This window comes from Anabrus simplex, chromosome 2 (genome assembly GCF_040414725.1).
Source record: "Anabrus simplex isolate iqAnaSimp1 chromosome 2, ASM4041472v1, whole genome shotgun sequence".
NCBI classification, from domain to species: Eukaryota; Metazoa; Arthropoda; class Insecta; order Orthoptera; family Tettigoniidae; genus Anabrus; species Anabrus simplex.
The window spans coordinates 605,390,307-605,931,108 of record NC_090266.1 but is presented as its reverse complement, the minus strand read 5'-3'; the positions used below and the strand labels follow the sequence as shown (position 1 = coordinate 605,931,108).

Below are 540,802 nucleotides of genomic sequence, written 5' to 3'. Positions count from 1 at the left end.
CTTGACACATGTTTGTAAACTCTGGAAAAGCATTCTTTCTGATTATATTGGACACATTTGCAAAATTACTAATGGCTTGATAGAATGCAGTTTACTGGATCTTAATAAGCTCACCAGACAAAAAATTGTCACCCTAGTGCGCATGCACAGATTGATCATTAAGCCTGTACAGATGGCGCAGTGAATGAGTCCTATTCTCAACTGCACGTGCATTGCCTCTACGTGAGCATAAGGCAGTAGCAATCAGTGAAGCATTTATGTTTCCAGCGGACACCACATGTCAATGTAGGTAGATGTAAGGATGTGATGGAGTGGCAAAAAGGGGCAATCGTGTTTGGTCGTGCCTATGGCCATACGGTGCATGAAGTTGCTGTTTCGGAGTGGACTGTTCAACGTGTATGCAAGCACTGGTGTACTACATGTAGCCAAGAAACACAGCGTCAGGATTGTAGTCTGAGAAAAATACTGACTGAGAGGGACTGGAGATGCATTTCATGGCTTGTGGATCAAAATCGCTTCCAAACCCAACAGGAATTGGTGTAGTCAATGAATGAAGGTCCATCTCAACCTGTCAGCGAGAGAACATTGTGAGCGACGGGAACTGCCTGCAATGAACATCTCTTGCAAGAGGCTACTGCTCACACAGGCACCTAAAGCTAGAGTCTTCATTGGGCTAGAAATCGTTGAATGTGGACAATAGCTAACTGGCGGAACATAATGTGGTCTGACGAATCATGGTTTATTTTTCTATATTCTAATGATGCACATCATTGAGTACACCAAAGGCCAAATGCAGCATTTCATCCTGGATGTCTACTAGGTCAGGTTCAAGCCAGAGGTGGGTCTGTGATGTTTTGGGGGTGTTTTTCGTATCATGGATTCTGCCCGCCCACTGAGGTGACCACTAACATGAACTGCTATGTTTATTTAAACATTCTGGATGAACAGGTGTTGCCTTTAAGTCAACATCTGCATGATGAGCATGCTATTGATACCCAAATTTTTCAAGATGACAACAGCAAAGTTCATCGGGCTAGACGCATATGTGACTGGTTTTATGAACACTCCCCCGCCCTATTACATCTCGACTGGCCTGCAAAATCACCTAATTTGAACCCCAATGAAAATCTGCGGGACATGTTGGAACAGTGGGTATAAGACTGACATCACCATCCGTGCAATTTTTTAGAATTCCACAATCAAATCCTCAGTGAGTGGTTTAATGCGGATGCGACGTAACTGTACAAACTTGTGCACTCACTTCCTAACCAAATCCAGGTAGTTATCAAGTCCAGAGGTGGAGTTACACAGTATTAAATGATGCTTGTAATGATTTCTCCAGGGGTAACTAATTTTTTGTCCGGTGAGCTTATTTTCTTATATGTATAAATGATATGAGTAAAGACATGAAATCACAGATAAGGCTCTTTGCAGATATTGTTGTACTGTATGCAGTAGTAAATAAGTTACAGGCTTGTGAGTGACTACAAAAAGACCTGGGAAATGCTTGATAAATTTTAAAGTTCTTTGAAAACATTTTTAAAAAAACTAGGTATACAATTGGTAGGTAATCTGACACCTGGGCAACAGCCCTAAATGCAGATCATTGATTGATTGATTGATTGATTGATTGGTTAGGAACCCTGAAATGAATGAGAAGAGAACTTTTTCTATGGATTGTATTGCAAAGGTAATAATTGTAACAATGATAACAAAAGGTTACAGTTATGGACATTTCCTCTTGGTACTGATAATTAAAATAAGAACATGTCTTTCTTTACACCATCTTAGCATATTTCCTGTGCAGCCAGGAGAATCTTCAGCTTCAGGTTAGAACTTGATCAAGGGGTTAACGCTGGATGCCTTTACCGTCTCCATGCATTTGTCCTATTGACAGTCTGATTGCATGGCATTGAGATTTGAACATGGTACACTTGGGTTGAGATCCAAGTGGCTAGACCACTGCACCACCTGTCTAATATAAATGATTTGTATTCACAAGAACAGTTAGGAGATTTGTTGTCATCCAAGATAATTGGAATTAGAGCCCCAAGCAGGTGGAGTGTTTCAACCCATTTGATATAAATGAAACTGAAGTAGACTGTCAATAAATCACTTGTTTCCCAAGTTATTGTTTAGTCCTTAATGATGTGATTATCTAAAGCAAGGCATTATTCAACCAGATGTTATCTCTGTCCTTGCATTGTTGTGTATATGCTTCATCCTTAATAATCATTCAGTTAATTCTGGTAGCTGATGATAAAAGTGGTGAGCCAGTTAATTCACGTAACTTTGTAGCTCCCCACCCTTTAACATGTCTGGGAAGCTGCACTGTATTAGGATCCAAGAGATCAGTACCGATAGTAATTTGTAGCTCCCCACCCCTTGACAGGTCTGGGAAGCTGCACTGTATTAGGATCCAAGAGATCAGTACCGATAGTAATTTGTAGCTCCCCACCCCTTGACAGGTCTGGGAAGCTGCACTGTATTAGGATCCAAGAGATCAGTACCGATAGTAATTTGTAGCTCCCCACCCCTTGACAGGTCTGGGAAGCTGCACTGTATTAGGATCCAAGAGATCAGTACCGATAGTAATTTGTAGCTCCCCACCCCTTGACAGGTCTGGGAAGCTGCACTGTATTAGGATCCAAGAGATCAGTACCGATAGTAATTTGTAGCTCCCCACCCCTTGACAGGTCTGGGAAGCTGTATTAGGATCCAAGAGATCAGTACCAATGGTAATTTGTAGCTCCCCACCCTTTAACAGGTCTGGGAAGCTGCACTGTATTAGGATCCAAGAGATCAGTACCGATAGTAATTTGTAGCTCCCCACCCTTTAACAGATCTGGGAAGCTGCACTGTATTAGGATCCAAGAGATCAGTACCGATAGTAATTTGTAGCTCCCCACCCTTTAACAGGTCTGGGAAGCTGCACTGTATTAGGATCCAAGAGATCAGTACCGATAGTAATTATCCTAACTGGTTTGGCTCATGTAGCTGTAGACATGAATTCAGCAGGCGGTGGGTTTGAACCCCACTCTCAGCAGCCCTGAAGATGGTTTCCCATTTTCACACAAGATTGTATCTTAATTAAGGCCTCACCCACTTCCTCACCAGTTGTAGCTCTTTATCCCACTGTCGTCCGACTCGTTGGCTGAACAGTAAGAGTACTGGCCTTCGGTTCAGAGGGTCCCAGGTTCAATTCCCGGCCGGGTCGGGAATTTTAACCTTAACTGGTTAATTCCAATGGCACGGGGGCTGGGTGTATGTGTTGTCTTCATCATCATTTCATCCTCATCACGATGCACAGGTTGCCTACGGGGGTCAAATAGAAAGACCTGCACCTGGCGAGCCAAACCCGTCCTGGGATATCCTGGCACTAAAAGCCATACGACATTTCATTTCATTTCATTTCATTTCATCCCACTGTCACCATAAGACCCAATTGGCTTGATGTAACGTTAAAACAATGCAAGAAAAATTAACTAGTTTTTCCTTATTCACTCATGAAAATGCTGGAATGGAAGCGCTTACAGAGGTGGCCAAATTATTATACTTATGACTTTCTTTGCATATTTTACTTTACCCACGCTTATCACACACTGCATTTGAACATGGAAGAGTTTTAGAACCTCATATTATGAGACCCATCTGAGTCGGTGCGATGTAAAACAAATTGCCAATATAACCTTGTATGTATCCCCTTGTTCTCAATCAACATTTCCAGCCTTTCAAGCATGCTTTCCACTAAATGTATACATGCCGTACATACATCAGTGTCATTATCCCACATTTTGACAAGTTCACGTTTCAGCTGTTCTTTGGTTGTAACCTTTTTCTGTTTCAGTTTTTTCTTCAGAATTGCCCATAGGTTTTCTATGGGCTTCATATCTGGAGAATTATCTGGCCATGGGAGCACAATGACTTCATTATCTAGAAGAAACTTTGACAACAGTCTTTGCTTTGTGACATGGTGTTCCATTATACGTGAAGATGAACTTCTGGACGTCAAACCTCCCAACCGAATTTGACTGATCCACTCTTATCTCAATGACCTAACTCTCCTAGTGACAATTTACCGCCACCAGAGGAACGAGAACATTATTCCCATGCTCATTGTGGCCCCTATATTGTGTATATTGAATCCATTGAAAACAAAAATTTGGGTCAACTTCATCCTATGGCCCTGGGTTGACATTTTTATGAACAAGATATTTTTGTGAAATCTATCTCTTGCAAATGCTGCAATCGGCATTATTGAGCTTGTTCTCAATAATGCTGAACAAGCAAACACCTTTTTGAGTCATCCATTGCTAGGCTCTTTACACCTTAAGGCCTATATACCATCGTCCAGTATCTTTCGTGTTGGCATTATCCGTGATGTTAACAAAAAATCTTTCTGAGGAAGAAATTTGTTTATATCTTACGTCACGAGTTCCACTTAAATCGGTACAACACCTCAAACAGAGACTAGTTTCAAATGATGGTATTGAATACGTTACCACTGGGTCAATCAAAATCCCCTTTCGTACACAATAGTTGCCTGCACAAATGTCACTCTTTCAGTTTATCTCAGAGTTGAGACTTTTATTTTTTCACCTGTCATTTGCTGAAATTATCTTCTATAGGGTCACATACAGAAGCACTGTCGTGCGCAGACTGCTCATTGTGGAAAGTGTGCAATGTACCATTCAACCGACCAGTGTTCCTCACAGCTTTCAAAATATGTGTATTATAAGGGAGCTCATTCGATCGGTGCATTAGTTTGCCCTGAACACAAATACCAGCAGAAAATCAAACAGGTTATGAGCATTGAATATATTTTCTTCCAAGAGGCTAAGGCCAAAATATCCTCACCTCATTATCATCCTCCCCAACAACCACAGGATTTCCCTCCCTTTACACAGGAGCATATCTCTTCTGCTCCTACTCAGGATTATCCCAGAAAACGTAAATTTACGCAGGTAGTGCAGAAACCAGTTATCACCCCCCCCCCCCCCCCCGGCTCCAGGATTTGACCGCGCTGGATATATGGCCCTGGTGCGTCCAGACAGTGTTCCTTCGGATGTGTGCTTCTGTCATTTCCACCTCCCGATACATCAACCCCCTCTACTTCTACAGCTCCTACTTTAAATACTTCGGGTCCCAGTCACCCGACCTTTCCGCATGTTCAGCAACTTCAGATGCAATGGAACCACTTACACCCTGAAATACAACAAATTCTATTTTTGCTATTACAAAATGTGGGAGGAGAATCCCCCATTTCCCCGGTGATCCATCAATTGCAGGACAGAATCACACATATACTTAACCTTTATGATTCGCATTTTGCAATGTAACACTAGAAGTCTTGTATATAAAAAACATGAATTACAATTACTTATACAATATCCTCGTGATCCAAAAAACATGGTTTTCTGCTACTACGTATTTTCATTTATCCAGTTATCATGTGGAACGCCTTGACGTTAATGGTAGTGAGGGAATTGCGATTCTTATTCATAAGTATATTCAATATCAACTTCTTCCTTTGCAGTATCGTATTCCTAACACCCTACCTCTCGGTATTGTTGTTTGCAATCCCCATTCAATCAATATTTATTGTCCACCTGATGTGTACGTCACAGCCTGCCATTGGTCTCACTTTTTTTTCACAATTTGACATCAGTTGCCACCATACTGCCTGGGGTAGTGATAAAGATAATGCTAAAGGAACAAATTTCCTCTCTGAATCACAATCACATAACTTTATCATTTTAAATGACAGGTCCCCAACACACCTTTCCCCTTCTAGAGCTCCACCTAGTGTCGTAGACCTATCCCTCTGTCGCTATCACATGACTCCCAATATGGTCTGGCAAACACTTTGTGATACTCATTCTAGTGATCATTTTCCCATTCTGGTTACCTATGGCATCAGTAAACCCTCCCTAATACCGCCCACACCCTCCCAGCTCAGCAATATTAGGTCATTCCATAACTGTGACAACCAAACGTACTGTATGTTCCTCCATACCCAGCTCCTTAAATATCCACCACCCACACTACAATATCCCAATCTCCTCCGCTTACTCTCTACGTATGTCAATAATTTCCACCCCTGCAAATTAATCTCTCCTCTACGCCCACGTCCTTACCAGCAGATGCTGAATGTCATAGCTTGATAATGCGGCGTAAAGTTTTATTTAAACAGTTTCGCAAGGATATGACACTAGATAATTATTTAGCACTGAAGCGTCATAGTGCCTGTATCAAACACGTATTTCACACCAAAAAGACGTGATTCTTGGAAATCTTTTATCTCCTCCCAAAATCATCGCGCATCTTCAGCCTTCCTCTGGAATGCTATTAGTGCCCTCACGTGTGTTAATGCTTCTCATTCTGCCCGCTTAGTTATTATGCCTGACGTTCTTCTTTCATTTCTTCAATCCTTAACACCCGATTCTACACTTCCTCGTCCCTTTTTCTCCTCGTGTCCTATATCCCCCCAATATTCCCCTTTACTACAGCCCATCCAAATTCCGGAGCTACAGTCAGTCTTAGAATCCATCAACTGTTCTTCTCCTGGACCAGATAGTATCACTTATACTATGCTCCGTTCATTACCCCCTTCTGTTCATCTTGTATTACTTTCCTTTCTCAATACCATCTTACTCACTCTGAATGTTACAAGTTATAAATCTCATTTTCCAACCGTATTGGTGTTCAGAGTATCAAATTATTATAATTAATGAACCACCTTTCCAATACACAAAATCCTTATATTTAGGATGAAACCATTTAATCACAAATTGGACATGTTTCACTCAACTTTGTGAGCATCATCAGCAATAGTTAACATAAATCATTGGTGGGTCAGGGCCCTGATCCTGGTGTATATCACAAAAGAATGTCTAATATACATTGATAAAAATATATAAATTTAACACTTTAAAAATAATCAATAAGATTATTTATGTCTATTAAAACAAAAATTTTAATCATTCAAATTGTTTAAAATGTAAAACGGAATGGATGGCTTAAATGTTAAAAATAGTATATGGTAATTAGATGTTCTTAAAAATCGTTGTCCAACATATCTACGCTCGATTATATTAGACTGTTTATGATAAAATCAGTTTTTCATATCAGGGTGAGTTCTTATTATAGAGTATGTTGCTGTTTTTTAAGAATAAACATGATGAGAAACGCTAAAATCGCACGATGGTTGAAAAACGAGTTCACTGGTGATAAAATGTCGTCTAGATCGGCGTAATTTAGCCTTTATGGGACTCCTTGCGTTGTAATTTCTGCCATTATTTTATGCAGTAATATGTTGAAATTGTTTGGTGTATGTTACATAACTCTACCTTCACTACTTTTTGAGATATTGACGTTTATGTAAAATGCAGCACACTGTTCTTTTATGGACACGAGTGTTTTTTCTTAGCATTCTGCTCATGCTGATCATCTGTGACTTTTATTTTCCTTCTAGTTAATGATGTACAATATAGTGTTCACTCTACACTAACCCTGTGCTGCTGTCTATGAGAATTGTTCTTAATTATTTGAATAAACAGCTGTGAATGTTTTGAGCACCCTTGCATGTTGTAGGCCTTCTATTTATATTGATATACTGAAAGTTTTCCAACAATTCTAATTTGTTTATTTTGAATATTGTTGTACATTGTTCTTATAACCATAGGTAACAGAAAAACAGGAGGCCTGTAAGGAAGTTCCATGGAAACCAGTTTACAAACATGAAGAAAGTTGATAGGTTAGAGCAGGACAATGAAATTGGATACCGAAGGCAGTTGGTGTTACTTCCAAAAAGCAGTGGCACAATAAGCCTAAAAATGGACTGCCTAACAATGTACTTGAAGCTGTCAAGCCAGTGTACTCCAAGCTGACTGATCCTGCCATGCTAAGGCGTTGTCTCTTTGGCAAAACGCAAAATCAAAATGAAAGTTTTAATGGCATGATATGGAGAAGATGCCCAAAAAATGGTTATGTAGGACTAAAAACATTGAATTTTTGTGTTATGGATGCTATTTGCCATTATAATTTTGGCCCAGATGTAGAAAAGGAAATTCTAAAGCGAGTGGGTGTTACTATTGGTAAACATACTCGAGCCGGTGTGAAGTTGGCTAATGCTGTAAAACAGAAAAAGTATCATCTACAAAACACCCCAGAGGAGAAAACCAGGAGAAGGTACCTGAGAGGAAGAAGGAACATGAAGGAAGACCTGAATACTGCTTTAGAACGGACGTCATACGATGCAGGAGGTTTCTAAAACAGTGTTAAAACTTTGAGATGGATTTCTCTGGAAAATAATTTTTAATGCTCTCATTATTTTAAAAATTCATAACTTTAGACCTAATTATCCTATTTCACTGAATATTCTTTTAAATTAAAGCCAAAAGCCTACTCCAGGGCACAAACCTCAGAAATGTAACTAATGTTGTAAAATATAATTGATTATGTGATTTGTCTATAAACACTCACCAAAAAATTTGTATGCACTAAAGTAATAGGACATCAACAGGCACAATTTCATTCTAGGAACATGTATTTTAGGTTTATGCCCTACCTATAAGTGTTGTGAAGAAAATGCAAAAAACAGATTTGAGGAATGTCAATTAGTTTGGGAGCTATGATGTTTAAAACAATATAGTAAGGTAGGTAAGGGTTATTCTGCCCGAAGGCAGGTCCGAACCTACGCAGAGGTGTTCCTGAGCCGGAGTTTATATGCGGTAGGGTGGCCAATTCCTTTCCGCTCCTCCATTCCCTTACCCCCCACCAACAGCGTGTGGCAACCCATCCAACTCCTGACCACGCCCAATGTTGCTTAACTTAGGAGATCTCACGGGATCCGGTGTTTCAACATGGCTACGGCCGTTGGCTAAAACAATATAATACATTTTTAAACAAAATAATTTGTTATTAACAAATAATGCAATATTTTTAGTTTATATACATACTGATCTTTCTACATTTTCTTGCTGATTCCAGAAACCTAAATTCCAAACAGGAAACCTTGTAATTTAAAAAAAGAAAATTCTGGGTGTACACATACCTTAAAGGTTAATTGGAAAAGAATGTTTGTACAAACGATTGCATCAATGTCTGAATCACTCTCACTCCAGGCATATGGAGGTGGTTCCTTAATTTGATGATGATGATGATGTTTATTGTTTAAAGGGGCCTAACAGCTAAGGTCATCGGCCCCTGTTCCTTAATTAAGGCCATGGCCACTTCCTTCCCACTCCTAGCCCTTTCCAGTCCCATCGTCGCTATAAGGCCTATCTGTGTTGGTGCGACGTGGACGTGGAGCAAATTGTAAGCAAAAAAAAACATGAACATCCAATTGGTTAATTCCATATTGTAAGAACTATTTCTGTGATCCTGAGGTTGGGTGTAACCGATATTTCTCTATACTCTAACCGAATGCTAAAACACAATATGGCCCAGAATGAAGTATTTATGCCAAAACTTGACAACACTGAGTCTCAAGACAAGCAGGTGTATAGGTGTTTCAGTTTGACCTTGACTCATCACCAAAGTAGTCACAGTATGCAGTGGACCACAGTGGCTCTAAGTATGCTATAAAAAGCACTCGTCGTGGAGCTTCATTTCCGATCATATGGAAATATGAACATTAAAATAAGAATAATAGTTAACACCACCTTTCCAATACTTATCTTTCCTTATATTTAGGATATAAACATTACAACAGGCATTGTAAGATGGGACATGTTTCGCTTAACTGTCGTAAGCATCATCAGCCGAAATAAATCTTAGCCTAAAGTTAGGTCAGGGCCCCGAACCTAGTGTCCTTAAAATATATGGCACCCTAAGAATCAACATTTACATTTAGAAAATCAAATAGGCTTAAAACTAGTGTGAGAAACAAACAAACAGAAAGTTACAAAATGTCTAAGAGAAAAACACACAATCATGTTGAAACAGAGGTTAAAAACAGAAAGTACAATACAGAGCTGGTAGTGAAATCATTAAAATCATTAGGATATCATTGCTACCACTCAGTCAACCAGAATATTCAAACATAAAACAAGAGTGAAAATATATAAGAGTGTTCATCATGGCTAAGTGAAAAAAACATGCAATCATGTAGCCAGAGGTTAAAAACATAAGGTACAACACAGAGCTGGCAGTGTAATAATCAAACTCATTGCTACCAGTCAGTTAATAAGAATGTTCATACGTAACAAAAAATGATGGTTATATTCTTTTGAATGAAGAAATAATTAAATCCCACTCTTGTATGGATACGTGAGTCGGGCAAGAGAAATCACATATTGTAGCAGACATGGAGTAGTAACACTTCAAACAGGATTGATCATGCCTGAAGCCGCTTATAAAGTAGAGGCCAATATCCACTTCATCCAAAACAATGTGCTGACTGGTTCTTATCTAGAACATATTTTATGATGATGATTATTTGTTGTGTTCTTGTTGTTGTGGTTGTGTTAAGGTATTGTATTCTTACTGATAACTGCTATGTAAATTCAGCCCCAAATAGCTGATTTCAGGATACTTTATTCTGGGTTATTCTATAGTTTTATAATCATACGTTGGGGGAGACAGAACACTAGTGCTGGTTGTCAGATTTCATGTAATATGTAAGCATACAGATCGGTGGTTCTGTACTGCTCATTAGTTGAATGTGTCTGAATACAGCTGCAGCAAAATTTGTATGAGCTAGTAAAAGCATGCAATGGTCATTACTAATTAGGAACACTACAGGATAAAAGTTACCGGCACTTTAGCCTGTGCAGCTGCGCAGGTGGACTGGGGAATGCATGCTTTGTTTCCCGAGTGACAGATATAGGGGCTTTGTCAGGCAGCGCAGAGAGTAAGAGATAAGCGTACAGAACGAATGTTTATTTTATGAGTGGAGTTCTTGTGGAGCGCACGTTATTAGTGTTGCATTCCTGCACTTGTTGAACGTTATTTGTGTTAACTATTGGTACGGTAGCATAAAGTATTGGACAATGGATATTTGCTGTTGAGACATTTCTCATAAAGAAAAAATCACATGACAGAACAATTTTCAAATTTCTACATTATTTCATGGTGCTGCAGTGCCTTAGAGACAATACATAACCAAGTTCTTCGGGAAAAGGAACCACTTTTCCCTTTCCAAAAATCAAATGATTATAAATATGTCTCGGTGATGGCCATCCATCAACAGCTGCTAATTTCAGATGAACATCAGCCATGAGAGATAGCCTGCATGGTTGCTAGGTAACATTGTTCCGTCCGTCTGTCTGTCCATTCATCCATCCATCGTAGCCTGAACGTTTTCATCGAGCTAACTTCTGTAATACAAATTCTCAGATGACTCCCAGCCATAAGGCATATTTTTGCCAAAAGAGAGAACCAGAGAAGAAGCTTGTAGGTATTCAAGGAAAAATGGATATCAGCCTGAAATCTTCACACCGATTGGCACAGGAATGTGGTATTTCACAAAGATTGGTGTTACGGAGACTGAAAATGTACATTTTTATCCTTACAAAGTGTCAGTTGTTCAGCAGATAATACCACAGAATCCAGCTGCTCACGTAATTTTCTATCAGTAGATGCTACAATCTGTCCATGATGGTATTGTCGATCGTTCTTTTTTAATTATGACATAAGAAGTTTATTTCCATTGATGTGGGTATATGAATTCTCAGAATTTCTGATGTTAGGACATTGACAATCCCCATGTAGTGCATTAAATTCCTCTTCACGATCAAATTTGGTGTTTGTATGGCATTACTGCATGCAGGATAATTGGCCCCATTTTCTTTTACGACACAGTTGACTGGAAATGTTATGTACAAAACATATTGCAGCCATTCTTTTAAATGTTAACTGAGGAAGAAAAGTGAGTTGGCCCTGTGATTAGGGGCACACAGCTATGAGCTTGCATTCGCGAGATAGTGGGTTGAGCCCCACTGTCGGCAGCCCTGAAGATGGATTTCTGCGGTTTCCCATTTTCACACCTTAATTAAGGCCATGGCCGCTTCCTTCTCACTCCTAGCCCTTTCCTATCCCATCGTCATCATAAGACCTATCTGTATTGGGGCGACGTAAAGGAACTTGTAAAAAATAAAGTGGACTTCGGCCCTCTTGACCCCCAGTTTAAGTGTCTGTGATTTTTATTTATGGGAGCTTTAAAATAGAAAGCCCTGGAGAATAAAATCAGATGTGGAATTTCAGACGCGGAGATATGAATGTTTCGGAAGTTTTTATGCTGATGCAAAGTTTATATCGAGAATGATGGAAATTTTCAACTGCTGCTTTGATGAAAGGCAAGATCTGCATTAGTTTTCAACTTAATTCATTACAGTAATTAACTTTTAATAATTTTTAAATTATTTCTTTTACATCACACTGAAACAAACAGGTCTTATGGCGATGATAAAATAGGAAGTGACCATGTTACCAAAGAGCTACATGCGATATGGGCAAATTTCTGAACTTAATATATAGTAATGTTGATGTGTGGTAACACTGCGTGCATTACATGTGCATAGGAGAGACATTTCAAGGAGCTTGACATAGCATTGAACACAGCAAAGAAAGTGATCATGGTCTTAATTAAGGTACAGGCCTAGCATTTGCCTGGTGTGAAAATGGGAAACCATGGCAAGCCATCTTCATGGCTGCCAACAGTGGGGTTTAAACCCACTATGCCAACAGCTATGTGACCCAAACCACATAGCCACTCACTCAGTGTTATTAACTCTTAACTGGAAATTAGGTCTACTGTAGTGAGACTGAATGCCAGCCCACGCTGCTACAGCTAGCAATGGATTGTAGGCAAACTGTTTCCCTGACATCTCCTGCATAGTGCGGTAGCTTTTCGCTGCCTCTCACTCTATATGAGTCCTGCTCCATGGCTAAATGGTTAGCGTGCTGGCCTTTGGTCCAGAGGGTCCCAGTTTCGATTCCTGGCTGCGTTGGAGATTTTAACCTTAAATGGTTAATTCCCTTGGCTCGGGGACAGGGTATTTGTGCTGTCCCCAATATTTCTGCAACTCACACACAACACTATCCTCCACCACAATAACACGCAGTTACCTACTCATGGCAGATGCTGCCCACCCTCATCGGAGGGTCTGCCTTACAAGGGCTGCACCCAGCTAGAAATTGGCACACAAAATTATTACTCCACATGATTCTTTCAGAGTAGTGCTCCATTTATCCCAGTATGAATAAATGCAAATGCATGGCTTGAACTGAAACAGATATAGTACAAAATTGTTAGGAAATTCACAATTGCAACAGTAGCAGTAAGGTACAGGCGATGTGGGCAAATTTCTAGACTTTGCTGCACTTCTTCTTAATCTTCAGTTATACAAGATGTGTCTAAATTAGGTGAGTGGACTGATATCACAGTGGCAACGTGTGGTAATACTGCTTGCATTTGCATGTGAATAGAGAGACATCTCGAGAAGTTCCAAGAGCATTGAACACATGGAGCGGAAACAGGTTAGTCTGCTGCAACCAGTCAAACATAGAGCATGTGAAGACTCGTGTCATAGTGCAATGGAGCAACACATAAACATTTTTTTTTTTACAAATTGCAAAAAGCTATGATGGAGATGCATATGATGTTGGTGCAAGTGTACAGAACAGAAGCCATAAGCATGACATGTGTTTACAACTGTTTCAAACGCTTTTAGGTTGGACAGGAAACTCTTGATGATGCATCACATCTGTTTCAACTATCAAGAAGCAGAAGTGCAGAAGATATTGGGCAATTACAACAGATGCTGGCACAAAATTGGTGACTATTTGAGAAGGATATCAGAGGAATTAGGGATTAGCAAGGACAGTGTGAACACCATCGTTCACAACTATTTTGGTAAGCAGAAAATCTGTTCTGCATTTGTGCCGCTCATGACTGACGAGGAGAAGGCAACATGGATGGAAACTGCTGGGGATTTCATTGACATGTGTGACCAAGATCCATCTTTTTTGAAAACCATTATCATAGGCAATGAAAGCTGGTGCTACCAGTTCGATCCAGAGATCAAGCGACAATCAATGACATGGTGTTCACCGGGTTCCCTACGTCCAAAAAAGAGTTGCCTCCAGAATCAAGACACTGTTGATTGCCTTTCTTGACAGCAATGCCATGATCCACCAGGAATTCATATTGGAGGGTCAAACTGTCAATGCCGCATGCTACAAGAACATTTTGAAATGGTTGCTGCTATGCACCCGGCATGTTCGGCAAGAGTTGTATAGGACTGGAAAGTGAAGTCTCCTCCACAGGAATGCCTGTCCACACACTGAGCTCCGTGTGTGCAACTTCTTAGCTAAGTGGCACGTAACTGTTCTCGAACATCCAACATTCTCTCCAGATCTGATGCCTGCAGTCTTCTTTTTGTTTCCTTGCCTGAAAGGAATATCAAAAGGTACACATTGTGCTGACATACCGGACATCCAAAAAAATGTGACATCAGTGTTTCAATCAATTCCAAAAGATGCCTTCATTGCCAGTTTCGATCAGCTGTATTCATGTTACCAGAAGTATATTGTGGCCAATGGAGAGTACTTTGAAGGAGACTAAAGGTGTTTTGTTTGTAACTTCTATTTTCTTTGTGTTATGGTATCATTTATCAAAACTTGCCAGTGCAAGATTACTGTATCTGCAAAAAATCAGGTTATTGAGAAATATGGTTTTAAGGTTTTCTAAAGATTCTAAACAGTGCCCATGCAAAACAGCAACAATTGCAGATATTGTAGTCTTGCATATATGGTGAATGAATTCTCCTTCAATTTCCATTGTAAAACTGATGCACCTGTTGCTGATGCTGTTTTTCACTGAACATCTTGAGAAAACCCTCCAATGTTAAATTTATTTCACTACAAGGGCTTAATGTTATAAACTTAGCAATTTTTGTACTTTTACATTGATATCACACTAAAATACACCAACTGGTGTAAAGAAAAAGCAAAAATAATTTTTTTTGCACTGATCGTGGATTTTCCATTGGCATGGCAAAATATTAGTGGTTTGAATTTAATGGCCTCTCATTCAGTAATTCTTCATACATTTATCTAACTCTCCCTAACACATGTAACAGTTTCTTCATCTGCACTACCCACCAACACCCACTCCACAAGGCAGCAAATGGAGGGATAAATTTCCAATCAGTTCGCATAGCAGAGGCCTCAGCTTGTAGTTTCCCCAGTCAATAGATGCTAATAGGTTATTTGCACCTGTAGAGTTTGTTCCATTGTTAATATATGGTCTGTTCCCAAACATGTAAGAGTAATCTTTGTTTTCCACTTCCCAGATAGTACACTCCAAAACAACACAAAAAGTTCCTATGTACATATTCCCCCATGGTAAATTGTTTCAGCTATGCCTGTTTTAGTTGCCTTCCACAAGCCATCTGGCTAACAGGGCTCTGGTGAAAACCTCAACGGCTGCAGTGATGGAGGAGTAGTTCTTTGGTACAGTAAAAGAGGCAACCCTTCTTTTTGGGGATAAACAAAGAAGAAACCATTGCCTTGTGGTAAAGAGAGATAACCCCTACAGAAAAAATCTGCAGTCTAGCACAGAGAGGAGGCAGCCCCTCCACTGCGCTAGGATGCTGTGGGCTAATAACTCATGCACTTGAAACAAACTCATTACAGAAACGAAACAAAATTTATGCCAGCCAGATTTTATGAAGACAACTTTTGCAATGAAATACAGGACACAAACTGGATTCTGGAATGTGAAAACTATGTATGAAATTGGCAGACTGATACAAGTAATGGCAGAAATGAAAAGGTATAAACTGGGGATCCTTGGTTGAGTGACACAAGGAGGACAGAAGAAGGTGGTGTCTTCATTTACTCTGGAAGGGAAGCAAATGAACAGCATTCAAGTGGAGTGGGTGTCTTTCTCACAAAGAAAGCAAAAAAATAGCATAATGGAATGGACCCCTATACTACACAGGATACGAGGCCTGTGACCATAGTGCAGTGCTACGCACCAACAGAGGTGGCAGAAGAGGAGGAGTTTTATGATAGTCTTACATCAATACTGGTGGGGATAAAGACAGGAGAAGAAAATAATAATGGCCAGAGATTCATACACATGTGCAGTAATTTTGGATTGGTTATAGGTGGATCAGTATTTCCACATAAGAACCGTCACAAGATTTCATGGGTGTCACCTGATCTCCAGACAGAAAAACAAACTGATCACTTGGCAATAAGTAAAAGATGGAGACATTCACTCCTGGATATGAGGAATAAATGTGGAGCAGCTGTAGGGAGCGACCATCACCTTACGATTGCTGATATTAGATTGAAGGTGGTAGTGCCAGTGAAACAGGCAGCTGTACGAATAAAATGTTTGAACTCGGAGAAATTTTGAAAACTTGAAGTGCAAAATGAATTTAAGATACAATTGAAGAACAGGTTATAGGCCCTTGCTGAACAACCAGATGAAGAGGTAAATACTAAATGGAACACAGCCAAGGAACTCTTTCTTGACACATGTGAAGTGGGCTACAGAGAACCAGGGAGGGAAGAATGTATATTGGATGACACATGGGAATCAATCCAAAAGTGATGAGAGTGTAATGCACTGTTCAGTTCCAGCAGAACTAGAAAGCAGCATCAATGACAAAATACAAGGAGGTTTAGAAGGAAGTGAAGAGAAATAAACAAGTGTTTACAGACCACCTGGCTTCACAAGCAGAAGCAGCAGCAGCAGGAAGTGTCGGTAACAGCAGAAGTTGCCATTACAAGAAGCTTCCTAGGAGGAACTTTCCAGGGGAGAAACCGTCAGAGATGTAAAAGGAGTAGCCCTGACATCTGAGACACAACAATTGGAAAGACGGAGACAGCACTTCATGGAATACTCAATAATCTCAGTGAGGAAACAAGAACTGAAGGAGCCGGACTGAGTGGCTCACACGGTTGAGGCGCTGGCCTTCTGACCTCAACTTTGCAGGTTCGATCCTGGCTCAGTCCAGTGGTATTTGAAGGTGCTCATATACGTCAGCCTCATGTAGGTAGATATACTGGCATGTAAAAGAACTCCTGTGGGACTAAATTCTGGCACCTCAGTGTCTCCGAAAACTATAAAAGTACTTAGTGGGACCTAAAGCAAATAACATTATTATTATTATTATTATTATTATTAGGACTGAAGAAGGTGAAACCATGTGTGTTTTCAGACGTTAGGGAGCCATTGGCTCCGGGGCCTTCCTACACCTTCTCAGTACCTCCCTTGTTCTGCTTCCCCCTCCCTACCCCTCCAACACGGGTGCATTGGTCATGGTGTCTTGCGGCTTTCAGTGTCTTCACATAATATATACGCTTCCAGAGCTGAGTCTCTTATTCATGTTAATTCTTACAAGATCTTTTAAAAAAGCCTTTCTTGACATTCTTTTCTTTCTTTTTATTTGCTTCAGGTCCCAATTTTAACTGAGAACATCGTTCAGTACCCTGGAAACACGGCGTCCGCCATTTTTCATTTAAAATTATCTTGTCATTTAATACTTAGCAGACTGAATCCAGCCTTCTTTAAGTTAGAGAAGACCTATGTTTTATTACGCAAAGCACTGTCTGAAGTTCTCTCATGTTCTTCATTAGTACTGGAAGTTATTACGTCTTTTGACTGGTTACATTATTTTAATGACAGCCATTTTTAATCAATAGAAAAATGGTTTCTTAATTCTTGCACCTGTTACTCTAATACTCAGTGGATGTTCAGTAAGAAAACCTTTTATACATATGTTCTTACAAAATATAAAAAAATATGCTCTTGGACTTTTATGATAGTGAAGCATTGGTTTTTTGTCCTCGGCTCAATTTAATCTGCTCGCACATGGTTTAATGTTTTTAGATTCAGAGGACTTTTGTCAAGAGGAAGTATATTCAAAGTTTTAAGACAGTTGGTGCTATTTTTAGGTTTAGGTCATAAGTTAATGTTTATGGATCTTGTTTTTAATTAGGTCTTGCCAGTTTTGTAAAATTTGTGTATACTTTATGCATTGTTTTTTGTAACCTTGTCAATGTATATTTTTCTTATTTTTGGCTGATGATGATGCACACCAGCATCGAAACTGGTACTAAGTATAATAAAATGTTATAATTTATCATATAACATTATATGGTATTGAATAGGTGGACCTCTTTTGTTTCCATTAGAATGAACATGCTGTCAGAGAACCACCATCCTTCTCCGATAGCTTTCCCATCGCCATCCACCCAAATACAGTCTTATTGCAACCAGCCCTGAATTCATTTTGATGATCCCATCGTTGAAGAGACTACCTGCTGCTTCAGCCCCTGTAAGTAGTTGTACCTCTGGCAGATTGTACCAAAATCAGAGACTAAGATGTTTTTATCTTTAATTTCATCCATCCTTGGAACTCCTTCACAGATCATGTTTTGTCTCAGAAATTCTATGATCTGGCAATGTGAACTGTGGCAGATCTCTAGTGAAATTTCATAGGGGTGATACCCCAGCACATCTAATGATATGCCCCAACGAACCTGTGTGCCATCCTCTTTGTTTTGAGGGGGAAGTACTCTCATTTTTAATGCTGTCTTCTGCAATACGTAGGACCTCTGTGAACCACTATCTAACAGTAGTGATGGGCAGTGTGAGACGAGGTCTCGAGATTTCTCGAGACTAGCGCAGGCACTATTTCTCGCGAGAAATTTCGAGAGATCTCGAGAGCGTTGTCCCCGACTTTTGCGGCGAGCAGCGTGTCGTAGGCCTGCAGGTATGCGGAGCTGAATGCTGTTTGTGCCAAGCATGCGAATAGCCAACCACGGCCCTTCTCAATTTCGTACATACGTGTCAACAAGCGACTAGAGCGTTCATTTCTACCGAGGTCTATTTTGACGCAGTATAACATAATTATAAAGGATACACATTCTGACATTGTATGCACTGTTAAGTATACGAATGAGTGGTCTAAGTACAGAACCTGATCGTCGCCTTAAGACCTATCTGTGTCGGTGCGACGTAAAGCCCCTAGCAAAAAAAAAAAAAAAAAAAAAGTACAGAACCTGACGGCTAGTGTAGGTACACGTATCTGGAAACTAGAGGCATGCATTATTCGAACTCGAGACGAGGCAAGATGCACCTTGCTGCATATGCAACCACCATTACGCATGAGTGGAATGTGTAATCTAAAATGCTTTTTTTTGGCTCCAGTTCTTTCGACAGGTACGTGTACATCGTTATCAGACCCCGCATTCAATAACATATGACCACTGCTTGTCGTTTACCGATATTTTGGTGACGAAGGAAATAATTCCTTACAATGTTATAGAGCATTCGCGTTATAATTAGGTACTTCGATATATGACTGTGCAAAGTGAAATTGTGTTCAGTTGTACGCGACAAACTTGAAGACGATGCCCGAAACGCAACGTAAGTCGTGGATGTCGGTTATTTTTAAGAGATGTAACGTAGCACAGCCCACTGTGTTGCTTATACAAAATAAGTAAAATACCTCGGCAGAAATATTTCTGGGATGTTCCGGCACTTATAAACGCATAATATCAATGAAGAGGAATCGTCACAGAACACCTCCGGCCTGCTCTGAATCACAAGAAGCTACCCTGCCGACAACGATTGTGAGGCATCCAGGTAGGTTGACATCCTAATAACTGTTATTAACAAATTATACGGGTTATTCAGCTAAGAAGTCCACCTGAAATAACTCGTGAACAGTTTAAGATACTGGCATTCTGTCTTCACTTTCGTTAACGGTATTAAGGAGCTCATAGTTCAACATGCAGTGCGTTCCTAGGCTTTTGCAAAATTTATCGTCGCACAAGTTTCCATATGAGAACTGCTGATGATAACTATCAAGCTTACGCTCGTAGTTAATGGGACGTCGCACAGCTCGCAGCACACGAGAATCGGTCTCGAGAGCGTTGCCCATCACCCCTGAATTGGAGCGAAGTCGGGCATTTCAGATTACACGTTGCACTCGTGTAATGGGGGTTGCATATGTAGCAAAGAACATCTTCCCCGTCTCGGGTTCGAATAATGCACGCCTCTAGTATCCAAGTACAGTAGGTGAACATCCTATCTATAGTTATTCACAAATTTGGTTATTCAGTTAAGATGTCCACCTCGAATGAGCCGTGAACAGTTTAAGATACTGACATTATGTTTTCACTTTCGTTAATGGTATTAAGGGGTTCATATTTGGACACGCAGTACCTTTCCAGGCTTTTGACAAAATGTATTGGCTCACACGTTTTCATATGAGAATGTAATTTCACGCAATAACTGCCAATGAAATGATATACTATCAAGTTTACAGTTGTAGTTACTGGTACGTCTCGAGTTCGAATAATGCACGCCTCTAGTATCCAGGTACGTGTACCTACAATAGCCGTTAGGTTCTGTACTTGGACCACTCATTCGTGTACAATGCCGGAATGCGTATCCTGTATAATTATGTTATACTGCGTCAAAATAGACCTCGGTAGAAATGAATGCTCTAGTCGCTTGCACTGCAGGAAGATCGGTCTCGAGATCTGTGACGTCAGTCTCGAGAGTCTCGAGCGAGAGCGTTGCCCATCACTATCTAACAGATCACCAACTGTTCTTTCCTTCCCATTGTGTCTCATCTTCACGCTAATAGTCTGCAATAGGACTTTGAAAGTAACATTAAGTGTTACAACCCTTTTGCTTTATTATCATAGGTAAATTTCAGTGTTTTGCTAGTATTAGTTGGCTCCTCTATCAGGACATTATCTTTATATCCACATATAGCTGACAATACTTCAGCCTTCTGGAAGTCCTCATATATGCACTCCCTATGTTCATTAATGATCCCTGGAATGTCCTTCCTGGAACCCATGGGCGCCCGCAAGGGGGTGGCAAGGGGGGCACTTGCCCCCCCCCCATGGAATTCTAAAAATGTTGATGTTCAATTGTTTAATATCATACCAGATTATTTCAAAAACCGAACTTACTGACAGTCGTCTAGCATCTGTTATAACTGGAAATTTCTGTAAACAATTTAATGTTGCTGACGTTATATTGGTTTTATATTCAAGAAAATTGTTAATCTTGGAAAGATCCTGCGGGCACCCATGCGTGGAACCTGTTTCTGCCTTAAAGTATCTATACGTATCCTTCCATTGCTCTGTAAAATTCATGTGGCTGCAATTATGTTTGCCATCATTGTTATTCTTAGCTGATTCTTTTTTGCTGAATTCAATTTCCTAGTGAGCTCCTTCAATCTCTCCTTACTCCTGCAAACATTCCTAACTCTATTTCTAATCAGCACTTCCTTCTTAATTTCTTTATTTCCCTGTTATAATATAAGGGGTCCTTACTATTCCTTACCACTTTTAAAGGTACATATCTGTTTTCACACTCCTCAGCAACTGCTTTAAACACATCCCATAGGCTGTTTACATTTTTATTTACAATTTTCCTATGATCATAACTGCTCTTTAAAACTTTCCTCATTCCCCTCTTATCAGCCATATGATATTGCCTAATAGCCCTACTTTTACGACATTCCTTTCTAACACATGTATTTTTCACTCTGACAAAGACAGCTTCATGATCACTTACATCATCTGTCACTTCAGTTTCCCTCATCTGGTTTTATCAGCAGAATGTCTAGAATATTTTCCCTCTAGTTGGTTCCATCAGTTTCTGATTCAGATGTCCTTCCCATTATAACTTATTCACCATTTGTTGGTCAGGTTTTCTGTCATTCGCATTCCCTTCCCAGTTAACATTTGGCAGGTTTAGATCATCCGCTATAATAACGTTCCTTTCTGTGTTGTTCCCCCACATAGCTCATTATCTTATCAAATAATTCTGCATCAGTGTTAGTGCCAGCCTTGCCAGGTCTGTACACCTCAAAAACATCAAGTTGCTCATTGTCTTTAGAGAGGAGTCGTACACCTAGAATTTCATGTTCCTCATCCTTAACATTTTCGTAGCTTACAAATTCTTCTTTCACCGGTATAAATACTCCCCCTCCTATCGTTCCTAACCTGTCTCTATGATAAACACTCCAGTTCCGTGAAAAAATCTCCGCATCCATAATATCACTTCTCAGCCATGATTCAATTCCTATGACAATATCTGGTAATTATATATCTATCAAATTACTTTCTTTACAGTACTTCTACAGTTTAACACTAACAATTTTATTTCATCCTTACTTGATTTCATGCTTCAAATACTGTCATCAGCGCTCCCTGGTACCTCCCTATGACTCTTCTAAACAAACACCCTAACTTATATATACCATTGCAGTTCAAGTGAAGGCCATCTGAGTGTAGATTCCTATCTCCTACCCACCCCTAACACAATGGCAAACATAATTGGCAGCAATGGTAGGGTATGTTACTTTACGGCAGAAACAGGTTTCACGAAGGACATTCCAGGGATCGTTAATGAACAAGGGGAGTGTACATGTGAGAACTTACAGAAGGCAGAATTATTCAGTCAACAGTATGTAAACAGAGTTGGGAGTGTACATGTGAGGACTTACAGAAGACAGAATTATTCAGTCAACAGTATGTAAACAGAGTTGGATATAAGGACAATGTCCAGATTGAGGAGGTGACTAATACTGGTGAATTATTGAAATTTACCTATGACGATAAAGGCATTTACAAATGTTCAAAGCTAGAAAAGCAGCTGGGATTGATTAGATTTCTAGGGATTAATTAAGGTCAATGTGTTGGGATATAGTGCCATATATGAAATACTTATTTGATTATTGTTTGCATGAAGGAGAAATACCAAACAAATCAAGAGTTGCAATAGTAGCCTCAGTATACAAGAGAAAGGGTGACAAACAAAGCAGATAATTACATGCTAGTCAGCTTGGCACATGATGTTTGTAAGCTCTGGGAAAGCATTCTTTCTGATATTAGACATGCTTGTGAAATTACTAACTGGTTTGATAGAAGGGAATTATTTATTATTATTTCCTTAAATTGTACATGTACAATCTAGGAGTGGTAGATGGAGTAAGGGCAAGTCCCACATACATGGAAGTGCCTCCATCTCCACATGTATGTTTACATAAACTTTACTGAATATTTACAGATGTACAGACAATTTTAAATTTACATATTTACACTCCAAATACTGTACTTGTAGAATAAAAATTATCTTGATTTATGCCATACATATTAAGAGTAAAAAGACCCAGTCATTCATGCCCTCACTCATACCACGTTATACACTCTCTTCTGAGCTCACCACTCTCACACGTGGTCGTATACACATTCGCTCACATTCAAATGTATTTTCACCCATCATTCTTGAATACTAATTGATGCAAATTATATACATCACATACAGGTTTCTATTTACATATACAGTTTTTTTTACTGCATGAAGGAAGTGAGGAAGAGAAAGCAGTTTTACTTCAGGTGGTAGAAGTTGCCATAGCCGAGCAGTCCATGCATAAAATTCATTTAAATATGAGGTTGGTCTGTCAAGGGGGAGGAATGAGTAACTCCTTGGCCTCACTACACAGAGCGGTAATTAATTTGCAGACAGTGGAAAAGGGAGAGATGTGTGTTGTCTGTCAGGGATTTCTTAAGGAAGGCCACGTCTATTTGTTTACATAACGAGTTCAGTGGTTGCAATGACCTGGCTGTGTTTAAAGGGACTATATGTTCTATTTGGCACTAGACACCTACCATTATATGTTATTAATTTCATTTCTGTATTGATAGTTCAGCAGTTCACAATTGTAGGTTTGGGATTCTCCACCTGATTAGTACTTGTATAGTGTTAATTATATGTATTTACGTTTAAAAATACATTATGAGTGCAGGCCTAGTTTTGGTCCTCTGTGGGATCATCTTCAGCTGCTAATTGTATCATGAACATAAATATATCAAGTTAGCAATACATTAAATCAAAAACAATACACTACTTAAGATATGTACAGTTCTGAATTATGGTGATAATAACACATGTTAACATCCTCATCACATATCTGAGTTCATTCAAGATTCACTTGCACACTTCCACTTACTAGTTGCAGCAGTTTATACAGAGCATTGATGAATCAAATGTGCACATTCAACAGGGTCACAAGCATCCAGCTCGGGATATAAAGGATATCCCATATTACACAATCAAATATCAACAGCTTACAACTAATTAAATTATACCAACTTATTTTATGGATGTTCTCACCTAACCACAAATGCAATACTCATAAGACAACACATCAATAGACGGCAAGAACTTCCACGTACATAAGTTTCTAAAGTGGAAAAATTTGAGCCCTGTTTTACTGAATCTGACAGCATCACTGATTTGAATCCATCTTTTATCACAGACTCTGTTCAAACATTTGACCAATTTGTGTATATTTGTCTGACATAGCAGATTCTGTGCAGTTTTCTCACCAAATGGTGACAAGTTCTATTGTGATTATTAACATTTAGACACAGATCTGTGCATGTGAATTTTATAAACCACTGTAACTAGTATGTAGAGGTGTGAACAAACTCAGATATGTGATGAGGACGTTAACATGTGTTATTATCACCATAATTTAGAACTGTACATATCTTAAATAGTGTAATATTTTTGATTTAATATATTGCTATCTTGATATATTTATCTTCAAGATACATTTAGCAGCTGAAGATGATCCCACAAAAGATCGAAACTAGTCCTGCACTCATAACGTACCTTTAAATGTAAATACGTATGATTAACACTATGCAAGTATTGATTACGTGGAGAACTCCAAACCTACAATTATGAGCTGTGGACACCTTCTAGTTTTCTCATATTTTCTGCTGTCGTTAGGTGCCAGGAACAACGGTCATAGAGTAGTATGGGACGCACCAGGGAAATGTGTGCTGTTCATAGGGCTTTACTTCTTCCACCAGAGAGACATCTACGGACAAAACCTAGTGCTCTGTAGGCCTTACACCTCACATCCTCCATTTTAGATTCTCCATAATGTGAAGACCGAGCAGTTTGATAGAGTTGGAAGATGATAGTTGGATTCCACATAGAGTAGACTGATTCTGGAGTGGTCGTCTAGCTCTGCTTATATATTTACACTTCATAACATTTATACACATTTTATTTAAATCACACCACAGAGCTATACTATCCAGATCCAATTGGAAATGTATCAGATCATCATTATTTTTCATGGCTCTGTAAATGATTGTGTCATCGGCATACTGTGACATGACAAGTAATAAATCTCATTGTAGACCTATTGGACATCAGATATGAACATTAAAATAAGAATAATAGTAAACACCACCTTTCCAATATTTATCTTTCCTTATATTTAGGAAATAAACATTACAACAGGCGTTGTAAGATGGGACATGTTTCGCTTAACAGTCATAAGCATCATCAGCTGAAAATAAATCTTAGCTTAAAGTTAGGTCAGGGCCCTGAACCTAGTGTCCTTAACCTATATGGCACCCTAAGAATCAACATTTATATTTAGAAAATGAAAATAGGCTTAAAACTAGTGTGAAAAAACATAGAATGTTACAACATGGCTAAGAGAAAAAACACAATCGAGTTGAGACAGAGGATAAGAACAGAAAGTACAATACAGAGCTGGTAGCGAAATAATTAAAATCATTAGGATATTATTGTTACCAGTCAGTCAATCAGAATGTTCAAACATAAAAACAATGATATCCTAATGATTTTAATTATTTCACTACCAGCTCTGTATTGTACTTTCTGTTCTTATCCTCTGTCTCAACTCGATTGTGTTTTTTCTCTTAGCCATGTTGTAACATTCTATGTTTTTTTTCACACTAGTTTTAAGCCTATTTTCATTTTCTAAATATAAATGTTGATTCTTAGGGTGCCATATATGTTAAGGACAGTAGGTTCAGGGCCCTGACCTAACTTTAGGCTAAGATTTATTTTCGGCTGATGATGCTTACGACTGTTAAGCGAAACATGTCCCATCTTACAACGCCTGTTGTAATGTTTATTTCCTAAATATAAGGAAAGATAAGTATTGGAAAGGTGGTGTTAACTATTATTCTTGTTTTAATGTTCATACTGTGGCATGGTCGAATGTACAAAATCCAGTAAGTTGAGAGCATAAATCGTAGAGGAGGCGCCCTATCACACTACCCTGAATTACTTCAGAAGCAAATGTCATTTTGTCTGATTTAGCTCCTCCGTACAGAACACATTGCGTTCAATCCATCAAAAATGACTTCAGTCAAGTCATCAGCTTACCCTGCATGCAGTAGGTGTTAAGTTTTAACAGAAGTCTGTTATGTGACACCTGGTCAAAAACATTGCTCCAGTCCAGGGTCACACAGACTATTTGTAAGACATCTGTCTGGCTCCAAAGAGAATGTTAAAAGTTTTGTGCAGGATTTTCCAGGAAGGAAGCTGTGCAAAGATTAGGCGCCTGCACAGTTCTTCAGAATTCTTGCTGGCACTTGATCTAGCCCAATCGTGTCATGTGGTCTTGTTTTCAGAAGGTTCTCCTTGACTTCACTTGTTGAGAAGTATAGGTTGGGTAGTGGGAAGAGGGGATTATGTTTAATGGGTAAGAGAGTTCACCTATTCAATACACAATTATTGATGACAATATAAGTATATTCCCATTAAAAATCAATGGGACTAGTTTCAACCTTAGCTATGAGGTCATCCACAGCCATTACTTTGAACCAAAATTGGCAAAATTAAAAAACCCACTGAAAATGCACAAAAACCTAAAATATGTGAAACAAAACACTAAAAAATCGTAAATGTTTTTTATCGGTTGTAAAGATTTAAAGAGTAACACCATGTCCATTAGTAACCATATAATGTTGATGTTTTGTGTGAAGATAATATATTTTATCATGTTAGATGGTGCTTTGTCAGTTTGTAGGCATAGAATACAACCAATTCTGGAAAAACTAACATTTTTGTTGATGTATTCATTCCAGTCTATAATAAACACAAATCCAGTGCAAAAAAAGAAACTCCAATATCCCTACCAGCCTCTCTCACCATCCCTACATTCCCTTGTCACTTCCACCCCTCCCCATACCACTACTTCAATAATACCAATATAATGGTCACTGGTACACATTACCATAGTAGGAGGACACCCATGAAAATTAAATGTAGCTTAAAAATAAATTAAAAAATTGACATAAAAAGGACTTTTACTGCAGAAACCTGTTAACTGATAAGTTTTCATTCATTTTTTCCAAAACAGTAAACAATTTCAATCTAAAATGTGTTGAAAAAGTATTAATCTGATATTTTTATGCAAAAATCCACATTCCTACAAAAGATAGTAAGTTTTCCTTCGTTTACCGAAAATTTTAAAAAGTGAACTTGGTGGGTTTCTGAAATACGAAGGTTGGAACTTAAATAGTGGCAACTATTTATTTACAACAGATACAAAAGAGTTGCATGTTAGCAACCTTTACTGTCCTTCAATGTAGTCTACCAGCGTTGTGTATAACCTGTATAACCCGTTGCCAGTGATGTGGAAGTATACCTTTAGCAGAGCCTGTTCTGTTGATGGTGCAAATGGAGCCATCTACTGCCTGTCGAATCTCTGCAACAGTTCTGAAGCGAATGCCACGAAGTGGTTCCTTCATCTTCGGAATCAAATCAAAGTCACAAGGACTTAAGTGCGGGGAGTATGGTGGATGGTACAGTGCTTCCCAGTCCCATCGATCGAACAAATCAGCCACAGCTTGCGCTGTATGCGCCCGAGCACTGTCTTGCAAAATGATAGGTGGATTCTGCAGAAAGTGCTGCCGCTTCCTTCTCAAAGCTGGTCGCAAGTGGTGCTCCAAAAACGAACAGTAATACTGTGCATTGTCGGTCTGCTGTGGTGGAATGTAATGCGTTAGGATAACACCATCACAGTCGTAGAGGATCACCATAACTTTCACTGTACTGGGGCTCTGACGAACTTTCGACTTTCGTGGTGACCCATAATGACGCCATTCGCCTTCGATTGGCGTTTCAGTTTTGGCTCGAACGATTTGGCCCATGTCTCATCCAGGGTTATGATACGGTGTAAGAAAGTCTCTCCTTCGCGATCATAGGCGTCTTAGCAGCGCCGTAACGCAACAATTTGTGCATTTCCATCGAATCATGCGGAACCCATCGTGATGCAATTTTTCGCATGCCCAGGCGTTCCTTCAGGACGTGAAGCACAGTCATATGAGCTAATCCGGTTTCTTGGGTGAGCTCGTGAATTGTCTGGTTTCGATCACTGTCCAGTAACGCGGCAAGAGCATGCACTTCTTCTTCATTGATGCTCGTAGGACGACCTGCCTGATGAATGTGCGCCACACTTTGCCGACCTTCATTGAAGGCTTTTACCCAATGTGCCACTGTTCTGTAAGGCAATGCAAATTCCCCGCAAGCCTCTTGAAGACCTTGATGACACTGTCGTGTTGTATGACCTCTGGCACATTCAGTCTTGATCCAACTCCGTTGTTCCTGTTTGGAAAATGTAGTGATAACGTTACGTTAGACTGCTAGCTCACAAGTGATTGTGTTTCTCTTGTTTGTGCACACGCAGGTGATGTAGGAAGGGCGAGTCCATTTGCTCTGAGGTAAGGTAGGTACGTAACCAACATGTGGTATCAGCGACAGTATTAGATTCCGTTGCACAGCATCTCCACAGCAGTGTTGCCACTATTTAAGTTTCAACCCTTGTAAATGATTCAATTATTAATGACAGTATAACTATATTTTCAGTAAAAAATCATTGGCTATATTCTCATTAAGACATCAATAGGACTAGTTTTGACCTTAAGTATGAGGTCAGCCTCAGCCATTACATTGAGCTAAAATTGGCAAATTTTTTAAAAACCGCTTTAAAGCACAAAACATCTAAAATATTTTAAACAAAACATTTTAAATGTTCATAAATCTTTGATATCAACAGTAAAAACTTAAAAGAGCAACACCAATGTCCATCAGTTATTGTACAATATTGATGTTTTGTGTGAAGATAATATTTTATCAAGTTAGATGGCGCTTTGTCAATTTGTGGGTGCAGATTACAACCAGTCATAATCTTAATATTAGCCAGAATTGATGTCTGGAAAAGAAAAAGAGAATCAAACTGCTGTTAAGTGAAGAAAAGGAAAGCTAAGAAAAGACGTATGTTGTATGAGACTTACCAGTAAGATATTTTTTTTGCTAGTTGCTTTTACGTCGCACCGACACAGATAGGTCTTATGGTGACGATGGGACAGGGAACGGCTAGGAGTGGGCAGGAAGCGGCCGTGGCCTTAATTAAGGTACAGCATTTGCCTGGTGTGAAAATGGGAAACCACGGAAAACCATTTTCAGGGCTGCCGACAGTGGGGTTCGAACAGTAAGATATTTAATAACAAAAACACAGTAACTACTTCGCAAAATTGAAATGCAAAATGAATCATTTGTAACTCGAATAAAATATAAATGAAGAAATTGGGTGCCACCTGCAAAAGATTTACAGGAATAATTGACTCAGTAGAGCACGAAAGAACTCCTCCCAGGGCGATTGTCTGTCAGGCTAAAGAGGTTCCAAACTTGCTTCATTACCTTACCTGTTACTATTTAACTCTGAAAATAAATTTGGGTAGCATGCCAGGTTTTTCCTTACTCCACCAATAAAAGATTTACTGTAAGTTTCATTATGTGCATTTACTCCTGATACAAAATGAAACAAAACAAAAACCAACAATCATCACGTGATGAGACCAACTTGTTTTGCAGCTTACAAAAATAAATATCCACAAACAACATCTACTATTTACAAACATACATGGTTCTGAAGGCCACACTTCAGATTGATGATTTCATATGGGTATGATGACTGCACATTCTTAACCTTATTTACATAAACAACCTTCCTTCCAATACAGAAACTTCTACAAGAGAATTAATTGTCAGTGTTATTACCATTAACACTAGCACATAGTAGGTCACCCAATAGATCTTCCTTGTTTCCTTCATGCCCCCTATTCTCAAAAACCCTCTGATCATCAAATTCCTTAATTTCTCAAATAATTTCACCCTGCTAGTTTTCATTTCCATACTTAATTTCTCATGGTCTTTTTGAATTTCCTCCAAAATAATATTTAACTTCACCATATCCATACCAATCCCTGGTGTACTTAAGATAACCGGAGCCAAGTTCTCACCCAAGTCCTGATCCAAATTCATCTTCTCATATTGAACATTATAAAATTTACAATGTCATTTTCACTATAATCCACGCCAAAACTCAAATACTTTTTCTTGCCATCATCCTCCATTTCTCTCGTCCACCTCCCGCCGGGTTGAGATGTTCATGGCGCCTTTCCATCTTCCTCTATCCAACTAACATTTTTCCTCCTTAACTGTGCTCCAGTCCACCTTAGTGTGGGTCACATTCTTGCCCTCCGTTCATCTATTTGGGTTCACATTATCTGTTTCAGTATCCTTCCCTCTTCCATCCTCGTAACATGTCCAAACCATCCAAGTTTATCACTCTCCATTTGTTGTAAAGCTTTTCTACTCTGATTTCCTTCCCAATGTCCTCATTTCTTATTCTGTCCCTTCTTGTCTTTCCTATCATACTTCTTAAAAGTTTCATTTCACTGATCTGGATTTTATTCTCCTGTCTTTTTGTAGGTGTCCAGGTCTCCACTGCATATGTCAGTATAGGGCAGTAGTACATCTTATATACATCACCTCTTTACACTTCACTGGGGAGGTAGCGGGTCTGAACCCCACTGTCAGCAGCCCTAGAGATGGTTTTCTGTGGCTTCCCATTGTCACCCTATGCAAATGCTGTACCTTCATTAAGGCCACGGCCATGACCTTCCCCCTCCTTGGACTTTCCTATCCCATCGTCACCATAATACCTATCTGTGTCAGTGCAGAGTAAAGCAAATTGTAGTAATAGTAATAATAATAATAATAATAATAATAATAATAATAATAATAATAATCACCTCATTGGTACTTTTTTCTTCCATACCAGGTTCACACCGTGGTAGAATACATTTCCCTATTGAATGCTTTTACTGACTTCACTTGTATACTTCATCAGTCTGCTTCCCAAATATTTGAGGCTCTCCACAATTTCAAGGTTTTGCCCCTTTATTTTTATAATTCCTTTCCCTTTCTCCTCTAGTCAACACTACTATCTTACTCTTTTCCACGCTGATTTTTATTCCATAATTTTCAATAATCTCACTCAACATGTCAAGTTGCCCTTGTATTTCCTCTGTATGCTCCCCATACCACAATATCATCTGCAAACAGCATTACCTTCAGCTCCTTGTCCCCATATTTTACCTTGGTCTCCATCACAATTTCATCCATAAAAATTTTGAATCAACAGTGGTGACAGTGCACTTCCTTGTCATAGTTCAGATTCATTCCAAAACTACTCTGTTCTCCCCACATGTGTCTGGATACTGCTGCATCAATTTTTGTACATTGCTTGCATGTATTCTATTATTTGTTTTCCTAATTCTTTCTGTAGTATTAATTTTCATACCTTTGCTCTGAGTACACTATCATAAGTCTTTTCTATATCAAGGAATATCACCACCATATCGCTTCTACATTCCCAATGTTTTCCATTAACTGGCTTATACTGAAGATGGGGTCCAGTGTTGATCTTCCGTTTCAAAAGCCATATTGCTCTTCTTGTAATTGTCCTTCCACCTTTCCTCATTCTCTTTTTTAGTACCGTTTCAAATATTTTTGCTACCTGAGATACGAGTGTGATTCCTCGATAATTATCATTTGCCATATTGCTAGAAATTCTAAGTACACTTGTATTACAGAACACGACTTTAAATGCCCATTTCACTGCAACTTCTTCTCATAATGCAGAACAAAACACACTTCACAATCAACATTGTTTCTCCTCCTCTCGCATAAAAATTTACACTGAAATATGCAAATTGTATTTACTAACTTCTACCCTCTAATGAAATGGTGTATGACTTTTAGTGCCGGGAGTGTCCGAGGACAAGTTCGGCTCGCCAGATGCAGGTCTTTTGATTTGACGCCTGTAGGTGAGCTGCGCGTCGTGATGAGGATGAAATGATGATGAAGACGACATATACACCCAGCCCGTGTCAGCGAAATTAAACAATTATGGTTAAAATTCCCGACCCGCCGGGAATCGAACCCGGGACTCCTGTGACCAAAGGCCAGCATGCTAACCATTTAGCCATGGAGGCGGGCATTTCTACCCTGTGAACATGTGCCTTCAAACAAGTGCATCAACAGATTACCAGACTATCAAGTTCCATGCTGGAGCGCCAATTGTAATATTGCTTTTTATACTTTACCCATCCACCTCTTTCAGCTAATGGTTAACACTATTAGCTGCCATCCTCATGGGCCCAGGTTCAATTTCTGGTACTACCAGAAATTTAAAAATGGAAGGAGGGCTGGTATGTGGTTAAAATGGTACTGGGGGTGTGGCTGAAAAGAGCTACACCACCTCAGGACAAGCAAATGAGTTTTTTAAAATACTTTACCTCACAGTGGGGCATCATTTGTAACTTTACTGCAACCACTTATTAACAAAAATAATAGTTTAAAAATATGGGTGCCAGAAATCACCACAGGACCCCTCAAATTTAAAATAATAACAGTAGTGGAGCAATGAAATCTCATCTCAACTTGGAAATCTGGTATTCAGTTGTTGGACCGTACCTAATACCCCCTGAAAACAATAGAATCTGTAGTAGCATGCAACTAGGATTTTTACACAATAGAACCATTACTGATTTAGCATAATATATGTACTCAAATTTATAAAACAATGAACAAAGAACACTTTCTACAAAATATCTGATCAGAACAGCTCTATGCTTCTTTACCCCAACCAAAATAACACACATATATATACTTTCTATCTCTGTTCCACTTTACTGCCACGTAGATGTAATAAGTAGGCCTCATGGATAGGCTCCCTATATCTCATCCAACATGTTACAAGATGCTGCTTCTCCCATGCCGTTATTTCCTCTTGTGCTAGCTCAACCAGTACAATGTGTTGGCTCACGGCAAGCTATTCGTCCGTTGATCCACATCAAGTTTGTATGTGAATAATGAATCCCTACATACAACTGCACTAACTGCATACTAGTTTCTTGATTACATCTCGTACAGAATGAGTTCCAAAGAAATGTATATTGATTTGTGGACTGAACCACTACTTCCGACTTACTCACTTGAAGTTATTGACGATACTGTACACACACATCGTGGACTGAACTGCTGAGGATAACAGATCATCTGGACTAACCCACTGCCTCCGACTGACGATAATTTGTTTATCTCTGTCCTTGTTCATCTCGCCTTATATGAGTCGTTTAGTTGCAAAGACAGCCACATCATTTTTCTGTAAAATTGTGATGCTGCTGGGTTTGTTTCCTCCAAATAGTCCTCTATAATCATGTAAGCGCAGAATAGTTTATATTCAGACATGTCATGCTGTCACAAGCAGGTGAATTTGGGGGTTAGTTTCAAAAACAGCAAAGTTACTATTTTAGTTGCAAAACCAGATTCATTGGTGAGAAGGCACTGTGCTTCACCTTTTCCGATCCATTCTCAGCAGTTCAGTCTGATTGATGCTTGCGGGTGGTTAGAGTTGATTGTTGTGCGGTATTATCTGATTTAAAGTACTGTTTTTGTTTGTGAAATAGAGTGCCATCCAGTTGAAAGGAAGAGGCCATGTAATGAAGAAATGTGGAGTAGAGCAAGACTGAAAAAGTAAAGGTACTGACATCAAATTATTAATCTATATATTTACAAGAATAACATTTTAATTATGTTTGAGTAGCATTCACACAACAAGATTACAATCAGTTTGTGTTAGTGAGTTTCATTCTCGCTACAGATATGGCCCACCTGGTCCACCAAAGCTGCTTACATATAGCCATGGGAAAAAAGCAGTAGCTTGCCAATGCAGGGAAATAACATGAGCTGATCAGGATGCATTTCATTAGAGGTTCTACGATACTATAGCTCTTTTCTACACTGATGGTGGGAGGCCTACATGCTGTCAAGGAGAAGTGGCGAGCAGGGGGCTGACCAATCCAGCACGACCCAAGAGGCCAGTAAGGGAGCGGGGCAGAGAGCACTACTACAACGTTGCTGGGATTGCGCCCACGCGTGTTAAAGCTGGGTAGAAAACTACATAACCACAAAATACAGATGTTCATATGTTCTAGTTCAAGTATGGCCTGTGGAGGAGTTTTATTTTATCTTGAATGTAGTATAATATGAGTTAATTAACACCACACATAATAAGCGCATTGACAAGAGACTGAAAAGCAGTTCATTTAAAAGTTTAGAGTTACACAACACACTTTCTTAATGTACCTCACTCCAGCTGAAGTATCCGTGGTATGGCACTACGACGCTCATCATTGTCACCAAATAACTTCTTCAGTGTTGGGTATTCACCCTCTACGTAATACCTAAGGTTTGTTATTCTTATTACATCTTTATCGAATCCATTGATTGCCTTCGTTATACAGTTCCTTTTGATTTGCTTGTGTGGTGATTGAAATGAGGTAGAACCAGATGACTGTATACTACCTTTGCCTTCCTTTACAATACGCTGAATAGTTCATGAACTAACTTCACAAGCTTCCGACACACTCTGTTGCACTTTATACACTCTCACTAAAGGACCATTATTTTCTGCTTCCTTCTGAAAATATTCATGAACATTGCTAATTATTTTTCTTCCTTGACTCCGTATTTCTCTCTTTAACCAGGCTAGTTGGCCGTGTGGTTAGGGGATCACAGCTGTGAGCTTGCATTCAGGAGATAGTGGTTTCAAACACCACTGTCGGCAGCACTGAAGAGGATTTTCCGTGGTTTCCCATTGTCACACCAGGCAAATGCTGGTGCTGTACCTTAATTAAGGTCATGGATGCTTCCTTCCCACTCCTAGCCCTTTCCTATCCCATTGTTGCTGTAAGATCTACTCTATGTCAGTGCGACATAAAGCAAATTTTCGCCGTTGTAAGATGTTTATTGTAATTATAACACAGAACAACATAAGTAGAAATGAACAAACCTTACATCACATACCACATACATACCAATCGAAGAACGCAATAAAAGATGCGACAATAATTACTCATGATACAGATGTTGATTCCCATAGGGAACCTGAAATATTTGTCCCGAATGAGTAAATTGATATAATAATTACTCACACAGATACAAAACTGGCAAATTCCTCAAGTGACTGAGTAGTTCTCAGGGCCACCACTAGGTGAACTATTGTCAATCAATCAATCAATCAATCAATCAGTCAATCAATCAATCAATCAATCAATCCTGATCTGCATTTAGGACAGTTGTCCAGGTGGCAGATTCCACATTCTTTGTTGTCCTAGCCTTTTCTTAGATGATTTATTGGAAATTTGTTGAACATCTCCATTGGTAAGTTATTCCAATCTCTAACTCATATTCCTATAAACGAATATTTGCCCCAGTTTGTCCTCTTGAATTCCAATTTTATCTTCATACTGTGATCTTTCCTACTTTTAAGACACCACTCAAACTTATTCGTCTACTAATGTCATTCCACGCCATCTCTCCACTGACAGCTCAGAACATACCATTTAGTCGAGCAGCTATTTTCCTTTCTCCCAGTCTTCCCAACCCAAACTTTGCAACATTTTTGTAACGCTACTCCTTTGCTCGAAATCACCCAGAACAAATCAGCTGCTTTTCTTTGGATTTTTTTCCAGTTCTTGAATCAAGTAATCTTGATGATGGTCCAATACACTGGAACCATACTGGATTTGGGGTCTTACCAGAGACTTACATGCCCTCTCCTTTACATCCTTACTACAACCCCTAAAAACACCCTAACAATCATGTGCAGAGTTCTGTACCCTTTATTTACAATCCCATTTATGTGATTACCCCAATGAAGATCTTTCATTATATTATTAACACCTAGGTACTTACAGTGATCGCCATAAGGAACTTTATTTATTTATTTATTTATTTATTTATTTATCATGCCTTTATAGGTGGCGAAGTTAGGGCTCTTGGCCCTCTCTTACACTTAACCACTGTACACATCATTGAGAGCAGAGTTTGAGTACATATTATATAATAAATGATAACCTACACAAAAATACCTTACACTTTTCTAACTCACATTCATACGATCATTCATTCTTTCCAGTCATACAAGTTAGTCAGCTGCATTCAGCAGGTAGTCTCGGCAAGCAGTCTTAAATTTAAGTAATGAAGTGGAATTTCTGACACTGACAGGCAGGGAATTCCAAAGTCTAGAACCCGCCACAACAAAGGAGTTGTTGTACATGGAGGAGCGGTGAACAGGAATAGAAAGGGAGGAACCAGAGCGGGTATTCCTCCCTTTCTATTCACCCCTTCAATGCAGTAATTAAAACTGGGAGGACTTTTCATTTCTGTGAAGCTCACAACCTGACTTTTAACCCCGTTTATTATCATAGCATTATCTGCTGTCCATTACACAACATTATCGAGGTCATTTTGCAGTTGCTCACAATCTTGTAATGTATTTATTACTCTATACAGAATAACATCATCTGCAAAAAGTCTTATCTCTGATTCTACTTCTTACACTCATATCATCTATATATATATAAAATAACTTGTCCTGACTGACTGACTGACTGACTGAGCCAAAACTAAAGGACATAAAGAAATGAAATTTTTGGGATATATTCATATTAAGATGTAGGTGCTCGCTAAGAGAGGATTTTTGTATATTCCAACGCTAAGGGGGTGAAAAGGGGGGTGAAATTTTAAAAAGAGTGTATCTATATCTCAAAACTTTAAAAGTTTACAGATGTGAAAATTGGTATTTAGAATCTTCTTTAAAAATAAGGAAAAACGTATTTTTTTTGTTTTCAGAAAATCCCAATAGCAGGGGTGAAAAACTTGGGGTTGAATGCCTTTAATCAGGATACCGGTACTTATATCTCAGAAACTGAAGATATTAGACCTGAAAATTGGTACTTCTGATCGCTCTTAAAAATAAATAAACACATATTTTTTTGTTTTTGGAAAATCCAATCAATGGGAGGGTGAATCTATATCTCAAACATTTTTTTTACAGATGTAAAACTTTGTATTTAGAATCTCCTTTAAAAATAAAGAAACGCGTATTTTTTGTTTTCAGAAAATCCCACTAGGAAGGGTGGAAAAGGGTGAATAATGGGTTGAATGTCTTTAACGAGGATACATATATCTCAGAAACTGAAGATATTACAGAACTGAAAATTTGTAAATGGGATCTCCTTTAAAAGTAAAGAAACACGTATTTTTTGCTTTCGGAAAGTCCAATTAATGGCGGTTAAGCAGGAGTGACAAATTGGGGTGAATTTTTTGAAAGACCATATCTACAGAATATCTGAGAAACGTAAAATGTTACAGACGTAAAAAGTGTGTATTTGGAATCTCCTGTAAATGTAAAGAAACACAGGTGATTTGTTTTTGGAAACTCCACTTAAGGGAACCTAAAAAGGGGTGAAATTTTAAAATAAAAATTTCTACGCTATATCTCAAAAACTTAACATGTTACAGAAGTATTAAAAATAAAGAAACGTGTATTTTTAGTTTTCGGAAATACCACTTGGGTAGTGGGGGGAGGGGGTAAAAGTGACTGAAAATGGTGTTGTATTCTTTTAATTAGGCTACTGATATCTCAAATATGAAGATGTTAAAGACATGAAATTTGATATTTGGAATCTGCTTTAAAAGTAAATAAACACGTAATCTCAGAAAATGCAATGAAGTGGGGGGGGGGTTTGAAAGAATTGGAAAAATTGACATAATTGTATGAGAACACATACATCTAATAGAAACTAAAGTTGTTACAGACGTAAAAATAGGTATTTTGATCTCCTTTAAAAAGAAAGAAAAGAGCATTTTGGAGGAGGGGGGAACCACCTTGGGGGGTGGGAGTGAAAAGGAGTTGAATTCCTTTCATGAGGACACATAAATCAAAAACTGAAGAAGTTAGAGTCATGATAATTGGTATTTAGAAAATCCTTTACTATTAAAGAAACAAGTATTTTTTGCCTTAAAATTCACTTGGTGGGGGTGTGTGAAAGGAAGTGAAAAAAGTGAATTATTTTTATGGGGATACTGATATCTCAAAGCAGAAGGTAATAGACGTAAACATTCGTGTTTGGAGTCTCCTTTAAACATAAAGAAACGCCTCCTGTTAATTTTTTTTTGGGGGGGGGGGGGGAATAGACTTAACGGCGGTGGGGTGTAAAAGGAGGCGAGACCAATTGATTTTACTGTTCATAATGTACTTATAAGGAGCCTTCCTTGCTCAGGCGGCAGCGCGCCGGCCTCTCACAGCTGGGTTCCGTGGTTCAAATCCCGGTCACTCCATGTGACTTTCGTGTTGGACAAAATGGAGGCAGGACAGGTTTTTCTCCGGATACTCCGGCTTTCCCTGTCATCATTCATTCCAGCAACACTGTCCAATATTTAATTTCATTTGTCATTCATTGATCATCGCCCCAGAGGAGTGCTTCGGCAGCCGGCAGAATTCCTACTGTCGCCGTTAGATGGGTCTATATTCATTCCATTCCTGACCCTGTCGAATGACTGGAAACAGGCTGTATATTTTCGATGTACTTATTCTGATCATAAACCGATCATTTTTAATCTTTCCTGGGTTCGTTTTCGACAGCCATCTTTTCTTTCGGAGAATGTTCTTAGATTACAGTAGATTCTCCTGGCATTTAAATAAACATTTAAACACATTTGAAATAAACGATAGGAATGAGATTGACCATCAGATTGTTCCCCTTTATAATAAGGCCAATAATGCACGGAAGTATGTCATTCGTATCGCCAGAAATCCCGCACACTTGCCTACGCGCGACAGTGGTGCTGGTCACATTGTCAACAATGATGATGGTAACAGATGTAATTTACTGCCAAGTAGCGGTCTTGCATCTCATCTTGCTGTGGGGTCGATAACATCTAATAATAATAATAATAATAATAATAATAATAATAATAATGTTCTGCACCGTCGTCAAATGTGCGGACCGCGCTGGAAACGGGTCCTGGACGGGTAATGACTAAGAATGCAGTCCGGCCGCGGTTTCAGTACCGCCAAGGCACCCAAGACACCACGACAGATCTCCTGAAGGATTTGATCCATATTAAAAATGCTTATAGGAAAAGATGGCAAAGATTTAGGGACCCAACTGACCGGGTGGAGTACCTGGACCTAGCCCGGGAAGTACGAAATCGATTGCTGGAAAGAAAGATTGAAAAATGGGAGGAAACTTGCCGTAATCTATCAGAAAACAAGTCAGATCGCGAATTTTGGCGGATTCTTGCAGAAAACGAGTCAGATCGCGAATTTCGGCAGATTATATATCTAAAACAATAAGCATTCGATTATAAATTTCAGTATAATACTGTAGCGAAGCACGGGTATCTTGCTAGTCTGTATATATAAAATAACATGTCCTGACTGACTGATTCATCATCGCCGAGACAAAACTACTGGACATAAAGAAATGCAATTTTGAGGATACATTTATATTAGGGTGGATTAGGATTTTTGGGTATTCCGTCGCTAAGGGGGTGAAATTTTAAAATGAGGATATCTATGTCAAAAATTTTAAAAGTTTACAGACGTAAAATTCGGTATTTTGAATCTACATTAAAAATAAAGAAACACTTGTTCTTTTGTTTTAGCAAAATCCCATTAAGGGGGAAAACTGGTTGAATACCTTTTATGAGGATACTTATATCTCAAAAAAAGTGAAGATGTTACAGACATGAAAATTGATATTTGGAATGTCCTTTAAAAATAATGAAACACGTGTTTTTTGTTTTTGAAAAATCCAATGAATAGGGGGTGAACGGGATAGACAAACAGGGTGGAATTTAAAAGAAAATATATCTAGGTCTACAGTATCTCTCAGTCACTTAAGATGTTACAGAGCTGAAAACTGGTACTTGGAATCTCCTTTAAAGAAACATAGATAATTTGTTTTTGGAAAATCCACTTAGGGGAAACTGAAAAAGGGGGGTGAATGTTTAAAATGGGCATATCTAAAGAACATCTCAAAAACATAACATGTTAAAGATGTGAAAATTCGTATTTTTAATCTTTTACAAATAAAGAAACCTGTATCTTTTGTTTTCGGAAGAAACCACATAAGGAGGGGGGTAAAAAGGTCTGAAAAAGGGGTTAACTTTTTATTAGGATAGTGATATCTCAAAAACTGATGATGTTGTGGACATGAGAATTGGTATGTGGAGTCTTCTTTAAAAATAAAGAAATATTTTTTCACCCCCAGAAAATCCACTTAAAGGGGGCAAACAAATTGAAAAATGAGTTGAATTCTTTGTATGAGGATGCTTATATACAAAAACTAAAGATGTCGCAGAAGTGAAAAAATAAAATAAAGAAACATGGCTTTTTTTTGTTTTGGAAAAATAGACTTAAGGGGGTTTGAAAATAAGTAAAGAAGGAGTTGAATTCCATGCATGAGGATACTTATATCTTTAAAAAAAAATGAAGCTGTCACAGACGTGATAGTTGGTATTTTGAATTTCCTTTAAAAATAAAGAAACACGTACTTTTTGTTTTCGGAAAGTCCACTTAAGGGGGGAGAGGGGTGCAAAGAGTGAAGAAGAATTTGAATTATTTTTATGAGAATACTTATATCTCAAAAATTGAAGGTGTTACAGACGTGCAGACGTGAAAACTGGTATTTGGAATCTCCTTTAAAAATTATGAAGCACGTATTTTTTTGCTTTTGGAGAATCCATTCAAGGGGCTGAAATGAATTGAAAAAGTGGGTGAGTTTTTAAAATTAGTACCAGTATATCTACAGTATATATGTCAAGAACTTAACATGTTAGAGACAAGAAACTTAGCATTCGGAAAGTCCTCTAAAAATACAGGAACAAATACGTTTCTGTTTTCGGAAAATGCACTTAACAGGGATGAAAGGAAGTTGAAAAGTGAGTTGAATTATTTTTTATGAGGATACTTATATCTCAAAAAATGTTACAGACATGGAAATTGGTATTTGGAATCTCCTTTAAAAATGAAGAAACGTGTATTTCTCACATGTACAGTTCTGTGTCGCATGGTCGTCTTAGCTCCAAAAGGTAATACCTCAAACGTGATTTACAAAGAGTTTTTAGGGTAAATGAAACTATTTTTCAGTGAGTTTTTATACTTTGGGGATTTTCAGATAATGTCTTAGTACAGTGCCAAGGAATGATTACTTTTATCAAATTACAAAATCGACGCGAGCGAAGCTGCGGGTAACTGCTTGTTTATACATATAAGAAAATATAAAGGTCCAATAATATTGCCTTGAGGAATTCCCCTCTTAATTATTACAGGGTCATATCAAGCTTCGCCTACTCTAATTCTCTGAGATATATTTTCTAGAAATATAGCAACCCATTCAGTCACCCTTTTGTCTAGTCCAATTGTACTCATTTTTGCCAGTAGTCTCCCATGATCCACCCTATCAAATGCCTTAGACAGTGATGCAGTCCATTTGACCTCCTGAATCCAAGATATCTGCTATATCTGGCTAGAATCCTACAAGTTGAGCTTCAGTGGAATAACCTTTCCTAAACCCGAACTGCCTTCTATCGAACCAGTTATTAATTTTGCAAACATGTCTAATATAATCAGAAAGAATTCTTTCCCAAAGTTTACACACAATGCATGTCAAACTGACTGACCTGTAATTTTCAGCTTTATGTCTATCACCCTTTCTGATTGGACAGTGGCATATTACCTGCACCCCACTTCTCCTGACAGCATGTAGGCTGGCTGCCGTCAGTGTAAAAAAAACTATAGTGGAAACATATCCCAGTTGAAAATCCAGCAAAATTTGCACATTAGAACATACTGATTCATTCACTCCTATAATATTAAGGCTTGTAAAAAAAAAAAAAAAAAAAAAAAAAAAAAAAAAAAAAAAAAAAAGACAAACATATCATGGTGAAGTACACAATTTATAAGATATCCACGAAGGGGCATTTGCCAGTTTGCCAAATGGTATTCCTAGACACTTTGCAATTGTCAAAGAACTGTGTGAATGGTGTTGTTTCATATTTTAGGTCAGGGTAAATGCCAGTAGAAAAGGTGGGTGGTGGCCACCAGATCAAAATGTATGAGGAGAAGTGAAATTCTGCGGTAGAGTGTATTAAGAAATTTAATGTGATCAAAAATCATTATTGTACGAGCAAAACTAGCTGTTGGATGTACATACATTCTGATCTAATCATTACAAAAATGTGGTGGTTGTATAATGTCACGACATCAGACAATAGGAAAATAGTGAAATGATCTTACTTTTGTCATATGTTCCAGAATGTTTTCAATACTGGGTTTGGCAATGTAAAAACGGATGAATGTTCTACTTGCATTTCCCTTGATGAAAGAATGAAAAATACAAGAAAGCTGGAGGAAGAACAGTTTTTGATGTGTGAGAAGAGATGCCATAAGATAAAAGCACAAGCTTCTTACACCCCTGAAAGAAATACAATATATTGTATTGAAAAGGTGGATATTAACTTTCCCATTTCTCTATTGTGAATCTTGATTCAATACGGAACCTGAAGAATGAAATTCTTAATGTTAAATAAAAGAAACAGCAATGGAAACGATGTTCTAATTAAGGGAGAAGTCCATTACAGGGTTAACTTAGGATGCTAGACGACTGTCTACAAAAGGTGCAAGACAATCAGAGATGTGCTACCTACTACTCTGATACCAACAGGTGTTAACGTGTCACCGCTGAAAGTCCGTGATGTTTCATCATGACTCGAAAAACATTTCTGATTGGTAGTCACTGGAGTCTTTGTCATACTATAAGAATGCAGTCCAGATAACTGATATAGAAACTGCTGATGTTGCAACTCAGCAAGATTCTATGTGTACAAATTAAGGTGAAATTACTGATTTGGTTGTGTAGGCTAGTGAATGGCCAAGAAATGTGAACAAACATAGCATTTCCATGCTTAAAACTTTCAGCTTGACTGTTCTGCAACTTGCACTTTACATTATTACCTAAATGTTCATGTTTTGACAATGGTAAATATAATTATTAATTAATAATTATTAAGAAGTATTTATATTGTTTCAAAACAGGATACAACCATGTAGTGCAGCATGCTTCAAATCCAAATACATCCAAAATAAATTTCCAATTATTTACAGAACTATTAATTAATGATGAGGTATGTATGCACTTATTTTGTGCAAAAATCTTCCCATAGTTTCAAGGTTTACACTCTTCATGCAGTAGAGTTAGTGTTTTTTAATGTCTTCAGAACGTTTTTTGGTATTTGTGACTTACCTGCTTTTTAAACTAAATGACTCATTTTTACATCCTTTCACATTCGTCCACTTTTACTAGCATCCTCTGGGATAACCTCGACTAAGCAATCTCACCCAGAAGAACCACACCCTAAATTGAGTGCAGAGGTCATAGCTACCTCTCAATCATTAGGTAAGTCCAGCGCTAGGTAACTTCCCCATACAAAAATCTACTATGCACACAATTTGTGCACAATGCTCTAACTCCTCACAATACTTTAACAGAATGCTAGCTGTTTGATCTTAACTACATACACAAGATATTTACCTATTCACTTCATTACTCCAATCTATGTGCAGTTCGCCACTTGATGATAAAATATATTTACGATTTAGAATTACTCGTGGCTAGTTGTATAAATTAAGGGGATATAACATGATACTATGGTAGGAGGATAATAATGTACTGAATGTAGAAATTTTCACGAGTACAATGAGTAATTTTTCAATCCCCTCAGATTACAGAGTTATCAATAAATCATTAATTTAAAAAGAATGTTTATAGGTAGACATTAATATTTTTCTACCAATATAACATTCCTTTTTTTTTTTTTTTTTTTTTTTGCTTTACGTTGCACCGACACAGATAGGTCTTATGGTGACAATGGGATAGGAAAGGTCTAGGAGTGGGAAGGAAGTACAGCCCCAGCATTTGCCTGGTATGAAAATGGGAAACCACGGAAAACCATTTTCAGGGCTGCCGACAGTGGGGTTCGAACCCACTATCTCCTGGATGCAAGCTCACAGCTGTACAACATTGTCAACAGATGATGATGATGATGATGATGATGATGCTTGTTGTTTTAAGGGGCCTAACATCGAAGGTCATCGGCCCCTAATGGTACGAAATGAAAGAACAAAAATTTCAAAGGCATCCACTGACCAAAATAAAAATAAAATATGTCATGAAGAATGAATGGATGCACAGGAACCCAACAAAACACAAAACAAACAAAAACCAGTGGATCGGACTCAATAGAGATCGAAAATAACATTTTTACCGACCAAGGAACCACTTATAAAGCACAATGATGCTTGGTGTCTAAAGGGGGTGCAAAATCCAAGTCTAAGGCCCCACAGAATGGTACATGTCACGAGTAAAATAGAACCATGGTATGTGTCATGTTGGGGTATTAATCAGAAGTAGCGAAGACTCACGGTGTTCCACAAAAAATGGTACTACTCACAAGTATTGTACTTTGTACAGGTAACGCAGACCTATGGTGTTTCGCACACAATGGCACCACTTACAGCCATCGCAAACCGATGAGTTTCCTCACCTAGGTGTACTTGTCACGGGTGCCGGTCCCAAGGGCCCCGTGGTGTTCCTCACATAGTGAGTACTAATCACAGGCAACGCAGACCCACGGTGTCGCTCATATAGTGGTACAACTCACAGGCTACGCCCAGACCCGCGGTGTTGCCCACATGGGTAAAACGCACGGGTACTGGAATCCACCCGGCCAGGCTTTTTACTGCAACGAATCACAAACCCATTTCGTACCAAGTTAGTGATACTACTTGCAAGTACATGCAACCCATGGTGTTCCCCGCATGATGGTACGAATCAAGAGTAGTTTCATGGTTCTAATTCATTCATCCCTTAGTCGTCCCTTTCAGTCGCCTCTTACGACAGCCAGGGGATACCGTGGGTGAATTCTTCGTCTGCCTCCCCCACCCACAGGGGGTACATTGTCAATAGTACCCAATCAAAATCATTTAGGAAATCAGGGTGTCAGTAGTCATATATAGAAAAATAGCAACATAAAAAAGGACACAAAACAGGGTATGTACAATAATAAGCCAGCATCGGAAGACAGAGCAGAGGAGGTAAGGACAAACAGGAATACACATGACTACAAAGATATCTCCCTTCTGGGAAGCAGAAACAAGCTCGTCAGAGACTGAGAAGAAATGGATGTAAAAGAACTAAAATTGATGAGGAGAAAGCCCATTTATTTGATGACAGCAGTGTATGAAAACTGGAGACTGTCTAGATGTTTTCTTGTTTGTTCTTTGTCTCCTTGCTCTGTTGCTTCCTCTTCTGATGCTGAACTGTCATTGCGTATATCCTGCTACGTGTTCTTATCTTTATATATATAAAACTTAATTTGTCAACTTTTTATTCCTTTCCATTATGTACAGAGATTCGTTTAAGTCATGATCAGATTTTTTGAATGCTATAAATAGAGATCTTAACTAATACAAATATATTTTTATACACGTTTTATTCAAAAACATCAGACATACTAAACTGTCAATATCTACAATATTAAAAGGAATGTATTTATGTCATGGGGTAAATAAGTGTAAATGTTTTAAAGCTTTGTGACCACAAGTGGAAAGCAAGGATTAAGGCATTTCCCATTAAACCAACCAATTTAATGGCATTGCAGGCATGGAAAACTTTACTGTTCAGAAATCTAAAACCCGGTGCTGACAGGTTTCTTCTCTCGAATTAAGGTTCTCACTTGCTCTAGTAAGTTCTGGAGTACTTGTTTCAATCTCAGATGAAAATAAATAGTTATGAACAGCACTACAGGCACCACAAAAACACAAATTTCACACAATGCCAAATGTCACTAACCCTTAAGTGAAGAAGTACATTATTTTCAATATACAATGATATTCCTCAAGTAGTGAGTCAATGGAAATGATAGTTCTTATGGCTGCAGATGATACTGCGTGATGCACATTGCCATTAATAAATTATAGAATGGTTTATAAAAACTTATTTTTTTCAAGAATTCATTTCAGACAATGACAATATTGCCAATGACACTGCACAATATTTAAGGATATGAACACACAAGATTTCACTTGAAACTCTTGCTACTGTATGCATGTATGTTTAGTACTTAGCCCAAAGGCTGGTTGGATCCACCAACAGCTCCACCACTGGCTCTCATAGATAGCTTAGGCTTCAATAAAGGGACATACAAGGAAACGAGGAGCGAGGTAGTTCCACTGTAAGTATAGTTTTCTTTATTTAAGCATATGGCTTTCCAATACATTGGATGTAACAAAAAACTACAATATAATTGGACACTATTTTAAAGTCAAGCTACTGATACAACCAATAGCCTATAGTGTTGAGAATAAAAATCCACAGCCATTTTCCAGTCATTTGACCGGGTCAGGAATGGAATGAATGAAGTCCCCATCTAGCGGCGAGGATAGGAATTGTGCCGGCTGCCAAAGCCTGTCGAACTCTTCTGGGCCAATGATTAATGAATGACACATGAATTGAAATGATATTGGAGAGTGTTGCTGGAATGAAAGATGACAGGGAAAATCAGAGTATCTGGAGAAAAACCTGTCCCACCTCCGCTTTGTCCACCACATATCTCACATGGAGTGACTGGGATTTGAACCACAGAACCCAGCTGTGAGAGGCAGGTGCGCTGCCACTTGAGCCACGGAGGCTATGTTTCCTATGGTGTTAATGAATAAAAATAGTTTTCCTTCACAGGTATGCCTGACACTCTTGAGTTTTGTGCTGAAAATAGTTTGTCTTTCAGCCTTGCATTCGCATTGTGGAGAAGGAAATCTTATATCATTTGCAGAGAAGATTCCTATAAACTCCAAGATTTGACCTCATGTTGTTTAGAGTCAATCGGACTCATTGAGGCAGATCAAATTGAGAGACTCTATGATACATTGCATATCACAAAGCTTTGGAGTTGAGAATCTTATCCAGTCAGAAAACCATTGGTAATTCAATTTGAAATTATCAGCTATAAGATCTGCAGCAAATTGGAGTGGAGGTTGGTTTGAACATAACTGGTCAATACATACACCAGTAAGGTCTTCTTCAATAAGAAGGTGTTGGTCACAGAATACACAAATGAAACTCTTGAAACATAGGGCTGCACCTGTGCAGATGAGATGAAGGGATGTGGTTGAAAATGGGAAGCCACTGCACTGATGTGCTCTTCATAGTTCCAGTGTTCAAATGCAGGGTATTATTCAGCTGAGCATCGGTCATCTTCACATGAGAATAGTTGAACCACACAAAGCCACAACACACAGCTGCAGAGTACACAACACCTTCAGCAGAGTACATAACTTTAAGAGGACACTGTTCTGTGTCTTGAACTCGGCAGCAGAATTTTCAAGGTGATGTTGGAAGGACAATGCTGTGTCAAGTGTACCACCTAGGTACAGTACTTTTGGCCTGTAGGCAGCTGTTATTGAAGTAGACAGAAAGATTCCTGTTAGAGATTCCCATTATGAAACTTGTAACTACTGTTTTGTTCATGCTAGGCTGAAAATTCCACAGTTAGAAAAGAATACAGTGTGTGGTTAAATCCTTTGCATGTGTATCTTCTGTTGTCTCTTTGCTTGCATGCTGAGTAGCAATTGGCCAGTCACTGGACAGAACGGGGTACCCAACTGAGCCCTTACACAGTCCATTTAAGCATAGTATTTACATTAAACAAAGTCAGTCACTTAATAATAAATAGACATCAGATTTGTATGCAAGTGCATAATTTGTTTGCCGATATGTAGACCTCTAAAACTGACCAGGAAGTGCATTTGAAGGTGAAATTGGACGAATTATTAAGTTTAATAGTGCATGTATATGCATATTTGCATATATTTGAGATTAGTGCATAAGTTTCAAATTTTGGATTTATTGTATATGTTTTTGACTTTCATTATGTATATTTTAACATGTTTTACAAGCAGTCTTCAACAAAATGTGAAGTAATTAATGCAATGAACTCTTGGCAATGAAACAGTTCAAAAGGAACTGACACTTATCAAGACACACTTCCAAATCATAATAGAATCAGTCAAGAAGCTAGAAACATGCGGATTGCATCTTGGTGATTCACCAGACATTATGGAGAATGCAAAGCGTGAAATGGAAGGTATCTCGGGAAACCTTGGACTCCGTCTGCAAACAAAATATCATGGTGTCCTTAAATGAAATCCAGGTTACGACATCATGATAGCTATAAACAAATATTTAGCTGATACTGATACAGATAATGTGGATTTACCAGAATGTTTAACATCTACTCTCGCTCCCGATTTCAAGTACTGTCCTGTCACATCCATAGATATAGAGAGATAATTCTCTGTCTTGAAGCTAATTACAAAGACCACAGATTAAAAACAGAACACTTGGAGAAGGCTGTCATAGCATATTGCAAAGCAAATTATGGAGAGGAAAAGTGGGGTGTGCAGTATAAAATTAAAGAGGAATGTGTATTTAAGTTTTTTTATTAATGTTTGTGGTTTTTATACACAGATTTCTTAAAACATTACTAATTGATTTATCGTGAGTATTAATTAACACATTGTGACCCGATTGTATAAAGCAGTTGATCCTAAATCAAGGAATAAAACTGATACCAGACCACGTTGATCCTGAAATTTGTGTTGTATAAACGTTGATCCAAGATGATTTCTCCTAGATTTCCAATCAAAACTGATCCAACAAAATCCTTGGATCAAGTCTTGTGATCCAGATCAAGTAGTGTTCTTGTATTGTTGGCCACTTTTATCAACGTGAAAAGAACAAGGCTTTTGTAGTGAAAAATAGTGCCGTAACAATAAATCACGGTAATAAAATAAAAAAATTAGGTTATTACCGGTATTTAATCTGATGAAGGGATTTTTATAGTGACTCTTTCTTTGAATTACAGATGACCGACTACTCTGATTTTTCTTCAGATGACGATAATGAAGAATTTTGGCGGTATCCTAAAGTATTCCAAGAAAGATGAAACCCATTCATAGAACTTAGCGACAAAGCCTTGAAAATGCGATTCGGTTTAACCAAACACACTGTTGAGGTTATAGAAAGTAGACTTTGAGAAGCTCTAATGAGACAATCGAATAGAAACCAGCCATTTACTCCGATGTTCCAGACTCTATCGACTCTGCGATTTTACGCAGAAGGGTGTTTTTAAATCGTAGTTACTGATTTATTCAAAATTGATAAAGCTACGGTCTGTCGAGTCATCCATAACGTAATGCGAGAAATTGCTGGATTGAGATCCCAGTTTATCAATATGACGTCTAACCAGAGATGAGCAAGAAGAATCGTGCGTCAGTTCTATGTCATAGGTCATAGGTCTTGATGCTATAGACCAGGGCCTCTCAAACACCCAAAATCTCATGCGTGCAAATTGAGGCACAAGAGACTCTGTGCACTGTGCATTGGTCCAACTCAGCTCGGCTTGACTGGGGTGGTGTAGTGCGCTGACAGCGACGAAGCGTTCGGTGATAGACTGCTTGTTTATCAGTGAAAAAGGTATGCGCAAGACAATATCATAATAATCAAGCAACCTGTTTCGAAGAAAGCAAAGACTTCCGAAAGTTCATTTCAATCGAACTGGGAACTTTCGTATTTTTTTTTTTTCAGTCGTGGCGATAAAGCCAAATGCTTAATCCGTGGGAATATAATTATGTGATAAGTTAATCAAAAAGATCTATTTTCCAATACAAAGGCTTTGCTCAAATTCTACGAGTATTTGTCGAAGGAAGATTTTCCTAAGCTGCATCGAGAAGCAGCTAAGATTATTTCTATGTTTGGTTCCACATGCATATGTGAAAGGTATTTTTTTTTTGTTTTGACTTGTACGAAAAGTAGATTGCGTGCGAGTAGGCCTATTTCTGATTGTAATTTAAAGAAGGCTCTCAGAATTGCTGTCAGCCGGTCCCTTGTTCCAGGCGTAACTGGTATCATTGCAAAGATAAAGGAAAAGAAGAGCTAGAGAAAATAAATTGTCTGCCCAAATTGAAAGAAGAGTGTTTTAACACTGGTAACATTGTCCCATACAACATTGTCACCACTCACCGCACATAAACATTTCGCAGTGAGGGGAGAATCAGTGGGGAAGGTGGAGAAGGCGAAGACAGGCCGAATGGGTGAGATAGGTGTAGGGGAAGTGGAGTGGGGGTTTGCACTCTGGTCAACCAAGTGAAGTCGTCTCCTGCACCTTGCGCCGTGCAGTGCATGGGCGCATGCACTCTGAGAGGCCCTGCTATAGACTGTACACACGTGGTTATCATATCGCTAGGGGGGTAACAACGCTGAAATGTTCGTGAACAGGCATGGATGGTTCACTCTGAATGTACAGGTTATATGTGAAGCTAATCTGCGTTGTCTTGAGATAGGAGCAAGGTGGCCTGGATCTTCACATGACAGTAAACTAATGTATTCGATAACTCTAGAGTTCATGCTCAGTTTGAGGCGGAGGAAATGCCCAAAGCAATTCTTCTCGGAGATAGTATCTACCATTGCTGCAAGTACCTCCTCACTCCAGTATTACACGAAGCGACACCTGCAGAGATGGCATATAAGAGAACTCATCAGAGATTGCGATCCACAATTGAAAGAACTTTCGAGGTTGTTAAAAGACGATTTCCCTGCTTGGAAGTGGGTCATCGAGTGAAATTACTTTGGGATTCGCCTATTTTAGTGGCAACTTTTTTCCTACATAACATGACCTTCGATTCCATAGATGGTGAAGAAGGAGATATTTTGGCAGGAAGAAGGGTTATCGAGGAACTTCCAGTCTTCGATGAAGCTGGGCTGAATGGAGGAAATACTGCTATTAGGAATGTACAGTTGGTTTAGTACGGTAATCTGTCTCAAGCAGTCATTAATATGTAAATAGCATAAACAATATTTATATGCTTGCCTTAGCGTCTGCAGCCGACTTCTTCACTCATCGTTTGATGTTCTTGCAGCATAATTGCAAGGTTTTCCAATGCCATCGCGCCACATTTGCGTGAGAAATGAAATCTGAAGCTAGTGCTTTCCAGGCGTTTTCATTCTCTTTCGTACTTACACCATCAGTATTTTTTATTTTCGATGGTATTCTTATATTTTGTAACAACTAAATCAATTAACAAGTCCTTTTCATTCGCTGTAAAATTCGGGGCTCGATTTTTTCGCTCACTGAAATCCTTGCCATTCTTTTCCATGTTCATGTCCATTTTTCACTCAATGTGTTTGAGATGATCTGATTGACACATCAAAGAGAACAAAAAGATGAAATAACATAAGATTACTACCAACACACTCCTGACTAGTTCGAATTCCCCATGCTGTTTACGACGTTGCCAAGCGAAAATCTATGATCACGGATCAAAGTTGATATGGACCATGAGATCAGAGATCAACGTCATACAACACAACAAGCACCTTGAAAAGGATCATTTTCTGATCTCGAATCAAAATCGATCCCGGATTTGCTATGTTTCTACAATCGGCCCTGTGTCTTATCTAGGAGAAGTGTGCATACTGTTTTAACTGTGAACACTGATAGATAATAATGGCCTGGTGTAGGTCTTTTTTTAGTAGACGGCCTGCATGGCTGTGAAGATGAGGGCCCTACCTAGGATGATTTCTAATGTTAAATACGCCACACATACCCAGCCTCCGAGTCATTGGAATTAACCAATTAATGTTAAAATCCCCGACCCGGCCAGGAATCGAATCCGGGACCCTCTGAACCGAAGGCCAGTACGCTGACCATTCAGCCAACGAGTCAGACACTCTGATAGATGGATATGTCTCACAAACTATGCGCGGATTGTTTGTAATGGTGGAACAGCCGCAGCTGTAAGTAGTGTGATTCTTTTGCTTTTCATTCAGTTGTTTATTCATTATCATTTTATGTATTTTTATGGGTGAATCGCATGTGTCTAGTGAAGGAATGTTATGTTTGCATTTCATACATGTGTTTAATAGTATGAAAGTAAGCGCATGCTTAAATGCATATTTCACCACTTTTTGCAGAATGGTTGCATGTTTATATTGGGTTTTTACATATATCCGATGTCTAATAATAAACAAATTTTTTAATGTATAAGCCACTATCAGCTTGTAGGAATCGTACAGGCATACATAACATGTTCAGTAAAAATACTGAAATATGTACAAAAAGAATTTTACACAATATCTAGGCATAACAAAAATGATGCTCTATCTATGAACGTATCTTTTCAAGTAAGTGAATATGGAAACTAAAAAAAAAAACCACTGCAGATAAATTTTGTAAAAAAGCCATTCAGTAACATAAGAAAACTCTTAAATGTTAAGCAACTGGTCAACTGTCAATACCTTTGCTCCCACAGAGGAGTATGGTCGTCCATTAATGCCGTCTCCTGTGGCCCGTAGAGGAGTAAAGTTGTTTAGTGCTCGTTCAGTGTAACACGCTCCAATATGCTTGTGTTTTCAGAGACCAGAAGAGTTCTAGCTAGAAGTTTGTTTTTCTTCCGATAGATGACTCTAGTGTCCTGTTTTTCTTGACACTGTACAACCCTCCCTTTGTATTCTTTTACTTGTTTATAAGCCAATTTTGGCACTTCTCAAACTGAGTGAAATAGCAAGTGACGTTGGTTACGTAGCAGACAAAGCTTCAAGCATGGGTAAAATTTGTATTAATAGAGTGATTCCAGAAGAAGAAATACGTGATATTTCGTACAATAATGATTCACGTGATGATCTAATAGCTTCAGGTAGTGAAAGTCAGTGTGATTATGTACGCAGTGAAAGCACTGGAAGGGTGAATAGTAATCTGGACAGGAACAACGACCCTGAGTCTCCTTTCTATCATCCATTGGCTCCAATATTTGACGTACGTACAGGTGTAAATAAAAACAGTGAGGAAAACAATCAATAATGATTTCTTTAATATGCACTGATATAGAGCTCAGTTGTCAAGTAGGTGGCTTTTTAAAAATGGCTGGGCCCCAGCAGTGGCAAGCTGTTCAGGCAGCTATTTAAAAAATAATAACTTTTCCTTAGATATACTGTATAATACATTGATTATTTTCTGGTAACCATATATAAAACACACCATCAGAAAATGAAAAAGAAAATCCAGAAGGGTGCAAACTTGAAAGCTCGAAAAGTATGTTATGACATGATACGACATGCAAATGCAAGTATAGTAAAACCTTTGATTGCGAGCAACTTGTTCTGCGAGCATTTTGCAAGATGAGCAAAGATTTTTTTAATGAATTCTAACTTGATAAACAAGTAAGGTTTTGCACTATGCGTAGTACTGATCTGTCTGCTTGCCTCGCTCATATAGTCAACATCCATATGAGCACATATATGTACAATTCTATACTACTACATTATAATCATGCGTGTGTATAAAGTTATTTGTGTCCAAGTGTAGTGACTGTTATTCAGTAGCCTATCTTCAACAGCAATCCATGAAGAAAAAAGTTGAAGAGGAGGGCAGTAAGAAGGAGGAAATGATACGGTGAAAGTTAAGAAGGAAATCATCGAGAAGTAAACACAAGATATGCCTGTGCCAGATATAATGAGATTTTACACAAAGTCTACATCAACTAGCAAAGGGAGTCATGACAGTATCAAGGCAATGACTACATGTTCTAGAAAATGTAGGAAAGTTGCTTCTCGAATGGATAATTTTATATCCACACATACTTTTTGTGTTGTGGAACGTATCACTGCATTTCAATTATTTCTCATGGGAAAATTCGCTTTGACATACGAGTGCTTTGGATTACAGGCACGTTTGCAGAATGAATTATGCTTGCATTCGAAGGCTTTACTGAAAAGAAAAAAAAGAAGAAAAAAACATGATTATGTCAACACGGTCAGATAAGTTCAGAATTCCACCGTGGAAGACTAACAGTATACCAGTGCTGCAGATTCATCTGTGCCATGTGACAGCGCTGGGGTATCAGGAGTTGTTGCAAATGTACTGAATGGTGAATCACACCATGATAAGAGAAAGACACCTGATTGCATATGTATCTGTCTGAGATACATAGTGCCCATCCCAGAAATTATAGAGTTGGGTGCCCTGCAAAAGTCAAATGCATCTCATCACCAACAAGGGAACGGTACGAAGTCAGACGGCAAATTTAGATTTGATTTTTACATGTTCATGAAGGTCTTTTTAAGCCGAAATAGGTAGTGGAGACTGTAGTGCTAAAAAAAAAAACCTCCTGTCTTCTCAATCTTAAAAGCAGTTCTAGTGTTATCCAAGGCAAAGGCAAATTGGACAGTGCATCGATACTAGAAGTCTCTAATTTTGTCAAGTTGGAGTATGCTCCAGCTGTAGCATGTGATGTGGAGAGTGTGTTTTCGGAGTACAAAGTCATTTTAAGCAAAAATAGGTGCAAGTTTGTGTTTCAAAACCTATTACATCATGCAGTGATTAAGTGAAATCAAGACGTTCGAATTTCACTGAGAAACTGGAGCATTTTATTGTGGTACAATATATAATTCTTTTTTATTTTGGCGATGTTTAAAGTGTAACATTCATTTCTTATAATATGAACTGTTAATTGTTATCAGATATATGTTTGTTTTTAATGCATATTTCAAAAATTTCAGTGCATATTTTGACACTTTTTAGTGCATATTTTTGCATTTTTAAGTGCATAATTTTCCGAAGCCTGCTTATTACCCTATAGAGTATAACATCATCTGCAAAAGGCCTTATCTCGGATTCCAGGTCTTTATATATATATATACACAGTGCGCTTTTTCTAAGAAAAAAGGTGACAGTACTCACCCAAATTACTTCATAAACAATCTCTCCCTGATTTTACTGTACAGGGTCACTCATATAAACTAAGACCAAATGCATAGTGTTTGTACTCTGCAGTTGCCTCAGCCAAACTTATGTTGTGCATGGCTGCATGATTTAAGCGTCTATACAATCTTATATGAAATCTTACCTCATAAGAGATGCCAAAAGTGTCGTCCTTCCTGGGTTATACTGGTACTGTATCGGGTAACCACATTCTGGCTGATGAGAGCGACTTATGCCAATGTAATGTTTCTGATTTAATTTATACAGTAATGTTTTCTTTCAGTTCCTCTAATGAGTGAGGATTTGTTCTTGGGTTCACTAGGCTAATTGGTGACAGTCCCAATGACGGTTGGTATTGTGTACATCATATCTATTGTGCGATGCATGAACACATACAACCATCACTTAAGTTATTTTTATTATTTGTCTGAAAGGATCATCTAATTCGCAGACAACATGGGCTGCAACAAGGACAAACTTTGACCCAAAACAATCTAACATTTTAAGAACTCAAAAAATAAATAAAACTTTAATTTAAACAGACAACAATAATTCTAAAAGTACAAAAAGTTTGTAAAATATCAATCAATGTCACAATAAAAAGTTCACTTGACACATTAACAGGAATTGTAAATCCTAAAGGAAACTTTTCCAAAAAGTACCCGGGCAATGCATGGAGCAATTTCATATCAAGACACGTTATTTGACCTATTTATAATGAATGCTGCGGAGCACCAAGATTTGCACCAATGTCATCTAGCTTTTCCTTTGTTAAAACTATTCGTCTGTGCGCATGTTTTTTATTGAGCACTGAGCAAGTAGTTTCAAATTTATTTACAATTAAGTTACACAAATCAGTGCTTGTGAAGGTGGCACTTCACCAGGTAATTGCTGAACAAATGCATCACGTACTTGTCGGGTCGACTAGTACTTAAAATAACTTTTACATACAAAAATAGGGTGTTGTAATGATAACTCTCACACCATGTTAACAGCTGAGATTTAGACTGGCAACTGATGCTCGCGAGGTTGGATATGTATATGCTGCTTGTAAAGTCAAGAACTATGCACGCGCCTCCAATACTGCAGTGTACATATCAGAGTAAAATCGCTGCTTGGACAGTCTTAGTTTATATGTATATCGACTACAAAATAATTATGTCTCCCAATTCATTGGTGAATTTGCTACAATGTGCCAGATAGAAATAACAACAAGCACAAGGCTCAAAAATAAATTTGGAACATAGCATGATGTACAGTTTATCAGATGTTATAATAATCTGTCAATACTTGCGATGTTTTCATCACATTCACTTGGTTCACTGTTCACAGATTCAGGAGATACTCAAAAAGAATTGTCATGCTTTCTTTTATTGTGCACCAGTACAAAATAATGAGTTATTTAATTCGTTTCACTTCTCTAACATGTGAACCACATGCATTCCTTGCTCCCACTAAATAACTATGAACTCGCTTGCCTTGGCAGCACAAAACAAGTGTTTTATGTTTCTCAAATTATTTAAAAACAATGAAAGCAGTTAAATTTAAACATATATTATCCTCAAATTAACTATGCCGATTAGATATTGACTAGTTGTTTGCTACTACATTGTATTAACGGCACTTGGTGTGCAAGATGGATACAGTTAAATTGTCCTTGACAAGAACAGTTTGTTTGCTGAAGGGTGAAAAAACCAACCCCCTACTCCACTGTATTCCAGTAGCCAAAAGCATTGAAGGATAATAAAGAGCAAGACGAAGATTGTCTCTTTCTTTTTCTTTAACTCCAAAGTACGAAATTGTTAATAGGACAAAAATTATGATTGTGGAACGGCAGTTTACAGAAACTTCAACTGTGTGCTCGTAGGCATTATATCTGTAGAACATAACAAAAGCAGACAAACAAGCTTGATTTTAAGCCTTAAGTCAACGCTTCAAAGGAAACGTGATAGGAATATTCCGAATAATAACCAATTAATTTCCTTTTGTTTATTTTAAGAAAAAGGTGCTGGTACTGGGTACCGTTGCATACCACCACCACAAAAAAAAAAGCACTGTGTATATATACGGAAACATAAAGGTCCAAAAATATTGCCTCGAGGAATTCCCCTCGTAATGATTACAGGATCAGATACTGCCTCACCTGCTCTAATTCTCCGAGTTCTATTTTCTAGAAAAGTGTCTAGTTTCTATTTCCTAGCTTCCATATAAAGCCACTTTTTTCTTTCAAAGAAGTAATTTTTCTGACTTAATATTAAACAATCAGGCCCACCATGGCCTGAATTGCTTTCCTCTTGAATTCCAGTAGAACTACCATACCAGTACTTGCAATGTTTTCTTGACAGTCACTTGATTCACTGTTTGCAGGTTCAGGAGATACTTCAAAAGCATCATTATGCTTTCTTTTATTGTGTACGGGTACACAATAATTAGTTCCTTTATTCATTTCACTTATCTAACTTGTGAACCATGTGTGTCCATTTCTACTACAAAATAACCATGAACTCACTTGCCTTGGTTGCACAAACAAGGGTTTTATGCTTTACAAATTATATAAAAGTAACAAATGCAGTTAAATTTAAACGTACACTAATCACAGATTAACCATAATGCTCAGCTGTTCACTAATTATTTGTTACTGTACTTGGTGATGAGTAGAAACTCTCCAATTGTTCATCTAAGAATTGGAGATGAGGAGATGGATATTGTAGACAACTTCCAGTATTTAGGTAGTGTTCTGTCATCAGACAATACCATACATCAAGAGATTAGCAACAGAATACAGAAAGCTTCCAAATTCTATCACGCTGTACGTCAAACACTTTGGGATGAAACATTTCCGTTAGTTTCCAAGATCAGCTTGTACAAAATATATCTAGTACCTATATTGATATATGGCCTGGAAGCAGCAACACTTACTGGACCAACAAAGAATAGTCTTCAGGCAACAGAAATGAAGTTCCTCCGCTCTTGTCTACAAAAAACAAAAATGGACAAAATAAGGAATGTGGATATCCGGCAACAGCTTGGATTGGAGAGAAGCTTGCTGGAGACTCTAAAAGTGAAGAGATTGCAATGGTATGGTCACATGAAAAGAATCGACTCTCACAGGACTCCTCGAACATACGAGGACGGTTTGAAAAGTTCTCGGGATCACCGCTAGATGTCAGTGCTAGAGCAACGACGTTCCCGTGCAATAATCACACATCCTTTGTGAGTGAACACGTGGCGTGTCAGTGCTCTAGCTGCAGGAGTGTGGTAGTGACGACTCTTTGTTGTTGTTCCCGCGTAGTGATTTGTGACAATGGAAAAAACGGAGATTCGAGCAGTGATTAAATACTTTGTAAAGAAAGGTATGAAAGCAAAGGAAATTCATGCCGACTTTCAGAACACACTGGGGGACTCTGTTCCTTCATTTTCAATTGTTGCCAAGTGGACCAGAGTGGATGATGATGATCCGCGTAGTGGACGGCCAAAAAGTGTTACGACCCCAGAATTTATCATAAAGTGCATAAAATGGTCATGGAGGATCATCAACTGAAAGTGCGGGAGATTGCTGAAGCTGTAGAGATGTCTTCTGAATGGGTATATTATATTTTAACCGAAGAATTGGGTATTTAAAAATATCCGCAAGATGGGTGCCAATAAACGCGCCAGATTGGAAATGTCCGAACAAAGTCTGGCCCGTTTTCAGTGCAACCAACAAGATTTTTTGCGCCGGTTTGCGACTACAGATGAAACTTAGGTCCACTACTATACCCCAGAGACAAAACAGCAGTCAAAGCAGTGGAAACATGCTGATTCACCACCACCAAAGAAAGCAAAGGCAGTGCGTTCGGCCGGAAAGGTCATGGCCTCAGTTTTCTGGGATGCAAAAGGCATTCTGCTGATAGATTATCTTCCTACTGGCCAAACAATTACGGGGCAATACTATGCAAACCTCGTAGACCAACTACAGGAAAAGATACGCGAAACAAGGCCTGGTTTGGCAAGGAAAAAGGTCATCTTTCATCAGGACAACGCTCCGCCGCACACAAGTGTTATTGCCATGGCAAAACTTCATGAAGTGGGGTACGAATTGTTGCCATATCCACCTTATTCACCTGATTTGGCACCACCAGACTTTCATCTATTCCCCAAGCTGAAAATTGTCCTCGGTGGACGGAGATTTTCTACAAGGGAAGAACTGACAGCCGAATTGGAGAGGTATTTTGCAGGCCTGGAGGAATCTCATTTTAGAGATGGGATCAAGGCATTGGAACATCGCTGGACCAAATGCATTAGTCTACAGGGAGACTATGTTGAAAAATAAAAGCAGTTCCACCGAGGTAAGATACTCAATTCTAGTACATTCCGAGAACTTTTCAAAGCACCTACGTACTTTGACCACAATGTTCCTGGGAAGAGACCAAGAGGAAGACCTCGTGATGTTTGGGAAAAACAGATGCTGAAAGACCTTGAAATTAGAGATGTGAACTGGCGTCGCTTATATGAGCAGCATTGTGGATGGATAGGACAAACTGGAGGAGGCTCGTACACAACCGCACCCAGCTTGCTGGAGCGAAGGAATGATTATGATGATGATTGTTACTACATTAGCATTAACGGCACTTGGTCCAATACGGATACTGTTAAATTGTCCTTGTCGAGAACTGTATGTCTGCTGCTGAAATAAGAGAAAACTAACCCCTACTCTATTGTATTCCAGCAGCCAAAAATGTGGAAGGACAAGAAAGAGCAAGATGAAGACTCTCTCTTTTAACTCCAAGTTGATGACACAAAATGGTTAAGAGGACAAGAATGAGAATTTTGGAATGGCAGTTTGCAGAAACTTAATCATCTGCTCGTATATGTAATATGTATAGAAACCTACTAAACAGTAGGTTAAGCCATCACTTTATAGGAATTGTGACAGGATTATTCTGAATAATATGCAATTCATTTTTTTTATAAAGAAAAAAGAAAAAATTACCATTGTGTAATATTACAAAAAAGAGCACTGATTATTATTAATATTGTTGCTGATCATACTTTTAAAAGATATGTCCACAGAGAAATGAGTAAGTGCAAAGTGTTTTGAAAACATTAATAATAAAATTACCATTAATTACATAATGTACATTCACATGAAGGGCTTCCAAGAAATAAAACATTTTTGGGAGGGAGTCAGCATCATTCAAGACAAAAATTGTAGTGCTATAACATTATGGAAATATATGCTGTAACATTTAGCACATTATGTTCTCCATTGCTTTCATGACTATAATACAAAAAGGTTGGAAAGCAGAAGACCACCATTTTCTGACACATTTCTGTATATTTACAGCCTACATCCTATTTATGCTTGACATTCTCAAATTTTTAAAAAATTATATGAATCATGTACAATTGTTTCTTCTCTTCTTAATATACACTATTTACAGGAAGCTGCTCAAACAATGAGATCAGATTTCTGGATCACAAATACCTGAGCAAGATCATCGTAGTCATATGTTCTTTTTAAGAAAGTGTCAGTCAGCCTGATTCCAGATATATTCTGTAGAAGAAACAAAAAGGTATCAGTCACAATTTCATACCTTAGGAAGAGGTTAATAACAACAGCATTAGGATCCATAACAACACCAAAACAGGAAAGAAATGTGGAGATTGAATTTACTCAGAAGTACATTTAGAAGAGTTCCTTAGATTATATCATTTGGCAAAACATTTCAATCAAATCAAAATCAAATCATCAATGATCTGCATTGAGGGTTGTCGCCCAGGTGGCAGATTCCTTATCAATTGATTACCTAGCTTTTTCTTAAATATCTTCAAACAACTTGGAAATTTATCAAATATTTCCATTGATAGTTTATTCAAATCCCTTATTCCTCATCCTATAAATGAATATCTGCCCCAATTTGTCCTCTTCAATTCCAACTTTATCTTAATATTATTTCCCTACTTTTAAAAACTCCATTCAAGCTTATTTGACTGCAAATGTCATTCCACGCCATCTCTCCATTGACAGCTCAAAACATACCACATATCATAAGTTATGAATTTCATTATGGTCCATATTGACAATTGATTACTATCACAGGGTAGATAAAGGTCCACCTATTCAATACCATTAGATTAATGTTGTACCTTATATTAATATTGGTACTAGTTACGATCTTGCTACATCAGGTCATCTTCAGCCACGATAAAAATTGGAAATAGCATGCATACATACATATGAATACCAATAAGAGATTACAATTGGTATGTCATAATTAAATTAATCTAAAACAGTGTGGATGAAATTTCAGACTACACACTTCAAACTGGAATTAAAATAGCACATTAAAACTGTTGTGAATGCTATTGTTGGACTATGCCAATGTCCTTATAATAAACAAGTATTCTTGAGTCTTGAATTGATCTTGGAGTTAATATTCATCATTTGTGTGTATTATGGACCTATTTGATCTACAAATTATGCCTTAATGAATGGAATATATACGTAACAGTTTATGTAGCTTTAAAGGAGACATTCACAACTTGAATAAGTGGCCTTTCCATAATATGAAATGATCTTTGTTTGAATTCAGTGTGAACTGAATGTCTGAAAAAGACTAACTTCTAATAAGTGAAATTTGAGAAAGGAAAAGAAGCTAAAAGATCGAGAAATAACATACAGCTATACGAGACTCACCCCCATGCTCCTCGTAATTTATGTGCACTCGACACGGACACCAACATCAAACTGATTGCCAGGAGGGAGCGGAGGCATAGCTTATGGTGGCAGGGATTCGAGGAGGGACGTGTGAGGAGGGGTGGGTGGGGGGCGGGTAGGTCAGGATGAGTGGATTGGTGGACTTGACGTTGTGTCCTTTTTTACGTTTATACTTTTCGTATGTGGGAATGATTATGTCAAACAGAATATTAGGTTTTTCATAGATTACATTAACCCTCGAGCACTCGCGTTTATTTTCATTGCTCGAGCACTCGCATGGTGCACCGAGTGCTCCATTGCGCATTTTAATGTTTCCTTCGAAGTTAATGAAAGTCATAGCCTAAATTCTATGTTTTATTGTTGATAAATTAATTCTTGAAATATTTTACATAATATTAGTTTTATTTTACCTCGCAGTATTACATTACAACACAATATTATCATTGAAATCATTAACCCTGTAGTTAAACGTTATGTTTACTTTGCAAACTAAAATTAACAAGTTTATTTTTAAGACAATGAGTATGTTCAAATATGACATCAATGCATTCTATTTTTATGTGTCAACAATCACAAGTATAATTATTACAGCATATTGAAGTGCGTAAATTAAAATCTGGCATTAGCGCAGCTCACTGTTTTGTCCCATTTATTCTGTATCACTGGTAGCTGCATTCTTGCAATTCTCACATGTTGCTTGCAGACGAAGCTGTGACATGAACTGCATCTTATAGTAGTGTTTATAGTTTTACCACATTCACAAGTCACACACATCTTCCTCGTTTCTTTGGAGAAGGCTCTCCAACATTTTTTTTTTCTTCAGGGCTCTTGAAACGTTGGAGGAAAACGGAAACATCTGCAGGATGAGTCAATACCTTAGCCCTTTCAACGAGATGTGGTTTCCTCAGAGAAAATGGCAGTTTTTTCAAAAATAGTCTCCTTGGATCTCTTCTGTTATTTTCATTTGAAAAATAAATCACTTGTGCATGTCCAAGATGGCGTAGAATATTGCCATTGACCATCTTCTTGTGATGCGTGTGATGGTATACGTACTGGACATTTGATCGATGGTGTCAACACCCCCCTTTGTTGAATTATAATCCAGGATCATTTCCGGTGTTTATATTTCTTTATCTATGACACCTCTGTCATGCATGGTGGATAACAGCAGCGCTGCCTTATTCTTCTTCGGTACAAAAGACAACAAAGTTACGTCCTTCTGGTATCCAAACAAGGAAGATTTCACGTGTCGATCTTTTTGAGGCAGAAATTCAACAGGAATTTCCCATTCGTTTTTCCTCAGTGTTCCAATACATGTAATTTTCTTCATCACTAGAGACATTGATGGTGATGCTTGTTGTTTAAAGGGGCCTAACACCTAGGTCATTGGCCCCTATGGTACGAAATGAGACGAAATGCAATGATAATTTAAAAGTACAAAATTCATCCACTGACCAGAATTCAAAACGTGATGCATGGGTACTGTAAAACCCCTTCTGATTCACACTCTGTTGCTACTAATCACAAACCTATTGTATACCTAACGTAGTGGTACTACTCGCAAGTAAAGGCGACCCATGATGTTCCCTGCGTGATGGTACTAATTACAAGTAGTCTCATGGTTCTAATTCGATCATCCCTTGGTCGCCCCTTTCAGTCGCCTCTTACGACAGGCAGGGGATACCGTGGGTGTATTCTTCATCTGCGTCCCTCACCCAGAGGGGGAATAGAGACATTGCCAGGGGGTAGCTAGTGTATCAGTTTGTCCATGGTGACATTCCTTTTGGTGCCTTCAATGTGAGAAACTAATCTGGCAACGATCTCCGAAGGTGAGTTTGCTACAGTACACTTCTAAATTTCTAGTGTAGAAGGTTTTGGCATCTGTAAGCAAAAACAGCTTTATTCCATATTTGTTTGGCTTGTTTTGAATAAACTGAACAAAGCTGGATCATCCTCGAAAAGCTTGGAGCTTTTCATCAATAGTTACAAAATCACAGACTGTAAATGTTCTTGAAGTTTGTCACAAATGCACCAAGAACCATCCGTATTGCACCCAGTTTATTGTGAGCTCTCCTTGTGACCCTCGTGGACCTGTCATCAAATCGAAGACATGTCAATAAAAAGAGAAATCTTTTGTAACTCATTGTTGCCCTTATGATTTCCACTCCTGAGCCATCTTTAGTCCAGAGTTCACTTACATTTGTGTGATTAGCTTTCTTTGTGCCAGTCAGGTAGAGCAAGCCTAACAAAGCCAATATTTCAGTACGCAATGTTTCCTTTGCATCTCTCCTCACTTTTATATCGTTCAACCCGACTGGCTATGTACACACTCGTGAAGTTTACAATACTATCAATTATAGACATGATATGGGCTTTTGGGCTTATGCTGTGACAAGAAAACTAGGTGAAACTCTTTAGTTTTCGCAAAGCACTTTGCTCCGTGTCTTAACAAGAAAATCTCGACTGTTCACGAGGAAGTCTTCTACAATAATGAGGGTTTGAATTTAAGAATATTTTACTGTTGGAGAATTGTAGTGGTATGCTCGTTCGTCACCAGGTGGCTCAATTTATGCTGGCAGAGTGATCCAAGCTGGAGTTGATGACAACATGAAGCTCCAAATGAGACCTTCTATCACACAGTGCGTGCTTGAGAAGTATCCTAGAGGACATCAGACAAAACAGGGACGAATGTGGTAGAAGAAAATAGAATGAAAACCTACAACCTGCTTTCCAGTCAATGATTGGGTTAGGGATGGGATGAATGAAGCCCCCCAACTTGTGGCGAGGATAGGAATTGTGCCGGCTGGAATGAAAGATGACAGGGAAAACCAGAGTACCCGGAGAAAAACCTGTCTTGCCTCTGCTTTGTCCAGCACAAATCTCACATGAAGTGACCGGAATTTGAACCACGGTATCCAGCGGTGACAGGCCGGCGCGCTGCCGCCTGAACCACACAGGCTTAGAAGGAAATAGAAACTAAGAAAATAAAAGCAATGAAAGACACCAGTATAGAAGAGAACAGAGCTGAAGAATGGAAAGAAAGTATGTGGAGAAAACTAGCAAATGATAATGATGTGAGACAATGTGAGAGGGGGCGAGGGGCGGTGTACACACTTATGAAAGTATGACATTAACACACAGAACACATAGCTTGGAATGAACCAACTGGTGATGACGAACATACGAATTTGGAAAACACCGAAATGAAATAACAGTACAGAAAGGACAGGGAAGAGAACTACCTACTTGATTCCTTAATGGCTGGCAACCACGGATTACTTAACATAGCCAGCGTCCCCTGTTGTAATTGTTAGGATTTTTACTTATTTCCACAGCTTTGCAAGTGATAAATATCATTATTGATCCGTATTGAAGATACTATATGTAGGGTGCTAAAAAGTTTATTATGTCGCCTATTCAATACATTAGAAATTTTAAACATTTAGGAATTTATTATATTTCCATATGAGACATGTTTTGCCCTTCTTTGAGGGCATCATCAGTCATAGTACTACCTCAAGACATAAATCAGGTACCTGATTTGTAATTAAATTGTAAATACTAAGATACAAAATTGACATTCAGTGGGAAAGTCAAGAGAAGAACAATGTTCAGTGATGATATAGATAACAATGTATCAGCCGTTGGCTGTAAATTATCAGTTGTGAAGGATAACAGCTTCAAATTGTTAGGGTATGTCCTACAAAGGATGACTTAACATTAACATGGGACATTTCAAGGGAAAGTAAGTGACTTGCACTAATAGGTAAGACCACAGGGAATTTGACAGTGTCCAGCAGCAGTGGTCCATATGAAGTATTGACGTTATATTGTCAGAAATGCTGGTAACTCTTACTAAAATTTCAATAAGAAACAGTGTTCATTGAGAATACAATGTTCATTAATGAATGGAGTTTAAAGAGGTTATATTAACTTATTTATAGACACAGTAGTCGGCACCAATGCGTACAACTACAGGGTATTTTAGCAGTGTCCAGCAGTGGTGGTCCGAAGAATAATTGATGCTACTCTATTAGAAAATCATAGGAAATTACAGAGTTGGAGTGTCAATTTAATAATAACATCTCGATTGCAGGTAACATCCACTCCATCCACCACAACTTTCAACAACACGCTATAGAATCCAGCACACACTGGCACCAACATGGCGTGTCACTACAGCTCCACTTCACGAACAGAAATGAATATGTCTCGTCCCAGTCATGACGCTCCGACTGTAGAATCCCTCCACTGCGAATTATACCATAAGCAACTCCATTTTATTTCGCTAGACCAGCATCACAAAACAAAAACTTCATCCCTATGTTCTTCATGTTTTCATTTACGGCAATATATTAGTTTAAAGTCTCATCAACATTCTCACATGAGACAAAATTGAAAGATTTTAACCCCGCAACATGTTCCCTGAATTATCAACAAATAACTGCCATCATTGTTGCCATTCCCAATGCACCATGTACTCAACGACCTTTCGTTTCAACTACACTGAATTTATGCCAAAGAATTACGACATCCAAACGAGTTTCCTTCCACGCCAGCCAAATTCACCGTTGCTTATGGAGCCATATTCAAGAACCCGGGACTCAACCAGACAGCTTCCAAAATGACTATCGCCTAATAGAACCTCATTTGGCAATCTGGAAAAAACAGTGGAATATTTTTCCTAGCTTTCCAATAATTATTATGAACTGAGGTCAGACCACACTGCATATTACTGTGGAGTTGCCTTATTAATGCTGTAATCATGAACCAATGGCAGAAATAATGTGACGCACATTGGTGCCAGACATTTTGTATCCTTTCTCCCCAAACTGCTCCCTTGTAAATATGTATTATAAGATTGTAATTTCCCAACTGTTCAATAGAATAATGTAAATATTACTGTGTAGTTGCCCTGTTAAACTGTGATTATCAACCAACGGCAGTAATTATTGTTATGAACACTGGTGCCAGACACTTTATACCCTTTCTCCTCAAACTGCTTCCATGTAAATCTATATAATTATATATAATGGGATTACTTATATATATAATAAGAGTTTTGTCTGTACATTGCTCAGAATTTGATAAGAATGGTATTTCTGTATCAATCGTGTCCACAGTAACAAGGAAATGCACTTTTTACTTTTCCGTAATTTCTGTCTGTCTGTCTGTCTGTCTGTCTGTCTGTCTGTATGTATGTATGTATGTATGTATGTATGCATCACTAGAAAACGACTGAAGAAAATTTAATTAAAATCGGTATGCAAAGTCGGGGAATACATCGCTACAATCTAGGCCATAAATAATTTTATGCATGCTGATTGAAATGGTAGTTTAGGGGAAGGCCTGAAATTTTAATTTTCAAATATAGTATATATGTTATTAGTAATCCTATCTTAATAAAAATCGGTATGCAAAGTCGGGGATTAAGATGCTACAGTCTAGGCTATAAATAATTTTATTCACGCTGAGTGAAATGGTAGTTTAGGGGAAGGCCTAAAACTTAATTCTCAAATATTTATATTATTAATGGTCGTATCGATAAATACTACACAACCAAAGTTATATAGAATTAAATTTCCGACCATTTATATCTCATACATGTTTACTGTACCGGCTATGATAACGCAGATATTCATGAATTTGTATTTTTGTTGCTAAGTCCGTATCAACGCCGAGCCACGAGAAAATGGGTTAACAGAATTTAATGAAAATTGGCATATATAGTCGGGGAATAAGAAACTACAGTCTAAGCTATAAACAATTTTATTCACCCTGGATGAAATTGTAGTTTAGGGGAAGGCGCCTAAAATGTAATTTTTAAATACCTATGTTATTGGACCTATCGAAAAGTACTACATAACAAAAGTTATAGAGAATACTATTTCCGGTCATTTATGTTTTATTAAGTTTTAACGTACCGACAATAATAAGAGTGGAATTTCAGAGTCTGAAGAAAACTAAAAGTGAAGGCCTAAAATATCGAAAGCCATAACATTGATCAACAATAACATAAGATTGACCATTGTTTGTTGTGATGTTCTTTGTCTCTTATGCTGCCTCTCAACTCTGATAGATGGGATTACTGCTGCGTACCGAGTATAATAGCCTGACTGAATATTGGCGGGAAATAGCCGGGGAGTTAGAAAACTTTCTTCTTTAGCATACCATTCCTCTGGTTCATACATTTTCTGATACAGCTGGTACGTAACACACTGGTTCATCATAGTATTCCAGCTATTCGATCTCTAATTTGACGCGCTGTTTTGAGTGAGCAGTGGGCATACTTAAGGCAGAGGCTCACTTAGTAGAGTAGTAGCATGGACTGGTCTAGAATAACAATAAGGGCTATTCCAAATTATAGCACCACAATTCACTAAATAACTCAAAATCCAACACTTAAAAGAGCAGTTTCTTAAGAAGAGCTTCTTCCTCTTCATTTTTATTAAATTCTACACTCATTTTAGCAGTGAAGAGGGGGTTTCTCCTCTGTCTTGGATGAAAAATGTGCCTCCAAATCATATAGATTTTTCCGCCGCCAGTGTAGTGAATTGATACTTTCCGACTCATCGGGTACTCCTAGGAAACAGATTAGTAAAAGGGCATAGTTTTTGCCCTGGGAGTCGCCACTATTTGACCCTCTCCCCGCCGAAAAAGGACGGAGTGTTCACGAATCACGGCTGTCTGCGGTTTGGTCATTCCATCTCTAGAACTTTGGACTGTTAGTTCGGAAGTGTAGTCCTGTTCGTTAAAAGTGATAAAATGTGTGGTTTTTCATTTGATCGAGTATTTCATATGAAAGCATTGCTTTTAATCGCGCCATTCCTACTGACGCCATTGTAATGTTTGTTCATTTCAGTTGGGAAAACCACTAAGACACTCTTTTTGAGAATGTAAAAAGGCAGGTGGAGAGTGCGTGTCTACCACTATAATGAAAGCTCTTCAACCTGATTGTGACAGATGGTATGCAAGTGGGTCTACCATTACAGTGAAAATTCCCTAACTCAGTCTTCATATGAGAAAAGATGTTTGGTGACTTCCCCGTTGCGTTTCTAGGGTAACGTAAAGAGCTATGCAATTTCATACAATCTTGCTCACAATGTGTACACTACGTAACCTAGGATTGTGTATACAATGTAGAATTCCGAAGCGAAGCACGGGTACATCAGCTAGTATATATATATAAACTTTATAATTTCCAATGATTTTCTAATAGAGTAGCATCAATTATTCTTCGGACCACCACTATTAGACACTGCTAAAATACCCTGTAGTTTTACGCATTGGTGCCGACTACTGTGTCTATAAATAAGTTAATATAACCCCTTTAAACTCCATTCATGAATGAATATTGTTTTCTCAATTAACACTGTTTCTTATTGAAATTTTAGTAAGAGTTACCAGCATTTCTGACAATATAACGTCAATACTTCATATGGACCACTGCTGTTGGACACTGTCAAATGCCCTGTTGTCTTACCTATTAGTGAAAGTCACTTACTTTCCCTTGAAATGTCCCATGTTAATGTTAAGTCATCCTTTGTAGGACATACCCTAACAATTTGAAGCTGTTATCCTTCACAACTGATAATTTACAGCCAACGGCTGATACATTGTTATCTATATCATCAATGAACATTGTTTTTCTCTTGACTTTCCCACTGAATATGTCGATTTTGTATCTTAGTATTTACAATTTAATTACAAATCAGGTACCTGATTTATGCCTTGAGGTAGTACTATGACTGATGATGCCCTCAAAGAAGGGCGAAACATGTCTGGTGTGGAAATAATTCCTAAATGTTTAAAATTTCTAATGTGTTGAATAGGTGACATAATAAACTTTTTAGCATCCTACATTTCCACAGCTTCCCATAAATCCTACACCTGTAGTGTTTTTTGCTTTGTATTCCAAGATGTTAGAGCTCTTACCCACAATGCTAGAACTTGCTGGAATCCTATGAGTAGAACTTCATTGAAATAACCTTTTCCAAACCTCAACTGTCTTCTGTTAAACCAGTCATTAATTTTGCAAACGTGTCTAATATAATCAGAAAGAATGCTTTCCCACAGCTTACAAACACCACATGTCAAGCTGACTGGCCTGTAATTATCTGCTTTATGTTTTTCACCATATAGCCGATTGTCTTATCAAATAATTCTTCATAGCATCAGCACCAGCCCTGCCAGGTCTGTACACCCCAAAAATATCAAGTTGCCTATTACCTTTACAGATAAGTCTTACACTTAGAATTTCATGTTCCTTTTTGGTAGCTTACAAATTCTTCTTATCTGTAACATGTGGATTGATAAGCACTCAGAATGCAAATGCTGGATATTAATTAGGGAAATGCCGACCCATAGAGAAGGCATATTTATTTTGGTCATATATTTGAAGCGATTTGATTCTTAGAGTACTGGGGGAACTGTGAGAAATGGGTGACCAGTAACCAACATTAAGATAGGAATAGTAAATCTTATGACCCTGACAGGAAAGGTGGAAGTAGTAGTAGACTTCATGGAGAAGGAGGAGGTGTAAATGATGGGGCTGAGTGAAGTGAAACGGAAGGAAGAAATTGAGGAAAGGATACACATTATACTGGAGTGGTGGCCAAGAGGCAATAAATGGAGTGAGACTAATCATTTCCAAGCAATTGGAGGAGTATGTTGAAGTGTTAGAATGTGTAACAGAATAATGATTAGACTAAAGATGAAGAATGAAGTGATGGACTTCATACAAGCACATGCACTACAGACGGGAAACAGGGAAGATATTGAAGATTCTTGAAGAAAGTAGAAAGAGAAATTCCAGGTGTGGAAGTGGTTATTATGGGAGATATGAATGCACAGGTCGGAAACGAGAGACAAGGAAAGGAAGAAGTCATTTGACCATATGGATATGGGAAAAAGAATCGTGAAAGTGGACTTCTGTGAAAGGAATGGACTGATAGTGGGGAATACATGGTTTTGAAAGAAAAACAGCAGGAAAATTATGAGATATGGGTAGGGTGACAGAAGAACAAAATCAGTAATTGATTACATCTTGGCAGAAAGGACAAATCACAGGAAGTTGATGGATGTGACAGCTTTATGAGGAGCAGCATTTGATGGGAACCATAGAGTTGTGGTGGCAAAATTACGGTTGGGAGAAATGGAAAAACTAAAAGAGATAAGAGAAAGTAAAATAAAAGTATGGAAATTGAAAGACAAAAATGTACAGGAAGATTTTCAGGAGAGAAGGCTAGAGAGCACAGGATGTTAGCACTGGTTTCCTCTGCTGCTGACTATTGTGCTCCAGTGTGGATTAATAGCCTGTATACAAAGTATATTGACCCACAATTGAATATCTGGCACCATCAGATCTACTTCAGTTCACTGGCTCCCTCTGTTGTCTGGAATAATGCCACCTGACTTACTACGAAGATCCAGTGCTCTTGTTTGAGAGTACAAGATCTGCAGGAATCCTCTGCTACCTGTTCTAAATGACACACCAACTCTTAGTCTCCAAAGACTGAAATCACAACATCCACCCCTTTGTGATGCTGCTTTGAAGAAGTCCAACAACTTCAATGCTTCGGAGGAGTGGAAAGGCCGCTGGAATAACTCTCCTGACTTGCCCCTGCATAACATCTTCAGAGGGGAAAAAATTGCAAATGGATCCCAACTGCCAAGTGCAACTTGGTCCAAACTGAACAGGATCAGGACAGGTCATGGAAGGTGCAGGGATTCTCTCTATAGGTGGAACTTTGTGCCATCTCCAGAATGTGACTGAAGCCCCTCACCAGACTATTCCCCACATTGTAAGTGAATGTCAACTACAGGCTTATCCAGGTAGATTGGAAGACTTCCTATCTCCAACAGCAGAAGCACTACAGTGGATTGAAAATTTGGACATTCAGATATAACAGATAACACTAATGCCTGAAGTGAATCAATGTTTTTTTATTATTGTGTATATATTGTATATTATGTATATAATTTCCTTGCCATATGATAATAATAATAATAATAATAATAATAATAATAATAATAATAATAATAATAATAATTATAATTCAGGAGAGATTGAAGCAACAAATCCCAGTTACTGAAGTGGAAAATGTAGAAGAAGAGTGGGCCAATTTAAAAAAAGCATCTGTTAGTGCAGCACAGAGTGCTTGTGGCAGGACATCTACAAGATTGAAAGAAAAGGAGACACCGTGGTGGAATGAGGAAGTGAGAAAAGAGGTGAAAGAAAAGAAGACAGCCTGGCAAAAATGGAAATGAGATCAAACAGAAGAAAGCAAAAAGAAGTATCTCAACAGCAAAAAGAGATTTAAGAAGCTGGTAGGAGAAGAAAAAAAAAAAATTATTTGGGAAGAATTTATACAAATTAAGAGGACAGAAAGAGTGATCACAAAGCTAGTGAAAAAGGAAGATGGGGAATTGTTAACACTTCAAGAAGAGATGAAGATAAGATGGAAGGAGTATTTTGATAAGCTTATGAATGTGAACAACTGTATAGGGAAGATAGAAACAATACAGCAATGCTGGAGGTCGAGTTAGTGATCATAAGATGAAGATGAGAAGAGCAACAGGGATGGATAAAATCAGTGTGGAAATGCTAAAGGCTGCTGGACCTTTTGGTATGCACTGGCTGACTACTAAAGTGTATGTGGAAACACAAATGTGTACCAGAAGACTGGAAAAAAAGGTATAATAATATCAGTGTTTAAGAAAGGGGACAAGAAAGTTTGTGGTAACTAGGGTTACCAACCGTCCGACTTTTGCCGGACATGTCCTGCTTTTCAATAATTTTGGTTACGTCCGGCCGGCATTTCTAATTTATCGACATTGTCTGGCATTTTTCATTACAAGATTGCTCACTTAGGTTTTAGGCTGAAGACAGCATGTTATTGTATCGTACATCAACTCCATGTGCTCAGGGCACTACTTCCGAGGGTGGAAATAAGTAATACTAATATTAGATTTTTGGACTCGAAGTCCAGGCATCGATCAACCAATCAACGCCCTTCATTTCCATGTTTATGTTGAGAGAAACCGGAAGTGTCGAGAGCTACAGTTTACATGTGCTTGCCATATGATTTGCAACTATCGTGTTTGGTTATCTGGTTGTCGCCGTAAATTATAGGGCGAGTATGCAGCGAGTGGAGTGAAATATTAATCTCATTGCATCCTATTACGTAGGCCTACTGGTATGTCATCTTTGCAACCTGAAAGGAGTGAATCTAAAAAAAGACAGTGTAAATTTTTGGATAAACTAAAACATAAGTATCCTTGCTTTACTCACGGACGCAGTGAAAGTGAAGCGAAATGTGCAGTGTGTGATAGTTATGTTAATGTCGGATCCAAAGGTGTTGGTGACTTGGAAAGACACTTTAACAGTGAAAAACACAAAAAGACAGTGAGAACTAGGTCAATATCATGTTCAATGTTATTATTTGTCACTCTCAAATATTCACCAGATGATAAAAAAGTTCAAGCCGCAGAAGCTACAATGTCATTTCATACAGTTTTCCATCACCAGTCGTACAAATCAATGGACAGCTAAATTGAATAAGAGTATGTTCTTAGGTTCTGAAGTAGCACAGAAACTGACCTGTGCAATAACTAAAACAGAAGCCATAATAAATAATGTTATTGCTCCTCACTGGACAGATATTATAATTGAAACTCTTAACAATAAAGTTCCATTTTTTGACCTAGGAACAGATGCAAACAATCATGGTGCACTAAAGTTGTTTCCAATTGTCATCCAATTCTTTGATTACAAAAATAATGGCATTCAGATAAAAGTTCTTGATTTACAACCATGTCCAAATGAAAGTTCTGAATGTATTTCCTCCTATATTTCAGATACTCTCAAAAAGCATAAAATTACTTCTAGATGCATTGCATTTTCTGGAGACAATGCTAATGTTAATTGTGGAGGCCTTGCACGCAGGGAAGGGAAGAATGTATTCTCTGCTCTGAAAAAAGACTTGAATGAAAACATAGTAGGTGTTGGATGTCCTGCTCACATTCTACATAACTGTTTGCAACATGGAGCTGATGCTCTTCCTGTTGATATTGAGTCTGTGGTGATGAAAATTTTCAACTTCTTTCATATATATGCAGTGCGCACTCAGGAACTGAAAGAATTTTGTGAATTTGTTGATGTAAATTATCTGCAGCTTTTAAATCATTCTAAGACTAGGTGGTTAACATTGTATCCAGTAGTTGAAAGAATCCTGCAATTGTTCCCAGCTCTGAAATCCTACTTTCTTTCTCAGGGTAGGAAGTCAGTGCCTTCATCAATTAGAAACTTCCTTGAAAATTACTTTTCAGAGCTCTATCTTTTGCTTCTTTCCTCAACCATGCACATTTTTCACTATAAAATTTTGTCACTTGAGAAAGAACATAATTCAGTTGTAGAAGTGCTTGAACTATTAGAATCTGTCCAATCTTCATTGAAAGGCAGACTTGAAGGTCAATTCATTCCCCTTAAAGTCAGACAGATGTTAAATACATTTTCAGAAGATGGTTTGGATAAAGAATGCAAAGTGTTTATGGAGAATGTATCTTGTTTCTATGAAACCTGCACTGAGTACTTGGATAAATGGATGCATCCTACAGAGGAATTCAAGTGTTTCAAATGGTTGAAACTTCAAAACATTAAAGACCTCAGCTTTGACGGTATTGTACCATGTATTCAGTACTTACAGTCAAAAGGTGTAGAAATAGATGATTCAAAATTATTCGACCAGTTCTGCAACGTAAGGGCTTATTCTAAACCTTCAACTTTGGATAAAGATACAACACTAGACCAACAATGGTCTGTTTTTTTTAATAAGTACCAGAACATTGAGGTATTTTCTGAACTCTTGAACATTTGCCAGTTTTTCTTTGCCATACCAGGCAGCAATGCCTCCACTGAACGTATGTTTTCATTCATAAATGCTCAATGGACAAAGGAAAGGAACCGTTTGTTGGTAGAATCAGTGAAAGGAATGTTACTTGTAAAGTTCAATTTCAAAGATGTGTCGTGTGAAGAATTTTATAAATATGTACTTCAAGAAAATAACTTGCGTCTTCTTTCAAAAGTAGGTTCTGTTGAAAAATACAGCTTCAAGGAAATGAACTGCAGCAAGGACTCATCATTAAGTAAGGTATTTCCTTTTGTAAAAAGTTGTGTGTAATATATGTATAATTTTGTTATCGATTGAAATTGTCAGGCATTTTTTTTAAATGCCCTGCTTTTTGCTAAGCAATGTCCTGCATTTGGAAATTTTCAGTTGGTAACCCTAGTGGTAACTGTAGAGGAATCACACTTATATCGCAGGCAGTGAAAATACTGGAAATGATATTAGAAAGAAGAATGAGAAGAAAGATTGAAGGAGAGTTACAAGAGGAACAATATGGCTTCAGGAGTGCAAGATCTACAGTGGACCCAATCTTTAGCATGAGACCGCTGATGGAAAAGAATTGGGAATATGGAAATGACCTCGTCAAGACTTTCATAGATATAGAAAAGGCATATGATACTGTCCCCAGAGAGAAGGTTTGCTGGTAAACCATGGTTAAAAAGGGACTTGAAAGAGAAATGTTAGAAATAGTGCAAGCAATGCACTACAACTGTGTTAGGAGGGTACTGACCACAGTTGGAAGGACAGAATGGTTTAGCAAGTGTGCTGTCACCTCTTTTGTTTATTATGGTCATGGATGAAATTGTAAAGGAAACAAAGGAAGCCTATGGAGATAAAGAGATGAAGACACTGCTATTTGCAGATGATGATGTGATCTGGGGAAAGAACAGCAAAGAAGTACAACACCACTTAGATGTACTGAACAAAAAAATTGAGAAGTATGGCATGAAAATCAGATGTTAGGAAGGAAGTTGGGATAGGAAAGCTAAGTGAGAGAATTGAAAAGAATAAACAAAGGTGGTTTGGACATGTAAAGAGGATGGAGGAGAACAGAGTTCCAAGACAGATGCTGGAGGCAATGTGCGAGGGCAAGAGAGCAAGAGGAAGACCTAGAAGAAGGTGAACTGAATCAGTGGAGAGCAGCATAAGAAGACGAAATTTAGACTGGGACAGAGATCGTGGAAGAGGAATGGTGGGAGGAAAGAGGAAGATGGAGAAGTGCCATAAGTACCCCGACTTGGCAGGGGCTGGATAAGGGGAAATGATGATGATGATGTTTTGTGGATAGTTTCAGGACACCTAGTCCATGATGATGATAATGATAAATTATTAACGTGAAACCCAGTGTTTCGTTCTGGTGCACTGTAGTCTGAATGGTGATTTTTGTTCATTCCAGCTGATTTATTTATGTTGTGGTTATTTCATTATTTTGTGGTTCAATTTTGATTTTCACATCAGTGTTGATTCAGTTTTGTGTGATAATGTAGTGTTGTTGGCCATCATTCCATTCTATAAGCAATGATTTTTGTGTGTAACTCAGATGATTTTTAATGTCTAAGATTTAAATTTACATTCAGGATTTTTTATGATAAACTCAAGTTGTGAGTTAATTTTAATTTATTTAATTTCATTCAGCAGGGTGCATGAAAATAAAGTTACAATTAAATTATTAAAACTGTTTTGAATTAATTTTCAGTGAATATTTTTTCTCTATCTTAAAGGGTGATTTTTCAAGAGGCAACGTAAACCATTATTAGTCATAAATTTAAAATAAATTTCAATTATTACTGTCAAAAGATTCTTTGTAACATTACATGTTAACCTAGATTCAGGATTTTTATATGTATTAGTTCCCTTTGTTTGGTAATATAATTTTGTAAAATTTATTAGACCTTTTTATTTTCAATACTGTAATTAACTTCAGGGACTGATCACTGTCACTATCATAGCTAGGCATTTTTACTGTCAATAAATAATGTTATTACCTAACTTAGGTTACACAATTTATTCAATTTTCTCATGTTCCATCCAATATCATTACAAGGACTGATCACAACTTCTCTACCAACTGAGCGACAAGTGAAAGGGGGCGGTGTGCAAGTATTATTTGTATCACAGCATTTCCTGATCAATCAATTATCTATATAGAATTACATTTAGGCTGTTGAATGCTCAGTTGTTCGGTCTGATCATTCAATGTTTATCTGACATTGCCTTTGCAGATATACAACATTGTGTATTCTATGATTTATTGTTAAATTTCTTTTCAGTTTTTGCTCAATATTATTTTGGTTACTTGTTTTCTGTTATTTCTGTTTCAAATGCAAAATTTGTATCAAAATTCAACAGATCCATCTACTGTAAATGGAGCAAATCTCCATCATAGAAAAGTAAATAAATTCCTTATTTCTACTTCCTACTCCTTGAACAAAAGACAGATAGATGCCTTTACTGATCAACTTTCAAATTGGTGTAACTCTAATTAATAGAGAATAGAAGTTATGTACCTGGCAATAACCCTTGGAGTATCACTGTGTATTTTCACAAAATATTAAGTTTTCTCTTGCTCACTGTTCTTTAATGTATATAGTAGTATATACCTGTAATCCAGCTGCAAGGGGCACTAATGTTAAGGAAAGCTGAATTGATGTTCCAGGTTCCAGTTTTCCCATCTGTCGGCCAGACACTCCACTCCATACAAGACCAGAATTTGGCAATGGTTCTAAGCCCAGTATCAAATCCATCGGGCGTTCACTGTAACATAGAATTATTACTATCATAAGGTTACTAGGCAGGCCAATGTGTTTATTAATAAACTTGTTTGGTGTGAGGAATAACCAGAATTATTATTATTATTATTATTTCCGAGGCTCGTTTTCATTTTGAAAGCAACTGCATTATACTCCTGTACTGACTTGCTAGGCCTAACGTACTAGAGGATTTTCTTTCAGGGTGGTCTCCCTTAGCCTTTGGCAGTCCCCTGCCTCACTGCAAGGCAGCAGCTGATGAATTTTTTTTTTTTGATCATGTGAAAAATGATGAGATCCGATCTAACCTAGGTCTAAATGAATCGATGGAGGAAAGACTTAGGTCATCTAGACTTAAATGGTTTGGGCATGTTAAACGAATGAATAGCACAAGGTTACCATGTGCTTATTTGGAAAAGAGAATAACAGGTAGAAGACCAGCTGGAAGACCAAGAAGAAGATGGATGGACCAACTGAGGGAAGACGTGGAGAGAAGAGGATGGAATTGGGAATCTGTCTTGGACAACGAAATGTTTTTGAATAGGCAACTTTGGAAGACGCTTGTTTTCAAACACCCTACCCGGCTCGCTGGAAGGGCAAACCGATGATGATGATGATGATTATTATTATTATTATTATTATTATTATTATTATTATTATTATTATTATTATTATTATTATTATTATTATTAATAATAATTCATATTAGGAGATTGGTGAGTAACACTTCTGAAGAACTGTGTTAAAGTGTTTATAGTAGTGTGTGCAATTTTAATTCTTCGGGCCTGGTTTGAGACAGGTGCTCCTGTATTTGAAGTACAGTGCTGTATTAGGATTTGTTAAGATTCAGTAGAAACACCCTCTGAGGACTTCAAAGAGCGTTTCTGTCTTAATACTGACTTATAGGGAATAGATATTGTCATTGTGAGGATTTAAAGTTTGGATCTCCGTTCAGCAAAGCATCTGAGCCTTCTGAATCTATTACAGATGTTGGTCACTATGAACAGGCTTATATACTAGGAGTGAACAAGGGGATGATGTGGTCTGATAATGAGGTATTAATATGTGAGACATCAAATTTTATGGATGTTTACAAACAATGAAATGTATTTATGTACTCCCCATTGCACGCGTCTTCACGGGGAAAAGCACAGAACCACTAGAAAAAACACATGGCATACAATTCCAACGAAATTATGCACAGAAACGATGTTAATAGTGCGTGAACCACAGAATATGAAACTCATTCTTTCGTCCCGTTTAACTGAGTCTCTCTAGCCTCTAGGACGATTGCCGTTCCGAATCTCCAGCCGTAAAGCACAGATGCTGCTGTAGCGAGCAGGGAACATGATACACAAAGGCGACGAGCGATACATTCGCGAAATAAAGCATCAAATAAAATCGCTTGAAAATGAAGTTGGGTAAATTACACAAGCACATAAAAATTTATCCTTTATCCTAGGGGAAGAGTATTGACTGTACTTTAGGTTATATTGGTCAAAACTAGGAAGAATTAAAAATATATCGGAAAATCGGAAGACGAGTTAAAAAACGGAAAGTTTCCGGGTAAATCGGAAGGGTTGACAGGTATGGAATATCGAACAAGTTGTCTAAAGTTACTAACTGAAGATAATAAATAAATGTAAGTCAAAGTCAGTAACATTTAAAGCTAAAGTCTACAATACAGAGAAAAAAACTCATCAATGCATGGAGTCCTTATTTTCAATTTATGTTGACTTAATGGATTTTGTGGTTTGTTATTTAACATAACATCGTTGGTATTTTTGTAATACATGTTTGTTTCATATCTGTTGGTTATTTCTTTTATTCTGTGATTTTACCCTAGCCTTAATGCCCCTATATTAACTATCTGGCCACAAGAATGGTCCAACCTGTGAGATCCCCATGTCTTCCTCTGAGCTTTAATGGGGGCAGTACTTTGATTTTCTGAAAACTCCATAATGGAGTCATTATAATATACCGTAGTTTTCCTTGAACATAAACTTCATCCTGATGCATTATTACATACTTCTCCCAATTAGATCATTTACTACTGTACAGAGCTGGGAAGATAGATGAACCCTGACAGTGTAGTTGGCACGCAGGGGAATTCGGAATGTATTGAGGAACAATAGCAGATGACCTGCTATTGGCTCATGGTGAGCAATATATCATACCACCTTGATGAAAACATTGAGTGCACTGGCTATGACAAAGGGTACCATGTGATGTCAAAATCTGACTTGATGAAGGTCATGAAACCAAGATATAAAGTACTTAAAATTTATCAACTTCAACTACTTGATGCCCAACCAACAACTCTACTGTGATTTCTAAGTACCTGACTCTCATTTCCTTCAACTTCGAAGATTTTAATTTCAATATTTTAATTAATCCATGCTTCATTAATATTAATTAATTTTGTGCAAACCAATTATTGTAATGTTAGAACTTTTAAAACTTTGATTACTCTACATGTAATCAACTTGAACCATTTAGATGTTATACTAGTATTTTATTATATGTATATATGATATTATGGTAAGTTCATTAATTGACTCTTAGTTATATTTAAGCATCGCTTACTCGACAGATCAGATTTTTATGTCTTTTCTACCTTGTACTTTTGCAAGTAATTAGATTCTTAATGAGGAACCTGGTTCAGGGCCCTGACCTAACTTTGGATTACGTGTGGCTGAAGATGCTTACCAAGTTAAGCGAAACATGTACCATTTTAACATCTATGTAACAACTGTATCCTAAATATAAGGATTGTAGAGTATTGGAATGGTGGTTTTTAATAAATCTGTTTGAAACTTTTACATTCTGAACTCCAATACGGTTATCATAATGAGAGGCATAACATGTAAAGAATAGCCTTATGCTTGAAGAATGTACACCTACAGTATTCGTAACTGCTAAACCCATGCTAGCACAAAAGTCCAGCATATGATTCCCATTCCCATTAGCTTCCATATCTTCCCCATTTTTACCAATCACCCTTTCATATCCTTCAGTTCTATTTTCAACTCTCGCATTGAAATTGCCCATTAGCACTATCCTATCCTTGCTGTTGACCCAGACTACGATGTCACTCAATGCTTCATAAAACTTGTCAATTTCATCCTCATCTGCATCCTCACATGGTGAATACACTGAGACAATTATCATCCTAATTCCTCCAGCTGCCAAATCTACCTACATCATTTGCTCATTTACGTGCCTAACAGAAACTATGTTGTGTGTAATAGTATTCCTGATGAACTGCCCTACCCCACACTCTGCCCTTCCCTTTTTAACACCCGTCAAGTACACTTTTTATCTCCTAGCTCTTCATTATCTCCCCTTACCTGATTATCACTTACTTCTAGCACATCCAGATGCATCCTCTTTGCTGACTCAGCCAGTTCTACTTTTTTTCTTCCGTAAGCCCCATTAATATTGATAGCTCCCCATTGAATTCCATTTTGTTCGCCAAGTTGTTTCCAAGGAGTCCCTCGCCTGTCAAATGGGAGTGGGACTCCATTACTCCCATAGGTCCGAGGCTTGCTCGTCTTGCTCATGGTGTGGGTTACTGTAGTCACGTCTTTGTTCGTGAACCATGGGCAACAGCTGAGTGGCTTAGTAAGTGGTCCTGAGAGTCGGGATACCAGTTGCTACAGAATGGGAGTGGGCATCGTGGGCATATTCCGAGTCATGGCCCTCCTTGTGCTCAGGCGGCTAGGGCTATACAATCCACCGGTGGTCCCTAACCCGTTAGAGGAGAGATCTCACTTGGACTATGTGTACGTAGGGTAGCGTCCTGCTTCATGAATTTACCAAACTCAGAACATTTAACAACAACAACAACAACAACAACAACAACAACAACAACAACAACAACAACAACAACAACAACAACAACAACAACAACAACAACAACAACAACAACAACAACAACAACAACAACGATAATAATAATAATAATATAAATGCTACAAGTTCTGCAATTGTTTCACCCACTGTTATGAAGGTTGTTTCAGGACTGGGTTCTAATGTTTTGCTGAGAACAGCATGTGTAGGGGTGAAAGACAGTTCAGGAGAGATTGTACTAGTTAAAGCCTTTTTAGACTCTGCGAGTCAGTTATCCTTTGCGACTTCTGATCTTGCCTCCATGGTATGCAGTAGCCATGTGTCTTGGTGGGTGTGCTATTTACCAACTGATAAGCCCAACTTACCACACTGGGGTGAAACGCTAGCAACCAGGAATGAATTACCTGGAAAATTTATAATGTCCCATAACGGACCATTTATATTGGTATTATAAATTTACTCATTCGGGACAAATATTTCAGGTTCCCTATGGGAATCAACATCTATGTCAACTTCTGATCTTGCCAAGAAGCTTGGCATCTGTACAAGGGCTTGTCGTCTACCTACAGGCAATGCGAAGGTGTCACCTGTAAGCTCCACATGCAACCTTGTTTTGTTCTCTAATGTCTCAGATTTTACACTGAAGTTGAACTGTGCAGTTCTGAACACAATCACAAGTCCACTTCCTGCACAGGAAAATTATTGTTCCAATTGGGTTATTCCTCAGGATATTATTTAGAGTGACAGTATATTTAATCAGCCTTCTACTATTAATATCTTGCTAGGAGGTGATGTCTACTATGAAATTATGTCTTCTAGTATTTTGCATATGAAACTTTATCCTGCCTTGTTAGGTACCGAATTTGGTTGGGTATTGTCAGGCACTTTCCCTGAGTCATGCATTAAGAATAATTCCAAGACTCGTCGTGCCAATCTTGTAAAACTTTATTCTATTGACACTAAACTCCAAAGGTTCTGGGAGCTTGAAGAACGTTATCAACCAGTTCTTACTCCTGAAGAAAGGACTTGTGAAGAACACTTTGTGAATAATGTTTAAAGAGATGATTCTGGTAGGTTTGTTGTCAAACTTCCTATTCGTGCTGAAGTGTCACCTGTAACTGAGTCTAAGCATAATTCTGTTAGAAGTCTTAAACAGATTGAAAATAAATTTGCTAGTCTTCCAGACTTGAGAAAAAAGGTATGTAGATTTCATGTGAATACAGTGAAATAGGTCACACGGAAATTGCACCTCCCGAGACTTCTAACTCGTTAAGTTTTTACTTGCCCCATCATTGTGTGCTCAAGGATTCTAGCACTACAATCAAGCTGAGAGTTGTTTTTGATGGAAGTTGTGAATCATCAAATGGGATAGCATTGAATTGTATGTTAATGGTTGGTCCTACTATTCAGCCTTACTTGGTGTCCATTGTTTTAAGATTCAGAAGCTATTTTGTTGTTCTTACAGCTGACATTACTAAGATGTACAGATGTGTGGTAATTCATCCTTACCACAGAAATCTTCAGAAATTTTTTTGGCGTGAATCTACCTATGAAGAGATCAAGGACTACTGTCTTACTACTGTTACATACGGTACAAGTTCTGCCCCCTTTCTTTCTACGACATGTCTAGTTCAACTTGCTGATGAACACAAAGAATCTCACCCCACTGCATCAGAGATTATTCACTCTTGTTTTTATGTTGACGACCTGCTGATAGGTGCTAGTTCAGTTGAAGAAGCTAAGGAGCTTTAATCAGAAATCTCTTCTGAGCTTGATAATCACATTTTCATCTTCGAAAGTGGATGTCAAATTGTCCAGAAGCTCTTGCCAATGTCCCTGTAGAGGATAGAGAAATGTTGTCACCTTGTAACCTCACTAATTCTAAATGCGATGAGTTTCGGTTTCAAATAAATTTGAAGAAAGCACCTAAGGAAGTCGCTAAGAGGAGTGTTCTCACTATCATTGCTCCCATATTTGATCCCCTTGGATTGTTAGGATGTGCTGTGGTTAAGTGCAAACTTATCCTGCAGTCTCTTTGGCAATCAAAAATCGATTGGAATGATCCGTTAGAACCTTCATCTGAAATTATTGAAATCTTGGATGCTATCTACAGTGGGCTCCCCTTGCTTAATGAACTCAGAGTGCAGAGAAATGTAATGCCCTTTGCTAAGAATAAGGTTATTGAAATCCATGGCTTTTCTGATGTTTCAGAAAAGCTTTGTGCTGCTCTACTGCTTTCTAGCCTTATGAGTAAGGTCACTGAATCTCTGAAGTTGTGCATTCCTTTCTCCACATACTGCCAGACTGACAGCACGATAGTTCTGTGCTGGTTACAGAAATCTGCCAATTATTGGAAAACCTTTGTTGCCAATAGAGTTGCTGAAATTCAGTCCCTCACTTCACTCTCAGATTGGAGACATGTACCTACCCACAGCAATCCAGCTGACCACTTGTCTCGAGGTGTTTTACCCTCATAAATGTTTTCTCTTGATGTATGATGGCAGGGTCCCTCCTGGTTGCACAAATTGTCCCCAGTGTATCCTGATTTTGTTGCCAGTAGTACACCATCTGCTGTGAAAGTTAGAGAAATTCTCTTCCTTTCTCAAACTCAAGCGAGTTTATAGCTATGTTTTGAGATTTATTACCAATATCCGCTCCACTAAGGATACTCATTTCATTGGTCCACTTACGCCTGAAGAATTGAGGATTAGTGAATTGAAAATAATAAGTCTGATGCAAGCTAGTGAATATGGGAAGGAACTTCATGACTTGAGGTCTAATAATGTACTTGCCCCTTTGAGCACATTAAGAACTTTGAATCCATTCCTGGATGAATATGGGTTTTTCAGAGTCTGTGGTCAACTCATGAATTCTCAGTTGGAATATAATGAAAAACACCCTTTCATTCTTCGTCTGAAACATTTTCTTACTAAATTGATTGTTAAACTTAAACATGATATGCTATTGCATTCCCACCCTCAGGCTGTATTGTTTTCTTTGCGTAACAGATATTGGATTCTACGTGGGAAGACAGTTATTCCTGGTGTGATCCATTCATGTTACAAATGCTTCAGAAGCAAACATCCACTCACCAATCACATAATGGGTCAGTTACCCTCGTATAGAGTTGAACCGTCTTTACCCTTTGTTAAGAGTGGTCTTGATTATGGTGGCCCAGTCATCATAAAAGGTGATAACCCGAGGAGTAAGATAAAGTTTAAAGCATACACTGCTCTCTTTGTCTTGTCACTAGGGCGATACATCTTGAACCTGTGAAGAGTCTAACGACTCAGGACTTCCTTGCTGCAATTAGAAGATTTACAGCCTGCGGACGATTTCCAAATCTCAACTTGAGTGATGGCACAAATTTTGTTGGAGCCAACAATGAGTTATTAAAATTTATTAAGGATAGCTGTACTGAAATAGAAGAATATTCATCTAATTTGAATGTGAAATGAAAGTTTATTCCACACTCTAGTCCTCATTTTGGTGGCTTTGGGAGGCTGGAATAACATCCGCAAAATCACATTTGAAGTGGACCATAGGAAATTCTATTCTTAATTTTGAAGAGCCGAGTACTCTTTTGTATCAAATTGAGTCTGTGTTGAACTCGAGACCTCTCTGTTCAATGACTAATAACCCCAATGATCAATGCCATTTGACAACTGGACATTTTCTAGTAGGGAGACGATTGACCTCTGCCCCCTCTCCAGACATATCCAACACCTCCCGCTCCTGTTTAACTAAATAGAATTTGCTGCAACAGCTGTATCACATTTTTTGGCAGAGGTGGTCAAAGGAATACATATAATCACTTCAACAGAGACATAAATGGTCTTCCAAAGAAAAATGGACTCCAACTGCGGGAGACTTGGTGCTTCTAAGGGAGGATAACTTTCCTCCTCTGGTTTGGAAGACTGGATTAATCCAGGACCTCCATCCTGGTTGTGATCATGTTACTTGTGTAGTCACTGTGAAAACAAAAACTGGTCTCTTTTGCCCTGCCATATTGAGCCCATTGTCCAAAGATTTTGTGTGTGTTTGAGTCATCAGTCCATAGACTGGTTTGATGCAGCTCTCCATGCCACCCTATCCTGTGCTAACCTTTTCATTTCTACGTAACTATTGCATCCTACATCTGCTCTAATCTGCTTGTCATATTCATACCTTGGTCTACCCCTACCGTTCTTACCACCTACACTTCCTTCAAAAACCAACTGAACAAGTCCTGGGTGTCTTAAGATGTGTCCTATCATTCTATCTCTTCTTCTCGTCAAATTTGGCCAAATCGATCTCCTCTCACCAATTCGATTCAGTATCTCTTCATTCGTGATTCGATCTATCCATCTAACCTTCAGCATTCTTCTGTAACACCACATTTCAAAAGCTTCTATTCTCTTCCTTTCCGAGCTAGTTATCGTCCATGTTTCACTTCCATACAATGCCACGCTCCACACGAAAGTCTTCAAAAACATCTTTCTAATTCCGATATCAATGTTTGAAGTGAGCAAATTTCTTTTCTTAGGAAAGCTCTTCCTTGCTTGTGCTAGTCTGCATTTCATGTCCTTCTTACTTCTGCCATCGTTAGTTATTTTACTACCCAAGTAACAATATTCATCTACTTCCTTTAAGACTTTATTTCCTAATCTAATATTTCCTACATCACCTACCTTCGTTCGACTGCCCTCCATTACTTTTGTTTTGGACTTATTTATTTTCATCTTGTACTCCTTACCCAAGACTTCAACCATACCATTCAGCAACTTCTCGAGATCTTCTGCAGTCTCAGATAAAATAACAATATCATCGGCAAATCTCAAGGTTTTGATTTCCACTCCTTGGACTGTGATTCCCTTTCCAAATTTCTCTTTGATTTCCTTTACTGCCTGTTCTATGTAAACATTAAAAAGGAGAGAGGACAAACTGCAGCCTTGCCTCACTCCTTTGTGGATTGCTGCTTCTTTTTCAAAGCCCTCGATTCTTATAACTGCAGACTGATTTTTATACAGATTGTAGATAATTCTTCGTTCTCGGTATCTGATCCCTATCATCTTCAGAATCATAAATAGCTTGGTCCAATCAACATTATCGAATGCCTTTTCTAGATCTACGAATGCCATGTACGTGGGCTTGTCCTTCTTGATTCGATCCTCGAAGATCAGATGTAAAGTCAGGATTGCTTCACGTGTTCCTACATTTCTTCTGAAGCCAAATTGATCTTCTCCCAACTCAGCTTCAACTTGTTTTTCCATTCTTCTGTAAATAATACGTGTTAAAATTTTGCAGGCATGAGATACTAAACTAACGGTGCGGTAGTTTTCACACCTGTCAGCACTGGCTTTCTTGGGAATAGGTATAACAACATTCTTCCGAAAATCGGATGGGACTTCTCCTGTCTTATACATCTTGCACACTAAATGAAATAACCTTGCCATGCCGGTTTCTCCTAAGGCAGTCAGTAATTCAGAGGGAATGTCATCAATTCCAGGTACCTTGTTCCTATTGAGGTCACTCACAGCTCTGTCAAACTCTGACCTCAAAATTGGGTCTCCCATTTCATCAGCATCAACAGCCTCTTCATGTTCCAGAACCAAATTATCTACATCTTTACCTTGATACAACTGTTGGATATGCTCTTGCCATCTTTTTGCTTTGTCTTCTTTCCCTGGAAGTGGCTTTCCATCTGAGCTCTTAATATTCATACACCTAGATTTCCTTTCTCCAAAGGTTTCCTTGATTTTCCTGTATGCAGCATCTACCTTTCCCAGGACCATACAACCTTCGACATCCTTGCACTTCTCCTTCAGCCATTCTTCCTTAGCTACCTTCCACTTTCTCTCCACTTGATTCTTTAATCGCCTGTATTCTTTTCTGCCCTCTTCATTTCTAGCATTCTTGTGTTTTCATCGTTCATCAACCAGGTCTAGTATCTCCTGAGTTATCTACTGATTCTTAGTTGATCTTTTCTTCCTTCCTAACATTTCTTCAGCAGCCCTACTGACTTCAATTTTCATGACTCTCCACTCTTCCTCTATAGTGTTTCCTTCAGCCTTTTCATTTAGTCCTTGTGCAACATGTTCCTTGAAACAATCCCTCACACTCTTTTCTTTCAACTTGTCTAGATCCCATCTTTTTGCATTCTTTCCTTTCTTCAATTTCTTCAACTTCAGATGGCATTTCATGACCAACAAGTTGTGGTCAGAGTCCACGTCTGCTCCTGGGAAAGTTTTGAAATCCAGCACCTGGTTTCTGAATCTCTGCCTAATCATAATGAAGTCTATTTGATACCTTCCAGTGTCTCCAGGTCTCGTCCACGTATACAGCCGTCGTTTGTGGTGTTTGAACCAAGTATTGGCAAGGACTAAATTATGATCAGTGCAGAATTCAACCAGCCGACTTCCTCTTTCGTTCCTTTGTCCCAATCCAAATTCTCCTACTGTACTACCTTCTCTTCCTTGGCCTACCACTGCATTCCAGTCTCCCATCAAAATTAGATTCTAGTCACCTTTTACATATTGTATTAAATCTTCTATTTCCTCATATATTCTTTAGATTTCTTCATCATCCGCTGAACTAGTAGGCATATAGACCTGCACTATTGTGGTGGGCATTGGTTTGGTGTCTATCTTGACGACAATAATTCTTTCACTATGCTGGTCGTAGTAGCTTACCCGCTGCCCTATTTTCTTATTCATTATTAAACCAACTCCTGCATTTCCCCTGTTTGATTTTGTGTTGATAATTCGGTAGTCGCCTGACCAAATATCTTGTTCTTCCTGCCAACGTACTTCACTTATACCAACTACATGTAACTTTAGCCTATCCATCTCCCTTTTCGGATTCTCTAACCTACCACAATGATTCAAACTTGTAACATTCCACGCTCCGACTCGCAGAATGTCAGTATCCATCTTCCTGATGATCGCCCCCTCTTGTGTAGTCCCCACCCGGAGATCCGAATGGGGGACTAGTTTACCTCCGGAATATTTTACCCGGGAGGAAGCCATCATCAGTACATCATTCATACAGAGACAGCTGCATGTCCTCGGGGGTTAGTTACGGCTGTAGTTTCCCATTGCTTTCAGCCGTGTAGCAGTATCAACACAGCTAAACCACGTTGAGTATTATTACAAGGCTGTATCAGTCAATCATCCAGACTGCCGCGCTTGCAACTACCGAAAGGCTGCTACTCCCCTTTCGATGAACCATTCGTTAGTCTAGTCTCTCAACAGATACCCATCCGATATGGTTGCACCTGCGGCTCTGCTATCTGCATCGAGACACGCAAGCCTCCCCACCGCGGCAAGGTAACATGGTTCGCAGAGGAGGAAGATTTTGTATAATTTGTATATTTTGTGTATGTTGCATATAAAGTTTTTTTCATTCATTTGTCTGTGATTGTGTATGAGACACTTGACATTGATTCTGAGTGTTGAGATCCCTCAAAGGGGGGAGTATGTTTCAGCTTTTGTGTTAGCAACTCACCTGCCGCATTTCACTTGTCATTTTTCACAGTTGGCAACGTGCTGCTGCGTCCATTATTATCGTCAGACTGAACATGGGTGACCGGCAGCAACAGATGCCTCTGGGTGTATCTCTATATTTTCTTTTGTACATATGTGTGTGTATATATGGTATTTATTCATGTGTAATAAATATGTTAAATCACCTTCTGAGTGATGTGTTGTCTGCTCGTTTAGGGCAGTCTGGTCTTCCACCTGACTTGCTCCAGATTGTGTTTGTGCACCTATGGAAATTAACTTGGTTTTGTGCATCCGATACGTTGATTCGTCGGCCGCAACAGTTTCATTCAGTAAATTTTGGAGCAGTATCATTACTTCTCGTTGAGTATAGTTCTGTTATTTATTTAATTTTGGATCCTGTCCTCTGCCACACGCTGTCCACGAAGTACTGTTTGAATTCAGGCAGACTACTACTGTACCAATTACAATGCTACTGAAGATGTTGTAAATGCATTGAACGAAGGCGAAGCTTCCTCCATCAAAACTGCCAAGACTGTTTTCAAGTACCACACTCACTGGAGATCTTGCTTATATCAAGTCAACATATTTCATTCTTTTACTTGTAGATATCTGAAAATGAAAAATGTCAGCGAAACTGATACGGCTATACCTGTGTTTCATTTTACATATTCTTAGTAATATTACATGAAAATGAAAACCTACAACCTGTTTTCCAGACATTGACCGAGTCAGGGATGTAATGCATGAATCATATATCGGCTATTAGTATGATGGGGTCGCCACTCCCAAAGTGATTTCAATAATATTACATATTTTTACATAGTATGTGAAGAATGTAACATTTTTTTACACATCTATGTAATTATTAAAAAATATTAATTACCGTAGTTTGATTTTTGAATAAGGATTATACATTATTCAAAAACTGTGAGAGCTCTTAATTTTCAGACTACTGTATAGTAAAATAATTGGCAAATTTCATCTCATTTAGAACATATTTCAATTGCTAAATTTCTCTTCAAAATTACTTTAACATTGGAATTTCTAACCCTCTGTCTGTGAAATACAGTAGAGCGAGTGCCCCAACTCCAAACAACAGCACTAATCCCTTTTTTTTTAAAATTCTGGGATGGTTAGGTGCCTTTCATTGTTCAGAGTTTTATTTTTGTTTCACTTTTCAGGGCATGAGGGCAACAGGAAATTAGCTACAAGAATACATTGTGTCATATACTCTGCAATTTACAGTGCATAACATTAAAAAAAATATTTGAGATATTTTTATTATGCCTTTAACCCTGGACATGCTGCACGGCGTCTCACAGACGCCATCTAATTTCTATTACATTTCATCGAAAAGTCTGTAGAGTTTTGATATTGCTGCTCTCTCTACCTTTAAGTAGTAGTCTCTTTGTGCATCTTATGCCAATTGTTTGGGTTTATTTGCTATTGTTGACTTGTGGCAGGAGGATTACTTCACTGTTGACTCCTGTGGCGTATGTCAGACACTACAGGACCTCTCTCGCTACTTGAAGTAGTAAATCAGTACAAATGCGGGAATTTTTCATACCTTCAAATTATACTTTTGAGTTATATTATTTTAATTCTTTATAGGTGTCTTGAAATGTAAAATGGATGGAAAAAGAGAGTTCGACCTGTCTAAAGATGTGAATGTGCAGTTGGTGTGCGATTTGCGTCAAGAGGAAAGCGAACAAAACGTACAAGATGAAGAATGGAGTGAATCAGAAGAAGACCACATAGAAACCCACGAAAAAGATACGGACACCGAACAGGACATTGACACTTGTGATATAAGTGACCGTTAAGAAGATGTAAGTGACATATCATCTAAGCGTTTCAATGGATGTGACAAAATTTCCGAGTGGCGTAAATGTCCGCCAAGAAATGTTTGCACGCAACGCCATAACATCGTTACCCATTTACCACGCGTAAAGGGCTCAGCAAAACAAGCTAAAAACCTCAACGAGTGTTGGGAATGCTTAGTTGATGAGAAGATAATTTCTCTGATTGTTGAATGTACAAGCAAAAAATTTCTGAAGTTCAACCTCAATACACTCGAGAGAGGGATGCTAAACCAACTGATTCAGTTGAAATAAAGGCATTATCTGGCATATTATACCTGTGTGCTGCTAGAAAGGACAATCATAATAATATAACAGATATATGGGCAACTGGTAAGACCGTTATAGAACTGCGCCGTCTTATCATGACGGAAAAGCGATCCAAATTTCTATTGTATTCCTTGCGATTTGACCACAATGACACCAGACAGATCAGGAAACAAGTTGACAACTTCGCTACAATCTGAGAAGCTTTTACTTTGTTTGTTACAAACTGCCAAAAGTCGTACTGTGTCGGAGAGTATTGCACAATTGATGATAATTAGAAGGCTTTAGGGGCAAGTGTCGCTTCAGATAATTTATAATGAGCAAACCAAGCAAGTACGGTATTAACATATTTTCACTAGTAGATGCTAAGGGTATGTTACACTGTTAATCTCAAAGTGTATGTTGGTAAACAGCCCGCTGGTCCTTTTGATGTCAGCAATAAGCCAAAAGACGTAGTGAAATGGCTCAGTTCTGTCATTTCTGGTACAGGGTGGAATGTGACCCATGCTTAAATGGCATGTTCACGAATGTGACGTTTCTCATACGCAAATGGCTTCTTACGGCCTCTACTCCAATGACTTATGTATTTCTGGTAATATACTAGAGAGGGCAGCACCCTCAGTTGTAAACCCAAAAGATCGTTCACTTTACGAGAGGAGTTGTATTATCTCTTTGAAGCAACTCTTTGCCTTGTTTATGTGAGAGGTAATAACAATGGAGGCTGCGCTGATCGAAGTAGCCTTTCTATGTTTTAAATGGGTTTTTAATATATTCAAAGTTAGACCATACATGCATGTTACCTTTCATTTTGACCATTGATATTACAGGTATGTTGATCTTTGCTTTCGTTTTTGGTATTGTGATGATTCATAACTTTCCATTCATAGCAGATTGACATGCATCTCTTTTGCTCCGCTGTGTGGAACTGCTGTATGTGTGTGGTTGTTATTGTGGTCATGAAATGTTGGTAACTGGGTCTCTGATTGATTCTATTTGTGTGCACTGCGTTCTATGGTACTTTACCATTAGATGTGTTTATGCCCTCCGTCTCGATTTAAAGTTACATTCTTGTCGTACGAAGCCCTTGGCCTGATGGATTTGAGCATGGGTGATTTTCAATCCCATTGTGAAATTGTTTGCGTGGTGCACGCTGCTGCTTGGTATATGCGAGACCTGTTGTGGCCATGTGAGTCACACTACATAAATTTATTTTAACATTAGTAACTGGAACAGCCGTTCATATTGCTTCCCGATACCTACATATGTGTGAACGCTTGGATGTGTGTTGCTGAGCGAGTGGAGAGGAAAGATGCTATGTCGATCGGCCCCATTTGCATTTTTAGTCTGGTGTCTGTACCTTATGTTTGTTCTCGGTACAGTTTTGTTTATTCTTGCCATGTCTCTGTCTTGGGCGTTTGCTAGCCCAGGAGGCCGCCATGTTTTCTTTCATATATTTAGGCTATGTGCGTGCCTGTGATACTCTTCGATTTTATTATTGTTCGCTTGGTGCAGAGATGTTTCTCTCTGTCCCATCCCGATTTCCGCTTTGATTTTTACCTGCTCATTTTTATCCTCTGTGACGCGTGGGTCTTTGACTGCTATGGGTATTGTTGAGTGGATAATGGAGTGAGAAGAGTCGTGTTATGAATGAGACGTATCTCGTAAAAAGGACGACCTAAATTGGGCCATGATAATGATAATAAAATTGGCATATGATGTAATGAAGGTATTTCTGAGAGCTTGTAATTATATCTGTTTGGGTCTTGAAATAATAGTAATGCTGCGCTCACGCGTCGATATGAGGACATTCATTCGGGAAGGAACGTTTATGTAAATATCCACTTGGTATTTTTTCTTAATTATTGGCTTCCTTTTTCTTGTTTAATGTTTTTTCTTTAATTTTATGTTGTCAATAAACCCTCATTTAATTTATTCTGCATTTCATTGATTGTAGTATTTGGTTCATATCCTTGTTCAGCAACAATGAGGGTCATTTCCAGCTCAAGGCTGTGTTCTCTTGGCTTTTCCTAGTTGCGGTTCACGCCTAATTTTTCCCTTTGTGTGTGTTACGTTTGGTGTTATTTAATACATTATCTGTGAGGGAGTTAGGTTTGGCACAAATGTGACAATTGATTTACAACTGCAGGGCTCACGAACGACTTATTGAGATATAATCTCACACTTGTAGGAAAAATCGGGAAGAACAAGAGGGAAATCCCTAGTTGCTATGTAGAAACAAAGTCTCGAGAGCCGCATTCCAGTAAAGTAGGTTTTCAGGACAGGTGCACCCTTGTTTCCTATATCCCAAGAAAGGGAAAGAATACTTTGCTAATTTCTACGATGCATCATGACGCCAACATTGATACTTCCACAGGAGAAGAAGAAGAAACCTGAAATAGCAATGTTTTATAATGCAATGAATTCTGGTCTTGATACAGTTGACCATCTGAGTAGTACTTATGATGTGGCGAGGAAAACTAACACGTGGCTCATAGTTGTGTTTTACAACATGCTGAATGTGGCGAGGATAAATACTCAGATTATTCATCACAGCAACAACGAGTCTGATATCAAACTATGATGCTAATTTCTAAAAGTATTGGCGCGAGAACTGTCTGATGATTTCCTTCACGTTTGTGCAATGTGCTCAACCTTACTAAAGGAACTAAGATGTGACATTCAAGGTCTTTTCCCGAAACTCCCTGGAGAAACAACACCTACAGAAGCAAATTCTGGTTCCATGAGGCAAAGGTGTCACGAGTGTGGCCGATCAAAAAATAGATATATTCAGTATAAATGCAGAGAATGCAAGAACTACCTTTGTTTGCAGCATGCTCAGATTTGTTCTGACTGCTAACCTGTTGTGCATGTGTATACTTTGGTGTGTGCACATGTGTATGTGTTTCTGTTGAAAGGTATGCTTATACTGTATCTAATGGCCTAAATTCACTTTACTTTGCATTGAATTAAAAATTCCAGTTTATTTACTGCTGATAATTTAAGTTTATAGAACTATTTCTTACAACTTACAGTATAACTTTGTAATACATATGTATACCAAATGTTATCCTCTTTTTATTAAATAAACATTTTACAACATGCAAAACAATGATTTTAAACCTCCAGAATAAATAATACGCATGAAAAACAGTTAAAATTAATGGAGTGTGTCAGATGCCACGCAACTTCTAATGTAACATTATGATATGAGCACCATGCAGGGTTAATACTGATAGCTCCCCATTGAATTTTTATTTTGTTCGCTAGAGTAGAACGCAGCCGGGAAGGCGGTTTGAAGAGGGTTGCGCAGTAACATTCGCACGCTTTGTAGTAAGACGTGTTTTCTGCTGAGCCAATAGAATCATTTCAGTAAGAGGTGCCTGTTTGTGCGGGTCACGAGTGAATGTTTTGAGTTTTATTTGTAAATATCATAGTCAACGAACTTAGGGAACTATTTGCATGTGTACAATAGATCCAGGAAGAGCAAAAAGACAAGTATTCCATCGACAGGCGAGGGAAATAGTATTTAGAGTGTATTTATATTTTGTAAGCATGTAGCAGCAGGCGTTCATAGGCGGGGAAGGTGAGGAACGCCATGTTGCTACGCTTCAAAAGAAGACAGCACTCGCGTGTGGTATCAGCCTGCGAACAGTACAGAGGATAAAACAAGGTACGGAAATAAAAATAATGCAGTGTTCAGGTCCCCAGGGAAGAACCCTACGATGAAGAAGCCAGTGACGGACCTCGATGATTTCAATAAAAATGTTCTGCGTACAACAATATTTGATATGTATAAAAATGGCGAATATCCTATGGCATTGAAACTGGCTCGTCCATTTACCTTCCTTGATATCTTGAAAATTTTCCTCAACACTTTCTCGGGGTTTGATGTTAAAAGTTAATTTAGACTTTCAGGAAACATTTAAGCCCACGAAAAATATACGTCATCGCTTTGGAATTCAAGATATAACTGGATGAAAAAATCATTACACTTTCGTGCTATTAATGCTCTCTGCACTTCTTATTTCATTTCTCTCAACTTCCATTTACCTTCTTTAATATCTCGAACATTTCCCTCAAAACTTTCTCGGGGTTTGATGTTAAAAATTAATTTGGACTTTCAGGAAACTTTTATGCCCATGAAAAATATGGGTCATCGCTTTGGAATTAAAGATATAACTGGATGAAAAAATGTTTACACTTTCGTGCTGTTATGAGTAGTCAAATTGGCATCACCGCACCTCATTTTCCATCTCTCTCTGTGCAACGAACCCGCCCTCCCGGCTGCGTTCTACTCTAACTTGTTTCCAGGGAGTACCTTGCCTGTCGAATGGAAGTGGGGCTCCATTATTCCCATAGGTTCGAGGCTTGCTTAAAATGATCTGAGCATGCTCTGTAAGAATTCTGTGAAGTAGGATGCTACGGTGCTTACACGTAGTCCCTGTGAGAATCTCTCCTCTAACAGATTAAGTACCACCGGCAGATTGTATAGTTCTAGCCGCCTGAGCACAAAGAGGGCCATGACTCAGAGAATGTGTCTAAGATAACCACTCCTATTCTATAGAAACTGATATCCCAACTCTCAGGACCACTTACTAGGCCACACCAAAAATCAATGAATGAATGAAATTTTAAAAACGAGTATTAATAATGCTCCTGTCGCTTCATAAAGCCCTGGGTTTGACTGACACACATAAGTTGCCAGTAAATGATCTTGTACAGCACACCAAGAAGGTATGTCTAAACAATCTCAAAATACCGTAATATGAATGAAATTCAATAAAATCAGGCATTATTAAACAAATAATACTCACCAAGTATTTACAATTCTGCAAACAATATTAAAGGCTTCTTCTAGGTATACTAAATTTGGCATTTCTTGAACGGAAAGCCTTATATCACCATAGTCAGGTGCCTGAAACATAGAATGTTTTCTAAATGGTGGTTGTACATTAATACATGGTACTTGGAGGGCTGTAAAACATACTCAAGATATCAAGCAGAGAGAATTACCCAAATACCAAAGACCATAGTTATGATATAGATGTTGATTCCCATAGGGAATCTGAAATATTTGTCCTGAATGAGCAAATTTATAATACCAATATAAATGGTCCATTATTAGACATTATAAATTTTCCTGCTAACTCATTCTTGGTTGCCAGCGTTTCGACCTCGTGTGCTAGGGTGGGCTCATCAGTTGGTACCTAGCACACCTACCAATACGCTGGCTAGTGCATACCGTGGAGGCCACTGCGTAGGCTAACTGGAGCCACCGGCAGTGCCAATGCACTAAGAGTGCCAGCGTATTGGTAGGTGTGCTAGGTACCAACTGATGAGCCCAACCTAGCACACAAGGGCGAAACGCTGGCAACCAAGAATGAGTTAGCAGGAAAATTTATAATGTCCAATAATGGACCATTTATATTGGTATTATAAATTTGCTCATTCAGGACAAATATTTCAGATTCCCTATGGGAATCAACATCTATATCATCTGATGGCCAAGCAGGCATCAATTTTTGCTGATGAGACAAAGTCTCTTAGTGCATTGGCACTGCCGGTGGCTCCAGTTAGCCTATGCAGTGGCCTCCACGGTATGCACTAGCCAGCGTATTGGTAGGTGTGCTAGGTACCAACTGATGAGCCCACCCTAGCACACGAGGGCGAAACGCTGGCAACCAAGAATGAGTTAGCAGGAAAATTTATAATGTCCAATAATGGACCATTTATATTGGTATGACCATAGTTATGTCATGAAATTTTGTCGAGTAGTAGTAGTAGTAGTAATGGTGGTGGTGGTAGTAGTAGTAGAAGAAGAAGAAGAAGAAGAAGAAGAGTTGCCGGAAATCATATTCATGGTCACTCCCTGACTTACCAGTAGGGAGTTTCTTCTTCAACATTCACACTACTGTATGTGTTATTTCATAATACAGGGTCTTTTCTTTAGCATGCTCGGCAGCACCACTCAGAGCACGGCACCGCTGGCGGAATGAAATTTGGTCACTACCCGGTATAATATGCGCTTTTCCACCCCACTACTCATGGCAATTCACACTTATAGAAATCCATTTCTAGTGAAACTATTAGTCTAAAACCTACCTGGCATTACATTTGATGTTAAAAATGTTGTCCCTCAGCTGTCAAACACGCCTGACACCTCGTAAATAGGTTTGCAGACACTCGACGAATCTCAGCTCGTGTGTTCGAAATAACTTGTGTAAAGTTCTCTTGTAGTTCTTCTCTTGTGTGAGGATTGTTTACATACACTTTTCCCTTCAGTATCCCCCACAGGTAATAATCACACAGATTTAAATGAGGAGATCTAGGGGAATAATTAACCACATGATCTTCGAAAACTTCCCATATTACCTCCATAGACCGATTAGCAGTGTGTGCCGTCGCATTATCTTGCATAAAGTAACCATTACTCCTTTCTTCTTCCGTCAGCTCTTGAAAGAATGGTCTGAGAATTAGGTCTATATATCGATCAGCATTTATTGTTTCGTGGAAAAATATAGGCCCTATAATTCTGCAAGCACTTATTGCCCACCAAACTCCTATTTTTACATCATGAAGTGGACGGACATGCAGCTGGTGGGGATTTTCTGCACACCAATAGGGATTGTTTTGACTATTTACATAGCCACTTAAGTTTAGTCTTGCTTCATCACTATAAAATAAAAGTTCTGGGTCAACATACCCATCATGAACTGACTGAAGCAACCAGTTACAATACTGTAATGGTTATAGCGTCCGCCATGCCAACTTGCTATGGGCCGAGATCGTCACCCATCACCTCACCCCCTTTACGCCCGACCGCGCCAATCACGAGCAACACTTAAGTGCTGGGCCGGCCCTTCTCTCTTCTATCTGTGATCGCGCCGCATGGGACGATGGAAATTACTCGACTATTAATCTGGAGTCTTCCATCTCGCGAGGTTCCTGAATCCATCGAGCATCCGGACTATTCTAGAAGGGCCAGCGCAGGTATATAAGAGAGGAACGACCTGCCTGCAGTTAGTGAGAGTTAGTGAGGGAGTGAGAGCGAGATTGAGTTCGCTGGTGTGAGTTAGCGAAGAGCGCAGTCAGTGATAGCCTGGGCTGAGATGTCAGCCTGATGGAGTATCTGCCTGTTGTAGCTGAGGACTCGTTCCTATTTCCGTGACGTCGTGTGTGTGAGTCCCTGGAGGCTGGCTGCTGGAGAAGAACCTTGGGTGTTCTGGAGCAGCGCGAAGGGTACACTGGTTGCCGACGTGTGCAGACTGCGGAGTTCGATGGATTGAGTGAATAGCGGATACTATCCCAACCTGCAAGACTGACGTGTAGGCTGTGGACCGTGACAGCGCTAACAAGTGTGACTGAGTGGCTGAGTGAGTGTAGTGTAAATAATTGATGACTCTGTGTGTGTGTCATTGTAGATGGAACATGAGAAACTAAGAGAGAGCGCGAACCGTGTAAGTGTACTTGTGTAAGTTGTAAGCTCGGCTATCGTGTGTGTGTAAATCTGTAATTGTAGTGCTAAGTTAATAAATCTTAGAAATAGGACGCTACCAGGTTCTGTACTCATTTATTTACTTATTTACCCCGCCAACACGTTACAATACCGAACCCTAGCAAAACTGTCAGGTCCTCGTCAATATTGGGCAGGGGTGGGTTTGTAGGGTTTTGCTTTAAACAGTTTTGTTGCTTTGTGGGCAGAAGATAATGACACACTAGCTTGTACGGCGACAGATGCGACAGGGATTTTGTTGGAGTTCTTTCCAAGAGAGCTTCTATTTCGCCAAGCTTTTCCTCTGTTAAAACTGTTCGTCTCCTGCGTGATTTCTTGTTAAGAATGGACCCGGTGGTGCGGAACTTCTTTACTAATCTATGTACCGTACTCCTATGGGGAGGGAGGATTCCAGGAAATTTGCGAATGAATCGAAAGCGGCATTCTGTATATGAAGAATGCTTCGCACAGCACAACACAATGAATACACGCTGTTCTACTGTATACATCACTCAAACACACGATTAGTATTCCTACAGAAATTATGCTATTTTAAAGCGAACACATTGAACACGTTACCAATGCCGCAGATGAACTGAACTATTGCTGTGTGTGAAGCAATGGTTATCGCTACCGTACTGCATTAGATCATCTTAACTGGTTGTGAAGCAATATATCTCTCGGCAAATGAGTCACCCCGGCCACGCTATCGCCTTCCGTGCGTGTTTTCCTGACACATGGAGCGGGCAAAGACTCTGGCGGCGAAACTTACGAGTTCATAGTCAACTGGTAATGAATTTACATTTTCATTTATTTACATTTCCTTTATTTTAATTTCCTGTTTGATGTTCGTGATTGCAATGTAGAGTTTTTAAATTTCAATTCATTGTTTTTGTAATATGAAATGTGTCAGTATTCAGATTACATCCACTAGCAAAGAGAAAGCAGTGTTACAAAAATAGTGAGACTGTTACATGAAGGAATGGCCAATGTTTAGTTTCTTCACATGTTAGTAAAAACCAAGTGTTTGCAGCATGTGCTCATGTGACTTTTCCTGAGTTTGTGGTGGCCGAGATGACCACAGGAAACACAATGATTCAAAGAAGCATAAAACATATGGTAAAGTGAAATAAGAAAACAAGTTTCTTTCATCATTCTTTGTTACGTAGGTGGATCAAAAAGTTAGTTGCACTAACGCGCCGCAGCAGCGCGCTGTGTGTCGCAAATGTGGGCACAGCGGAGAAAGGAACAGACAGTCCACACGTCTATTAGGCAGGTCGCTGTGGTGTCTCGTCTAGTATTGTGTGAATAGCGGCCAAATGCAATGGCGCGTCAACTGGACGTTCACTCCAAATATGAGGTGCGTGCCACAATCCGATTCCTATGGGCCAAAAGGAAGAATTGCACGGACATTCATCATGAAATTAGTGCTGTGTATGGGGAGCAGGCCATTTCCCGGCAAGGTATCGTAATGTGGTGTCAGCCAAACGAGAGAACTGCTGCACTGTTTCAAGTGGGAGGTCTGGCAAAACCCACCCTACAGTCCCGACCTAGCGCTATGTGACTTTCATCTGTTCGGTAAGCTCAAAACGTAGCTCGGTGGTTGACGTTTCCAGATCGATGAGGAGGTGAAGGCCGCTGTCTCCGAGTGGTTGCAGAACGCTGGAGGAAATTTCTATGCATCCGGCATCGACAAGTTGGTTGTGCATTCGCAGAAATGTTTGGAGTCTCTTGGAAACAATGTGGAAAAGTGACGTTACAGTGTATGTCATTATAGTCGTGTTGCTGTTGTATAGGTGGTGTAATAAATGGCCATAACTGGGAAATGCTAACTTATTTTCTGATCTGCCCTCATAATAATGATGAAGCAAGTGTCAAATGCTGAACTGTTGTTTATGATGAAATTTTTTTTACAGCACATTATCTCATTATCTGTTTTCAGATCTTTCAGAAGATTTATGTAGAGCAAAGTGTCCAAACTCTCAAATAGCACAGAAATATGTTTGCGCAAGAACAAAAACCTCTACGACTAGTTGAATACAGCAGGTGAGAGGAAGAAAGAAGTAGTTGATCTTTGCAAGAAACACATTTTCCCTGGCTACGGTACTAATGTTAGTACTTCATCTGCTAGTTGATTTAAAAAAATTCAAAGCCAGGTCAAATATACAATTTTTTATTATTGCAAGACAGTAATGACAACACAAGAGAAGGAATTTTCTGTTACTGATAACAAGCCAGGCTGAGTGGCTGTAACAGTTGAGGTGCTGTCCTTCTGACCGAAACTTGGCAGGTTCGATCCTGACTGGTGGTATTGGAAGGTGCTCAAATAAGTCAGCCTCGTGTCGGTAGATTTACTGGCATGTAAAAGATCTCCTGCGTGACAAAATTCCAGCACCTTAGTGTCTCCAAAATCTGTAAAAGTAGTTAGTGGGACATAAAAAGCCAATAACATTATTATTATTATTATTATTATTATTATTATTATTGATAAATTGTCTTCCTTGAGAAAACCACATGTGGTTTTCTTCTGACACTGCCTGAAGATTTGTGCAATAAAAGGTGGTGCCATATTTGTGAAGGAGAAGCGGTCATCTATCTATGTTTTAGGTTATCTGTGTGATCTTATTATACAGATTACTGCTCAGAAAGCAGCTTTCCAATGCCAGAAAATGTAGAAAGCATTTTGGTTCAGTAAACTGAAAAAAGTTGTAAAAGACAAAATGCTTTAAAGGTATATCAAGATACAAGTGGCACACAGGTTCACACAATTTGAAGTATGCTAGTACCCATAGGCTCTCTCTTCTTCAAATAATGAACAGAGTTCTTGAGCAGTGGGAAGCTTTGACACGTACAGTATGTTTTTAAGTCGATCTCAACAGAAAAATGGAACACTTTCAAACTTGAGATTTACTCAAAGAACTCACACATACAAAATTGTATTGTTACTTTCTTCTGAGTACACTTCCGGTTTTTAAGTCTGTATATTTTTTCTGCAACAAGAGACTCCAGTTATTAAAAAAAATTTTTTTTTCAAAATCTTCCTCCACTTGGAGGCTGCCAAAGACAAAATACACGAACAATTTCATTCAAAAATAAAAATAAGTAAATTATGTCTCAGTCTGGCGAGTATATGTGGTGTCTGAGTATCAAAAGAGAACCCCTGAGTGCTTTCAGCCCCCAGTCGATGAACTCCTTGGTATTGATGTTAAAGGTTCTATCGTCGTCTTAGGGATTGTCCCTCTCGCACCGACCATGAGACCCCTCACTTCTATGTCGTCCAGTTTGTATTTATTCTCATAATATGGCACTGTAGGCAGGTAGATAGACTTCTTTCCTTGGTCCACTTCGTCTGGTTGGTCAGAGTGTGTTTCGAATCTTTCTGTGGGGTCTAATATATATCCTTTCTTCCCTTTTATTGCGATCATATCAATCCTTCTCGTGCTGCCATTTACTCCAATGCCATGGACTTCCTCATGCACTTGAAATCCTTTCTTAAGGAGCGTCTATGCTATGGATGACCTGATGTTGTGATATCTACTGTTTCGAAGGCACAGGAACCCAAGACGTGAGGTAATGTTTCCGTCTCACTACATCTTCTGCAGTGGTTACCATCAAGGGACCTTCCTGGTACAGCTCTTACAGGTGCAACGTTACATGCCATTTTCAGCGCATCTCTCCACTCTGTGTTAGAAAGGCCATAGAAGGAAACTCCATAGTCTTCTAAATGACCTATTGGTCAGATTTGTCTTTTTTTTTTTTTTTGTTGACAATTTTGCTTTATGCTGCACCGACACAGATAGGTCTTATGGCAACGATGGGATAGGAAAGGGTTAGGAGTGGGAAGGAAGTGTCCGTGGCCTTAATTAAGCCCAGCATTTGCCTGGTGTGAAAATGGGAAACAATGGAAAGGGCTGCTGACAATGGGGTTCGAACCCACTCTCTTCCGAATGCAAACTCATAGGTGCACGACCCAAACCGCATGGCCAACTCGACTTAGATTTGTTAAGCCATCGTCTCTTCAGTCTGATTATACCTCACTTTCCAGTCTCAAATTCATGAAAGGGAAATACCAGAAAGGCAATGAGGATTTTGTATTTGGAGCAAAAACCAGAAGAGAATGTTTGAGGTATACAGATGTTTTATAAGCATGTTAAGAGAGTTTTATATAGTAGCTTGTAGCAACATCTAAAGACATTTCCACTTGAGAATGATTTTCTTAAGCAAGCAGAAATTGTAGATATTTCACACGGAAAAGATGTTTTATATTCCTATCTTAATTATTCTATTGAAAGATTCCAAACTTGATTAATGAAAGTAACATGACAAACTTCAAGAGGAAAACATTTAAAATATAATAATTTTAATAATGTTATTGACTTTATGTCCCAGTAACTATTTTTATGGTTTTCATAGATGCCAAGGTGCCAGAATTTAGTCCCACACGAGTTCCCTTACGTGCCAGTAAATCTACCGATACGAGGCTGACGTATCTGAGCGCACCTTCAAATACCACTGGACTGAGTCAGGATCAAACCTGCCAAGTTGGAGTCAGAAGGCCAGCGCTTAACCGTCTGAGCCACTCACCCCGGCAAAAACATTTTAAATAGATGTACTGTATATCGGGGCAAATTGCTGATCTTAGAAATGAAAGTGGACAAGTTGTGTTTGCAGCGCTACGCGTGCCTCACAGTAACTCTCCTACAGAAAAGAGTTTTAAGTGTTGCGAGGAAAACATAAAAAGATGTTATTCAGACCTATGTTAAACACGTCGACAAAGGAATCACTTTTGATTCTGAAGATCAAGATTAGATCACAAGAAAGAGAGGTATGCTTTGTGAAGAAATTTGCACAAAAACAGCTGCTGGGTGAAAAATATGCCACAAGGGATTTTTTACTGCAGAAGAACTGCCAAGTAACATGTAATTATACATAACATGCTTTACAGCTGAATTTTGGAAGCACAAGGGGGTCTGCCCACAATATGATTACTAAGAACTAGAGAGCAGATTATAGGCACTAAAAATGTAAAAGAGGCAGGCACTAAAAATCTCAACAAAACAGGCACAGTAAATTTAGTGTTGATTCTATAATTACAGACATTTTGAGGAAAAATAGCAAGACCACAGACATTGAATATCAAACATATTTTATAAATAACTCACCACAGATCATTCGGATCCCAATATTCTCATAATAATTTATCTTAACACTTGATTGTAAGAATATTATATGTTCACGAATACATTTTAGTCAAAACTATACCAACAGTCAAAGCAAATTATTAAAATTAAGTGATGCTCTTGAAACAGTCTAAAAATTATTCGTTGAATGTCTATTGACACTTGTTAAAAGTTTTCTTATAGTTAGGTACTGTTCTTTCTTTTTAAGACAATGTTCTTAAATAAGAAAAACTAAACACTTGGATACCAAAAAAAAAAAAAAAAAAAAACCCCACGTAAGGGCACCTATGTATAATCATAGGAAAATGCAGAATTTAATTAGTAATTAGAAATTAATCAGCTGTTATCTATAATACTAGTTGTCTGACAACATCTAATCCATAGTATGAGAAGGGTGGGTTTGGATAAACCCCTTTAAAATATCTTAACTCATGGCATAATTTGTTTTCTAGGAATATGTCCTATTTGTAGCAAAAAACATTCATACCTTGCATATTTGAAAAAAATTTTTTGAGCTGTATACATTCATACACTGGATTCATATTCAAATAGGCCTCACCATTAATAGTATATTTAGTTGTCTTGGGACATAATTTATGCATGTAAACAATAATGGTCTTGAAATCTTGATCCTTAAGCTCGTAATAAGAAGTGTTAGTATGCTAGTGTAATGTTAGTTCGAAGTATTATGTTCTAAATTATTATGTCAATTTTTATTGTTTAAGGAGCTCTGTTACTCTTGATAAGCAGGTAGACTGAGATCAAATTCCAAGATGCAGGTGAAATTAGTCTTGCCACAGCGCTGATGGTGGTCGAATGGGAGACTCACAAAAAACTTTCTTAAAGGTGGAAGAATGAAAATGTCTTCATAGTAAATAAGCATTGACTATGTCTGTAACAAATTAAAAAGTGACTTAGAAAGGATCTATGATAATAGACGCGGGAAGAACACCAATGTGGAACTTTAAGGTTACCTCCTCTTGTCATGCTTGGCAAGATAGTATCACCCATGTCACCTGCCTTATTGACTGCTACTGCTCTCATACTCCAAGTGTTGTAGCAGTGTGATATCTTATGTGAGTGGGGGGAGTAGGGGTAGAAGGAATGGGCAGAGCTTTACATGATTGGTTAGTAGGCAGGGGCGTGCTGGTAGGTGGTAACTGGGAGGAATTCGTGTTGCTAGTAACTGTGGGGTATTAGATGGGGGAAGTTTAAAAATGTTGTTAAACGTGCAACCCTTTGAATTTATTACATGTAATGATTTGGGTAAAGTTTCGTATGTGGGATTCTTAGTATCTGAAATGTCGTTTAAATTATGGTCTTTATTAAAATATTAATCCAAATAAATGTATATATTTTCATATTAGTTTATTAGCCATCCTTTGTTCAATTTTTTGAAAATCGTAAGGTCTTGGCCTATTGTGTATTTATGGCCTGTATTTTTCACGTGGATGCTCATTGCGGAAAACTTGTTACGTTTAATCATGTTATAATACTCTTGGTATCTAGTGTGGAAGCTACGGCCTGTCTGACCTATATAAGAACAAAAACATTGTGTGCATGTCAATCTATAAGTTCCCGAGCTTGCAAAAGGATCATATTTAGGGTTTAGAATGTTATGATTAAAAAATTTATTTTGGTTACTTTTCTGGGTCTTGTACGCTATTTTAACATTATGTTTTTTAAGGTGATTCGAAACTTCTTGAATGAGTGGGTTATTGTATGTAACAGTAGCGTAATTGGATTTAACCGGCTTTGCTAGACTAATTTCACCTGCATCTTGGTATCCGATTTCAGTCTACATACTTATCAAGAGTAACAGAGCTCTTTAAACAACTAAAATCGACATTAAAGTTTAGAACATAATACTTCGAACTAACATTACACTAGCATACTAACACTTTTTATTACGAGCTTAAGGATGAAGATTTCAAGCCATTATTGTTTACATGCATAAATTATGTCACAAGACAACTAAATATACTACTAATATTGAGGCCTATTTGAATATGAATCCAGTGTATGTATACAGCTGGAAAAAAAATTCAAATATGCAAGGTATTAATGTTTTGTTACTACAAATAGGACATATTCATATTGATTAGATGTCAGACAACTAGTATTTTAGATAACACATGATTAATTTCTATCTAAATTCTGCATTTTCCTATGATTATACATAAGTGCCCTTACATGTTTTTTTGTGTATCCAAGTGTTTAGTTTTTCTTATTTGAGAACATGTCTTAAAAAGACAGACCAGTACCTAACTACAAGAAAATGTAATCTACTGAACACCAACTGAACTCTTTGAACTACTTGATATAAACTTCAAATAAATATCACTAGTCTCAATTTCTACCAACAAGTACTAAACACCAATATATAATTAGCATTAAATGGATCACACACACACAAAATTGAACTCTTTTAATAGGTTTTAACTACTTTATAACTACGATAATGCAAGAGCTCTCTCAACCGCCGACCATTCACAAGCGCATCCAACAATGCAACCCCTGACATGAACTTGACAAGCTAAACAGTCCACATGGGTTTTCGGAAATTCAACCCATTAAATCAAAACTATTATGAAATCAACAATTTTGAAAATAAAAATTCGAATGTAACTTATAAAACTGTGCAGTCTTTCTTTATGAATGTAGTTAACAAATTTACTGAAAAAATATTTGGACATTTCCATTTTGGTGAGATTTGTTTGTTTTTAACAAACTGATTGGATGACCAGGTTATGTGGAGAGGGGGTTACCAGGAAAGTATTATGAGGGGTAAGTGCAGTTAATGGCCGATCGAGGATTTAAAAACGGAAATATGTGGTGTAGGATAATAGTGACCCAGCACCACTGTTCTCGGGTTAATATAATCACTGTAATCAGATCCACTTACTTTTGAATATTAGCAAAAGTCAATTCTATATCTATCATGTGGTTATTGCAATCTGATGTTTGTACATTTATGTATAGTGGCAATAGGTTAACTCATTCCAGTCCAACTGCGAGCATTGCCCGCAGAAAGGTTTGAAAATTCAGTAGAAATCGAGAATGAGCTACGCACACATTCTGGCAGGTACGCCGTGTTTCTTCATGTATTAGTTACGAGAGTATTTCAACAGATGCTCAGAGAATTTACGATATTTTCGATGAGTGTGCATTAGTAGCTGGAAAATTTATAATGTCCAATAATGGACCATTATATTGGTATTATAAATTTACTCATTCAGGACAAATATTTTAGGTTCCCTATGGGAATCAACATCTACATCATTTGCTGGCCAGGCAGGCATCTATTTTTGGAAATGAGACATAGCTCTCATAGTGCACTGGCACTGCTGGTGGCTTCAAATAGCCTATGCAGTGGCCTCCACGGTATGCACTAGCCTTGCGTCTTGGGTGGTGTGCTAAGTCCCAACTGACGAGCCTAACTTAGCACACGAGGGCGAAACGCAGGCAACCAAGAATGAGTTAGCTGGAAAATTTATAATGTCCAATAACGGACCATTATATTGGTATTAGTAGATGTTGTCACTCAATGTGCTTTAAAACATGGCTTCTCATGGGCAACATATGCTTGATGAAAGTGATATTCTCGATATTTTATGTAATAATAACCCCTCATATCTAGAAAAACAGAAAACTTGACTAATATGTAGAAATTCTTATAGTACTGACACAAATATGAAATGCACGGGAACATGCATTCCAGGCATAATGAAATATTAAGAGCTGCTTCAAATTCATAGTCGGAAGTCAATAATACTTCCATTTGAGCACAAAATTATAATTACATACCATCTAATAGCATCTTCACTTTGAGTATCTTTGCTAACATTGCCTTCCGAGCCACTCTCACCACATAAAAATATATAAATAAAATTTCATAAGAGCTCCCATTTTTGTTATTGTTATTACTATTGAACAATTACTATATTTTATATAATTTTCATTATTGTTGTTGGTTTGTAATTGCAATGCACATTTTATATGATCAAAGTAGGGTTAATATAACAGTATTTCAGAAAACTGTACTTAGTAGACCATCAGATTTTATTTTATTTGCAAATCATGGTATAATATACAAACAATTTCAGAATATCAAGTGCTAGCTCATGTGAAACAAACAACACTTTTCATTAAGATGCTCAAATGAGCACAAAGAAAGAAAGAAAGAAAAAAAGAAAGAAAGAAAGAAAGAAAGAAAGAATCATGCACAATATTTCCTATAGGTACAGAGATATAATTTTTTTTAACCCTTAAAAATGGCCAGGCCAGAACCTTTCTAAGGAGATTCAGGCCCAGGCCACAACGGGTTGAAACAGTGCCTCTGACAATATCATCACTTGTACTCTATCACATTCAAGTAAGTACTAGGTTTGAACTAATCCCAGAAAGTAAGATGAACTATAAAGGACGTGCTGAATCTTCCCAAAGATAATTACGGGAATGATCATGGAAAAAATACTTCTCGGTTATTTACCACTCAAAAGATTCTTACAAAGAAGTATTCTGAGATTTCTGAAATTTAATTTTAGTATTTTGGAATCTACAGTATGTGCAAGGTATTTGAAGACACAGTAAAGGCAGTATGAATAACGACCATGTGACGACAATGATACCTTTATGATAGTCGAGCTACAGTAGAACTGACGTTTCAATTGAGTTTGTTTTACTGTTGAAAACTGGAGGCTTGTTTGCAATTAAAGTTAGCTTAAGTATCTACCCTATCAATGTAGCATACACATTCAATATCGGAGATTATTGACACGACTTACAGAAGCGACACAAAAATTCTTTGATGCATCTATAAAGCAGTTATGACTGTGGATGTGAAGGACATGCATTCAGGATCCCTTCAAAGAGCAAATATATTAACAGAAATAAAGTTACCATTCTCTGAAGTTGGCTTGTCTGCAAATGGCCACGTTCTCCCAAATTGGAACGCCAGACAATATCCAGCTTACCAATGTTGGTGGCACCACCAAGTAGGCGCAAATCAGAGGCTAGACTAAGCTCGGGTGAGAGACAATATAAAAATTGTCGACTTCCTTTCGGCTGAAGCATGTTGACAGACCCAAATACAGATTCTCCACTTGGTGTCTGGTTTAAGGCTGTAACTGTAATAAAAATGAAGAAAAATTTCCAGTTAACGTTTCTCTATGGAAACACTGCAAGGTAGTAAAATATTTTCAGATATTTAAGTCAGTTCTAGAAATATATTTTTTGAAAGAAATTACTGGACTTAGTTTCCTTTTTAATGAAATGGTCATGCCCAGCGAGATGGATGCTCATACTGCAAGATAGCTAGAAAAATTAGTCATGAGGATTTAAATGTTCTGAAAGATAGTTTTCAATAAAACAGAAGTAGCAGAGAACTGGGGTCACCAAGGCCAAGAAATGAGAAATGAGAAATGAGAAATCTTACAGAATAAAAGAGAATAGATTGGCCACTTTAAGTGATGGAATGATTTGAATTAAGAAAGTATACCCTCATCCATTCTATTCACATGTTCATGTGTGGAAATAGGAGTGTGACTGACATGAACTAAGCAAATATACAAAAGTAGGACATGTACATTCAACTAATCATTTCCTAGAGTGATATGCAAGAAGCACTCTGAAGTACTGAGGAGGAAAAGAATAATAATTTCGTATTGCAGAGGAAGAAGTTGTGCAGTAAAATTCCATAATTTTAAAACAAAATAAAATACATGACAAGAACATAAATTCATATTCATAATATGTAGATTACAGTGTTATGGAATGTACTGAATAACAAGAACTAGACTGAATTAATTTTAAAATAGTTTTCGGAATCAATATAGTAAAACACTAAGTCACAATTAGAGACCACTGCAGTACTTGCATTGATAATAATGTGGGACGAGTGATTACAGCATAAACAGTTTTTTTTTTTCATATTAGGCCTAAGTACTGACAATCTATCATTGATATTGTCCAAGCAATCTCTTTTGCTTTGGATTTTCTGAACTTCATTGTGACGAAAGCTTGCGAGCATAAGTAGGAAGCTGAGAACGGCAAGCTTGAAAACTCTATATAGCACACATATCTTGTACCTGTGTACATCATTATTATACATCATTAAATGTATGGAACAAAACATCACATCAATGTACAATTAATTTTTTATGTACGTGTGCAAGAATTTATATTTTAATGCCCAAATTCTGTATGCAGACTGCATTAGGTGTTGCATGGACAAAATCCTAAAATCTTCCATCTGAGTGTCCAATCTGTGTACAAGGTCAATGAGATGAGAGTTACACCCATCTTGAAATATCTACACTTCAAAGGTCATAAAATTATTAACTTTACAATTTAAGGAATTAAATGTACTCGTACTGCGTCCATAAAGGTAAATGGAGTGCTATCGACCACTTTCTGTGTGGCTATATGCAGCAACTGACTGCCAGGACAAAATTTGATGTTTTAAGTCCCTTATCAACATTACATTAGAAAAGCATTTTAGTATCATGTGGCTGTAAAGTGCATGCCATTTGGATTGAGACTGTTCAATGGAATGTTTGTGCTAAGAATTTTTTTTTTTTTTACATTTTTATTTTCCACACTGTCCTGGAGGGGTCACGCATCATCTGAGAGACACCACACTACTGTAGTTAATTTCTGTAATTTTAAGGCATCGACCAAGACCACTAACTGGAAATGCCATCTACCTTTCAAGTAACTATTCACAACCAACATAATCAAGCATCAACGCACCAGTGTTAGTGTAACTTGTGTGGTGGTGTGTCACTGTTACGCAAGTGTCAACGGCATCTGATATACGCCATGCGAACTTCACCGCTACAAAAAAAGTTCCATTTATGAAGTATTATCTTCAATATTATTGCAGTAATTATTCTTCAGAATGTCTCAGATTGCATGTTTCTTGCTAAAACGTAAATTTCTCATATTTTTAGGGCTGAAAATGTGTGGAAAGGAGATATAACCCTGACTGCCTTGATCACAGAAGAATTGCACAAATTTTGCTTGAGGATGATGATGATGATGATGGTGAATTTACAGTGATGAGGAGGAAGATGTTCTAGAAACCACAAACGAAAGTACAGACAGTGAACAAGATGCAGACAGCAGTGATGATGCAAGAGAAAATGACAGTGATTATATTTTAGGGCAAGATGGAGTTTTTAAGTGATGTAAAGCTAATCCTTCCAGAAACATTCAAACCCGGCAACAAAATATTGTCATGCATAAACCTGGTGTGAAAGGTGTTGCAAAGCTTGCTAAGACTCCTGTTTTTTGATGACACAATGCCATCTACTTTAGTCGAGCGCACTAACGAGAAAATTGAAGAGGTTCAAACGAATTACAGCAGAGAAAGGGATGCTCGATCTACTGACATGTGAAATATAGGCCCTAACGGCATACTGTACTTAGGTGCTGCAAGGAAAGATAACCACACAAATGCCAAGGACAATTGCGTTTATGAGCATGACATCTTCTATTAAAGGTGTTGCAATTTCTTCATTCCACCAAGGAAAGAATTTCCTCCATGGAGTCCCGAGAAAGATGGAATGGACTCCTCAGCAACAGCAAGAATAACTTGTACGATGTAAGTTATATGTCGTCTATGCTCCGGCTATTTGCGCCATTAAAGACAGCTAGTGATGTGAACTCTGGCCAATCAGTGCGTATAAGCATCCATCGGAGACGAGCCTTGATGGATTTCTGTTTCAAGAAAGTAAGAATAATGGGGAAATGATCACTGTCACAGAGGTCATCGTATACATCCCACCGAAGCAGGGGAACAAGCATACAGCTGCACAGACTAACGTCAATGCGGGAGAAGGTATCGTCCGCTATGGTGCAATGTGCTGGTTCTCCCTATAATCAAAATTCATAAATCCTGCTCTCCTACTAACTGTTCCAAATTCCTTACTCTGGGGCAACGCATTTCAGAGCCCGATAATGGGCGATGGGCATTAAAATCTCCCAGTAAGATGAACGGAGATGGAAGCTAATTTCTAAGATCAATTACATCATTGATATTAAGGTGAGACAATAGGCCCTATGCCCACAATGTTAAATTATGTAAATTCAAGCCCCGTTTTCTCAGAAACTACTGAAGAGATTTCTCAGAAATTTTCATTGTAAATTAAATGAGCTTTGCACAACTCACTGATCCTGAATGACCGTGGTATTGTCATTCAGAATATATGTATATATTAATTTCCATGTGTTCCAAATTTTGTGTGAAAAGAGTGAATAAATTTTTATTACAGCAGAATTACTGATGCAATCACTATGACTGAGGATTCATAGCTGCAAGACAGAGGATTTTACAAACTGTGAAATTTTCATTCGAGTTTCTCTTATAGTTTCTGAGAAAATGGGACAAATGTTTCAGAATTTATAGGTTTGAGAAAATGGGACAAAGTTTTACAACACGTATATGTTAGAAAATCTTACCGATCTCTTCCTAGGAAATGGTAAGAAGAATCCTGCACTATAATCAGGGTCTTCATTACCATTGGGTTCATTTGCCCATTTTATTTTTCTTGCTTCTTGACTCTTTAGACATTTGGAGAGCAGCAATCTTACCGATCTCTTCCTAGGAAATGGTAAGAAGAATCCTGCACTATAATCAGGGTCTTCATTACCATTGGGTTCATTTGCCCATTTTATTTTCTTGCTTCTTGACTTTTTAGACATTTGGAGAGCAGCAAAATCTGACTTGGCGCTAGACATGCTCTCAAGTTGTCTTAGAATTGGTGATGTACCTAACTGTTCTAAAACTTTTAGTCTGGCAATGTTTTCATTCTTCCGTGTTATCACAGCATCTGACACTCCTGTTCGTAAAGTTCTGTAACCAACAAACACATTTTTAGGTGTGCGGCCCCACACAACTTTGTTGGTGTTGTTTACATTTTGCGTCTTGCCATCCAAGCACTTCTGCAGTAGGTCAGGGTGGAAAAGGTCTTTGTAGATTGGTTTGATTTAGACTATAGAAATGCACAGTAGCAGGGTAACCAATAACCTAACTCTCTAACTGTAAAAGTGTCGGAGATATAATACTTTTACGAAAAGGGGCAAAATATTATTACCGAGTGTCGGATCTCATAAAAATTTAAAAATATTTAATAATACAGTTATAATTTGAGTAAAGTACTATACAATACATAGAAATGTTCAGAAAAGACTTTGAGGGGGAAATAAACATTGCAAACTGTAGTTATACAGGTAACAAAACATGTACTGCTACTGCCTCTAGCTGATTACTTAATGGAACTTCTTCGTTGCAGATGTCAGAAAAAGTGAAAAGACTAACGCCACCGGAAGCCCAGTTGGCATAATCCCATTCCATTGAGTATAGTCTAAAATTTCTCGGGACCATACGATGTCATGGTCTGAGTTCAGTTCTTTGAATACAGACCATCCTTGCCACAAACAGACTGATTAGCTGGTGCAGCATAATTAGATGCTTGTCATAACCATTAAAATTCCAGTGTAATAGTGATGTGGTGTGGACTTTTTCGAGGAGTTTTAGGTTATAAGTAGCGAGACTCTTTTTATCCTACACTAATATCTCCATCCGAAGATGGAGATAGATGCTTAATGTGCATCACTTTGTTTAAAATTTAAAACTTCATCTTTGGTCCGTATTGAAAGGAGATTAACATACAATAGAGGAAAGCGTAATTGGTCCACCTTTTTTCTTCTTTTTTTTTTCTTACGGTTTCATCTTATGAACTGATATTACAAGCCACTATCAAACACATTTTATCTTATCATCAATGTTTTTGCGGAGGAACTACATTCTACATCAGTTCTTAGATGTCAATGTTCAATTTTCGCCCACTGTTTAGTAATGCCACGCTCAAGACTTTTTAACCATTACAAAGTGATCAAGATTGTTAAATATTTGTTGATATTTTAACTTTCATTTTATAATTTGACCAACAAGTTCATAACTTGTAAATATTGTAAGACTGAATTTTAAGCACCATCACTTTTTATTTCATTCAATTTATGTTATTTATTATTAAGGGTCCATAATATGTATTATAATACTTGTATATCTTTGTTCATATGACCTATTTTGGCTGCTGGTGGTGTCCTAAGACATCGAAACTGGTTCTAAATAAAAAATGTTGTGACTGTATTAACAAAAAAAAAAAAAGAACAAAAAGGTGGATCAATTACGCTTTCTTCTATTGTATGCATCACCTTGTACGCCTTGAGCTTTTAGGATGCTTTCTGGGAGAGGGGGTTTCCTCATACAAGGGTGTAGGTGGATCTGCTGGCACTGACACAGACCCTCTGGATGGACGGCATTTCCCCATTTGCAGGAGGGGCGGGGGAGTGCCTGGTAAGGGCATTCATTTTCCTTGCCTTCTTTTCTTGTTTAGACAATGCCGTATCAGGCGGCTTGGGCATAGCTTTCGCCAACCTCTTTGGGGAGGGAGACTTGGCCTACCTCCCCTGCTCTGCTGGCACAGGCTTCTATAGTGTCAAATGCTGGGTGGACCCCACCCTCCAGCTTTTACCCTTTGTGGTGTTGCTCACAGGAGCATCTGCCACCTTGGAAGCAGCAATCTTCACAAATACTGACGAAACAAATGATGAACCTGGTAAACGTTGTCCTATCACGCTATAGTCTAGTGTTCCCCCCCCTCCCGAAATATTCATGGAATTAAACTTACGGTGCGCTTTCTGGTAGGAAAGACCATCCGGTGTCTGATCTCTTGGATCTTTTTCTCACTGAGATATACTGGACAGTTCCTATCTCGAGGTGAATGAAGACCAGGGCAGTTGGAGCACCTGTTTGCAGGTGTGCACTCTTCCGCACCACGAGCTTCTCTTCCACATGTAACACACACAGACTAACTGAAATGAGATACCATATGTCTAAATCTTTGTCACTTATAGCACTGCATAGGAAGCAGGATATATGGCCTCACATTACAATGATACATTGTCACCTTGATTTTCTCTGGTAAAACTGACAACTTGTAGGAGACAATGAACACACCGGTGGCAGCGTCTTCCCCGTTGACATCACGGTACTTCATGTCTTTCATTAACTCATCATCAGTGTTCAAGATGAGATTGCAGTGAAAGATGACTCCACAAACCAGATTAACTCTTTCGCTGCAGAAGTCGACTTTTGTCGACTTATTTCTCTATAGCATTTGCTGCGGTAATAGACTTTTGTCGACTTGGTACTTTCCTGCTATAGTTTCCGTGTGCTTCTTTAATAAAGGCGTATTTAATAATACAAACCTCTATAGTCATGTATTGACTATGTACTAAGCATTGTTTGAAAATGTTGCTGCCAATATTGGACTTAAATTATGTTTGTCATCTTTCACCCACCCACCTGCCAACATTCCTGCCAGCTGTCTGGCCGATAGCAGGCTTCACTCAGCAGCTATGAGCGTGCGGAACAACATTAGTAATGACAGCGAAGAAATCTTCAATCTTTTAGTGGCCGATTCTGATTCAGACTGTTCAGTAAATTTGGACAATGGAACAAGTAATGATGTGCATAGTGGTGGTTCTGAAGAATGAGCCAACGAGGAAGATCAGCATTTTGTATCGGACTGGTAGGATATTAATGATGACATAAGAATTACAAAAATGAAATTGTGTGACAGGGCAATTAGTGCTCCTGACTTCAGAAATTCTGTCATAATGGAACTTCTACGAGAGTATCAGCGTAGTCTGCCGGCGAAATGAGGAAGACCTTCTGATTACATACCTCAAACGCGTCTGACGGAGAGGCACTTTCTTGGAGAGCAGCAGGACAAGAGTCACAAACCTAATCGTGTTGTTTGTTCCACATTCAAAGAAAGGAAACGGACTGTGAAAGAGAAATCAAACAGTATTTTTGTGTAAGAATTGCCCAGAACAGTCTGCAATGTGTCCAGTTCCATGTTTCGAGATGTATCACAGTAATGTGTGTTTCAAGGTCAAATGTCACTGCTAGTTTGCCAAAGTCAAGTTAAAAAATGGTGCAATGGTGTTGAATGTCACTAACCTTTGAAAAAAAATAAAGTTTCAGTTCATTTGGAAAATATGAAAAAAATTATACATTTTTCCGTAAGTGTTCTGTTTAAAAATAGCGCAGCGAAAGAGTTAAAGTATTTGAGCTCTCCCACTCAGATGGGGATTTTGCCAAAGTGGTCACACTTGAGCAATCGATTAGCCTGAAGTACAGTGCACATCTTCAATAACAGGCTACCGTTGCACATTTTCTGTAAGAATTCAAGTTCGCCGTAGATACCTTCAATGTGTCTACTGTACAAGACAGATTTCACCAGCTTAAAATCTTGCCCATCAGTTCTGGTAGCAACCAGGAACCTAAGGAAGCTGGATCCCATGCTTTCACACTGTGCTTGTCCCCAGCGGGTTAACCCTCTGAGGGAATCAAAAGTCAAAGTCTAGGGTGAAGGACCACCCTGGACAGGCATGGGACATTTATTTCCCAGTCATGCCTGAAATCATCCTTCCTGAATGCCACCAACTCTGATCAGGAGCCTTTGGAGCCAAACCAATCCCATCTGGTCATAGCAGGTATTGCACAGGGTCTGATGTTGGACGATGCCTAATATGGACTAATTGAGGCAATGAGCACCGGGGGCTCCCTTCCACATATCATCCATAATAGCAAGTAATGAATACAGATGAAAAAAAAGTAAATTAATAATAATAAGCTTTCCTGGCATTTGGCTGTGGGGGGACCTGCGTTGTCAGGCGGATACTATTGCTGAGTACATGGCTTTTAGGCATAGTCACACATATAAGAGGCCCCTCCCTATGCAGCACGCACATCAAATTTTGATTTTGTCTACAACAAATGTTCAAGAAAAAAAGGGAAAAAAAATTAAGAGGAGACCGCTGGCCACATGACCTTCTTAGTTGCCTTCTATGACAGACAGGGATTACCTGTGAATGTATTGAGCCCCTCCCATCCCCAGGGGGTACAATTCATGGTACCAAAGCTACAATCCATTTCTGCAATAGGTCACCCTTTTTAGTCACCTCTTACAACAGGCAGGGGTTACCATGGGTGTATTATTCATGTGCTTCTCCCACCCACAGGGCCTTACTTATAGCCACAGTCACTTCTTTCACAGTTCTAGCCCCTTCCTAACGTTTCACTGTCATAAGATCTATCTGTCCCAAGGCAACATAAAACAGGGTAGGTTTAATAAATTCCCTAGAAAATGTTCAAAGAAGAGCAATGAGTTTCGTAACTGGGAATAGGAGGAATACCATTAATTGGGAAAGTCTTGAATCTAGAAGAACTAGAGCTCGACTGTGTGGTCTTTATAAGAGACTAGCAAGATACCCGTGCTTCGCTACGGTATTATACTGAAATTTATAATTGAATGCTTATTGTTTTATATATAATCAGCCGAAATTCGCGATCTGACTGGTTTTCTGAGAGAATCCACCAAATTTCGCGATCTGACTCGTTTTCTAATAGATTACGGCAAGTTTCCTCCCATTTTTCAATCTTTCTTTCCAGGAATCGATTTCGTACTTCCCGGGCTAGGTCCAGGTATTCCACCCGGTCAGTTGGGTCCCTAAATCTTTGCCATCTTTTCCTATAAGCATTTTTAATATGGATCAAATCCTTGAGGAGATCTGGCGTGGTTTCATCTTGGGTGCCTTGGCGGTACTGAACCCGTGGCCAGACTGCATTCTTAGTCATTACCCGTCCAGGACCCATTTCCAGCGTGGTCCGCACATTTGGCGACGGTCCAGAACATTATTATTATTATTATTATTATTATTAATTATTATTATTATAGATGTTCTGCACCCCATAGCAAGATGCAAGACTGCTACTTGGCGGTAAATTACATCTGCTGCCATCGTCATTGTTGTCATTGTGACTTTCACCATTGTCGTGCGTAGGCAAGTGTGCGGGATTTCTGGCGATACGAATGACATACTTCCGTGTATTATTGACCTTATTATAGAGGTGAACAATTGGATGGTCAATCTCATTCCTATCGTTTATTTCAAAGGTGTATAAATTTTTATTTATATGCCAGGAGAATCTACTGTAATCTAAGAATGTTCTACGAAGAAAAAGATAGCTCCTGAAAACGAACCCAGGAAAGATTAAAAATGATCAGTTTATGATCAGAATAAGTACATTGAAAATCTACAGCCTGTTTCCAGTCATTCGACAGGGTCAGGAATGGAATGAATAAAGCCCCCATCTAGCGGCGACAATTGGAATTGTGCCAGCTGCTGAAGCCTGTCGCACTCCTCTGGGGCAATGGATAATGAATGACAAATTAAATGAAATGATATTGGACAGTGTGCTGGAATGAATGATGACAGGAAAAACCGGAGTATCAGGAAAAATTTTTTTTTTTTGCTAGAGGCTTTACGTTGCACCGACACAGATAGGTCTTATGGCGACGATGGGATAGGAAAGGCCTAGGAGTTGGAAGGAAGCAGCCGTGGCCTTAATTATGGTACAGTCCCAGCATTTGCCTGGTGTGAAAATGGGAAACCACGGAAAACCATTGAAAGGGCTGCCGATAGTGGGATTCGAACCTACTATCTCCCGGATACAAGCTCACAGCCACGCGCCTCTACGCACACGGCCAACTCGTCCTGTACGGAGAAAATCTGTCTCGCCTCCGTTTTGTCCAGCACGAATGTCACCTGGAGTGACCGGGATTTGAACCACGGAACCGAGCTGTGAGAGGCCAGCGCGCTGCCACCTGAGCAACGGAGGCTCCTTATAAGTACATTATGAACAGTAAAATCAACTGGACTCACCTCCTTTTACATCCCACCGCCTTCAAGTTTATTTACCCCCCCCCGCACAAAAAATTAAAAGAAGGCATGTTTCTTTATGTTTAAAGGAGATTCCAAACACCAATGTTCACGTCTATTACCTTCAGCTTTGGGATATATGTATCCCCATAAAAATAATTCACTTTATTTCACTCCTTTTTTTTGTTGTTTTTGTCGTTGGATAATTATGTTTTAACTTTACATTATTATCACACAACTGTAAGTGTCCACTGCCACTGGGATATTTCCCAATTGCAATGTATTTGTTAATAATAATAATAATAATAATAATAATAATAACGATAATAATAATAACCCTCACCAAAGCTCTTCACGAAAATCAGATATCCATAATGGCCCTACAGGAAACAAGGTACCCAGATGAAAAGATTTTTGAATCCGAAGGCTACCGATTTTTCAAGAGCAAAGCGCATAGAGGAATCCTCAATGGAGCTGTGATGCTTGGAACCACGTTTGCTGTTAGAACCAAGATCCTTAAATCGGTTGCAAATTTCGAACCTGTGAATGACAAATTGTCTATACTCACAATTAAATGAGCGAACAAAACCTACGCCCTAGTTAACGCACATGCTCCTACAAACGATAAGAACAAGTCTGATCCAGACGAAGTTGATCATTTCTGGGACCTACTGGATGAAAAATTTAACAAAATCCCCAAACACCATGTCAAGCTTCTTTTGAGTGACTTCAATGCCCAACTAGGTCGTGAACAGAAGTACAAGAAAGTTATAGGAAATTACCCTGCTCACAAAAGAACCAATCCCAACGGCAAAAGACTGGTGTCCATTTGCGAAAATCACAACCTGCAGGTCATGTCGACCCACTTTCGCCATCTACCCAGAAAGCAAACGACTTGGCGTTCTCCCGTCCAAGCTCTCGGAGAGATCCAAATTGATCATGTTGCAATCTCCAGGAGAAACAGCCCTGAGATTATGAATGTCAAGGTAAAGAAAGGCATCAATGTGGCCTCAGATCATTATATGTCTCTTATCAAATTCAAACCAATTCCCCCAGGAGAAGGTTAGACCAAATGACTGTGACTGTGACTTTAACAACGCCAAAAGTCTCCTTGTTGAGGCCGCCAAAGACGTTGCAGAAATCAAGAGAAGCAAAAAGCATGCCTGGTGGAATAGTACCTGCGAATCAGTCCTCCAAGAAAGACTCAATGCGTGGAAACAGTACTACTCTACGAAATCAGAAAATGATTGGGAAACCTACAAAACCCAACGTGCCCAAGCAGCTAGGGTGTTCAGAACTGAGAAACGTAAATACAAAAAATCTCTCATTGAAAAGATAGAACAAAACCTTAGGAAGAATGAAAGCAGAGAGTACTATAGAGCCTTCAAACGCAAACTCACTGGCTATAAACCACCATCTCTATGCTTTGAGCGAAAGGACGGCACACTGGCGACGTCAAATGAAGAAAATTGCAGCATTCTGGCAGATTACTTCAAGAATTTACTTAATTGCTCTAAACCGCAAAGCGCCATTAAGACCAAGGAACCCTTACTCAGGTACCCAGATTCCAGACCACCCGACAGAGATGAAATCAAGCGTCACATTGCCCGTCTCAAAAATAACAAAGTGCCGGGGGAAGACTCAGTAGTAGCAGAACTATGGAAATATGCCCCAGAAGAATCACTTGATATCTTGCAAAAGCAAATAGAAGAAATTTGGAACAAGGAGACCCTACCCGAAGATTGGAAAATAGCTTTGATCCATCCATTACACAAAAAAGGCAGCATGAAGAACATCAACAACTACAGAGGAATATCTTTGCTACCCGTGACTTACAAAATTCTATCACTTGCCATCCTGGAGCGTTTGGAAACACAAGTCGAATATCAAATAGGTGAATACCAAGGAGGGTACAGAAAAGGTCGCTCAACAGCTGAACAGATCCAAAATCTCAAAATGACCATCAGATATTGTACACTAAGGTCCAAGCAGTATGTGCCTGTCTTTATGGACTTTAAGAAAGCGTACGACTCCATTGACCAGGAAGTCCTGCTAAACATCTTAAATGTATTTGGAGTTGATTTGAAACTGCTGGCATTAATTAGAGCCACCCTGACCGATACAAAATCCAAGGTGAAGTTCCACGGATGTCTCTAGCATTCCTTTAACATCAAAACAGGAGTCCGACAAGGTGATGGGCTATCCCCGATACTCTTCAACTGTGTTCTTGAAAAGATCATCAGAACCTAGCAGGTGACATTACAGGAAACCAACTACAGTCCATTGAGAATAGGAACCAAATCCAAGGGGATCGCAACAGACTGCTTAGCATTTGCCGATGATATTGCTGTTCTCTCAAACGACACAGAAACCGCTAGAGCTCAAGTTGAAATTTTAAAGGAAATTTGACGAACAAACTGCTTTGCAGATATCGTTTGAGAAAACAGAAGTAATGACTAACATCAAAGAGGCTCCACCAAAACTCCATACAAAATACGGGGATATCATCCAAGTAGACAAATTCAAATACCTGGGTGAGATCATCATGAAAAATGGACTGGACAAAGAAGCACTTCAGGAGCGAGCACGCAAACTGGAAATAGCCTACCGAACATCCCGCACAATCTACAACAAAAAATGCCTTTCCCAAAACACCAAGATACGTCACTATGAAACAGTTCTGAAGCCAGTAGTTCTATATGCAGCCGAAACCCTGTCTCTAAATGCCAACAAAGGACTCCTTGAAGAACTGGAGAAAAGAGAACGCAAAATTGTGAGAGGAATCTTGGGATCAAAGTACAGAAATGGAATCCATCAAAAGAGATCCAACAAGGAAGTCTACAGTAAAATAGAGAAAATTACCGACACAATCAGAAAAGGATGGGCACGATTTTACGGTCATCTGAAAAGAAAGGACGGAAGAAAGTTAACTAAAGAAATCTTTCACTTTTTTGATTCAAACCCCAAAACCACAATTCCCTGGTTTAGAAATACCAAAGAAGACCTGCAAATGCTACATATCTCAGCTGAGGACGCCCTTAACAGAGATCTCTTCCGCAAGAAAATATTGACGAACGGGCTAAACCGAGACGAGCAACCGAAGAGAAGACACGGTGCCCCTTGGACAGAGGAGCGTAAGCAGGCCCACTCACAAACAATGAGGGAAATTTGGGCTCTAAAGAAGGCCGAAATTTGGGCTCTAAAGAAGGCCAAGTTCAGTGTCAAATGCAACAAGACTTAACATGGTCCTTGATGGCCCCAGCAAATTATATATTATAATAATAATAATAATAATAATAATAATAATAATAATAATAATAATAATAATAATAATAATAATAATAATAATAATAAAATAGGAAAAAGTAAAGTGAATGAATGAATGAAAACCTACAACCTGTTTTCCAGTCAATGACTTCCGGCGAGGATAGGAATTATGCCAGCTGCCGAGGCCTGTTGCACTTCTCTGGGGCAATGACTAGTGACTGACAGATGAAATGAAATGATTGTGGAGTGTGTTGCTGGAATGAAAGATGACAGGGAAAACCGGAGTACCCGGAGAAAAATCCTGTCCCGCCTCCGCTTTGTCCACCACAAATCTCACATGGAGTGACCGGGGTTTGAACCATGGTATCCAGCAGTGAGAGGCTGGCGTGCTGCTGCCTGAGCCATGGAGCATCCACAGGAAAAAGTAAAGTAATAATGTCAAATATTTCAAAAAGTTTGCAAGAGAATAATTTTTGTTTTGTTTGCTGAGTTTCATGACTGTTTTTATATTTTAAAATGTGGGAGGAGAGAATGCTTGAGCATTATCTATCATTTTGGGAAAGGAAAGAAAATTCTTTTTATTCTGGAAGAAACCCAGAGCATTTCCATTATTTTATTCAAATTATAGCACGGTGTTGAAACAACAGTTCAGATTTCTACTACAGGTTATTTTAAAGGTTTCCACACTTAAAATGTAAACACATATACCTAGGTAAAGAATATATTTTCAATGTAATTGTGCAATTACATATTATATATCCATATGTATATTTACTGTAACACATATTGGTTACAGGAGCTGTTGAAAGAGCAGGACACACAAAACTAGATAATGGCAATGATGCTCAATCAATATTACCGGTATTCTTTTGTAAATACTCCAGTCTGTAACAGTTGTCTTGGTGTTGAAGATCCACTCCCACCATGAGGAGTTGATTCTGAGAGAAGCCAATGAGCATTTCCCTAGTTTTGATCAAAATGCAGCACCTTGTTATGCTACAGAACCAATAATAATGTAAGTTCAAAGAGCCACATAACAGTGGTAACATAATCCTCTGACTGGAAATGGTACATCATGCACCTACTTTCTGCAAGTAGAGCAGAACCCAATGTATTGCATACAGAAATACAGGAAACCACAGGTGATTATTTTGAGAATCCATGAAACCACACCAAGCCTGTGAAATACAATATATTTACATTTAGGAGTCCAATATTGTTGTCTGGGACTCTACTAAACCTACAATGGTACCAAGCTTTGCCCATGAATAGGTTTAGAACCAATACCATGTAAGACTTGTTATTGACGAAACGTATAACATTTATGAGCATAAAATGTGTGACAAAGATTAACACCATTTTTGCATGTGAAAAATCTCCTATCAGACTCTGGGGGTAAAAACAAGATTTTTAGGACCAAATGGAAGGTCTACTTCCCATACATCATTGAGCAAAAGCTCTTACATGTCTGAGAACTTTTAAAGTGTGAAATACAAAATTTTAAGACTTCCCATGTGTGAGCAGATTTTTTTAAACAGTATTTAGAGGGTTTAATTACACATGGGATTTTTTTTTTAAAACTGCTTTATAGTCTCCAGTAAAATTCACATTCAGCCACATAGGAGTATTTCCACTGGCAATGACAAAAAGAAGAGGATAAGGAGGCTGCCAGTAATGACACCGGATGTTATGGTGGAATTACTAATCCAAAAGCAGTAGTGTCTACATCTTTAAATGGATGCAAGTTCAAAACTTTGGTAACCCCGTGAATGGCTGTATGAGAGAGGCTTTCCCACTCTGCACCATACATCACACTGTCTTACATGAAGACTATAACAAGCCATGATTAACTTCCTCCACATCTGGTGACATTGACAGCAACCTTTTTGATAGTCTTTACTGCACATTTTCTGACATGAAAATGTTTCATTACCATATATCTCCAATTCCAAAATGACCTTCACTTTTTCCTTCAAAATTTTTTATCAGGCTTAAAAAATGTGCTTCGTGAAATCATAATGAATTTAAATTTAATTTGAGAAAACACACACACACATCATGTAAATTCTACCTACTTCCTTAATAATTTTCATTAGAGGCATCTGAATCATTGCCACTGATCTGAACATCCTTTCACAGACTCATCTTTATGAAATAATAATGTTATTTATCTGAATTACAATTTTAATTTGAGAAACAAATAAACACATGCTAATATGATGTAAATACTACATAATTTTCAAATCACATTCATTGGAGCTGTCACTGAAGGCATCTGAATCACTACAACTGATCTGAACATTCTTTCAGAGAATGTAATTTTTATGAAACTTAAATGAATAATGAATTAAAAATTTAACTGAAAAAAATAACACACACATACATCATGAAAACTCTACCCAGTTCCCTAATCACCTTCACTGGAGGCAACTAAATCACTACCACTGTTCTGAATATCCTTCCATAGAATGTCATCATCACTATGGTCTATTATATAAATTAAAAAATTAGTATACTTGTTCCATCTAGTCAATACATTCAAATTTATTCCAATTAAAGATTGCAAAAACATCAGATTAAAAGTAACAGTACATGTTTAGCGTCATTAGGTTATCTTCAGCTGCATAGAAACACAATTTTCTTTATGTCACATCGACACAGATACAGTAGGTCCTACGGCAACAATGAGATAGGAAAGGCCCACGAGTGGGAAGGAAGCGGCCGTGGCCTTAATGAAGCTACAGCCCCAGCATTTGAGTGGTGTGAAAATTGGAGACCATGGAAAACCATCTTCAGGTCTGCCAACAGTGGGGTTCGAACCCACTATTTCCTAGATGCAAGCTCACAGCTGCGTACCCCCAAAGCACACGGCCAACTTGCCCGGTGCATAGAAATAAAACTGGCTTAGAATTTAATGTATTGAAATTACAAAATATGAATAGAATTTACATTCATAAGATATACTTTAAAACAGATGCCTGCTAAAACATTAGATGAGAGAGTCACCCAATGTGGTATAATGAAGTACGAATGGGTCTGAAAATGAACAGATTTAGCGTGTCTCTAACTTAAAACATAGTACATGTTAAATGGGGCACACTGATGCCAGATCTACTGTACATACAAAGTTGTGCAAGGCCAGACACATGATTTGACAAAACTCTTATACAGGCATTTTTTGCAAAAAACCTTGAAACTTCCAATATATTTGTTTGTTGCATGCAAATGTAACTTGTGCCTTACAGATCAAATGGCAGTACAATTATTTAGGTATGATATGGCAAAGTTCAGAGCACGATTTAAATACACACACTACAATAAATTATAATTATTGAATTAAAATATTATAATAATAATTTTTGAATTTGGAGTGAAAACTAAATTGGCAAACCTAATACGTGAAACACTTACTGACACAATTTCAAAGGTGAAATTTATGGGTGACATATCAAAACCTATAAAGAAAATACAGGGGTACGGCAAGGGGATTGTTTGTCACCCACTTGTATTCAACTGTGTTGTAGAGAAAATTGTACGAATTTGGAATGTAAAGCTTAAAGAACATAACATTTTGCCGGTAACTTTGGGGAGAAAAAACAAAGGCATAGAAATAAATTGCCTAGCATTTGTGGACGACTTTGCTATATTGTCAGAAAACCTAACAAGAGCAACAACACAAATCAATCTCTTGGAAGAAATAGCCAACAAGACTGGTTTGAGAATCTCTGTAGAAAACAAAATTTATTACAAACATCAAGGATGCTCCAAAATTTATGGCAACAGATATTGGTCCAGTCGAAAGAGTAACAAAATTTAAATATCTGGGAGAAATAATTCAAGAAAAGGGTTTAGACAAATCTGCAGTAGAATAAGGGGTATACAAGATGGAAAGAGCATATGGTATCACAAATAATTTTTATAACAAAAAGTGTCTATCTAAAAATCTTAAAATAAGGCCCTACACTACAGTGGTGAAACCGGAATGCCTATATGCAAGTGAATGCCTCGTACTAAACTATAGATTAGATAAACTTGAGGTACTAGAAAGGAGAATCATGAGAAAAATCTTAGGCCCTGTGAAAACAACAGAAGTATGGAAATTAAGAGCTAAGGATGAAATATACAGGAACATAGGAAACATAACAGAAACCATAAGAAAAAGGAGACTGCAATTTCTCGGACATATTTACAGAATGGATGATTCCAGATTAACAAAAAGAATTTCTAAGTACCTTTGGGACAAAAAGCCAACAACCAGCTGGATTCAAGAAGTAAAGAAAGATTTAGAAAGAAATAATATAAGAGAAGAAGAAACTATGCACAGAGAGATTTTCAGAAAGTGTGTAGTAAGTATGGAAGAATTCCAAGGAAGACTGAACAAGAAGCCTAGTGCGAAGTGGTCCGAGGACAGAGAGAAACAGCATAGTGAAAGGATGAAAGAAAATTGGAAGGAACGGAAGAAAAAACAACAAAGTATGAAGAAATTAATTGAAATTGGCACGTGGTCCTTAGCAGGCCTTATAGGAAATAATAATAATAATAATAATAATAATAATAATAATAATAATAATAATAATAATAATAATAATAATAATCATCATCATCATCCCTAAGGGGAGCCTGTTTACCTCTAGAGGGCGCGTCCCCAGGTGGCAGATAGGGGGCCCACAGCAATGTGGGCTGGTGAAAATACCTCGGAAATGAACCCGCTGACCAACAGGCAGCCCAACTCCTGGGGGCTTTACAATACTGGGACACCCTCTCTCCAGGGGTCATAAATATGGGGGGCCCTAACACAGGGTGATGTGTGAAGACCCCAACGACATCAACAGCAGAGAAGATAGACTTCGGTATGGTGGTGATGGCAGAAAAGGCTGCCCTGTACTTGGGGATTAATACGAGTACAACTGGTCAATGGCTTCTAAGGAGGAGGAACATGTTTAGTACCATCTCAACGGCAAGAAAGGCGGAAGAACCACAGTGGAGAACACAGTTTTCAACTAAAGCATGGAGGACAAACATACGGAAATGATCACCCCAGGTGGTACCCAATCCACCGTCACATTCAGCGACATTCATGGGCTTTCGGATTCTGGGGAGCCCACACCGACATGCTACACGGATGAGTCGGAGCATCCTGACACCTCTTGCAACAAGATACGGCATAAAAAACCTACCTACTTTGCCACGTTGAATGTCAACTCCCTAATCAAGATAGGTAAACTGAAACATCTAACAGACACTTTGACACAACACCAGATTCTGATCATGGCAGTACAAGAAATCAGATATTCTGATGAATATGTATTCAAATCTCAGGGATACCGGATCTTCAAGGGAAAAGTGAGGCGTAGGAAGGTTAAGAACATCTGTCATTTTGGGACTGGCTTCATTGTCAGCCATAAAATACTGGATTCAGTTATCAACTTCCATTCGCCCAATAGCAGAGTATCTCTACTAACATTTCGGTGCACCAATAAGGTCTACACAGTTGTGAATGTACATGCACTCATTAACCAGGACAACAAGTGGAATCCTGAAGGTACGGACAAGTTTTGGGAAGAACTCGAAGATGCGATTAACAAGGTTCCAGAACGCCATACAATCATCTTATTGGGTGATTTTAATGCTCAGCTAGGAAAGGAGTGGAAGTATAAAGGGAATACCCAGCTCACATGCGGACCAACAGAAATGAAGAATGACTTGTTGGACTCTGTAAGACCTTTCATCTATTAATGAAATCAATGGCTTTCAAACGTCCACCAAGAAAGCAGAAGACATGGATTTAACCAAACAAACTCCTTGGAGAATTTCAAATAGACCATGTGGCCATTTCAAGGAAGTCCTGCAGAGAAATACAAAACATCAGGGTACTAAGAGGGGCGAATCTAGACTCAGGCCACTACCTCTCCAAAATAAAATTTTCGTTCTTACCCAGAAACGCAAGAAGAGCGTGAACACCCGAACTCACTAAGTATGACCTGGAGAAACTGAAATCAAGCAACATGATTACAGAGAAAATGCAAGCGCTAGAATACAAGAGTTACAACTGGGACCAACTATGGGACAACTTAGTCAAAGTTGCCACAGAAGTCGCCCGGTTAATGAAAAAGAAGAAACGCACCTGGTGGACCAGTATCTGCGACCAAGAGATTGCACAGCTTGGCTATGATGGAACTCACAAAAGTCTCAAGCAAATAGGGATAAGTTCATAGAGCGGAGTCGACTAACTGCCAGAATCATGACAAGTTAGTACACCCAGGTCCAATTAATGCAAGTAGATGAAGACTTTAAGAAAAACAACTCCAGAAAATTCTACAAGACCTTCAAATGAAACCTCAAGCACTATACCCCACCCAGCCTACACTTCAGGGGACCAGATGGGAACTTAGCCTATAATGACGAAGACAACTGTCACTTATTGGCCAAATACTTTGAGAATCGACTCAACTGTGAGTCCCCTAAGACTTACTTTGTCTATCAAGACAGACACAAACAACCAAACTCTCTTCCTCCAACAGAAGAAGAATAAGTAACAAACATCATCTAATCTCTGAAAAATAACAAAGCACTGGGAGAAGACGCAATAGCTGCTGAATTATGGAAACAAGCCGGGGACAAATCAATCAGCAAGTTGACAGAGATCCTATGGAACATCTGGGATACTGAGAGGCCACCAGATAACTGGACATGTGCTTTGATCCACCCCTTACACAAGAAGGGCGACTTGGCTGACATGAACAACTATAGAGGGATCTCATTGATAGCAGTTACCTACAAGATATTACCTAAGGCCTTATTGAACAGAGCCAAACCTCATTTGGATCTACAAATGGGGGAATACCAAGGTGGTTTCAGAAAAGGACGTTCTTGTGCTGAACAGATCCTCAACTTGAAGTCAGTACTAATGCAAATTGAACTAGCAGGCAAGAATTACCAAGGTGGTTTCAGAAAAGGACGTTCTTGTGCTGAACAGATCCTCAACTTGAAGTCAGTACTAATGCAAATTGAACTAGCAGGCAAGAATTATGTAGTCACCTTTGTTGACTTTACAAAAGCATATGACTCAGTACACAGAACTACACTCATGAGAATTTTGCAGGAAATGGGCCTGGACCAGAAGACCCACAGCCTTATCCAAAAGACCCTGAGTAATACATGATCATGAGTCAAGTTCAGAGGAACACTTTTGGAAAGTTTTGAAATAAAAACAGGAGTTAGATAGGGAGACGGACTTGCCCCCCTTCTCTTGAACTGTTCATTGGACAAGGGTCATCAGAGTGGCAGAAAGAACTGGAAGAACAAAAGATACTTTTACCAACAAGTATGAAAACTCCTCTGGGATCCCAAGGTACCAACAAAATTAAAGCTGGTGATGTTCAATCAGTACTTCTTACCAGTCTTAACCTATGGTATTGAAACCTGCACCCTCACTAAGAAAGACTCATCAAGGTTGCCTGTTATTGTTGAATGTCATGCTGTATGCCAGGGCAATGAAATTTATGTACTCAGAAATGAAAGAAGATTTGGAAATTCTTCTGTTATTTTGATTAAAATTATTAGGATTAGCGTGAGAGAGAGAGAGTGGTGGTGGTTTCTTGGTAAGTTGCAGGCATCCGAGATGAAGTTCCTTAGGTCCACAGTTCAAAAATCCAAACTGGACAAGTTAAGGAATGATGTAGTTAGGAAGGAAGCTGGGATTGATACATTATTGTTAATCGGGTCAGGAACACAGCAGAGGCAATATGAAACTATTGTTCAGAGTGATCATGTGGACATGTAATGAGGACGGAGCCAACAAGGACAGCATATGTTAACTTGGAGAGGCATATGGGAAGACCAAGAGCCCACTGGATGGACATCGTAAAGATGGACACTGCAGATCGGTGAAGGACACTGGAGGACATCATTAACGAGAGAACGTATCTCAATAAGACAGAATAGAAGAGGCTCGCCAACAGTACCTGGGAAACTGGAACTGTACAATGATGATGATGAAGAAGATGATTATTAAGTGGAAATGGAAAATAGGCAGAACAAATTAAAAGAGCTAAAGGGTATGATTGCACTGTCAGCTGATTACAGAGTGTAAATCTAGGGTGTTGTACGGAGTGGAGATCTGGAGATTTGAAGAGAAAGTTTATACACTTGATGCAATTACAAGTAGATTTGCTGAAATAATTATGGGACTACCCAGTTGTACAGCTAATTGTGGAGTGAGAACAATGTGCAATGATGTAAGTCTGCATGCAGATATTATTAAAAAGATAATCAAGTACTGGTTGAGACTGAAGTTGGGATCAGGTGATAAAGTGTTACAGATAGCCTACCAACACCAAATGAAATATCAGAACCAAGGATACTGGGTGGATGGGGGTACCGAACATTTTGGAAACAGTAGGAATGAGATATTATTGGAAATAGAGCAGCTAAAAAAAAAAATCTAAGGGTTAAGGATATTGAAAAGCAATTAATTGCTTCACAGTATAAAAATTAGAAGTCGTTAGAGGAATTTCGTAATGTCATTGGGGGAATGAGGATAAATACAGATGTTATAACAAATAGGAAAATGAGGGGCATAATATGGTGGTTAACGGGGGTACACAAAAATAAAGCATACAGAAAAAACAGAGATGAAAATGAATGTTTACTATGTTCTGATGAAATGGGATGAGCACCCCTTATAAAAGATTGTTTAGAAACAAGGGGAATAAGAGGGAAATTTATAGACGAGGAGGATATGAGAAAAATCGATAACAGAAATCAGCTGTACACGATTGTAAAGTTATTAAACAGAGAGTGGATGCACCCGGGAAGATTCGCAAAATTATTCATCATTATTAGGGGAATGTGGAGTACTAAACTGGTGGAAGGAAAAGAAGTGATAAATGCTGGTTAGTACCAGAATTGTGCCTAAAGCAACCGAGACATTATAACTCCATTGAAGTCTAAGAGCTGTCAGGCAAGTAGATTACAGTTATAGCATATAATTAGTTTATTGTCATAGTTCTATTAGTCTGAATGTGTTTTGTTTTTCCTTTGATAGTCTATACTAATATTCATTTCAGGAGTCGGACATGATATGGAGGGACTGAGGATGACTACTGTGGTGACCTCTTTGAGAAGTCATTTTTCCGGGGTATCTGATGAACGTCAATAGCATGTCCGAGAAGTTTCATTTCTTACAATAATATGTCTAACACTCCTTTTAGCCATTCTTTCTCTGTTCAATTTCTAAATCACAAATGTTTGATTTTGAGTCATGGTATTTTCCGGACACATTATTTATTTGTGATTTTACTGCATGTTTATGCTACAGAACATTCAGTTTTGTAAACTGGATGTATCGAAAATTAAGATTACAATGAACAAGGCCCTCTCCCGGATCTATGGCTTCCGAGATTATGGGAGATTTGTATAGTAATTATAAAATTATTATGAATACTTCACACAATTAGAGTATGGTTCCACTGTATGATTCCCTCGCTAGGATTACTCGGGAAAAAAAAAATCAAAGAAAAGGAGGTCGTAATGTACGGGGTGATTTTAGGCAAAAGAGTAGCATTATGAAAATGTTGCACAGTTTGGGGTGGGAAGACTTGGGAGCAAGGAGATGAGCTGCTCGACTAAGAGGTATGTACATTGAATCAGTTACAGTAAATAACCACCTCTTTGATACTTATATTTGCTTTAAGCAAATTACTTATTCATTTATAGTACATGTTTTGTTCCATGGGGAACACCTTCAGCTATGTCATAATACTTAGGTGAAATTACAAAGTATATTTATCTTCTTAAAAATCATCTTAATAAGTACCTTGTTATGCTTATTCCAACAACACTATTCACAGCAGTTTCAATGTGTTATTTTAATTCCAATTTTAAGTGTGTAGTCTGACACTTCATCACTGTTTTAGATTAAGACTTTACTTCAGACATACCAATTTGAAATTTTTTATTGGTGGTTATATACTGTATATGCATGTGTTTCCAATTTGATCATGGCTGAAGATGACCTAATGTAGCAAGGTCGAAACTAGTACCAATAATATCAAATATAATATTAATCTAATGGTACTGAATAGGTGGACCTTTCTCCACCCTTTGATAGCAATTGAAGAGGGCAAATTGGGGCAAAAATTTGTTTGTAGGAAGAGGAGATAGGGATTGAAGTAATTTACCAAGGAAGATGTTCAATGAATTTCCATATTCTTTTGAATTATTCAAGAAAATATTGGGTAAACAACTGCTAGGCAACCTGCCACCTGGGCGACTGCCCTAAATGCAGATCCGTCCATCCGTCCATTGAGTACAATGTGCATAGCAATGTGCTGTAATTAATTACGACTGCCTTAATGAACGATATGGCAGAGTATTTAGAAATTAATTTACCGATTATATCAGATGTAATCTGCAGAATACATACAGGAACAGTACCTCAAAAATTCTTCCTCTACGTATTCCATTATTGAAATCCCCTGGCATGAGTGCAGTTAAGCCACTTGAACACAATGTCACAATGTCTTTTACAGCTTTATATGGTCACCAACGACTTTTTTGTGTGTCCTTATTTGCATTTTCCTCACACCCACTGAAGTAATGGTCACGATGTGAAACTGTACTTTGAATTCAGATTTTCCTACAATTAAATTGATTCACTAAATCACGTTGCAATCATCCTTTCTCACCTTCTTTAATCACGAAAATTCTCTCTTCTAGAAAAAGAACATGCATTTTTCTCTTTGACATGACGAATTGTTAGCACTTAGAAGACAGAAAGAACAGTCACTAGCGCATTTCATAGGATGTTAACACAAAGTACACTAGCGTATTCTCTACTCCCACAACCTTACAAGAGAAGAGCAGGATGCTCATACTCAATGGCCAATGACCTAAAGCTGAGTGTTTAACACAAAGCATCTGCAGGTCAAGCTCTTACAGTAGAGATGTTTTCTTGCAGCTTTAAGTCTGCATACAGCAGACGAGGGGCTGAAAGGATGAATGAACGGAATTACAGAATGGTGCACGATAAATGATTGTCACCACCAGTACTTATTCAGGCAGTTTCCAACATTTCTGAAAAAATAGAATTGATGCTAGACAAGTGGTTTGCAGCTTGGCATTGCACGCCAAAGGTGGTCGTCTTCAAGTGGCTACACAAAACCTTTTAAGTCTAATATTGGTGGTCACTGGTCGGAAAAAGGGGCGATCATCTTAAAGAAGGTGAAAAATACATTGGTCTAATAAGAATATTATTCCATGCTGGATAAGAATGGTCGGGAATAACATTGGTTAGCTGAAAGGAGCTGTCCTCTGGAGAAATTTCTCTGTGTAATTATTAAAAGATGTTGGAAATGTGTAACTGCAGATGGGTACCATATCAAACAACTATTGTAACACATTTCCTTAAGAATGGTGAATATTATAAAAACTTCTAGGTTCTGACAGTAGCTGCCACATGGTAATACCATAAAAACCAGCACCATAAAAGCACTGCTTGACACTCTGCAATCCAGTTTGTTTACCTCATGACAATTGGAGTTTATCATTTCCATGCTGAAGACTTAAAATAATATTCAAACAACCAGGACACTAAGGGAAAGTATAAATATAGAAATTGGGATTTTGCAAGAAAAAAATATATCTTGATATGTGCAGTAAGATGATATGGATCTCTTAGTTTTTCCAAAGGTCATTTTTTTTTTTTTTTTTTTTTTTTAAGGGAGAATGCCAATAACTTTCAGTATCATTCTTGAACATTAGCAAACAAAACTAGTATATATTAGTATGACTGGTGTAGGTCACTCAATACAATGTAGAAAACATACCGATTGCTGCCATGTATTATACTGAAGCTGCAGATTCATTACTTCACAGGAGAGCACCACAAACCATCTCTTGAGCATATGCTGCATACTTTCAATACTTTATGTCACTTGATCATGCTCATTAACACATTTTTACATTATTTTTTCACATACGGCTAAAACATATGCAACTAGGAGCTATTTCTACTATAAAATGCTATTTCCCACATTTTTAGTTTTAATAGTGTACATAAGGATGGTCGATATGTTTAGTACCGGGCGAGTTGGCCGTGTGCAAAGAGGCGCGCGGCTGTGAGCTTGCATCCGGGAGATAGTAGGTTCAAATCCCACTTTCGGCAGCCCTGAAGATGGCTTTCCGTGGTTTCCCGTTTTCACACCAGGCAAATGCTGGGGCTGTACCTTAATTAAGGTTACGGCCGCTTCCTTCCAACTCCTAGGCCTTTCCTATCTCATCGTCGCCATAAGACCTATCTGTGTCGGTGCGACGTAAAGCCCCTAGCAAAAAAAAAAAAAAAAAAAAAAAAAAAAAAAAAAAAAAAAAAAAAAAAGGAAAAAAGAAAAAAAAAAAAGATATGTTTAGTTGATAACTGGGCATAGCATGACAATGGCAGGAAACCTTTTTTACATTACTCAGCACTCAATTCCCGGGCCTAGATTACTTTACTTGAAATACCATAGAACTAATAAAACACAATTATGAATATCTTACATCACAACGATGATGGTGACAGAATTGAATGATGAAATTTATTTTATTTTTTTAAAGACCTTCACAAGTTTTCCTTTTGTGTGTGTTACGTTTCTTTTTTTCTCAAGTTTTCTTTTCTATTTCTGTGACTCATTCTCCTACTTCACTCTATTTTATAATAGGTACTATCACTAGGCTTTGAATGACAATAATTCCTACCATTAAAAAGAGGAGATGATTCCAATGAAACTTTTTCCAGACAAATTGGTCCTGATGTGATGTTCTGAACTTGGGCCTCCAAATATACTTCATCAGACTGCAAGAAAGCAAAACGTTGATTAGAAAGTGGCTCAGTCACATAAAATACAACACAGCACAATCCTTAGTGAAAATTCAGCTTGCTGTATGATGTAGTTAGGTCTCTTGTGGCCGAGGTTGTAGGATTAAATTCGAACACAGATTGTTGGTATTTACATGTGCTTACATGCAAGAGAACCATACCAGTAGATTTACTGATATGCTGAACTCATTTCAATATAATATAATATAATATAATATAATATAATATAATATAATATAATATAATATAATATAATATAATCTAATATAATATAATATTATTATTATTATTATACTTGAAGGGAAAGTGCTGGGAAAGAAAGGGAGAGGAAGACCTAGGATGAAGTATTTGGACGACATCAAGAAGAGGTTAGGCGGTGACAATTACATGGAACTGAAACGAACAGCCAATGAAAGGAAAGAGTGGTTGCATCGACAAGGCATTAGCCTTTAGAATATTGATTGATTGATTATTATTATTATTGCCGGGCTGAGTGACTCAGACGGTTAAGGCGCTGGCCTTCTGACCCCAACTTGGCAGGTTGGTCCTGGCTCAGTCCGGTGGTATTTGAAGGTGCTCAAATACGTCAGCCTCGTGTTGGTAGATTTACTGGCACATAAAAGAACTCCTGCAAAACTAAGTTCCGGCACCTTGGCATCTCCGAAAACCGTAAAAGTAGTTAGTGGGACGTAAAGTCAATAACATTATTATTATTATTATTATTAAAAAATATTCATAATACAATAACCTGGAATCTGCAGAAAGCATTTCTCCAGTTGATGGACAACAGCCAGCAGATAGCAAAGCAAAGTCATCTCCGTACAGGCCATGAAGACCCTGGGAAGGGTCGAAAGTAAAGGCTTCCACTATGCGTAACCTTGGCACTTAAAGGGGTAGAGTGGTCAGCTCTACGCCTGGCCGCCTTTGCCCCCAGGAATTAACCTGGTACTCATTTTTTGTGTAGGCTGAGTGAACCTCAGGGCCATGTGCACCTCTGGAAGTGGAAATCTTGTTTCTTAAATTTTCAACCTTCTGACAGTGAATCGAACCCACGTCCTTCCGGGTGAACAGATCACACCTTTACCGCCTCGGCCAGGCAGCCCTTCACAAGGAGCAGATGGAGGATATAAAATATCTCTTTTGGACTAACAGGGAAAACGGTAACATCTGATCCAAGAAAAGGTCTAAAACAGCATCTGACCCATCTTAGGGGGAAGGTAAATACACAGAAACCAAGTTCTGATCACATATCCTTTGTTGCAAGCACTGTGGTCAGGATTGTATGCATGCTGGTTGAATTTGGATTTTGCTCACTAATTCATAGTGACAAACATTGCAAGGTGTATGGAGAACATGCCACGAGGGTTTCAATGGTATGGAGACAGGTGAGACCTTTCAATGAAGGATACGAAAATCTGCATCATGATCCTCAATACAGTCAGTGATCTCTGGTCAATGAAGATTTGGTTATGTAGTAGAAGAGACAACTAAAACAGACAATTCATCATTTCCTTGTATTTTCAACAAATTTCATGGTCACTTCTCAATGAAGTTGTGTGTTATAAATGCGATGCCTTTTCGAGGCACATCATCAACAGTGACAAGACATGGGTGTTGTATGTAATTCCTGAAGCAAATTAACAGGCCATGGAATAGAGGCACATATCTTCGCCAATAAAGAAAATTTCAAACATACCCTTTCAGTTTGGAAGATCATCTGTACAGTGTTTTAGAACAAAAAATTCACTCTTCTAGTGAAGTTCTTGCCTTGAGATTCAACCACCAATTCAGATGTGCATGATTAGGGAGCGAATTTTTATGTAATTTCATAACTTTTTTTTGCATATGTTTTAATACAATTTCCAAAGTTTATTATTCCCACTGTGCATCCCCACAATAGGAATCTAATTTCACATAAAAACACGTATTTTCACAACATTTTTATGTACATATTTTTAAGAAAACCCATAATAAGCACATAAATCAGCAATATTTTCTACTCAATAAAATTTAAAATGCTTCTGTATTATAAAATGGTGCTGTTATTCACATTTTACGATTACAATATTGTTTTTAACAGTGTATCTAATGTCATACTTCTGAATGCTGGGGCTATTTATGGACTTCCCTCTGGAAGTTAGAAGACGTGTTGATCACTGGCTATGTCATTATCTTGAGACAGTGATTTGAGTTGCTGCCCAAGTTGTTACCCTCCATGACTGAGTTAGCTAGCATTCAAACTCACTTGTATTTGTCAGCCCGCTCAGATTTTGTTTATAGGATGTCGGCAAAAGACAGGCGAAAGACAATCACGGAGAGATAAGATGATAAGGAATACTGTAGATTGAACTGTGCACTGGAAAGGTATTCCCCCAACAGAAGATAGTGAGATTGTGTCACTCATAAGGGTAGTTGTTCGGGTCCGTATATCATTCCTGTCGTTGTGCGATTTTTTCTGAATTTCTAAGACAGAAGAAATATTTCTTTCAGTGTCTGCTGCCATTCTCTTTTTTATTGACACATCTTTGATTAACCTACAAAACAATGTCAAAAGTGAAGTCTAGTACAAGATATTGTCATCAACATTACGTAGAGGAATTTTAAAATATTTTCATTACCGATGGAAAAGTATTATTTTGTCAACCATGTGGTAAAACAGTAAGTGCATTAAAATGCTCCGAAGTTACCCAGCATTTGCCTGGAAATAAGCAAATTGCAGTTGCTTTGTGTGTGCGTTTGCAACAACTAACATACTGTAGATGAACTAGCTACTTCAAATGTAGGCCCATCCAAATACCCCCAGTGTTATTTAGATGTATGTAGAGCATTTCTTTACACCAGCATTCCTCTTGGCAAAATAAATAGTCAGGACTGAGAAATTTCTTAAAATATACATTAATTTTGAGTCTCCAGACGAATCCACATCAATGAAAAACTATCTCCTAAAATGTTACAAAGAAACTTAACAAAGAATTTGGGCAGTATGTGACAGCAAAAAACTGTGGGTGAGTATTGTTGAAACTAATTATTAAAGTGGCAAGTGGAAGAAAAGTAAGAAATATAGTAGTTTGTGTGTTGAAGAATGAAAAATTTGCTTGTAACATAAAAACTTTCCAGGCTGTCAAGCACACAAAAATGTCAATATAAATTATAACACTGTAAAAAATACACACACTATTATACAAAGAATGACATGTTTTGTTCTACAAGAACATTCTCAGATTCTATCAAATCACCTAAATCATGCGTATTGTTTACATTTACTTGCCAATAAGAGAGAGTTACGTGATAATATGAACATGTATTAACAAATAATGATTTTATATGTATTCAACCATTACTGTATTAACATAATGAAATACTTCTGTACTTATCCAGACTGCCGAAGCTTAGTCCATTGTCTTCAAACACTACTTCAGGACTGTGGTCATGGAGAGGCTACTGGAAAGTTTTGGGCATAGCATACTGTTCCAAGGAGAGGGGAGGGAAAGCACGGGAGGAGCGAGTGGAACGTTGTGGATCCTTCATATTGGACAGGGGAGAGCAGGTTATTTCCTTCTCCATGTTAAAATCTAGCATACTGTACCATGGGGAGGGGATAGGGAAGTAGGGGCAGAGAGAGGGGAGTGTTATGGAACCTAATCGTCACAAAAGCGGACAAAGGGAACATGACAGTCATAACGAAGACGAGTACATAGAAAAAACAACAGAATTCATCAACAACAGAATTCAAGACTATAACGTGACCCAACAAATAAATTTCAAAACTAAATAAAACAATCTATCAAGGAAACAGACTTTATTCTAACAAAACAAGAAAAAGAAAGCCTTACCATAAAAAATCCCAAACTCCCCTCACTAAGAGCGCTCCCCAAAATACACAAAAACTTGTGTCCCATTAGACCAATAGTAATTTTTTTTAATGTGTCACCGGTGTGTCATCAAGAAAGGACAGCCACAAAAATATGGACTGTAGGAATTATTTAATGTAACTTGAAGAATTTCATGTAGTTGTGTTTTATGTGTATCATTTAAATTAATATCAAGAAGCGTGAAGAAAAGACATTCTGGACGTTTTAATGTAACTTGAACTTGAAGAATTTATTGAAAATTATTTTTTATTATTGTATGAAGAAGAAGAATTACTGAAGGTATTTTCATTGTATATTCTGTATGTCAAAATTGTAAAAGTGCTTTGGCAAAACGCGTGCGTACATAACTTTTGGACCAGTAGGTACTGCACATGGAGAGATAGGTGATGCAATTCCTCTTGCATCAGCAGGTTAGGAAATGACCATATATGGTCATGTAATTGGATTGGTCAGAATAACGACCTATCCAATTGGCGAAAAATGGGAATCTAGAGGAATTCGGTGTCCTATTGTTTGTGATCGAGCCATTTCCGGCCTTCTGCCGGTTTCGTGTGCGTGATGGGATTCGGCCACGTCTTTTCCATCTGACCATCCTCATGAGCGTTCGCGCTCGAGGGCTCCCCTCGGCAAACTTCTGTCTTCCTTGGTAAATGCTATTTCTATGTTTTTCCTTTGTGTCAATTTAATTTAATTCCTTCTAGTGTCTCGGTATTTTCTTGTTTAATGTGACTTTCAATGATTTAAATTCATCATGTCAGAGTTTGCCTTAGATTCCTGTCGTCACTAATTCCAATTTTCTGAGCGACTGTTTTCGCCAGTCACCTGCATCTTGCTATTGACAATATATTGTAATTCTGTACAATCTTACGATGTTAAACCAATGAATAAATGCAAATCACTAAACAAATCGCTAAAGAAAACAACCACTCTCGGCACAGTAGGTTAACTATTAAATGAAAATAAGAAAAATGACCAGGAAACCACCACACGACAGGGAAAAATATGTGGTTCTCAGCTATGTTAAAAGAAACGCATACAAAGTAGCTAATATTTTCAAAAAACAAGGTCTAAAGTAGCCTTTAGAATGAACAACACACTGCAGACACACATCAGCAAGAGCAACCTAAACATAGAAGACCCTTTCTCCAAGTCAGGAGTCTATGAACTCACGAGCCAAGAACCTAACTGCAATGCCACGTACTGTATATAGGATAAATAAAACATAATTTCCAAACAAGATACAAAGAATACAAAAACGTGATCTGATATAATCGGCACTCAGCCTTCGGAAAGCACACATATGACAGTTCACACCATTTTTCAGACATCAACGCAGATCTAAAAATTTGACAAATTGAAAATAAAAATAAATCTTTGAATATAAAGGAAGCAATTGCAATTTACATCATGGAAATAAAAGCTAACAAAACCAACCTAAAAAATTTCTCCCTCTTTGCTCTACTTACATAACATGTGATCTACACTTACTCTTAGTGTTTAGTGGCTTTTAGAGTATGGTTTATCATAAAAATAACTTATGATATACAATAGTCTCTATTTCAATTCCAATCTTTATTTAATTCAAAATCATTAACTTGCATTTATCCACATTACATAAAATACATTATAACATGAAAGTTAATAATCTTCTATCCCCTCTCCAGTAGGTGAAGGAAAGTTCCCTTCCACAACGTTTCCCTCTCTCCGTCCTTATTTCTCCAACCTCTCTCCACGGTACAGTATGCTGGATTATAACTTGGAGAAGGAATTAACCTGCTCTCCCCTATCCAATAGGAAGGATCCACAATCTTTCACTCGCTCCTCCCTTGCTTCCCCTCCCCTACCTGCGGAACACTATGCTATGCCCAAAACTTTCCACTAGCCTCTCCATGACCACAGTCCTGAAATAGTGTTTGGAGACAATGGACTAAGCTTTGGTAGTCTAGATAAGTACAGAAGTATTTCAATGTGTTATTACAGTAATGAGTGAACACATAAAAAAATCAATTTGTTAATATCGTATTTACTTGCGTAATTTTCCCTCCCTGATTTTTAGAACGAAAATTTGGAAAGAAAAAAAAATGCGTATTCCCCCCTCCCCCTTGTTTTATCTACGGTTTCCACTAATTGCAAACCATGCTGATGTACAGTAATTGGGAACTAGTTTGGAAATTCCAGTTCATGTTTCCCATGCTAGGAGGAAGTGACATTACTTAACATTCCAGTGGCCGGGGCCAGAACACACGTGACTGCTAGGCGTAAATCTCCCTTGTTATCAGCCGTGACTCGCACGCATACAGTAATCGCTTTCAACAGTGTTCTTACGTGTGAACTGTTGTGCAAAGTGTTTGTTAGTGGTGTGATGGGAAAGAAAAACAGTAGCTACGACTTATTTAAATTGTCTTTAATAGAATTTGCTGAAAGTAAAGGCAATTGTGCTGCATCTCGTGAATTTTCTGTATCACCATCACATGTGTGTTACTGGCAGAAGCAGAAGGAAGAATTACAGTGTACCAAGAAAACAACTTTATCATTTCTGGGACCAAAAACTGGGAAGCATCCAGAAATTGAAAAGAAAGTTGTTTTTTACGTAAATCAAGTGAGAAATGATGGCTTTTCAGTTCCCACGAGATGCTCCAGTTAAAGGCTGTAGAAGTAATAAAAACCTTGAAAATTCCTGATTTTAAAGCAAGTGGAGGGTGGCTTTGTCGGTTCAAGGAACAATCCTTCTCTTCGAAGGAGGACATCTCTATGTCAGCGACTTCCGAAGGACCACAACGAAAAACTCGTTGAGTTTCACAGATTTTTAATTAGGAAACGACATGAGTAAAATTACCTGCTATCGCAAATTGGGAATGCAGATCAAATTCAGATTTTCTTTGATATACCAAGAAACATTACAATTACTAAAAAGGCAGAGAATCTTCGCTGTACAGTTACATTGGCTGTAACAGCAGACGGGCGAAAAATTCCTCCCTATGTAGTTTTTAAGTGAAAAACAATTCCTAAAGGGAAACTTCCTTCCGGTGTGCACATTAGTGTCCAGGAGAAAGGATGGATGGTGGCCGATCTCATGAAGGATTGGCTGCATGTTGTGTAGGGAAGACGGCTTGGCCATCTCTTAATCCACAGGTCTCTCCTGATTTTGGACAGTTTCCGTGGCCATCTTGTTGATGATGCTCGCCAAATAAAATGGTCAACCAGAAGGCAGATGCTGCGATAATTTCTGGTAGCTTGACATCAGCCTTGCAGACTCGTGAAGCAAGCATCAACAAGCCATTCAAAGACAACGTGCTTGCTGTGGGTATATTCTGAATGGATGGCGGGAGGTTCTCATAATCTGATGACTACTGGGAAGATCAAGAGGCCTTCAGTAGAATTTATTTTTTTTTGCTAGCGGATTTACGTTGCACCGACACAGATAGGTCTTACGGCGACAATGGGATAGGAAAGGCCTAGGAGTTGGAAGGAAGCGGCCGTGGCCTTAAGGTACAGCCCCAGCATTTGCCTGATGTGAAAATGGGAAACCACGGAAAACCATCTTCAGGGCTGCCGACAGTGGGATTTGAACCCACTATCTCCCGGATGCAAGCTCACAGCCGCGTGCCCCTAACCGCATGGCCAACTCACCCGGATTTAGTAGAATTAAATTAATACGTGAGGGTATTGTTCGTGCATGGGGACTGATTTCATAAGACACTATTGTGAAAAGTTTAAAGAAAACTGGCATTTCCAACGAACTAGATGGAACTGAAGATGACTGCATCTGGGAGATGGAAGAGAATGGGAGTGACTCAACGCAGACGACTTTGGAAGAAAGCAATGATGAGCGACATGGCAAGTCTATTTCTTTAAAGTGAAATACATATTAGCATAGGCAATCTTACAGATCTTACCCTAATACAGTATTCTAATTTATTTCAGATATCGGGCTCCTATCTTTAGCGAATTCCCGTGTGACTTTAAAAGATGAGGGTTTCTGAATAATTATTGCTAGGGAATGTGTTATTGCCTTCAATATTCTATTAAAATTAATTGTGTTATACATATTTTCAATTATTCTTTACTTCTTTAGGCTTATATACATTTTGTATCTTAAGTAAGGTAGTTATGTTTGATTTTTTCATTTCCACTTTTAATTTAGATTCACATAATTTTCCCTCCCCGTTTTTGAGGTCCAAAAAGTAGGGGTAGGGAAAATTATGCGAGTAAATATGGTACTTGATCATATTATCACCGACTCTCCATCACTAACAAGTTTACGAAACATAAACAATAGTGTACATATATACACATGATTTAACTGATTTGATAGAATATGAGGATGTTCTTGTAGAATGAAACATACAATCTTTGTATAATAGTGTATTTTTTTACTGGTATATTTATAGTGTTATAATTTATATTGACACTTTTGTGTGTTTGACAGACTCGAAAGTTTCTATGTTACATTGGAAAGTATGGTTTCCTTCTTAATAAAATAATTAAAATTTAAAAAAACCTGCTTGTGAACATTTTTATTTGCTAGCGTGGAAAGAAATGCCTGCTGCAAACCATGTCACTGTAGCTAGGTTGTTTAATGAAGCAATGAACTTACTTGGGCCAAATGGTGTAAAATACAACAATGTATTGCTTCTACTTACTGATAGTGCAGCTTAAATGAGAAAAGTAGCCGAAGTTCTTTCTGTAAGTTTTCCAAAAAGGATACAAGTTACTTGCGTTGTGCATGCTCAACACTGGTTATGTGAAACTGTAAGGGCTCAGTATCCTAAAGACAAGCAAAATGGCTGTGCGGTTAGGATCACGTAGCAGTGAGCTTGGATTCGGGAAATGGTAGATTCAAATCCCACCGTCGCCAGCCATGAAGATGGTTTCTGTGGTTTCCCATTTTGAGAAGGTGCTAGCATTAGGGCCGAGGTAAAAACGAACATACCCAGAGGGGAAGCGAGGTGGACCGAGGTTAGGAAGTTTTCCATCTGTAAATTCATCTGTCATTTATTCAAAGGTAACAAAATATTTACAATATCATAACTGAAGCACCCTTTCAATAGAAAACCAATAAACTTCTACTGGCCTCGTACATTCAACAGAGAACAGAAGATCTATTACCCACAGGTAATATAAAATAAATACAAGCATTATCAGAATGTAACATTAAAGAAATACATATTACGAAAATGAAACGGCCTTCAACTGGCCCATAGGCCCCTGGGCTATGAACCCGGCACATCCACACAGCACAGTACACACAGAAGCACAACTCTTACCGAATTACACACTCATTCGCTGCCACAAGCATTAACCTTCCACTCAATATACACATGCAATTTTCACTCACGACTTATGCTCCGATGTTCGCAGCCCAGCAGCCTCGAGTTTGAAAGGAACCCCCTAGCAGATGCTCAGCTACCAAGACTATGCTTGAGAAGGGAAGGGGAAAGAACAGGAGAGGGAACAACCAAATAGAAACAGCAAATCACATATCGAACCAAATCATAGCGCAGGTGCACTTCTAGTGTCTGTAAGTGTCTTTTGAGTCTGAGAGAGTAATTAAAAGTTTCTTGTTATATATTTTTTCTAAAAAATAAATGAAAAACATCTGTGAGAATTTTCACACCAGGAAAATGCTGTGGCTGTACCTTAATTAAGGCTAGGGCCGTTGCCTTCTCTATCCTAGCCCTTCCTCATCCCCCCCGTCACCGAAAATATTCAATGTATTAGTGTGATGTTAAACCACTAGTAAAAAAGTAACTCTAAAGTGGATGAATTAGTGTCTAATGGCAGAAACGTCTTGGTAAAAAGTACCCTCAAGAATCAATATGTTCAAAGAGAAAAACCCAGGTCTTGCTATTTGCTTTACGTCACACCGACACAGATAGGTCTTATGGCGATGCCTGGTGTGAAAATGGGAAACGACGGTAAACCATCTTCAGGGCTGCCAACAGTAGGGTTCGAACCCACTACTATCTTCCGGATGCAAGCTCACAGCTGCGCGACCATAACCACACGGCCAACTCACCCAGTCCCAGGTCTTGCACTTCCTCCTCTGCCTATTTTTAGCGCAGAGGGGTACCAGGCTTAACATTGTGGTATACTATGCAGATAATTTTGAAAGTTTCACATCTGCTGTGAATGCACTTGATAAAAACGACGGGTAGTCAATTGGGATTCTTCATGAGTTACTGAAAGACAGCTCTTTGAAAAATGATTTGTCATTTACATATATCTGCCAATCTACAAGTTTCTTATGTAAAGCCATAGGCATACATGAAAAATCCACTAACTTGATGACTAAAACAGTGAAGGAAGTACGTGCTGTTGAAAATAAACTAGATTCACTCTCACAATCAGCCTCACAGTACAGGGAGACTGCTAAAAGTCAACTATCAAAATTAGAAAAATAATAAACACCAGAAATGAGAAAAATGGAGGGTTTTAAAAATGTACGAAGTTGATAAAATACTGGAGGTTGCTCATGTTAGTGAAATTGATGGTGTTAGTGTTGGTGATGTTCCATTCTTTAACTATGCACACCTGATGTCCTGTGATGCAGAGCGATCCTTTACCTAGTATAATGCATTCTTCAGACATAATCGGCATGCATTTGTGATTATCCATTTGGAGATTACCTTTGTTGTTCACTGCAATTCTAAGACTACTTCTAGACACTAATATTCCAGAGTGTAATTGGTGAGTACGAACTGGCACAAATTTCTTCAAAGATGGTAGGTTGTTCTTTCCATGTTTAAACAAAACATTAATTTAAAAAAAAAAAAAAAAAGGTAAATCCCGTACCTACTCTGGCACATCAAAACTTAATATACCATACTGTACTTTTCTATACAATGATATCCATTTGCCATAAGGAGCACATCTGGCAGCACCATAATTTAATACAATATAGTTATTTAACTCTTGAACTGAGTGGTTATGTGATATTTAAAGCAGAATATTTTTAGGATTTTTAGCACATACAAAATATTTTTCGCATTTTTAGCACACAAAAATCCACTCCCTATTCACGATACACTAAAACTGTCATGTGATTTAGAACAAGCAACATGGATTGCTTAGTCAAGGTGCTGTGAAGCTTCACAACTATGCTTGCTCTACACTGCCACTGCAACATAAAATCTGATTACAGTGATCACAAAGTTTGGCTGAGAACAATCTGATTATCTGCCATACAGCCCAAATGTAGCACCAAGTGATTCTCATTGGCTCTTAAATTGAAAATATCTCTTCTTGGTGCCTGACAGTTCCACAAGTTGAATGAACCCATTAAGAAAGGGTCTACTTTACAGATGGCATCATTCTACGACAAAAGGATACAAGAATTGGTGCCTCACATGCCAGAGCAATGGTGGAAGAGTAGTTTGCAAGTATGTACATTAGTATGGAATAAAGTCTTGTTTTATACTATAGCCCATTGAATAGTTTCTCAATAGCTCTTGTATATGTAAGAGAAGTGGAACGAGGAAACCAATCGTGTAATAAAGCCCCCCCACCTTTCAACATGATTAGAAATGAGTTACAACTAGCCACTTGGATTTGAGAGAAGCCATTTTCCAGCTGGAAATCTGCATTAACAATGTAAGTAGATGAAATGTCTCATACAGGAAGTATGTGATAATAAATGTTATTTGTTTTAAAGTCCCTTCATTGCCACAGGTTCTAAAATATATCACTGCAACAGAATTTTCTTCAGCAGGATATCCTTAATGTTCCCGAAGTCAGCAACACAAGGCTGCAGCATTTAAACACCATAAAATACCACTGACTTGAAATTGCTATCTTGAGAACAAAAGGATGACTAATCAATTGTAATTAGGATATGTCTGAACATAGTTTAAAATTATTGTAGTGTACTGTACAGTAGTATGCGAGTAATATCTTATTAGAAATTAGCGTGCTTATTTTACTGTTGTAAAATATTTGTATAGTATAGTAGAGGTATCTGTAGAAACTCTCTTACTAAAATTCTGTTGTTGTAATTAGGACAGGCTTAAATGCAGTATAGAATTGTGTAATTTTTGTGTATTCCTGTTGGTATTCAGTAATTAACAGCAGTTTTTATCTGTTAGGGTGTTGTAGGATAAAAATAGAGTACAACTAAATAGTAGTGCAGTAGTATATTAATCACCTTATTGTCGTGTGATCTTTGAGTACTACCCTAGACAATATTTCTTTCTGTTAATTTTTTTTTCATAAAAATAGATATTTTATTTCTCCTTTTCTTTTCATCTTTCTGTAAGGAATGGCTAAAGGGTGCAAGTGTAGGAACTGTGGGTGTGGTGAGGCATTGAGGGGTATGAGGGAGGAGTTGGATAGTTTGAAGGAGAAAATTAGGATTCTCACAAAAGACAGGAAGGAAGGTAGGCCTGCCTCAAACAATGTACAGGTTACAGCAGGTGTAAAAGATGGATGGGAAAGAAAGGGGGGAATTGTAGAAGACAGGTGGTCTAATGTTCTAACGGGAAGGAGATTGCAGGCTAAGGGCTCTAATCAGGATCAGAATTCAGACAGGTGTCTGTGAGAAATCCGTACGAGCCACTCAGGTAGAGCAACAGCGGGAAGATGAGGAACAGGGTCCAAATCATTTAGTGACTTCAGTATCATCTCACTATTACCTGAGCGTTCATCCAGTACCACAAGGATATTGTTGGCATGAAAATTATTGCCTATACAAAGAGGGACTGTCAGGATAAGATTTTCAGTCTGCACCTGGTAATTGAAAAATGCTACAAGAGGAACAGACAGTTATGTTTCGTAGATCTAGGGAAGGTGCATGACAGAGTACTGAGGGAAAAAGATGTTAGCGGTAACCAGGGATTATGGGATTATGGGCATATTATTAAAAGCAATCAAAGACATTTATGTTGAAAATTGGGGTGCAGTTACAATTGATGGCAGAATGAGTTTGTGATTTAAGTTACTTACAGGTGACAGAAAAGGCTGTAATCTTCCACCTTTGTTCACAGTTTATGTGGACCATCTACTGAAAGGTATATAATGGAATGGAGGGATTCAGTTAAGTGGAAATGTAGTAAGCAGTTTGGTCTATGGCGACAACTTGGTCTCAATAGCAGACTGTGCTCAAAGTCTGCAATCTAATATCTTGGAACTTGAAAGTAGGTGCAATGAGTATGATATGAAAATTAGCATTTCCATGACCAAAGTGATGTCAGTAGGTAAGAAATCTAAGAGAATTGAATGTAAGGTTGTGAATACCAAACTGGAACAAGTAGATCATTTCAAGTATTTAAAATAAGTATTGTATAGTAAGTGAGATTAAATCAAAGAGCAGCAAACCTAATATTGTGAGCTCACAGTTACAGTAATCAGTATTCTGCAAGAAAGAAGTCAGTTCCCGGATGAAACTACCTTTACACCAATCTGTTTTCAGACCAGCTTTGCTGTATGGGAGAGACAGCTGGGTGGAATCAGGATATCTTAATCGTATGGTACAAATAACAGACATGAAAGTATCCAGAACTATTGCAGGTAAAAACAGGTGGGAATAATAGCAGGAGTGAATTTGGATTGAGGAGATAAAGGCTAAGTTAGGAATTAACTCAACAAAGATGCAGTAGGTATTCATACACCAGCTTCGGTGGTGGGGTAATGTGAGGTGAGTGGGGGTGTGTAGGTTACCTAGGAGAATAATGGATTCTGTCATTAAAGGTAAGAGAAGAAGAGGGAGACCAAGACGATGATTGTTAACTCAGTTTCTAATGATAAAGAAGAGGTACGGAACTTAATTATTCATGAGATTTAAAAGCCTTTGTAAATAGCATCAAGAAAAGGACTTATCAGAAATGATTTTTTTAAATTTTGAACATCAAGACTTCGAGTGATGTTGTTTGCTAATGTTTATATCTTCGCCAATGTTTTTTATGCCTCATTTACAATAAAGTTGGATTGTCATTCAACATTTCTTTTAATTATTTCTGCTACTTTGGCAATTCCATGACATCATCTATCCCTGTTTCAAGCACGGTCTCTTGAACGATCAACCTCTGTGGATCTTCATGACTCTTGATTACTAGTTGAGCTCAGTATGCATGTTGTATTTCTACTGTACCTTCTTGCCACACTGACCTATTATTGTAAATGCTCAGGTTGCAGAAGTGAAATATATAAAATATATATACCAGGTGTATGCATAAGTCTTCTCCGGTTTCACTAAGAGATGGCGCCAGCGAACAGTACGCAGTGTACGAATTTGACACATACGTCAGTTCGTTCGTCTGATATTAACCTACTGACACACACAAGTTGAGTCCGGCAAACGCAAGCGCCTGTGTTGTATTGTTCAGTGATCATGTTGACGTTTGTGCCTGAAAAGAACATATGTGGCACACATTGCCTTTCTTATTTTATCAAAAGGAAAAGGCTGTGGAAAGTCATCGTTTGCTGGTAGAAACACATGGTGAACAAGCTCCATCGATTAGAACACGTGACATGTTTTCGACAATTTAAACATGGTGATTTCAATGTAAAAGACAGTGCGTGCTCTGGTAGACCACAAAAGTACAAAGACTAGCAATTGCAGGCATTAGTGGATGATGACCCAACTCAAACTCAACACCAATTGGCACAAGCATTACATGTGTCACAAGAATGAATCAGCAGATGTTTACAAGCAATGGGTAAGATCAGTAAACTCAGTAAATGGGTCCCATACGATTTGAATGAACGGCAAATGGAAAATCGCAGTTACATGCGAAATGCTACTTCAACGCCATGAAAGAAAATCATTTCTGTACCGAATTGTGACGGGTGAGAAAAATGGATTTATTTTGAAAACCTGAAGCAGAGAAAATCGTGGCTGTCACCTGGCGAAGCCTGTCCTTCAACACAAAGGCTAAATCGCTTTGGCAAGAAGACCATGCTTTGTGAGCGGTATTGTGTATTATGAACTCTTGAGCCTGGCAAAACCATTAATGCACAACACTATCGCCAACAAATGATTAGTTGAAAACAAGCATTGATCAAACGACGACCGGAATGGGCCAGAAGACATAGCAAAGTGATTTTGTTACACGACAATGCGCCGTCTCACACAGCAGAACCAGTGAAAGACACCTTGAAATCGCTTGGATGGGACATCCTTCCGCACCCGCCGTTTTCCCCTGACCTGGCGCCATTTGACTATCACCTCTTCGCATCAATGCGGCATGCGGTCGCAGAGCAGCACTTTGGCAATTTTGAGGAAGTTGGAAAATGGCTCCACGAATGGTTTGCCGCAAAAGACAAGCAGTTTTTCTGGCATGGTATTCATAACTTACCTGAAAGATTGGTGAAGTGTGTAGAAGCCGATGGTCAATATTTTGAATAAACAAAAAATGAACTTCACTTGAAAATTATGTGTTTTCTTTACCACTAAAACTGGAAAAAACGTATGCATGCACCTGGTGTATATGTAGAAGTCTAGGAACAGATGGAGAAGAAGAGTGACTTACTATGCAAGACCACGTGGATAGAATACCCATAACCAAAAGGCATGGGTTCAAAATTTTCTGCTGCAGACTCTGTTGGCAGAGGACAGAATAATAATGGCATTGTTGAGAAGTAGATGCTATGTGAAGTAAAGGGAGTGGGGATATAGGCATACGAGAGAATGTTAAGGCCAGATGCTTCCCTAGACCTTAACACCACTTCAGATCTGTAAGAGTGTGAGGGTGGGAAGTTGGGAGGTAAATGTTCCAGGTCTTTAACTGTGAAACGTTCTTCACACTTGGCTTGTTGGTACCAGGTGTGAATGGGGACAGGAAGATCCATGTTAGGGTGTGTTACAGGTACTGCAGTGGCCACATGTAAGACTTGTTGGTGATGCTGCTGGTGAAAGAGGTGTGTAAACAAGACGTCTTACAGCAACTGTATTCACAGTGGAGTGGGCCAGAAGTGGGTGGAGGTTGGTGGGGTTCATAACAAGTGAAAATATTTTTGAGGGTATGTGGGCACTTGTGTGTGACTGTGGGGCATTTTGGAAGAAGATTATGGGTGTAAGATGAAGCTGAGAGACGACTGAATACCTGTTTTAAAATGTGACCAATTCTGTATGTAGACCAGGATTATATGTGGTTATGAAGGGTATGTGTTAAGCCTTTGTATGTAGACCAGGATTATATGTGGTTATGAAGGGTATGTGTTAAGTCTGCTTACGGAGTCTGGGGATGGATTTCATAGCCTGGGAGACCTGGTGGCCAACCAATTGTGTCAGGTAACCCCTAGCAGTAAAGGTCGTCATGGGCTTTAGGGGCTGAACAAATCAGTTTTCCCCAAATGGCCAGGCTGAATGGTAGAGATTGTTTTGTGTGATATGAGTGAGAACTGTTGTAATTGAGATACGGTTGATGGTTGGTGGGTTTGGCATGTACAGAGGTGTTTATTCTGCCATCCTGGTGGTGGAGGTCAACGTCAATGAAAGTGAGAAAAGTGAGGGAGATCTGACAAGTTAAACGGGTACTGTAACTAGAATTCAGGCAGTGCAAGAACAAGTCAAGTAGGCTTGCTTCATGGTGCCACAGGAGAAAGATATCAATGAACCTCCCCCACACTAGGGGCTGGAGAGTTGCAGTCACAAGGGAATCCTTCTGAAGTTTCCTCATTTTCTTGTCTGTATGTCTGTACCCCTGCTCCCATTGCCTCTCGCAGCATTTCATTGCCAAAAATCATCACTACCATTATTATTCTATCCTCCACTGATGAAGACTGCAGCAAAAATTCTGGACCCATGTCTTCCTTTTGTTTGTACTCTATACACTCAATCTTATATGATAAGTCACTGAATTATCATTATGTTTATCCTAGTGTGCATTCCTATCTAAGTATCCTTAAATAAGATTATGAAATCATTATGTATTAAGTGTGCAAATAATTTTAAAAAATACTGGATTTTAAAACTGGATAATTTAACTATATTACTCCAAAAGAAGTACAGAATATTGCACAAATTTTCAATATTTTAAATTAGTACTGTAAACATTAATTTAATAAGTATTACACTGGCAGAAAAAAAATATCCAAACACCATTAAATAAGGAATGTAGAATACGGAAATTTTGGCAACATATTTGTCGAGGTAACATATTTCATTGATTAAAGATACAAGACTACATGTTAATATCTGCGTGAGAAAAGCCATTGCCAATGTGCCATGCTGGTCCATTAATAACCGATGTAATCGCCTGACTGCTGAATGCAGGCATGCAAACGTGGATGCATTGTGACATACAGGTGATGGATGTCAGTTTACGGGATGGACTTCCCTGCCTGTTGTACTTGGTCGGTCAATACAGGGACGGTTAATGCCGGTTGTGGATGACACGGGGGCTGTCGTCTAATGATGTCCCATACGTGCTCGATTGGGAACAGATCCGGGATCGAGCAGGTCAAGGCAATATATCGACACTCTGTAGAGCATGTCGGGTTGCAACAGCGGTATGGGGACATGCATTATCCTGTTGGAAAACACTGGGAATACTGTTTATGAATGGCAGCACAACAGGTCGAATCACCAGATGGACATACACACCTGCAGTCAGGGTGCGTGGGATAACCACAAGAGGTCTCCTGCTGTCATAGGATATTGCTCCTCAGACTAGAACTCCCGGTGTAGGTCCAGTGTGCCGACGCTGCAGACAGTTGGAATGCAGACGCTCACCTGTACTCCTTCTAACCAATACACGGCCATCACTGGCACCAAGGCAGAACCGGCTTTCATCGGAAAACCAACGGACCTCCACTCCATCCTCCAACGAGCTCTCGCTTGACACCACTGAAGTCGCAGAGGGTGGTGGTTTGGGGTAAGTGTAATGCACGCTGCAGGGCGCCTGGCTCAGAGCTGTCTTTCAAGTAACAGATTTTGAACAGTTCATTGCGTTACTATGGTGCCAATGCTGCTCAAAATGCTGTTGCAGATTCAGTCCGCTGCACCACAGCCATACGCCGAATACAGCAGTCCTCCCTCTCGGTGTTGCCACAGGGATCTCCGGAGCTCGGTCTTCTTGCGAGCGTACCTTTTCATGGCCACTACTGCCAGCACGTATGCACAGTGGAGACATTCCTGCCAAGTCGTTCTGCAATAGCGCGGAAGGAAAATCTACCTTCACGTAGCCCTATTGTATGGCCTCGTTCAACCGCAGTGAGCTGCTGATACTGGCCTCTTCGTCGTCGTAAAGGCATTCTTGACCCACTCACAGTCACTCGGCCCAATCTCACAGGTAACCAACGCTCTCCCACAGTACAGCCATATTTAAAGCAAACCTGATGTGCAACATTGGGGCCGCTACTAGCGCCGCGCTAATGTGATTTGCAGGAAATCTGAATCAACGTCATCTTTCAGATGAATAAACACGCCTACCAATGTTCGTTGATCTAGCACAACCCCATCTTGATGTTTGGATCTTTTTTCTGCCAGTGTAATAATAATAATAATAATAATAATAATAATAATAATAATAATAATAATAATAATAATAATGATGTTACGGGATTTTCATGGTTCACAGAGGGATAAGAGTGCCTGGGTTGAATGGCTGGACAAGGAATTAACTAGAGCAGAACTTAACACAACAAATTTGAAAATTTTATTTCTTTCCTTTTGTTAAAATTGAGAGATAGAAAATTTGAACGAATAACAAGCAAATAGAACAGGTTATTAACAAACTTGTCAGCTCTAACAATAATAGGGACTTAGAAATCCGAAAATCAGGTACAAGAACTTGTGATAATTACCAGGCAGTTAATTTACATACAAAAGAGCATTATTGCTCTTGACAGGTGCAATATTTTACAAGAGCACGATTTGCTCCAAGAAGGTACATTACTGAGGAGTCTGAGCTCCGAAATACCATAGTCTAGACTCGAAGAGGCAGTCAGTTTCCTCTGATACACAGAAATTGCACTAGGGAACCCATCGGGTGAGCTCACTTTAGTGTGTTCAGCAATTACTCCACAATTACATTAATATTAGGTACTGTTCCTAAAGGGAACCAAGACGCAGAAAGTGTCACCGAATAAACAGGGGCATAATTGCCCTTACTACATGGCCTTCATGGGAAAAAGAAAATGGCTGCACATAATCGGCCATAAACAAGAAGCAAGGAGGCAAAACACTTACACTCCTTATAGATATTGTTAAAACCCTAAGTGGGCTTATGGTCCAATGATGCAGGGGCTAATCTTATACTATAAGGTGTGACTAAAGGAGGAACATTTAAAGCCAAGACAAGATTTACGAAATTTTGAAGTTTTAAAAACTTCAGTCACCCAATGCAAGGTTGAATGGGACACAACAGAGGGTCATCACTCTTTGTTCCCTTACATTACATATTTCCCCATTGCAAACAGAACCAGAGTCCTCAGACTTGCCAATAATTCTACACTGAATCCACCAGTTTACAAAATTACATTAAAAGAAAAGAGGTTGAAGCCTTCCCCTCAACATAACCGCAGAAGCTATCACATATCTGGGTAAATTCTGCCATTACCTTGTGTTGCTGGATCTTCCTCACGCAGGTCTCACCCCTGCCTCCCTTCATCCTCTGTCAAGTCGCACTCTCAAGCACTCGAGTATCTCAGACAAGACAGCCCTAAAGTGCCCTGCTTTTATAGTACCATAAAGGGAAAGCTTACAGAACTCTTTACTGATAGGCTGGATTCCTGTACATACACCTGGTTTTAATTGGCTAGAGAACATATTTCCAAGTATCCAATAGGCTGATTACAATCGAGGAGGAACCAGCTAAAGTGTTGACAACTTCGGTACATAAACAAAACAATCCTCAGAAAGAAAGAAAGAAAGAAAGAAAAAAGTATTTGCCAACTCCAAAAATAAATATTACTCTATCCAGTAGTTAATCTTTAGTCCAGAAGAGGGAGCAAGTAAATCGATGGTAGAGATATCTGTCTGTAGAAGACGAAGGTTTCTGGGAGTTCACAAGTTTGAGTCTGTTGACACAGATGGCCTTAGAGAAGGTGTGTGCCTTAAACAGTCGGGGAAGGTGTAGCCCTCGTACAATAATAATAATAATCAATGCAAGAATTATATTTAAAAAGTGTAATTTGATAGAATCTGTTCTTTCAAGAATAAAAAAATACACTTCAGTTTTAATTAAGTTGTTCCTTTTTCAGGTATAATCTTTTGATAAATGTTTTCTTTTTCAGCTGTTTTCTAAATTTTATTTTATCATAAATTAGTTTCGGCAAACTGAAGAACCAAAGAGTTATAGACCAATAATTATTCTTGCTACTTTCATGTTGGTTCCAACTTATGAATAAGGTATCCTGAGTCTGTGCAGCTTTCAGTCCCATACAGAAAAATTTGGTCTGAAAATGGATCGATGTAGAGATAATTCCACCGGAGTGCTTACTTCTTTCTAACAGCATACTATTGATCGCAACTGCAAGCTCACAGCAATAGCTTTTCTACACTTTGATTTGAGTTCACTAACTATACTACCATCTTGCAAGAATACACATTCAAAGTACTTGAAATGATACCCAAGTTTCACTTTTGTATCTCCTACCTGACATTCAATCCTCTTACATTTCTTTCCAACTGAGCTCACGTTAGTCCTGGAAAATAAAACTTGCCTATATTCCCATTTGCTCCATCACATGGTGAATAGACTGAGACATTTCTAGTCCTATTTCAATCACCACCAAATCTACCAATATCATTCATCGATTTACGTGGCTATCACGAATTATCTAATAATAATGTTATTGACTTTACGTCCCACTAACTACTTTTACACTTTTCAGAGATGCTGAGGTGCGAGAATTTAGTCCAGAAGAAGTTCTTTTATGTACCAGTAAATCTACCGACACAAAGCTTACGTATTCGAGCACCTTCAAATACCACCGGACTGAGCCAGGATCGAACTTGCCAAGTTGGGGTCAGAAGGCTAGAGCCTCAACCGTCTAAGCCACTCAGCCCAGCTCAGGAATTATCTCACATGCCACGATTTTCCTAATGGATAATCCCTTACAACACTATTCCCTTCCCATTTTATATCTAGGAACACTTAATAATCTCCTACCTCTTCTTAATAATCTCCCACTAACTTAATATGAACAACTCCAAAAAGTGCAGACACGTACTTTTTGTTGACTCAGTCAGTTCTACTTTCTTCTGTACATCCATTGATACTGATTGCACTCCAATAAATTTCACATTGTTTGCCATATTGTTCCCAGGGAGTCCCAAGCCTGTCAAATGAAAGTACTACTATAAATATTACTATTACCACTACTACCACCACCACCACCACCACCACCACCACCACCACCACCACCACCACCACCACGAAGGGGTATGGCGGGCCTCTTAGAAGTTCACGCCTTCTCTCAGGTCAAGGCGATATGGAGCGGTGAAGGTGAGGGGGTTGATGGCAGTAAACTATTCTGGCATTTGCCTTAGTACAGGAGAATCTAATGTCAGAGAAAACAATAATTCTCAGCACAGCCGATAATGGGGACTAGCCCTTCCGCATCTCCCGAATGCAGAGCTGTAGAGCCATATTAGAGCCGTGGCCACCGATAAGCCAAAGCCTACTCTGTTCGGCTGGTTGGTCAGAATGCAGAACAGGAGAGCTACAGTCCAGCCATGGTCACTGTTGTAGCTTAAGTTGACTCTGCATCTGCCAACCAAAATGAAAGGAGGACTCAGTCATGCTCATAGTTCTGGGGCTAATGGAAGTAGGAATAATAATAATAATAATAATAATAATAATAATAATAATAATAATAATAATAATAATAATAATAATAATAATAATAATAATGTTATTGGCTTTGCGTCCCACTAACCACACTTTTACGGTTTTCGGAGAAGCCAAGGTGCTGGAATTTAGTCCCGCAAGGGTTCTTTTACATGCCAGTAAATCTACCGACATGAGGCAGCACCTTCACATACCACCAGACTTAGCCACTCAGCCCGGCTGGAAATAGGACTCAGCCATGCCCCAAGGTCTGGGGCTTGCTAAAACAATGTGAGTGTGAATGCTAAATTTCTGTGAAGGAAGGTGGTGACCTTACTTACACTTAGTTCCAGTAAGAATTCTTCACTCTAACAGTCTAGGAACCACCAGTGTGTGTCATAGCCATTGGGGAACAAGAAGAATTACAAATCAGAATATGACCATAGCAACTGGTACGCCCAACTGTCAGATCCAATTAATAGGCCACTTAGCCATTTGTCATGGTTCATGAACTAGGACAGGACTAAGGAAACCACATCAAGAACCAGGAAGTTCATAACCTTAATTAATGGTAAATTCATAACTTCAATTAATGGTAGTGCCTAATTTAAAATTGTGCAATTCAATCCAGCACCTATGAGACCACATATATATGCAACCATCACCCAGAGATAATCGCTAAATGTTGGTTTAAATACTCAAGGAAACCCATACCATGAATAAAATATATATTTTAAAAATGTATTTCAGCAAATGACTTTTAAAAGTCTCAACTTCTCCTAAACTCACCAACAAAGACAATAAACAGTCTTATAGCGTCCATTAATTCTGTGAAGTTCCTTTCTGCCATATAAAGCATATCTCATCCAAATTCAATATCACTGTCTTGACCACTGTAGTGTTGCTTTCAACAAACGTAATACAGGACAGTACTATAGACATGGTAAAAAAAACCTGTCAATTTATGTCCTCGAAATGAGGTGGTGCAACTGTGTTCAGGAACACCCCCAATTATAACATATTTATAACATTTGTTAAGAAGGAAGCCATACTTTCCAGTGTCTACTTAGTATTGACTAGAAGGATTAAAATAGTTTTGTACAATTTTGTAAGAAGTTCAACCGTCAATACAGATTTAACATGAGATCGATAGTCTGTAATTAGTAAAATGTAACATACAAACTTTCCAGTCTGTCAAATACACACAAATACTTTAATATAAATTATAACACTACAAACATACCCGTAAAAAATACACACTATTATACAAAGAATGACATTTCATTCTACAAGAACATCCTTAGATTCTATCAAATTGCTTAAATCATGCGTATATATGTATAGTGTTGTTTACATTGCATAAACTTGTTAATGATAGCGAGTTTGATAATATGAACAAGTATTGACAAATAATGACTAAGTTTCAGCAGTATAGATAAGTACAGAAGTATTTCATTATGTTAATACAGTGATGGCTGAATAATTATAAAAGCATTATTTGTTAACTCGGGAAGAGGCGCGTGGTGAGAGAATCTCTCACTCTTGGATTCCATCTTATCCCACTGCGCAATGGTTTTGCGCACAAGTCTCTCTTTCTGGGTATTCCAAGTTCATTGCTTAGTGTGTAAGTCTGCAACTGTTGCTTTTTGGTGCAGATTTGTTGTTTTTGTTTTTGGTGCATTGTTGAAACCCTTGCTGTTCAGTGAGATTTTCCCTCACCTTGCACCTTGTTACGTTTGTATTTCTGGCATTGTTAAGCAAGGTGGAATATCCTACATTTCTAACTAAAATATTGTAACATACAATAATTCTTATGAAAATAAATACAGAAAGCTGTGAATCACCAACTAAATCTAAATATGTACTATAAAGATGATTTTCTTCATTCATATCATAGGTGAGAGAAAATCTCACCACGCGCCCGCACCCGTTCCAACTCACCACGCGCCCATAGAATATCGTACATTTGTAACTAAAATATTGTAAAATACAATAATTATTATGAAAATAAATACAAAAAGCTTTAAATCACCAATGAAATCTAAATATGTACTATAAAGATGATTTTGTTAATTCATAGGTGAGAGAAAACCTCACCACGCTCCCACACCCGTTCTAACTCACCACACGCCCATTGCCGGGTTATTACTTGTTCATATTATCACCTAACTATCATTGACAAGTTTACACAACATAAACAATACTATACATATATGCATATGATTTAAGTGATTTGACAGAATCTGAGGAAGTTCTTGCAGAAGGAAACATGTCATTCTTTGTATAATAGTGACCGGGCGAGTTGGCCGTGTGGTTAGGAGCGCGCAGCTGTGAGCTTGCATCCGGGAGATAGTGGGTTCGAATCCCACTTTCGGCAGCCCTGAAGATGGTTTTCCGTGGTTTCCCATTTTCACACCAGGCAAATGCTGGGGCTGTACCTTACTTAAGGCCATGGCCGCTTCCTTCGAACTCCTAGGCCTTTCCTATCCCATCATCGCCATAAGACCTATCTGTGTTGGTGCGACGTAAAGCCACTAGCACATGTATAATAGTGCGTATTTCTTACATTTATGTTTATAGTGTTTATAATTTATATTGACATTTTTGTGTGTTTGAGACTGAAAAGTTTTATGTTATACATTTATAACAAACTGAAGGGTCTCAACCTATTATGATTTAACAGCTGTTCTCCTTTGCTTTTTGCTATTCGTTTTATGTTGCACCAACACAGACAGGTCTCATGGCAATGGTGGTAGGACCGGGCTAATATTATGAAGGAAGAGATCATGGCCTTAATTAAGGTACAGACCCATTATTTAGCTGGTATGAAAAGAGGAAACCATGGAAAACCATCTTCAGGGCTACCAACGGTTGGGTTCGAACCCACCACATCTGAATGCAAGCTAACAGCTACATGACCCAATCTTATAGTCAACTCATTATAACCATAAAATCTACAACCTGGAATACAGTATGAATGACCTATTCCAGTAAATGTCATGGTTTAACATTACTTTACACACAAATCTAAGACTAAACCAATACCATATTAAAAGTTTGCAAATTTTCTCAAGACATATGTAATGCTAAAATGATACAGTAAATACAGTTTGAATCTTCCATTAGCAACCTAAACACAGGTATGTATGTATGTATGTATGTATGTATGTATGTATGTATGTATGCATGTACCATGGTTCTTCTAAGATTAGTACCATTTCCTCAACTCTTATTACAGTATCCAATAAATAACAAATTTATTAAATTACTTAATTCTATTCCTTTCCTTAATTTCTATAGTTTAACACTAACAACATTATGCCATACTTGATTTCTAGCTCTCTGAACTCTCACCACTGCTCCCTAGTCCACCCGATTTCCCTGAATGAACCTGCATGCAACCCTTCTAAACAAACACCCTAAATTATACATACCCCTGCAGTACAAGTGAAAGCCATATGATTGCAGATCCCTACCCACGCATTAGGATCTACAAATATCACTACCGGTTTCTCACATACCCACCCTACAGTCTCATTTAAAACCCCATCACTCTCCAGTCAATATTCCTCCTACACGTATCCCACTAGTAATTTCTGCTCCTCAAACTTCTTGAATGCTGTCATAACCATATACCACACATTCCCAACTATGTTGGTACCTATTTCTGTTTGCCTTACATTGTTGGTACTGGTACTGATGTGAAGAACTAACACCACCACCTTCCCTTCTACTCTCTGCAACATTTGACATAACCTAATTCCTGAATAACACTCTAACCTGGTTTCCTTTCCTCCAGATACTTTCCCTGTGTGCCCAACAGACAGAGCCTCAACCCCACCCAGTTCAAATAATCCCCTACCCCCCCGGATCCCCTTATCTTCCTCGATGGCTGCAGAATCTACTTCCTCCATTCCATCTCACGACCCTATTCCACCTCCTCCGTAACAGTTCCCTGTTCACCATCTTCTCTCTGCTGTTCTACCAGCAGTGACACGTACCAATTCCTCACTGATACCTCTCCTGAACTCTTAACCCAGACTAGATCCCTTAGCCCTCAATTTCCTTCTCCTTAAAACATTAGCCCACCTATCTTCCACACTTCTTCACTTTCTTCCCTTCTCTCTTGTCTACCTACCATATCACACACACTGTTTGAGCAAGACCTACCTTCATTCCTGTCATCTGTTAGAATAATAACCATCACCCAGAAACTCTTCCTTTATAATGGGTGTTACAGAAGTTGCTTGACCAAGTAAAATACTGTATATGATGAAATAATAATGTTATTTGCTTTATGCCTCACTAACTACTTTTACGGTTTTTGGAGACGCCGAGGTGCCAGAATTTAGTCCAGCAGGAGTTCTTTTACGTGCCAGTAAATCTACTGACATGGGACTGATGTATTTGAGCACCTTCAAATACAACCGGACTGAGCCAGGATCAAACCTGCCAAGTTGGGGTCAGAAGGCCAGCGCCTCAACCGTCTGAGCCACTCAGTCCGGCTGTATGATGAAATATAATGCTAATATCGGTTGCAGCAGTACGTTGGTGGCAGCTGTTACCAGCTGATCACATTGTTGATTATGTTGTGTTGAGCGTTAGCCATGAATCGTAATCTCACAAGGGAACATGTTTTTGCCTTACAATCTTGGTGGAAGACTAACAAGAATAGTGATAGAATTGTGCAGCTATTTGCTGAAAATTTTTTCTCAAAATTCAGCACCATCCAGGCAATCTATTTATAACCTCAATCAACAATTTGAGGTTACAGGAAGCATACATGATTTACCAATGAGAGGAAGACCCACAACTGCTATCTATATGTTAATTTTTTTTATGAAAACTAGTCAGTCAATCCGGCCATTCTATCCAGTCGATTTCCTTCATTTTTTAAAACTGAAAAGTATTCATGCGTGGATTTGTCATCAGGTACTATAAATCACTTAACTTCCACCTTCCTCAAATTATTTGATTTTTTCAATTTTTTGTCTCTTTGAAGCAATCATATCTTTGGTTCTAATTGAGGTACAGAGTTTGTTTTGGCCTAAGCACACTCAGTAGACCAAGCTGTTTCATTTCAGCTCTTAACTATTCAAATTGGTTGATTCTGAGGGAAGTTAAAGAGTGCACATTCAATTTGACATCTCCTTTCTTTAACATTTTTTCTCATTGAAGCAATCATATCCTTTGTTCTAATTGAGGTACACAGATTGTTTTGGTCTAAAAACACTCAGTGGATCAAGCGCTTTCTTTTGAGGTAATAACTACTGAAATTGGTAGATTCTGAGAAAGGTTACGAGTACATTTGTCTCCATGACAAAGATCTTTGAAGCACTTTTTAACAGTTTGGCGCGTAGTGTTGTTCTAAGGAACGTTTAATTCAATTCTTTGTGTGATGTATTTTCAAGTGTTTTGTTGACATAATATTACATTCTATTACCACAGCGGATCATGTGCTTTATTTCATTAACTCGAAACTTTGCAAATACATCCGTGAGGATAGTAACGAACACCACCATACTTTGTACATTGCAGGCGGAGCCAGCGGGAAACTGCTAGTAAGTGATGAAAATGTAATGGTTACTGCCAAATCAGTTGTTCTGAGCCCCAAAAAATTTTGTTCATAGGAATCTGCTGAGTTTGATATTCAATGCCGCACTTTAAATCATATTCTGTAATCAATAAAAATGGAACTGAATTGTCCACAACAGTATCAAGGTTTGACAGAAGATGACTTTGACAGGCGAGTCTAGTTTTCTGAATGGTTTCTAATACACAGTGAGGCAGAACACGTTCTTTAAACTTTTTCAAAGGCACTGTAAGTGATGAATCATACCCGGAAATGTTACAAGACATAGTTTTAACCAGGCTACAAAATTATCCTTTGTCTGAGAATGCACACGCGTACTCACACACACCCCACCACTCGACATATGTCCAATGATCTCATACCACTGGACTTAGCAGTGTGGAGAATTTTGAAAAAAAAAAAAAAAAAGCATTTTTGCAAAGTCCTATAAATTTGGAATATCTGAGAGCAATCATGAAAGAAGAATGTGAAGCACTAAACAATAACGAAGATTTCTGTAAAAATGTTTTGTAACAATGTAAAACAACACTGAAAAATGTATCAAGGTAAATGGGGAGCATTTTGAGCAACTCTTATAAATGTAAAGAGGAGAAGAACTCCACCTAATCAATACTTGTTTATTATTATTATTATTATTATTATTATTATTAAAGATCCTCCGTGGCTCAGACGGCAGCGCGTCGGCCTCTCACCACTGGATACCGTGGTTCAAATCCCGGTCACTCCATGTGAGATTTGTGCTGGACAAAGCGGAGGCGGGATAGGTTTTCCTCCAGGTACTCTGGTTTTCCGTGTCATCTTTCATTCCAGCAACACTCTCCATTCTCATTTCATAGTATCAATCATTCATTAATAAATCACTTTGGGAGTGGTGACCCCATTACATTCATTACATCCCTGACCCGGTCAATGACTGGAAAACAGGTTGTAGGTTTTCATTTTCATTATTATTAAAAATACAGGACCGGTTTCAACCCTAACGGGCCATCCTCAGCTGGACATACATATACATATAACACATCGTACAATTGCAAACATTACCATATTTAGAAAGGAATATCTTTTTTCTTTTTTTTGCTAGTTGCTTGACGTCGCACCGACACAGATAGGTCTTATGGCGACGATGGGACAGGAAAGGCCTAGGAGTGGGAAGGAAACGGCCGTGGCCTTAATTAAGGTACAGCCCCAGCATTTGCCTGGTGTGAAAATGGGAAACCACGGAAAACCATAGAAAGGAATATCACGTGACAGTAACGTGTCAGGTTGTACACATGAGTAGGGCATTCGTCAAATTGTGCATCTGAGGAAAGTGAATGTTCCTAAACTTAAAACTAACTTATAAGTATACATAAAATAAAAACAACATATGCGTAAAACACTTTCATGCTTGTGAATGTTCGAGTTTATGACTTGCACTTTTTCTTAGTTCTTCAGTTTGACTAAACTTGAAACTAACTTATGAGTATTCATAAAATAAAAACATGTGCGTAAAACACTATTATGTTTGTGAAATTTTCGAGTTCCTTGCACTATTTCTTAATTCTTCAGTTTGAGTGCTATCATTAAGTCTGGTTGTCCACAACTGTGCATTATATTTAAAAACTCAACGGCTTGAATTGTAATATGAGTTACATTTAAAATACCAATATCTCATTTTTACAATATTTTGTGACATATGTACACAAAGGATAAGAAACACTTTGCAAAATATAGACGTAGTGTGGATTCAGTTGAGGCTTGGATGGAAGTGTAGAAATTGCAGCTTGTCGTATATAAAATCCAGTTGTTTACATTAAAAGATGAGACATAATGTCCTTTGCCATATTACATTGTGTGCTCCCAAACCGTATACAACCTCAAGACCACAATATCACACAACTACAAAAAAGAAGGAGCCTCCACTCTGGTTTAATGTAACACATCATCATCGTAATATGGCAAAGGACATTATGACTCATCTTTTAATGTAAACAACTGGATTTTATATACGACAAGCTGCAATTTCTACACTTCCATCCAAGCCTCAACTGAATCCACACTACGTCTATATTTTGCAAAGTGTTTCTTATCCTTTGTGTACATATGTGACAAAATATTGTAAAAATGAGATATTGGTATTTTAAATGTAACTCATATTACAATTCAAGCCGTTGAGTTTTTAAATATAATGCACAGTTGTGGACAACCAGACTTAATGATAGCACTCAAACTGAAGAATTAAGAAATAGTGCAAGGAACTCGAAAATTTCACAAGCATAATAGTGTTTTACGCACATGTTTTTATTTTATGAATACTCATTAGTTAGTTTCAAGTTTAGTCAAACTGAAGAACTAAGAAAAAGTGCAAGTCATAAACTCTAACATTCACAAGCATGAAAGTGTTTTACGCATATGTTTTTATTTTATGTATACTTATAAGTTAGTTTTAAGTTTAGGAACATTCACTTTCCTCAGAGGCGCAATTTGACGAATGCCCTACTCATGAGTACAACCTGACATGTTACAGTCACATGATATTCCTTTCTAAATATGGTAATGTTTGCAATTGTACGATGTGTTATATGTATATGTATGTCCAGCTGAGGATGATCTGTTAGGGTCGAAACCATTCCTGTATTTTTAATAATAATAATAATAATAATAATAATAATAATAATAATAATAATAATAATAATAATAATAATAATAATAATAATAATAATAAACAAGTATTGATTAGGTGGAGTTGTTCTCCTCTTTGCATGTGTGTGAATTATCAATACGGATATGAAGTTTATAAATTACGACAACTCCTGTAAGTTGTAATTTTCAACAGTTTAAATAATAGTGAAATTAAGTGTACAAGTTTTGTTTCCTTGGCTTTGTAGCTCGTCATTCATCGATTTCTCAGTCAAGCAATTTTTGGGACACCCAGTATTCTTTAAAGCCCACTCACATCTGCAGTCCCTACACCTGCATTCCTCAGCCGAGGTATGGTTGTGTTTCAAGAATATTTCAATATTCTTCTGCTATGAAGGCAATATTCTTGGAAAAAATGAAGGAGAATGTGATTATGAAGCCATACCGCTCAAAATTCACACAAGAACTATCACGCGTGGACTTCATCAGCTACAAGCAGCATATTGTGCACTGCGGGATATTTTTCCTCCCATTTTCAATTAAAAATTTCTCTTCATTGTTGAAAGTGTTATCCAGAGTTTATACAACAAGAATGTTATGTTCTAAACAATATCAAATCCTATTTCATAGTTACAGTAGTTATAACGTAGCCTACCATATATTTTGCTGTGGATAGGTATGACACTAAATGTTTTACGTAACTCTTATTTTATCAATGGGTCCAGCAATGCTGTATTTTATTCAGCAGTATTGGAGATAATTTTAATATCCAGGGGAGTAACAGAGGTATAATGGGTAATGCATGGCTGCAATATGAAGAATAAGCTACACCAGGACACTTCACCTTATATCTGTACAGTATTTTTAAGGATCTTCTTCAAGTTTGCTGCAATGGCTATAGTTCACCAATACCACCAGAAATACTACCATGGTCACCCTGAAGTCCAATCTTTCCAAAATACTCAGGGTGATCATGAAAATACATTTACCCCACATATACTCTGAAGAATGTCTAACAGGACAAGATTGTTGTTCTAAGCATTTTGGTGCCTATATGGATCCTCTCAGTGGGTAATGTAAGTAACTGTATTCTGATTCTATTGTGTAGGGGTACTGCACACTGAACGTAAAAATGTCAGTAGCAAGACTGAAGTAATACAAGTTTACAGGAAATAAAAGAACAAAAACTGGAATGAGTGGTTCCACCACCTACTTGTTGATAACAAACGATAACAGGTAAGAAAAATAAATGCTCCAAATATCATGTCTCTTAAAGTGAAAGGAAGAGCAGCTTTTTTCTACTGAGTGAGTGGCTGAGCAATATCGGTCACATAGCTGTCAGCTTGCATTCAAGAGATAGTGGATCGGCAGCCTTCAACACTGTTTTCCATGGTTTTCCATTTCACTCCAGGCAAATACTGGGGTTGTACCTTAATCAAGGTTACGGTCGCTTCCATTCCACTCCTTACCCTTTCCTAATCCATTGTCACCATAAGACTTATCTGTGTCTGAGCGATGTAAACCAAATTGTAAACAAAGTTTATTTTCTCAAGAATACAGAATAACAAATAATATTTGATGAAGGCAATCAAGAAACTCATCAGTTGCTTTCCTTCACACTGTATGGAGCACCAGAAGTTGCTAAAAAATATTATTATTATAATAAGGCATGGAGCAGCACGTGTTCTGCTGAAATAGTTCAACTTTTATTCTTAATTCTACTGATGTTTACAATAAGGTAGTCAGAAGCAATCTTACCTTCACATAATCCTTCAGCATATGATGATGAAGATCTAATACAGTAATATGAATAGAAGTATTTAATATAATAATAAAAGTTCAACTTACAATGAACTCCTTAGCATGCAACGCACCATGCAGGCATCAGCAGTTATAAAACAAAAGAGAAAAATTAGAAATAAGCCAAACTTACATGCAAACAATTACTCAAGCATCAAATATTCCACAAACTACAGAGTTATCAGCAAATACCCATAAAAAGTAACAACTGTGCTTATATGCTATGTACAGTGACTCAGAAAAAGAACAAGTATGTGGTATTGTATAAGTTCCTTGCAGGTACACTTGTTTCAAAAACTACTGAACCTATAGAAACTAGTGTCATGTTTGTCATGAGTACTTACAAGGTTTGTAACTACAGGCAAGATGAATTACATTTTGAAAATAATTAAAATTAAGTCTCACGATATATTACATTCCAGGAACATAAAATACCATATGCTTTTTTTTTTTTTGAGCAACTATACACAGATTTGTCAGTTCCAAATTCCATCTGAAAGATATGGTGAAACAGAGGTTAAAATATATAGGAAAACTAACAGTGGGGTGAAGAGTCTGAAACAATTTTTTATATGATATGTAACAAGATACTGTAGTTTTATTACTCTAAATTTCCTAAATGTTTATAAATTTCAGATAATCCTTCTGCATCACCAAATACTACTATTATGATCAATGTTCTTTCTTCCAAGAACAAAATTTCCAAACAATATATTGAAATTCTTTACAGATAATCTCAATTACATGCAGACCTTGGAAATATGTTCTAAACAAGTTTTCCAAAACCCATAACAACATGCCCTGTCCTTCCATACTATTCTCTTAGCAAACAGGGATATGTTTTCCTCTAAGACATCTTTCTTGCTTTTTATTTTGCTTTAAAACATATCTTGTCCACTATTTCGTTTCACACTTACTGCATACCTACAGAAAAATCCACATGCAATGGTGGAGAGCTTTATCATAACTAAATAAATGTCATTTTGTTAATATACAGGTTGTATTTAAAATGAATGATAACTTCATTATACACAGTTCAGAAAAATTAGGGAAACATGTTTTTGAACGTATGCCATGCTCCACAAAACAATACCTCACACCCAGGTATATTACCAATTAAACCTTTATTCTTTACCATTGAAGTATACAAAAGAACATCAATGGATTTGCGTTCATTTTCAGAACACGAACGGAAATGTCCAAACAGGGGCAAAAAACAAACTGATAACAGTCCTCCAGGGTGGATTTTTATCACAGTTGGAGAGCTTCAGTAGGGGGTATGTCCTCCACAAACATTTATCACAGCTTGGCACCTACATGGCATGCTCCGTATAAGTCGACGGAGGTCACGTTGCGGTATCAGGTCCCATTCTTCAATGAGAGCCTGTTCGAGGTCTTGGAGAGTCTGTGGTGGAACATGACGCCCACAAACTCTTCTGTCAAGCCTATCCCACACATGCTCGATGGGATTAAGGTCGGGTCTCACTGCTGGCTATTCCATCTCTTGAATGTCCCGTTCTCCCAAGACAGCTCTGGTGATGCGCGCTACACTAGCCCTGGCATTATCGTGCATGAGTACGAATTCAGGGCCAACACCGTATGCAGCAACCAACACATGCTGTAGCAGTATCTGCTTGATGTACCCCACAGCGGTAGGATTACCACGGACGACGACAAGATACATACAGCCATCAATACTGATGCCACCCCACACCATCACAGAACCTTGTCTGAATTGGTTGCCTTCCTCAATCACTATCAATCACTATTGATCTGCATCAACATTTGGCATGTACTGCTCACCACGGCATCTCCATACACGTTGACATCCATCACGCTATGTCAGGGGAAATCTGGACTCGCCTGTGAACAACACAGGTCTCCATTGGCGAAGTTGCCAGTTGATGTGGGTACGGGCAAACAGAAGGTGAGCTGCACGATGTTGCTGCGTTAAACGGGGCACTCGAACAGGACGTCTGAGTCATAAGGACATTTCTCTTAATCTGTTCCTTACTGTCTGGTCAGACACCATGACTCCAGTGACACTCCTGAGGTCCTGTTACAGTTCTCTGGCAGTTGCTGAACGACACCGCAATGCACAGATGGTCAGATATCGGTCATCCTATAGGGTTGTCATGTGTCCACGACCTTGTCCAACCCTCCTTGTGAACTGGCCTGTCTCACTGTAGCGATTCCACAAGCGGTGAATAATTGATGGAGAGACATTGAGGTCCACAGCAACATGACAAAAAGTCCATCCATCCTGGATCAAAGTGACAGCCCTTGCTACTTGAACCTCGTTAAGATGTCTCATGGGATGTGCTGGTTGACGTACAATGTGCTCAAATGACCACAGTAGTTTGTGTACCTCACGACGACACACAGATGCAGCACTATTCACTTTGTTTTGAGGGATCACCTGACAGTTTAATGCATGGCTACGCCTACAGATAGAGTACAACATTGATTAGACATACCCTGAGTAGCTAAGGTCTCAAGGTATGCCGTACAGCCACTGGAACCCCATCTACCAAATTAACGTTCACATACCAGACGTTAAAAAACATGTTCCCCTAAATTTTTTGAACTGTGTAGTTCTTAAGTTAAACAAGTTATACGCTGACTTGTACAGCACTCCCAAACATGATGCAGAGTATCAAGAGAGATGGAGAACAAGTATGAGCAACAGACTCTAGGCATCATTATACAATAATTGTATTATCACTCCTCTACTTAGATCAAGGAAAACCTTTACTAAGAACGCCACCAATAAAATCTCACTTATGTTCAATCTATATGATTATGGAGAAAAACTGTGCTTAATAACAGGGATTTTAAAATGAAAGTGAAGTAAATGAATAGGCACCAGCTACCATATAATACCTGGAGAAATTGGGATCAGCTAAGAAACATGGTTTAAAAATGCTGAAGCAATATACAATTGAGTTATGCTGTTGAAGAGAGGCGTGATTGTGGAAAGATCCAGACTTAGAGCTTTTACTCCTTTGTTTAGTACGGAAAATGCATGCAGGTAGAAACCATTTAGCAATTGACAAGGCAATGAAAGGTGTAGAATTGTAGAATGGGAAGGTATGATTAACATGACGGTAATACCAAAAATAAGGTCTCCTATTTTTTTATAAATACAGAACTCTGTTCGTGTGGCTGTTGGTTACAATATTGTGAAGAATGTTTCCCGCGCTCGCATATAAACATGCGCACGCCCCGCACCACTGGGGCACTCAGTCTTGGCTTGGTAGCCGTTGAGAATGGAGCTCCTGTTGGATGTTACCGCCAAGTGCGAAGTGCGCACAGTTATTCGGTTTTTGAACACAAAAGGTACTGAACAGATTGAAATCCATCGCTAATTGAAGGAAGTGTATGGCGAGTCGTGCATGGATGTCAAAAATGTTCGTAAATGGTGTAGAGAGTTTGCTGCCAGTCAGACTGAAATTCACGAAGAACGAACAAAGGAGCAGGAGACCGTCAATTTCCGTCGAGACAATCGTGAAGGTTGAGCAAATCATGGTAAAGATCAGTGGACCACCCTGGATGATCTCTGCACTTTGGTTCCTGAGGTTTCCCGAAGCACCGCTCACAACTTTCTGAACAGCACGACGGTGAGCTGGTATGACACTGGTGCACAAAAACTGTCACAGCGTCTACAAAAATGCATCGACCAAAATGGTGATTATGTAGAAAAATAGCTAAATGTTCAAGCTGTAAAATGATGTAAACCATTGTAGAAATAAACAGGTCTTTGTATTTATAAAAAAAAAATAGGACACCTTATTTTTGGGATTACCTTTGTACATTCCTGGGCATTGAAAAATAATGCCAATAACACAGATTTAAAAAATCCTAGCCACTCAAACAATACAGCATGTTATTGTTGAATTAAAACTCATGAGCTTGTGACATATCTACAGGTTTGGAGATATTTACACACCAAATAGATGCATCTACGCTCCAGTTTCAAGAACAAGTGTTGAGCTCCATTATTTATCCATAAGTTCATATGAACTTCTTGATTAATAATTATAGACGACGAAAAAGCAATGTTTGAAATTTTAAAGCTATATGACATATGATGAGTTTTGTTGAAGTTATACACAACTAACTTCTTTATTCTTATGCTGTTCCTCAGGAACTACTATAACACAACCAAGCCCATTAATGCACACCCATTCATTCTTATGGCAATTTCAAGTTTTGCATTTATTCATCCACTTGCATAACAATTCTTATTGATAACAACTAACTTTAACATCTGTCACTTTCAGTATCTGGTTTTAAACTCGTATGTCTATTTACCCTGTCCTATAACAGCTGAACCTTTAGGGTTGTCAAATCTTCTATATTTCTTGAACTGTCCAGTTTCATAACTTTAATGCATCCTGGTTCCATGTCTATATGTGAAGCTCTACTAAAGAGGACTTTAAGCATGAATAATGAAGGAGATTTAGGGACCAATATTTCTGATCAATTATCAGTCAGTCATCAATGATCTGCATTTAGGGTTGTTGCATAGGTGGCAGATTCCCTACCAATTGTTCACCTAGCTTTTTCTTAACTGTTTTCAAAGAACTTGGAAATTTATTGAACGTTTCATATGAACTTCTTGATTAATAATTATAGACGATGAAAAAACAATGTTTGAAATTTTAAAGCTATATGACATATGATGAGTTTTGTTGAAGTTATACACAATCAGTCATCAATGATCTGCTTTTAGGGTTGTTGCATAGGTGGCAGATTCCCTACCAATTGTTTACCTAGCTTTTTCTTAACTGTTTTCAAAGAACTTGGAAATTTATTGAACGTTTCCCTTAATAAATTATTCCAATCCCTACAAACAAGTATTTGCCCCAATTTGTCCTCGTCAATTCCAGCTCCATCTTCATATTATGATATTTCCTACTTTCGAAAGCTCCACTCAAGCTTATTTCGTCTTCTAATGTCATTCCAAGCCATTTCTCTACTGACAGCTTGGAACATACCACTTATTGCAAGTTATAAATTTCATTGTTGTCCAGTACTGACTTTGAATATTCAGAATATATAGAGATTTGAGGATTTCCACCCAATCAATACAATTTTGTAGCCATTACCCTGTCCTACAACAGCTACAAAAAACGGTGGAAATCCTCAAATCTCTATATATTCTGAACATACCCGACTTACAAGTAACTAATCTCATTTTGTTCCGTATTGAAGATACCGTAAGTAATTATAATTGTATTGAATAGGTGGACACAGTAATTTTACTCATACCCCACTTAGTCAAGGAGCTCATGTCCTTACTCCCAAGTCTTCTTAGCCCAAACTTTGGAACATTTTTGTAACACTATTCTTTTGTCGGAAATCACTAAGAACAAATCATGCTGCTTTCCTTCGGATCTTTTCCAGATTTCGTATCAGGTAATCCTGGAGTGGGTCCCACCTGGGCCTTACCAGAAACTTGTATGCCCTCTCCTTTACATTATACTACAACCCTTAAATACACTCATAACCATGTGAAGACACCTGTTACAACCTTGTTAATGTGATTATTTCAATGAAGTTCATTCCATATATTAATACCTAGGTACTTAAAGTGATCCCCATGAGGTACTTCTTTTGAGAGGACTTTTCCTCATTGTGAAACTTACAACCTAACATTTCACCCTGTTTACCATCACACTATTTGTTTGCATACTAGGCCAGAAGATCTCAAGAGATAGTCTGACCGCCAGGTGTTGGCGTTCATTTCAGTACTGGAGAATAGAGTCCTGAAACCTATGCAGGAGCACCACGAGAAGGAATCAGCTTCAGATCCTCTCGAGTGCAACCGCAGTGGGGAAAAGCAGACCATCTGGCATATCACCATTGAATGCCCAAGGAGATCATACTTACAGCCATTGGAATATTTTATGTGGGCTACAAATTAGACTACTAAGAGGTTGGACAATTTAGATTTAATTTTATGAACTCTCCATGAGTTTGGTTAACTGTTTAGTGTTTTTCTTTTCTTTTACAATTACTTCTTCCATATTTATTTTATATTTGCATGTAACTTATAACACCGAGTACTGGCCAAGAGGTAAATAAATAAATAAATAAATAACCATCGTACCAGTGTCTGCGGTATATCTCACAAAATTATCATGGTCTATTTTTGTAGTTGCTCACAATCCTATAAATTATTTACTATTCTACATAGTATAACATCCATAATTAGCCATATCTGTAATGCCAGTTCTTTACTCATATCATTTGTATATTAGCAAACATAAAGGTCAAATAGTACTGCCTTGTGGGATCCTCTCTCCACTTCATCATTACAGACTCAAATAATACTTCACATGTAATTTTCTGAGTCCTATTTTCTAGAAATTTGGCCACCCATTCAACCACCTTTGTCTAGTCCAATAGCCTTCATTTTTGTCAGTAATCTACCCTATCAAAAGTCTTGAATAGGTTAATAGCAATACAGGCCATTTCACTTCCTGAATCTAAAATATCTTGCTAGAAACTTACAAGTTGAGCCTCACTTGGATAACCTTTCCCAAACCTCCAACTGTCCTCTATCAAACCAGTTAGTAATTTCACAAATGTGTCTAATATAAACAGAAAAAATGTTTTCTCAGAGCTTACAAGCAACCCATGTCAAGTTAACAGGCTTGTAATTATCTCCTCTGCCTTCTCACATATACACTTGCCTTGTTCATTAACGATTCCTGGAATGTCCTTCCTGGAATTTGTTTCTGTCTTAAAGTACAGTACCTGTACATATCCTTCCATTGTTGCCTAAAACTCATATGGCTACCAATTATGTTTCCCATCATTTATCCTTAGCTGACTTTTCAGCTAAACTCAATTTCCTAGTAAATTCCTTCCATCTCTCCTTACTCCCACAATAATTTCTAACACTATTTCATTCTAACCTGCACCTGCACCTCCTTCTTAATCTCTTTCTTTTCCTATTACAATATAATGGGTCCTTACCATTCCTTACTACCTTTAAAAGTACATATCTGTTTTCACACTCTTCACCAATTGATCTAAACCCATCCCACAGGCAGTTTACATTTTTATTTACCATTTTCCACTGATCATAATTGCTTTTAAAAACTTCCCCCATGCCTCCTCTCTTATCAACCATTATCGTATTACCTAGTAGTCCTACTTTACAACCTTCCATTTTTTCACATTTGTTATTAACTACGACAAAAACACTCGTAAGATCACTGTAAGCATCCATCACCTCAGCTTCTCTAAAGAGCTCATCTGGTTTTATCAGCAAGTATTTTTTCCCCTCTAGTTGGTTCCATCCCTTTCAGATCCACCCGTCCTTCCCAGATTAACTTGCTCTCAATTTGTCGGTCATACTGTCTGTCATTCAAAATCCCTTCCCAGTTAACATATGGTAAGTTGAGGTCATCTGTTACAATAACATTCCTATCTGTGTCGTTTCTCACATAGCTGATTACCTTATCAAATAATTCCCCCATCAGCATCAGCGCCAAGCTTGTCAGGTCTCTACACCCCAAAAACACCAAGTTGCCCATTATCTTTAGAGATAAGTCTTACACCTAGAATTTAATAGAATTCTGATCTTTAACTTTTTTGTAGCTAACAAATTTTTCTTTCACCAGTATGAATACTCCCTCTCCTATCTTTCCTAACCTTTCTCTATGATAAACATTGCAGTTCCATAAGAAAATTTCTGCATCCTCTGTATCCATATCACTTCTCAGCCACGATTCAATTCCTATTACAATATCTGGTAAATGTGTATTTATTAAATGACTTAATTCTATTTCTTTTTTTAAAATACTTCTACAGTTTAACATTAATGATTTTATACAATTCTTACTTGACTTCCTGCTTCCTATACTGTCATCTCAGCTCCCTATTCCACCCAGTTTCCATGAATGTACTTCCCTATAACTCTTCTAAACAAACCCCCTAACTTATATACACCACTGTGGATCAAGTGAAGGCCGTCTGAACATAGATCCCTATCTCCCTTACCACTATACTCTATATTGCCATTAATGACCAGACACCTCCTGAAAGGAAAGTAGACTGGTTTCATATGCCACTGGAGCATGTTGTGATCCTATAAAAGGCCATAAGCTCTCAGTATTTACTAGCTACAGCAGTCGAAATGAACCTACAATGAGAACTCAGCGAGGCTGAAAGGGGTATGATTAACAGTGCCCACCAAATCGGTCAATCCATCTGTGAAATCTCTGGCACGTATCAAATAACACATTCAACAGTGAATGCTGTAGTTGTGAAATGGAACTGCTAGGGAGTTATACACTCCTCACCTTGACCAGGGAAGCCAAAACAATTAACAGACAGGAACAGATGATGACATCAATGTGTGGTGAAGTCAAACTGGCAATCTTCATCAGAAACATGGCCACAGACTTTTTATCAGCATCTGAAAGTGATGTCACTACTTGTACCATTCATCAGAAGTTGTTTACACTGTGATTCCAGAGGCAAGCTGCAGTACATAAACCAAGGATCATTAAACTGAATGTTTGCCACCGATTACAATGGTGCAAAGCATGTCGCCTGTGGACTCTGGAACAATGGAAGAGCATCACGTTGAGAGATGCATCACACTACATGTGGTGGCAGCTGATGGACATGTATGGACACAGCAAATGCCAGGTGAACATTAGTTACCGTAGTGTATTGTTCCATGGAGAATTCTAGTGAAAATACACCACTGGTTTCACTTCCTCAAACCATGAGTGCCGAAGCCAATCACCCAATACTGAACGCTTCTATGTTACCCACCTTGTGACAATAATTTTAAATTTGTCTTTTCCATTTTAAACATGACAATGCACCACCCATTTATAAAGTGAAGTCCATAACCAATTGGTTTGTCAAAATGGGAGTGAATAAAGACGAATGGATGGTCCAAAACCCTGATTGGGGCCGATTACATAGATGATAGACCCCTTTAAACAACATGCATCATCATCATCATCATCAAAACCCTGATCGCCAGGCTGAATGGCTCAGATGGTTGAGACGCTGGCCTTCTGACCCCAACTTGGCAGGTTCGATCCTGGGTCAGTCTGGTGGTATGTGAAGATGCACAAATACGTCAGTCTCATATCGGTAGATTTACTGGCACGTAATGAACTCCTGCGGGACTAAACTGCTGCACCTCAGCTTCTCAGAAAATCATTAAAGTAGTTAGTGGGACGTAAAGCCAATAAAATTAATTAATTATTAAAGCCCTGGTCTAATCCCAACTGTGTATCTGTGGGATGAGATACAGCTATGGCTGACGGATAGACCAGATAGCGCCAAGACAACAAGAGAACTGTTCACCATGTTGCAGCAGGAGTGAAAGAAAATTTGTACATATATCTACTGAAACTTAAAGTCTTGACAGCAGACAAGGGCACCCATAGCAACTCCAGTTAAGCCAGTACCTACAGACATCCACTCATTAATGGCAATGTAGTGTGTATACTGTATAATTCCTTCAAATTTTTCTTTCGAAAACCTAGCAACCTTAATGAATACCTCAGGAATCCTCTGGTCTCTATTCATCAGGCAGTTCCTTATATGGGTACCTACTATATACTCACACCACCAGCAACAGATCTGTATTTTAGCATGGATGTACTATGAAGAATCTCCTAAAAGTAGATGCAATCTTCTAGAGTGGCTACAGAACTTATATCCACAGTTACTGCTTATGTGCATGCAACAGCCAGTATTACGTTATATGTTTCTAAAACACTGCATTCTATCATGCTAAGGTTAATGAAAAGCAGCAGCTATAGTTGAAATGATGACTTGAAGCAACATTTAAAATAATTAAAAAGTTTAAGGCATGAAGCACATCAATGACTAATATGCTATTGGTATGCTGTGATTCAACAAGAAATATCAACAATCTCAGAAAAATAACCCCATAAAACATATGCATATCAACTTTTTCTGTTCAATGTCACATAAAAGAAAGACAGCTTTCAAAAATTCTGTAAGTTTTTTTTTTTTTTTTTTTGTGCTAGGGAGTTCTTTATCTTACATAAAATATTTTAACACTAATCTATAGCATAATAAACCCTTATCATTCTCCATTAATAAACACAAACTATCTTCTGGGACTTGCTCGAAAGGAACTTATGCCATTCCCAAAAAATTGTGGGTATATATTATTTCAGATGAGGAATTCTATGCAGCCTCCATTTATTTACACCGTATGATGTTTCAGTATTCAACTACAAATTAAATAATTAATAGTTATGGGGTGATAATATGCCTTAAGCTCCTTAAACATGGAGCAACAGTAACAATATTATGAATGAATAGACTTGTACATAACAAAAACCATTCTTCAGAGTAAAACTAAGTCATTAATTTTTCAGCCTTCAATTTACCATTTGGATGTTTTCACAAAGTTTGTCTATTATGTGGAAGTTCTTCAGTGTGTTCAGTTTATGGTGGAAACCATTCACTGAGCATCTAGCTCTATATACCACAAGGTGTACCCCCTGAGCACACAGCATCAGTTGGTCATTAGCAACTGTAATGAAAATGCTTCCCAGAACTTCTGACTGAAAAGCCAGTAGAGGATCAATGAATACAAGTACTAGAGGAAATAAAGCAATCGTAACTGAAGCTTTCTACCTAACTCGTCCACAAGCCGGGAGAAATAGAATTTCAATAGATAGAGTATATGATTCTCTTCAGGATTGTTACTTCATATCTAAATAACTAACCCCATGGCACTACAGCCCTGAAGGGCCTTGGCCTACCAAGCGACCGCTGCTCAGCCTGAAGGCCTGTAGATTACGAGGAGTCATGTGGTCAGCATGATGAATCCTCTCGGCCGTTATTCTTGGCTTCCTAGTCCGGGGCCGCTATCTCACCATCAGATAGCACCTCAATTCTAATCACTTAGGCTGAGTGGACCTCAAACCAGGCCTCAGATCCAGGTAAAAATCCCTGACCTGGCCGGTAATCTAACCCGGGGCCTACAGGTAAGAGGCAGGCACGCTACCCCTACACCACAGGACCAGCGTTACTACGTATCTACTTCTTTACATCACTACAATTATTTTCTTTTAATGTGTGGTCACTGTATTCTGTAAATCACAAGTTATTAAAGAAAATAGGAACAACTCTGAATATTGTGACAGATGATCTATTTTGGTATTTACTGTAACTTCATAACTTTTGTAGCAGTATTAAGCCAGTGGTTGAAGATACTGTCTTAGTCTAGGAAGTTATGCCCAATTTAACTGCCTTGTGATAGAGTAAGTTGTTCCTGTTGTTGTTTGGGTCATCAGTCCAAACATTGATTTGATGCAGCTTCTACACTACACAGCTACACAGCCAGTGCTAATATTTTCATTTCTGTGCAACTACTACAACTTACGTCCACTATAATCTATTTGTCATTTTCATGCCTTGGTCCACCCCTACTGTTCTTACCCCACCTACACTTGCCTAAAATCTAATTGGGTGTCTCAAGATGTGTACTGTCAATCCATCTCTTCATCTAGTCAAATTCTACTAAATTGTCCCCTTCTCCAAATCTATCATTTCAAAATCTTCTATTCTCTTTCTTTCTGCACTAATTTCACTTCCATACAATGCTACTCTCAACCTACAAGTGTTCAAGAACATATGCATATCTATGTTTAAAGGAAGCAAATTTTTTCTTAACCCTTCCCATGTCTTTTCCGCAATATTCTGCGCCAACATTTTTTCCTTGCCTGTTGTTATTGATATATTCTGCAACATAATGCCCGCTTTAGTGGGTCATTTATGGAGTATTCTGCAGGCTACCATACATTTACAGAAAGGTGGCAGGAGGGTATTAGATAAAGTTTATGAATGCACCTGGAACCGGAAATGACCACATGAATAATTTCTTTTACATTTCTCAGGATAGGTTTGATAGATACTTGAGTTAGTATAAGTCGATAGAAATAAAAAGTGAAACGGCAGGCTAATACAACAAAAATATAACTAGAATTTCAAGGTATTTGGATGAATCGGATAGTGATTACAGTAATTCTGAAGACAGTATTGAAGAGATTAAGGGTTCATAATCTGTAGTGATGGAGATGGGGCAGTAGTGATGCAGATACAGATGCAATATTCTGAGATATGCCTCCTATCAGCAATGTTTCTCAGAACGATCCTTCCATTCATTCCATTCCATGAATCCTCCAAGTAATTGTGATGATGACACACCACCTATAGAGCACTTTAATCTTTTCTTGGTGATAAAATGATGATACACATACAAAACTGAAACTAACCTGTATGGTGATTGGGAAATAGCAACATAACCATCATCACATTCCCTGTACATGAATGGGACACATATTGAAAACAGTGATGCTGAGGCCTTACTGGGCATGATTATAAATATGGATCTGCATCCTAGATGTGATATAAAGGATTATTCTACAAAGGAGAGGCACAAGTCCATGCATTTTTTGGAGATGTTTTCACATGTAATACATTTGTGTTGATATTTCTGAGCATAGAAGCCTCCGTGGCTCAGGCGGCAGCGCGCCGGCCTCTCACCGCTGGGTTCCGTGGTTCAAATCCCGGTCATTCCATGTGAGATTTGTGCTGGACAAAGCGTAGGCGAGACAGGTTTTTCTCCAGGTACTCCAGTTTTCCCTGTCATATTTCATTCCAGCAACACTCTCCAATATCATTTCATTTCATCTGTCATTCATTAATCATTGCCCCAGAGGAGTGCGACAGGCTTCAGCAGCCGGCACGATTCCTATCCTCGCTGCTAGATAGGGGCTTCATTCATTCCATTCCTGACTCGGTCGAATGACTGGAAACAGGCTGTGGATTTTCATTTCTGAGCATTCATCAAAATCATGGCCAAGGTGACACAGACCAGAGAGATCATAAAGTAAAACCACTGTCAGAATATATTTCAGAAATATGTACTGTGTTCTACACACCTTTTGAAAGTGTTGCAATGGATGAGAGCACTGTCAAGTTTTAAGGGGTTGTTTTCTTCAAAATTTATAACCTTAGCCTCAAGGTCATTGCCCTATCTGACAATGAGACAGGTTATGTGCATTTACTTTTGATGTCTGCGCCACTGGAATGCCTGTTCCTCTTCAGAGCCTTTTCAACTGTTCACCTCCATGTTGCTCTAGGATGTCTTTGTCGTCTCCTTGGTTCCTTGATGGCAAGAGCATTCTGTACGAGATGATATTTATCTCAAAGTTGTATATGCCCGCACCAGCGTAACTGCCACTCCTCTAGTTTCTCACTGATAGGGGCAGTATTAAATTGTCAGACTCGTTGGCTGAATGGTCAGCATACTGGCCTTCAGTTCAGAGGGTCCCGGGTTCGATTCCCGGCTGGGTCAGAGATATTAATCGCTTCTGGCTTGGGGACTGGGTGTATGTGCCCGTCCAAACACTCTCCTCATCATATTCAGACGACATACCGCACTACCAATCACCACAGAAACACGCAATAGTGATTACATCCCTTCAAAATAGGGTTAGCATCAGGAAGGGCATCCAGCCGTAAAACAGGGCCAAACCACCATGTGCTATGCCGTTAGAACCCGCGATCTCACACGTGTGGGAAAAGCGATAGCAAAAGAAGAAGAAAGAAGGGGCAGTATTAAATTATCCTCACACATGCCCACTGTGCAGTCTGTCAGACAGAGTGATAACCACTGACCATCTCAGCATCCATATCTCCGCGACATGCACTTGCTGATCATGCTTCTTCTGCCTTGCCCAACATTCAGAGCCGTAAATGAGGGCAGGTCTGATGAAAGGTTTTTTTTTTTTTAAATATTGGCTTTCAGCTTTATGTGCATCTATCTGACACACAAGACACCTGTCAGCAAATGCCATTTTGCCCATCCAACACTGATGCAGTGCTTCACGTCATCAAGGATCATGGTATCGGTAGCAATAATAGAGCCTAAGTACTTGAATTTATCTGTCATTACCAGTGGTTCACCTCCTAGGTGGACTGTATTAAGTGGACCTTGAACTTCTGGCTTGGTGAAGTTACAGAACATATACTTGCCTTTTTACAACTAATTCCCAGTCCACTTGTTTCCAATACTACCCTCCAAAGTTCTCAGACTGCCCTGACCTCTTCACATATTTCACCAACTAGCACAATGTCATCCGTGTATAAAAGATTCCATGGTAGTGTTGAATAGAATTGTGTTCATGGCTGATCCATGATGTACACCAACTTCAACTGAGATATGTGAACTAGATTTCACTTTCGTAGAGGGACGGACATAATACATGTCTTGGATCATTCTCACATACTCCTTGGGAACATTTTGATGTTGCAACGCAGCCCAGATAAATTCCCTTGGGGCACGGTCAAACGCCTTCTCCAGATCAATCGATTCCTACAAGAAAAGGGATGCCAGCAGAACTGCAGAAAAAGGCAACCAAAAAGGATGAAGACAGGAGGGGTCAAGCTTATAAGAAGGTCAATATTATGGATTTAGTGCAAAAGGACAAGAGGAATGTAATAAAGCTGAGTACGAAACATAAAGATGACAACATTTCAGAAGCTCCAAGTAAAATCCCTGGCAAGGCAACAGTTGAGAAACTATGATTACAGAAAGAAAATGGGAGGTGTAAATCAAAATGATCATTTGATTTTAAATTTATGTGCAGGACACTGGATTAGTGGAGAAAACTCTTTGTTTGATTAGTAGAAATATGCAACACTAACTCCTGAATTCTCTACAAGTTTATTCAAATCCAACACCAGAGGAAAGCACTGTCACATCGTGCTTACCGTGAATTTTGGTTGGTGCCACAAGCTGCAAACTGCCTGAGAAAAATTAGGGATATGCCTATGCAAAAATGAGGGAGACGTCAGGATGGGCCAGAAGATGAAAGACTCACTATATGGGAAAGAAGGAAAAGGTTTTTTATTTAGAATTTGCTTTACGTTGCACCGACACAGAGAGGTCTTATGGTGATGATAGAATGAAAAGGGCTCTGTCAGGTGTGTTGTTTGTATCAGTGGGAAACATAGAAAAGAGAGACGATTTACTACTACAAGCCCTGCACGGACAAGCCACGTTTTCAACCAGTTGAGTGATTTGAAGATTATCATAGCAAGAAACAATTCTGATAACCTACAATGTGAGCCTCACTCGTTAAAGTGTTATATGCTGTGTGTTTTTGTTGCCTTTTGTCATTTTTTAAGTGATATAAGGAGTGTCTCTTTACTAAATAGCAAAAGGAACTGATTCGCACACTGAATTTGGCGAGTGTAAATACTGTGGTTTTCCTGAGTTGATTCATATTTTGTACTAATTTTCCCTTTTAAAATGTATTTCTGAATGATATTAAGAGTAAAAAGTATTGGTTGTTTTGAAAATTTCACTTGAAAAATAAATAATCGTGCAGGCAAGAAACAAAATATTTTAGCAACACTGGACGAATTAAGAAAGGCTTTCCATGGTTCATGGTGTGGGTTACTGAAATCACATACTAGTTTTTGAACCATGAGCAATGGCTGTGTGGCCTAGTATGTGGTCCTGAGAGTCGGGATATCGGTTGCTATGGAATAGGAGTGGGCATCTCGGGATATTCTGAGTCATGGCCTTGCTTGTGCTCAGGCGGCTGGAACTATACAATCTACCAAAGGTTCCTAACCCGTTAGTGGAGAGATTCTCACTAGGACTATGTGTATGCAGGGTAGCATCCAGCTTCACAGATTTTTACCGAGCACGCTCAGAATGTTTTAAGCAAGCCTCGGACCTATGGGAGTAACAGAGTGCCACTTCCATTTGACAGGAGAGGGATTCCTTTGAAACAACTTGGTGAAAGAAATGGAATTTGATGGGGAGCTATCACTTTTAATGGGCTTATGGAAGAAAGAAAGTAGAGTTCTCTGAGTCAGCAAATACAATGTGGCTGGATGTGTTAGGAGTTAATGACATTCAGGTAATGAGAGATAACGAGGAAGAGAGAGGAGATAATAAAGTGTTCTTACAGGTGTTAAAACGGGAAAGGCACAGTCTGGAATAGGACTGTTCATCAGGGATACTACTGTATTGCATGCAACATAGTTTCTGTTAGGTGTATAAATGAGCGAATGATTTGGGTAGATTTAGCAATGGGAGGAATTACAATGAGAATTGTCTCAGTCTCTTCGCCAAGTGAGGGTGCAGATGAGGATGAAGCTGACAAGTTTTATGAAGTGCTGAGTGAGGGACAACTGCAAGGATAGTATAAGTGCTAATGGGCGACTTCAATGCGGGTGTTGGAAATAGAACTGAAGGATATGACAAGATGAAGGATAAATGTAGGGAAGATATGGAAGCTAATATGAATGGGAAGCGTTTACTGGAGTTCTGTGCAAGTATGGAATTAGCAGTTACTAATACATTCTTCAAGCATATGGCTGTTCACCACAACACATGGGAGGGTAAGGGTACCATATCAATAAAAGACCATATCACAAGTGACTTTGAATTCAGGGAATCTGTTAGGAAAGTGCAAGTGTTCTGGGAATTTTTCGATGATACAGACCACTATCTGATCTGTAGTGAACTACGTATGTGAGAGTGACATCTGTCTATAGATGGGCAGGAATAGAAAATCTCTTGAACTTGGAAATTACAAGTACATAAATAAGATTACTGAAAAGTTGAAAGAGTAGACTGCCAGTGGGTTCATGATATAAAAAACAGACTGGGTGGTATAAAGGGATGATATTTTTGAAAAAGCAATGGGATGCCTAGGAATAGCTGTGTGTAATGATAGGAAAAAGCAAACATCTTGGTGGAATGAAGAAGTGAGGGCAGCTTGTAAATGGAAATGGAATGCATATCAGAAATGGCTCCAAACAAGGATTAATGTGACAGGGAACTGTAAGCAGATTAGAGAAGCAGAGCAAACAAAATAATTTTTGAATCCAAGAAGGAGTCAGGGGAATATTCAAGCAGCAAGGAAACCTTTCTGGACAGTAAAAAAAGAATCTTAGACAGGGAAAGAAAAAGGAAATGAATAGTGTTTCTGGTCAGGTGAACCCATAGTAGATCCCAGGGAACCAGTGGATAGGTGGAAGGAATATTTTGAAAATCTTCTCAACATACGAGGAAATCTTTCTGTTGACATAGTGAACAACCAAGCTCATGGTGAGGAGAACAATGTCAGCAAAATTATGCTTGAGGAAGTGAAAAGGATGGTAAATAAACTCCATTGTCATAATACAGCAAGAACAGATGAAGTTGAACCTGAAACTGTGAAATACAGTGGGAAGGCAGGGATGAAATGGCTTCATCTATATATATAAAATAAGAGTTTTGTCTGTACATTGCTCAGAATTTGAAAAGAATGCTATTTTTGTATCAGTCATGTTCACAATAACAAGAAATTGCATTTTTTACATTTCCGTAATTTCTGTCTGTCTGTCTGTCTGTCTGTCTGTCTGTCTGTCTGTCTGTCTGTCTGTCTGTCTGTATGTACACGCATCACGAGAAAACGGTTGAAGAGAATTTAATGAAAATCGGAATGTAAAGTCGGGTGATGAACCGCTACAATCTAGGCTATAAATTATTTTAATCACGCTGAGTGAAATGGTAGTTTAGGGGAAGCCTGAAATTTAATTCTCAAATATTTATGTTATTAGTGGTCGTGTCTTAATGAAAATCGGTAGACAAACATGTGAAATAAGTCGCTACAATATACACGCTGAGAAACATGGTAGTTTAGGGGTAGGCCTAAAATTTAATTGTCAAATATTTATTGTATTAGTGGTCGTATCTTCACGAAAATTGGTGTGCGAAGTCGGGGAATAGGTCGCTATAATCTAGGCTATCAATAATGTTATTCACATTGAGTGAAATGGTAGTTTAGGGGAAGGCCTGAAATGTAATCTATATATATAAAATAAGAGTTTTGTCTGTACATTGCTCAGAATTTGAAAAGAATGCTATTTTTGTATCGGTCATGTTCACAATAACAAGAAAATGCATTTTTTACTTTTCCGTAATTTCTGTCTGTCTGTCTGTCTGTCTTTCTGTCTGTCTGTCTGTACACGCATCACGAGAAAACGGCTGAAGAGAATTTAATGAAAATCGGAATGTACAGTCGGATGTTGATCCGCTACTATCTAGGCTATAAATTATTTTAATCGCGCTGAGCGACATAGTAGTTTAGGGAAGGCCTGAAATTTAATTCTCAAATATTTATGTTATTAGTGGTCATGTCTTAATGAAAATCGGTAGACAAAGATGGGAAATAAGTCGCCACAATATAGGCTATACACGCTGAGAATAATGGTAGTTTAGGGGAAGGCCTAAAATTTAATTGTCAAATATTTATTGTATTAGTGGTCTTATCTTCACGAAAATTAGTATGCAAAGTCGGGGAATAGGTCGCTATAATCTAGGCTATCAATAATGTTATTCACACTGAGTGAAATGGTAGTTTAGGGGAAGGCCTGAAATGTAATCTATATACAGAGTGAAGCGAAATTCGCGCACTCGGGCGTCGCAGTGCGACTCCCTACATGCCAGCAATAAGAAATGTCTTTCACAAAAGTTCGTCCTGCGAGTATATCAGGCAGAGAAAGGACGTTGAATAGTGGCAATCTGGCAACACTGTAACCACATGTACGGTAAGTACCTCTGTCAGCATCGTATATTCGTGCTGAGCAGTTGGTGCATTGGATAGGGTTTTGGGTTGGCATGCAGGTGGTAGAGGGTTCGATCCTGGGTTAAGGCGCGATTTTTTGTTTACTAATTTCCATCGGACATTACATACTGTAATACAGTAAGACACCGTACCTTAGGTCTCATGTATCCTACATTTACAACATTTTGTAACGCTGAACACAACAAATACCTTGCTAGGCCTACTGGTAACGTAAGCCCTTACGAAATACAATGGACTTGAACGAGGCAAGAATAACAGTTGCTACTAATCTATGAGATCGTTGGAGGACGGTAGAAAGAAAACAGATTTCGCATTTAGTATGTGAATTTGTGCGAATAAATTCACGCCCACGACGTGGAAAGGACGTCTTTCAAAGCTGACCAAGGGAAACGATTGTTCGTCCATTTGTAGGATCGTAGTATGTAAGTGCAAAGGGTTTCTAGAGGACCCGCTGCAATGGCTGTTGACGATTAAGTTGCCAGATACCATACCACCTGGACTACATTTATGAAATAAAAAAAATACGCTTCAACCCAGGATCGACCCCTCGACCTCCTGAATGCTAACCCAAAACTGTAACCCAGCACCAACTGTACAGCACAAAGAATACGTGCTGACAGAGGTAGTTACCCTACATGTGGTTACAGTGTTGCCAGATTGCCACTCTTCAACGCCCTTTTTCTGCCGGATATACTCGAAGGACGAACTTTTGTGAGAGACATTTTTTTATTGCTGGCATGTGAGCAGTCGCGCTGCGACGCCTGAGTGCGCGAATTTCGCTTCACCCTGTATATAAATTAAGAGTTTTGTCTGTACATTGCTTATAATTTGAAAATAATGGTATTTCTGTATCGGTCATGTTCACAATAGCAAGAAAATGCATTTTTACTTTTCCGTAATTTCTGTCTGTCTGTCTGTACACGCATCACGAGAAAACGGCTAAAGAGAATTTAATGAAAATCGGAATGTAAAGTCGGGTGATTAACCGCTACAATCTAGGCTATAAATCATTTTGATCACGCTGAGTGAAATGATAGTTAAGGGGAAGGCCTGAAATTTAATTCTCAAATATTTATGTGTCCGCCTCTGTGGTGTAGTGGTTAGCGTGATTAGCTGCCACCCCCGGAGGCCCGGGTTCGATTCCCGGCTCTGCCACGAAATTTGAAAAGTGGTACGAGGGCTGGAACGGGGTCCACTCAGCCTCGGGAGGTCAACTGAGTAGAGGTGGGTTCGATTCCCACCTCAGCCATCCTGGAAGTGGTTTTCCGTGGTTTCCCACTTCTCCTCTAGGCGAATGCCGGGATGGTACCTAACTTAAGGCCACGGCCGCTTCCTTCCCTCTTCCTTGCCTATCCCTTCCAATCTTCCCATCCCTCCACAAGGCCCCTGTTCAGCATAGCAGGTGAGGCCGCCTGGGCGAGGTCCTGGTCATACTCCCCAGTTGTATCCCCCGACCAAGTGTCTGAAGCTCCAGGACACTGCCCTTGAGGCGGTAGAGGTGGGATCCCTCGCTAAGTCCGAGGGAAAAACCGAACCTGGAGGGTAAACAGATGATGATGATGAAATATTTATGTTATTAGTGGTCGTGCCTTAATGAAAATCAGTAGACAAACATTGGAAATAAGTCTCTACAATATAGGCTATACACGCTGAGAAAAATGGTAGTTTAGGGGAAGGCCTAAAATTTAATTGTCAAACATTTATTGTATTAGTGGTCGTATCTTCTCGAAAATTGGTATGCAAAGTCTGGGAATAGGTCACTATAATCTAGGCTATCAATAATGTAATTCACACTGAGTGAAATGGTAGTTTAGGGGAAGGCCTGAAATGTAATCTATATATAAAATAAGTGTTTTGCCTGTACATTGCTCAGAATTTGAAATGAATGGTATTTCTGTATCTGTCATGTCTACAGTAACAAGGAAATGCATTTTTTTACTTTCCCGTAATTTCTGTCTGTCCATCTATATGTATGTATGTACACGCATCAAGAGGAAACGGCTGAAGAGAATTTAATGAAAATCGTCATGTAATGTTGGGTGATGATCCACTACAATCTAGGCTATAAATTATTTTATTCACGCTGAGTGAAATGGTAGTTTAGGGGAAGGCCTGAAATGTAATTCTCAAATAAGTTATTTATGTCATTAGTGGTCGTATAGATAAATCTATATATATCAATCTCACAGCTGCGCGCCCCTAACCACACGGCCAACTCGCCTGGTCGTACCGACTGAAACAGCCTGCCTGTATATTGGCGGGAAGTAGCATGCCATTCCTCTGGTTCATACATTTTCTGATATATCTGGTTTGTAACACATTGGTTCATCATAGTATTCGAGCTATTCAATCCCTACTCGGAGGCACTGATTGGAATGAGTAGTGTGCATGCTTAACGGAATAATGACAGAGGAGTGCTCACGGCAGTCTGCGACCTGGTTATTCCAGCTCTGGAACTTCGGACTCTTAGATCGGCACCGTAGTACTGTTCGTTGAAAGTGAGAAAGTTTGCGGTGTTTCATTTGATCGAGTATTTTATATGATAACATTGCTTTCAATCGCTACATTCCTACTGACGTTTTTGTAATGACCTATGTTGGATTAAGTTAGGAAAACCACCATGTCAGTCTTTCTGAGAATCCCGTAGCGAAGCACGGGTACATCAGCTAGTAAAGTAATAAGATTAGCATAGAACGTTAGTAAGGTACCTTGTGATTGGACGAAAGCAGTAACTGCACCTGTCTATAAACAAGGCACAGCAAGGACTGCAATAACTCTCAAGGTATTTCAGTGATCAGTATACTGGGCAATGTGTTCACTGGTATTTTGGAAGGGAGGGTTCGATGAGTGGTTGAGAGTAAGTTGGATGAAAACCAGTGTGGTTTCAGGTCAAAGAGTAACTGTCAGAATCAGATTTTTGGCAATACTTAGGAACTTGAAAACTGGAACTTATCTTAATGATGTCCTCCTTTGTCTCTACTCCACCAGATGGAGTATTAAGCAGAAATAAACATTTATATTCTAAATATTTTAGTATGACTTGATAGAATCCGATGATGTTCTTTCAAGAACAAAACATGTCATTCTTTGCTTTACAGTGTGTATTTTTATTGCTTGTTCAATAATGTGTTTTTACAGGTATGTTATTGTGTAATATGTATATTTAACTTGTGTGTTTGACAGATTAGAAAGCTTTTAAGTTACATTTAACTGAGTCAATACTGGAATGTATGCCTTCTTTCTGAACAAAATGTATGTATGAATGTAATGCTTTTCTTGCTTGCTCTAGTCTGCATTTTATGTCCTTACTTCTATCATTTCTGATTATTTGAATACCGAAGTAACACTTCTCTATTTCCTTGATGATTGTGTTTCTTAATCTAATATTTCCTGCATCTACTGAAATCCTTCAACTGCATTACATTACCTTTGTTTTGGATTTATTTATTATCATCTAGTAATCCTTCTCCCAAACTGTGTCTATATCATTCAGTAATTTCTCCAGCTCATGAAGACTTAGATGAAGAACATAGTCAGCAAATCAAATAATTTTAATTTCCACTCCTTATACTGTGAATTCTTTTCCAAATTCCTCCTTGACTTCCTTTACAACAGTTCTATATAAATGCAAACCCATCTCACTCCTTTCTGGATATTGTCTGAAGTTCTCATCATAGCAGATTTTTAAACATATTGTAGATAACGCATCTTTATTAGTATTTGATTCCAATAATCTTCAGAATTTCAAATAGCTTAGGCAATCAATAGTATAAAATGCCTTTGCCTGTACTAGACCTACAAATGTCAAGCACATGCTTACACTTTTTAATTCAATCCTCTATGATCAGACAGAGTTGGCATTGCTTCATGTGTTCCTAAATATCTTTGGAAGCCATACTGATGTTTTCCCAACTTGCCTTCATTTGTGCTTTATTTTTTTGCCAGTGGTTTAATGTCATGCTAATCCAAATAGGTTTTCAGCAACAATGAGATAGGAAAGGGCAGGGACAGGGAAGCAAGTGGCTGTGAAGCAAGTGGCTGTCACGTTTGATGTACAGACCCAGCATTTATTTTACTAAAATGGGAAACCACAGAATACCATCTTTGAGGCTTCCAACAATGGATTTCAAACCCAGAATCTCCCAGAAGCAACTTTACGGCTACATGGGTCACACAATGCAGCTAACTTGCTCGGGGCTTCAACTTATCTCCCCATATAAACTATTTTGTTCCTCTACTGAACACCACTTAATCTATTTTGTCCTTGCTGACTCTTAAGGTTCTTCTTCACTCAGATGGTCAAAGGTGGCTATTACCTCTTCCTGTGAGGCTGATGCAGATATCACATTGTCAATATAAAAATATCCTTGATTTTTAGTTTAATACTTCTTTAATGCCTGCAATTGCAGAAATGTCATCTACCTCTTCTAATAATAATTGGGGTGTTGCTTAATAATTAATTTACGCATAGTTCTTTGTCATTATGCTTCTCATGTGTTAAGAAGTAGACATGAAATCAAGCAAGCAAACTTATAGTTTGACACAACTGTTCACATTATGCTCACAGACATAGGGTGATTTGCAAGAGCAGTTCATGTGGTACTGTTATTTCTCCAGTTTCTCTTTAAGGAATGGGAAGTCCTCCATGTTCTCAATGAATATTTACTTAAAGTTTCCTTGCCAGCTAGTAGCCATTGGATACAACTCATGAAACTGAACTGTATACTGGACAGCTTACTATCTGTTTATCTGGTCAGTCATTGGCATATTAGATTTATCAGTAGTTTATGATTTTCGTTACCTGTTTCAAACTGCACTAACTAAAGTACATTTCAATGATGCTGAGTTAGAAAAGGCCCAAACCTGAGAAGGTAGCATACATTGCCTCAAGATACTGTTCAAACCCAATTTATGCCTGATGTGAACATGGGAAACCACAGAAAAAAACCTTCAGTGCTACTGATGGTGGGATTCAAATGCACCATTTACCAAATTAAAGCTTAAAGCCACACAACCCATAGAGCATAGCTAACTAACTTGATTACCAATATCTTTGCACTTTCCTCACCACACTGTACTCGACACCATCTGCACTGGTGGTCATTTTCAAAATGCAGTCACAGAAGCAAATGAGCCTGACTTCTCTAACCTGACACTGATGGTAAAATTTGCTGCAGGTGTTTCTGAGGTGCCCATTAGAACCTGTTCAAGTCTTCTTTGGCTCATTAGTTTAAAATAAACTGAATTTCTGTATGTAGATCTGTAGGCCAACTGTCATTCTAACACTAATACAATCTACAGGCCTATTACCAATATAAATAGAGCAATAACTCTGCAAGCTCAACTACCCAGACATCAGTCCTCTTTAAGCTTCTAGATGGTACTTTGCAAGCTTGTATGGTTTGCTTGAGACATTAAGTTGGTCTGTTCTGCAACAGCTAAACTAAATCATCAAACACACATCATACAACTTGTGAGCTTCAGATACTGCCAATTCCATTAAACCTGAAACTACAAGCAGATCATCTAATTCAGATGCATAATTACTTACATTACAAATATTAGAAGAAACACATCACTGTCACTTTCAGACTCGCTTTCAACCACAATAATTTTCTTCTTTACGATGTGGGCATATCATCGCTAAAAGTAATTTCATCATTTCACCATTTCTTCACACTAAAAGTTTTCAAAATAATTTCAACTTCTAAAATTTTTAAAAGTGGGGTAGATCAGACCCAGGAAATCACAGATCAGTGTGTGTGTCCTGTCTTTCTTTGCAAAATGACTTGAGTCAGTAGTAAAAGAAAGATTAACGGATTACCTAAAATCGTGTATCTTTTTCATTAAGAATCAACATGGCTTTTTCCCAAATCGCAGCACTCGATTAGCTATATTCGACATAGTTACTCTGATATAAATATTCTCTCGATAACAATAAAATTATGCCAAGCCTTTTTATTGACCTAGCAAAAGCATTTGATACAGTTAATCATCCACACATGTTGAATAAGTTAACAGCAGCAGGAATACGAGGAACAGCACATAGGTGGTTCCAAAGTTACTTAATAGCAAGAAAACAAGTTGATACAATCGGCCTACAACCAACAATTATGTTTGGTGTCCCTCAGGGGTCAGTACTAGTAACAATATTCTTCCTGATATTTATAAATGATCTAGGAAAACTTGTACTATATGGTAAATTGCTGTTATTTGAAGATGACATTTTCCTTTTTTATGAAGATGACAGTGAAGAACAACTAATGGATAAAGTACAAAGGGATTTAGATACTCTCTTACAATGGGACTCGCTTATTTACTCACATCTACTTTATATAAATGTAATTTAGGGTTCGTGCAATAGAGAAGAAATAAATGAACTTGAAATACTTCAAAAAAGGGCCATAAGATTAATTTATAAATACAACTTCCTGAAATGTTCCACTGAGACATACAGGGACATGAACATTTTACCTGTCAGAATGCATAAAAACATACTCTGAAGCACTACTCATGTACCAATTTAAAAATGGAATGATCTCCTTAAACACAGAAATTAGCTGTAGGAAAGACATACATAACTACCAAATTTGGTCAATTGATCAGATATACACTGGCCATGTATCCTCTTTAAGGTACGATACAAAAAGTATAGCATATTCTGCCCTGCATCGTATAACAAATTACCAATTGAGTTAAGGAGTATTAAAATATTTTCACTATTTAAGAAGTCTGTTTTTATTTATTTTTCACAAAAATACATAGAAATGTATTCATTTTTATTGCCACAGTTAAATGTACCATATTTACACGAATGATCCCCGCTGCCGAATAATCGAATAACGGTAGGAAGGATCATTAAAAAAAACAAAAATGAAATGAACTAAAATTCCTTCCACCGAAAGAGTAACATAGGAATGAACAAACATTTCATATCACTCCGCGAGGTCCACGTGGTCTTTACGCAAAGATGAACGTGTAAATTTACGGATATAACTGTTTGCCTGAACATATCTGAGATGATGAAAATATATTATCACTGCTATAAAATATATTTGCCATGAAAATTAGCAAGTAGGCCTACGTATTTCATTAATCTGAACTTGCAATAGGCTCGATCCCCTGTAGATCGGAAGATTCGTTGTCTCTTGAATCACTAGAATCTTCTCCTAAACTACTTACAAATTCATCACACTCCACGTTTAAAACACTTTTCACACACGGTCTCTTTTTACCCAAATATTAACATGACCAGTGGTCGATAATTCTTTTTGTGAAATGTAAAACATTGAAAAAGACACGCCGGCGAACACTGATGTTAGTTTTGCGGTACAGTAAAACCTTGTTAATTCGAACTCTTTGGGACACAAAAATCTGACTTTGAATTACGTGATTTAGAATTAACTGCCAACTTGTGCTTGAGAAATGACAACTTTTGCCGCATCACAAAATATTCAAGACCCGTTACTGCATGCAACTAATACTGATTCACAGTTTAAAACTTTCAAATGCAATGAGAAAAAAAAAAAATCCAAAATGTATCCAACAAAGTGCATTTACAGTATTCAAATAATGCACTTGGATAACTCAGTGACTAACATAACCTCATGCAACAAAAGAAATAAAGAAACTGGATTTAAACATGATGACAAATTATGCTGGCTCCCCTGTGCAAGTGCTTTATTTTTTGGATTACTGTACTGTTTGCATTTTTAGATACCTTGTACTTGCACGGAAAGTACCCAATGCCCTTAAAACATCGTGGCTTATCGAGGTTCCAATGACGAGGGAAGGAAGTCTTTCGCTTCCATCTGCATTGCAACACAGTACAGTGACCACATCTCCTTTAAAAACGTCCATTTTGGCTATGCATTTAAAAAAAAAAAAACAATGCAGTTTCATTGGCACTGACAGTACTGTTCGGTGTGTATGAATTGATTATAATTATGAGCCATGCTTTTTCGCCAACTGCCGGCATAGCCAGTGTTCGCAGATTCTGCTTCTCCGTGCAGAACCTGTTACATGATATTGTGGCGTTCCCTACGCTGAATACAAAATAATTACGATTTCACTCGAACTTAGCAACAATGAAACACACTGTCAACACACCGAAGTGAAAGAAAGTGCGGAAAGCTACCCCTAACACGTTCCAGAAGACGCATTCTATCGTGACACAGAGAAATTTTGAATTTAAATTACTCTGTAAAATACTTTTTTTTAAAAAATGTAAATGCAGTTTTAAATCAAAAGTCTGAATTGTTTTCTGTTTAAATATGTCACGGGGGCACTTTTCTTCCATCCGCAGTTACACAAAGCATAAGAGTACATCCAACATCGAAAACTTGCCAACCTTGATGCAAATAAAACCCGCAGCCCAATTTCGCGACTCAATATTTTTAAAAATATGCATGGATTATTCATGTAAATACGATAATTGCTAATTATCCCTAGTGCACTGCCAACATTGTTGCGATTGACATATAAGTTTATTATAGTAGGAATATTAAAATTTTTTACCATGAACTGTAAGGCCAAAATTGTAAACGGCAGTCCCACCCTTTAGCTAATAGCTCATAGGGCCGATACTCAGAATGAATGAATGAATGAATGAATGAATGAATGAATGAATGAATGAATGAATGAATGAATGAATGAATGAATAAGTAAATGAGTAAATTAATTGACTGATGAATGAATAAAAATAAATAAATTATAACAACAGAAAAAAATTAAAAACATGTGGAGAACCAACTGCATTGCTTCTGAAATGTGTTAACATGAGGTTTGAAGCCAGGGAATATTTCAAAGAGTAGTAGTAGTAGTAGTAGTAGTAGTAGTAGTAGTAGTAGTAGTAGTAGTTTTTGCATCATAAGTCCATAGACCGGTGTGATGCAGCTTTCCATGCCACCCTGCCCTGTGCTAACCTTTTCATTTCTACGTAACTACTACATCCTACATCTGCTCTAATCTGCTTCACATCTACCCCTCCCATTCGTACCACCTACACTTCCTTTAAAAAGACAACTGAGCAAGACCTGGGTGTTTGAAGATGTGTCCTATCATTCTCTTCTTCTCATCAAATTTAGCCAAATCGATTCAGTATCTCTTCGTTCGTGATTTGATCTACCCATCTCACCCTCAGCATTCTTCTGTAACACCACATTTCAAAAGCTTTTATTCTCTTTCTTCCCGAGCTAGTTATCGTCCATGCTTCACATACATACAAAGCCATGCGCCGGTTGAAAGTCTTCAAAAACATCTTTCTAATCCCTATATCAATCCTTGAAGTGAGCAAATTTCTTTTCAAAGAAAGGACTTCCTTGGTTGAGCTAATCTGAATTTTATGTACTCCTTTCTTCTGCCATGTACCCAAGTTACAATATTCATCCACTTCCTTTAAGACTTAATTTCCTAATCTAATATTTCCTGCATCACCTGACTTCATTCGACTGCACTCCATTACTTTTGTTTTGGACTTATCTCAGGGTTTTGATCTCATTTCCTTGGATTGCGATTCTCTTCCAAATCCCTTTTAGATTTCCTTTACCACCTGTTCTATATAACACTGAAAAGGAGGGGGGAGGGGGAACAAACTGCAACCTTACCTCACTTATTTCTGGATTGCTGCTTCTTTTTCAAATACCTTGATTCTTAATACTGCAGACTGATTTTTGTACAGATCGTAGATAACTCTTCTTTCTCGGCATCTGATCCCAATCACCTTCAGAATCTCAATCTACTATCAACATTACCGAATGCCTTTTCTAGATCTACGAATGCCACATATGTGCGCTTGTCCGCCTTAATCTGATGTCAAGTCAGGATTGCCTCACATGTTCCACCATTTCTTCTGAAGCCAAACTGCTCTTCTCCCAACCCAATTTCAACTTTTTTTTCCAATCTTCAATAAACAATACGCGTTAAAATTTTGTAGGTGTGAGATACTGAACCAATGGTGTGGTAGTTTTCACACTTATCAGCAGTGGCTTTCTTGGGAATAGGTATCACAACATTCTGCCAAAAACTGGATGGACTGGGCGAGTTGGCCATGCGGTTAGGGGCACACAGCTGTGAACTTGCAACCGTGAGATAGTGGGTTCGAATCCCACTGTCGGCAGCCCTGATGATGGTTTTCTGTGGTTTTCCATTTTCACACCAGGCACTTTAATTAAGGCCACGGCCGATTCCTTCCGACTCCTAGCCCTTTCCTGTCCCATCGTTGCCATAAGACCTATCTGTGTCGGTGCGACATAAAGAAAGTTGTTACAAAAAACAAACTGGATGGCACTTCCCCTGTATCATACATCTTGTATACTAAATTAAATAATTTTGCCATGCTGGTTTCTCCTAATGCAGTCAGTATTTCAGAGGGAATGTCATCAATTCCAGGTGCCTTGTTCCTATTTATGTCTCTCACAGCTCTGTCAAAATCTGACCTCAAAATTGGGTCTCCCCATTTCATCAACATCAAAACCAGAACCAAATCATCTACCACTTTACCTTGATACAATTGCTGGATATGTTCCTGCCATCTTTCTGCTTTGTCTTCTTTCTCTAGAAGGGGCTTTCCATCTGAGCTCTTAATATTCATACACGTAGATTTCCTTTCTCCAAAGGTTTCCTTGATTTTCCTGTATGCAGCATCTACCTTTCCTAGGACCATACAACCTTCAACATCCTTGCACTTCTCCTTCAGCCATTCTTCCTTGGCTACCTTGCACTTTCTATCCACTTCATTCTTTAATCGCCTGTATTCTTTTCTGCCTCTTCCTTTCTAGCATTCTTGTATTTTCGTCGTTCATCAATCAGGTCTAGTATCTCCTGAGTAATCCATTGATTCTCTTCCCTCCTAACATTTCTTAGCAGCCCTACTGACTTCATTTTTCATGACTATCCACTCTTCCTCTATTGTGTTTCCTTCAGCCTTTTCATCTAGTCCTTGTGCAACATATTCCTTGAAACAATCCCTCACACTCTTTTCTTTCTACCTGTCTAGATCCCATCTCCTTGCATTCCTTCCTTTCTTCAGTTTCTTCAACTTCAGATGGCAACAAATTGTGGTCAGAGTCCACATCTGCTCCAGGGAAAGTCTTGCATTCCAACACCTGGTTTCTGAATTTCTGCTAATCATAATGAAGTCTGTTTGACACTGTCCAGTGTCTCCAGGACTTGTCGACATATGCAGCCATCATTTGTAGTGTTTGAACCAAGTATTAGCAAGGACTAAATTAAGATTGTTGCAGAATTCAACCAGCCGACTACCTCTTTAATTCCTTTGTCCCAATCTGAATTCTCCTATTGTATTACCTTCTCTTCCTTGGCCTACCATTGCATTCCAGTCTCCCATCACAATTAGATTCTTGTCACCATTTACATATTGTATTAAATCTTGTATCCCTTCATATAATCTTTCAATTTCTTCATCATCTGCTGAAGTAGTAGACATATAGTGCTGCACTGTTGTGGTGGGCATTGGCTTGATGTCTATCTGGACACCAATCCTTTCACTATGCGGTCATAGAAGCTTAACCACTGGACTAATTTCTTATTAATTATTAAACCAACTCCTGAAGTTCCCCAGTAATTCTGAAGTCACCTGACCAAAAATCCCGCTCTACCTGCCAGCGTACTTCACTTATACCAACTACATCTAACTTAAGTCTATCCATTTCCCTTTTCAAATTCTTTAACCTTCCACAACGATTCAAACTTCTAACATTCCACACTCCGACTCGCAGGATATCAGTATCCCTCTTCCTGACGATTGCCCCCTCCCATGTTGTCCCACTTGGAGATCCAAATGGGGGACTACTTCACCTACGGAATATTTTATCCGTGAGGAAGCCATCGTCAGTACATTCAACAGTGAGAGCTGCATGCCCTCGGGAGTTAGTTACGGCTGTAGTTCCCGGTCGCTTTCAGCCGTGTAACAGTATCAACACAGCTAAACATGTTAAGTGTTATTACAAGGCCAAATCAGTCAATCATATTGACTGCCACCATTGCAACTTTTTGAAAGGCTGCTACCTCCCTTTCGATGAACGATTCGTTAGTCTGGTCTCTTGATAGATACCCATCCAATATGGTTGCACCTGCAGCTCAGTTACCTGCTTCACTGGGATGTACAAGCCTCCCCACCGCGGCAAGGTCACATGATTTGCAGGGGAGGAAGATAAGTAGAATGACAATAGAAATAAGAGCAAAAAACACCAAAGTGTACATACAGAAAGATCTGATCAACCATGACCTGTAATAAAGATACTGGTTTTGTGTCTTACGAACTACTTTTAGGGTTTTTGGAGATACTGGGGTACCAGAATTCTGCCTACAAGAATTCTCTTACATACATGCCAGTAAATCTACTGACATGAAGCTGAAGACGAGGTTGGAATCAAACCCGCCAACTTGAGTTCTAAAGGCTAGTGTTCCATCATCTGAGCAATTCAGCCCAGCAGTATGACATCTAATGAGATCCATAAAACCAAATGCATTTCCTAAACCTGAGTTTACTCGAATCCCACCAACAAAAATAACTCTCCAAGCACAATTTACATTTACTAATGTCCCATCAGCAATGAGCTAAGACTATTCCAATTGTAAAAATGTACATGAAACCTACCAAGTAAGCTGAATTACCGTGATGTAATTATTTTATCCTAAAACTGGAGAGGTACTCTGGGATTTCAGAAATAAACCATACAACAATTTGCCTCGAGTGAAAGTAGAAAATCCAGGACTACAGTAAACAACACTCAGGATATCTCATTAAATTTGCCAAAGATTGACAGCAGCAAAGAAATCTCACCTTGTCTCTTTTGTACTCTAGAAATTTGTGTATTTTTTTCCCAACAGCTTAAACAGAGTTTTCAAGACAAATGTGTACGTCTTTAATGAAAGTTTTATTAAACTGCATCAATTCAAACTAGAACTTGTAAGCTGTACATACAGGAAGTAGCTCTCTTTGGAGGTTTTCTTTTTCTTTACCACCCAGTTGTAGAGATTTTATATGGTTTGATGGCCTAATATCCACAATTATAATGTGCCCATCTTCCTTAAGTATTTGAAACTCTACATTTCTCCTGACACTCTAACAAGGGAAGCCTTCGGATTTCCCGACAAAAATAGTCATGAAAAGTGTGAACAAGCAAGAGACCAAAGTAACTGGTGAAAAGTGCAACATTTCGCTATCACCCGCAAACCCTAATACAAGGCTTATGAAAGTAGAGCGCGCGACTGTAATGACTGCAGTCATAACACACTTAACACACTTCCTGAGGGTCATGACATCATTATGTGATACTATGCACGCCTGGCAGATATTCTGTACATCAGTGAATGTTACTACAGCAGTCTAATTCAGAGGACAGGCCAGTTCCTATGTTAGCGGATACAGCATGTGGGATATGTTTACACTGTTATGCATTCAGCAAAAAGACTTATAACCCTCATCCTGTGGTACAGATACTGCTGAATGAGGTGATGTACAATTACCAAGTAGGTAGCATGCCTGCAAGATATTGACAGATGCATTGCACAGGAGTTGTATAAGCTACTAGAGAAACATGTCCATGGTGGTGCTGTCATGTGGGAAGTACAGACACTGTAGTGTGATAGCAATAGAAAAATGGACACTTTATCTGAAGATAGTAATATGGCAGGGACTCCAACACACAACGTGGAAACCAGTTCCCAGCGTGAAACGGAAACACATCCACAAACAGTTACATCAGAGAGAAAACATAACAATACAAAGTATTTCTGACAGTGTCAAGACTGGACAGAAAACCACTGAACAACTACCTGAAAAATCAAGACATCACTGGAAAACGTTAGGCTAATAGTACAGGTGCTTGTGAGAGCTGGGATGCTAGAACCCAGAAATGCTCAAATTTCTGAGCATAGGTGCACCAAATTCCTGAATGCGAGAGACACAGGACATGCAATTCACTACTAGCATTCAAAGTACATGAAAGAAGCAGCTATCTTGCTTGCTAGATATTCCAATTTTTATTTTTTTATTTTTTACAATTTGTTTTATGTCACATCGACACAGACAAGTCTTATGGCAACAATGGGAGAGGAAAGGCCTAGGAGTGAGAAGGAAGCGGCTGTGGCCTTAAATAAGGTACAGCCCCAGCATCTGTCTGGTGTGAAAATGGGAAACCATGGAAAACTATCCTCAGGGCTGCCGACAGTGGGGTTCGAACCCACTATCTCCCGGATGCAAGCTCACAGCTGCGCACCCCTAACAGCAAAGCCAACTTGCCCAGTATTCCCAATTTTAAAGCCAGCAATATTTCCTGCATCAATTCAAATGCCTCTATAAAATAACATCACACAGTATCACAAGGTTCGTTGCTAGGCGGGAGTTTGTACGCAAGGTTACAGTCTCCATTTCTGCTAATGCAACCTATGCCAACATGGTGTTCAATATGGACCAAAACTGATTTTAGTATGAAGTTGTTGTTCAAAACATTGCATCTACTATCCACTCCTGCACAATTCAGGTGCTTATTTCTATGTCAGGATGCATCACAAAAAAACTGTTCATCTGCTTTTAGGAAGCGAATGGTAAATTTGGCAAATGCATTTCCAACACACTATAGCATAACCAACCTTCAAATATATAATACGACTGCAGCAACAATGATAAGATATCAATAGCTCTTGCACTGTCCTGTATGCATAATGTACTGGAACCAGAACTGTTTGCTTGTTGTTTAAAGAGGCCTAACATGTAGGTCATCGGCCCTAGGAACCAGAACTAAAGGGAGCATTGTTGCTGGATTCATAGTCTGGTCAAACAGGCGTAAGTTTGTCGACCAAAGTCTTTGGGCACAGGAATGTATATTTGTATACGATCATACTGCCTAAAACCACAAAATACTGTTGGCCCCTTGATGTCTATTTCTTTCTCCAGTACAAACTATTTGCGCAATGCACTGAATAGTACATACGTCATGATGAGAAGAATGCTGTCAATCTACATGACAAGATCTTCGTTTTCAAGTTGTATACTTTAATATACAATCAGCTGAGTGCATCACAGTACCAGCCTATGCCTCGCAATGTGTAGAAGGCATATGGATACATGTCACAGGACATGCAACTTCCATTCTGTAATGCATTGGATGCCATTCTCGCTGTTCTCCTGAATTTGAAGCACTCCTGACTGTGATTCCAGTGCCACCATTATTTGCTCGTGGCATGAGATAACTTTGTTTGCAGCACTGCCTTCTCGTACCACATTACCGTGACACAACTTGAGGTGCGTGCAAGTAATTCAAGATGTTGTACATAATCTCAGCATTTACGTGTCTCATAGTTAACAGGTAAACTATGTTTGGCGTGTTATGACTGCAAACATCACTTTCATAAGCCTAGTTTTAAAGGAATCAGGTGACTGCAAAATGCCACACTTCACCAGTAACTTTGGTCTCTTGCTTGCTTATCCCAGAAGGTTTCATAACAATTGTCAGGATGTCCAAAAGCTTCCCTTGTACATAATCTATTTGTATATGTTTTCCATGGGGAACAGAATCAAACTTTGTTTGGATTTTTTTCATTTCAAACCAGCTACATAACAGTCTCATGATTTAGATCATGAAATTCTTGTTCTTTAGACTCATACAGTTACATAGTAATAAAATTCCTTACAGGGGGAGCGCTATTGATAGGTACTTGTCAAAAATCTGCCTTGAAAGTTTGCTAAAATCATCCATATCTTATAGGAAGCTAACTTACTAAAAATTGACTGCGAGTTTTAACTGGAAGGTTCTAAAGTCAAACCTTGAACATCTCACATGAAAGCAGTGAGTTAGCAGCAGTTGGATATCCCCAAACAGTTCCAGGTACCACACAGGCGTGTGGTGGGGTGTGCACCTGACAGCAGCATGTGTATATGTTTTCTGCCAGTAAATCAGGCCTGTCCAGTCATAACTCTAACATCCCATGAAGTTATACCCACTATGTTTCTCAGGATTTTGGATTCAATTTTGGAACCTTCTAGTTGAAACTCGCAGCTAGTTTTTGGAAAGTGAGCATCCTATAGGACGTAGATGATTCTAGCAAAATTTCAAGGTGGTTTTCAATATCGGCTCAGTGTTAGTTCCCTAGTTAGAGCAGAATACCCAACATTACACAAATGACAATCATGATGATGATGACGATGCTTGTTGTTTAAAGGGGCCTAACACTGAAGGTCATCGGCCCCAATGCCAATCATCAGAGATGGGGAGCTACAAAGGAGGACAAGTATACTACATGGACTTCCATGAGCAAAAAAGAACATTAGAAAAGCAAGCGAGGACAAACATGAAAACAGCAAAGGATAAATTTCACATCTTCATATACCGTTGTTTTCATACACGTGTTCTCCCCTCATTAATTCCAGTTCTTCCAGGACTATCTCTTCTCAGACCCTGACAAGCACATTTCTGCTTCCCAACTTTATCAGGGGCTTTATCACTGAGGGGGCCTTTAACCTTATTTGTTCCAATTTCACTGCTATACCTATACAAATGTAGGTAAAAATCTAAATTAACTTGTAACTATCTCTGTAATAGGAAGAATCCCTGAATAATGTTTAACCAGCAATTTGCTTCCCAATGATGTTCACAAACTGAAAGCTTTGATATATTGTATTTCTGCCATTTTCTAAAAATCTATTATGTAGAGATCAAAATGCAAGTACAGAAAAGAAAGAAAGAAAGAAAGAAAGAAAAATTCTACAAGGCAAGGGAACAGATAGAGATCAGCAATTTACCACCTAGTACACACACAGAAGGAGAAACAACACAGGGTCCAAAACGTTTGGTAGAATCATTGCTGGCTAAGAAGAGTGGCTCCCAAAATTATCACATACTTACTTGCATGCTGTCTGAAGAGAAGGTGGGAAGGAAAAGAATGCATAGGAAAGAGCAAGGGAAATATAAATGTAAGTAGGCTATCTAGTGTTAGGGCCAGGTGCTTTCCTAAACAATCACACTGATGTCAAAACTTGTGAAATCAGTGTACAAAAAAGCGAAGATAAGAGTAAACAATTAAGGACTTCAAATATTGTTTGGTAGGTCCAGAAGTGGGCAGAAAATGGGAGCTCAGTTTTGGTAAGTTTACAGGTAGTGCCTAGAGTAAGCCAATGAAGAAGGCTGCATAGAGTTTGCACTACAGTTGATCAATAATGTTGGCTGAAATACAATCTTGAGAACAATGTAAAAAGTAAGATTCGTAGCAATGTTTTTGCAGACAGAAGATCTTACTAGAATCATGGCTCATTTAGTTTGGTGTCTGAATATTAGTACAGAGAAAATGGTCCTGAAAGGGACAGAAGATTGGAAGTTAGCATCAAAATCCTACTGGGCTTGAGGAGACCAAGATGGTTATAAAGAGTACTGGTCTGATTTTGTAAGAATCTGAGCTTGAATTTTTTGCAATCATAAGGGCGAGCAATGCCTGGCAATGCCTGTTTAGGAGAAATGGGCTCCTGATATGGAGCAAATCCATCTACTTGGGTGACAAGGCTGAAAAGTGCAGGATACTTAATGTGATACAGTAGAGAGAACTGTAGCTAAAATTGTTGTTGTTGGTTTTTTAACGTCACACCGATGCAGATAGATCTTATTGTGACGATGGGATAGGAAAGGGGCAGGAGTGGGAAGGAAGCAGCTGTGGCAGCCCAGCATTTACCTGGTGTGAAAATGGGAAATCATGGAAAACCATCTTCACAAGGCTGCCGACAGTGGGGTTTGAGCCCACTATCTCCCGTATGGAAGCTGGCAGCCACGCGCCTCTAACTGCACAGTCAACTCACTCGGTGTAACTGAAGTATTATCGATCATTGGTTGATAAGTTTAACATGTACAGCAGACATTGAAATCAGCAGAATACAATTTAACAATTTTCTATCACAGAACACAGATTATTTTATGAGACAGAGCTATATAAATGAAGGCTGAAGAAATAAGGAACAAATATATTATATACTTCTTATGACTTGTGCAACTGAGACCCAACCAGTAACAAATTTCAAACAAAAGCAGCAGAAATAAAATTTCAGAGGTGTACGTTAGAGAAGACAAGGGGAGAGAGTGAGAAATGAAGAGAGATAGAAAGGTAGAAAATTTAAATGATAAAATAGAAAATACTGACAGATCATTCAGACATATTAAAAAGGTAAATAAATAAAGAAGGCAAAAATTATCATTAATTCACTTCTTCAGTACTTGAAGTTCTCCACTTTGTGGTATTTCCGGTAAATGTTGTGCTAGGTACAGATAATTAGTCTAGCGGCGGTCTAATTCTGAATGACCTGCATAAGCAGAAACATATCGGGAAAAAAGAAGAGGACAAATGAAAAGAAAGAGTCCAAAGGCAATCCAATTAGGAAAGGGAAAAAGGTCATGGTTTCTGGGAATGAAAAACAGTGATGGATGAGAAATAATGTATATATAAAAGTAAAATGGAAAGGGGCCATATTTGATCAGACCTGGTTATCCGCAGATAAGGAGAAATGATGATGATGAGGATGATGATTATGACCATCACAAAGTTCTACCCCCCACAAAAGGTCCTCTTCAGTACACTTCAAGCAACATTTACAACTAAAGTGTAAACTATGTCAAGACTTCTGTAACAGTCCGATTATCAACACCAACTAGATTAGTCACTTTAATATCTGTAACTCGCACAAAATGTATCCTCCTCCACTTTAGGACTGGTAACCATGTTTTGTCCCATAAACCAACAATCAACATCATCATCATCATCATGATCATCATCATCCCATCTCCTTGGTCTAAAGAATTCTTACGTCAGAGCATCTGACTTCAACATTAGATAACTTCTCAATTCCTTCACCACTTCCTTAACTTCTTCCTCAGTAAGTCTAGGAATGTGATCATGCAATGAACTACTGCAAAAAGAAACATTATACCAAACATTTTGAATACTCTGAGGTTTCTTCTTCTGAGCATGTATTATGGGATGCATTCTTAACTGGTAAGTAGCTGTACTTCATTTGTTTTCCTAAAGTATCTTTACAAAAATATTATAATTAGTAACCTGTTAATGTTACCTTCCATTAACCAGAAAATTTTCCAGTAATTCATATAAGATATAGCATTATAGTATTTTAATATAACATAATGATAAATCATGCAAACAGCTGATGTGTAGAAATACTAGTATGCACTTTGAAGAAGAAATTAATACCTCAGCATTATAAAACTTAGTTTTTACATCCAGTGGCTTCAGAACTTGAAATTTGAAGAACTTCCGAAAAGAGAGTCTGGTGTCCGATGGAGTTGTGTAGCTTACTTCACATACAAGTCTGAGGAAAAATAATGAATATTATTAACACAAATTATTAAACAGATGAAGGTAGAGATCTAAAACTCTACTGCATTGTTAAGAACACTACCTTGTAACTTAAAGTAGACAAGTGTTGAACAGTTCAGAGAAGTGGAGTTATTGAGTGCCTTAACTCATACAAAAAAAATACACACTTGATTCTTCTCTATATTTCTTACAATAAAGGAATACAAATAGATTATATACTCATTACACTGAAATTGAAGGTAAGGGTATTTAGTTCATATCAATGCAACATGGTGTGCTTCAGATTAAAACATATGAATGTCAATCATTTTGTCTCTTAATCACAACTTTGGAGTAGTAACCATACGTTATCAATCACCTACAATAACAGTGACCCACTACGCCTCTGTTAAAAAGGGCAAATAGTTTCTACAGCACAACCAAGAATTATCATCTTGAGTAACATACGTCTAACTACTACTACTACTAAATGTTTTCATTCCTCCCCTGGAGGGGGAGGCAGACCTTCTTGACGGTGACGCCATCTCCGAGGCCAGGAGAATTGTATCGGAGAAGTAGATGTGCGGAGAATGTGAGGGGGTTGACAGCCGTGGCCTATACTAGGACCTGTTCCGGTATTTGCCATAGTGCAGGAGAATGGAAAGCCACAGTAAACCATTCTCAGGACAGCTGAATGTGGGAACCAATCCCTCCCCGACTCCCGAATATATAGGCGTACAGCCACGGTTAAAAGCTGTGGTCCAAATCTTATTGGTTTTCTGGTATACAAGGAGGTACCGGGAAAAAAATATATATATTTTTTAAAAGCTATATATTTTAATTTTTTTATAAAACAACCTTATCCCCTTCAAAATACTCTCCATTACAACTAATACGTTTGTCCCACCGATGCTTCCACTGTTCAAAACATTCTTTGTAGACATCTTTAGAAATGGCTGACAGCTCCTCCCTCATTTCTTTCATGACCTCTTCAATGTTGTAAAAATCGGTGTCCTTTCATGCCCCTTTTCATGCATGGAAACAAGAAAAATTTGCACGGAGCCAGGTCAAGTGAGTACGACGCATGGGGCCAAAAACTGTCTAACAGAGATGGCTCCGTGTGCAAGTGCGTTGTCGTGGTGGAAGAACCAGTCTTCTGTTTACCACAAATCGTGGGTTTTTTTTCTTTTTACAAACACTGCTGCACAATCTTAAAACTTTCAAATTAGGTTTGATTGACGGTCTGACCTGGGGGAACAAACTCTGAATGAACTACGCCCTTGGCATCAAAAAAGCAAACCAGCATTGTTTAGATGTTTGATTTGACTTGACGACTTTTTTTTGACAGGGTGACAATGACATCCTCCAATGGCTTGATTATTGCTTTGTTTCTCGGTGGTAACCATAGCACATGAATCAACACCAATAATGACCTCTAACAGAAAATCTGGATCAGTTTCAGGCTGTTGTTTCAAAACACGACATGTTTCAACTCTACTTTCTTTTTGATTGTCAGTCAGAACCCGAGGAACAAACCTGGCAGCAACCCTTTTCATTCCCAAATCTTCCGTTAATATTCGCTAAATCAAGCTCCAAGATAACCAACTATCTCTGACAGTTGATCAATTGTCTGTCGACGGTCTGTGAGCACAAGCTCTCGAATTTTTCCAACATTTTTGTCGATTTGGGCAGTTGATGGACGTCTAGAATGAGGTTTGTCATCAATCGATATGTCGCCATTTTTAAACCGAGCAAACCACTAGTACATTTGAGTTTTTCCCATAGCATCATCATTGTAAGCTGTTTTCAACATTAAAATAGTTTCAGCTGCATTTTTACTGAATAGAAAACAAAATTTCACAGCTGCACGTTGTCCACTTAAACTTGCCATAATAAAAAATGAAACTAGAACAAAACAGCGCTAGCAAAAACAATCACTGCAGATAAACAGAACAAGCCAGGTCGACAACACAGGCGGCACTGAATTGGCAATGAGTTGTGCTATACATGCCTACAGGCAGAAATGCATACTAAAAGCTTCGCCCACGGCAATGTTATTCCAGTTATTTCTAGGTACCCCTTCATATATCTTAAATATCCATCTTATTAAAAACAGTTATTAACTCTACACAATCTCCAAGTGATTTAACTTTGGCAGAAACATGAATATTCCTCATTTGAAACAAAAATCCCAAACATAACAAAACTTAACAGACTATTTTTTTGGTTAAGTCGTCACTAGAGATGATGTGATTACAACTGTATTCTTAGGCACCTTGTTATATGAGTATAAAGAATTTTTTTTTTTGCTCTTTCATTATACAACCTTGAATTATACAATAAAACTTGTCTTAAAAAGACTCTCTATCAAGTGGAATCATGACCTTGACATGCACATAATATGTAATGCAAACCACCAAATGCAGAAATGGAAACCAAAATATGCCCTTAAACAGAAAATTTCCAATCCTCCCAGAGGATTGTTGAGCAATATTTTAACCATCCTATACATTCTAAATTGTCTGTGATGCAAGGGCAGGTACTGCATATGGTATAGTACATTCCTTCTTTCCCAGTCCCTTTGTCTTGGGGATTAACTGCTGAGTATTTTTGACCAACTGGACTGCCTGGACAATCTACTTTCTGTCTGGTACTTTATTCAAATAACTGTCAATCTCTTTGGAAATAATCACCATATCAAGGTGCCAATAGATTTGAGAGGAGCTACAGGAATTTACCCTTCAACAGAATGATTCCAATGTGTTTCAGTCAAATTTTTTAGGCTAAAGTTTTGGTGGGAAGTCAGGCATTTCAGAATAAATCTAACAGCTGAAGAATGAAAAAAAATGAGGTACCACAGCTCGGTGTAAGTCAACCATTGTAGGTTCTATAGAAATAACGTTTCTATTGAAAATCCACAGCCTGTTTCCAGTTTCAACCAGGTCAGGAATGGAATTAATGAAGCCCCCATCTAGCGGCAGGGATAGGAACTGTGCTGGCTGCTGAAGCTTGTCACACTCCTCTGGGGCAATGATTAATGACTAACAGATGAAATCAAATGATATCGGAGAGTGTTGCTGGAAAGAAAGATGACGGGGAAAACCAGAGTACCTGGAGAAAAACCTGTCCCACCTCTGCTTTGTCCAGCACAAACCTCACATGGAGTGACCAAGATTTGAACCACGGAACGCAGCGGTGAGAGGTCAGCATGCTGCCGCCTGAGTCACGGAGGCTCTAGCGTGTCTATTGCCTGTGTGAATTTAAAAGGCTGCGGAAGTTACAGTACCTTATAATACCCTATCTTTGCAAGTATTCTATCAACAAACTTACCAATACTTAAATAAAAAATATTATTTATTCTTTCCCCCAAACCAAAATCAAGACAGAGTAAAACCTAACCTATAACATGAATGCCAACGGAACTACTCAATGTAAAATTTTAATAAATATCAGTGATATATTGAAGAGGTAGACCAATATAAATAATTTCTTTTAAAGAAAGATTTAATGTTAAGAACTGTCAAGTCAGTGTGGGACCAATTAAGAAATTTGGCACTTGTAATGATGGAGCCAACCAAGCAAAGAAGGAAGCAAATCACTATCTTAATCTTAAAATAAAAGTAACAAAAATTGGAGAATACATCATATTTGCAAAACAATGCCTGGAAGATTTAAGAACTCAAACTGGGTGTGAAAGACTCAATCTAGAACTAATTTATTGTTGATCAAATATGAAACAATGTTTCTTTACAAAGAAAAACCTATTTTAAATGCTAAATTATATAACGCACATCTGGAAAATCCTCTTCATCTGGCCCCGTTGGAATGGGTCACTTTTCAATGTCATGTAAAACAGAAAGTTTTTAACACTTTGACCAAAAAAACAAAATACTTTTAAACAAAAAGCTAGAGAATCTCAAAATCAGTAAGGCAGCAAGCGATTCAAAAACCGATCCTACTTCTCAAAGTACAGATATTACCCAAAAATGTCACTTACCCATTAAAAATCTTACTGATTTGCTGACGATTATGCTTGCTGTATAATGGGGGCCTAACATCTAGGTCTTCGGCCCTCTTACTGATTTACCGCTCAATGAAATTCAGGCTATCCTAAGCAATGTCCCTAAGCACAACTGGATCACTTTCTCTAACCCAAATAATCTTGTAATTACCGTAGCTGACACAGAATACGGTATTAATAAACTGCCAACAGAAAAACAAGACAAGCTACAATATGAAGTTGAGAAAAAATTATATAACATACATAAAGAACAAAAATCGAATGGGCCTTTATTTCTAACAAGCAAATGGTAGATTTGAAACGGGAGATCAAAAATCCTAACAACATACAGGATGTATCAGAACTATACCGAAAAAAAATCAGGGATGCTTTTCGTTTTAAGAACAATGGTGCAATCGGATTAGCAGAGAATATTTTTCCTTTCGAGAAAATTATGTTACTTTTGTTACTTCTGGGCGTGAGATTCAAACTGATGAACTTGTCGTATTTGCTACGCCAGAGGGCCAGCCACTGCCTGTTACTGTGCGTCAGAGGAGGGAAGGGAAGAGAGGGGAAGTGAGGAGAAGACAGATGTAATATTCGGTGCAAATTCACAAATTTATCATTTGTTTTACATAGTCGCCTCCCAGCCCCAGAGGGCAAGGCACAGTTTGTTCTGCACAAACTGATTACAATATGAACCCCATAGAAAGAGAAGATGAACTTGTACCAAGAAATTTAAGAGGTATTTCATAATACTTTTCCTTTTCAGCGAGCAGGAAATTTCCAAGTTGATCAGTATAAACTCCAGACTACCTAAAGTCAGAGCCTTAGCCAAAATTCATAAGAATGATTTTCCCATTAGACCGATTATTCATTTTAGGAACAGTCCCACCTACAAAACTTCTCAATTCATCCACAAATTTTTAACGAAACACTGTTAATATCTTGTTGTTTGTGACACAGCACATATCCTGAACAGAGTCCAAAGGTCACTACTACACCGCTGTGAACTGTGCATCGATGTAGGAGCGGGACATATTGAGCATCTACTGTAATCAAACCATTGGGAGTGATGTTTTCTTCATTTGGTATTTCATTCCATTTACAATGTTGTGAGAGAAGGAATACACAATTGTGGGGCAGCAGCGTTGCAACTTTGAGCACGTTAAATAATAAAGAACGTTACTGCGACCAACAGACGAGAGGAGAAATGATGTGTGCATTATTTGAGTGATGAGTGTGTCTTAATTACAGTGTGTTCTTGTATTGTGTGTGCAGTTACGGCTGTTTAATAAACGAACTATGGATTTTGCCTGTAAAAGACAAGTACAATCCTGTGTGAGTCGAATGAGGGAACATGTACATATGCACGGAGCATTTTATCTGTCTCCATCGTACACCCGACTTCCCCTCCCCCTCTTCTCTTCCCTGAAGTGGCCTGTGCTCCGGCATAGCAAATACGGCGAGTTTGTCAATTTGAATCGCACGCCCGGAAGTAAGAAAGTAAAAAAATTTTTCGAAAAGAAAAATTTCCTCTGCCAATCTGATTACAGCTTTATTCTTAACAAGAGCATCCCTGATTTTTTTGACAGTATATTTCTTATAAACCCTGTAGTAATTACTAAAGCCGACAAAGGAACACAATTGTTTTGATGATTAAAAATTATTACTTTAATAAAACAGAACAGTTTTCCTTGCCATTTTCTCAAAAAAAAAAAAAAAAAAAAGGATCCCACTGGCAAAAATTAAAGAAATTTAAAAGAGGTATTTCATACATTCTTTTCTTTTCCAGTGAGCAGGAAATCTCCAAGTTGATCAGTATAAATCCCAGACTACCTCAAGCTAGAGCCTTACCCAAAATTCATAAGAATGATATTACCATCAGACCGATTATTCATTTTAGGAACAGTCCCACCTACAAAACTTCTCAATTCATCCACAAATTTTTAACGAAACACTGTAATTTCTTTAAAAGGCTTAAATTACAACCTTATTACACCATACATTCTTTTTATATTACCAATATGTATTCTATCATCCCTATAAATGAAACAATTAACTTAATGAAAATTCAAATAAACACCATAAAGTAAGTAAATTAGACATAGGAGTTTTTGAACATTTTAAAATTTGTTCTGTAGAACAATTATTATTTTTGAACAATATTATTCATCAGCAAAAGGGACTCTCAATGGGTGCACCAGTTTTGGGAATCTTGCTTGAAATTTATATAAAAAACTTGGAAAGAAACTAAAATCAACAATGTAAATGGAATTCTTTACTGGACAAGATGCGCCGATGACAAAAAATTAACTAGCAAATCACTTATGGTAAAGTTTTACCGGAGCAACTTGACTCTTTAAATCCACATATCAAATTTACAATGGAATCAGAAGACAATAAATTATTAAATTACCGTATCTCAAAATCACAAGAAGCAGTAACGTTTTTATGTTCAATATTGCTAGAAAACCCACTCAAATGGTAAATGTCATCAAACAAGATTCCCTTCAACCATGCACTCGTAAAAAAAGCCACCTTTTGTAGTTTGATTCATACAGCTCTTAACATTCTATCATCTAATAAGTATAAAAAATAAATACTATATACACCATAGTGTCTAATAATGGATGCAATATCAAATTTTTGACAAAATTATTAAGAAAATTAAAATGTTATTGGGCACAACACCGATCAAAGAGCCCAAAGAGATAAAAGAAATTCATCACTTTCTCTTACAATACTAGTATGGTAACAAACATCAGATAAAGTATATATTTAAAAAGCAGAATATTGCATTTAGAACAAGCAATACTAATTCGAAGATATTCTACAATATGCAAGCATTTAATAATGTTTCAACTCTGGTGTTCACAATGTTTTGCTAGTTACATTGGTCACATTGAGAGAAGTTCCTAACCAGATATCAAGAACAGGTAAGCACCAGGAAATATAATAGATACTCTGCTATAATCTGACCGATTATGGTAGACCAAGATTTGGACATTATGCATGCAGCAAATAAAGGTGCTCTACTTAATACATATGAAAACGTCCATATAAATGATGACCAGAGGAACAAGATTGTGGGGTTCTTAACAGAATTTCAGAAAGATAAACAATCTTTTTGACAAAATTGACTTGGTAATGGCTTAAATTATGCTCCATCGCTCACTACCGTGTTATAGGAACCACATGATGTGGCATTTGATTAATACTTTATGTTCTGGGTGAAGAAGCATCAGTGGTAACAAGTGATGATTTCAAAAAAGTGGTTGCAGTCATTTACTGTGAGTGAGGAAGTTAAAGTTGCAACAAAATTGTCGGAAATCATGCCACCAGCAATAAAAATGTTATTGATAATCATGTATTCATTATTGGAGAAAGAAGAAAGAAAAGTTATTAAAAAGTAACAGTAATAGTACAGCTTTCCAAGGGCTGAGTGCACAGTTTCCTGAAATTGAAGGACGGCTTTATAAATACGTGACCAAAAGATGTGAACTAGGTTATGGTGTATCAACTGAAATACATCAACTAAAATCATTAAAGATCGCAAAGGAACTTATAAAGGAGGGTTTTAATGCAAGCCGTGGGTGGATAAAGAACATTTTATCAAAGAAACAGATTGTGCATACGAAGATATGCAGTACATCAATTTCACACCACCTCCCACTTGCCTATGAAAAAAGTTGACGGCCTTTCATCACCACGTTATGCATTTTCAGAAGCATAATTCCTATTTGCTTTCTGAAATTGGGAATGCTGGTCAGACGCTGTTTATTTCAAAATGCCACTAGAAAACACAGTTCACATTAAATTCACAAGAAATTCTAGGTGTAAGGCTCGTCTCTAAAGATAATAGGAAACTTATTGTTTTTGGAGTGTACATACCTGGAAAGGGTGCACCAGATGCCGATTAGGAATTATTTAATATAATCAGCTATGTGGGAAATGATATGGAAAGGAACATTATTGTAGTGGGTGATCTCAATTTACCAAACGTCAATTTTGGAAAGGTAATACGAACGACAGGAAGCATGACCAACAAATGGCAAACAAGTTAACCTGGGAAGGACAGCTGCATAAGAAAGTGATGGAACCAACTAGAGGGAAGAATATCCTGGACGTCATGCTGGTAAAACCAGATGGGCTGTAGAGTGAAACTGAAGTAATAGATGGTATTACTGATCTCCAAGCTGTTTTTGTCATAGTTAAAAATAAATGTGATAGAAAGGAAGGTCGAACAAGTAGGACTATTAAGCAGTACCATATGGCTGATAAAACAGGCAAGAAGGTATTTTTTAAAAAGTAATTACAATCGGTGGAAAATGGTAAATAAAAAAAGTAAACAGATGGTGGGGTTCGAACCCACTATCTCCCAAATACTGGATGCTGGCCACACTTCAGCGACTGCAGCTATCGAGCTCGGTGATTACATTTTGGTCGAGAAAGGTAACAGGAAAATGTTGGTAGATGTAACAGCCCTCCCAAGTGAATCTTTCAAAGGAGATCACAGAGTTGTGATAGCGAAGTTAAAGATGGGAAAGATACAAAAGATGACCGAGATTAGGCAGAGAAAGCTAAGGGTGTGGAAATTGCAGGAGAAGGAAATAAATGAAGTGTTTCAGACACACATTAAAACAAGTATACCTAAGGAAGACATCGGAAGGGTCGAAGAAGAATGGGCATACTTTAAAACAGTCATGGTCAAGTCTGCAGAAAAGACTTGTGGAAGAGTATCAGGAAGGAAGAAAGATCAAGAAACGCCCTGGTGGAATGACAGGGTAAAAATATAATTAAAAGGAAGAAACAAGCTTGGAAAAGATGGCTGAGAAACAGAACAACAAAATGCAAAACAGAATACAGGCACTGCAAGAAGGAGTGCTCCAAGGTGGTTCAAGAAGAGAAAAAGAAATGCTGGCAAAAATTCACAGAATCTCTGCACGAAGATACAACCGGAAACAAAAAGATCTTATTCCAGTGGGTTAAAAAGAAGAAAAACCCAGGTGAAGGTGCTTACTTCATTAAAAATGAACAGGAGGGAGTGATGAGTGATGACACAGAAGCAGGATATATTGCAGAGGTGGGGAAAATACTTTGAACAGCTCTACAACGGCATAATACCTCGGTACAAGGAGAAATCAGATTTAGTGCAGGTGGAAGATAAGGAAAACGAGGTGTCCATGGCAGAGATTGAGTGGGCCACTAAAAAAATGAAAGGAGGCAAGGCAGCTGGAATTGACGAGGTCACCATAGAAATGATAATAGCAGCAGGAGTAGTTGGTCTACAGTGGTTGTATAGACTCTTCAGAGCGATATGGAGAGAAAAGAGTGGACAAAAGGGGTCATAATATCAATTTTCAAGAAAGGAGACAGGAAGCAATGTGAAAATTACAGAGGAGTAGCACTGATACCTCATACAGCTAAGATCCTTGAAAGAATCTTGGATAGACGAATAAGAGACAGACTAGAGGATAAATTGGCAGAACACCAGTATGGATTCACAAGAAGCAGGTCCACATTTGACCCAATATTTACATTGCATCAAATGATGGAAATGTACTGGGAATATGGAAAGGACATGGTAGTAATGTTTCTAGATATTGAAAAGGCATATGACAGTGTCCCAAGGAATTTGGTATACAAAACATTGACAGAGGCACAGATTGGGAATGAAACAATGCAGATGGTAATAGCATTGAATCAAAATTGCAAAAGCTGTGTTAGAACCAAAGTGGGTCAAACTGAATGGTTCAGAGTTGAGACAGGCTTAAGACAGGGAAGTGTATTGTCTCCCTTACTCTTCATTATCATCATGGATAGAATTCTATATAATATCAAGGAGATGATGATGGGCAAGCACGTAAAGTCTATGCTCTTTGCTGATGACATTGTGGTTGGGGAGATAATGAAGAGGAAGTACAGACACAAGTAGATTTATGGAGTGAGGAGATAAATAATTTTAGAATGAAGATAAGTACTGAGAAAAGTAAGACTTTGATCATGACAAGAGGTAACAGAAAATCCACGGGAGTGATAAAAATAGGAAATGAACCTCTTGAAGTAGTAAAAAATATTAAATATTTGGGCAGCTTGGTATCACAAGATGGAAATTTGGATGGAGAAATTGATTTACGAATGCAGCAGTCTGCAAGTTTCTATCAGTGTGTGAGTGACATTGTATGGAACATAGATGTGCCAATGAAGTGCAAGAAGGTTTTATACTCATCCTATTATAAACCTATACTGACCTATGCTTCAGGAGCCTGGGCACTAACTAAGCAGAACCAAAGTAAGATACAAGCAGCTGAAATGAGGTTCTTGAGGAGCATACAGGGAAAGACAAGACGAGATAGAATATGAAATGAGGAAATAAGGAAAAACGTGGGAGTGTGTAAACTTCAAGAAGAGATTGATACAGCAAAGGTATAATGGTATGGACACATGGTGATAAGGCCATGAGGAAGAATACCAAAGAGAACATTCATGGATACAGAGACTGGAAAGAAGCCTAGGGGATGTCCTAGAATGAGATGGAGGAGCTCTGTTATGGACTGTATTGCAAATAGAGGAAGAGCAATGGTGAAAAGATCGATTAAGGCTACCCTACCCAGAGAGAATATGGAAAAGGGAATGGACAAAGAAGGAAAAAGTAAATTTCAAACTTTAAATAAGCTGAAGGAACTTGAACTAAATCAGGGAAAAGAGAGTGAGCAACCCTCTCGTGTTCCCTATCAACTTGATTTTGAGGTTTTTCAGTTTGTAATTGTTGTAACTTAAATATTTTCTCCATCTGGTCACCTCAGTAGTATAGGCTTAGCCTCTGCAACTTCTGGCCATAAACCCAAATAGGGTTTTAAACTTTTCATCCCAATTTTCAAGGAACGCAAGTGTCCGCCTCCTCACCATTTGATTTTTGGGCCAATACCTTTAACCTGTTGTTTTTCACAAAGGCCTGGTAGAATGGGTACTCGATATCCCTGTTATACTCTTTCATGCTTTTCATGGTAAAGATGTTAGACTGTTAAGCTTTTAAAAATAGTGAATACGGTTCTATTTTGTAAACTGCAGGTTGTGCCATTGATAGGCCTGGACATTTCTCGAAATTGGTTCCTAAGTTAAAAATTTTATAGATCAAGGACGCTTTTTCTATTAATGTAAAGGTTGAGTGGTGCCTTTAGAAGGCTGTAATGTTATAAGGTTCGGAGAGTAGTCTCCTAGATAAACTTGTAGAGCAAAGATGCTCTTACTAATGGTGTAAAAGAAATTGGGAGATCCATCTCCTTGATTATGGATTGAATGGAGCAGTTGTGCTCAAGTAATATTTGTAAATTGGGAGCTTTAAGCTCAGATTGTTAATTGGCAATTTGTTGATTATTCTGAATTTTCCAACATTGTACCTAAGCTAACGAGCTGGTTCTTTACCTGAATTGTTGCTGTCTTAGCAAATTGTAAAATTTGAAATTTGAAAAGAAATCAAAAGATAGCAGAGAAAGAAATATAGCTCTAATTTTAAAGTTTTAAATTAATCTTCCGATTGTCTTATATCAGCCCATTCATGCCTGCAACTTCTTTCACCTCTGTGATCCACACAAACGCGGTAACAATAATTATTCCTGCTTCTTCCTTTTACAATTTAATCTGGTTTACAACTTCAATAAGATCTTCAAAGAAGTTTTCTTCCTCAAATGGGAACCCCGGTGGTTGGTTGTAGCCAAAACCTATGAAAATCTCCCTCCCACTCTGCTATCCTTTCTTTATTTTTAACCAAATCATTTCCTCACATCCCGATTCCCACAGCTCTACCTGATTGCATATTTCATCTTTTATGATCACTGATATCCCTCTCGGGTAACGCCCTTTCAGGCTCCCTTTATGTTCCGTTCTACTCCAAACTTTTTTTTTGTTTTTTCTTTGCTATTTGCTTTACGTCGCACCGACACAGATATGTCTTACGGCGACGATGGGATGGGAAAGGCCTAGGAATTGGAAGGAAGCGGCCATGGCCTTAATTAAGGTACATCCCCGGCATTTGCCTGGTGTGAAAATGGGAAACCACGGAAAACGATCTTCAGGGCTGCCGACAGTGGGGCTCGAACCCACTATCTCCCGATTACTGGATACTGGCCGCACTTGAGCGACTGCAGCTATCAAGCTCAGTACTCCAGACCTTAAGACCCAGTACTTGTACACTGTACCCCCCCCCCCACTTCCAGCAACCATGTCTCTACCATCCCAGTAATCTTCATCATTTCTCAGTTTACTCAATATACCCTCGATATTTATTAATCCCACGACCCAGTCTAGTTATTTATTCGTGGGTATATCTGCTGTAGCCAAGGCCTTACTTCTCGTCATTCATGCTTTTTCTAACTGTATAATGGATTCACATGGGGAGGTATTTCCTCTTCCAACCCCCTGGCTTCCACAGACCTCATCAACCCTTTTTTAGCCCTAATGTCTTTTAAATTTTAGTGCTGGCTTACGTTTCTTTTCTTCTTTTCTCCCTGGGTTGTCTTGCCTCCTAGAGATCCCCTCTTCATCTCGCGTTGTTTTCCTGAATTGAGGATGTCCGGTTTTGAATGCCAAGTCATCCAATTCACTGTCCCTGCTTTGTCAATTAATACACATGGCTGCTGACTCAGATCTGCTGTCGTCAATGAGTAGGCCGCTGGCCTTCTGTATAGCTGACACATCAGGGCAATGTTCCAGCTCGCGTAGCTGACTAGCAGTCCATTTCCTACTCCAAGAATCGCCTACTATTATAAGTATGTCTCCACGGATAAATGCTTTCAGACCCGAATGCTGCTCCTTCCCTTGATGAAAACGTGTTCTCATATTTTTCCATTTCTTCTTGATCTAATTCTTTTTAAATCCATATTTTTGTTCCCTTCAAGCTCTACACACTGTTCAAAATTTTTCAGCCCTTCAAACTTGATACCATACATACCTTCACTGGTCTTCTTCCCATATTTCTCCCTAATCTAAAGACACTATCAATATCACTCTCATTACACTAGACCTTCAATTTCTCCCTGATTAAGGAAAGTACTCTGTCTAATCCACCATTAAAGTTCTCTTTGTCAGTCTCTACCAGTCCGCAGATTATTATGTTTCCCTTCTTATCTTCCTTCACTCGTGTCCATTCTTTTTCTTTGAGTTTTCTTCGTCTTTCTTCTAGATCCAGGACTTTATCCCTTATTTCATATATCTCATTCCTGTTCTGCAGTAGGCTCTCCTTAATATCCTCAAGTTCTGTTTCTATGAAGGTCTTAAAATCCTTAAAGTCATTTTTTTGTTCTGTTAACATTTCCCTGGTCTTCTACACTTGGCATTCTTGCATGACCTCCTTAAGCTTCTCTATATCTTCCTAGGACAGCCCAGGGCCTGGGTTTAACTCCACCCCATCGATCACTAGTAGCACCCTCACCACAACTGATGACAATGATTTGGGTGGTCCACATATGCTAAATTGGGTTCACATCCTTGGATTACGGGGCCAGGGAAGTAATTAAAAACCTTGGTTATGATTTTCAAACCACTGTCGGATATTTCTAGCTGTGTGATATTCACCATGACTTGTTGGAAGATCTCATCCACCCCATGAAAGATAATCAACATGTATGGGTGTATGTGATCTACAAGAATGGTTTCATAACCAAATCAATAGTCTGTGCCATTCACATTGATCAGTGATCCCAGAGAATACCACAAAAATATTTCCCAGACTATAACGTTGCTGTCACCGGCTTTGTACTTCCAGCGATGGTCGCAGAGTGCTCATTCTCTGTTGTTTCTTACCAGAGACACCAATGTCTGTCTGTTCAAATAAGAAGGAAGCAGGGCTCATCGGAAAAGACATTCCTTCATCAATAAGCAAGAGTCTGATTCTGATACTATCGTACATTGTTTAGCCTTCTCGCCAATGTAACTTCCTGTGGTGCAGTGACCATCCATTTGCTCTGGAAGCCTGTACAGAATTGTTGTTTTAGACACTGATGTGGTAGCTTCTCAGTTCATTCTGACAGTAAGCTGCTTCACTATAGCATGTTCGTCGACTCTTTGTAGACAACATTCACCTTGCACATCAATGGCATGTGGTATTCTGCAGTTTCCATGCCAGTTATGCATAATCACACCATTTGTTCACTCATCATAAACTTCAACCACAGCACCATGCAAACAGTTCACAAACAGCAGTTTCAGAAATACTGCCATCTTTGGGCTGAAATCCAGTAATTATTCTGTCTTGTAATTCAGATAATTCACCCCCTTTTACCCATGGCAACAACAACAACAACATGTACGTATGTACAAACAGTCTATCACACATCTTATAAACCCACCATGCAACCTCATAACATCAAATGTATTTAATGAGCTACATGCTGTCGGTATCGAGCATAGAAGGTGGTCATAATATATGACTCGACTGTATTTATAACAAGTCCAACAAGTTTGTTCTTACCCTTTTCTACTCCCACACTTTTTGGCATAGACCACAAATGTCTCATATTAACAAGTATTTGGACAAGCTCTCTTTCTTACCATAATAAGAATTAAACAACTATTATTATAGATCAATCTGAGACAATGCCAACCATTTAAGCAATGAAGAAATTTGACTTACATGTGGGTGCCAACCTCCTTCACTTCGTGATGGATAACATCATCCACAGTTTGCTGTGGATGAAGCTCTGTAGCCTCTGTTTCTGTGTGGTTGCCAGATAAAGGAATACGATGAGAATTTGTCTGCAAGTTAGCCTGAAAATTTCAAATCATAAAATAAATAGTCAAGGAGTTAATGAATACAAGATACATTTGAAAAGCATGTGAGAATACAATGAATAATAATAGCTAAGAAAGAACAAACACATACAAAATTTCATATGGCTTACGGTAATAATTCTAAAAACACTGGCTATGGATCAGAATGGAAACTGAATACCCACTAGTCCAACCCCTCATCCACCTCATGGGAGATGGGCAACGGCAAGAAATAGGGGTTGCCTATAGGGGCAAAGTACAATGGGGAATATATGTCCCATGACTGTGCTATGATAGCTGTGAAGGTCCTACAGAAAAATTGAAAAGTGACATGTAATACGGTTCTGGTGAAGAAGCCATGTTAGGCATAGTTGGCCAATGGTGAATTAAGCGTGCTATCAGGACAAATACGAGCCTCGGATCGAAGAACTCAAGAAAATGACAATAGCTAGGTGTGTATGACGCCTTACAGCCCGAAGCTTCACCAGCTACGAAACTGAAATCAAGACCCGGCTGCCAGATTGGAACCTTGAATATTCTAAAACTGACAAATGAAACAGAAGAGATAGGTGATATGATTGAAAGGAGGAATTTCTCATCGTGGAGATGAGTGAAAAGAAAGAGAGGGCAACAGGAATAAGACACTTCTGGCTAGACTATAATCTATACTGGTCCGGAAGTAATTTGAAATCAAGAAATGAAGTGGGCTTTATACTTCATATACTGCAGATGTTTGTAGCCAGATTTTATCTGTAGGTGAAAGAATAATTAAAGAGTCAGCAAATTGGAATGAAGGCAAATTACATATAATCCAGGTCTATGCTCCACAATCAGGATGTTCAAATAAAGAGAAGGAAGCCTTCCTCTTTTTCTTTCTTCTTACAAGTTGTTTTATGTCACACTGACACATTTAGGTCTTATGGTGACGATGGAATAGGAAAGGGCTAGGAGTGGGAAGGAAACGGCCATGGACTTCAAAATCAAATCAAATTCTCTTTATTTGCAAATGAGGTGTCTACCTCGGTGGCAAATGGTACACTAAAATACATTATTGTCAAGCACTAAATTTTAAATTAACAAGAGAAGAAGAAAATTTTTCTAGAATACAATAATATACAATTTAGGCTAACAATTTATTTCTATTAAACAAACAGATCATCCTTAAAAAATTTATATTGTTTACAAAATTCTACTTATAATATCTCCTATACTTTCAAACATAGTCAACTCATATACAGTATGTGGAATTACTTCAAATAATACTATGCAACTGATATAAGATTAAAATTTACACTGCATTTATTTACTTTAAAAAAAAAAAATTTTTTTTAAATCCATTTTGGATCCTAAGTAGCATAACAACCTGTTGCGTCTTAACCAGAGCCCCCTTTTGCCACCACTTTTCAGAGTTCCTGAAGGACCTTCACAGCTACCGTAGCGGTTCCAGGGCCCTCGAAGTCCCCACAGTACTTCACCCCTACAGGCAGTCCCCTACTTTGGCTGCCCAAACTCCATGGACCAGGGGATGGAATTTTTTTTTTCCACTCACATTTTTTATTTACAATAACCTGCACTGGTCGAATGCCCTCTAACATTTCATTTATTTTCCCTGTTGCTGTTTATTCTCTTCTTGAATATCTGTACAGATTTTGGAAAAGGATCAAACACTACCCCTGGTAAACTGTTCCACTCCTTCACGCCCTTCCCAATGAATGAAAATTTACCCCCAATCACTTCTGCTAAAATTCCTTCTAATTTTATACTTGTGGTCAGTTCTGCCGATATAATTATTTTCCAACTGAAGCCTCTCGCGGATTTCTCCCCATGCTTCTTCTCTTGTATAGGCTCTATATAACCCTATAAGTCTAGATTTCTCCCTTCTCTTACTTAAAGTTTCCCACCCAAGTTCCTCTAACATTTCTGATACACTACTGTTTCTCCTGAAATCCCCTGTTACAAATCTTGCTGCTTTCCTCTGCACTCTATCTATTTCTTTTATTAGATATTATTGGTGAGGATCCCAAAAACTGTTTGCGTATTCCAATAATGGACGAACCATACTTAAGTAACTTTCTTCTTTTAATTCCTTGTTGCATCCTTTAAGTAGCCTCATTATGGCATGTAACGATCTGTATGCTTTCCCAACAATGTCATCAACATGACCTTTCCAGTGCAAATTACTTTCAAATCTCACACCTAAGTATTTGCACTTGCCATCTTTTGGGATAACTACCTCATCCAAAGTATATTCAAATTCAGTTTTAAAGCTCCTGTTTGTAAATGTTGTAACAGTTGATTTGCCTCCATTAACCTTCATATTATTTTCTTCAACCCATTGTTGGATACTTTCAAGGTCCCTTTGTAATTCTGAACAATCCTCAATGTTATTTAATTTCCCTATAAACAATTATATCATCTGCATACAATCTTATTTTTGATGTTATATTGTTCCCTAAATCATTTGTGTATATTAAAAAAAGTAACAGACCGATTATACTACCCTGTGCGATTCCCTTCCAAACATTCTCTTCCTGCGATATATTATTTCCTACTTTGACCTTCTGAACCCTTGAATTTAGAAATGTTCTTATCCAACGTATAACCCTTACGTCCAATCCTATTCCCTCCAATTTCTTTAATAATATTCCATGTTCAACTCTATCAAAGGCTTTGGAAAGATCTATGGCTATGCAATCTAACTGGCCTCCTGAATCCAACTGATCTGATATGTCCTGCTGAAATCCCACCAGTTGTGCTTCACAAGAAAATTTCTTTCTAAATCCATACTGGCTCCTCATGAACCAATTTTTATCATCACATATCCCTCTGATGTACTTTCTATTAAACTCTCCAGTATTTTACAAACTATACTGGTCAGGCTGATTGGTCTGTAGTTCTCTGGTTTCCTTTTATCACCCTTTCCTTTATAAATTGGTATTATTATAGATTCCTTCCATTCTTTTGGTATTACACTATTATTTATGACATAGTCAAAGAGAAATTTTAAATAAGGCTCTATGTACCACCCCATTGTCTTTAATACCTCCCCAGTAATTTGATCACTTCCTGCTGCTTTTCCTTGCTGAAGCAGTTAGATTTCTCTGAAAATATCTTCATTTGTGAATGAGAAGCTTCTTGTTTCCCCATGTGTTTCTCCCTCTCTATCTTCTGTTACTGTTTCCAACTCCTGACAATCTTCTACTGAATCTCTGAATTCCCTACTAAAGAGGTTTGCTTTCCCAGTATCTGTTAAATAATGTTCACCCCCTTCTCCCACCATTGTAGGAATTTGGATTCCTTTTCCTTTTTGATTCCTAATATATGAATACAGCTTTTTCCATTTCCCTTTGTGGTCATTACCCTCTTGAAGTATGCCATTCGTATATTTTTCTTTTGCTTCCTTTCCACTCCATTCAGTTCCCTCATTAGCTGTTTTCTAGTTTCTCTACTCTCCCTACCCTCTTTGATTTTCCTGTTTACTATTCTACATTTTCTTTTTAATTTTCTTATTTCCCTTGTATAATAAACAGGGTCTGAGGTCAATTTACCCTTCTTAACAGGTACAAATCTCTTCTCTCCTTCCCAAATGACTACTTTAAATTTAGCCCAAAGTGTATCCACATTACTCCCTTCACTTATCCAACAACTGAATTGTGATTTAAGGTAAGTCCCAAATTCATCAACTTTAGTTTTTTTTTTCTTTTTTTTTTTTTTTTCTTTTTGCCGGGTTGAGTGGCTCAGACGGTTAAGGTACTGGCCTTCTAACCCCAACTAGGCAGGTTCGATCCTGGCTCAGTCCGGTGGTATTTGAAGGTGCTCAAATACGACAGCCCCGTGTTGGTAGATTTACTGGCACGTAAAATAACTCCTGCGGGACTAAATTCCGGCACCTCGGCGTCTCCGAAGACCTTAAAAAGTAGTTAGTGGGACGTAAAGCAAATATCATCATTATTATTATTATTATTATTATTATTACTTTAGTTTTTCTGTATAATTTCTTGTCTTGTGTGACCCTCTTATTAAGCATTTTTGGTACGAGTCCTACAACCATTATTACAGCCTTATGGTCACCTATTCCTTCAATTACCTCAGTTTTATCAACAATTTCCCAGGGTTTAACCAGGAATACATCTAGCAAGTTATTGAGACGAGTCGGTTCTCGTACTACTTGTGTAAATCCTCCCTCCCAAATCAACTTATTTGCCAGTTTCTGTTCAATGGCTTCACTTGCAGCTCCATTCCATTCAACTTCAGGCAAGTTTAGGTCTCCCCCAATTATTACCATATCATTATTATTGTTTTTATGGGTATAATCTATTATTTTCTCTAATATTTCCATGTCTCTTTCCTCTCTTCCAGGCCTATATGTTCCTACAATTCCCAAATCCTTCATATTATCACAAACTAATTTTATCCCTAATATTTCATCCCTTTCATCGGTAAACCATTCATGTAAACAATAAGTTTCCTTCACCAGAATAAACATCCCCCCCCCCCCCCCCTTTTACCTCCTCGGTCTCTACGATAGACTGTATACCCTTCTGGAAATACTTCTCTATTACCCACCCCTTCTCTCAACCATGATTCCACTCCTATCACCACATCAGTCTCACATGATTCCATCAATGTACTGAATTTTAATTGTTTATTTACTACACTCTGACAGTTTACCAAGAGCAATCTCAGACCCCCTTCCTCCCTAAAACTTGACTGTTGCAATTGGGTAACATTTGAGTCATGAGTTGAGAACATCCCTGGAACCCAGATCTTTGTACATAGATCTTGATTTAAGGATCTGGGTTTTCTGGCAAGTTTCCCTGTATATGCCAATTTAGTGGTATGGGTTTTCTTAAGTGCATACTAGTTTGCATATCTCTGTTGATAATTGTAGCAATTTGTCTACAGAGAGTTGCTTTTCCATTACCTATCAGATGTAATAACCCATGCCTAGTGAACATTTGCCTGCCAAGACCTAAAGTATCTACTATATAGACATTTCTAAAACTCCTACTTAATCTCTTGATGTTTATATTTACATCACGTACAGCTTTGTTCACACACGAGTCCTCTATTAGGACATACCTGGGTGGCACATTAACTACAATTACTTTTGAGTCAGGTAGTTTGAAAATCTTACCTCTGAGGGTCGTAATTAGTTCCTCACCTTCATTTGCAGCAATGTCATTTGTACCACTCACAATCACCACATAGTTGTCCTTCTCTAACACTGGATCACAACTTAGGACGTCTTCAGTTTTGGCACCTGGTTTTATTAGTCCTAAAACCTCAGTTTCTGGATTATGCAGCTCATCCTTGATGCCTTCTGCCATACCCCGCCCTTGACTGTCTGCGCAGAGATGAATTTTTGGCGATCTTGAGTTCCGGTTGGTTTTCTTCTTCCGTAGGTTACCTCCACTGGATTTAAAATTATACGGAAAACTTGATGTGTCTTCTTCTGGAACTTGTTGCAATGACTGAAATCTATTTTGGCACTGCAAAGAGTTTTCTCCCGGTTTTAAGTTGTACGTAGTTTCTCCAATATGTTTAACATTAGGCCTAAAATGGCTACGCGTCACTTTCGTCCATGGCGATCTTTCTTCTCCACTGTCTTCTTTATCTTCCAGTTTCTTTATTCTGTCTTTAAGCTTTCATTTTCAAGTTTCAGAGCACATAAGTCTTCTTGCAGCACTCCTAAAATCTTAAGCATAGATTCGTAAGTCTCTCTTTCTTGTTGTTCTACCTCATTATCAGTTTGTTTACACTCGGGACACAGCCACACACTTTCTTCAATATCAGTCCTATTTACAATATTTGCACAACGAAAATGGTACCATTCATCACACTTACGACACAGAATCCCATTTTTAACTACTCTTCTGCATTTGCCACTTAATTAAGGTACAGCCCCAGTATTTGCCTGGTGTGAAAATGGGAAACCATCGAAAACCAACTTCAGGGCTGCCGACAGTGGGGTTCAAACCCACTATCTCCCAAATGCAAGCTCACAGCTGCGTGCCCATGACTGCATGGCCAACTTGCTCTGTGAGAAGCCTTCCTGATCATCTTGGAAGAACATATGGACAGTGAATATGTGATAGTAATGGGAGATTTTAATGTTCAGGTTGAATCAGACAGACTGGGCTATGAATCCTCCCTGGGTCCTCATAGAATGGGAAATAGGGTGGTAGAGGGCAAACGTCATACAGATCTGTGTACGAGAAACAATATGGCTGTAAGTAACACTTGGTTCAAGAAAGGGAACTCACACAAGTTCACAAGATATAGTTGGGACGATAAAAACTGTGACTGATTACATACTCGTCGACCAAGAAGTTTGGAAGGTTGTAAGTGATGTCAAAATAATCCCAAGTGAAAATTTGGATGGAGACCATAGATTGTTCATTGGAGATATCACTAAGAGAAGACCTCCTGTCGTCCACAACAAAAATAAAATCTTGGAGACATTTTGAACCAAGAGTGAAAGAAATGTTTCATGAGAATGTTCTGAAGATGTTACCGAAAGATCTGAGATCTGCAAATGAGGAATGCGATAACCTGAAGAGAGCACTGGTGAAGACAGCTGAAAGAGTATGTGGACGACAGAGTAAAATAACAAATTCCAAAGAAACAGCATGGTAGAATGAGGATGTAAAAGCTGATGTCAAAGTTAGAAATGGTGTAAGAAGAGCTTTGTACTGTACCAGAATGTGAGGAAATCCATGTGAAATTGAGGATAATCTATCATTTTACAGAGAAAAAAGACGACAGGTTAAAATAATAGTTGACAGAGAAACAGAAGTGCAAAGAAGGTCTTGCAAAGAGAACAAGGCAGGACAAATACAAGAAGGTCCTGTATATCATTGTTAAAAACAAAAGAAATGATAATAGTACTATTGGCACAGTAGAGCTTCCAAACGGAGAAGTAACTGGAAATGAAAATGAAATATTACAGGAGTTCAGTAGATATTTCAACCACTTACTGGACTGTAATATAACTGACAACCCACAACATAACTCTCAAAACCCTATAAACAATGATGTAAAATATCTGACCTGGCTGAAAGTGGGGACAAAAAAATCTAACAGTCTGCCGGACTGGAAGAAAAGAAGTGCAAAAGAAGTGTAACCCTTCTATTTCATGGGTTATACGAGTCCATCCTGGAGAGTAAAATCAGAAAATTTGTTGAACCTAAAGTTAAGAAATAACGATATGGATTTAGACCAAACAGGCACCCTACACCTCATACTTTTTTTTTTTTAACAAGAATGCTCTTTGAAAAATATTGGGATAAGAATAGAATGGTTATAGTTGTATTCCTGGACCACGATTTCACACCATGTAAGCACATAAGGGAATATCTGAGATATTAGGAATGCCAGATGAGATTATAGCTCGAGTAAAACAGCTATTGCATATGATAAATTAATTAGCATCCTACAAGTAAAACAGCTATATCGAGACAAAGAGCAGTGTGCAAATTCAAGGAGGCAGGTCAAGTTGTTCTGAAACCAAGAGCAGAGTCCAACAAGGAAGTTCTCTATTACCATAATGGAAGAGATTATAAAAGCAGAGCACCGAGCTCGATAGCTGCAGTCGCTTAAGTGCGGCCAGTATCCAGTATTCGGGAGATAGGTGGTTCGAACCCCACTGTCAGCAGCCCTGAAGATGGTTTTCCGTGGTTTCCCATTTTCACACCAGGCAAATGCTGGGGCTGTACCTTAATTAAGGCCACGGCTGCTTCCTTCCCAGTCCTAGCCCTTTCCTATCCCATCGTCGCCATAAGACCTATCTGTGTCGGTGCGACGTAAAGCCAATAGCAAAAAAAAAAAAAAAAAAAAAAAAAAAAAAAGCAGAGAATACAAAGGATCAGACAACAAATCCACCCGAATTTGCTAATGACGTAGACTGTATCTTTCGCAATAAGAATTTTAAAGAATGGGAATGATTATCAGCCTGTCCACCTTCGTAGCGTAACGGTTAGTGATATTAGCTGCCGTCCTCGGAGGCCTGGGTTCGATTCCCGGTACTGCCAGAAATTTAAGACTGGCAGGAGGGCTGGTACGTGGTCCAAATGATACATACAGCTCACCTCCAATGGAGGTGTGTCTGAAAAAAGAGCTGCACCACCTCGGGATGAGGACACGAGTTTACTTTAGTCCGGCTCCATGGCTAAATGGTTAGCGTGCTGGCCTTTGGACCAGAGGGTCCCGGGTTCGATTCCCGGCCGGGTCAGGGATTTTAACCTTCATTGGTTAATTCCAATGGCTCGGGGGCTGGGTGTGTGTGTGTCGTCTTCAGCATTAGAATTCATCATAGGTAGGGCCCCATTCTCAGACGCGCAGGTCGCCTATGCGGTGTCAACTCGAAGGACCTGCACTCGGCCTCTTCGGAGGCCACACCCCATTATTATTATTATTATCAGCCAAACTACAATAATTGGTTTAGTGATGAGATGAAATTCTGAAGCAGTCCACATGCAAATGCAAAATGAAGAAGTAGATATTAATAACTTCAAATACTTAGGGAGCTTTGTTTCTTCTGACAATAACCATAAACTAAGAAATAAGCAATAGAATAGAAGCTGCATCAAAATTCTACCACTCCATTCGTCAGCTACTTTGGGATGACTCATTTCCCCCAATCTACCAATCTGACACTGTACAAAACATATCTTGTACAAACTCTAACATACGGACTTGAAGCAGCAGTACTGACTAGACCTGCAAAAAAAGTCACCTACAAGCCACTGATGAGAAATTCCTTCATTCTTGTCTCTAACAGACAAGGAGAAACAAAATAAGAGATGAAAATATCCGACAACAACTTGGACTGGACAGGAGTCAGTTGAAAACCTTATAAATAAGCAGATTATGATGGTACGGATATGTGAGGAGGATGGCTCCAATTAGGACCCCAAGAGCTATGAAAGGAATGTTGTCGGTAAGAGGCCCAGAGGGAGACCTCATGATGGTTGGGAAAAGGAAATTTTGACAGATCTTGCAAGTTATGATGTAAAATGGCAGAAAAAGTAGAACATCAGCTGTGGATGGACAGGATGAACTGTAAGAGGCCTAAAACACATGCACCTGGCTTGCTGGAACAGAGAACTGATGATGATGATTACTACACTGCAGTTGTTTGCAAAATATAAAAGTACGTGATAAAGAAATGAAACATCCTGCATTCTAGTTATGGACTGCATACAGATTCTACACCATACTGCATTATGTCGTTACACCTCAACGTTGAGAGGTAAAATACTGACCCGCAGCACATGTACCACTTAGAACGGAAATTGGTTGATATACAGTCGAACCTCGATACCTCAAACCTCCATTGCTCGAATTTTCAGAATCTCGAAGCAACTAAAATTTCCTGGCCATTAGTCCTATTCCTTACATATATTTATGTCTCGGTTACCCAAAATTCCATTACACAATTTTTTTGATTTCTCAAAGCTTAAGTTTACTACCTAGAAGAAGAAAGTATTCTGTAATTTGAATTTTTATCTTTTATTTTTTTACAGTAACTGTGCAATTCAGCATTTATTATACAGTACATCTTCCCAGTTGACCTTGGTATGCTTACATAGCGGCTTAACTGTCAACCCCTGGTGTGTTAACCACAGGCAGTTTGAGCTACTTGATGCCTCTCCTGTACTGTCAGTAGACCAGGTGTTACTGCTAGTGTTTTCACAGCAATAACTGCTGTTGAAAACTATGTGAAAGAAAGCAAGTTTGAGAGTAAAAAATACAAGAAGGTATTAATGGAGGTTTCATGTTATTCTAGTGTATGCAGTCTGTTTTCGACAAGTTGCTAAAATAAGGGTTTTACTGCAATTAAAATGATTAAATACTTTCAGTTTCTTTTTATATGGTTAAATAACAATAGGTACACGATTCGATTACGTGATATACAAGCTCAAAAAGGAGAATTCTCCATATCTCAAAATTTCAACAACTCAAGATAAAATTTATCTCTCTAGGCGATTTGAGATATCTAGGTTCGACTGTACCGAACCTTAGATGAAGAAACCCTTCTGGTCAGAGTTCTAAGCTGAAATATTATCACACAGCAACTTTTCTAGGTGCATCAACAGTTAGTATAATATATTAAATATACTATTTTTGCATTACTGTGTGGAGCATAATAGTATGATACCTTAAATGTAATAACGTTATCGGTTTTACGTCCCACTAACTTCATTTTTATGGTGTTAGTTTTTACGTGCCAGAAAAATCAACCAATACAAGGCTGATGTATTTGAGCAAACTCAAATACTATCAAACATAGCCAGGACTGAACCTACAAATTTGGGCTCAGTAGGCCATGCCCTACCAGCTGAGCTACTCAGCCCAGCAGATATCTCAAATTTGTAAATGCCTCAAAAGCAGTTTTCAGTTTACCTTTGGCTGTTCTTCCTATACTGAGAATTTATTTAGAACGACCAAGTAACTGTGTGTCTAGCACCCTCTAATCTCTTTCTTAGGATAACGCGTAAGCACTGTTCCCACCTCATCATTCCAAACTTTGAACATAAATTACTGCTTCATAATATCATTAACTTTAATTTGTGTATGTGGTTCAAATGCCAGCCTATGCACGTAGGATTCTTGAAATGTTTAAGCACTTACCTGTGGTTGGGATTCTGTATAAAGCTGGAGGTCCTGTGGCTATGACCACAATAAACCTATTACATAAAACTACAAGCTTCCTTTTGCCAGAATCTAAGTGAGTGTGCATACTGAGGTAGTGTTTGTTTACTTGTCACTTCAGTAGCAAATCTGAGAGGTGCATCAACCAGAAGCAGTAGTAAAAATCCATAGAACTTTTGAACATAATAGATTTCTGAGTATATGTTAAGTGATATGAGACAAACTGAAGAAAACTCAGTGTTTTGTGAATATCTTGCTTTACTTTATATTTTAATAATGTGTAATTCAATTTCACTGCCGCTCCACTGATTGAGTACACTCATGGATCACTATGCAACAATGAATATGCAGTAATAGTTTGTATTGCCATATTGCTCATACACCTGATCAATCAATCAATCAATCAATCAATCAATCAATCAATCAATCAATCAATCAATCAATCAATCAATCAATCAATCAATCAATCAATCAATCAATCAATCAATCACTACTGATCTGCATTTAGGGCAGTCGCCCACGTGGCAGATTCCCTATCTATTGTTTTCCTAGCCTTTTCTTAAATGATTGCAAGGAAATTGAAAATTTATTGAACACCTCCCTTGGTAAGTTATTTCAATCCCTAACTCCCCTTCCTATAAACGAACATTTGCAACAATTTGCCCTCTTGAATTCCAACTTTATCTTCATATTGTGATCTTTCCTACTTTTAAGGACACCACTCAAACTTATTCGTCTACAGATGTCTATCCACTGACAGCCGAGACCATACCACTTAGTTGAGCAGCTCATCTCCCTTATCCCAAGTCTTCCCAGCCCACACTTTACAACATTTATGTAACTCTACTCTTTTGTCGGAAATCACCCAGAACAAATTGAGCTGCTTTCTTTGGATTTTTTCCAGTTCTTGAATCAAGTAGTCCTGGTGAGAGCCCCGAACACTGGAACCGTACTCTAGTTGCAGTCTTACCAGAGACTTACATGCCTTCTTCTTTACACTCTTACAACAACCCCTAAATACCCTCATAACCATGTGCAGAAATCTATACCCTTTATTTACAATCATATTTATGTGATTACCCCAATGAAGATCTTTCCTTATATTAACACCTAGGTACTTACAATGATCTCCAAAAGGAATCTTCACACCATCGACACAGTAATTAAAACTGAGAAGATTTTTCCTATTTGTGAAACCCACAACCTGACTTTTAAGTCCGTTTTATCGTCATACCATTGTCTTCTGTCCATCTCATAACATTATCGAGGTCATTATGCAGTGCTCACAATCTTGTAACTTATTTATTACTCTGTACAGAATAACATAATCTGCAAAAAGCCTTATCACTGATTCCACTTCGTTACTCATATCATTGATATATATAAGAAAACAAAAAGGTCCAATAATACTTCCTTGAGGAATTCCCCTTTTAATTATTACAGGGTCAGATATAGATTCGCCTACTCTGATTCTCCGACGTCTATTTTCTAGAAATATAGCCACCCATTCAGTCACTCCTTTCTCTAGTCCAATTGCACTCATCTTTGCTAGTCGTCTCCCATGATCTACCCTATCAAATGCCTTAGATAGGTCAATCGCGATACAGAATAAGCACACTAATTTTTAACAAGATACTACCGTACACTACAATCATTTTAAAGTACGTTCAGATGTATACTAATTACAACAGCTTATTCCTAAGCACGAACAGAAATGGAAATTATAGTTTGAAATTCGCAAGAACTACTCAAAGATTACCAACAAAGCTAAATGCGTGGACAGATTATTATCAGAAGGCCTAGTATTTGATCCTCATATGCTCTAATAGCAATGAAAACTGCCATTTAGTTAAATGCTGAAGGAGCAAGAGGGCTACCGCACACAAAGATGCACTTGAACATATCAGGCAAGATACTATTTAATATATTGTATCTACACTACAGTTCTTAACTGAAAACCAGTTATATTATTTTTACAGCTGGTGGATTACTATTATTTTCCCTACTATGCAGGACAGAGAATAAAAGTGTCCTTAAATGCTGAAAAATATGAGGTTGACTACAATAATTTATCGAAAAATCTTCAGTCGAATCTATGCCGGGGACATGAATTGCAATTATTGGGATATAGGAAATTGATTAACTTTTACTCTATGAATAATCAAAGGTGCAAAGTGCGAAGTATGCTGGGGACTTGAAACTACAAGGTATCGGAATAGTAGAATACAGTAGTCAGCTGATTCTTGAATTATTGTTTTTTCAGCTGCCCTCTACTCTTTGATCTCATTGGAATGCAGCTAACAATCAACGATAATCCAGTCCGACTCGTTGGCTGAATGGTCAGCGTACTGGCCTTCGGTTCAGAGGGTCCCGGGTTCGATTCCTGGCCGGGTCAGGGATTTTAACCTTCAATGGTTAATTCCAATGGCCCGAGGGCTGGGTGTTTGTGCTGTCCCCAACATCTCTGCAACTCACACACCACACATAACACTATCCTCCACCACAATAACACGCAGTTACCTTCACTTGGCAGATGCCGCCCACCCTCATCGGACGGTCTGCCTTACAAGGGCTGCACTCGGCTAGGAATAGCCACACGAAATTATTATTATTGATAATCCAAAGACTGTTGAGTAATGCAACAGAGAAATAGTGTATTCTCTTTAACTTCTTTCTTTAAATCAAAGTTTACAGGCATATATTATTTAACTGAAAAAGTTATTACCTTCATGATAGTTTGAATGGATATCTATACGAAATACTGTGTCTATTGTCTGCTGCAGAAGTTAGAACTCCTTATGATAATGTCTTTGTAGGTATTATACTAATGAACCTATTAAAAATGTTTAAAAAAGTTAATATTATTACTTAAATTATTTCCTAAACCTAAATTCAAAACAAAGTATACCTAGGAAATGTAATCTACTGAACACCAACTGAACTACTTGACATAAAATTCAAATAAATATCACTACTCCCAATTTCTAACAAGAAGCACTAAATACCAATATATAATTAGCACTAAATGGATCATACGCACACAAAATTAAACTATTTCAATAGGTTTTAACTACTTCATGACTATGATAATGCAATCGCTCTCTCAACAGCAGGCCATTCATAAGCGCATCCAACAATGTACCCAATGTGCATCCAACAATCTAAAATGTTATAGATAGAAAATCTGAATAAACAACAATATACTAATGAAATTGTCAGCTCTGACAACAGCAGCAGACTATAAGTCCATAACCAGGTACAAGAACGATAGAGAATTATCAATACGACAATATACAAGGGGATGAGCCTAGTAGTCCCGAACCGGTACACTATTTATAAGAGCATGTTTGCTCCACTAATTTACATAGCCTAGAGTCTGAGCTCCAAAAGTTAATATAGTCCAGCTTCTCAGAGGCATAAGTTTCTTACGAAGTAATGCCTGACAAATTTTACAGTCACTTCTGCTCAACAGTTCATATCACACTGGTCTACAAACAATTACAATTTGAACAGGGGCAATGAGTGCCCATTCTGAATGGCCTTAAAGAAAGAAAGAAAGAAAGAAAGAAAGAAAGAAAGAAAGAAAGAAAGAAAGAAAGGATTTAACATAATCAGCCATGAACAAAAGGCTATGAGGCAAAACACTAGCACTCCTTTTTGAAAAACTCCTGAAACCCTAAGTGGGCTTATGGCCCGAAGTTGCAAAGGTTAAGCCCATTCTACAGAGGGGTGACTAAACGAGAAATATTAAATCCCAAAAGTATGTTAAGAATTTAGAGGTTCAGAAAATTTTAGTCACCCTATACCAAGTTTAATGGGAATCAACAGAGGGTAATCACTCTTTGTTCCCTTACATTACATATTTCTGAGTAGGAAATAAAAGAGAGTCCTTAGAAAAGAGGAGGATAAAGTATAACTGGGATAAACTGAAGGATAAGGAGGTGCAACAATATTTTTCAAACCATGGTATTTGACGTGGTGCGGTACTAATCAAAAGTTTCGTAGACTTGCCGTATTCCACACATCATGGTACTAATCACAGGTAATGAAATTTGCAGATGTAATACAGACCTATGTTGTTTCACACATAGCGGCACCATTTACAGGCAACGCAAACCTATGGTTTTCATCACATAAGTGTACAAACCACAGGGACTCGTACTATCCCGTAGTGTTCCTTATATAGTGGGTACTAATCATAGGCAAGCCAGAACCATGGCGTCGCTGATATAGTGCTACTAATCACAGGTACCGTAAAAGCCTGACCGCACGGTGCTCCTGATTGCTACTAATCACAAACCTATTTGGTACCTAACACAGTGGTACTACGCGCAAGTAATAGCAACCCATCGTGTTCCCCGTGTGGTGGTACTGATCACAAGTAGTTTCATGGTTCTAATCCTATCATCCCTTGGTCGCCCCTTACGACAGGCAGGAGATACCGTGGGTGTATTCTTCGTCTGCGTCCCCCACCCACAAGGGGTGGTAGTAGTAGTAGTAGTAGAACTCAGCTACCGTTTGCTGCCTGCATGTCAACTGTGAAGTTCCATCTTACTCTACCCTATGGCAGAGGAGCAGATCTCTCTTGGGTGATCTATGGCTGAGTTTTAATCAATTCTATCAGGTAATCACCAAAAATGTCACCAAAGATCTGTTACATGACAACATTGTACAACATGGAGTGTCGAAAGGACTTTTCTGCCATTAAAAACAGACTAATACTGCCGGGCTTGAACCCATGATCTTGGGATCTGGAGACTGATACTCTATCACAGATGCACAGAGAGATTCCTAGGGATGAATTCAGGTAAGAGAAAAAGCATAAAACACTTGTACAGGGTACCTAGTGTTTTGATAAAGGCATGTGTTCACGTTGCAAGTAAACTTGCACAGTTCGTATTTGATCTTTTTGAAATTTATATGGTGGATTCAGCATTTACACACATTAATAAAAAAAATTATACATAAATATTTCTTAAAATATGAAGTGCTGAAACTTTTAAAATTAAAAATTTTCCAAAACATTGTACCTCCTCAACAAATAATACAATCAACTTGCATATGGTATCAAATTGAAGCTACCTTAATACTCAATTTTTATACTACAGATATAATGATATATTTTAATTCAGAGGAATGATAATGAATTTCATGTTATTTCTACTTTTTACTTATAGAAATGTTTTTCAATAGCGGGCCACATTTCAGATTTTCAAAGTATCCCAAAGATACTAGTATAGAACATTTGACATATTATTCACTATCTTAGGTCAAAATCCGCATGAGATATAATGCTTTGCATTTGGAAATCTGCAGAGAGAGAGAGAGAGAGAGAGGGGGGGGGGTATATATGATACCTCTCGTTGCAGCATGTGATGCATTGTTGTGTGCCTCATACTAACAGTTATGAGATTCAAATTAAAGGAAGGGGTGGGGCATTTATTCAGGTGTCCAGGTTAACTTCATGGACACCACAATGAATTGCAAATTTATACCAGCCACAAATTAAGAATGTGTCAGTTTTAATCACTAACGATGTCCAACAGCATTTCAGCATGTTTTTAACAAGCACTATGGGAACATTTCATTTTATTTACATTGGTGGATGTGGAAACACCATCTACCAGTTCTGCGTCAGCTGGTGATTATTTACAGTGGCATCCAGTGGCCTGCATACTGCTAACACCACACAAGTAGATTTGGTGATTGATGATCTGACTACAGAATCAACATTTACCAGTTCCTGTTTTGCAATTGAAATTGTAATGTTTAGCAGTGATGGAACTAACCACTCTATGAATATCAATACAGGAAATAGTCTGGATGATGAGCATACTCCAAATGCTAAGAATTTAGAGCCTAATTTATTTTTCAGATTTTACACTTAGTTCATCCCAAATTTTAATGTTAATTGTGTGTTTGTACATTAGTTTTCATGTCAATTGTCTGTTTTTACATTTGTTTAGTTATTAGATGTATTACATTAAGGCTGAAGATGGCCAGCCAAGGTTGAAACTAGTCCCTAGTTTAATAATGTAATTCAATAATACTGCATAATATAGTATTGAAAAACTTGGACCATACAACATTAATTTCATCATTATTATTGTGATCACAATTCAATAATCATCATCATAATCATCATCATCATCATTTCCCAACTCCAGTTTCCCAGGTGTGGTGTACAAGCACTCACCATCTCCTTCTGTCTTCATACATCTTCAGATCCAGTACATCCTCCCATTTGTATCCTCTCTCTTACAGTCTCTATCCAACATTTTCTTGGTCTTCCCTGTGGTCTTCTTCCTACGAGATTAAGGTTAAAATATTTTCTGGCAGGTCTTTCCCTGATCATTCTCATTACATGCCCATACCACTGAAATCTGCGTTTCTTTATGACACTGATAATAGGAACCTCAATACCAGCTACTTTCCTATTCACTTCATTTCTGATCTTGTCCTTTCTGGTTATTTGGTTCATGGTTCTAATGAATCTCATTTCAGTTGCTTGGATTCTACTGAAGTCTTTGTTTAGTAGGGTACATGTCTCTAAACCGTACATGAGGACTGGTACGAAGTAAGTGTGGTACATGACTGTTTTCGCTTACTGTGGTATTTTGCAGTCCCAAAGGAGATTCCTGACTTGACTGTAGAAGTTCGATGCTTTCTGTGTCCTGCTGAGTATTTCCTGCCTAACAGTGTTGTCTTTCGATATTGTGCTTCTGAGGTACTTGAAATGGGAAGCTGATTCGATTTTTGCTCCTTCCAGAAAAATATTTGAGCTTGTTCCTTCCCTGGTGATGGTCATTTCCACTGTCTTTGTTTTGCTCATTTTCAGTCCAAAATTTTTGAATGTGTTGTTCCATTCATTAAGTTTCTTCTGAACTTCAGCTTCTGTCTCTCCCCACAAAAGCACATCATCAGCAAATACCAAGGCGTTTGGTTCATTGTCCATTTTCTTGATAGATTTGATGACCTTGTCCATTACTATTATGAACAGGAGTGGTGACATAGCACTTCCTTGTTGGACACCTCTCTTTGTTTCAAACCATTTTGATCATCCGTTGCCTATCTGGCCACAGCTGTAGCACTTCTGGTATAGCATCTTGACTTTGTTAATTAAGTACTTTGGCACCTTTAGGTCTTCCAGACATTCCCATATCTTGTTTCGAGGAACACTATCATATGCTTTTTCAATGTCCAAAAAAAACAATCACACGATTTCTTCCATATTCCCAGTACTTTTCTGTCAGCATCTTTACTGCAAAGATAAGATCCACAGTACTTCGACCTTTCCTAAACCAGTGTTGTTCTTCCTCAAGCAAAGGTGCCATTATCTTCCTAAGTATTGTTTCTATGATCTTTTCCAGCAGCTTCAGTGAGTGTGCCTCTGTAATTTCCACATTTCCATCAGTTGCCCTTTTTGAACAGTGGGATGATGACTCCTTTACTCCAATCTTCTGGAATTTTCTTACTTTCACAAATCACTGATAACACTCTATATAGCCAATTCAAGCCTGGTATTCCAGCTGCCTTTATCATGTCTGAGCTGAGATCATCAAAGCCTGGAGACTTCCTATTTCCATACTCTTTAGTGCTGTTCCTACCTCAAGCCATGTTAATGGGTATTTGTTGCTTTTGGCTTCATCTACACTACAATCAGTGGTGGTGGTGTTGCTCCCATCTCCATTTAACAGCATGTTGAAGTACTTCTTCATTTCATCCCTGATCCCTTCCTCTGTTTGTATTAAGCTACCATAATCTGTTTCTAGTGCAAGGATGTTTAATTTTCATTTCTTTTACTGTTTACTATTTTGTATAGTAATTTCCTACTTCCTTGATAGTCTTCCTCTATCCTTGTAGTAAAGTCATCCCAGCACTTTTCCTTTTCTTCCTGGATCAGTCTTTTTACAGCCAGTTTCTTTTTCCAGTATTCCTGTGCTAGATGTTCAATTTCTAATTCATTCCGTCTATCATCTGTTTTCTGTTTCTCAAGGTCTAATTTTCTTTTCAGTATATTTCTATCTTTTACTGCTGTCTTCACTTGGTCATTCCACCAAGGTGTTTCCTTCTCTTTTGGTGTGGCACTTGTTTCTCCACAAATTTCCGTGGCTTCTTTTACAAGGGTTTCTTTGAATAAGGACAATTCTTCTTCTACTCCCCCTTTCTCAGTTTTGGGTAATTTAGCTGTTATCCTTGCTTCATAGTTTCTTTTCTTCTCCATGTCTTTCAACAGCCATGTCTTAATCTTTGGCATTTTCTTTTGTTTAATTTTGGGCACATGAACATCTTTTAGGTAAGCGATTAATGGCCGATGGTCGCTATCTAGGCACTCACTGGGTATGACTAACATCTGTAACATACTGACCCGCTTTTCTATCAGTGATGATGAAGTCGATCATACATAGTCCTGAGCTTTCCATCCCAGCTGTATCTCGTTATTTTATGGCTGTCCCTCTTCTGATATCATGTGTTCTGGATGATTAAGTTCTTTCCCACACAGAAATCAATCAGGTTCTCTCCTTCAGAGTTTCTGTTACCATAGCCATGGGGGCCAACGATGTTTTCACAGTCTAGTCTTTTTTTACCAACTTGGGCATTCAGATCACCCATAATGATTGTGTTCTCCTCCGTTATTTGTTCAAGTTCGATAAGGAATTGCTCTTTATCTTCTGTGGTACATCCTGTCTGCGGTGCATATACTTACAGGAGAGTTTGATGTGCATTACCAGCACTTAGTCTCATCTGGATGATCCTATCACTCACATATTTGACATCTGTCTGTGTGTCTATATCTTTATGAAGGAGGAAGTCAACTCAATTTTTGGATTCATCATTGTTCCCACTCCAGTACAGCACATATCCGTTTCTCAAGGGCTTCTTCCCATATCCATTCCATTTTGTCTCACTCAACCCCAATACCTTGAGCTTACGCCTCTCCATAAGGTCCACAAATTCTTCATATTTGTTGAGAGTAAGGATATTGAGTGTACCAATTTTCAGTCGCTCTTTCTCGGGAGGGTTTTGTGTCTTCTGGTATCTCCGATGAGCATCAGGCTTTTGGCCATCATAAATTCGGACGGTACGAGAAGAACTGTCATGCCCGGTATTTAATTTATTCTTCCATCCGAGGCTTGTTTTAGGTTTGAAAGCAGTATATTCATACTCAACTGCAGACTTGCTAGGCCTAACACAGGTGAGGATTTTCTTTCGGGGTTTACTCCCTTAGCCTTTGAAGATCCCACTTCTCCACAAGGCAGTGGTGTCCTCTTCTAATTTTCCCCAGGGAGGATGGGTTGCCCCATCTGCCATTCCAAAGGTCTCCTTCTCTGCCAAAGATGCCGTTAAGGTCTTCACCCATAACCCTGGGCAAATTCAATACGGATCAAAACCATGAAGTTTATATCGTATGATTATGAAGCCAACCAGGCAAAACAGAAAGCCTATTTATATTTAGGTCTCAAAGTCAAAATAGCCAAATTGTGCAAAGACATCGAATTTCTCAGTGTATCACTCACAATTTGACACCCAACTTTCTTAAAAGCAAGTTTAAGAATCATCATTTTTCTTTTCAAATTACTAAAACCCAAACTAGAACAAATAAGATTTGGCTGAGAGAGGAGATCAAATTTTTGTACAAGAAAAAGTCCTTTTTTAGCCATAGATTATATGAGACTCACCTTGAAACTAGAGGTTTACTTTCGAATGCTCACTGGAACCTATTTCAAGCCCAAGTTGACAAAAGATTATTTATTACATTATCAAAGAAACAACAAACCCTAGAGAAAAATCTGCATACATTAATGAACTCTACACTCAACAATAACTATGCTAAAGAAATCAACAAAAACACTAAGCCTAACATGCCCAACCAATTTCACCCTCCGATCATAAATTTGTCCAAGGTACCATTGAATGAAGACGAAAGTTCCATTTTAGCCAAGGGCCCTAAACACAATTGGCCTAATTTTAACACTGTGAACACAGCCATTGCTACAACAGTAGAAGCAGAATTAGCCATTGGCAAATTGCCAGCAGATAAACAAGACAAAGTAAGAATTGAAGTGAAAAGAAAATTATACTCCATTCTTAACCTAAAAAACAAGATTAACTCCTGTAATTCATCCCTTACTACTCATGACAACAATAGCTACAAGCATTTGATTCTCATACAAAAGCAAACACATGCTCTCAAAAAGAAAATCAATGTTAATAATCTTATAATTACAAAAGCAGATAAAGGTAACACTACTGTATAATGGACAAAAATAAATATGGAAGCAAAACAAATCAATTTTTTAAAGATAGCTCATTCTCTACATTAAAGAAGGACCCTACCCCGAGAATCCAACATCAACTTAAGCAGACCTTCAAGAATACATATCTATTGACAGATCAAGAAAAAACTAAATGAATGAATATGAACCCAGGTTTACCCACCGCCAAAGCCCTCCCCAAGATACAGAAAACCGGCGTCCCCATTCGCCCGATTACTAACTATAGACCGAGTCTGTTACATAAAGCATCACAATTCATTCAAAGATTTTTCTTGGGACTATAATTTTTTGTCGAACAATTCCGTCAAAAACACTAAAGAATTGATCGATAAATTATTACAAAAGTTTAACATTAAATCCAATCATTCTCTTCACTCATTCGATATTGTAAACATGTATCCTAGCACACAAATCTTCAAGGTATATCCCATCATTCAAAACAATTTAGCAAATACAGCGGCCTAAGTATATTAGAAATAAGTTACAGGATTTCATGTCTATGCTTAAAATAGTTACAAGCAACAATTATTTCACTTTCGATAATGTTATTTATCAACCAACCTCAGGTATCTTAGCCGAGATTTACTTGCATTTTTTGGAACACACCAAAATTGATAATAATAACTTTGACGTCATCCTTTTCTGGACAAGATATGTAGATGACACCATAGTAATTATGGATGAGAGCATCACAGATGCTGCTACCACCCTCATTAATCTAAATAACATTGAACCGCATATAAAATTCACACGAGTCCGAAATTGAACGGGAAATTAATTTTTTAGACTTAATTTTCTTTTTGCTATTTGTTTTATGTTGCACCGACACAGATAGGTTTTATGGCGATGGCGACAACTATTATCAGGCACCCAAGGTACGTAAGATACAAAATTTTCAGAAAACCCACCCAAACAGTCACTACAATCCATCAAGATTCTTCACACTTCCAAATTCAAAAACGAGCGGCGTACAACAGCATGGTGTACCGAGCCTTCAATGTTCCAATGTCTAATAGAGACCTCAAAAATGAGTTGAACACCATTAGTAACATCGCTAAATCTAATGGATACAACAGTTTCTATTGAAAAAACAATCAATAAATATAAATATCGCCCTTCTACAACTTTGAAAAAAGATAAACAAAACACCTCCTCCCTTTCCATGTTCATGTTCAACGAACAAATTTACAAAATCACCAACATCATTAAAAAGCACGATGTAAAAGTAGTTTTCAACACCAACAACAGGAATGCACAAGTCTTACATAATGCCACATCCATAAACAAGTTCAATAGTTTTTCAAAATCAGGAGTATACAGGATTATTTGCAACAGTTGTAATTCTTCTTATGTCGGACAGACCGGGAGGAATTTTAATATAAGGTACTCTGAACATGTCAATGCCCTGACACACAATAAATTTTCAGCTGTAGGACAGCATATGCATGACTATAATAACAAATTCACAGGCATAAAACAAGATTTGGAAATTCTCAAAATCGTCAACAAAGGACCCCTCCTTAACATTACTGAAGGTTGCTTCATACATGTAGATCAATATTTTAACGCAAATCATAATCTTAATGACATTTCAGAAAGAAAAAAAACCATCCTATTTGATCTTCTAATTCCCATTTTTAGAAACATCAAACCAACAAGTCATAATTCAGTTTTTCATAATATTCACAGCATCTTTCCTCAGCAGCCATCTCTTTTCCCACATCCTTCGGCCCCACCTTAATTCCCCCCTTCCCCTCCACCCCTCCTCTCCCCATGCTCCAACCCCTCGCCCCTTGCCCCACCTCTCACTCCTTGCCCTGCCCCTTCCTTTCCCTTTGAACATATCTCTCTCACTCCCCCCCCCCCCCCTTCTATTCATTAATTTTATCTAATTCTATCTATCATTTATTCAGGTTAACTTCATGGACACCACAATGAATTGCGAATTTATACCAGCCACAAATCAAGGATGTGTCAGTTTTAACCATATCTTCATGTGCCGTCCTGACAATGTCCAACAGCATTTCAGCATGTTTTTAACAAGCACTACGTGAACATTGCATTTTATTTATGTTGATCGATGTGGAAACACCGTCTAGCAGTTTTGCATCAGTTGGTGGTTATTTACAGTGGCATCCAATGGCTTGCAGACTGCTAACACAACTCAAGTAGATTTGGTGATTGATAATCTGACTACAGAATCAACATTTACCAGTTCCTGTTTTGCAATTCAAATTGTAATGATTAGCAGTGATGGAACTAACCATTCTATGAATATCAATACAAGAAATAGTCTGGATGATGAGCATACTCCAGATACTAAGAATTTAGAGTCTAATTTATTTTTCAGATTTTACACTTAGTTCATCCCAGATTTTAATGTTAATTGTGTGCTTGTACATTAGTTTTCATGTCAATTGTCTGTTTTTACATTTGTTTAGTTATTAGATATATTACATTAAGGCTGAAGATGGCCAGCCAAGGCCGAAACTAGTCCCTAGCTTAGTAATGTAATTCAATAATATTACATAATATAGTACTGAAAAATGTGGACCATACAACATTAATTTAATCATTATTATTGTGATCACAATTCAATACAGATCAAAACCATGAAGTTTATATCCTATGACACTTAATTTTAATGTTAAATACAGCAATTAAGTAAAGAAAGTAAACTCGTGTCCTCATCCCAAGGTGGTACAGCTCTTTTCAGGGACACCCCCAATGGAGATGAGCTGCATGTACCATTTCACCCACATACCAGCCCTCCTGCCATTCCTAAATTTCTGGCAGTACCAGGAATCGAACCAGGGCCCCCGAGGACGGCAGCTAATAACACTAACCGTTATGCTACGGAGGAGGACAGCAATTAAGTAAGAATGGGATACACCTCAAGATATGGCAGAGTGCATCAATGATTTCAGAGGTTGGTTAATATTTTCTCGCGCCTGGTTAATTTTCAGAAGGGCTATATTATCATGTAAATATAAAGCGAGAAAGTTAAAATTTCCATACTGGCGCATGAAATAAGTTTTCATCATAGATATAGTACGGTTAAGTTAGGCGACGCTGTTTGAATAAGAAAACTGAAACATTGGCCACAGAATGCGATCGATCATCTTAGGTATGGTACGGTATAATTTTCTCACTATGTGCATTTGTGAGCTCTCTCGTCGACATTCGAAGGTGATGCTGGAGTCTATTAGTAACACCTGTCTACTGCTGTTCCGTAAAGCAAAATGGAAATGAAGAGAAGAACATGTTTTCGTAATAAATGTGTAAATAACGTGGTCAACAGCAGTTATTAAATCGTTAGAAATAAAGGCTAAAGTAAACGGTTGTATAATTTTAATACTGAAATTAAGTAAGAATGCAATACACTTCAAAATATGGCAGAGTGTATCACTGATTTCAGAGGTTAGTTTACATTTTCTCACGTCTGGTTAAATTTCAGAAAGGCTATTCCCATGTCAATTATTAGCAATGCACTTGAAATATGTTTTCATGGTACATATACGGTTAGGTTAGCTGATGCCATTTGAAGAAGAAAACTGAAATGTTTGCCACAGAAATCTCTGGAGCAATACTATAATTGTTTCAGAATGAAATTAAATATACAATTTCACGTAGCATCGGATTTTGAAAAATAACAAACAAATAAGCCGCAGTGTGGATATCATCCGCAAAAACGCAAGTTTTGAACAAACAAATTGCTGTTTCATTCCGATTTTAATGTGTATGGGGTTTTCCCCCAATTTTACAAACAATCTGATAAAACGACAATCCGCTAGAGCGAGTAAATTTTTCACCGTTACGAATTCTCGCTGTAAAGGACTTCTACTGTAAATCAATGTATGTAATGTTTATTGTAGAGGTGTGACAGTCCAGAAATAATGTGTCACAGCTCCATCTGCTCCAGTGACATGACTGGAGCTGTGACATGTTGCTGTTCCAGTGACAAACCGGTCCAACCAAAGATGGAGCCGAGGAGCATGGCTTAGCCACAGCTTACGGCATAGCACGCAGGCCAAGGTGACAGGCTGCCGGTCCAATGACAAACCGGTACAAGCGCAGATGGAGCTGAGGAACAGCATAGTAGGCCTACATAGCCAGAGGATGTACAATTTGATCTGTTCTTTGATGATGATATGATCACACCTGTCTTATCTGATTTGATAATGGTTGAAGTTGAAAGGCTCGCCAAGATATGTTTATTATCTTCAATAATTAAATACATAATAATGTTATTTCTTTTACATCCTAATAACTACTTTTACGCTTTTCGGAGACACTGAGGTGCCAGAATTTTGTTCTGCAACAGTTCTGACATGAGGCTGCTGTATCTGAGAACCTTCAAATACCACTGGACTGAGCCAGGATCGAACCTGCCAAATTGGGGTCAGAAGCCCAGCGCTGTACCACCTGAGCTACTCAGCCAGGCAAAATTTTATTTCATGAAGTAAAATGCAAGTAAGAATTAATTTTTGTAACATGTAATGATTAAAAGTAAAATTTACTATGAATGTAATCGTTACAAGTAATCCGATTACTTTTCCTCAATTGCTCCCCAACTCTGCAAATTAGAGCATTTTGTGTGCAATTCTTCCCTAATATTGACATGTGAAAGAACTACCACTATAATAAAGTTTAGAGATCGACGATAATCATTTTGAAACATCTGACAGTTAGAAAAATATTCAGTGTTGTGAATTTAAAACGTTCATTGACCATATTCGCCAGATTAAATGTTTAGTTATAGTATCAAAAGTGATGTTTGACTATATGTTAACTATGTTAAGATAAACATCCATTAATAATAATAATAATAATAATACTTTTTTTTTGCTATTTTGCTTGAAGTCGCAATGACACAGATATGTCTTATGGTGACAATGCGATGAGAAAGGCCTAGGAATGGGAAGGAAGTGGCCGTGGCCTTAATTAAGGTACAGCCCCAGCATTTGCCTGGTGTGAAAATGGGAAACCACGGAAAACCATATTTAGGGCTGCGACAGTGGGGTTCAAACCCACTATCTCCCGATTACTGGATACTGGCCGCACTTAAGCGACTGCAGGTATCGAGCTCGGCAATAATAATAATAATAATAATAATAATAATAATAATAATAATAATAATAATAATAATAATAATAATAATTTACAGAAATGTTTCAGTGCTGAAATAGATTACTGTGCATTTCTTTCCCTCACATGAAATAATAAACACTGTACTCGTATGTCTCCATCCTGTTCTTGTCACAACCTCCATAACGGTACAGGAAGACGACAACAACGACCAGCTGTATCACTGGACTATTTGCAGGTAACAGTAACAACACTTCCCGGTACAGCAAACTGTGAGTCACAGTACAAGACTGTCACAGTAGCAGTGGACCAGTACAGCAAAATGTGAGTTGCAGCGCAACACTGTGACAGTAGCAGTGGACCGGTATCGAGAAGGCTCCCAGAGCAGGTTGTTAATGTTCCATTCCGAGAATAGGTGATGCGTACTGGTACACCAGTCCCAACACACCTCTAGTTTATTGTGCATGGCAAAAGAATTTATTTGCAATGCATTAAACATGAAATTATAGTAGACACAAAATTTAACTAACTTTCTTCAGCTTGTCTCAATTATTACTAACGTGGCTGGAACCTCCCAGGCCTGGGGTTTAAATGAAGATGCCCTTCCTGACGTCATGCGATCGAGATGAAAATCTCGACCCCAGATCGACCGGGATTCAAGCCTCGGCCTTCTAGGTGGGAAGCCTACAGCTAAGTACCCCCCACCGGTTGATACAATATTTAATTTGGTACACACATACATACATACATACATACATACATACATACATACGTACATACATTATTGTCATAGACCATTACGCCTTTCAGCGATTATTCTGCAAGCCCCTGTGAATTTACTAAATGTCACCACAATCCTCTATTTGCAACTAGTGCTGTGGCCTCATTTAGTTCTATACCTCTTATCTTTAAATCGTTAGAAACTGAGTCTAACCATCGTAGTCTTGGTCTCCCTCTAATTCTCTTACCCTCCATAACAGAGTCCATTATTCTCCGAGGTAACCTATCTTCCTCCCCTAGCCTCATATGACCCCACCACCAAAACTGGTATATGCATACAGCTTCATCCATCGAGTTCATTCCCAACTTACCCTTTATCTCCTCATTCTGAGTACCCTCCTGACATTGTTCCCACCTGTTTGTAAGCAATCATTCTCGCTACTTTCATGTCTGTTACTTCTAGCTTATAAGATATCCAGAGTCCACCCAGCTTTCACTCCCGTAAAGCAAAAATTGGTCTGAAAACAGACCGATATAAAGATAGGTTCGTCTGGGAGCTGACTACCTTCTTACAGAACACTGTTGATCGCAACTGCGAGCTCAATGCCTTAGCTTTACTACACCTTTATTCAATCTCCCTATATTACCATCCTGGGAGAACACACATCCTAAATACTTAACCTTATCTACCTGTTCCAGCTTTGTATCACCAATATGACATTCAACTCTCTTGGATGTCTTACCTACTGACATAAATTTAGTCTTCGAAAGGCTAATTTTCATACCATACTCATTGCACCTATTTGCAAGTTCCAAGATATTAGACTGCAGGCTTTCGGCACCATCTGCCATTAAGACCAAGTCGTAGGTATAGACCAGACTGCTTACTACATTTCCATCTAACTGAATCCTTCCCCGCCACTTTATACCTTTCAGCAGACGATCCACGTAAACTACGAACAGCAAAGGTGAAAGCCTTGTCTAACCCCTGTACGTACACTGAACCAAGAACACATTCTACCATCAATTTTCACTGCAACCCAACTGTCAATGTAAATGCCTTTGATTGATTTTAATAATCTACCCTTAATTCCATAGTTCCCCAGTATGGCGAACATCTTTTTCCTCGGTACCCTGTCATATGCTTTCTCTAGATCTACAAAACATAAGCATAACTGCCTATTCCTCTCGTAGCATTCTTCAATTACCTGGTGCATACTGAAAATCTGATCTTGACAGCACCTCTGTGGTCTGAAACCACACTGGTTTTCATCCAAGTTCCTCTCAACTAATGATCGCACCCTGCCTTCCAAGATGCCAGTTAATCCTTTGCCTGGTATGGTAATCAATGAGATACCTCGATAGTTGTTGCAATCCTTCCTGTTCCCTTGCTTATAGATAGGTGCAATTACTTCTTTTGTCCAATCTGAAGGTACCTCACTCCACACTAATCTTACTACTCTATGAAGCCATTTCATCCCCGCCTTCCCACTATACTTATCCATTTCAGGTCTAATTTCATTTATTCCTGCTGCTTTATGACAATAGTGTTTATTTACCATCCTTTCCACTTCCTCAAGCATAATTTAACCAACATCATTTTCCTCCTCCCCATGAGCTTGGTTGTTCGCAACACTACCAGGAAGATTTCTTTTTATGCTGAGAAGAGTTTCAAAATATTCCCTCCACCTGTCCAGTGATTCCCTGGGATCTATTATGAGTTCACCTGAATTACCCAAAACACTGTTCATTTCCTTTTCCCCTCCCTTGCCTGCTTGACCTAGCCTTTCCAGGTTATTACCAAAATTTTCCCACGACTTCTTTTTGGATTCAACAACTATTTGTTTTGTTTCTTTCATCTACGTATAATTCTCTGTCTGCATCAGCCCTTGTTTGGAACCATTTCTGACAAGCCTTTTTTTGCGTTTACAAGCTGCTCTGGCTTCATCATTCCACCAAGATATTACCTTTTTCCCATCTTTACACACAGTTATTCTAGGCATTCCCTTGCTGTTTCTACCACAGCATCCGTGTATGCCACACATTCTCTTTCTATATCCTGAATCTGCTTTCTGTCCAATGTTCACAACTTCTCACTAATCATATCCATGCACTTCTGTCCGATTTCCTCGTCCTGGAGATTTTCTACCCTTATTCGTTTGCAGACAGATTTCACTTTCTCTATCCTAGGACTAGAGATCCTTAGTTCACTACAGATCAGACAGTGGTCTGTATCATCGAAAAATCCCCTAAAAACCTGTACATTCCTAACAGACTTCCTGAATTCAAAGTCAGTTAAGATATAGTTTATTATGGATCCGGTACCCCTAGCCTCCCATGTGTAGCGGTGAATAACCTTATGCTTGAAGAATGTATTCGTAACTGCTAAACCCATACTAGCACAAAGGTCCAGCAGACACTTCCCATTCCCTTAGCTTCCATATCTTCTGCACATTTACCAATCACCCTTTCGTATCCTTCAGTTCTATTTCCAACTCCTGCACTGAAATCGCCCAATAGAACTATCCTATCCTTGCTGTTGACCCTGACTACAATGTCACAACGTCTTAAAATAATTCATTTTATTCAGTAAATTAATTATTTTAAGACGTAGCCGTTAAGTGGCAGTATGGGACTCCACTAATACGAATATGTGAATGCAATATCTCCTTTAAAAGTGCTCAAGTTACAATCGGTAAAATGTGCAGTGTTTTAGTGCAGCAGTACAATTTAAATCGCATGGCAGTTCATTTGGCAACCAAGGCAAGTGTGATGCAGCAATGACGTTACTTCCGCTTTAGTCTGTTAAAAAGGTGGCCCAGAGAGTAGAGGCTGTCTGAACACAAAGCATACATAATACAGTGAATACAGTATTGATTAAAAAAGAAATACTGTAGATTGTAAAGAACTTGAAAAATTAAAAATGATTGTGAAATTAGATTATAAATTTTAAACAATTCTAAAAAAAAATTTACTGAAGTCAAAAGCTACAACAAACAATTATAAAGTTATAAGAACAACTTGAGAAATAATTCCTACAAAGCTTAAAATATATGATTTGGACTTGAGGCCAATTGATCTTATTCCAATGAATATAGATGATGTCTCAAAATGAGAATTGACCCACTGAGAGCTTTTAGCCCCCAGTCCATGAGTTCAGCAGTACTGATATAACAGTAAATATTTTAGTTACGAGTAGTGGAGAAAGCTAATAGAATTTTAATTTGAAGAGTAAGGGTTAAGTCAAAGTTTGTGAAATGTAGAAGTCTGTAAGTTTCCTTAACAGTATACACTTATTAATTACTACTTACCTTAACAGAAACATCCTTAACAACTTGATTGGTATCATTGTGCACACAAATATAACTCGAGAATGTTTCTCCCAGGTATATGTTTCTGGAAGAAAAATTCAATCATATTTTGTAAGGAATTATGTTAAGTAATATATATTTTTTTTGTATACTTACAAAGATGCGACAAATGCTATGGCCAATAATACAGGTAAGAATTATAATGCAGAGTAATCAAATATTAAAAAAAAAAGAGTACACATTATTGTACAAGTTCCTTGCTGGTACACTTTTCTCAGAAATAATTGAACCTATAGATAATGTTTGTCTGTGGGTATCCACATGGTTTGTTTCAACACTGGAGGCGAATTATATTTTGTTAATTAAAATTACGTCTGATAAAATATTCAATGCGAGGAACATACAACACCATGGGCTCATTCCTTTTTGTTTTCTTATTTTTATTTTATAACTGAGTGGAAACTGAAAACAGATGATTTCATATATTACAACACATTCCTTTCTGAGCGAATGTACAACAACTGACTTTCCTTGTCACAGTTTCCTTTTATAGTTACATATTTGAAAATAGAATGGTTTAATATGTAACACCTACAAACAGCAGCCCAATCTTATCCTTTGGTTGGCAGCAATGTTCTTTGTTGTAGGCACTCTTGCATTTCACATACAACAAAGTGGTGGCTACATGGAAGGAAGAGTAAGGAGCAGATTGTTTTCACTTAAATTATACAGGCCAAAAATGTATGTAAAGCTGCAGCATACATACGCTGAAGAACATGCACTATCTCGTGCTACAGTTTTAGAAGGTTCAGATGGTGAATGTAAGAAAATTTAGTATACACAGGTAAGGTCATCACTTTATTTGACTGAAAGGGAATGGTTTAATAGCATGCAGTTCCTGCAGAATGCTACACGTCAGTGTTCGCAACTCTTGAGAAGCTACATCGCAAAAAAATGACCACAACTTCTTCAAGATGGGTGACGACTTCATCATAACAATAAGCTGACCTCACATGGAAAATCAAGTTGTGGAATATTTGAATAAATTTAACATAACCTGTGTATCACATCCCCTTAATAACCTCGAACTAGCCCCTTTGACTTTCCTATTCCCTTTATTCAAGTCAAAGCAATAACGTCATTGATCTGAAAACTCGCAAGCAGAACTAAAGAAATGTTGGATGATTCCAAAGGATCTCGCAGCGTAGTTAACTTACCTTCAACAGCTGAGGGTTCGTAATGTCAAATAACGGACCATTTATATTGGTATTATAAATTTGCTCATTTGGGACAAATATTTTGGGTGACAGGATTTGTAATGTCAAATAACAGACCATTTATATTGGTATAATAAATTTGCTCATTCGGGACAAATATTTCGGGTTACCTATGGGAGTCAACGTCTATATCATCTGATGGCCAGGCAGGCATCAATTTTTTGTAATGAGACAAAGTCTCTCATAGTGCATTGGCACTCCCGGTGGCTCCAAGTAGCCTATGCAGTGGCCTCCACGGTATGTACTAGCCATGCGTCTTGGTGGGTGTGCTGTTTGCCAACTGATGAGCCCAACTTGGCGCACTGGGATTGGGTTGGCTGGAGGGTTTGTAATATCAAATAACGGACCATTTATATTGGTATTATTTTCAATATGACAATGTAAGAATCAAAGAATTGTTTACAATATACACAATATATTGTTCTCATAACAGACTTAATTTCTTCTCATGAAAAGCTAAAAAATTTGTTTAATGGGGGGAAGGATGATGGTGGTGGGTGTTGGAGGGAGAGGAGGATTCCTCTTAAAATGTATGATTAAAAACTTATCCATAACTAAAATACTATTATGTCACAGGTGAACAATATAGTGGAAAATGGAAGGTGTTTTTGAGGACTTTATTTGTAAAGTATGATATAATGTTTTATTTGTAATGACCTAACCTGTACTGTGTAATATTTGTAACATATGTATTTGTAAATAGTAGATTTCTATTCTGTACTTACTGGAAGTATCTAGAAAATTGTTGAACAGGGTATGTGCCTTTTGTGGGTTATGTTTTCTAGAAGGAATTTTCTAACTATTCTGGAAATGGAAGATTCGCGAACGTGTGTATTGGAGAATGTTAGTTAAAGTTCGCGACGGGAGTAGGAATTGTGATTGGTGAACCTAGGAGGGGATGGGCGGACTCGTGCATTCTGATTGGCTACTCCAAGGCCAGAGTTTTCCTATATATAGTGAGCGAGGCAGCGTTCGTGATAATTCGGTTTTGTCTTGGCCTGATCTGCCTTTAGTCTGTGTTGGTCTGCGTCGTGTGCGACGCCTCGCTTCCGGGATGGCGCACCTTCGGGTAAGCACTCTTACTTTCCGTTCCGGTTAAAATTTCCGTAATGTTCGGTTTTCTATTTCGTATAGGAGTCTGCCCTAGCCTAACTTAGATTTGCCAAATTAATTATTTAGGATGGCACACCTTCGGGTAAGCACTCTTACTTTCCATTCCGGTTAAAATTTCCATAATGTTCGGTTGCTATTTCGTATAGGAGTCTACCCTAGCCTAACCTAGATTCGCCAAATTAATTATTTACGACGCCTTAGCTTTTCTGCTGGGGTTCCCTGTTTGTTTTCGAGGCATTCCCATTTCTTATTTCACTAAATATGTAGATTGTAATTTAATACATTTACCTTGGGGTTTCCCTCTGGTAGTTCAGTGTCTCTTGATATACGCTAGAGTTTAGGAGAGTACATTCACTTCACTGTAAATTGTAATTGTTTTTACGTTGCTTTTAACCTACTAACTTGCACTGTACTACTGGATTTGTAACTAGTTGTATAGTTGGTTTTGAAGTTTGAAACTCGTAGTGAAGCCCATTATCAAAGAACTTTTAAGATATGTGTATCACGGAGCGTATACTTCGTAAGTTGTAGTTGGTGGATTTTGTACGGAAAGTATTTGTAAAATTTCACTTGTAAATAATATTTTTCAAATTTAAGGATCACGGCGATTTATTTCGGAATCTGCAATCTAAGCCATGTACATGCCCTCGGTAGGTCCTGCCTGTTTCCACTTTCCTGGTTTATTATCCACTAGTTGGCCCTACTGATATTTCGTATTATGTTGTTGATGGCTGAGATCTGCGTAGGCCAGCTGATGTTTCTCTCAGTGTATAGTGTTTTCTGATAGTGTGTAGTTGCTCTTACTTCCCTCCTTTATTGTGTTTAGTACATGTTTTGTGTAACCACCGTAGCAAAGGTTACATATTAAAACATTTGTTCAACTTCCAATTTAAAAGATGCAAAGTCCTTTAAAGTCTCTGCCATGCTTCTGCTCAACAGTGTGTTTGAAGAAACACTGGTTAACTTGTTACAATCTTATTACGTAAGGTGGATTCCTTGCTGTCAAATTTAAAATGCTCTAGCAACTCTGTGTTAGGATATGCTTTGAAACTTATTTGATACTAGTCCATGAACTAGGCAATTGGGTAGTTTGTAACACGATCTCCAACCAATGGAGTAATAGAAAAAAAATTTAAAACATTTGCTTCAAAAGTGTTGGCATTTAGGAATCACTTCTTTAGAAAAAAAGGGGGGTATTGTGGAGAGTCCTAACTTGCCCCTGCCTGCGGATTAACATCCTTACTTCCCGTTATCTTGGGTACGGGTCCACGCCTGTGTTCTCCGTCCTTGATCTAGCTCAGTAGCGGTGTGTTGTGGCCTGCTTGTTAGCACGATACACTTTTTAGTCTGCACAGTCCAGTGCCTGCCCCCCGCCTCCGTGGGATACACACGATGGTACTAACCACAGGCAACGCCCAGACCCGTGGTGTTCCTCACATAAGAGTATTAATCGCAAGTAGTCTCATGGTTCTAATTTCATCGTCCCTTGGTTGACACGTTAAGTCCCCTCTTACGACAGGCAGGGGATACCGTGGGTGTATTCTTTATCTGCGTCCCCCACCCACAGGGGGTCAATGCGCTGCTAGCACCCTACGGAATCCTAGAGGCTTTAAAGCCTTTGCTTGACACTAGTCCAATGGTTTTGTCACTAGACAGACACAACCAATCCAATCCAATGATTTTGTCATCAGCCAGATCTAGCCAATCCAGACCAATGGTTATGTCACTAGCTGGACCTAACAATGTACAGCAATCGTCTTGTCCCCAGTTCCTAAGTTGGCAGTCTTCTGCACTGTGCAATCACGTCATCTGCAAGAAAGAAACAAACTGCACTCATACCGCGCCAAGATATGTGCAATGCAAGTCGTGACTCATGGTACTAATGTTGCGTAGTACAAAGTAAAACTTTGCAATAATAATAATAATAATAATAATAATAATAATAATAATAATAATAATAATAATAATAATAATAATAATAATAATAATAATAATAATAATAATTAGTAATAATAGTAAAATACCAGATATTCACATGAATCCTGATTTTTTTCTTTAAATTAACAATGCTTCCAGTATTGCACTGATTAATTATAACAAACTTGTTTCTTTCGTGTTAGGTGCAACAGAATGCTTTAATAAATATTGTGTCTAGTACAGTACCTATACGAACGTAAAATGTAGAAAGTGCAGAAGGTCTTACTCAGTATAATAAACCGTCTTTACAAGTATCCTACCATCAAAACAATAGATATTTAAAGAAAAGAATGGAATATTATTTCCTATTTCCCACAACCCAGATACAAACTGAAGTAAACCTAACCTATGTAACCTAAAAGAGATAATCTATCAAACACCGAGGGAACTACTTTATGTCATTTAAATTAATATAATTAATGCTAAATGAGAGAGAGAGATAAAGTCAAATCAATAAATATTAACTACTTTCTCACTACAATACCAAAGATCTCTTTCAACAGACGACCAGTCACAAGTGCATTCAACAATTTTAAAATTTTTGCCTTTGGGTACTTGCACACTGTTTTATGGCAGGAGACACCAGTTATCTGTTTCCACATGAACCATGACTCTGAACCTCATCTGGGTGTCAGAGGTAGCATCATTATCTCATGGGACCAAAGATCCAAGATATTTAAAATGGATAACATTTTGTAGGGTCTGACAATCAATGGTGATGGTCCCATTGGTTTCAGGGCCACGTTCTAGATATTCTGACTTTTGGATGTTGATTTGCAGCCCGTTCTCATCCAGTCTCTTTTTTCTGTTTTCCACCTTGTGCTGAAGTGCAAGGATGTACTCCTGTGAAAGTAACACAAAATGACATGGCGACAAGGGAGGCGAAGACTGAATGTCAGCCGCTGCTGTATTCATACAAAGGTTGAAAGAGTTGGGGCGAGAGGGCTGAACCTTGATGAATACCAGCGGCGATGTTAAAAAGGCAGCAAGAGTCCTGTCGGATATCGAATCACGCTTGCGATGTAATGGTACACGTGGCAGCAAAATAGTAGTCCATTTATTGGATGATGGCAAGTGGGTCTTTCAGGATGTTGTTGTCCAACCCTGTGATTCACATAATGTGGCCAATATTTTGTGTGGAGAACTTTGTGAGCCAATAGGTCTTGGAGTCTCCTCCTGGTGTATCTAGCTGGTCGTACTAATCCTTGTAGTGGCAGCCCTTTATGGCAACCACTGCTTTATTTTTACTACCAATTTCCATGAAATGGTATCATTCATGATCTGTTTCAAGACGTGCCTTCCACCAGGTCCTGAAGGTTAACTTCTTTTCCTTAATGGCCCATTGAACTTCTTTGTTCCACCACCACATCTGCTTATCAATAAATTTTTGCACTGGCCTTGTTCTAGCCAAAGTGTTGACTGCACTCTAGGCATTTGCTCTATAGCATCGTTCCACATTTCTTATGTTGATCCCCTACCTTCACTGAGAAATTTACCAAGGTAGCTATCAGCTCTTTCTTATTGGAGTCAATTTTCCACCATAAAATCTGGTCAGGTTCGGTCTTCAGTGTCCCAGTCTGCTTCAGCTGGTTTATTTGGATGTTTAGCACGAGCAAGCGGTGTTGGAAGGCTACAGTATCATAGGGAATCACTTTGGCATTGACCACTAACTTCATATCTCATCTTTACACTAACCAGTAGTCTATATGGATAGCACGCCCACCACTAGTTTAGCTAGGTGTACTGGTCTTGTCCTGAAGAAAGTGTTAGGCAGAGCAAAGTCCTGTGCTTCAGCAAAGTCCTGTGCTTCAGCAAAGTTCAATATATGACATTCGTCACCATCACACACACAAAATACATGCAGCCCATGACAATGCACGTATTGAGAAACAACAAAGCCCTTCAAATCACTTGCTGGACTTCATTATATCAACATGCATCCTTGGCAAACAAGTTCCCCACACCTCTCACCCACTGAGAATGCTTGGGACCAGATTACACGGCAACTGCAACTAAGGCAGATTTGGAGGGTCAGTTGAGCTACCTGTGGCAGGATGGCTTCTTTCACATTGATCACTCGAAGATAGATATCCAGTCTGTTCCCGAATTCTTCCTTCTCACTATCTGTGTGCACAGTCTGAAGTGCATAACAAGAGACAATATGGGTAGTGACCGACCGAGATTCAGTCTTGATCGACATGAGTCGAACTTACACTCTGGAGACGTTCATAATATTACTTTAAAACTGGTGGCTAATTGCGAATGCTACACTTTTCCTCAGAACCCTCTGAACTACAGAAAAACATGCTTGGAATACAGATCATACATCACAAAAACTGTGGTCTGTCACTTTTCCATGCAAAACTCAGCATTTACCTGCTATCGCTATTAGATGGTGGCATGTTGTATCTACACTGACAACTATAGCTGCAGTATGAGCATCTCCTTAAGCATTCAGCTGCAGGTTACAGTGCTGAGTGTAAACTATGTACACTGGCATTACAAGGAGAATTAATCCCATGAATGTTGTCAAAAAACAAAGTTGTGACATGCTGAATATGAAAAAGCAATTGGAGTCAAGGATATGGAGTTTGTGAATATCTTATATAGCATAATAATACAGAAATATGATGGGGCATGATGTAAAGCTGGATAGATATACTGAATTATAAGGAGACAAAGAGCTTGCACCTGAAGGTGGCTGTTTGAACAGTTCAAGACTTTCACCTCCAGAGCAACAGGAACCATCAAGTCAAAGTGAGCATGAACTCTCACCACCCAAAATGTTGAGGCCCATTCGTTTTGAAGAAATTTATGACAAGATACTGGAGAGCATTTATGAAGACTTTTACAACCGATGCTTCAACTCATGCAACAAACTAATAAGGCATGGTAAGTGCATTAGAAATAAATTAAATTGCAAGTTAATTTTAAATTACGTGACTAACAAACTATGAGAAGGAGCTCACTTCAAAGGAAACAGGCTGTCACAATTACAAACTTTAAAAGAGCATGTAATGTTGCAATCTGAATCTGATGGATCAAGGGCGTATGGATCAACAGTTTACTATTGGCACTAGAAGCATCTCAAATGGTTGGCCTTGAAAATGTAAAAGCTTCAAATACTTTTAATAATAAAGATAATGTTATTTGCTTTATGCCCCACTAACTACTTTAACAGTTTTCGGAGATGCCGAGGTGCCAGAATTTAGTTTCACAGTTCTTTTACGTGCCAGTAAATCTACAGACATGAGGCTGATGTATTTGAGCACCTTCAAATACCACCGGACTGAGCCAGGATCAACTTGCCGAGTTGGGGTCAGAAGGCCAGTGCCTCAACCGTCTGAGCCACTCAGCCCGGCTCAATTACTTTTGATAAAGATGTTGATTCCCATACTTAACCTGAAGTATTTGTTCCGAATGAGTAAATTTATAATACCAATATAGTTGGTCCGTTATTGGACATTATAAATTTTTCAGCTAACCCATTCCTGGTTGCCAGCGTTTTGCCCCAGTGTGCCAAGTTGGGCTCATCAGTTGGTAAATAGCACACCCACCAAGACGCATGGCTAGTGCATACCATGGAGGCCATTGCGCAGGGTCAATTACTTTTATCGACAATCTTAAGCTCAATATGTATTTCATCCAGGCATATTACTACATTCATCATAAGTGAGAACATAGAAGAATATAATAGTATACATCGGAAGGCACAAGAATTTGTGAAGGATGTAAAGAGATTTATAACAGAGGGGAGTGTGAATAAAATGATGTAACTGGAACAGTAACCAAAGTAAATTTTATTATGAAATGTCTTGAATATCAATCAACATTATATCACAGAGGAGAGAAAACTACGAACTACAACTTGTGTGCTGCATTCTGTACATAGCTCTACAGACAGCTATAAAACTGATATAGGTTTATCAATAAGTGGCAGATTTGCTAACAAGCTGTACAGTACATCTGTTTTCAAGAGACACGAGGCACTTTTGGCATAAATGTTTCAAAGAAACTTGAAGCAAAAGGTCCACAAAACATTCATGTGAAGACAAGCAAAAGTGAAAAAATGACTAAAGAGCATATGAAACGTTTTCTAACTTCAGTCCTTGCTGAACAAGTAAGTGAAAAGAGCCTACTGGTGTGTGATTCCTGGTCAGGTCACACAGATTGTTCCCCTTTAGATGCAAGTTTTCCAAATAAACAAGTTATCTTAAAGATCGCCATTGGCTGCAACTCGTTTTCAGGAATACAAATTTTCATGCTTACAATCCGCTAGAACCGTGTGCTGTTTGAGCTTCTACTTTTGATGACTGAACTTTGTTTTCTTTTTTGGTTATTTGCTTTATGTCACACCGACACAGATAGGTCTTATGGTGACAATGGGATAGGAAAGGTCTAGGAATGGGAAGGAAGCAGCCGTGGCCTTCACTAAGGTACAGCCCCAGCACTTGCCTGGTGTGAAAATGGGAAACCACGGAAAACCATCTTCAGGGCTGCTGACAGTGGGGTTCGAACCCACTATCTCCCAGATGCAATCTCACAGCTGCGTGCACCTAACCACACGGTCAACCCGCCCGGTGATGACTGAACAAGAAAATTCTAGCGAGAAACACATGTCCACACACATTGCACTCGATGGATGGGGAGTACGAGGCTGCATCTGACGGAGTATGCACAACTGTCGTTTAACCTCTTCGTGCCTGCGGCGCTCTTGCTTAAACAATTCAAAAGCAGTAGAGGTGGGTTTGGTGCCAATGAGAGTGATCCTTGGCAAATGTGTCCCAGGTTTGTGGGCTGATGTTTGTGACCTTCATGGTTTGTGTAAGCTGGTCTTTATAATGCATCAAAGGGACATCACAGGGTCTTGTGCTTGAGGAAAGTTCACCATAAAGGAATTGGCAAGGAACCCTGGTGTCACCCATGTGGCACACATGTCCAGTATCATAAAGATACTGCCAATGAAAGCAACAAAATAATGCCAACTTGGTGATGTGTACTTCTTTTGGCAATATAAACTTTATATGAGAAGAACTGCTGATTTTGTACAACAACACGATCAGCATTTCATCATTAGAATTCATTCTGTGAGATATATATATATATGAATTTTCTACCTCAAAGTACAAGCCTTTGTTGCAATATGCATGAGAAAAGGCAGATTATGACATTGACATACCCAAATCATCATTTGAAAATTGAATTAGTATGGCTTTTGATATTGTACTACTTGGCTTTATTAAGATGCTTTAACCACCTCACTGAAATCCCACAGCTGCACTTTGAGAACTAATAGCAACACTATCTAGTCAGAAGAACAAATATCCCTGGAAAGCAACATTTTTGTCAAAATTGAGGTTACAATGTTTAAACGTCAATCGGACTCCAGTGCACGTGCTGTCAGAGTATCGTAAATATGAAATGAATCTAGAGGGTAAACAGAACGTAAAAAAGGAAATTATCGTAACCACCATCAGGAATATACAGAACACCAGGTTATCGTAAGCACTGGTCATTACATCTTAAGCGCCTGAGTTAGAAACTTTTAATCTGTTGCGTACAGATTATTGCAAGCAACAAGTTTTAATTGTGGAGGGTACGCGAGATGTGTCAGTTTCATTGTTCGTAACTGTTGTCGGTCATTGCTGTAGTACAGGATTTATAACTGTCTCAAATCAATTTGGCACTTGAAACATAAGGCAAAACCTGCTGGCAGATCTATCGTATTTTGATTGACAGCTAGTATACTAGTGGAATGTGCAGAAGATGGGGGGTGAAGGGAAGAGACTGCTTCTTGTGACTTGACTGAAGAAGTACAGTCAGTAGCTAAACAAATTGGTTCACCGACAGTATGTATTCCTACCGTTCATGCACGAAATGAATTACGCCGCTGAAAATTCTACACTGAAGTTTGAGACAACAAGAGGACGAACATATGAGACTTTACAGTGTTCATAGTTTTATGAATAAGGAAGCTGAGGACAGAAAGTATAAAACACAAGAACAGTATAGAAGGGAGTAGTTGAAAGTACAACAAAAAATAGCAGGTGGAAAAAAAAAAAAGTGTTGTAGAGGACGGTCTTGAGAATTTTAACCAAGCAAGTTGGCCATGTGGTTATTGTCGCACAGCTTTGAGTTGCATTCGGGAGGTAGTGGGTTCGAATCCACTGTCGGCAACCCTGAAGATGGTTTTCCATTTTTAGACCAGGCAAATGCTGGGGCTGTACCTTAATGAAGGTCCCAGTCACTACCTTCCCAATCCTAGCCCTTTTCCATCCACCTGTTGCCAAAACACTTCAATGTGTCAGTATGACGTTAAACATGTAGCAAAAAAATAACTAACTAGTAGAACAGAGACAGCATGGGACTTAAAAAATTCATTTAGCACACCAGGAAAAACACGGAAAGGGAAAAAGCGTGTAACGGACTTTTAAGATTTCGACGCACAATCCATGAATTTTACCATTCTTCAGAAAACAACTCTGTCAATATCTAAAATTCGACCTGTGTAAGAAGAGAGGATTGATTTTCAAGGAGGTTGTATCAGTTTGAGAAGTACTGTAAAAGAGTTAGGCTTCAAATGGAAGAAGATTAGAAGTAATAGAAAGGTATTAATCGAGGCGGTGGTACTGATTATTGCTTAAGAGGAAGCATCGCCTATACAGCGTCAACTCGAAAGACCTGTACCAGGCCTCTCTGGAATCCACATGCAATGACATAACTGTAGTTATATTGTGAATAAATTTGTGAGGGAGTTGCTGCAGAAACTGCGTGTACTTCTGATGACTGATATCCAGCAAGGAGATTAGGAGGAGATACCAAGTGAGAGAGAAGATCTGGCATCTTCCTATTTCAGTGTCAGAAAAGATGCATCAAAACCTAACTAGACTTTGCACCAAAAGAAATTATAACCACAATGTTCCACGAGTACTGTATCTAAAACTTACTTATGACTCCAAACATAGTGATCTATTACCACAAACACATGAGGACTGATAAAAATGTTCCTTTGTAAATACTGTACTGTAATCAGTGTAATTTCCACTTTAATTCCCTTATTGAATCATAGCAAGTCAATTTCCCTATTGTTTTTTTATCTGCATTTCTTAATACAATCATTTCAGAAAATTTCTTATTATTCTCATGCCTTACATTCATCCAAACCAATCCCTCCAAAATATTATAAACGCTAAGAAGGGTTTTGTAAGAGGAACATTTTGTTAAACAAGGCACTCAACTATGACCGGCAAACAATCATAATTGACATTCATAACTTTAAAATAAGTTCTTTTCGCTCTGATTGAATAAATACATTAAAAAATTCATTACTGGAGTAGAATTAAAACCGAAACTGCCTAAACTGTAAGTATTTGCTTTTTAATTGTTTTTGTCATCTCCTGTAAAATCCATATTTCGTCGCTTACGATACTTTGTCTTTCCAGGAAAGACATGCTTTGTGTATCATAATTACACTGACTGAGCAAATGTCATGGGATAGCGGAGCACTGATGCGCAGGTGTGTTGTCTGCGCACCACACGCCCCCTGTGCCAGCGGCAGTTGTATAGGAGACCTTGTGGGCTGTGGCTGTGCATGTGACAGGTGGAACATGGAACGTCGTCGTGAGCTGACACCGTTCGAATGGGGTAGGGTGGTCGGTGCCCGACGGATGGGAAGTGCGATTTCGGAAGTGGTGCGGGAATTCGGCTTCACACGATCAACCGTGTCCAGGGTGTATCGTGAATGGTTGAATGCGGGTGTCACCGTCCACAACAAACGAACGACCGGCCGTCCAGCCACCCTCGATGACCGTGACCGGCGACATCTGAGACGGATTGTCAATAGAGACAGACGGGCAACCGTGCAACAAATCACAGCTCAATTCAACACAGGCTGTGCTAGACACGTCGCCCAGTGAACAATCCGTAGGAACATGGGTTCTATGGGGTACGGGAGCCGGCGCCGCACACGGGTGCCACTGTTAACCCAACGTCATCGGGCGCAACGACGTGCATTTGTCGCCAGTCACCAGGGATGGACACTGGAACAATGGCGTAACATGATGTGGTTGGACGAATCACGATTTCAACTGCACCATGCCGATGGGAAGCACCGTGTTTGGTACAGACCACATGAAGCGATGGATCCCGCCTGCCTCGAAGGTGTGGTCCAGGGCGCTGGTGTCTCTGTTATGGTCTAGGGTGCATTCTTCTGGTATGGAATGGGCCCCGTAGTTGTTCTGGGAGAGACTTTGAATGGTACGTGGTATGTTGAGCTGCTCGGAGACCATCTCCACCCATTTTTGGCCTTCCAACGCCCAGACGGTTCTACGGTGTTTCAAGATGATAACGTGCCGCCACATCGCTCCCACGTTGCCCGGGAACGGTTCCAGGCACATGCAGTGGAGGTCCAACGACTGCCATGGCCACCCAGGAGCCCCGATATGAACGCTATCGAGCATATCTGGGATGTCCTGGAACGCAGGCTCCGTGCCATGGATCCTGCAACTACGAACAGACCAGCATTGGCGGCCGCTCTGCAAACGATTTGGTGTCAGCTGCGTCCAGAGGACTACAAGGGACTTGTCGACTCACTTCCACGGCGTCTCACTGCAGTTCGCAGGGCCAGAGGAGGCTCCACACACTATTAGGTGACTATTCCATGGCATTTGCTAAGTCAGTGTACTTTGAGTAGAGGGTTTGTGACACTGTTGATAGAAAATGTAACAATATGCTCATGGCATTGAATTCTTGTTGGTTTTCTTTCATATTATATTGATATTATGTTTCCTTGTGTTACCCAAGTCCCTCTCTTAGGACTGAATAGATGGTTATTCAGATGCATCTTGAGGTACAATGGACCACTTTCCATAGGAATGATTCAAACCACTGTTATTGTGATGAACTGTCTATATACTAAGCATGTTTTTATGCGTTTCAGAACATTTGAGGTCAAGGTTTCCCTTGTTAGCTTCTTGAATACAAACAATGTCAACCTCTCTGTTCTTCAGAGTTTCAGCTAAGTCTCGGTGGCAGCCACTCAGCCACTCAATGTGCCGATGTTGAATGTAGCGAATCCCAAAAAGACTAACTTCTTTCACCTGCCCCATCCTTGAGCAAAGATCCCTTGCACATTTCTCACGCCGTCTGGGAAACAATGACGTGCATCACTTCGGGGAACTTCATAGCATAATACAAATTCCAATTTGATGTAGCCATAGATAGCAAAGAAATATCTTACTTGATGTGTTGCTACTCTTGCTGATAGGGCATTTTATATAGCTCCTACCAGGTTTGTATTAGGCTGTTCCTAACCAGCAGAACATCTTTGGAAGCTGTACCCTGATGACCATGATGCTTGTTATTTAAAGAGGCCTAACATCGAGGTCATCGGCCCCTAATGGTGCGAAATAAGACGAAAAGAAATGACAAATTAAAAGCCCCAAAATATCCACTGACCACAATTCAAAACATGAGGACGAAAAATGAATGAATGAATGGATGGATATGAATTTAAAACGATCAGTGGAACCGACCCACAGAGCCTCACATGCACAGAAGCTGGCGTAAAACAATAGTAGTACTGACCAAGGGGGTGGGGGGGTGTGTTTGGTCTGCGAGAGGTATTTTATTTCCCACAAGTCCACTGGCAAGCCGGTTAGGACCCCCCTATCCGCCACCTGGGACGCGCCAGTGGTAGTATCACCTCTTCCCCTGCTACGCCAGCATAGCAGGTTCGTGGGAAGCTGTACCCTACCCCGACAGATTTCAGTGACATTTCCTCCACTGAGGATCTATTATGGCTCTCGAAAAGTAGCTCATCTGCTTGAAGCCGTTGGCTCCTTTAGAGCATTGGGTTAATTCCTCTACTCTATTCCTGTAGCAAGACAAATCTAATCAGACAACTAAATACCTCGATGTATTAAAATATTCAAAAATCTCATTTTCAGTATAATGTGAAATGTTTAACTTTTGAAACAGAATTATCACTATATTTGTACACATCATATGCTGTGTAATGACATAATCAAGAATGTGCCAATGCTAGGATCGAGGATGCATCCACATGGTCTTGAAGTGGTTACGTAGTTGAAACTGAGTGTTGGTAATGAAGAGTTCATGTTCTGCACATAGACCGAGAAGCAATAGTCCATTTACATTACATACTTATTACCAGTACAGCAAGAAATACTGATGATTGTTGGACAGATCACCAATTCCGCATTTGTCAACTTAGGGTCTCCATACAACCTAAACCACCTTGGCATCTCCAAATCTTGATCAGAAGAAAGTCTAACATGCTAAAACTTCAGGATGAATCCTTTGCCACAAAATTTCAGAATATGATCAATGTACAGCTAACAGCCAATCCAGTTAGCACAAATGATGTTCAACAAGTATAGGCCACTTTGCAGAAGATAAGCTCAAAGTCAGTTGAGGAAACCATTGGTTTTGTAAAGCAGAAGAGACAAGACTGGTTTGACGACAACAATGAGGAAATTCTGTGACTCATTAAGGCAAAAGGGCAAGCCTATCTACGCCATTTGCAAAATCCATCCTCCAACATGGGGAAAGCAAGTTTTTTTGGAACTCAAAAGAACGTGTCAGACAAAGATAAGAGAAATTAAGAATACCTGGTGGCAACAGAAATCTCAGGAACTTCAGAAACTATCTGATGCTCAGGACCTGATGAACATTTACATAGGAATAAAAAAGGTGTATGATCAATCACACTCTTCAACAGATACACTGAAAACTGCTGACAACTCTACCACTCTTACTGACAGCCATGAAATCCTGGAGCATTGGAAGGAGCATTTCTCCACCCTTCTAAATCATACTTCAACTGCTGGTTTCGTGATGTGCCTCAACAGCCCGAACAACCATGGATGGCAGTTATGCCAACTCACCAAGTATTCAGTGCAGCTCTCAATCATCTGAAATCAAAAAATGCACCTGGCCCAGATAACATCCCTCTAGAGTTAATTCAAGCTGGTAGTAAATCACTCAAAATGAGGATTTTCACTCTCATCCTCAAAATTTGGTAAGTCAGAGAAGTACCTGGTGACCTAAAAAATGCCACTATTATCACAATCTTCAAAAAAGGTGATCGCAGTGTTTCTGGCAACTATCGCGGTACATCACTACTATATGTCTTTTCACTAGAGTATAATCCTAATGTAGACATGGTATATCCACGCCTCCGCCAAAGAAAGAGTTGTGATTGGCTGAGCGTGTAGTACCAACTTCTACCCCGCCAACATCTCGTGTTCGGACGTACAGGGCGGCGCATCGCATACGATAAAAGTGCAAAGATCTGAACTTCTGAATAAACGACTAAATCTGGATTCTGTTCACTTAGTTTATTGAACACAATCATAATGCACTGCCTATGGTCACTTCTGAGCGCTTTTCCTCTATTGTGCTTCACTACACGCGATGGTCCTACCTCTTGCTCCATTTCTCTCACTATGAATACTGACACTGACTGCTGTTGTATCTCCACACTATATTATATTTTTAAAAACATATATACCGGTATATATGACAACCATATTTTAATTTGATTTCATACTCTTCCAAACTCTCTAAATGTAATAAACTAAAATAAAATAAAATTAATGCCATGTACTACTTTCTTTCCAGCTCGCATACAGTCGAGTGAGTGTGATGGTTGTTTCTCCAATCAACTACATTTATGTCCACATGCAAAGGCAACGTGCAACGACTATTTGTTTACATCACGATTAAACTCTCCTGAAAAGACATATTTATTGTAGATAAAATACTCACAAGAATTCTGCTTAACTGCCTCCAGGTTATCTCTAGAGAGTCCTCACAGAGTCCCAGTGTGGGTATTGAACTTCCAGAGGCATAACTGATCTGATCTTCTGTGCAAGACAACTTCAGGAAAATTGCAGAGAGCAACAGAATCCTCTCACTTCTTAGTCTTTTATAACCTGGAAAAGGCACTTAACTCTGTTCCAAGACCTGGTATGTGGGCAGTACTGAAACACTTTGGCTGTCCTCCGAGTTTTATTGATCTGGTTCAGGCCCTCCATAACGGCAAGACCAGACAGGTTTGCAATCAGAATAGGATTTCGGATGAATTTCCTATTACTCATGGACTGAAACATGGGTGTGTGCTTGTTCCAACACTATTTGTATTATATTTGGCTGCCATGCTACAAACAACCCAGGTATCGTTTCGATGGAGGGCTCTTCAACTTGGCAAGGCTTCGCTCCCGGAGGCTCACCCACATTACAAAGGTAACCAAAATGCCGTATGCAGATGATGCTGCATCACCTACACTCACACCATAGGAATAGTGAGAATCAGTTAACTGCTACAAGAGTGCATATGATCATTTTGCTCTCACCATTAAACTTTCAAAAGACCAAGGTCCTGGCACAACCTTCACCAACACTAGCCTTCCACATTTCTTTTTTTTTTCTTTTTTTTTTTTGCTATTTGCTTTACGTCGCACTGACAAGGATATGTCTTATGGCGACGATGGGATGGGAAAGGCCTAGGAATGGGAAGGAAGCAGCCGTGGCCTTAATTAAGGTACAGCCTGGTGTGAAAATGGGAAACCACAGAAAACCATCTTCAGGGCTGCCGACAGTGGGATTCGAGCCCACTATCTCCCAATTACTGAATACTGGCCGCACTTAAGCGACTGCAGCTATCGAGCTCGGTCTTCCACATTTCAATATCTCCATCTCAGATACTTCATTGGAGCAGGTAGATCACTTTTCGTACTTGGGTAGTATCCTATCTGTGCACTGTAACTGTGATCAAGATGTGGATAAGAGAATTGGTGCTGACTATGCAGCATCTGGATGACTATCACACTGGATGTACATGAATAAAGACCTGATCGTGAAGACGAATCTCATGGTGTACCACGCTGCTGTCATCACAAAATAGTTATGTGGTTGTGAAACTTGAACCCTTTACCAACGTGACTTGAAAAAGCTTGAGCGTTTCCAAAAACATGAACTTCGATACATCATTAGGATCGAAACGGAAGGCCATGTCACCAATATTGTTGTTCTTGAGAAAGTGCATGCCAACAGCATAGAATTGTCCGTCATTGGGCATCAGCTTAGAAGGATTTGCCATATCCGTCAGATGAGTGATACCATATTTCCAAGCCAAATCCTGTATGGTGAATTTTGTTCCGGCACCAGACCTCATGGAGCCCCCATGAAACACTACAAGAACCAGCTTAAGCATACTACGAAGATGACAGGTCTCGATTCACAAACCTGGGATATACTTGCTCAAGGCCGTACAATTTGACACCGGACCATCCCTGCTGCTGTCAATATCGTTCTACGATGCGATTTTATTTGACGTAAATAAATATCACACGAGAACACGTTCACTTCCTTGTATAAATTACTTTATTTACACTGTACGTCACAACACACAACTATACACAGTAGCAAATGACACTATATACAACACTCAATAGCGGAGTACCCTGAAGTCGATTCTGACAAGCACAGATATCAACAACACTGACGCGCGCACTATAACATACTCTCTCTTGAATTCCCCGCCTCACTCACTCACTCACTCACTCACTCACTCACTCACTCACTCACTCGAGTCCAATGATCTGACTACACCTCGGAGCCCAACAGTCACTCCCAGTCCATCACTTGCCTGAGTCCCAAGAACCAAGATCTGCGAACTTAGAACTGAGAACTGCCTTCATTGACTGACAGCTCGATATTTATACTACTCGAGCAACCATCTAGAATGATCGACTTCTGGAAGAGTCCTTACGACACTCTAATGAAACACACTCGAAACATCGATCGACCAGCTAGTCGAATGGGTACTCGAATGTTCTTTGAATATTGAAAAATGTACATAGAAATATCTACAACATTCGTAATGTCTCTACATGTATCTGGATAATAAAACCTTACAGTAAGTTTCCAGAACCATTCATATACACCAAATTATAGCACAATAAGTCTAACATACGAATATTATGGAATTTTCTATCGCTTTCGACCATATAGATTTTTAGGTTAAACAATACGTATTTGAGGTCATACAATTTTATACTACATATTTACAGAGGAGTCATGTTTAACACTTGATAAAAGATCATTTAGCATTAAATAAACTATAATTAAAATATATTAAACATACTAATTGAAAGTTTTACGTCAGTTAACGATATCGTACCTACGACATCAATCTGTTTGAAGGCGAACGACGCAGATGTGAACAGGCCAGGAGAGAAGCATGAAAACTCCATGCAGCACAACTACGACTGCCTCCAAGAATTCTGTGCAGTCTGTGTGGATGCTTATTCCATGCTAGAATAGGTCTATTCAACCATCGAAAGTATATCCACAGACACAAGTGAATTTATTGGAAGGAGTTAATTACTCAGAAATGAGTTAAAGCCAACAATGTATACAACATGTATGTATATTTAGTCCTCAGCCTGAAGGCTGGTTGGATCCTCAACAGCTCTGCTATCAGCTGTCATAGATGGCCTAGGCATCACTGAACAGGCATACTAGGGAAATGTGGAGCGAGGTAGTTTCCCGTTGCTTTCCTCGCTGAGCCAGAATTTGCTATTACATATCAATCTGCCAGGCCCACTTAAATGCATGCACCAACTCACCCTATGAGCAACTTTTCACACCATTCATACCAGGGACTGGCTGCATAAGGAATGGCATTACTAGCATCACTCATACCTCAGTCACTTTCATTTTGTCAATGCCAAGGATAAAGCTGAGACAGATCAATGAGAGTAACAATACTGTTTTAGCCCATACCAGAAGACATAGTGCACTGAAAACACTACGTCCTGCTAGCAAAGGCATGTATACAACATATGCAAGGTCATTCTACATAACCATCAGCGAACTGCTTCGAAGTGCCCAGCTACTTTTACACAAATAAATTACAACACTACTGTTGATTCTGTGGGTTTGTTCCAGGCAAAGGAACTCGTGAGCAGATCCTAAACATCCGGCAGCTCATAGAGAAGACAAGGGAGTATAATATCAAGATGTTCCTGTGCTTCGTGGACTATAAGAAAGCCTTCGAGAAGGTAAAATGGTCAAAGCTATGGGCTATACTCACTGAGATGGGGACGCCGAGACATTTAGTGTACCTGATCCAACAACTGTACTCTTCGAACACTGCGATAGTGAGAGTTAATGGCGACCTCTCAGATGTCTTTTCTACTTGTGCTGAAGTGCGACAAGGCTGCATTCATTCCCCCCTCCTATTTAATGTATACAGTGAGTATATTATGTGGGAAATTCTCGAGGACTGGAGTGACGGCATCACAGTTGGGGGCAGGAAAATTAACAATCTCAGATATGCAGATGACACTGATTATTGCAACAGATGATGATGAACTAGATGCCATCATGCGGAGGTGAGACGAGCGAAGCAGAGAATATGTTCTTGAAATCAACAATAAAAAGACCAAAGTGATGATTGTAAACCGTTTTAATAACAACAGACCTGCCATAACAAGAATTGCAGATTATGAGGTTGTCAGTCACTTCGAGTATCTAGGATCTATTGTCGCAAATACTGGAGACTGTGAACCTGAAATCCGCAAGCGCATTGCGATTGCGAGAAATTCAACAGCAAAACTTACTCGCATCTGGGAGGACACCTCCATCACTTCCAAGACAAAGCTCACCCTCTTGCGAACTCTGATCTTCCCTATCGCGACCAATGCAGCAGAAACTTGGACGATGAAGACGGCGGAACGCAACAGGATTGATGCTCTCTAGAAATGTGGTGCTATAGGAGGTTACTACGAATACCATGGACAGCACACCGTACTAATGCATCGATCCTGCAACAGCTCGGCATAAGAACAAGACTGTCGACCCTTATCAACCAAAAACAACTCAGATATTTTGGTCATATTGCCAGAAGACAATGGAAATACTTATCACAGAGGGAAAAGTCAAAGGCCGAGCTCCGTTACGATGGATGGACCAGATCAAGAACTTGACCAGGACGAGCTTACAGCAAGCAAGTCACCATGCCCAAAGCAGGGACTCCTGGAGAAAGATCACCAAAAGGATGGTCGCATGATGCCACTACACCCTTACGAAGGGTTAGAGAGAGAGAGAGAGAGAGAGAGAGAGAGAGAGAGAGAGAGAGAGAGAGAGAGAGAGAGAGATTATCGGCATTAAATTCAGGTTTAGTTAATAGATCATTCATTCAAGTTTCATTGAAATCTGTCTGGTCCAACCAAACAGTTTCCTTGTAAGTTGGTTTCAATCCCTGACCATTCCAATTTGCTCATGTATGATGGACAAACCTGCAGCATTTAATGTATTAATTTATCCACTTTTTTTAATACTTCATCATACCTTTTGCTGTGGCGCACTAATATAGGCATTTTATAAGCAACAACAATGATAACACAAAAAAAAACCCAGTAATAATAATAAATAACCATAATAGGACAATGATGAACTTACCCAAAACTCTGTGGAAGTAGAAGGAACTGGCCTGCATTTAAAGTCTCCACACCAGATACAGACGTCACATCATTCTTAAGGTCATTGTTAAACAGATTGCCAGGGAGGTCTTTCGAGTCACTAGTGACGACAAGTGGACTGCATAGAGTTGGTCTAGTTAATCGCATTACTGAAAATATAAATAATCCTCTAAAATTACTCAAACAATAATAAGCATTTTATAAATAGTTATGAAATTGCATTTTACATTTACACTAATCCAACATGACTTATAACTGCTAGGTTCTTCAGTCTGCTGAAACTGATTTTGAATAAATAATTTGATAAACTACCTGAAAAAGAAAACATATAACAGAATTATACTTGTTAAAGAAACAACTTAATTAAAGAAGAATGACATGTTTTGTTCTTTAAAGAACATTATCAGATTCTATCAAATCACACTCAAAATTATTTAGAAATGTATAAACATTTATATATAAATCCTTAAAAATTTGAAATTTATCTTAAAGAAATCCTTACTTTTTTTGCTCTACCACAGAACACAAGTTATTTCATCACTGCAAATCTGTTCTAGGTGTGAGTCCAGCTGGCTGGTGAGTCCGTTAACACTCCGCCATGCCATGCACACCTGAATGAAATGCTGTACTTTACTTTTAGGTGCTATATTTTTAGTGCGCCCCTTGTTCTTTTTGTTGTTACTGTTGTTGTTATAATAACAGTATTAAAATTGTTTTGTAAACTATGCAGGGGTTCATAATGAGCATTTAATGGGCTGCCTATACTATACTGGTAATTTTCTGTTATATCATTTTTTGCTTACTTCAACTCCTTTGGAACAGTATTTGCAGTTTTGAATTATTATTATTATTATTAAATCCGCTGTGGAAATTTAGTTTTGCTTGGACTATATATGTGACGTCACAATTTGTTACTTGACACTTGAGTTCATTCAAATTACGCTACCATTTTCATTGTTATTATTAATACTATTAAATACTATTATTATTATTATTATTATCATCATCATAATTAAAATTGTATTTTAAAACTATTTAGGGTTTGTCTCATGAGTTTTTAATGGACAGGCTAGTTTTTCTTTAATTTTCCGTTACGTCATTTGCATTTATATAAATGACTTTAGTAGAACTACACTCATGTTCATAAGAAACAGAAAACCTTGAAAGACTAGAGATAGGAAGTTCAGATTCACAGGACATGTGCAGTAGTATGTTCTCAAGAAATGATTACCATTTGAACCATGTCTGCCCTCAGGTTCAAGGTCCACATCAATATCTTGGTTCACCACCACCGACTGGTAAAATGAGCCTGCGGCTCTCGTGGATGCTATACACCGAATGTAATGGATCAGTGTGACTTGAGCAGATATGCAGGATGCCTCACAGACGTATACAAGTACCACACCGTTAAATGACTGAGTTTGAAAGAGGGTGCATTATTGGCATGAGAGAACGTGATGAATCCATCCAGGAAATTGCTGCTCGTGTGGGTCGAAGAGTGTCGGCAGTGCAACAGGTGTGTACAGAATGGTTCACAGAAGGCTGTAGAACACGATGAGATGGGTCTATCCGTACCACCCAGACCACGTCCTGAGAAGACAGACATCTCATCCAAATAGCATTGCAGGACAGATCTGTATCCTCCTCGGCTCTGGTGTAACAGTAGAACAGTGTAACACATTGTACACTATCAGGAGTGACAGTCCATCGCCGTTATTTATGGTCTGGGTTACCGGCGCATCATCCACTTCCCTGCCTACCTTTGACTAATGTGCATAAAACATGCTAGACTGCAATGGCAGCACAATGTTTTTGGACAAATCCAGGTTTGTTTGTTTGAAAATGATGGCTGCATTTTAGTTCGCTGCAGACAGAGGGAGAGGCATCTCAGTGACTGCATTCACACACAATATACAGCGCCAACTCAAGGCCTTATGGTGTGGGGTGCTATTGGGTACAACCACAAATCACAGTTGGTGCATGTCCAGGGCACTGTGACCAGTTTGATCTACATGAATGACATCCTGTGACCCATAGCCATACCCTTTCTGCATGACACTCCAGATGCCATATTTCAGCAGGACAATGCACGACCACATGTTGCTGCACAAACACGTGCCTTCTTATTATCAAATAATGTCAGACTGTTGCCCTGGCCCGCCCAATCACCAAACTTGTTGCCAATCGAAAATGTGTGGGATATGGTGAAACGACTGGTGCAGCTCTGTGACACAATGCCAACCACCAACGATGAACTGTGGAACCAGGTGAATGCAGCATGGATGGCTATATCCCAAAACGCTATTCGCGCCTTCTACGCGTCAATGCCATCATGCATGGAACAAGTTATCAGTACCCATGGAGGACTTAGTGCCTACTAAACAACAGGACACATGCTGAACCTAGGTGACTGAAATGCTAACCGTTAATATTCTTATTATTAGGGCCCGGATTTTTTGGTTCTTAAAAACCATGTTTTAGTTTTTTTAATAGCTCAAAATAGTTTTTTAAGTTTTTTATCCTCCTGAAATAGTTTTTAATGATCATTTCAATCATTACTAAAGTTATACTATTCATTCAAACTTTTTTGTACTTTATTGTAACCTTCACGCTTCTCTAGTACAAAACTACACCACTCATTTCAAAATATTCTCTTAATATGGGACAGAATGGTTTAATGAAAGCATTTCAAACGCATCATACCAACTGAAATTAAAAATAACAAAGAATATTTATGCGCAAATACAATAAATGGTTCATGACGGTTAAAATTTTGTTAGTTCCAATGCATCAAGAAACATTTTCAGAAGCACAGAACACAGTTTTCACTTGCTGTTACATTGTACAACTAAATACATTTCCAGATTTTTCAGAGTAAAACTTTTTCTGTTATCTCTCAAAATATTCTTATAGCGGGAAAATGTACGCTCCACACAACAAGAAGTCATTGGGGCAAAGCGGGAAAATGTACGCTCCACACAACAAGAAGTCATTGGGGCAAGCTACATTGAAGAAATAGCTCTCGGTCCTCATGGTACCTCGTCAGTAATTTCTCCTCCCTGAAATATTGCAGACACACTGTTCATTGTTGAAAATCCAGGGTTCCACTGTAGAATTTTGGTGAGCTCCAGTGAATAGGCTTCACCCACTGGTCCTGGTATTTCCTTCTTCGAAATGCAATCCACAACGTCTATTGAATCTTTTAATGGCAACGATGCCGACTCAACACGCTCAATAGCTGCAGGAAGATCAGCAAATTGTGCCCTAACGAAGCGTTCTTGCACGCGAGAGCTGTTTTAGCCTTCGCTATGCAGAGTGCATCATCGACATCAAAAGAATTTATAACATTTTTAATGTCTTCAATGTGATTGGCATAGTATACGGCTGCACTGAGCCATGTCCCCCCAACGAGTGATGATAGGTTTGGGAGGAAGAGGAGTTTGAGGCAACATTTCCTTGAATGTGAGAATGCGGCTAGGAGGTTTAAGAAACACCAATACTGTTTACTCATGCAAAATTATTTCTAACCTCTTCAGCCAATCAGTTTAAGCCATGGACTATGCAAGTTACATGCAGCATGTTAGGGAAGAAACTCTTCAATACTTCACCAGCTTTGATCATATATGCCGCACTATCACTCAAAAGATGTAAAAACTTGCCATCCTGTTTTTCTCTTGGCCAAAGAATGCGAAGAGCATCTCGGACGGTGCAAGCTATGGTTAGCACAATCCATGGCACATTTGCCGAAACCAGCGCTTCACATAAATGGATATTACCGAGCTCGATAGCAGCAGTCACTTAAGCGCGGCCAGTATCCAGTAATCGGGAGATAGTGGGTTCGAACCCCACTGTCAGCAGCCCTGAAGATGGTTTTCCGTGGTTTCCCATTTTCACACCAGGCAAATGCTTGGGCTGTACCTTAATTAAGGCCACAGCCGCTTCCTTCCCAGTCCTAGGCCTTTCCTGTCCCATCGTCGCCATAAGACCTATCTGTGTCGGACCGACGTAAAGCAAATAGCAAAAAAAAATATTCTTTCTATCTTTTACGTACATTACAGAAATATTTTCTTTCAGCTAATGGTTTTTTTAATTATATATTTGCTTTACGTCACACTGACACAGAGAGGTCTTACGGTGACGATGGAATACGAAAGGGCTAGGAGTGGGAAGGAAGCAGCCGTAAACTTAATTAAGGTACAGCCCCAGCATTTGACTGGTGTGAAAATGGGAAACCATGGAAAACCATCTTCAGGGCTGCCAACAGTAGGGTTCGAACCCACTATCTCCTGGATACAAGCTCACAGCTGCACGCTCCTAACTGCACAGCCAACTCGACCGGTAATGGTTGTTAGTTCTGGTGCTTTTTCTATCAAAGTTTTTCCTTCGTTACAATTGACTATTAAAAAAAAAATTTACCTTTATCACACTGAACTATACTGTCTGCACAAATTACATTTTCTCCAATAATTTTTTTTTGGTGGTGTCGTGTTCCCTGTTCTAATGTTGGAACCTGAACTACTGTCTCACTAAAAGCTTGTAATTTTACAAAATCCTTTTACCATGGAATTCTTATTTCACTTTTATGAATTTCTAAGCAGTCCGGTCCTAATAGCATGTCAATATTATGTGGCAATTTCTTAACATATAATGGCACTTCTCTTTCATTAATTAAATCATTAATACACAAATTAACCACACCTCTTACTGGAAATACTTCTCCAGTTATACTTTGAAAAGATATATTTACAGGTTTTATTCTTATATATCTTATACTCTCCTCAACTAGAGAATAATAAGTAATGTTATTTGTTTTACGTCCCACTAACTACTTTTTAAGGTCTTCGGAGACGCCCAGGTGCCGGAATTTAGTTACGCAGGAGTTCTTTAACGTGCCAGTAAATCTACCGACACGGGGCTGTCGTATTTGAGCACCTTCAAATACCACCGGACTGAGCCAGGATCGAACCTGCGAAGTTGGGGTTAGAAGGCCAGCGCCTTAACCGTCTGAGCCACTCAGCCCGGCCTCAACTAGAGATACCTGTGATCTTGTGTCAATTAATGTTTCTAGTTAACTATCTGTGAAATTGTCATTTAACGCATATACTACATATGGATTATTTATTTCATTATTTTCTAGGTTTAATACATGTAAGTTTTCTTTGCTGCAACGCCTACTAATTTCTTGATTCGGACTAACTGGGTCGCTCAGGCAGTCCAGCTGCTAGTTTCTCTGCTTGCTAGTACTACGGCAATCTTTGGTTACATGTTCACTATTATTACATATTACACACAGAAGTCTGCCTCTGTATTCCTTCGCAACATGACTAGTTTTCTGACATCGATAGCAAGTAATCCTTGCAGTCGTGTTAACTCCTGGTTCACGTCTTGCCTGCACAGAAGAGGTACTAGTGCCACCTCCATTTCGTATATACTGCATTGGGGCCCTTACGTTGCTCTCCAGAAAGCTATTTTTCTTACAGTTTCCATTATATGCCCTAAAATGATCTCTAGATTTCAAAGCGCTCCCCTCTTTAACTGCTATTTCAATCAATTGTCTCAAACATATGTTCCAATTTAATTTTCGTAATGGTCGTTGCGGACTGGTCAATAATTCCCTATATAAAACAACACTTACTCAATAAAGAAATTATTTTATTGACTCCATCCTGCATTTCATTAGGCTAAGTTATCATTTGCCTAGTAGGAACTTTGTTTAATTATATAGTAATTTTTTCAATTATATTTCCCCACTAAGTAACATTTTCTGTGTGGTGTTGTTTACTCGTAAATAGTTTATTTGCATAAAAAACAACAGTTCTTTGAACAGAATAATTTAACTCTAATTTATCTTTAATAGTTTCCAAAGATAGAACTGAAGGATACGAAAGAGTGATTGGTAAATGTGGGGAAAATATGGAAGCTAATGGGAATGGGAAGCGTTTGCTGGACTTGTGTGCTAGTATGGGTTTAGCAGTTATGAATAAATTCTTCAAGCATAAGGCTACTCACCGCTAAACATGGGAGGCTAGGGGTACCAGATCCATAATAGACTATATCTTAACCGACTTTGAATTCAGGAAGTCTGTTAGGAATGTACAGGATTTTGGGAGATTTTTCGGTGATACAGACCACTATCTGATCTGTAGTGAACTAAGTATCTCCAGGCCTAGGACAGACAAAGTGAAATCTATCTGCAAACAAATAAGAGTAAAAAATCTCCAACACGAGAAAAGTAGACAGAAGCACATGGATATGATTAGTGAGAAGTTTCGAACAGTAGACAGTAAGCAGGATCAGGACATAGAAAGATAATGGGTGGCATACACGGATGCTGAAGTATAAGCAGCAAGGGAATGCTTAGGAACAACTGTGTGTAAAGCTGGGAAAAAATGAACATCTTGGTGGAATAAAGAAGTGAGAGCAGTTTGTAAACGTAAAAAGAAGGCTTATCAGAAATGGCTCCAAACAAAGGCCGATGCAGACAGGGAATTATACGTAGATGAAGGAAGCAGAGCAAAACAAATAGTTGTTGAATCCAAAAAGAAGTTGTGGGAAGATTTTGGTAATAACCCGGAAAGGCTATGTCAAGCAGCAGTGAAACCGTTCTGGACAGTAATAAAGAATCTTAGGAAGGGAGGAAAAAAGGAAATGAACAATGTTTTGGGTAATTCAGGTGAACTCATAATAGAGGGAATCACTGGAGATGTGGAGGGAATATTTTGAACATCATCTCAACGTAAAAGGAAATCTTACTGGTGGTGTTGCAAACAGCCAAGCTCATGGGGAGGAGGAAACTAATGTTGGTGAAATTATGCTCGAGGAAGTGGAGAGGATGGTAAATAAACTCCATTGTCATAAAGCAGCAGGAAGAGATGAAATTACACCTGAAATTGTGAAGTATACTTGGAAGGAAGGGATGAAATGGCTTCATGGAGTAGTAAGATTAGCATGGAGTGTTGGTAAGGCACCTTCAAATTGGACAAAAGCAGTAACTGCACCTATCTATAAGCAAGGGAACAGGAGGGATTGCAACAACTATCGAGGTATCTCAATGATTAGTAAACCAGGCAAAGTACTCGCTGGCATCTTGGAAGAGAGAGTGCGATCAGTGGTTGAGAAGAAGTTGGATGAAAACCAGTGTGGTTTCAGACCACAGAGGGGCTGTCAGGATCAGATTTTCAGTACGCACGAGGTAATTGAAAAATGCTACGAGACGAATAGACAGTTGCATTTATGTTTTGTAGATCTAGAGGAAGCATATGACAGGGTACTGGGCGAAAAGATGTTTGCCATACTGGGTGACTATGGAATTAAAGGTAGATTATTAAAATCAATCAAAGGCATTTATGTTGACAATACGGCTTCAGTGAGAATTGGTGGTAGAATGAGTTCTTGGTTCAGGGTAATTACAGGGGTTAGACAAGGCTGCAATCATTCACCTTTGCTGTTCGTATATTACATGGATCATCTGCTGAAAGGTATAAAGTGGCAGGGAGGGATACAGTTTTTTTTTTGCTAGTTGCTTTACGTCGCACCGACACAGATAGGTCTTATGGCGACGACGGGATAGGAAAGGCCTAGGAATGGGAAGAAAGCGGCCGTGGCCTGAATTAAGGTACAGCCCCAGCATTTGCCTGGTGTGAAAATGGGAAACCACGGAAAACCATCTTCAGGGCTGCCGACAGTAGGGTTTGAACCCACTATCTCCCGGATGCAAGCTCACAGCTGCGCACTCCTAATCGCACGGTCAACTCGCCGGTAGGATTCAGTCAGGTGGAAATGTAGTAAGCAGTCTGGCCTATGCTGACAACTTGGTCTTAATGGCAGATTGTGCTGAAAGCATGCAGTCTAATATCTTAGAACTTGAAAATAGGTGCAATGAGTATAGTATGAAAATTAGCCTTTTGAATACTAAATTGACGTCAGTAGGTAAGAAATTCAACAGAAATTAATGTCAGATTGGTGATACAAAGCTCGAACAGGTAGATAATTTCAAGTATTTAGGTTGTGTGTTCTCCCAGGATGGTAATATATCAAGTGAGAGTGAATCAAGGTGTAGTAAAGCCAATGCAGCGAGCTCACAGATGCGATCAACAGTATTCCGTACAGTGGTCTGTTTTCACACCAACTTTGTTTTATGGGAGCGAAAGCTGGGTGGACTCAGGATATCTTATTCATAAGTTAGCAGTAACAGACATGAAAGTAGCGAGAATGATTGGTGGTACAAACAGGTGGCAGGAGGGTCCTTGGAATGAAGAGATAAAGGCTAAGTTAGGAATGAACTTGATGAATGAAGCTGTACGCATAAACCGCCTTCGGTGGTGGGGTCATGTGAGGCGAATGGAAGAGGATAGTTACCTAGGAGAATAATGGACTCTGTTATGGAGGGTAAGAGAGTTAGACTCTGTTTCTAACGATTTAAAGATAAAAGGTATAGAACTAAATGAGGCCACAGCACTAGTTGCTAATAGAGGATTGTGGTGATGTTTAATAAATTCACAGAGGCTTGTAGACTGAACGCTGAAAGGCATAACGGTCTATAATGATAATGTATGTATGTACGTAGTTTCCAAAGTTTTAAATTCCTCTGGAACAGAGCAAAAATTTAGCACAGTTTTTGCATCTCCAGTGATATGGCCTAACACAAATTTTAAGAAAGTTGAGTGGTCCCTAGGATTCAGAATAGTATAGGCATTTTCTACGTTAATAAATTCATGTAATTCATTTGGATTTCCACAGAAGGAGATTTTCAATAATTTGACTGCCGTATCGACAGAGACTATTCTATATTGAATTGCTTGTTTGTCCGCTATGAGAGCTGAACTTCCTACCAAATCATCAGGCATATTAATGTTACTACTATTTGCTGTTCTTCAACATGTTATAACTTCTAATACAATGCCAGATACAACAATGCTGAGGACTTACTTAGAAAGCTATAAGGGAGAAAGGTCGCTCCTCGGAGCTGCCAATGAAGACTAATACCACCGTGAAGAACGATAACTGCAGGCTTGCTGGGGTGATCAGTGTCCCCTTGAGGACCGCAACTGTTACTCGATGAGAATTTCGGACCTTCTCGAAGCCAAAAGCTGTGTCAGCCTCCAGTTAGAAGAAAATATATCCCGGTCTCTCAGGTGGATAGGACCAGTGAAGGGATGACGACCAGACACCTCGATGTAGATCGTCGTAAACTTTTGAAAGTTGTGACTGCTTATTTAACCAAGTTCTTTTCGTAGAAATCTTTTTTAATCCAAGCCACTGCAACAAGTTAATTACGTCACGCAGCAAACCATGACACGTTATCGATTCTGATACTGTTTCCGAAAATGGGTACTTGGGTTCGGACCACAGCCTTAACTCGAGTTCAAAGAAGATGTTAAACGTGAAGTCTTATAGAAGATAGATTATTTAAGCTGCCCAGTGTAGGCTACCTAACATAGTCGCAGTTCTTCAGACACGTGCAGAAGCTTTAAATATGAAGTCGTAGAGTTAAAGTTTTAAAGTAGATGGATTTATTAAGGATGTGAAGAGAACTCCTCCAGCGCACAGCTACAAGTACATAGCAGATATTATGACGGTGGTGCACTGACAAACCATATACATTTCCTTAAGCTTATATACTTTTACAACGGAGAGTTTCCAGCCTTTGGCCTGCCCTAATGATCTGTTTATTTTAGATAACACTATATTGTGAAGTTCCTTTTAGAAAGGAAGGCCCACTATGGTCATTAGGATAAGTGAACTAACCACTTCGGGTCATTATACTAAGAGCAGATAGTGCCTGTCGGCTACTAACCAGTTCTAATATAAATACAACTGAGTACAGAATTGAGTACATTTGACATAGATGATCAAATTTACTTCCTCTCTGAAAGGAAGGCTGTCTAAAATAATAAATAAGAGATAACAAAATGGAGCCTGGTGAATGAATAATATTTCCAAATAATTATACTTGAGAGGTAAAGCTAATTGTGTGATTATGCCACAATACACTATATCGTACCTATATTCACATGGTTGAAAGTGAGTTGATAGAATCTGAGAATGTTCCTATAGAAAAATTAACAATTTGTCTCATTTGTTCATATCACCAATTCACAATCATTGACAAGTTTATTTAATGTAAACAATATTGTAAATATATACGCAAGGTTGAAAGTAATTTGATAGAATCTGGGAATGTTCTTGTAGAACAAAACGTCACATTCATTTGCTAATAAGTGTGTTATTACAGTATGTTCTAGTGTTTCAAGTGTTATATTTTGTCTTCTAATAGACAGAAAACTTAGGAGTTATATTTCAGACATAAAGAATTGTTTGTCTGTTTATTTTCTGATCCAACAGTCATTTGAAACCCCATACAGAAGAACTAGAATGTTTCAAATCATATCTTATTTAACATCTGGGGCAAATATTCATTTATAGGAAGGGGAGTTAGAGACTGGAATAACTTACCAAGGGAGATGTTCAATAAATTTCCAATTTCTTTGAAATCATTTAAGAAAAGGCTAGGAAAACAATAGATAGGGAATCTGCCACCTGGGCGACTGCCCTAAATGCAGATCAGTATTGACTGATTGATTGCAAAGGTGATCAACCTGTGAAATTTGTATATTGTACGTCGAGCAATAGTGGAGGAATAAATGCTTCCTAGAGGGTGAAGTTTTAAAATATTTATTAACATCTAGGATATAGAAGACCACCCTTCATGTAAAATTGAAATTTTTTGTCTGAAACGGTTTTGGAAGAAAGTATATTATGCTTTTGAGAGTCAACCACCACCTAAACCATCAGGGGAGAAATATTTTGAAGTATACAATATTTTATGTCAAATGGTTTTGGAGGAATGAATCATTTCATTTCCTTAGCTAAACCCATTCAACACTTAGGGGTGGATCATTCAGAAATATTTCCTACCTAAAATTTAAAATATATACCACTATTTTGAATTTTGTATTTGTACGTTAAACTGTTTCAGAGGGAGGAAGGAATATATTTGTTTTCGGATCTTAACCCCATTTAACTCTCTGAGGGATTAAATTTGTTTCAAACCTTCTGTTATTTAACACCTAGAATATTATTTGAAATTTAAACTTCATAATTCAAATGATTTCATATAAATGTATATTTTTTCATTATTCCTCACCCCCCAGTCAGAACCCTTTATGAGTTTTATGTTTTAAGACCACTTCTTATTTAAAATCTAAGGAAGAATTTTATGCTTGTAGAGGGCAGCACCGATCTCTGATAAAAATCAAGATGAAACCCGCATTATTATTTAAGCCTAGTATATGTATTTATCTCAAAGAAATTTGATTAGTAACTTAAGAGGTTTAAATCTAAAAAATTTAGACATTCAATGTGCACAAGAATGTGTGGTATTGTTAAGGTTATACAGTCTCAAAAAAAAAAAAAAAAAAATCCTCCAGTCGTTTACTAAGTTTAAGATTATTTCAGTTAAACCTCTGAGATTTAAAAATAAATTTCTTTGTCAATAAAGAGAAATCTGAAATTCAGTCAATTACCTTGGCTGTTGCGAAGACTTAGCTTTAGAACTTCAACAACTTCTACATTGTACCAATCCTTACACATACGGTATGTGAAACATTTTGTATTAACTTATATCTTATTTGATGGAGCCTCCATGGGTCAGGTGGCAGCACAGCGGCTTCTCACTGCTAGATACCGTGGTTCAAATCCTGGTCACTCCATGTGAGATTTGTACTGGACAAAGTGGAGGCAGGGCAGGTTTTTCTCTGGGTACTCTGGTCTTCCCCAACATATTTCATTCCAGACATCCTCCAATATAATTTCATTTCATCTGTCAGTTATTTATCATTGCCGCAGAGGAGTGCGACAGACTTCGGCAGCCGGCACATTTCCTATCCTCGCCGCTAAATGGGAGCTTCATTCATTCCATTCCTGACCTGTTCGAATGACTGGAAACAGGCTGTGGATTTTCATTACATCTTATTTGACACCTACGACATCCACAATTCTTGTAAAGTTATAAATTCATATGTCAAATGGTTTGGAGGGATGGATAATTTTGTCATAATTCTACAATGCCCAACCAAAATCGCTTGGGTTGTATTTTTAAGACATCTTATTATTTCAAATTTAAAATGTATAGGAGCAAATATCATGTGAAATTTTAATCTTGTGTTAAGTGATTTCAGAGAAATAGATATTTTTGTCACTGGGCCTCACTCACCCATCCCTAGTCAAAACCCCTTGGGGGTGTATTGTTTTGAGACCACTTATTATTCAAAATATTCAGATATAAAAGAAGCCATCATGTCGAATTTCAACCCAGTTAGGCAAACAGTTTTAGAGGTATGAATATTTATGTTTTCAGGCCTTACCCCCTGCACCCCTCAAAATCCCTCAGAAGAGTATTTTATAAGACTGCACATTCTTTAATATCTGAGACATATAGACAACCATCATGTGAAATTTCAAGCTCTTATGTCAAACGTTTTTAGAGAAAATAATATGTAGGGTTGCATTGTTCTAAAACCACTTCTTATTTAAAATCTATTCCATAAAAGGGGCAACCATAACGTGAAATTTCTATCTCATGTATTAGTCGGTTTAAGAGATATGAATATTTATGCTTTTAGGCTTCTCCCTCCCGGTCAAAACCCCTTAGGGGTGTATTATTTTAAGACCACATCATGTAAAATTTCAACCTCGTATGTCAAACCATTTCAGAAAAATTAAAAATTTTGTTTTTGGATATTAACCTCTACCGAATTTTGCTTCTAAACTTGTGTTATTTATTATCTAGTTTATAAAGGAGCAACCAATGAGTGATATTTCAATTTTGTTTAGAAAACGGTTTCAGAATAATGAATATTTAGGTGTCCTGAAAATTTTACCCCTCAGAGGTTATATATATATATAAAATTTTGGGCTACATTTGCTGAGAGAGAGAAAGAGAGAGAGAGTGTCAAACAAAATGATTCAACCATTATTTCGCTTCTTTTCAAGCCTTCCCCTGCTCCCACATAATTAGAATTTCTAAAAAAAAGTGTTTTTTTATAAAGGAGATTCAAAATACCAATTTTCATGTCTGTAATAGCTTCAGTTCTTGAGATATAAGTATCCTCATAAAAATAAAAGTTTATTTATTTTATTTTTATTTATTTATTTATTTTAGTTTATTTATTTATTTATTACCAATTTTCATGTCTGTAACATCTTCATTTTTTGAGATTTAAGTATCCACATACAAAGAATTCATCTCACTTTTCAATTCTTTCAACCCCCGAAAACAATACTATACGTGTTTATTTATTTTTAAAGGAGTTTACAAATACCAATTTTCACGTGTGTAACATTTTAGGTTTTGGAGATATACTGTAGATATGCTCACTTTAAAATTCATCCCGTTTTCCACTTCCCCTTAAGTGGATTTTCCAAAAACAAATTATGCATGTTTCTTTACTTTTACTGGAGATTCCAAATATCACTTTTCACATCTGTAATGGGTTACATTTTTTAAATATACTGTAGATATACTCATCTTAAAAATTCACCGCCTTTGTCACCCCTGTTCACCTCCCTCCGACCCTTGAGTGGATTTTCCAAAAATACATGTTTATTTCTTAAGGAGATTCCAAATACCAATTTCATGTCTGTAACATCTTCAGTTTTTGAGATACAAGTATCCTCATAAAAGGAATTCAACTCCATTTTCACCCCCTCCCTTCAGGGGATTTTCCCAAAACAAAAAAATACATGTCTCTCTATTTTTTAAGTAGATTGCAAATACCAATTTTTACGTCCATAAACTGTTAAATTTTCTAGATATAGATATACTCTTTAAAACAATTCACCCCCTTAGCGACAGAATATCCGAAAATCCTCCCTTAGTGAGCACTGTAATATATATGTATCCCCAAAATATAATTTCTTTATGTCCAGTAGTTTTGGCTCAACGATGATGAATCAGTCAGTCAGGACATGTTATTTTATATATACACGCGCACACACACACACACACACACACACACACACGCACGCACACACCAGTATGGATAAATGTCATGGCCGGTAGGTTGGAATTTGCCACTCGAGAATGGGTTCTCACAGTACACATGACTGTATTGCATTGGCAGCACGATGCTTTGCACTTTCCGAACACTTTCCATTGAAAACCTAAATAGACTTGAATACTTTTCTGTTAGTTCTTGAGGTGGGTCACATTTGTTGGAACCATTGTTTGGTGCAAGTTAATTTGAGATCCCTCTGTAAGTCCCTGGCAAAAGAAACACTCATAGAACCAAGAATCACAAAAAATAACGTTAAAAATAAGAATCCTATGACCAACAAAGAGGAGCCACTAATCGTTTTACATCTGCTGGGAAATTAGGCATGCAATAACATCCTTCTTGCTGCACATCAACATATACTATCATCCTAAATCCGATGATACAGTATTTATATGGTACCATATTTTGCTGTCTGAATGAGCACATTCCATGAAATAGTTTTAAATTTTTGTCAACAGTCAAATATTTGGTTAGAAGTTGTGGATGATCATTTAAATTACGTGTGTTACAAGGGGCCAATTTGTAAAATTCTATCTGAACCTCTGGGATGTTGATGTTGTCAAAGTGACTTGCAATATGGCTGATATTTTGAACCCATGTGACAGGGATGTAGATGGAAAGATACTGACCAGTGTCTTCAGGCAGATACTACTGCAAAAGGTTCATGGCACTCCTGCTTGACAGTTGTGAATATTGCCTGGCATTTTGTAGGTAGATGCCCCACACATAAGAGTCCCTTCCACAAACAGCACACACCTTAAATTTTGATTCAGTCAAACCCTCAAGAGAGGACCGACGGACATATGACTATTTTAGTCATTTTTTTAAATGACAGACAGGGATTACATATGAATGTATTTTCACCCTCCCACTCACAGGGGTTTATATTCACAAATACCAAGCCACAAACCAGTCATTCCAAGGTCACCTATTTTAGCTGCCTGTTATGGCAGGCAGGGGATGCCGTCAGTGTATTCCACCCAAGAAGGATCTGCAAATGACTTAAAGATTTTGTTTATCACTATACTGAGTCAAGGCATAAATTCTGACCCTCATACAGAGGTGACTAGTGTGTAGAGATATGACAACATGTGTATATATGTTATATATTGATTACCGACTAGATGCAGTATAACATACAAATAATAGTAAAAATGTCTACCCATCACCTTTATCTTCATGCGATCTGGCCACTCATCCATCACCACTTCTAGTGGTAATCGAGATTGCTGCCTACACCAAATTTGCTTTCAAGAACTCAATATTTCAATGAAGATTAGACGAGACTTTTCTATCTAAAATATGCTACAGTATTGCAGTATGTAGTGGGGGGAGGCTTAATCTTGGCTTGTGGATGGGATTTTTCTTGACAGTCTCTCAGATACTCAGTCCACTGAGCTAAACTGACCTCCTTGGGTACTGACTAGTTTTGGGACCGTTTTGAGGGAGGTAGGGAGGGGGTTTGGATTGTGGTAACTTGGCTAGTAATGCTAGTAGGATTGCTTGCAGTAGGTTTTGTTCTTGGTGAGCTTGCGATAGGTATGTGGTTATGGATTTGGTAGAGTTTGTGGGATAGTAAGTACCGGGGCTAACTGGTGGAGGGGTGGGGGTGTGTGTGTAACATTGGTTGCGAGAAATACTGCTTATATTGGGCTATTTTTGCCTTCTTTATGTAGGGGCAGCCAGGGAAAGAGGCAGCATGTTTCCCACAACACTTTATGCATTTTGCCTGGTCCCGAGGCATCTGTTGCATCTGGTGGAAGATTTGCAATAAGCAGCTGAATGGTTCAGCTTTAGGCAACAAACATTGGATTGTTACGGTGCTTATTTGGCGTGGGCATTGGGGCAGTTTAGGAGGAGGGAGTGGCTGTTTGTGTGGTTTTGGTAGCTGTGCAGGAGGCCTGAGTGTTTGTACTCTCAGGTTTCGTTTGGATAGATGTGTTATTCATGAAGGTGCTGACTGGGGTTGAATGTGGTTCATTTGGAGTTTTTTCCTTCTTCTGTTTGTGAGCATTTAGATTCTGTGCTGTTTGGAACAATAATAGGGGGTGATTTTGGCAGAATGTTTTTGGTTTGAGTGATTTTTGAGAATTTTATTGGAGGGTCCTGGGTTTGAACATTTTTGGAGAGTATGGAGTAATTTTGGGGGTGATGAGTTACTGAGAAGTGGATATTTGCTTATTTTTGAGCGCTGGGGCGAATTTGGGAGTGTGTTGGTTTTTGTTGGGATGCTAATTGTTACATTGTTTAATACTTCTTCTGAGAAGCTGAGGTGTGGTAGAATTTTGTACAAGGCGTTTTCTATATGTTGCCTTCTTGAGTTCTGAGGGGAAGGACATAATAAGGTCAACTTGGTAGACAGTGTTCTGAGATGCTTTAGATGTGCCAGTAGGTTTTTGTAGTTGTACGGGATTAGTGGAGGGGAGGTTACTTGCTTCTCTCAAGTGTTCTTGGTTTCCTTCTTTCTTTTCTTTACAACTGGCTTTACGTCACACCGACACAGATAGGTCTTATGGCAACGATGGGATAGGAAAGGCCTAGGAGTGGGAAGGAAGCAGCCGTGACCTTAGTTCGGTACAGTCCTCCCAACATTTGCCTCGTGTGAAAACGGGAAACCACGGAAAACCATCTTCAGGACTGCCGACAGTGGGGTTTGAACCCACTATCTCCCGAATACCAGCCGCACTTAAGCAACTACAGCTATCGAGCTCGGTGTTCTTGGTTTCTGGACATGGCGAGTTAATTAGGGAAATGGCAGGATTGCGAGTAGTGATTGAGTGGAGGGGTACTTTTGGGATACTGAATAGTCAAACGCGCTTGTGGACCGCCCTCGAGTTCAACAATTTATTGCCCAGGTCGTGCCAGGCTAGTTTTTACGTGGATGACACCACAGGCAAGGCACGATTCCAGGACACCAAGCTGTCTGGACAAATGATCTGGGTGTCACAGCTTGTGGTTCTTGGTGGTTGGCTGGAAGTATGCAAGCGTACAGAGGCTTGCAGTAGTCCTCCCTAGTGCTAGTGTATACTAGCGCTGACGTAGGTACCTTGATGGGCAGCGAGTCGGCGGGCTGGGTTCCGGACTCAGTTTTCTGGGTGAGAGCTGGTGTGCTCTCTTGGCTTGGCGAGCTGTTTGCGAGTATTTAGATTCTGTGTTGTTTGGGACATATGGGGGGGGGGGGGAGGTGATTTTGGTAGAATGTTTTTGGTTTGAGTGATTTTTGAGAATTTTATTAGAGGGTCCTGGGTTTGAGCGTTTTTGAAGAGTACTGAGTCATTCTGGGGGTGATGAGTTACTGAGAAGTGGATGCGAATTGCATGCTTCTCCTACAGCCTCTTGACACTAGTGGCCCTTACATGATGTAAAGCTGTCGTCAGTTGATTTTCTATGAATCCCTGATGTGTTCCAAACTTTTATAAGTAAGGCATTATTCATGGGAGAAGTTTCAATTCCTGTGCCATGATTCTACCCTTGCAGGGTGGATTTTTTCAAACTCCAGAAGAATATCCATAGTGGTTTCCCTTTTTCACACAAGGCCAGAATTTTGGTTTTAATTGCACATGTAGAGGCCCTTACCCAAGCAGCACACACGTTAAATTTCGAATTGGTCAGGCCCTCAATACGCGATTGACGGCCACATGATACTTTTAACCACACTTTACGGCAGGGATTACCTGTGGATGTATTCACACCATCCCATCCACAGAGGACCCAATTCACAGATACAAACTACAAACCTGAGTTTAGCCAAGACACTCCAGTTCAATCGCCTCTTATGACAGGCTTTACTAATGGTTTAGTATTGCAGTAACTCATGGCCGCAGCATTTGCCTTGTGTGAAAGTGGGAAAAGACGACGGGATCTTCTTCAGGGCTCCCAATGCATCTCCCGAATGTAAGCTCACAGCTACGTGACCCAAAATACCTATCCAATTCGCCCAATACCATGTTTTAACTCCCTGTGATTTCCTTAAGGGAACATTAAAGATAAAGTTTACAAGACAAATATGCACAAATTAGAATAACTGGGCAAAATAATTAACTGTGGATATTTGAAGATTTTATTTATTTATTTATTTTAGCAGTCTCAATAAAATTACAAATAAAATTACAATGTCCACTAAAACTTGACATAACATATGTACAGTACGCCAGCATACATTATGTTATTTTGAAAGCTGAATCACATAAATTTTACCTCATATCACTTGTAGGGGAGTGATATGCTCATTGCAAAGGCTAATGACTAGAGACCGGATCTTTTGAAAATACAAATGCACATTTTGTTGGTTTATTGGATTTACTGCATATTCTAAACATAACACCATATTTCAGCATATACATTTGAAATTAATTATTATTTAAAACATCGCAAACAAAATTGGTTTTGCCTGCATATTAGAAATCCCTTGTAAGCAACTTTCTGAGTAACAGATAAAGAGATTACAGTATTTTATGCAAGCAGACTGCCTGGCTATTTCAAGAAAGACCCGGGGTGGGACATTCCTTTCACCATCTTGGCAGCCCTGGGTCAGTTTTGTGAGAAGCTTCTTCAGTTAATGTGTTAGTTTATTCTTAATCTAAATATTGTTTACTCAAATGCCAAAAGAAAAGTGCATCAGAAAGTACTTATTAAATTAGTGAGTGTCAGGTAATAGAGATAATTCAAATCATGGTGTTGTTTATTGTCAAGTATGCTTGAAGAAAATGAAATGTGAAAAGAAATTACAGCTTGAACAACATGCAAAAACTGCTGCACATATTACGGTGAAGGAGGGAAAGAAGAACAATACAATACAACTACTTCTGACTCATGTAAAACAAAACCCTCCACTTAATACATTTCCAGCTGATCTTTGTAAGGCTTTAGCATGCAGCAATATTCTGTGGAATAAATTAAACAATCCAGTCCTACAATCATTCCTTAAGAAATATTGTGTAAACCAAAATATCCCAGATCTTAGAAAAAATTATCTACCTCCTTGGTATGAATCTACCCTTGACCAAATCCGTTCTGCCATTGGATGACACTGTATCTGGTTATCAGTGGATGAAACAACTGATAAACGTGCCTGGTGCATAGCGAATTTCATAGTTGGTAAGTTACATCCAGACGAACCTGGCAAACCTTATTTTCTTGCATGCAAAGTGCTGGAGAAAACTAACAAAAGTACAATAGCAAGATTTGTAAATGATAGTCTGGACTACTGTGACCAACTGAAATTAAAAATAATTGTTGCAAGGTGCTTGCAATGGTCACAGATGCAGCTCTTTGTTTGTTGAAGGCAGCAAAACTTCTACAAGTATTTTATCCCAACTTTATACACATTACCCGCTTATCACATGGATTGCACTAAACTGCAGCAGAAATATGCACATAATTTCCAGCTGTTAACAATTTAATTGCGAGTGGAAAAAAGGTGGCCAGGATCGAACCTGCCAAGCTGGGGTCAGAAGACCAATGCTGCACCCATCTGAGCCACTCAGCCCGGCATATTTGACTATCTGCGTGACATGCAACTGCATCCAGAGTTTTAAGCAAAATGATCCATCCTTTGTGATGTACAATTTTTCTTTTTTCACAAATGAGTGTAACCTGTTGGTCAGTAACCCTAACAGCTTTGAAGTTTCCATACTCCACAGTGTGATAATTATTGTTTTGTGGAGAAGAAAAATTGCTAGAGGTGAAATGGTATGATGGGCTATATGAAGCAGCTTCAAAAGAAAGTTATATAATTCCAGGGTAACAAAGCTATTCCACATAAAGAACCAGATAGTGCAGTGCTTACTTGCTCTTGGGTTCAGGTAATGAAATGGTGTATGGTTTATAGTGCCGGGAGTGTCTGAGGACATGTTCGGCTCACCAGGTGGACGTCTCCTGATTTCATGCCCGTAGGCGACCTGCATGTTGTGATGAGGATGAAATGATGATAGAACGACTCATACACCCAGCCCCCGCGTCAGCGGAATTCACCAATGATGGTTAAAATTCCCGACCCTGCCAGTAATCGAACCCGGAACCCCTGTGACCAAAGGCCAGCATGCTAACCATTTAGCCATGGAGCCGGACTGGGTTCAGGTAACAGGGCAGTACAAACAAAACTTGTCGCAACATGTTTCAGTTTCAGTTTTTATGCTTTACATCTTAGCACAAACCTGACATGGGAATACCACATTAACCATATTTGTCAGGCTATCGTAAGTAATATACCTACTCCGTCATCTGAAGCATGTAGTAACTAAAGCATATGTGCGTTCTGCATATTTTACATTTATTTAGATTATATTTTGGTATGGTCTAATACTTTTTTTTTGGCAGCAGTGAGCACATAGGTGATATTTTGAAGTTGCAAAAAAGCTATTTTCACCATTGCCGGCAGTCTACCTTACCCTCACCATAAAGCACTATTCATTATGTTGTCTATCTTAACAGTAATCAATTTATACTTATATAATCTTCTGATATATATGAAGAGTAAGTACAGTAATGACTTGCCAGGATGTCGGAACACCAAATATGATGTTATTCTGTACAGAGTAATAAATAAGTTACAAGATTGTGAGCAACTGCAAAATGACCTCGATAATGTTGTGAGATGGACAGTAGGCAATGGTATGATGATAAACGTGGATAAAAGTCAGGTTGTGAGTTTCACAAATAGGAAAGTCCTCTGTTTTAATTACTGCGTTGATGGGGTGAAAGTTTCCTTTGGGGATCATTGTAAATACCTAGATATTAATATCAGGAAAGATCTTCATTGGGGTAATCACATAAATATGATAGTAAATAAAGGATACAGATCTTTGCACATTGTTATGAGGTATTTATGGGTTGTACGAAGGATGTAAAGGAGACAGCATATTTGTCTCTGGTGAGACCCCAACTGGAGGTAGCAGGTAGGGACCCTCATCGGAGGCAGCCCTACCCAGGGAGTGGCGCCCCTGCCTATGTGAGTCCCAGAGCACACTGACCCGGTGTGTAACATCTGGTATGGGTCCCAGCTCAGGGTTACGAGTGAAGACCTCAACGGCATCTATGGCGGAGAAGGTGGACTTCGGTACGGCGGGGATGGCGGAAGGGGCATACCCGTAGCGTCTGTACTCCAGACGAGCGGCTACGAAAAGCGTCTGTCTCCATGTTAGGGGTGGCCTAATTTTGAACCTGGCAGTAGGTATAAAATGCCTTTGGGTGTGGCGAGCCCATCGTAACAATAGCCTATATGGACAAAACAAATATGGTGCCTCGGAAAAGGTTAAGGCGTCCCCTGCTAAAAGCGACGCGCAGCTCTTCAGGTGCTGGGGGAACTGTGAAAAATGGGCAACCAGCACCAAACTGCATCAAAATTGCAACAGTTAATGTACTGACACTGACGGGAAAGACAGAAGAATTGGTTGACTTCATGATAGAAAAAGATATAGCCATACTTGGACTGTGCGAGACCAAGAAGAGGGGTACAGGGGAGATCCCTCTGAGAGAAGGATACAGGCTGTATTACAGCGGAGGACCTGAAGCAAAAAATGGAGTGGCCATCATACTTAGAAGAGAAATCCAAGAATATCTGGAATATACAAAGTATGTCAGCGATAGGATGATGATGATGATGAGACTCCAGTTTGAAAATGGCGTGAAAGATCTATTTCAGTTGTATGCCCCACAAACTGGTTGCATAGATGAACATCTAGAGGACTTCTTAGAGGAAGTGGAGAGACAGATAGAAGATAAGGAAGTGCTATTGATGGGAGATCTAAATGCACAAGTTGGAATGGAAAGACAAGGAAAGGAAGATGTTGTAGGGCCCTTTGGATATGGAAATGTAAATCCAGAAGGTGAGTTGTTGGTGGATTTTTGCATGAGGAATCAAATGATTGTTGGAAACACCTGGTTTAGGAAGAAGAACAGTCAGAAGATTACAAGGTATGGCTGGGGAGACAGATGGACAAAGACCATGATTGATTATATAATCATAAAGAACACCCGAAGAACCTTGTAGATGTAACAGCCATGCCTGAAGAAGCCCTTGGTGGAGATCATAGAGTTGTGATAGGAAAATTAAAAGTTGGAAAGATTGAAAAACCCCAATTAAGAAGAGAGAAAAGAATTAAAGTATGGAAGTTGAAGGAGAAAAGCATACAAGAAGAATTTCAAAGGGAAATAATACCCTTGGTACCCAGGACAGAGGTGGGGAATGTTGAAGAGGAATGGAAAAGATTTAAGGAAGCACTGGTTGGATGTGCAGAAAAGGTGTGTGGTAGAACATCAGGAAATGTGAAAGACAAAGAAACACACTGGTGGAATGATAGGGTAAAGATTAAAGTGAAGGAAAAGAAAATGGCATGGAAAGCATGGAAAACATCTAAGACTGAAGAAAGTAGAAGAAAATATGTGGAGGCAAAGAATTTGGCCAAGAAAGTAGTGGAGGAAGAAAAGAGGAAAAGCTGGGCCTTATTCACACAGACATTGAGAGATTATACGCAGGGCAGCAAGAAATTACTGTATGGTATCTTAAGAAACAAAAAGAGATCAAGTAAACACCAGATTTGTGAAGGATGAAGGTGGCATAATTTTAACAAAGCCAGAAGAAATAAGAAATAGATGGAGAGAGTATTTTCAGAAGCTGCTGAACATAAGAACGGATGACAGTCATTCAATGGACGACCAGGAAAGGCAATTAGTTGACGAAGAAATGGATAAAGAAATTACAATGAATGAAATTGAAATGGCAGTAAGAAAGATGAAAAATGGAAAAACTGCTGGAATAGATGAAATTTCAGTGGAGATGATAAAGGCAGCTGGAGCTGTAGGCCTGCAGTGGACATATCGGATTCTCAGGAATGTCTGGGAGAATAAGGAGGTCCCTGAGGATTGGCAAAAAGGAATAATCATCCCAATTTTCAAGAAAGGTGATAAAGTTTTGAAGAACTACAGGGGAATTACTCTAATATCCCATGTTGCTAAGATAATGGAAAGGACACTGGAAAGTAGAATAAGGTTGAGGGTTGAGAAGCAGATACAGGAAAATCAGTTTGGTTTCAGAAGTGGAAGGTCAACAATAGAGCCCATTTTCATTATGAGACAACTAATGGAAAAGCATTGGGAGTACGGGAATGATATGGTGATGACATTCATTGATATTGAAAAGGCATATGACAGTGTCCCTAGTACGAAAGTTTGGGACAGTCTGGTGCAAAAAGGAATTAGACAGGGATTAATAAAAATGATCATGGCATTGTATAAGGAATGTTGTAGTTGCGTGCAAACACAAGTTGGCAGGACAAGTTGGTTCAAAATAACTAGTGGGCTGAGACAGGGAAGTGTTCTATCACCAATCCTGTTTACAATAGTAATGGATGACATCATGAGAATGGCAAAAGCAGCATATGGAGGAAGAGAAATGAACATGGTTATTTGCAGATGATATTGTGATTTGGGGAGAAGACGACAGGAAGGTTCAAGAACAGTTGAATGTGGTGAATGGGAAGATTGAAGAATGTGGATTGAAAATAAGTGTAGAAAAGAGTAAAACTCTTGTTATGACTAGAGGGGAGAAAGAAGGGAAAGGTCAGATTAGACTTGCAGACAAGTCCCTGGAAGTAGTGGAAACGTTTAAATACCTGGGGAGTGAATTAATGGAGAATGCTTGACTGGATGCTGAGATTAGTAAAAGGATTCAAGCTGGAAGTTGTTTCTATCATAGTGTAAGAAATATGTTATGGGACAAAGATGTGCCAATGGAAGCAAAGGATACTATGTACAAGATGTATTACGTACCCATAACAACTTACGGAGCAGAAACTTGGACAATGACAAAGAAGGATGAGAGTCGAATACAGGCAGCCGAAATGAAATTCTTGAGGAGTATGATACAGAAGAGTAGAAGAGACAAAATAAGGAATGAGAAAATCCGGGAAGAAATTGGAGTGAAAAAAATGAATGATAGAATAGAGAAGAGCCGACTAAGATGGTTTGGGCACATAAAGCGAATGAGCGACGAAAGAATGCCAAAAAAGGTGATGGAAATGCAAATTCAAGGAAGGAGAGGCCGTGGACGACCACGATTGAGATGGAAGGATACCATCCAACGCAGCATTATAGGAAGAAACCTGGACTGGGACACAGTGTTGGAAGAGGAGTGGTGGAAAGACCAAAGAAAGTGGAGAGGAACCATATTTGCCCCTACCCGGCTACAGCTGGATAAAGGGAAATGATGATGATGATGATGATGATGAGACCCCAACTAGAGTATGGTTCCAGTGTATGGGACCCTCACCAGGATTACTTGATTCAGGAACTGGAAAAAATTCAAAGAAAAGCAGCTTGATTTGTTCTTGGTGATTTCCGACCAAAAAGTAGCGTTACAAAAATGTTGCAAAGTTTGGGCTGGGAAGACTTGGGAGAAAGGAGACGAGCTGCTCGACTAAGTGGTTCCGAGCTATCAGTGGAGAGATGGCGTAGGAGGACATCAGTAGATGAATTAAGTTTGAGTGGTGTCTTTAAAAGTAGGAAAGATCAAAATATGATGATAAAGTTGGAAATCAAGAGGATAAATTGAGGCAAATATTCGTTTATAGGAAGGGGAGTTAGTGATTGGAATAACTTACCAAGGGAGATGTTCAATAAATTTCCAATTTCATTGCAATCATTTAAGAAAAGGCTAGGAAAACAACAGATAGGGAATCTGCCACCTGGGTGACTGCCCTAAATGCAGATCAGTAGTGACTGATTGATACCTACGATACCAGCAGTGGCATATATTGAGGGCTACCAAGGCTATCAGTGAAGCCCAAACCTCAAATGCAAACGGTGGAAATCTAAAGCACATTATAATATGAGCATATGACACATTGTTCCATTTACAAACCTTGAAAGCAATGAGAAAAAACGCCACACGTATTTCTAAGAACAAGGCTTCAGAGACTGATATTGCAGCCCAGACTTTCGTTCATTCCCCTCGACTCACGGCACGCGACTTGCTGCTGTATACCTTGCAGGCATGGGGACCGGGGAAGATAGGTGTGCTAGGCTTGGGTCCGTCAGATCGCCACTGCTAACTATCAACCATGTGTTACTCATCGTATATACTTCCTCACCTCATCCTTCTGACTTAACAGAGTGCTGGTGTTTCACTCCCGTTTACTTCTACATCCTTGTAGGAAGACACTGTAAGGCTGCTGTTATAGGAGAAATATGGTCTCATTTTTATAGGTAGATCTGCTAAAATAGAATGCAATCTTTCAGGTTTAGTGCTTCCTTTTGTTGGTTGGAATCGAACCCATGATCGTGGTTTGGACACCACCACTGATCTCCTGAGGAACCCAATTAACCTGTGAACGATGGCTACGACTGCTGTAAAATTCAACATTTTATTTAATAATAATAATAATAATAATAATAATAATAATAATAATGGGCGAGTTGGCCGTGCGGTTGGGAGCGCGGAGCTGTGAGCTTGTATCCGGGAGATAGTGGGTTCGAACCCCACTGTCTGCAGCCCTGAAGGTGGTTTTCCGTGGTTTCCCATTTTCATACCAGGCAAATGTACCTGTAACTTAATTAAGGCCACGGCCGCTTCCTTCCGATTCCTATGCCATTCCTATCCCATTGTCGCCCTATGACCTATCTGTGTCGGTGCGACGTGAAACAAATAGCAAAAAAAAAAAAAAAAAAATAATAATAATAATAATAATAATAATAATAATAATAATAATAATAATAATAATAAGGCGTAGGGTTGTGGCGACCCCATCGCCCAGTGGGAAACCACTGCAATCAGCCACCCGAGTATTGGCGGGAAAACCATAACCTTTTGGGTTAGGAGGAAATGCCCGCTCACAGCCACGAACATCTCGAGGCACCTCTCGATCTCAACAATCGAGTTGTATTTTCGTGATCTTTCCCAAAAGATCACCACTAGTTGTATTTTCAACTTGTAACCCTAGCATAATGGAACATACGCTACCAATGCAGGCCCCAGACGCTGGTCCAGTTTCTCCCGATCATTGCATTCTGGGGGATCGGGAACATCATGCTTCAGAGAAGGATCGGAGCTTCTCAAAATCTCTTCGCCCCAAAAAGAGGAACTTCTTTGGTACTATAAACATCAACACCCTGCTGAAAACGGGAAAGCTTAAAGAACTGACTGACGCCGTGGACAAATTTGATATTCAAATCCTAGCGATCCAAGAAACCAGATTTCAAGATGAGAACCACTTTGACTCTGAAAACTTCAGGATATTTAAGGGTAAACCGGCCATAAATATCAAAGGGAATTTATCAATACTTGGGACGGCCTTTGCAGTAAGGAAAACCATCTTAGATTCAGTCATCGACTTTACATCACCAAGTGAAAGAATCTCAGTGCTTACAGTGAAATCAAGCAACAAAGCATATGCCTTGATAAATGCCCATGCCCCCACTAACATAGACAATAAGAAAAATCCTCAGAAAGTAGAAGACTTTTGGGAACTGCTTGAAGAAACTACTAGCAAGATCCCTAAACATCACATTAAAATCTTATTAGGGGACTTCAATGCACAGGTTGGCAGAGAGAAGAAATACAGATCAATCGTAGGACTTCATCCTGCACATCGGCGGACTAATAAGAATGGAGAACATCTAATAAGCTTTTGTACATCATTCATGCTGAGACTCATGTCCACGCACTTTATGAGACCTTTACAGAAAAAGAAAACTTGGAGATCACCTAACCTATTGCTAGGGGAATTCCAGATTGATCATGTTGCTATTTCCGTAAAGAATATGCTTGAGATTCAGAATGTACGGAAGGGAGTTGTCGATTCAGATCACTACCTTACGCAAATCAATGTTAGGTTCCAACCAAACAGATCCAGACCTAAAGGCAGCCGATTTCCAAGAGTGGATCTGGACTGCCTGAGGAAGAACGCTGGCGTTTTCGTACGTGACATACACGATCAAGATCCTAAAGTATGGCCAGATATTCGCAACACATTACAGTCATCAGCAATGAAATTCGGACAGCCACCCAGAAAACGTAAACACAGATGGTGGAACACAACCTGTGATGAAGCTATCAATGACAGAATCAAAGCATGGAATCAATGGAATGGACATAGAACAGTCGACAGATGGCAGAATTTCCTTAAGACTAAAAAACTGACCTCAAAAACAATCCGCCGCGAAAAACGTGCATACGAGAAAAACAGACTCGCAGAGATAGAACAGGATTTCCAGAAAAACAACACTCGGAGTTTCTACAAGACATTCCATGAGGACTTATCAGGGTACAAACCACAAACACTAAGTTTTCGTCGACCTAACGGATCACTAGAGACAAACAGTAAAGAGAACAGCAAGATACTGGCTGACTATTTCCAAAATCTACTGAACTGCGATCCACCAATTGAAAGACTACAGTTTGAAAAACCTCCACCAAACCCAGACTCACAGCCCCCAACAATTCAAGAAATAAGAGATAATCAAATCGCTGAAAAATAATAAAGCCCCTGGGAACGATAGCATAACTGCAGAAATGTTGAAAATACGAGGAGATGACCACATCAGAAGAATTCATACGCTCTTAACAGAAATATGGGAGACCATGATGATTCCGAAGGACTGGAAAAATGCCATTATCCATCAGTTACATAAGAAAGGCAATCGAGCGGACCCCAACAACTACAGAGGCATGTCCCTTTTACCAGTTATATACAAGGTTCTATCTAAAGCGCTATTAAACAGAGTAGAACAACAAACAGATCATTTGATTGGTGAATACCAAGCAGGCTTCAGATAAGGTAGATCGTGTTCTGAGCAAATTTGGAGTCTGAAGACGATATTAAGGATACGCCGCAGTGCCACCACATTTGTCACCTTTGTAGACTTTAAGAAGGCGTATGACTCTATTGACAGACAAACTGTTGTAGACATCCTAGGAGAGCTCAGTGTGGACAAGAAGACCACAGAATTAATCCGCCAGACTCTCACAGACACAACATCTCAAGTGAAGTTTCTAGGTGAACTATCAGAGCCTTTTGAAGTGCATACAGGAGTTCGACAAGGAGATTTTTTAACTTAGTGTTAGACAAAGTCATCAGAGAATGGGGAAAAGAAATCGAAGGTATAAACATTGGTACTCGGGGACAAAGAATTAACGTGAAGTGCCTAGCTTTTGCTGATGATCTAGCTATCTTTACCAAGACTAGTGAAGAAACCAGGTATGCCATAGAGAAGTTGCATGAGATAGCATCAAAGACAGACCTCCAAATATCATATGAGAAGACTCATATCATGGCTAATGGACACCAGAATATCCAAAGATCCCCACTACAGACAAATTATGGAATAATCACACAGATCCCTTCCTTCAAATACACTGACTGACAGAGCAAATGCAACACCAAGAAGGAGTGGTCAGAACTTTATGCCAATTGCAGGGTAGACTGACGTCACTGAGGTATGCTCATGATGTGAAATGCTCAGCTGTGCTGCGCACGTAGCGAACGATAAATGGGACACGGCGTTGGCGAATGGCCCACTTCGTACCGAGATTTCTCAGCCGACATTCATTGTAGAACATGTTGTCGTGTGCCACAGGACACGTGTATAACTAAGAATGCCAGGCCGCCGTCAACGGAGGCATTTCCAGCAGACAGACGACTTTACGAGGGGTATGGTGATCGGGCTGAGAAGGGCAGGTTGGTCGCTTCGCCAAATCGCAGCCGATACCCATAGGGATGTTTCCACGGTGCAGCGCCTGTGGCGAAGATGGTTGGCGCAGGGACATGTGGCACGTGCGAGGGGTCCAGGTGCAGCCTGAGTGACGTCAGCACGCGAGGATCGGCGCATCCGCCGCCAAGCGGTGGCAGCCCCGCACGCCACGTCAACCGCCATTCTTCAGCATGTGCAAGACACCCATCGACCAGAACAATTTCCCGTCGATTGGTTGAAGGAGGCCTGCACTCCCGGCGTCCGCTCAGAAGACTACCATTGACTCCACAGCATAGACGTGCATGCCTGGCATGGTGCCGGGCTAGAGCGACTTGGATGAAGGAATGGCGGAACGTCGTGTTCTCCGATGAGTCACGCTTCTGTTCTGTCAGTGATAGTCACCGCAGACGAGTGTGGCGTCGGCGTGGAGAAAGGTCAAATCCGGCAGTAACTCTGGAGCGCCCTACCGCTAGACAACACGGCATCATGGTTTGGGGCGCTATTGCGTATGATTCCACGTCACCTCTAGTGCGTATTCAAGGCACGTTAAATGCCCACCGCTACGTGCAGCATGTGCTGCGGCCGGTGGCACTCCTGTACCTTCAGGGGCTGCCCAATGCTCTGTTTCAGCAGGATAATGCCGGCCCACACACTGCTCGCATCTCCCAACAGGCTCTACGAGGTGTACAGATGCTTCCGTGGCCAGCGTACTCTCCGGATCTCTCACCAATCGAACACGTGTGGGATCTCATTGGACGCCGTTTGCAAACTCTGCCCCAGCCTCGTACGGACGACCAACTCTGGCAAATGGTTGACAGAGAATGGAGAACCATCCCTCAGGACACCATCCGCACTCTTATTGACTCTGTACCTCGACGTGTTTCTGCGTGCATCGCCGCTCGCGGTGGTCCTACATCCTACTGAGTCGATGCCGCGCGCATTGTGTAACCTGCATTTCGGTTTGAAATAAACATCAATTATTCGTCTGTGCCGTCTCTGTTTTTTCCCCAACTTTCATCCCTTTCGAACCACTCCTTCTTGGTGTTGCATTTGCTCTGTCAGTCAGTGTATCTAGGAGAAATCATTGTACCAACCAGATTGGACAGGAAAGCTAATTTAGAAAGAGCCACCAAACTCCTGAAAGCATACCGAATAACATGGAACCACTACAATAAAAGAGTGATGTCACGAAATGCAAAACTTTGGCATCACAAGACTGTTGTTCTTCCGGAAGCCTTGTATGCCTCAGAAACCACATCTCTAAGAGGCCACTCTAAAATTGATGAAACCGAGCTCGATAGCTGCAGTCGCTTAAGTGCGGCCAGTATCCAGTATTCGGGAGATAGTAGGTTCGAACCCCACTGTCGGCAGCCCTGAAAATGGTTTTCCGTGGTTTCCCATTTTCACACCAGGCAAATGCTGGGGCTGTACCTTAATTAAGGCCACGGCCGCTTCCTTTCCACTCCTAGGCTTTTCCTGTCCCATCGTCGCCATAAGACCTATCTGTGTCGGTGCGACGTAAAACAACTAGCAAAAAAAAAAAAAAATTGATGAAATTGAAAAACAAGAACGAAAAATTCTGAGGAAAATACATGGCCCCGTTCATGTAAATGGTATATGGATCAAAATGAAAACTGTAGATTTGTACAAAGCAATCGACAAGTTCACCGATACCGTACGCAGGAGACGATTGAAATTCTATGGCCACATCTGTAGAATGGACAACACTAGATATGCAAAAAGATTGCTTGGTATAATTAATTCAAAGAAGGTCAAAATAAGCTGGTTTGAGGAAATAAAGCAGGACTTAAAAGAAATGAACATCACAGAAGATGTCAACAGGGATCGTAAGGCTCAAGGCTTTTGGGAATCTGGTTGCAAAGCACACGTTCACGGAAAAGGCTAAAAGAACCACAGGGAAACAATGGACGGAAGAACGCAAGAAACAGCATAGCGAGTTCATGAAGAGATTTTGGGAGGAGAAGAAGAAAGGAAAACCATCATCAAGCTAACAAGTTCCAACGCGCTCTGTAAACGGGCATAACGAAGAAAGAATAATAATAATAATAATAATAATAATGGTGCACGACATCTGTATAGGCTTGGTGGTGACCTAATGAGGATAAAATGAATGGCGATGATGTCATAAACACCCAGTCCCCAAGCAAGGAGAATTAACAGTATGAGTGTGTTGATTCTGAAAATTGAACTGGGGCCAACGGAGCAAAGGCAAGCATTCTATCCATTTAGCCACAAAGCCGGACTTAAATTTGCTAAACCTTAGGCTACCACCTCCACTGATCAGATGTTCAGTATTGGCAGTGGCAGAGGCCTGGGCAGTAGTTTGTGAAGCAGCCTTGGCCACACAGCAGGCTTCTCCGTTGGCTATTGGCTGCAGCTCAAAACTTTTAAGGCTTGACATTCACTAAACCAACTATCGAAAAAGGGTAACCTAAGTCTAGTGGTAGCCCACATCTTGAACTCAGCATACGCCACTGGATACCAGGTCATTTTAATCATCATGATATGCCATGGTGTTGGTTAAATTTTTGCTAGTTGCTTTACATCGCACTGACACAGATAGGTCTTATGGCGACGATAGGACAAGGAAGGACTAGGAGTGGGAAGGAAGTGGCCGTGGCCTTAATTAAGGTACATTTGCCTGGTGTGAAAATGGGAAACTACGGAAAACTATTTTCAGGGCTGCCGATAGTGGGGTTCGAACCTACTATCTCCCGAATACTGGATACTGGCCGTGGTGTTGGTTAAAGAAAACTCAAAAATATCATACGATGTTAAGTATAACCCTATATAGTAAATTAGGTCAAGAATTGTCACCACCCTATATCTTCAGAAGGGGCAATGTCTTCCACTGCATTTGCATAAATATAATATATATCTAGTTATTTAAATGAGCTATGTATAACTGGATATCTTTAACCAATTTTTAAAATTGTAATTTCACTTGAATGGCCACTACGCATTGAACTGGATGAGAGTCCTCTGCCAGATGTTACCAAGAGCTGAAATGGCCTGACAGTGTGGATGGACAAGAGCATCACTGCAACACCGATGGACTTTTTAAAAAATAATATAATTAATTTGTAGTTACTTGCATATCTGTCAATTTACTTGTGTAGTTTTTACAGAGCATAAATTTATATTGATAGAGAAGGGTATCCTTTGGCAAGATATTTTGAGATGTATACAGTTTTATTATTGGAGTAAGCTTGTTTAGTTTATATGGAGAATATCTGTATATATTAACGTATCATGATAAAGGCTATTGTGCTTCTTGTTTAATGCAAAATAAATTATTCAATGATCCAAAAGGAATTAAAGCTAGTTTCTAGAACAGTGTGCAACTGGTCCTCTTATTGCAGAGAATTTTGTGAGGATTGGGTTATACATAATTCAACATGTACTGGAAAAAAATTTAATTTTTTTTACAACAACTTGCTTTACACTGCACCGACACAGATAGGTCTTATGGCGACAATGGGACAAGAAAGGGCTAGAAGTGGGAAGGAAGCGGCCATGGCCTTAATTAAGGTACAGACCCAGCATTTGTCTGGTGTGAAAATGGGGAAACCTCAGAAAAACATCATCAGGGCTGCCGACAGTAGGATTCGAACCCACTATTTCCCGAATACTGGATACTGGCAGCACTTAAGCGACTGCAGCTATCGAGCTTGGTCATACCGGAAAAATGAATAATGTAGTAGAAATAGATAAGGTGAAATTCAGGAAAAGGAAGTACAACCGGAGCCGTAAAGTACAAAGTCAATGGGTTTGGTGGCACTGTATGGGAAAACAAGAGAAAATTCTTTCCCGTGCCTGTGGAATCTCACAAGAGTGCAATGTTACTAAAAATTATGAAATACACATTGTGCAGGACTACTGACTGGTGGAAGGCTTACATTATTTCCAAGAGAAGGGATTGTGACATTTGAACATGAACCACTCAACTAAATTTCTGGACACCTTTGATAGTGGACATGTGCATGAACAGAATCAAGAACATTTCACAAGTGAAAATCTAGCAGTGCACACAAGCACAATGGAGAGCAAGTAGTGGAACATTCGGGAATCTCTACCCACATCAGGCCGGAAGAAAAACCATTTTACTGCCCACCTGGCATAACATTCGTTCTTCCCCCCACGTGAAGAACAGATCCACAAATTCCTATTAGCAGTGAGCACATTGTAGCTATTCCCTTGTCATAGTGGGTAAGTTAGTAAAACTTCACAAGCTAGTTTGCAAACGAGAGGTTAAGAATCCACCGTGGTGCGATTCACAAAATGCCACAGCATGCTACACACGGCTGCCAAGTTAGGAATTGACATCTGGCTAGTGGCAAGAACATGACAGAATATGAGATACACCCAGATAGTGACAAGGCCATTGGGCTGGATTGGTTAGGTCTGACTGGTAACAAGGTTACCGGGATGGATTGGTTAGGTCCGGCTAGTGACATGACCTTGGGGCTGGATACAAACAAAGGGGGGTTTGGGGACGTTAGTCCCCAGGTTGAGCCGCTTCCCTCCAGAACCCCCTATGATAGTATTGGTTAGTGACAAGATCAATGGATAGTTATGTCACAGATACTGCAACTACTTCCAGCACACACCATGTTACGTCACTTTCAAACTCCGCTTTTTCATTAGTGGGGCACACATTATGAGAGTTCTACCATGGAAATGGGTGCATTTCAGAGACTGACACAGTGTCAGTTTTAATTTATATATAAATACTTAGAGAGGTGGGTTGGTGGGACCCTCACAAGCATAAAGGAAGGACCTTTCCTGTCGTCTACTTTAGGTATCGTTTCACATCATTTTTGAATGATTTTCATGTTCCCTAAAATACAAATGAGCTAGAAAAGTTTAACTGGTAAGTCGTGGCTCTAACCTGGAAGTGTATGAGTCTGTTTCTCAAGTAAGCAAGTGCATATTGCTTTCGTCCATGACAAGCCTGAAAGTTGACAATAAAAGGTAAAAATTGCCATAATCCTTTTATGTAATGAGTTCAAAAGGAATAGTCATAGTTACAGGTAAAATGAAATTGTTCCTTATCTTTATTTGATGGCTTACTCAAGGAATGTATACAGAAAGGGTGTGGGTGAATTGTTTAAGTGAAATAAAGGTAATCCGTGGCAGAATGTCACAAAATGGGTAGAGTAACGCAAAGTTGCATGGACATTTCGGCAATGTTTGTAACATATAAATTTGACATCTAGTGATTACTCTAATAGTAAGCATGGTATAATACACACTGACCCTTCATAAACAGCAGACAAATAAATTCGAACACAGAATGCGTTCAGAACAGCAATTATTTCTTCCGGCATATAACCTAAAATAAAAAATTATAATACTTAATTGATATAGCCCAGCCGCTCCGTAACGGAAGTTTACTTACCCTTTAAAGCTAGCATAGGCCCATTCTTATCTTTTCCTTCCATCGTCGCTGAATGTCAAGACCTGCTGGACCACACATTCACCTGTGTTCTTCTTGATGGTTATGGGCTCCTATGGCTCCTATATTTTGCCCAACATTCATCTGTCAAGTGATAAACAACAACACGAGCGGCGAAACCAAAGATCATGAAAGAATAACTGCTACTTCTACTGCTGTCAAATATACTGTTCAAATACGTGGCACTTTGCCAAGTATCGCAAGACATTGAATGCCAGCGCACGATGCGGGACGGCCTTGAAACTCAGTGTAATATAGCACTATGCCAATACATTATGAATTATTATGCGGAAGTGTCAGGATCCAAGTCGTCTTTAATTAAAAGTGATTACAGGAGTTCTCCATTTCACATCGGATGATAAAATTGTATTCTGCGACGTTTGCAGCAAAGAGGAGAGAGAAACCTGTTATATAGAATAGAATAGAACAGAATAGAAAATAGGTTTTATTCAGTCATTAAGTATGTTACATACAATAGACATTGTCAGAAAATAAAATCATAATATACAGTACATACACCAAATAATAATAAATTGTAATTTCAATATATCTCAAATTCATGAATTTCATTGTATTCCTGCACAGAGTAACAGGGATGCACGAGAAACGACTTCTTAAGCATATTTTTGAATATATCAGATGGTAGTTCTTTTAGATCTGAAGGCAGTTTATTAAACGTCTTCAGCTGAGCAATGAAAGGGCTTGAAGCCGTCTTTTGTATCCTATGACGAGGTACATCGACTTAGCTGACCTGGTATTATATTTATGAACATCACTTCTGAGCTTGATTTTTTCTTTTTCTGCATATACCAGTACTTTAAGAAGTGCATTGTAAATATATGTGTCCACAACAGTCAGAACAGACAGCTTTTGTTACACCACGCATTGCCCTCTTCTGGAGAAGTACAATTTCAGAAATCCGGTTGAAGATTCCTCAAAGTAGAATTCCGTACTGGAGAATACTGTGAAAGAATGCAAAGTAGGCATATACAAGATTTTTACTTGGAACTTTATCTCTGATGGCTCTCAAGAGATACACCACTCTTGATAGTTTACTTGAAATAAAGTCTATCTGTGCATTCCATTTCAAGGTAGAATCTAAATGTATTCCTAATAATTTCACATGTTGATTATCATGATTTACTTAATTTTTATTTAAGTGAAATATGATTGACTGGGTCTTTTTCCATTTACCGTGAGTTTCTTCGCAAAGAAACATACATCTCCCATACTCAATGTTTGCTTACATAGCACATTGAGTTCTTCGACTGTTTTAGCCTCATTTAAAAAAGTACTATCGTCTGCCTATATAACTGAACTGGCATTAGAACCTATGTTATTAGGTGAGACATTTATGTGAACAAGAAATAGAAAAGGACCTAAAACCGAGCCTTTTAGTACTCCATGTTGATTATGAAGTTCAGTTGATCGAATTCCTCCCACTTTAACCATTTGCCTTCGATTGGTCAGGTAGGAAACTATAATCATAGCGTATCGAAGAGGAAGTGCGACATCTTCTCCGTTCGCTCGTTAGAGAGCTCAAGAGGTTGGTGGGACACCCGCTTGGTGGCAGCACAGGCGATTGCGATGTCTACAGAGACCCTTGGCCATTAGCCGGCGTTATATTTGCCTTCAGATGTTGTAATTTTTATTGCTCATTATGGTCGCTGTCAGAGATGTTTCGACAGTTTTCATTATTAGTGTATTCACGATTGAGTTGTGTGAGAAGTGTTATGTTTTAAATACCTCGGTCTTTGTCGCTATTGTGCTATAAGGCAACGTATATCAGTGCGGGAGGAAACGTATCACATCATGCCCTCGTGTTTTGTACCCGGCTGCAGATCTGGATATGACCGATCGTCTTCAAGTAGGCATTTCTTTAGGCCCCGTAAAGAGAGTGGTGTTTTACTGAAATGGGAGAAGGCTATCCATAGAAAAGACCGAAAATTAACTCATAACTGTTTCGTTTGTGACATTCATTTTTGCGATGACCTTCTAGTGAAAGTAGACTCGTTTACGGTGAATGGTGAAAGAGTAGAGATACTAAGACAGCGCTGGAAATTAAAACCAGAAGCATTTCCTCACATATTTCCTAATCTACCCAAGTATATTTCTAAGGCAGTTCAGATGCGCAACTCCCCCACAAATAGGCAATCCACACGACGAGATTTCTCAAATAAAAGCCCTGAACAGATCGTAAATATCAGTGATAGTGATCAACATGTATGCTCAGTAGTTGAAGATAGCTCTGACGTCGCAGGTGCTAGAAAAATAATTGCGCTATTAAGGAGGAGTTTGAAGAATCAGAAACGTAATTTCATTGGAACGCAAAATCGACTCAATGTCGCTAATGCTAAGATACATTTGCTTGAAAAAGACATTTCTGATATAAAATCAAAGAGAAATTTCACTGAGTCAAAACAATTCGGTTCTCTCAGCAAACAACAGAAAATTATAGTCGATACAATGTTAAAGAAATGTCAAGCGAAAAGTAAAAAAGGAATGAGATATAGTGATGAATTTCTTCTTGATGCACTTCTTTTAAAAATAAAGACTCCCAAGGGTTATCGGCACTGTTTAAATCATGACTTGCTGCCTTTGCCTTCTGAATTCCACTTGAGAAATTTGGTGAAGGGCCTAAAATGTTCGTACGGTATAAATGAACATGCTACCGCTGCCATAGCATATTTTTAAAATGGAAAGGAGGAACATGAACGCTTAGGCGAAGTTACGAGAAGAAATTCGCTTAAACTCGGAATCGTTGCAAGTGAATGGTTTTGTTGATTTGGGGAAATTTACTCAAGATAAAAGCCAGGGTCAGTTGGCAAATCATGCTCTAGTTTTTATGTTTGTTCCTTTTCTATATAACTGGATACAACCCATAGCGATATATGCTAGCCGGAACGCCAACCCTGGTGATATAATTGCAAACATTCTCATTCAAGTCATCGTACAATTAGAGCAAGTAGGTGTCCGAATCATTGGTATCACATCGGATGGTAGCCAGTCGAATAAAAAGTTGTGGAAATACTTAGGAATATCTGGTAACATAAAGAATCTGAAGTGTTATATTTCCAATCCAGCTGACTCCAACGGAAAATTATGGGCATTTTCAGACGCGCCACATATATTTAAATGTGTAAGAAATCATTTTCATGACAAAGGACAGGTTAATTATAATTGCAATAATGTTGATTATTCTTTCTACAGAAAAGTTTACGAATGTGACTCGTCTCCTGAATTTTCCGGATTGAAAGTTTGCTACAAACTGACCTCTGCCCACTTGGATCCTAATTCGTTTCAGCGAATGAATGTAAGACTGGCATTTCAACTATTCAGTAGATCAGTCGCTAATGGTACAGACAGTAAACAAACGGAAATTTTCACAAGCGATTTAAACTGTCTGACTGACGCATTAAATTCGTCTATTCCCGCTCAAGCACTGTATAAAGGATCACAGACACATGAAATATTAATTAAATGGCAGAATATTCTCAGAGATACTCAAAATTCATTCGCTTCACAAAGGACACTGGAGTCCTTAAGAGTTACCGTGGAAAGTACCTTAGAAGTGTCTGAATATTTGTGGGAACACAATTATAGCTATGTTTTGACAGGAAAATTTAATCAAGATCTCCTAGAACGTCATTTCGGTATCCTGCGAACACTAAGTTGTGATGATCATACGTCCACTATTGACTTTCTACATTGACACACGTTGCAGTCTATTTACCTACCGTCTAAACTTGCCTTATCGTCTGGCGGAAACTGTGAGTACAGAGCTGAATCCCCATTGACGTCCCTTGTTACTCAAATGCCTATTATTGCAAGAAAAATTGAAAGTAAAAATCGTGCAGTGAAGACACAAGCTGTAGATGAAATCACGGAAAAAATTGTGAACATCGAAAATGACATTCAAATACCAGACTGGGAAAACTGTTTACCTGAGTTAAGTGGGCGGAATTGTAACAAAGAGTACTTACTGTATCATTTAGCCGGATACATATTGAGGAATATTTCAAAAGTGATTCAGTGTGATTTATGTCGTCCTTTCCTTTTCGGCAAACCGACTGATAGTGTGCCTGCTTCCCTAACACTAATTAAAGATTACGGCTCAATGCAGAGCGCCACATATCTCACGTATGCGTCGGAAAGTGTTTATAATGTGTTGTTGCGAGTGGAAAATGTTGTTGCGGAAAAGCTATCGTGTATGGATAGTTCATGGGGTGATACTTTCTTCGAGTGCTTGGATAAATTAGATGTTATTAAAATGAAGTCATCGCAGTTGGGGTGCTGTGAAGATCATGTGCTGTGTTCGCTACCAAAACTAGTATTTCACTACTTGAAATGTCGATTCTTCTTCCGCACGAAGGAGGTAAGAAGGGAGCTGGTTACTTCGAAGGTAGCGAAATCATCCAGGAAATATTCCAAAGTGTCCAGCAGATGAAATCATTTTCAAACGTAAATTGCATGCTTGAGTTTCTTAGTAGATTTTGAAATAGTAGTCCTGATAATGCCTCTGTTATCCTCTCGCTCAGACATCACTGTGGATGGCAGTGCCATCTGTGCGGTGGTCCACGGTAACTCGTGAAGACGTCACACTTCCTCTTCGATACGCTATGCTATAATGTTCAGCTGTTCATCCTTAACACCATAGTAATTCATTCTTGAAATTAAAAGTGAATGGGGAACACAATCAAACACTTCATTGTGATCACACTTTCTTCTTTTCTAAAGCTGAAATAACATGTTGCAAGAGTAATTCTGTTGCTTCAACTGTTGATTTACCTTTTCGATAGCCAGAAAGCTATTAGGTTCAAGGTAATCTAGTAGTTCACACGGTCACACTACGAACAGTGCTTCGGTGACTACACTTTTGCACATCTCCACGCTCTTTTTTCAGCTGGGTGGCGCTCTTCTCTGCTCAGTCGGCCCAAGAACAATCAAACGGGCAGACGCCTAGTTGGCTGTCGCCTCCCCTCTCCACCATGTACTCTTGGCTCATCAAGGGCGTGGACACGTCTTATTTTCCGACTTCCATCCGTGATTAAATTCGCCGCAATGGAACGCATGTGGACGCAGTTCTTCGCCTCCAGGATGGCCTCTCCTGACAACCTTCTCCAGTTGTCGTCGCCTTCTTCCGCTTTCCAGGCCCACCGCTCGGCATCATTGAACATGGCATACGACTATATGATGCAGACTACGCTGCAGTCGCTACTCCGGAGCATCTCCTCCAGCAAATGCTTTCCATTCCTGACTTTCCCATCTCTCCTACCATACCTCCCATCGTTACCCACTCCACCCCCACCTTTACTACTACTACTACCACCACCAGCACCATCATCACTTCTGTCCATTCTGCTCCGTCTACTTCCACCTGCACTGTTTCGTCCTGTCACACCTCTTCTATCATGTCTGCCCCCGTTCTCTCCCACCCTGCTCACTCCCAGCCGCCCCCTGCTCACTTCACTGATGCCGCTGTCGCAGCTCCGCCACTCTCCCCCAACACTGCAGACTCCTCCGTACCAGCTCCAGAAAGACCTTCGTCATCGAGCTGTGTCATCCGTGGCCTGCCCCAGCACTCACCGAGCATGACATCCTGGCTGAACTGACCTCCGCCGGCGTTCCAGCCCTTCGAGCGCTCCGCATCTATAACTCCAGCGGCCCGACCTTCATGGTTCGTCTCCAAGTCTCCTCCACAGCCGACGTCGACCACCTCATCAACACCGGCGTCCGATTTCGCGGACGAACATATAGAGTGGAGCCTTCTCGCTCCCCACCCCGCCCCGCTCGTTCACCTCCTCTTACCACTTCTCATAGCCCACCGTCCACCCCGCCACCCACGCCGCCACCGCAAGCGGTCCCCTTACCAGCTCCACACCCTCACTTCTTCCTACCACCCCTCCCGACCCTGGACCTCCTCCGCCTTCTCGCCACCTCCCTTACCAACATTACCACCTCCCTTTCCTACCTTCTCTCTCAATACTACACCCCACCTTACACCCAATTTTTCCCCACACCATATATGTAATACGATTATGTAACTGTCTGTAAATAAATGTCATTCTCTGTAACGCGCGCCCGACATACATCAGTTTCCAATAAAGTCACTAGTCCCCCTTTTCCCTGCTGTTCGTGGGGGTTTGCCTGTGCGGGGTGCTTTGCGGGTTTCGCCCTGGATTCCGACTTGTTGTGCCGGTGCCCTTACGCCAGATTCATTCATTCTTTTCCCCTTCTGGTGTGTACAACACACACCCCCTACATTTTCTCTTTTTTCTAAAATGCCTTTTCCCTTCACACGGCCGAAGAACTCCTTCATTGAGCTGATGGCCCGCCCCTCCTCGCCTGAGGAGAGGAATGAAATAACTTGTTTTCGCTTCGCTTCTAGTAGTTGTTAGGACGAGTTCGACAGGCGTAGTGGAAGGACGTGTTCCTCTCACTCGCTCTCTCTCTCCTCGCCAGGCGCTCTGTACTTTCGCAGTACTAGCCAGGCAGCTGTACTTGTTAGTACATCTCCGAAAGAGCATTGTCTACTGTCTGTACTTTTAAGTACGCAGAACGAGCTTTGTCAGGAAGCACTTTTTAGTGCTATTCTCTTTCTGATTTTTATTTCAGGAAGCGACAGGTACGATGGAACTTCGAGACGACCTACCAGAGGACTTCAAGGATGCAGTAGGGGAGATTGTTCTCTGGGTCGACCACAGGACCGTCCCACTGAACCACGCCCCCCCTGCGCTGCTGGTGCAGTACCGACCTGGGGAGGACACCTACAGGGAGGCCTACCTCATCATCGAGCTCCTCACAAGGCTCAAGGGGGCCACAGGGAAAGAGCTCTCCCCCGACGCCGTCGAGAACATCGAGAACTGGGCGATAATTATAAGCCCCACGGACCCAGGCCAGATCAGCCGCTACGAGAGGAGCTTCTCTGCTTACTTTCAGGTCACCCGAATACCAGGCAAGAGGAACTACACTACCGGCATCGGCAGCCAGGAGACAGCCACACAGACGGAGCCGAGGAACGAGGACGACGGCGGCGCGACCCCAGTTGGACAGCTGTACTGTACGAAGCATACGCAGACCAACAAGGCCGCCAACCAGGATCGTCGACCCCCAACCAAGATGAAGTGGAAGCAGACGCAGGCCTACCAGGAAGGGCCTGTTACCCCGGCGCAAACCAGGAAAGCGATCGTGATGGTGGAAAGCAGCACAGCAGTGGAGAAGGACACCCCTTGGGGTTCTGATGCTGCTGCCCAGGCACAGCCTGCCTGCATGTCTGTCGAGCTACAGACCTCGATATGCGCCCCACAGGACAGGGAACGCAGTCGAGTGCTAGCACCGACCGACGCCGCCGCCGCCAGCCAGGAGAAGGAAGAAGACGGAGCCACCAGCTACCCCGGGGTCACCAGGCCGGGAGGAGGACCACCAGGACGAGGCCTCTTCCCCTGCCGAGAAGAAACCCCCGGGAAGAAGAAGAAGAAGACGACGCCGGACCAGGAAGCAGAAGGCGACGCCGGCCCATCAGGAGAGGACCGCCCAGCTGCAACCCAGGACTGCTCCCAGGACAGCAGTCGACCGAGGAACCAATCAGGAGAGGACCTCAGCAGGTAGCGGCAGTCAGGTGAGAACAGAACGTCCCCCTCAACAGCTCTTGCAGTGTTTCCACTGTTTGAGGTGGGGCCACTGTCAGGTCAGCTGTGGGCTCCAAGTAAGGGGCAACCGTTGTGGTGGTGATCACCATTACACGGCCTGCGCTACACTTAGGGAGGCACCAGTGTGCGCCAATTGCGCTGGGGGCCACCCGGCCTCCCATCGCAGTTGCCCTGTATACCAGGACATGGTGCGGGCAGAGAGGAAGGAGGCCCGGCGCAGTGTCCCACAACCATCCAGCAAGTCCCCGCCTCGGCGGGCTTGGCCTCATTCTCCGGGATTGGAGACTGGGTACGAGGGACCTCAAGGGGGTCTCGCGATGCGGCAGGCACTAGTGGCTATTGCCGCACGGCCCGCGCTAGTCACAGCAGTGCCCAGAAGGACTGATCCCCTGAATAATTGGAATGGCGAAGAATAGGCTTATGACTGTTCATGATACCTATTACCAACTAACACAATTACCTGGACCTCTCCAGAACCACATCCTTGCATGTGCTATCTACAAAATGTCAGGTTTTACATGTAGGAACCTTTCTATTTCTGCCTATGTGGTTTTGTCCTGACTCTTACTACCTGATTACACCACTATTGATACCCACCACCACATCTGGCCTGGTAGCATGCTGAGCATGGGGACAGGCAGATACTCCTGTAGTATCACACTTCCACTCCTCCCTGCTATCTTTTCTTCTTAGAACTAATAGCATGTCGGAGGCCATGTAGATTGAGTCGATGGTCATGCGGGGGAGCGGGCTTCGGGGGACCCCCGTAAAAATAGTTGTTATGTCATTACATAACCCCCCAATGGCAGTACAGCCCTGAAGGGCCTTGGCCTACCAAGCGACCAATGCTCAGTCCGAAAGCCTGCAGATTACGAGGTGTCGTGTGGTCAGCACGACGAATTATCTAGGCCGCTATTATTGGCTTTCTAGACCGGGGCCGCTATCTCACCGTCAGATAGCTCCTCAATTTTTATAACGTAGGCTGAATGGAACACGAACCAGCCTTCATATCCAGGTTAAAATCCTTGAGCTGGCCAGAAATCGAAACCAGGGCCTAAGGGTAATAGGCAGGCACGCTAGCCCTACACCACGGGGCACGCTGTCATTACATACTCCAGAATTTTATCAAAAATATGAATAACTGGGACAATCAATCAATCAATACTGATCTGCATTTAGGGCAGTCGCCCAGGTGGCAGATTCCCTGTCTGTTGTTTTCCTAGCCTTTTCCTTAATGATTCCAAAGAAATTGGAAATTTATTGAACGTCTCCGTTGGTAAGTTATTCCAATCCCTAACTCCCCTTCCTATAAATGAATGTTTGATCCAGTTTGTCCTCTTGAATTCCAACTTTATCTTCATATTGTGACCTTTCCTACTTCTATAAACGCCACTCAAACTTATTCGTCTACTAATGTCATTCCACGCCATCTCTCCGCTGACAGCTCGGAAAATACCACTTAGTCGAGCAGGTCGTCTTCTTTCTCTCAATTCTTCCCAACCCAAACTTCGCAATATTTTTGTAACGCTACTCTTTTGTCGGAAAACACCCAGAACAGGGACTGCTCGGAAACTACTCCGGTCGTTTATAGGGCCAACTTCCTGGAGAGCTGGCTCCCTCCACTAGTTTCCCTGACAACTTATACTGTTAAGGGGAATAGTACCCTTCTTAGCTCCCTCCACTAGTTCCCAGACCACTTATACTATTAAGGGGAATAGTACCCTTCTTAGACTGTAAATTTTTGTTAAGATATCTAGGACTGCTTTACTAATGTTCTGCCTTCCTAATCTACTAAGGTGCAAACCATGTTTTTTATAAAAATTTATTTCACACTAGCTGTACATTGCTGAAATGACAACATTACATTACATAACAATTGAATGTCTCTATTAACTCTATCAATTTCTATGTTCACAAGAATTTGGAATCGAGTCATGCCTTTTTCGGAATATTAACTACTGCAACATTAGTATGTATACGTTAAAGGTTGAGTCAAATGTTCCACCTTTACAATACCAAGATTCTTTATTAACTAATTATTTAATATTTTTTTAAATATATCAGGACATGTTTCGTCTAACTTGTAGACATCATCAGCCATAAAAACCTTTGAGAAAAAGCTACAATGACAAGGACAAAGTAACGCATTAAAATAATTCGGATGACCGAATATGTCATTTAAAATAGCGAAGAATTCAGAACTTTTCTGAGTACAGCACTTGAGAATACCGTTGACATTAAAATTGTCCACATGGGATGATTCAGTAAAAACTTTGCGTTAAAATTCTTCCTTTTTTGTGCCGTGTTAACATATAATATTCTGTTATGTCGTGAAGGCTTGATGATGAATTGCAATGTTCATTCCAGTAGGACAACAACAATGTGTAAGAAATCCAGCGAGCGGATGTTAAAGCCGTCTTATTGGTATGTTGACATTTCATGTTGAGAAGTTAGGTGGAATATTTGAACGTGATAACGTAATGTGGAATGTACAGTAGAGGGCTCTAGAACAAAAATAATGGCTGTTGTTAGTATTGAAATAGGCAAGTTTTTGTGTCTTGAGATGTAAAGTAATGAAAGAATGAAAATAAGAAGTGCGGCACATCTGATTACTTACGTTCTCGCCTATCCAACAGCGACTAGTTCAGTGTGGATGACTGTGGCTGACTAAGAGCGAGCTATGGAGGTCGTGTGTGAAGGGAGTCGGTACGAGGGGAAATTAGGGGAAGGTTGGGATTAGTAGGCGGGGAGCTGTCACGTGGATGCTTGTTAGTGGGTTTGTCAAAGTAAGAACTATTGAGCAATGCCTCGAAAATTACGTTCGCTGTTTCTGAAATTTCATTCAAATTGTGAATGGGATTGCCTTTATGATCTATATTAATATAGATATTTTCTAAAACATTGAGTAAAGTGCTTTTATTATGAAAATAAAGAATTTTTAAGTTCTGTTCTGTGGAAGTGAAGGAATGATTGGACTCTGTCATATGAGTGCTTATGGCGAAGTACCTTATGTGTTTAGCGGCATTGACATGTTCCTTATATCTGACTGAAAAGCCTCTTCCGGTTTGCCCAATGTAGCTCGCGGAACATTGGTTGCACTTTAACTTATATACGCCTGACCTATTATATTTATTCATAGTGTTGTTAATTTTATATTGGCTGTAAAAGAGATTAGTATTATTGTTGACTGTTTTAAAAGCAATATTGATCTTATGCTTTTTGAGGGTATTGGTGATATCGTAAATCTTACTATTTGTATAAGTAAATGTGGCGTATTTGTCTGTTTTTCTTTTTGTTTCTCTAAGCAAAGTTGAACTGGATTTGTTAGTAACTTTATTGATTATCCTGTCAATGAAATGCCTGCTAAATCCATTTTTACTCGCTATTACGCGGATAAAGTCAAGTTCTTTTTTACGATTAACATTAGATAAAGGGACGTGAAAAGCTCTGTGTTACTTTGTCCTTGTCATTGTAGCTTTTTCTCAAAGGTTTTTATGGCTGATTATGTCTACAAGTTAGGCGAAACATGTCCTGATATATTTAAAATGTATGTAAATAATTAGTTAATAAAGAATCTTGGTATTGTAAAGGTGGAACATTTGACTCAACCTTCAACGTATACTTACGACAATACGGGCTTTATAATGAAGTTTATTTTATGTAATGATTATGCCAATCAGGCAAACAAAGCTAACACCTACTTGAATTTTAAGATTAAGCTATCAAAAATAGGCAAGGACATTGCTTTCTTGAAGAAATGTTTACATAGTGGACTCATTCCAAATTTCTTGAAATTCAATCAAAATAAGAACAACAGTTCTTATTGGCACAGAAAAACCCAGTCTAGGTCTAATTGATTATGGATTAGAAATGAAATTAAGTTTCTACACAGGAAAAAAATCTTTACTTAACACAAAGTTATATGAAGCACATCTGTTTGCCTCGTCCTCCCCAACCCCTTTAGAATGGGATTCTTTTCAGAAATTCGCTCTTACGAAGATAGAGAATGTAATTGTCAAAAACAGGCCAATTTAGACAAAAAATACAACACACTCTTGCGTAATAATAGTCACAATAATAACTTCCTTCCATACAATACGCACATCAACGAATCCGACTCGGGAGACGTGAAGTTTCATGACCCGGTTATAAATCTTTCTGATACTCAACTTAGCGCTTCGAATATCGAAATTTTAGAGAAGGGACCTAAATTCAATTGGCCTACTGCCTTTAAATTGAAAGATGCCATTGCTAACACTCCTGAAACTGAAAACGCCATACAAAAACTACCAATTGACAGCCAAACAGAAATTAGACTCAATATTCATAATAAACCTTCTAATTTAATTGAAGTCAACAAATCTACAGCTCCTTTATTTCCCAAAAAAGCCATAGACTCGTTAAAGAAGAAGATTAACGAAAATGATCTAATAGTCACGAAAGCGGACAAAGGCAATGCCACAGTTATGATGAACAAAGAAACTTACGTGCAAAAAACGGAAACCTTCTTCTCCGATAATTCTTTTGAACTGATAAAAAAAGATCCTACCAACAATATTCAAAAGAACTTAAAACAATTATTGAAACAAACGTCCTTCATTCTCACTGAACATGATTCTCAAAAACTCATTAACATGAATCCCATTATCCCCACAGCTAAAGCATTACCTAAAGTCCACAAAATAGATATTCCCATAAGACCCATAGTTAACTACAGGAACAGCCCGACTTACAAAACTTCCAAATTTATTCATAACTTCTTGAAGAAATACTACAAATTTGAAAATCCCAACTGCATCAAGAATTCTATAGAATTTTGTAATTTGACTAAAAACCTAGAATTACAGCCACAACAAAAAATGTACTCATATGACATAAAAAACATGTATTCCAATATACCGGTCAAGAAAACTTTAAAGATCATCAAGGACAATTTTCTAAAACACAGAAAACTAAGTATACAAGAAATAGAATTTTTTAAAAATATTTTAGAATTTGTAACTTCCAACAACTATTTCACTTTTAATGGAAAAATTTATAAGCAGGATAGTCTACCTATGGGTTCCCCGGCTTCAGGAATAATGGCAGAAATTTGTTTAGACCACTTGGAAAATTCCAAAATTCTCAACAAAATTAAAGGCATCGTATTCTGGACACGCTTTGTTGATGATACATTTACTTTAATAGATCATAATGTTTCCAACGGCGATATCGTTCTTGAACAGTTGAATGCTGTCGATCCATGGATCAAGTTTACTTCCGAAGCGGAAGTCAATAATTCATTAAACTTCTTAGATGTTACTATTAACAACAGCTCTAACAAATTCTCTTATACCATATTCAGGAAGCCCACCCAAACTATTAATACTATTCAGCAAACTCAATGCATCCGGAATCTCAAAAAAGAGCAACATTTTATAGTTTAATCCACAGAGCTTTTTACGTCCTTTTATCTAATGTTAATCGTAAAAAAGAACTTGACTTTATCCGCGTAATAGCGAGTAAAAATGGTTTTAGCAGGCATTTCATTGACAGGATAATCAATAAAGTTACTAACAAATCCAGTTCAACTTTGCTTAGAGAAACAAAAAGAAAAACAGACAAATACGCCACCTTTACTTATACAAATAGTAAGATTTACGATATCACCAATACCCTCAAGAAGCATAAGATCAATATTGCTTTTAAAACAGTCAACAATAATACTAATCTCTTTTACAACCAATATAAAATTAACAACACTATGAATAAATATAATAGGTCAGGCGTATATAAGTTAAAGTGCAACCAATGTTCCGCGAGCTACATTGGGCAAACCGGAAGAGGCTTTTCAGTCAGATGTAAGGAACATGTCAATGCCGCTAAACACAGAAGGTACTCCGCCATGAGCACTCATATGACAGAGTCCAATCATTCCTTCACTTCCACAGAACAGAACTTAAAAATTCTTTATTTTCATAATAAAAGCACTTTACTCAATGTTTTAGAAAATATCTATATTAATATAGATCATAAAGGCAATCCCATTCACAATTTGAATGAAATTTCAGAAACAGCGAACGTAATTTTCGAGGCATTGCTCAATAGTTCTTACTTTGACAAACCCACTAACAAGCATCCACGTGACAGCTCCCCGCCTACTAATCCCAACCTTCCCCTAATTTCCCCTCGTACCGACTCCCTTCACACACGACCTCCATAGCTCGCTCTTAGTCAGCCACAGTCATCCACACTGAACTAGTCGCTGTTGGATAGGCGAGAACGTAAGTAATCAGATGTGCCGCACTTCTTATTTTCATTCTTTCATTACTTTACATCTCAAGACACAAAAACTTGCCTATTTCAATACTAACAACAGCCATTATTTTTGTTCTAGAGCCCTCTACTGTACATTCCACATTACGTTATCACGTTCAAATATTCCACCTAACTTCTCAACATGAAATGTCAACATACCAATAAGACAGCTTTAACATCCGCTCGCTGGATTTCTTACACATTGTTGTTGTCCTACTGGAATGAACATTGCAATTCATCATCAAGCCTTCACGACATAACAGAATATTATATGTTAACACGGCACAAAAAAGGAAGAATTTTAACGCAAAGTTTTTACTGAATCATCCCACGTGGACAATTTTAATTTTAATGTCAACGGTATTCTCAAGTGCTGTACTCAGAAAAGTTCTGAATTCTTCACCATTTTAAATGACATATTCGGTCATCCCAATTATTTTAATGCGTTACTTTGTCCTTGTCATTGTAGCTTTTTCTCAAAGGTTTTTCTGGCTGATAATGTCTGCAAGTTAGACGAAACATGTCCTGATATATTTAAAAAAAATATTAAATAATTAGTTAATAAAGAATCTTGGTATTGTAAAGGTGGAACATTTGACTCATCCTTCAACGTATACTTACGACAATACGGGCTTCATAATGAAGTTTATTTTATGTAACATTAGTATGTGTTAGCTTACCTAATTTGTTAATTAGCCTTTGATGTTTTTGCGACATGGGAAAATCCGTTCTGTAAGCAATCATTTATACTAACAGTGGGAGTTTTCAGAACATACGGTATGGAACTATAGTCTTGAGGATGTTATTTAACATACGATACACTTTCCTGCTATCAGAATTTTTTAAATGTCTTGAGGAAGTTATTTAACTTACCATATACTTTCCTGCTATCAGAATTTTTTAAATTGGTCACTGTACACTTAACTTCTGTCAATGTCTTCTATACCATGCCCTGCTCAGTAACAAATATTCTGGTGTTGATGAAGTAGCTCAATGCATTTCTATCAGTGGCAGGAATATTCCCATATTTATTACTTACAGATTGAATTAAGTACTTATTGAATTCATCTATTGTGATTTCAACTTTGGGCCTGCTATATTTAACACTTCTATTGCTCTCTCTATTGATTACTTCCCAAGCTCTTTTACTTTTATTACCTGCACTTTTAATATAACATGAATTAGTTTTTTGTTTAGCTGCCATTATAGCTTCTTTGTACCTACTCCTTGCATTTGTATATAAAGTTGAGGTTTCTGGGCTTTTATTGCTCTTGAAATCTCTATTGCAAAGCAAAAGTTGATTTCTCATTATTTCAAGCTCTGGTGTAAACCACTTCAAGCCTGAAAACCCAGGTTTTGAATGTATAATATTACCAGTACAGACTTTTTAATGACTGGAAAGCAATCCTCCAAAAGTAATACATATGTGTGTGAAAGAAAGATCAAATGTCTTAAAAACCCTGTCTTTTTATACCCCTAATATAGATTCCCAGGCAACCAGTTCAAGTATAGAAATAAAACCTTCTTTATTGTGATAAGAATCTTTTGTAAATAATTTTATTTGACGCATCATTCTGCATAGGGAAGTGAAATTTCAACCAAACAGCTTTGTGATCAGAACTAACCCTATATGAAGTCATATCTAACGTGCCAATATTGCAGGACGAGGAGTTGACGTTAGTTATTATATTATCAAGCAGTGTTTTCTCACGCGTAGGATATTTGTTTGCACAGTAAAAGTTAAATGACTTAAGTAAATTCTGCAGGCTAGCAGGCTATTCTTAATGCTTTTTGTTCGTGTCGTCGACCTATAGAGATTTTTCGCCCTTACTTGCACCATGTGATATGAATCTGCGCGTAATTGGAATGGAAGAAGTGTACAGTGTTGAATGTGAGGAAAGGAACGTTAAGGACGACACAAACACCCAGTCACCAGGCCAGGGATATTAATCATTTACAATTTAAACCCCTGAACCAGCCGGGAATCGAACCCACCGGGTGACAGGTGGGCGCGCTGCCCCCTACACACCGGGGCTGGACTGCAGACGGTTTACTTTCTTCGTCCTGTGCCTCATATCAAGATTAATATCCCCACAAGTACATAGTTTATAACATTCTTTTGATATCGCAAAAAGGCTCTTATGAACTGCTCTAACATTTCGAGAAAGGTGTTTCTGTCTCCATCAGGGAACACGTAAATCGAAGTCACTATTAGGCCTAGATCGTTAATGAGCACTGCAGCTGCCTCAAAGTTCAGTTCTACACACAGGTTAGAAATGTCAATAGCTTTATAGTCTATATTATTTAGAGTGGATATCGCTACACCTCCATTTTTGTGAACCTGTCTACAATGTATTGTCTGTAATTTATAACCAGTAAGTATTACAGTCCGCCTCTGTGGTGGTTAGTGTGATTAGCTGGCACCCCCGGTGGCCCGCGTTCGATTCCCGGCTCTGCCACGAGAGCTGGAACGGGGTCCACTCAGCCTTGTGAGGTCAACTAAGTAGAGGTGGGTTCGATCCCCACCTCAGCCATCTTGGAATTGGTTTTCTGTGGTTTCCCACTTCTCCTCCAGGCAAATGCCGGGATGGTACCTCACTTAAGGCCACGGCCGCTTCCTTCCCTCTTTCCTTCCAATCTTCCCATCCCCAGTTCAGCATAGCATGTGAGGTCGCCTGGGTGAGGTACTGGTCATCCTCTCCAGTTGTATCCCAAGACCTTGAGGCGGTAGAGGTGGGAAAACCTACCCTGGAGGGTAAGCAGATTAAGAAAAAAGTATTAGCTAGTCTACCTCATAATTTTGGAACCAATGTTCAGTTATACAGATAATGTTAACAGAATTTTGAGTTGAAAACATTTCAGTTGTATCAATTTTATGTCTTATTCAAAACTAAAATTTGGCCCTATTCCAACATTTTTATTACAACATGAAGTACTTGTAGTATTTACACTCTGAGTGAGACAACTTCCTATAGAGCTGGCTCCCTCTACTAGTTTCCCTGACCACTTATACACTTATACTATTAAGGGGTACAGTACCCCTCTTAGACTGTAATTTTTTTCTGAAGATTACAAGGACTGATTTACTGATGTTCTGATTTCCTAATCTATTAAGGTGTAAACCATGTCTTGTATAAAATTTATTTCGAAACTAGCTGCATCAGTATTATATGTACATTGCTGAAATGACAAAATTACTTTACATAACAATTGAATGTCTCTATTAACTCTATCAATTTCTATGTTCACAATAATTTATAATCGAATCATGCCTTTTTAAAATACCGGTATTAACTACTACACATTTGTATGCGTTAGCTTACTAATTTTTTAATTAATGCTTACCTAACACATTCAACTTCATTGTGGCCACGTCAATGGTTCCTCCGATGATCACGGCAACATCGTTGTCTCCTAGGTCAGGTGCCCTTTCTTCTATATTTTCGCCGACTTTCCGTAGTGGTACACATGGATGAACTACGGAACAAGCTGCAACATAATTGGTACTTGCGTCCAACGCAATACCAAGAGTTTGGCTGTCATCCACCATCAAAGTCTTGGATTGTTTTGTGCTGTGTCCACTGATGAATTCGAGATGCATTTAGGCCTTGGCCTAAACCTCTCCCATATAAATTCCATGCCCCATGTGGTGACTGACTTGAAGATTCCTCCTCACGTTCATTGTCTAGTATTGAAAAACACTTCCTCGTACGAGCTTCAAAATTCGAAGAATAAAGATTAGTCCCTGGCTTATTTCCACTCCTTACGACTGTAGACCATCCTCGCAAGTCCTCGCTATCAAAATCGGCTGCGGCCACGGCTGCTTCGAGAGAGATATAATTCAACTGTTTAAATATTCGTTTTCATTTCTTGGCGACTGCATATCTTAATGTAGCAGCGATATCATCAATAAAATATTATCACAGCTCGCAATATTCACTGCAGTGTCGTCCGCCGTCATAGAGTCCGAACTCATTGTAGGCCTAATTTTCGTGCCATCATCTACGACGCGCTTCTCGGCACAAGTTTCACACCCCCATATCATTTTTTACTTTTTCACAGTTATATACCTTTCTACACTTAACATGAAACCGTTCATCACACTCGATGCACTTTATGTCATTTTCACTACTTTCTTGCAAAATCTAAACATAGTTTTGGAGAGTTGTAATGAAATGAAATGGCGTATGGCTTTTAGTGTCGGGAGTGTCCGAGGACAGGTTCAGTTCACCAGGTGCAGGCCTTTTGAATTGATGGCCATAGGCGACCTGCGGATTGTGATGTGGATGAAATGAGGATGAAGACGACACATGCACCCATACACCGTGCCGGCGGAATTAACCAATTATGGTTAACATTCCCTAAAACTGCCGGGAATAGAACCCGAGATCCCTGTGACCAAAGGCCAGAAAGCCATTTAGCCATGGAGCCGGATGTAGAGATGAAGCACCGCTATCACAGTCTACTGCCGCCATTAGCGAGCAATTATCAATTTAGCAAAATAAACATGGTATTTTAATTGATACCTATTAAGATACGTAAAATTGAAGCCGCCAAAAATATTTTAGAACCTATATGAGAGTCTATATTAGGCAGCAAAAATAATATTTAAGCATTTTAATATTCGAGGTCTACCTATGTTTCTATGGTGATTGGAAGTGTACTGCGTTGCCTGAATATGAAGAGAAACGTGTTTAAACAAACACAAAAACACAGTCACCGAGGCAGAAGAATTAATTAGACGCGATTAATGTCTCCGATCCGGCTGGGAAATGAATTCGGCACCTTGTGAAGCAAAGGCTTCAACGCTGAAATTTCAGAAAAGGAGTCCGACAAAAACGAAATCATTATTGAGTTTCATTATTTCTATCGGGATTAATATTCAGTCCGCCTCTGTGGTGTAGTGGTTAGTGTGATTAGCTGCCACACCCGGAGGCTCGGGTTCGATTTCCGGCTCTGCCATGGAATTGGAAAAGTGGTACGAGGGCTGGAACGTGGTCCACTCAGCCTCGGGAGGTCAAATGAGTAGAGGTGGGTTCGATTCCCACCTCAACCATCCTGGACGTGGTTTTCAGTGGTTTCCCATTTCTCCTCCAGCCAAATGCCGGGATGGTACCCAACATGAGGCCACGGCCGCTTCCTTCCCACTTCCTTGTCTATCCCTTCCAATCTTCCCATCCCCCACAAGGCCCCTGTTCAGCATAGCAGTTGAGGCCGCCTGGGCGAGGTACTGGTTATCCTCCCCTGACCCAGAGTCTGAAGCTCCAGGACACTGCCCTTGAGGCGATAGAGGTGGGATCCCCCGCTGAGTCCGAGGGAAAAACAACCCCGGAGGATAGAGGTATGGAGTTAGTGTCAATGTCTCGGTTATTAATCACCCCATGAGAATGAGTAGCACATTGTTTTACGAACCTCTGGATCATTTGCGAATGTGAAAGCGGAAAGCCGATGTCTTTAATACACTGACTGACAGAGTAAATGCAACACCAAGAAGGAATGGTTCGAAAGGGATGAAAGTTGGGGAAAAAACAGAGACGGCACGGACGAATAATTGATGTTTATTTCAAACCGATATGAAGGTTACACAATGCGCACGACATCGACTCAGTAGGATGTAGGACCACCGCGAGCGGCGATGCACGCAGAAACACGTCGAGGTACAGAGTCAATAAGAGTGCGGATGGTGTCCTGAGGGATGGTTCTCCATTCTCTGTCAACCATTTGCCACAGTTGGTCGTCCGTACGAGGCTGGGGCAGAGTTTGCAAACGGCGTCCAATGAGATCCCACACGTGTTCGATTGGTGAGAGGTCCGGAGAGTACGCTGGCCACGGAAGCATCTGTACACCTCGTAGAGCCTGTTGGGAGATGCGAGCAGTGTGTGGGCGGGCATTATCCTGCTGAAACAGAGCATTGGGCAGCCCCTGAAGGTACGGGAGTGCCACCGGCCGCAGCACATGCTGCACGTAGCGGTGGGCATTTAACGTGCCTTGAATACGCACTAGAGGTGACGTGGAATCATACGCAATAGCGCCCCAAACCATGATGCCGCGTTGTCTAGCGGTAGGGCGCACCACAATTACTGCCGGATTTGACCTTTCTCCACGCCGACGCCACACTCGTCTGCGTTGACTATCACTGACAGAACAGAAGCGTGACTCATCGGAGAACACGACGTTCCGCCATTCCCTCATCCAAGTCGCTCTAATCCGGCACCATGCCAGGCATGCACGTCTATGCTGTGGAGTCAATGGTAGTCTTCTGAGCGGACGCCGGGAGTGCAGGCCTCCTTCAACCAATCGACGGGAAATTGTTCTGGTCGATATTGGAACAGCCAGGGTGTCTTGCACATGCTGAAGAATGGCGGTTGACGTGGCGTGCGGGGCTGCCACCGCTTGGCAGCGGATGCGCCGATCCTCGCGTGCTGACGTCACTCGGGCTGTGCCTGGACCCCTCGCACGTGCCACATGTCCCTGCGCCAACCATCTTCGCCACAGGCGCTGCACCGTGGACACATCCCTAGGGGTATCGGCTGCGATATGACGAAGCGACCAACCTGCCCTTCTCAGCCCGATCACCATACCCCTCGTAAAGTCGTCTGTCTGCTGGAAATGCCTCCGTTGACGGCGGCCTGGCATTCTTAGCTATACACGTGTCCTGTGGCACACGACAACACGTTCTACAATGACTGTCGGCTGAGAAATCACGGTACGAAGTGGGCCATTCGCCAACGCCGTGTCCCATTTATCGTTCGCTACGTGCGCAGCACAGCGGCGCATTTCACATCATGAGCATACCTCAGTGACGTCAGTCTACCCTGCAATTTGCATAAAGTTCTGACCACTCTTTCTTGGTGTTGCATTTGCTCTGTCAGTCAGTGTAGTTTAGACGTTATTCGCGTGCAACATCTCAGGTGAATAACCCTGTATATATTATACTAGCAGTTACCCACGGCTTCGCTCGTGTGGACTTTTGATAAAAGTAATCGTTCCTCGGTACTGTACTAAGACATTATCTGTAAATCTGTAAATCCCTAAGTAAGCAGATTAAGAAGGAAATAAATTTCGATCAATTTTCTTTCTTTCCTAATCTGCTTACCCTCCAGGGTTGGTTTTTCCCTCGGACTTAGCAAGGGGTCCCACCTCTACCGCCTCACGAGCAGTGTCCTGTAGGGTGACACATTGGGTCGGGGGATACAACTGGGGAGGATGACCAGGACCTAGCCCAGGCGGCCTCTTCTGCTATGCTGAACAGGGGCCTTGGTGGGGGATAGGAAGATTGGAAGGGATAGACAAGGAAGAGGGAAGGAAGCGGCCGTAGCCTTAAGTGAGGTACCATCCCGGCATTTGCCTGGAGGAGAAGTGAGAAACCTCGGAAAACCACTTCCAGGATGGCTGAGATGGGAATCGAACCCACCTCTATTCAGTTGACCTCCCGAGGCTGAGTGGACCCCGTTCCAGCCTTCGCACCCCTTTCAAATTCCGTGGCAGAGGCGGGAATCGTACCTGGACCTCCGGGGGTGGCAGCTAACCACGCTAACCACTACACCACTGATGCGGACAGGGTGGCAGTTAATCACACTAACCACTACACCACAGAGGGGGACTCGATCAATTTTAACATGCAAAATTTGCAGCTTCAATCTTTTCGCCTGACGTTTAATGTAGGGCCGCGAGGTGTGCCACTGTCAACATGTCTCACAGTTTAGCACCCAATATTGCATTACAAGGATAGGAAAATGCACTGTAGTGTATTTGAAATAGGGGCAAGAGCTTGGAACATGATGCCGCTGCGTAACGTCAAACTGTTAGAGTATGAACGTATACAATGTTATGAGTTATGACACACGAATCTTCACTCAATTTCGTCATGTGTAGGATGGCTGGTGGCCGTGATCGTTACGCGGCTTGAAGTCTAAACGGTGTGAGACAGTCATTAGCCGGTTCGAGTCCTGTTGGTGGAAAATACGTTCAACATCAGAAATTTGGGCGGCGGGATAGATGAGCTGGTGGTATATATTTTCTAATCACTACAATGTGTGCCAATAAGCTGGGTTAAATTCCAAACCTCTGCGCAGTGCTCATATGGAATGCGGCCATATACGTCCGTCGGTTCGAGTCGCTACAATGTGAGCAGACACCTTGGTGCTATTCGAAAGGTGCAGGCTATGTGCCAGCTCCGGATTTTAGCCTCCCCATTTCTACTGTCATATACCACGTCATTTATCTAATTTCATTTACTCCTCTGATGAGGTTGACGTCAGAAAGGGCATCCGGTCATAAAAACCCGCCACTACAGATTAGCCTCACCTCATACACGAACCCCGCAGAGAAGCGAGACAAGGGTTGGGCAAACAAACAAACAAACAAACAAACAAACAAACAAACAAACAAACAAACAAACAAACAAACAAACAAACAAACAAACAAACAAACAAACAAACAAACAAACAAACAAGCAAACAAACAAACAATCAAACAAACAAACAAACAAACAATCAAACAAACAAACAAACAAACAAACTTAATTTGATTATATTTATCGTTGTCACTTTGTTTCATAAAATGGCAATGACTGCCTATATTTTTAAAAATATAATGAAAATTGATATATTAAATCCAACTTGACTTTACGCAAAAAAATAAAAATTAATACCTAAACATCTTAAGTGCTAATGGTTTCATTTGAGTTGCCCATTTGAAAAGTGGGCCAAGCGCATTTTGACAGAAAGTTGGTAAAAGATGAAAAAAGTTTTTCTACTATCACAGCTATTCTATATCATAAATTTCTTTTACAAAATAGCTAACAAATACGCCGTTTCATTTGTAGGAGCTGTGAAATTTGGGTCAAAGTTAGCTGAATATTTTCATTTGAAATTTGCATTTAGCCTGTTTTGCAGGTGAAGAATGGAGTTAACCCGTTTGAAAACGGCTAGGTGGTCTGATAATACATCTTCGAAAAATGATGACAGTTTTTACAATAAGAAGTAGCCTCAAGCAACATTGTCAGTACCGTTATCATCTGTAAGTTCAAAATCAAGTCCTTCAGTATCGTTTTCCTCATTTGGTGCTGCGTCTAACTGCAAGCTTTCTTGCTACAGAAACACTTCATTGAATAAATGCAATTTCTCCGGTTGAGGCCATAATTCGCCAAAGTGATATTCTAGCAGCGTCTTGATGTCCTTATTTTACCTGGCTTCGGTTTGGACCCCTTCCGATCAGGTCAGAAAAGGCATCTTTTTGGAAACGTTTTCCTCTTTTGATAAGATTTTTTCGCTCTCCACATTCAAAACTGTAAAACGGTTCTCCCTGCACAAGTCATGCCTTCTTGTTAGCTGTTTGGTGATGATGAATTTCTTAGCTCTTGGAAATTGGAAATACCAGCTCCCGGACTCTTGGTGACGACGTTGGCGAGTTGCTTCCAATTTCTTACTTCACAAAATTTCGCCGCCAACGAAATTACTTTACCTTCGAAACCTGTTTATCATGTTGATGTAAGTAGGAGGGCAGTGACAGTTCCAAAACAATGGGAGCTGCGTCAGCATTTCCCACGAAGTCATTGACCCCGGCCAAAGTCATTGACCCCATGACGTCATGACCACGTGATCGTGACGACACATTGATCGTAAACAAATCCACGTGCTTGGCAACGTGCATTTTCACAGCTGTCACGATGACAGCTGTCATTTTGACTGACACTAAGCTCACTTCTTCTGACAAGTGAGCATCGCTAACCTCACTGCTGCCATCTTAACAGACCCTAACCGCATTGTTGCCAACTTTTGCGCGTGGTGGCGCGCAATTTAAAAACCATGTGTTTTGAGAGCTGTCAAGATAACAGGTCCTAACCACATGGGCGAGGATTTTGAACAAGTGGACGTGACTAACCTTAGTGCTACCATTTTAACAGGGTCTATCCTCAATGTTGCCACCTTAAGCATGTGGGAGCGCAGAATTTAAAATCTCCGTGCTTTTTCACAACTGTCAAGAGATCAGGTCCTAACCACGTGCACTCTTTTTGAACGCTGCTAACCTCAGTGCTAACATCTTAACAGGGTCTAACCTCACTGCTGCCACCTTAACCACGTAGGAGAGTGGAATTTAAATTCATTTGACGGGACTTAGCCACGATGGGGAATTTTCGAAGAATTGAACGGAAGATGACCAGGGGGCCTAACCTTAGAGTGTTAAGGCAAGCTGCCCTTCTCGACATTAGAAATAACAATTTTGTTAATAATACAAATAAAGAGCTAACTGGTGACGATCTCCTATTCTAGTTTGCAAAGAATAACGGATAAGAGGATTAGTCAAATATTACCTTTTACCAGATATACGCTATGGTATTAAACTCAGTACAGCCTAAGCGACCAACAAGCGCAGACGTGTTGAGTGGATGTTCCGGTAGAACGAGACGGGAGCGCAGGAGTGGAGTGCAGGAAAGAAGTGAAGAGTTTATAGATTTTTAATTGGTGTGGAGCCATACAGGGTGATCATAGGAAGATGGCAGGGAAGAAAGAAGAAAGAAGAGTTGAAACTAGGGGGTGTCTAATGGGAATGGGAATGAAGGGATAGGTGATGCTGACAGCGGCGGTGATTACAGTAATGCTATGGATTGGGGAAGTTGAACTGAACCCCGGTCTGACTACCAGTGGAAGAATGAGTTCGGAAAACGTGGAAGTAACAGAAGGGTAGTAAAAGAGGTGGTTGAATAAGTCTGCCCTTTCGAGCAACTTAAAAATATGATACAAGAGCAAACGAGGGAGTTCGACAAAATGAGGGAATGGTTCCAAGAAAGGGCAGATGACACAACATCCAAGTGAGGAACAGTGCCGAAGAAGTTGCAGCATTAAGGGAGAAATAGGACGATTAGAAGAGGTGGCGCTGAAACTTAGAGCAGAAGTGGAAGCCAATATTCAAAATCGCAGAAAGAAATGTCTATTTATATATGGTGTGCCTGAGGAGAAGAGGGAGGACAAAGTGCTCAGAATTTACAAAGTAGTGGAATTAATTCAGGGGATAATGAAAATCAATGTTAGCGAAGTTGACATAGTCGATGTGCAGAGAGTAGGGAAAGTTAAATGTAACAGGCCTATTCAAGTTCAACTGCTATCCACGTTGATGGCCGATATCGTGATTGGAAATGCGGGTAACATCCAGAGGAAGAAAATTTGGATTAAGAGGGACGTGGGAAGTGAAGGGATCAGGAATGAAAAAATTCTCATGAAACGTATGGTACGAGCTAGACACCAAGGATTGAGAGCATTTATCAAGGGACAGGAACTAATAGTGACAAATGGCAGCAAGAGTAGAACTTTACCTGTGACTAAGTTGATGGACCTAGAAGAAAAGACGAAACAAGAAGAAGTAACGGAGAGGAATATAGTGATTAGTGGAGAAGATAGACAAGTTACAGACAGTAATGTTTTAGAAGATGAGGAACCAGGAAATCTGCTATATCTTGCTGGAATCCTACAAGATGAACTTCAGTGGAATAACCTTTCCTAAACCCTAACTGCCTTCTATCAAACCAGTTATTAATTTCGCAAACATGTCTTATATAATCAGAAATAATGATTTCCCAAAGCTTACATGCAATGCATGTCAAACTTACTGGCCTGTAATTTTCAGCTTTATGTCTATCACCTTTTCCTTTATACACTGGGGCTACTATAGCAACTCTCCATTCATTTGGTATAGCTCCTTCAGGCAAACAATAATTAAATAATTACCTTGTATATGGTTTGTATATGGTACTATATCCCAACCCATTGTCTTTAGTATATCCCCAGAAACCTTAACAATTACAGGTGCTTTTTTGTTTTCTACTTTTGTATCTTACTGTAAATGTCATTGCTGTCATAGGTAAATTTTAATGCTTCTTTAGTATTAGTCAACTCTTCTATCTGGACATTATCCTTGTAACCAAGAATATTTACATACTGCTGACTGAATACTTCTGCCTTTTGAAGAAACTCGCATACTCACTCCCCTTGTTCATTAATGATTACTGGAATATCCTTCTTGGAACCTGTTTCTGCCTTAAAGTACCTATAAATACCCTCCTCCATTTTTCACTAAAATTTGTACTGCCGCCCATTATACTTGCCATCATATTATCCTTATCTAAGTTCTTTGCTGGATTCAGTTTCCTAGTAAGTTCCTTCAATTTCTCCTTACTTCCACAGCCATTTCTAACTCTATTTCGCCGTGCGCGTAGAGGTGCGCGGCTGTGAGCTTGCATCCGGGAGATAGTAGGTTCGAATCCCACTATCGGCAGCCCTCAAGATGGTTTTCCGTGGTTTCCCATTTTCACACCAGGCAAATGCTGGGGCTATACCTTAATTAAGGCCATGGCCGCGTCCTTCCAACTCCTAGGCCTTTCCTTTCCCATCGTCGCCATAAGACCTATCTGTGTCGGTGCGACGTAAAGCCTCTAGCAAAAAAAAACTCTATTTCTTTCCAACCTACCTCCTTCTTAGTCTCTTTACTTCTCGGTTATAGTATAGTGGACCTTTACCATTCCTTACCACGTTTAAAGGCACAAATCGATTTTCACATTCCTCAACAATTGCTTTAAACCCACCCCAGAGTCTGTTTACATTTTTATTTACCGTTTTCCACCGATCTTATTTACTTACTAAAAACTCCCTCGTGCCTTTTTTATCAGCCATGTTGTACTGCCTAATAGTCCTGATTTTAATACCTTTCTTTCACATTTAACTACCACAAAAATAGCTTTGTGGTTACTAATACCATCTATTACTTCGGTTTCTCTGTAGAGCTTATCTGAATCCAGAATATTCTTCCCTCTAGGTGGTTCCATCACATATTGAATCAGATACCCTTCAAATATTAACTTATTTGCCATTTGTTGGTCATGCTTCCTGTCGTTCGCATTACCTTCCCAAATGACATTTGGTAAATTGAGATCACCCGCTACAACCACGTTCCTTTCCTTATCGTCTCCCACATAGGTGATTATCTTATCAAATAATTCTTAATTAGCGTCGACGCTGCCCTTTCCTGTTCTGTACACTCCGATGACATCAAGTTTCCTATTATCTTTAGAGATAAACCTTACCCCTAGAATTTCGTGTTTGTCATCTTTAACATTTTCGTAGCTTACAACTTCTTCTTTCACCAGAATGAATACTCCCCCGCCTACCTTTCCCATCCTATCTCTAAGATACACGCTCCAGTTCCGTCAGAAAATTTCTGCATCCATTTTATCATTTCTCAGCCATGATTCAACTCCTATTACAATATCTAGTAAGTATAAATCTATTAAATTACCTAATTTTATTCCTTTCTTTAAAATACTTCTACAGTGTGGAGGGTTGATTTGGAGTAATTCTGTTTCGCAGAGTATCTAGTTGATATTTTTGGTGATGTCTGTGGTCAGAGAGAGGAAAGATATGAGTTGAAGCTGGTGGTTGTAATGGAAAAGTTATAATTGTGGGGAGGATGCGTTATTGTAATTTAATGTGGTTAATGTGGAAACCAGCTAGGAAATAATGAAGAATAATACGAGGAGGATATTTAGTATTGGTATTAATGGTAAATGAGCTAAGAGTGAGGAAGCCATTTCATTGTAATTTAATGTGGAATTTGGGAGTGGTGTAATTGGATTGTTGTGAAATATTACGTGGTAATGGTAAACGGTCGGAACAGTGCTACAATAGATAAAATACCTTAAATTAGGAAGTAGAAAAGGAAAATTGGGAATCGGCCCTGACTGAAGGTGATGTCCAAAGCGGGGCCTAAACACTGTACTAACACAAGACATGTAAGAACCAAATTCAAAAATTCAAATGGATCATAACTGGTATCCTAACTTTCATTAGAATAAAGGAAAAATTACACCAGACAATTGTAAAACAAACGACAAGAGGGTGCGAATGAGGTGGAGCTGACGATACATGGTGGTAGATGTTTGTAGATTGAGCTTAATGGTGAAGTGGGTATCGGAGGTATGTTTATAATTAAGTTGGTATAATGGGATATGTGTCTGTATAGTAAATTTTAATTTCTAGTGTGGGAGTTGATTTTGAGTAATCTCGTTTCGCAGAGTATGTAGCTGAAGAGTTGGAAACATTGGCTTGTTTTCTTATTGCGCAATTATATTGTGGTATGTGAAGAAGCTATAAGGGAGGAGAGGATGTGATACGGCCAAAAGTAGGGTATGGTATTCCAGTGAATATGGTTTTGAGTCCGGAGATGTGTTGTGGTTTGTGTTTGTATGGTGATATTATTGAATTTTGTTTCGCAGAGTATCTACTTGAAGAGTTGGAAACGTTGGCTTGTTTTCTTATTGCACTATTATACGTGTTTGTTTTATTATGTAAGATGTAATCGGGAAAGAATTTAAATGAGTATAGAATTTCCCTGACTAAGCAAGTAAGCTAGTGCTCTCAGTGGGAAACGTGACCTTGCCAGGGTTTGCTAGGAGTGGTGTTATATAGCCAGACTAGCAGACTGAAGCAAGTGAATCTGGGACAAGGTTGAATGTCGTATACAGTATAGTACACCTTAGTGTAGTTTCTTACCCATATGTTGCGTAACCTTACACGCAGCATAACATTTCTGAGGTTATTGGTTAACACCATGCTTCCCCATAGTTAGCAATGCATGGAGGAATTCTATTACTATCCTTTTAATGTTCATTTTATATAATGTCTCGTGAGCTTCCTCAAGAATTCTGGTATCAAGGACATCTGGTTTGCACCAGGTTCATGCACGCAGTGGGCGTTTCCTGGTAGACCTATTGTGGTGCAGGAAGTAGCCTTGCCGTACTGAACCTTGCCGTGAGATTTTCACAGCGTGAGGGGTGCACAATCAGATCATAGTTGTACAGTATTCATATGGGTAGATGTGATTCATTCACAGGGCGAGCGGCACTCCTGTAGTGTGTCGACAGTTGGCCATTTATTCCCAATGTATATCAATCCCTTTTCATTTAATTTCCATAAGGTGTTGGTGGCTCAGGCTATGATGTAATGAACTCTGTATTGGGCGAAGACCTGTTTGGGTTCAATAAATATAAATATAAATATAAATATAAATATAAATATAAATATAAATATAAATATAAATATAAATATAAATATAAATATAAATATAAATATAAATATAAATATAAATATAAATATAAATATATGGTATTAAACTGGAAAGCAAGGTGTAGCGTTGCCCTCTTGGTCTTTTTACATCCTAATGTGATGCGTCGCATACGTTTTTACTTACCCTTTTTTACTCTTTTCGATTGAGGAGGGATCGATAGGAAGAGGAAGATGCGGTAGGAGAAGGTAATGCTTTTTTACCTCTTCAATTTTTTATATATTCATACTTTTCTTTTCGATTACAATCAGCACGCACTCAAAAATATAGAACTGAATGAAGGACAGGCAAATACTGTATGTCTTCATCCGACAAGGCAAAACATGTTGACTATTAGACATTATATAATTCCTATCGTGTTCTGAACAGGAAAACTTACCTTGATTATAACGCAAACACAATAGGTACCGTAACAAAATAAAAAATCGTAGGGATTCGAACTATGTTCCATTCTATTCATCATTAGAAGAGAAAATCTCTAATACATTCATTACCGGATTCGAACACTAATCTCTTTGTGTAAAACAGGGTATACATTATAAGAAACACACTTCTTTAAGTTATATATATGCAATCGGCACACACGCAAAAATATGGAATTGATTGCAGGACAAACACATGCTGTATGTCTCAATTTGACAAGACAAAACATGTTAACTATTAGACATTATAGAATTCCTATCGTGTTCTGAACAGAAAACTTACCTTGATTATAACGCAAACACAATAGTTACCGCATCAGAATAAAAAATCGAGGGATTCGAATTCTGTTCCCTTTCTGTTCATTATCAGAAAAATTCTAACCGCGTAGCCAAATCGGTCGGAATATGTGTGTTGGAATGACATTATCACATAATGCTACTAGAACCTTACATAATAAAAATATGTTTATTATTACTCTACACATCTGTAACCGCGTAGCCAATTCTCTCGGTGTAGGTGTGCAAGTAAGACAAGCAAATGCTGTATGTCTCCATCCGACGAGACAAAACTTGTTGACAGGTTCAATCCAGTTATAAAGGACATGGAACATACTGTTGATTAGAGTAGAGACTCGAATAGTAATTAATAATTTCCTATCGTGTTCTGAACAGAAAAACTTAACTTGTCAGAAAAAGTGAGCTTATGGTCCGTCTGCCGTCAAAATGCACTTCGCCAAGCTCGTGGATTTGTTTACAAACAATGTGACGTCATGGCCATGGCGTCAATGATCTTGTCCGTGGTCAATCACATCGTGAGAAAAGGCTGACGCAACTCCCATTGTATTTCACTGCTCTCCTACTTATGTAGAACAGTAGTATAATTGGATGGTTCGGCCGCCACAGCCACTGCAGGCTCCCAGAGGCTCCCTCCACCACCCGCAGGAAATTTGAATTTTGGCGGGAAATATGAATTTTGGCGCGAGATTTGAATTTGTAAACAAAGCCACGTGCTTTTTGACAGCTGTCATCGACAACAACGCATCGCTAACCTCAGTACTGCCATCTTGACGGGCCTAAACCTCAGTAGTACCAACTTAACCTAACTAGCGTGAGGTAAACAAAGCCACGTGTTTTTTGAGAACCACGTGCTTTTTGACAGACAACAACGCATCGCTAACCTCAGTACTGCCATCTTGACGGGCCTAAACCTCAGTAGTACCAACTTAACCTAACTAGCGTGAGGTAAACAAAGCCACGTGTTTTTGACAGCCACGTGCTTTTTGACAGACAACAACGCATCGCTAACCTCAGTACTGCCATCTTGACGGGCCTAAACCTCAGTAGTACCAACTTAACCTAACTAGTGTGTGGTAAACAAAGCCACGTGCTTTTTTGACAGCTGTCATCCGCCATCTTTAAACCACAGAGCACTGTGCTGCCCTCTTTATCGTAGTAGATGTAAAATTCGTCACCTGTCATCGGCAGTGCTGTCATCTTGGCGGGTCTAAACCTTAGTGCTACCAACTTAACCTCACTAGCGTGAGATAAACAAAGCCACGTGCAGCTGTCATCCGCCATCTTTAATCTATAGAGCGCAGTGCTGCCCTCATTAGCTACTTACCTTTGAAATGTGGTACGTCACAGCTGTCATCCGCCATCTTTAATCCAGAGAGAACAGTGCTGCAATCTTTAGTTGAAATGTGGTGGCGGCAAATTCCACGTGCTCTTGTTTGGAAACAAATTCACGTTTTATTTTCTGACAGCTGTCATCCGCCATCTTGCATCACAAACCTCAGTGCTACACTCTTTAGCTAGATAACTTTGAAATGTGGTGGCGGCAAATTCTACATGCTCTTGTTTGGAAACAAACCTATGCGCTTTTTTGAAAGCTATCATCCGCCATCTTTAATCCAGAGAGCACCGTGCTGCCCTCTTTAGCTACATACCTTTGAAATGTGGTGGCGGCAGATTCTACGTGCTCTTGTTTGGAAGCAAACCCATGTGCTTTTCTGACAGCTGACATCCACCACCTTTAATCCAGAGAGAACAGTGCTGCACTCTTTAGTTGAAATGTGGTGGTGGCAAATTCCACCTGCTCTTGTTTGGAAACAAACCCATGTGCTTTTCTGTCATCCACCGTCTTTAATCCAGAGAGAACAGTGCTGTACTCTTTAGTTGAAATGTGGTGGTGGCAAATTCCACGTGCTCTTGTTTGGAAACAAACCATGTGCTTTTCTGACAGCTGTCATCCACCATGTTTTATCCAGAGAGAACAGTGCCGCACTCTTTAGTTGAAATGTGGTGGCGGCAAATTCCACGTACTATTGTTTGGAAACAAACTCTACGCGCTCTTCAGCTGTCATCCACCATCTTTAATCAAGAGAGCACCGTGCTGCCGTCTTTGTGGTGGCGGATAATTTGAAAAATTCTTTTCGACAAGCAGCCATCTTTAATCCAGAGAGAACAGTGCTGCCCTCTTTAGCTACTTACCTTTGAGGCGGTTAATTTGAAAAATTCTTTTCGACAAGCAGCCATCTTTAATCCAGAGGGAACAGTGCTGCCCTCTTTAGCTACTTACCTTTGAGGCGGTTAATTTTAAAAAATTATATTTAACAAGCTGCCATCTTTAATGAAAAGAGCATCGTGGCGCTATCTTGCGGGTAAATTTTACGTCACAGCTGTCATCCACCATCTTTAATCACCGTGCTGCCCTCTTTAGCTACTTACCTTTGAGAAAGAAAATCTATTTGACAAGCTGTCACCCGCCATCTTGCATCGCAAACCTCAGTGCTGCACTCTATGTAGTGGCGGATAATTTGAAAAAATATTTATGACAAGCAACCATCTTTAATCAACAGAGCACCGTGCTGCCATCTTTAGCTACCGCCATCTTACATCGCTTACCTCGCTGCTGCACTCTTTAGTTGAAATGTGGTGGCGGTAAATTCGAACAAGTTTAATCACGCATCGGGAAAGCTAGAGTAAGGACGAGAAACATGTAAACAGCCTTTACAACATGTATGCATGCTCTTTGATTGGTTGTGTTTCAGTGCATGCCGGGAAGTGTACAACATATGTAAACTGCAATGTCGAAATAACCTTAGTGTAAAAGAAACATTTGTAGAGTAAAGACATCATGTTATTTCTAACAGATACTAAGTGTAACGCAGTTGAAAAGGCGATCGTAAAGTTTTATGCATGAAAAAGAAACTAAACACTTTTACTGAAGAAGAGTTAAATGCATTACCAAAGGCATTTCTGGTTAATGTAGCTGCGAATGCTGTAAAGAAGATTTGGGATAAGGTGCCTCGTGAGTGGACTCAAGATCCTGTTTTGTCAGAGCTTCAAACGTGTAGTTTACCTCATGAACACGTGAGTTTATGTAGAAGACCTTCTGTGAGACAGTGCCGTACATGTCAACTAATTAAACTGTATCACGGACCTAAAACTAACGAGTTGTCTTCGCTTATAAACACCTATCATGGCTGTGGAGAGAGTAAACAAGGAAAAGGTGAAGAAACGTGCTGGGAGAAAGATGAGGAAGCATGTTGGGCGTGGACTCATCAATAGAGTGATTGATCTTCTTTTCTTCGTGCTTCATCTCCCCTGCGGCCCTATAACACGTTCGCCTGACATGTAGTTACATGCTGCCTGCATAGAGTATTTCGTGTAGCTGTTAAAATCTGCTTCGTAAAGTTATGCTGTGTGTGTGTGTGTGTGTGTGTGTTATTACCTAGTGCTTCAGCTGCTCAGAAGAATATAGCAGCACTTGTCGTTGTTGGTGCAATAAAACGAAAACTGAGTGACAAAGACCGTAAAATAAACATAGGATAAAAATGTATATATATATTCTAAAATAAATATGAATTGACAAAACATATTACAGGTGTTGTTTAATCCTTCAGCATGTCCTAGTAACTTAGAAGAAAGGAAACGTAGAGGATTAAAAGAAAATACACATAAGATTTAAAGTACATCCTCTTTATTAATCCATGAATTAAAGCTGTTATTAAAATCAAGCCATTTAACATACAGTTTATTGCCACGACGTCGAATAACACGTTCAACTAAATAGTGATCAGGATATTTTGTTTTCTGCAGTTCTTCGATGTAGAATCCTCCTTCAATAGGCTGTCCTCTGAGATCGCGAAGTAAATACGTAACTGGATTAGTAAGCTTAACACTTCTGATTTGAAAAATTTCAGTGCTCCAGTTAGGTGTGTATCCTTTTGCAAAGATAGACTTGTGTTTGCTGATGCGAACAAAATCACCTTCTTTAAAGCGATGGCTACGTGGATCAGCTGTTTTAATTACAAGATGAATAGCATTTATACGAGGTGTATCCTTTTTAACAAGACGTGGCTTTGTTCCGATAGTGCGATGAGGTGTATCGTTGTAGGTAGATAAATGTCTAGGTAGCAGATCAATCCAACGATATGAACCTTGCGCTGTAAATTCTCGCCACATCATTGTTTTGAGTGTACGATTAAAGCGTTCTACAACACTTGCCTTCAGATTGCTGAACGTAGAGTAGTGTTGAATGCCAAGTAACTTGAGGTAAGAAGAAAAATCCTTGTTGTAAAACTCTTTACCTTGATCAGTTTGAAGAAGCCTTGGGCAGCGTTTCCATTCTTCAACAATATGTTTAAATGCTTCTTTAACTTGAGCTGCTGTTTTAGAACGCACGGGTTGTGCAAAAGCAAACTTCGAGTACACATCGATAACAGTAAGTAGATACTTATACCCCTTATTACTAGAGGCATATGGAATCATTTCTACTAAGTCTGCTTGCCAGAGATCACCTTTTCCTCGTGTAATAACGCGTCTGCGACAGTAGGTGCGACGTGCTGGTTTATGTAACTCATGTGCGATGTTTACCTTTACAGGTGAGATCTTCTCTTGACGAGCCATTACAAAATAATACCGGCATAACGTAGTTCTCTTTCTATTTCTAGAATTTCTGATCCGTGACCAGTGTGACCAGCCTCTTGCGATGCTTTTAAAAGTTGTAATCGTTCAACGAGTAAGTTTGGGACTTTCCAGTATCTTACATCCACATACGGCAACAAAGGCTTGTAGATAACATCAAGACTACGTGCAGTCGGAAACAGCTTAGAAATAAACTCACGATACTTGTAACTCTTATTCGCATTTACAGCTTCTGTTCTCTTGTAATTACGTCGTGTTGCATCAGTAGCAAAAAGTATTGCTTTATATTTTTTAAGATCATCTTGTAAAATTATATCCTTGTCAGGTATTCGTGAGAAAAGAAGTTCTAAGAGTCCTTTCGTAGGTTTATAGGTAACACCTTTTACAATGAGTTTGTTGTTATTAATCTTAACATTTGAATTTCCTATCCGGAAACAGTCATCTTCGTAGCGAATACCGTACGTAGTGTCAGTTTGTCCTGTAAAATGTTTTTCTATATAAGGTGCAAAGAGAGATCCATAGGTATCTTTAATAAAAGTTCTAAACTGATTGCGATACTCTGGTGTAATCATAACCTCAGACAAAGATGGTAGATTTTGCGTCGATGTAGTAGGTGTTTCAGCAATAACATCTGTAGTTAAAAACTCAACACGCTTAGATGGTGATGTATCATTAAGTTCTTCTTCTTCTTTATCTTCCTCTTCTTGATCTACATCCTGCTTCTTCTCTTCCTTATCTTGTTCATGCTTTTCTTCTTCATGCTTCTCTTTATGATATGATGTTTGCATAGAAACAAAACTTGAAGTAGACTGCGGTAATGAAGTAGAATTAAAAATTTCTTTGAGTGGTGTACTTAGTTGTGTTTCTAAAAATAAATCCGTGTCTGCTTGAATACGTTTAAGCTCCTTAAATTTCCGTCAAATATTGTTTCGAGCTTGGATGATATGTTTCGTGATCTCCTTGCTAGATGTTAACATGATGATGGTTTTTAATCAAGTAGTTACTGTAATTCTGTGTTAATGCATATAAAATGATCGAAACCCATGCAATATCGTCCATGCTGTACATCACTTTCATTATCAATAACTAAAAATCTGTAACGGTGTAATGACCAACATTTAGCACACATACGTTTAAAGTCATCGAATGTCATATCAGTGTTAACATGATCGTTATACACATGTCGCATGTTGCGCTCATCTTGCCGAAAAAGCACAATATTATTTGCGTTGTCGCGTATCAACTGCTTAGGCACACGAGAATAGGTTTGGCACAAATAGATGCAATCAACATATTTATGCCGACCCATACTAAAGAATGCACGAATAACGTTTTGCTGTTCTGTTGCGACATCATCAAAGATCATAAGAGAATTAGGAAGCACATCGTCAGGTGATGGTACTTGCTCATGTGAATTAAATTTAAAATATCTTATTCCATCTTTAACTAGATCGTGCATTACAGTTTGTAGAATAATATATAGCGGCTGATAGAGTGACTTTGCGAAAACGTAAATATTCTCGAAGCGTACACCATTTACAGAAGTAATAAGTGTGAGTAAAAGATTTGTTTTCCCGCATCCCGACGGGCCTGATATAATACATCGAACAGTAAAAGGAAACAACGTTCCATGACGTTTTCCTGTAGTTGTACTAGAACTAGGTAAGAGATGTGGTACAATGTCGATAACAGGTAGCGTGTCTTGCTGCTTTATAATCTTCATGATAACTGAATCATAAAGTACGTAATAGTAATATATATATATTAAACGAAACAAGAGGTTTGCTCCTGACTAGTAAATTCGTGTCCAGCATGGTGAAACAACGATATCCAAACGACATGAAGAAGAAGAAGAAGAAAGTAAAAACTGTTGGATGGAAAGATGTTATAAAGGCTGCGCAAAAAGCTATTCGAGGGGAATACAATCCTCGTGTAGCTATTACTAAAGCGTTACGCGCAGCAAGAGCGAGAATTTCTCCAAAGTGCAGAGCAATATTTAGTAAACGTGCACGAATTATTCCTGTACCAAAACGAAGAAGATTTCTTCCTGCGCTGTTTGCTGGCTTAGCAGCTTTAGGGTCATTCCTAGGTGGTGCTAGTGCTGTAGCGAGAACTGTCAACGCTGTAGAAGAAGCGAAACAACAGTTGAAAGAGAGTGAACGTCATAACAAGACGATGGAGGCAATTGCGTTACGAAGCAAACTTGTGAACATGAAGCTAGCGCCATACAAGAAAGGGCTTGGTATCTACATTTCTCCAAAAAACGTCTACTGAATGCACTGCCATATCGAGCTCCAACGCATGATGAAGTTTTTACGTTTGCTAAACAACTAGGAATTCATTATTTTCGAGGAGTGTATATGCGCGATCAACTACCAGCGCGCCCACGTGAACGTGAAAGTGCCGTAATTAACTTAGACGACAGTCGTGGACCTGGAACTCATTACGTTGCTTATGTAAAACGTAAATCTAAAGTATGGTATTTTGATAGCTATGGATACTTACGTCCTCCTTTTGAGCTCATACGTTATTTCGGAAGCAGTGCAGACATTGTTTATAATAAAAACCGTGTGCAAAACTTTAATACACGCATGTGCGGACGATTATATCTTATGTTCTTATATCAAACCCAGACAGTAGAGAAAGTGCATTAGTGTCTACGTGATGACGAACAGTGAAAGAACGTTTGCTGTACGTGGAGAAGGACCTGAAACAACCGTCTATTTTAATCCACCAATCGAACTTGGTTATCAGCGGCATAGTCTTGGACTAGTATCGTTTGAAAGCTACAATAAAATCTATAATGTGCGTGATGGTTTAAACAAGTTCTATTACGATGAGTATGTGCTAACACTACCCTCAGGTAGTTATACAGTAGACGATATTCACGACTATATTGAAAGTACGTTAATTGATCAGTTTGGGGAAGATAGTTTTAGTAATCATAATTACAAGTTCTCAATCACTATAAGCAACATTACACATAAATGTGTTATTGAATCATCATTTAAGATTGACTTCAAATCACAACCTGATTCGATTGGACCACTGCTTGGATTTTCATCGAGGGAGCTCCTACCGAACGTACGTTACGAGTCTGATCAACCTATAAATCTCTTCGATGATTATAATGTGAACATTACTTGTAATATTATTACAGACTTGAATAGTAATCTACAATCTTCGCACGTCCTGCACGACTTTATTGTTACAGAGGAACGTGGATATACTATTTGTGAGAAACCAGCAGTAGTTCTTTATCATCCTGTGTCTGTAAAACACATTAGCAACATTACTCTTAGACTTGTAAATAAACATAATCAGCTTATTCATTTAGATCAGCACGCGTACGTAGCTTACAAACTACATCTTAAACCAGTATGAAAACCATCTATAAAACACGGTGTACATTCCGAAGACATACTACATGTGTGCAGAGACTCATCGAGTTAACAGATACTCATAAGCAGATACTCCAAGTTTTAGGATATACACTACTACAACAGAATGGAAGAAATGCTGGACATTACGAATACAGTAGAAAGTCGTGAAGGTGTAGTACGAAGTGAGCTTCATTCCTATCAACCTTTTACGTTTGGATTAAATAACAATGATTAAATTCATTTTATTATTAATCAACAAGATGTTTACACCTTACCACACGAAAGCTACCTCTATATTGAAGGACGACTAGAAAAGTCTGATGGAAGTGGACCAAGCACTTCACAACTAAACAACCATGCTCTAGCTTTTCTCTTTTCTGAAGCGCGATATGAAGTAAATAATGTTGAAATAGATCGAACGAAGAATGTTGGTATTACAAGTGCAATGAAACTCTACCCTTCTTTCTGTGATGAAGAAAGTAATCTTTTGCGGATGGCTGGATGGTGTCCAAGAGCTACAAACAACTGGATGATTAATGAGGATGGTACTTTTACGCGTATGTTATCACTGAAATATATTTTTGGATTCGCAGAGGACTTTACACGTATTATAATCAACACAAAACAAGAGCTTATTCTAATCCGTGATCGAAGTGATTACAATTCTCTTAAAGCAGTAGAAACACCAGTAGAATCGAAAATAACACTGCATCGTATACTGTGGCGGATTCCACATGTAAACTTATCTGATCGTGAAAAACTTCGATTGCTCAAGATTGTAGAAAATGATACACCATTACCTATACGTTTTAGAAGTTGGAAGCTGCATGAATATCCTGTGTTACCACCTACAAACAAGCATAGCTGGGCTGTTAAAACATCACGTTTTACTGAGAAGCCCTTGTACATAATTTTTGGATTTCAAACTAATCGTAAATTCAATCACGAAAAAGATAGCTCACTGTTTGATCACTGTAAATTAAGACACGTCAGACTATATCTCAACGGAATTACGTATCCCTACGAAAACATAGACATTAACTTTGAGAAAAATAAGTTTGGGATGTTCTATGACATGTTTTGTAAATTTCAATCATCGTATTATCAGAAAGAAGATCGTCCGCTATTTACACCTCAAGAATTTAAAAATAAAGCACCGATTGTAGTTATAGACTGCTCTTATCATGAAGAATCTATAAAAGAATCTCCAGTTGATATTCGTTTAGAATTTGAAACATCTGAAAACATTCCTGCTAACACAGCAGCCTATTGTCTTATTATTCATATGAGTGATGTTACTTACCATCCGCTAACGAATATTGTTACGAGACTATAAATAAGAATAGATCTTTATCATTTTCATTAGTGTGTGCTTCGACATCGTACGCTATGGAACAAAACTGTAAATGTGCATGCTGTTTGCATGCTCATACGCAACATCTTGTTTATCTTACACGAGTGAGTGAGGCTATTAAGATGTTCTATAAACATAGATCATCGATGCCGAAACATCTTATTCAATACTTACCACCAGGATTTTTATATACGTACGCTGCCTCTTACGTACATAATTTTTGGGACATCCTTCCTCTACACAGTAAGATGTCGATCGAAGTAGCTTTATGCAGAACTTGTGAACGACATTACAAGCATCGAGGAGAAAATGGTGATGATGATTGGGATGGACTAAATCCGAGGATTGAACACTGTACACAGTGTATGAATGAACTTTCTCTAGTACCTCATGATGATGATGATGATTCCGAAAAGGAATAACAGCAAGGTAAGAAGTATATGATCTTCTCTGTAAAGCATAACATACTTAGTATAATATATTTCTAAATGCTTTGTTTAATTTGAATGTTGCAGGAGGCATTTCAGAAGCATATGTTGTTAAGAAGCACACCAACCTTGTCAGCAGCAAAAAACGAACACTGTTATAGTACATTTGTAAATAAATATTTGATCGCATTCAAAAAATGTTGTACTTATTGCATTGCTTTACACCGACTTACTCTTAAGAAAAACGATCAGGTCTAAACATGCACAATGACGTCATCACAACAGCACGTGCATACTCTAGCTTTCCCGATGCATGTTTAAACTTGTTCGAATTTACCGCTACCACATTCCTTTACACCGACTTACTCTTAAAAAAACGGACAAGTCTAAACATGCATGATGACGTCATCACTGCAGCACGTGCTTACTCTAGCTTTCCCGATGCGTGATTAAACTTGTTCGAATTCACCGCCACCACATTTCAACTAAAGAGTGCAGCAGCGAGGTAAGCGATGTAAGATGGCGGTAGTTAAAGATGGCAGCACGGTGCTCTGTTGATTAAAGATGGCTGCTTGTCAAAAAGATTTTTTCAAATTATCCGCCACTACATAGAGTGCAGCACTGAGGTTTGCGATGCAAGATGGCGGGTGACAGCTTGTCAAATAGATTTTCTTTCAAAGGTAAGTAGCTAAAGAGGGCAGCACGGTGATTAAAGATGGTGGATGACAGCTGTGACGTAAAATTTACCCGCAAGATAGCACCACGATGCTCTTTTCATTAAAGATGGCAGCTTGTTAAATATAATTTTTTCAAATTAACCGCCTCAAAGGTAAGTAGCTAAAGAGAGCAGCACTGTTCTCTCTGGATTAAAGATGGCTGCTTGTCGAAAATAATTTTTCAAATTATCCGCCACCACAAAGACGGCAGCACGGTGCTCTCTTGATTAAAGATGGTGGATGACAGCTAAAGAGCGCGTAGAATTTGTTTCCAAACAAGAGCACGTGGAATTTGACGCCATCACATTTCAACTAAAGAGTGCGGTACTGTTCTCTCTGGATTAAAGATGGTGGATGACAGCTGTCAGAAAAGCGCATAGGTTTGTTTCCAAACAAGAGCACGTGGAATTTGCCACCACCACATTTCTACTAAAGAGTGCAGCACTGTTCTCTCTGGATTAAAGATGGTGGATGACAGCTGTCAGAAAAGCACATGGGTTTGTATCCAAACAAAAGCACGTGGAATTTGCCGCCACCACATTTCAACTAAAGAGTGCAGCACTGTTCTCTCTGGATTAAAGATGGCGGATGACAGCTGTCAGAAAAGCACATGGGTTTGTTTCCAAACAAGAGCACGTAGAATTTGCCGCCACCATTTCAAAGGTAAGTAGCTAAAGAAGGCAGCACGGTGCTCTCTGGATTAAAGATGGCGGAAGATAGCTGTCAAAAATGCGCATAGGTTTGTTTCCAAACAAGAGCATGTAGAATTTGCCGCCACCACATTTCAAAGGTATCTAGCTAAAGAGTGTAGCACTGAGGTTTGTGAGGCAAGATGGCGGATGACAGCTGTCAGAAAATAGCACGTGAATTTGTTTCCAAACAAGAGCACGTGGAATTTCCCGCCGCCACAAAGAGGGGCAGCACTGTGCTAAAGATGGCTGCTGTCACGTGGAATTGTCTGCCACCACATTTCAAAGGCATCTAGCGAAAGAGGGCAGCACTGAGGTTTGCGATGCAAGATGGCTGCTGTCAAAAAGCATTTTTCAAATTATCCGCCACCACATTTCAAAGGTAAGTAGCTAAAGAGGGCAGCACTGTGCTCTATAGATTAAAGATGGCTGGTGACAGCTGTCAAAAAGCACGTGGATTTGTTTATCTCACGCTAGTGAGGTTAAGTTGGTATCACTAAGGTTTAGGCCCGCCAAGATGGCTGCACTGCCGATGACAGGTGACGAATTTGAAGCTACTGCGTTAAAGAGGGCAGCACGGTGCTCTGTAGTTTAAAGATGGCGGATGACAGCTGTCAAAAAGCACGTGGATTTTTGTTTATCTCACGCTAGTTAGGTTAAGTTGGTACTACTGAGGTTTAGGCCCGTCAAGATGGCAGTACTGAGGTTAGCGATGCGTTGTTGTCTGTCAAAAAGCACGTGGCTCTCAAAAAACACGTGGCTTTGTTTACCTCGCGCTAGTTAGGTTAAGTTGGTACTACTGAGGTTTAGGCCCGTCAAGATGGCTGTACTGAGGTTAGCGATGCGTTGTTGTCGATGATAGCTGTCAAAAAGCTCGTGGCTTTGTTTACAAATTCAAATTTTCCGCGGGTGGTGGAGTAGACCTCTGGGAGGCCTCTGGCTGTGGTGGTGGTGGAGGAGGCATCTGGGAGGCGTCTGGCTGTGGTGGTGGTTGAGGTGGCCTCTGGGAGCCTGCGGTGGCGGTGGCGGCCGAACCATCCAATTATACTACTTAGAACGTTCGGTTTTCAGCCACGCTTATGTTCTTAAACTTCTCCAACTTTCCGAATTATCTATTGTGGGGGTGGGGGGTGAATGTATGGCCGATGATCGGAAACCACATTTCTATCCTTCGGATGTTTATTGGATTCTCGCATAAGAACCAATGCATCATCATTCCAACCATGGTCATATTTTTCTGATCGCTATATCCATCCAAAACAGTCGTATTTTGTTAGTACCTTCCAAATCAACATGTACTAGTTGGTGATGCACAGCAGACACGAATTCGGTGGAGTTTTAGTGAGCTCGTTCTCTAACCAAACGCAGGATTTGTCGTTTTTTGGAATTTGAGTGTTTATGGATGAGCCCTGGCAAACGGTAAAGTTGTATATTTAATAGTAAGCGGATTGGTCGGGAACATTTGGAAGCATTAAATCGTTTGCCAGTCGTGGCTGAGAGTAAGACCTCCATCAATTCCTTCCCCATGTTTTACCGCGCTGGCGTGGCAGGAAATACGAAACAGAACTCCGGTTCCGCCAAATTAAACTTCTACAATTACAGCATTCAATTTTTTCCTGAAAAGATGACATCGAATTCATGATGGAAATATAGCTCTTTTGTACACGCAACCCTTTCCTGTGGCCATGTTTTCGTGCGAACATGGCTAATTTTGCAATCGCTGTGCAGTTGGTCTGATTTGAACCTTTGCTGGCAGTCAAATGTCTCACTTTGCAGGCACATGCATTTTTAAAACGCAATTTAAAGAGCTTTATGCCTAATTTGTTGCCGGACAAATATTCCCGTTGACAACACTTGTTTAAATTTTTTTGACATTTTACAAGCTTTGCAATTCATGTCATACATCAACTCTGCACCCGGAATAACACAAAACACCAGAACAAGGGTAGATTACGCATATATTTAATCCAATAGATATAACAATTTTTACTCATATGCCCTAGATACCAGTATATCACAGGTCACAGTCCTATTTTTCTCATACAAAATAAATTCCAAAATATCATTCAACACATATGGGAGAAAAACATTGAACAGTGCTAGAATAGATAAAATACCTTAAATTAGGACGTAGAAAAGGAAAATTGGAAATCGGCCCTGACTGAAGGTGATTACCAAAGCGGGGCCTAAACACTGTACTAACACAAGACATGTAAGAACCAAATTCAAAAATTCAAATGGATCACAACTGGTATCCTAACTTTTATTAGAATAAAGGAAAAATTACACCAAACAATTGTAAAACAAACGACAAGTTCCTCAAACAATTACGATATCACAACCAATATTTAGAGACAAAAACATACCGAGACTGGGTAAACAGGCTCGTTAAAGCAGCACAAGTTTAGTGCTGTACTAATAAATATGTGTCAAGCACCAAAAATTCTGAAATCCTATGGAAAAGCAAAAATCATATAACGTGTAGCAAGGGGAACGGAAATTCAGTTATATACAGCATAAATATTAGAGATTCACACTAAAGAACCCAGCCAGCTTACATTGCAGGACAATGTGTGGATTATTTTTTCTGTAGTATATGTTTATAACTTTCTGACAAAATAATAAATACCAGCAAAGAATCTAATGACAAATGCAGTAGTGACAGTCTTATCAAAACCACAATCTACAGTATACATTTTCTTCCCATAGCAGATACAGAAATAAGAAATCACATAGCTTCACCAGAAGATAACTCAGCCAATGGCTATGGCAACTCTAATAAAACACTTAAATCAATTAGTTCACACATTCTACAGCCTCTGCAATACATTTTAATCTATCACTAATGAAAGGACAAATTCCATACCCATTCAAAATTGATAATCGTAGTCCCAATCCATAAATCAGGAGCTTAGGGAGTGTTAAACAAATATCTCCGAATTTCTCTCACAATCCACCTTGCAAAATTAGGAGAGGAATGCATTAAAACTAGATCACTCAACTACCTGAACAATTTCTATATTTTTGGATTTAACAAAGGCATTTGATAACTTAGATCACAATATACTCCTTAAAAACTTGAAAAGGTAGGTATTTGCGTAATTGTTCAACACCTCATTCCCAACATAGTACAAAAGGTAAGAATCAAGGGTACCCTAATTAAAAGTACTGAAGTAAAAAATATCGGAGTAGCCAAGGAACAGTGTTAGGACCAGTACTTTTATGTTATTTACAAATGGTCAGTGTGAGCTAAACTGTAAAGCAAATATTACCTCACATGCTGATAACACAAGAGTCACAGGCACGGGCGAATCTTGGGAGGAAACTTTCAATAGAGCTCAAGAAACCCTATCCATAGTTCAGGAATAGTTAACAATAATTAAAAAGCCTCTGCTTCTCAAATAACAAAACAGTGCGACCCTCAGACAATTAACACTGAGACTCCATGCACCAAATAGCAACAATTTATAAAGATACAACTGTTAAGCCCCATTCACAACGCAAACGTAACGTAAACTTAAAATTAACGTTATCTTAGAAGTTAGCGGCTATGTTATCTAATATAACCATTCACAATGCGCCGACATAAACTTTACTGCGAGTGCGTAAAATTAAGGGATTGCAAACTCTAAGCTCTTGCGGTTAATTTTACTTTAGCTTTAAGAACAAGCCAATTAGAGCAGATGTAAACATTGTAGTTTGTGCACAATATAATGACTTCTTTCGACGAAACAATTGTAATAATCTTTCAAAATAATCTTTGTGTTTGTGTATGATAAAATGAAAAAGAATTTACAAAGACGCTGTACCGAAAAGTAATACGTGGAAATAAACATCCTGTAGCAATGAAATTTGACGGTAAATGGCGGGAGACAAGCTCACAGAGCTGGCGAACGGACGAGAGACAATCCCTATCATAGATAAAACAGTGTCCCTGTATATTTCTTAACATTTTGATGGACTACTAGTTTACGAAAACGATATCATCCAAACAAATAGATCCAAACATCTCATCGGGGTGTGACAGCTAGGGGCACAGGAGACCAATAGGAGACATAAGACTTGTTATTAGAAAAGTGGAATCAAATCGTAACATAATGTCAAGCAGTTCAGGTTTCATCCACATGTACAAAACGAACTGACGAGGGTCATTTCTTACATTAGATTACCGAATTCGCCATGAGATAACCTTCCTTGATTCAAGTGATGAACCCATTTTGTGCACCATTGCTTAGTTCGCCTTTACAGATACACAGATCCCATGAACAAGGCAAGAGGTTTTTGAATGAATATGAATTCCACTAGCCCGTTGTTTGATTCCATCGAGGTATTAAAATATAAAACTGTGAGATAGCCCAAAATTTCCGTGCTAAATAATTGATTGGCTGCTGTGTACTCTTTACGTTCTTGTTACGTTCCACCATTGTGAATACCTCAAATTTTACGTTAATATTAATTTTACGTTACGTCGTTAAGTTTACGGTTACGTTTGCATTGTGAATGGGGCCTTATACTCTACAAAAATAAAAAATATTACATACCAAGGGATAATGATGGATGGTAAACTAAAATAGAATTTCCATGCATCAAATTTGACCATTTAATTTCAGAATCTTCTACGTACATTTTACAGAATTCGTGATGTTGTTTCAGGAAAAATCCTTGAAATCTTTGTGCAATAGCAACTGCAATATGGAATTAACATTTGGGGAGGAACACTTTATTCAAATTTGGCTTAGGTAAATACATGCCAGAACTATATACTGAAAGTCGTGTTCAAAAATCCACTGATGTTTTTCACATACCGGTACGCATTCTTCCGGCGTAGCATGGTACTTAACATACGGCAGCTATTTGTGCAGACACTGACTCTAGCCTGGCTTAAAAATTCGAAGGTTTTCTGCAAAGAACACAAGTCAAAAATTTACGCTAGGTTTCAAGACAGACCTGGAATAATTATTCAACGGCGAAACACATTACTTGGACAAAGGAATGTAAGTGGTTCAAGCCCACGTAATATACAAGGCATTGCCTGCAGATGTGAACAGCGGCAACAATCATACCCTGAAGAAGAGACTTGTCACATGGATCCATAATAACTACAGTAAGATGCTGTTACTTTGAACAATGGTGTAACATGGTACACTTTTCCTGGAAATTATATTTACTGTTAAAAATACTATTGAAGAAATATATTAAGATAAATTTCTGTTTGCGATATTAAGGATATGTTTTTGAGCACATTGGTGAAACTGCCTGTGGTTGTTGGCAATTGTATGTTCTTTGGTTGGTGTTTAAAATGGTGGCTAAATTTGTTTAATTTCTTCACATGTGAATACATTTATACGCTTGAAGGTATGTATCGACGTTGATCTTCACAAAACATTTGTACCACAGTTTTCAATACGTCTTTTAAATATAATACACATGATTTTCGGAGTGGATATACATATCTCATCGTTATATCAGAAATATTTATGCGGACATTTTCCAACCTAAAATGAGATAACATTGAACACTGTTCCAAGTTACCCCAAACTAATAAATTATTTTCTACTGATAATGCCTCTCTTTTTGTTGTTGTTTGAGTCATCAGACCATAGACTGGTTTGACGCATCCATCCAAGCCACCCTATCCTTGATAACTTTTTCATTTCTATGTAACTATAGCATCCTGCATCTGCTCTAATCTGCTTGTCATATTCATACCTTGGTCTACCCCCCACCGTTATTACCACCTACACTTCCTTCAAAAACCAACTGAACAAGTCCTGGGTGTCTTAAGATGTGTCCTATCATTATATCTCTTCTTCTCGTCAAATTTAGCCAAATCGATCTCCTCTCACCAATTCGATTCAGTATCTCTTCATTCGTGATTCGATCTATCCATCTCACCTTCAGCATTCTTCTGTAACACCACATTTCAAAAGCTTCTATTCTCTTTCTCTCTGGGGTTGTTATCGTCCATGTTTCACTTCCATACAATGCCACGCTCCACACGAAAGTCTTCAAAAACATCATTCTAATTCGTATATCAATGTTTGATGTGAGCCAATTTCTTTTCTTAAGAAAACACTTCCTTGGGATGCTAGTCTGCATTGTATGTCCTCCTTACTTCTGCCATCGTTAGTTAACTTACTACCAAAGTAACATTGTTCATCTACTTCCTTTAGGACTTCATTTTCTAATCTAATATTTCCTCCATCACCTGCCTTCGTTCGACTGCACTCCATTACTTTTGTTTTGGACTTATTTTCATCTTGTACTCCTCACCCAAGACTTCGTCCATACCATTCAGCAGCTTCTCGAGATCTTCTGCAGTCTCAGATAAAATAAAAATATCATAGGCAAATCTCAAGGTTTTGCTTTCCTCTCCTTGGATTGTGATTCCATTTCCGAACAAACTTCAATCAATCTATTTCAAGAGAAATACCTGTGTTGGTATAAATGAAGAACTAAGCAAAATGCAAAGGGACACAATGTTTTGAGACTTAGCAGTAAATGATTCTGTTCAAAACGTAACCTGCCAGTTTAGTTATATATCTGTCTCTAATCTTGAGTAATACCATTGAAAATAACCTGAATTTCTTATACAAATTTAATTGTATATTGACGGTAGGACTAGGCTGGTGAAGGTGTATTTGTTGAGAATGTTATATCACTGTCCTGTGTAATTTGTGTTTTTCTTATAATATATTGTGCAATGATGTGGTTTACCAACGAATGTTGATTTAATTTTGTCATTTCCGAGTGTACTGGCAGTAGGGTTATGTTAGTGAGTCATGTGCATATTTAAATTGGCCTAGGTTAATGAATATTTATTTACTGTGTACGACAGGGCCTCTCAGGGTGCATTGCGAGGTGCACGGTGCAAAAGACGACTTCGCTTGGTTGACCAGAGTGCAGACCCCACAGCTCGATTCAGATGGCTCTCTATCTTTCCCCACGCCTGTCTCGCTCGCTCCGCCTGTCTCCCTCTTCCTCACTTGCTCCCTAGCGCTCCAAATATGAGCCGAGCTTAGCCGAGTCATCCCGAGACGACGCGCTGGTCCAAGCCGAGCCGCGTGGGACCGATGCACTGTACACAGGACCTCTGCCCTGTGTCCCTCAGTTTGAATGAGTGCGGTTATGAGCGTTTGAGACGTCCTGGTATACGGTATGCCATTTCAGGTCTATGTATATTTTTCTTATAATGTGTTGTGCGATGCTTTGTTTTACCAACGAATTTTGGTTAAATTTTGTTATTTTCAAGTGCACTGGTTGTATGGTTTTGTCAGTGAGTCATATACATATTTAAAGTAGTCTTGGTTGCTGAATACATTTTTTTCTGTTACGTCTTGTAATTTCACTGCTACGGCTGTTTTGTGTTTTCTTGTAAAGTGTTGCGAACATGCGAACGAATATTACTTACATTTTGAAATAGTAAAATGTATTGGTGTAGTGTTATGTAAGTTGTTTCGATTTTGGTATGTTACTTTAAAAAGTTTCGTGTTTTCTAACTAAGGAAATATGATTTATATCTCATATACTAATTCTTCTTTACGGAGATTATGATCGTTGTCGGCGTTAATTATATTATTAGGAATTCATGTACGGCGGCAGCTCACAGCAGGGATTTGCCCAATGTTTAGCCATGTTGGATAGTGCATTAAGGTCTGGTAGGTCGTCGTTTGTCTTGGTTAGGCTTGCACTGTTGGATTTTTAGACCAATGTAATATAACATGTCCGCCTCTGTGGTGTAGAGGTTAGTGTGATTAGCTGCCACCCCGGAGGCCCGGGTACGATTTCCGGCTCTGCCACGAAATTTAAAAAGTGGTACGAGAGCTGGAACGGGGTTACTCAGCCTCTGGAGGTCAATTGAGTAGAGGTGGGTTCTATTCCCATCTCAGCCATCCTGGAAGTGTTTTTCCGTTGTAAGGCCAGCTGCCCTTCCCGACATCCCCGTTCCCGACGCCATCTTAGAGGTGGTGTAACTTTAGAGGATTATAGTCTTAAGGCTAGCTGCCTTTCTCGACATGCCCCTTCCTGACACCGTCTTGGTGGGGTCAAATCTTACTGGGCCATAGTTTTAAGGCACTATCTTAGAATAGGGGCCTAAAGACTAGCTTAATATTAGCTGCCCTTCTCAACAGCGATACGTTACGGTGGTTATCGAATAGCATAGTGAGGTTAGCATAAGGCTTTACGTCTCCATTCGACAAACTAAAAAATATGAACAGCGTTCTCTCAATTCGGGGAGGATTTTTTACACAGAATGGTATATACTTACTCTGTTGAGCTGAAGGGTTACGAATGCGCTGTTCATCTCGTTGCAAAAAACTGGTTCAATCCTGTTTTTACCTGTGTGGGTGGATCAAGAGTGGGGAGAGGGACTGGAATAGTATTTATATATTGTATGTTATTATCTTACCTTGTTTATAAAATGATTTTATCCTTTAGTATTTACTTACAACATGCAGGTGTATACGGAAAAAAATTAACCGCGTAGCCATTTCGCTCGGTATAGATATGCTGCAATTACATTATCACATAATGCTACTAGAATATTACAGTATAAAAATATATTTATTAGTACACTAAATGCAAAGCTTACAGCTGCGCATTCCTAACCACGTGGACATTTCGCTCGGAAGAGGCGTGTTGGAATGCTATTAACACATAATGTTACTAGAACTTCACAGTATAAAAATATGATTATTACTCTACAGCTATGTATCGCTCACCACGTAGCCAATTCGCTCGGTATAGTTGTGTTTCGATAGTGTTAAACATAATGCTACTGGAACTTCACAGTAAAAGATATTATTATTATTATTATTATTATTATTATTATTATTATTATTATTATTGTACCGGGAGGTACACCCCTACGCAGCACTTTTAAATCTTGCGCCAATAAAATCTCCTCTACAGGAGAAAATCTGAACATAAAACTGGACACACTTGTAAATTTCCTCAGAAGATGTCGCTACCGTAATGTTTTGTTTATGGTGAAGTTTCCTGAACTGTGTGAAATTCTACTTGTTTTCCATTCATCAAGAAGTTTGGATATTCTCTCATAGAGGTCACTACAAAAACTATAATCATGCACCCTGGTGCGAAGTGAAAGAATCTTTGAGAAGTAATTTTGTTCTCATACGTTTTTTCTTTACTAAATTTCATTCATTCATTTTTGGGTTGGCAATATTTATCCTTTCTTTCCGCCTGTTTTGAATTTAACCAATCAAGAATTTCTGTAACTAATTTCCTACCAATCACAGGCTTCTTCTTCTTCTCCTTCTTCTTCTTCTTCTTCTTCGATTTGGTGTGTAATTGTAAGCTACCCAATAAAATTGAGTGGGTGTGGCTGTTTTATTCATGAAAGGTCTCGAACTTTCCAAGAGGGTTTATAAACTGCTGATTTTCACGTCTCTTGGCCATTTGATCAACGTCTATCTAAGTGTGTGGATGTGAAGCAAGAGGCGGGTGGCGCCTCTTTCATTAGGCAGCGGGTCTTCAGCAAGGTAATGGCCGTTTAACATCTTATTTCTTGCTAGCTCAGCAGTTTAACCCGCGGGAAAGGTCCGAAACTTTATTATGTAACTTTTTCTCTAAAATGTAAGTTCTGCCGGCTTATGTAAAAACTTATAAAATCTGTAACTGTAATTCGGGGATAGAGAGTGATTTACCCTTCCGAGCTCCCCTTCATTTTGGTTTTGAGGTGACTGCGTTTTGGTAACTGATTTTCTTCCCTTCCTTAATGTTTTAAATTTCTTTCTTAGACGGGTCACCTCCATAGTTTGGGAATAGCCCCTGTTTCATCGGCCTAGTGGCTGTTAGGTTTTAAGAAGCTGCATAGTGGAGTGCGAGTATTCACGTCTTTTCATTTTGTGTTTGGGCCATTTACTTAACTGTTATTTCTTTTACACGAAGGCCCTGTAGGTTGCGTACGAGATACGCCTGTTTCATTTTTGTAAATTGTGCCTTGATGGCAAGTTATTGTAAGGTCTGATATTGCCTTGAACAGGCTTGAAAAACTGAGAGCGTCTCAGCTCTTTACTAGTATTGTAAAAGTGCCACTAGGATTCTTGACATTGTAAATTACGGAGCTGGTGCTCCATGTTTTAGGGGATTTCTGCCCTTTGAACAAATCATTGTTTGGTAATGCTGAGCTAGGAGCTCAAACTTGTAAAACTAGGGGCTTGTAGCCCAAAAGTGTTATAATTCTGAAATCTTGAATCCTTCCTAGTCTTATTTCTTCACCTAGTCAAAAGTTGTTAGATTTTTGTTGTTATTAATTGTTAAAACTCAGAAAATATAACATTTGTAAAGTTTTAAATTAACTTTGATTTGGTAGTTAGACGCATTCACCACGGCACCTTCTTTCACCTTTGCTGATCCACCAAACCAAGGTAATAATAATAATAATAATAATAATAATAATAATAATAATAATAATAATAATAATAATAATAATAATAACATATAATTATATATTATAATATTATAATTATATATCATTATATTATTATTATTATTATTATTATTATTCTAATTGCAAACTTACAGCTACGCATCCCTAACCGCATAGCCAATTCGCTCGGTATAGTTGTGTTGCAGTGGCGTTAGCACATAATGCTTCTAGAACTTGAGAGTATAAATTGTATGATTATTATTACTCTACAGCTACACATCCCTAACCTCGTAGCCAATTCGCTCGGTATAGGTGTTTTGGAATGACATTATTACATAATGCTACTAGAACTTGTAGAGTATAGACATGTTTATTACGATAAATGCAAAGCTTACAGCTACACATCGCTAACTGCGTGGCCGGTTTGTATAGGGGTATACCTTAAAAAATCTCTGACCTGGATATAAATCGAAAGGCACACAGCATCTCTTTCGACTACACGCAATTACAAAGCTACTGAGCTTGAATAAAAAATCTCAATCACAGAACCTTATAGAAAATCAACGGGAAACTACCTTACTGATTTTTCCTTGTGTGCCCCTTCTGTGTTTCTTACAAAATAAAAAGCATTTTACTTACACAGTTTGCAACCGCGAACTATCTACAACAACTACAGTCGTGTGCAATAAAAATGGGTTAGCACGCTGACCTTCATTCATAGAAGTCCCGGATTTGATTCCCTACAGTGTATAGAATTTTAACAAATGTATAAAATATTACTATGATCACAGAACACATTTTAATCGCATATTATATTGAAGAAAATATACATACACTTACCTTTGAAGAAAACAATAATCACTACTATCACATTAATAGTAGATAGATGTAAGGTCGAAGGATTTACTTGCTGTAACTTACCTGGGAATGGAACCCAGACTCACGAACTAGCTCATAGTAAATTCCAAGCAAATGCTAGGATTGTATCGATTATTAATTTCGTAACTGCAGCGTAGTAGTTAATGTGAATAACAATTTTCGCTCTCCCCCGACGCACTAAAGTTCAGAACTCCTCCTGGATGCCTTTTATTCGACACATACAACAGGTGTTTAGTGGTTAGAACACTGAATATTTGGTTGTAACCTTTCAAGCTTATAGATTTGAACACTAGAGACATTTAATTGTCTACTGTAATGTTCACATCACTAGAATCGAACACTATAGTAAGGGGATAGTTTCGCGTATCTGTGAGCATAAGTGACCTATCTCTTTCGACTACACAATCGCATATCCATTAAGCTTGATTAAAAAATAACAATCACGGAACCTTAAACTCTCTTCGAAGGAAACAACTGGAATGTACCTTAGTGATTTTTCTTCGTATGCCTCTTGTGTGTTACCTACACAATAAATAGCATTGTACTTCCACAGCTTGCAACCGCAAGCTATTTGCAACAACCAGAGTCGTGTGCAATAAAAGTAGGTTAGCATGCTGACTTTTATTCACGGGGATGCCGAGGTGCCAAAATACAAAGAAAATTCTAGGACTATATGACACATCACCCCATCAATATTGATCCCGTCTTCTCGGTAAAATGATTAGCGATGTTAAGGACATATTGCATTGTAAGAATAAAGAAATATAGAAGTACAATTGTCTGATAACCTGGCTAGGAATCTAACCCGGTCGGTCTAGTAAATAACAGTTGTAAAGTTTTATTATGCTGACCAAAAATTACCTCGTAATCTGCGGGTCTTCGTGGCTGAGCATGTATCCTCTGAGCGGCGGTCGCTTCAGAGCTAGCGACAGTAGGATTCGAACCTACTATCTCCTGGATAAGGACTACTCAGCCTACGTAATTGCAATTAAAGAACGGTAAGATACCGATCTCGGTCTGGTGAATAACAGTCGTAAGGATTAATTATGCTGACTACACATTATCTCGTAATCTGCAGGTCATTGGGGCTGAGCAGCAGTCGCTTGGTAGACTATGTCTATGTCCCTTTCAAGCTGTAAGCCACACATAATAATGTCTGTCTTTTACGCAGTGAGATTAACGATTTTTTGACAAAGGGTCTGTACACAAACACTTTTTCAGCTGTTGACAGTAGGATTCAAACCTGCTATTTTCCGAATGCAAGCTTACAATCCGAAAGCTCCTAACCGGAAGACCAACTCGCCCGGTACTATCAAATTAATAGTCAATCGGCAAGCAAGTTGCCCGTGCGGTTATACTCGTGTAGCGTGTCGTGACAAAGACCGAGGATAAATCTATAGCTGTGCAGTGTACTCTTGCGTGACAATATTCTAACACCTCAGATAATAATACAAAAATGTGAAACCACGGAAATCTACCTTCATTGCTAGCAACAGTGGGATATTCGAACCTACTATCTCGTACTAAGTTGGACAGCAGAAAACTATGCACACACACACACACACACACGCGCGCGCGCGCGCGCACACACACACACGCATTCGTCTCTATAACGACAGTCTTTATAGCACACGTACACTTTTATCACTCTGCACAGTAAACTTAGATAGTGTCATCACACACACACGCGCGCGCGCATACACATTATATACATTTATTAGCTTACCTGAGATTATCAAAACTTTCATATAAAATAAAGCTAATTAATCATGTTAAAAATGTGTTTGCATTCATTGCATGAGGGGAGTGTGTTCTCCTCTTAGCACGATGTTTATCAGAAATTGGCCAAAAATCTCTGCGAAGTCTGCTTTCTGCAGCGAAATCGGATGTCGACTCAGCGTTGCATGTACAATGTCCTTGAATTATCTCTGGTACATGCGTTAAGTCGTGCAGCTTGTTAACCATATAAGATTCTTCTTTACAGTGTTAAAGTGAATTACAAAATTAATTATATATAATTTTAAAATAATGCACCGGCTATGTAGTGTTGGGATAAGATCATTACCAAGACATCTCGGGGTCGATTCCCGGCCATGTTAGAATTTTTTTAAACCTCCACCTACGGATTGTTCGTTGTCGGGAGTTCGACACTCCGTTCAGGTTATGAATTTTGCTGAGTAGTTTTCTCTTCTAGGCAAATGCTCTGTTGTGGTTAGCAGGTGCAACTTCCTAGTGCTAGAGGCTTCGACGGGGGACATCGGGCTTAATGAGACGACCTAGAGGCGATTACGCAAGATAGGGACCGTATGCATGCGCTGTCGTAACCACCCGGCTATCCCGCAAGGTACATCAGCCTATGTGTGATATTATTTTAGAAAAATATTTAAACGCTGAGAGAGCCTCTGTAGCTCAGGCGGTAGCGCACCGGTCTCTTACCGCATGGCAAGCTTACAGCTGCGCGGCGGTAGAGCACGGCCAACCTGCCCCCCGTACATTATCTTATGTGTAATATAATTTGAGAGACATATTTAAACGTTAAGATAGCCTCCGTAGCTCAGGAGCGCGCCGGCCTCTGACCGCTGGAATACAACCAGAGAGAATGTCCATTACCACGATCTTACCTGCTATGCAGAACAGAGTGTATCTAAGAGGATAGGAAACAACATAATAAACTCTGTTATACTGGCAGATTTGCCTACAGTAAATCTGTTTTTAAAACCCACCATCTCTCGGCATAGGATTTTGATCTGTACTTGAGTAGCCATCCTTTTTGTTCTGTTAAGAGCCGTGAATTCAAGGCACGCCTCTGGTGTGTGTGCATTATACAAAATAGTGTTTATGAAATATTTACAATCTTAAAACTGGACAAGAGTACCCCACCATCTCCCGGATGCAGGCTCACAGCTGTTCGGCTGTAACAGCACGGCCAACTCACCGGTATCTTATGTCAGACCCTCCGTAGCTCAAGTGGCAGCGCACCGGCCTCTAACTGTTGGGTTCCGTGGCACAGGTTTCTCTTTGGGTACTAAAAACCAATAATCACTACCATTGATTAGTTAACACGACATAGACCTCAGAGCTTACACACACAGCCCTCCTGTCAATGATTCCAGGTTGTAGTTGTACAACTAAGTAAGATATTACTTACGTGTTCAATTTCCTGTCAGAACAGTTATTGTCTTGTAACAATATTCGTTAGAAGATAGTATCATTCCATAAGTACGCTGTTGTGTTTGCCGGAATATTTTCTGATGTTTTAAATTCTAAACGAATATCGACAAATGATACAGTCGCAGTATTTGCTTGGAATTTACTATGAGGTCAGTATTTTTATTTGTTTGTCGGATGGGGACGTAAAGCCTTATAATAACCTCACACTGCTATTAATAATAATTGTGTTATTTGCTTTACGTCCCACTAAATACTTTTAAGATCTTCGGAGACGCCGAGGTGCCCGAATTTAGTCCCGCAGGAGTTCTATTACGTGCCAGTAAATCTACCGACACGGGGCAGTCGTATTTGAGCACCTTCAAATACCACCGGACTGAGCCAGGATCGAACCTGCCAAGTTGGGGTTAGAAGGCCAGCGCCTTAATCGTCTGAGCCACTCAGCCCGGCCACACTGCTATTAGTCTGAAACGTTTCGAATCCAACATTTTATCAGGGTTTGAATTCCATGTATTTGAGATTTTTATTCTAATGATGAACGGACAGACACCAGAGTTTAAATCCATGATTTTTTATTCTTTTTGCGGTGACTGTTAGGGAGAGAGAGGTAGTTTTATTCCATGCAATCATCATCTGGCTGCATGTTAACTCTTCTTGTTACCACACACCCTCCTTCTCTCTAGGCAAGTTTTCTGTTCAGAACACGATGGGGAATGTATGCTGACTCTTCAGATCTTTACTGTAAGATAACAACAGTCTATATACAGGATGAAGCGTAATACGTGCACTCGGGCGTCGCAGTGCGACTCTTCACATGCCAGCAATAAAAAAATGTATGTTACAAAATTTCGTCTTGCGAGTATATCCGGTAGAAAAACGACGTTGCAGAGTAGCAACCTGGCAACACTGTAACTACATGTAGGGTAATTACCTCTGTCATCAGAAATTAGTCGTACTGTACAGTTTGTAAGAGACATTTTTTTATTGCTGGCATGTGAGGAGTCGCGCTGCGACGCCCGAGTGCGCGAATTACGCTTCACACTGTATTTGTATGTTCTATGTCTTCTGTAATAGGATTGAACCTTTACGGATTGTCAACATGTTCTGTCTTGTTCAGGTTACGCGTTGGATGGTGACGTAAAGCCATAGCGACGGTGTGGATAGTGGAGGAGGAAGGGCTATCTAGCACAGGAGAGCATCTGTCCGTAAAACTGTAAGGAGGAGGAGGCGGAACGCGGCTAAGCCCCGTCGGAGGAGGAGAAACGCAGCTATGCCCCGTTGGGGCATATACCCCTTCCCTCCTCCTCCGACTAATTATGCCTAGTTTTACAGATAGATAGACAGCTGTTATTTGCCGGTTGCAGTGTAAAAGTATACATCATATCTACCTAAGTGTGCACTTTAATAGTAAAACATCTATTATGTTTGCACCGGTAATTGCCGGTGGTAAACAAAGAAGGTGCGAGCCAAAGGATCATAGCCATTTACCAGTAAGGCAACGAACATAATAGATAAATTAACGCGCACAAGGACTAATTGCTATGCCAAAATTTTATTAATTCGAACAGAACAAACATGTTATTATACCTATATGTAAAATACACTCAGTTACAATAGCCGGAGGAGATTCTGACACCTTTTAGGTACATAGTCTCTCAAAGGGTGACCAACCCCGTAACCAGCCAAAGGTTTAACCTTTTCCAGAATTTTAAAGACGAAGGCCTCCAACATTTGCTTAACTCATTAGTAAAAATTAAGTAAGAACATGAACTACATAAGTATTACATCAATATTCTCCCTCCGATGAAAGGCACGCTAAAACGCATAACTCTGAAGGTCGAACCCACGATGCAGAAGGCGACCTGTCAAGGAAAGTTAGCAGACTTCTACCACGACCTTCTAAAATTTCTCAGTCCTTTACAACCTTCGTGTATACCAAGCACTTAAAATATTTCGATATATTACTTCACTTCAAAGGGGGCGAAATCACATACTATGCCAAATTTCCTTAAAAACGTAAATACAAACATACCAAACGGGGACGAGCCACCCGACAAACATTATAAAATTATTAGAACAAACTAGAAATGACCCAGTTAATGTTGACACATAAAAAGATAGATTACAATCGAGTGCTTAGTTCGAAAGTATTTTGCCCGTAGGCAACCCGAGATGTCCTTTCAGTGTGATGATGCAACTTGCAATTATCACAAATAGTCCCTCCCTTTGTCTCTAAAGTATTTCTACAAGACAACTTCCTACCTTCGACGCCCGTAGCAGTCCAGGCGTCGAGGAGCAAGTGGCTCGAGTAACGAGCTAGAATAACATAGAGAGGCGGAAGCGCTGCCAGGGTGAACCTAATAGAACGAACGTCCGCCATGTTTCCCGTTGTCACACAAGCAAGGGGGCATGGCTTTTAAATGACGAAAAGTGTAGAAAATGCGTATTTTAGAATCGCTGGGGGAGAATTAAAGTCCGTTGCCGAAAGCTTGAAGCATGAAAGCGAATACCGCCACTTCATCATATTGCGGCACGAGGCCAACATCACGATCAGTTGATTGTAGGGTAGTTCGAAATCATCGCACGGTGACATACGAATAGGCCTCGAAATCGGAACAAGAGCGTTACCCTGCTTGGCTGTTGTGGTTAAGCGTAAATTAGAATAAAAACGATGGACATAAATATTTATGACAGGAAACCTTAAAACCATAGGGACCTATAATAGGTTACAACCTCATTCTGTTAATATTTTTAAAATCATTGCATCCTCATGAGTACTGTGTTCCTTTCTTAATCTGTTTACCCTCGCGGTTTGGTTTTTCCCACGGACTCAGCGACGGATCCCACCTCTACCACCTCAAGGACAGTGTTCTGGAGCGTGAGACATTGGGTCGGGGGATGCAACTGTGAGGGAGGGCTGCACCTGCTATGCTGAACAGGGGCCTTGTGGGGAGGAGAAGGAAGCGGCCGTGGCCTTAAGTTAGGTACCATCCCGGCATTTGCCTGGAGGAGAAGTGGGAAACCACGGAAAATCACTTCGAGGATGGCTGAGGTGGGAGTCGAACCCACTTCTACTCAGTTGACCTCCCCAGGCTGATAGAATCCAGTTACAGCCCTCGTGCTCCTTTTCAAATTTCGTGGCGGAACTGGGAATCGAACCCGGGCTTCCAGGGGGTGGCAGCTGCTCACGCTAACCAGTGCACCACAGAGGCGGCCCATGAATACTTTACCACAATAATCGTTTAGTGTAATTATTTATTATAATATAGGGGGAATATCATGTTTCTCCCATTGCCATATCATACTGGGATTACTAGCTGAAACGTAAGCTTGAAAGTTGTCCATTATGAAGTGTGGCATAGTTTTAAAGACCAAGGCAACATACATCTACAGTAAAGGCTGTATACATTTCAAAAATAGCAGTAGAATACTGTATTTACCATACTTAGTGTACGTTTGAACGAAATAAGTGATTTTTTGTGGTTACGTTTTCTTGGTAGTGGACGCTCCATTTCTTTTATTTGTAAAAGTGAATGAAAATTAAATAGGGCTGGAAATGTACAGAGCATAAGCAACTGAATTGAGTGGGATACCATTTATCTCTTTTCGCCCTCACAACGCATTGTTCGGTTAATTCCTTGTTCTTTAAACGAAATCTGAAACAAAATTAGACAAATAATTACCGTGGCTATCCGTACTTTCGCTAAGTAAACAATAAAATGGATTTATTACAAACAGAAATTACAAAAAGGAATCTCGGCTATAATTCAGTAATACTTACTTAAAGTACGATATATCCTTGGTTTTATTACCCCGACTAGTACAACCATACGCTGAGCTTACGGCTGGCATTCTTGAAAGCGAGAATCTATGTTTTCACTTCTTAAAACTTAGGGAATTAAATTGGCATGCACGATCTCCCTGTCACCTCAACATATGTTCTCGCGCCAATTTGCTTTCGACAACCGTTAACATGGCTGCCCCTTATCAACTTGCTTCAAGCAGGGAGCGCTGATGTCAGCTATACAGCCCCTCTATGTTATTCTAGCTCGTTGGGCTCGAGTCAAGTGGCTCGCACTCAGCGATGTAAGAGACCCGCCTCAACGAGGCAATCACCCCAGTATAAATGTAGCACGCGCCGACTCTCACTGGGCACGCCAAGAGAGCCGGGGCGTGTCAGCGTGGGCATGGAAGGAAGAAGCAGGCCAGCCAACATAAATGAAAGGGAGGCATGCGGGGCGGAAGGAAACTTCCTTTACTCCGCAGCCGTAAGAGGGGGAAAGGGGCAAGTAATACCATTTATCAAGAACACAATGAAAGAAAACACACAAATAATACAACAATTCATTCAGAGAGACCTGAAGGGGCTCAAAACGTCGTAAGTAGAAAAAGCGAACAGTGAGGGAGGTGAAATTCATGGTACAATGTTTATGTGTGATTATTGTAGTGTGATTTTTTTCAAGACTTGACAATCTTCAACGACATAAAGCTGTAAAGCGTAACTTCGGAATATTTTCATGCAAACAATGTGTTGCTACATGTAACAGGCATGATAATCTCAAACGACATATAAATTCTAAATACATTTGTTTAAATAATCTACCAGTAGAACGCTTAGAAACTTTGACTGAATGTCGAAAGCTTGATCCAAACGATACAACATCGTCTCATCCTACTACAAGTTCTGTTACTATCCTCACACCACCAGATAAAGTGAAGCAAGAAGAGGAGATGTATAAGGAAGAAGAACTCAAAGTTTCTTTACCATCGAAGCTTTTTCATTCTACTTTATTTTCTAGGCCGACTACACGTTCTGTTGCTGTGCAAACAACTCAAGAAGAGAACCAAGATGTAGTAGTAGAAGATAAAGGAAAAGAAGAAGATTTTACCGCTCCTTTTAAATCAAAACGTGTTAAGTTTTTATCTACTGATAACATTGTAGAAAAACATACCACATAAAAACAAGATCTTCCGTTTCCTACACATCACAGTCTACACATATTAGCAAAACTCCGTTACCCTATGCAGATGTAAGATACTGTAAATGCATTAATTAACTCGTGGAACGATTACATCTCCTAAGAGCATATCAAGATGCTGGATACACAGTGTACGAGTATGAACGAGAGTTTAAAAATAGAAGAATAATTACGTCGTGGGCGTATTATTGTGTAATAGCTCTCAAGACATCAAAAACGAACTCGTAGTACCTACCGTTGTAGACGGTTACATCAATGTAGAAATATTATAACAACCAATAGTAGTTTGTAGATAAATATTTTATTGCATTCCCTTTACACCTATCGTAAAGGCTTGAGCTTACTAGAGAGTAACCTTCATAATGAACATGACTAAACATGCATAACCATAACGATGTAATCGCTGCGCAGGAGCAGGAGGGATTGAGCTGACCTCCATAACTGTGAGGAGGAGGAGGGATTGAGCTGACCTCCATAACTGTGAGGAGGAGTAGGAGGGAATAAGCTGACCTCCGTAATTGGGAGGAAGTAGGATGAGGAGGGAATGAGCTGACCTCCATAACTGTGAGGAGGAGGAGGGATTGTGCTAACCTCCGTAACTAAGAGGATGAGGAGGAGGGACGGAGCTGACCACCGTAATTGTAATTGGAGGAGGAGTTGAACTGACCCCTGCAACTGTGAGGAGGAGGAGCGATTGAGCTGAACTCCGTAACACTGAGGCGGAGGAGGGATCGAGAAGGGCAGCTAGCATTAATTTTTTGAGGTTATACCCCTGGCTATGTCCCGTCAAGATAATAGCAATAAGGTTAGGATCGTTCCCTTTCAAGAATTCCGCAGCACACAAAAGCACGTGACTAAGTCCCTTCAAGATAATAACCGAGAGGTTATAGGGATCGATACTTTTTAAATCCCGCGGCAAAACAAGTGCACGTGGTTAGGACCTGTCAAGGTAACAGCAGTGGGAATAGTCACGTTCAAAGCAAGTACACGTGGTTCAAGATGGAAGCTGTTATCTTAACAGCTGTTCAAATTCCGCGGCCCATGTGGTTAAGATGGTAGCAGTGAGGTTCTTTAAACGCGTCAAGATGTCAGCTGTCAATGCACGTGGATTTTAAATTCCGCGCCCTCTACGTCGTTAACATGCCAGCAGTGATGTTAGGGTCTGTTAAGATGGCAGCAGTGAGGTTATCAACGTTCACTTGTTTAAAATTTGCGTCCACGTGGTTAGGACCTGTCAAGGTGGCAGCTGTCAGAAGCACGCCGTTTCTAAATTCCGCGCCCTCTTCGTCGTTATGATGGCAGCAGTGAGGTTAGGCCCAGTTAAAATGGTAGCAGTGAGCTTAGCAACGTTCACTTGTTCAAAAATCCTCGCCCAGTTGGTTAGGACCTGCCATCTTGACAGCTGTCAAAAAGCACAAGGATTTTTAATTTCCCCGCCCTCTACGTCGTTAAGATGGCAACAGTGTGGTTAGGCGCTGTTAAGGTGGTAGCAGTGAGGTTATCCACGTTCCCTTGTCCGATAAAGTGAGGTTAGGGTCCGTCAGGGTGACAACTGTCATCTTGACGGACGTCAAAAGCACGTCACCAAGCACGTTGCCTTGTTTGTAAACAATGTGTCGTCACGTTCACGTGGTCATGACGTCATGGTATCAATGACGTTGGCCGGGGTCAATGAGCTGGGATGCTGACTCTGCAGAAAACTGCTGACACCATGGTCCAGAACAGACATTGCGCATACTATTGCCACTGTTTCATTTATTTCATTAGGATAGATTAGCCCATAGCCTAATAGCCTCGTATCCTCCTATCGCAACGCACAAGACAGTATAGAGGACGCTCCCACACTGTGGAGAGGAGAGATGTCTGCGGTGAGATTGTTTTATTACATGCTAGCCGTGGTGGAGAGGAAAAGACAAAATCACCACATAGGAGGAAAGACAAAGGGTGCAATATGCCTTTGTAGAAATGTTCCATTATTTTAGCTATACCCTGTAAATCTGCAATGCGTTTGAACTAGATGTATGTTACAGATTGACAAAAGGGGCAATCGTGGATGGCCGTGTCCATAGCCATACCTTGCGTGAAGTTGCTGGATTTGTTAGTATTACTCAGCGGACTGTTTCACGTGTCTACAAGCAGTGGTGTACAACACCTGGCCACGAAAGATGACGTTATAATTGTGGTGGGAAAAGATCCTGACTAAGAGGGAACGGAGACGTGTTTCATGGCTTATGAATCACAATCGCCCCCAAACCCGACAGGAATTGGTGCAGTCTGTGAATGAAGGTCCATTTAAACCTGTTAGCGAGAAAAAATTGCGATGGGAACTGCATGCAATTAAAATTTGCTGTCTGTCGCCTCACAAGAGGTCTTTGCTTACACAGGCACATAAAGCTGCCCGTTTTCGGAGGGCTAGAAATCATCCACCGTGTACAGTAGGTAACTGTCGGAACGTAATATTGTCTAACGAATCACATATTTGCCTCTATTCCAAAGACGCACGTCGTCGACTGCTCCGAAGGTCAAATGAAGCATACCATCCTGCATATGGGTCAGATCAGGCTATAGCCAGAGGTGGTTCAAGTTCATCGGGCTGGACGCATATGCGACTGATTTTATGAACAATCTCTCACCCTATTACCTCTCGATTGGCCTACGAATTCACCTGGCGTGAATCCCTATTGAAAACCTTTGGACATGTTGGAACAGCGCATAAAACGAAGGCAAAAACTTTTCCACAATTTTGTGGAACAACGCGATCAAATCCTCAGCAAGTGGCTTAATTTGGATGCAACGTACCTCCCCAACCTTCTGGACTAACTTCCCAACCGAATCCTAACGGTTATAAAATTCATAGGTGGAGTTAAATGGTATTAAGTGATGCTTGTGTTGATTTCTCCAGGGTTGATTATTTTTGCGGTGAGCTTATTTTGATTTACTTCGATATCTATATATGCAAAATTTGTTGAAAAATATTTTTCAGTAGTAGTTAAAATAAGGATGGAAAGGTTTAATGACTGTCTTAAATTGTTTAGAGAAGGAAATTACTCGTACCTATATGTTTGAGGTTAGTTTGATGTTAGTTTGGTGAGTATTCACGAGTTTCCATTCCTATAATTCTATATCTCTATATGTGTTAAGAGAAGTTACTCTAGTCTTGGGAATGGCGCAATGTATGCATTTATTGTTCCGTAATAATCCTGTTATACCTCCTTGTATAGACGGGTCGAACTTAACGGGAGTTTAAGAATTTCTTCCCTTAACCCTGTAATGGCAACGCAGGGTGCTGCTAGACCCCCACGGTCAGTTCTCGAACTACTGCGTTTATGTTTAGTTGGCTGAACTGATAATGTTTTGTCTACCTTCATTCATATGTTCGCTTTACACGTTACTTCATGTGTCTCGAGTGTTCTCCGTCTTGGAAGAAGTAAACAGGTAGTTAAAGTGACTGGGGTGCTCGTGAACCCCCACGTTACCGTTTGTGGAACATTTTTGTATACATAATTTTGCTTTCCTGTGCGTTGTTGTGCATTTGTTTGCGGGTGAGTAATATTCCCACTACTAAATAATGAGGTTGTATGCGCATTGTTATGTGTCACTATTGATATTAGACCTACTGTATTCGTACCATGTGTAGCTCTGTCATTCCTTACAAGAGAAGTGGCGAAGGAATTTGTTGCGCAGAAAAGAACACCTAATTCCTCACAATTTGTTTTGCGGCAAAATATGCCCGAAACAAAAATAAGGCTGTGATAATGTTGCCAACAGTGCACTTGGAAGATGATAGCATAGATTTGCCTACAGGTGGCCACAACAAACTGAATATAACTATCTTTTACAACCTCGCCATGCCTGGTGTGGATGTCGTTGACGAGCTAAGCACCTCCTACACCACGTCTAGAAAATGTAAACGCTGGCCATTGGTGATCTTCTTCAGAGGGGAATAAATAGCAATGTACTTTACAACTGTAACATGCCATATAAGAAGATGAAGTGCAGTAAATTTCAGGTAGAAATTGGTATTAAACTTGTTGATCAACTGAGAAAAAGAGCACTGAAACCCTCAATACCTAGGCATATCCGCCAGAAAGCAGCTAAGCGAGTGACGATTGAACTAAATGATGGTTCACAAGCAGAGCCAGGTCCCAGTGGCAAGTTAAGATGCTCTGTTTGTCCCAGGAGTAAGGACATAAAAACTAGGTCATTCTGCAGTAAGTGTTTACGATATATGTGTATAAAGCACATGAAAAATGTTTGTGAAACTTGCATTGATGTTGGTGAACACTAGTGTATCTGAATGAGACACACAATGAAAGGAATTGCAATATAAATTAATACGACTGCAAACTGAATTAACGTTTCATCAGTGATTTGTATCTGTTTGTTGATGTGCCAATAACTTACCTTACACTATATTGTAGTCTTATTCTCTGTTAAAACCTATCTTACTGTTTATTTGTGAAAATATAACTTTGCGTTATTTCCAGTAACACAGACGGCGGGAAACTGCTGGGGGTCCGAGGACACCCCACGTTACTATTAACGTTACAAAAATCCACTCCCGGTTTAGGGGCAGTCCACACGTGCAGGCTTTACCTCGCGCATACTTGTGCAAACCAGTTTGCTACGGAAAGTTTGTACGTATGGCCGGGAATACCGTAGATTGTGCAAACCACGAAGCGAGACTTTGTGATGTTTGGGACATCACTGCATGTTTTTAATTATTGAACTATGAAATTAATTGATAAGATGTGTATATTTAATCACTGATAGGTCATGTTTAAATTAATATATATATATATAGGGTTTTTATCATCCGGTTCAATCATCATTTCATTTCTTTGTATCGCGGCTATAACGTGTTCTGAACGAACAAATTATTCGGTAAAGTATTTCAACATCATGCATATTTATAACTTGCAGTAAATTTTCCAATAGCCGTTGTGAGGTGACCAGAGTCAGCAGGCTAATTTCAGCCCAATTCCAGGAAAAGTACGTCATCTAGGTTACGAGAGACCTTACCCTCTCTACCTCATGAAGAGACAGTTGATACATTATTAACACCCACTTTTCAAACTCCGCTTTCAGCGGGAAAGTTTAGCCTATGTGAATGAACGTAATGAAGCAACGTGATGGACTCACAGCAATACATAGGAGAAGGGATGAGACCTCGAATCTTACTGGACCATGTGATATGGCTGATGGAAGGAGACTTTTGAACCGATATATACCACTGACAAGAGCTGGAGAGGACATTCATACTCTTATTCTTACTCGTGAGAAGATTGTCACTTGTATTCGGACATTCTGATTCTGATTCTCACTCTTGGAAGACACTATTACTACGATTCTACGTCTACACATCGGAGAAGATTTTAACTTAGTTCACTTCGCATCTGAGTATATTCTACTCAAAAGTTACTCTCATTGGGACTTGTTATCTCAATGACGATAGGTAGTCAACGGGAGACCGGCTTTGACTAGTATAGGGCAGGAGAGCTTTTATTATGAATTTAGCTACGCTACTGTTCCGTAATACGGAAGAATACAAGTGTATTCTCTCCATGAACATAACCCATGGTGGTTTTGCATTTAAAATTAGGACTCATTACGACTTTATGTAAGGAGTACAGTAGGAAGTGTTAAGGACAGGAAATGTAGAAGTAGGACTGGAATCCAACAACAGAGAAGGCAGCCGGTACGAGATCCACACATCATCAGCTTCAAGACAACAGAGTCTACATATGGTGAGCTTATGGCATAAGTTACTGCAAGTCTTCGCGCAACAGTTATTTTTAAAATTAATTTCATTCAATTTTTCTTTTGCTTCCGTAAGTTCAGATGTCGTTAAAACGCCGTTACGTCACGTTTTTCATCTTAATAAATAGCTGTTTTAATTTGTATTTTATGAAATGATTATTAATGATCCTTAAATTCCAAGTTAGTGTACTTAATGATTTGTGTTCCGTTCACCTCATCCCTGGGAGTTTTTTGAGTCTCATTACGTATTATTATTATTATTATTAATTATCTGCTTTTGTTTTCAAGCCATAAGCTTGAAGACTGGCGCCCTTGGGATACTGTTTATGGAGAAACAATGACATATCATTTATTTATTTTAATATTTAAGTGACCCGCCACGTTATAATTTTGTCATACATCTTTGGGCCAAGTGGGTACGTCACAACTTCTGTATACGTTGTATCCGCAAATATTTTACTTGTGCAAAATATGTTCACGCAGTGAAGTCTTTGTTTGTAGACTGGTGTGCTCAAGCCAGTCTGTGAAACACAAAATACTTTTCAGTGTGGGTAGGCATATCAACTAAAACTATAATGTCAGATATAAGAAATTATTCAAAACAGCTTTCTCCGAAGTATATCGAGCCCTGCAAGTCACTATTATGTCTCTGTAAACTAAAATCAAGGGAATATTCTGACAGGAAGAAAAGGAATGCTGCAGGCTAAAAGAGTATAAAAACATTATAAGAGGTAAGTAGGATTCTTCCCAAGTTTCATATTCAAAATGAGCATTCAAATTCATTTTTGCAATATACAGTTTTGTAAATGTTGTACATAAATATAAATGTACATTAGTTTTTGTTGTACATTTTCGGTTGTGTAATTTGAGGCATATATGGAAATAAAATGGTACATTAAAGAAGATATAGTTTTTAACATCTCTCCGTAATAACTGAATTCATTATAACAAGTGTTTTAATAATTGCAGTTTTGTGTAATGATTAATGTAGTGTAAAGGTCATCGTACTACTAACATATCGACCCCCAATTTATCCTTACAGAGAGAACCAAGCGGCGACAATGATTCAAAAACAAAGAAAGACAATTTACTGCGTAGTACAAACCACAGAAAATGAAGAAAAAGATAACAGTCTCACTGGAGTTAGGAAGCAGCACAGAAAACATTTATATAATTTGCCTACCCTGTGTCACTACAACCAGTACTGGGCACATCGATATTCTCCTATACTAAACTGTGAGACATATTGACAGAGGCGCACTTGGTGGCCCAACCTTGTAAATCGGGCGTAAAATTTGAAACTACAAATGCTGGATGTTAAAATTGAATAATAATTAAACTAAATAATGCTTTTTGCTTGGTTTCAATACGAAAGTTCCACTAATTTCGTGTGACTATTTCTAGCCGAGTGTAGCCCTTGTAAGGCAGACCCTCCAATGAGAGTGGGCGGCATCTGCTATGTGTAGGCAACTGCGTGTTTTTGTGGTGGAGGATAGTGTTATGTGTTGCAGGGATGTTGGGGACAGAACAAACACCCAGCCCCCGAGCCACTGGTTTAACCAATGAAGGCTAAAATCTCCAACCCGGCCGGGAATCGATGCTAGGACCCTCCGAACCGAAGGCCAGTACGCTGACCATTCAGCCAACGAGTCGGACGACAGAAATAATGAAATTCAATAATGATTTTCGTTTGGATCGATTTCTTGACTGAATGTTCAGCACTGATGCCTCCCGATCACGGGGTCCCGGATTCGTTTCCTGGCCAGAACTGTGTTTTAATCGCTTGCAATTAATTCTTCCTGCTCGGGGGCTGGGTGCTTTTTCCAATATTGAATTACTTACTTTATTACTTACTCTGTTTTGTCCCGAGGAGAGCGGAAGAAAGATATCGATAGCTTCAGAATTTCAAAGTTACTGCAGCACAAACCTTACCAGACAAAAGTTCAGTGCTTGTCTGATTGTAATTCCAAACATAATCGTATATTCATACAGGGGCGGATGCAGGGACCAATTTCGTAAGGGGGGGGGGGCGGCAATCAACAGGGGGTCCTTGCTGATGTGAAAGTTTGGCAGGAATCCGGGATTCGGGGCCATCGAAATTTAATTAACCTTGCTCTTTGAAGCCATCTGAAAGTGTTGTTTCTAGACACCTAAAAGTAATCCAATTAATTACTGAAGTCAATCAATATGGTTTATTTGCAAACAACAGGGATGTTAATCCTGGTGGGGAATTTAAAATACTGTAATAATGAAATTAAAGTATGGCCTCAGCTTCCAGGCTTAAGTATATTGTGATGACGCCATCTACGCTACGTGGGTGTCAATTTCCCTGTTCCGTTTTACTCTGCCAGATCATATTAGTGAACTGAAACTATACAGAGTGGCCTATGGCTGAGTTTTTAATTAACTTTGTCAGTGCAATCACCAAGTGTAAACACCAAATGTAGCACCAGAGGTCTTTGACATGTCGAAATCGTAAGACAGGTAGTGCCGAGGATTTTCATTTTTACAGACTTCAAAAATAGACTGTCGGGTTTTAAATCCGCCATCTTGGGATCAAGAAGCTGGTTCACTACCATTGATCCACAGATGTCACAATCATTAAGATAAACAACATAAAAAAGTAGATTCCAATATACGGAAGCCGAATATGTACAGAACATAATTTAGATATTTCAAAAGTACAAATAACTAATCTAGAAAACAAAACTTGATAACTAATTTTAATCAGGTAAGATATAAACCAGAGAAATAGAAATATTAATAAACTAACAAACAACGCAAACAATTAACCAAGAAATTAATAAATCACTTTTAAAATATAACACACAACTTTCTCCGCTTAAAATGCTTTGTGTACAGTATAAAGGAAAGAAATGGCAAACTACCTCGTTCCTCACTTTGCCTAGTATACCTCATCCACTCTCCAAGAACTTCATACGGTGCAGTCAGTGGAAGAGAGGGTGAAGATCGACTGAACCATCGAGATGATGACTTCACACACAGACAATATACGATATGCATAAAATAAAAGCCAACAAACAAACCACTGATAGTTCAGATATTATCTTGCCACTTCCTCAACAGCCTCAAACTTTCTATCGTTTTCATTTATAGAGCCAAAAATTGGACAGGAATGCGAGATAGTAGACTATAAAGAAACCACCGGCAACCATGGCTTCTTTGTGACAGGTTAGATAAGTTTGTGACACAGAACACTTTTCTCGAATCCGAAGCCTTGATGATATTACAGTTTGGTATTACAGGGTGTAGAGCTGTAATATTATATTGGTAGATAAAATACTGAATAGTTCTCTTTCAGGAAATTAATATTGGATCTCAACTCAAAGCTACAAATCTAGTCACAAAATAACCGCAGTTGTCGATAGGTATATCCAGTAATAATTGCCGCATGTATTCCTGTTTACAAGACCATCCTACGTTTTCCAGGTTTGGCAAACCGCTCGATCATTTAATACCGATCTAAAATATTGTCATTGTGGATGAACAACAACGCCAATCCAGCAAGTCTACTTTCCACCGTGGTTGTCCACGACGTCGTTTTAATAAGACACAACGTTGAAAACGATCTTTCAGAGCTTGGGTTGTTTGCGGGTAAAGTGCATAGTGTAAGTATCAAGAGATATATATCTCTGTCACTTGCTTGAATTGCGTGTAAAGCTTTAGTAGCAAGTTTCACACGACTTTGTTGCTTGGATTGCTATTGATGCTGCCAGTGACACATTTCTCCATTTATCTTCATGATATTCATATCTTTACTGCTCGTACCTGCCAATAACACTACGAATCTGTCTACAATATACTTAAGCGTTTCTTCAATATCTGAAGGACTCAGCTTCACTGTAGCCTATGGAAGAAACACTGGTAACCTTTAACATCGAGTACATCAGGATAAAATCTTGACCTGAGATCCTCAGATATGTTGTCCATGAAAGGAATATAGGTAGAGATTCTGATGTAATCTTCTGCAGATTCATCTTCATAGTAGTCACGTTTGGTTGACGAGCAGAAAGTCTTGGTTTCTTGAGCTCTACATCACGTTTCAAGGCCATGTTTACAATCTTGGCGTAGAGATCGTGAACTTATTGTCGACTGTCTGATCTTCGTTTATTCTGTGTTCCTGGAAGATTCGTGAACAACTGAGATGCTCTGGCTAAATCAAGTGTTTCTTTCTACAGTACCGGTATAACACTCAGTGTAAATGTCAAAGCTAGGGTACCACTCAGGCAGAACACGCCTATTCTAAATTGGTATTCGCACAAAGCTGTCGTTCACCACCAAGTAAGGCACCGACTCTCATCACTTACATGTTAGTGTGCGATGACCTGAGAGCCGTAACAGAATGGAAGACCTCGGACTAGTATTAGACAGAGAGCTGACATTCACCCCTCAGGTACCGGTGCAGAAGGTGGTGGCTGAAGCATGTAGAACGTCAGGATTTGTGATAAGAATTGTGAAGCCATTTGAAAACATACAAACGTGTATTAAGTTGCACAACACTTTGATCAGGCGATCGTGGTGTGGAGCTCTAGGTGCAAAACGCGTATGTTTCAACTAGAAGGGGTGCAAAAGAAATAGTTGAAATGTTTACATTTTAAAAGAATATCTCAATGTCCACAAATGGTTTCGTACAACGAGCTTTTGTTGAACTGTTACATTTAGAGATGGAGAGTTTAGAAGAACGAAGGCAAAACGATGCGGTAAAGTTAATTTGTGAAATAATTATTTCGCAAACTGATATAGCACACGTGGTGGCCCTGATCGTTAAGGCGTTGAAGTCTAAACGTTATGACACCGTGGTTAGTCGGTTCGAGTCCCGTTGGTCGAAAAGATTTTGACCATCAGAATGTTGGCCGTCAGTGTAGGAGAGTTTGTGCTATACAATTTCTAATCACTAGATTGGGTCCCAAAAGCCTAGATTCCATTCCAAGTCTCTCCGCAGTGCTCATGTGGAGTCAGTAATTACTTGTAATTTCACATTGCGTGACGATGTTGACAGTGATTCTACCGTCGGATGGAGACGTTAAGCCTTCAGCAGACCCCTTGGTGTTATTTGACAGGAGTAGTCTATGTGCTGGCACCGGTTTTTACCCTCTCCCTTCCTACTATCGTACATCACGTCATTCATTTCATCTCATGAACTCTTCTGAAGAGGTTCCCGTCAAGAAGGGCATTCGGTCATAAAAACTCGCCACGGCAGGCTCATCTCACCTCATACCCGACCTCGTAGAGAACGGTACAAGGTTTGGACAAACAAATTTGCAAACTGATAATCCTACGTTCCTCTCCTTCCTGAATTTCCACGTGCCGAGCCCAAATTCAATATATCATGTACCTAACATTTTCAAATAAAAATGTTAGAACATCTGTCCATAAAAATTTACCACTTCACAGTCTACGGAGTAGCCTATCTATAGCAACCGAGGAAGTGGCTGTGCGGTTTAGGTCACGTAGCTATCAGCTCGCATTCGGGAGGTAGTGAGTTCGAACTTCACTGTTGTTGACAAGCCTAAAGATTGTTTTCAGTGCTTTCCGAATTTTCACATCAGACAGATGCTGGTGCTGTACTTTAATTAAGGTCACGGTCTCTTCCTTCCCGCTCCTAGTCCTTTCCTATCCCATCGTAGCCATAAGACCTATCTGTGTCGATGCGACGTAAAGCAGCTTGTAAAAAAGTATCTATAAAAGTGTGTATCGGAAAAATAATGCTCTAGATTTTCAGTAAAAACATGACAGTATTTTTAAAAGAATTCACGGCTTGCATTAAACCAAAATCAAACCCCATGGCGCAACAGCCCTGATGGATTTTGGCCTACCAAGCAACCGCTGCTCATCCCGCAGGCCTGCAGATTATGAGGTATCGTGTGGTCATCACGACGAATCCTTTCGGCCGTTATTCTTGGCTCTCTAGTCCGTGGCAACCATCTCACTGTCAGATAGCTCTTCAATAGTAATCACGTATCCTGTCCGGCTCCATGGTTAGCGTGCTGGTCTTTGGTCACAGGAGTTCCGGGTTGGATTTCCCTTCGGGGTCGTGAATTTTAACCATAATTGGTTAATTTCGCTGACACGGAGGCTGGGTGTATGCGTCGTCTTCATCATCATTTAATCCTCATCACGACGCGCAAGTTGTCTAGGAGTTTCAAATCAAAAGACCTGCATCTGGCAAGCCGAACTTGCTTTCGGACTTTCCCGGCACTAAAAGCCATTCGTCATTTCATTTTCACTCTTTTCACGTATCCTGAGGGGACCTCGAACCAAGCCTCAGATCCAGGTGAAAATGACCTGGCCGGGATTCGAACCAGGGGCCTCCGGGTAAGAGACAGGTACGCTACACCTACACCATAGGACAGCTAGCATTAACATATAATAATTAAGATGAAACACTGTATGCACTGTATAATAAACTACTGTATATGGGACAATGACATGTGAACCCAAGCCAATAATAACAGGAAAGATTGGATTAGATTAATTATATCAGATTAGTTCAGATTAGATTTAATTAAAATAGGCTAGGTAATATTGAGTAATAATTACTCGTAATTTCACTTTTTGTCACCATGTATGATGTAATTAGCATTAAAATACTGTAGCAAACAATAAATTCAATTAAATTAAATTAAATAAAAGGAGAATTTCCAAAGGCTAAGAAATGAGTGTAATTAATGAAGGAGAAAAGATATTCGATCAATTATTAGTAATATGCATTTAGGGCAGTCGCCAAGGTGGCAGATTTCCTATCTGTTGTTTTCCTAGCCTTTTCTTAAATGATTTCAAGGAAATTGGACATTTATTGAACATCTCCCTTAGTAAGTTATTCCAATCCCTAACTCCCCTTCCTATAAGTGAATATTTGCCCCAATTTATTCTCTTGAATTCCAACTTTTTCTTCATATTGTGATCGTTCCTACTTTTATAAACGCCACTCAAACTTATTCGTCTACTAATGTCATTCCGCGCCATCTCTCCGCTGACAGCTCTGAACATACCACTTAGTCGAGCAGCTCGTCTTCTTTCGCCCAAATCTTCCCAGCCCAAACATAAGAACACAGCCTTGCATGAGTTGAGTACTGCGTTCAAGAATAACTTTTCTGACATTTTTACTGGAGATATCACCGGTACTCTATACTTGCATGTAGCAATTGTAAGCACGTGTAAGCTTCGTTATAAGCATGGGAAATCATAGGATTAAGGCTTTTAACATACATGCCGACCCAGTGATTAAACGTAGCGCGCCGGTTTCTTACCCGGAGACCAGGTCAAGGAGTTTTAAATGGATCAGAGAGCTGCTTCGAGGTCCACTCAGCCTACATAGTTACAATCGAGGAGATGTCTGACTTCGAGATGGCGGCCCAGGTCTAGAAAACCCAGAAAAACGCCCGAGTGAATTCGTCATGCCTACCATACGACACCTCGTTATCTGAAGGCCTTCGGGTCAAGCAGCGGTCGCTAGGTAGGCCATGGCCTCTTGGGGCTGTTGCGCCGAGGTTTTTCCTTTTTTGTAGCAATCTCTAATTCTGTACCCTGAAAGGGTACCGTGGGCATCCTACGGGATAAAACCCTCTCTTAGGCTAAGGCAATTTGTAGAGGTGATTTGACGTGTGGAGAAAGTAAGGGAGAGGCCACCGTGGCCTATTAGGGGATCTATCCCGGCATTTGCATTTGTGCAGAATAATTGGAAACCGCAATTGCAATTGCGACAATTGGTTTTACGTTGCGCCGATTCAGATAAGTCTTATGGTGACGATAGGAAATGAAAGACCTTGAAGGGGGGAAGGAAGCGGCCGTGGCCATAATTAAAGTACAGCCCAAGCATTTGCCTGGTGGGAAAATGCGAAACCTCGCTTAAGTGCGGCCAGTATCCAGTAATCGGGAGATAGTGGGTTCGAGCCCCACTGTCGGCAGCCCTGAAGATGGTTTTACGTGGTTGCCCATTTTCACAGCAGGCAAATGCCGGGGCTGTACATTAATTAAGGCCACGGCCGCTTCCTTCCAATTCCTAGGCCTTTCCTATCCCATCGTCGCCGTAAGACATATCTGTGTCGGTGCGACGTAAAGCAAATAGCAAAAAAATGCGAAACCACGGAAAACCATCTTCAGTGCTGCCGATAGTGTGGTTCGAACTCACCATCTCCCGGATGCAAGCTCAGAGTTGAGCGCCATTAACTCCACGGTCAACTAGCCTCGTAATTGGAAACCACGGAAAACCTTTTCAGGAGACACTCCGCCTCTCGAATATACAGCTGTAAAACCCTACTCAGTGTTTGCTTGGTTTTGGTTTCAATCACGTATGTCGGAGTGCATTATGTTATCAATCAATCAATCAATCAATCAATCAATCAATCAATCAATCAATCAATCAATCAATCAATCAATCAATCAATCAATCAATCAATCAATCAATCAATCAATCAATCAATCAATCAATCAATCAATCAATCAATCAATCAATCAATCAATCAATCAATCAATCAATCAATCAATCAATCAATCAATCAATCAATCAATCAATCAATCAATCAATCAATCAATCAATCAATCAATCAATCAATCAATCAATCAATCTTTAATGATCTGCATTTTGGGCTGTCGCCCCAGTGGCAGATTCCCTATCTGTTGTTTTCCTAGCCTTTCCTTAAATGATTTCAAAGAAATTGGAAATTTATTGAAGATCTACCTTGGTAAGTTAATCCAATCCCTAACTCCCCTTCCTATAAATGAATATATGTCCCAATTTGTCCTCTTCAATTCCAACTTTATCTTCATATTTTGATCTCTCCTACTTTTAAAGATACCACTCATACTTATTCGTCTACTGTCATTCCACGCAATCACTCCATTGACAGCTTGGAACATACTAATTGGTCGAGCAGTTCGTCTCCTTTCTCCCAGGTCTTCCCAGTCTGAACTTTGCAACATTTTTGTAATGCTACTATCTTGTCGAAAATCACTCGGAACAAATCGAGCTGTTTTTCTTTGGATTTTTTCCAGTTCTTGAATCAAGCAATCCACGTGAGGGCCCCATACATTTGAAACTTTCTCTAGTTGGGGTCTTACCAGAGACTTCTATGCTTTCTCCTTTACTTCCTTACTACAACCCCTAAATACTCATAACAATGTGCAGAGATCTGTACTCTTTATTTACAATCACATTTATGTGATAACACCAATGTCAAATACAAGTTATCGATAAAAGATTGATTCAAAATACGTATCAGTATCACAAATGTAGCAACATTGCAGCCGGACAAGATCATTGATTCTTTTGACAAGACCAAGGTGTTCAACAGTGCTAATGGACTTGATTTATAAAAGAGATTAAAACAGCAGGCTGCGGTACCCATCTGTTTTGCCACTGTGGATTTTGAAAGTTATTCACAATTTTGTTTTGAAAGCACAACCATTTGTGCTTAAAATCCTGTTGCGTCTATGAGTGACTATTTAATGCCTGTGTTGCGCGATTTTCCTCACTTCAGTTGTCCTGAAATCGGACATTCATTGTTATTGAGTGAAGTTATTTGCGAGTATGCTATTCCTGTATTCTTAAATAACTTAACCACATAAATAACAGAGATCTTTGAAAGATTTGAACGCGAAAACGTGAAACACTTAAACAGAAAGGTGTGTGAAATTTATTTTCTACAGAATTTACTAGCTACCGTTAACATTATTTTATACAGTTTATCCGTTGCGGAGGGGTACGTTCTTCACTTAATTTCTTTATCAAGGTGTATGGTGTGATTTAAATGTTTATCGAATGACTGGCTATATATTCGAACGGAAATATACAAAACACTTAACGTGTGCTGTATAATAATAATAATAATAATAATAATAATAATAATAATAATAATAATAATAATAATAATAATAATAATAATAATAATAATAATAATAATAATAATAATAATAATAATAATAATAACAAGTGAATTGCGCACAAGTGTCCAGAGAGTTTAATAGTTATTTGTCCTCACTGTACTCGTTGATTGATCTTGTTCTTTTTTTGCACTTAAGTATGTGGTAGCGATCACGCACTTCCTCAGATAGAGAGCACACATACTCGTCGTTCACATCATGGAATCGCTTAGTCGCACACTACTTATGGTAGAAGCCTTGGACTGCCATCCTTGTAACTACATGTCGCTTTTCGTAGTTCGCATCTGTCCATTTTCGCTCCAGCATGGCGTCGGTGGCATAGAATTCGAGCTCGATTTGGGCTCGTTTCATTCTTCTCTCTTCAATTATCTTCGCGCTTTTTCTTGTGAATGGCAGAACTAGTTTGATCCTTAGATCCTCAATACAGAATGGCTCTTTACAAAGTTCGTATACTAGTCTGGATTTCGTGTACGTAGGCACACCTAATACTCGCTTTAGAAATCTGGCTTTTAGTTTCTCTGGAGCCCGGGATAACTTTTCCCAAATAAATTCAATGCCATAGGTGGCATTTGGGCTTATTGCAGCATGAAATAGCTCTATTGCTGTTTTTAAAGATAGTTTTTGGAGGTCTTTATTTCTGTATATCGCTTTGATGGATGCTGTTGCCCTTTCCTTTATGTGCATTCTTTAGGATTTGATTGTCGTTTGTAAGATTATTCCAAGGTATTCGAAGGAATTCGTTATGTTTAGGTCTCTGTTCTGAAATTTAAGTTTGTCCTTTGTTGCAGCTCTTCCTCTTTTTCTGAAGATCTTCATTACCGTCTCATATTCGTTTATCTGCAGATTATTTTCTTCTGCCCATGTTTGCAGCTTGTTCACAACTTCCTGAAGGTTTTCCAGGTTAGATCATCTTGGGAAAGACAGATGCCATCACTTATGATAGCTATTTTGTATTTTAGGATGTTCTTCAGAAGGACTATAATGCTGTGTGTTTCTGCAATCATTTGTGCTAGTTTCTCAGTCAGTACTGTTCTGGTTAGGGTGTCGAAGGCTTTTGTGTATTCGATGAATACGGTGTAGTGTTTTCCTTTTGGAAATCTTAAGGCCTGATCTATTTTACTTATTACATTCGTTATTGCCTGCAGTGTCGAGCGATGTTTTCTGAAGCCATACTTGCGTTCATGGAGGAGATGGTCCGTTTTCCTCACTAATCGGTCCGTGATTATACTCATAAATATCTTGAAAGCTTTGTTTTCTAGGGCGATGCCTCTGAATAAGTTTAGGTCCATGTTGGCTCCTCCTTTATAGATTATTTTCATCATGGACCTACTCCAAGATTCAGGTATTTGTGCGCTGTCTAGACACGCATGAAATAACTCACTCCACACTTCTAGGAGTACGTCCTCAGTTGCCTTGATAAGTTCATTGTAGATCCCATCAGGACCAGCAGCTTTCCTGCTTTTGGCTTTTGATATGGCTTGTTTCACCTCATGAGTCGTTATTGGGATTGGGTGCAACTTTACTTGACTTCCTGTTCGTGTTGATACCTTGTGATTGGAGTGCTGCACTTCAGGTTGAGGATGTTATTGAAATGTTTTTCCCACACGTCCATTTGTTTTTTCGTGATTTACTGGACATTGTTCCGTTTTAAGACAACGAACGGGTCACTGTTCGCCTTTTCGACTAATTTTTCTGCGTCTTGTTCCTGATGACGCTGTTTTTTATCTTTTAGAGTGAGTTTGTACTCTTTTTCGTTTCATTGAATATTCTTTAATGTCCTCTGTTTCTCCGCTATGTCTCGCTTTATGGAGGGCTTGCAGTTTTATACCTCCTAGTTCATAGCATTCCCTGTGAAACCATGGCTTCGCGTTTCCTGTCTTATAGGGAATGGTGACTTACCTACTGCTGTCTTCTATGGTTTTCACAGCCAGATCGAGGTTGTTGGTTTTAAGGTGGTGCATCGCTTCCTCCGCGCCCTTCCGTAAGTTCTCCGTCCTGTTTTCAGGGATTTTTCTCGCCAATGTGTGTGCCGTGTTGGTATTTTGTGTTTGCTTTACCTTTGATTTAATTTCAATGCATGTCTTAATGGAAATGTGCTTTCAGAGCGGCGTGTTGGCCGACGACCAGAGTCCACTTTGTGATATAGAGCTTATTGATCTTCCCTTGATAAACTCTAGATCCATGGCACTTGCACCATTGTGCGCAAAATACGTTAGGAGCTCTTTGCTGTTTGCCAGTTTGAAATTCTCTTCTGTCATTAGATTAAAGATTAATTCGCTTTAATTGTCTGGCTTGTCTAGCCTACAGTTTAGATTGCCAGGAGTTATAACATTTTCTTCAGATTCGATTAGAGAGATTGCTCGGGCAACTGACTCAAACGCATCTTCTGTTGATGATTGTGGTTGTATGTAAAGTCCTACGATTGTGATATTTGTTGTGAAGACAATAACCATGTTGTCCTCTGTGTTTGTTTTCGTTACTTTGCCCATTTTGTTGTTATGAAGACAGGAGACACCCCTTGAGGGTCTGCCTTGCTGTAATGAACATTCGTGTTCAACGGGAGCCAAGCAGCGCTCGGTGGTAGAAAAGGGTAGTAAGCCTATATCGCTCATATTGATGTATAGTAGAGGCGGGTGACGGTAGAGGGCGATGGTTTGCTTCAAAGAGCACAGAATATTCTATTGCCTTTGGTCTGCCTCTACTTGGCTGCATTTATTCTGCGATGTTTGAGGTAGTATATTGAGCTGGCACTTTGGGCTGTGTGCGTGGGAGTGCGTCATTTTATTGAAGTCACTTGTTCTCTTTGGTTAAAGTTGTAAAGCTCGAGAGGCGGAAGCGAATTGGCTTCCTTGTCGCTGCTGATTGAATTTGTGGAGTACTTCGTTCAATTTAGTAATTGCTGCTTGTTCAATTAGCCGTAATGGATAGTGGAAGAGAGAACGAGAGGGAGGCAGATGGTAGTACACATCTGTTAGCAGAGGATTCTTCGAATCACATGCCCGACGATAAAATGATTCAGGAAAATGATGATGGTGCGACTGACAAGCTGATGCCAGAGGACGATAAATTTCGATCCAACAAGGAAGCCATTGAAGTGAAATTTATTTCGGCGGGGTCACAGAATGGAGATGCTAAGATTGATATAGAAAATATGAAGGTGGCGTTTGCAGGAATGGGTAAAGAAGAATTAATGAAATTTGCTAACGACCCATTCTGGATTCGAATGAGATGGTTTTTGTTCATCTTATTCTGGTTGCTGTGGGCTGGTATGCTGGCAGGAGCAATTGCTATAATCGTAATGGCTCCAAAGTGTCCTGCCCCACCACCTTTGGAATGGTGGGAGGAAAGTCCTTTGTACCAGGTGTATGTCCGGTCTTTCAAGGATGGAAGTGATCCTCAGGATGGTATTGGTGACCTAAGAGGTAATCCCTATGTAGACTTTTATTCATGTTAGCTTCGGAGATCGAACTTGATATTAATTATTCAGTATGTTTAAGTTGCCATAGTGCAACTCCTGTACTAATTAGTATTTACATTCTTGAAACTGGAGTCCTTATACAATATTGTTACCGAGTTCTTATACAGTATTGTTACCACATCTGCTGTCTCAAGATTGGTATTATTGAGCTTGATTAGGGCTTCTGTGCATTTTGCAGTGTTACTGTCAGGTAACGTAAGCTTGCAAACTCTCAGCCACCCATTATCTCCTCTGTGTAATATAGATAACTTAATTTGAATAATTTTCTCATTATGAAGAGAATGATGCAGTGGATTTGTTGCATAATCATTGGAATTGCTCTACTTGGGAATACATCACTTGACAAGACTTGTAGTATGATTGAATTTTCACAATTGTTACCGAGATTTGCAAGGTTAGGATTAGTTGTTTCATGCTACTTGTTAGTATTTGCAAGTTGAGTGTAAGTTGGTTACAATTAGTGTGTGTGGTTATAATGTTATAACTTTGCTCTTAACTGGCTGTAGATCAGTATATTGTTGGAGGCAATTTTATTTTTTGAGTATATTGAGAATATTCATGCATTGGAATTTAGGTTGAGCACTGGAGAGTAGTATCTGACCAATTTTTTGAGAATAATAGGCAGTTATGTTTGTTTCCTAGATCTAGATAACAAATACGAGAGCATACCAAGGGAAAAGATGTTAGCTGTACTGAGGGATTATGTGATTAGGAAGATTTCTTGGTTCAAAATAGTTTGAGTGGTTAGACAAGGCGGTAATCTTTCACCTGTGTTATTCCTGTCTGTTCCCAGCTTGTGATCCCTGTCGGCAGAGGAAGGGTGATAGAGGGAAAGCGCAGTGAGTGCGAGAGAGGGAGTGTTGCAGAGTGGTAGACAAGGGAACATTTGCTAATGCTGTTGTGAAAGCTCTCTGGTGTTCATGAATAAATACTATGGTTTTTTTTTTTTTTAATGTATAATAATTATTAGAATAACAGTATTATGGTAACTATACTAAGGCCCACGAGAGTTTGGAGTCTGACGTTTAGTGGCACCGGTGAGAAAATGTTGACACTGCTTGAAAATGATCTGTGGGTTGGCTTGCTCTGTCCCTTTTGTGATATTATTCATAGTGGTACTGTGTTAGTTGTTGCAGCTTTATATATTTAGGCGTCTACATGTTTGTCTTCTGATTATTTTTAAGTTTTTTGTAATTTAATCAGTGGCTAGTTATACAGCACTATTCTGTGTTTAACATGTGCATTTATTGAGGTTATTGTCAGAAACTGATTATTTTGTTAGAGATTATGAAATCTCGTATTCATCGGCAATGATGTGTTCTGTCTTAAGCCTAAATGCTGGAATTATTCGCTAGAGTTTAGGAATGGGTCAAAGTTTGTTGAATTGCATTAGGCCTACATGTTTTATTAAACACTCAGCCTGTATGAAAGGGTGATATCCCGCAGATGCAGATAACTATGGCAACACAGCATACTTCGTAGTTACTGCTTTCACCGCTCAAATGTCAGAGTCCAACTCTTGTGGGCCCATGTAAAGCATGGTTTCGTAGAAAATTTTTGGTTATGTGAACGAATCCGATCCACGAAATGTTCCTGTAATATTTGTCCCAAATGGAAGATAATTGCTTTTACTCAAAGTGTAATATCTGCGGTAAGTTAAATTAAGAAATACCGTAATTACTAGAGAAATATATATATATGTACTTGCGGGCTGTAGACAGGATTCCTTTATGTTGCATTGCACTGCTCGTGCCGTCTTTTGTTTCTTTCTTGAGGTCCAGGGCTAGCACTGACAATGGGAGTGCTATGTCTGTGAATTCTCATTATCTTTGTTCAAATGGCTAGCGCGGGCAGTTCAAACAGCAAAATAGCATGATCCCTGGACCAATAAATACATCACTTACTGAATGAGTTAAGGCACAAAACAAATGAGCAGCATGAAGAAAACTACACCTGATTAATTCAAACAACTTCATTGGGCAAAGACATCACACGCGAAAGTGTTAGGCAAACAAAACACCTACGGAAGCACTGCGACATAGCAGAAAAAAATAGTTGTAAGGTAGTAAATCTTGAATCCATATTATTCTCTACAAGTAAAACATTTCTTAATCTACCTCAGATTTTACACTTTAAGTAAAAGCAGTTGTCTTCCATTTGGGACAAATATTACAGTGACATTTCGTAGATCCAATTCGTTCACGTAACCCAATTATTTGATAAATTAATACTGTATAATATGTACTATATAATTTTTTGCAGGTGTTACTTCCTTCAGCTGAACCACCTGTGTTGAATAAAATTGGTGTCCTATCATTTGGATAATGTTCTTCTGTTTTCAGGGTTGAAATCTGAAAAAAGCCTGGATTACATCAAGAGTTTAGGTGTCAAAGGAATAATCTTATCTCCAGTCCTGAGGACAAGCAGTGAGAACAGTGATAGTGTTGAAAATTTCAAAGATATTAACCCAATATTTGGAACACTAAAGGACTTCGAAGAACTTGCAAAAGCTCTGAAGGAACGAGGTAAATAAGCTTCATTGGTTCCAACATGCTGATAAATTGGATAGTGCTGTGTGCTTAGATTATTAGCTCGTAAATATTGGTAGAGGTAGACAATACAGCCAGTGGAGGATGTTGAGGATAAGGGCTCCACACTCTTTTAATTCCTGGGCTTGAAAGACTACACTGGGGTCAACACAGCACCTTTACTGATCTGTAAATGTGGCGGTAATGTCTAAAGGGGAATTCTTCCACCTACTTCTTTGGTCTGCCGGCAGACTTACCCTAGAGCAACTGTTATAGGTTGGGTACTGTTCTGAAATCTGTTTTGGTGGGGTTTGAACTCCAGTCTTACTGAACAAGTTGGCTGTGTGGTTTGGGTTGTGCAGTTGTGAGCTTGCATTCGGATTACTTTACTCAGATAATTTGTAATCCAAGTTTCTGGCATACTTTGTACTTGCACCTTCATTTATTCTTAGAGTAAAAGTTAATAATAAAATTCCTATATCCCAATAATATTGCAGTTCAAGCCCCCAGCATAGTTTTGAGAGAAATTACGGTAGACAACCTCTTTTTATTTATTTTTTTCAGCATTTAAGGACACTTTTTTTATCCGTCCCATGTAGTAGGGAAAATAATAGTAATCCACCAGCGGTAGAAATCATATAACCACATTTGGTTAAGCTTCTGTACCCGGTGTGTGAAAGTGAGGTTGGAGAACCAACACAGCGCAGCTCGGGCGACGTCGCGTAACACTCGGAAGGCTTGCCAACTTACGCATTCTTAGTGACAAGACCACTGGGCTAGGAGGCTCTGCGGCGGTTGATGCTCTTTTCTTTTTCGTTCACGAGATTACAGATAGGAGTGTCTACCAGCGATCTGCGAACTGTCACCAACTGTTACGACATAATATGATACTAGTAAATTACATCTTTTCCTTGCCGTGCGGGCAGTATGCGCCGCGGCGATAGTTAAGAGCCTCTCGAAGGGAGTGTGGCCTGGGGGCCACTGTTCTCACGACAGAGCTTGGCCTGGATTTGTAAAGATAGGTTAGAGCTACTAAATTACATTTTTTTTCTTGCCGTGCGGGCAGTATGCGCCGCGGCCATAGTTAAGAGCCTCTCCGTGGCCCCCCACTGTTCTTATGACAGAACTTGGCCTGGATTTACAAAGATACGTTACAGCTACATTTTTTCTTGGCGTGCGAGGCAACACAGTGTTTTGATTTTGCACGGGTTGGTAATGGAAGCAGCGAGTTAGGAATTCTGGGAGTGACGTCATGGCGGCGAATGAAATCTTCCATTAGGTTATAAAAGTAAATGTGCCGTTTTGGATGGCCTGGGTGGGTCCCTGGCATTGGTAATGAACACATCTCTCTTCTACAAGCATTTATGGTATAATTCATATATATCTCTTGGCGAAGTTGTGTGTTACAGACTGGAGTGAATACACTAGATTTCTACAGTCTGGTATGTTTGAAATTCATGGTTCTCTTCCTTTAAGCGAATATGGCAGCCCTGTACTTGCACATGATGTGAGCTCTGTTGGAGACATTAGAAAGCTTGTCCGGCGAATAGGAACTCATCGCGAACATTGGCTGGCCAATAGGAACACAGCACATGGTCGCAATCAGCTCATTTACACAGTCTGTTTTAATTCTTCTATATAAGTAAGAATACTTTTTGGGGCACGACGGTGGGTTTCTGGCAACCATGAAGGAAGGATCTCTCCTTTCTGCTACTTAAGGTATCATTGCACATCATTTTTATGTTATTTTTATCATCCCTAAGTCTGCACACCGGTTATGGAAGCGGCACCCCACATTTCAGTTGAGAATTGTAGTGTAGATACTGTATATTTATATTCCGCGCACTTTTTAGCGATATTACTTTGTACGGGGGTGAAGAGTAAGGAGGGAGCTCTCCCGGTTCCGGTTATAGTGCCAACTGAATAGAAATGAAATCTTAAGTGAATCGATAATATGATCGATCGATATGAATTTTCTAAACATTTATTATCTTATGCCAACAGCTGTGTCACACATACATTATATAACATTTCTTGATGCGAATCCTGTTCCTAGCATGAATTCTATAGTTTGGCTTTGCTGTGTAAAAAACAGTACTAGTGCGTAAAGTGTACGCCAGATGTCTCACAGCGATCCATAAGCGATTCATAGTTTGTTTTTGAAAGGTTGCCAATACAATTCTCTAAGATAAACGAGGTTCGACCGATTCAGCACTAGGGTGTGCCTGTATCACTAAAAGGTGTGTGTACTGTACATAGGGCCTAGTACCATATCTTGCCTGCTCTATTGGTGTGTATCTTTGTGTGTACCTTTCATGTGTACATATTAGAGCATAGTACTAATAATAATCTGTCTAAGCATTTAGCTTTGTTGGTAATCTGCGAGTAGAGTAGTTCTTGCAATTTTCATTTCTGTTTGTGCTTATTAGTAACATGCAGTACTGGTATTGTAATTAAGATATGTCTGAACGTAGTTTAAAATTATTGTAGTTTACTGTACAGTAGTATAAGAGTAATATCTTATTAGTTATTAGCGTGCTTATTTTATTATTGTAAAATATTTGTGTAGTATAGTAGAGGTATCCATAAGAATTCTTACTAGAATTCTGTTGTTGTAATTAGAATAGGCTTAACTGCAGTTTAGAATTCTGTAATACTTGAGTATTCCTTTTGGTATATAGTATTTAACAGATAGGATAAAGATAGAGTACGACTAAGTAGTATTGTAGTGTAGTAGTATATTAATTGTCTTATTGTTGTGTGATATTTGAGTACTGTCCTAGACAGTATTTCTTCCAGTTCACTTTTTTGCATATGAGTTATTTTCTTTTTCATTTTTTCCGTAAAGAATGGCTAAGGAGTGCAAGTGTAGGAACTGTGGGTGTGGCAAGGCATTGAGGGGTATGAGGGAGGAGTTGGAGAGTTTGAGGGAGATAATTAGGATTCTTGCAGAAGACAGGAAGGAAGATAGGCCTCCCTCAAACAATGTACAGGTTAGAGTAGGTGTACAAGAGGGAGGGGAAGGAAAGGGGGGGGGGAGTTGTAGAAGACAGGTGGTCGAATGTTCTAATGGGAAGGAGATTGCAGGCTAAGGGCTTAATTCAGGACAGGTGTCTGTGAGAAATCAGTACAAGTCACTGCAGGTAGAACAACAGAGGGAAAATGAAGAACAGGGAACTGTTGCTGAGAAGCGTGGAAGTAGGAGGAAAGGAAAAAGTAGGAAAGGTAAATGTAGAACACAGGATAGGAAAAGACAGGTGGAATGGAGTCATGGGCAAGAGAAAAGGGAGGAGGAAGTAGCTTCTTCAGCTATCAGGAAAGGTAGGGCTGACCAGGAGGGGAGAGGATCATATGAGGTGGATAGGATTGAGTCTCTGGTCATGGGGGATTCCATCGTTAGACATGTGGGGTAAGTGTGTGGCGGAAAGGGAATCAGGGTAGAGTGTTATCCAGGAATTAGGTTGAGGCAGATGTTGAGGAAAGTAGAAGAGGAGGAGGGGAAGGAGAAGGTGGTAGTGTTTCACATTGGTACCAACAACGTAAGGCAAGCTGATATAAGTACCAACATAGTTGGGGATGTGTGAGATCTGTAAATGCAGCACGGGTGAAGTTTAAGAAAGCAGAGATTATTACTGGAATACTCTGTAGGAGGGATACTGACTGGAAGGTGATTGGGGATTTAAATGAGACTATGGAGTGGGCATATGAGATTTCTAGATCCTAATGGGTGGGTAGGAAATATGGATCTGCGCTCAGATGGCCTTCACCTAAACCACAGTGGTACGTATAAGTTAGGAAATTTGTTTGGAAGGGTAATTGGGAGGTAACATTCAGGGAAACAGGCTGGTCTAGGGAGCAGTGATAAGGGTAGAGAGATCTGGAAGTCAAGTAGGGATGACATAAAAATGTTAGTGTTGAACTGTAGAAGTACAGTAGAACCTCGATAATTCGAAATCGGTTAATTCAAAATTCCGCCTAATTCAAAGAAGCTCTCATTCCCGGAAACATGAGATACAGTTTTGCATGTTATTTAAATTGTTTAATGTGAAATACGGATAATTCGTAATTCGAAGTACAATGTCGGCCCGATTATCGAAATTCAGACTTTTAATTCGAAACTGCCTTTACAGTTTAAAACAATAGTACGTTACAGAGTAATTTCAACTTGACATTTATCCGCGTCATAGAACGCGTTCCGGAGCTTGAAGGGGTAGTTTTCCGCACTTACACTGACTTCGGTGGGTCTACAGTGCGCTTCATGATTGCTAAGTTGAATGAAATCGGATTTCTTTTGTATTCAACCTTTTAAGGTATGCCGTAATATCACGCAACAGGCAGTGTGCGGAAAAACAGAATCCGCAAACAATGGCGATGCCGACAGTTGAAAAAAACGTGGGCACGTGGCTCATATTATAAATTCGTAGGCACCGAACAATATTGTCATTGCTGATGAAAAACTGCATTGCTTTATTTTAATGCGAGCCCAAACAGTCTTATGGTTTTAAAGGAGAAAGTGCCAGCCGGGGAATCGTACAAGGGTGGGGGATGGGAGTAATTGTAGTGCATTACAATGCACATGGAAGCGAGAAACTTTATCCCCTCGTCATAGGAAAGTTCGATAAGCCAAATGTTTTAAGGGCGTCGGGCACTTTCCATGCCAGTACAAAGCATCTAAAAATGCAAACAGTACAGAAATCCAAAAAATAATGCATTTGCACAGGGGAACCAGCATAATTTATCCTTGTCTTCGAAATGTGATTTTTTCTTTTCTTTCGTTGCGTTAGGTTATGTTTGTCAGTGATTTATCCAAGTGCATTATTTGAACATTGTAAATGCACCTTGTTGGATACATTTCGGAAATAGTTTTTCCATGGCATTTGAACGGTTGAAACTGTGAATCAAGGTGATTGCGTGTATTAGAATGGGTCTTAGAATACTTTGTGACGCGGCAATTGTTTAAATTTCTGAAGTACGAGAGAAGTGCCATGGCGGGAAATCGTACAAATATAGTGTCGTAGGAAAGTTCATTTTTAAGGGCATCGGGTACTTTCTATGTAAATACAAGGCATCTAATATGCATACAGTATAGTAATCCAATGAATAAAGCACTTGCACATGGGAGCCAGCATAGATTTCTCCTCGCCTTTGAATCGTGCATTTTTTCTTCTTTCTTTCGTTGCGTGAGGTTATGTTTGCCAGTGAGATATCCAAGTGCATTATTTGAATACTGTAAATGCACTTTGTTGGGTACATTTTGAAAATAGTTTTTTTTCCATGGCATTTGAGAGCTTTAAACTGTGAATCAAGGTTAATTGCATGCAATAACGGGTCTTAGAATGTGTGACTCCACAAGGGTTAGCATTTCCGAAGTACGTGTTGGCGGTTAGTTCGAAATCACGTAATTCGAAGTCCGATTTTTCCATCCCACCGATTTCGAATTAACGAGGTTTTACTGTATGTTCTTTTCACATATGATGAAATTAAAATTACTGCACTTGTTACATTTTTAACGGCATTGTACCATATCAGTTATTTTCATGATCTTAAGAGCCTAAGTACAAGATATAAATCACATACTCCTGCAACCCACTTGGGTTGTGGTTTAGTGGAACTGAGTTTCCTGCTTAAGTGGTTAACTCCTAACACATCCAGATGCATCCTCTTTGTTAGCTCAGCCAGTTCTAGTCTTTATTCCATAAACCCCATTAATACTTGTACTGCCCATCAAATTTACTTTTGTGTTTGCCAAGGGTTTTCCAAGGAGTCCCTCGCCTGTCAAATGGAAGTGACACACTGTTACTCCTGTAGGTCCAGGGCTTGATTAAAATATTCTGAGCTGAGTAAATTCTGTGAAGAAGGATGCTAACCTGCTTACACATTGTCCCTGTGAGAATCTCTCCTCTAATGGGTTGGGGCCCACCGGTGGATTGTTTAGTCATAGCAACCTGAGCACAAGGGGGGCCATGATTCCGAATGTCTGAGATGTCAACTCCCATTCCATAGCAAGTGGTGTTCCAACTCTCAGGACCACATGCTTGGCCACTCAGCCATTGCCTGTGGTTCACAAGCTGTGTTGTAACTACAGTAATGCACACCATAAACCATGGAGAAAAATATTTGAATTTAATTTTGCATCTAAAATACTGATGGAATTCCACCACTTTCTTGGTATGGTCCTTCGGCAATCCCTGGGTTACTGATGTCCTCCGAAGAGAAAGTTTGCTCTCCTTCACGATTGTACATGGTGACACTCGGCTTGCTTTAAACTGAGATTCCTACCTTGCATTTCTCTGCACCTCCAGCACCTTTAACAGCAGCATTTTGTGCAAAACTGAATAGCCATTGTTTCTTTATCCATTTACTTATTTTAACGGTTCTTTTTCACTTTAGCATAGTGGCCATATTTTGGTCCCTGCAATAAGGCTCTCTTCTTGGGACACTGCAACTGTCCTTTGTATTTATGCCAGTAGTGTATGAATAATGTTTTTGATTTCATGTCCCACTAACTACTATTCACTGCTTTTGGAGACTCCAGATGCCAGAATTTTGTCCCGCAGAAGTTTTTTCTTATCAGTATATCTACTGACACGAGGCTCTTATGAACACCTAAATACCACTGGCCTGAGCACCATCTAAAAGTTCAATACTATTTATCAAAAATCATATATATGGTAAATCACCCATTAGATTTGGCAAACAGGAAGTCATTAAACAAACTGTTCAATATCTAGGGGTAGAGATAGATAATAAATAGTCTTGGAAAAATCATATCACAGCTATATGAAGAAAAACAGAACAAAAAATACAAGTATTATTATTGTTAACTAACAGAACATGGGGAGCTGATCCATATAGCCTACTCTTAACGGTTCATAAAAACATAGGGTCTGTTTTTGATTATGGTAGTCATTTTCTAAATATGGCCTCTGAGGATCAAAAAAGGACTAGACACAAAACAATATAAAGCTATTAGGAATGAATACAGGTACCATAATCTCGACTCCAACAAATGCTTTATTAGCTGAAGTTATGGAACCCCCATTACATTTGAGATGTAAACATATATCTACAAAATATCTTCTCAAGAAAATAGCCAGATATCAACACCCACCCACTGCTTTTGCTGGCAAGATGTAGTGTTTACAGTGCACTATGTCTTCTGGTATGGGCTAGAGCAATTTTGTTACTTTCATTGATCTGTCTCAGCTTTATCCTTGGCTTTGACAAAATGAAAGTGACTGAGGTATGAGTGATGCTAGTAATGCCATTCCTTCTGCAGCCAGTCCCTGCTGTGAATGGTGTGAAAATATTGCTCATAGGGTCGGTTGGTGCATGCATTTCAGTGGGCTTGGCAGACTGATATGTAATAGCAACTTCTGGCTCGGCGAGGAAAGCAACGGGAAACTACCTCACTCTTCATTTCCCTAGTACGCCTCTTCAGTGATGCCCAGGCCATCTATGACAGCTGATGGCGGAGCTGTTGAGGATCCAACCAGCCTTCGGGCTGAGGACTAAACATACACATACATCAACACCCAATCCTTCCCAAGTTGAAATTATTGGAATATTACGGAAATGTATTACAAGGAAAATATGCGGCTCTCCTAGGGCCGTATGTTCAATGTATATATTTTCGACTTAATGTAGTACTGACACAAACTCATCCTAAGTACTTCACAACGTTCCCTGTGAATGTACAAACGCCCAATATTATACGCACAAAGTTCCGAGAACATAAAAACCAGATGACAAACTGTGGAGGATAGAATAATAATGGTAGTGATCATTGTTGACAAGTTGGCTCTGTGTGATGTAAAGGGAATGGGGAGACATAACTTTTTACATTGGCTTAAAGACCAACACTCAAGCCAAACTAATATGCAGCCATCACAATACCTGCAAAACCCCTAACATAAATCTTCTTGTCCCCATTCATACTTGGCTTCATCAGACTATGATGATTGTTTTACAGTTAGTCCTTACGGGCCGATTGCAGAAACGATGACTAGTTTTAAGCCTTAGGCATCGTCTGCCTAAACAACGTCTAAATCATTCACGATCTTCCATTGCATAAACAATGTTCAGTCGATGTTTAACTAGACATCCCTTAAAGTTTCAATTTTGGTTTGAAAATGGAGACTGAAGTATCTTTCATGTAACTCTTTGCTTGTCGCAACCAATGAAATTCGTCGGTGCGCGCGCCGAACGCCAGTCAGCTGTTTGTCTTCCTACACATTACTCAAATATGGCTGAGCATGACTTGCCCACAGATAAGAGCATCGCTTTCGGTGCAAATTAAATCTCATAATATTATCGACACTAAAGCGACATGCCACCATACGGGGAAAAGTAGCTTTCATTATAATGTTGTTACAGCGAGTGTAATCTACTCACAAATACGGTAGCTTCGACGAAGGGAAGATGAAGCAATAGTAATGTGTAACAGAGTGTTGTACGGGCCATATAGATGTAGCTTGCATTCTGGAGATCGTAGATTCGAAACGCATCATCGACAGCCGTGAAGATTGTTTTCCGTAGTTTCCCCATTTTTACACCAGGCAAATACTAGGGCTATTATGGCCACGGCTCTTCTTCCCCAGTCCTCTTTAAATGATAACCACCACCACTTGCCTTTTCCTATCTGATAGTTACCGAAAACCTATGCGATTATATATGTAAAAATCCCATACAACCTACTTATTAGTTTTCACTATTATGTCTGTTTACTTGGCAGTAAATATAAGTGAATCTCTCCCGGTTGATGTATGTGACAGCCCTCAGACGATCGGGACATGTAATTGTGATATGTATGTAGTTGAAGTGACCTATAATTCCATGGAAATTACCCCATGTATATAATAAAATATATCGATTGCCAAGAATTGTATTAAAGTTGACAGTTACCGGCCTGTCACTTTGTCAGTCTCAAGAAACAAGTCTCTCGTAAAGCGGAACCTTATTTTTTTATTATCTCCCCGTGCATGTCAAACGAATTGCTGCGATTTAGCAGCGGGCGACCCGCAGAGAGGCCGTCGGACTAACCTTTCTTCCCGGAATCGTCTCAACATGATAATACAAATTACATATTTCACGGTACATAACCTCTGATTGTAATTCACTCCTGTCATTTGAGGTTAAACAGTGCTCTCGGCAGTGTTTAAACATGACCGGTTGAACATCGGTTTTAGACAGTGTCTAAGTGATAAATAACGTCTCTGCAATGCGGCAGCCATACTTAGGCATTGTTTAACCGTAGACATCGTCTAAATGCCGTTTCTGCAATCGGCCCTAAATCTTTACACCCAACGTTCCACCCTCCTTGCTCATGGAGATTCCAAAGTTAGACATCAGCTGGTGCTTAGGTCTAGGGAAGCACTTAGCCTTAGATAACTGCTCTCCCCCCCCTTCCTTTCTCTTGTGTCACCCCACTTCCTTCATTTCACAGTGTGTCTACAGTACTTGTCAACAGGGACTGCAACCATTATTCTATCCTCTGCTAATGAAGGCTGCAGCCAAATGTTTTGGACCCATGTCTTTCTTTTGTGTGTACTCCATCCACACATCCGTACACGGTAAGCAGCTGCTCTCAATCTGTTTCATAGACCTATATATATTTCTTTTACATTTGGTGATCATTGGTAGGTACTGGGTGAGGCAGATTTAACCAAGAAGTATGTTTTGGTGGTCCTGTGTGATGGAGTGGTGTAGGTTCCAAGGCTTGAGGTTATGGGCTGCTTAAAGCAAACAACCCTTGCAAAGATACTTTCTGTTATGTGTGGTTGCTGGTGTTTCATAGCTGAACTGAGTGATAAGAGATGTAATGACAATGTGAAACACTTTAAAGCAATGTATATTCATTTAATGACATTTAAATTTGTTTTAATGGAAGAGGGGTAAAATTTACATCCTGCAGGATAGCATGTTGGTTGGGATTTAAGGCTGCTTTAAAATTGACATCATAATTATTTGACATGTTCAGAGTGAAATTCCTGCACGTTGACATTTTTAAAACCAATGAGTTGAAACATTGTACAGTCAGTATTGTTGTTCCAAATCACAAAGTATGGAGTATATAACATCTATGGAAAGAATTCCAAACATTATGAAATAGTTCTTTCCTTCCCTTTTTGTCAGTTAGTTCCAATATCAACCAAGTGCAGTGAGTAGAGCATTCTCTATTATTTTCTTTATCACTTGAATGTTTTGTTCTTGCATATTTTAAAACTTTAATTCTGATGGATTTTGCAGATCTGCATCTGGTGATGAATTTGGTGCCTAACCATTCAAGTAAAAATCATACATGGTTTATCAAGTCAGAAGAGAAGGAAGACCCATACACTAACTACTACATCTGGAAGAAGGGTCCTAGAAATGAAACTGGACAGTTTATTCCACCAAACAATTGGGTAATTTGAATGCCATACTATAATTGATCTATGTGTAGTACATGTATTATATATACAGTGAGTGAAATTCATTACTATCATTCTGAAGGAACAAAATTTCTGATTTACTGAAACTATCTTCTTGTCCCCACTGATATATCTGTAGTTTTGTATGTTAAAAGGATCTGGTTGACTACATACCACTATTATGACAAATTCAGGTTATGTACATCTTCATTATAGACTGTTATGCCTTTCAGCATTCATTCTGCAAGCTTCTGCGAATTAACTAAACTCTTCCACAATTCTCTGTTCATAACCAATTCAGTGGCCTCATTAAGTCTCATAATTTATATCTTAAATTTGTTGTAGTGGAAGCCATTTCTTTCAACTTAGTTAATGTATAACTGTTAGATTCTTCAGTCTGTCAAAACCAATTCAGGATAAATAAGAATAGAAAATACCTGAAATGTTTGAAAAAGATATTTAAAACAGAATGGCAGGTTTTCTTCTCGACAGAAATCTTCAGATTTCGTCAAATCACAGTTTTAATTGTTATTAATAATGATAATATGAAGTGATGAATACTACACGGTTCAAAAAAATTAGGGGAACATGTTTTTGAACGTTTGCCATGGTCCACAAAACAATACCTCACACGTAGGTATAATACCAACTAAACTTTTATTCTTTACCGTTGAAGTATACAAAAGAACATTGATGGATTTGCATTCATTTTCAGAACACAAACAGAAATGTCCAAATAGGGGTGAAAACAAAGTGATAAGTCCTCCAGGGTGGATTTTTATCGCATTTGGAGAGCTTCGGTATGGTGTATGTCCTCCACGAGCATTAATCACAGCTTGGCACCTATGTGGCATGTTCCGTATAAGTCAGCGGAGGTCACGTTGCGGTATCAGGTCCCATTCTTCAATGAGAGCATGTTCAAGGTCTTGGAGAGTCTGTGGTGGAACAGGATGCCCACGAACATTGCTGTCAAGCCTATCCCACACATGCTTGATGGGATTAAGGTCGGGACTCACTGCTAGCCATTCCATTTCTTGATTGTCCAGTTCTCGCAAGACAGCTCTGGTGATGCACGCTACATGAGCCCTGGCAGTGTCATGCATGAGTACGAATTCAGGGCCAAAACCGTATGCAGTAACCAACACATGGTGTAGCAGTATCTGCTCGATTTACCCCGCAGCGGTAAGATTACCACGGACGATGACAAGATCCGTACGGCCACGGTCAAGCCATCAATACTGATGCCACCCCACACCATCACAGAACCTTGTCCGAATCGGTTGCCTTCCTGGACAACATTTATGTTCTGCTCACCATGCAGTCTCCATACACTTTGTGTCAGGGGAAATCTGGACTCGTCTGTGAACAACACAGGTCGCCATTGGCAAAGTTTCCAGTTGACGTGGGTACGGACAGACGGAAGGCGAGCTGCGCGATGTTGCTGCGTTAAACGGGGCACTCAAGCAGGACGTCTGGGTCGTAAGGACACTTCTCTTAACCTGTTCCTTACTGTCTGGTCAGACACTGTGACTCCAGTGACCTTCCTGGGGTCTTGTTGCAGTTCTCTGGCAGTTGCTGAACGTCACTGCACAGATGGTCCTATTTCGTCATCCTGTGGGGTTGTCATGTGTCCTTGACCTTGTCCAACCCTCCTTGTGAACTGGTCTGTCTCTTTGTAGCGATTCCACAAGCGTTGAATAACTGACAGAGACACATTGAGGTCGACAGCAACACAACTAAAAGTCCATCCTTCCTGGATCAAAGTGACGGGCCTTGAAACTTGAACCTCGATAAGATATCGCATGGGATGTGCTGGTTGACGTATGTGCTCAAATGACCGCAGTAGTCTGTGTACCTCACGACGACACATGGACCCACCACTATTCACTTCGTTTTGACGTGTCACCTGACCGTTTAATGCATAGCTACACCTACAGATGGAGTATAACTTCGATTTGACATACCCCGAGTGGCTAAGGTCTCAAGGTATGCTGTATGACCATTGGAACCCCATGTACCAAATTAACGTTCACATACCAGATGTTACAAAACATGCTTCCCTAATTTTTTTGAACTGTGTATTAACAAGCGTAAAAACATTTGTGTACACCCTCCTAATAATTGCAGAAATTTTTGAACTTACATTAATGAAGTAAGCTTGTGCTTTCTCTCTCCTCACGAGTCCAGTTAGGGGTAGTGTGTGTCACCCTTGGTGACACAACAGCTGGCTTGTTTACTGGTAACATTTTGTTTGTCTTGCTCTGGTGAAGTCTTCGGCTTTCACGGAGCTGTACTTGTAATCTGCTGTTGTTGTTTATTATTATTATTATTATTATTATTATTATTTTTTTTTTTTGCTAGTTGCTTTACGTCGCACCGACACAGATAGGTCTTATGGCGACGATGGGACAGGAAAGGGCCAGGAGTGGGAAGGAAGCGGCCGTGGCCTTAATTAAGGTACTGCCCCAGCATTTGCCTGGTGTGAAAATGGGAAACCACGGAAAACCATTTTCAGGGCTGCCGACAGTGGGGTTCGAACCTACTATCTTCCGAATACTGGATACTGGCCGCACTTAAGCGACTGCAGCTATCGAGCTCGGTTATTATTATTATTATTATTATTATTATTATTATTATTATAAACTGTTTTGGAAATAATTTAGGGAATGTTTAAAGTGGATTAGTAAATTAATAAATATCTGGCCAAAACCCGTCAAAACGTGGCGATCAATGGGGTAAATATTTAGTGAAGGTTTATATGTCTGTGGTATGGCAGAACCTGATATATGAGGAAACTTGATTTTTTAGGAGGTGCTTTTAAAAGTTGGCAAGCTCACTGGAATTCATGTCTTATTTCAATGACCTCTAAATTGAAGTGGCATTTATTTGTGAATATAACAAAAAGAAGGAACAAATTTTATTCTTAATTATTCAGCAGGTTCGGGGAACAAATCACTCGGTTGCCTCAATACCTATGTACTGGATATACCGAATCTTTATGTAGGGAACAGTATATTCTGCGGGCACCAGAATCATACCGGGCTTTGCCATCATACTCTGTAGCAAAATCTACCACATTCGCATTGAAACCGAAAATTATATTTGACATATTGGGTATGCCTTAGTACCACAGATATGACTTTCTTTGTACAATTACTTTTTGGCAGTATTGCAACTTTAATGACTTCAAAAGTTTGCACTCTTGACATTGCACCGTATGCTGTAGCTGAAACCTGCACGTTCTAGTGTTTCCTCTTGAGCTTTGTTGATTGTGATACAAAATGCCAAGCAAATTGGAAATTGGTGCCACTTGAAAGAAAATGGAAGCGTTTTATCTGAAGGAGTTGTCATTTAGAGGGATTGTTTCTGCTTATTTTGAATTTACAGTGCACTGATTGAGGGTTGGGAAGAAAAATGGTGGCTATTCCTGTCCACGCTACTCATAAAACACGGAGCCCTAAATTGAAGCACTTTTGAATTAAGCATATAAGTTTTCCCCAATGTGCCTGGGACTGTCTATGAAAAAGGCATTCTTGACATTTGTGTTGCTTTTGGGGTACGTCAAGGATTTCATTAATATAATTGAAACTTTCTCCTGTTTTGCTATGAGCACAATGTCAGCCAAATCAGATTTGAAAATTGGCACATTAGCAGTTTACTCATAGTAAGGGTACAATCCTTTGGGTTTCAACGACTGTAAATTATGACACGGAGGATCGACTCTCTTTCGTACCTACCAGAGTGGAAGAAGTTCACAGCTTTAGTGTTAAAATTATGATACAGAGAAAAGGACTTTTATATTCCTCCAACATTTCAAACTAGCAAATATAGGGAGGGCTACAAAGAGACAGGAACATTGTGCTGAATACCTTCTTTTCAACTAAGTGACTCGCTGCAACACAACACAGACTGGAACAGTCGACCAAGAAGCGGATGCGTGCTTGCCCTCTTCCATCTCCCCTCTTGCATCACATGCCTCGATGCTACCACAGTCCAGGTGGCCGTGTAAGTACTGGCAAGCGTTTTGGCGAATCAGAATGCTACAATTTCCTTTAATCATTTTAAAATATACGGCAAGAAATTTTTATGCTTTTAAAGACACTCTGCAAATCTACAAGCCAAGAGTTTTCGTCAGAATGCTTTATGATGTCAATCGGTTCAGCTGTTCTCTCAAAATCGATGTAACAAAAATCAGCGTAGTGTTTTAAATACAGTAGAAATCCGCTATAGTGAGTATGGCATATTAAGAGAACCCTGTTATAACGACAGTTCTTTTATCTCTTCAAAATTCCTATATTAACTGTGTACTATCCTTCGGTTACAGCGGGAGCCCCGTCACTGATGCATCCGTTAATACGAGTAATTAAGCATGCACGATTTTCTCAGTTACCGATATTTATGCATCCAGCGATTATATTGCATGCGATCAATCATCTTCGGTATCGTTTCCTCGCTATGTCCACTAGCGGGCTCTCGGCGACATTCAAAGGCGATGTCGTAGTCGATTAGTAATGCCAGTCGACTGCTGTTCCATAAAGAAAAATCAAAATGAAAGAGAACAGGATGTCGTAATGGATAACGTGTCTGGTAGCAGTTAACTCGTTTAAAATAAAGGCTAAAGTAAACAATCGCTTAATTTTAATGCCAAATACTGCAATTAAGAATGGGATACACCTCGAGATTTGGCAGAGTGAATCATTGATTTCAGGGGTTAGGTTATACTTTCTCGCATTTAGTCTATGGCTATTCCCATGTCTATTTATAGAGAGAAGGTTATCACTTTTCTGTGGGTGCTCAATATATGTTTTCATGGTACATATATGGTTAAGCTAGGTTAGGTGACGCTGTTTGAATAAAAAAAACTGAAGGATTTCCCACAAAATGAGACCTCCTATATCGTTTTCTTGCTATGTGCGCTTGCAAGCTCTCTCGTCGACATTTGATGGCGATGTCTGTGTTGATCAATAATACCCGTCAACTGCTGTTTCGTTGAGAAAATTAGAAATGAAGAACATGTTTTCGTAATAAATATGTAAATAATGTGGTTGATAGCGGTTGTTAACTTGTTAAATGATCGCTTAATTTTAATATTATGTTCTGAAATTAAGTAAGAAAGTGATAACCTCAAAATACGGCAGAGTACATCACTTATTTCATACAATAGTTTATATTTTCTTGTGTGTAGTGAATTTTGGAAAGGCTATTCGCATGTAAATTTATAGCGAGGAGGTTATCGTTTCTCTGCGTGCGCTTGAAATATGTTCTCATGATACATATACCGTTAGGTTAGGTGACGCCGTTTGAGGAATAAAACTGAAACGTTTGCCACAGAAGCCTGTGGAGTGTTACTACAATTTTTTCATAATGAAATTAAACACACATTTTCATGTAGTATCGGATTTCAAAAAGTAAAAACGAGTAATCGTCCACGAAAACGCAAGTTTTGAACAAACTGATTGCTGTTTCATCATCATTTTACTGTTCCAGTTTCCTGGGTTTTGTTAATGAGCCTCTTCCGCTTCTTCCTGTCCATGTACAACTTGTCATGGAGAACATCATCCACTGTCCATCCTCTGGTAACTAGATCAACCTTGATCATGTCCATCCATCAGGTTTTAGTCTTCCCTTTTTCTCTTCACTTGTCTTTCCAAATTTATTCTAGCTGTTCTTATAGGCTCCATCCTCATCACATGCCCGTACCACCGTAGTCTGGATGTGCCGATTCGGTCTAATAGGGATGTCTTTATTACAGCTACTTTCGTCACCTCTTCATTTCTTAACTTGTCCATCTTGGTCTTCTGGATGGTGGATCTAAGAAATTTCATCTCTGATGCTTGCAGTCTTGATGAATTTCTTTTTATGACTGTGCACGCTTCAATACCATAGGTCAGTATTTGTATGAAATAGCTGTTAAACATCATCAGTTTGGCTGGTTTTGGAATCATGTTGTCCCATAAGTGTTCTTACTTGTTGGTAGAATTCTGATCAGTTTTGCACTCTGTAATTTCCTTTCTAACCAAATTATACTTCCAAGGTACGGAAAACTATCCACACACATTTGCTGGAGACCCTTCTCTGTTGTCTGCCTCACCACTGTCTTGGTCTTGCTGATGTTGAGGTTATATTCCTGGAACTGGGGTTTCCATATATTGAGTCTGGTCTGTACTTCCTTTTCTGTTTCACCCCAAATCATATCATCAGCAAAGGCCACTACTGTTTCTTACCGATTTTAATGTGTATGGGTTTTTTCCAGACTTAGGAAAAATTGGGTATAACGACAATCCGCTATAGCGAGTATATTTTTCGCTGTTATGAATTCTAGCTAGAACGGACGTCTACTGTATAGATATATAATTTAATGGGACTTGAATTGTGCTTTGATGATGTGCTTCAATTTAATAACGTTGTGACCTTACTGCGTCCAGCAACGGTGTAACAAAATTCTCCGACCGCTCATTTTATCTCAGGGTAAATTTCCTTGTATAGCTCCGATTAAATGTGAGTTCTGAAGAGAGGTGCGACTGCATATAAATCGCTAGTCAATGTATCAGATGACAGTCTCCATCCCCTCGCACCTAACTCAATGCTTAAAATGTCATAAATTGCAGTATCTCTACTTAACATTACACTATTCTACTGTATCAACCTATAAATTAATAAGTCACACATGTTCAGTTTTAACCAACTAGTTTATCATCATATTATGCATAGGAAAGAGAAAAATTAAAATAAGTCTTTGTTCCTTATCTTTGAAATAAAATAAAGATCATTCATTGATTTTATGTACAACTGCACTCATTTATAACTTTCATTTTCAGTCCTGATATGAGCTAACTTTATATTCTCGATCATACTTGATGTCTGAAATCATCCTTTAAATCATTACATATTAAAAAAAGTAATTACCTGTAAGTCAAAAAATCAATAACATCATTGCTGAAAATAAGTTTTAAATTTTGAATCATATCCACTATATTGTTTATCCGTCATTGCTGTTTATCTTAATTACCATCGAATGACTTGCTAAGCTTACCATTACATACTACCATACAAAATCTTGGCACGTACTATCCTAACTGCCCTATGTTCAATCATTTGAATATCAATGTATAACCTTCTGAAATCCATATCTAAAACTCATTTCTAACTATTCTAGTTCTTAATTATTGCTTCGATTTATCACGTTGGGTGCCATGCGACGCCATATGGTGTCACACTGGTCAAATTTGAGATGGCGTGACGCCGTATGGCGGCACACAAGTCTTGAATCCAGAGTTGGCATGACGCCATATGGCGGCACAGCAGAGTTTCGGGCGAATCGCTGTAGAAAATCAGCTGTGACATCTATGCGCGTAAAACTGGTACTACGTGAAGTGCGAACTACAGGGTCTATTCCAGCTATGTATTGCTACTATGTGCCACCATATGGAGCCACAGTATTCTTCCAAAATCACTGACTGGCTAGTGATCATTCTCACAAATGAAAGCGCCCCAGGCATTATTTCCTCGTTTACTTGTGAATTATTCGGTTTGTATAGTTGTGGAAATATATAAGGAAATGGAAGATATTGGTAATATTCTTGGTAGAAATGGTAAGTGATTTACCAAGAAGAGAATTAGTGAATTGGATATTTTTGAATTACTTATGGTTTCTGATGGAGAGAAAGATGTAAGTGTTGATGACAGTGAATACAATGCTAGTGACGAGTGCACTGACAGCATGATGAATGTGGAAGACAGTGGCGATACTGATAGTGACATTATAGGTGGGGACGATGGTGGTGAAAATGGTGTACACAATCATGTGAACAATGATGACTGAGGTCCTTGTGTAAGGACACAGAAAGATATTCCATTTATAAGCCAGAAGCATCTAAATCTTCAAATTGATACTTCTTCAGCCACAGGAGGACGCACATCAAGAATTTTGAATCGGTCTACAACTAACCCTCAAATAAAGAGCAGGCCGATGGCCACATGACCCTCTTTGTCGTCTTCTGCTACAGGCAGGAATTGCGTGTGGATGCAGGGCCGGATTAAGGTGGGGGCTAAAGGGGCTGCAGCCCCGGGCCCCGCGTGCCAAGGGGCCCCGGCCCTTGGCCGAACCTAAAATTGTATTTAAAAAAGGCCTGCTGCTCCACCTCCGTGCATGTATATGAGTATTTACGCTCGCAAAATATTGAACACGCACTCTTCCTTCTTATCTGTCCGCGTTAGCATTTCATCACTGCTAGAATCAATTACCGTCCGGAGACACGAATCCTCGCTACTTATGCACTGTAAGTATTGTAAACGTTATTGTTGACGAAAATTTAAATCTGGCAGCTTGAGAGTACGGGCAGAGGGGGGAAGGGGAGAAGAGGTCTAGGAAGTGAGCGGGAGGGAACAGGGGAAGCTATACTATATCTTTGCATCAGGAAGAGAACTTCCAGTTCACCTCTGATTATTCAACCATTCGTAAATTATAACTATAATGTTCTTGTAAAATGGATAGAAAATATCCTAGTGGTGCCAAAAAAACGTAAGTTCTGTTCTGTATGTCGATTTGATAGTGATGAGACAAATGTAAAATGTTTTGGCATTATGAAATATTAACATGAAAAATAGAGAAAAAATGTAGTCTATTTCAACACTTCCCTATTCATTAATTTAAGTGGAAGTAGTTCTATAACGACTTCAGAATGCTAGTCTTACGTGATGTTACGAAGAAGGGGCCCCACATTTTTAAATAGCCCGGGGCCCCCAAACACCTTAATCCAGCACTGTGTGGATGTATTCAACTCTTCCCATCCACAGGTGGTCCAACAGATGGTATCAAACCACAATCCGTGTCCGCGCCTAGGTTGCCCCTTTTTAGTTGTCTTTTACGACAAGTAGGGTATACCGGGTGGTGTATTCATCTGCATCCCTCAGCCACAGGGGTAACAATATGTAATGTAATATAAGGACTTGTTTTGCATTTCAGAAGGTTTTCATAAATATTGTATTAGTTTGAATTATCACATAAATTTTACATATTTGAAATTTGTGTTGTACACTTCATATAAAGCATAAAAAAATTCTGTGACACCGTATGGCGCCACGCTATATTTTATGCTTAACACGTTCAGTACCTGCTTCTGAGCAGGACATTTGAATGCCTGGACCAGCCATTTTCATGCCCGGCCCTCTTAACATGCATCACTTAATAAAATTTACCATTACTCCTGAATTATAAATGTTAGAAACATGATACTTTGTGGTTACCTCTAGTAAATATTTAGGGGTGTGATATCTGGTGTCACAGGTTTCAAAATACGTATAATTTTATACAGCATATCTGTACTTTCGGCATAATGATTACTGTCACTGAAGTGAAGAAATGAAATATGAAGCGTATTCAGAACATTGTATTAGAAAATATTGGAGTATGAAAAACAGGGTCTTCGGCCCAGTATTTTTTAACATCAGGATTTTGGACTAATCGGTTTCCAGGATTGCGTGATCGAATTCTTTGTGAAAGGCCGGGGTGCCGCACTTATCACTTGACTCGCGTATAGATTGGTCTGTTCACACACACACACACACACACACTGATAAAATTCGTCCTTCATGAAAATAATCGCGTAACTCAAAATATCCTGCTTATTTTCTATTTGAACGTTTATACCTGAATTCTCTGTAAATGGTGAAATGGGTGGACAATAACTAGATGATATGTATCAGGCACTTCACTTTTCTCTATAGGCCTATCGGATTCAGGAAACGGAATTTCCTCGTTACTTTCACTATCTGAGTCTATTTAAGGAATAAGTTCATCACCAGAATCATTATGAACAATATCTAATAGTTTTTCTTCTGTAAGAGACTTTGTTTTGTAAGCTTTTATACTACACTTGGTAAGAACGGCACGCACTGCATTGGAATCTCAAGTACCGACTTGACCCGCGAGGAAGTGCTGGGACATTCCCGCTTAAACAGCTAAGATAAACACGAGCCCACTCAACGCGAGGGTTATCTCAAAAAGGTCAACCAACTTCCTGCTACAACCAGTAACGCTGACTAAGGTGTAAGAACGCATAGATGACGAATATAAACAGCATTGCTTCGCGCGGAACATTAAATGTCTTACGCCGTCCACGGCCCGCAGCATAGGAGCAAGCTTAAACGTCTTACGCCGTCCACGGTCCGCAATGAGTTAATAAAAATTGATGTGACGCCTTATGGTGTCACACGACCTTGGTATGATGAAATAAAGTTGACTTGGTTCATCATATTAATATATCCCAAGATTATATAAACAGCCTACGAGATGTATAATTGCTGTGGCACCAGCGGAATACTTTTGAAATTCATGCCTGGCACCACTGGAATAGTGTGCTACAATCGCCTTGGCACTCAACATGTTAATATTCCAAATTTAACCTCAATGAAATGTCATTTGCCTTGAAAATTGTTACTCCTTTCAAATCAATAGGATAGCTCCATTAAAATCTCAGATGTCAGTATTACTCATCACAGCAATATATATATCATCTGTAGAGTTTGTAATTTTTAGCATTTGCGATAAATGCGAAATACGTCGAAACTTTGTCAGTGTGTGTGTCTTCATCTTATATGACCCGGCGAGTGGTTTTTAGCGATTTTGAATTAGCGATAAAATGCAAAATTGGTTCAAAATGCGAAATTATGCAATTTATGCAAAATAAATGTGAAACTCTCGGTTTTATACGAAATAAACATATATCTTTAAAAAAAGAGGTTTTTTCTAAAAAAAAAATGTATTTCAGGAGAAAGAATTATTACGGCACCCATTGTGATCGTAAGGCAGTAACATACTTTGACGGACACTTCCGTCCTGGGGCACAGAACATTTATAAGTTCATTATCACGGTTAGCTGGTCAGAGAGATTTATTCTGTTTGTTTTGCAGCCTACCCGATTGATGTCAGATGATGCATGAAGCTATTTTCTCTGTGTACATAGTAACTCTGAGCTGAAGTACGGAAAATACAAAGCACCTCAGTTTGCCGCTCGTTGTAAACAACTTGTTAAACAATCATGGTGGAATCCAAGCGCGGCATGAATGAGGTTATTCGTAACTGGCTTGAAAATAGTGATGTTAAAAGTAGAAATGATTCTCTGGAGAGTGAAAATACTTTTTCAACTAACAGTGATGAAAGTGATTCTGATTTCAGTTCTGAGATGATAGTGCCAATTGAAACTATGTGACAAAACCAGAATGCAACAAGAGCGGGTGAAAAGTCCAGTAAAATGATACTTGGAATTATGATCTTGTTGACAATAAGCCTGTTTCTGTAACATGCAAACCAGTTTCTGAAATTCACTCTATAGCGAGGAGGGGTTGGGAAATAATCCAAAAGAAATGGACGTAGAGAATGAATGTATAACCCCACAGCTCTGGGATCACGTTACTAAGGAAACCAATGCCCATGCCTCTGTATTTCTTGCTAATTTATCTGCTTCCCTTGAAACCAGTAATAATTACGAACAAAAACATTAGTTACCTGTTACTATAGACGAGCTGAAATCTCACTTTGCTCTGTGTATTCTTAAGTATGTGATTAGTGAAATTTGTTAGTGACAAAAAAATACATAAATGGTATGCAAGGGAATATTTCCTTTCACAAGTAATGGTGGGACAAAGGGTTAAATCATTCCATGTGTGGAATATCTTTCACTGGCCAAAGAGCACTGCAAAGAATAGTCAGACAACAAATACACTTTCAAGCACACACGTTCATCTTTGTGTTGACCCTTGATCATAGTCAGTTATTCTTGACACCAGTGTTGAGCAGTAGTTCCTGTTTTAAAGTACGGTAGCGATTTATTTTATTGTCTGGTAGCCATGGGTAGAAGCGAAGTGACGATCAAACAGCATGCCGAGGGTCACAAATCGGGACATTTTTATGCAAGCGATACAGATAGGCCGATATTGATGTGTGTTTGTAAATTTGTTAATAGGCATATTCATGTGTATGCGTTAATACTTCTTGCAGTCTTATGTTGATGTTTGTCTTATTTTCTATAGTGAATTCAAAGGTTGTGGGCTCGAATCCCACTGGTTTCCGGTTGGCCATTTTTGTTCTGTACTTAACATCTCTTCAACGCGTACTAAATCCTATGTAACACGACCTAATAGGTTGAAAGTCTGTTTCGATTAGCAAATTATGCCTATTTTTAACCAATTTGCTACAAAACGTTAAATTTGAGGAATTTAGATGCTACAAAATGCTAAATTTGAAAATAAAAATGCTAAATCTCTGATTTTTAAATGCTATAAACTACAAACTCTAATCATCTGGTATCTTGTGCACTATCTCCATAGAACATTTAATATGGGTATTTGTTGAGGATCCAGCCAGCCTTAGGGCTGATGGCTGAACATACATACATACATATATACATACATACATACATACATACATACATACATACATACATACATACATACATACATACAAGAATTATTTACCTTGGCTTACACGTTTGCGTTAGCTATGCCTACCTTATATTACTATATTCCCTCGATGTGAATTCTTTCTATGCATGTGCTTGATGTATGCGATCCAGAAACTAAATATACGTATTCTGCGTCTATAATTTTATAACCTCTGCATCTAATTCAGTATCAACTCTCTTCAACGTTTTCTTATTTCTTCATTACAAACAACATATCATTCAATTCATTCACCACATCTTAACGTAACCATTTTCTAAAATCTCATAACCTCTTCTTTTATACAATATTTCCCACAACGTAATATACTTCATTAAATGTATATTCGCTTCACTGGATCACACTTCATCCCTCAGAATAACATTTAACCATCTAGTATACTGAGGTACTTCTTCACGATCTACATCGACACTGAATAATTCGTATTAGTTGCATATCACTTCTATATCATATCATTACGATGACCAACAAACATGTTAGGTTTCCTAACCCATTTAAGATATCCACAACTCTCATATGCTTTCAGTCTGCTGTGTTACTCTACTCATTCCTGCTATTAATTATGAATTCTCCATAGCTATCATATTACACTCAATATATACGGTCACTTCATCCGATTGAGATATATGGATTCTCATATAACCTAACCTTGAAAGCTAGATTCTGAAATTGCACTTCAATGAATCACTTGACATCCTAAGTACACCACTAAAAACAATAATACCGGGCGGGTTGGCCGTGCGCGTAGAGTCGCGCAGCTGTGAGCTTGCATCCGGGAGATAGGGGGTTCGAATCCCACTGTCGGCAGCCCTGAAGATGGTTTTCCGTGGTTTCCCATTTTCACACCAGGCAAATGCTGGGGCTGTACCTTAATTAAGGCCACGGCCGCTTCCTTCCAACTCCTAGGCCATTCCTATCCCATCGTCGCCATAAGACCTATCTGTGTCGGTGCGACGTAAAGCCCCTAGCAAAAAAAAAAAAACAAAAAACCCAATAATTTCATGATATACTTATATCCAGATTTAATTAAGAACTATAATTTAGTAAACTTAGCATGTCATTCTCTGGCTTACAATGTTTCTGTAGCCCTCTGAGCTACAGTTGCTGTCCTCAGCCGGCTGGAACCCATGGATCAGCTGGTCTCCACTTCTACATCAGGTTGGTTGGTCGGCCAGTAACACACTCATCTCCAGGTCGGTCCAATGCGGATTTAGCACCACATATTCATATTCTTCTCTCTTGTGCTAGGCTCAACAGAAGAAAGTTTTTATATGTACAGGTTCATATCAACTCCTCCGGTAGTTTATAATAGTCTACCAATGTTCTTATCTGTTTGCTAATTAATCTATCTTCAAATATATAATACTGGGATTAGTATAGCTACAGTATCAATTCTGCCTTAATTTTTATCTGAATTCAAATAATTTCATTTTCTGATGTCTTCGTGTCTGCTAATTCTTTCTTCTTGAAATAATTCTCGTCCTCTATTTATTTGACAATCTTCAGTTCCAGTAGCATTCAACGTTATGGTCCTTGTCTGACCACTTGCCTCGCTTATTTAATCTTAATCTTCTTATTTTCAGCTGGAATACTGTTCTTTTGTATTGAATATATAATATTCCGCTGTATCTTATTCTCTCAACAGTTTTCAGTATCTTCTAACGGAATCTGGCTAATTTCTTTACGATTCTATGCAGCTGACGTCTTCGTCTACCATTCAGTTTCACAGCAGTTTAGTTGTGTAATAATACATTAAATTTGATCTTGTTTCTTTTAAGTAATACACTTAGCATTTCAATTTTCTTTTCTTCCACAGCCTTCGTGATTATGCTCTCTTTCTCCGATTTCGGCCCCCTGTGAACTTCTGAATCATAGTTTGTTTTACATAATTCTGTCTTGTGCTATACATCTACTTTGACGCCGTTTTATAACGTGCCAGAAAATGCAATGGGCACAACGTGAAGGGTGTGGAATCATTCAGGTGTGGGTGATCACTAAGGTTGTTCTTGTTGGCTTTTTTTTTTTTTGCAATGTGCATTTTTATTGCCTTCTGTGTATTTGGTGATTTTCTAATATGTTCAATGTGTAATATTTTAAGATATGTACTGATGTCTGTTGAGTGGTGGGCATAGTCATGTGTTCATCAGCAACAAACATGACCCCTTAAAAGCAAAACTTGCCACATTATTCATTAAAATCTCAGCATCTCCATCACAAAATTTATGGATCAAAATAGATTTGCATTTATAAAATACAAGAAATTAGCTAAGAAATGTTATGCCTTCACTAAACTAAGTAACTTTTGGTACTCTGCTCTGTGGACATCCTACACTTATTGTTTGCATTACTATATAAAAAGTGAAGCAATCGAAGAACAAGCAGTAATTGAAAACAAAATCAGTAATCTGATAAATAAACAAAGACAATCCACCACCACCACAACAACAATTTGAGTTCTAACCGAAGGTTATAAAACAGATACAGTAAAACCTTTTCCAACAGGGAAACAAATCTGTTAGAAAATGGTTTCACGTTTAAGCCAGGGGAGGTCGTGTTCATTCCTTGGACGTGAGAGGTCGTGCTGGCTCTTTTAGACCCGGTTGTTTAAAATGACTCATTACTGCACACTACTGACTTTTACTCATTTTTTGTTATTTATTGTATTATTTTGTTTGATTTGGGATTCATTTTTATTGTTATATCTTTATTTTATATTGCAAACTTTTTGGTTTTGCTAATTAAACATATTCAATTGCAAAGTTAGCTTAAAATTATAATTCAGTCAGTGAATACTAATTATACAGTGAGCTTATTGACTACTTATAAAAATAATAGCAATAATTGTAATAATAGTAAAAAGAATTATACAAAACAGAAAGGGGCTGATGACCTTCGATGTCAGGCCCCTTGAAAACAACAAGCATCATCATCACAAAACACAAAAGGTATATACAAGTAATATTATAGGCACTGCTGTCGCAGGCCAACCCATTCGTCTTCGTCACCACCCTCCATTGTACATGCGACACAAGTTGAAACTGTGTGTTGCTTGCAAATGTCCATCTGGCAGTTGCTGTGCTGGGTTTTGGTTTTCCTGTGTTTGTGTCAATCACAATAGCTGCAACAACCAGGTCCTGTTTCCCACCTCAGTGTTGCAGGTTGTTTTCATTCCACCTGTTAGCCCACCACACTTTCACCGTGATCTTTATCTTCCTGGATAAGCGATAAATTGTTTCTTGATATTGGAGATATTCAAGGCGACATTCAGTAACCCATGGAAAACGGTTGGTGACCTGCAACACCTAGTCTTTGAAACCGAATTGGTCCCTTTCAGTTCAGCAATGTCTACACCTCCCTTCATCATGTTGTGTAAGGTTAGGAGCTCAGGATTCCTGGCCTGTCTGGAGCTCATCAGCTGTCAGAATTGTGGAAAGTGGAAGTCAAAAGGACAACCTTGTTTTTCCTGGAAGCGCAAGAGAGCAATGTAGTCATCTTTAAATCCAAAACACTACTGACAACTGGCTTTTTTGGATCTATGAATGTTAAATGTTGGAGGAATCTTTTGACAGTTCAGACAGCCATTAGGTAGTTTTCAAGAAGAGAGATGGCTAGGGGTGAGGACATAAACGAGTTATCAAAAGTTCACATTCCTCCCAGTACGTGATATTTGTTGTACCATTTTCTCAACACTAGCTCTTGGTGAATTGTTATTTCTTAATGGTCCTTACGGTTGTTGGCTGGGATAAATTTCCATATGATCTGTGTAATATGTCCTGGCGTAAACTAAGGCAAAATTTATGCCATACTTAGCTGACTTGCTTGGTCTAAACTGTTGAAAAGCCCATTTGCCATATAACGACTCCAGCATTTCGTCAACAGGCAATATTCACCTGGTTAATATGCTTCAGAGTATCGTTTGTCTGAAGCCTGAAATATCTCTCAGATTTTAGATGTGATCTGACAGAGTTCTCTCATGTCTGTCATGAACGTTGTTGAATCTCATAGCTCTATGTAAGAATTTAAAGAGATGCAGATTCATTGTTGTTCGGAAAATTACTACACCTGTTCCATCTGTCGACCACATGTCCTAAAGATTTTCATGGGATGAACAAAGAATGCCAGCAAGGTAAAGCAGCCCAAATACAGCTTACATTTCTCAAATGTCTGTAGGAAGTGTATGACATTCACGAATAAAGTTTGTTTTTTCTATCCACATATGCATAAAGCCCACAGTTTTGATTTTGGAGTCTGGAAAATAAAAACTTAAGTTTCTGTTGGAGGGGGAGCGTTGCCTGAAACTTCTCGCTACAATTATATGAAGTGTAATTGGGTGTGCAGTGAACATAGATAGTGATGTGAACAAGACAAACTGGGTCTGAAAGACTGTAACGCGACCTCTCCTGGGTTAATGACCAAGAATGTCACATGGAAAACAACATAAAAGCAATTAACCACTGAGTTGAAATTGCAACAACATAATCATACAGCATAAAGATACAATAAATGTTGCAACCAATGAAGCACAAAAAATTATGAAACTAGGAAATTCAGCAACCCATACAAATTTCAAAACTTAAAAGCTCAGTTTTAAATACCATTAATAGCAAAAATATAATATTCACAAAAGCAAGTAAAGGGAACACAGTGATCATAATGATAAAACTAATCCCTCCTTAGCAATGGAAGAAGAATAAAACAAAACACATTAGATACAAAAGCGCTCAACATGAGGGAGAAATCTCTACTTATTTAAAAAATCGCCCTTTATTTGGTCACTTGTATGTGTAGCAAGTTTTTGCATGGTAAGTCTCATTTAATTTAAAGGTTATATTGTATTCGAAAATATGGTTTCGAATGCGAGTATCCATTTTCAAAAATTCTCGAATGCTTTATATTCAATTCTGCTCATCACTAATTGCAGGCCACAATATTTATTGAAAAAAAAATCACAAATACTCAAGTTTTAGTTTATTCTTGACCTTGAGTTCAGCAGCGAAGGTATGGAGACTCACACTGCACAAGCCAGTGGACTACAGGTGGGAAATTATACTAACTTCTTAATAAACTGGACTCAAACTAAAAACTGGACCATAACATAAACGGGATGCTTTAACGATCACAACCATCAGACAGGGAACGAACTTGACATATTACACCATTTATATAGGAATATTTTTATGCACCGCAATTTCATTATGCCACCAACAATATTTTAAATATTATAAGGAGACTGTTTATGTATATCTCTACAATCTCATAGGGTTTGGTTTGAGAAAGCTATTTAAGGCCTGTGGTCCCTGATAATGAGTCAAGTGACCAACAAGTCTCGCAAAGCAAATCTTGGACAAAAAAGCGGCAAGTTTCTGAAAGTAGGGGAGGATCTGCTTAAATACGTAATTTCGTTACACGATGTTGGATATGCTGTTTCTCACAAAATGCTTTATTTTAAAGGACGAGAAATAGTTGCTGCACATGGAATGATGTCTTGGATTTGAAGGTTAGCCAATGCTTGATCATTAATTTTATGAAGAGAAATGGACTTTCTCTTCGACGAACACCATTATGCCACAAAATGCTGAATGATTTCAACCAAAAAGTAATTGATTTTCATCGCTCTGTAATTGAGAAGCGTAAAGTGAAGGAATATTTATTTGCTCTCCCAAATAGGAACCACAGGTCAGGTGCCAATCAGTTTCTGTATGGCACAAAGTTGGACAGTCGATAAGAAAGGGACGTAGAGTGTTATCGTACGCGCTACCAGAAGCGAAAAAGTACGATGTACTGCAATGCTATTCTCTTTGGCAATGCTTGCTGTAACAGGTGATGATAAAAAGCTTGCACCTTATGTAGTTCAAAAACGAAAACCAATGCCTAACGTAAAATTTCCGCGAGGGAACCACGTTCGTATCCAAGAACATGGTTGGATGGACAAGTCACTCATACAAGATTGGATATCAACGGTTTGGGGAAAAATAGCAGGGGTCCGTTCTTCGATGCCCAGCCCTGCTCATGTTAGACAGTTTTCTTTATTTTGCTGGCATGTCATTATGTACTTACATGAATTGTACTTCTATTAGTACACATTTATTTCACTTCAGGTCATATTGTCAGCTCGTAATGGGAGGAATATTTTCCAGTGTCGGTACTTCAAACCCACGCGTCCAACTTACCTGACTTTTCAGAAAAAGTCTCACGCTGGAATTTTACGCCGAATGACTATTAACCACAAATGATTTGAACGCGTTGTGTGTAGATTATATTTGATGCATCTTTTAAATGTAAATGAATTGTAAATATTTTTTAAAATATCTTAATACCTCAAATAATGTACGCATCCAAAATCTTTGCCTGGATTTTTCCTCAAAAATGTGTGTTAATTACGCGAGAAAATACGATAATATGTTCCCCTGTTTAATGCTGAAACTTTAACTCATATTTGTTCAATAAACGGTTGCTTGTCTTAAATACAGAGTGCAATTTTTATAAATTCTAATCCAGCTAAAAACAGGGTGTGGGTCTTTAATTTAAGTTGGATGGGTAAATGTGGTATATTAGTTTTATTATAGCTTGTGCAGAAGTGAGCTATAATTTCACTGGTATATTATCTTTCATTGCTTCAGAGATTTCTTTGTATGTTTCAGAAAAGTATTTATGGAGGTTCAGCTTGGGAGTGGAGTTCTAAGAGACAGGAATTTTATCTTCATCAGTTCCATGTAGACCAACCAGATCTGAACTTTCGCAATGAGAATGTGACAAATGAGTTCAAGGTTTGTAAATCTCTTCATTTTAGTATTTTATACCTCTCTGTGAAATGGAAATTGCAATGTTAAAACTCTAATGCTGTACTAATGGGTAATCCTTTTTAAAAGGATATTCTCAGTTTTTGGTTGGATCGCGGTGCAAGTGGATTTGAATTTGATAAAATTCAATACCTCCTGGAAGATGAACACTTCAGGAATGCAACACCTGGTGATGTGATGGGTACGACTCATGATCAGTACGAGTTTTACAGTCATAAGTCCACTGCTTTCTTCACAGAAGTTTTGAATATTCTATCTGATTGGAGAGAAGTATTTGAAAACCGTACTTCTGGGTGAGTAATGCAACTGCTTGTGATACTGAATGATAGGATCATCTGGTGGTGGTGGTGTTTTTGTTGTTGTAGCTTGGGTCATCAGTCTGTGATACAGCTCTCCATGCTATGTTAACCTGTTCCAACCTTTTCATTTGTATGTAACTATGTCTTCTCATCTGTTTATTATATTCATGCCCTAAGTCGTAAGTAAATTAGACGTGATAAGAATCTTAATTAACACGTTCAGTACCTGCTTCTGAGCGGGACACTTGAATGCCTGGACCGGCCATTTTCATGCCCGGCCCTCTTGACGTGCATCACTTAATACAATTTACAATTACTCCTAAACTATAAGTGTTAGAAAAATGATACTTTGTGCTTACCTCTAGTAAATATTTAGGGTGTGATATCTGGTGTGACAGGTTTCAAAATACGTCTAATTTTATACAGCCTTTCTATATTTTCGGCATAACGATTACTGTCACCGAAGTGAAGAAATTAATATGAAGGAAGCGTATTCGGAACATTGTTTTAGAAAATATCGTAGTATGAATAACAGGGTCTTCGGTCCAGTATATTTTTATATCAGGATTTTGGACTAATCGGTTTCCACGATTGCATGATCGAATTCTTTGTGAAAGGCCGGGGCGCCGCACTTGACTCGCGTATTGATTGGTCAGCTCACACACATACTGATAAAATTCGTCATTCATGAAAATACTCACGTAACTCAAAATATCCTGCTTATTTTCTATTTGAACGTTTATAGCTGAATTCTCTGTAAATGGTAGAACGGGTGGACAATAACTAGAATGATATGTATCAGGCACTTAACTTTTCTCTATAGGCCTATCGGATTCGGGAATCGCAATTTCCTCACCACTCTCACTTTCAGTATCTGAGTCTATTTCAGGAATAAGTTCACCACCAGAATAATCATTGTGAACAATACCTAATAATTAATCTTCCGTAAGAAACTTTGTATTATAAGCCATTATACTACACTCGGTAAGGACGACACGCACTGCATTGGAATGTCAAGTACCGAAATGACGCGCGAGGAAGTTATGAGATTTTCCAGCTAAAACTGCTGAGATAAACATGAGCCCACTCAACGAGAGGGTTATCTCAACAAGGTCAACCAACTTCCTGCTACAACCAGTAACGCTGACTAAGGTGTAAGAATGCATAGATGACGAATATAAACAACATTGCTTCGCGCGAAACATTAAACGTCTTACGCCGTCCACGGCGCGCAGCATAGGAGCAAGCTTGAACGTCTTACGCCGTCCACGGTCCGCAATGAGTTAATTTGGACAGAGTCGCACAGCTCATAACAAAATCCTATACTCCGCACGGCCTTACTTCTAAATTGAAGTTTCGCAAAACAAATGAGCATCGCCTTTCCTCTGTTGCTAGCGCGCTACGCCCGCAAGAACAGCTGATGCAATACGACCGCAGTAAACGGCCCTATATAGTAAAATGTAATACCGTACTCAGAAAAACAAATAAATATAGATTGAAAACAAATTCATAAAATCTACTCTTACTAACAACATCTGACACTAATAAGAGAATATATTATAAAGAATAAAAGAGAATGAGGAAATAACACATAACTCACCACCAATGGCTGGCGCAGGAAGGAGGTTACGGCCTACAAAGGGAACAGTCCACTGATCTGTCACTGGAACCCTTCAACAATGAATCATTGTCACTATCACCAGCTCCCAAGGATATTATTAAACTTTCAATGGAGTTCCCCAGTACATCTTCATTTTCCCACGCCTCATGTATTAATCTTTGTGTACTGCGCACAACTTTCCTCCAGTCATCGGAACTGACATTCGCCACAGCTTTGGCTAGCAGGTTTTCCACCTTGGGTTAAGTGAAACGCTTATTTTTGGTTGCAACATAACCCTTAATCTGAGCCCAAATCTTCTCTATTGCATTGAAATGGCAATGATAATGTGGAAGTCGAATAACTTTATGTCCGTGACGTCTTGCAATTTCGTTCACGACATACACTGGAAATTGTGGCTAGTTTTCTTTCACAAGCTGCAACAGTTCACCTTTCTTCATGTCGTCCCGCACAGGAATGTTGTGCCTCCTTAACCACTCAGCAATAATAGACTTCTTTGCTGCCATTGTCAGAGTTTTGTCTTGAATTATGGAATGGTAGGGGGCACTGTCATTATCAGTGTGCAATTTTCAGACAGGTTATTCATTAGTGTGTATTCAAACCAGTTCTGAAAATTGACACTATTCATCTCCTCGTGGTACTTGACAGTCTTCTTAGACCTCAGAACATATAAAGAGTTAGGTACAAATCTGTTTGTGGTACCGGCATGTAGCACTATATTTCTTCCCCTCTTTCCAATGGGCACTGCCACTGCACCTTCCACAGAATCATCTGTCCAGCCTTTTCCTACGGTATGGTTTGCATTAATCCATGTTTCATCTAACCACACAATTGAATCAAAATTTTCCTTCATAACGTCCCTTAAAAATCGGCAGCGCCACATCACAATATCACTTCTCTCCATTAACACTCGCCGACCATTTAATTTCTTGTAACGGAATCCCAGTTCCTTTACCACAACATCAGTGAAGTCTTGCTTCCATTAAATAGTTCGCTTTCCTTCAGAGACTCTCGTAGCTTCGCAAGAGTGGGGTGGTCTTTTCTGCGGTAGTAGTCATAAATATGACGATGAATGGCATCTTTCTGGACACTGTCCAAGTTCGTCACTGGTTTGTTCCAATTCCTTTTCTTACCCGGCGTTTCAGACTTACAGGATCCAGGCAATTGTTCCTCAGCGTGGTATTTCTCCTTTCCAACTGCCACTACTGTGTATTTACTTTGGTAGTGTTGGCAGTTCTCTGTACGGCTTGTGCTAAAGGAAGCAATATATCACCATTCTCCTTTTCTTTCTCAAAGTACTCGCGCACGTTGGACACAATTTCACGGGCCTGGCTTCTCAAGGGCGTGCCTTGTCTCACACCTCTCGATTTCTTGCCACTTGTCATTCCCGAACTACTCTGAGACATGGTAAACACGACGAACTAAGTACACTGATACACGGACATAAATAAAACTACAGCTATTTAATAATTAAACCTATATTGTACTTATGTTATGCTAAACAGTAAACTACGCTATACTGTACTATACTAGAGAGATAAAGACTAATTACTGGAGGAAAATGCAAATGATCGCGAACCGTACCGAATACCGTACACGCTGAGCGAGATAGGTTAACCACGTGGTGAATGTAAATATTAGACTTGGCAACTAGGTTTCGAGATCGTGCTCTGCCGATATAAATCGATATAAATGGCAGACTGGGATTGGTTGGATGTCTGTGCTTCAGTGCACAACCACCAGACAGAGCCAAAATCGACCTAAACGTCAATTTAGAAGTAGAGCCGTGCAGAGTGTAATAATAAATAAGATATTTAGCAGTATGTACACTCAGATCAGGTACTTGACATTGCATATAATTGAATCCAACACATTGGAAGCCAAGGTTGATTCCATGCAATTCCTGGAGAATGATGGAAAAGGTTAGGGATATAAATTCAGGTCTAACAAGATCAAATAATTACATGAATTTCAGTAACCAACAATATATATAATATACATTATCGCGAAAATTCATAACTGCAATAAATTACTTGCTACAGCATTTTGTTGTTTTATCTAATTTTTTGTAAGTCAGAAAAAAACCCTAAACACTTTCAGATCAGTATGAAATGGCAATCAGTTTGTTCAATACGTGTTGCTGTAGATGATTTCCATATTCTGTCTTGCTCGTTATTATTCTGATTTTGTTACTCAGTGAATGCATATGTTAAATTTCGTTCTTAAGAAATACCATATTTGCTCACATATAACTCGCACTTTTTGACAAAAAATAAGTGTGAACATTTTCAGTGCATGATATATGTGGGGGTTTGTGTGCAAAAGATCATATTCTAGAAAAACCCGTAACATTTGCATTAGGCTGTTGAAACAGGACAACTGGCATACTTAACCCTATTAATTGTCACTGCCTTCAGTCTCCGAGCTTTTCTCGCATGCATCATTCTGGTGACCATCCCATACTGCATCATCCTGACTCCCGTCCAATGCATTTGCCATGCCAGTCTTCAGGAAACTCTTCACAATAACGTCTGTCGACACCATAACCCATGCCCGCATAATCCAATCACTCGAGAGTTCGACTCGTGGCCTCTTTATTTTGACAACTGGCGTCAGTTCATGCTCCCCTCCTGCCATTCATTCGGCGTACAATTTACGTATTTTGTCCTTGAAGGGCTTGTTGACGGAAACATCTATGGGCTGTAGACAATGTGAGAGTCCACCCGGAATTACGAGATCAGTTTGTTTCCTGAAGAAGTTTTCTTCTTGCCTTCCGTTAAGTGTCTGCAGAAACTGTCCCACACGAATGTTGTTGGGCGTCAAAGCAGTGCTCTTGGCCGTGCACCCCACACCATACGGGCCCAGTCCTGGACAAGAGCTGCATCCATCCATCCATCCATCCATCCTTTCTCTTGAACATGTACGTAAATGCCTTTGGGAAACTTTGCTTTAGGCACTGTTTTTCTTTTAAAAATAATGTACAGTGGCAATTTTCTTCCGACTGCGGTTATTGCTAGCATGACAGTGCAACACTGTTTTTCCACACCCAGTTGTGCGTACAAGCACGCTAGATTCTCCCTTGTTGATGGTGGTGTTGCATGGCATGTCGAAGTTTATTGGGGTTTGATGTGCATTGCCAATTTGTCATCTAAATGAAATTGTAGAAACAAAGAGCCTAGTCACTGAGCAAATTCCTAACTTATTGTCATCTCTTAACATAAACAAGAACTATTTTTTTTAAATCTTAAACTATAAATCCAGCATTGATACCCCTGTATCAGCAGCAGCTAATGTCCCATTGCGTGGCCACACCCCTTCCCCTACGTGCATCAACAGCGATCTTAATGCACTGCCCACCCTTCATCTGACACACTCCCCACCAACAATGACGCACCCCCACAATACGAGGAGTAAAGTGACTGTCAGACCACCACACACAAGTAATGCTGCCGGACATCTCTCCTAAAGTCTAAAGGGTAAGTGTTCAGAAGATTAATTCCACTAGTGAACAATCCCAATTATTACAACTCTCACACTTTTTCGTCTTATTTCACAGACTTCAACACACATCACAAGCGGTTTCATTTACACCTAAGAATCCAGTTGAACTTCTTTGAACTCCTCTTCAGACTTACATGGATGCTAACTTCATAAGCTTCACGACCTAGGCAGCATACTTCATATTTAAAGAGAAGATGGAATAATTTGTTAATGAATGAAACTTAATCAATCATCCTCTACTAGCTATCTTGCCATCTAACCAGCGTCTTCGCTTTGAATATTATTAATAAAGACTCTCGTTTCAATAAAGAAAATATGATTTTAAGTAATCCACAAATCATTTTAAGCTGAACGTATTGATTTCCTGTATATACTGAAAAATCTGTGTAAATATTTTCATTTCCTTTTGAATTCAATTGCCAACCCAGTATCAACATTATGAGCATTAATATTATTTTATATTATCACCATTAGATGGGAACACATATGATATCCCATTAGATCTTTAAAACAGGATTAACCTATTCAATCCAATGTTCTTATACATCAATGCAAATTATTGTAAACAATTAGTTTTTAAGAATAGTTTTAATATAACATCAACTTCAGAGCTCTGATTTAGAGTATAGAATTTATTTCTGATGATGCCTGCGATGACAGGTGAAACTTGTACCATTACAACCTTAAAAGAATGATTATATCATAGTCCTAAAGACTTTAAAGTATTGGGTTTTCAATAAAATAATGTAATTTAAAAAAAAAATATGTGTGGATATCATCCGCAAAAATGCAAGTTTTGAACAAACTCATTGCCGTTTCATACAGATTTTATTGTGTGGGGGTTTTCAGACATTTACGAAAAATCTGATATAACCACAATCCGTTATAGTGAGTACATTTTTCGCCGTTATGAATTCTTGCTATAATGGACTTCTGCTGTATTGTGTAACCAAGAAATCTAGTAATGCTGTGTAAACTTCCTTTAGTGTATCGGTGGGCATTTAGAGCACCTCTATCAATGATGTTGTGCTCCATTTGTGCCTCGAGAGTTCATACCACCCCAAACAATGACTGAGCCACCTCCTAATGGCATCCTCTCTTACATATTTCAGGGTGAATCTCTCTCTCTCTCTGAGATGTTTCTTACTTCCTTGAGACAATTTTTCAGCTTGGCTCTGGTAGTGTGGCAGTTATGGATCTTCATCAGCCTGATCCATGTCATCTTGAGGGGTGTGATAACCGAATAATTTTGTCCGTGGCTCCTCCAAGGTGGCCATGGTTCATACCCTAAGGAAGGCATGCAGGATTTTTGAAATAAAAAGCCACACCACTTGGTTTGTATTTCTCGTAAAACTGGAGATCCCTTTGCTGTGTTAACTATATCAAAATAACAATATATTAAGAGAAGGAACGAAATGTCGTATGGCTTTTAGTGCCGGGATATCCCAGAACGGGTTCGGCTCGCCAGGTGCAGGTCTTTCTATTTGACGCCCGTAGGCGACCTGCGCATCATGATGAGGATGAAATGATGATGAAGACAATACGTACACCCAGTCCCCATGCCATTGACATTAACCAATTAAGGTTAAGATCCCTGACCCGGCCGGGAATCGAACCCGGGACCTTCTGAACCGAAGGCCAGTACGCTGACCGTTCAGCCAACGAGTCGGGCAAGAGAAGAATCCACCTAATCAATACATAATTTGTGATTAATTATACATCAGTGTGGTGTGGGACTAGTTTCATCTTCAGCCACTCATAAAACTGACAAAATATTAATGCTGTTATATACAATGATGAAACGTGTACCTAAAACATTCTTTGTGCACTTACTAAACATACAGTGAAACTCTGTTAAGAAGTTCCTGCTTAAGAAGTTTTCTTGCCTAAGAAGTGTCATATTCTTGGTCCCTTGATCAGTTGCATTGAGATATATGTCCCGTTTAAAGTGTTCTGTTGTAAATATATTTCCTGGTTAAACAGTTCAGATTTTAGAGCCTCTTGAGATAGAAAACATCTGCTCAAAGCAGCCCGTGGTTAGAACCCTCCAATCTCCAAGTTGCAGCCTCCCTGTGTAAGACCATTCACGCGCTTGTGGTGTGTGTCTGGTGTCACGGAACCTGTCCGAGCTTGCCAAGGCCATACAACGTCACGCTATGACAACACGGACACCAGATGCTCACTCTCACCTTGTGGATTCGGACCCATCAGTCGGAATTTCCACTCCACGGTTCCATCTAGCGGAATAGAATAAAACGGGATTCTACGCGGGAAACATAAAGCACGCAATGGATGTTTTGATGCAACTTTAATGCAGTAAGTTGCGTGCCGCGACAGGGTGAAGTCATTAATCGAGGTGGTCTAAACATTAATTAAAAATCGTAAAATATAATTGTTCACAACGTTACTGTTTGTTAGGAATACATGTACAACAAATGCCATTTGTAAAATTGTAATAAACACTTGAAGATTGTACAATCCAACCAATGCCAATTATCGTACTGACGTACTGCACTGTATATGGACTCCAGCTTGATAATGATTCTGAAATAAGGTCAACAATAATTGCGGAATAAACTAAATACCATATAGGCCTAATCTACCACGGAATTGAATATTCTAACCAGTTTGAATTTTCATTCCCTTGCTTATTACCTACCAGTCATTCTCTTGCGTTGTTGTTGTTGTTGCAATAATACTTACGGGTAGGGACCTGAAAAAATCGCATTTGTGATAAATGTGAATTTTTCAATCTTGTACTGAATCCAAGCCGACGGTAATTCTAATGTGGAATAAAATCGTTTTTACGCATAAATAGAAGTGCGACAAAATGCGAATTGTGACCCAAAATGCGAAATATGCAATTTTGGTGCGAATTCTGCGAAAATGTGCTATTTTACTGGCGAAAACAACATATTTCGGCAAAATCATCAGAAATACTCAAAATGTGATGCATAAATCTGTCGACCGTTCCGATCGATGAAGAAAAGTAGCCGATCGATTTCTGCTTGCTGATTGTAATCGATATTTACAATGGAAATAGCAAGGGGAATAAGATCTGTATAGATTATCGAAATGAAAATTGAGTGTCACAGAAATAACGTGATAGATGCAGCGTTGTCTTCCTGTTGTTCAAAATTGGAACTAGTGACGAGTAAAGTCTATCATTTAGGTTATGGGGTGCACGACAAAAACTGCACACGAAAGGGCTCAGCAATATGCAAGGGATGGTTTATATGCCACAGATTCAGCGACAGTGTTTAGCAAGTATTGTAATTGCCGAGTTGGGTGGAAAAAAGATAGCCTTGTGAAACATGTTACATCGGAAATAATGTGGGTAAGCGACGCAATAACAAAAGTTCAACCCTCGCTGCTAGTACATCTCAGAAAAAGCAATCTTCTGTGCTTACACAGGTAGATAGTTGTAAACGAAAAATTTCCAGAGATAACTTCTTGAAACGCACAGTTCAAGTATTTGCCAAAGCAAATATACCTCTGCAGAAGCTGGAAAGCAAAGAGTTAAGAGCCTGGATTACTGAGTTTTCAAATTAAGAGCTGCCACGTGTGAGAAATCTACGTGAAGTATATTTACCTGTAAGTTTCGTTTTCATTGATCGGGTACGGTTCAGGTATTACAACATCGAAACCACATGCAAAATTGAAGGATAGTGAATTTGAGTGAGATTTCCATATCGAACTATCTTACCCGTACCCAGTTGATCCAGTAATTTTAAATTACTTTGTAGAAGTTGCATCTGACCACCAGAAAAGAACAGCAGAGGCTCTAGTGGGGAAAAACATCAACATACTCTCTGATGAAACTACAGATAGAATGGGCCGTTGTGTTTTTATCGTATTCCAAGTCCCAGCCGGATCGAAATGAGAGCTGCACGTTCTTTCTGTGAACTATCTTGATGCAGGAAATGCTACAAACTGCTCTCGTGCTGTTTTAGAAGCTCTGTGCAGTTATAGTGTACCATAGCAGTTAAAGTGTTTGTTAGTGAGAGTGCCCTGTACATGACCCGGTGTTATGAAACATTAAGGGGAGTACGTATGCCCTATACCTACAGTGTTAAATTTGCAATATTGATGACCCATTTCTCAGAACCGTTGACTGCTAGACATGTGAAATTTATGGGAAGTATGGCATCACTCCTTTTCTGATTACTGAACCAGAATCAGAATATATAGACAAATAATTAGTTATGATTTTAAAAAAAATTTCAATTTTTTCTTATAAAAGTCCACTTTTTCTTCTGTAAGTAAAAAACCATTAGAGGCAGAAATGTTTTGTTGGTTCAGTAGCTGCAGTATACTAAGAGGTAACATAGTGTATCGTGAGATAATGGGTCAAATATTTTTTTAAAAGTCGTTTTCAGGAAATCAAGTTTAAAGTTTCACTTGATATTAATTCACATATGGAGGCATGCCAGCTCCTAGAAACAGCCAGCCCCATAATCGGCATTATCTGGATCCTGTTCTTGATCATCCTGCAAACCTAGAAACTTCCTTCCTTTCCTGCCTCTTGCTTCTTTAGTCATTTCCTCTGCTGCACGCTGGGCTTTCATAATACTAAGTCGATCCGTTCGCTGGAAGGCTTGCAGTGTGTTGGCTCCTGGAGTGATGCCATGTTGTTTTAGTACCCTAATTTTTCCCCTATTATCATAATTAGGCCTGAACGTTATCACAGCATCACAAACACCCAAGCATAGTTTTCATTTCTACAAAGACATTTTTTTGTTTGCGGGTCCAAATGACATTACTGAAAGACTCATTTTGGTGTTTGCGTTCAACCATGGAGACATTTGGAAAGGAGGTCAGGGTGAGCTAACTCTCTATATACTGGTTTAATAGCTTCCACCACTGCAGAATGGTATGCTGTTTATATGATCTTCTTTGTAAATAAATCCTCATGGTTTCCACGTTTCCTTCTCGTAGCACTAGTGGGCGTGACCTTATCATGTGTCTGTGAAACATCTATTTCAGGATCAGCATTGGATTCAGATTCCATCTAATGCTGATTTTCATGGAAACTTCGCTTCTTGAAACAACCCTTTCTTTTCGTCATATTGAAAAGAGATATAAGAACATGTAATAACACACCAAACCACTGGGTTTACAGTTCAACACCTATAAAACACCAGAACCATAAGGTAAATCCACAAAATGCATGCGCAATGCCGCCATTTCTGCTTACAAAGTGCATCCAACCTTTTTACATGAACATTAAAATTAACAAGGAATAAATAGCTGAAAACCACAGCCTTGTAGATTGAATAGTTCCAGAGATATACTTAAACAAGTCAATGCAGAACGACTGGATTTTTTTACACTTGCACTATTAACTTTGAATGATAAAAACTACACATTCAATTGGAATTATTTGACAAATAATGCATCAAATTATTCAGGAGAGATCAAATATTATTAAGATATAATTATCAGAAAATGTCACTTCTTGACCAATTTCACCATACGTACTCCCCTTAAGTGTGGTCATAGGGGATCATTTAATGCATCTACAGTGCTGGGCACATAATATCAGCTTGGTTGGCAATAGTTGGGTCACAGTGATGACAGATTTAAATCATGTGGTTGCGCTGGTAAAGTCTGCATTTTTGAACACAATAAAGCTAAAGTACACTAGGGTCCCGTTAATCCGAACTGAAATTTTCAATTTTAAAAACTTTCTCCTTATTGAAATGAAAGAATATACTATAGAATGAAGATTTACTTGCATTTTATTAGCCATATTTTACTAGAATATCTTAACATAAACATAATTACACATAAGCCATCACACTGGTCGTTCAACTTTACAAAGTCTGTTAGTTTCTTTTGTCGTAGTGACTGGAACCTACTGAAAGATGCAGTGTTAAACCAGCGTCTCACAAACATCACATCAGTGGGCGTAGCAGCGGAGTGTTGCTCGACTTTTTAGGAGACAAGTTTTAACCTAGTTTTAGTTGGTTTCTCCTCTATGGGTTCTTAACTACCCTACTGTAATTTTATACAGCATTTTATTAATGTGACTGCTAAAGAATGGACGTTTCAAATTACAGTATGTACTATATTGTAGAAACTATTTTCCTCAGACGCTTGAGGCGCTGGTATCCTGATCCCAACCTGGCAGGTTCGATCCTGGCTCAGTCCGGTGGTATTTTAAGGTGTTAAAATAGATCAGCCTCGTGTAAGTAGATTTAGTGGCACATAAAAGAACCCCTACGGGAGAAAATCCCGGCACCTAGGCGTCTCCGGAAACCGCAAAAGTAATTAGCGGCAGATAAAGAAATTAATATTATTAGAAAATATTTTCCGGTTAATCTGAACAGACTCTGGTCCCAATTAGTTCGGATTAACGAGACTACTGTATAATTATTTACAATTCTTAACATCAAAGTGTGGTGCTTCAAAGGAAGCAAAGCTCTTTCCTGCACCTGTCATAACCCGATGGAATAGCTTGTTTCAGGCTGTCTTCTATTTGAGTGCTTGCTTTACTGTTACAGTTTTCAAGATGTAACAGTAAAGTAAGCACATTTTTCAAGATTTTTGACATGAAAGACTTCAACAACTGTGGTATTAAGTACCTGACTGATCTGAATGACCGAGAAGTGAATAGGCTTCACTCCCACATGGTTTTTGTCACAGATCGTGCAGCTGGATTGGTTGACCTCCTTTGTCAAAGCTGCTCATTCTTCACAGTGCAAGCTAGCCACATTGAAAGCTAAAGACCGCAACCATAAGCATTTTGTGTGAATTTCTCAAGCTTTGTGTCCAAAAAATATAATTTTGAATAACACTGATAAATTAGATGAGCTTGAGAAATTGTTTGGAGTAACAGATATCTCACGAAACAATATTTGGTCTGGTTACTGTTCTCTGAAACATGCAATTCAAACCCAGATGAAAGAAAGTGAAAAATGTGATGTCATGCTTGCATTAACTGCAATTCAGAGTTCAGCATATTTGCTAAATACTCTCTTGAGTTTTTGTGGACCGCAACGAACAATGTAGATAGTGAGCGGCAGTTGTCTCATTACAACACAGTGGTTATAGACAGACGGTGCAATTTGAAAGAAAAAAAAGCAATGCCGAAGTACTGACAGTGCTTTCGTTTGATCAATGAATTTGTATTGTGTGTGAACCAAGGACAATAATTGCACTTCATAAACTTGGAATCGTTAAAATTAATGATACCATGTGATTATTTTAACTTTGTAAATAGATGCTAATTTTGGGAAAATAGATGCTAATTTTGAAACAAATAGATGCTAATTTTCCGGTCTCTACTTATGGGTCTTGTCGTAGAGGAAATTACTTTTTTAAAATAAACTGATAAGATTTTCAGTGTGCATTATTAGTGAGGTGAACAAAAACAACTTCCTGACTCTATGTAGGAAACAGCGACTTGCCAGCTGATACACATGCTGCCAAACAGCCGGCCGAAAGATCCTGATCGCCTATGAAGTTGAACAAATGTTGATAACCAACTCGGTGTTGGCGGGAGGCACACAGAGGTGTTGCAAGACCATGTGTTCGCATAAAATTGAAAGTTATTTTTATTTTTACCTTTATACGATTAAACATTGTATTATTGTGTCACTCGTAATTATTACATCGCATTATTAGAACGTAGCACTAGGATGAGGAGACATGAAATAAAATCGCGGAGAAAGAAACTGTTTACGTTTGGATGTGCTAGTGTTGCTACTGTGTCTTTATCACTCTCACATAATACCCCAGATAGTTTTTCATGCACTCATTTCTGCAACTTCGAACCTGTTTCTTTTCTTCATTACTTATAGCATGAAGAGGATTGAAGCGGGAAAAGGAATTCAATACTGGGTTGGACATGCGGTACTTGCGAAACGGCCATAAACTACGCCCGTTGCCGTGACAACCAGTATGAATGCAGGTGTAATTTAGGCCTAGGTTCTAAGAATCTCTAAGAATAAGTTGCCATAGTTCCCATTTGCTACCGTTAACTTTGAAGCAGGTGCCGGGAGGTGTGAGGAAGATAGAAAGCTCATGCTAACGAACTGTAGTACAAGTCTTGGCTTTGCGTCTTGTAAGCCTAAGCTACGGATTGCCAAGCATAGTGTAGCATCGTGATTAGTGTGAATAGGTGTCAGTGAAGTTGGTTGTAAGTGAAAATGAGCAGAACTCGGAGGAAAGAGATCAAGCGAAAGGCATTAACGATAAAAGGCAAAGTGGAGATTATAAGGAAAGTGGAGTCATCTACACTTTCCTGTGTTGCTTTGGCAAAGGAGCTGGGGATGGTGCCATGTACATTGAACAGCATTATAGCGAAGAAAGAAGAGATTTTTGCTTCTGCAGGGAATACTTCAGCAAATTGCAAGAAAGTTAAATCTGGAAAGTATGATGAAGTAGAACAAGCTCTGCTAATATAGTTTTAACAGCAGCGAAGTTTAAACATACCTTTCAGCAGGACTATTGTGATGGGGAAAGCCGAAGAAATTGCGTGCAAATTAAAGGTGCCTTTAACCACGTCGAACGGGTGGCTGGACCGTTTTAAAAATCGAGCCGGCTTCATTTACAAAACAATTTGTGGCGAAGCAGAAAGTGGAAGTGTAGAGGAAAGGGAAGCGTGGAACGAAATGGTTCTGCCTGCTAAAATAAGCAAATCTTGCAACGTTTTTAATCTCGATGAATTTGCACTTTGTTACCAGCTTATCCTGGATAAGTCTCTAGTTTTGAAGGGAGAATCTTGCCACAGGTAAAATTAAGTAAAGTTGAGTTACGGTATTGGATGGTGCTAATATGGAGGGAACTGAAAAACTACCTCAACTGATGATTGGGAAGTCTAGGAAGCAACGTTGTTTTAAAAAAATGTCAGGACTTTACCGTGCAAGTACACCAGCAACAAGTCAGCTTGGATGACACGTTCGCTGTTTGAAGAGTATATGCAGTCATCAGATGCGAAAATGGAGACCCAGAACAGGAAGATTGTGGTGTTTGTGGACCACTGCCTGGCTCATCCCAAGGAGTGGCCCCATTTAAGGAACATCAAAGAATTTTTTCCAATAAATACATCAGTACTACAGCCCATGGACCAAGGAATCCTTAAGGTATTGAAGCAGAGGTGCCGAAAATCAGTTGTGTGCCGTATGCTGCTACACATGGAAGCAGGCAAACCCATCTACAAACAATCTCTTTTGGACACAATGCATTTCATTGCCTCATTGTGGGATTCAGTGGAGCCTGTAGTAATAGCAAATTGCTTCAAGAAAGCAGGCTTCGGTGGTGGTACCAACAGCATTGTTATGGATGTTGGTGATGAAGAGTCTGGGTGCTGGAAAACTATACAGGAGTAGATGGAGATTATGAGTAGTTTCAACTACTTCACTGCCATTGATGATATGGTAATCAGTTGTGAGTAGCGGGCCATTGATCAGATCTGTAAGGAAATTCAGGCAGTGAAGAAGAAGAAGAAATGAAGTAATGGGAGTAGGGAGCATTTGTGATCTCCTAGTGAGTAATGCCATCAGGACTAGGATATTGTCTAGCGAGGTAATAATTAAAATCCCAAGGATTGTTATAAATGTAGGCCTATGCGTAGTAATTGTCCGCATCATCATTTAATAAGAAGCCTCCGTGGCTCAAGCAGCAGCGTGCCGGCCTCTCACCTATGGATACCGTGGTTCAAATCCCGGTCACTCCATGTGAGATTTGTTTTGGACAAATGAAGGCAGGACAGGGTTTTCTCTGGGTACTCTGGTTTTCCCTGTCATCTTTCATTCTAGCAACACACTCCACTGTCATTTCATTTTATCTGTCAGTCATTAATCATTGCCCTAGAGGAGTGCGACAGGCCTTGGCAACCGGCACAATTCCTATCCTCGGCGCAAGGTGGGGGCTTCATTCATCCCATCCTTGACCCGGTCATTGACTGGAAAACAGGTTGTAGGTTTTCATTCATCATTTAATAAGTTTAGCGAACGTGATCCCATCGAAAAATAGGCAGTGCGAGGGAATGTTTTCGGAGTTTGAGACCCAGGAAGGGTATATTCCAGGTTCATATCAGTGTTAATCATCGTCGCCATGCATGACAGGCGAGGAGTGTTTGATGGCCGAGTGTGTGTGGTGTATTTTGGTCTGTACGTGAGACTGACATGTTTTTAGTTCTTGTGAGTACTTATGTATTATTTGACAATTTAATTTTGTGACAGGTTTTGTAGAAGAAAATAGTGTGTTGTATTTGGTCTATTCATAGAGAAAGAAAAGAGAAAAATGTGTTGCATTTAGACATGTAACTATGGCTAAATTATAAAGGGTTATCATTATTGTTAGGTGATATTCTGGAATATTGTGAAAACGTGATTTGGACTTTCGGAACAGGAGTTGTTTGCCCTTGGCGATTCTAGGAGTATGTTCTAGTAGTGTACTAGTTTCTCGTAAGCTGGAAAGTTCTCGATAAATATTTCGGTTGGAGAAAATAACAGGGGTTTTGATTGGTGGATCTGGATGGCGAGAGATAAGCTTCTGCAGCCTGATTGTTTACCTGGTGATCCGGCGATCTTCCCATCCGGGATGGCCTGCCTTGGGGTAAGTGCTGTAATTTAAATTCAATGTTTCCTTTTCTTTTCACATAGGAGTTAATCCCTACCACTCTGATTCGCCACTCTATTATTAAGATGCCTTAGCTATTCAGCTCAACACCACTATTTGATTTTGGAGGCAATTCCCATCTTCTTTGCTTTGGTAACTGTGTAATTAATTAATAAATTTCATTTCCCTCGGGTTGCCTCCCGTGACTTTTGTGTCACTGATGTATGCTAGTTGTTCCTCGACCCCACACCAGAAGTGTTTTTGGTTGGGAGTAAGTTCAGGTAGCCCTTGTATCAAGTTTTAGTATTTCTCGTTTCCCCTCTTGTCTCCATTATGCATTATTTTAATATCATGTGGTTCCTATTACCTTTAATCATTGTATTCTGAAGGTTATATTCCGTAAAGTATCTTTTGGTTAGCCTATTTGACTTTAGGGAATAGCCCTTGGAAATTACTCCTGTACTCGTATGTTTTGGCCTATGCTAACTTGAATTTTGTTTGTAATGTTTATTTTGGAAAAAATATTATCAGTTCAAGGGATCACCGTTGAATTTTTTTAAAATCCGCAACCTACGTGTCCCCATGGCCCTGGTAGTGTTCCCACACCTGCTCCACATCCTTCCTTAGTCATCACGTTGCCCAACCTGATGTTTAATTTTTTGATGCAGTCTATTTGGTGTTTTGGTTTGTCTTAAACGTATCCAAATTCTGTGTAATTTAAGCTTTATTCTTTTATCTTGTCATGTAACTGGAACCCGGTTACATATTGAAATTCAATTTGATTAATTACACAGTTACCAAAGCAAAGAAGATGGGAATTGCCTTCAAAATCAAACAGTGGGGCCCAGCTGAATAGCCAAGGCATATTAATAATAGAGTGGTGAGTCAGGACAATAGGGGTAAACTCCTATGCAAAAAGAAAAGGAAACATTGAATTCCAATTTAAATTATGATGGAAATTAAACCAACAGCGCTTACCCCAAGGCAGGCCCATCCACATGGGAGGATCGCTGAAGTGTGTCCGCTTGCTAGACTGATGAGACCCGAAAAGACCATGAAATCTTGCCTCGCTCTCTTAAGGAGACCTAGGCTGACCCCGGTCCGATCACCAGGTAACCAATCAGGCCGCAGAAGCTTACCTCTCACCACTCAGATCCACCAGTCAAAACACCTGTTATTTTCTCCAACCGAAATATTTATCGAGAACTTTCCATCTTATGAAACTAGTACACTACCAGAACATGGCTTCTAGAATCACAACGGTAGATACCCTCCGTTCCGAAAGTCCAAGTCACGACGATTTCACAATGTTCCAGAATATCACCTAACAATAATGATAACCCTTTACAATTTAGCCATAGTTACGTGTCAAAATGCAACACCTTTTCTCTTTTCTTTCTCTACAAAACGGTCCAAATACAACACATTTTATTTTTTTCTTTCTCTACAAAACCTGTCACAAATTTCTGTTGTAAATAACTTGTGTCCGTGGTGAATTGAAATCCACGTGAGAGATTCTATATGTGATTTTAAGATAATGCGTTGCGTGTATTAAGTAACTTAATGTAATTCATTTAACCAAATATTAGAGTTTAGTTATTAGTAATCCCCTAAATATTCATGTAGAGATCGGTTAGGATTTCACCACAATGTTTTGTGGATATGAAATTAGCTACTCATGTGTTTGGCGAGAAATAAAATAAAAGTTCACTTCGATTAAAACTAAACACCACGTATGTTAAAGCTAAGAATTTAGAGGTAACTTCCATGTTGATTGCAGTAAAGCACTCCGGACTTTTACAAACACAGTTTTGATTGAGAGTTACTGGATTCAGGATTTTGTTTTGTAGATATTTTGAATAAGTTAAGAATGTGTTTTCACCAACTGTTGCTCATTATTTTAGTAAATCGCTTCACCTGTGTACATATGTTCCCCAAAATCTGTATTAGTGTTAAAATTTAGCCTTTGCTTAGAGAGTTAGGACTGGACACGCCTGAGTGAGTGGCTACATAGTTCATCACCAGATTTTGGTGGCGATATGGGGACAACGTGATGCAGGACAATTGAATAATTATATTGTGATTACAATTCAATACGTATCAGAACCATGAAGTTCATATCCTATGATGCAGGACAATGCATGCTCACATGTTGACGGATCTGTGCTACATTGTTTCTGGAATGGGGATTTTAGTCATCATAGTCTGGTTGAAATACTATTGAAAGATGAGATTTAGCAGCTTGCATCATTATTAATCTGGAATATGCTAGAGATGTTAGAGAACATGATTTACTGCAAATCTTGGTAGTACATGCTTCTAAATGTAACAGTGTTGAAATGCTGTAAACAAAAAATTTTAATAAAATTTTAATTTACTCCAAAACTGCTGGAAGTATGAACACAATTTGATGAAATTGCTTTGACAAAATGCCTTTGAAACTTGTAAAATATATTTAATTGAAAAAGTACAATAAAATGGTAATATTGACTTTTTGTACTAATGTATTCCTACATTTGAACAACTTTTATAAAATGTTTAACTATTCTTGATTTTTAATTTATTTTTTATACCTGTAAGTAGTGATGGAAAAGAAAACTACTTAACCCCTCAGCGTCGCAGCCGTTTAAAGAGCTTCCTATCCCGCGGCCGGATGAGATTTCAACTACGCGCGACTGGAATACATTGATTCACTTAAAGCGTTACTACTAGTATCAGAGTGGCCCGATATTCACGAAATTTGGAATTCCTTATGGTAGAACTATATGTACATGAAGATAATTACATAATTGTTTCACATTTCCTTAGTAATTTAGTTCCGAGTGATAGAGTTCGAAGCACTCTTCGAGACAGAGACCCAAGGCACACTCCTGGCAGCAGTACACCGACGTCTTCTTTTCACCGTGTTTTGAACACGCGATACGTCTCTGAGGTTTGGATTTCTCACTCATGGGTGCTAATTTCCTGATAAAACGTATTTCCTGCAACCTTGGTACTGTATTATCTGATGCGCGCCGGCCTTGAATATTTCGTTTCCCGCCCGAGAAGCGTATTTTGTACTACGTAAACAAACCTTCCATCAGCTCAAACTGATAAGATAACTGCTGAATGTTTGTCCCTGTGACTTGTCTAAATATTATTGGAGAATCTAGGAATCATAATTCACTGTTGAAAACTTCCCTTTGACATGTATGCGTATCTATATTCTCCTACACGAAATTTCCAAGTACTGGTTCCTCCTCATCGTCACTCTCATTATTTACCACTGCATCGGCCACAGCCACATCACCTATTTCATTATCACTACTGCTAATACTGCCACTGCTACTTCCGACTAAACTTTCATTTGAATTATACTATATTTCAAGCATGTTACTCTCAGCAGGAGCTAGCCATTGAGCGCGGTGCGTCACACAAGCTGATGAAGCTGCAGCGGGACCGAAAGCGGCAGGACGAAACTGAATGAGGGGAATAACATTTATGACGAATCAAACCAACTCCATACATATTTCAGATTAAAAGGTCGATACATAATCTTTCAAACGAGATATATACCATGCACAAGTGCTTCTCGTGTCGTATGACAGAAAGCAGCACTAACTGATGCCTACACAGAGCACTCGTGGAGAGTTACGAAAAGACTACAAGCTAAGAAATAAAGACAAATATAATAAATAAACCGCACTCTTAATACAAAATTAGAGCAAAGAACATCACACGAAAAGACAAACTTCTCAGATCATCATTTCTTTATTTTATTCTGTGGGAATGAATGAAGCAAACGGACTATTAAAAAAGCAGGGATTGGTGCTCAGACATAATTGACAAATACTTATCCTTGCAAAAGCAACTACACTTTAACGATTTTCAATTCTTATTTAGAACACTGATAAACCCGAAAATGTCTTCTTGGAAACAAAACAATTTGCATATCCATAACACCAAAACTCTTCGCGCTATAGCCGTAAATGCGAAACCATGTATGGGTCTATACCACGTATAGAGGTCGGCGGCTACGGAAGAAAATGGGGTCTATACCACGTATAGAGGTCGGTGCTGAGGGGTTAACCTTGGTTTTGAAGCTTTTCTTGTGTATCATAAATTAATCTTATTTTTGTTTTGGAACTTGATAATTATTTAATGTATTACTATCTGTGTACTCTTTGAATTGCATATTTAAGCTACTGATATTATTTTTACAGAATGTTCTCGGTGACACATTCCTTCAAGGATCCTCTTCTTCGAAACTACGGAAACAATTCCATTGTTGATGTTGTAAGGTACACAGATATATTCTCATCTCTTCAGGCTACCTTCACAGCAGATGATTTATACAATGCTATTGAAAAATGGCGTGATGATCGGACAGTGCCAAATTCTGTTCGGCGATATTGGGAGGTATGTTATGGAAATGGATTTTAAATCTCTTTGATACAGTGACTTGCACTTTTGTTATGTCTGATATACTGTACTGGTTTCCGTTAAATTTGAAGAGTTACGTCAAAATTATCAGTGGCACAGAACAGATCATGTCAATCTTTGTTTCTAATTAAATGTTTAAGGTGGTTTGAACTTTCACATTGAGTGCTAACAGATTACAGTCCCAAAGAAATCAGTTACAAACAACTAGATTGTCCACTCTTAATTGAAGAGCTTATTGGAGCAAAATTGGGTCGTGTTGATGAAGGTTGAATATGTATGAAGCAACTGGACCTATCTCAGACACAGTTATTGTTCAGTTAAATCAGTGGTTCCCAACCTAAGGTATGCATCATAGTTTTTAGGGCTATGCAAAGAAAAATGTACACTGGAGGGGGAGAAATAGATTTCATAATCAACACCATAAGTCCATAAGACAAAATACAGTACAAGTTAAATTAATTCAGTGTCTCGCAGCTGGCAAATGCTGAGACTGTACCTTAAAGCCATGGCAGCTACTTTCCCAATCCGAGCCTTTTCCCAACCTTGCATCGCCAGAAACCTTAAATGTTATACCACAAAAAAAAAAAAACTACCCCAAGGAAAAAAATTTCAATGTCGTGTTGCATGATTACTTCAGTATTTAATTTCTAGAAATCTCAGTGATCATTGATATTGGGAGACTCGCTTCTGCAGTGCGCACGAGTAACTTCTCTGACTCTTCATCTCAGCTCTGCTTATTAGTGACTTTCCACGGATAAGAGTTGTCAGTCTTGTTTGTGATTGAATATTCAGATGAAATGGAGCAATTACGTATCTTGTATTTGAACTGGTGTTATCATAAGCGTAAGTTTTATGTTCCAGTTCTTTCATTAATTTTATATGGATCAGTGGTTGGAAACTGGGACAGTGAAAAACACGAAACTTGTAGAGGTAGATGTAGAAAGTTATCAGCTGGAAGGAACTTCACAGGAAATATTCAGTGTCTCATTGCAGAAGAATGAAGCGACAGGGCCTTCAGTTCTTCAAATGGGTAAAGGTTGAAAATATTTTGATGAATACCTGAAGTACGGGGTTTCATAAACAGGAGATGTATTGTCCTAAGGTCCATTGTGTAGTGAACTGTTAATCGAACAACAACATGAAACCTTTGTTACTCTTACGGTATTTACAAACCTATGCAAACAAGGAATTTTTTTTTCTGTACCAAGCAAAACAACTCGTCAATAATACGGCATCTTACTTGTCAGTCAACAAAGACCCAGTTGAAGCCTCCTATCGCGTTGGGTATCGTATTGCTAGAAGTGGTAAGCAACATACTATAGTTCAGAACTTAAAGTAATATATCCTTATATTAATGATGTTCGTTGTATGGTTGGAGAACAACATACACACAGAATTAATACTATTCCTCTTTCAAATATGTCCGATATTCAGAAGACCATTATAGGTAGAATTAAAAAATGGTAAATTCTGTGCTGTTCAAGTTGATGAAAGCACAATTTTCCTGTTCTGATTGTTATTTGGATACTTGTGAAAGACAATGAACCTAAAGAAAATCCTCTGCTTTGTCATCCCTTGTTAGAACGCACCAGGAGTGAATATGCATTTAATGCTATTGATTCCTATTTCAAAGTGAAAGGTATTAGCTGATATAATTGTTGCGGACTATGCACTAATGGGCTTTGTTATGAACACCGCCATCGTCTTATTCTGCCTGCTCTATGCCACTAGTTTAACACAGGAAGGTGGGAATACCAATATTTCTTAGTCTCCTTGAGAGTGCAGTAGTAGACACACAATCTTCGCTGTCAGTGCGGGTGTGGCACTGTGTTATTTGTGTATAGAATGTGTGTGAAAAGCCGAGTTATTTCATACAATGAGTAAACGTGTCTGGTCACTTCTGTTTGTACAAGATATATTTCGTATAGAACTGTGAAATGGACTAATCATGTTATGCTTATTTATATTTCAGAAGTGATTTTAAGGTGTACTTGTTTCTTTCCGTTTGTGCAAGCTATATATATATTTGTAGAACTAAAACTTCGGATTCTTTCCCCGAAATATTGAACTGTTGTGTACAGTTTCTCCAATCTCGGCAAGGTGGTTCGCAGCCAGAAAAGATAACACTCCATGAAATACTGTCTTCAAGGGAATTAAGAGGAAAGCGGCTGTCGGCTTTATCTAGGCAAGGACCTAATAAAGGAAGTAATTGGATATCCTCAGATTACTCTCGCATCTGTGCCTTTGCACCTTATTTCAGAAGGTGATGGAGCCTCCGTGGCTCAAATGGCAGCGTGCTGGCCTCTCACTGCTGGGTTCAGTGGTTCAAATCCCGGTCACTGCATGTGAAATTTGTACTGGACAAAGCTGAGGCGGGACAGGTTTTTCTTTGGGTAATCAGGCTTTCCCTGTCATTTCATTCCAGCAACTCTCCTGAATATCATTTCCTTTCATCTGTCATTCATTAAACATTGCCACAGAGGAGTGAGACAGGCTTCGGCACTGGCACAATTCCTATCCTTGCTGCTAGATGGGGGCTTAATTCATTCCATTCGTGACCCGGTTGAATGACTGGAAACAGGCTGCGGATTTTTTTTTCACCAGGTGATTAAAGCCGTGGAGGATAGTGGATTCCTTGTGATAAGAATTGTGACTGAGAATCACAAAACAAACTGCTTCATGTTTAGACATTTTGAACAACCTCAAATATCCAGATGATAATTTCCCAACCGAACTAGAAACAGGAAATCAAATCTTAATTTGCGGGTACTTGGTTCGTGTTGTTGAAGAGAGGATGGAGTGTGACATTTGCATCAGCAACATCTCACTGCCTAGAGCTTCAACACTGCTAAATGGAACTGATTATGCATCAGGACAGAGGAGGAGTTCGCTACCCAAAACCTTGTTTTGTTGCTCTGGTGAAAAATTTGCAGGAGTTAGTTTAAGCTGCTGTGCCCTATTGTCGAAGTCCTTCAAATGTACAAGCGTAACACAAGGACTTGCAACGTCCTCCCTTTCGGAATGTGTTTTGTTACAGTGCGAGGTCAAAGAACGTCAGCAAACTGTTAGTGATAATATCCTAACCAAGTTGGTAAGACCTCTATTAACTGACGCGTTGGGAAGAACACAAAATGTACTGGACCACTACAAGCCTTCGTCCAGAACAATCTTTAAATTGTGGCATGAAGAGGCCAACTGCAACTTCATACAGGTAATATTGCCAATATATAATATTACTAATGTAATTTACGAGCTTCAGTGAACTATGACCATACTGCGTATTGTTCTGTACACTGTTGTCATTAGAATAAGTTTGGAACATTGTGCGTCTATGACTGCCATCTAGCGGAGAAATTTTGTCGCAGCCTATTCGCAAAAAGTCTCGCATAAATCAGGCAGTATAGGAGGATGGAGACGGCGGTGGTTATGAAAGTAGCACTCGATGTAACCTGCAGACACTTTTGCATCCATAGGTAAAACCTGGCAGCAACTCTCCTTCCTAATGAGTTACAAGCAGTTCTTGATGATGGAGCCATTAAAGTGGTAAATTTTATGTAGTCAAAATGTACAAACTCAAGCATTTTCAAAGAACTGTGTGGAGAGCCTTCATTCCTCCCAGCTTCTTCATTCATTAATAAGTTGGCTCTCTCATTGGAGGGTTCTAACCAGATTATTCAAACTTAGATGTCAGGTCCAGGTTTTCTTTAAAGATTGTCCTTTTCCAGTTTGCTTTGTGTTGGATGACAATGATTGGCTACAGGCTCTTGCAAATCTGAGATTTCCTTACAAATAAACAATCTAAACGAGGCATTTCAAAATAGCTTGGCAATGATCCCCAATATTTCAGACAGAATTTAATCTATGATTAAAAAGATTGATTTTTTTTTTTTGGAGGTCATATATTGAAAGAGGCCAATCTGAAATATTTGGAACAGAGAACAACTGTATGACTGAGAAAATTGGGAGGTCTAAAATCGTCTTTCGAAAAATGACTCTCCAAGACCTGGAGAAGAGAACAGTTGGATTGGCAGTATTTTTAAGAATATTTCCAATTAGGCTTTAAGTGACAATATTGAGAAATATGGTATGAAAATCACTGTGGCGAAGGGCAAAACAGTGGTGATGGCACGAGGAGAAAAAGAAGGAATAGTACAGTATTAGGGGACAAAACTTTTAGGTTGTTGAATACTTCAAATATTTGGGAAGTGAAATATTGTGAGATGCAAGGTTGCATAAGGGGGTCAGCAGAAGGGCACAAGTGGGAAATAAGTTTTACTAGAATGTAAGGAACCTGGTGTTGAACAGAGAAGTTCCAGTGAAATGTAAAGAGATAATGTACAAGAAGTACTATACTCCTATATTAATGTTTGCAACAGTGACTTTGACAGCAAGAAATGAGAGTAAAATTCAGACCAGTGAGGTGGAAGTTCCAGAGGAATGTGGTAGGGAAGACAAGGAGAGTAACTAATGTTGAGGTCAGGGAAGAGATATGGGTAGAAAACTTGAGTAATAGGCTGGAGAAGAATAAATTGCAATGGCTTAGACAAGTTATGAGGATGGAGGGATAGTGATACCAAAACAAGTGTTGGAGGCTAAGATAAAAGGAAGAGGGCAAAGAGGAGCCACAGAGCAAGATGGATGAACTCTGCAAGAACAGTATAAGAAAAAGACTGGATTGAAATACACTGAGGAGTGATGGAAGGAGAGGCAGTGGTGAAGTAAAATCAACAGGCAGGAGCTGGACAAGGGGAAATGAAAATGATGATGATTTCCAAGGAGGGCATGGTATCAGTCAATGAAAAAGAGAAATTAATGGACGTCTCAACTAATTCTACTTTCAAAAGGAAATTCAAGGAGAAATTTCTTAACTTTTGGGGAGACATCAGTGCAGAATAAGATAACTTCAAATCAAAATCAATTCATTTGCAAAGGAGGTGTCTACCTCTGTGGCAAATGGTACACTAAAATACATTATCAACATGCACTACATTTTAAATCGACAACAGAAGACATTTTCCTAGAATAAAGTATTATACAATTCACACTAACAATTTTTTCTATTAAACACACAGCTCATCCTCAGTAAGTTTATATTGTTTACTGTATTCTACTTATATCTCGTGTACTTACATAGTCAATTCATATACAGTACGAGGAATTACTTCAAATAATACTACACAACTGCTATAAAATTAAAATATACATTGCATTTACTTTTTACCTATTCTGGAACCTAAGTAACATAACGACCTGCTGCGTCTTAACCAGAGCCCCTTTTGCCAGGGCCTTCGCAGCTACCATAGCGGTCCCAGGGTCCTGGAAATCCCCACTGTACATAACCCCTGCAGGCAGTCCCCTACTTCGGCTGTCCAATCTCCATAGACTAGCAGATTGATTTAATTTATTCACAAAATTTTTTTATTTACAATAACGTGCACTGGTCGAATGCCCTCTAACATTTCTTTTCTCCGTTGCTGTTTATTCTCTTCTTGAATATCTGTACAGATTTTGGACAAGGATCAAACACTACCTTTGGTAAACTGTTCCACTCCTTCACGCCCTTCCCAGTGACTGAAAATTTACCCCAATCGCTTCTCCTGAAATCCCTTCTAATTTTATACTTGTGGTCAGCCCTGCCAATATAATTATTTTCCAACTGAAGCCTCTCAGGCATTTCTCCCCATGCTTCCTCCTGTATGGGCTTTATATAATACTGTAAGTCTAGTTTTTTCCCTTCTCTTAAAGTTTCCCCACCCAAGTTTCTCTTAACGTTTCTGATACACTACTTTTCTCCTGAAATCCCCTGTTACAAATCTTGCTGCTTTCCTCTGCACACAATCTATTTCTTTTATTAGTTATTCCGGATGAGGATCCCAAACACTGTTTGCATATTCCAATAATGCACGAACCATACTTAAGTAACTTTTCTCTTTTAATTCTTTGTTGCATCCTTTAAGTAGCCTCATTATGACATGCTTTCCCAACAATGCCATCAACATGACCCTTCCAGTGCAAATTACTTTCATATCTCACACCTAAGTATTTGCACTTGCCATCTTTTGGGATAATTACCTCATCCAAAGTATATTTAAATAGCTCCTGTTTGTAAATGTTGGTTTGCCTCCATTAACCTTCATATTATTCTCTTCAACCCATTGTTGGATACTGTACAGGTCCCTTTGTCATTCTGAACAATCCTCGATGTAATTTATTTCCCTATATCCGGGAGATAGTAGGTTCGAATCCCACTATCGGCAGCCTGAAAATGGTTTTCCGTGGTTTCCCATTTTCACACCAGGCAAATGCTGGGGCTGTACCTTAATTAAGGCCACGGCCGCTTCCTTCCAACTCCTAGGCCTTTCCTATCCCATCGTCGCCATAAGACCTATCTGTGTCGGTGCGACGTAAAGTCCCTAGCAAAAAAAAAAAAAAAATTCCCTATAAACATTTGTCATCTGCATACAATCTTATTTTTGATGTTACATTGTTCCCTAAATCGTTTGTGTATATTAAGAAAAGTAATGGACTGATTATACTAGCCTGTGCAATTCCCTTCCAAACTTTCTCTTCCTGATACATTATTTCCTACTTTGACATTCTGAACCCTTGAATTTAGAAATGCTCTTATCCAACGTATAACCCTTGTGTTCAATTCTATTCCTTCCAATTTCCTTAAGAATATTCCATGTTCCACCCTGTCAAAGGCTTTGGAAAGGTCTATGGCTGTGCAATCTAACTGGCCTCCTGAATCCAACTGATCTGATTTGTACTGCTGAAACCCCACCAGTTGTGCCTCACAAGAAAATTTATTTTGAAATCCATACTGGCTCCTCATGAACCAATTTTTATAATCACATACACCTCTGATGTACTTAGCTATTATTAAGCTCTCCAGTATTTTACTTACTACACTGGTCAGGCTGATTGGTCTGTAGTTCTCAGGTTTCCTTTTACCACCCTTTCCTTTATAAAATTGGTATTATAGATTCCTTCCATTCCTTTGGTATTACACTATTATTTATGACATAGTCAAGGAGAAATTTTAAATAAGGCACTGTGTACTACCCCATTTTCTTTAATATCTCCCCACTCACTCCCTGCTGCTTTGCCTTGCTGAAGCAGTTGGATTTCTCTGAAAATATCCTCATTTGTGAATGAGAAGCTTTTTGTTTCTGTATGTGTCTCTCCCTCTATATTCTGTTTCCAACTCATAACAATCTTCTACTGAATTTCTGAATTCCCTACTAAATAGATTTGCATTCTCAAGATCTGTTAAAAAGTGTTCACACACTTCTCCTACCATTATGGGAATTTGGATTACTTTTCCTTTTTGATTCATAATATGTGAATACAGCTTTTTTCCATTATCCTTGAAGTATGCCATTCATATAATTCTCTTTTGCTTCCTTTTTCACTCTATTCCCTTATTAGCTGTTTTCTAGTGTCTCTTGTATAATAAACAGGGTCTGAGGTCATTTTACCTCTTAACAGGTACAAATCTCTTCTCTCCTTTGCAAATGATTCCTTTAAATTTTGCCCAAAATGTATCCACATTACTCCCTTCAATTATCCAACAACTGAATTGTTATTTAAGGAAAGTCCCAAATTCATCAACTTTAGTTTTTCTGTACAATTTCTTGTCTTGTGTGACCCTCTTATTTAGCCTTTTTTTGTACCAGTCCAACATCCATTATTACAGCCTTATGGTCACCTATTCCTTCAATGACCTCAGTTTTAACAATAATTTGCCATGATTTAACCAAGAATACATGTAGCAAGTTATTGAGACGAGTTGGTTCTTGTACTACTTATGCAAATCCTCCCTCCCAAAGTAACTTATTTGCCAGTTTCAGTTCACGGGTTTCACTTGCAGCTCCATTCCATTCAACTTCAGGCAAGTTTAGATCTCCCCCAATTATTACCATATTATTATTATTATTATTATTATTATTATTATTATTGTTATTGTTGTTGTTTTTATGAGTATAATCTATTATTTTCTCAAATATTTCCATGTCTCTTTTCCAGGCCTGTATGTTCCTATAATTCCCACCTCCGTCATATTATCACAAACTAATTTTATCCCTAATATTTCATCGCTTTCATCGGTAAACCATTCATGTGAGCAATAAGTTTCTTTCACCAAAATAAACAACCCCTCCTCCTCCAACCTTCCCATTTTATATCCTTGGTCTCTACGATAGACTGTATAACCTACTGGAAATGTTCTCTTATTACCCACCCCTTCTCTCAACCACAATTCCACTCCTATCACCACATCAATGTACCGAATTTCAATTGTTTATTTACTACACTCTTGACAGTTTACCAAGAGCAATCTCAGACCACCTTCCTCCCTAAAACTTAACTGTGGCAATTGGGTAACTTGAACGTTGACAGGGCACTTCAATTTTTGTTGCCATTTAAAAGTACAGAGCTGGTGGAGGGGGTTTCCTCTTCATAAATTAAAAAAAAAAAAATACTTTAATGAACTAAATAAAGTTCCAGATTTAATATATCTTACATCAGCTGAACCTGATTTCAATAAAACAATTTTCCTCAAAACAAGCTCAAGACACTTGCTGAATGCTTGTTGTTTCGGAAGTGCATAAGATGCAGTTTCTGTAAGCACTGTATTATTTGATTATGAGTAACCCCATAGTTGGGTAATTTATCACCAGTTACAACATACAGGGTGGTCAGAAACAGAAACCAGGTATATGAGCATTAGAGGGTTAGTCATACTGATGAACAAGTTGAAAAATAAAATTTGATGCCTTGTGCTATGGTCATTTTATCAGTTGCTGAAGTTAGCCAATCGGATTGCTTCGCAGGTAAATTTAAATGGGCTCTGCAAGGTTGTGTTGCAAAATTTGCACGTAGCTTAATGTCGACAAGAGTGACATGCCGAGAAATCAGTGTCCAACTCAAATGCATCACGGCTGTAAGCCGGTTTTACCATAGCGTACTTGTTAGGGCACTATCCTGTCAGCTTGGAGGTCCATATTCAAATCCCTATCCATGCAAAGTATTTTCTTCCATTGTTGCTCTCAAGCCATTCTTAAGCCATGTGCAAATTCACCAACACTGGCTTGCTAATCCAATTTGAATTCGCACGCAGAGCTGTGTGATTAGCTAACTTATGCATCTAATAAAATGACAACAGCGTGAGAGATCTTAACAATTTTTTCATATTATTCATCAGTATGACCAACCCGTAAACACTCGTTCTTGGTTCATGTTGTTTCTGACCGCCCGGTATAAATTTGAAACAATAGCATTTATATCAATTCCAGATACACTGTTCAAAAACATGTTCCCGTAATTTTTTTTTAAAAAACGTATGCCATACTCCACAAAATAATACCTCACACCCAGGTATATTACCAACTAAACGTTTATTCCTTACCGTTGAAGTATACAAAAGAGCATTGATGGATTTGCGTTCATTTTCAGAACACAAACTGAATGTCCAAATAGAGGTGAAAACAAAGTGAGAAATCCTCCAGGGTGCATTTCTATCACAGTTGGAGAGCTTCAGTATGGTGTATGTCCTCCATGAGCATGTATCACAGCTTGGCACCTACGTGGCATGCTCCGTTTAAGTCGAGGGAGGTCACGTTGCGGTGTCAGGTCCCTTTCTTCAATGAGAGCATGTTTGAGGTCTTGGAGAGTCTGTGGTGGAACAGGAGGCTCACGAACACTACTGTGAAGCCTTGACAGATCTCCAAACGTCTCAACTTCAGATTTTCGGTCAAAAAGGGGAGGGACCCATCTTGAACACACTTTGCGAAACTGTAGGTCGTTTGTGATGATTGCTTGACAGCTCCTATAACTGATTCAGACTTGTTCTGCAATTTCTGATACTCTCGCCCGTCAATCATCATTGTCATCTTCAACCAAACAAATGTCTTCGTTTTTAATGCTGGTCTGAGGACAGTGACAGTGTTGCTGATTTTCCACATGTTCTCGTCCTTCCTTGAACTTTTTATGCCAGACAAACACACGCGTCCTTGACAATGTTTGTGCACTGAACTGTGCAGTCATACTGTGGAAAACTTCTGCCACTCTAAATTTGATTCGCAGTTTGTATTTTGAGAATCATCCACAGAGCCAATGTATACGAATGCCCTCACTTCGTGGGCTATTAAATTAATTAATTTATTTGTTTATCTATTTATTTTGTCACTGTTCTAGGGCATTGTTTTATAAGCAGGGCCGGACAAGGATAGAATGTTTGGGGGTTTGAATCCGCTTGACTGAGCAGCAGCCTGTTAGCACAGTAAGTGTTCGAATAGATGGCCTTCTGCAGTAATGCACGTTTCAGCACGCCATTGACCTGCCATTCGGGCTCTTTGTAGCATATTAGGTGTTACGGATTCACAAGCTTCCGTAATAAGGTTTCGATGGCTTTGAGGATTTTCCAGCTGCTGAGCGTACACTACATCCTTCAAATAGCCCCATAGGAAGAAGTCCAGTGGCATCAAATCGGGCAATCTAGCAGGAGAGGTGACAGGTCCTCCCCTTCCTATCCATCTATCGGGATGTGTAACATTCAGGTAGTTGCGAACATCTGCTGACGTGTGAGGGGGAGCTCCGTCGTGTTGATACCACATGCTTAAACTCTCACCCAGGGGCACATCCTCTAGCAGCATTCGTAATTGGTCTTGAAGAAAGTGTAGGTATTGGGCTCCTGTCAAATGATCCTCGAAGATGTATGGTCCAATTAGGTGATCACCCAGTGTAACACACCAGACATTTACTTCCCCATCGTGCCCGAAATGCAGCCTGCCTTACCCAGTGGGGATTTCAACACTTCAGTAGTGCATATTATGCCGATTCACAGAGCCATTATTATGAAATCGTGCCTCGTCCGAAAATAAAATGAGGTACAAACACTGGATCATTTGCCACTTGCACCATTATCCACGCACAGAAATTGAGAGTTTCAAAATCTCCTCTGTGGAGTTCTTGATGTAGTTGCAGGTGATATGGATGAAAAAGACTGGAATGCAATATCTTTACCATAGACGACTGGCTGTTGTTGGCCTGTTACGTGAGGATTCTCCCGGAAAGTGTCCAAAACCATCTCAGCAGTTTCACCGGGCGTAACGGGTGCCTCTCTAACAGGACCTATTCGGGAAAGTGAGGAAGTTATGCGCAAACGTTGCTCCACCCTCCTAAGCGTATTTGCATTTGGTTGTCTGTGTGGAAATCTTTCCTGGTGCAGGCATTGTGCATTCTGTCTTGCTTCACCGTAGGTGAGGAGCATATCAACATACTCATCTGTTGAATATATAGCGAAGAAATGATCAGGGCTGCTAGGCTACACCAAGTGTCAGGCCACTACACATTCAACATGCATGTTGTTGGTCGAATGTGGCACGAGTGGCCTTTTATTTGATCCTCAGTGTTTAATATGTGAATAAGAATATTTATCGCTTGTGGGATTCAAATCCACCGACCAACGCAACATGTGTCAACACGTCTGTGGTTAGTCCACTACACCACGGTGACCGTTGCCTCCAGTTTATCAGAAAGCTTACTTGGTGTAAAACTACGTCCTGCTTCACAAACTCTTACATTTTTTCTGTCTTTATGCCGTCGCTTTCAGCAATAATTTCATAACCAATCGAAAGCTTATAATTATCACGTACATTTTACATAACCGTATGACAGTTTTATGTATTGTATAAATAACATTCGCATACGTGTTTTTGCAAAAGTCGTGCAGTGATGACGCAGTAAGTGCTTTAAAGGAGACTGTTGCTTGGTATATGGCAAAGGAAAATCGACCATCGCCCGACTGACGTTCGTTGGGATGCCTAAAAGCAGAAACATCAGGCATGGCTAACTTACCCGGTATAGTGATGTCGGGCTGCGAGTATTATTTGCATCAAGGTTGGTTCAGTGTTCTTGAAATTCAGAAATCCGGAAGTTGGTATTTTTCAGTCCACTCTCTTGCCAACTCTGTTCCTGTCACAACTGAGAGGTGTCTTGCGTGCATATTGAGTCATATGCATACCTGCCAACCCTTCCGAATTACCCAGAAATTTTGTTTTTTTAACTCTTCTTCCAATTTTCCAATTTATTTTTACTTTTTCCTATTTTTGACCAATATAAACTTCAGTACGGTCAATACTCTTCCCCTAGGATAAATTGTGTGCTTGTGTAATTTACGCAACCTTATTTTCAAGCGTATTTATTTGATGCTTTATTTTGCTTGGTAGGCCATGGCCCTTCGGGGCTGTTGCACCAGGGGTGGGTGAGTGGTTATAGTCTAATAAAGGAAACTATAGTGCATTTAGCTCCATGTTTTTTGCATTTTTTGTAACCATTTTTGTTTTCTTAGTTTGTTTTTAAATTTAATGGTCAATTCACCTTGTAACTGTAGATAAGGATGCGTTGTATGTTCTTTTTTCATCGAAACTTTGCCGCAATATACTGGATGAAATCCAAGAATTAAAAAATCTTCCTAGTTTTGATTTCTGAAAGTTGGCAGGTATGCATTTGCACCATGTCCGTTTAAATAGTAGCATATGTTCAGGATGACTGGTGTGACTTCTCATTATAGTTTGCTCACGGCTAAAGAAAAGCTCCATGTTATTGAAGAGGCAGTGCAAATTTGTAATTATGCTGCTGGAAGTAAGTATGATGGGGGACGAGAGTTGAGGTAAGGTACGTGATTTGGAGGAAGAATAATCCTTGCCTCTTGAACATACAGTAACCGCCGGTCATTTTGCTGACAAAAAAAAGGTTAACTTTAGGGAAATCGAAAACAGGGTATGCGAAAATGTGACTGAAAAGACACACTTTGAATGTGCCATCATAAGGGACATGTTTTGATTCTAAAGTTAAGTACAGGGTGTAAGACTAACCATGGATGTCTCGTGTGTGTTTGACCTAAATGACTTCAGTTTTTGCAAGGAAACAAAACATTGTAAAACATCTCCCAGCAGATTATGAAGAAAATAGAGCAAAATTCCACAGATTTGTTATCGATTTGCACCAGTGAAATTTGTATGTACTCTTGCAAATTTGTATTGCAGACTGGACACCAGTATATTTTGAAATATTGCTGGAGTATACAATAAGGAGCTTACGACGCGAGGAATGATCTTTCTGCTTACACCGCTTTCCCCACACCATTTTGCGGTTGTAAGTGCAAACTGTGTCGCATGTATGGATTTGGCTTCTTTATGGCTGATGCCCTTCCTGACGCCAGCCCCACTGTTGAGGTTGATTGGTTGCGTGTATATGAAAAGGAAAGTATTGGGATAAACACCCAGTTCCCTAAGCCAGGGGAGTTAACCTTGCACGATTATACAAGGGTAATCCCAAAAATAAGGTCTCCTATTTTTTTTTATAAATACAGAACTCTGTTCGTGTGGCTGTTGCTCGCAATATTGTGAAGAATGTTTCCCACGCTCGCATATAAACATGTGGACGCCACACTGAGGCACTCAGACTTTGCTTGGCAGCCATTGAGAATGGAGCTCCCGTTGGATGTTGCCGCCAAGTGTGAAGTGCGCGCAGTTATTTGGTTTTTGAACGCAATAGGTACTGAATTGATTGAAATCCATCGACAATTGACGAACCAAGGAACGGGAGACCATCAATTTCCGTCGATGGTCATGAAGGTTGAGCAAATCATGCGTGAAGATCGGCGAATCACCCTGGATGATCTCTGCACTTCGGTTCCTGAGGTTTGCCGAAGCACCGCTCGCTGAATTTTAACGGAAAAGTTGAAATACCAGAAGGTGTGCGCAGGATGGGTGCCACGCATGCTGACTGAAGACCACACTTCCTGAACAGCATGGTGGCGATCTGGTATGACATGGGCATACAAAAACTGTCACAATGTCTACAAAAATGCATCGACCGAAATGGTAATTGTGTAGAAGAATACCTAAATGTTCAAGCTGTAAAATGTTGTAACCATTGTAGAAATGAACATGTCTATTTATTTTTGGGATTACCTTCGTAATCTACAACCCAGTTGGGAATGAAACGTCTGAAATGAGGGCCCCTGCGCTGACCATTCAGCCAAGTATACGATGCAACAAATTGCTTAATAATTTTATAATTATTGTTTTGTAGTATTTACGTTTTTGAATATTTTACAAGGCTACACACACACACACACACACACACACACACACACACACACACACACACACACACAAAATAAACTTGACAAAATTTCCTGTTCTAAATTAGGGTATGGGGGTTAGTAAATGGCGGGGTTTATTTGTGTATGTACGATATGTAAGTTTTCTGGTATGTTCTTGCATATCTTCTACAAAAGTCATTAGTGAGGTAATAATACAGGGGTATATTATATGGTATAATTCTAACATCAGTTATAAGTAATACTTTCTCCTTTCATGATGAAAGCTTGTCTTAATTATAGAATTTGGTACCCACAATTTTAATTAATTGTCTTTTTTATTCAGCTTGGTAATTTCAACACGTCTCGTGTGGCATCAAGATTCTCTCCTGAAGTTGTGGATGGTCTGAACATGGTGGTTATGCTTATGCAGGGAACACCTGTAACATACTATGGTGAAGAACTTGGAATGAAAGATAATGACGACACTGAAGTTAATTTTGCCAGATCTCCTTTTTCATGGGAAAATTCTACTAATGCAGGTTTGTGAAATTGAGAAGTTTTCTTCTGATTTACTTACATGTTTACATCTACTGTGTCATAAGTTTATTCCCCCCCCTGTTTCATGAATTAAATTTGGAGAGGTGCCCTGTTTACCTCACCATGTTTGAATTCAGTCAAATTAATGGATGTTTAGATAACTTTGCCTGCATACTACAGCTAGGGTGTCAAACCTGTGGCTCTCGATCACATCGCATGCTGCCCATAGTAATATTTCCGATTTATATAATATAATATATAAAGTCTGTTTGGATTAAAACAGCAAGATATTTTATCACTTGTTTCCAAATGTTTACAGTAGTTTTCGTTGTACGGTCGTTAACGTCATGCCACCTTCCACTCCCTTCTTACTCCGCTGTTCTCCGCACAGCCTACTGACTGCTGCTCCCGATCTAACAAATGCACCAACTGCAGTCTGAAAAAGAATCATCAGTTATAAAGCCTCCATTGGGCCATAGCCCCCACTCGTAAAGACTATTTATGGTTACTATTAGTCTGGTTAGGGTCTGGTACACTGGAAAGCAATGAAAGTAGCAGGGTTAGGTTGGTTCAGATAGGTCACATCATATCCTAAATGAGTATTTTTAAAGATATGAAGGGGTGGTAAATGAGTGCATGTTTTGAGAAGTTCATACTAATAAGAAAAATTGACAAGTGTTCACGTTTTCAATACATCAAGTAAATGATATTACATTAGTTCATACTTAATATCATTTACTTGATATATTGTCAATTTCATATAACTTCACATTAATATGGAACAAAAATGAAATTTATAGCTTATAATATAAAGTTCATACTTCATGAGATTATGCTGACAAGTCTCATGACACATTTGAGAAGGCACATGCCTCTGATGTCACACAATGCAGTAATAACATACTGTGATGTCTTGATCAACCAGAAGCATCATGAGGTGGTTTGGTCTTCCATTCACAGCAAATATATACTGTACATGTCCAAGTGGGAAGAAAGGTGGGGGGTACGATGTTTGATTTACTCCAGGCAACTCGCAAAGCAGAGAGCAGAATATGCCATTTCATTTCAAACTGATTTGTGGTGGATGGAAAATACAGTATGTGTGCCCTTCTTAATAATAATAATAATAATAATAATAATAATAATAATAATAATAAATAATAACCCCTTTCCCTCGTCCAGTTCCCATTGGGTGCACCCTTCTGCTCATAGTGAGCACTTGAATTAGAGGTACAGTGGGATCTTGATTAGCAGTTTATGGAGGGACCATGAAAAAGAAATGTACAATACGGGAAAACCAAAAAGTTGGGAATGAGATAAAACCATCAAAAATTTTGCTATAAACATCTCAATAATTAACCCGTTAAGTAGGGAGGTCATAAACAAGAAATTCCTGCATTGTGGGGAATCATTTTCAGTAAAATTTTTCTTTAAAAAAGTTTTTGCCAACCTAAACCCGCTTAAATATTATATTATGTTAAACTTAGCATAGAATTAAACGTTGCAGTGTAAATTGTGTTACTACTTACAATAAAAACGATTTTTCAATTCATCCAGTGTCAGTGCAAATATGGCACATGTGCCATTTCATATTTACTCAGATTTGGAGTATTATTTGTATTGCTTATATTAATTGATTGTTGAAATGCATAACACACAAATGAAAAATTATCAAATACTCCAAATAAGTTTTCAATTACCTGTATCCATAAATTCAGCTTGTTCACAGATCCTCAAACTCTACATTATTAGTGTCCATTCTAGTCGGAATATTTTAATTTCTAGCATGAATTTTTCTCTTCTGCTCTTTAAAGTGTACGAAGCATACGTACTCATTCACAGTTTGCAAATAAATTGGTGTACTTTTGCCTCTTAGTAGTCGAAAACATACATACCTGTGCTTGTGAATGGTTGCCTATTGAGAGTGATCTTGCATTATTGTAGTGATAGAGTAGTTTCAAGCTTTTGCAAAGAAGCACTAAAAGGATATAAAATCAAAACCTATTTGGAAATAATTTGAAATGGGATTTAATTTTCTACTTTCTTAGTTTTCAGACACCAGGTATAACTTCGTCCTATGTATCCCAATTACCTCATGCTTACTCGTAGCGTAATGTCTAACGCGCTCAGTTCATAATACTAGATTTGCAGTTGTGACGAATCATTCTTATTTTCATTATTAGCGTTGTATTAATCTGTATGTCTCTTTATATACGTTCTTTTGTTAATAATATATTTCATTGAAATGTTTAACAATATTATGCTTACTAGGAAAATGCTTTATGTGTGCGCTACTTATAGAAAGGGATGTTGCAATTAATATAGCATATAGGACTGTCGCCCAGGTAGCAGATTCCCTATCAGTTGTTTATATAATCTTCTTGTAAATGGTTTTGAAGAAATTGGAAACTGTTCCATTTCCGAATTCCTCTTCCTATGAATGGATATTTACCCCGATTAATGCTTTACATTTACGGTATCTTCCAATTTTATCTTCATAAAGTTAAACATTAGAATGGAATGCATTATCAATAAATGGAAGCATGTGGAACTAGACATCACAGAGCTAGTTGCAAATAGAGCGTGGAGATACTTAAATCAATTCACAGAAGCCTGCAGATAGAATGTTCAAAGGCAATAAGTCCGTAAGGAAATGTGGGTGTATATACGTATATGGAAGCACGTAAAAAAGAGTTCAGAACAATGGCAGGGAACAAAATTAAATTTTATAATGTAAATTAGAAAGACGATGAAAACCTGCGTACCTTCTATTACGGAGCGAGCGACTTGACCAATCTAGTACGAGAATTCTTTCCATAAACGCTGCCTTACATGACAAGTTATAACTGGCGTAAGAAAATGTAATTTCGAGATCTTAATCCCAATTAGGTATTGATTTTGAAGCTCATAGATTAAAATCACGAAAGCTTGACATAAATTGTTGACCATACTCGTAAGACTCCCCTTTTTAGGCTTTTTGATGATAATCAACAGATGCAAGCACAGGAAAATAAGACAGTCGAAATGAGCTTCATACATCTGACGATAGATGGCACCACACTCGAAGGTGAGAAGCCGCTGAAAATCAGTCTAGCCAACTCCGTATATCGGTGTCTAGCTCTGGGTAGCTATCCAGCGCTTGCGCGGAGGTGGTTGCACGCAAGGCAAAGTACCGGCCGTTTACACCCCCAGGTAGTTTACCTCTCGGGCAGCTGGCAGCCACTTTACCAGCAGATGGTAGAACTGGCCCTAAATAAAATTATACACCTGTAACATTCTATTTAAAAAACAAGAAGTTAAAGGGAATACACTGTATTTCACAGGAGAATTACTCAGCAGTCTTTGGATTGTTGATGATGGCTACATTCCGACGAGATCAAGGAATATACGGTAATTGAGTAAATAATTACTAGAATCAGCTGATTACTGTATTTTGATCATTTGTAGTTCTAGTCCTCAGCGTACTTTGTACTTCGGACCTTCGTTTATTCATAGAGTAAAAGTTAATAAGTTAACCAAATTCCTATATCCCATTAATATTGTAATTCAAAACCCTGGCGTAGTTTTGTCAGAAAGATTTTTTTTTTTTTAGAAATTATTCTGGAAAACCTCTTATTTTTCAGCATTTGAGGAAACTTTTATTCTCCGTCTTGCGTAGTAGGGAAAATAATAATCCACCAGCTGTAAAAATCATATAACCACATTTCAGTTGAAAATATTGTAGTGTAGATACAGTGAATTAGATGGTATCGTGCCTTCTATACTCGTGTGTATCTTCGTGTGTGTATCTTAGAGCATAGTAAGATAAAATAAAACTAATAATAATAACGCATTTAGCTTTGTTGATAATGTTTGAGTAGTTCTTGTGAATGATAAACTTGCAATTTTCATTTCTGTTTGTGCTTAGTAATAACATATTGTAATTAGGATATGTCTGAACGTAGTTTAAAATTATTGTAGTGTATTGTAGTATCTTATTGGTAGCGACCTGAAAAATTAGCATCCATTTTTTCCAAAATTGGCTTATATTTATTCCAAAATTAGCATCTTTTTTTCCACAATTAGCATGTATTTACAAAGTTAAAAAAATCGCATGGTATTATTTTTAACGATTCCAAGTTTATGAAGTGCAGTTATTGTCCTTGGTTCACACACAATACAAATTCATTGTTCAAACGAAAGCATTGTCAGTACTTCGGCATTGCTTTTTTCAAATTGCACCGTCTGTCTGTAACCACTGTGTTGTAATGAGACAATACGCGCTCGCCATCTACAAAGGGCACTAGGAAAGTTTTGCAATACGAAAAACGGTTGGCTGGACACCCCTGTTATGGTGAGGGATGAAAAGAGGGGTGAAAACTGGTCTAGAAGGCAGCAAGGCGCGACCTTCACACCAGTTGTTACCAAATAGTGGGATTGAAAACATGTTAAAATGTCAGTGTGGTCTAAAGGTGAATGTCGCGCAATTATCCGCTACAGTTTTGCTCGTGGATTAACTGTTGACCAGTGCCTGGAGGAAATGACTCCTGTGCTGGGGAAAGACTGTTCACATCGGACAACAATTTTCTGCTGGTACAAAGAGTTCTAGAGGAGAAATTTTGGGTTTGAAGATGATCCTCGTTCTGGGCGATCGTCTGAATCAGTGACTGAGGAAAACATTGAAGCTGTGAGGAAAATATTGCAGCAAGAGAGGCGGTTGACATATCGGCAGGTAGAAGAGACCCTCCACATCGCTGCCTCAGCTATTCCTTCAATTCTACACGACCATGTTAGAAAGGTTTGTTCCCTTTGTTCAAGAGGAACAAAGGCCACATCGAGTGAAATGGTGCCGAAAAATGCTAAAACTGAAAATGGGACTTCGCATAACGTCAATAGCATCGGTACAGGTGACGAAACTTGGCTTTATTATTATAATGATGTCCCAACAAAAACCCAGAACAAGGCGTGGCTGTTTGAAGATGAGGGTACTCCTGTGACTGTGCGAAAGTCAAGGTTAGTGAAGAAAAGGATGATTGCAGTATTCTTCACTAAACGGGGCATCCTGACTCGGGTTGTGCTAGAAACACAAAGGTCAGTTACTGTGAAGGGGTACAGTGAGACTTGTCTGCCTCAGGTCATCCAGGCTCTCAAACAGCTCTGTCCAAGGGCACGGCTCAACAGTTGGCTCTTGTATCACAACAATGCTCCAGCACATCGTGCTAATGTGACAATGGATTTTCTTGCCAGATCAGGGTTGACTTTGCTTGATCACCCTCCATACAGTCCTGATCTTGCCCCATGGGACTTCCGTACTCTTCCCAGAAGTGAAGATGAAGCTAAAAGGGCGGCGTTTTGCACCCGACGAGGAGCTTCTGGCAGCATGGGGTCAAGAGTGTGAAAATGTAACCGAAGAAAGGTGGCAGAGTTGGTTCAGTGACTGGTTTCGACGTATGGAGAAGTGTATTGAGTGTGGTAGAAATTATTTAAAAAAAGTCTACAGCGTTCACTCACATTGCAAAACTTTCCTAGTGTCCTTTGTACATCGTTTGTTGTGGTCCACAACAACTCAAAACAGTATTTAGCAAATACAGTATGCTGAACTCGGAACTGCAGTTAATGCAACCATGACATCACATTTTTCACTTTCTTTCATCTGGGTTTGAATTGCATGTTTTAGGGGAAAGTTAAAGTTGTTGTTGTTGTTTGCGTCATCAGTCCATATACTGGTTTGATGCAGCTCTCCATGCCATCCTATCATGTGCTAACCTTTTCATCTCTACGTAACTATTGCATCCTACATCTGCTCTAATCTGCTTGTCATATTCATACCTTGGTCTACTCCTACTGTTCTTGCCACCTACACTTCCCTCAAAAACCAACTGCACAAGTCCTGGGTGTCTTAAGATGTGTCCTATCATTCTATCTCTTCTTCTTGTCAAATTTAGCCAAATCGATCTCCTCTCACCAATCTGATTCAATATCTCTTCATTCGTGATTCGATCTATCCATCTCACTTTCAGCATTCTTCTGTAACACCACATTTCAAAAGCTTCTATTCTTTTTCTTTCTGAGCTAGTTATCGTCCATGTTTCACTTCCATAAAATGCCACGCTCCACACGAAATTCTTCAGGAACATCTTTCTAATTCCTATATCAATGTTTGAAGTGAGCAAATTTCTTTTCTTAAGAAAGCTCTTCCTTGTTTGTGCTAGTCTGCATCTTATGTCCTTACTTCTGCCATCTTTAGTTATTTTACTACCCAAGTAACAATATTCATCTACTTCCTTTAAGACTTCATTTCCTAATCTAGTATTTCCTGCATCACCTGCCTTCGTTCGTCTGCACTCCATTACTTTTGTTTTGGACTTATTTATTTTCATCTTGTACTCCTTACCCAAGACTTCGTCCATACCATTCAGCAACTTCTCGAGGTCCTCTGCAGTCTCAGATAAAATAACATCGGCAAATCTCAAGGTGTTGATTTCTTCTCCTTGGACTGTGATTCCCTTTCCAAATTCCTCTTTGATTTCCTTTACTGCCTGTTCTATGTAAACATTGAAGAGGAGGGGGAGGACAAACTGCAGCCTTGCCTCACTCCTTTCTGGATTGCTGCTTCTTTTTCAAAGCCCTCGATTCTTATCACTGCAGACTGATTTTTATACAGATTGTAGATAATTCTTCGTTCTCGGTATCTGATCCCAATCACCTTCAGAATCGTAAATATCTTGGTCCAATCAACATTATCGAATGCCTTTTCTAGATCTACGAATGCCATGTACGTGGGCTTGTCCTTCTTGATTATTCGACCCTCTAAGATCAGACTTAGGATTGCTTCATGTGTTCCTACATTTCTTCTGAAGCCAAATTGATCTTCTACCAACTCAGCTTCGACTTGTTTTTCCATTCTTCTGTAAATAATACGTGTTAAAATTTTACAGGCATGAGATACTAAACTAATGGTGCAGTAGTTTTCACACCGGTCAGCACCGGCTTTCTTGGGAATAGGTATAACAACATTCTGCCGAAAATCGGATGGGCTTCTCCTATCTCATACATCTTGCACACTAAATGGAATAACCTTGCCATGCTGCTTTCTCCTAAGGCAGTCAGTAATTCAGAGGGAATGTCATCAATTCCAGGTGCCTTGATCCTATTTAGGTCTCTCACAGCTCTGACAAACTGTGACCTGAAAATTGGGTCTCCCATTTCATCAGCATCAACAGCCTCTTCATGTTCCAGAACCAAATTATCTACATCTTTACCTTGATACAACTGTTGGATATGTTCTTGCCATCTTTCTACTTTGTCGTCTTTCCGTAGAAGTGGCTTTCTATCTGAGGTCTTAATATTCATACACCTAGATTTCCTTTCTCCAAAGGATTCCTTGATTTTTCTGTATACAGCATCTACCTTTCCCAGGACCATACAACCTTCGACATCCATGCACTTCTCCTTCAGCCATTCTTCCTTAGCTACCTTGCACTTTCTATCCACTTGATTCTTTAATCGCCTGTATTCTTTTCTGCCCTCTTCATTTCTAGCATTCTTGTATTTTTGTCATTTGTCAATCAGGTCTAGTATCTCCTGAGTTATCCACTGATTCTTAGTTGATCTGTTCTTCCTTTCTAACATCTCTTAACCCCTCAGCGTCGCAGCCGTTTAAAGAGCTTCCTACCCCGCGGCCGGATGAGATTTCAACTACGCGCGACTGAAATACATTGATTCACTTAAAGCGTTACTACTAGTGTAAGAGTAGCCCGATATTCACAAAATTTGGAATTCCTTATTGTAGAACTATGTACATGAAGATAATTACATAATTGTTTCACATTTCCTTAGTAATTTAGTTCCGAGTGATAGAGTTCGAAGCACTCTTCGAGACAGAGACCCAAGGCACACTCCTGGCAGCAGTACACCGATGTCTTCTTTTCACCGTGTTTTGGACACACGATACGTCTCTGAAGTTTGGATTCCTCACTCTTGGGTGCAAATTTCCTGATAAAACGTATTTCCTGCAATCTTGGAACTGTATTATCTGAAGCGCGCCGGCCTTGACTATTTCGTTTCTCGCCTGAGAAGCGTATTTTGTACTACGTAAACAAACCTTCCATCAGCTGAAACTGATAAGATAACTGCTCAATGTTTGTCCCTGTGACTTGCCTAAATATTATTGGAGAATCTAGGAATCATAATTCACTGTTGAAAACTTCCCTTTGACCTGTATGCATATCTATAGTCTCCTTCACGAAATTTCCAAGTACTGGTTCCTCCCGAACGTCACTCTCATCATTTACCACTGCATTGGCCACAGCCACATCATCTATTTCATTATCACTACTGCTAATACTGCCACTACTACTTCCGACTAAACTTTCATTTGAATTATACAATATTTCAAGCACGTTACTCTCAGCAGGAGCTAGCCATTGAGCGCGGTGCGTCACACAAGCTGATGAAGCTGCAGCGGGACCGAAAGCGGCAAGACGAAACTGAATGAGGGGAATAACATTTATGACGAATCAAACCAACTCGATACATATTTCAGATTAAAAGGTCGATACATCGTCTTTCAAACGAGATATATACCATGCACAACTGCTTCTCGTGTCGTATGACAGAAAGCAGCACTTGATGCCTACACAGAGCACTCGTGGAGAGTTACGAAAAGACTACAAGCTGAGAAATAAAGACAAATATAATAAATAAACCGCACTCTTAATATAAAATTAGAGCAAAGAACATCACACGAAAAGACAAACTTCTCAGATCATCATTTCTTTATTTTATTCTGTGGGAAGGAATGAAGCAAACGGACTATTACAAAAGCAGGGATTGGTGCTCAGACATAATTTACAAATAATTTTCCTTGCAAAAGCAACTACACTTTAACGATTTTCAATTCTTATTTAGAATACTGATAAACCCGAAAATGTCTTCTTGGAAACAAAACAATTTGCATATCCATAACACCAAAACTCTTCGCGCTATAGCCGTAAATGCAAAACCATGTATGGGTCTATACCACGTATAGAGGTCGGCGCTGAGGGGTTAAGCAGCCCTACAGACTTCATTTTTCATGACTATCCACTCTTCCTCTATTGTGTTTCCTTCAGCCTTTTCATTTAGGCCTTGTGCTACATGTTCCTTGAAACAATCCCTCACACTCTTTTCTTTCAACTTTTGTAGATCCCATCTTTTTGCATTCTTTCCTTTCTTCAATTTCTTCAACTTTGGATGGCATTTCATGACCAACAAGTTGTGGTCAGAGTCCATGTCTGCTCCTGGGAAAGTTTTGCAATCCAACACCTGGTTTCTGAATCTCTGCCTAATCATAATGAAGTCTATTTGATATCTTCCAGTGTCTCCAGGTCTCGTCCACATATACAGCCGTCGTTTGTGGTGTTTGAACCAAGTATTGGCAAGGACTAAATTATGATCAGTGCAGAATTCAACCAGCCGAGTTCCTCTTTCGTTCCTTTGTCCCAATCCGAATTCTCCTACTGTATTACCTTCTCCTTGGCCTACCACTGCATTCCAGTCTCGCATCACAATTAGATTTTCGTCACCTTTTACGTATTGTATTAAATCTTCTGTCTCTTCATATATTCTTTCTATTTCCTCGTCATCCGCTGAACTAGTAGGCATATAGACCTGCACTATTGTGGTGGGCATTAGTTTGGTGTCTATCTTGACGACAATAATTCTTTCACTATGCTGGTCGTGGTAGCTTACCCGCTACCCTATTTTCTTATTCATTATTAAACCAACTCCTGCATTTCCCCTGTTTGATTTCGTGTTGATAATTCGGTATAATTCGGTAGTCACCTGGCAAAAAATCCTGTTCTTCCTGCCAACGTACTTCACTTATACCAACTACATCTAACTTTAGTCTATCCATCTCCATTTTCAGATTCTCTAACCTACCACAACGATTCAAACTTATAACATTCCACGCTCCGACTCGCAGAACGTCAGTATCCATCTTCCTGATGATCGTCCCCTCTCGTGTAGTCCCCACCTGAAGATCCGAATGGGGGACTAGTTTACCTCTGGAATATTTTACCCGGGAGGAAGCCATCATCAGTACATCATTCATACAGAGAGAGCTGCATGTCCTCGGGAGTTAGTTACGGCTGTAGTTTCTCGTTGCTTTCAGCTGTGTAGCAGTATCAACACAGCTAAGCCATGTTGAGTATTATTACAAGGCCATATCAGTCAATCATCCAGACTGCCGCCCTTGCAAGTTCCGAAAGGCTGCTACCCCCCTTTCGATGAACCATTCGTTAGTCTGGTCTCTCAACAGATACCCATCCGATATGGTTGCACCTGTGGCTCGGCTATCTGCGTCATTGGGACACGCAAGCCTCCCCACCGCAGCAAGGTCACATGGTTCATAGAGGAGGTAGAGGAAAGTAACCAGACCAGATATCATTTCGTGAGAGATCTGTTAACTCCAAACAATTTCTCAAGCTCTCTATCGGTGTTATTCAGAATTATATTTTTTGGATACAAAGCTTGAGAAATTGATACAAAATTCTTATGGTTGGGGTCTTTAGTTTTCAATGTGGCTAGCTTGCACTGTGAAGACTCAGCAGCTTTTACAAATGTGTCTCTACATGCAGCATGCTGTAGAGGAGTGAGCTTAATTAAAGCATCATTAGTTGCCACACAAAAATTCCCCTCACAAATGAAGGTAAAACTGGCATCAAGGTTATGCAGTTTTTGTGGTAACGGATATGAGAGGTAGTATATGGAGACCCTTCAGGTTCAGTAAGGTGGTCAACCAATCCAGCTGCATGATCTGTGACAAAAACAATGTGGGAGTGAAGGCTATTCACTTCTCGGTCACTCAGATCAGTTAGGTACTTAATAGCGCAGTTGTTCTTTCATGTCAGATATCTTGGAAAATGTAACATCAGTAAAGTAAGAACTCAAATAGAAGACAGCCTTAAACCAGCTATTCCATCTGGTTATGACAAGTCAGGAAAAAGCTTTGCTTCCTTTGAGACACCATACTTTGGTGTTAAGAATTCTTTCTTGTGTCCAAAGTGCAGACTTTACCATCGCAACTGTATGATTTAAATCTGTCATCACTGCAACCCAACTATTGCAAACAAAGCTGATCTTATGTGGCCAGCACTGTACATGCATTAAATGATCCCCTATGTCTACATTTAAGTGTTTCATAACACCGGGTTATGTACGGGGCACTGTCACTAACAAACACTTCAACTGCAACATATGGTACACTAAAACTGCGCAGAGCTTCTAAAACAGCACGAGAGCAGTTTGTAGCATTTCCTGCATGAAGATATTTCACAGAAACAACGAGCAGCTCTCTTTTCGATCCGGCTGGGAGTAAGAATATGATGATAAAAACACGGGCCTATTCTGTCTGTAGTTTCACCACAGTATGTTGATGTTCTTCCCCACGAGAGCCTCTGCTTTCTTTTCTGGTGGTCAGATGCAACTTCTAGAAAGGAAGAAAGACCTCAAATTATAACAAGAATATTTAAAATTCCTGGATCAATTGGGTACGGGTAAGATAGTTCGATATGGAAATCGCACTCAAATTCAGTATCCTTAAATTTTACGCGTGGTTTCGATGTGGTAATACCTAAACTGTACCCGATAAATGAAATAGAAACTAACCTGGTAAATATACTTCATGTAGAGTTCTCACACATGGCAGCTCTTCATTTGAAAACTCAGTAATCCAGGCTCTAAGCTCTTTGCTTTTCAGCTTTTCCAGGGGTATATTTGCTTTCGCAAATACTTGAACTGTGTGTTTCTAGAAGTTATTTCTGGAAATTTTTTGTCTTTTACAACTATCTGTGTAAGCACAGAAGATTGCTTTCTCTGAGATGTACTAGCAGCAGTTTAAAATTTTGTGTATTCCTTTAGGTATTTGGTAATTAACGCCAGTTTTTATCCTGTTACGGTGTTGTAGGATGTAAATGTAGTACGACAAAGTAGTATTGTGGTGTAGAAGTATGTTAATTACCTTAGTGTTTTGATCCTTGTGTGCTATGCTAGACAATATTTATTTCCTTTCAAATTTTTGCACAGAATAAGTTGCTTTGTTTTTCCCATTCTTTTCATTTTTCTGTAAAGAATGGTTAAGGAGTGCAAGTGTAGGAAATGTGGGTGTGGCCAGGCATTAAAGAGTATGAGGGAGGAGTTGGAGAGTTTGAGTGAGATAATTAGGATTCTCTCAAAAGACAGGAAGGAAAGGAGGCATCCCTCAAACAATGTACAGGATACAGTAGGGATGTAAAGGAAAGTGGGGAATTATAGAAGACAGGTGGCCTAATGTTTTAAGGGGGAAGGGGATTGCATGCTAAGGGCTCTATTCAGGATCAGAATTCAGGACAGGTGTCTGTCAGAAAGCAGTACAAGTCACTGCAGGTAGAGCAACACAGGGAAGATGAGGAACAGGGAACTGCTGCTGAGAAGTGTGGAAGTAGGAGGAAGGGAAAAGATAGGTAAGGGAAATGTGGAGTAGAGTAAAGGAAAAGACAGGTGGAACAGGGTCATGGGAGGGAGAAAAGTGGGAGAGGAAGTAGCTTCTGCAGCTGTCAGGAAAGTTAGGACTGACCAGGGGGAAAGGGTGTCAAATGAGGTGGGTGGGGTTGAGGCTCTGGTCATGGGGGATTCCATTGTTAGACGTGCAGGGAAAATATGTGGAGGAAAGGGAAACAGGGTAGAATGTTATCCAGGAATTAGGTTGAGGCCTATGTTGAAGAAAGTAGAACAGGAGAGAAAATAGGTCGTAGTGTTTCACGTTGGTACCAACAACGTAAGGCAAGCCGGTATAAGTATTTGAGACTATGGAGTGGGTATGTGGGGAAACGGATTGAGATTTCTAGATCCTAATGGGTGGGTAGGAGATAGGGATCTGCGCTCAGATGGCCTTCACTTAAACCACAGTGGTACGTATAACTTAGGAAATTTGTTTGGAAGGGTTATAGGGAGGTAAATTCAGGGAAACGGGGTGGTCTAGGGAACGGTGATAAGCGTACAGGGATTTGGAGGTCAAGTAGGCATGACATAAATATGTTAATGTTGAACTGAAAAAGTATTGTAAAGAACGGATATAGAATTTAGTAATTTAATAGATATATACTTACCAGATACTGTAATAGGAGTTGAATCATGGCTGAGAAATGATTTAATGGGTGCAGAAACTTTCTCACAGAACAGGAGTGTGTATCGTTGAGATAGGATAGGAATGGGAGTATTCATTCCGGTGAAAGAATTGATGAGGTACGAGAAAGTTAAAGATGACAAACATGAAATTCTAGGTGTAAGGCTCATTTCTAAGCATAATAGGCAACTTGATACTTTCAGAGTGTACAGACCGGGGAAAATGTAGCGCTAACGATGATTCAGAATTATTTGATAAGATAATCAGCTATGTGGGAAATTATATGGAAAGGAATGTGACTGTAGTGGGAGATCTCAATTTACCAAATGTCAATTAGCAAGGTAATGCGAACGACAGGAAACATGACCAACAGATGGCAAATAATTTAATATGGGAAGTACAGCTGAGCCAGAAAGTGATGGAACCAACTAGAGGGAAGAATATACTGGATGTTGTGCTGATGAGCTTTATATAGGAACCGAAGTAATAGATGGTGTTAGTAATCGTGAAGCTGTTTTTGTCATAGTTAAAAATGAATGCGATAGAAAGGAAGGTCTTAAATGTAGGACTGTTAGGCAGTTCCATATTGCTGATTAAGCAGGCATGGGAGAGTTTTTAAAAAGTAACTGATCGGTGAAAAATGGTAAATAAAAGTGTAAGCAGTGTGGGATGGGTTTAAAGCAATTGTTGAAGAATGTGAAAACTGGTTTCTACCTTTAAAGGTGGTAAGGAATGGTAAAGACCCACCTTATTATAATAGAGAAATAAAGAGACTAAGGAGGAGGTGCAGATTGGAAATAAATAGTTAGAAATGGCTGTGGAAGTAAGGAGAAATTGAAGGAACTTATTAGGAAATTGAATCTAGCAATGAAGTCAACTAAGGAAAACATGATGGCAAGCATAATTGGCAGTCATACAAATTTTACTGGAAAATGGACGGGTATATATATAGGTACTTTAAGGCAGAAACAGGTTCCAAGAAGGACATTCCAGGAATCATTAATGAACAATGGGAGTGTGCATGTGAGGATTTTCAAAAGGCAGAAATATTAAGTCAGCTGTATGTTAAGATTGTTGGTTACAAGTATAATGTTGAGATAGAGGAGGTGACTAATACTAAAGAAGTATTAAAATTTACCTATGATAACTATGACATTTACTATAAGATACTAAAGTTGAAGAGTAGAAAAGCAGCTGGAATATAGCGTTGGGATATAGTACCATATATAAAGTACTCAATTATTGTTTGCATGAAGGAGCTATACCAAATGAATGGAGAGTTGCTATTGTAGCCCATGTATAAAGGAAAGTGTGATAGACATAAAGCTGAAAATTAGAGGCCGGTTAGTTGTACATGCATTGCATGTAAGCTATGGGAAAGCATTCTTTCTGATTCTATGAGACATGTTTGCAAAATTAATAACTGGTTCCATGGAAGGCAGTTTGGGTTTAGGAAAGTTTATTCCCCTGAAGCTCGACTTGTAGGATTCCAGAAAGTTATAGCAGATATCCTGGATTCAGGAGGTCAAATGGACTGTATCGCGATTGTCCTGTCTAACGCATTTGATAGGGTGGATCATGGGAGTTTACTGGCAAAAATGAGTGTAATAAGACTAGACAAAAGAGTGATTGAATGGGTGGCTGTATTTCTATAAAATAGATCTCGGGGAATTAGATTAGGCGAAGCTTTGTTTGACCGTGTAATAATTAAGAGGGGAATTCCTCAAGGCATTATTATTGGACCTTTGTTTTGTTATATATACCATATTTACCTGAATAATCTCTGCCTTCGAATTATGCCCGCACCCTCATTTTTGGAAGGCTCATTTTGAAAAAAATGAAATGAACTAAAATTCCTTCCATCGAAAGAGTAACGTACGCATAAACATTTCATATCACTCTGCGAGGTCCATGTGGTCTTTACGCAAATATGAACATGTAAATTTATGGATATAGCAGCTTTGCCTGAGATTATAAAAATACATTATCACTGCTATGAAATATATTTTCCATGAAAATGAGCAAGTAGGCCTACTTACGTGGCAGGTATTTCATTAATCTGAACTTGCAACAGGCTCTATTTCCTGTGGATGGGAAGGTTCGTTGTCTCTTGCATCACTAGAATCCTCTCCTAAATTACTTACAAATTCGTCACACACCACATCTAAAACACTTCACACGCGCTCTCTTTTTACTTGGTGGTGGATTATTTTTTTTCGTGCAATGTAAACACTTGAAACAGATACATTAGCGCATTCCGATGTTCGTCTAAAACACTTCTCACATGTCGTCTCTTTTTACCGTCTTACTAATAAACTGTGTATAATTTTTATACAAGGTATATACACCGTTTATGTGAAATTCGTTACTAATAAACCGTATATAAACCTCCTGTGTATACATCTGTTATAGTTATTCATTGAATTGCTTACACAGACCAGGACCCTTGTATAAGCATTGTATAGCAGCGAGTAGCGGAAAAAGAAACGGGTGAGCAGTTTATTTTCGTGGTATTTACTGCCTACAGTAATATAATCATGGTGAAATATTAGACTTGCACATTCTACATTGAAGGAATGGACAATAACAATATTTTAAACATAGAAGACATACACCATTTAGGTGTTACAGATGCTAAACATCTTCGTAAAGTAAAACACTTTTAAAGTAACGGAATGACAATGAATAACTACAAAAGAAATGATGGGCGAATTTTTGTGTAATGTGTTACTGCTTATCTGCCTCTACAAAGATCTTCCTCAAATTTGAGTATAAAAAGGGACATATTCCTTGGTATAACTTGAAAACCGTACGTAATATTATCTCCATACTTTGTAGTTGAATACACAGATATATGATGTATAAATGCCTAATAGAAACTTTCTTCATCAAACCTTTCTTTTAACTACAAAACAGTTTTTCCCTTCTCCTGAAAAGTAAGGATTTTGGAATGTCTACCCTTTTCAACACACCGATTCAATTACAATTGCTTATGTTTTCCGTACTATCCCAGTTAGGAGTTCTTGATCTTTTCTTAAGCTTTTCCATTTCTTTTGTGGCGTTCATTACACAAGCAAGCTGAAGAAATGTTGATATCAATATGTCAATTTTCAGCTGTCTCACTTTGTGTTGCCACTGCCTTTTCGATATTCCGTGCTAATGCGCGACTTTCCGAAAAGTTTTGCTCGTAGATAACTAGCAGTGAACATGTGAAATACGTCAATGAATTGCAGGAAGAGATACCTACGATTTGGAACGAGTGTATATGTGCTGTATAGTAATGCAATGCGTATACCACGTTTATTAGTAACAAAAATATACGTGTATACAAGGTTTATTCACTGTATAACTATACAAGTGTTAAACAACTGTAAGGACTTTTTATTAGTAAGACGGTTACTGAACAGTAACACGACCGGTGGTGGATAATTCTTTTCATGCAATGTAAACACTTGAAATGGACACACCGGAAATCTGATGTTAGTTTTGTGATGCAGTAAAACCTCATTAATTCAAAGTCTTTGTAATACAGAAATTGGACTTCCAATTACGTGATTTCGAATTAACAGCCATCTTGTAATTCAGAAATGGCAACCCTGGTCAGTTTTTGCGGATTCTGCTTTTGCGCGCACTGCCTGCTACGCGATATTGTGGCGTTCCTTAAAACGCTGAATACATAAGAATTGGGACTTCACTCTATTTTCAAGTATAAAATACATTATAGAGACACCGAAGTGAGTGAAAGTGCGGAAAGCTACCCCTGTATGTTCCAGAAGACGCGTTCTATCGTGACACGGAGAAATTTTGAATTTAAATTACTTTGTAAAATACGGTACTATTTAAAAAAATGTAAAGTAAGTTTTGAATTAAATCTGTATTGTTTTCTGTTTAAATATGACATATGAGAACAGTTTTCTTCCATCTAAGGTTGCACAAAGCAGAACTGTACAATCAGCATCGAAAACGAGATGAGCAAGGAGCATGTTGGCAACCTTGATGCAAATAAAACCTGCACCCCAATTTCGTGCCTCAAAATTGTTAAAAAATATGCGGGGATTATTTGCGTAAATACGGTACATAAATGGTGCTAGTAAAGAAGTGGAATCAGAGATAAGGCTCTTGGCAGGTGATTTTATCCTGTGTAGAATAATAAATAATTTGCAAGATCGTGAGCAACTGCAAAATTACCTCGATAATGTTGTGAGGTGGACAGTTCTCAAGGATATGATGATAAATTGGGTTAAGTCAGGTTGCGAGTTTCATAAATAGAAGTCCTCTGTCTTAATTACTGCATTGAAGGAGTGAATGTTCCTTATGGGAATCATTGTAAGAACCTAGGTGTTTATATAAGGGAAGATCTTCATTGGGGTTATCACATAAATGGGAATGTACATAATAGGTATGGATCTCTGCGCATGGTTATGAGGGTGCTAAGGGGTTGTAGTAAGAATGCAAAGGAGAGGGCAGATAAGTCTCTGGTAAGACTGGAAGTATGGTTCCAGTGTATAGGACCCTCACCAGGATTACTTGATTTGAGAACTGGAAAAAATCCAAAGAAAAGCAGCTTGATTTGTTCTGGGTGATTTCTGAGAAAAGAGTAGTGTTACATAATGTTCCCAAGTTTGGGCTTGGAAGATTTGGGAGAAAGGAGACAAGCTGCCCAACAAAGTGGTATGTTACATGTTATATTATGTTCCGAGCTGTCAGTGGAGAGATGGCGTTGAACATCATTATTAGACGAATAAGTTTAAGTGGTGTCTTTAAAAGTAGGAAAGATCACAAAAATAAAGTTAGAATTCAAGTGGACAAATTGGGGCATATATTCGTTCAGAGGAAGGGGAATTAGGGACTGGAATAACTTACCCAGGGAGATGTTCAATAAGTTTCCAATGTCCTTGAATTCATTTAAGAAAAGGCTAGGAAAAAAAAGATAGGGAATCTGCCACCCAGGTGACTGCCCTAAATGCAGATCAGTATTGATTGAATGAATGAATGAATGAATGAATGAATGAATGAATACAGCTATACTTCATTGTTAACACGTTCAGTGCCATACCTATATTCCCTTTGTTGTCGTGCAGTGCCAAGACCTAATAAAGCTGAGTTATATGCTGGTGGTAAGCATTCACAGGCATAACTAAGGGACCATCACTCATTGTTACAAAAATTTATCCAAAAGAGTTCACTGAAGTATGTAAAACCCGTGAATATTACATCCTATCGTGCACATATATGTACGAGTTACCGGGTGGTAAAGATTTGCGGGTTGGGGTCGTCGGTGTCCATTCGGAGTGAAGTTATTTTGAATTGCTGGTGCGATGTAAGGGCAAGCGGGGTGGGGGGAGCACACTGTGAATGCGGTGAACCTTGTGAACATCGTTAAACGATGTATTCATTTCTTTTAAATCATAACGCAGTAATCACAAAACTTACCATTAATTTACACGTATTTTGAGACATTGAATACAGTAGAAGTCTGTTATAGTGAGAATTCATAACGGCGAAATATTTACTCGCTATAACGGATTGTCGTTATATCAGTTTTTTTCGTGAAAGTATGAACATAGCCCATACACATTAAAATCTGTATGAAATGGTAATCAGTTTGTTCAAAACTTGTGTTTTCGCAGATAATAATCCACACTACGGCTTGCTAATTTTTTAATTTTTTTAATCCGGTACTACGCGAGAGTGTGTGTTTAATATCATTCTAAAAAATTAATCACTCCAGAGTCCTCTGTGGCAAATGTTCCAGTTTTCTTCTTCAAACAGTGTCGCCTAACCTGTGTCATGAAGACTTATTTCAAGCGCACATAGAGAAATGATAACCTCCTCACTACAAAATGACATGGGAACATCCTTTCCGGTATTTAACTGGACACAAGAAAATATGAACTAACCTCTGAATCAGTGTTGTACTTCGCCATATCATAAGGTGTATGACATTGTGACTTCATTTCAATATATAACATTAAAAATTAAGCTATCGTTTACTTCAGCCTTTATTTCTTATGAGTTAACTGATATCGACCACGTTATTTAATTATCTGTTAGAAGAACATGTTTCTTTTCTCTCATTTCTAATTTTCTTTATGGAACAGCAGTTTACGAATATTACTAATAGACTCGGTTATTGCCTTTAAATGTGTATGAGAGAGCTTGCTAGTGGACACAGTGAGGAAACTATAAAGATGATCGATCACATGCAATCTAATCACTGGTAATAACGGATGCGTCAGTGATAGGGCTCTCACTGTAGCTGAAGGATAATAAACAGTTTATTATAGGCACTTTGAAGGGACATACAAAAACTGTTGTTAAAACGGGGTTCTCATTATATGCCATATTCGTTTCAGTGGACTTCTACTTTACTAACCTGCGGATGTATTGTAATCGCATTAGGCATAAAAATATTCAAAGTAAACATTTAAACACTATATGTATGAGTATATATTGATTAAGCAATTACGTACTCACCAATAATGTGGCAGTCCAGTTTAATCCATTTCAACATATTTAATCTCCTGTGAATGATAATGGAGATTAAGAAGAAATGTTCCAAACACCAATAGCTTCTTGCACCACCTACATTTGATTAAAGAAAGCTGATCATAATTGTCTGCCTCCGTAGCGTAACGATTAGCACTATTAGCTGCCGTCCTCAGGAAGCCGGTTTCAATTTCTGGTACTGCTGGAAATTTAAGAAATGCAGGTGGGCTGGTATGTCGTTGAAATGGTACATGCAGCTCACCTCCATCGGGCGTGTGCCTGAAAAGAGCTACACCACCTCGGGTTTACGAGACTAGTTTACTTTATCACAATTATTATTTTCCTTCATGAGGAATTGCAAATATCAGTTCCTTTCCTGATACAATAGTCTGAACTTATTTCAAAAGTTAATTCGTGCTAATCAGACCCACTAATTTCCATCCTTGCCTATGTGACAAACAAAAGTGCAGTGAACATTCTTGTTTGTAGATCAATGGCATGCGTTTGGGAACATTGTTACGCTCTTACAAGTTCACATCAATATTATTTATTGCAACAAAATCAGATGTCAGTCCATTGTTTTGAACATTTGGGAAAAAATGCCTGTGTAAGAGTAGTAATGATGTGCACTTTTTACTTTTCAGATCCCTAGTTATTTAATGAAAGTACTTCATGTATTAAATTATCTTTGTGAGACGCCCTGGAATCCAACACTGAACACTTCAGTGGACCCGTGTGAAGTAAACAGAAACTCCAGAAATATATGAAAAAGGTCTGTAATTTTTCCTAGATTTCGACCACTGCACAATTAAATTAGGGTCTTTAAACATACCCCTGCTGGACAGTTTGACTGGGTGGCTTTGATTCCTGCAGCATGATAGACAGGGAAGGAGACATCCGATACATGATACAATTGGCATAATTGTGAATGAATGCGTGTGTGCACTTTGCGATTGTGCAACGCCTCATACCATCTTCTTACCACAGTGATAGTGTTTTCCTGGGGTGTTTTTTTTTATTGTTGCCAGATTGATCTGCATTATACACATTGTCAGCACCATACTGCTCTCTAAGCAACGTTTTTTCTTCTCTCCGGGAATGCACTGTGTTGTTAGCAGTTTTCGTGTGACAAATTGAAAAGTATTTTGTGATCTTATGTGAAAATATTGTTTGAAATTCCATATCCATGTTACATTTGCTGACAATGGTAAATCAAGTGATTTGGCTTGTTCATGGGCCCATTTTTGTTGGTTCATATTGTACAATATCAAGTTGTTGGCGTGAGCTTCCGTTAAATGTTGTAAATGCTATCTTGTACAACTGCTATATTTATCTGTCACTGTTAAACCAGATGACGACTTGCCAATGAAATCCACTTTTGCAAATATCTTCCTTAAAACTTTTCAACTACATCTCGTGCTTTAGTTGAAAATACCTGTTTTTCGTAGAGTTCCATGATAAGTGAGGAAATGTTTGCTTTGGCTTCCACTTCTCTGCACTCAGCCATGAGTTTATAACCTTCTTCTTTTTTAAAAATTCCAATGACTATTCTACTGTTTTTTCTGGGCTCTGTGGACCATCAGATGTTGATTCATATTTTGATGAAGGTGAAATAGGTTCTTCGGATGGGGATTCATGTTGGTCAGGCCTAACACTGTTTCATATACTGGTTTGTATTGATTAATATCTAATATCTGCGTATATAAATATTTATGTATGAGACTCTTCCTATGTCTACTAAATATTGAAACATTTTCTAATCTTATTTGGTTAAAACAGAGAGCTGTAATTTCTTTTCTTTAAAGTGATTGTATAATTCATTCACTATGTTGAGAGGGTTAATTTTTATAGGCAAAAGCTTGCCTCTGAACGACAACTCACGGTGCTAGGTTCACTGCTCTCTCTGTCTTGCATTATGCCAGCAGTTCCATAGAACTTCACTCCAATTGGACGCTGTCGACCCCCACCCATGCATCTTTACCGCCCTGTAACTCGTAGATATATGTATGATAGGATGTAATATTCAAGGGTTTTTAATATTTCAGTGTGCTCTTTTGGATTGTTTATAAATTGATTTCAAGTTTTAACATTGATTGATGGTCTCTTGTAAGGAACTCTTTGTAGTAGCTGGTGTGTATTGTGATATGGAAGTTCAATATTGCAGATGGGGCCTTTGAGAGGTGATAATATTGACAGATCAGTGACAGTATGGGAGGGCCAGCAGGGAACAAAACAGTAGCACCAGTGAGTTTTTGGGGCTTGCAATGAGAAAACTTCCAGAAGAAGCTGAAAGCTGATTAGCAGTAAAGAATGCATCCAGAGTGATCTGGTAGTTGGAACTAAGAATTTTCTGTTGACTAAAGTATAGCGAGTCCTATGCATCAGAGAGCACTGTGAATCAAGACTGTCTTAATTATACAGTGTGCAGTGAGCTGTGAAGTGAACTGCTCTGAAATGAGACTGTACTGTGAGAAGCAGTAATGGAGGACAGGTACTTGAGGTTTAAGATCATGTGTAAGCTTGCATTTGAGGGGTGTAACGGTTCAGATCCCGTTACAAGTATTCATCTATATTATTATGATTGTTTTATTTGTATTACTATTATTGTTATTCATATTATTATTATTATTATTATTATTATTTTATCTGTGTTATTACTATTAATATTATTATTGTGTGTATTATCATTACTATTATTGTAACTATTATTATTGTTTGATTCAATTTTATAATCTGATTTTTGCTATGTATTAATTATCGCTTGCTTCATTGTAGTTAATTTATTGTGTGTGTGTGTGTGTGTGTGTGTGTGTGTTTATTAGCATGAAAATAATGTAAAGTGAGACTTAATGCCTAATATCAGATATGGATATATTATTTGTGATACTACCTTTTAAAACATTGAAACACATGTTGCAATACTGCTACCGTAACTCTCGAGTCATCGCTCTATCATTGTATGCTTTTAGCAATGAGCTCTTATATTTAGGGAGTCCCTAGTGTGCCTTAGGCTATTTCACCATAGTATACATCATTTGTAGCCAGGTGGGAGTGACATATCTATTGAGCTCTGATGTGGGTGTTGTACAGTGTCAACTAATGGCTGTATATATAGGCGATATCCTTTAGCGGCAGTCTTTTGGATGGTGAGCCTTGCCATGGAGTGTTGTAGTGAGATGGTAGCGAGGAGTCATTTGGATGGAGAGGCCTCAGTCGGTCAGTCAGTTGGTTAGAAGCAGTTGGTTGAAAGGAGATGAAGGTAGGTAGAGACTTGCCATGAAGTCAATTGGAAGGAGACGAATGGGGAACAGTGAAATGGATACGTAATTGTCAGTGACCAAATGGATTATATGTTCGGAGTGTGTTTTGTGCATCTGTTCGGTTGAATTCTTGTGTCAGGTAGGTGACAGCCGAATATTGAGTCGTCGTAATGCAGACTGACAGTTATCAGTGAATTACTTGTAAAGTTGATTGTGAAGTGTGAATATACCTTCATGCCATGCTATATCTCGTTCGTGAAACTGAAAGGATACATCACCAAATTAGGTTTGAGATACCTACAGCTAATCTGTGTTCGAGGTACAGTCAAGTCAACAGTGAGGGATAAATTTCTTGTACAACTTTTAAATGTCTGGTCAAGAAGATTTCAAATTTAATGCCTACAGTTTCCTTCAGTTATGTCAGTATATGTAATTTATGATATATGTGATATAATATTATATATAATTAATATATGTGTGTACAATGTGTATTTATATTAGATAATCTTATTTATTGTTATATGTATTCATATAATTTTTTATTTTATATATATTAAGTATTATATGTGTTAAATCATATATTATATCATCATAAGTATATATAATGAATATTACATTTTTATTATTCATTAAATATTTTATTATACTGTAGTATATATATTCTTAATATTTATACATTGTTATATTATAATATTTGGTTTTTTATATTATGTATAGTATTATTTAATGTATATATAATACATAATTATAGGGGAAATTGGTTCAAAATCCACATTGCTAGCCCCAATGTTGACTTTCTGTGGTTTCCCGTTGTTACGTCATAATGGACAAATGTACCTTAAGGCCATGTCTGTTACATTCCCAATTCTAGCCTTTTTGTTTGTGCAGCATGTTGCTTTGTACTTCAATATACTGGGATGTTTTCGTCATTGTGAATGCAAACTTGCATATGAGCTTTGCAGACTTCTTTAAGAGAATCGAAAAGCCCTTTCCTATTGTAGTATCATCTCAATGGATTTGTTTGAAATTGGCCACCAACAGTAACTTGTAGAATTCTGTTCATTTTAGACTTGAGATATTTAGGAAGGGGATAACCTCATCCAAGTTTCTTTTGCCGGAGTCATTGCAAAGATCTTTTGCTGTATCTATATCTAGAAACAACAGTAATTAGTGAGATACCCCCTTCCATCACTAGTCAGTGGAAAGCTTTCTGTAAACCTGGTAATTTCAACTGTGCGCGACTATTGGCATTGCCTTACTACCGGTACATGATCCTTTGCACCATGTGCAACTCCTGAGATTTGCCGTCTGTAGTCTTTGTTGTTGGTATAGACGTGTATTGTGAGTTCCATGGATATATTTTTCTTCAATACAATGGGTTTTGCTACAAAAACTGGTATTTAGCTTCATGGATATGCTTTTCTTCAAGAATACAATGTGTTTTGCTATAAAAACTGGTATTGCATTTCACAGATATACTTTCCTTAAACAGTACAATACGTAATGCTACAAAATTGGTGTTTCGTTTCATAGATATCCTTTTCTTTAGTAATGCAATGTGTTGCTTTAAGAACTGGAATTTTGTTTCATGAATATGTTTTTCCTTAATAATACAACTTGATTTGATATAAAAGCTAGTATTTTATTTCATGGATATACTTTTATTACACAGTACAGTGTGTTTTACAAGAAAACTATTATTTCGTTTCGCAGACTTTTTCCCCTTAATAAAATGAGTTTTGCTACAAAAATTGGTATTTCATACTTCCCGGTCAAATCGACTGTGTACGACCCCTCCTAGGTTAAGTGTGCTTATTGTGTGATACTGCGCCCTGGTGGGGGTGTGATAGGCGTCGTTCAATTGTAATTAATTATTGAGGAATATATATATTTCATTTTCAGAAGCAAGAATATCTTACTTTATATATTGTATATGTACAGGCCAGGCTGAGATGGTATTGTGAAACCTGCCACAGACTGTTGTTGCCTCTAAGATTAACCTTAGTACTGCTGCAGGATTTTACCTCAAGTGCTGAGGGTAAAGTTACTGCATTACAGACATTAAAAAAAATTTTTGTAGTCACACATATGTCATAATATACATGTAGCCTATTGTATACCATTTGAAAGATTAAAAGTAGCACTAAACGCTGATGCAAGAGACAAAAAGATTAAATAAAAAATAATGGGTAATACTGTGAAAAATACTGTATATAAACAAATTTTACGAATTACAAAAATGTTTAAAAATCCTGGCCTAGAAGTTGCTGAAATAATTGGTTGATGTGAATGAAAATATTATTTATGTAATTTATGCACTATAAGCTTATGATGGAGATCCATAACATTAATTTTAAGCCATTAGCTCCCTTTTGAAAGAATAAAAGATTTACCTCAACATTTTTCAGAAATACCAGCATGGTGGAATAAAGTCTTCATACTCTCCTCTTTTGTGTTGTGATCCAAGTCCTTGTAACAGTTCACACATACACCAACATCACATCCAAAGCAGCCATAGTTGGACCTTTTCACTTTTTTATTTCCAGGAGAATTGCATACAACACACCTGCATTGACGATTATTGGGAAGTTTCTCTATAGTGTGAGAGGTGTTGCTGGAAGCTGGCATGTTTTGAACTTCTTCAGCACCACAGATAGATTCCACAATGTTTACAATAAAGTCATACCTTGATATTAGTTTATCTTCATCTGTATTTTGTGTATATAGAATATAGGCATTGAGGATGGCCATGTCAACAATATGAAAAAAAAGTTTGTACCAATTCCTATGGCTAGCTCGTTCAGCTGACACATGATCAATTTTCTGATCAGGCACATCAATGCCCCTCATCCCCTTTCGTATACTGTCACTACAACTGGCATGACAATTTCCCTCCCCTTCGAAGATCTACGTTTCACCTTGTGGATGATAGCTGGGCATGCAGTAGAGAGAGAACTGATAACAATTTTTTCTGAGATTTTTTCTCTCTCCATGCAGTGAACAGCAAAGGGCCACTTCTTTTGTACACAGTTTGTTCAGGCTCTAATTTTAAAGAGTTTATTCCTGGAGGAAGATTTTTTCTATTACTGCGAACAGTACCGGTAAAAAGTGTTCTTTTCCCAAAGAGCTAATGCCAGGTCAACAGAAGTATACCAGTTGTCTACAACAGTATGGTACCCCTTCCCAAATATATTTCCAATGCTGTTCAGTAAACTGAAAACTACATCATACCCCAATCCTTTACCACTTGGTGCAGAACCTCCAGACTTTACAGGTGAATAAACACTGAACTGCATTGTATATGAGGAAACTGGTTCACACACCTTGAAAAGTTTACTTCTCCACTGGTGGTGATGCTTGTTTGGCAGATACTGAATCAGATGAGTTCTGTTTTTAGTACCAACTAATGTATCGTCAATACTGAGTGTTTTCCCTGGAACATATTGATTTTTAAAACAAGAATTGAAGTGGTCAATGGCTGGCCTAACCTTGAAGAGGGGATCCTAGTCTGGGTCACCTGGTTTCTTGCTGCATGTATTGTCCACAATATGGAAAAATCTGTTTATTAGTAAGAAAGCATCCCTTGCCATAACTTTTCTAAAGAAGGGTGTGTCTTGACTAGGGTGCTGAGTTGACCAGTAACTTGACAGGTTCTTTTTCTTCACAAGACCCATATTTATGACCAGGCCAATAAAATGTTTTAAATCTGCCATCCCAATACCACTATCTGGCCATAGACGAAATCGACTGTGCTTCTGTAGAACACCTAACTTATGGATGTATTGTCTGGCATAACGATTAGTCTCTTGCACTAATAATCTCCAGAACCCAAGGTTAAAAAACAGAAAGAAGTACAAGATTGGGGCGGCCTTACGGGGATGCATATTTCTGGGTCCGGGGTGGTGAACAGTAAATGAGACGCTTTTTCTGGGGAATTCACTTTCTGGAGTTTCCACATCACACCAATTCACACACACGCCTTTAAAACTTACATTACCAGTTGCCTGAAAACCTGCTGTAGAACCTGGAAGCTCATCAACATACACGTTACTAGATTTTAGGACACCCTGTGAAAATCTACCCGGTGCACTCACAATTTCATTTTCAATTTTGTCATCTGATGAACTCTCCACATTATCCTCCACACAATAATCATCATCACTATCCGTATCATAAATAAGTCTTTCAATTTCATTATCATCAACATAAACAGATGCCATGTTGCTTAACTGATAACTTCAAGTGTAAAGATAAAATAGTGTCTGCCTTCCAAACAAATTATATTTGTGACTCACAAATAGTTTCAAAAGAAAGATAAACCTTCCAGCTAGCAGGTAAACATACTGCTCCTGCCATCTCTTGAGATTCTTACGAACTATGACGATTTTCCTGATCGTCTGTCAGACAGACGATCGCAGTTGAGAAACAGTCACAGCGTCTGTCAGATAGATGGTCCACAGTTCTTGGGTTAAGAAATACAATAGCCAGCAGAATTAGAATTCTCAGAAATTGTGACAAGGGGGAAGAGAAAGGCAAGAGTTATTTCCAAGTCGGTGGAAAAGTTTGAGCCGCAGGTGAAGTTACAGTGCGAAACACCGGATGGGCTGCATGCAGATTTCCTAGAAATGACGTCAGGGGATCTCCAATGTACTAGCGAGGGCTGAGCGCACGGTTGGTACTTGAAGAAAAAAATATGAAACTACTCAGTCCCGCATAAGCTGGGACCAGTCGTAAAATTCGCAGGCCGGAAGCAGGCAAGACAACTTCGTATTGCAAGAAGCACTATCAACGTTAACTCCACGGATTAAATTTATAGAAGGAAGTGATTTATAAATTCGAGATAAGGTGAAATTTAGAAGCCTAACCATATAATTAAAGTTATTGAGGGAGATTGACTGGCGTAATTCTGAGAATTCATGGATGCTATCCATTGATTGGCTGCAGGCAAGGGACGCTACAAAACGGCACGAAATCCCCGCCTGGGATACAGGAGCTAAATTCATGATTATATTAATTACCAGCAAACGATATTATTTGAGAATTGGCATAGAGGCTAAAATAACATAATTACATCAGTTTAAGCCACTGACAGGGCCGTAAATAGTTGTATGAGGATATTGGAACTGCATGCCCTAAGATGACCTCTCGTGAACTCGGAGGGGAGGTGAGACGAATATAAATACAGGGTCGTGGGGACGGAAGTACTTACTTGTGAAGAATTGTTCGAGCCGTTACTACGCCAGGGTGCGTACTTACTCGTGGAGAATTGTTTGAGATGTTATTAAGTTACGTAGCACAGTGATGCAGGACGTCCATTAGTTCGTATTACAGTCTTGAAGCGTCTACTAGCAGGAGTTCGAATATACACAGAACTCATTAAATCAGAACCTACGGATAGGAGTGTGAGGTTCTAATCAAGAATAGAAAGTACTTTACGTGAGAACGATCGTAGGTGTTCGACGGAATTTCACCAGTAAACAGTGAATTAATACCTGATCAGCTACGCGAACGTGAGACGGGAAAAATAGAGTGCGCGCCGGGCCGTTGAAAGTGATACCGAGGTATTACATTTTCCTAGTGCCCGGGGAAGGAACGAATAATGTATATTTACATTAAGTTGGCTAGATAAAAAGCAAAGAGAGTTAAATTTATATGTTAAAGTTAGAGTGCAAATTATTACAAGTGCAAAAGTTATTTGTTTTGTTTTTATAAGATTTAAAATGTGCAGTAATAAAAAGTGTCAAGGATTACCTCTTAGAGCTGGCATGAATACCAGCAGGATGCAGTGCTAAAACCGGATCGGGCTAGGCTCCTCATCTTGTTTAGCAAACTACAATGCTGAGATGAGTATCCCTTAATATAAATTTGTAGATTGCTATCGTTAGCGGGAGGAAATCATATTCTTTAATTATGGTAACTTGATTGTGAAACGAGCCGTTTCCGGCTCGCATAAATTCAGAGATAGACAAAGGGACAAATAATATTAATATGAACATAATTAGATCAAGCACTCATCATAATTTTGATTATTTAATAGAGTAGAGTCGGGTTGATTTGTGTATTCAAGTGCTTGAATTGTTTGTAATTTTACATGGAGCACATTTCATGTAAAGATAAGATTAATATTCATTTTAGCGGTGCTCCAAAGTGTTTTCAGTTATCAGAAACTGTATAGATTTAAGGCAGGTGGTAAGATTATCCAAAGGTAGGGTGTTGCCAAGTGATTTTAACTGTTGTGGGACTGAATGAAGTCCATTGAATTGTCTGTAAATATCGATTATTTGTGCCGCGAAGTTTCGCCAGTGGACAGAAATATAATAATCAGTAGAAGTATCGGAGTAATAAATGAACATGGGTAATGTGTAAATGTGCGTTTAATAATAACGCTTTGTGAATAATGGCACGGGCCTAAGTTGATGGAATGATTGCAAGTTAAAGTAATTTCATTGTCGAGATAACATATGGCGTGGAAGACTTTAATTCAGGCAATAAATTCGATTTTAAGCTTAATTGTTGATTTAACGTTTTTGGATTCCATAATAATCGTAAATATTTGTTTAAAAGCGATAGAGGCACTTGTATATGATGGTCACGCTATGTTGAAAGCCCAGAGTGCTTTGGGCCAAATGTTGATGCCGGAAATCGTGTGGGACAAAAATCCGGCATGAGATGAAAATGAATCGTACTGATGTTGATGAAGAAATAGAGGATCTTGGGGCATACGTCGATATAATATGCCGATTCAGTGTCATGAGTGGCAGGAGTCCATGCACCAAAGATTAATTAGTGGATTCAATGTTTGAAGAGTTCCAGTGGAATAAATGGACTTGAAAATGAAATGGAAGGAATGATTTAGCACTTGCAGAAATTGGATGTATTTGCCCAACTGCGAGGTGCCATGGGATTTGAGATTTGTCTTGGGAGGACATGGTGTTCCCATAAATGAATGACAGTACGAAAATAAGGTTGCGGGTTGAATACCGTTATTGTGTCCCAACTTATATGAAATCGGATCTTGGTGGTTCATATTGGGAGTTAACATATGTGACTAAATTCTAAAAGATGGGAATTTAAAATATAAAATTTTGAAATAATAATAATAATAATAATAATAATAATAATAATAATAATTTGAAGAAGAATAAGAAGAATTTATTATATTATTTCTGAGAATAATAATAGTCGTGGGAATTGAAATTAAAATACAGAATTTTCGAACTAATAATAATAATTATAATAATTTGAAGAATAAGAATAATTTATTAGATTATTTCTGAGAATAATAATAATAGTGAACGATTGAAATTGAAATATTAAATCAATGATTACGTGTTGTGATAATCATGACCTCCACTGATGATAATAATCAAAATAAAAGTAAGATATTTTATTATTATTTCAGATGATGATGTTGAATGATACTAGGGGAGTCAGCTGGCGAAATAACGTAGTAATGTCAAGTTGTCATAAATAATAAGTTGATATTTGTAATGTGATGGCAAATCCCTACATCTGGACCATTAGGTACGAGTCTCTTTGTCGTTTCCTTCACATAACGATTAGCCTATCTTAGTTAAGAATCCGGGGAGAGTTTTGTAGTATCCCGGGTTGGTCTCATCTCAAAAGTGGAGGCGATGGCATGATTCTTGTGATCGCGCCCACTTGGCTAACAGGTAATTGGTCCATGACAATCGATGGTCATTGTGTTCACAAAGGTCGAACTGACACCTTCAGAAATCAACGGTTCCACCATCCAAGTGGATGGGTGGTCAAAAGTGTAAAATATTATGTAATATTTTCAGGAATGATTTGCCAAATAACCGGCAAATTAAGGGTCAACGAATTTTGTTCTGTGTAAAATTTTTCAACTTTAATAAAAATGCTCCTTTAGCATTTGGAAGGAAACGGTTCCAGGTTCTGGTTCTTGTAGCATAGTAAACCCTTGGTGACCGTTTAAATATCCGTCCCCATTCCTAGGACGGAGCCTTCATATTTTTCCCTTTGATCTGATTTAATATCATTTTGTGTGCTTTTATGATGAGCCTTAAAGTTAATGATCAGAGTGTCCCTTTCAACCGTGTAGTACTATTTGGATGGCGTCCATACATTTAATTGGAGATCTTATGTCTTCATAATTTTTTTAATTGTTTATTAGTTGCGATAGATTCGGACCGTAACACCCCCTGAGATAAATGCTGGGTGGGACTCAGGCTTCGAGCGGGTACAATACACTTCATTCCAGTCTTTTCCTCCACAGATATAAAAATTTATTTTTGTCACTTTCTACTTCTATACATTCCTGTTTAGACAAGATGGTATTAAACAACAACATCAACAGTCAGGAAATACTGTACAACTTTTTTCTTTGTGTTCTCCATATAGTATGTAAAAATGATTTTTCAGGAAACTCATTTTCTTAACATTTATTTATAAAACATTTTTCTCTGTACTTTGTTGTAGGTTTCTCAGAAGAATCTCCTTGGACTTCATTAAGTTCCAACTATGAAGAAGCAAATGTGGAATTAGAGTCTAAAGCAAGTGATAGTCATCTATCCGTGTATAAATCTTTAGTAAAAGCTCGAAGCAACCCATCCATAATGTATGGTGAATTTGAATCTGCTGTATATAACGGCAGTGTATATGCCTTTACAAGGTGAGAATTTATCTCCATTCATAGCTTCACTAAGTGTCATTGGTTATTTGAAGGACAAAATGAACTTTATATATAATATTTAGGAATTTCACTTTCTGGAAATGTGTACAATTATGAGTGGATGTTACTGTTGGCATCTGCTTTTATGTTCTAGAGGGCATAATAGAAGAGTGGCATTGCCGCTGGCTTCTCATCATGTTGCTGCAGTTCGAATCCCTGTCAATGTGTGTAGGGGTTTGAAATGAAGTCCTGTCCCTGTGGTTTGGATTCCTTGTAAAAAAATTGGAGGTCCCATTGCTATAATCATAATATCAAGTCTCTTAAAACTACATGCTTGCTAGCTTTGTTTTTTTTCCTTCTGATCCATAAAGGACATCACTGTATTACTCTGTTAAGGGTACTCCTATAGAATTAGGAGTAGTTTTCTAGGAATGTCAGATTCAGTAGGGTGTTAAAATTCGATTAATAGCTAATGGAATACTGAAAGGTAGCATTAACATCCTGACCTGGTTGGAGCTGGAAAGCATGCACTGAGGAGGAGCTAATGGTAATATAAACTAGGTAATTTTCTTCCTGATGTGAGAGATACGTATGGCTTGTCATAATCTTACATGCTCATAGTATAGCTAAGTACATAGTATTTTTTGGAATATCCACTGAAGAAAATGGAAATTGCAACACCCAGGAGTGGTGCTACATTGCTGCAATTGAACATGCAGGAAGTGTGTTCAGTTATGATTCGATGATTACATTTTCAGGTCCCTCTGACCGCAAGTTTGGACAACAATCAATACAGGATGTGCCCACCACGAGCTGCAATACATTGATGAATTCGTCGAGGCATGGAGTCAATAAGGCCCTGGATCGCTTCCTGAGGAATTGTGGCCCATACTTGCTGCATTGCATGGGTCAGTTGTTCAAGAGTTGTGGGTGGCTGAGGACGGTTGGCCAGTTGTCGACCCATCATATCCCACACATGCTCAATAGGACTGAGGTCCGGGGATCTGGCGGGCCATTCTAAGGTTGTGATGTCATGGAGAGCTTCTCTGGAGATGCGTGCAGTGTGAACACGGGCATTGTCCTGCTGAAACATCCCATTAGCAATGTTCGCCATCATAGGAACAACCACTGGATTGAGTACCCTATTAACGTACTGTCGAGCAGTCATAGTGCCCTCAACAAGCACTAATTGTGTTTTCACATTAAAGCCAATAGCTCCCCAGACCATAATGCTTGGTGTCGGCCCTGTGTGCCTCTCGACAATAAGATCTGGGCGGCCCCTCTCCTTGGTACGTCGGCGCACACGATTCCGGCGATCACTGCGGGCAAGACAGAAGCGCGATTCATCACTAAAGATGACCCTATGCCATTCGACGACCCACGTCGATCTTTCTCGACACCAGGCCAGCCTTACACGTCACTGTTGTGGGGTCAATGGAACACCTTCTGCAGGGACACGGGTTCGTAAGCCAGCTGCACGCAGGCGATTACCAACTGTTTGTTGTGTAACGTGGGGTGCCACAGCTTCTCGAATTTGCCCTGCTGTTGCATGGGGTTCCATCCGGGCCATCCGAATGATGCGGCAATCCTCTCTCACAGTTGTCTGTCGCGCTGGGCCTGTGCCAGGTCTACGAGTGTGGGTACCTTCATTTGACCACTGCTGCCCTACACGTTGTACCGTAGATGCCTGTCGGCCAACACATGCAGCGACAGTCCTTAGCGATAATCCAGCCTCACACAGCCCCATTATCCGAGCCCTCTCAAACGGCGACAGTTGTTGATAGCGTGCTCTTCTCTGTCGTCGAGGCATGTTTGACGGGGAACACTTCACTGAACATACTGCAAGTCAACTACGCTACACCAGAGTCCGTATACTGGAGTTGATTCCTCCGCGACCAATCACATGGGGAGACCTGTAGCAACAATCCAATGTGTCTGAAACTTTGATCGTTTACATACCTACATGGCATCGTTCCATATCTTGAAAATCAGCACAAACTACCAATCCCTTCATGGTGTTGCAATTTCCATTTTCTTAAGTGTAATTTGTTGGAAATCAAAAGCAGAACAAAATAAACTAGTATAAAGTGATTTTAAGGGCAGCTTTTCCTTCCTTGCTTACTTTGTTTGGTTAGAATTAAATTAGATGTTATATAAGCTCACCAAACAAAAAATTAGTCACCCCTGGAGAAATCATTACAAGCATCATTTAAAACCATGTAACTCTGCCTTTGGACTTGATAACTGCCGGATTCGGTTAGGAAGAGAGTCCACAAGGTTGTGTAGGTACATTGCTTGCAGGTTAAGCCAGTCGCTGAGGATTTGATCGTGCAATTCCACCAATTTGTGGGGATGTTGATGTCAGCGTTTTACCCGCTATTCCAAGATGTTACATGTTATAAATGTCATTTTCTTGGTCCATATTGAGCTGTCGTATAATATATAATCAAAACAATTTTTGATGGTTTCCACCTTTTCAATACAGTTGTACAAACAATTGTACAAAGAATTGTATTGAAAAGGTGGACACTGTAAAAAATTGTTTTGAATAAATATTATTCCAAGATGTCCCAAAGATTTTCTATGGGGTTCAAGTCAGGTGATTTTGCAGGCCAGTCGAGATGTAACAAGGTGGGGGAATGTTCATAAAACCAATCACATGTGTGTCTAGCCCAACGAACTTTTCTGTTGTCTTGATAAATCGGGGTATCACTCCCATATTCATCATGCAGATGTTGTCTGAAAGGCAACATCTGATCTTCCAGAATGTTTAGATAAACTTGCTGGTTCATGTTGGTGGTCACCTCAGTGAGTGGGCCCAATCTATGATACGATGAACACCCCCAAAACATCACAGACCAACCTCCAGCTTGAACCTGACCTTGCACTCATCCAAGATGAAATGCTTCATTTGGCCTTCGGTGCACTCGACGGCATCAGTCATTGGAATACGACAGAAACGTGATTTGTCAGACTGCATTACATTCTGCCAGTCAGCTACTGTCCAAATTAAATTTTTAGTTCCTTGAAGTCTCGCAGGTTTGTGCCTTTGGAAGCAATGACCTCTTGCGAGGTGACAGACTACAAATATCCATTACATGCAGTTCCCGTCAGTGTTCTCTTGCTAACGGGCACCTTCATTCACAGACTGGAGCAATTCCTGCCAGGATTGGAGGTGATTTTGATTCACAAGCTGTGAATTGTCTCTCCTGTCTCTCTGTTGGGATCTTTTTCCGACCACAATTTTGATGTCTCGTGCCCACATGTAGTACACCACTTCTTGTAGACATTTTGAACAGTTCGCTGTGAAAGACCAACAAATCCAGCAACTTCACGCACCATATGGATGGCCAAGCACGATTGCCCATTTTGGCCACTGTCACATCTTTATACATACCAGTGTTGACGTACACTGTCCACTTGAATCATCCATGTCTCGCTGATTGCTACTGCCTTGTGCTCACGTAGAGGCAGTGTATGTGTGGTTGAGCATGGGACTTGTTTGCTATGCCATCTGTCCAGGCTTAACGATCCATCTGTGCGTGCGGAATGGGGTTAATATTTTTTCGTCTGGTGAGCTTATACTGATGCTGTACATTGATTTTTACAGTAGTTCAGCCAAGGAATAGCTCAAATACATTGTTACTGACAATGCACAACCAAGCCGAAATGGATGAAGCAGCTAAGAAACCTCAGATGATTCATTGCTGCGATGGTACAAAATTTGGTGTTGATTCATTATACCAGATGTGTTGGAAATATTTAAACCCTGGCCTTTGTCTCTTTCATGGAATTTTGAATATTATTTGTGTCAAAATATGGCTAATCAACGTTCACAACACCAGCCACGAAAAGAATATTCTAAAGATGAAACACTTCCTAATTCGACTGAGTGACGAGATTCTCTCGCCGTGGATGCAAAGCAGGTTACACAATCCAACACTGTCAAATGATCTGTGCCTCGCTATACAGGCAGTCTGTGGAATCGAACTCCATCATGAGGAAAATGCTGGAACATCATCTGCCCCGAGGAGAACTATCTGCCACGTATGTCTATCAAAAGATAGGGGAATTACAGCGTTTTGTACAGTTTGTTGTAAGGCGTTTAGCAGAGCATAGAGCACAAAGTACACACTAAGTGTTTAAAATAAATACTCTATTTTTGGCAAAACTATTGTTTCTGTGCTTATATACAGTGCCCTGCATTGTTTCTTAATGATAATTAATATATAAAGTGTTACCAAATTTTCCTAATTTTTGTCATGTTGTAAGAATAATGAACGTTTGTGAAATAAGATAATTGATGGGTTAATCGTCACGTTGGCTGAGTGGACCTAGAACTAGCCCTCACGTCATGGTAAAAAATGCCTGAACCTGGGGCCTCTGGAAGAGAGGCAGGCAAGCTACCCTTAGACTGCAGGTCCTGCTTGAAAAATTCCTACCTACATAAATTACCAGAGTTTGAAATTTCAATACAGATTCAGTTTTACCGGGAAAAGTTTGTTTTGCTGTGAAAACTTTTTTCAGGTCAGAAAATTTTATGATCCAAGATCGAAAACTATGCTACTAATTAACGCCAAACCAAACAGCAATTGATCAATAGTAGTTTTTAATTCTCTTATCTAATAAAGTACTAAACAGGTACGGGGACTTGTCACCCACCTTGTACATCTGATTCAAAAGTGCGAAACATGACGAAAAATCCCTCCTTTTTTTTTTTTTTTCCCTGTCTTCCCTTGTAATTTGGTCACTGGATTGGTTTGTTGCAAGTTTTCTGGAAGACTTGTACCACATAAATTAGGCTTACATAGACTTTTAAAGGTTATATTGAGCTCTAGCTCTTTCAGACCCAAGGCTAAGCAGAGATTTTTTTTGCAATTTTTGTTGTTTAATACCTCAATTGATCACAAAAACATAAAAAATCTGTTGCAGCAGAAAAAATCTTATTCCGTTGTTGTTTTTTATTACCCACACATTTGTGTGGGCTGGGTCTGTACTCAGTCGTTTTAGTGGAGAACTAGTGAAGTTTGTTAAGTTCACTTTATATTTATTAATACTAATATAACAATGATTTTTGTTCTAGAAGGATATTGAAAACATACACGTTCTATCACGTCAAATTTGTTTATTTATATGGGTACGATGCGCAAAGGTATCACCGAGATATCACTATAAAATTTGTCACAAATGGAACATAGCAATTGCTTTTACACATATCAAGTGAAAAATTCCTGGCACATTAAGAAATATTTCATTTTTGGAGTACATTATGTATGCGTACTTTACCACTTTACAAGTACATTTGGTGTTACGCTCACAGTGACACACGTATGTCTTTTGTCTCACACGTTGAACAATTTCGTGTGTAATGTCTTTGTTCGCTGAAGTTCTTTGATCACGACGAGTTGTGGACTTGTGCCCTAACTGATTCATTAAGTTATTTATTGGTCCAGGGATCATGCTACTTCGGCAATAGCTTAAGGTCTTGTAATTTAACAATAACCTGTTCATTTGCCTCATCGAAAAATGAATACTGTTCACCTCCATTTTGCTTTTTGAACTAGCCGCTCTACTCATATGGACAAAGATAATGAGAATTCACAGACATAGCACTCGCATTCCTCGGTGCTAGCCCTGGACCTCAAGAAAATAACAAAAGACGGCATCAGCAGCGGAATACGCCATAAACCAGTCCTGTCTACAAGCCTTAAGTATATTTTCATATTTCTCAAATAACGACGGTATTTCTTAATGTGCCAGGAATTTTTCACTTGATATGTGTAAAAGCAATTGTTATGTTCCATTTGTGACAAATTTTATAGTGATATCTCGGTGATACCTTTGCGCATCATACCCATTTATATTTATCTAATATACACAATACAAGCAGTGAGAAATTGTCCCAAATTTTGAAGAAAATAATAATTGTGAAAAATGCTTACGCTTACATCATTCCTTGTGGAATTCCCTGAAACACTTATTCTTACTTGTTAGGCATAGGTAAATATTACACTTAGTACATCGCACTCTGGTTCGGCTGGGTCAGCTGATCATACGGCCCATGCGCGCCGTCGGCAGATCATCAACAGCTGGCCAGTACTCAAAACCTTTGAGCCTTTTGTCCACATATGGGAGTGGTGCACACATCTTCTTGTTGGTGGATCTCTTTCTTGTTCATCCTCCTCTTGAAAGGGGACTAAGTCAGTTGTTGCAATAAGTATTTCAGCTAAGGCTAATCAAAATTTCATTACATCAACAATGTCTTTCTTCACAACTCCATTGTATGCAGCATCTCCCCTGTTCTCCATCCACACATTAATGCTCGCCAGATCAATAAGGTGAATAGCAGTTTTCAGTGTCCACTTCTTTGTTTTTAAAGAAGGTTCAGTACTCTTCCAAGAGCTGATCGCAGGTATCGACACTGCCCACCTTTTCATTCTATTTTTTGGGTGCGTTTGGAATTGGTACTTTAATTTACTTATTTTCCTTTTTCCTTTTTGTCCCATCTTTCTACTTTATGAAGTGGGGTTTCTCCATGCAAATTTGAGGCCATGGTCACCACTTTCGAGTCCTTCCATCGAATTAAACACATTCCCTCATCTGATCGTCATACCTCCTCAACTTCATCTCTTATAGTCTTTTGGTCGGGTTTAAATGTTTTATTTTTCACTGTGTTCATCACAACAGTGCCACTTCCATAAATTTCTTTCTCACTTAGGGCATCAAGAAAGTGTATAGTTGTGAAATGTCGGTCAAAATAAATTTTTGACCTGTACGTTGGGTTCTTGATAGATGAACAATATATTCCTGAAATTTAAAGGTTATGTTAAAACAAAACTTTGGTCTGTGTTAAATAATTGCTGTAAACATAGCAGTTATTTAATTACACTGTAATACGTATTCATACATTAAGGCAATAATACCGTATATTCCTTTTCTTGAGCCATTTGTTAGTTGAGGAATAAGAATAAGGTTAGCACACTTCAGTCCCAGCCCACACAAACGTGTGGGTAACATTTTGGGAACCTCTACAGTAAAATAAACAAATTATAACTGCTGTATCTATGCATGAAAAATACTAATATGGTATTAGTTTTCATATTATGCAGTTTGATATCAATATCTAATCAAAAAAGGTAGTTATGAACAGACTTACTTGATAATGCACCGATTGCCATGATGACCGCCAAAACCAGCAGAATCAACGTACTTCACAGGTCTTCCACAGGAGCACAGCGCCAATTAATGCATATCAAAGAGTTTGTACAAACCTATGCTTTAAACCTAAATGCCTCAGAATGCTCTGTCACTGCAATGAATCGTACCAACTGTTGAAACGTACCCACACAAACGTGTGGGTAGGGTCTGAAAGGGCTAAAACATGGTTTTGAGGGTATAAGCACTTATTCTTAAGAGTTCTCTAATGCATTGTATTCAATTCTGCCAGTCACTAATCACAAGCAAAGTGGAAAGTAGATAAGTCATCAAAACTCTAGAAATTTCATTTTATTTGTGACTTTGTGCTCGGTTAGAATGTACATTGAGGCACTCGTGCACAAGCCATACGAGTGGGAAATGATACAGTTTTTACAAATGTTGCACTGTGCATATAAAAAACTGCGGTTTTATGAGGACATTTTAATATTAAAGAGTGAATGTAAAAATCCCTGCCTTATACAGTGGAACTTCGATTCTCCGTTTTTTGAGGGACCATGAAAATAAAACATACAACACGGGAAAACTGAAAATCCGGGAATGAAAACCATCAACAGGATGGCTAAACATCACAAAAATGGAATGTGTATAATTATAATCTTACGAAAACTCCTAAACCAAACCAAACTACAGCCCCAATGGGACTTTGCCTGCCAAGCGACCGCTGCTCAGCCTGAAGGCCTGCAGATTATGAGGTGACGTATGGTCAGTGTGACAAATCCTCTCGGCTGATAATCCTGGCTCTCTAGATCGGGGTCGCCATCTCACCATTAGATAGCTCCTCAGTTAAAGGTAATCACGTAGGCTGAGTGGACCTGGAACCAGCCCTTATATCGAGGTAAAATTGCTTGACCTGGTCGGAATCGAACCCGGGCCCTCTGGATGAGAGACAGGCATGTTAGACCGTGAAACCACATTACCAGTACGAGAGTTCAAAATCTCGTTACTTTATATTCAGTTTTACAGGGGAATCTTCGTCAGTTTCCCGTGAAAACTTCTTTCAGTTCAGCAACTTTGATTAGCCAAACTCTTCGAAAAATCTAATAACGCTCAGCCAAACGACAATTGACCACAAGTAGTTTTTAATTCTCTCATCTAATAAAGCACATTAGATACAAAAGCAACCAACATGATGGCAAAATCCCTTCTTTACTTAATCTTTCATTGTAATTTGGTCTCCGGTATGCTGTTCATAGTCGGTTTCTGGATTTCTTGTACCACGTAAATTATGCCTACATCGACTGTTAAAGGTTATGTTGAATTTGAAAACATGGTTTCGAATGTATCGATTCTCAAAAGTTCTGGAATGCGTTGTATTCAATTCTGCCCATCACTAATCCAATAAAATTGGCAAGAGAAAAAAAAATCATAACTTCAGAAATTACGGTTATTCGCTACCTTGAGGTCATCTGGAAAGCGTGCTCACTGCACATGTTATTGCGAGTTGGAAATGATACAAACCATTTAAATGTAACGTGCGCAAATAAAACGACTGTGTTTTTTGGCATTTTAACACAAAAACGTAAAATTCCTAGTCTTACATTAGGACCAAAACAGTAATAGGCAATCGCAAGGCTTTCTTTTTTAAAAATTAAGGTGCCGCATCTGTTCTGGTCTCGCTAACATAATCATGTACGATAATATTAAAATACTAAATTTCTGTTAAGAAGGAGCTGTTCAGATTCCTGCCCGACAGCCCAGTTAGTCTACAGTGCTCTGAGGAAAGTGCCAAAAACCTGTTCGGCACTACGATCGAAAAAAGTAAAAATATAAATATCCAACCCTGGACATAATGTGGACTTTTTATAAGTGCGAACATTTGACGAAACTCGTTCAGTCTTCAAGCAGAGCTGTCAAAATGTGCCGTGACTCCTTACATTTGCTGCGGCCACTCTCTACTTGATTTCCGAGATTCTTTAAACAATACCACCCGAATGCGATGCTAAGATGGTCCCTTATGCAAGTTCACCGCTGATCGCTTTTCCAGTACAGTACTTGCTCTAATTATAGCAATGATGGGGCGTTAACACCAAGATCCATAAGTATGCCATAGCCGTCCTTTCATGAGATACAGTTCCGTGCCAAGTGAGACCTCAAGGTTCCTTGTTGTTGCAAGGTATGAGAAATATGTGCTAAAAGCATTAAAACAGTAGTATGCTCATATTATATATATTTTGAAGTATTTAGTAAGTTCAAAAATTTTGAAAATTGGTTGAAAACAGAAATATAAATATCCCTTGTTTAATGCTGCAGTGAAGGACTTACGAGATAAATGCATATATGCTGTGAAGAAATCATAGTGAGGCCTGAATCTTCAATTTTGTTAAACAGTATAAGAGCAGTCATTTGTGGCAATATGTCTGAAGTGTAATGAAGCAGTGTTTGTGCCTACCAGCATGTGCTGTGCTGCCAGGGCTCAGGGTGTACAGGTGATGTTTTTTTGTTTTAGAACCACTGCAGTTACCCCTAGATTTTGACTATATATATAGTATATTTAATCTGGTCAGTGTGATAAACATTCATGGATGCAACGTAAGGTGATTCGAATTCCACTAACTTCTTTCCTTGAAATAGTTTTCCACGATATTACATTGCAACTTGGGACAGAGCTTGAAATGGAAATTTTCAACAAATTGGACAGCATATCACTTTTGTGAGGAGGCTGGTGCCAGTGATGATCAGAGACTAGAGGTGATGTACAGTACTGAAATTTTGAAATGAATAATGATCACTATTGAAATATTCACATGCAGTTCAAGAAATAGAGAACTACTGACATTTGCACATAGCAGAGTATGTATTTCCACCAGTTTAATTCACAATGAGTGGAAACTTGGTGTAATCTCTCATAATTATCTAATTCAAGTTAACTGAATGATCTGTAGCCATTTCTTACGAGATGGAGTGGACAAGCTTCAGAACTTCATGAACCGAAACTGTTCTGGTCCATATGAGCCCCAACTCTGGACAGATGCTGGAATGTTATTTTCTCTTGGTCAAAACTGCTTCTCTCGCATTCCTAGCCCGATTTATTAAAATATTTTACGCTGCATTTTAATCTAAAGTTTTTTGGTGATTATGGAGAAGGAAGGGTTAGGACTGTGAAGGTTGTGCCTGTGGCCGTAATTGAGGTATAGCTTGGATTAAAAATGGGAACCACAAAAAACAATTTTTAGGGTTGTTGACATTTGGATTCAAACCTATCGGTTCCCAAATGCAAGCTTACAGTGGTATGCCCAGACGACATGGCCAATTTTTGGGTGTCCAGTTATTTATAGATACACATACAGTCAACACAATAACACAACACAATATGTGAATCCTCCCCTAACTCGAATGTCACATGTTGAAGTCTTACCTAGTTCTGGGTGTGGATACCTTCCTGACTTGAGGAGTATAGAATGTCAGTTAAATATTCCACATAGACTGTTACAGTTAAGTGCATTATCAGTAGACAAGAAAGTTATTGTTTTTCAAAAATAAAGGAAGTCTCTACATGAATCTGACAAGACGTACAATTTATTTACCTTACTCCAGCTGAAGTACCTGCATGAACTCGTGATTTTCACCAGCTGTCGCCATAAATATCCTAGTCACTTGACTCGTCGCAATGTCCAGCAACATGTCCCTTTCGTAATCTCCCTCTCAAAGATTCTCATCTTGTAAAATGCAAGTCACCCAGTCCTCCTTTGTCGCTTTACCCAGTTCCTCTTGAATTAAGTTAGGACATGAGACAGTTTGAATGTTTTGTTTATCTCTTCGACAGCATTTCTAAAGTTACACGAAATAAACTCAGTGGGGTTGTACTGGCAATAGTAAGATGTTAGGCGCACTACAGCATGGCCGCTTATTTCAGCAAGCATGTCGATTTCATATATTTTTTCCGTGGTTGGACAGATTTCCCAAGACCCATTGGATTAGATCAGCTTTTGTAAGGTTGCTATAATGTGGAATACTTCTAGCCAATAACCACACTATAAAATCACCCAGTTTTGTTTTTGGTATGGGAATCAGTCAGTCAATCAGTACTGATCTGCATTTAGGGCAGTTGCCCAGGTGGCAGATTCCCTATCTGTTGTTTTCCTAGCCACTGCACCTTGATGTCTCTTTCTTTAAATTTATCCAGAAACTTGGCAAACCTTTAGTTAAAAACTGTGACATTCTTATCTGTGTGATAATCATCACTTTTTGTCTTTAAATTACGTTCTTGGAGAAAACTACTGCAGCTGGAACCTACATGGCAAACAATAATCCAACCGCCCACATGGATTTTTAATCCCCTGTATCCTCTGTATCTTGCCAGATTTTCGTCGGTGCATACTTAGAAGATTAATATTTCTGAGAAAAAAATTAAAAAGAGGAAAAAATTACTCTTAGGTGCAGCAGTGATGTTCTTTCCATTAGATATCTTCTTCCATCATTGCTCTTTTTGTACTTGAATTAAAGTGAATATCTTTATGTATATCAGCCAGTAACTTGTTCAATATTGGATATTATCACTTTACATTACACCTGAGAACATTTCTTATTATAATGTCCTTATCAAAGGTATCAATTGTATTTATTGCAGTGCTTTATTTCATTCAAATGAGATGGTACCAGATGACCTAAGACTGTGGTTACCTTCATTTACAATATGCTGAACTGTGCTCTTGCTGACATTATAAACACCCCGTTTTACTACAGACACACTGAGGGGGGGGGGGGGGTATTTTCTGCATTCAGAAAATATTTATGGATGGTACTATCTTCTGGCCTTGACTGTGTGTTACCTCATTTCTGTTTGCCACAAGCCTTGGCTCTGTGTTATTTCTTTTCTGTTTGCCATTCTGTGAGTTTTGGTAGCAAAAGAAAGTAAAAAACAGACCAAAAAAATCTTCAAGTAGTAATAGAGGAACAGAGGTACCAATTGCAGTCGCACCACAAAGAGCACTATGTATTAGGTAATAATAATAATAATAATAATAATAATAATATAATAATATAATAATAATAATAATAATATGAAAAACCTCACAATACTTGCTGGGAAACACGAACCAAGGTACAGTGGGGGTAGACAGGACAAACGTCACTGAAGGGAACCCGCTGGAAGAGTAGCAAAGTTGGGATCTTCCTTAATAAGCGTGAACCCTACCTTCCAAATCAACCTTGTACTGGTATTTTACAGGTATTCTGTAGTGTTCTCTGTGTAATATTTGTTTGACATACTGAAAAGCCTCTGTTATGTTATGAAGAGTCCAATATATTTTTTAAAAGGGAGGAAGGCTTGTGTTACAGTTTCCCTAGTTTGATTTGTTGTCGAGTAACACATCTGAAACTGAAAGATGTCTTTTATTGATTGAATTCAGGATTTGAAGTTTTAAGTTTAGTGTCTGCAAGAATGTAATCCATTTTCTGCAGTGCTGGTCATTTGTTGGGAAACTCTTTAAAAAACCTTTTACAAAATGTATGTTTCTAGAATGAATTCAGTGAACATGAGTCTTGAGTGTTCTGCAATCTGATGGTGTGCAATGTCTTATTGAGTCAGCAAGGAGGAGGTTCAGTTTGTACTAGAATTGGAAAGTGTTTCACTATCAAGAATGACTGATATTTAGATAGATGCTTTCATAGCCTCTGAAGTCTAAGCTGCTGTTCAGAAAAACTAAAGTCCTAATGTGTAAAGTTTTAGTAAAGCCTGTATTAACATACGTTGCTGAGACCTGGACACTCTCAAAATTTGATGAAAGATAGCTCGGTATATTTGAAAGAAGGATTTAGAGGCAAATTTTTGGGTCAGAGGAAGAAAATGGTCTTTGAAGATTTAATCATGAATTGTATAATTTATATAATGAACCAAACATTAACTGCATAAAGATCAGAAGTTTGGAGTGGGCTGTACATGTGCTATGTGCTAATGGCAGAATGATAAAGAAGATATTTAATGCAGTGCCAGAAGGAATCAGGAAAGTTGGAAGACCAAAGTTAAGGTGGGAAGAAGGAATGAGAGGATGTAAAAATAATTGTAATCAAGAATTGGAGGAGCTCTGCACTGAACAGGAAAGAATGGGGAAAACCTCTTCAGAAGGCCAAGGCTCACAAAGGGCTGTCATGCCAGTGGTAATAATTGCTTGTTTATATGTTGAGCTGGTCAAAGAAGATGGTGACTTAATTGTTCCATTCCTTTCAAGTGTATAATACAAGGAACAGTTGAGCAACACTATAACAGTTACTTGACACTCCACAGCACTTGATGATGATGATGATGATGATGCTGCTGCTTGTTGTTTTAAGGGGCCTAACATCGAAGGTCATCGGCCCCCACAGCACTTAAAAAATCTGAATACAACTTGGCACATATGTGAGAAAAGTTGTTAATAGATTGTATGTTAATATATTATTAAACTATACAAAAATTGGAACTAGAGTAATTATTTCATCTTTATTAGAAATAAGGAAGATAATGCGTTTACACGGGATGCAACTGTTTTTGCATTAATATCAAGAAAAAATTGTGTGATGTTAATCTGTACTGCTAGTTTAGTACAGGATTGGATTAAGGAATACATAATTGGAATTGAAGTAATATGTAGAAAAATTGAATTGTGAAAGGAAATGCAGAATAGTGTGAACAAAATGACATCAGTGTGGAAAGAGGTAACACCAGCAAGGAGACAAGGGCAAACGTGAAAAGACTGGACTAGACAATCTCCACATCTCCATATACTGCTGTCTTGGAGTAGATAGGCCTCTCTGCATCTGTCCCCAGTTCTCCTACCTCCATTTTTCATTAGTACCTGACAAACTTGTTTCTGATTCCCATTATTTCAGAACAGACTTCAAAACGTTTTGAGGGGCCATCATGACAGATGTTCACTCTTGATGCAGGTAGTGTAGACTAAGAAGCAAGCTGGATAAACTTAGGAAATGGAAAGAGAGAAAAAGATCCATTTGAATAAAAGTGGTAAAAAGACTAGGAACATTACTTGAGCTGGAACTTAGTAATGAAGTGACAGATGCTTGCTTTTTGTGCACATTCTGGTTTTTTGCTTGGTTGTTTTTGCTCTCTGACATTTTTGGAAATATTTTATGTACTTCAAGATGAATTTTTTGTTGTGATTGAGTACAGAACCAGTTAACTAATTCATGCTTTTTCTTGCATGCTTCTTGGTTTGAAGGTTATGGTAAGTGTTCTTACTTTCATGTATAACACGGTGGTGAATTTCCCACTCACCTTGCTCCTTTCTAGTTCTTTGAACAGTCAGTATTAACAGAGTGAACTTCATAAAAGTAATTCACAATATTAAAAATAAAATATCATTACTCTAAGGTTCGGTTTCATCAAGGAGGGTTTATTAACTTCAGGTTAATATTTAAACTTGTTCTTGTGAGTTGGGCATTTCACCAAGCTATTTCGGTAGAGAGTTAATTACACCGCATTAACCCTCACCGGAAGTGGCTACCTTACCAATCAAGGAGGCCGTGACTGAAAATGAGAGGGTTATGAACACACTTCTTCGATATTCTTTTGTTTATTTTTCGTGCTGTACTATTTTGTTTTCTTCTACAGTTCCGTGGTAGCCTGAATTATTCCTTCATAATAAGCGTGAGAGCATTGACAAAAGAAATGCAAGAGGTTCAGAAGAGAAACTGAAGCACAAATAAAACATTACTCATGGAATTAAAGTATCAAATCATTATGGAATGAAGAAAACGGATAGCATGAAATAAGAAAAAGAGGGCCACACGGAAATAACTTATAGGGTCATTTAATATTGCCCACTTGATAGTGTGAACTAGCAAACAACTTAAACAGTTCTACAATAATATTGATACAGATGCTGACACTTGAGACCATTATGCCATTGGTAGATTTTGATACCCCAACATTTTCTCCGAACATTAACGTGTATGAAAGGACCCCGTGGCATAAAATCTTAATTCAATCATTACCTGCAGTATTAAATAGCGTTGAAACTAGTCCCAAGTCAGCATGTTGTAACTTAACCATTATAACATTTATTTGTATTGAAAAGGTGGACCCTTTAAGTTACCTCTCTTACGTTCTCTTAATTTAAATGATTTACAGCAGTCTTTTTGCCTTAAACCTCTAGTTAACAGTTCAATCCAGGTGAAAGGAGGTGTTAACTGCGACCTTAACCTAGAGGTAAAATTAACCTTCCTTGATGAAACAGAATGAATGGTCAAATTCAGAGTTAACACTGTGTAACACTAGGTTAAGGTTTAGCCCACGTTGATGGAACTGGGCCTAAGAGAAATAAAAATAATATGTCTTGAACTTCTTGATTTGGTTGCTTTGTGTTGGCAGTGGTTGATGGAAAAGGAATACAGTGTCATTATACCAAGCACTAAAGTATTTACTACAGTTATATTTCTGTTGCTTTTTAGGCTGAAAAGTGGTAATCCAGGGTACCTAGTGGCATTCAATCCTGGTGAGAATGATGAAACTGTAAGTTTCATGAATTTTAGCAACATGGCTGATGATCTTACTGTGATCATCCGGAGCTCAAACCTGAAAGGCCAAATGGAACCGTAAGTGCATCCTTATTGTTTCAATACATGTAATGTGTCCTGATTATCTCATTTCTACATTTTCTTTCCTTTATCATATTAACATATACATCGTCAGCAGTCTCTGGTAATTAAATTCATTAAATAAGATTAATCATGTATGTACATTGTACCGGACAAAATTTTGCCGCTAAATAAAATAAAAGAATCTGCCGCATTAGAAAAGCACCAATCAGAGTAAACATGTCGGTACTGGCCATGAAACAGAAGCACACATATTGGGCTTGTAGGCATCACCAAGATTCAGTTTCTAGATTGACTCATAAAACATAAACAACAAATACCACAGGAAATTTATTTCTAGAAGGTAAAGGAGCAGCTATCTTTCCGATAAACCCATTAATATTACACTTATGCGACCTGTTCTGACAGTGGGATGTAGTAGCTTAGTTTGTAGAGCTGCTGTATATGGGCGATACAGTATAAATTGCAGTGGTTTGAAACCACTCAATGCTCTGTACCCTTTATTTATTGCTAACTAGAACAGCTTGTAAGCACAGCCACTTCTAGGAATACATTAACAATATTAATGGGAACAGTTATAGTAATTGCCTTATTTTGTTTCATTTCTCTGTATAGCAGCATTTAAAATTGTATTTGGTCAATTAACAGTTTAGGTAAGATGGTAAATATAGAGAGCAGGCATATTATTTCTTTCTATTTTTGTTATTTCGTACTTGTGTTTAATTACATTATTTAATTGTATAATGAGCAAAACATGCTACGTCATTGCTACTTTAAGCATAACATAAATGGCCCAGTATTTGATTCCTATGATAGACTGTAGTAGGTAGATAACAAGGATTGTTGTGTTTCATTAGAGGTAGGTCGATTTGTCTGTGGACTGACAAGTGAATTAATATCTCAGGCTGTAAAACGGATGGATGGTGTCAGATACTGTCAAATAAGTTGAGGCAGTGAATAAGCGTTGTGCTGCAACTTGCCTCACAAAGGAGGGGGTTTGCGCACCTGCATACCTATCTGCTATCGTATGCTATCATTGCAGTAGGGTACACTTTGCCCTACGTGTGGTCTACAAAGTTTCTAACGTGTATGACGTAGCTAATTGGTTGCCTGTATTCTAGCCACAAACAATCGCCTCCTCAGCCTCGTCCAACCCAGCTCAGTACCCTATGCCACATTACAGGGCCATACAGACAAATCAGTCTGTGGAAGCTATCAAGTATTCAACCTTGCCACATCCCAGGCAGTTGGTGGCAAAATAAAAAATGCATGGTATTCGAACCTTTGAGCACCGTCCACTTTCACAACTCCCACTGCGCCCCAACCAGGTGAGCTATTGTAAGGCTTGACATGCAGCGTGGAGTTCTCCAGCCTATGCAATATCTGCTCCTGGTCTGTGTGTGTGCGCCTTCTGTTGTAAGGTACGTGTTCCTCGTATCTGTACTTGTTCCACGGACTCATTCGAGGTACCCATAAAGAATTAATAGTGATGCTTACGATTCTTGTGGTCTTCTAGCCTGTAAACACATATTTCGTTATATTACCCTGGTTTAGGGAGAGGGACAGATGTATTCCAGAATTGTAGTAAAAGCGACAGGATGCATAAAACTAAATTGCAAGGGGCTGGTGAATCACTCGGTATTAAAGGCTTTCTGTTCCAATTATCTCTTGAAGTTTAGGTGCAGAAGCCATGAGACGAGTAATACATTGCTTTCTCTTGGTAAACCTCCCAAACATTAAGGGCTGGATCCCAAAGGTCATCTTGGGATCTTTGGGTGGGGTAGGCCACACTTCTCCTTTGACACTTTTTTGATTTGCCTGAGATCTGCAGGGAAGCTAGTCTACAAGATTAATTTCATCTTGTTTGGTGAATCATCTCATCTTGCATGTGCAATTGTGTCTGTTAGGTCATCAGCCCAGAGTTTGGTTGGATCCTCAAATAGCACCACCAAAGGCTATGCAGTTATAGGAAAACCACAAAAACCAATGGCAGCACCAAAATGAGGCGTACTAGGCAAGGCGAGGAGTGCGGTAGTTTGCCATTGCTTTCCTCACTGGGCCAGACAGTGCTGTAGTAGCATGAATAACCCTATGAGCAACACCTTTCACAACCCTCAGACGAACTGGATGTGCTCCGAATGTTATTACTCAGTACAACCCATACCCCAGCAGCTTCAATATTGTCACAGCCATGAATGAGACTGGTACTGCAGTGGAAGCTACACTTTGCTATGGCATGTGCCAAGAGATGGATACAAAAGTACTGTATCCATCAAGAACTGACAGCAAGCTGAAAAAATAAAAGTATTTCTGCAGTGTTTCACCCAAATGCACAAAATTTGTCAGTTGCAGATATGGTTGTTTAAGATGAGTACAGCACTACCTAAAACCAGTGCCCTACAAAATGGACAAGCTTTAATTTAATTTTAGAAGAAACAGGTTCAGCGTGCTATTTGAACACAGATCTGCGGAACACCAAATGAGAATCTTTTCCACGAAACCACACTAGACCCTAAGCGATTGTGCATGGCTCGGGTGTAGTGTATCTCGCTACTCTATGAATTAATACTCTAATATTCACAAGCATTTACAAAATGGTATTGATCTATTTTTGAGTCTGTCACAGATATCAGTTTAACACAGTACAATGCCTCACCATCAAGAGTCAGTCTGCGAGTGAGTTGAGAGTTATAGCTTTTATAGATCAGAATCTGATGACTGCATCTGAGGGAGGTGAGCGTTATGGAGTTAGTGTCGGGACAGCTAGAAGATGGATTTATCAGTATCGTGAAATAGGAAAATCCATTACAGACTGAATCTCATGTTAGATCCATATTGACGGTTGAACTTCTTACAAAATTTTACAAAATTATGTTGATATTCTCCTAGTCAATACTATAATATTTTACGTCCCATTAAGACGAAGCTTTACAGACATGTTTCGACCTGGCATTGGGTCATCCTCAGTAAGACATACATAATGAATTAAAAACAGATGCACAATATGAAATGTTACTTAAAACATTTTTTCTTAAAAAGCATGATGAAAGTGAAAAGCTGTGAGATGGTGATTGTAAAAACAGTCTTGAGATGGAGGTTTTTTTTTTTTCAATGTCATGGTGTGGTTCAACTATTATCTGGAAATTGTTGCCTTAGTTATGTTCCGACATGGGCTCATATACATAAGCATTATTGAAGTTGAACCGTCCAATTTTTAGGCTGTAAAATGGATAATACAAATGAATTGAGAGTTGAAAAATGATGCCTGACATAAAAATGTTTAAGGTAAGTTATGAAGAATGAAAATTAACTTACGTTACGTGGCCCGCTTGTATCACTGTGTTCTCTGACTGCGGAGTCCAGAGCTCTCGACTGACTTGCTCCCGCAGTTGAGACACAAGACTTTTTGCTAGGAGGAGGTGGAGTGGGGAAATGGGGCGGGGCTTGTGGGAGAGTGGGAGTATGTAGGATAATGGGGGCGGCGACTGAATCAGAGTGTAATAATTGTGAATTCTTCTGTTCCTGTTTTTTACTACAAATAATCTGGATGAAAGTTTCCCATATTAGATTCTTTTCTTCATTTATCTCATTTAAGATGAGGGCTGGTCAACAAATTACCCTCAGATAAACAGGAAGAGATATAATACGTTATAAAAAAAATTGTATCGTATCATAAACGAGTATTTAATCACAACACATACCGATCCACTAATATGAAAGATAAAAAACCTCAAAGAAAAATTAATAGTTATTGATCTGATAGAAACTGATAAAGGGACTGCAATAGTAGTCATGGAGAGTGACTATTATGTTAATAAAACACATTCGTTTTTCAGGGAAAACAATTTTGGTGTAATTAAGTAGGATCCCATAAATAAGTTTCAAAGAGGATTAACATCAATAGTCAAGAATAGTAGTTTCCTTTTCAATGAATTTGAAAAGGAAAAATGCATTGCCATGAACCTAGGTTACCTGTAGCAAAATAGTTACCAAAAATTCATAAGGCTAACGCCCCTATACGACCAGTTATAAATTTTAGGTTCAGCCTGACGTACAAATTATCTCAATTTATTAAAGGTTTCATTAGTACACATTATCACTATTGAGCGAATACCACGATAGAGTACTCCATAGAACTTTGCGAGAGAATAAAACATACGAGTGCCGTAGGGAGCAGTGATAAGGGTAGAGGGATCTGGAAGTCAAGTAAGGATGACATAAGAATGTTAGTGTTGAACTGTAGAAGTATAGTAAAGAAAGGAATAGAATTAAGTAATTTAATAGTTATATACTTATCAGATATTGTAATAGGAGTTGAATCATGGCCGAGAAAGGATATAACGGATGCAGAAATATTCTCATGGAACTGGAGTGTGTATCGTGGAGATACAATAGGAATGGTAATAGGGGGGGGAGTATTCATTCTGGTGAAAGAAGAATTTGTAAGCTACGCAAAATTTACAGATGACAAACATGAAATTCTAGGTGTAAGGCTCAACTCTAAAGATAATAGGCAACTTGATGTCTTTGGAGTGTATAGACCAAGACAGGGTAGCACTGACGTTGATTCAAAATTATTTGATAAGATAATCAGCTATGTGGGAAATGATAGGGAAAGGAACATGACTGTAGTGGGCGATCTCAATTTACCAAATGTCAGCTGGGAACGTAATGCTAATGACAGGAAGCATGACCAGCAAATGGCAAATCAGTTACCAACTGATGAGCCCAACGTAGCATACTGGGGCACATTGCTGGCAACCAGGAATGAGTTAGGTGGAAAATTTATGTCCAGTAATGGACCAACTATATTGGTATTATAAGTGGTATGTTCCGAGCTATCAGTGGGAGAGATTCGTGGAATGACATCGGTAGACGAATAAGTTTGAGTTGTGTCATTAAAAGTGGGAAAGATCACAATATGAAGATAAAGCTGGAATTCAAGAGGACAAATTGGGGAAAATATTCATCTATAGGAAGGGGAGTTGGGGATTGGAATAACTTACCAAGGGAGATGTTCAATAAATTTCCAATTTCTTTGCAATCATTTAAGAAAAGGCTCGGGAAACGAGATAGGGAATCTGCCACCTGGGTGACTGCCCTAAATGCAGATCAGTAGTGATTGATTGATTGACGAAGGTACTAGAACATTACAAAATCAGAACCACTAAGAACACACAAATATCATAGATAACATAGCTTTAAAATACTAGACACGTTACGTTGACTATGTTCTAGCCGTCATAGATAGTAGCGTTAACGGAGGCAACGACATTTTGGAACTACTCAACAGTTTAGATCAATATATCAAATTTACTAGGTGGGGGGGAGGGGAATATAACCTGCTTAATTATTTAGGCATAACATTGATACACCATAGGAATAATCACATGGCATTTACCGTATTTTTGCGAATAATCCCCGCATATTAAAAAAAATGGGGGCACGAAATTGGTGTGCGGGTTTTATTTGCATTAAGGTTGGCAGGTTTTTGATGTTGGGTGTACAGTTACGCATTGTGTAACTGCAGATGGAAGAAAACCACCCTCATGTGATATTTAAAAGGAAATCAATTCACTTTTAATATAAAACTGTATTTACATTAAAAAAATAGTATTTGATGGTGTAATTTAAATTCAAAATTTCTCTGTCATGATAGAATGAGACTTCCAGAATGTGTAGGGCTAGCTTTCCGCACTTTCTTTCACTTCGGTGTGTCGACAGTGTGTTCCATAGTTGCTAAATTCAAGTGAAGTCTTAATTCTTTTGTATTCAGCTTTTTAAGGAACACCACAATATCACTAACAGGCAGTGTACGGAGAAGCAGAATCGACGAACACTGGCGATGCCGACAGTTGGCGAAAAAACGTGGCTCATAATTATAATCAATTCATACACACTGAACAATACTGTCAATGCCAATGAAACTGCATTGTTTGTTTATGCCTAGCCAAAATAAATGTTTTTAAAGGAGATGGTGTCACTGTACTGTGTTGCAATGTAGACGGAAGCTAAAGACTTCCTCCCCGCATCATAAAGCTCGATAAGGCGCGATGTTTTAAGGGCATTGGGTACTTTGCGTGCAAGTACAAGGCATCTAAAATTGCAAACAGTATAGTAATCCAAAAGATACAGCTCTTGCACAGGTGAGTCAGCAAAATTTGTCTTCGTCTTTGAATAGTGTTGCACCTTGTTGGGTACATTTTAGACTTTTATTCAATGGCATTTGAAAGGTTTAAACTGTGAATCATTGTTAATTGCATGCAGTAACAGTTCTTGAATATTTTGCGATTCGGCAGGGGTTGGCATTTCTAGCTTGAGTTGGCAGTGATTTTGAAATCGTGTAATTTGAAGTAAGTTTTTTTGCGTCTCAAAGAGTTCCAATTAACGAGGTTTTACTGTATCGCAGAACTAAGATCATTGTTCGCTGGTGTGTCTGTTTCAAGTGTTTACATTTAACGAAAAGAATTATCCACCACCAGTCGTGTTAATATCCGAGTAAAAAGAGACTGCGTGTGAAAAGTGTTCTAGATGTGGAGTGTGATGAATTTGTGAGTAATTTAGGAGAGGATTCTAGTGATGCAAGAGACAACGAATCTTCCGATCTACAGGGAATTGAGCCTATTGCAAGTAGAGATTAATGAAATACTTAGGCCTGCTTGCGAATTTTCATGGCAAATATATTTTATAGTAGTGGTAATGTTTTTATCACCTCATATGTTCAGGCAAAGCAGCTACATCCGTAAATTTACTCTTTCATATCTGCTTAAAGACCACGTGGACATCCCGGAGTGATATGAAATGTTTGTTTATGCCTATTTTACTTCTTCAGTGGAAGGAATTTTAGTTCTTTACATTTTTTTTCAAAATGATCCTAAAATTAGGGTGTGGGGATTATTTGCATAAGTACGGTAATATTTAGCGGAAACCAACTTACACTGCTAACACCATTAAACGAAGTTCAGTACATCCTGAAGCTCATAAAAAAGCTGCCTTCAATAGCATGTTAGAAAAAAAAAAAAATCCCACTCTCAAAGAAAAAATTTGAAAAAAGAAATATGGACCATATGCGAAATAGCCTTGGACAACAGATTCAGCACAAAGTTTATAAATAAGCTATCAGTAAACATACAAACAAGTCCACAACTACTTTGACATAAGAGTCAAAAACTAAAGAAAAATATGCTACATTCTCATTTAGTAATAATAATATGCATATAATCACTAACGTCCTAAAAAACAAAACCTAAATATTGCTTTCAAAACCAGCAACAATAATAAAAGAATAGTATTTGACTCTCACACAGTAAATACTAGCAATAAATACATGAATTCTGGGATGTATAAACTGGAATGCCAGGGATGTGGGTCAAGTTGCGTCGGGCAAAATGGTAGGAATTTCCTCATAAGATGTACTGAACACCACGTTGCTTTAAAATATAATTGTTTCTCTGCCATGAGTAACCATCACAAAGACCAAAATCATAACTATACCACAATAGATCTAAAAATTCTACAACGTGAACAAGAGTTCACTAGTCACCTTGCAGAATTTGTTCATTAGCATGGATCAATATAGGAACCCAGCCCTCAACTTACATGAGATAAGTGAAGAAAAGGGTGCAATACGGGAAACTTTCTTTCAGATTAATTGTAGTAATAAACAGGAACAAAAGAATTCACAATTATTACACTCGGTTTCAGTCACTGCCCCCATTATCCCACATACTCCCACTCTCCCGCAAGCCCCGCCCCATTTCCCCATTCCACCTCTTCCTAGCAACAAGGCTTGAATCTCGACTGCGGGAGCAAGTCAGTCGAGAGCTGGACTCCATAGTCAGAGAACATGGGTGATACATGCGGGCCACCTAATGTAAGTTAATTTTCGTTCTTCATAACTTACCTTAAATGTTTTCCTGTTAGTCATCATTTTTCAACTCTTAATTCGATTTGTATTATCCATTTTACAGACTAAAAATCGGACGGTTCAACTTCAATAATGCTTATGTATATCAGCCTGTGTTGAAACATAGCAACTAAGTCTAAGCCGACAATTTACAGATACTAGTTGAACCACACCAAGGGACAACAAAATCATTGAAGCAAAAAGACCTCCGGCTCAAGACTGTTTTAACGATCACCATCTCACAGCTTTTAACTTTCATCATGCTTTTTAAGAAAAACTTTTTAACTAACATTTCAGTTTGTGTGTGTGTGGGGGCAGTGGCTTAGCTGCTGGTTTCCCATCCGGAAGGCTGAGGTTCGAATCCCGGTCGATTCTGGGTCAAGATTTTCATCTCGAGAATCATGTGACGCCAGGAAGGGCATCCGGTCTTAAATTCCCGGCCAAAACCAAAACGAGCCTAGGAGGCTCCAGCGACCCCAGAAATAACTGGGATAAGCTGAAGAAAGTTATTTCATTTTGTGTCTCTCTTGTTTTTAATTCATTATATATGTCTTATTGAGATCAGTGCCAGGGCGAAACCTGTCTGTGTAAAGATTTGTCTTAATTGGATGTAAAATGTTATAGTATCAGCTAGGAGGATATCAACGTAATTTTGTACAATTTTGTAAGTAGGAAAATCCAGTCAATGCGTCAGTGTATTTTGGCATGCTTCAACACCAGTCCAGGATAATGAACAGGTGAATGCATCACTTCAGAATCAGTTTCTGATTGTGGTGCAATTAAAGCACAATACCTGGTTTCCTGGGTCGTGGATGCTGTTAAGCAATTACTCCATTTCATCGCTGTCTTGCGGATTAGTGGCGTGGCCATTAAGCCGAAGCTTTCCAATGGACATCAGCTCTAACGCCTAGAATTTGCCCAGGAATGTATCGATCGTGACCTAGACAATGTTAGCTTCTCAGACAAATCCTAATTTCCTTCAGCGGACGATGTCTGTACGAGTATATAGAATATCAGGTGCTCGATACAAGCCCCTGTATGCCCATAGTGGTTGCATGTCTTCACCAGTGTGGGGGTAGATGTTCTCCCATGGACTTGGAATGGTTCACATCATACAAGGTTGGCTAGATGCAGCCCAGTACATTCATGTGAGTGACTTTTTGCAAATGCGATAAAATGCAAAATGCTCATAAAGGCTTGCATTCTTGTATTTTCATTTTTCACGACCTGTAAAGCACTTTTTATTGTGTTTTGAAAAAGTGACAAATGCAAATTTGACTCAAAATGCAAAAATTATACCAAAATGCTATATAAATGTGAAATCCACAGTTCATTAAAATATAACCTTTTATTTTCTCTCCTTTTGGAAACTTCAATTGAGTAGTTCGTACACCCTTCATACAGCCTTCCAGGCCTGACCACTGTCCTGGAATGCAGAAAGTAATCTTCCATGCAACTTGTTGCTCAAGTCGCTTTCATTTCCTTAACATAGGTCAAGTCAACAAGTGCCAAGATGGTAAGGCTAAAAATATCTATAAAAAGCCGGGCAAAAAATTATAAACTGGGAAGTTCTTAAATCGGTGGTAGTGAAATTTTGATGTGTAAATTGTGTAATCTGTGCCTGGAAAAGAAAAAGGATGTTTTAGACAAGCATGTCAAAAGTCTTAAACATGTTGCTGCAAAAGAATGTTTTAGTAAAAAATCAGAAGAGGAATAATGTGTAGTAAAGCAGCAAGCCACCATACAAATGATGCATGATAGTGAAAAGTGCAGAATGTGAAAAAAAGTGCTTTTGTTGAAGACAGTTTTTGGAGACCCAGCTTTTCGGGCATGCTTGTCAAACTAAGTACCTTATTTTAATGGTGTATACCACAGGGGTGCAGAAATGTTCTGACTTAAGAGGCCAGCCCAAACGTTTCGGTGCTAAGAAGAATCCCACGAAGCTGACTCCTATAAATAATAGTTGTGCTACTTGGCGTTAACCTATGTATTACTTTTTCTAATCTTAATATTTAAACTGTCCAGAAATATTAAATTAAAAAGCTAGAGTACGACTGTTAGCTGTAAAAACTAATGTCAGCATTGTTTTACATAATTCAGAAGATACTGAATATAGACTTACAATCATACAGAATAATGATCTAATTCTTGCATGGTCGTTTGTGACCATGGATGTGCCTTGTGTTCTTGCTACTGAAAACCACTGGTCTGCAGCCCTTTGCAAGATAAAATTAATTTACTGCAGGTATAATGATACTAAATCGTCGCTTGCAAGATGGTGTAGAGGTTGGAAGAACATACACAATAGAAAGTAGCTGTGTTAGATTTTTGCAATTTGTTTTACGTCACACTGACAGGTAGGTCTTGTGGTGACGGGATGGGAAAGGCCTAGGCATGTGAAGGAAGTGGCAGTGGCCTTAATTAAGGTACAACCCCAGCATTTCCCTGGTGTAAAAAAGGGAAACACCAGGCGAGTTAGTCGCACGGTTAGAGGCGTGTGGCTGTGAGCTTGCATCCGGTGGGTTCGAATCCCACTGTCGGCAGTCCTGAGGATGGTTTTCTGGAGACTGATTATAGAATTTGTAGAGGCTTTAGTAATGAATCAAGTTCATCATCATAGTCCACATTTTTACGGTACTTAATACACTTAATTGAAACCTATGTTGTATTCAGTGCACAGCAACATGTTTGACCTTTCGTCTAATGTTACGAATTAAACCGTTTTCTTCACCAAGCAGAGAAGCAGCACCATCTGTTTCAATGTCAGCTATCTTAAAACCTGACAACCATTCTGAAATGCAAGTTGTTTTCAAGTTCTTTTTCAAGTGCTTCCTTGTATCCAGCTGCACTTCTGCTTTCCAAAGGTGTGAATGATAGGAAAATGTCTTTGCTTTTTTGAAATTCTTTATGAATCTTACATTAAGAATTAGTTCTTGCACAGATCCACTGTCTGCTGATCCACCCAGCAGTAAACTAACACAACTTGCATCTTTCACTTCAGAAATGAAGTAACTTCTTAGCATCTTAGCTATTTGACTAGCGAGCAAGTGGTTGTGCGGTTTGGGTCATGTAGCTATCACCTTGTATTTGGGAGATAGTGGGTTCAAACCCCACTTTTGGTTTCCATTTTCACACCAGGCAAATGCTGGGGCTGCACCTTAAGGCCACGGTCACTTCCTTCCCATTCCTACCCCTGTCCTATCCCCTCGTCGCCATAAGGCCTATCTGTGTCGATGCGATGTAAAGCAAATTGTTGTAACTAGTTCTGTTACCATACTCCTCTCTCAGCCCTGTTCTCAAATTCTCTGTTCTATAATCCGAGAAAATTTGTGAATGGCTTATAATTCTTTGCAATATAATATGCAGTATTGAAAAGCTTCTTCAAATTGTCAAACATATTAGTATAAATTTTTTTACACTCGTGGCCAGCGGCGTTGTTTCTGGAAACAATGTCTTACTGCAGACTGCCACAGTTTCTGTGTTGTAAAGATTTGTTATGTTTCTAGTTTGAATGGCCCTGCAAAACCTGTTACTACTTTCTAAATCTGATATGAAAAATTTGGAAACAAGATATATACCTGATTATTGAATGCTAACCAAGGCAGTTCCTTACATCACTCTTCCTGAAATTTTCTCTTACCTGGTTTTGGAGCTATTAAAACGGTTACATTTATGACTTAAGGTTTAACTTCATTTACAGGCTCTTTTGCTGACATACTGAAAGCCTGAACTCCTGTGCTTATTATGGAAGAACCAGTCTTCTTTTCTGTATCTTTTTCTCCCAATACCTTCTTAATATGGTCAAATTAGCCTGATTTGATTGGTCATCACACCAGTTTCTTATTGCATTTAATGTTCAGAGGCTAGCACAATATTAAACGCCCATAAAAACACAAGATTTTTAGGTGCATTTGTTAAAACTTGAATAACAACGAAGAACACCCGTGGAACCACTAAAATGTAACACAGTACCACAGATCACAGATTCATTGTAGTTCTTAATTCTTCCACCAACAGCTCTGCTGCTGTAACGGCAAAGGGCCAACTACGACATCCACATAGACTATCCACTATCGTTAGTGCTAAGTCTCTAGTTGATCGATATATATCCTTGGTCTGTGCAGAGAAGCAGAAAAATCTCTTTGGTCTCGCAGTTACTTTTTTGAGAAGATCGTGACATGGTTTAAGCTTGTTCAATGAGGTTACGTCATATGTCCCGGCACTTTTGAGATTGATGGTTAGGAGAAGAATGAATGAAAAAACAGAAGTCAGATTTTTCTGGGGACTGAAACTTGGATGTCGGTAGCAAAAACACAGTTGCCGTGGTGACCTGGTGCCCGAGATTTCTGCACCCCTGGTATACCATGTATTTAATTTCATCTGATTCTTAAAAACTAAGAGAGCCATGAATTGAATGACATTTCCGCATTTACACTCTATGGAAGATGTCTGAAAACAGAACAGTGAAATATGTTCAGGGGTAAAATAACACTAAACCATATTAACACTTTCAACACTGTCCATATGGGATATGGAGTGTTGCGGACGGCCCTTGCATATGATATGGGCGTGATTTTTCCTGTGCAGCTCCACATATCCCATATGATTTCTGTCCCTTGTGTGGAGGTAGTGGTTTATGTTGTATCCACTAGAATGCAGCAGTTGTCGGGAAGTCAAACTGAAATGGTAATAAGGGTAGTTTCTCCTTGCCTGCCGTGACCTCTACTGAAACACTCTGCCATGTGCTGTGTGCGCCAAATCTGTCATGCTGTCATCTGTGTTACTGTGCAAAAATATCCTCATACCATCTCAGTTATAGTGATAGTGAATGGTTTCATTCCATGTAAAGATATATCAAAATCAAGGATGTGTCTTGTGGATTATCTGAGTGATCAGTTTGAGGTTAGCAGCTGGAGGAGACATCTCAATGCTGAAACCTACTCCCTCTCCAAGTGTTGACAGGGATATTGCTCGGTATTTTCCAGAAAAGGTTCACCCAACAAGCAATAAAGTGAATGCTACTTTATTGCAAGGTTTGCTTAGACAGAGGTAAGAAAGAATCGGAATGCATCAGAAAAGAGAGTAGAGGGTAGTACAAGGAGTGCAAGGTGTGTATAGCCCAGTGTTTTCAGGAGTACATATCAAAACAAACTATTTCTAAATAGGTGAATATTGTATTTAAACTGTAACTGTGTTTTTGGCTTAAGTGTATGCATGTTCAGTCCTCAGCCCGAAGGCTGGTTGGATCCTCAACAGCTCCGCCATCAGTTGTCATGATCACTGAAGAGGCGTGCTAGGGAAATGAGGAGTGAGGTAGTTTCCTGTTGAAGTTGCTATTACATATCAGTCTGCCAAGCCCACCGAAATTTGGCTTAAGTAGAAACGTGAAATAATTCATTTTTATTGCTTGAGCAAGCTTATTGGTATAACTTGAATGTAAATTTTCTGTAAAATTTTTTCATGTTTTTCATTAGACTAGTATAATTACTCAAGATATGCACTTGCTGATAACTATCTTCATTTTGGATGGCTGATACCTTCATAATGATAAAATAAATCGGGTATATAATATGTTTTGCTGTTGCATGTGCTAAAATTCAGGAATAAAACCCAGTTCACTGCCAGGGCCTATGTTAAAATATGGTAGTGTTGAAAGAAGTGCCCAATATTAATTGTTGTAGTACGGTATAGATGTTGTGCTTAAGTCGTCTTAGCTAATTTGTTTCAGTTCTGCTATCAGGTATGTGCGAGGATTGGGAGATCTCTCAAGGGCAACTACATTGCGACATGAATATGTACCAACAAATTCAACCATTATTTGGTCCTCGATCGGTCCGTATTGACTAAGGTCAAGGAAAAATGCCATGATGAGTTTATAATGAATATTGCCAGGGTGGACCTAACAACTGCCCGTGGCATTTTTCTATACTGTGGAGAAGCATTGAAAGCTGAGATTAAGGAGTGCCTACAAGGAAGGCCAATTGTTACAGTTGGAGATGAGCCTTCAAACTGGCAGGGAAGATATGTTTTTGCCATTTTATTCTGAACAATGTGCGACGACAAATCCAGGTCTTATTTCTAGGTTGTGGTAGCTTTTTGACAAAGCAAATGGTACTACACAGTTCAAAGAAATTAGGGGAACATGTTTTTGAACGTATGCCATGCTCCACAAAATAATACCTCACAGCCAGTTATATTACCAACTAAACCTTTATTCTTTACCATTGAATTGTACAAAAGAACATTGATGGATTCACATTTATTTTCAGAACACAAACGGAAATGTACAAATAGGAGTGAAAACAGAGTGATAACAGTCCTCCGGGGTGGATTTTTATCACAGTTGGACAGCTTCAGTATGGTGCATGTCCTCCACGAGCATTTATCACAGCTTGGCACCTACGTGGCATACTCCGTATAAGTCGACGGAGCTCACGTTGCAGTATCAGGTCCCTTTTTCAATGAGAGCCTGTTCGAGGTCTTGGAGAGTCTGTGGTGGAACAGGACACCCACGAACACTTCTCTCAAGCCTATCCCAGACATGCTCAATGGGATTAAGGTGGTGACTCGCTGCTGGCCATTCCATCTCTTGAATGTCCAGTTCTCGCAAGACAGCTCTGGTGATGTCGTGCACGAGTAGGAATTCGGGGCAAACACCATATGTAGCGAGCAACACATGCTGTAGCAGTATCTGCTCAATGTACCCCGCAGCAGTAAGATTACCACGGATGATGACAAGATTCTGTACGGCCATCAATGCTGATGCCACCCCACACCATCACAGAACCTTGTCTGAATCGGTCACCTTCCTGGACAACATTTGGCATGTACTGCTCACCACGACGTCTCCATACACGTTGACATCAATCACACTGTGCCAGGGGAAATCTGGACTAGTCTGTGAACAGCAGAGATCTCTATTGGTGAAGTTTCCAGTTGACGTGGGCGCGGGCAAACAGTAGGCGTGCTGCGCAATGTTGCTGCGTTAAACGGGGCACTGGAACAGGACGTCTGGGTCGAAAGGACACTTTTCTTAACCTGTTCTTTACTGTCTGGTTACACACAGTGACTCGAGTGACCATCCTGAGGTCTTGTTGCAGTTCTCTGGCAGTTGCTGAACGACGCTGCAACGCACAAATGGTCAGATATCGGTCATCCTGTGGAGTTGTCATGCGTCCACAACCTTGTCCAAACCACCCTGTGATTTGGCCTGTTTCATTGTAGCAATTCAACAGGCGGTGAATAATGGACGGAGAGACCTCGATATCCTCAGCAACAGGACAGAAAGTCCATCCTTCCTGGATAAAAATGATGGCCCTTGCGATTTGAACCTTGATAAGATGTCTCGTAGGATGTGCTGGTTGACGTACAACGTGCTCAAATGACCGCAAGTAGTCTGTGTACCTCACAAAGACACACGGATGCACCACTATTTGCTTTACTTTGAGGGTTCACCCGACAGTTTAATGCATGGCTACGCCTGCAAATGGAGTGTAACTTCTATTTGACATACCCTGAGTAGATAAGGTCTCAAGGTATGTTGTACGACCATTGGAACCCCATCTACCAAATTAACGTTCACATACCAGATATTACAAAACATGTTCCCCGAATTTGTTTGAACTGTGTATATAAGAAAACCTAAAGGTCCAATAATACGTCCTTTAGGAATTCCCCTCTTAATTATTACAGGGTCCAGTACTCTAATTCTCCGAGATCTATTTTCTGGAAATACAGCCACCCATTCAGTCACTCTTTTGTCTAGTCTTATTGCACTAAATTTTGCCAGCAGTCTCCCATGAAATGAAATGGCGTATGGCTTTTAGTGCCGGGAGTGTCCAAGGACATGATCCGCTCGCCAGGTGCAGGTCTTTTGAATCGACTCCCGTAGGCGACCTGCGCGTTGTGATGGGGATGAAATGGTGATGAAGACGACACATACACCCAGCCCCCATGCCAGCGAAATTAAGCAATTATGGTTAAATTTCCCGACCCTGCCAGGAATCGAACCCGGGACCCCTGTGACAAAGGCCAGCACGCTAACCATTTAGCCTTGGAGCCATGGCTCCAGTAGTCTCCCATGATCCACCCTATCAAATGCCTTAGACAGGTCACCTGCGATACAATCCATTTGACCTCCCGAATCCAAGATATCTGCTGTATCTTGCTGGAATCCCATAAGTTGAGCTTCGGCGGAATAAGTGTTCCTAAACCCAAACTGCCTTTTATCAAACCAGTTATTAATTTTGCAAACGTGTCTAATTTTATCAGAATGGATGCTTTCCCAAAGCGTACATGCAGTGCATGTCAAACTGACTGTGGCCTGTAATTTTCAGCTTTATGTCTATCACCCTGGCTACTATAGCAACTCTCCATTCATTTGGTATACAGTAGCTCCTTCATGCAAAGAATAATCAAATAAGTACTTCAGATATGGTACTGTACCCCAACCCATTGTCTTTAGTATATCCCCCAAAATCTTATCAGTTCCAGCTGCTTTTCTAATTTTTCTACTTTTGTATCTTATTGTAAATGTCATACACACTCCCCTTGTTCATTAATTATTCCTGGAATGTCCTACTTGGAACTTCTTTCTGCCTTGAAGTACCTATACATACTCCTCTATTTTTAACTAAAATTTGTATTACTGCCAATTATGCTTGCCATCATGTTATCCTTAGCTGGTTTCTTTGCTAGATTCAATTTCCTAGCAAGTTCCCTCAATTTCTCCTTACTTCCACAGCCATTTCTTACTCTTATTTCTCCTCCTTAGTCTCTTTACTCCTGTTATAATATAGTGGGTCTTTACCAATCCTTACCGCCTTTGAAGGTACAAACCTGTTTTCACATTCCTCAACAATTGCTTTAAACCCATCCCAGATTCTGTTTACATTTTTCCACCGATCATAGTTACGGTACCGGGCGAGTTGTCCGTGTCGCAGGATGGAAGGAAATATCTCCAGAAATTGTTCACAAAACTTTCATGGTTACATCAGTTTCTAATGCAGTGGACGGAATGGAAATGACGCGGTGTTAGTGTTGGCTTACATCAGATACTGAATGTAAATCTAGTGATGACCGAAGTATTAGTGAGTGATTAGTAATTCAGAAAATGTAACAATTCCGATAACATTTTTCATAACTTTTTTCTTTGTTCAGAGTATGAGCCCTACCCTAGCTTTTTGTCTCAAAATTCTAATATGAAAATTGGGGCCTATACACGTGTAAATATCGTATATAATTACTGGATTAAAACAAAATTCGTTGGTGTTACATTTCTTCTGGGAGCTGAAGTACAGTATGTGCGAATGATAATTTGTGCCATTATTTCATGTTGCGTGAACATATAAATATAATTGGAGTTATCAAATAATAAGTTTGCGTTGGTAAAACAAGTCTCATAACTGAGTGCAGGACAGAATTTCCTGTTTTCCTTCTTCTGAGGACATGTAAAGCAGTGTCTTCAGTTTTGATTATTACTATTTTAACACAAGTACTGTACTGTAGGGAACTCGAGACAAACTTCTCCTTCCATTGAAACACAATTGTACATCTGGGCTACAGGCTCACAGTCGCAGAGTATGTTGTCGGCAGCAAGATAGTGTTACCTTTGATTCACGAAGGATTTTTAAAGTGGGGGGAAAATAAATGTGAAAAAACAACTTCAAGATCAGATTGTAATAACCATAATACAATTTTCAATAGGATCATCTGAAATCATCTGTATGGATGCAAATTTTTCTGTACTAGTGCTTATCTTCGAAATTCTTGCTATTGAAACAGTTGAGAGATTCATTAGAGATGCCAACAGTGCCAGGAGGTTATTTTTCTCCAAATGTCAGTTAAGCAGTATTTATTTTTAATGGACTAAGTCCTTCTCAGAAGGGACATTCTTGTTACTAGTGTAGTTATATAATAATTTAAGTGTAGGTCTTACTAATATTTTTCCATTTTTCTTTTCCAGACCAAGCTCGGATGCTGTATATATTCCAGCTAAGGCAGCATTTGTTGCAACCTTTGTACCTAAACAAAAATAGGTTCCTAAAGCATTATATGCTTGAATGGGGCCTGTGTAATGAAATTGAGCTTTGTTTAATGAAATGGTATTTAATGATTTTGAGAGTTTTTTGTGGCTTAGACATTTTTTAAAAACCTGTACAGTACTTTGCTCATATTTAGTAATCATGTTTAGTCATGACAAGAACAATTATCTATTTTTTTATTTGTTAATTGAAATGTATTCCTTCTCCTTACATGGTTTGCAATATTTTGAAAAATAAAAGCATTCCCTAGTATATGTTCTGATGTGCAACTCTAGGTTTTAGCAGTGTGTAGTGTACATCATAAAGTGTTCGTGTGCATATCTAGTTCAGAAAGTGATTAATAAATTGTTCAAACACATTTTTCTCTGGCAAGTACAATTATATTGATGATCTAACTATACTTTCATTTGATGTCATTTTTAACACGTTGAAGACGATGTCACCCCTTGTGGGGCGACGGTTGCTCTTACAAAATATCGTATGTCGCCCCTCATGGGGTGACGTGGTGTATCCAGGCCTTTCATCTTTAGGCTGTCGCGCAAAACTAGCGCTACCATTCTCTGTTGTATTGCATTGCTTGTTCGCGTAAGGTGTTCATATAGTGCAGCGCGGTGCCCCTTCCTTTCTCAGCACGCTGTGCATTGTGCAACAGATGGTGGGATTTCTGACATACGCATCTATCAGAATTCAACTATTAATGGCAAGGAAAATAATATGGATTGGAGTCTTATTATTGCTTTTTTCTTACATACTGGTTGAGATTTAGCATTCAGGGAAAATTGTAAACCAGGGCTACGTGTGAATAAAAAATGTTTCTGCAAGCCTGAGAATGTTCCCCAGTAATTGTAACTGGCTGGTGATATCGTTAAATTATCACACGATGCAGCACCGGGATCTTTGCTAGTGTCCTCACTACACAAATTACTGTCCAATTCCGACTGAAAAGGGGGCATCATATTGCAAGTCCGAAATGTCAACATCGCTTGATTAAGAACTCAAACCCTTTTTGAGTTTCTCTCTCTCTCTCTCTCTCTCTCTCTCTCTCTCTCTCTCTCTCTCCCTCCCCCCCCTGAAATACACACAACAATGAATTAAATTGTCACAAAACTGTAAATTACAAGGAACTTGTTGTAAGGCGTGTAGACCAACAGCTCACAAAACAGAGCACAGTGTTCCATAAAAACAAAGGTAAAAAGGCCGTCACCCCTCGCTTTCTCTGGTGCATTGTCAACCTAATAACCATATGTCACCCCAATAGGGGGTCACAAAAGTAGTAACTTTGGACATAAATTAGGTCTTTAATTAACATCTACGAATGAAATTATGCACATCCATAGCCCACACCAACCTGAAATATGTATATCACATTTCTGCAGTTTACCATGAAAAAAGCAAATGTACACGTCGACGTTAACATGTTAAGAGAAACAGTTACGTACATAATGGTTCTGATATCAAAGAAGTACTAGCATTGTTTATTGGATAGAATGCTTGTGTGCCTATTTTACAACAGCAGAACTTGGAGACTACCTATATTATCTGAAATTATTTTTCTCGTCTTGTGTATACAATTGGAGTTCTGTATAGAGGTGGTGTGCTGTTAAACTTGCACATGTTCTTTCGAAATATCATCATTGTTAATTGATGTGGATAGAAACTGTGGTATATTATTACAAATATTGTTTTTACATGCTTGTTGAGAGTGCTGATGCTAGTTAACAAATAAATTAGCAGTAAATATTTTGAGTCTTAGTTTAGCTGTTTGTGTACAACACTGAGGATGTTACGCTCATTAGCTGTTACAGGAAGGGGTTAGTAGTTCTACTGTTTCTATTATCTTGGTTTTAGAGTTTAAAAAAAATTGAAAAAGTTGTAGTGTTCTAGGAGGTCAATGAGGAAAGGCAGGAAGACTAATAGAGCAGCATTTATTATCGAGAAAGTTGATTGTGGAATTATTCTTTGTCATTATACAAAAATAAATGTAAATGTGTGTTTTCATTTGATTATTACTTGGGACACAGTTTATTAGCACCTTGTTCACTTTATTATTCATATTTACATTTCTTGGTAACATGGATTGTACGACTTAAGTTTAATGATTCGGGCTGTATTTAAAAAATGTAATTTGGTAACCTGTAGAATTTTATTGAGTTTATATTTCAGCACGCTATTTTATTGCTATTATGCACAAGTTTCACTTTGTGCTTAAATTTGCTATTTGTGTATAGAAAGTTATCCAACTGCATTGGAGAAGTTACCATATTTATTCACGTAATGGATGTCGCTGTATAATGGACATATCCCAGAGTTTCCCTTAACATTTTGTAGAGGAAAAAATCTTGGTGTAATGGATGCATTTCTTCATTTTAAAACTTGTCTTAATAAATTTGGAGGGATTGCAGTATGCAGTAAAGCTGAGATACACAACTGTAGATTCAGTTGTGCTGACTGCACAATGTACTATCGAGAAGGATAGCTGTCATTTCTGTAGCATGTGTATAATGGGGGATGACGGTGTGCAGTACTTTTAATGTGTGGGTGTGAGTGAATGAGGTTCAGTCTGTGTTGATAGTTGCAGTAAAATATTAGTGATGTTTTTTATAACAATAATTACCGCTGAACTTTATTTCTAATTTCAAGTTACAGTATGCTGTCTTGAGTCTTGTTGGACGTTATAGAGCTGATTGATACTACCGGTAGTTATCAATAGATTTAATTGATGTACGTTCGTTTGTACTGAAACAGTTGATACATCATTGTAGTCTCAACAGGTGTTTTATATCCCTATTGATATAGATTGGCATTCGTGTGTTTAATATGTCTCATCTTTTTTCGTCGCAAGTATTTCATTGCACAAAAGATGCACCATATATTTTTGTCATAAAATCTTGAAAACAAATCACTGCATCTATTACATGGATAAATACAGTAATATCTTAAAATATGGTAAACAGCATAAATTTCTAATAGCACAAGTAGTCGTACATTTGTTCGTCACCCATGGAATGTATAACTTCCTGTATTATCTTTCTTTTTTTTTTTGTTATTTTGAATCTTCACTCTGTAATTTACTGTGCAATGTGTATGACTCTGTGTATCACCGTATTCTTGTATGGGGTATAAATAGAAAGATTGTAATTGATAATAATTCCTTGCCATAGTTGTAGGAGTAAATATATGCAAACATGGGCTGAACATTTCTTCTACTTGCTTTAGAGGTGTTAAACTGTTTTTTAATAGTTAGGGTAACCTTCATAAAGTGCATATTTTTTAATAGCTCTTCCTGTTGCTAGTTGTAAAAACCAACCATGTACTCATTTTCAATTTTTTAAAATACTTGCTCTCGTGCAGAGGCTGCTTTGTGACAAAGTATACTTTTACATCAATTTTTAGAAAAGAAATACAGTAGAACCTCGATTATACGTTCCAGGAAACTACGTTTCTCCGAATTATTCGTTCAAATTATGTGGTCCCGCGAACAACCTAATTAAATCACGTTGTAAAAATCACGCATTATCCGTTCCTCGAAGAAACGATTTCCCGGATCAACTGTCCAGAAATTTCAGTCCCGTCAATGCTAAATCCTCGATCATGCGTTTTTCAAGAAACCGTATCTTACGAAAGGACGGCTACGGCATACTTAAGGATCTTGCTGTTGACGTCCCGTCATTGCGGTACCGGTAATTTGAAGAAGTACTGTACGGTACTGGAAAAGCGATCGGCTATGAACCTGCATAAGGGATCATCTTAGCATCGCATTTGGGTAGTATTGTTTAGAAAATCATCCGAAATCATACAGCAGAGAGTGCCCACGACAATTGGAAGGAGACAGAGCCCATTTCGACAGCTCTATTTGAAGACGGAATGAGTTTCGTCAAATGTTCGTACTTGCAAAATATCTACATTATATCCAGGGTTAGTTGTTTATTTTTTTACTTTTTTCGAGTGTATCGCCGAACAGTTTTTTGGCATTTCCCTCCGGGCACTGTATAGTCACTGGGCTTTCAGGCAGGAATTGAAACTGCTCCTCAAGTAACACAAATTTAGTATTTCAATGTTATCGTATACGATTATGTTGCTGTTGCTGTGTGGTTTAGCTTACATAGCTAGCAGCTCGTATTCGGGAGATAGTGGATTTGAACCCCACTGTCGGCAGTCCTGAAAATGGTTTTTGGTGGTTTCCAGTTTTCACATCAGGCAACTGCTGGGGCTATAACTTAATTCAGCTTACGGTCTCTTCCTTCCCGCTCCTATCCCTTTTCTATCCTATCGTCATCAGATCTGTCTGTCGGTGCGACATGAAGCAAATTTAAAATAAAGGATTCATTGAAATTATTTTACTTCATTTAAATCAGATCAACTGCTTATTGTATTTGAAGTAGTGCCTACCTGCTATGCTTAAGGTTACAGGATTAAGTCCAGAAATAGTTGGCATTTAAATCAGTTTCTTGAAAGAAAAAAAATGGTTAAAGAAGTAAAACTACAGTCTTTGTTCAAAGAATATCCATATTAGGCCTTCTGGAGGGAAATTACTGAAGGAGCATTCTGATTAGATTCATTTGTTTGGTGAAAATAATTTGTTTGAACAGTTAGATTGCATTCTTCCAAGGTATAAGAAATTTCGTGAAAAAGAAACAAGGGTCGCGTGGAATATATTTCAATCTTAACCCTTGTAAAAAAAAAAAAAATATATATATATATATATAATGATATATTTCATAAACTGACATTAGAAGATTCAAATTTTTATGCAGAATGGAAAAATCACACTTTGATGAAGGTAGGGGTAGTTGTTTTAAGGGGAAGGACAGTGGGATTATTGGTCACACCATTACTCCTTACAGACAGGAAGAATGCTATTATTTCTGTAGCTTTTAAATTAGTTAATTTTTGCAATAATTTTTCCTTGTAAACAGCATGGTTTATCTTGAGTTACTATTCATTCAGTTTCACTTTTGAGGGAAATCTTTTTTTATTGCAAGTGAAGATATGATATGCTAATTTGTTTATGACCTGGCAGTACAAAAAGAGGAGTTAGAAACTTTCTCGTAGAATGGAGAAATTTGATTAATTCATTGATTACTTGTTTTTAAACTTTGAATATATAGATTTAAAATGCTTAGTATTGTGGCTGTACGTCAGTCTTTTCTTTATTAACACATCGAAGACTGAGTAGGTGAAGTTAGATTTTACACTGTGGACTGAGCATTTTAAAGTTTTTACATTTTTATCCAAAAATAACTGATAACCTTACTTAGTCACAAACCTATTTTGGATTCAGCAATGTTTGAGCTACACATGCACTGTTGATTTTCAAAATTGGAGCATAATAACTAACTCCTATAAATAAATTTAAAAAACATTTTTTTCTACTTTCAGTTTTTTAAATTTTGACGCATATTAAATACTTAAAAAGTTGCATATTTGCACACCATGACACATTCATGAAACACTACATACTATTCATTGAGAAATGAAAGAATACATTAATTGTGGAAATTGGCTCTCGTCTTCGGCCGCGCAAGACCATGTGGCTTTGAAGCTGGCTTGGTAGTACCAACTTTTATCATGCTAGAATTAGGTTCCAGTCATGTGCTGCTACCTGGTATTTTTTTAACCCTTACCCCTCGAATTAAAGTTTTGTGTGTTGCCTCTACTACTCGTAATTTAAATGTGAATTTGTATCTTATATGATCTGTATTCATCTTTAATAATTTTGGAGATAGCACTTGCTCTTATGTGATGTATTTAGGGAATATTATTATTATTATTATTATTATTATTATTATTATTATTATTATTATTATTATTTTTGTTGTTGTTATTATCAATATTATTATTATTAATATCGCATACCAATTGGTTTAGTTAGTAATTTCACTGAACAAATTATCAGTAAAAGACAATTGAAAAACTCTAATTCAGTCTCTGGTTTCATATGTTGCGGTGGTTTGTAGCCTGAAACTGCTATAAATGGCAATTTCTTGACGAGCAGGGGGCGATACAATGTCATGTCGGACCGAAAAGGGAATATCGTAATGTCGGGGCTCTCCCGACAGACGAGGGGTAAGGGTTAATGAACTACCAGCGCTGCGGAATGTGTTCCAGCACTCTTCTAACGTTTGTAGTAAGTTATGTTGAAGCGCATACATAAGCACTAGAACTCAACGCCATACGGCGTACGTCGCTCGTCTTCAAAGTGTTAAAACACACAAATCTTTGAGTTGATCCTGAATTAATCAAATTTGATATTGTTCCACTACCTCTTGAATTCGTAATTTCAATCCACATACTGGTATTCAGTAACTGACTCTTAAGATTAGTCATTACAGCCAGTCAAGAGATTTAGAATGAGAACTGTTTCCCCTTCCACAAAATGTTTTGTTATATACTGCTTTGTAATGGTATTCATTTCTAGGATTTGTTAATGACCAATTTACTACTAATCATGCACTTCTGTTTCAGTTAATAATGCCTGTAACAAAGATGTCAGGAAAGAAACTATTTTAATATTTTAATTATTTATCTGGTTAATAAGTCAACAGTTTTTTGAACTAAAATTGATGTGATGTTTTGCAAAACAAATGCAATGTAGAATTAACAGTATTTTCCTCAATGAACTAAAATTGAGGTACTGAATATGATATTAGATGAAATTAAACTTGCTTTCCAGTTACTAATTTTTAATATTTCATTGAAAATGATGTTAACTGAGTCTTTATACCTCAAGAAAGTTTTAAAGACAGTGTCCTTTATTATAAAATACGCTGTATGAAATTGTGGAGGCAGAATGGTGTGAAAGATATGTTCTGGAAGTATATACAATGAGTTTTAAATGAATATAGGAATATGGTCCAAAGAAGTTGCTGATCTTCCATGTAATGTACCTGTTTTGTAATTGTAATAATGGACAAACACAATATGGGCAAGGTTTTATTAAGGCTGATCATTCTTAGAATGATACATCAGAAAAATAAATTAATATGAATTATTTTGAAGTTATTTTTGAGATATATCAACTTCACTTCAGACAGCGTTAACATTTTGTGAATGTCCATTACTGGAAATATTTCAAGGTAAATCTGAAAGCAATTTTTAAATTTGTCTTAAGTTTCTTAAAGGGAAGGTTCTTAATTCAGCCAAAAATGATTTCTGTCCTTGGGATCAAATATGAACTTGATTGGTTTAAAAGGAGTGCAAATGCCTTATTCAAGACCCAATTGCATGATAAGTCTCTATCCGTGTGTCTGATGCAGCTTCCTGGGTATGATATAAGATTACGTTGCACTCCTTTTACATCACCATACAGTCGGCCTTTATCAGAACCCATGTTACGCATTAAATATTAGTTGTTGAATGTGCTGATGTAGATTGTGGAGTGTACAGTAACAATTTGCAACTCCTAGGAATACAATATCCTCTGTGTTATAGCCTAATGATGTTGACATGTCGGTCTTTGAAAATGGACATCTCGCTCTTTTAATAAACCAGTGTCATTTGAAGGCTGGTTCTGTTTAGAGTGTGGTAAAGAAGAGACTTAGATAAGTTGACTTGCTTACAATTTTCCCCAGGAACCCATTTGTATGCCCCTAAGCTATTGTAAATTATTTGTGAAATATTGGTGTTCTAGCATCCAATTGTTTCATATAGGAGTGTTAAAAAAGAAAACAGCAGTTCACAGCAGGATACCAACTTACGGCACTATTGCAATGTTTCTTTTACAGAACAGTATATTGGACTGAATCTTCTCTTCCAGCATGTCTGTCAGTTTTTCACAGGACTTTAAATTCTGTAATGTATAGAATTTGCTTACATGCATTCCTATTGTTAGGCAGCTGCAGCTGCTGTTGCTTGCTATCTTGTATGGGGCAAACTTTGTCCTGAGAATGTACTTACAACATAAATATATACAATTACACACACATTAATTAAACACAGAGAAAAACATTTCAGTATTGTCAACATTCCACTGCTGATCATATTGTTACTGCATTTACAGAACTCCTCTTATTTTGTAACCATTGCATTTGTTCACACTAAAGCAGCAGAAATGATCAAATGTCTTTGCATTTATATAAATTTAGTTTTCTTATTGTGGTAGAAGCAGACAAGCTAATAAAATGCTTCAGCAATTTAATTCTTCTTCTTCCTCCTTGTTTCCAATAATACACAGTTCAAAAAAATTAGGGGAACATGTTTTGTAACGTCTGGTATGTGAACGTTAATTTGATAGATAGGGTTCCAATGGTCGTTACAGCATACCTTGAGACCTTAGCAACTAAGGATATGTCAAATCAAAGTTATGTTCCATCTGTAGGCATAGCTGTGCATTAAACTGTCAGGTGACCCCTCAAAACAAAGTGAATAGTGGTGTGTCGTGAGGTACACAGACTATTGCGGTCATTTGAGCACGTTGTATGTAAACCAGCACATCCCATGAGACATCTTAACGAGGTTCAAGTTGCAAGGGCGTTCACTTTGATCCAGGAAGGATGGACTTATCATCCTGTTGCTGTGGATCTCAATGTCTCTCCATCAGTTATTCAATGCTTGTGGAATCACGACATTGAGGCAGGCTAGCTCACAAGGAGGGTTGTCAAGGTCGTGGACGCATGACAACCCCACAGGATGACCGATATCTGACTATCTGTGTGTTGCGGCATTGTTCAACAACTGCCAGAGAACTGCAACAAGACCTCAGGAGGGTCACTGGAGTCAATGTGTCTGACCAGGCAGTAAGGAACAGGTTAAGAGAAGTGTCCTTACGACCCAGGCTTCCTGTTCCAGTGCCCCGTTTAACGCAGCAACAATGCGCAACTCGTCTTCTGTTTGCTCATACCCACGCCAACTGGCAACTTTGCCAATGGAGACCTGTGTTGTTCACAGACAAGTCCAGATTTCTCCGGACATAGCGTGATGGACGTCAGTGTGTATGGAGGTGCCATGTTGAGCAGTACATGCCAAATGTTGTCCAGGAAGGCGACCGATTATGACAAGGTTTTGTGATGGTGTGGGGTGGCATCAGTATTGATGGCTGTATGGATCTTGTCTCGGCGTGGTAATCTTACCGCTGTGGGGTACGTCGAGCAGATACTGCTACAGCATGTGTTGGTTGCTGTATACAGTGTTGGCCCTGAATTCATACTTGTGAATGACAATGCCAGGGCTCGTGTAGCGCGCATCACCAGAGCTGTCTTGCGAGAACTGGACATTCAAGAGATGGAATGGCCAGCAGTGAATCTCGACCTTAATCCCATCGAGCATGTGTGGGATAGGCTTGCCAGAAGTGTTTGTGCGCGTCCTGTTCCACCAAAGACTCCAAGACCTCGAACAGGTTCTCATTTAAGAATGGGACCTGATACCGAACGTGAGCTCCATCAACTTATACGGAGTATGCCACGTAGGTGCCAAGCTGTGATAAATGCTCGTGGAGGACATACACCATACTGAAGCTCTCCAACTGTGATAAAAAATCCACCCTGGAGGACTCTTATCACTTTGTTTTCGTCCCTATTTGGACATTTCCATTTGTGTTCTGAAAATGAATGCAAATCCATTGATGTTCTTTTGTATACTTAAAGGGTAAAGAACAAAGGTTTAGTTGGTAATATACCTGGCTGTGAGGTATTGTTTTGTGGAGCATGGCATATGTTAAAAAACATATTTCCCTAATTTTTTTGAACTAATAATTAAATTTAATTTCATATTCCCAGAATGTATTGATTCCCACTGTTTAACATTATTTTATTCGATTGCCTTTAATTTCAAATATTCTTTTGCATGTAATGTCAAACTTCTTATAGTTTGTTCTAGGCTGTTAATTGCAAGTATGAATTGGGATCTGGACTTCAGAGTTACAGGTTTCTGGATGTTGATGTTATTCCAGAGATACCTATAGTGGACGTCAAACCTTAAGTATTTTGTCTTTGGTGCACCTCCCCTGCCTCCATGAATTGGAAGTTTGCTGTGTTCTCCAGTTGGATGGTGAACTGCACCTTGCAGCAAAGTGTAATTATGGATATCATCCCTGCCCAGTCAGACTAGTGAAATCCTTGTATTTTTGTCTTCACCGAGCTCGATAGCTGCAGTTGCTTAAGTGCGGCCGGTATACAGTATTCGGGAGATAGCAGGTTCGAATCCCACTGTCGGCAGGCCTGAAGGTCGTTTTCCGTGGTTTCCCATTTTCACAGTGCAGGCAACTGCTGGGGCTGTACCTTAAGGCCACGGCCCCTTCCTTCCCACTCCTAGCCCTTCCCTGTCCCATCATCGCCATAAGACCTATCTGCGTCGGTGTAACGTAAAGCAACTAGCTCAGTAATCAGTATTTTTATCTTCAGCAATTTCTGGCTAAGTCCTTTTAATATTAGGAGATAATTCTAGGTGAAGATTGAAAGTCCACAAGACACATGTGTATGTTTCTGCATTGTGCACTATGAAATTATTCACATGTTCCATCCCCTACATAAGAATATTTGAAGGTTTGTAATTTTGATGTATGTAAATTAACTATGGTTGCAAATTTCTAAATTAGTTTCGTGAAATTGTTATAATAATATTCTTACAATCAAGTACCGGTACATGCAGTTTGGGTTGCTGGTGGCCGAAGACTCATACCATAAATACCCTATTATTATTATTATTTTACTCTCCTGCAGACATGTCGATCTAGAAATCCATGGAAAAAAAAGCTTCCAAACCCCCAACGACTTGCACACTATTACTGAAAGAAATTATTTTCCTATAAACATTAACAGATATGTTAAAAATGTTTTCTTCCAGTCTTGGTGGTAAACAGAATTTTCACAAAACATTTTTTTAAATGTTTGAAGCTTTTAACAAAAAATCCTGCCAAAGTTTAAACCTTTGGCATTAAATATAAAATACATATTTTGGCAATAATATTTCATTTAAGCCCTGAACGTTTTGTTCACCTCACGATAATGAAACAATGGTGACATTCGGTTGATAAAAACTCTCCCTGCAGAATCATGCTTCAGTACTAAGAATACAAAACAAGTTAAAAAAATAATCATATGCTGCTGCAAGAGCATGAGAGGCTGTGACTGTTCAACTGCCGGAATTAAAAAATTGATAGTGAAGAACAGACATGGAATGCACTTTTTGTTCAGAGAAGTACTTCAGCAGCAGCAGCAATGGTGAAGATTGGTTGTTGCAACAAATCATTGGAATCACTGGCATAGTAATGCAGCCATAAACAAAAATCTTGGAAAAAATACTCTGTATGAGAGTGTAAATGCTTTTATTGCCTAGATACAGTATATATTTTATATTTAACTTCATTGTTTTAATCTTTAACAAATTGACTCCCATAGGCGGTGCCTTAAGGCGGATAACATTTCGCCATGTATTCTCCTGTATGCACCTTAAGGCGGATAAGAACTTGCACCAAAATTTCAAGGTGAAAACTGTGCTATGGATCGTGGTTCCTTCATTCTTTCATAGATGGTAGTTAGATGAAAGTTCTGACCTTCGTTAACATATGTCAAAACAGTAATTTCCGCCTAGAATCACCCAGCAAAAAATTGTTTTCCCAGCACATTCCAAGCCTGTGCTCTTGCCTCCAGTGTTATTGCATTAGTGCCACCTGCAAGACAGTATGGCGAGCAGTAAGTTTATATCTATTGAAGAGGCTGTTGAAATGAATTCTAATGATGATTCTGGTGATGAACTCATCCCAGATTTAGATAGTGAAAGTGATGAGGACGAAACAACAGTGCAGGATAATGTTGAAATACCAGACAGTGTTCCTCTGACACTTATCTGAGCTATTCTCCCCCATTACCCGAGTTTTTAGGAAATGTAGGCTGAAATGTAGAGGTACCAAACAGTGAAGACATAATGGCTTTTATAAATACATTTATCAGTGACATTTTTTGCGTATGTGTGTGTGAGCAGACTAATTTATATGCACAGCAGGTTATCAGTAGCACACTGCGTCCATTCACTAAATATTCAATCTGTCAAACTTAGAAACATGTGTCAATGGTCAAAATGAAACAGTTTTTTTGGTTTGATGTTAGTTGCATAAGACAGATTTCATGTTTTGCCCATATTGAACTTGCTACTAATAGTTACAAATTCTTGTTATTATATCCGCGTTATTCAATACATAAAAATATTGTTTCTAAAAGGACATTTACTACAATACAAACATTAAATGAGACATGTTTCACTCATTGTGTCGAGCATCCTCAGCCATTTTAAATGATTATCTCAAGGTTGAATCATTATATTAAACCTTATTTTACAATTATTTGTTCATCAAAATGTTATTACACAATAAAATATCCTTTCTATATAAAACGTAAGCAGGAAGAAGTAACAGTTAAAATGGGTCTGTAATAGACTAGACATTAATCACCAGAGGTTATGTCCAAGTCATAGTAATGTGTCAATTAAATTGTAAAATTTGGCTAAAAATTCTCATCTTCTCTAACACTGCTAGTGTTAAGTTATTTACCAAAAGTGTAAATGTTCATATGAAGATTAATGAATTAGAAGATTAAACTTGCAATATATTCTCGTTAGATGAGAATTAAACCATTATTAAAAGATGAAACATTGGAGGTTTGTAGTCTGTTGTATGCATTATACTTGTAGTTTTCACCAATCCCCAATTCATTTGTCGGCCAATTTTTACTGCTCTGTTTGTTATTGAAGCGTGGTTAAAAGGAACATGAATATTTGTTATTTAGTTGTTGGTGTGCTGTTTACTGCAACATTATGGATGAATATGTCTGTAACAAAAGAATGTTATGGATGTGATTGTTTGTAATTGTTTTTATAGATTCTTCAGGTTGAAACATCACTTACCCCCTCATTATTTCACGCTTTAGTGCCCAGCTGTGCTTGTTGCAGTACTGAGACTATTTGTCGTCGTGTTCTTACTTCTTGTGTTATACGTAGGGGGCGGGTGTGGTGGAGCATGAGTAGGTGGGGAAGTAGAAGGAACTGTGTGCAGAGTGTTGGTACTGGCATAACGTGAGGAGGATAAGTAGGGGCCGTAGGGGAAGAGGGTGTGGGCTGGGTATTGGATGCTGGTGTAACTTGTGGAAAGGGGTCTCTATGTATATTCAAGGTGGTAGTTGTATTTGTTGATGTATTAGGTTTATGGTTGAAAATTTTGAAAATTTACTGTTATCTTGTTTGAAGGCTTGTAGCAATTTTGGTAATTGTTCTATTAATAATGGGGTTTTTATTTCAATTGCATCATTTAGGATTTTTTCCATTTTGAAGTACTGATCTAAATAAATATAAATGTTTTCATATTCATCTATGTGGGTTTCTGTTTTGTTCTAATTAATGGGACTTGTAAACTGATGGTTGAAATAATTGGATGATGTTGGCTGTGTGGAAAACCCGATAGTAAATATCTTATGTTAGGTAAAGGAATATGATTAGCATCCGTTGTTATTAGACAGAGTACAGGATTGGTGTCTTTATGCCATCTAGCAGAATGGAAGGATTTTTTTTGTCTTGCGTCGTCGGACAGGTGAAGTTGGATCTGGTCCATCCAATCTGATAGCTTTTCTCCATTTTCATCATTTTTGTCATACCCCCATGAAGTGTGATTACTGTTGAAATCACCAAGGTGCACCTGGAAGAGTTATGGCTGGAAGAGGGGGATCTGGCCAACATTCCTGTGGTGGTTTGTACACTGCAGATGATGATGATGATGATCCCATTACGTTGACCAGAAATGATTTCAGTATTACTTCGTCGATAACAAGAAGTAACACTGTAGTCGGATATGTCCTTGCGAATGTATAAATCTCTGAACCAAGCATGCCTACAATTTTATAACCAGGTATTCTTGCTCTCGAGTCTACCTGATTGTCTTTTAGATGGGTTTCTTGTAGGGCGATGAGATCAGTATTATGTTTAGATAATTTACTCAGGTATTCGCATTTATATTTGGATATGCATTCAGTGTTCATTTGTAGGACACGGGCACAAGGTCCAATGCATTTTGCGTTCTGTGTGCATTGACTCTTAAAGGAGCCATTGGGATAAGTTTGTAGATCATAAAAACCGGGAGAGATACGAGGTCTAGTTCGGTTACCTACCGTTTGTGTAGACTTTCTGCCGTCCTCTTGCAGTCCGTTGCCCAGGGTACACCATCTTGGAGGTTGTCTACGCGTCGTACCAGAATGCGGATGGAGGCATTATAAAATCATTACGTCCATTATAATGGCACCGAGAAGTATAAATTTCATGACCTATGGAACGCTGGTGAGTGCATATAGAGTGCATGTCTTCTTCATGGTTTCCATGCCAGGGATGGCAAACAAAACAAGATGGTTAAAACTTAGGTGCAAAGACAGTATACACATAAACAGAGTGTCTCGAGTTTCTCTCTACAAGTACAGTAGTGTTATCCAAGGTCTGTCTAGGGAGGTCTGGTCACGCTACCACAATCCTTTGCGGTGGCGGCCATATTGGGTCTCAAATATCGTTGTTATGTGGGCGTGCACGATGTAATGATGTGAGTTATTACTTGTATTTTGAAAGAAAATGGGATACTGTGCCGCTCCAAATTGTCAAAATATGACAACTGACGGAATTAGAGTTTTTCGCTTCTCGAAAGTTAAGCAAAGGAGAGCTCAGTGGGTACAAAACTGTAGGCATGACAAATGGTAATCTACAGGTAATTCCGTCTTGTGCGCGGTTTTGTGAACTTATACACTCGTATTATTCCTGAATAATACAGTAATATGTTTGGCTGAACGATGTTTCATATTTATAGGTCTTATTATGTATTTTCTTCTAGCATAATTTTGAAGAATCGCTATTTGAACTAAAGAGGGCAGATGGACGGAAACTACTCTTCCATCCCAACAATTTTCAACGTCCCTAATCCACCCAAGTCTTTGACATTTGATAGGAAACCTCTCCCAAAGAAAGGGAACTGTCTTTCAAAACAAGCAAGGAAAGTAACAGGAAATGTGTAATAGTAGTATTGTTGTTTATGAAAATTTCCATTTCATGCGTCCGGCTCCATGGCTAAATGATTAGCATGCTTGCCTTTTGGTCATAGCGGTCCCGGGTTCGATTCCCGGCAAGGTCAGGAATTTTAACAGTAATTGGTTAATTTCGCTGGCCTATCTCTTCAAACCAACAATTTGTGTCCAGCTTGTAATCATTACAACAATAATTGTTAATATAAATTTTTACGGTACTGTAGTTATTATTTACAGCTATATTTATTTCACCTTAAATGCTCTATGGAGTACATTATCTGGCTGGACAAATACTTAAAGATCACAACACTTGCACTGATCAACTACTGTAATTTAACGTACCATAGCCTAACATAATATCCTAATGTAATCCTTAAAATAGCCTAACCTAAGTTAACTCAACTTAATAGTGACTGAATTTCTATTTCTTAAGTAATAGTGTCTACGAATGGCTGTAATTTTCTTAACCACTATTATTATTATTATTATTATTATTATTATTATTATTATTATTATTATTATTATTATTATTTTGCTATTTGCTTTACGTCGCACCGACACAGATATGTCTTATGGCGACGAATGGATAGGAAAGGCCTAGGAATGGGAAGGAAGCAGCCGTGGCCTTAATTAAGGCACAGCCCCAGCATTTGCCTGGTGTGAAAATGGGAAACCACGGAAAACCATCTTCAGGGCTGCCGACAGTGGGGTTCGAACCCACTATCTCCCAAATGCTGGATACTGGCCGCACTTAAGCGACTGCAGCTATCGAGCTCGGTATTATTATTATTATTATTATTATTATTATTATTATTATTATTATTATTATTATTTCTTTCTTCGTTTCGGCTGCTGTGGACCACGTTATTTCAACCGTTTGCATCCTTGAGCTTTAATTCTTCCCCAGTATTATTATTATTATTATTATTATTATTATTATTATTATTATTATATGCATGAACGTTAGGACTCAGTTGAGAGCCCCGTGGTCGCCAACCCACGCTCCCTAATTAGGAGCTCCTGACACCCCTTTCAGTCACCTCTTATGACGGGCAGGGTATACCGTGGGTGTTATTCTATTGCCCCCGCCCAGAGGGGAAAATCAATTTGGGTTGTGACTACGAGGCCCTTAGCTGAGTCTTGACATTGCTTTCACTTGTGTTAGGCTCTCACTTATTCTATCCCATCCGACTTCCCCTGGTCAACACTTATTCTTTTCCGACCGCGACGGCATTAGCGCATTCGAGGCCTAGGAAGTTTTTCATTTCCACGCACTTTGTGGCCTTCACCTTTCTTTTGCCGATACCTTCATTTTTCGAAGTGTTGGACCCCTTCCATTTGTTTTCTTCTGATTAGTGTTTATAGATGATGGTTGCCCAGTTGTACTTCCTCTTAAAACAACAATCACCACCACCACTTGGTACTATATAAGCTGCATGGGTTATCGATAAACTAGTTAAGAGTAGCTAAGAACATCACTCTTGTGGCACATGTACAGAGTATTTTTGCCTTAGAACCCGAAGAAATACCACATGAATGGACAACAACAGTTACTATACATCATTTAATGCACTCAACTCAAGAGGCATTCAGTGTTTGTCAACACACTGGGGTAACCCCTTACAAACGCAGTATCGGTAATTACTTTCTTAATAAAGAAAACGCTGAAGGTAATTTATTACAACTGTCTCTTAGTAGGCCTACTTTAAGTATAGTACAAGTTCAGTATTTCATGTACCGTTATTATGACACAGGTACTGTACAGATTTCTATGTTTCTGTCAATAAGATTACGTATTTGACAGATGATATTAATAAGAAACACAGTAAGACCAAGTTGTAAGGAAGTAAAAGAGTAGGACATGAGCTTTCCTGTTGATTCTTGTTTATAAAAAAAAAAAATTCAGGCTCTGCTAATTATCTTCCTACTCAAATAGCTGTGAATGCATTAATATAATTTAGGTGTTATACAGTTATATATACAAGAACAGTACATGCCCAATTAAAATTCTTTACGAAAAATAATTGATGCTCTGTTTTTATTTCAATGTACGGCACCGAAATCCTCTAAATTCAAATACACTTGCCTTTGGTTACGCTCGCTTAAAGACCCAATATGGCGGCTCCATAAGAAGCATTCGTGACTTGACCTCCCTAGACAGACCTTGGTGTTATCTATGGACTGTTGGTAAAACAAGACGGCTGACACTCAGGGCACAATAGAGACAATATTTGTACCAAGAAACCAACACTAAATGATCTCAGATCCACCAGATATCAACAACATACACTCAACACATACCACATCGTCACTAACACTGCTAGGAAGCCACAAATGAAGTCTAGTTCCCTTCCACAAACGGAGATACGATGCACGAAATCTACGGACGACTGTCTACCTCCGCCTGCGACACTACACTACTGTTATGCAGTTAGGAAACGGGTCTTGAACCCAATGTCCTTCAAGGTCTTAGACTCAGAAAAAAATTACAAGGCCAGGGTTTCGAACCCCGGAATTCATTCAACCAGATTTACAACCTGCCTATAATTCAGCCACAGAATCAATCACCTTGTTTAGGAAAGCGACAACAGCTGCTCTAAAATTAGTCAGTACACTCGTTATTTACATGACCCATTCCAGTCCACGGTACTCCGGGAAGACTTAAAAAGTTAATGTTAATAGCGTATGTTTACTGTTTCCCTAACAGAAAATGCAAGGAAAATATATTTTTGACTTTAGACAAGTTCAAAATCATGATCAATAAAAGCATCATTGTGTAACAACAGTACTTTTATTAACTCCATACGTTTAAAGATCTGTGTTCCTGTTTGTTCTCATATAGCCTAGAACCAAAAATCTACAACACATCCACTAATTTTACTGATATTTACAATACTATAAGAATATTATTCTGCCTGCTGTCATTTGTTGATGGATACAGTACATTTGCATCCATCTCTTGGCACAGGCCAGAGTAATCTATCGCTTCCACCCAAGTCCCAGTCAGCGTCCATGGCTGTGACAATATGGAAGCTGCTGCGGTATGGGTAGTGCTGAGTAATGACATTCATGACATAGTGCATCTGAGTGTTATGAAAGGTGCTGCTCCTAGGGTCAATCGTGCTGCAATGGTACTTTCTGACCCAGTGAGGAAAGCAATGGCGAACTACCTCACTCCTCATCTTGCCTAGTACGCCTCATTTTGGTGCTGCCATTGGTTTTTGGGGTTTCCTTATAACCGCATAACCGTTGGTGGTGCTATTTGAGGATCCAACCAGCCTCTGGGCTGATGACCTAACAGACAGACAGAAAGAATATTATAAAGGAACACTACAATCTATTTCCACATTTGGAACTCAAAATATGGAGAGTTCGATTGTGGTACTGTAGTGACAATGAAATGAACATAAATTACCATACAAGCACAAACAAAAGTAAGCAGCAAACCAAAACGCGCAAGATCTTTTCAGGACATGAGTTTCAATGCATGATACACTTTACATTCATAAGTGTATCTCAATGCCCAGACACAGACGGCTGCCAAGTGGAAGGCAACAAGACAGCTTCGCTTCTTATTAAAACAATGCTATACTACACTAAAAACACTTAATTTGGGAATACTGTTTGATACAATGTTTTTATCTCTTTTTTCCTTGTGTTGGATTCGGCCAGTGATCAATGGCATTAAATCGAACGTCGTCAATTGGTCTTGGCCAGTACTAGTAATTCTTCCTTGGCTTCATTTTTTGCGGAGACTCACCATTGGAAGGTCGACCTCTCTTCTTTGCTTTCTTGTTCTCAGCTGATAGACGAGCATGTGCAGTGGCAGTTTTGAAGGCAATCAATGGCTGTATTTTGTTCTCACCAAGCTCTCTGCATTGCCTACTGTGCGACAGCCATCCGTTTTCACATGTCTATCAAATGATACATTATTCTTACATAGTATCGCTTATATCTTATGTCAGTTCAGTAAAGCTCAACAAGCATGTCGTGCAAATAAACTCCACCTACAGAAGGATTGTATTCAGGTCCTTTCACGGGGACTTTCTTCTTTTCAGAAGATGATCAACGCTGCAATTCGGTGACTGGGTGTGAACCAATATAATTGGAAGCTGGGATAACGCATGTATTGTCAAACCACTTACAGGCCACAATACAATTTTCTGTATCCAATTTGACATCGAAGCTACCACGACCTTTCCTGTCTAGTGCTTTGTCGCCATCGAGAGTGTAATGAACAAAACGATTGACACGAACAGTTTTCACGGTTAGCATTCCACGTTCTTTCATTTGACACAAAAGGCTGTGAGAAGTGAACCAGTTGTCCATGAACACTTTGTAGTTTTTACGTTTAGGAATGATATGACAGTCGCAACACTTTCTCCCCTGCGACCAAGTTTAGATCTCCCGGAACAAACTGTTCCCTTTCCTTCATATATCTCATGAACTATTCCTGACCGAGAAGCTAATGCGAAGACCTTTATCTCCCATTTGAGGCGTATTCCGTATATATTGTTTCATTATACAGATAGAACGTCCCCTGAAGGGTATTAGTTAGTGATGGGCAACGCTCTCGCTCGCGACTCTCGATACTGACATCGCAGATCTTAACGACTCTCGCGAGAATCTCGAGACCGATCCTCCTGTAGTGCAAGCTGTGTGACGTACCAGTAACTACGACTGTAAAATTGATAGTATATCATTGGCAGTTATTGCGTGAAATAACGCTCATTTGAAAACGTGTGAGCCAGTACATTTTGTCAAAAGCCTGGAAAAGTACTGCATGTTCAGCTATGAACCCATTGATACCATTAACGAAAGTGAAAACAGAATGCCAGTATCTTGAACTGTTCACGGCTCATTTGAGGTGGACATCTTAGCTGAATAACACTGCATAATTTGTGAATAACTGTAGATAGGATGTACACCTACTTGGATACTAGAGGCGTGTATTATTCGAACTTGAGACGAGGAAGATGTGCTTTGCTACATATGCAACACCTATTACACATGAGTGGAACGAGTAATCTAAAATGCCCGAATTTGCTCCAATTCTTTCAGCAGGGGTGGTGAGCAACGCTCTCGAGACTGATTCTCGTGTGCTGCGAGTTGTGCGACGCGACGTCCCAGTAACTACGAGTGTAAGCTTGGTAGTTATTATCAGCAGTTCTCGTATGGAAACGTGTGTGACGATAAATTTTGTCAAAAGCCTGGGAAAGCACTGCATGTTGAACTATGAGCTCCTTAATACCATTAAGTAGTGATGTGCAGTCTGAGACGAGATCTCGAGATTTCTCGAGACTAGCGCAGGCACAATTTCTCGCGAGAAATTTTGAGAGATCTCGAGAGCGTTGTCCCTGCATTGTGCGGCGAGCAACGTGTCGTTAGGCCTACAGATGTCGGAGTTGAACGTTGTTTGTGCTAAGTATGCGAATAGCCAACCACGGGCCTTCTCCATTTCGTAAATACGTATCAACAAACGACTAAGGCGTTCATTTCTACCGAGGTCTATTTTAACGCAGTATAACATAATTATAAAGCAGTAGCGTAGCCAGGATTTCAGTTTGGGGGGGGGGCATTCATCCAGAATTTTATTTTGATAGGTGTCCAAACTTCCATAGTTTAGGTGGTGTAGAATAACGGAAAAGGAAATTAGTGTCCTTGGATCCAAGTAAAAGTGGTAGATTCGTGCGGATTCCAGAAGCTAATAGTAATCTTCTTCTTCCCCACTTTTCCCACATCTGTGGGGTCGCGGGTGCGAAATGTGTCGCACATGTGGATTTGGCCCTGTTTTACGGCCGGATGTCCTTCCCGACGCCAACCCTATATAGACGGATGTAATCAGTGTTGTGTGTTTATTTGGTGGTTAGTAATGTAGTATGTTGTCTGAATATGAATATGTTGGGACAAACACCCAGTCCCAAGCCAGAAGAATTATTCAGATGCGATTAAAATCAAATACCCAGCCGGGAATCGAACCCGGAACCGTCTGAACAGAAGGTCTCAACACTGATCATTCAGCCAATGAGTCGGACTCCGGAAGCTAATATTAATGCACACTATATATAAAATGCTCAATAAAAGAACTTTAGTTAAAACTCCTGGGGTGTCTGGACTCCTTGGACGACAACCCACCGGTCCCCCGGCTACCTCTGTTACTCCCATCCCAACATAACTGCAGCATTTCATATATTCCGCGTAGAAGTGAAATGAATGCAAGAATAAACACTTTGAGTAAGGATGCAATATTCTGGTTTAGAACAAATACGGTAATGTTATAATAATAATGGTCATGTGATAAGCAATAAAGAAGTGACATTTTATACAAATAATGCGGCAAAGATACACACACAAACACGCGCGTGCTTGCGCGCGCGTCGAATACAGGTTTCTCGTCCTTCTTGTCCATGGCTAGATGATGAAGGCAAGAGAATGATGGCCCACCGTGACTCGTTATTTCGACATAATAAACAAACCCTAGATGACACAGACTTCGACTCTAACCGCATCTTAAGAAATCGCACAAAGCAGTTAATCAGAAATTTAAAAAATGCATATATTTTCGGATTTTAGCTAACAACTTAAATTCTAATCGCGCATGGGACCAACTTAGAGCTCTGGGAATAGGAAAACATCAACAGAGACAGACAACTCCTGACATTCCACTTGACGAACTGAACGATTACTTTAGTAGAATAAATATTCAACCTACCCAAATTAACTGCACCGACTCACCGCCCTCCCCTCCAGCCAATCCACCATTCACATTTCACAGTGTCACAGAAAATCAGGTTAAAAGGCTTTGTACTCGATTAAATCAAAGACTACAGGTGTATATGATATTACTTTTATACATAACATTATGGGTGCTATCTCGCCTATACTGACGCACATACTGAACTACTGTTTATTAAACGGAACTTTCCCTACTGTATGGAAAACAGCCAATATTATATCGGTACCTAAGAGTTTAGACCCACAATCACCCTCTGACTATCGTCCTATGTCCGTACTCCCTGCGCTTTTTAAAGACTTTGAACGTTTAGTATACGAGGAAGTTCTGGAATACCTAAATAAAAATGCTCTTTTGGACCCTTTGCAATCTGGATTTGAGAAGGGTCACAGTACCGCGACAGCACTTCTGAAGGTTACCGAAGACATTAGAAACGCTATGGACAAACGACTGCTCACTATACGTATCCTTCTTGACTGCAGCAGCGCCTTTGACACTGTACTAATTCCGACTGATACAGAAAATGGAACTGCTAAATTTCGACCTGGCTGCGCTTAAGGTTTTTAGTTCTTATTTGAGTAACCGTCAACAGCGTGTAACAGTAAACGACAAGGCCTCTAAATGGAAAATGAAACTTAGTGTTGCGCCGCAGGGCAGTATTCTACGGCCCCTAAGTTTCTGTATTTATATCAATGACATACCATCTGTGACAGGAAATAACACACATGACCTCTGTGCTGATGATCTTTAAATAGGCTATATCGACACTGCAAGACAAGATATTAACAGGGACCTCCGACGACTCCGTGTATATGCACAACGAAGCTCTCTTATACTAAACTGCAAAAAAACTCGGACAATTATAATTGGATCACGAAAATCACTGAGCTTCTCAAACAATGTCGCAATCCCGCCTATCCTACTGAATGGTAACAGTTGATTGGTCTGATCAAACGAAAGAAATACGTAAAAAGATTTTTGGAGTACTTCACCCTCCTAAACGACAGAGGAATGTATTTCCATTTGAGCTACAGGCCAAACTAATACACTCATTCTCCCTATTCTTGATTATTGTGACGTTGTTTTAGTTGACATGACGAGAGAAGAAACACTTAAACTTCAACGACCACTGAATTCCTGCCTGCGCTTTTTTTTACAATGTCGGGTACGATGTTCATATCACCCCATACTATCAGGCTGTCTCATGGCTGATGTCTGATAAACGTCGGCAGCTACACACTTTAACGATGATGATCAGAGTGGTAGCTGAAAGTCAGCCAATGTATATTTCTTCTAAATTCATCTTTTTATCATCATTTCACAACATTAATACACGTTCTAGATCCATTCTTTCTATTCCACTCCACCGCACAAATAAAATTATCAAATCATTTGTGGTGACTGTCACCAGATTATGGAATTCCCTGCCAGTTCAGGTCAGAGAAACTAGCTTTTTAAAATCACGATTTAAGGTCACCTGCCGAGACTACCTGCTGAGGACAGCTGACTGAATGGTTGAAGTATGAATGTGTGCGTTCCTGAGGATTAGCCATGTTTAAGAGTTTTTAATATTAATTAGTTGTAATATTAATTTAGTAAGTAATTTATTTAAATTTATTTTAAATTCTATTAATTTATATAGTTTTAACTATTTTAAGAATCTCGGTATTCTACTTAAGATTTTGATTAGTATGTGGTTAAGTGTACAAGAGGGCCTGGAGCCCTAACTTCGCCACTGTACTGAAGGCACTAATAAACAGACAAAAATAAATAAATAAATAAATAATGTAAAACGTATGGGTATAGATATTTTGTTAGTTGGTAAAGGAAAATACACAATGCTATGTAGGGTTTACCTTGTTCTGTTAGTTTCCAACGCGGTTAGGGCCACGCAGTTGTGAGCTTGCATCCGGGAGATAATGGATTCGAACCCCACTGTCGGCAGCCCTGAAAATGTTTTCCCGTGGTTTCCCATTTTCACACCAAGCAAATGCTGGGGCCGTGCCTTAATTAAGGCCACGGCCGCTTCCTTCCCACTCCTAGGCATTTCCTATCCCGACGTCGCCATAAGACCTATCTGTGTCGGTGTGACGTAAAGTAAATTGTTAATTACTTTTCCACGCAAGTCTGGGATACAGAATATAGTAGTATAAAGTTAGAGTTTCGTGACGCCAATATTCGTATCTATAATTTTTATTAACGTGCCAGAAATCAACGACACTGAGCTGTTGCCATTTCAACACCGTTTTAAGGGCTACCGATCCAATCCGGGATTTGAACCCGTGAACTCAGACTCAGAAGGACAGCGACTCAACCAACTGAGCCACATGAAAAGGAGGCATTTGTGATTATTGTTATAAATAGATGCAGCTAGTATTTTTACAAAGGTTTTATGGGGAGCATTTATTAAGGCGTACGTTTTCTTACTGTCCTAAACGCACGAGACCGGACAGAAGAACTAGCTGGAAGCTAAGGAGCCTTGCAGGGGTGTTGCTTCCTTCTCTGTTCACTTTTCCAAATCAAACTCCATGACGTAACAGCCCCGAAGCGCCATCGCCTACCAAGCGACGGCTGTTCAGCCCGGAGGCCTGCAGATTACGAGGTGTTGTGTGGTCAGCACGACGAATCCTCTCCGCTGTTATTCCTGGCTTTCTAGACCGGGGCCGCCATCTCACCGTCAGATAGCTCCTCAATTATAAACACGTGGGCTGAGTGTACCTCGAACCAGCCCTCAGATCCAGGTAAAAGTCCCTGACCTGGCCGGGAATAGAACCCGGGGCCTCCGGTAAGAGGCAGGCACGCTACCCGTACACTGTGGAGCCGGCTGGTACTTTTAGGTCTCCTCATTTTCGAATTTAACTTAAGACATCCTGCATTCGATTCCCCGCACTGACAGAGTTAAGAAAGGCATGGGATGGGGAAGATACAGCCTTGTTTTTGGGTGCAGTAGAGTTTTCCTTGAGTCTCTCGTAATCGAAATATATACGGCCTGGAAGGTAGTCACCTTCACGGGGTGTAGTACCAAAGTGGTTCCTTTTTTTTTTTTTAAGAAGACAAATTAAATGAAGATTCTACTTCCTCGCAAACGAAGAACGATATTATAAATTTTACGAACAGTTTCAATAATGCAGCCGGTTTATGTTAAGAGTACTAAAGCTATGATTGTACATGGTAACAATCAAAACCAACAATATCTACTGAAGATCCGTCACCGCACTCGGTAGGACC

General features: G+C 39.0%; 2 protein-coding genes across 2 annotated transcripts; one reads left to right on the top strand and one right to left on the bottom strand.

Moving 5' to 3' along the window:
• Positions 1 to 54,595: 54,595 nt before the first annotated feature.
• Positions 54,596 to 304,014, bottom strand: LOC136864247 (trafficking protein particle complex subunit 13). Its single transcript, XM_067140988.2, has 10 exons — positions 303,778 to 304,014; positions 269,594 to 269,762; positions 248,736 to 248,820; positions 218,547 to 218,680; positions 203,809 to 203,926; positions 134,204 to 134,300; positions 108,305 to 108,531; positions 95,545 to 95,645; positions 77,122 to 77,275; positions 54,596 to 60,449 (listed from the first exon to the last, which is right to left on the bottom strand). The coding sequence occupies exons 1-10, from the start codon at positions 303,818 to 303,820 to the stop codon at positions 60,345 to 60,347; spliced, it is 1,233 nt and encodes a 410-aa protein (XP_066997089.2). The 5' UTR covers positions 303,821 to 304,014; the 3' UTR covers positions 54,596 to 60,344.
• A 78,635-nt stretch (positions 304,015 to 382,649) lies between these two features.
• On the top strand, positions 382,650 to 523,995 carry LOC136864246 (probable maltase). Its single transcript, XM_067140987.2, has 10 exons — positions 382,650 to 383,319; positions 385,718 to 385,900; positions 396,152 to 396,309; positions 415,416 to 415,541; positions 415,644 to 415,867; positions 435,764 to 435,959; positions 450,440 to 450,635; positions 481,969 to 482,161; positions 497,765 to 497,908; positions 515,782 to 523,995. Exons 1-10 carry the CDS (start codon positions 382,818 to 382,820, stop codon positions 515,852 to 515,854), a joined length of 1,995 nt encoding a protein of 664 aa, XP_066997088.2. The 5' UTR covers positions 382,650 to 382,817; the 3' UTR covers positions 515,855 to 523,995.
• Positions 523,996 to 540,802: the final 16,807 nt, after the last annotated feature.

What these genes read in the sequence shown, in the direction of transcription:
- LOC136864246 (XM_067140987.2), top strand. Translation starts at nt 382,818, where the DNA reads ATGGATAGTGGAAGAGAGAACGAGAGGGAGGCAGATGGTAGTACACAT. An exon ending in TGGTATTGGTGACCTAAGAG is followed by an intron (nt 383,320 to 385,717) that starts GTAATCCCTATG and finishes TTCTGTTTTCAG; the next exon opens with GGTTGAAATCTGAAAAAAGC. An exon ending in AAAAGCTCTGAAGGAACGAG is followed by an intron (nt 385,901 to 396,151) that starts GTAAATAAGCTT and finishes TGGATTTTGCAG; the next exon opens with ATCTGCATCTGGTGATGAAT.
- LOC136864247 (XM_067140988.2), bottom strand. Translation starts at nt 303,820, where the DNA reads ATGGAAGGAAAAGATAAGAATGGGCCTATGCTAGCTTTAAAGG. An exon ending in TTAAGGATGTTTCTGTTAAG is followed by an intron (nt 218,681 to 248,735) that starts GTAAGTAGTAAT and finishes TGAAATTTTCAG; the next exon opens with GCTAACTTGCAGACAAATTC. An exon ending in CCCTTGCAGCTGGATTACAG is followed by an intron (nt 60,450 to 77,121) that starts GTATATACTACT and finishes TTTCTTCTACAG; the next exon opens with AATATATCTGGAATCAGGCT.